Genomic DNA, 576716 nt, shown 5'->3' on the forward strand with positions numbered 1-576716 from the left:
TCAATTCACCTGTTCAGGTCACTAGTGAATCTAGGGTCTGCTGTTCTGTGAGCAAACCAGAATTTTGAGTGTTTTTCCTCCTGCTGACTCAGCTTCAGCTTCAGCTGTCTTGTCATTTTGGTAAGAACAGCCAATCTGTTGGTTTCTGGGCATCCAATAGAGTGATCGCCTTAGATCACTTAATTTTAAATTTAGATGAAAACTGAAAAGTCACTCTGTGGATCTTTTCAATGAGTGTATAACTTTAGTTCTTGATTAAAGTGTTCTAAATCTTCACACTTTGCTTCCGTTTTCTTTAAATATTCCATAAGGAATCCATGGTTTAAATTTTTTTAACTTTTATTATAGTGATAAAAAGCTTATAACAAGAAATAGCAGTCCTCAAAAAAAAAAAAAAAGAAAGAAAGAAATAGTCCTCTTTCAAATCCTACTCCACAGAGGCTACAGATTTCAAATCATTTTGTGGTTTCTTCTGATCTCCAGCCCCACTGTTATCCAAATATGCTCTACTTCTGGATCTTTTTTTGGGTATCATCCATTGGTTTCTCCTCACAGCAGTGGGGAGTTCAGCTCTCCTACTGCAGACTCCCATGCTTTCCTTTTCCCCAGCCTTCCAAAATTTGGGTAAATCAGCAGTAACTCTGTACATGATTGCATATCATTTACTAATGATCTCATTAGCATACTATGACGAGTCTTTTCTCTCGTGTCACTTTTGCCCCCTCAGATTAATACTTGCCACATGGGGGCTTTGCCAGTTGCTGTCTGACAACCATGCCTTCTTCCTCCTTGCTGGCTGGAGCCTGATTTTGTTCTGATGTTTGCCCCTTTGCACTCGACTCAGTAATTTCTGATATTGCCAAGCCAGTCATGGTGGCCCACTTCCCCTTTCTTGCCAGGGGAAGCCTGGAAGGGTTGTTTCTGGAGAAGATTTCTTTGCTCTTAGACAAACGAAGAAACGGCCTCCCCTGTCAGTTAAAGAAAAGAGTTCTAAGAACCTGCACAATGCTTAGGAAACACAAATATCCAAACACAACAGGGCCACCAGTTGCATTTTTCTCATGTGACCTGCCTCCTATAGCCTTGTGTTCTTCTGTTCCAGTGTGAATTGGTTTATCTCTGGACCTGGGTACCCTTGTCTTCTTGGGGCTTCCTTTTGGTCCCCCCCTCTCCTGGATCCCCTGACTTATTCGCTTATATATTCATTTTTCAGAAGCATATTCTTTAGAGGTTTGGGAAATAAAAGTATTTGAATTATTGCATGTTTGAAAATGAATTTATTCTGTACTCACACTTGATTTGATGGTTTAGCAGGATATAGAATTCCAAGTAAAATCGTTATTGCTTGGAGTGTTAACATCACTCCTCTGACTTTAGATATTTGTTATTACTGTTCAGAAATCTGTTGCCAGTATGATTCCTTTTATCTGCGATCTAGTTTATCTTTCTGGAACTTCTTTTTATTCCTGGGGCACTAAAATTACATGATACTGTGCCTTGCCACATGCCAATTTTTATTTTCTAGGCTCTTGGTGAGCCCTTTTAAACTTGTGTTCTTTGGTGCCGAGAATTTTCTTGTTCTGTTTCTTTGGTAATTTTCACTTTGTGTTTTCTCTGTTCTTTTTTCTTTCTTTCTGCATTTCTATTAGAATTTAGAGCTTCTACTTTGGTGCACTAATTATTCTATCTTTGTTAGTTTTTGCTTTTTGGGTTCTAATTTCTGAGAGATTTCCTAGATTTTGTCTTTAAAGCCTTCTATTGACTTTTACATTTTAATTGTCATTTTTTTTCATTTCTGTGGGCTCTTATTTATTCTCTGTCCCTTTCTTGTTTTATAGACACTCATATCTCTGAGAGAATTAGCTAGAACTCTGAGCTGTTTTCTTCTGTTCTCCACCTGGTGAATGGATAAATTGTGGTACAGCCATACAGTGGACTACCACTCAGCAATAAAAAGAAACAAACTATTGACACATGTAATAATGTGTATAGATCTAGAATGCAATATGCATCCTATATGAATATTAACAATATTCATATAATCACCACAAATTATATTAATAAAATACTATTGGGTGCCTGGGTGGCTCAGTTAGTTAAGCGACTGCCTTCAGCTCAGGTCATGATCCTGGAGTCCCGGGATCGAGTCCCGCATCGGGCTCCCTGCTCAGCGGGGAGTCTGTTTCTTCCTCTGACCCTCTTCCCTCTCGTGCTCTCTATCTCTCATTCTCTCTCTCTCAAATAAATAAAATCTTTTAAAAAATACTATCATTAATAACATAGTAGTGATGCTGTTATCTACATTCATCCATATTAAAAGTGAAAGAAGCCAGACTTCAAAGGCTACATGCTTTATGACTACCTTTGTATAAGATGTTAGAAAAGGCAAAACTACAGGATTGGAGAATAGATCAGTATTGGTGGTTGAGAGGCTGATTACAAAGGGGTGACATGAGAGAATTTTGGGGTGATACAACTGTAATGTATTTTGATTGTGTTGGTGGCTACTCTGTACATTTGTCAAAACTTAGAACTATACACCAAAAAGTGGGTTTTATGTAAACTAAAACAAAATTTTAAATGGTTTTCTTCTGCTTTTGGTATTTTTTAAATGCCTTGTCTTTTTTATCATATGCTTTATTACATATTTGGTAATTCCTAGCTGCTCATTAATATTTAGGAATGAGATGGGCATCTGGAGCCATGCATTATGTGTTGTATGCCTTTCTTGTAAGCTGGGGGTGTTGCTGTAGAATGGGGATGAAAAAGCTATAAAATGTTTACAAATGTTGGATACACACACACACACACACACACACACACACACACGGGATTCCAAGCAAAGAAGTAGTGAATCACTGCTCCCTAAATTTTCATTTTCTCCTTCAGTGTTCTTTGGGTTTTCCTTTTCTTTTCTCTTGTCTTTTCTCCTCTGGCCTCCATGGCAGGGAATGGAGAATTGGCAGGGAATGGTGAATTTGTATCAATTGTCCAGTATTACTTTATTTTTTCTCATTAATGAGAGGACCTGTCATAGAGGGGTACCACTCTCCTTGCCTCTTTCCTGACTCAGGCTGCAGAGCTTTGCCTCCTAGGGCTAGTGCCACTCTAACTTCTTTCCCTTGGGGTCGGGCAGGTCTGCTCTTAGGAGCCCTATGCCCAGCCTGTCTGCATGGTCAGGAAGCTGCTGGGGAGGGGTTTTCTGATTTGCTCACTGCATCATGGCTCCTGTTGAGGTCAGAGAGTGCTCCCATGGAGAGCAGATTTCTTGTTTTCTCCTCCCCTTCAGAGCTCTTTCCACACTTTAGTTAGGAAGGGCGCCTACCAGTAAAGTTAGAACACATTTCTCTGGTCAGGAGGAGACTAGTCCGTGCGTAAACATGCTAGTCCCAGAAATTGGATGGAGGAATGTCTGGGTTGCTTCTGCAGCCTTGGAGAGCTTCCTGGGTCAGAGGAGAAGTGCCCAGGGACACGGGGTCAGGGGCCTTTCTGGAAGCTGTCAGGACCATGAGTCAGGGAGGGCATTTTAACACCTTGTTCCCTTTCCCATGCCACACAGATCATACATAGAAGAGAATGTGATTGTGGATCAATAAGAAGCTTCTTGGCAGTTTTATTTGAAAGATAAGCATGAGACTTATGGCATTGCTTTGAAAGTCTTTGATTAAAATAGATTTGGGGGGGGTCTCATGTTATTTAGCAGTGAATTTCTAAACTGTGACTTTAGATCTTTAAAACATGCCCATTAAAATTCTGCTTATTCAGGTTGGTTCTTTCTGGGAATGTTTGATTTTTGTTGCTTATGAAATTTGTCTGTTTTGATCATTAATATGCATGAATCCTGTGCCTTATCCCGGAAATGCTAGCAAGCCAGTTTTCCACCCTGGGATTATAGGTTGGGTGCTATTCAAATACACATTGACATGTTACTCTTTAAGAAAGCAATCTTGATTTTTGTTGGGAATATAGGTTTTTTTGTTTTGTTTTTTGTTTTTTACTATTTTTCTTCAAGTTCTGGTGAAATGGAGGATTCCTACAAGTTAACAAAAGCAAATTATTCCTTTATTTCAATTGTATAGGAAAACTACTCATTCTCTTCTGCATATATCATTTATTTCTCTTGCATGTTTCTAGGCCACATCCGTTCCAAACTAAGTGATATATTCTTTCCTTTTCTGTTTATCTTCATTTCTTTATCTCTTCTTTCAAGATAAAGACATTCCAAGCATGGTCATCCAAAATGCCTTGTTCATTACATAGTGTAATTAATGAAAATACAGAGACTTCGAACAAAAAGCCCTGGGATGTGAAAGTAAATACCTTTTCGTTCAGCTGAAGGTTTTTGCAGTTCACCATGCAGTTGATTTGTTTGCTTTCCAGTTGTTTGCAAACTTTTTTCCTTGGGCTACATCAGGGTGTTAAATTTTTAACTTCATCATTCTAGCTCTCTAGATCATATGACAGAAGATAGGTTATGTGCTTCTGATGCAAAAAAAAAAAGAAATCATTTTCCAGAAAGAAAATGATTTGAAAGAGCCCCGTTTTTAGTGACCCGGTGCAGGCTTTTGAGCTGGAGGTGATTCTCACTTTATCCCTGATGATGTTAAAAAGGTTTCTTGCTTCCTTTCAGATAGCAGACAATCTGAGGTTTACAGCCTGCACTCCTACAGATAAATGAGGGTCGTGTGCCATCCCCATCATAATGCTGACGTCCATTTTCAGGGCCTAAATACACACACACAAGAGATTCAAGAATGTACAACTCAGGCATGCTTACTGGTTTGAAATAAACCCATTCGGAGAAGCTGGGTTGAGTGGGGCCCACCAAAGGAGTTTGAGGAAATACCTGTATTGCCCGCTCAGCTTGCATGAAGTCAGCTCTCCACCTGCCCCCCCCACCCCCCCAGGAATCAGCCCCACCTGCTCAGATAGATTTAAATATTCTCCTGTAACTCTTTGGCCCATCATCCACATTATAGAAGCCAGATTGGGCCATAACACTAGTGGTAGGAAAGAACGAAGGGAGTGGGTTTGTGGAGAATATTCACATAAGGTATTTGTGGTTAGAAATGAAGCAAGAAATAGATTAAGAAATATCACAGTGTTATATCAGTACTTGGGCAGGTAAACAAGAAGAGATGCTCTAAGAGTAGGTCTTCAGTTGCCTTCTGGTGCCAGGCAGTGAAGTAACCAGGTGTAAGTTGAAAGGCCAGATAGCCACTGGAGAAGGAGAAAGTGCTTGCCTTGCAAGCATACACTGGAACTCAATTTTTAAAACACTTCTCCAACAAGACTATAACAAAAACCCTTGTCTGACTGAGCCCTTGGGATGCCAGTGGAAACGCCCATATGTAAATACATTTCCATTTTCTTAAATCAAAAAGTATTTGATTTCATCTAGATTTAATGTCTTTGTCTCTTTTTAGTTTCCTATTAATAAACACCAGTACCTAATGTTATTGCAAGAGTTTGGATGCTATCTAGTATTTTGTAGATAGAATATTAGTCTTCAGTAGATCAGCTTTTCTCAGCGGTCTCAAAGAACAGCAGAGAATTTATCACCAAGTCTTGATAGTGAGATTCGGTTGTTTTTGTTACCTTTTATTTTATTTTATTTTATTTAAAGATTTTATTTTATTTATTCATGAGAGACAGAGAGAGAAGCAGAGGGAGAAGCAGGCTCCCAAGGAGCAGGGAGCCTGATGCGGGACTCGATCCCAGGACCCGGGGATCATGACCTGAGCTGAAGGCAGACACTTAACCATCTGAGCCACCCAGGCACCCTGTTCCTACCTTTTAAACTGCTAGTTTTTTAAACTAGATGACATCCTTTTCTTCCTTCACCAGAACAGATAAGTCCCAGTTTCTCTGGTAAGCAGATAGGAGATCCATGGATAATCCCCTTTCCTCATGAAATCCTTTTTGGAGCAAGCAGATCTGAGTTTCATAGAAACTTCTTTTTCTTTTTTTAGACTTGGAATTCTTTTATTTTTATTAAAATAAAATAATAATAAAATATTATTTTATTTAAATTCAATTAACATATAGTATATACTTAGTTTCAGAGGTAGAGTTCAGTGATTCATCGGTTGCATAGAACACCCAGTGCTCATTACATCAAGTGCTCTTAATGCCCATCACCCAGTTACCCCATCCCCCCACCTACTACCCCTCTAGGACCCCTCAGTTTGTTTCCTATGGTTAAGAGTCTCTTATGGTTTGTCTCCCCCTCTGATTTCATCTTATTTTTCTCTCCCTTCCCCTACGATCCTCTGTTTTGTTTCCTAATTTCTACATATGTGTGAAATCATATAACTCTTTCTCTGATTGACTTATTTCGCTTAGCATAATACCCTCTAGGTCCATGATGGCTGAGTAATATTCCATTGTGTGTGTGTGTGTGTGTGTGTATACACACCACATTTTCTTTATCCATTCATCTGACGATGGACATCTGGGCTCTTCCCATAGTTTGGCTGTTGTGGACATTGCTGCTATGAACATTGGGGTGCACGTGCCCCTTTGAATCACTATGTTTTTATCCTTTGGATAAATACCTAGTAGTGCAATTGCTGGGAGGCTTCTTTTTCTTAGTCCTTCACCACTAGGGGAAAACAGGTAAAGACATGGTAAGGAACTGTGTCACTGGGGGAAAAGTGGGGGAAATGTGACCCCAGCATCACCTACAAATCCAAAACCCAGGCCTTGAATTCCATAATACTTCTGGTGTATGTGTGTATCTGGTGACTGGCTGGAGTCTTTGTCAAACTATCTACATACACAGAAACACACACACACACACAACACACATGCATACATTCATAAATTGCAAGAAGGAGCAAAGATCTAATTTCCCCCAGCCCCTCATTGTAATTTCTGCTTCCTTCTTGCTGTTATGTGGTGCTTAGAATTTGTCTTTGACCGTGTATTTTATTACACCCTGCCTTGCTTTAATGACCACAGTTACTAGCTGTCTATACATTATATCCCCTTTCCCTCAGACAGTTGTGGTTTCTCTGACAGGATTTGGACCTTTCTTTTTTTTTTTAAATTTTTATTGTTATGTTAATCACCATACATTACATCATTAGTTTTTGATGTAGTGTTCCATGATTCATTGTTTGTGTATAACACCCAGTGCTCCGCGCAGAATGTGCCCTCTTTAATACCCATCACCAGGCTAACCCATCCCCCCACCCCTTCCCCTCTAGAACCCTCAGTTTGTTTCTCAGAGTCCATCGTCTCCCCCTCCGACTTACTCCCCTTCATTCTTCCCCTCCTGCTATCTTCTTTTTTTTTTTTCTTAACATATATTGCGTTATTTGTTTCAGAGGTACAGATCTGTGATTCAACAGTCTTGTACAATTCACAGCGCTCACCATAGCACATACCCTCCCCAATGTCTATCACCCAGCCACCCCATCCCTCCCACCCCCCACCACTCCAGCAACCCTTAGTTTGTTTCCTGAGATTAAGAATTCCTCCTGTCAGTGAGGTTGGACCTTTCTTTTATTTATCTTTGATTTCCTGTTGTTCCCTGTCCTGTGTTTTCTATCAGCTGGTGCTCAGTCAGTTGGGTGTGTCTCAGAGCCCTTTGAATCCTTGTCCGTGTTGCCTTTTTTCCTCTCACTTTCCTCTCACCTGTTTTGGGGGGGCACGGTCTGCAAGAGGGGGCTGAGTGCTAGCCTGGACGTGGGGAGCCCAGCCTCCACGTGGCTGTGACAGGTCTCAGCTGGTGGACTTGGACTAAGTCTCTCTGGGCTGCAGCTTCCTCACGTAAAATGAGAAGTTTGAACTAATTGGTGTCTCTGTTTCTTTCCATCTTAATTACTCAGTGATATTCTGTGATGGATATATGCTCAGCAAGGCATTACCCAAAGAGCTAAGCAAGTTAGGAAAGATTCCATTATGCTACCATAAGTCAGAAATACTTATTGAGTGCCTACAGTGTGTTGGACACTGTCCTGGTTATTGGGGATCAGTGGTGAGCAGGGTGAATATGATCCTTGTCTTCGTGGAGCTTATGTCCTATTGGGAGAGGAACACAATGAACAAATAAACACATAGAATAACTAAGGAAGGCTGTGGAAGAAGCAAGGACTATGGCTGTGGGCAAAGGATGAACCTCCAGGAAAGCCTGTCTGGGAAGGGCACATTTAAGACCAACCTGATATGTAAGAAGGGTCCAGTTGTGTGGAGAGCCAGGCATGGAGTGTTTAAGCAGTGATGAGCCATGCAAAGCCTGTAGGCAAGCTGCAGGGCAGGAGTGTAGGTGGGGAGAGGTTTTTCAGGCCACAAAGGGCCACACAGGTCCAAGTGAGGAGGCCGTGGGAGGGTTTGTGGCAGTGAAATGACCATTCACATGCCAACATACCACTCTGGATGCCTTGTGAAGGGGAAATGGCTCATTAGAGAAGCAAGATTGGAAGCCAGGAGATCTGGTAGGAGATTTGTAAGTGGTTCATATGGGAGATGACATGGTGGCAGAGAGGGAGAAAAGTTGATGGGTTGATGACTTGGGAAGTCCATCTGATAGCCCTCGCTGATGGGTGGGGTGTGATTTAGAGGAAAGGGCCAAGGGAGCTTTTAGGTTTCCAGCCTTGGTGGTAAGGTGCCATCTAATCCAGACAGGTGATTAGATGGCACCAATAATCCAGAAAGGGGGGGCTTGGAAGGGCTGGGGACGGGCATTGGGAGGCAGGAGGCAGCCAGGAGGTCTTCTGTGTGGACAGGTCCTTAAACATGACTATCTCATTCCCTTGATAAAAATCAGAATTCTGGAAAGAGCTTGTCTCCCATGTTTGCTGTTAAAAATAATTTCACTTCAGGGCACCTGGGTGGCTCAGTCAGTGAAGCGTCTGACTCTTGATCTCAGCTCAGGTCTTGATCTCAGGGTCGTGAGTTCGGGCCCCACATTGGGCTCCATGCTGGGCATGGAGCCTACTTAAAAAATAATATTTTCACTCCAGAGATATATAGTATGAGAGAAGAAATGCAAATGGCATATAAAATGTAATTACCTTCCCAGAGGTAAAGTAATAACAAAATAAGATAACAAGGCTTTTTTTTTTTTTTTTTTTTTTTAGCTTTTCAACTTAAAAAATTGATGATTCCATGGAAACTTGACATGGTGGCTTAAGAGCATGGATGGGGCTTCAGATTCCAAGTCTTCCACTTTCAGAAGTTATTTCACTTCTCTCTGCTTCAGTTTCTTTGTCAGTAAAATGAGGTGATGATATCTAGTTAGAGGATTGTTATGGACTAAATGCAACAAAGCACTGAGAACAGCCTGGTAACAGTAAATGCTATTCAAGTGTTGAAAATAAATTCCTCATGTTGAGCAAACGTTATTCAATTAAAAAAAAATGCTTTTAAATCCCTACTGGGTGCCAGCCACTGTTCTAGGCTTTAGAATAGAGTGGAGAACAGAGGAACAGGTGCCTGCCCTCCCAGAGCTTATATGGGATGAGGGGAGGCAGATAAACACAAGGATCAGGTAATCTTGGGTGGCAAGAAGTGTGTTCTCAACAGGGTGACCATGTGTCCAGCTTATAGTTGGTGTCATGGCATTCTGTCTGGTTTAGCATGTTTGAACTCCCCAGAGTGGTCCAGTGTTATACAAACACTTGTACTTAAATGTTCTAGTATCTTTTTTTTTAAAGATTTTATTTATTTGAGAGAGAGAGAATGAGAGATAGAGAGCATGAGAGGGAAGAGGGTCAGAGGGAGAAGCAGATTCCCTGCTGAGCAGGGAGCCCGATGTGGGACTCGATCCCGGGACTCCAGGATCATGACCTGAGCCGAAGGCAGTCGCCTAACCAACTGAGCCACCCAGGCGCCCTAAATGTTCTAGTATCTTTATTTGTAGTTGCCCAAACCTGGAAATAACCCAGATGTCCCTCAGCTGGAGAATGGGTAAACAAACTGTGGTACATAGCATGGAAACTTGTTTAGCCATAGAAAGGAACAAACTGCTGATACACCAACACCCTTTTGATTCTCGGAGGCACAGAAGAAGCTAGACACAAAGTCTGCATACTGTGTAGTGACGTTTAAATGACATTCTGGAAGAGGTAAAATCATCAGAACAGGAACCAGATGATTGGTTGCCAGGGGCTGGGGAATCATGGGATGGTTGACTTACAAAAGGGCTTGGGGGAGATTTTAGAGCTCGTGGAACTGTTCTGTGTTTTGTTTGTGCTGGTGTTGGTCACAGGATGGTATACGTTGGCCAAAATTGCAGAACTGTGCAGTAAAAAGAGTGAATTTGACTGTATAAACATGATACTTTAATTAAAAAAAATCGAAAAAATTCCTAAGCAAGAAAAAGGTGTCCCTGTTTGAATGATAAATGATCTGGTCATTGTAGTTACAAAGTTTTGAGAGAGAGGAGATGGAGCAAGAAATAGAGGGGTAGAATGAAGACTGAGACTTTTTTCCTTGAGAGCAGTATGTATTCATTTCATTACAGGGCATCCATTATGTGCCAGGCCCTGGCATATAGTGTAGGCACAAGAGAGGCAACTATAAAGAGAACAAAACCCCTCATGGAGCTCAGAGTTGTGTATTAAAATGCAAATATGCATTCCTGTTTACACAGTGCTTCTACCTTTAGGAATAGATCCTAAGATAAGGAGGGCATGTGATGTGATGAGCACTGGGTGTTATACGCAACTGATGAACCATTGAACACTACATCTGAAAGTAATGATGTACTATGTGTTGGCTAATTGAATTTAAATTAATTAAAAAAAGGAATATAGCCTAAGAAAATAAGGGGTTCAATAAGATAAGCATTCAGCAATTTTCTGTGAAAAATTATTTTAAAAGGCAAAAACTGGAAACAATGTAAAGTCTAAACAATAGGGAGATTGGTGGGTAAATTATGGTAAAAGTGACCATTGTTAAAAATGATAAAGAATATTTATTACACGTATTTATGTGAGGAGGTGTCCATGACATGAAAAGTGAAAAATTGGAGTTATAGAACTCATTCCCTGAGTATAAAAAAAAAAAACAGTCTGGGGTATGAATGTCAAACTCTGTTCTTAGGGTGGGAGTAAGGGACTTTGGTATATTTAACTTTTTTTTTTTTATACAAGATCCATTTTTTTTTTTATAATTGGCAATGTAAGTTTGCCATTTTGGAAAAAAATCATTTAAGAAAAAAACAAAACAAAATAATTATTAAGCATAATAGGCAAGAAATGAACACCCTATATTTATTGGGTGAAAGTCTGTCATGGAAGGGAAGGATTCATTTTTTAAAGGAGAAAACAAATACTTTTTGTTGGCAGATGCAGATGAGGCTTATTGTAGAGAAACATGCAATATTTTTATTGGAGAAACTTTAGATATCAATTTAATGTTCTGCTTAAATGTAAGAATGATCTAACCAATGAAAAGTCATGTTGCCCCCTTTTTTTGGCTCTCTATAAAAGGGCACATAGCAGCATTTCATTTATGTGTATATTCTTCTTCACTCTTTTTACTGAAGTAAAATAAAAATAGCCTCTGCTCCTGAAAAAAATACACATATATTCTTTCTGAGCACAGTCTTGTTTCTATATTAGAATAAAATGTGAAGTACTACTCATGTCATGTACATAGATAAGCCATGACTCCACAGGCTATCACAGAATTCAGCACCATAGATAGCTACAGCATTTTTGAACACATATTTACCATCATTCCTCAAGCAGTAATTCAGCTTTTAACCACATTGTAGTGAAACACCTTATAACGCATTTGGTCTGTTGTGCACCACCTTTTAGGATACCTACACTTGTGCCTGTTGAAAATAAACATAGCCTTATGATAGGACCAATAACCTGTCTATTGTTAAGTAATTAAAATTGCAGAAAATGCAGAGGAATGATTACCACAGAACTTTCTAAAGCAGATGAATACATTGACATATAGGTAAGGATTTGCAAGTAACTTCACATAAAATTAGCCTACTAAATGTGGTGGAACATTATAGACCCTAGATACATGGTCCATAAAAATGTCAACTGAAATTTGAAATTTGGGATTTTGACTTTTTTGCATTGTTGTTATATTTACTGTTAAATATTGGGTTCCTATCTTATACACTTCTCTGTCTCCTAAGGTTCTGAAGGATAATTTATCGCATGGTAGGAGTTGCAGCTGGAGCTTCTTTGGCAAATACATTTTATTAAGTTAGATGGAATTGCATTTGTATTCAAAGGCACAGCGCTTGAACATTTATATGAGAATTCACACACTGATAAAGCATTCCACAGCAGACCTGGCAGCTAAAGTAGGCTGTGTAACACTGTTTTTCAGTCTTTTAAAACCCAGCCCCTTTTTTAATAACATGAAAATCCCCTGAACTTTATTTTCAAATTAAATATTATAGCAAATATAAATCAGATAATGATGATCAGAATGTATTTTTCTACATAATCTCCCTTGAATATTATGGTACAACCTTCCTGGGGTAAGAGTTTCTAATCAGTTACTCAGCTGAGAAGGGTGGCTTTAGAATCTCCATCTTAGAACACTGAAAAGAAAAAAAAAAAAAAAAAAGAGCCTGTGCTGTCCTGAAAGTGATTTAGACATTTGCCATTTTGAGCTCCAGTTGAGAAGAGATTGCTTCATCGCAAGTGCCTACTACTTGCAAAGTCCTGTCCCAGATGCTGCATGGGAAATAGAAGTGTCTGAGCTGTTAGCCTCCAACCTAGTAAGAAATTAGGCACACATGTGTAACTATAATAAAAGTAAGACACATGTAACTAATAAAAAGGCACACTTAACTATAATAAAATAGGATATACATAACTATAATTTAAAAAGCATAGTTTAATAGTGCTAAAAGGAATAGATCTGGGGATTCAGGCCACGGAGAGACAATATCTAGCCTCTTCATCTTTTTGGGAGGGGAATGGGAGAGAAAATTTAGGAAAGTCTTCACGGAGGAGGTGGCGCTTGAGCTTAGAAGGTGAAGCTGTTGGGTGCGGGTATAATTTTAAGTAGAAGAGTAAGGAGGATTAAGCATATATACGGGCCCAGCATTCATCAGACCTTGAATGTCAGGCTGAGAAGTTTGTCATTCAGCCAGGTTCACTCCCAATCATGTTAGTGGGTGGCACAGAGGTGGTGGGTCTGCTGAGTTTCTCTTTATCTGAGAATGCCTTTCCTGCTGTGCTGGACAGAACAAACACGCTATCAGGAAATTGAAGTGCAAGATGGATGAAGAGATTGCAGATGAGCATGAAGATGTTATCAGTCCACTTAATGATTCAGAAATGATGTATCTGCATTTAACTGAAAGAGTTCTGGATGAGATAGTCAAACCCATCATTGGAGACTGTGAGCTGGGGAGAGCTAAAGCCATGCCTGGTTGATAAAGATGGGCAAAGACATTTTGTTTGTTGGCAAGGGGACGATGTAGTGCTCAAACTACATGCTCATGTACCTAATGCTGAGCCCATGTTGTATTTTAAAAAGCACTGGTAATTGTTGAGTTATGAGTACTGAGAATAATGAACAGTGGTCCTTAGGAAGAACACTGGGTAATGTGTAGAACAGGCTGCAGTAGATTTCTTCACTTTCATTTACTCTCTTTCCCTGTTGGAGAGAGGCAATGTTATAATTATTTCAGCAACACATTTGACAAAAGTTTCTCCTCTTATAACATTCTTGTGGACAGTGTGGAGACATGTGTAGTAACTGCCAGGCCCAGTGGGTGGAGGGTGCCTGTGTGAACGTGCCCATGGAATGCTGATCAGCAAATGAGAACCATCATGGAGTGACTTCTCCCTGGTGCCAGGTGCTGCTGCTTTGGCCCCTGCCCTGTTTCGCTGACATTGGTAACAGTGAAATGAATGATAATCAGGAAGGCACATTTACCTCTTCAGAGATGGTATGCAAACAGAATGGATTGCAAATATTTTGGATGAAAAATTAAGGATGGGCCCAAAAAGTTTTAAATAGGATAGAACAATGGACCTAGACCAACAAGATGAAGTTCTAGAGGTACATTTTTATGGTCCTACCCATGGATGCTAAAAGCCAGTTACAGATTTCTAGGATTGAGTCTCTGTAGTTTACCAGTAATGGGTAATATAAAGTAATATAGTACTTTGGCATTTTAATTGATGATATGGAATTAACAGGGTAATTCATGTGGCCACGGAATGGTCACTCTTAGATCATGTGGTTAGAGGTATAACTAAGTGAATGGAGGTCTTGCTTTCACAGGACCCTGGATGATGCCCCGAGAGCTGGAGTATTGTGTGCAGGTGTGAGTATCCTGTTTAGGAGGGACTTCAGGCTCCCTGAGGTGTGTATTTAGATGGTGGGAGTTTCTTTTCTTTCTTTTTTTTTTTTTTTAAAGATTTTATTTATTTATTTGAGGGAATGAGATAGACCGTGAAAGGGGGGAGGGTCAGAGGGAGAAGCAGACTCCCCACTGAGCAGGGAGCCCGATGTGGGACTCGATCCTGGGACTCCAGGATCATGACCTGAGCCGAAGGCAGTCACTTAACCAACTGAGCCACCCAGGCGCCCCTAGATGATGGGAGTTTCTTAAACCTGCTCCAATAGTTGGGAGAATCTGAGTTCTTTAATAAGAAGAGTAAGTTTGGAGGAGGAAGGGAACATAGTAGTTCTTTACAGATACCTGCAGGGTTGTTTCTGGTGGAAGAAGAATTGTATTGTGCTTCTCTAAAGAGGCAGATCTCTACTCTGGGCTAGTTTGATGGTGGCTCTGCATGGAGGGCTGATGGGCTGTCAAGAAAGCTGACGCATCTCCTGACACTGGGATTTTCACCCTAGCACTAGGAGCGATACTTGGAAGGCTATTAAGCCTCATATAGCCTATGAGCCTATAAAATCTTTAAATTCCTTTTGGAGTTAATTAATGGATTTTTTTCCAAGATAAAATACCATCTATCTCTAAGGTCATCATTTGTAACTTTTTATAGTAACAGATGTGAAGTACAATGAAAATTGCATGCCTCACTCTGGGAAAATGCACCTCACGGAGGGCGGTTAGCATGGTTGGTTGACATATTTGTATTTCTTATTTAATCATACAGTCCTGTATTATGAGTCTGAATTTGTAGGATCATGTTTTGTATTTTGGAAAAAAATCTTTAGGGTAGGTAACCTGGTTTGAAGTCCAGATCCAGAATAAAACAAAAATAAAAACTTGTTCATATTGACCCTGTGACTGACTTCTGGCCATATGATGGAACTCCAGGGGGAAGGTGTGAAACCTGAGAAAGAAGGGAAAGAAACAGGAAACATTACCTCCTGTACATAATTTCGCCTTCTATAATTGGAGAAGGTTTTTAAATGCTTTTCTTTTCTTGTGTGAGCTTTCTCTCCTTTTTTGGTTTCTGGTTTTGCTTTTCTATTCTTGGTCTTTATGATAGTGTCTTTTCCTTTTATTCTTACTGTGTGATCTGTACAGTTTCACCAACAGGCAGCTTTTCCTTTTAAAGCTTCCACTTTCTGCATGGATTTTACTTTCCTATCTCAGTCCCTGCCCTTCCGCTTCTTAGCTGTGTGACCTTGGGAATGTTACCCTCTCTGTGCTTTCATGTCCTTACCCAGGGAGAAAAGAAAAAGCAAGGGGATGTTAAGGTCTATCTCTGGAGGCCACTACAAATATTAAATAGCCTAACTTAAATTAAAATTAAAGACTAAACAAAAATATAATTTAAAATTTAAATTAAAATTTATGAATATGTATTCTAACTGAGAATAATACTTGGTCCCTAGGAGGTTCTAGCTTTCCATTCCCTTACCAATGAGTAACATTTGCTGCTCACTGACAAAGAAAAAAGCATCTATTATGTAATTCGTTAAAAATTAAAATACAACTCTTTCTTAGCAAGACAGGGATTTGACACCTGTTTGTCAGTCTCTAGCAATCACATTGTGAATTGCAGTGTACCATACTCTGGTTTTGTTCATCTTTGTTGAGAAGAATTCATTTCTTTTTTTCTCCCAGCCTTGATAATTCAAACCTGAGGGCTCTTTGTCTCATGCTTATAATTCTGCCCACAGAGAATTAGAGGCACTCCCTTTCTGTGGATGGCCCATATTTGTGGGATCTCTTGCTCTCCCTGGCTTTCTGGGATACCTGCTTTCTGATCCAGAGAGCACAGTGTTCTTTTAAACTGCTGTCTTACTGATTTGCCTACATGCTTTTTATATCTGTGCCCAGAGGATATGTATATCTTCAAGGAAAACACTTTTTAACTTGAATAAATAAGTAAAGATAGGTTCACTGAGAATCTCCTCTGTGTCAGGGAACTGGGGCTGTGACCAGAGTATGAGCATCTTGGTTAGGCCTGAGGGCTGTATTTGGGTGGGGCTGGACCCAGGGCACCCCTGGCTTACTGAAGACAGGCCTGGAAGAAGACAGAGAAGGAGAAGAGGAACATGGGACGAAGGAGGGGAGGGGGATGGAGACAGTGCCACAGGGAGGGAACAGAAGAGCAGTATGGCAGGAAATGAAAGTGCCTGCTCCTGTGTGGGTGTGCGTATTTGGGGTAGAATTAGATGAACATGGGGAAAGGAATAGAAAGACCCAGATCAGGATGTTAATATGTCTTCGGGTGAGCGGAGAAAGGGGCAAATAAAACACACTAAACCCCCAGCTTATAGGAAATGATCTCATTTATGTAAAAAGTACATGCTTATATAATAGATGCAAAAGAAATGAAAGAAAAAGAGCTTTATCAGCTGAGGTTCTGGGGGACGCCAATGGTAGGGTGTCAAATGAAAGGTCACGTTAGGAGAGGAGGGGGCTGGGCTGGAGAGGAGCATGGAGGTAGCTGTATATTATTGGTGATTTTTCAGTCCTTTGTTCTCAGGTGTTCATGATGTCATTCTGTGGGTGACATCCATCCATATATATGTATGTGTATGTGTATACATGAGTATGTCTGTATGCATGCACACATAATCTTTTGAATAGATGAAGTTACATAGTAAACAGTGATGAAGGGAGACAAGTGGGTTGCCATGTAACCTACTTCAGCAGAAACATAACAACAGCCTCCCAGGTAATGTGTACATGTGTATTCATGTGTGTTTGTATGGATGAGGAGGAAGGTGTGGAAGATTTTAACCTTGAATCCCCCCTGGGGGAATCGGGGATGGAGCAGAACCTTACTTTTAAACTCTCCCATCCCCAGTGCCTAATAAAATGCACTCACAGTAGTAGATAAACCAATGTTAGCTTTGAATTGAGTGATTTACTGATGATCCGTGAATCTGCTTTGATCAAAATTTAAATACTATATTAGATTTAAGCTCTTTGAGGGCAGAAATAATGTTGATCTTCATCATTCATTCATATAGTCATTCATTCATGCTACAAATACATATTAAGTACCCAATACATATGCTAGGTATTGAACCATATTTTCTTCAGTGTCTGGCACATTTAAAAGTTTTTTTTTTTAAGTAAAAATATAGGATGTTGTGACAGTTCATTATAGAAGGACCGAATCTATTCTAGTGGGCCAGGAAAGCTTCCTCGAGGAAGAGGTATTCATACTGCAAACTTAAGACCACAAAGGAGTTAGGTAATGTTGGGAGAAGAGTCCACATTCTGTGCAGATGGAAGAGTATGTGCAAAGGCCCCAAAGCAGGGAAGGAGGTGCCCAGTAATGTAAAGGATGAAGACAGTGTGCCTGCAGCCTGGAGAGTAAGAGGATGAGTAGTAGGGGGTGAGGCTGGAAAGGTGTTTGGGGGCTGGACCATGCAGGACCTGAAGGCTGGGATAGGATTTCCTCCAACTTCCTTTTTGAACATTTTCAAACCTGTGGAACAGTTAGAGGTGTTGTAGAGTAGATCACTGAAGTTTACAAATTATTATCTTTTGGCACAGTTCCATTCTCTCTCTCTCTCTCTCTCTCTCTCACACACACACACACACACACACACACACACAGTTTTTTCTTTGCTGAACCATTGGAGAGTAAGTTACCATGTGCTGTGTCTAAAAGCATGTCATGTTTAAAAGCGTGTCTCTTCCAAGAACAAAGAATATCTCTGATATATTCACAATACTATTATACACCTAAGAAAGTTAACACTGATAAAATACCTTGACCTAATATACAACCCATATTAAATCTCTAATTGTCCCAATAATGTCCTTTGCTAACTTTTTTTTTTTTTTTTTGAGAGAGGGAGAGCAGGGAATGGGGAGGGGAGAGGGAGAGGAAGACAGAGACTCTTAAGAATTCCACACGGAGTATGGAGCCCGATACTGTAGGGCTTGATCTCACCACCCCAAGATCATGACCTGAGCCGGAATCAAGAGCTGGATGCTTAACTGACTGAGCCACCCAGGTGCCCCTAACTTTTTTTTTTTAATCTAAGATCCAGTCAGGGAGCACACATTATATGTAGATATACATTGGCATTTTGGAGGTGGGTTTAGGCCAGTTATTTTGTAAAATGTCCATTAATTTATATTTGCCTGATTATTTCCTCATGATTAAATTCAGGTTGAACATTTATAGCAAGAATACTACGTAGGTGATGTGAAGCACTGAGAACTACCTAACATCAGGAACACATGGACTCAGTTTCCATTATGGATGTTAAAATTGATCACTTGGTTAAGGTGGTATCTACCAGATTTCCCTATTGTAAAGGTAGAATTTTCCTTTTGTAAGAAATAAAGTAATTTTGGGGTGCCTGGGTGGCTTGGTCAGTTGGGCATCCGACTCTTGATTTTGGCTTAGGTCATGATCTCAGGGTCATGATTGAGCCCTGCATTGGGCTCCATGATGAGTGTAGAGCCTGCTTAAGATTCTCTTTCTCCCTCTCCCTCTGCCCCTCCCCACCCCCAGCTCCCGTGCACCTGCGCTTACTCTTTCTCTCCCAAAAATAAGTAAGTAAGTAAGTAAATAAATAAATAAATAAAAATAATCTGGAGAATGGTACCTTAAGATTCTGTGAATATCCTGTTCCCTAACAATCTTTCACCTGGTGTTTTTAGCAACCATTTGTTGCAAGATCGTTATTCCTTTGGTGATTGCAAAACGGTGATTTTTTTTCCTACCTGTATGATTTTTTTAGGTTACTTGGCATTATTCTATGAAGAAGAGCTTTTTCTTCTCCTCCAGGCTTTTAAATCAGTATCAATATGAACCTGTGGATTTTTAAAATTTGAATTTAAGATTTAATATGTTTTATAATTCATTTCTAACATTAATCATTTTTATGTTTTAATTTCCCCATATTTGGCCAGCAGGCACCCTATCAGAAAGGTTTTTGAGAAATTTATGGGCTGAGTGAATGAAATAATAATATGAAAGTGACAAATACATCTGTGTTTTCCATGCTTTTTCTAAGAATCTCTATTTGTCAGTGCCAACAACATGATTTTATTTTTATTTCTCTCTAGGTCTTATGGACTAATTGGCTCTCATTCAGCAGGAACCTAACAGATAAGTCATCCTGCTGTATGTCAAGACAATGCTTGGTTTTAAGACCGCTCTGAAAATGATTAAAGTAGTATTGCAGCGTGACATTGTCAGGGGGCAACAAGCAGCTTGAGAATTTCCTATTAATCAAAGAGCAGCTTGAAGGAAGCTCCTTTCCATTAAGTAGGACTGCATGGCCAGCAGCCCCCACTGAAGGCTTGAAAATGAGTGTCCCATTGGCTCCGAAGAAATCATGTTACGCTCAGTTGCGGGACAACAGAAATGGAGTGAAAAATAATAATGAGAGTATCCTAAGTCTGGGAGATACAAATGCCAATCAAATCATGTTGGAGGTCAGTTCCTCTCATGATGAGTCTGAGACATGTGACCGGACAGATGAAATTGGAAATGCAAATTCAAGTGAGCCAGAGAATAGTACCCGTTTCAATAAGGAATCTCACCAACTTCAGGGCTTTGGGAAAGGATCGCAGTCTGGCCCCACCAGCCTGAAAGATTTTAAATTTTCTTCAACCATCCATGGAGGACTAAATGAAGAGCACACGGTGGAGAGAGGCACAGATACCCTACAGACCCCTCGCAGTGTTCAGGGACCAAGTCTGTCAAGTTGGAGGAACATTATGGCGGAGGCCAGTCCAGAGGTTTTGGCTAAAAGGGATGCTGAACTTCCCCGGCATGCTCCTAAGGATAAGTTGGCAAAGACCCTTGACAATGAGGAACTGAGAAGGCATTCTTTGGAAAGAGCAAGCGGCTCTGCTGTTGTCGTGGACATGTCCACAAGGGAACGTGGTGGGAGCCTGACCTGGCAGCGTCTGCAGCCCACGCTTCTCGACTCCCCTGAAGCCCCGCGTCATGAGCCCAGTGGTGGGGAGGGGCCGCAGAGGCCGTTGACCGCCCCCTCTCCAGGGGCAGCTCTTCCTCCAGCTGATGGTACCTCAGAGGGAAAGAGTGTGCGTCATCCTAAACCATCTACCTCAGCAACCAAGGAGACCACCCCCTCAGAGACCCAGATGGAGGGGGGACACGGACCGGAAGTTAGCAATGAGAGCACATCACACTCGGCCCATCCGGAGCCTGGTCTGGATTCAGCTTCAGCCCTGCAGGGAGTCCTGACTAAGCCAGAAGCACAATTAGGTCAGGGAAAGGGAGAGCTCAAGCCAGAGCTGAAATTTGCCCCACCCCAGGCTGGGCAGGAGTTAAAGTCAATCCAGGCCGAGGGTCTGGGATGCCCCAAGGAAGGTAGCGTGTTACCCCTTGAGAGAAAGGAGCCAGGTGGGAAAGCGCAGCAGGAGGCCACCACCGGTGCCCTTAGCCTGTCACACGGCAGTGGCCACCACACTCGTGTGGGAAGAGGCAGGAGTGAGCAGGACAAGAGAGCAGTCCTCCTCGGCGAGGAGGGTTCTCTTCACACCAGCCCCACACGAGGCCCTGCTTCCTCGCAAGCTGCTGAGAAGCAGCCCACTGGCAAGACTTCATCGAGTGCAGCTAGGAAGTTGGGCATTTCAGCGGGCGATGGGCACGTACCTTTTGTTCCTTACGACCCACCAGACAGCAGTCCCTCAGATGTCAGTGAGGAGAGCGCACTGGATGGTGGGAACACGGACAGTGTGGCAGTTTGTACTTTAGGTCCTTCTGTCGGAGAGCGCAACACTGGGGTCCCTGAGCCCCTCGGCCCTCAGAGCAGCAACTCAGAAGCAGGGGACAGCAAAGAGATCACTACATCTGTTGCAGAAGATAGGAACCTCCTAGAAAATGCAGCTAAGACTGAAAGCACCCCAGGGGGAGCAGGTGCTCTTCTCAGTGGCCTGGCACCCCTCCATCCAGAGACAACTGTGAATGTGACCCACCAGCCTCCACCACCTAGTAGCAGTGTTCAGGACTTAGGTGCGTTAGATGCGGATGCCGGGTCACCCTCGGCTGCCGCACCTCCCGCTGATAGTGCGCGGTCGTTGAACACCCCCCCGAAAGTGCCTGACAAGAGCACCTGCCCCAGTGGGATCCCCGAGCCTGTATTCCCACATTCTGAGGATACCCCTTCCTCACAGGAGGGAACGGAGAACCATCAGGTTGAAAAAACAGAAGAAAGGACAGAACCCAAGCCCATCATTCTGCCCAAGCCCAAGCACGTGAGGCCCAAGATCATCACCTACATCAGGAGGAGCCCTCAGGCCCTCGGCCAGGTGGACACTTCGCTGGTTCCGGTGGGCCTTCCTTATGTTCCACCCACATGTACCATGCCTCTTCCCAAAGAGGAGAAGGCAGCAGGTGGTGAGCTGAAGCCATCTGCCAACCTCTATGAGAAATACAAGCCAGACTTGCAAAAGCCACGGGTCTTCAGTTCTGGGTTGATGGTGTCTGGGATCAAGCCCCCAGGACACCATTTCAGTCAAATGAGTGAAAAGTTTTTGCAGGAGGTAAGAGAATGTCATTCTGATATGATCTTTAAGTCAAACACTGTAAAGTTTGTTATGTGTTTTCAATGTGAACTGTGAAAACAGAATATCCTCTGTTAGCAAATTGCAGATTTTGATGGATACATGTGCACAGAAATGGATGTTCTTAACTAGAGGAATTTGTAGACAAGCCGGCATTTTTGACCAGAAGAGCTTGACGATCATGATGAGATGTAGCTAACATCTAAGGAGACTCATTTAAATTCCACTCAGCGTAATACATGAGGGGTTAGATAAGTATGCATTTAAATTGGCTTCCATGCTTAAATAAGTCAGCATAAGTCTTTTATAAGCCAGGTCAATGGGGGGAAAAGTCCAAAATAAATATATCATTCAAATTGGTCTGACATAATCCTCTCAGGGGGAATATTTTCCTTATGGGAGAATCTCATATTCATACATGGGAAAACCACAGTGAATAGCAAATAATGTGTTAGGCATGGGCTCTTTGAATCAGAATAAGGAATTACAACTAACATTTAGTTGAGCACCTACTATGCCTTGAGCCCACGTAACATAACATTTCATCTTTATCAATCTTTACTAGTCCTTACAGTGATTTTCTGGAGGTTGGGATTACAGTTTTTATCATTGTATAAACCACTTTGGAGGGATTTGAGTAACTCAGTTAAAGCCACAGAACAAGGTCAGTGCTGAGATGCTCTTCTTGCCCTCCCAATTCCATCGCTGTGCTGCCCCTTTCATTTCTGGGTGTGATGGTGAGTTGTCGTCCCAGAGCTCAGAAGGCAGATTTATCTCCTGAACGAGTCTCCTCATGGCGGCCAGACTGATCAGCTAAAAGCTGGGTCAGATCACTCCTCTCCATAGCATCCTTTAGGTCTGCCCAGGTCATTGAGAACGCAGGCTTAAGCATGTAGGATGGCTCAGCTTTTAGGATGGACTCAGTCTGGCTCCACATCCTCCCCAGCCTCCTGTGCCTCCTCTGCTCACCCTCTCCTGCTGCTGCTTCGGGGTCTTTGCACTTAAGTCTGCTTGGAATGTTCTTTTTGCATTGACCCAGTGGCTGTCTCCTTTACTTTCTATCTCTGTTCCAACGGCATTTTATTGGAGAGACACCTCACCTTCCCTGAGATTCCCTTTCTCTGGTTTATTTTTTTCTTGTGCTTATCTCCATCTGGTGTATATTCTTTTTCTGTTTTTTTTTTTTTTTTTTTTTGCTGCATCAACTAGAATGTAAAATCCATGAGAACAGGGACTTTTTTTCTGTTTGTTGTTGTTGTTTGTTGTTGTTGTTCTCCGCTGGGTCCCCAGAGTTTAGAACAGTGCTTGACATAACGATGTTGTCAGAAAATGTTGAATGATGGCTGAATTATGAACTCATATATGTTGGATCCAAACAAAAGTCAGCCAAAGCTTCTTAGAGATAGAAAGGCTAAGTCCAAAGGTAGACCTTAGGTTGATTGAATATACTGACATATTTGCTGAATGTACTGATCAGAGTGGAAGTTGTCAGCTTTGGCCCAGCAAAAGAGGTGAATCTATTCTAAGCAGCAGACCTTGACCAAAGCTAGCACTGACAGGTGCCCCAGCAGCTGACCATCTGTTCTGCCCTGAGGCAGGCTGTTAGCTCCGAGTCACACAGCTCACTCGCTGTCTTCTGACTCTGGGCCTGCTTTCCCACCTCACATCTCTATAGAGAGAACACCAACTAGAGAGTCTGGGGTCCAGTCTTTTCAGCAGGGGCTCATTTCACTGTTCCGGGCTGCATGCTGTCCTGTTTTAGGTGGGCTTCTCACACAGAGGTCTGCAGCGAGAGGATGTTCTAGCCAAAGGACATAAAGAGTTTGGCCCTAGGCCGTGGCATCTCACTAACAGTGGACAGATTGCCACTCTGGTCTTATACATCAGTCTCTGAGCTTGGTTAATGTGAGTCTTTCTTAAATTTCTAAAACCTTATCCACCTGGGCCTCCAAGGCTCAGGATCAGGCTCTGACCTTAAGCTCCTTGCTAGGGCAGGGATGCTCCTTGTGAGGCCTCTCAAAAGTAGCCATCTGACCCTCCCCAGGCTGCAGATGCCAAAGCTGTTTAAATAACCAAAGACTCTTTTTCTTCTTCTTCTTGGGTCACTGCAAAGGTAAGCAACTTGTGCAAGATTGGGTCCCCAAATCTAGCATGGCAGAGTATCTCTTTGACAAACACGCCCTGGAAGACAGTGATGAGAGCTCACCCTTAGGCTGGTTTCTCTGTGGCCCACTGGCATGGCTGCCCTGGTCACAACACATGTTGGGGTTACCTTTACCTTGTCTGTAAGTCGTACCAGCGCATCCACTTAAGTTCATTCATTTGTACCATTTCTTCAAATAGACTAATTTGGTTCCCTACTCACCCCCCAAAAAGATCCCCCAGACTTTTCTCTGCAGAAACACATTCATGAGAGAAATTTTACGTGGAGAGGTCGGCAAACATCCTGTTACTGTCTGCATTTCTTTCTCTGTGACCCTTATTGATTTTGGTTTTGTGTATGTCTTTTCCGCATTGCTTTGGCTCCCTCCATAAAATATAATAACTTCTAAATTATATGCACATTTCCCCCCAAAATATTTCCTATTCTTAATCCTCTAGAAGCCACCCTGAGTCTCAAGGAAATGGGATAGCATGAGTGTTTGTGTGGTGTTAGTAGTTCTGAGGGGTTTGGAGAGGCCCCATTGGTGGGGGACAGCAGCGCCACTGTGCACCAGCCCCTCTGGGGACTGTTTTCTGCCATAATCAGGTGTCCAAGGCCCTATCTTCTGGCTACAAGACAGAGCAGAGAAGCCCCAGGTGTTGTACTGGGCTGATTTCTGCCATAATCCTCTTTTAATCAATAGGCTGGCCCTTGGCCTTTGCTCCTAGAGCTGCAACTTGATGAAATCCAGTGGGTCCCCTTCCTGCATTCAGGCTTGGTGCAGGGAGGTCCCAAAGCCACCTCCCCTGCCAGTGAGCCGCGCTTTGCCACAGGATGGCTTCAGCCAGTCTCCAGGGAAAGAACACATTTCTGACCAGTTGCAACAGAAGTATTTTTCAGTTGTAGAAGTCATATATCTTTTTAATAAATGGGAAAGTCTTAACAGTACAAACCCAAACCAGCTTCAGACTCTTTCATCATTATGGACAGATTCCTGCTGGGTTAGCATTAGTAGAAATGAAGAAGTCAGAGGAAGGGCTCTTCTGAGAGGCATCCTTTGTCCATTGACAGGAACAATACAGACATTTAGAGCTTCTGGAAGCGGCTTTGAAGATCATCTTGGACCTGCTCATGGCAGGATGATCAAATATGCTTCCTGGTTTAGACTGTTTTCTGCTTGCACCTATCCTGAGGTCTCTGGGGCACTTCTTCCTACTGATGCCTTGGGGAATCCCTTTGCATTTTTAGTATAAGGAGGTGGGAAGAGGGGAGCAGGGGTGAGAGAACAGAGGTGAGGCTGTGTACTTGCAACATACGGATGTCTGATCAGGGCTGGTCTCCCTTCCGACTCCCATAATACAGGGACATATGCATGTAATATGTAAGTATCTATCCAGACTTGAAGGAATTGGCCTGTGCAATTGTGGAGGCTGGCAAGTCCAAAGTATGCAGGGTGGGCCAGCAGGCTGGAGACAGGGAGGAGGTGATGCTGGTTCAAGTCCAAAGGCCACCTGCTGGCGGATTTCCCTCTTCTTTAAGGGAGGCCAGTCTTTTTCCATTAAAGCATTCAACTGATTAGGTGAGGCTTACCCACATGATGAAGCGTAATCTGCTTTATTCAGGGCTTACTGATTTAAATGTTGATCTCATCTTTAAAACATAAATATCTAGAATAATCTTTGACCAAATATCTGGGTACCATGACCTAGCCAGGTTGTCAAGATTAACCATCACAGGTCCTCTCCCAGTGGCTATCCAGACCAGTGACTTCTCAGTGAAGCCTCCACATTTACTGTGTGTCTGCCCAGTTCAGCTTCAGCCCATTCCACTGAAAGCAGGACAGGGCATATATGAAGAGTGGCAGTCTAGTAAGAACTTAACTTGTTTGTATACCTTGATTGATTTTAGGAGTTTGAGATCGCAATGACCTTTTAGTTTGCTTTAAAATTATTTCTCTAAAAATACTCCATTAGAGAAGGAGGGGAAAAAATCATTTGGGGTTAAGTGCTATCTGTTCATAGCTATGCAGTGATTCCTGTTGTATTCTGTCAATAAAGAGGAAAGAAATGAGTGTGAAATTTTTTGTAGATTCCCTAAAAACACATATTAGGCATACTTTTCACCTTCTTAAAGAATTTGTTACATCTTATCAGAGACAAACTACCCAGCAAAGTGACAGGCATCGAAGTGACTGAAATCATTAAGGACACTTCCAAGTGACAGCATGTTGGGTTTTGGACTCTCCAGTTTCAAAGAACTGAGTAATTACTGAGATCAGCCTATTGCAATCCTGAAAACCTGACAGATGTGGGATAGAAATCTTTTCTTCGTGAACACACTTGCTAGAAGCAGTGAGCAGGGGCACCAGAATTTTAGAAACCGCAATGAAAAAATAGAGAAACATAAATATAATAGAAAAGCCAAAGGTTGATAGTAAGAGGGTAAGCAGGAAATGGTAAAAATTTTATTAGAGAGCAGAAATAGAATGTCTTTCACAGGAATATAATTTGCTGTGGCCTGAATTCAGCCTGTCTACTAGAGCAATCATGCATATGATACTATGTGATTATGATAAAACTTTAAAGTCCTAATCTTTTGTTTTAATAATGTCAGTTTAAGGAGAAAACTTTGTATCTGTTTTAACATTAAAAGTATCAAATTGAGAGTTTTTCTCTTCAACAGCTTGGATCAAAGCTTTATAGCCCCTATTAAAGAATATTGTTAAATGCTTGTGATTCCTGGATAGATAAACGTTTGACACATAAAATTGTGATTTAGAGCAGAGTTCCCAGATGTATCTTTTCGTTCATAGCCTCTGGCACTATTTTTTTTTAACTTAAAGGAAATAAAGATTATTTAGTTGTCTTATTTTTTTCATTTTTAATATGAAGAAACACTGATAATGTGAACAGGCTTTGTGAGTATAGAATTACCTATATAAAAGGCATATAGGTTGTGTTCTAGCCCAAACTGTTAACAATAGGGAAAAGTCATGGGATTGTTATGTTATTAAATTTAGGTAAGAATGGAAACATGATTCCTTTACTGAATAAATATTTATTGACTTTATGTACTAGACACCATTGTAGGTGCTATGGATTTAGCAGTCAGCAAGATTCTGCCCAGAACTTTCACTGTAGTGAAACTTATCAAACATTCCTGGACACCCCACCTTACTAGGGAAGACAGATGAGGAGATTCACAGTCTCTTGTTTTTAATTATGTAAACCGATTGTAGAGGCCTGAAAATGTATTTTTCCATCAACTGCTTTATTCTTCCAAACAGCCTTTTTCCCTGCATTAACAATGCTTTTTTATTGCCTAAGTAGCCTGGTAAAGACTTAACAGAAATTGGTGAGGTTCACCTGCTTATCTTAAGAGTAGGTTACCATAAACATTGTGCCTTTTCTCATTAGGAAGAATGAAACTTTCATAATTCTACGAACATTGGCTAAACTCTTTCCCTGCTTCATTGAAATTATGTATTTATAGATTGGCTACTTGCACAGATTCCAGTGATTTTGTGGCAATCAAATTTAAAAATTTTGTACAGTGAGTTGTTTTCCTGGTGAAATGTGGATTCTTAGCGCATTAGTACTAGAAGAGACCTGAGAGGTCATCCAGTTGTATTGTTAACTTAGGGATGAAGACCCTGGAGCCCAGAGAAGGTAAGTGGTCAGTGATGGAGCAACTCAGTGAGGCCAGAGTGGCCATTGCTGGAGCCTTGGTCTCCTGACCACATTCCATGCTCATCCTGTGATGGGAGCTTCTCTGATTAAGCTTCTGGTCATTTATCACAGGTTACAGAACGCCCGGGAAAAGAAGAATTTTGTTCTCCTTCCTATACTCATTATGAAGTTCCTCCAACTTTCTATCGATCGGCCATGCTCCTTAAGCCCCAGTTGGGATTGGGTGCAATGTCCCGTTTACCATCTGCAAAGAGCAGGATCCTGATTGCGAGTCAGAGGTCCTCGGCGAGTGCCATCCACCCGCCAGGACCCATCACAGCAGCTACCAGTCTCTACAGCTCCGATTCTGCGGGTAAGTGACCCAGCTGTTACTGCTTTTTCCTGTTGCACTTGTAAATAGTCATTCTCTAAAACGGCGGTAACTGTCTACTACATGAATGCCTCACCGTCTGAGAGGAGCCTTTTTCTGCTCTTGCATCTGACTGTCAATACAGATACTTGTCAAGACTCCTCCGTCAGCACCAGTCATCCTCTACGTTCCCTTTAAAAGGGTGACCATTACAACCACCTCCTCACTTTGTGCGATTTCTCCTTTCTCTGATACGGCCTGTAGACCAGGGGCCAGTGGAGTTTTTCTGTAAGGGGTCAGATAGTAAATATTTTAGGCTGTCTGGGCCATAATGGTCCGTGTAGTAACTACTTAGCATGAAAGCAGCTGCAGACAGTACATCAGCGAATGAGTGTGGCTGTGTTTCAGTACAGCTTAGTTCATAGAAACAGAGAGGGGGCTGGGTTTGGCCTGGGGGTTGTAGTTTGCCAGAGAGATCTCTCTACAGCCCAGCACTTACCATATCACTCTTCATCTGCTCACAAATCTGGACCACTCCATAATTGCTTATGAAAAGGCTCTGCTGCCTCTCCCAGCCCTGTCGTCCTGCTCTGCCATGGCTGGCCCGTGTCCCCTCCTGAGGTTCTCTGCACTGGCTTGTTTGCTGTCTCCAGTCTTCCGCTCCTGTGGTTTCCTCTGGGCTTTATGTATGATTTTATTATAGACATAATACATCCCCAGTGTAAAACATTTTGAACATAGAAAAATATGGAAAAGGAAGTAATAATACTTAACATATTTTTAACACCCAGCCAGAGTTATTGTTAGGGAGTTTTATCTTCCAGTGTGATTTTTTTTCTGTGCATTTTTTAATAGTTAAAATGATATTGAATGTGAGTTTTGTGTTTTTCTATTAACACATTGTAGACATTTCCTAGGTCATCCGTGTTTCAGAAATATTTTAATGGCAGCATAATAATTCTGTTTTGTTCACTTACTCATTTATTCAACAAATTTTGGGTGGTTATTATGGGCCAGAAGTTGTAAATTAAAGACTGCAGCAGTGAACAAACCATAGAGCTCCTGTCTTTATGCGTCTTACGGTCTAATGGATGAAATAGACCAAAAAAGCAAAAAAACTGATACATAATTGTAAATATGAAAGCAAGGAGCACAGTGTTTTAAGAAATTACAGCCAGAAGAATTGTATGGATGGGACGGAGGCACTTCAGGCGCAGCCTCTTGAGGAAGTGGGAAGAATGGGAGAAGGTGGAGAATTGTGTCAGAGTTGATTGAGTCATTGCCCAATCACTGGCAGTTGAGTTCTGCTTACTCTATACTATTTTCAATAGTGTTGTGATTTGAGTCTTTGTGTATACTTATTTGTCTTCTTTCTTATGTTTTCTTAGGCTCGATCATTTGAAGTGTAATGATTGGATAAAGGATATCCAAACATTTTTTTAAAGCCAAGGAATTTTCTAGAAAATTTGTAACAATTATTTTCATACTAGTGTTTCTTGGAAGTGCTTCTTCTTACCATACCCTTCCTAGTGTTGAGTATTATCACTCCTCCACCTCCTATTATTATTATTATTATTATTATTATTATTATTGCATTTCTTTTATTATCAGTAGAAAGGAACTTTTTAAAACCTATTTTCCATTATATTACTTCATGAATTTTCATTTACTGAAGTAATTATTGATGAACAATAATTTTTAAAAAGATTTTATTTATTTATTTGACAGAGAGAGAGAGAGCAGGAACACAAATGGGGGGAGTGGGAGAGGGAGAAGCAGGCTTCCCGCCAAGCAGGGAGCCCGATGCGGGGCTCAATCCCAGGACCCTGGGATCATGACCTGAGCTGAAGGCAGATGCTTAATGACTGAGCCACCCAGGCGCCCCAATGAACAATAATTTTTAAATAGTTTTTCTTAATAGTTTTTTTTTGACAAGCAGTTCTATAAAAATCAAATTATTTTTGATGGTTCTCGTGATATATGTATATTGTGATGGACCTACATGTTATCAAAGCTGCTGCAAGGTAATTATGTGACTCAGTCCCTCATTCAAGAATTATTACTGAGGGACTGTTACATATCAGCACTGTTCTAGGTGTGGGGGGTAAAGCAGTGACAACAAACCAACAGACAAAAATCCTTGCCCCCATGGAGCTTGAATTTTAGTATGGGGGTAGCCTTTTTTGTTTTTGTTTTTGTTTTTAATATTTTATTTATTTATTTGAGAGAGAGAGAGAATGAGAGACAGAGAGCACGAGAGGGAAGAGGGTCAGAGGGAGAAGCAGACTCCCTGCCGAGCAGGGAGCCCGATGTGGGACTTGATCCCGGGACTCCAGGATCATGACCTGAGCCAAAGGCAGTCACTTAACCAACTGAGCCACCCAGGCGCCCAAGCCTTTTTTGTTTTTTAATGAGCAAATAAATTACATGGTGTGTTGGGAGAAATAACTAGTATTGAAGGAAATGAAACATAGAGGAGGAATATAGGACATCTGGGAAAGAAGGAAGGAGATTATGATTTTTAATAGGGTGGTTGGGAGGTCACCTTTAAACCAATCCCCCAGAGGAGGTGAGGCAGGGAACCACATGGATATCAGGGATGGAGCATCCAGGCAGAGGAAGGAGCCAGCGTACAGCCCCTGAAGTGGCAGGAAGGCCAGGAGGCTGGAGCAGCGTGAGCAGGGAGGTGGGAAGCGAGGAGGTTGGTGGGTGCGTGCGTGTGTGTGTGTGTGTGTCTGTCTGTGTGTGTGTCAGGGAGGGGGGAATTACATAAGGCTTAAGAACCATTCTAAGGATTTGAATTTTCCTCTGAGTGAGAAAACCATTGGAGACTTTGGAGCCAGGGCAGCGTGATCTGGCTTTTGTGGACTCAGGATCCCTCTGAGTCTACGAGGACAGAGGATGAAGCAGGGGGAGCAGGCAAGAGGTGACGCAGTGTCCAGGTGGTGACGGGACACAGTGAGCAGGTAGAACACATCTGGGCTCCTGACTGACTGCATGTGGACTCTGAGAGAAAACGTGCAGTGCAAGGTAGACTGTCTCCTTAAGAATGGAGTTGCCACTCAGAGAGTAGTGGAGAACCTGGTTTAAAAGGGGAGAATAGTAGCTAACTCAGGACGTGTTGCGGTTGAAATGCCCTTAGCCATCCTATGGGATAAAGTGCTGCATCTAGGAGACCAGTGTTGAGAGGACAGGGCTGGCTGGAGATCTGAAAGTGTTAGTTGTTAGCAGATGGCTGGTCTTTAAAGCTATGATGTTCCCCTCCACTTGGCCACCATTCTCTCCAGCATGATTTCACCTTCATCAGTAACTTGTAAATTTGATGTGGATTTGAATTACGAGTTTTGGAATAGCATGATGTAACAATAGTTAATAGTTTTACTTTGGAAAAACTATGAAATAGTTTTAATTTGGAAAAACTTAAAATTACTAAAAATGAACTTCATTGAGATTTATTTAACCGTAGTCAAGTTTTGTGTAATGAAAAGTCTTTAAGTGTATCCCACATGCATAAAAATACCACTACCCAGAAGAGGCAGGCAGTTCGAGCTCTTTCTGAGGATGACTTATTTGTGTTCACACATTTGTGATGAGGGTGACACTTCTTTAGAGATCAGCTCAGCCCCCAGAAGTATACATATACACATCCTCCACCCCTGCTCCTTCAAGACTCCCAACTATTTTTCTTGGGCTCCTGGGCATCTTAATTTAGAGAGATATATGTTCACGTGGGTAATCATTAGGGACCTAACAAAGCCTTGTGACAATGATTGGTTGTCACTCCTACAGGACACTGAGAATGTGAAATCCTTTCTTGATGCTGCTGGAAGGATCACCTGGCATAGGCTCTGAGACAGACAATGAGAAGTTCTTATTCCAGAGACTGGGGAGCTTTGGTGGGATGACTGTGCTCCCACTAGCCCTTCCCTGGACCCACGCCAGTGGCCCTTTGCTTGGTCTGCTTGGCTTATTCCAGGCAGCAGGCCCTTTCCCTTCTTAGGCAACTTTGCTAGAGTCCCCCAGGCTACCAGGACCTGCTCTGGCAAAACACCAGACTCATTTATCTCTTTTCTTTCTGCAGAAATCCTTCTATTTTTCTTCATGCTTTCCTAGGAGATATTACCTTTCTCCTCAAACACTATCACTTTTTAAATTTCATGAACATCCATTAAATGCAGAGCTAAAGTCGTTATCTGCCAAAAAACTACTAATAGCATCTCTTAACTTGAGAGGTAGGCGGGCTTAACTTTCAGACTCTCCCAGGAAATGAAGGGAAATAGCTGCATACCGTTCTTCTGGAGTAAAAAGGAAAAGAAAAAGCCAGACAGCTAGGATTCCATGTTAAAGCAGTCTGAAAGCTCACCTCCTGTCATGCACTCCTGTTGGCCACCTCTTGGAAGGAGTCTCTCATTTTGTTCCTTCCCTGAAAGAAATCTTCCAGCCAGGGAGAGACTAGGATTCACAGTGCTGTGGAGGAAAAGAAAACCTCATTCCTTTGCTCAGTAATCCCTGATTGCACATTTACTGTGAGTTAGCCCAAATCACAAAAGTAAATGTGGACAGATTGGGCTACATTAAAATTGACTTCTCTTTGTTTTGAAGCACTATAATTAAATCAGGAAGAAAAACATCAAGATTCCAATAGATTGACCATGAAAGGGCATAAACAATGAGCTTAGGGGCACCTGGGTAGCTCAGTCCTTTAAGCGGCCAACTCTTGGTTTCGGTTCATATCATGATCTCAGGTCCTGAGAAGGAGCCTTATGTCAGGCTCCATGCTCAGTGGGGAGTGTGCTTCAGGATTCTCTCTCCCTGTGCCTCTCCCCCTGCTTGTGCATGCGCACACGCTCTCTCTCTCTACAATAAAGAAATCTTAAACACACACACACACACACACACACACAATATAACTGATAATTAAATACAAATCTAAATATCCCAAATACATAATTCTGAAAATTCAAAACCTATGAAAACAAAAGGTTTTCATTTGATGCACTACCTGACCATAACCCTTCTCAATATTTGTATATCCATTCATACTGCTTCATGTGAATATCTATGCTTCTCACTGCAGAAGTGTTAATGGGGTTAAGGGGTGCTGCTGGAGAGTTATACAACACATGTTGTGTCTACCTTGAGTTAGGTACAATTGTTATTTTTGTATTAGAAGTGAAGGGAGTGAAACTTAAGTGAAATAACTTATGCCATGCAGCTTATAAAATATAGAGCGGAGATTTGACTTAAGACTGTCTCCGTGTTCATGTTCTTAACCCTCACGCTAGACCACATCATTGAACTGCCTGTGTTAAATCCTACTACACTGCAGTATCTTTACTTTATAAAACAAGGATAAGACCAGTGTTTGTGGATTTTCTGGCAAACCATGGTCCTTGGACGAGACAACTATTTTTGTAAATAAATTTTAATGGAACACAGCCACACCCATTTGCTCTCCTTTTGCTTATGGCTGCTTTCGGAGTTGGGTCATTGTAACAGAGACAAGGTATTGCCCAGAAGCCTAAAATGTTTACTGTCTGGCCCTTTAAGAAAAAAGTTTGTCGACACTTGCCTTATAATGCCAGTTACCATTTACAGTGATACCATTTAGACTGAAGAAGTATATGAATAAGTTTATAAGGTTTTGAAACTCTTTGCACAATGAAAGTCTAGGTCTGGGAGGCATGGTGAATTTAAATTTTATTAATGCATTTTATCAAAATCTATTTTCCAAGGACGTTCAGTGTTTTTTTGTTTGCTTGTTTTCTTCTCCCTGGAGGATTTAGCTGGCTCTGCATGAGGCAACAGGGACTATGGTGGAGTACTGATGCTGGGGAGGCCCTGAGAAGGCACAGTGGGGGTTTAGGGGACTGTAAACTTTAGAGTCTGAAGTTCATGCACCTCTGGAGAGCTCCAGGATCAAAGCTGTATGGATGTCAGCCTTACACATCCTTTGGCTTATATGCTTGGCAAAGTATCTAATGAAAGAACCGTTAGAGGAATCTCTAGGGCTATTCTCCTCTTTTCTTTTTCTTTCTTTCTTTTTTTCTCCTATCTCTTTTCAACACCTTTAGATTTCTTGAGATGACCTTAATTAAGATGGTGGAGTTAAGAAGTTTGACCATTTTCTTTTCTCACAAGTCTCCCCCCTCAAACACCAGGAGGATAATGTAGATACTGTCTTTAACAAATCTAGAAACATCTGTGAATCTAAACCATAATAACTGAGGAGGGGCTGTCAAGTATGGAAAGCCCCTAAGGAAAATGCCTTTAGCTGCAGGTGGGGGACAGGTCAGTGCAGCCCACAGAGCAGGGTCTCACCCTGGGGAATCTGTGCTTGGAGTAATGGGGTGGGGTACATATGCAGGAGTCAGGAGTGTCCAAGGCCCCAGTTTTCACCACAGAACAGCAAGGAGGCAGGGCTAAATGAGAAAATAGACATCTTTACAGTCAGTCTGCAAGTTTGGGTGTCATGAGACTCTAAAATACAAGCAGCTCTACAGCTGCCAACCTTCTTTGTCTGGAGAGAAACAGGTTAAAAAAAGAGCCTGTGCTCACATGCACAACCTCAGAGAGCTAGACAGGAAGAACTCACCTTATGAGAAGATGAGTGCACATTAAAATCCCCACTTGCCCTCATCCCCTCTCCTCTCCTCACGACCACACACTTACTGGGCCCTGGCTGTAGAGCCTGGATCCCTAGGGAACACAGAAAATATTTTCTTTCTCTGTTTATCTCCCTTCCTCTTATTATATTATTATCATTATTCTTCTTATTGCCATAATTAGGTGCCACATTCCACCTGTTCTGGCTCAAGACAAGCACAGAGCCTGGTTCTCTCCCTTAAGTAAGTGCTGGGACCCAGATGGACCAGTCTTGGTACAGTCATTTAAAGAAACTCATTTCCATTACCAAGAGAATAATAAGGCATTCTAGTCTATGCTTCTTATAATGCAAGTGATTCACTTCCTAACCATTTGAACAATCTCACTTCCTTTTTCTCTGCTTGTCTCTTCTATTCTATAACTCTTCTGGATCTCCCTTCTTTCCCCCCAACTCTTAAATATCTCCCAGGAATGCTCCCAGTCTCCCCAGTGCCCGCCCCAGTCATTGCCATCAGAATATTTTCAACTCCCCGTGCTGCATGTGCAGCCTCAACACTGCTGGACCCAAAGTAACTGCCAGGCCTTCCCTTCTGGTTCCACCCATGTCCTGGGGAAGGATGGGAAAGCTCTGGACTTTCCAACATTATTTCTTGAGAATCTTTGAATTTATGACATTTGTTTCTTTCTGCACTCTCACTCATCCTCTCATGAGGTGATGTCTTCCTGTCTAGCTGCTTGCACAAAAAGTGTTTTCCAAGCAGAAGAAACAACATATATGAAGGCCCTGAGATAGGAATGAGCTTGGCATGGTCAGAGATCAAAAATAAAGTCAGCATGGCTGGAGTAAGTGGGAGGTGACTAGCAGGTGAGAAGTTGGGAGATAGATGATGATCAGATCACACAGGGTTTTAGAGACCCTGGCAAGGAATTTGAGTTTGAACCCAAGTGTGATAAGTAGCCCCCAGAAGCTTTAAATCTGATCTGACTTATGTCCTATAAAGATCATCTTGGGGGACTCTAGAACAGAAGAGGTGAAACTAGAGTGGGAGACTAGTTAAGAGCTGATACACTTGTACAGATGTGAGATCCTGGTAGCTGGCATCAGAGAAGAAAAAAGGGATGGAATTGTTGGCATACATGTTGGAGATAGAGCCAGTAGGATTGGATATTGAGTGTGGGTGATGGGCAAAAAGTGGAGCCAATGAGGATTTCTAGAATTTTGGCTGGAGCAACTGGTAGATGGTGATGCCATCTATTAAGAGAGATTGACTAGGGGCACCTGGGTGGCTCAGTCATTAAGCGTCTGCCTTTGGCTCAGGTCATGATCCCAGGGTCCTGGGATCGAGCCCCACATCGGGATCCCTGCTCCGCGGGAAGCCTGCTTCTCCCTCTCCTACTCCCCCTGCTTGTGTTCCCTCTCTCACTGTCTCTCCCTGTCAAATAAATAAGTAAAATCTTAAAAAGAGAGAGAGAGCGAGTTTGACTAGCCAGGGAGGCAGTACAAAGAGTTTTGTTTTGGTGAAGCAGTCACGGAGGCAATTAGATATGTGAGTCAGAGTCTCCAGGAGAATTCAGCATTGAAGGTTAAAATTTGGGGTTCAGCAGATGCTACTGAAGTCACGGAAGTCAAGCCCATATTTGAAAGTAACCAGGAGAGTGGATCTTAAAAGTTCTCGTCATCAGAAAAATAATTGTAACTATGTATAGTGACAGATGTTAACTGGACTTAACTGTGGTGACCTTTTTGCAACACATACAAATACTGAATCAATATTATGTCAATTACACCTAAAAAAAAAAAAGTCAAAGGAGTGTAGCTAGAGAACAATAGACATCCCAGAATGGGTCCCTGTATTCCAGCATTTGTAGAGTTCTAGGAAAGGAGAGTGGGAAGCAGCAGCCAGGGTAGAAAGTGGAAATCCAGGAGCATGTTTTGTCCTGAAAGCCAAGAGAAGACAATACATCAGAGAAGCAAGGAATGGTCAATAATTTTGATTGCCACTGAGGAACTGGGTAGTAAGAGGACAGAGAAGGGATGAGTGAATTTGACAATGTGGAAGTCATTGATTATCTTTACAAGAGCAATATACATGGAATAATGGGGACAAAGGCTGATGAGCCAGAGAGACAAAAGGAAGTTGACCCTCAAGTGTAGCCAGTTCATGCTTTTGGAATGTAAGAAACAAATAGCAGAAATGCTAGATGACACTTGCAGTTATTTCATGATTTGAGAGAATGAGAGTGATTTTTGATTTGTTCAGAGCTTCTGAAATATATTTGTGATAATTTGGAATGACTGTGCGCTAATGTGCAGAATTTCCCATAAAACTGCCTCTCTGTTGCATACGACCCAAACAGAGACAACACTGTCAGCTGACCTCCAATGTGTTATGGATCACAAAAAAAAAAAAAAAAAATCTATTAACTTTGCAGGTAATCGATACTTTTATTGCTGTCAATACACAAAATAGTATCTGGAGTCATTTTTAAGGTCTGTTTCCTCAGCTTTAAGAAAATCAAAATAGCTGTTCTAGAAAAGGAAGGCCTAGATAAGAAAGTTAAATGAAAATGGTCCAGACAAATGAGTAAAGCATCTGAATGCCATACTGCCACATTTCAGAAGGTAAATAAAAGTTAAGAAAGTGGAATGCCTGGGTGGCTCAGTCAGTGAAGCATCTGTCTTCGGCTCAGGTTGTGATCCCAGGGTCCTGGGATCGAGCCCCGCATTGGACTCCCTGCCCAGTGGGACGCCTGCTTCTCCCTTTCCCTGCTTCTCCCTCTCCCTTCCACTCCCCCTGCTTGTGCATGCTCTCTCTCTCTCTCTCTCTCTCTCTCTCTCTCTCTGACAAGGCTGTGGGGAGAAAAGTTACTCTGTCATGACTTAGTGAAAGGAATGGCTTGTTTTTAAGGCTGAGCTTGTATACAGAATTATTTTGATAACCTAAGGATAATGATGACAAAGATGATAATTACAACTCCAGAGTGATTATTATATAAAACAATATTTAATGTGCAAATTTATGAGGTAGGTTTGGTTGGTATTTTTTTTTTTTCGTTTTCTTCACTTTTCGTTTTCTTTTTGTGTTGTACAGATAAGGCTCAGGTGATTAACATTCACAAGGTCAAAATCTAGTAATTCAGAGTAATAGTACCCAAATTGAGATCTTTGTGAACAATTCACATTATTAATCCACAGGATGACAGAGCCTTACCATTCAGCTGCAACTAGAGAGCCCATTTCACTCTTTCCCCTGGGCAAATGCCAGGATCCAGTTTTGGGAGGTTTGCATGTCCAAGTTAATATAGCTTTATATACTTCTTATATACTTTTGTAACCACAGTGATGACACAAGAGTCTTTCCATTCACCCCGAAATTTCTCTTCTGCCCCTTACCAGATAATCCCCCCTCCTACTGCTGCACCCCACACAAATACTGGCCTGTTTTCTGTCATTGTAAATTATGTTTTTAGATTTTCCTATAAGTGGAATCACACAGTATGTACTTTTTGTATCTGTTACTCAGATTTTTGAGGTCCACCTGCGATGTTGCCTTTATCCATAGTTCATTCCTTTTCTTGCTGAGTATTGAATGTGGATGTGCCACAGTTTGATTATCCATTCACTTATTGATGGACTTTGTCAGTTCTTGTCTATAACAAATGAAAATACCATGAAAGTTCATATATGGATCTTTTTGTGGACATAGAGTTTCATTTCTCTTGAGCAAATACCTAGTAGTGGAATTACTGGTTTTTATAGTATGTCCAATTTTAAATGAAAATGTCAAACTGTTTTTCCAAAGTGGTTTTCCTATTTTACATTGCCATGAGGAGTCTATAAGAGTTCCAGTTGTTTCATATCCTCACCAGGATCTGGTATTGTTAGTCTTTTTAATATTTGCCATTCTAATAGGCATGCAGTTATAAAAAAACTGTTTTTAATTTGCCTTTCACTAATAACTAATGATGTTGGACATCTTTTAATGTTTTTGTTTGCATTCATATATCTTTTTTGGTGAAGTATTTTTTCAAATCCTTTGACATTTAAAAAATATAATTGTTTCTCTTATTCAGTTATAAAAGGTCTTTATATATTCTGAATACAAATTTTCTTTTACATATATCTTTTGAAAATATTTTCTTCTGCTGTTTGTCTTGACTTTTGATTTTCTTCACACTGTCTTTCAAAACATAGGCTTTTAATTTTGATAAATTCCAGTTTATGAGATTTTTCTTTTATGATTTATGATTTTTGTTTCTTATCTAGGAAACTTTGCCTAACCCAAGGTCTCAAAGATTTTTTTCTGTATTTTATAGAAGTTCCATAGTTTTATTTCTTATTTTTAGGCCTGTGATCCATTTTGAGTTAATTTTATATATGGTGTGAAGTATGGATTAAGGTTAATTTTTTTGTCATATAGATGTTCAATTTTTCCAATACATTTCTTAAAAGTATCATCCTTTTTCCATTGAAAAATAAACTGACCATATAAATTTAAGTCTATTTCTAGACCCTACATTCTGTTCCATTGATCTATATGCTTCTTATGCCAATAGCACATTCTTCTGGATACTATGGATTTGTAGTAAGTCTTGAAATCAGATTGTATAAATCTCACAACTTGTTATTCCTTTTCATAATTGTTTGCCTATTCTAGATCATCTGTTTCTATTTATATTTTAGAGTCAGCTTGTCAGTTTCTAAAAAAAATATACTTGCTGTGGTTTTGATTGAAGCTGTGTTAGGTCTAGAGATTAATTTGGAAAGAATTGAGATTTTTAACATTAAGATTTCCAATCTTTGAACAAGGTATATCTTTTAATTATTTGGACCCTCTTTAATTTCTCTCAGCATGACTTTTTAGTTTATTGTGGACATTTTGGACATTTAAAAAATCCCTGTGTATTCATAGCAGCATTATTCACAATACCAAGAAGTGAAAGCAACCCAGTGTCCCTGTATCCATGTATGAATGGATAAACAAAATGTGGTGTATGCATACAATAGAATATTATTCAGCCTTAAAAAGGAAGGAATTTTTGGGGTACCTGGGTGACTCATTAAGTGTCTACCTTTGGCTCAGGTCATGATTTCAGGGTCCTGAGATTGAGCCCTGCATTGGGCTCCCTGCTCCGTGGGAAGCCTGCTTCTCCCTCTCCCACTTACCCTGCTTGTGTTCCCTCTCTCACTGTGTCTCTCTGTCAAATAAATAAATAAAATCTTAAAAAAACAAAAGGAAGGAATTTTTGAAATATGCTACAACATGAATGATTCTTGAAGACATTATATTAAGTGAAATAAGGCAATCATAAAAAGAAAATTACTAATGATTCCACTTATATGAGGTACCTAGCGTTGTCAAATTCATAGAGACAGAAAGTAGAATGGTAGTTCCCAGGGGCTGGGGAGAAGGAGGAAATGGGGTGTTGTTGTTTATTGGGTAGAGAGTTTCAGTTTTGCAAGTTTAAAAAGTTCTGGAGATTGGTTCCATAACAATGTGAACATACTTTAACACTACAAACTGTACACGTAAAAATGGTTAGGATGATAAATTTTATGTCATGTGCATCTTACTACAAGTAAAATTCCTCAATATATTTTATGTTTTATATTACTGCCAAGGTGTTTTTTGTTTTTATAATTTCAATTTCTAGCTATATCCTGTGGATTTGGAGTATTTATATTTGTTATCACTCAGTTAAAAAGATTTTCTAATTTCTCTTGTGACTTTTTTTTTTTGACTCTTGTAACTTTTTAGTTTGTGTTGCTAATTCGCCCCAAATGTGGGGATTTTTCAGATACCCTTTTATTGATTATTGGTTTAGTTCTGTTATGGTCAAGGGACATCCTTTGTTTGATTTGAGTCCTTATAAACTCACTGACATTAAATTGATGACCAAAAATAGGCTTATGTTTGGTGTATGGTTCTATAAATGTTAAGATCTAGTTGATTGATAGTGTTATTTAAGACCTTTATATTTTTACTATATTTTATTCTATCAATTACTTAGGAGTGGTGAAATTAATAAAGGTAATCATGCATTTTAAAAATTCTCCTTTCAGTTATACTAATTTTTGCTTCATATTTTAAAGCTCTGTTATTATTTGTATAAACTTTTGGGATTTTCATGACTGTTAATTAAACTTACCCCTTTTCATTATGAAATATACATCTTTATCCCTGATAATATTCCTTGTTCTAAAGTCTATTTTGTCTGATAATAATATGGCACTCTAGCTTTCTTTTGATTAGTATTTACCTGGTAAATCTTGTCCCATTATTTTATTTTATTATTATAATTTTTTAAAGATTTTATTTATTTATTTGACAGAGAGAGATAACGAGAGCAGGAACACAAGCAGAGGGAGTGGGAGAGGGAGAAGCAGGCTTCCCGCTGAGCAGGGAGCCCGATGTGGGCCTCGATCCCAGGACCCTGGGATCATGACCTGAGCTGAAGGCAGATGCTTAACAACTGAGCCACCCAGGCACCCCTCTTTTATTATTTTTTTAAAGATTTTATTTATTTATTTGACAGAGACACAGCGAGAGAGGGAACACAAGCAGCGGGAGTGGGAGAGGGAGAAGCAGACTTCCTGTGGAGCAGGGAGTCCGATGTGGGCTTGATCCCAGCACCCTGGGATCATGACCTAAACTGAAGGCAAACACTTTGAGCCACCCAGGCCATCCTCTTTTCCCATTATTTTATTTTTAATATATTTATATTTTAAAGTGTGCTTTTAAAAATCCCATGTACTAATCTTTGCCCTTTAATTGGAGTATTTGGATCACTTACATTTAATGAAATTATCAATATGGTTGGGTTTAAATGTACCATCTTGTTACTTGTTTTTTATTTGACCCATATCTTCATCGTTCATTTTTTCTTCTTTTACTACCTTTATTTGGATTGATTATTCTTTAGGCTCTATTTTGTCTCCATTGTTGGCTTATTAGTCTGTTCTGTCTTTTAATTTCTTTTAGTGACTGCCCTAGGCCATTGGTTGACATACTGTTTGATGGGTAAAGTCAGGCTTGATGACTGTTTACCTCTTAGCTTGTTACCTGTTATTGGGCTTTATTTTCTGGTAAATAAAGATTTGTTGGAACATAGCCATGCTTTTTCCTTTGCATATTATCCATGGCTGCTTATATACAACAATACAAATTTTAGTGGTTGCAGCATAGATGTTTGACTCCAAAAGCCTAAAATATTTACTGTCTTGCCATTTACAGAAAAAGTTTATCAATCCATACTCTAAGAGTTTGAGATACATCTTTAACTTACCATAATATTATGCCATTTCATGTATAGTGTAAGAATCTCAATACAGTATACTTCCATTTCCCCCTTCTGTTCTTTGTGTTACTATTTTTATACACTTTATTTCTACATATATTATAATCCTCAACATATGTTGTTATTAATTTTGCTTTAAACAGTTATTATCTTTTTAAAAGATTTCAAATGTAAGAAATATTGGTTATTTTTAACTACATATTTTACTGTTCTGGTGCTCTTCATTTCTTTGGTTCATATTTCTATCTGGCATCATTTTTTATCTATCTTAAGAGATTCCTTTAACATTTTTTTGTGCAGGCTTCTAGTGATCAGTTCTTCCATTACTTATAAATCTATAGAAGTCTTCCATCTTATTTTTTAAACATTTTCACTAGGTATTGAAATCTAGATTGAAAATTTTTTCTCAACACTGTGAAGACTTTATTCCATTGTCTGTTGGTTTGCATAGTTTCAGACAAGAAGTCTTCTGTATTTCTTTGTCTCTAGTTCTCTTTATCACTGGTTTCCAGCAGTTTGCTTATCATATGCAGTGGGTTAGTTTCCTTTGTTTTTTCGGTTTGGTATTTATCAATTTTCTTTGATATGTGCATTTCTAGTTATCAAATGTTGAAAATATAAAATATAAAGTATATAATATATATAACATGTACAAAATAAAATATACATAATGTAACCAATATAAACATATCTTATACTGTTACAATATATTATATATTATATACTATATTGTTATATTTTGTATTTAAATGTAGCTATATATGTATCTATATATATCTACTTAGAAGTATATAGATACATATATATGTGGCTTGATAAGTCACTGGGGCTCTGTTAATTTATTGTCATTCTTTTTTCTCTCTGTGCTTCATTTTTGATAGCTTTTATTGCTATGTTTTCAAGTTTACTGCTCTTTTCTTCTGCAGTGTCTAATTTGCCTCTGATTTTTTCCAGTCTGTTTTTTCCATTTCAGATATTTTTTATTTCTTCTCTAGATATCCCATTTAGGTCTTTTAAAATATAATTCACTTCTTTCCCTGTCATGCTTAGGTTTATATTTACCACTTTGATCATATGCAGCCTGTTGTTAATAACTTTGCATGTCCTTTTCTAATATCCCATCATCTTTGTCATTTTTTAGTCTGTTTCTATTAGGTTTTTCTGTTTATGGGTAACATTTCCTTCTTACTATTATTTCTACTAATTTTGATTCAATTCTGGACACTTGGATCTTAACTTGTTTGATGCTGCATTTTGTTCTGTCTTCTTTAAGAGTATTGAACTTTTTCTGGCAGGCAGTTTGGTTACTCACTGATTAGTTTGATCCGGTAAGGCTTGTTTTAGTTTCTTTTGGGTGGCTATAAAGTCATCTTTATTCTGAGCTAATTTCTGGAGTCTCTGATGAGTACTCATTGTTCAACAGGGTCTCTCCACTCTGCCTGTAAGGAAGCAGAACAATTTCCAGCCTGTGTAAATTCTGGGAATTCTTTTTCTTATAGCTCCTTGGTAATTGTTCTTTCCTCAAATTTGTTCTTTGCTTTATACATGCACAGATTGGTATTTATCAAAAGCTCAAGGGGAGGCTCTAATGCAGATTTTTGGAACATTTTGTTTGCTTATCTCCCTCTGCACATTCTCACTGCTTTGGAGTTTCCAAACTTTGATCTCTGTGTCTTCAGTCACTGTGGTGGACAGACTCTCTGAGTTTCTCCTTCCTGTGCTATAGTGTGGAAAGTGCTCCTAGGCAGCAAGGTCAGCAATGATAGGGCTCCCCTCATTTGTTTTCCTTTTCTAAGGGATCACAGTCCTGTGCCAGCTGTTGTATAATTTCTGAAAACATTAGTTGCATATATTTTGTTTTGTTTTCTAGTTGTTCATGGCAATTTCCATATCAATTAAAATCCCACGGGTGGAATTTTTTTTACATATTCATCAAAGATTCTTAACATCACATAGTGTTTGTTGTATCTAATAAAAGCTTTCTTTTCTTTTTGTGTTTACTCTTTCAGTTCCAGGCCATTTATGTAATGGTTCTTTGGGGCGTTTTTTCCTGTTATTATTTTAAGAATACTTTAAAAATGTGTCTATATGTGGTTGTATTTTGTCTTTACCTGATATCACATATTCAACAAGTCAGGATTCTCTGTTGTTCTTACTTTGGTTATTCTCATATTTTTATTTCACATGGTCACTCACCATCACACTAGCAGATCAGAACTGGAGATAGAAACAGCCCTAATGTTGCACCCTATAATTCAGCATTTGTACTTTTCCAACCTCAAGTGATCTCCCTTATTCTGAATTCTAAGACCTGGTTTGATACAGGAATTGCATCTATTACATTTATTCACTTCTCAGATAGGAAAACTCTTAGGTCTTTAATGGGCAAGTAAGCTGTGACTTAGACTTTGGGAAGAATTCTGGATATTTCCACTCCTGTGTTGGCTCTGTGGGTACCATAAGGTGCATTGTAACTTTAAAGTGGCCCAAGAACTGGACATGCAGTAAGTATATACTACCCCCTAGTACAGATTCTTCCAGAGTTTCAATGTCATAAGTTAATGCTCTTTCCTAAGACGCTTAACTCTTACAGATCTTGATGTGACTCTGTCTGTGGAAGGATAAATGAACCTAAGCACTTCCTTACTTCTTACATCATTTCTGTGTTTTTATATACAGTACTTTCTGACTTCACAGTCATGCATAAGACTATGAAGTTTTACTGTCATCAGGCCTGGGTATGAAACTGAAGATACTGTTTTAATGCTCAAAGTACAGCAGGACTATTATCTCCCTTCAGGTGGACATAAAATCCGTGTTAGTAAAACCAAAGATCATGTATAAAAACAATTTGTTATTAGCTCTCTCACTTCTAAGGACTAAAAGGGCAGTACTTTTCTGCACTGCCTTTTTAGTAGACCTATATATGTTATGTTCCTTCCTCAGAAAAACATCTCTTATGATCTAAAACATTATGTAAAATATGTTACCCTATACAGTGTACAGCATGTCAGGATGTAATTTGTGCTCATGGAAATAAATATACCCAGTGTTGCTGAGAGCATGACATTTTTTTGTGTTACTCCATTCTATAAATAACCAGAGGAGTTCAATCAGATAAGAGAACTTGGGAGAAGTTTTCTCAACTTACATACCATTTTGTTATGAATTCTGCTTATTAAAATAAATTTTATTTTAGAATTTAACATACTGTGTAAGCTTTCCTCTTTAAATTTTTTTAAAGGCAGGATGAATCATACCAAATTTTAAAATGCAGATAATGAAGCTAATGTATTTTAAAGAGCAAGTAAACTTGATCAGAGCAATTAAAAACACAAGCACAGTTAATATTTGTTGAAAAGTCTCTATGGTCATGTAATGTCAGATGTTTAGCAAAAATTTAGGCTTATGCTCAGTATTTTGAAGATAAGAATTCTAAGGTGATGGCATTGTTTCCCTTATGATTTTTGCCTTTTTGGTGCCAAAACATATAATAATTCTTAATCTTCTTATTTGTGTTAGAAGACTGGTTTTAATTTTTAATGAATTTAGCGTCTGTGAAGAATTATTAGTGTGGAGTCCTTTGGATACCCCAGAGAGCAGCAGAACCTTCTGTGCCTCTTCTCATTCTAGCAGAGTTAGTAATAAGAAGAATGAGGCCTGGTGAAGCATGAATTCAGCAAACATGTTCCAGTATTATTAGCACTCCAGCACTAATAGAAGTAGAATGTTGATAGTATTTTAAGCTTTGTAGGCCATACAGTCTCTGTTAGAACTCCTGAATTCTGCCTTTGTAATGCAAAAGCAGCCACAGACAATATGCGAATGAATGAGCATACCTGTGTTCCAATAAAACTCTTTGCAAAAACAAATGACTAGCCTATGGTAGTAGTGGTAGTAGGCTAGTTTGCTGACTGATAGACAGCTGTTTTAGAAAACTGCCAATCTTTGAGATGGTCAGATTCATTCCTTTATTCACTATATCATTCACTCAACTATTCAAAGATTTTTCTGAGGATCTATTTTGGACTGTGGACTGCTGGTCTGTGTGTATCAGGATGCACAGATTAAATGTATAGTCCATGACTTTGGGGGGATACAGAGAGATGAATTTGTAATTATAACAGGAGGTGAGGAATGCTTCATGGAGACATACAGAATACACATGAGGAGAGGTACCCAACTCTGCTCATGCAGATAGGGGCTCTGGAAAGGTTTTCTCAATGAGGTGAGTTGAGCTGAATTTTGAAGGAAAATAGGAGTTTGCCAGGCTAAGGGGTAAAAGCAGTATGTATACCCATTCTAGATCATCAGTTGGGTGATTCAGATCCTTTATAGGGACCAATTACTCAGTAAGGAGCACTAGGGGATATCTTGTAGAATGAGGAGTGGTGATGGATAATTAGTTATTTGACATATGCAGAGTTTGAGGTTCCTAGGGGATCTTTAGGCCAAAAATTACAAAAGGCATAAATTGGGACTGGAGAAAAATCTGAACCTAATATAAATGTTGGGGGTCATTACCTCTAGATATGAGCTGAAGCTATGACAGTGGATAGATTCAGGGAAAGAGAGAGGGAGAGTAGAATGAAGAAAATGTCAAGAGGGGACTTTCTGTCCACATTTGAAGGGTAAGTGAAGAAAGAAACCTACAAGAGATAGAACACTGTGGGGAGTGTAGAGGGGGCGCCAGGAAAATGTAGTGTTTGAATCTAAGGAAGAGGGAATTTCCAAAAGAGAAAATGGTCAAAACTGTCTCACACAAGAAGGCTAAGTAAAAATGCAAAGAGACTGTTGGGATTGGAAATTAGGAAGCAGTTGGTGACCTAGTTTTGAATGAGCAATTTTAGTAAAATGTGGGGGTGGAAGTCACCTATTCGTAGGCTGAGAAGTGAATGAAAACTGAGGAAGTGGAAGCAATGAGAATAGACTCTGATGTTTCTAAAAATGTGCTGATGGGTGCTAGCTGGAGGGGGAAGCCAGGGAGGGTTTTGTTTTGTTTTTTAGAGTGTGGTGGAAGAGATTGGAACTAGTTTGAAATGCAAGAGAGTGGCCTACGGAGAGAATTTGGAGAGAGGTGGTGATAACTGTTAGGACAGGACCCCAGAAGGTGGCAGATAATGAGATCAAGGTCTCATGCATATGGGTAAACCTTGGAAGAGAAGCAGAACATTGATTCTTCCAACACAAAAGAGAGGAATAGGTGAAGAGCAGAGCGGGTGAAGTGTTGATTCCCATGTTAAGAATGAGAACAGCTTATTGACCTCGCTTAAGTGCCACTTCACTATTTTTATCACTCTTTTACTTAATTTCATGAGAACGATAGCATTTACCAAGGAAGGTTTATATCAGATGGGAAAGCATCCCCACAAGACAAACTGGTGAATTACTGAGATAGTAAAAGAGAATATGGTCTAAATATAGTTCCTTTGGTGTCTTAATGACACTGGATGACCCTGGGACTTATCTTGGACTGCAGAAGAGCCATTTGTTTTGAACCATTCAGTTTGTTCTGCTGTTTGTCTTCATGTATCTCTCAACATTACCCATTTCTACCTTACTATTGAAATGGACATTGACAATGGCTGTATTTTCATTGTGCATTCGGCAAACAAAGCTATCCTAGCTTTGGATTACTTTCATGGCAACTGAGCAAGCCCAATAATGCCCTGGAGTCATTTATTCAAAATTCAAGTTTCCTTGGCCCAGACCTAGAAGTCAACTATTGGCTCTGGGTTGGAGCATAACAACTGTTTTTGTCTATTTATTTGGACAAATGCCATTTGTATATTTAATAAACATTTATTGAGCACTTACTGTGTGTCAAGTTGTTTTAGGCACTGAGGATACAACCTTGAACAAGATAGAAGAGACCCCACAGGCAGTTATGATACAGTGTAAATGAATGCTGATGATGGCAGTCTTCTGAGCTCAGAACACGGGAGGGGAATTTAACCCTCAGTGGGTCCAAGAAAGTTTCTCAGATGTAGTAAGATATGAAGATGAAGGATTTGAGGTGTGGAGTGAGGGTTGCGGTGACAATGGTGGGAGTGGAAGAGAGGATATTTGAGGCAGAGGGAATGGTACATGTGAAGATGGGTGTGACTGGAATGCAGAGCGTCAGGGAAAGGTGAGAAAAAAGATGTTGGTGCAGACCTGGCAAGCTGTGTTAAGGAATTTGCCTTTTTAAATAATTTTTTTAATTTTAATTTTTTTATTTTTTTAAAGACTTATTTATTTGAGAGAGAGAGCACACAGGAGCAGGGGGAGGGGTGGGGTGGAGAGAGAGAGAGAATCCTTAAACAGATTTCCCACTAAGCACGGAGCCCAATGTAGGGCTGGATCCCATGACTCTGAGATCATGACCTGAGCTGAAACCAAGAGTCAGATGCTTAACCGACTGAGCCACATAGGAGCCCCTCTAATTTTTTATTTTTATTTATTTATTTAGAGGGAAAGAGGGGGGTGGAAGGGCAGAGGGAGAGAGAGAATCTTAAGCAGGCTCCATGCTGGGTGTGGAGCCAGACGCAGGGCTTGATCTCACAATCACAACCCTTCACAACCCTGAGATCATGACCCAAGCAGAAATCAAAAGTCAGACGCTTAACAAAAAACTAAGCCACCTGGGCAGCCCAAGGAATCTGCTTTTTATCCTAAGAGCAAAATGGTGCCATAAAGAGTATTAACCAACGCCTTGATAAGATCCTATTTCGTTTTTTAAAAATATCAGTTAGACTGAGATTTGGAGAATGGCTTTAGGGACAGGGATGGGGTGGAGTGGGTTAAGAGGGATTAGAGACAGAGACCATTTAAGGAGGCTGTTGTGCCAGAAACGGTAGCCCATATCAGGTGGTGGTAGGTGGGGGATGGAGAGAAGGAGATGGGCTTTAGAGGTGGATTTGACTAACTCACTGACCTGTGAGTGAACTTCACACCAGAATAGACTGGGAGGAGAAATAATTAAAGAACAAAAAGCAAGGAAGAGTGTGCCAACCCTAGCTCACCTCTACAGGCAACAAATCCACCACTGATTCTAATGAGCCTCAGCTGAGGATATGGCCCTTGTGATTACCTGATCCATCTGTTTGCTTTTTAAAATGCTGGAGTGGAGGGGGGTGGGAGGGACGGGGTGGCTGGGTGATGGACACTGGGGAGGGTATGTACTATGGTGAGTGCTGTGAATTGTGTAAGACTGATGAATCACAGACCTGTACCCCTGAAACAAATAATACATTGTGTGTTAATATAAAAAATAATAAATGAAAAGTACATACATAAAATGGTCAAAAAAATAAAATAGTGAAGATGAGGATGCAGAATCTAGATTTTATTGTTCTGTTATCTTTGACCTTTGTTGATGTGGAATCTCAAGATGTGTCTGATTTATCGTTGTGTGTGAGCTCCTAGCACAAAGCTTTTCTTCCTAGATTTTATATAGTATGGTGAGGGGCTGTGTCCTCATCTTTATACATTCTTCTCTTCAATCCAAATCCATATAAAAACATGACTTCAAAGCACAGGTTCAGAAGTTGGAGAGTACTGAGTGGTATGGGTAGGTGGAATCTCAAACTGGAGTGAGAGAAGGAATCATGCAATAAATATTTTCTGGACACCCACTGTCTGTTTCAGAATGTCTGTTTCTGTTTCTCCTGCCCCCGCCCCCCCCCCCAAGAGACTTTCAGTCGTGCAGCTCTATTGGCCCTCTCAGCTAGATGGTCTTCTTCTGGAACTTCCTGTCATTTTTGTTTTTCCTTGGATGGATCCATGTCATCCGCCTCTTTGGTTTCCTTGTTTGTTTTGCTGGAATACAGCCTTAGTAATTTCCTAAGAGAGAGTTGAAGGAGAGCAAACTAGCTGAGTTTTTGCATTTCTGAAACCATCTTTAGTTTGCAATCACTAGATTAAAAATTATTTTCTAGGTTGAAAATGATTTTCTTTCAAAATAATAAAGACTTCCAGTGCTGCTCAAAAGACATCTAATGCCAGTCTGAGAAATACTCTTTTGTAGGAGGCCTTATTTTTTTTTTCCTCTCTGAAAGTTTTAGCATCTTCTCTTGTCCTTGGTGTTTTAGAAATTTCCATGTGTGCACGTATTTGTCTACCAGAGAGAAGGAAGGAGGGAGGGAGCGAGACATAGGGACAGATGGAGAGACTGGGGCAGAGAAAAGGAGAGAGGGAAGAAGGGATTGATTGATTTATCTTGCAAAGCACTTAAACTGTCAGTTTGAAGACCTGTGTCTCCCTTCAGCTTTGGGCAATCACCTTGTGTTGTTGTTGATTTCTACTGCCCTGTTTTCTCTTTCTTCCTGGTCTTTCCAATACTTGGTTCGGGGACCTCCCAAAGGGATAACTTGTGTCTGCTTTTCCTTACCTGTTTTCTCTTAAATCATGCTTTCCTTCTTCATTTTAGACAACCTTTCTGGAGTTCTTTTCTAACTCTGCTATTAAATTGTTCTGGTATTTTTAATTTCCAAGAATGCTTTCATGGTTTCTAATTGCTGCTCTCATAGCATATTGTTCTTTGTTTTATTGTTGTAATATCTTCCCACATTTCTCCGAGGACACTAATTTCTTAAAAGATAGATTTTGTTGCTTGAATTCTCTCTATCCTTAGGGCCATTTTTTTTCTGTTTTGTTAATTTTTGTGTTTTGTTTTATGCTGGAAGATTTCCTGAAATTCTTTGTGATCACTCTTTTTTTTTAAATTTTATTTTATTATGTTATGTTAGTCACCATACAGTACATCATTAGTTTTTGATGTGGTGATCCACGATTCATTGCTTTCATATAACACCCAGTGCTCCATTCAATACATGCCCTCCTTAATACCCATCACTGGGCTAACCCATCCCCCCCAACCCCCTCCCCTCTAGAACCCTCAGTTTGTTTCTCAGAGTCCATAGTCTCTCATGGTTCATTATGGAATTGGATGACCTTGAAGTTCATTTGCTCAAACTCTTTAGCAGTGTTTTTCTTCTTCCTCTGGTGGGCAGGAGGGGGGTCAGTACCTCAGTCTTGGACACTACATGCCCTCTGGAGGCAGCTCCCTCACTCTCTGTCCAATGTCCCGTCCCCGCCCCCCCAACCCCCGGGTCCTGGGATCTGCATCTCTGCGCCCCTGGCAGTCCGGGCTGGGAGGTCAGCAGGCTGCTTCCTCCACCGCAGCACTGCTCTCACATCTGCTGCAGGCTGTGCTTCTCCTCCCTCTGCCCGGCACCCGGGGGCCTCCGTCTGTGCTCTGGGTCCCAGAATTGTTGAAATCGCTGGCTTAGTAAGTACCTGTCTCTTTTCTCTCTCTAACATGCTAGGTTGAAATATGTAAAGTGCTTAGTAGAAAGAACTCACTAAATTAAAGTTTGGCTGTTGTTATTAATTGTACCTCTTAAAGTTGAATTACTCTCCTCTCAAGGCATCTTTGATTAAAGGGGGTAAACATCCCTGTGTCCTGTCTACCACCTCGAGCTGGCAGTCTCCTTAAATCTGGTCCGTGTGGATGAGTGGCACTGCTTAGGGTGCCATTCAGGACCGTGAAATGAATCCGTTTCGTCAGTACGGTAAAAGAATTATGAGAACTGTGTTGTTAAACGCGCTCCATGGAAAAGACATGTTGTGTCATCACATTATATTCTCTGAGTTTTTTTCCTTAGCAGATAGAGCAAGTGCTTTAATTTTTCCTTTGTTTTGAAATGCTAAAGCCTTTCATCAGGACACCGATGATTCAATTGCATTTGCTCATAAAAATACTGTTCCTTTCAATTAGCTTTGAGCCTCTGCTGATTTCCCTGAGAATCACTAATAGAAACAGGATCCAAGGACATTATCAATCCACATTTATAATTCAGCAGTTGAGTAGCATTAGATTTAGAATGAGTTAAAAATAATTAACTCTTCTACATCTGTAAGATGCGCTAGTACAAGGTCACCTGTATTTGACCTCCCTTTTCAAGCAGCTTCTATTTATAAGCAGATCTGTCCAGCAACAAAAGTATGCCATTTGTAGCATTTGTTACTTGTCCCTTCTGCTGATTTCCTTCCTGTTTGTAGCACTCTTTTATGACTGTTCCTGACCCTACCCCTTTCCAAGTCCCTTTTCCTATGCAGAAGCTCTGACTCATTTGTATACCGACCAAACGTATACATAGGTTAACTCTGCCTAGTGGTTGTTTTAGTCTAATACAATGGAAAATACGTCACTGGATATTTGTGAATCTCTTACATGCAGTCACTTTAGGTGACTGAACAACATTAGACAAATGCATATGCAGATACTCAGATCCTGGTTATCCTAAGAATCCAAAAATGCTTTGTCCCAGTTTTTTAGATTATTATAAGAAATTAATTCTTGAGATTTGGGCCTCAATTAAAGACACACTGCATATCTAGGATGGATTATTTGGTTTTGCAGATTATTTACTGCTCATTTAGCACAATGTTCTGTTTTTACCTTCGACCAATCTCTTCATAACTCCAAACACATTAAGCCGCCCAGACCAAGCCGCTTGGAGTCATTGCACTTTGTACCCTGAGTAACAAATAATCCTGGTTACATTTTTCGTCTCACCATTCCCAGATCATGGACACATCTGTGCTCTTGTGCTTTTGCCCTTTACCCCTGGCGAGACAGAGTTTCTGTGTAAAGTGTAAGATCTGAGCGCCCCGCCCCCGCCATCTGTCCACATCCTTGCCTGTTCAGGCATCATGTGTCCACCCTGCTCTTCATTATGCGCCTTTCTGGGGTTTGATTTGCTGAGCACAGGCAGTAACTGTGGACTTTGCAACCAATCCGTAGGAAAGCCTGCCATTGGACTCTTCTGGCCAAAGCTTGCTTATATTCTTTTTGAAGTGAGAAGGATTTTCCTAAAGTTCCTACAAATTATTGTATTTTCAGGTATACATGATCTCAGGGGGGCATGGCTTCACTACTGTGGTTCCCTTCGAGATTTTGCAGGTATGTAGGTCTTTTCTTGTTCCTGTAACAAAGAGGATCACTTTTTCCTCACCCTCCCCATGGCCCCCCAGCTAATCTATCACCAAGACCTGCTGGGTTTGTAACTTGAATATATCCACTCTACTGCTTTCCTGCTCTCGGAACATCAAGACTTCTCTCCTTACTTACTGCCTCCCAGCTGAGTTCCTGTAGTCTCCATCTCCAGTTTTGCCCATCTCCAGCCCATCCTCCATACAGCAAATCAAACCCATTCTCCTTCCTTTAAAATTTTTTACGGGCTCTCCGTTGCTCAGGATTGGTCAGGAGGAAGACCAAGCCCAAACACCTTAATGTCGATCAAGTTCTTCTAGCCTCCCTCTCCACCAGCAGACCTGGCTCCCCCTGCCTTGCTCAGCAGCTTCCTCCCTGAAGTGCACTCTTCCCTTTTCCTGTACCTAACTCAACTTGCTCCTGTTTACCCTTTGTGAGCTGGCTCAAGCATATCTCTGCCAACAGCCCGATCTTGGTGAGCCCAGGCGGGGCTCAGGACCTCATCGCCTTTGTGTTTCCACAGCTCTGGACTCTTGCCTCTGTGGTACCACTGAGCATGTTTCATTGGGATTTGCTGCACACGAGTCTCGTGCCCATGTTAGTGGGGACTGGGCCTTACTTATTTTTAGTTTGCAAGAGATAGCAGGACACCTGGCGTATGTTCATGGGTGTTTCTTGAGCTCAGCTGAACTGAGTGAAGCCAGAGGCTGCACAGCTCTCTTCTTTTTCTCTTCCTTCTCCTGCTTCCCCAGTTTTACCCTCCTTGAGGCATTTTCCCTGGCCCTTCGTGCTGGTGGCAGGTGTCTCTGCTGCTGGCTGATGCTACAGATGACGCTGCATCACTCATCTCTCCTTTGGGTCACGAAGGTCTGATCTAGTCATCCATCTTCTGCCTCACTTCCTGTATCTTCTGTCTTACCTCTTTGTTCTCCTTTCCAGAAGCTAGTTAACTAGCTGGCTAGCTCTCGTGCTCTCTGTCTCTGTCTCTCTGTGTTTCTCTTGATAACAACTTAGGTAACAGTTTTCTTGCAATATAATTCACATACCTTACAATTCACCCATTTAAATTGTAAATTCAGTGGTTTTAAGTCTGTTCACAGTGTTGTGCAACCATCTCTGCAATCAATTTTAGAACATTTTCGTGACTCTAAAAAGAAAGAAGCCCTATACTCATTATCAGGTCCTCCTCACTTTCCCTAAACCCCAGCCCCTGGTAACCATTAATCTGCCTTCTGTCTCTGTAGATTTGCCTATTCTGGACATTTCAAATAATGGAGTCTTTAATATGTGGCCTTTTGTTGTCTGGTTTCTTTCACTTGCCCTAATGTTTTCAAGGTTCACCCAATTTGTAGCATATATAAATACTTCAGTCCTGTATTGGTCTGCTTCAGCTGTCATAATAGAATAGCACAGACTGGGGGGCTTAAACAGCAGAAATTTATTTTCTCACAGTTTTGGAGGCTGGAAGTCCAAGACCGAGTGCCAGCCTCTGATGAGGCCTCTCTTCTTGGTTTGCAGATGGCTGTCTTCTCTCTCTGTCCTTGCATGTGCAGAGAGCTATCTCTAGTGTCTCTTCCTCTTCGTGTAGGACACCAGTCCTATTGGATTAGGGCCCTGTCCCTATGACATTATTTTACCTGAATTACCTCCTTAAAGGCCTGTCTCCAAATATAGTCACACTGAGCATTAGGGCTTCAACATATACATTTGGGGGGAACACAATAATTTTATTGCTGAATAAATTTCATTGTATGGATAGGTCAAAATTTATTTGTAAACTCATTAGCTGATGGATATTTGGGTTCTTTTAGCTACTTTTGGCTATTATTAATAATGCCACTATAAACATGTGTATACAAGTTTTTGTGTAGATATTTGTCTTTGCTTCTCTTGGGTCCATGCCTAAGAGTAGGATTGCTGAGATATTGTAGGTAACTCCATATTTAACATTTTGAGGGACCACCAGACTGTTTTCCAAAGCTGTTGTAGCATTTTACATTCCCACCATCAGTGCCTGATTCTGATTTCTCTACAACGTCTCCTACATTTATTATTATCAGCTTTTTAAATTGTAACTCTCTTCTTGATGTGAAGTATATTTCGTTGCAGTTTTGATTTACATTTCCCTAATGACTAGTGATGTTGAGCATAGGATTATGTGCTTCTTGGAAAATTCACATGCATGTTGGCTATTAGTGTATCTTCTTTGGAGAATTATCTACTCTGATCATTTACCCATTTTTTTTATTATGTTAATCACCATACATTACATCATTAATTTTTGATGTAGTGTTCCATGGTTCATTGTTTGCTTATAACACCCAGTGCTCCATTCAATATGTGCCCTCTTTAATACCAATCACCAGGCTAGCCCATCCCCCCACACCCCTCCCCTCTAGAACCCTCAGTTTGTTTCTCAGAGTCCATAGTCTCTCATGGTTCATCGCCCCCTCCAAATTCCCCCCGCTTTGTTTTTCCCTTCCTACTATCTTCTTCTTTTTTTTGAACATATAATGTATTATTTGTTTCAGAGGTACAGGTCTGTGATTCAACAGTCTTACACAATTTACAGCGCACACCATAGCACATACCCTCCCCAGTGTCTATCACCCAGGCACCCCATCCCTCCCACCCCCCACCTCTACAAAAACCCTCAGTTTGTTTCCTGAGATTAAGAATTCCTCATATCAGAGAGATCATATGATACATGTCTTTCTCTGATTGACTTATTTCACTCAGCATAATACCCTCCAGTTCCATCCACGTCATTGCAAATGGCAAGATTTCATTCCTTTTGATGGCTGCATAATATTCCATTGTGTATATATACCACCTCTTCTTTATCCATTCGTCTGTCGATGGACATCCTTGGCTCTTTCAATAGTTTGGTTATTGTGGGCATTGCCGCTATAAACATCGGGGTGCACATACCCCTTTGGATCTCTACATTTGTATCTTTGGGGTAAATACCCAGTAGTGCAATTGTGGATCATAGGATAGCTCTATTTTCAACTTTCTGAGGAACCTCCATACTGTTTTCCAGAGTGGTTACACCAGCTTGCATTCCCACCAACAGTGTAGGAGGGTTCCCCTTTTTCCACATCCCCACCAACATCTGTCGTTTCGTGACTTGTTAATTTTAGCCATTCCGACTGGTGTGAGGTGGTTATCTCATTGAGGTTTTGACTTGGATTTCCCTGATGCCGAGCGATGTTGAGCACTTTTTCATGTGTCTGTTGGCCATTTGGATGTCTTCTTTGGAAAAATGTCTGTTCATGTCTTCTGCCCATTTCTTGATTGGATCATTTGTTCTTTGGGTGTTGAGTTTGATAAGTTCTTTATAGATTTTGGATACTAGCCCTTTATCTAATATGTCATTTGCAAATATCTTCTCCCATTCTGTCGGTTGTCTTTTGGTTTTGTGGACTGTTTCTTTTGCTGTGCAAAAGCTTTTTATCTTGATGAAATCCCTATAGTTCATTTTTGCCCTTCTTCCCTTGCCTTTGGCGATGTTTCTAGGAAGAAGTTGCTGCGGCTGAGGTTGAAGAGGTTGCTGCCTGTGTTCTCCTTTAGGACGTTGATGGACTCCTGTCTCACGTTTAGGTCTTTCAACCATTTGGAGTCTATTTTTGTGTGGGGTGTAAGGAAATGGTCCAATTTCATTCTTCTGCATGTGGCTGTCCAATTGTCCCAACACCATTTGTTGGAGAGACTGTCTTTTTTTCCATTGGACATTCTTTCCTGCTTTGTCAAAGATGAGTTGACCATAGAGTTGAGGGTCCATTTCTGGGCTCTCGATTCTGTTCCATTGATCTATGTGTCTGTTTTTGTGCCAGGACCGTACTGTCTTGATGATGACAGCTTTGTAATAGAGCTGGAAGTCCGGAATTGTGATGCTGCCAGCTTTGCTTTTCTTGTTCAACATTCCTCTGGCTATGCGGAGTCTCTTCTGGTTCCATACAAATTTTAGGATTATTCCATTTCTTTGAAAAAAGTGGATGGTATTTTGACGGGGATTCCTTTGAATGTGTAGATGGCTCTAGGTAGCATTGACATCTTCACAATATTTGTTCTTCCAATCCACGAGGATGGAACGTTTTTCCATTTCTTTGTGTCTTCCTCAATTTCTTTCATGACTATTTTATAGTTTTCTGAGTACAGATCCTTTGCCTCTTTGGTTAGATTTATTCCTAGGTATCTTACGATTTTGGGTGCCATTGTAAATGGGATCGACTCCTTAATTTCTCTCTCTTCTGTCTTGTTGTTGGTGTATAGGAATGCCACTGATTTCTGTGCATTGATTTTATATCCTGCCACTTTACTGAATTCTTGTATGAGTTCTAGCAGTTTTGGGGTGGAGTCTTTTGGGTTTTCCACATACAGTATAATATCATCTGCAAAGAGTGAGAGTTTGACTTCTTCTTTGCCGATTCAGATGCCTTTGATTTCTTTTTGTTGTCTGATTGCTGTGGCTGGGACTTCTAATACTATGTTGAGTAGCAGTGGTGATGGTGGGCATCCCTGCCGCATTCCTGACCTTAGGGGGAAAGCTCTCAGCTTTTCTCCATTGAGAATGATATTCGCGTTTTTCATAGATGGCTTTTATGATATTGAGGTATGTACCCTCTGTCCCTATACTCTGAAGAGTTTTGATCAAGAAAGGATGCTGTACTTTGTCAAATGCTTTTTCTGCATCTATTGAGAGGATCATATGATTCTTGTTCTTTCTTTTGTTAATGTATTGTATCACGTTGATTGATTTGCGGATGTTGAACCAACCTTGCAGCCCAGGGATAAATCCCACGTGGTCGTGGTGAATAATCCTTTTAATGTACTATTGAATCCTATTGGCTAGGATTTTGGTGAGAATTTTTGCATCCATGTTCATCAAGGATATTGGTCTGTAATTCTCCTTTTTGATGGGGTCTTTGTCTGGTTTTGGGATCAAGGTAATGGTGGCCTCATAAAACGAGTTTGGAAGTTGTTCTTCCATTCTATCTTTTGGAACAGTTTCAGAAGAATAGGTATTAGTTCTTCTTTAAATGTTTGGTAGAATGCCCCTGGGAAGCCATCTGGCCCTGGGCTTTTGTTTGTTGGGAGATTTTTGATGACTGCTTCAATTTCCTTAGTGGTTATAGGTCTGTTCAGGTTTTCTATTTCTTCCTGGTTCAGTTTTGGTAGTTGATACATCTCTAGAATGCATCCATTTCTTCCAGGTTATCTAATTTGCTGGCATAGAGTTGCTCCTAATATGTTCTTATAATTGTTTGTATGTCTTTGGTGTTGGTTGTGATCTCTCCTCTTTCATTCATGATTTTGTGGATTTGGGTCCTTTCTCTTTTCTTTTTGATAAGCCTGGCCAGGGGTTTATCAATCTTGTTAATTCTTTCAAAGAACCAGCTCCTGGTTTCGTTGATCTGTTCTACTGTTCTTTTGGTTTCTAGTTCATTGATTTCTGCTCTGATCTTTATTATTTCTCTTCTCCTGCTGGGTTTAGGCTTTATTTGCTGTTCTTTCTCCAGCTCCTTTAGGTGTAGGGTTAGGTTGTGTATTTGAGACCTTTCTTGTTTCTTGAGAAAGGCTTGTATTGGTATATACTTTCCTCTTAGGACTGCCTTTGCTGTATCCCAAAGATTTTGAACAGTTGTGTTTTCATTTTCATTGGTTTCCATGAATTATTTTAATTCTTCTTTAATTTCCTGGTTGACCCATTCATTCTTTAGTAGGATGCTCTTTAGCCTCCAAGTATTTGAGTTCTTTCCGACTTTCCTCTTGTGAATGAGTTCCAGTTTCAAAGCATTGTGGTCTGGAAATATGCAGGGAATGATCCCTATCTTTTGGTACCGGTTGAGACCTGATTTGTGACCTAGGATGTGATCTATTCTGGGGAATGTTCCATGGGCACTAGAGAAGAATGTGTATTCTGTTAGAATACTTGGTTAGATTTTAGTTCTTTTATTTCTCCAGAAAGGATTTCTCTAATATCTTCCTTTTTTTTTTCAAGCCCAGCAGTATCTTTATAATCATCATTCTGAACTCTAGTTCCGACATCCTACTAATGTCCATATTGATTGGGTCCCTGACAGTTGGTACTGCCTCTTGTTCTTTTTTCTGAGGTGATTTTTTTCCATTGTCATTTTGTCCAGAGGAGAATAGATGAATGAGAGAAGAAAAGGTTAACAGGGTAGCAATGTCCCCAGAAAAATATACACTAAACAAATCAGAAGAGACCTGAAATGGGGGAAAAGAAAGGGAAAGAAAGAAAAAAGAAAAACAAAAGAAAAACAAAAAAAAGAATATCAAATATGATCAGGCTAGTGAATAGATCAGTGCCACACATTAGATTTTGGGCATATTTTGGTCTGTTAGAAGAAACTGCCTCCCAAAATTTTAAGGAAAGAAAAGCTTATAGATGTACAAAGATAAGGGTAAATATGATGAAGGGATGGAATATGACTGTAAAGATGAATATTATATAAGACTTTATAAAAGGAATTGATAAGTTGGCTGAAAAAAGAAAGAGAAATTAAAAAAAAGGGGGGAGAGAATGTGATCAGGCAGGAGACTAGAACAAAGCCATACACTAGAGATTTAGGCTATATTTTGGTCTGTTAGAAGAAACTGTATCCCAAAATTTTAAAGAGAGAAGAACTTATATATATATACCAAAAATAAGGTTAACTACAATGAAGGGATAGAATATGACTCTAAAAATGAAAAATAAAAAATATTTTTTAAAAAAAGGATTGATAAGTTGTTGGTTGAAAAAGGGAAAAAGAAAAATTAAAAAAAAAATAACTTTGAAACACTAAAGAATCAGGGGGAAAAAAGCCATGAATTCTACGTGCAGTATTCCTCTAACGCTGGAGTTCTGCGGTTCTCATTGATGGGTAAACTTGGTCTTGGCTGGCTGTTCTTGCTGATCTGGGGAGGGGCCTGTTGCCATGGTTCCCAAATGTCTTTGCCAGAGGTGGAATTGCCCTGCCCTTGCTGGGTCCAGGCTAAGTAATCTGCTTGGGTTTGCTCTCCGTAGTAGCTTTTGTTCCCTGCAAGCTTTGGAGGATGAGAATGAAATGGCGGCCTCCCAATCTCCATCCCAGAGGAGCCGAGAACTTGGGGCCCCGCTCCTCAGTGCACCCCCAGAGAAAATCAATCACTCCTGTCTCCCCACTCTCCGGCCGCACTCCGTGCTCACCCGGCCTGTGATCGAGCGTTTCTATCTCTGGTGCCGAACCCTGTGTGGAGTCTCCAAACCCAGCAGATCCCTGCGCTGCGCTCCTCCCAGGGGAGGAAGAGGAGTCTGCCCGGGTTTGCCGTTTGTTGGGTCCCTGCTGGAAGAGCAATGGCCTGACTATGCCACGAATCACGGTTTATGGCAACCCCGAGCTGAGAGCCCACTCCTCGGCTCTGTCTCTGCAGCCAGCTTCCCCGCTCCGATATCTGGGAGCTCTGCTGCGCTCAGGGGCCCCCGGTCTTTCTGTGACCCCAAGGGTCCTGAGACCACACTGTCCCGGGAGGATTCCACCCCCTGCTTAGCCACTGGAGCGACGTCCCTCAGCGGAGCCAACTTCTAAAAGTTCCAATTTTGTGCTCCGCTGCTCTATCACTTGCCAGAAGCGGCCAACGGAGGGCCCCTCCCCCGCCGTCTGTCTTCCCGAATATCGCCTCGGATTCACTTCTCAGCACGTCCTACCTTCCAGAAAGTGGTCGCTTTTCTGTTCAGAGTTGCTGCTATTCTTTTCTTCAATCTCCTGTTGAGTTCGTAGGTGTTCAGAATGGTTTGATCCCTATCCGGCTGAATTCTTGGAACCAGATGAAATCCAGGTCTCCTACTCCTCTGCCATCTTGCTCCTCCACTCCTTTACCCATTTTTAAAATGTGTTTAGTTTCAAGAGTTCTTTGTATGTTTTCAATACAAGTCCCTTCTTATGTATATGATATGCAATATTTTTCCCCATTCTGTTGGTGCCTTTTGGCTTTCTTGTTTGAATCCTTTGAATTAAAAAAGTGTTAAACCTTGTTAATGTCCATTTTCTCTATTTTTTCTTTTGTTGTTTATGGTTTTGCTATTATATGTAAGAAGCCTCTGCCTAACTCAAGTTCATGAAGATTTATGTCTGTGTTTCCTTCTAAGAGTTTTATAGTTTTGTCTCTTAAATTTAGATAGGTCATCCATTTCAAGTTAAGTTTTGCATGTGGTGGGAGGTGAGGGTCCAGCTACATCCCTTTGTATGTGGCTCATAAGTTTCCCAGCACTGGAACTTTTTAGTGTTAATGATTTGGTTTTGCTGAGATGATTTTAGTCATCAGAGTAGAGAATTTACCCTCCCCTCTGTCTGGCAGCTCACTCCACATCTTTCCTATTGGCATATCTTCCTTATTTTCATTGTACTTCACACTCTGGGATTCCACTTATATCCCATTTCACAGCTGTACTATGAATGTTGAAGGTGCTACTTAGGCCTGGGAGCTATAAGTCTAGGGCGATCAGCCATCCTGGTCTGCTTGATGGCACTCAGGGGTTTCCTAAGATGTGGGACTTTGACAGCTAAAACTGGGACCATCCCTATGTAAAGCTGAGGCATCACTGAGCTGGTAGAGAGAATGCCCCACTGAACTGAGCCTTGTCCTCAAATCCAGAGGGTCAGATGGCAGCTAATCTGCAGTCATCTGAAAGCTGGAGGCTAGAGGACCCTTTTCCAAGGTGGCTCACTCACACAGCTGGAAAGTTGGTGCTAGCTGCTGACAAGAGGCCTCAGTTCCCCCCATGTGGGTCTCTACACAAGGCTGCTTGAGGGTTACGACGTGGTGGTCGCCTTCCCCCAAGGGTGAGCAGCCCAAGAGACCAAGGAGCAAGCTGCAGTGTCTGTTACAGTATAGCCCAAGGGGTTTCACACCTCCGGTGTTCTCTGAGTCACACAAGTCAGTAGGAGGAGACTCACTGTGGAAGGGGACTACGCAAAGGTAGGGATGCTAGGAGGTGAAGATCATCGCAGGGGAGGGCCATCTTGAAAGGCTCAAAGAGTTCGAGTCTGGCCTGAGATTATACACTTGATGGGCAATTTTATTAAACCCAGATCTTAAGTACAGTCCTGAGATATGCCACTTTTATTTATTTTTTTAATTGTGTCCTTCTTTTCTCCTGTGGGAGAGTTGCAGCCTTCATACTAAAGAGTTTTGTTTACAACTTCCCCCGTGAAGGAAACTTGGTGAAAACAGCTGCTGTTTTTGCATGGTCCCCAGCAAGGTGAGAGAGGAATTGTTTCTGAGCTGTCTGAACAAAGCAAACCAACTCTCTACAGAAGGTCTGCGAAAGAAGAACCTATTTGTCAAAGCAATTAAGAAGATCTAGTAAGGTCTAAAAAAAAAAATAGTTTGGTTCAAACAATGCCTTGCCCTGGGTATATAAATATGCCAGAATAAAAACCCACTTCTCCCACATAAAATTATAAGGAAGAAATGCGCCTTGAAGAAAAACTCTGAATCATTCTACTACATTTTACCTTCATTTAGTTCTTTCGTTCCTGTAGCACTAGGTCCCACCTGTGTTCTGGCCTTGCTCTCCCTTTTCTCTCAGGCTGTGGTGATTTGTGAGCGAGGGCCTCTGCTTCAGTAGGTTGTAAGCCCCACTTGGGGAGCACTCCTTTGTTTCTGAACTTCCATAGCACCTTGTGAAGTGCTTGCTCATGGTAGGTGTCTATGAATGCATATTGAATTGGATTAATATGTATTTACTTTTCTTTTTTTTAAAGATTTTATTTATTTGACAGAGAGAGACACAGCGAGAGAGGGAACACAAGCAGGGGGAGTGGGAGAGGGAGAAGCAGACTCCTGGCCGAGGAGGGAGCCCAATGTGGGGCTCGATCCCAGGACCCTGGGATCATGACCTGAGCTGAAGGCAGATGTTTAATGACTGAGCCACCCAGGCACCCCTGCATTTACTTTCTTAAAGTCTGTTTTACTGCCTGGGATATCAAGAATGTTGGACAATGATGGATGGACCTTTATCAATATAATATTAAACCTTAAAAATACTATAATCTGGTTCTATCTGATTAAAATATTTCTAGCAGAGATATTTATTTAAATACATACTCAAAGAAGAATCAATACACAAAGGAAAAAGTTAAGAACAAATCTAGTTCTTCGGTTTTCATTGAAATGTGAAGATTTGCATTCTTCAAAAGATTTATTTTTCAAAAGAAAAACTATTACTTTGAAAGAGAAACACATCATTTAAACATTCAGTAGCAGCAAAATCTCTTGTTGTTCAAACAGGAATTTTTATCTTTTTTCTTGTCAAAATGTTGCAGAATATAAAGCCTTGATAAGCCTAAGTGAGTATACCTCAACTTCTATGCATGGGATTTGGATATTGGATCTTAGAAAGGATTTTTTTTAGATGTTTATTAATTTTGAAGTTATTTTAATTAATTTCTCAATTACTGTTATATCCATTTGGAAGGGTCTTTGATCTGCTGTTCCAAATATGTCATTCACTTGCCTATTTTCCTGGGGAGAACTCACAGTGATAGACCAAATTCTGTATCTGATACAGGTCCCTTGACAGTGAAGATACTGGTAGAGATTAGAACAATAGCCATTGCCCTACCTTAGTGTAAGCCAATTACTGAACCAAAGACAAGAATTCTCTATTCTTTTTTAAAAACTTCCATTTTAATATAATAGCTTTATTGAGATATACGCATATGCTACATAGAATTCACCCTTTTAAAAGGATACGGTTCAGTGGTTTTTAATATATCCACAGAATTGTGCGACCATCACCACAATCAATTTTAGAACATCTACATGACCCCAAAAAGAAAGAAACCCTGTACCCATTATCAGGCACTGCTCATTTTCCCAAACCCTAGCCCCTGAACCACTACTCTTTCTCTCTCTATAGATCTGCCTATTCTGGACGTTTCACATAATAGAATCATACAGTATGTGGCCTTTTGTGTCTGGCTGCTTTCACTTGCTTTCAAGTCCGTATTGTAGCATGTATCAGTACTTAATTCCTTTTAATGGTGAAAAAAATACTCTACTGTATTGGCATTGGCATTCCACATTTTGGTTATCCATCGGTTAATTGATGTACATTTGCACTTTTTCTGCCTTTTGTCTGTTATGCACAGTGACACTATGAAATATTCACATGCAATTTTTTGTGGGGGACTTATGTTTTCATTTCTCTGAGGGATATACCTAGAAGTAGAATTGTTCTATCATATGCTACCTGTATGTTTAACTTTTTGAGGAACTACTAGATTGTTTTCCAAAGTGGCTGCACCATTTTACATTCCTACCATCCATGAATGAGGTCCCACTCTCTCCATATTCTTGCCAACAGTTGATAATGTCTGTCTTTTTGATTATAGTTATTCTAGTGAGTGTGAGGTTGTTTCTCATTATAGTTTTGTTTTGCATTTTCCTGATGGCTAAGAATATTATGCATCTTGCCATAGGCTTATTGGCACTTTGCATATTTTCTTTGGAGAAATATCCACTCAAATCCTTGGCTCATTTTAAAATTTGGTTATTTTTCTTTTCCTGGTCGAGTTATATAGTTATTCGTATATTTTGGATACTAGAAAGCCATCGGATACATATTTTGCAAATATTTTCTCCCAGTTTTAGGTTGGTTCCCCCCCCCGACTTTCTTGATAGTGTCTTTTGAATATAAAAGCTTTCACATTTTTTTCTTCAGGTGTACTGAGAATTGACATATATCACTGTATAACTTTGATGCATACAGCATGATGGTGTGGTTTACGTATATTGTGAAATGGTTGCCGCAAGAGGTTCAGCTAACATCCATCTTCTCATATAGATGCAATAAAAAGAAAAGAAAGAAGAAAGAAGAAAATATTATCTCCTTGTGATGAGAACTTTTAGGATCTACTTTCTTGGCAGCTTCCCTGATATCACACAACAGTGTTAGCTGTAGTCCTCAGGGTGTACATTATGCCCGCTAGTACTTATTTATCATATAACTGGAAGTTTGTACATTTTGACCATCTTTCTCAAGTTCCTCCTCCCCCAGCCTCCTGCTTCTGGTAACCACGAGTCTGATCTTTTTTCTGTGAATTCATTTTGAGTTTTTTTAATTGTTTGTTTTAAGATTCTCTGTATAAGTGAGATCATACAGTATTTGTCTTTCTCTGTCGGACTTATATCACTTAGTATAATGCCTTCAAATTCCATCCAGGTTGCTGCAAATTTTCTCATTTTCTAATGGCTGAATAATATTCCAGTGTGTGTGTGTGTGTGTGTGTGTGTGTAAAATAACTTCTTTATCCATTCATCTATTGATGGATGCTTAGGTTGTTTCCTGTCTTGGCCATTGTAAATAATGCTGCTGTGAACATGGGGGTGCAGATATCTTTTTTATGTTCTTTGCCTTTGGATATATTCCCAGAAGTGGAATTGCTGGATCATTTTAATATTTTGAGAGTTCTCCATGCTGTTTTCCATAGTTGCTATGCAAATTTTCAAACCCAGCTGCAGTGCACAAGGGTTCCTTCTTCTCCACTTCCATACCAGTATTTGTCTCTTATCTTTCTGGTGATGGACATTCTAATAGGCACAAGGCACTATCTCGTGGTGCTTTTAATTTTGAAAACTTTTACTTTGGTTGAAATTCAGTTTATTTTTTTCTTTTGCTTATGCTTTTTGTGTCACACATAAGAAATTATTGCCTAATTTGAGGTCATGAAGATATATAACTATGTTTTCTTCTAAGAGTTTTATAGTTTTAGTATCTCTATTGAAGTCTTGAATCCATTTTTGAGATTTTTTTTTTTTAATATGACAAGAGGTAGTGGTCTAACATCCTTCTTACACATATGTAGACCTAGTTGTCCGATCACCATTTGTTGACAAACCATTTCTTTTCCCCCATTGCATGGACTTGGCAGCCTTGTTGAAATTCAGTTGACTATAAATGTTGGGTTATTTCTGCAAACTCAATTCTCTTATATTAAGCTGTGTCTGCCCTTATGCTAGTACCACACAGCCTTGATTACTCTAGCCTTGTACTGAGTTTTGAAAATTAGACCTATGAGCCCTCTAACTTTGTGTATTTTTCAAGATCATTTGGACTATTCTGTGTTTTTTTTTGAATTTCCACATGAATTTTAGGATCAGCTTGTCAGTTTCTGCAAAGAGGCCAGCTAGAATTTTGATAGGGATTACATTGATCTGTAGATCAGTTTGGGGAGTAGTGCCATTTTAACAACGGTGAGTGTTCTAATCCATGAACATAGAATGTTTTCCACTTGTTTGTGTATTCTCTAATTTATTTTAATAAATTTGCAGTTTACAGAGAATAAGCTTTACACTTTGTTTGTTAAGTTTATTCCTGGTATAGCCACCTTGAAAATATAGATGAACCCTCAAATTTGTTCAGATTCCCATTTAGTATTAGGAAAATATTCAGGTAATTTGGATTTATAGTAAACCAAAATGAAATATTATAGAGTAGCCTTTTCATGAAATAGCTTTATAGTCTAGAAGCAGTGCATTTCATACTTTCAAGCACGCTGGTATAAGTAAAATTCATACAAAGCAAAACCCCCAAAACCTCTACCTTGGTTCTCACACACAGTTGACCCTTGAACAATGTGAGGGTTAGGAGCACCAATTCCCCTGTGCAGTCAAAAATCTGCATGTAACTTTTGTCTCCCCAAATACCTTATTACTGATAGCTGTTAACCTGAAGCCTTACTATTGACCAGAAGCCAGCATACAGTTGATTACCACATATTTTGTATATGTATTATGTACTGTATTCTTACAATAGAATAAGCTAGAGAAAAGGAAATGTTATTAAGAAAATCATAAGGAAGAGAAAATACTTTTACAATACTGTACTGTATTTATTGGAAAAAAGAAAACACGTATAAGTGTATCCATACAGTTCAAACCTCTACTGTTTAAAGGTCAACTATAATTGGAACTTTACCAGGGAGGTGATTGCATAGCTACCTTAGACAATGAAATAGAAAGCCCTCATTTGCTTCTCTTTCCTAGTGGAGATTGATAATGGCACAAACATACTTCAAGAGGGTGTAAAAAGCTTTATTATCTACATATTTCATGTTTCTGGGGAGAGCAGAACAGGTCTTCCAAGGAAGTCCAAATGGCTTGAAAGAAAGCAAGGAAAGGAGATTCATTTGGAGTTGTTTTTGTGGGTAGGGAGTGGGGTATGGGTGATTGTTCCGTACTCAGGCAGATGTTGGAGTGGTTTGACTTTCCCACAGGTGCCAAGAGGGGAACACCACACTTGCTTGTGAGCTTTCTCAGATGGGAAGAGCCAGAGAGCCCTGATGTTTGATGACTAAAATGTGCTATATTTAATTGAATTTGAACTTATTTAGTAAGCCATTATAGTGCTCTATGAAGCTTGCAGCCTAAGGTCATTAAGGAAGGTAAAAAGTCCAGTGAATGCCTTGTTCAAGAGCCCAGTGTTGTGTATTCTGAGAAGCGAAATGATTGCCTTGTTCGCGATCAGTGATGTTTGGAACTCCAAAAGCGGATAAGGACTGTCATGGTGAGAGCTTGTACTGTGGCTCTAGGGAGTGTAGAAACATGTGTGACCTGAATTTTATTGTTTGGGTCTCTGTAGCACAAAATGATTCTCAAACTTTTTTTTTTCTAATCTTAACACAACCCTGAATAAGGAATTATTGCTGCCACTCGCTGGACCAGACAGCCAGGCCAATGGCAATGGCCCAAGAGTGTAAAAACATGGGGATGGGACTGACTTGGGCCAGAGCACCCAGTATTAGATGATGCTTTGAAGTTTGTCTAATTGTGGGACGCTTGGGTTGCATCCTTTTCAGGAACATCTCAGCTACGGGATGAAAACAGCAGCTCTCAATGAGCTCCATCATGTGTGACGGTTATGGTTCCAACCATATAAAGTGCATAAACTCCTATTGTTGTTCATCAGTTGATCCTAACGGGCTCCACAGGTAGCCAGTGGGTCTGGGAAAAGAGTGATGTCCTCTGGCACTGTGACATCAGGCAAGGGACTGAGGACAGGGAGACCACCCCCTTCTGCAGGTGGGCTATGCCATAGGGCCCAGGTTTGGTTCCATCCTGTGGCAAGAAGTCCAGGCTACCTCTGCTGAGTTTGTGAGTTTGTGGGATGCTACTTTTATAACCTACGGCATATTGGGGACCTTGGTACGCAGGGTCACAGGTTCAGGGCAGACGAGAGCTTTACTTTTCAGGAGAGACCAGCAGGGGCCCAGCCAGTGCCACTCTAATACTGTATATTGCAGGTCCAAGGAGGTCGGTTTCTTAGAGTAGAAGCCTATGAGCAACTTATAACCATTATTGGTAGTCTAGAAACTCCAGAAGGCATGAGAGAGGTTGCTAAAGCCTCTTCAGAGAGAGTGTCTCTGAGGGCAGTAATGGAAGTCTGTGTTGATTGCAATTTGGACAGATTCTAGAGCCTTTCATTGGAGGGGATCCCATGAAAGGTGAGCCACTTTGCAAGTAACAGCATAAATGGGCTTACGTATAGTTTGCAAATGAAGAATATTTTGTCTCCTGAACCCAAAGGAGTCTAAAAGACCCTGGGCTTCTTTTAATATTTTGGATATTGAGAGAATCACTGTTTCTTGACAGTATCAGGGACAGAGTACCCCACAGCTTACCAAATAATTGGTAGGAATTTAACTAAGGTGGCAGGGCCTTGTACAACTTTGTGTTAGGCAGTGGCCCATCCGTTTTTTATGGGTGTCTTTGTATTTGTATGTCCTGAATAAGTTTGTCATATAAATGCCCTCAAAGGAAGATGTCATCATTGTAATGTCAGACCTATGCTCCTGGAGAACAGTGGATCCAGTCAAGATCTAGCCCACAAAGATTTTGTGGGTAGCCGCTCTGTAAAGATGTTTTGTGTCCCTTCAGGAAGTGAGGGAAAACTGTGACTGAGGGACTAAGAATGGGCCAGACTGTCTTGTTAAATGAGCAGTAGGGGTCTTGTAGTAATGTGCTTCAGTTCTTGCAGGCCTTGCTTTAATGTATAGCCCAGTCCTATTAACTGCTTTAACCGGAGGTATGGTCTGTAGGGTCCCATTTTGTCAAGCCAAGTTTTTTATGTGTCAAAACTTTAATTTTCTCTAAATTTATTAATCACAGAGTGTTCATATCCACTAGGGGATATTTTAGGGCAATGGATGCTCTGACTCTGGGAAATTGAGGCAAGATGATAATTCTCATGGTTAAGATGAAACATATCTATGTTTCTTTTATTTCTCGTTCAGTAACTCCCTTAAGATTATGGAATATTATAGGGGATATAGTATTTAAATTTAATGAGATCCCCAGGTATAACTATAGTTTGAGCCCCAGTATTGATTAAAGTCATAAAGGTTTTCAATTAGTACATTTAAGGAGATGTTAAGATTAATTCAGAAGCTACATTATAGATATACGAAAGTCAGTGCCCTTTTTATCTTTTGGTGTATAAATTCTTTTAGGAAATTTTCGATTTCCAATTGGGTCCAACTGTAGACCTCTGTTTCAGTTTTTTGTTTATTCTGCCAAATCCAGCTTCTTCCCTTCTCCTTCCTCCACCCCTGTATTCCTTTTTTTCCCTTGTTGATTTTACTGGGGGTTCTCTCTACTCCCCTTATATTTGTAGATTTCACCCCCCCCCCCCAGAGAGCTCCCCATCAGTATCATCAGGGTTGGAGACCTCTCCCATGACAGTGTTACTTTATATGACTTAAGGACCCCAGGCTTAAGGAGGATTTGAGTTAACCCCTTTTGCTATGCTATAGAGATGCCATGGGTGTTTTTCTCTATAACTCCGAGGATCAGGATTTTTGTTGGGACAGAGGCATAGACAGCAGCAGCAACAGAGATATTTAAGGGGCCTGCACAGCCATTTGCTTTTAGGAGTGCAGACCTCAGCACTTCACGTACTGCTTTTTCTGTTTTTTTGTGTGTGTTTTTTCCTCGAATGACTGCTTTTTCATGAGTGATCACCCAGGGGACCTGTATGCAGCAAAAGGTAGTCTTTCTCCTGAGCCTGGCATTCGTTACAACTGCATTTTAAGACATAGGTGCAGGACCCCTAGGCCACACTAAGGACCCCACCCCAATCACATTTCTGTCTCTGAACAACCAATTAATTATTGAAACTTCCAACATGGGTCAGGTTAATCTATGACAGAGGCTCTGTCGGACTCACTAATGCAGAGCAGAGCAGCGCAGCTCAAAGCATGAGCTAGCCATCAAGCAGCAGCTCCAAGGCTGTGCTTTCCTTCTCTCCTGTTTTTTTTTTTTAAGATTTATTTATTTATTTTAGAGAGAGACAGCACACGAGCAGGAGGGGCAGAGGGAGAGGGAAAGAGAAACTCAAGCAGATTCTGCCTGCAGCACAGAGTCCAACGTGGAACTCGATCTCATGACCTGAGCCAATACCAAGAGTTGGATGCTTAACCAATCACACCACCCAGGTGCCCCCAGTGTGTGTTTTCTATTAGCAGAGTCAGCTAGCAAGCAAAACACGAAGAAAGGCTCCCCGTAATGGGGGTCACTGTCTCAGCATCCTGGTCATACCACCTATTGTTTTGGTCACCCTGAAGAGATAGGAGGGACCTCCACCCAAAATTTGGTTTGGATGTCAAGACCGATGATGCCATACACAAAGCATGTTATGAGGGAGTTTATTACTCACATAACTGAGGTGTCTGGGGAGAACAGTGCAGGCCTCTCAAATACATATGAAATGACGAGAGAGAACAAGAGAAGGTCACTGATTCACCTTACTTTATTGTTGTCGGGGTGGGGGGAGGTGAAGTTCTCGTGCATGTGGGAAAGGGTTTGTGTAGTTTGACTTGCCTGCCAGTGCCAAAGGAGGCTGTCCTGGGCTTTCGTATCAGCTTTTCTAGATATGTGGGCAGTGTAAAAGGAGGTGTGGGGTTTGAAACCTGATAGCTGTTAGCAGTCAAGCATGAAAAAAAAAGGGTGGGGGAGTCCAACCCTTTACTACATTTCTTAAATGTTTTATTTTGTTGATGATATTGTAAATGAAACTTTATTAATTTCATTTTTGGATTAGTTATTGCAAGTATATAGAAATACAATTGATTTTTGTATATTGAACTCATTTATTACAAGGTTTTAGTAGATTTCATAGGGTTTTCTGTATACAAGATTGTGTGATCTACAGATGGAGAAAGTTTTGCTTCTTGTTTCCAGTCTACAAGCCTTTTAATTTTCTTGCCCAATTGTCCTGACTTGAACCTTCCATAAAATATTGAGTAGCAGTGATGAGAGCAAACTGCCTTGCCTTGTTCCTGATCTATGGGGGAAGGATTCATTCTTTTTCCATTCAGTATGATGTTAGCTATGGATTTTTTTCCCTCCCCTTATCAAATTTAGGACATTTTTCTATTCATGAAATGCTCTTGGAAGTTGTCAAGTGATTTTTCTGCATATATTGAGATGATCATGTGGTTTTTCTTTGTTTTGTTCATATGACATAGTACATTGATTTCCATGTTATACCACTCTTAAATTCTAGGGATAAATCTCACTTTGTTATGGTATGTAATACTTTTTATATGTGGCTGATTTCAGTTTGCGATATTTTGGTGAGAATTTTGCATCTGTAAGGGTTTTCTTTTTCTTCGTGATATGTTTGGTTTGGTTATCAAGTAACACTGGCCTCATAGAATGAGTATGGAAGTGTTTCTCTCTCTTCCTCCCTCACCCCCTGGAATAATTTGTGAAGAACTGGTATAAATTCTTTAAATGCTTGATAGAATTCTCTATTAATGATATTTTGGTCTGGGCTTTTCTTTGTAGGAAGTTTTTGGATTACTAATTCAATTTCTTTGTTGTAAGTATATTCAGATTTTCCATTTCCTTTTTTTTTTCATTTGTGTTTTCCTGGAACATGTTCATTTCACTAGGTTGTTCATAATATTCCCTTATAATTCTTTCTACTTTTGTAAGATTAGTAGTGATGTCCCCTCTTTCATTCCTCATTTAACAAATTGAGTCTTCTCTCCTTTTTTCTTGATCAGTCGTAACTAAAGGTTTGCCAACTTTGTTGATCTTTCTAAAAACCAAATTTGATTTTGTTGACTTTCTCTTTTACTTTTCCATTTTGTTATATTTATTACCATTATAGTATTTATTATTTCCTTCCTTCTACTTATGTTTGGTTTGCTCTTCTTTCTTCGGTGTCTTTAGATGGAAGATTACTTTATTGATGTGACATCTTTCTTCATTTTTAATGTGGACATTTGTTCTTATGGCCTATCTCTACCTTTGGGCAAACCTCTTAGTTATGACTCTGCTGGGGGGTGTGGCAGGGACACTGGTCTGCTTCTCTAGGAGTGGCAATCCTGATTTACAGGTGGCTGCTAGGCAGGGTCAGTAGCTTCTGTTCTTCTCCCTTTACCTCTCCTGATATTGAACCTCTAGCCTACAAGTGAGCCAGGGCAACAGTGATTAGGGCCCCAGTATTTTTGGCCTGCTGTCCCTGGGGTAGTGCCTCTGCCCTCTTACTTGGGGCTGGGTGAAGGGAGAGTCTCCTGACCTCTTGGCCTCTTGCTTGCATGTAATTTAGTTTCTGTAACATGGACCTGGGGGGAGGGCATAGGGATTGGGAAATGATGGTGGCCCGCCTCTCGCAGTGAGATATGGTAGTTCTTGAGCAGGGGGAGAGGAATCCTCTTGCCTTGGTCCCAGCCACCCAGAGTAGAGCTTTCATCATGCTGAGATGGACAGGGTTGCAGAGGAGGAAAGGAGTGGGTCATGGTCAAGTGCCATCCAGTCTGACTATTCTTACTGGGATTTAGTAGATTTTCATTTATAAATGTTTATTTGCTGTATGCCCTTAGAACAATTTCTAGAAACTTTAAATGATTGTTGTTTTTTAAAAATGATTTTTACTAATTATGGTTGGTTTACTGGAGAAAGTGTCCATGAAGCTCCTCGTGCCATCATTGTGGAAGATGTCTCTCTTATGTGTCTGCTCAGTTTTATTTAACATTAATTGTTATCATTTGTTTCTTGAGGACTTACTGTACACTTTGATATGCTGTTTCCATCAAAGTCTATTCTTGAATGGTCCAAGGACACTACATACTTGAAAAAATAGATTCTTCTGACATGCTGCACTTGAGAAATAGTAAAGAGTGCACATTTTTATAAGTAAATTCCTTTTATGAGAAACTAAGATTAAATTAAGGCACATTCAGTCAGAACAGCTGAATGTAATGCTGAAGCGTACCTTTCCCAGGCTGATATGGCATCTTTGACGTTTTCACCCCAAAGTATGCTCCATGGACTACCTGAGTAAGAATCATGGAGGTGCTTGTTTAGAAAGCAGAGTTTAGAGCCCTATTCCAGCCTAGTTCTCATGCAGAGAGACCAGTGGAGGTGTTCAACCCACACAACAGGCTATATTAATGTTGTGCAAGCTTGGCTACTGTAGACTTCAGCTAAATTTGACTGAATAATTTGTCAAAACCACTGTGCTAGGCACGGATAGTTTCCAAAGAATGAGAACTGTTCTTCCAAACCCTGAAGGTATGTAAACTATTTGTGAGATGTATCTGGTAGGAGGTGAGACCACTGGATAGTAACTTGATGTATGGATTATATTAAATTTAGAAAAAATTATGTACACAGAGAGTTGGTGTAAGACATACTCCCACAAGTAGCCTACACCCACATACACTCACAACATGTGCCTTTATTCAAAGGGAAAGATGAACTAAGGGAAAGTGAAAGCCCAGAACTCACTTAGAGACCTACTTCGTGTCTACTTGGGATCCTGTGTTGTTGAGTTCCCTCTCTGCATGTTCATGCTACCTTTCTACCTATGACATGAACAATCCTTAAATATAGGTAAGGGTAGAATAGGATAAATTCCTCTTTGAACATTTTCAGTGCCTGTATTGTCTTACGTAATGATTTAATAAACTTAGTTTTCATTTTTTAAAGGAATTTATTTATTTAGCTAGTTAGTTATTTTAGAGAAAGAGTACACATGTGCAAGTTCCTAAGCAGGGGGACAGGTAGAGGGAGAGGCAAAGAATCTTGAGCAGATTCTGCATTGAGCGTGGAGCTCAATCCCACCACCGTGAGATCATGAGCCTGAGCCAAAATCAAGAGTTGGATGGATGCTCAACTGACTGAGCCACCCAGGAGTATCTGGTTTTCATTCTTAAATGAATATTAAATGAATGTTTATTACATGCCAAGGTGTTCTGTTAGGAATTCTGACCTTTCCTTCATTCTGAAATATGGGTTTCTTTACTCAGAAAAAAACCCATTTATTCATATTCTTCTCACTTGATTTTGTGTAATCTTAAATCAGTTATTGATTAACTGGGTTGGGAAAGAGATTATACTCTTTCCCTCTATAACTGAAATTAGTATCAAAACATGATGGATTTAGTGTATACTTATTATTGAAATCACATCTGATTTTTTAGCAACTGTTTTACAGGCGTTATCCAAAATTGCTTTAGTTTCAATTTATTGTGAAAATGTATCTGATTTACGGGGACGTTTTCATTGTTCTGGGGATATCATCTCAGAGTATGCGAAATGATAGAACAACAATTGAAGGCATTGACCTGACATTTAATTGCTGATACAGAAGGGCCATTACTACTTATTAAACAGTGATTATTTCTCATCATATTTGAACATTTTTTTTCCCCAAGCAGGACAGAACTGAATTGGGAATATTGCAGCCCCAGATCCCTGTTCCCTCTTCCCTCTGCACTCACCTGATTCCTCCTCCTCCTAGTCCTGACCCAGAAATCGGGAAGCCATAGTTGTACATATTCTGCTTTCATCTGGATGTACAACAGGCTACAGCCTCACTCTTAGGGGAGCTCCTAGTAGAGGAAGAGGCACCACTGAACCAGATTGGCATCTGTTGGTTCTCCACAGATTTCCATACATGGATTTATTTCTAATGTAGATTCTTCATTGATTTTTAGACACAAATTTTTTAAAATTTTTTTATTACTAGTCTGAAACCTGGTTAATCTTTCAGTAGATAATAAGGACTGAGGAGCATTGCTGAAGGATCTGTATATAATAAGCACTCACAGTAAATATGGCAGGTGAAAGTTCTAAATGGCTTCACTAGGACAATTATACAGAATATTAGGACTTCTGGCCCCTTTTCCTTTTAAGGAATATTAAAGAGCATTTGTGTGTGATAACATCCTGGTTCTATCTGATATTGAAAGACTTCTTATAGTGTGGAGATGATCATTGTAGTGGCCATGAACAGAGCCTGGTTCAGATATCATCATGCTGAGATGGTGGGTTTATAGCATAATGTTTTATTCTTTCAAAATTAGCTGGCTTTGCACATATCTGGGAACTAATTTTGAAATTTAGTTTATTTTTTTAATTTTAGTTTAACATAAAACCAGATCATGGAGAAAGGAAAAAAAAACCTAGCATTAATTGGAGCACCTATAAAGTTCTGTTACAAGCAATAATATTTATATTAGACCTTTGAGGCCAATTTTATCATCGCAGTCCTTCCATGGGAGGAAACTGTAGTTCTAAAGTGTTGGGTCAAGTTTCTGAGGTTACACAGCTAGTAAATGACAGAGACTGGATTTCGACCTGGCCAGCTCCACAGTTTGTGCCCACCTCATTCCTACAACCAACAGAATGTTAGCAAACGATTCTTTGTACATACTTCCATGAATTATCACATACTGTTTAAAATTGCTGATGAATTATTTGCCACAAGGGCCCTTTGCCCACTGCATGTCAGATTTTAAGGTGTAAGTCTATTTCACAATTCTAGAGTAACGTGCAATATAAGTGTTCATTCTATTCAGCTTCCTAAGCACTGTATACCTACCTTTATTTATGGTCATATAATAGGACTAGTTGTCTGTTCTTGTCTCATCTGCCCCGCTGCCTCTCCTCTTATTTGAATTCTCTGAAACCCCCAGCCCACTGTGAGGGACCTTTCTCATAAAGATGTGTTTGTGAATGTGCTAAAGCACACCCTGCAAGATTGATTGTGGCCTGTTTATGATAGAGCTAGATTAATATTCGTAGTCCATGTATTCTCTATCTTGTCAACCGATCTTTTTTTTTGTTGTTGTTGTTGTTGTTTTTGTTCATTATAGCAGATTTAAAGAAAGCCTCCGGTTCAAATGCTGCAAAATCCAATCTACCCAAATCTGGACTTCGTCCTCCCGGATACTCGCGTCTCCCGGCAGCCAAGCTAGCGGCGTTTGGCTTTGTGCGGAGCTCCAGCGTGTCCTCGGTCTCCAGCACCCAGTCGGCGGACAGCGCACAGCCGGAGCAGAGCCGGCTGGCCAACCGTAAGTGGGCGGGGCCGGCGTGCGCTACTCCCCTGCGGGATACGCCCCTCGGGCCACACTGGGCCAGGTAGATCAGCATGCGGGTGTAATAGTTTCATTCCTTTGTGTATGAAAGATTTGATTTGACTACTTTAATCTGCCATTCTTAGGACTTTAGAAAAGAATCTACTGAAGAAAAAAAAGCCTGTTTGGCCCTATCATTTTTCAGTTATGAGGAGCTAACATGCTAGAAAAAGATGTTGAAATATAGAAAATGACTTATCCAGGGACTGACTCCAGGAGCCCTTTGCTCCATGGATTCTATGTAAGAAGTCAAAGAAAGATCCAAAACAGGTGTTACATGAAACATGTATTAAATAGTGGTGGTGAGAATCTTTTTAGTTACCTGGGATTACCTGTAATGCCTTGATTTTGATGGAACATTTGGTTGGATTTCTAAAAGTTAACCAAATGATATTGAAAATAAAAGAAAACACAGCTGAACTTCTTCAACTTTGTGTCCAGAAAGGTCCCCATTAGTTGAATGAGGCTACTCTAGGCCTGGTTCCCGAGACTGATGTTATAAACTATATTTTATAAAGTCTGAATTAAGTCTCAGAGTAAGTCACAAACAGCCACTGTTTCTAAAGAAGATCTGGAGGCTGCCCCATTTGGCTGTGCCTTTGATGACCAAAACCCATCTCAGCCTGTCAACTTCAAAGTCATTGTTATTGGATCTGAAGTCTTGACATCTCAGATGTTGGTTAGCAAGAACTTGCCGGAAGGCCAGGAAAGTCTTAGAGGTTTTCATGTGCAGGGCTGTTTGGGAGGGATTACAACAGTTGAATCAGGCTAAAGTAGTAAGGGAAAGAGACAGCAGGATGGGGTTTGGGGGGGAGAGTTTGAGAATGAGATTGATTCATATATTTTTTTTTTAATTTCCTTTCTCTGAGCTTGCTCTTTATCCTTTCTTGGGTTTAGAGAGCTGATGTGCAGTACATTTGTACTTTTACAGTTCTAAATTTTGGTCTACCTAGTTATTCCTCAAAGTAGTACATTACATTTTCCTTTATCTTGATGTGTTTGTAAGCAGTTTCTGAGAGGTTTTTGCTCACTTGGTTTCCTAAAGGTGCTGCATCTCTGAACTACTTTCACACAGGATTCATGTTAGGAATACCATTGTCATTATGGATTCCATCATGGCACAGTAGATGTATCAAAATCTGAAATGTGAATATAATAAAGAACTATTTGCAAATGTGGAACTCCTATTTTTAGATATGTGTGTGCATATTGACAGTCTGAAGATTTTTAATATAGGGGCAGCTATTTGTCATAGTTTTTAGTAGTAAAATTCCCAGTGGCATGTTTCTCTTTTAGAGGGAGCACGAGAGTGACAAAAAAAAATTAAAAATCTCACATAGTATATATCTTTCCAAGGAAGATGCTAAAGCCTTGATTTCTTAAAAAAATAATAGTAATTTCAAGATGAATTGAGTTTTGTTCCCATGGCAGCAGCTTTTGCTAAAGGAGAGCTGACAGGTGTGGACAGAATCATTCCAGGTGTATGGGCATTTAGGGTATTTCTTCTCACCTCTGCTTCAAAGGACACTAGAGAGGGATACCCTGAGCACCCAGAGAGACAAGAGCCATAATGTGCCAGGGAAAATAACTCCTACTTTAAAGACTTCATATTAAAAGTAATAGGTATTCACACCAAAAACTTTAAGATACCTAGGAATCAACCTAACCAAAGAGGTAGAAGATCTGTACTCTGAAAACTATAAAACACTTATGAAAGAAATTGAAGAGGACACAAAGAAATAAAAAAAGCATTCCGTGCTCAGGGGTTGGAAGAGGAAACATTGTTAAAATGTCTATACTACCCAGAGCAATCTACACTTTTAATGTAATCCCTATCAAAATACCACCAGAATATTTCACAGAGCTAGAACAAACAATCCTAAAATTTGTATGAACCACAAAAGACCCCGAATAGCCAAAGCAGTCCTGAAAAAGAAAAGCAGGGGTGCCTGGGTGGCTCAGTCAGTTAAGCATCCCACTCTTGATTTCGGCTCAGGTCATGATCTCAGGTTTGTGGGATTGAGCCCCATGTCGGACTCTGTGCTCAGTGCAGGGTCTGCTTCTACCCCTCTCTCTCTGCCCCTCCCCCTGTTCACCCTCTCTCTCTCTCTAAAATAATTAAATCTTTAAAAAAAAAAGGCAAGGCTGGAGGTATCATGATTCTGGACTTCAAGCTACATTACAATGCTGTAGTGATCAAGACAGTATGGTACTGGCACAAAAATAGACACAGAGATTAATGGAACAGAATAGAAAGCCCAGAAATGGACCCATGCCTATATGGTCAACTAATCTTCGACAAAGCAGAAAAGAATATCCAGTGGAAAAAAGACAGTCTCTTCAACTAATGATGTTGGGAAAATTGGACAGCCACATGCAGAAGAATGAAACTGGACCACTTTCTTACACCATACACAAAAATAAATTCAAAATGGTTAAAAGACTTAAATGTGAGACAGGAATCCATCAGATTCCTAGAGGAGAACACAGGCAGCAACCTCTTCGACCTTGGCCATAGGAACTTCTTACTAGACATGTCTCCAGAGGCAAGAGAAACAAAAAATGAACTATTGGGACTTCCTCAAAATAAAAAGCTTCTGCACAGTGAAGGAAACAATCAACTAAAAGGCAGCCTACAGAATGAGAGAAAATATTTGCAAATGACATATCTGATAAAGAGTATCCAAAATCTGTGAAGAACTTATCAAACTCAACACCCAAAAAACAAATAATCCAGCTAAGAAATGGGCAGAAGACATGAATCATCTTCCAAAGAAGACATCCAGATGGCTAACAGACACATGAAAATATACTCAACATCACTTATCATCAGGAAAATACAAATCAAAACCACAATAAGATACCATCTGACTCCTGTCAGAATGGCTAAAATTAAGAACATAAGAAACAACAGGTGTTGGTGAAGATGCAGAGAAAGGGGAACCCTCTTGCAATGTTGGTGGGAACACAGACTGGTGCAGCCACTCTGGAAAACAGTATGGAGATTACTCAAAAAGTTAAAAATAGAGCTACCCTATGATCCAGCAGTTGCACTACTAGGTATTTACCTAAAGGATACAAAAATATGGATTTGAAGGGGTACATGCACCCTGATGTTTATGACAGCATCGTCAGCAATAGCCAACTATGGAGAGAGCCGAAATGTCTATCAGCTGATGAATGGATAGAGAAGATGTGGTATACACACACAAACACATATACACACACAATAGAATATTACTCAGCCATCAAAAAGAATGAAATCTTGCCATTTGCAAGACATGGGTGGAGTCTGTGTGTATTACGCTAAGATAGTAAGTCCGTCAGAGAAAGAGAAATACCATATGATTTCACTCATGTGGAATTTAAGAAACAAAACAGATGAACATATGGGAAGGGGGAAAGAGAGAGAGGGAAAGAAACCATAAGAGACTCTTAATGATAGAGCACAAACTGAGGGTTGATGGAGGGGAGGTGGGCAGGGGATGGGCTAAATGGGGGATGGGCATTAAGGAGGGCACTTGTGATGAGCACTGGGTGTTTCATGTAAGTGATGAATTACTGAATTCTACTCCAGAAACCATATTGCTCTGTATGTTAACTAACTAGAATTTAAATAAAAATTTGGAAAGAAAAATAAAGGTAATGTGTATTCAGAATTCTTTTCTGTATTTTTTTAAAAAAACAACAACAGTATTTAGAATTGACTTGACATGTAACTATATGTAAAATTTGTCCTTAACCTATAGACCATGGAAAACCTTCTCACTTATTTGAGTTGATATCTTAGTACCATTAACACTCTCCTTATACTTGTTACTAGATTTCATGTCAAAAAAAATTTTGTTTCTGTTCTTTAGTGGAGGGATGATGCTTTGATGATGAGGATTAAGTAAAATATGAAGCCTTTGAAAGAGCCAAAAGTCCTTAGGTCAAACCCTTGGAGCAAAGCTTTGTTGGTTTAGCTCATCAAAACACCTAGCATGATATCAGAGTTGGTTCCTTTTCCTTCTTGGAACATTGGGCTTTCTTCAAACAGTACATGCACATAGGATTCATTTTAGGAATGCCACAGTAATTAGGAATTATAATGTGGCACAGTAGATGTCTCAAAATCTGAAACATGACTATAATAAGGAACTCTTTGGAAGTGTGTAGCTCATATTTTTAGATACACATGTGCCTATAAACAGTCCGAACAGGGCCACAGTGACCGAAGCATACTATATTTAGGACACTATTCAGTGATTCATTAGGAACTTGGTGTTTCCTGGGTGACTTTGGCTTAGCTACAACTCTCTCTCTCTCTCCGTGGTTTTCCTGGGTCCTGAGGGGCAGGTGACAATGAGCATGGAGAGGGGAGACCCCTGGGCCCCCCATGGACCTGGGTTTCGGCTGTTGGGTGTAGAATCTGCCCTCCACCTTTGGTGCAGGGAGGTGGTAGAGTGGTTGGGGAAATAGGGATGCAGCTGGGGAGGTGGACAGAGAGGCTGACATTGTATAAATGATCACAGCACAAGGGTGTATATGCCCACAGCCTTAAAAATGATACAAAGCTGGATGGATATTCCTGGGTTGAGGTGGAAGGTTAGTTTCTGATTAAGGTGATTGGGGAGTTTCTCAAGGGGTTGTATTTGGGGAAGCGGAGATGGACTCTTGAGAGATCTTTTGTAGGGGAGCTGTTGGTGCATCCAGAAAACCTACTGAATTTGAGGGCTTGCCATTTCTGGCACAGCCTGCAGTTCATCATAGCATCGTCCATCTTCTGTACACTGAGGCCAACATGTTTGAGCTCCCCAAGATTTGTTCTCATGATGCATCTCTTCCAATTCTTCAGGCTTCGCCTTGCTTATCTTAATCCATACTTTCAGCTCTCAGCACTGTGGCCACACTACCAACTCCGTATCTGCAGCCCCAACCTCTTTCTAGAACTACTCACTCTCATTTCACATGATGCCAAGCATCTCCAGCAGGTTGACCCGGGTTGCCTCAAACTGAACATTTCCCAAAAATGAATCTTTTGTTATCTTTTACAAACCAGCACCTCCTTTCACCGTTGCTCTGTCTGTTAATGAAATCTGCAGTCTGGCTACTGAGGCTGGAAATTTTAGGATCAGCATTGCTTCTTACCTTCTTTTTGCCTTCCTTTCTATTCAGTGATCAGATCTGGTCAGGTCTCACTCTCTCATGTAGTCTGTGTTTGTTCTTCTCCTCATCTTAGTTTAAGCCTGTAGTACCTCTCACCTAAACCATTCCTCATACATCGTCACTCTGTAATTTGTAAGGCACATGGTCCTAGATCACTTTCCCTTTCACCCTGTTTTGATTGCTTCATGGTACCCCTGTGCTTGCTTCTGTTGCTTGTTGGAAATTCCAGGTCCTCCAAGACCTGCCTGGTTCCCTTCTTGCCTCTCCCACATCCCATCCCCTCATGTACACCCTCAACTGGCCAACCAGAATTGTTCACTTTTTCTTCTGAGGGCTTTGTGCTTTCCTGCCTTTGTGGTCTTGGTGTAAACCGTTTCTGGAATGCTCTCCCTCTTTCCCCAGCCAAATTTCTCTGTAGATTCTGGAATTTTCAGGTGCAATTCAAATGCCACTTCCTCTAAAAAATCGTCCTTCATCTGTGAACCTGAAGCGATCTTTTCTCCTGGGAACTCCTGTGGCTCCTTGCTTGCATCCCTTTTGTGGATTATCACATACTGTCTCATTGTACTTATTTATTTCTCTGCCCTGTCTCCCCTGGATTATAAGCTCTTCAAGGATAGGGGCTATGTCTTTTAATAATTTTAGTATCCCTCATGCTACCTAGCATGGCCTTTACAGTAAGAGTTTCAAAAGAAATTCTTTGCCAATAGAAATTTTCTTACATTTTCTCTTATGTAAGAGTATGGAACAAGAGAGAGCCCTGAGAGTAACTTGAGCAGCTTTCAGAAGTATTTTGTAGAGGTAACTTATTTTCACTTTTATCAAGACTTTCACAGGTCTTGATAGTTGGTGGAGTTCATCATCATTGTGGTTTTCACAGTTTTCTAGAATCTCTAAAATGTTGCTTCTCTTGACTATGGTATACCTATAGATATTTTATGCAACTCAAAGAGAAAATATAATAGGTCATTTAAAGTATGATTATATTCAGAGATAAATCATCATGTAGACCTAATAGTGTCACAGATATCTAATAACCTATGTATCTCCTTGCATGTAATTAGTCACTTTCAAAGAATTGGCCTAAAACCCTACCATTGTGGCTTTTTGTGAAAGAATTTCAGAGTTGTCAAAATTAGACCTCTCAATTGGAGAGATTAGATATTTTCATTAAATTCTAGAGTTTTATTTCTTATTTTAATACTTAAATAAGTAGATGTTCTTTTAATTACCAAATAGGATTTGGGTTCTGGGGATAATAATCTGAAATGGAAAATCACTAGCCCTTTTGGAAGGTTAATCAATGAAAATAAGAGTTAATATGAAAGCTTTTTGTAATGTTAACTTCAGCATTCGTGCTCATGAGTAACATAAAATACATTTACATAAATAATACATTTGATTTTCTGTATCTGACATGAATTTTACTTAAGTTCAGAGTTGCCAAGAAGTATTATTACCAAAACAACCATTAGTCTATCTCATGTTCCATTGGCAAAGAGGGAGTCATTTTTTTATTCATGGAAAAAGGAACCTAAAGGGACCTGTGAGGTCAGATTTCAGAGAAGCTCTTGCGTATTTGAGATTAAGCCTTATTGACATTGTACGTTCCATTTCAAAACACTCCGGATAATGATCATGTCCACCCAGAGATGGGATTAGAGTATGAATGCCTTTTGTTTTGTTTTATTTTGTTTTGTTTTGGTTGACCATTTTTGGTTGAAAGTAAGATAAACTGAAATTTGGGGGATGATAGGTAGGTAGGATTATGGTAGTGGGATTATGGTAGAAACCATGTCTAGTTGAACTGCCTCATTTTTCTTGGCTGTCTGGTTTCGTGACTATCAGACTGTCCATTTCCCTTCCCCAAGCCAGCCCTCTTTTAGCATCTGTTTTGGGGTAAGCACAGAGCTCAGTGTTGCAGCTATTCTGACCAGGACACCAAAATTTCACTCTTGCAAAGTTAGAATCCAGTGGGGAGATAGGAGTGTGAAAAGAAATCCATGTAGGGAACTGTGAGTCTGGCTATGGCTGAAGATTGCACAGCATTTGGTGGGTGGGAAGGGGAAGGAGATATATGAAGAGAGGAGCACCTGACCCTCTTGAGTTGGGGGTGAGGAGAGTCTTCACACCCTTCAGACCCTCTCCTGGCTATCTCAGCACTACTGCATTATGTCTCCAGAACTAATTACTCCACATTTTAAGTAACAACAGTGTGCTGGCTTTGCTGTAAAATAATCTGGCACCACCTCCTCCCCCCAAAAAGGTGAGAAAAGATAGGTAATTTTTTTTTTATGATCTTGAAGCTGGATGATGAAATTATGAGGGTTTATTGTACTATTTACTTTACTTTTTTTTATATGTTTGAAAATTTCCATAAAAGACAATTACAATCCCATCTTCTCTCTGTATTGGCTTTCATTTCTTAAGAGACCATATAGTATAGTGATGAAGGATGTGGTCTCTGGAGGTAGGCTGCCTGGGTTTGCATCCTGCCTCTGACATTTACTAGCTCTGTGACTTTGAGCAAGTTACTTAATCTCTCTGTGCCTCTCTTTTCTCATTGTAAAATAAGAATAAATAAAAATAAGTGTAACAAAACACAGTAGGATTGGGAATACTAAATGGAATTAATGAATGCACAGTGCTCAGAAAAGAGCCTGGTGTAGTCATAATGACAGTGGTTCAACCCCATTTGCATTATTGGCCATGTGCATAAAGTTCTTTGTGGAGAAGGATTTTAAAAGCTCAGTTGGAAAAATGACCATGATGCATTAACTGTGTCTGGCATGGGATAAGGTGGCAATGATTATATATAAGTCAGGGAGATGATGTCTATTTCATTTCTTAATTTTTATACTCCTCTCTGTCATGTATGTGAATACCTCTCTGAACATTAAGATGAAACATCTGTCATTTATGCAACATGAAGGTGGCAGTTCTAGGAGTTGATTTTCATGAGGGTCTCTTTTGGACTGTAAGCTTCAGGCTATTTAGAAATTTATAAAATATAGGCAAAGAAAGTCATATTTTGTTTTCTTTATCTAAAGGGGTTCTGCCATGCCCTTAGCATGTTATCATTTGAGGCAATACCTTCTTCAGTTGGGTTCCCTTTAAATGAAACATATTTATGTAAGGTGACTAAGACATAGCACATTAATCGAAGCTGATGGCATATATAACCTCTGCTAGAAATAGAAACTGAGAGTTGGATCTGATTTTATTTCTGTGCCTTTCTAATGTCTGTAGGAAAAAGTGGGAGCATTTGACTTTATAGTGTGTAAAGAGCTTCACGCAGCTTCAGCTTCTCATTTTGCTAGAGTCTAATTCCCGTTGTACTAGGGTTTTACTTTGTCAGATATCTCAATCCGGTGTAGGTGGGTGGGGGAAAGAGAAGAGTGAGAACAAAAACCAAAATAAGCTTCTGATTTTCTCTGGAAATGAGGAAGTCAAACACATGTCACTGATGGATTTAAATATCTATTTCCCTGGAATCTGTAATTATGTAATTTAAAGTATTCTTTATGAGGAAAAAATAGAATCATTTTCACTGAATCTTGCAGTTAACTTTCCAGATTCTTCCCACACATTCAGTTCTTTTTCTTCTTTCTTTGCTTCCTTCACACTCATTTACACAGGAGGACATGGTTCTTCTGAGTTCTATGCAACGTTGCCTGTAAGTGAAAATATTTTCTTTATTGCTTAAGTAACACCTACTTTATCCACCTAGACTCAGTTATGTGGGCAACACTATTAGAAATCACATTGTCCCTCAAAGGTTTATAAGTGCCATAGTCTACCATATTCTAGCTTATTCAAGATATTTAATGAAAAATGGATACTTTGAACTATGGAAAAGGGGTCAAGATAAGAAAAGAAGGGCCATATGCACCCCGGTGTTCAGAGCAGCAATGTCTGCAATAGCCAAACTGTGGAAAGAGCTGAGATGCCCTTCAACAGACGAATGGATAAAGAAGATGTGGTCCATAGATACAATGGAATATTACTCAGCCATCAGAAAGGATGAATCTCCAACTTTTATATCAACGTGGATGGGACTGGAGGAGACTGTTAAGTGAAATCAAGCAGAGAAAGTCAATTATCATATGGTTTCACTTACTTGTGGAACATAAGGAATAACATGGAGGACATTAGGAGAAGGAAGGGAAAAATGAGGGGGGCGGGAATCAGAGGGAGAGACGAACCATGAGAGACGATGGACTCTGAGAAACAAACTGAGGGTTCTAGAGGGGAGGGGGGTGGGGGGATGGGTTAGCCCGGTGATGGGTATGAAGGAGGGCACGTACTGCATAGAGCACTGGGTGTTATACACAAACAATGAATCATGGAACACTACATCAAAAACTAATGATGTAATGTATGGTGACTAACATAACATAATAAAATTAAATTTAAAAAAAGAAACCGAAAAAAAAAGAAATATGCCACACTTGTGTGCATAATATGCATCAAAATCAGCACTTATGGTAATAGAGTAATTTGGGGAGAAAGTTAACCTCAGTGGGCTCAGATTTTTATTATAAAGTTGGAAGAGATTGAATTAAATGAATTGACCACTTTTGGCTCTCAACAGCTAGGATCCTGTGACTTCATTCTGTTAAAATTATAGAACCATTTATGATTCTTAAGTGGTGAATAATCAGAAGTATATTTGAGAACAATTACTGTGACAATTGTGAGCCAAGGCATTTGGACAAGGGAGACTGGGGATGAGTGATCCTAGCACTGCCAAAATTAGGGATGCTTTCCTTCTGGCCAGACCTTACTTTTGTTATTTATCCTATTATGTGAGATAGAAATTTCAGAACACTAACAGAGAGCAGCTCAAAGGTTTTATTGCCCTGCTTTTTATCTATAAAATGCAGAGCTATGAAGTTCTTGGAAGTCCCCTTCTTGCCCCTGCGCTCTGCCTGTTGCTGCACCTCTTGGATTATTGGTCAAGGGCTACAAGAGATGGGCAGTGTGGGGGCGGGTGTTTTCATAGCTTTGATTGCTTTTAGCTTTCACAGAAACGATAGGTCAGAGGTAACATTCCATCACAACTCTAACACCACCAGGGACAGTGACAGAGAAGAAATAGTAAAAAGCAATCGAGCATAACTTTTAGACTCATATTGACTTCCTACAGGAACTTTGCCAACAGTACATGCTTTCTTGTATTGCCATAACACGCACAGGCTGTCTTCTGGGAAGGTTCATAAAGATTCTTGTAATAATATCTTCCTCAAGGCGGTAGACAGGGGTCAAAGATTGATAATTCCTTCTGCTTTCAGTGAGAAAGAGGATAAATTTCATGATGTCAGTGGGTTCTCTGGCTCCCATAACAGGCAGCAGTTGGGAGGAGAGGGTTAGTGGGATCCTCAAATAGGGGTCAGTGGTAGGGATGGAAAGAGACGGCCAAATGTGAGAGAGTCAGAACTGACAGGTCAAGAGCACCTCTGAGGGAGGGGTGGCTGGAAGGATGAGGGCACCACTTGCAGAACTGTGAGTTCGGGAGCGGGGTCTGAGGGGCTCTAGTCATGCCAAAGTCCCAGAAAAGCATCCATATAAATTCATCCAGATTTACAGACATACTGGACTGACATTAAGGAGAGCAGCCATGACTGACCTCACAGGGGAGTGTGAGTAGGATGAGATGGGAAGAGGGATGTGACACATGCAGGGTGGGACCGACTAGATCAGGAGCAGGGAATACAACCAGAGAAGGCATAGTCAGCGAGCAGTGGGGAGCATCAGGGGAGCCCAGGGAGGAGAGACATTCATGGCAAGGAGATGGCCAGTCAATGCAGTCTGTGCTTCACACACTGACCATCTCAGTATGGAGAAGAGCGGGAACACAGATTTAGCGATTAGGAGGCCACTGGGAGCTTTGAAAAAGACCTATGAAGGCAGGAATCAGGTTACAAGGGGGTAAGGCAGGTGAGGATGGAGAAAAGAGGTGAATGTTAAGATGTTTGGTGGAGAAAAATGAAGACTCAATAGAGGAGCAGAGAAAGTGGTTTTGTGTTTGGTTTCACCCTTTTTTTTTAAAGCAGAGATAAGAATGTTTATGATCCAAGAGGAAGGTTCCAGTGATGAAGAAGCCATTAAAGATAAAAGCAGATGAGGATGATAGACGGAGCAATTCCTGGAGCAAACAGGAGGGGATAACATCAAATTCAAGTTCAGGAAGGTAGCCATGAAGAAAGAAGGAAAGGGGTGAAGGATGAATGTAGAGAAATACTGGACCTCTAGGAAGAGAGAGCCCCAGGAAGTTTCACATTAGGTAGCATCATTTGTCCCAGGTAATTACAAAGTAGGGTTTTGCAAAGAGCAAACATGGTGCAACTGGGATTTCATAAAGTAGAAAGGCATATAGTGGTTGCCTGGAGCAATAGAGTATGAGTCAACAAGAAGTGGAGGGAGAATTGCAGGGCCGGCTAAAGGTTAACTTGAGGTTGGAGAACACGATTGTGTACTGGAAACAGTCTACCAGATTTTGGGACTGTCTCCAGTGATGTGATAGATCACACTTCTCTCTAATGTGTTGTCCCTCTTATACTATAAGTCAGAGCAATTCAAATTCCAGAGTGAATATATAATGATTCTCAGGAGCTTTGAGTCATAAACTGATATTTAAATACAACTCCTTGGAAACAGAGGTGCTGGTTGACAAGGGTTGTAGGGGGCCTCAAGCCCTCTCTGCCTTTCCCCTTCCCTGTCCAGTCTTGCTGTACCAACCCTAAGAGATTCCATAGATGACCATCAGAAATCGCTGGTTTTATGGCAAATATGTGCAGTTGGCTCAAGAATCAGAGACAAAATTCACTGCTGTGGTCAAAAGGGTAAAATTTTCTTCTAAAATGAAAAATCCTAATTATTATTGCCAAGAAAGGCATTTTCCTACTTGCATGTTTGTAATAGGGTCCTCACGTGTCCCTGGAACTTTGCTGCCTAGTAGAGCTTTCTATGATGATGATATGCTCAGTATCTATGCTCCCAGTACAGTAGCTGCTTATCATATGGGACTGCTGAGCCATTGGAATATGGCTGGTGAACTGAGAAACTGACTGCTAAATTTTCTTTAATTTTAATGACTTTAAATAGCCACATGGCTAGTGGCTATCCTATGGGACAGCACCATTCTAGATTGTATTATCACTTTGGATTTTCTAAAAGATATAATAATATTTCTGATCCTAACATCTTTGAGATCTGTAATGACTAAAAAAGATCTCCTACTTTATCCCTTCAGTCTTGTATAGAAGTTAGGGCTGAGGAGATCTTTCTAAAACCATAGATGCTGCCTGTACCTCTAACTAATTGTTTTATAAGTTCATACCACTGATCATAAAACCAGGTCATAGAAGATGGAACAAATCATCCATAGTGTTGGGGATCAGAGTCATTATCTTAATGTACAAAAACAGCAGAGTATGTGTAATTTAACACTTTGTTTAAAATACCCTCATGGAATATAAATATATTAACTTAAGCCCACTATATCTAGAAAGAATTGGATAGGATCCAAACTAGAAGGAAAAAGGGGGTGGGGAAGATAAGCATATTAAGTCAAAGGAAAGCTGGAGGGGAAGGGAAAGGAAGGGAAGGTAAGGGGAATGAGGTGCAGATGGTAATATAGCTGTGGTGGGGAGCATCCAAGAAGGGGATACGGAACTGTCACTTCTCCATCAGACTCTTTCTGGTTTTCTTGGAGACTTTCGGTTCCACTGCTCTCCTGCCTTGCCTCCCCACAGGGTGGAGACACAGTGAGAGCTAAAGCAAAAGCCCAAGGTTCAAGTAGCTTTTTGGATCTCTTGAGATGCAGAAATTTGTATTTTCAAGTAAGGGAGATGCTGGACTAGCAATGAAATACTGGTCAGAAAGAATTCTGAAGTGGGCGCTTATAGATAAAAAGAGAACTTCATTTCTGTGAAATGTAGATCTCACCCTGTGGAATTTTCTGGGCAGATAATAGAACTATTAAATCACTTTAGGCACCTTACATTGTACATTCTTGAACAAGAGCAGCCTGAATTGAAAATAAGACAAAATACGAGAGAAATATACAGTATAAATGAAGTATAGATTTCATCTGCTAGCAAATACCAACAGCTAAAAGGGAATATTATAGACATTACTAAGAGTGCCTAGATCCCATTAATGCTATTACTGCTGTTGTTATGTGTCTATTCAACCAATAGACGTGAAAATTTCTGGTGGCCGTGATAACTTTTGGGTGCTAAACTGAAATATTTTGTTGAATGTTCTTACACAGTTGAATGTAAGTAGGTTTGATATGAGACAGTTTGGGTTCCTTTGGTGATTTCAGTAAAATAGATTCACCAACTGGGGTTTGAATGTCATTGTGCAGTGTATGCACTTGTGAATTTGACATTGGCGTTGAACTTTCCTTTCTGTGTTACATAAGAATGATTTTGACCAGGCTGCATGCCTCCTAGCCACATACTTCAGGGTAACCAATAATCAGAGTTATAAGACCAAGTATTGTTCTTTGTTTTCCTTTAAATTTAGTTGGTCTTGTCAAAAATCTCTCTCTCTCTCACTCACACACACACACACGGAAAACTGGTTGAAATATTGGAAAGATTGTTTGTATACACTGAAGTTAATGTATCTCTGGTACCCTTTAATCTGCCTTTCATAATTATATCTGAAAATTTATTTCATTGTGGTTTTCTCATCCCCTTTAATTAGCAAGGTAGTGACATGTACAGGGACCCGAATGGTGGCCGGGGACACTGGGCCCTAACCTCGGCTCTCTTACTAAGTAGCTATGTGGCCTTATGCTTGTTCGGGCCTCAGGTTCTTCAGAAGTAAAATGAGGCATTTATGTTTGGTGATATTCACCACTCTCTCCAAACGATTCTAAAAAAAAGTCTCATAATGTTAAGCTGAACAACAGGATGTGTCTATTTATTCTACTGAATGATTGTGGGGCCATAATAGGATATGTTATCAACCAGATTAAGCAGGCATTAAAACGTCATTCCTGAATCATTACTGTTTTCATGTATAGGTATCTGTGAATAATGTCCTATTTTCAACTTGGAGTACATCAAGGCATAAATAAAACGTGAGCCAGCCTCCCATAAGTCTGCTTCCACACCTGGCTGGCTGACCCCCAGCATCTCTGCTGTATGGGGTTTAGTTCAGATATTCACTTTTTAAGGAATTCAAAACTTTGTGAAGATAACACGGATGTGTTGAGAATAATTAAATGCATAAGATAGGATTAGATACATTTACTATGTATTCTTTTTACCCTAAATATATGCAATAAATTTAGATTATCTGTGGTAGGTTTTGATATAAACGTCTAGTTCTTCCTCCGTAAGGAACAGTATAGCCTAAGACATTGCAATTTTGGTTTCTTATATTAAGACCCTTAGTCTGTGGTTTATTCATGTACCTATTCAAAGTTGACCCAAAACAAAGTGATTTGTTGCGGTATTGCTAAGGAAAGTTACTTCTCCAATAAGTTCTGAAAAAAAACCTCCTCTTTTCTACATGAAAGCATTTCTTTACTGTGTCCACGACGTTTTCTCTAATTTGAGTGTTTTTTTCTCTTTCTGTGTATTGGAGTTTGTGGGCAAAGAATGAAATATTTTACAATCTTTTCTTATGTAGCTTCTTAATGTGGGTCTGAGGTAAAGATGAATGGATTTCTCTGACAGAAACGTGGATGTGTGGCCACAGCATTTTGCATCTCCTTGCTGTCACTCAGGGGGACTGCTGGTTAAGCATGCTTTTCCCTGGCCTGAGCCGGCCCAGGACCCTGTCACTCTAAGCACCTGTGTGTGGCAGTGGAGGGCCACCAGCAGCTCCAAGAGCAGAAGGGAGGGCTGCCCTGCTCTCCTCCGCATCTGTGGGTAACTGCTCTGCTGGTATGCTGAAGAGACGGGTGGCTAAGTATTAGCAGATGCTGGTGCCCCCCCTGCTACACACTCCTCGTTTTTTAGGGTTGGCTACCAAAAAGGTGACAGCACTAATACAGGGATCCTCACTTGTATTCTTGTATGTGTAGGTGTGTCTGTGTGTTTGCAAACGGACATACCTGTGTGTGCGTACACCCTCACCACAGGTTTGCCAAAAGCCCCAGCGAAGGCTCCCCATCCCCGCCTCTGGCCCTGGCCACATGTAAGAGTGACAGGAAAGCGACCACCCCAGAATCTCCTACCACAGCCACTCAGAAATCTGAGGCTCAAATCTTCTTCCTGCACTCTATTAGAAATCATGTGTGACAGGGAGTTGACACCACAGACAGCCCCAGCTGTCAACTGCCAACACCTATTTACTTTGACTCTTTGATTAGAAAGTGAAAAATGTCAGCCCCAAGGTGGGCCTCTCAAGTTGGTGCTGACATCGGAGACTTCTGTTGCCACCAGTAAGGTTTGTTATTGAAGGCAAATGAGCCCGGATGGAGCCTGTCAGGAGGGTTTCACTGAATAGATACGCTAATTAAGCCAGAGGCCAAGGAGCAGTGTTTCCAGCAGTTGCTATTAGTTTGTGCCTAACAGTGGCTCTGAAGGTGCATGAGAAATATTCCATGTCTTTCTATTTTTTATTACAGTTGAGGGAAGATGTGCTCAGTGGCTAGAGACTGGTTACTTTTGCAGGAAATGTACGTTCCTTTCAGATAGTCCTTTATATCCCTTGGGCACCTTTGTACACAGCAGCACCAGCTCCCTTCCCTGCATGTCCTCTGCTGTCTGTTCCTCTTTTACCATCACAGAAGCCCAGAATGTCCACACTAGCACCTTAGGTATCATCCAGGTGGTCACGATCACTCCTCAGAGGAGGAGGTGGATGTCGGGAGAGGAGAGGTGCCCTTTATCACCATCCCAGGGTGAGTTAGTCATGGCCCCAGGGCTGCAACTTAGCTCTGACGTCCTCTTCCCATGATGCACACCAGGGCGAAAGGTACTAAATGTTGCTCCGGGATCTTCTGGAGAAAGGTACACTTGGTCCAGGAGTAGCTTGAGTCTAAGGGTCAGGAGATTCCATCATTGAGGTCCTATAACAGGAATCGGCAGTGACTAGAATCTACCTTTCCGTGGTGTTCCCTTTGCCAAGTACCAACCGGAAGCTGAGTGTAGCTGTGCCCAATGCATGGGAGCCCATTGGCGGTGTGGTTCCCTGGGAACAACTCCCAGAGGCCAGTGAGCATTGTGTGCTAAGTACAGAAATCGGGGGGCCCTGTGCTCCTCAGAGACTTCTGGGAAGTCAGCGAGGTGGAATGAACCGTGACTAGTTCAAGAGAACACGAATCTAGGTATGGACCTGGACTGTCCCCTTGGACGAACCACATGATCCCCGTGGGTACCCAGTGTCCCGCCTGTGAAGGGAGATATGGGGCCATGGTTTCTGAAATGCCTCGTGGGTTCTGTGTCTCTGGTACCAAGACCCAGAGCAGAAGGTTCTCAGGGTTCCTGTGCCCCTAGAACATGAGTTTGTTTCTTCGCACATTTTCATTCAGGAACTGTAAGGAAATACCTTGATGTTTCCTGTACGTTTTTCTTTATCACATTGGGAGGACATACAAGTTGTGTTGTCTCTATACAGTACTGTCAGTAAAAATTAATAATTATAGAGCTATATCCCTAAAACACACCAAAAAGTTGTATTTTCCCATGTAAGAAAATCTAAATTCTTTGGTAATATTGCTAAGAGGATAAAGTCCTGAGTCTCAGTATATGAATATACAGTAGGCCACTTTGAAGAAAAAACAGCTCAAAAAATTTTTTTAAAAAAATCTAAATAGTGGTAGGAATATATTGATAGTTTTCTTTCTTGCTGCATCTTATATGTATTTCATAAAAAAAAAGGTGTGGGGGTTAAATAGTCTATACTGTGACATAATGAGAGATCTAATGTTACAAGTTTTGAATTCCAGAAACATGTATGACAAGAAGTTTTCATATATTTTTTATGTGGTATTTTGAAAAATACATCTTTTGTGATAGTAACGTTAAAACTTTATTTCTGGGACGACTGGGAGGCTCAGTTGGTTAAGCGTCTGCCTTTGGCTCAAATCATGATCCCAGGGTTCTGGGATGAATCCTGGATTGGACTCCTTGCTCAGTAGGGAGCCTGCTTCTCCCTCTGTCTGCCACTCCCCCTGCTTGTTCTCTCTCTTTCTCTTTCTGACAAATAAATAAATAAAATCTTTTAAAAAGTAAAAAATAAAACTTTATTTCCTTAAGTTTTATAAACTTACATGTTTGACACATAGAAATTATATTATGATCTTGTTAATGTAAAAAGCTAAGTAAAATCTGTAGGAAAATCAGAAACCGAAAGAAATTTCTTTATTTCTAATTCAGTGTTCTCTCCCCGAGAGCCCTTACTTGCCTCTGTGACTGATGATAGGCCAGCGTCTGATACCGTAAAGTACCCTCGGGCTTGCCACTGTGGTGTGTTGTCTAGTGTATAAGCATATGGTTGTGTAAAATTTTATCCAAAATACCTGTCTATAGTTATAGCCCTAAGAGATGAAACAAGTTCATAAAGATATGCAATTAGCAAATGTCAGAAGAGGGCCAGATCATTCCTATGAAGGTTGAAGAATGAGGCAAGGAAATCTACCATTACCACTGTTAATTTCTGTTGTTTTTAAAATGTTAGCCAAAGCCAGTTAAGGAAAAGGCACATGCTAGAAATACTGCAAAGGAGGAGACAAACAATCATTTTGATGATAATAATCCTGTTCATGGAAAGTCAAAGGAACTGAAAAATTTTCAGAACCAACAAGTAAAGAGGCCAGTTGCAGCATTCAGGGTAAAAAAAAAAAAAGTCATAGCATTCCTCTGTAACTGCCAAAAAAGTATAAGGTGGAAAAAAGAGCCATGAACTTTGGTAACAGACAGAAATCCAAAAAATAAGCTAAACAATCAGTAAGGATATGTGAAGGAAACTGTACAACTGTGCTGAGGGATAGAAGAGAAGAATTGAATAAGTGGAGGCCTAAGTCTTGTTCCTGGATGGGAAAACTTTGTACTGTCAGGAGATTGTGGAAACTTTCCCCCTCTGTTAACCTAAAGGATGTGTTAACCACAGTGGCAGTGATAATTCCCAGTAGTACTGAACAAAAGCATTCTAATATTCGTCTCTAAGAAAAAGTGAACGAACATTACCAGAGAGAACACTTAAAACTGGAAAGTAATGAAGAGACACTTGCCCTTCCAGTTTAAAATGTTCTGAAAGTGAGGCACCTGGGTGGCTCAGTCGGTTAAGAGTCAGACTCTTGATTTCGGCTCAGATCATGATCTCAGGGTCCTGAGATAGATCGAGCCCTGTGTCGGGATCTGCACTCAATGTGGAGTCTGCTTGAGATTCTCTCCCTTTCCCTCTGCCCCTCCCCTGCTTGCACATACTCTCACTCTCTCTCTAAAATAAATAAGTAAGTAAATTCTTTAAAATCTTTTGAAAGAGGGGCACCTGGGTGCCTCAGTTGATTAAGCGTCTGCTTCAGCTCAGGTCATGATCCCAGGGTCCTGGGATCGAGCCAGCACTGGGCTCCCTGCTCAGCGAGGAGTCTGCTTCTCCTCTCCCACTTCCACTCCCCCCGCTTGTGCTCTCTCTCTGTCAAATAAATAAATTCTTTAAAAAATTTTTTAAAAAGTGTTTTGAAAGATTTGAAATTTTTAAAATATAAACAGTTCTCTCAGTGGAACGGGATAACAGATCCAGAAAGAAGCCCAGGTCAGTCATTCAGTTAATCAGTCAGTCTCTTCAGTTATATCTAGTAGATATGGAGTATCTATACCCATTTTATATGTTATATATTTAGTATGGAAAAGGCAGACTTTTGAATATGTAGAATTGGGAAAAGAAGTTAGGTCTCTATACCTATCATATCACAACAAATAACTTCAAGATGAATCCTAAATTTAAACATAAAAATAGAAAGAGAGCACTGAAAGAGAATATAGGCAAATGCTTGTGTAATCCTAGGGTGGAGAAAGTTCGTTCAATCATGACACCAGAAACAGAAGCCATACAAGAAAAGATTAAAAGAGCATTTCAGTCACTTCAATCTATATAAAAAGAGAGTTCTCTTCAATTTTTTAGTCTAAATAAAATTAAGAACCTCTGTAGATGATTAAAAATATGGGGCAAGCAATAAGGGGGAAAACACTTGTAACCATTGTGAAGAATGATTATTATCCCTAATATTTAAAGAACTATTATAAATTCGTAATAAATAAATTATAGTAGCAAAATGGGCAGAGGGCATAAATGGACATTCATAAAAAAGTGAAGCCAATAACCAACAAACTTTTAATTTTTTTCTTACCCTCACTGTTGTTATAATAAAAACAATATCATTTTCCCATTATTAGACTGATGATGATCGAAAAGAATGATAAAAGTAATGATAAGTTTGTGGGAGCTTTGGTGTCTTATACTCTGATGCTGAATTCACAAGTTGGTGTAATATTTAAGGAAAGGTGCTTTAATAATATTTAAAATATTTAATATCATGAATACCTTTTTTCAAGCAATTCCACTTATGGCATTATCTTAAGGAAGTAACCCAACAAATATATCTAAAGCAATATCCATTATTCTTGTTATAGCAGCAAAATATTATAACAACTAAAAGAATATTTGGTTAAATAAAGCATATACATACATATGGTTGAATACCATGAAAACTTTATTTTTTTAAAGATTTTATTTATTTGACAGAGATAGAGAGAGCACAAGTAGGCAGAGAGGCAGGCAGGGGGAGAGGGAGAAGCAGGCTCTCTGCTGAGCAGGGAACCCAATGTGGGGCTCGATCCCAGGACCCTGGGATCATGACCTGAGCTGAAGGCAGCCGCTTAACCAACTGAGCCACCCAGGCGCCCTACCATGAAAACTTTAAAAGTGGTATTGTAAATACATATTTATTCATAAATATCCAAGATTATTTAAATGGAAAAAAATCAAATAAATATGTATGTATGAACCTATTTTTTTTTTTTATAAAACAGAGGTAAGTATACAGCATGGCGATGATAATTAACAATACTGTGTTGCATATTTGCAAGTTGCTAAAAGAGTAAATCCTGGGGTGCCTGGGTGGCTCAGTCGTTAAGCGTCTGCCCTTCAGCTCAGGTCATGATCCCAGGGTGCTGGGATTGAGCCCCGCATCAGGCCCCCTGCTCTGTGGGGAGCCTGCTTCTCCCTCTCCCACTCCCCCTGCTTGTGTTCCCTCTCTCGCCGTGTCTCTCTCTGTCAAATAAATAAGTAAAATCTTAAAAAAAAAAGTAAATCTTAAAAGTTCTCATCGCAAGAAAAAAAATTATATGAGGTGATGAATGTTAATTAGACTAATTGTGGTGACCATTTCACGATACATACATATGAAATAAAAAACGAAAACAATGTTATATGTCAATTATATCTCAATAAAAAATTTGTTGAGATATAGCTCAATAAAAAATTTAAATGCCTAGATTCATTTCAACTTTAATGTTAATAGGATTATTGGAAACTTTTAAAAATATTTGTTCACTTATATTTTCCAAACATGGGGAGTGAAGTGAGAAGAAAAGAAAGAAAACAAGAGAAGAAATATACCACCTCTTTAAAAGAACACAAAGAAAGCCTCTCCCCTAAAATGGTGAATTGACCCCTCATTGCTGGGCACCTGAGAAGGAGTTCACATTTCAGTATGAAATGAGGGGGTGTTTACCACCTAAGGATGGCCTGATGCCCCAAGGGCCTGCTGTGCATTATAATTCCCTCTGATTGAATTCAGGTACTTCTGGCAGCAGAGATCAAAGTGGGGCAGAAATAATCTCTACAACATTCTGGCAAAAATTAAAAGATGAAAGAAGGCTGTATAAAATAATATAGCAAGAAAAAAGCAGAACCTGAGTATGTTCAGAAAAGTCTTTGACAAAAGCCTCTTTTGTAAGTTATGTCATCCTCTGGAACAGACAGTACATGGAACAAAATGCCACATCACTTCCCTAAGAAAATGTAAGACTGAGATTTTCCCATCTTTCTCTGTTTCTCAAGGGAATGTTATTTCAGTGATGATAAAATTCCCCATAATTCCTTATTACTTTTCAGGAGGTAACAATATAGATATTTTATGAGACATTGATAAGAAATAACTCTCACTTACCCCTAAGAAAGCTACCTCGGTACAGGTTTGACAGATATTGTCAGGCATGGATCCCTGAAAATGTCTTCGATTGCTCTTATATTAAAAAAAAACCCTCTGGAAATATTAAGAAATATTAAATATTAATTTCGTCCTGTGCTGGGTGCTTGAGCAACAAGGCAGAAGTACATGTAGAAGTTGAGGTCTAGGTATTAAAGAGATCATATTTATGTTGTTTTTTTTTTTTTTAGAAAAGATTTATCTATATAGAATTCATTTTATGTAAAGAATTATATATATTGATTTTGTACAGGCATGTCATATAGATAAATATGGAAAATTTTGTAAAGAACTGTAGTAATAATCTTAAATTCCATGCAAGGTGTAGTTCATGCTATTGTAGCAGCGTGGAGAGAGCACAGAACTTCCATGGAGAAAACCACTCTGCAAACCTGCCCTAAACCTCATTCCCCGCTGTGTTGTGGGAATGAGAGCATGAACTGGAGGCTCTTTGGGGGCCAAAAGATATAAAATGTAGTGCACATACAACTAAATTATACAACTGTGTTCTGAGCAGAAATTTGTACTCATCATTTCATGCCACAGTTGCCCCTGGATTGAGTCCTTGCCTCTGAGTGTGAGGCAACAATCCCAGCTAAGCAGTCGAGGCTTTTTGGAGGCAGAAGGTGCTGAGCTGCCCTGGGTCTCTAAGAGGACAGTGGGCTTTGGGTTGATGGAATGGGGAGAGCACTTAGTGAGGAAGTGTGTCTAGGTCACCCTTTCGGGTTGTCACTGCCTATGGCTACATTTCCTCTCACTTGCTGATCACTAAACTGAGAATATGTTTCCCTACTGTTGAGTGCAAGACACACTTCTCACCCCCATATTTGTAAGCTACTTTGGGAAAATCTAGGTTGCTTTTATTTCCCTTCTCAGTGGCATCTGTTCATCGAAACAAGACGTCATGTTTTTATAATGTGTAGAATCCACTTCATATATTTTCACTTTTAATCTCTGTGTCTAGCTGAAGAAGGGAGATGGGTAGGTTAGTAAAGAATCAGGCCCCAAACACAGCTCTTTAATTACCTCTAAGAGGTGCTTATAGGAGTTGAAACTCCCACCTGCTTAACCATCAGAAACAGAGCAAAGAACCTAAATGATGACACCATTTCTTTCCTTCAGTCCCTATAAGCTCTGTCACAGGGATTTATCACATGTAGCTTTTGTGGCCAAAATTTGACTGTCCTCCAGCTGCACTGCCAGCTTCTCAGTCGCTGGGTCGGCAGTGTCCCCAGTGACTCATTCCATCCCTGCTCTATTCTAGGTGTTAAGTAAATGTTTAAAAATTGGAAGTAATTTTTAAAAACTGTGGTAAGGATCAAAATTACAATTTCTAACCTATTTTCTTTATCTTTGATCCTTATATGGCTCAGCTTTTTAAAGCCTCCTCTTTTATGTTAATATTCTATCAATACTTGAAACATTCAATTTACAATCAGCATTCATTGATTTTGTTTCTCTAATAAGTATCTCTTTAGCTTCCTTTCACTGTACTTAATATTAAATGATTGTTTCTTGTTCATATCATTTACCGATTTCATGTTCTTATTTTTCATGGATAATTTGATTACCTTGTGATACATCATGTACTTAACTTCAATTTCCATTTTTTCTTCTCACTTTGAGGTTTTATCATCATTTATTAACTTATCACCTTATTATTTCTACTTTTAATATTCAAAAACTAAAAATAGGAAAAATATATTTTTTGAATCATGAGTTGAGACCCTCTATGTTAAACTGGAGGTTTCCTGTAGAGAATAAAACTGTAGTTTCTCAGGATACAGTCTCGGTCCTCCCCTGGACCCTTCTGCTTCATTCCCTAAGCTGCCATCCACATCCAGACACACATTGCCCCCACCCAAGATGTGACTGCGTGGCCAGGTAATTAGACTCCTTGACTCCAGGTGCTCTGGTCACCACACCTTCACCAGACAGTTGATTATAGCAACCTCTTGCAGAAATAACAAATAGTTGTTTGTGCTTATTGATAGAGTAAACATCTTGGCCTGGAATTCAAGATCTTTCTCAATATCCTGTGAATTTATTACTGAAAACTATATCCCATTGGTAATGAGGAATGGGGAAGATATTCAGGAAGTTTATATTCCAGAACCAGTCATGTTTCTGGCTTTCTGTTTTGAGTGAGGGATATTTAGGATAAACACAGCTTGGTTCCTGTGATGGAGGAGGTCATAGATTAGTGGAGGAGACAGATATTACATTTAATATAAATTCTTAAAATAGAGTACAATGCCTGCAGAAGTAGAGATATGAAAAGATAAAGCATATATAAAATCCAGTAGCCACCTTCCACCCATTAGGATGGCTACTTTAAAAACAAACGAACAAACAAACAAAATAAGTGTTAGTGAGAATGTGGAAAGATTGGAACCCTCCTGCTTTGCTGGTGGGAATGTAAAATGGTGCAACCACTATGGAAGACAATGTGGCAGTTCCCTCCGTAATAGAATTACTCCACGATCCAGTAATTCCAGTTCTAGGCATATATCCCAAAGAATTGAAAGCACGGTCTTGAAGAGATATTTGTATATTTCTGCTCATAGTACCATTATTCAAGGTAACCACAAAGTTATCTGGGAAGCAACCCAGATGTCCATTGACGGTGGAATGGATGCCCAAAATGTATACATATGTAAAATATTTTTCAGCCTCAAAAAGGAAGGAAATTCTGCAATATGCTACAACATGGGTGAATCTTGAGGACATTATACTGAATGAAATAATCCAGACCAAAAAAAGGACAAATATTGTGTGATTGCACATATATGAAGTACTTAGAGTAGTCAAATTCATAGAGACAGAAGTAGAATGGTGGCTGCCAGGGGCTGAGGGAAGGGGATGGGGAGTGGTTGTTGAAGGGATACAGAGTTTCAGTTTTGCAAGATGAGAAGAGTTCTGTGCATGGATAATGGTGATAGCCGCACAACAATGCACATGTATTTAATACTGCACTACACACTTAAAAAATGGTTAAGATGGTAAGTTTTATATGTATTTTACCACAATTAACAAAATAATATGGTGAGAGGCAGTGATGTAGGAGCTACTAAGGAACTAGAAAACCAGATCAACTGGGCCAGTACGTCATTTTGATGATCTGGGGACAGCTTATAGGGCCAATGGAGCATCATTATTACATCTCATAGTGGGAGCATCTTAACGTATAAATATTCTGTTTAGTGTGAGAGCTGGGTATGTGATAGGCATCACATTCAGCTTCTTGAGCAGCTTCATTGGTTTAAAAATGAGTAGCTGCTCCAGTAGTTTGCATTTCAACCCAAGAAACACTTGGGGTTGCCAAGCAACGTATCACTGCTGTCAAGGGGAGCAAATCTGACATTAATTTTATGTCTCTTATGATGCTAGAAGAAATGTTGAATCTAAATGTTTTCATTTCTACCTACTCTATTTAAAAATATAAACAGTTAGATTGTCCAGAACAGTGCTGTGCTGTTTCTACAAGAAAAGTGTTCCATGCGGCTGCCCCCGTGTTTTGTTTTCTTTGCTAAAGTGCACTCAGTCTTTCAGGAGACCAGGGGTAACGTGTGGACTTACACTGTGAGAACTAATAGCTTTAGCTTTATATGAGAAGCTCTAAAATCACTCAGCAAAATAAAACCACTAAATGGCAAACTTTCTTTAAGGATGGATTTTTAAATCCAGAGGACTTCTTTTTGGTTAAGCTTAGGGGAAAAAAAAGATAATACTTAGATTACTCATTGTTCTTCCTGTGCAGAGCAACATAATAGACTTAAAAGAGTGAACATTCCTTTACTAATGCCTGTGATCCACAAAAATAGAGCCTGTGGGAAATGTACAACATTGACGTTATTCAACTGGATTGGCCAAGGGATACCTAAATAAGAAAGGGGATTCTTTTTCCTTCTAAAGCAAGAGCTGTGTGTTTTGCTCAGACTACAGTCTTCACTGTACTTAAATGACTATATCTAGAACAGAAGTGAGGGATATAGTTAAGCATGTGACTAGTTTTGACACTCACTTTTTTTTTTCTCTAAATGCCAAAAATCGGGTCAGTGGGAAGTCCTAGCACCAGACCCTTTCCTGGGAGCCCACATGGTTGACCCATCCAGCCCCCAGTCTTCTTGGTTCCTTGCCTCTGTGATTCCAGTAAATTTCAATTCCACACTAACAGCTCCCACCTATGGGCACACCAAGAAGGGGCCAGCCTCTGAAATCTTTGCTCTCTATGCTAATTTGTGGCCATATTCCCCTCCTTTCCTCCCTCAGCCCATTTAGCTGTAGTGGCTACTCCAAACCTCCACCACTCTCTGCAATTCCTCTTTAACTGCTCTCCATCTCTCTCTTTGTGTATTCATCTTTAGCTCTTTCTTTCTTGTTTCTGTCCAAAGCTAAAGTACTTTCTCCATCTGTGCCTAGTTCCTTCTACACCCCAGAGACCCTTTCTTTAGTTAGAAGGCCTGGGTTAGGATCCTACCTATATGCTTAGATGCTGTGTGACCTGTATACCAGCTTCTTGTCAGCAAAAGGTGGTTAGTAATGTACTTACCTCCTATATTATGAGGAGTCAAAGAAAGAATGCGTGTAAAGTACATTGAGCAGTGCCTGGCACATAGTTCTCAATCAGTGTTCAATGCCATGATTCTCAGCTTCAGCATCTTCACTTCTCTGCCCCTGGTGCTGGCTCTGGGCCCCTGGGGTCCCATTCATGTGCCCCCTTGCTTCCTGCCCACGACCTTAGCAGTCGGGCTTTCCCCACACCACTTCTTTACTTGCTTTCCAGCCTTTCAGTCTCCAGTAGCTCTTCCTTCAGACAAGCCTTACTTGATTTTACACCCTCCACACACACACCAGCCCAAGTGTGAGAGGTCACCCCCATCCTCCTGTAGCTCCCCAAACTTCCCCTCTTTGATAGTTTTATTTGTCAACATGGCTAGGCACCCAGTTATTCCCTCAAACACTACTCGAGGTGTGAACCGCGGAGGTATTTTGTAGATGCGGTTAACATCTATAATCTGTTGACTTTAAGTAAAGGAGATTATCCCCTTAAATCTGGATGGGCCTCATCGAATCATTTCAATAGCCATAAGAGCAAAACTGAGGCTTCCCCGAGGAAGAAGAAATTCTGTCCCATGGCTACAACATGGACTCCTGCCTCAGAGTTTTCGCCCTGCAGGCCTGCACTATGGATTTTGGACTTGCCAGCCCCCGTAATTGTGTCAGTCAGTTCCTTGCAATAAACCTCTCCCTCTCTCTCTGTACATGTGTGTGTATCTCTCTGTGTATGTGTACGTACAGATACACATATATGTACTTGTATGAAAACATATGTATGAATACACACACGTATACATGTGTTCATTTTTCTACTGGTTCTCTTTCCTGGGATAGACCTAACTGATTCAGCCTCCCCTAGCATGCACATACTGCATTGCACCCTGTTTGTTTTTTTAATCTCCTCTGCTGTGACAGCTACATGCAGGCAGGAGCCACATCCATCCATACGCCTGTCCCACAACTCAATTTCTATCGAATGAATGAATGAATGCTGGGGAAAGTCAGTCAGAATGTTTAATGTCATATCCTTGAGCATAATAAAAATGATTATGATGATTATGTATAGAGAGGAACTCTCCTCATTGGTAGATGATTTCTCATTATCCCTACAGATGGAGTCCACACAGAACCGTATCTGTCTTACTCCTTGTCTTGGCCATTATGGGTTAAAGTTGTTACCTTCACCTTCCACTTTGCCTACCGGCCTCAGAGATATTTGAGATCATGATTTATCCTTTTCTGTATGACTCATGGTGGGATTTAGCTCTTTAATTTTCCTACATATGCATCTTTTGGATAAGAACAGTTTATAAACAGCTGTTAAAAGCTGGATGACTCTTTCTCCTACCTCATCCTTCATAAGAATTTTTCTCTTTCTATAATAGGATTCTTTGAAAATTCTGGCAAGAGGTTTGTTTTGAAACCCAGGCTGAGGCCAGATAAGCTCATAAGGATGCTGGTGTAGATTTGTGATGTGTATTTACTTGAAGGTTCAGATTTCTCTTTAATGTTATTGTATGACATTTTTATTTTCAGTTTGGAAGTTGTATTGCACTGATAATTGTTTCTGCTATTTCTTAGTTGTTTGGTCTGTCTAGTACAGACCCAAATGCTGTTCTTCCTGATACTTATTCCTGAGGGGGCCACCAGTACTTAGAAATCATCTTTAGACACTGCCAGCACTGATAAAGATCCTATTTCTGAGCTGGTGTTGTGGGTCTACAATTAGGACTGGTTGGATCTCTTTCTGCATGATGTAATGTATTTTGTCAAAGTTAGAACACATTGAAACTATGAACTTGGGCAGTTACTTGAACTGTTTGGATTCAGAGACACTTGAAGAACTAAAAATAACTTCACAGGGAGAGAAATGTATTGGGCATTTCTCCTTTTGGAAGGAGCTCCATTCTGCCTCCTGATTTTTGGGAAACAGTGTCTTTGGTTCTAGTCCAAGGGGAACCCAGTGTGATCAGGCAGTGGAGGCCAGTGTTCTCTGTCTTCCGAGGATCCTGTCCAGTCTTTGTGCCTCTCTGGCCCTGAGAGAGAGGGGCTCAGCACCGAAAAGGGGTATAGGGGACTGAACCAAAGGGGATCATTAGAGCTTTAGAGTGATATACTCAACTAAGGATTGAGAAAGAAGGAGGTGAGCTTGTACTACACAGATGAGGGCAAAGAGAGACTTTGGATATGGAGGTGATCTAGATTTGAACTTAAGTCACTTAATGGGACATTAGGCAATGTTATCCCCACTAGAATGTAAGTTTTGTGCACTAATTGTACCATGCAGATTGACAAGGCATAGATGTGATTGCCACACAAAGCCTGGAAGAGAGCCAGGATATTATGTTGAGTTTCCCCATCCTAATAACAGCTTAGGCTGGCTTGTGGTTGCATAGAAAGAATGTGAATTTAGAGCTAAGCTCTAAGTGTGAATCCCAACTTTGTAAAACAAGAGTTATGAAGTCACCTTGTGCTTTAGTTTTTCCATGTGGAAAATGAGAGTAATAATTTCATCCTTCCTGTGACATGGTGTGGTTTTAAAGATGGGAGTCACAAAATCAAACTATTGGGATTATACCAAAATGAAAAATTGTGCACAGTGGAGGAAACCATCAATAAAACAAAAAGACAACTTACTGAAAGGGAGAAGATATTTGCAAATGATATATTTGGTAAGGGGTTAATATCCAGAATATATAAAAAACTTATACAACTCAACACCAAAAAATAATACAATTAAAAAGTGGGCAGAGGACCTGACTAGGCATTTTTCAAAGGAAGTTATACAGGTAACCAACAGACACATGAAAAGATGCTCAACATCACTAATCATCAGGCAGATGCAAGCCAAAACCACAATTAGATATCACTTCACACCTGTCAGAATGGCCAAAACCCAAAACACCAAGAAACAAGTGTTGATGAGGATGTAGAGAAGAAGGAACTCTCATGCACTGTTGGTGGGAATGCAGCTCTTATAGCCACTGTGGAAAACAGTATGGAGGTTCCTCAAGAAATAAAAAAACAGAATTACCATATGATCCAGTAATTCCAGTACTAGATATTTACCCAAAGAAAATAAAATAGGACATAAATACCTCTTGAAAATATTGCCAAACTCTATAAACTTGAGTTCTCAAGTTTTCATGGACATAAAATAGAATAAAATAATCTAAAAAGATTTTTTTTCACAGGTACTATTCTTTGAAAGCTTCCTCTGGATGGACAAAATAAAGTAAATATATATAAAGAACTTTTTGTTAAATATTAAACATTTTCTAGACTATTAATTATCTACATCAATTCCCACTGTTAATAAAGTACATAAAATAATTGTAAAAACAAAAACAAAAACAAAACAAAAACAAAAAACACTGATTTGAAAAGATATATGCACCCCTTGTTTATTGCAGTGTTATTTACAATAGCCAAGATATGGAAGGAACCCAAGGGTCCCTCAATAGATAAATGGATAAAGAAAGTATCGTATATATACATACACATATACATATATACAGTGGAATATTGCTCAGCCATAAAAAGAATAAAATCTTGCCATTTGCAATGACATAGATGGACCTAGAGAGTATAATGCTAAGTGAAACAAGTCTGTCAGAGAAAGACAAATACCATATGATTTCACTCATGTGGAATTTAAGAAATAAAATAAATGAACAAATTAAAAAGAGAGAAAACCCAGATTTAAATATAGAGAAAAAACTGGTGGTTGCCAGAGGGGAGGTGGGTGGGGGGATGGGTGAAACAGGTGAAGGGGATTAAGAGTACACTTATCATGATGAGCACTGTACACCCGAAACTAATATAACACTGTATGTTAATTATAGTTGAATAAAAAAAGAAAAAAAGATGGGCACCACAAGAATATTAAATTATAGGCCAATATCCCTGATGATGATAGATGCAAAAATCCTCAACAAAATACTAGCAAATGGAATTCAAGAGCATATTAAAAAGATGATATACCAAGATCAAGTGAGATTAATTCCCGGGATGCAAAGATGGTTCCACATACCCACATCAGTAAATGTGATATGCCACATTAATATAATGAAAGATTAAAAATTATAAGATTATTTCAGTAGATGCATAAAAAGCATTTGAAAATTCATTTTTGATTAAAAATTCTGAACAAATTATAGAAGGACTGTATCTCAACATAATAAAGGCCATGTTTGTCAAGTCCACAGCTAATATCATACTCAATGATGAAAAGTTAAAAGCCTTTCCTTTAAGATCACAAACAAGACAAGGATGCCTACTGTTGCCATTTCTATTCAACTTAGTACTGAAAATCCTAGCCATAGTAATTAGGCAAGAAAAAGAAATAAAAGGTATCCAAATTAGAAAGGAAGAAGTAAAATTATGTTTGCAAATTACATGATATTATGTATAGAAAGCCCCGAAGACTCCACCAAAAAACTGTTAGAACTAATGAATGAATTTAGTAAAATTGCCAGATACAAAATCAACATACAAAAACTAGTTGCAAGGGTGCCTGGATGGCTCAGTCAGTTCAGCATCCAGCTCTTGATCTCAGCCCATGTCTTGATCTCAGGGTTGTGAGTTCAAGCCCCGTATTGGGCTCTAAGAGGCTGGGCGTGGAGCCTACTTTAAAAAACAAACGAACAAAACAGTTGCATTTTTATACACTAACATTGAACTGTTCCTCAAAGTGAAATTAAGAAAGCAATCCTATTTACAACACCATCAAAAACAATAAAGTACTTTTAGAATTAAATTTAATCAATAAATTTAACCAAGGAGGTGAAAGACCTGTACACTGAAAACTTATAAGACACTGGTAAAAGAAATTGAGGAAGACTCAAATAAATGGAAAGATATTCCATGTTCATGGATTGGAAGAATTTAATTTGTGAAAATGTTCATGCTACCCAAAATGATCTATAGATTTAATCCAGTCTCTATCAAAATCCAATGACATTTTTGTCAGAAGTAGAAAAAACTATCCTAAAATTTGTATGAAACCACGAAAGACCCTGAATAGCCAAAGGAATATTGAGGAAGAAGGACAAAGCTGAAGGCATTACACGTCCTGATTTTGAGCTATAGTACAAAGCTATATAACTAATCAAAACAGTATGTTAGTGACATAAAACAGACACTCATGTGTATATGATCAATTAATTTAGGAGGTAGGAGCCAAGAATATACAATGGGGAATAAGATAGTTTCTTCAGTAAATGGTGTTGGAGAAACTGGATCCCTATCTTCCACCATACACAAAACTCAACTCAAAATGGATTAAAATCTTACATTTTATGTCTTAAGCTTAAGACAACAAAAGAAAAAAATAAGTGGTTCTACATCAAACTAAAAAGCTTCTGCATAGCAGGGGAAACTATCAACAAAATGAAAAGGCAGCCTACTAAAGATATTTGCAACCACATGTTTGATGAGGGGTTAATATCCAGAATATATATGGAACTCATACAACCCAATAGCAAAAAACCAAATAACCCAATTAAAAAATGGACAAAAATATGAATAAATATTTTTCTAAAGAAAACATACAGATGACCAACAGATACATGAAAAGGTGGTCAACATCATTAATCAGGAAATACAAATCAAAACCATAGTGAGATATCACCTCATGCCTATGAGGATAGCTATTACCAAAAAGACAAGAGATAGGATGACAAATGCTGGTGAACATGTGGAGAAAAGGGATCCCTTGTACGCTGTTGGTGGGAATGTAAACTGGTACAACCACTAAGGAAAAAGTAGGGATGTTCCTCAAATGAAATATAGAACTATCATATGATTTAACAATTCTACTTCTGGATATATATCCAAAGGAAAGGAAAACAGAATATCAAAGAGAGATCTGCACTCCCATGTTCACTGCAGCATTATTTTCAATAGCCAAGATACGAAAACAACCTGTGTCCATCAACAGATGAATGGATAAAGAAAATGTGATATGTACACACACACACACACACACACACACACACACACGCTAGAATATTAGAATATTATCCATAAAAAAAGGAAATTCTGTCATTTTTGACAATATGGATAAACCTGGCTGGCATTACACTAAGCAAAATAAGCCAGACAGAGAAGACAAATATTGTATGATCTCATTTATATGTGGAATCTAAGGGAGGAAAAGGTCAATTTCATAAAAACAGAATGATAGTTGCTAGGAACTGGGGGTGGGGGTAAATGGGAAGATGCAGGCCGAAAGGTACAAATTCTCAGTTATAAGAATAGTAAGTTTTGAGAATCTAATGGTGACTGTAGTTATTAATATGCTATTGTATATTTGAAAATTACTGAGAGTAGATCTTAAGCATTCTCACCACTAAAAAGGAAAGAGTTAACTGTATGAGGTGAGAGATGTGTTAATGATCTTGACCTTGGTAATCATTCCACAACATATACATGTATTAAATCATCATGTTGTACACTTTAAGTATATGCAATTATACTTGTCAATTATTGCTCAATAAAACTGGGGAAAAAACATTAATCTATTCAACAAATGCTTTTATTGGCTATTTGCTGTATGCCACATGCTTAGTACAGCTATACATAGCAACCTGAAAAGACCTCACCTCCAGTTTCTGAGGCCTGCAGTCTGCTGGGGAGATCAACAATGAAGCAAACATTTGTAAGATCCTATAATGGAAGTGGGTACTGAGAAAGTGACCCTACTGGAGAAGTGTGTAGTTTGCTTGGGACATTGGAAAGGTGGTGGAAGAAGGGGAGACTAGCTTGAAAGAATAGCAGAATTTATCAGATGGAACAGACAGAATAGCAGTGTGAATTCACAGAGGCCTGATGTGTGGGAAGCCAGAAGGACTAGACCCTAAGGGGCCCACTGCCATGCAAGGCATTCAGTACTAGAGGTAATGCAAGGATCCAGTGGATGAATCTTCATGAAAGAAGGTTCAGCAAGGAATGACTCAGATTTGTGAATTAAAGAAGACCACATGAATGGCAGTATAGAGAGTGGATTGGGGAAAGTGAAACTAAAGGTGAGGAGACTGGAGATTAGCCCAGGGATAGGTGGAAGGTGCCATAACAGGACAGTGGCCAGATGGGAAGGAAGGGCTGGGTATAAGAGATCTTCGGGATTATCACATTTTCTAAATTATAAAGTACCCTAGAATGTAGGGATAACAACAGATATCATTGCATATAAACGAAATCTCAATACTGTGTTTTTTTTAAGAGAACTACCTTATGGTATGTGAATTATATCTCAATAAAAAGAAAAAAAAAAACACCTGTCAATGTCTGCATGAGCAAAGATGAAGAAAAAATGTCATATACCCAAATCAGTAGTGAATATCTCTTAATCTGTGGTAATTTTAATTTTTTCTTCTTTTTCTTACTATTATTTAAAACTTTTGATGACAGCTATGTAATACTTGTGCAATTAGTACATACATAAAAGAATGCCACATTGCATTCATCTGTGTTTATCAAAAAGGACCATCTTACAGCTTTGATTCTTCTGTGTCTCAATGTTTCGCTCATACATAAAAATGATCAAGGACTAAATATATTCAGTGATTAAATGGGAAATTCGAGAAAGAAGAAACCCTTCCTCTTTGATGCCTTTATATTCTAAATCAAAAGATGACTCCAATTTGAAAGGATATTGGAAATGATAAAACAAAGGCTTTGTTCAAACCACTGCCCTAAACATGGGGCCTTGTAGGGCATTTCTTTATTCCAAATATTGTGGCAAACACAATTTTACAGAACGATGGACACTCTGTACACTTTCCCTGGTTTGTAAATATTTAGTACTGTGGTTACTCATAAATCCAGGGATTGCCATGGAACTATTTTTGCTGGCAGTCTGTTTTTTCATCTGGAATGACATTAAGATTCAGAAAGGACTGGCTGTCATTTAGTTCTGTTACTGGGGAGAACTATAGTTCTGTTTTTCTGGCATTGGACCAGGGCCCAGACTTTGTGGGATAGTACCCTATTATTTTTTTCACAGTTGGAGTTATAAACCAAAAATTTTGGTTCATGATGGCAACCTTTTCTGAAGACCAACTTCCCTATGCAACAGAATGCAGGTGATCATCTATTTAGAATGCATTTCCCCTGTCTTCCCCATATCGTCATTGTTTAAACAATGAGACTCCACCTGTTTGGGAAAGGATGCTCTTTCAGTGACTGGTGGAAGGTGACTGTGAGTGACAGGAGGACAAAATGAGCCATGGCTAGTAAAGGAAGGTATACTGTGCCTAGGAGGATGGGTCTGGCAGCCCCTTTTGCTTCTGTATGGTGTGGGATGCCAATTTTTTGAAGCAGAAAATAGTCTCTTCAGAACACAATGGAGTCATATGTGGTCATTTAAATTATGATGAAGGAGCCAAGAATATACAATGGGGAAAGGATAATCTCTTCAATAAATGATGTTGGGGAAACTGGATAGCCACATGCAAAAGAATTCTGTCTTGCACCACACACAAAAATCAACTCAAAATAGATTAAAAGACTTGAATATAAAACCTGAACCCATTAAGCTTCTAGAAGAAAACATAGGAGGTAAGCTCTTTGACAGTGGTCTTGGCAGTGATTTTGTTTTTAATTTGACACTAAAAGCAAAGGCAACAAAAGAAAAAAAATGAGACTACATCAAACTGAAAAGCTTCTGTGCAGCAAAGTAAGCCATCAACAAAATGAAAAGGCAACCTACAGAATGGGAGAAAATATTTGCAAATTATATATCTGCGAAGGGGTTAATATCCAAAGTATGTAAAGAACACATACAACTCGATAGAAAACAACAGTTGGATTAAAAAACTGTATGGTGACTAACATAACATAATAAAATAAAATGAAAAAAATGCATAGAGGAATTGAATGGACATTTTCCCAGTGAAGACATACAAATAGCCAACAGGTACATGAAAAGGTGCCCAACATCACTAGTCATTTGGGAAATGCAAATCAAAACAACAATGAGGTAATCACCTCATATTTGTTAGAATGGCCTTCATCAAAAAGACAAGAGATAACATGTGTTGGTGAGGATGCTGAGGAAAGGGAACCCTTGTGCACTGTTGGTGGGAATATATATTGGTGTAGCCACTATGGAAAATAGTTTGGAGGTCCCTCAAAAAATGTAAAATAGATACATGTCTTTCTCTGCACTGATATGAGGAATTCTTAATCTCAGGAAACAAACTGAGGGTTGCTGGAGTGATGGGGGTGTGGGAGGGATGGGGTGGCTGGGTGATAGACACTGGGGAGGGTATGTGCTATGGTGAGCGCTGTGAATTGTGCAAGACTGTTGAATCACAGATCTGTACCTCTGAAACAAATAATGCAATATATGTTAAGACAAAAAAAAAGAAGATAGCAGGAGGGAAGAATGAAGGGGAGTAAATCGGAGGGGGAGATGAACCATGAGAGACGATGGACTCTGAAAAACAAACTGAGGGTTCTAGAGGGGAGGGGGTGGGGGCATGGGTTAGCCTGGTGATGGGTATTAAAGAGGGCACGTTCTGCGTGGAGCACTGGGTGTTATGCACAAACAATGAATCATGGAACCCTACATCAAAAACTAATGATGTAATGTATGGTGATTAACATAACAATAAAAATTAAATAAATAAATAAATAAATAAAACTCTATTGCTTTACTCCCCCCCCTAAAAAAAATGTAAAATAGAACTACCCTATGATCCAGCAATTCCATTTTTGGGTATAAATCTGAAGGAAATGAAATTACTGTCTCAGAAAGATACCTACACTCCCCTGTTCATTGCAGCATTATTTAAGTAGCCAAGACAGGCAAGCAACCTAAGTGTTCATTGATAGGTGAATGGATAAAGGAAAGTGAGACACACACACACACACACACACACACACACACACACACACGAATATTATTCAGCCATAAAAAGAAGGAAATTCTGCCATTTATGACAATGTGGATGAACATCATTTTAAGAGAAATAAGTCAGACAAGAAAGACAAATACCATATGATCTCATTTATATGTGGAATATTAAAAAAAACTGCTTGTAGAAACAATAGGTTGGTGTGATTGTCAGAAGCAGAGAATGGGGGTTGGAGAAATGGGTGAAAGTAATCAAAGGGTATAAAATTCCAGTTATAAGATAAATAACGTCTGGCCATGTAATTTTTAGAAAAGGAAAGAAAATGGAGGTCAGGAATAGGGGAACGTGGGCCATTACAGTAAGAACAAGGAGGGTTGGTTTTATTTTTATACTTAGATGAAACCCCAGGACCCTTGTAAATACTGGGGTAGCCCTTTCTGCTGGTTGGTTAATCATTGCTATCATGGAACCTTTGCTGTTCATCTTTTCAGAGTGCTCTGTGACCATGAGTTTTGCTTAGCCATGGCAGGAGGATCAGTACAGGGTCTTGCCCTGTCATAAGGTGGGCAAAATGAAGTCCCAGAAGAGAGCAGGATTTAAGCATTCCCTGGAAGCCCCTATTGAGGGGAGCAGGAACATGCTTAGATTTTGAATACAGGCACACCTCGGAGATATTGCAGATTTTGTTCTGGAACAAGCAAATATCACTAATAAAGAGATGAATTTTGTTGGTTTCCCATTGCATATGAAAGTTGTGTTTACACGATACTGTGGTCTATTAAGTGTTCAATACCATTATGTCTAAAAAATGTACATACCTTAATTAAAAAATACTTTATTGCTAAAAAATACTAACCATTATCTGAGCTTTCAGTGAGTCATAATCTTTTTTGCTAGTGGAGGGTCCTATCTTGATGTTGATGGCTGCTGTGATCGGGGGGTGGGTGCTGAAGGGTGGGGCAGCTGTGCCATTTTCTTAAAACAACACTGAAGTTTGCCACATCGATTGACTCTTGCTTTCATGAATGATTTCTCTGTAGCGTGTGATGCTGTTTGGTAGCATTTCACTCATAGTAGAACTTTAAAAACTGGAGTCAAGACTCTGAAACCCTGCTGCTGCTTTATCAGCTAAGTTGTTGTAAGATTCTAAATCCTTTGTGGTCATTTCAACAGTCTTCATGGCATCTCCACCAGGAGCAGATTCCATCTCAATAAACCACTTTCTTGGCACATCCGCAAGAAGCAGCTCCTCAACCGTTCAAGTTTGATCATGAGATTGCAGCAATGCGGTCCTATCTTCAGGCCCCACTTCTATTTCCACTTCTCTTGCTGTTTCCACCACCTCTGCAGTGACTGCCCCCACTGATGTCCTGAACCCCTCCAAGGTCCTCCGTGTGGGTGGGAACCAACCTCTTCGAAACTCCTGTGAATGTTGATAGTTTGATTTCTTCCCATGAATCGTGAATGTTCTTAATGGTGTCTAGAGTGGTGAATTCTTTCCAGAAGGTTTTCAATTGTCCAGCTCCATCAGAGGAATCACTCTCTATGGTGGCTATAGGCTTACAAAATGTATTTCTTAGAGAATAAGACTTGAAAGTCAAAGTTATTCCCTGATCCAGGGGCTGCAGAATGGATGCTGTGTGGATAAACAACATTTATCTGGTCTGTCTCCATCAGAGCTCCTGGAGGACCGGGTGCATTGTCAGTGGGCAGGAATATTTTGATAGGAATCGTTTTTCTCAGCAGCAGCAGGTCTCAACAGTGGGCTTCCAATATTCGGTAAACCATGTTGTAAACAGACGTGCTGTCATCCAGGCTTTGTTGTTCCATGTATAGAGCACAGGCAGAGTAGGCTGAGCATCGTTCTGAAGGGCCCCAGGATTTCCGGAACGGTCAGTGAGCACTGGCTTCAACAGAGGTCACCAGCTGCTTTAGCCCCTGACAGGACAGTCAGCCAGGCCTTTGAAGCTTTGAAGCCAGGTACTGACTTCTCTGGAGCTGTAAAAGTCCTCGATGGCATCTTCTTCCAGTAGAAGGCTCTCCCTCTCTCTGTCTGCCCACCCACCGCCACTCTCTCTCTTTCTCTCTCTCTCTCTCTCAATAAATAAATCTTAAAAAAAACCTAAAACTCAGCCAAAGTCAACACAAATCCCTTAAAAACTAAATGTGTAAGCAATGTTGCTAGAAATAAGCCAAAAGTGTATGAATAATATTTTGGAATAAGAATGAAAATTATCAAAGTTATGTAAAAAGTAAAGATTAAGGAGGTATTAAGATGATAATAATAAGTGTTAAGAGTCATTTAATTCTTTAATATAGAAAAAGGGTCACCCAGTGTTTTGGAAACTGATTTTCTCCTTCCTTCTACCCCCAGTGATATATAGTAAATATTTTTTCATATTAATAAATAAATACCAAACACAACTTAGATGCATTATGTTTACCGAATAGATGGAGCCAAATTCCAGCTGTAAATATTAGGCCATATCCAATTTCTTCCTGTCACTTTTTTTCCTAATATTTATTGAGTGATTCCTATGTGCCTGGTCTTATGCTGGTACTTCCCATGTATTGTCTCATGCAAGCTGGATCCATGTATGTGCTCACATATGGACAACCCTAATGAGAGAGGTTCTTTTACTAAACCCCATCTTGCAAGTAAGAAAATCCAAGTACAAGGCCCACTGCCACACATTAATATTTTTCTTTCTTGGATTTCATGGTGGAGTAATGCTCAGAAAGCTCTTTTCTACATCATTCACTTCTGTTTTCTTCTAGCATTTTGCATGCTTTATATTTAAAATTTTAAGCTCTCTAGAATTAATTTGAGGGCACAGTTAGGTAAGACTCTAATTTTAATTTATAATAAATGATTGGCTGGGGATTCTAAAACAGTATGTAAAATGGTCCATTTCCTTCTCTACTGATTCAAGATGTTTATTACCATCATTATGACTATATTCTTATATCAATTAGTGTATATTTATTGACTATGGTGTTCTTTTTTATTAACGCATTTTTTTTATTTCTTAAAAACAGGAAAAGGTTTGTAATTTTATTAATATTGTATTTCACATTAGTCCTGATTGTGTTTATTTTAGTTTAAATTTTATTACCAGATAAGGTGGCAGTGTTTTTTGTTTTATTTTTATCTTAATTCCAGATAGTTAACATACAGTGAAATATTAGTTTCAGGTGTACAATAGAGTGATTCAACATTGCCATACATCACCAGGTGCTCATCACTGACAAGTGCCCTCCTGAATCCCCATCACCTGTTTCACCCATCCCCCTGCCCTCTTCCCCTCTGACTGGGGGTTCTTTTTTGTTTTTAATTTTTTATTGTTATGTTAATCACCATATATTAAATCATTAGTTTTTGATGTAGTGTTCCATGATTCATTGTTTGTGCATAACACCCAGTGCTCCACGCAGAACGTGCCCTCTTTAATACCCATCACCAGGCTAACCCATCCCCCCACCCCCTCCCCTCTAGAACCCTCAGTTTGTTTTTCAGAGTCCATCGTCTCTGATGGTTCGTCTCTCCCTCCAATTTCCCCCCCTTCATTCTTCCCCCCCTGCTATCTTCTTTTTTTTTTTCTTAACATATATTGCATGATTTGTTTCAGAGGTACAGATCTGTGATTCAACAGTCTTGCACAATTCACAGCGCTCACCATAGCACATACCCTCCCCAATGTCTCATCACCCAGCCATCCCCCCCCACTCCAGCAAGCCTCAGTTTGTTTCCTGAGATTAAGAATTCCTCATATCGGGCGCCTGGGTGGCTCAGTTGGTTAAGCGACTGCCTTTGGCTCAGGTCATGATCCTGGAGTCCCGGGATCGAGTCCCGCATCAGGCTCCCTGCTCGGCGGGGAGTCTGCTTCTCCCTCTGACCCTCTTCCCTCTTGTGCTTTCTATCTCTCATTCTCTCTCTCTCTCAAATAAATAAATAAAATCTTAAAAAAAAAAGAATTCCTCATGTCAGTGAGGTCATATGATACATGTCTTTCTCTGACTGACTTATTTCGCTCAGCATTACACCCTCCAGTTCCATCCACGTCATTGCAAATGGCAAGATCTCATTCCTTTTGATGGCTGCATAATATTCCTTTGTATATATATATACCACTTCTTCTTTATCCATTCATCTGTCGATGGACATCTTGGCTCTTTCCATAGTTTGGCTATTGTGGACATTGCCGCTATAAACATCGGGGCGCAGTACCCCTTCGGATCCCTACATTTGTATCTTTGGGGTAAATACCCAGTAGTGCAATTGCTGGATCATATGGTAGCTCTATTTTCAACCTTTTGAGGAACCTCCATACTATTTTCCAGAGTGGTTGCATCAGCTTGCATTCCCACCAACAGTGTAGGAGGATTTCCCTTTCTCTGCATCCTCGCCAACATCTGTCGTTTCCTGACTTGTTAATTTTAGCCATTCTGACTGGTGTGAGGTAGTATCACATTGAGGTTTTGAGTTGGATTTCCCTGATGCCGAGCGATGTTGAGCACTTTTTTCATGTGTCTGTTGGCCATTTGGATGTCTTCTTTGGAAAAATGTCTGTTCATGCCTTCTGCCCATTTCTTGATTGGATTATTTGTTCTTTGGGTGTTGAGTTTAAGTTCTTTATAGATTTTGGATACTAGCCCTTTATCTGATATGTCATTTGCAAATATCTTCTCCCATTCTGTCGGTTGTCTTTTGGTTTTGTGGACTGTTTCTTTTGCTATGCAAAAGCTTTTTATCTTGATGAAGTCCCAATAGTTCATTTTTGCCGTTGCTTCCCTTGCCTTTGGCGGAGTTTCTAGGAAGAAGTTGCTGCGTCTGAGGTCGAAGAGGTTGCTGCCTGTGTTCTCCTTTAGGATTTTGATGGACTCCTGTCTCACATTTAGGTCTTTCAACCATTTGGAGTCTATTTTTGTGTGTGGTATAAGGAAATGGTCCAGTTTCATTCTTCTGCATGTGGCTGTCCAATTTTCCCAACACCATTTATTGAAGAGACTGTCTCTTTTTCCACTGGACATTCTTTCCTGCTTTGTCAAAGATGAGTTGACCATAGAGTTGAGGGTCCATTTCTGGGCTCTCTATTCTGTTCCATTGATCTATGTGTCTGTTTTTGTGCCAGGACCGTACTGTCTTGATGATGACAGCTTTGTAATAGAGCTGGAAGTCCGGAATTGTGATGCTGCCAGCTTTGCTTTTCTTTTTCAACATTCCTCTGGCTATTCGGGGTCTTTTCTGGTTCCATACAAATTTTAGGATTATTCCATTTCTTTGAAAAAAATGGATGGTATTTTGATGGGGATTGCTTTGAATGTGTAGATGGCTCTAGGTAGCATTGACATCTTCACAATATTTGTTCTTCCAATCCATGAGCATGGAACGTTTTTCCATTTCTTTGTGTCTTCCTCAATTTCTTTCATGAGTATTTTATAGTTTTCTGAGTACAGATCCTTTGCCTCTTTGGTTAGATTTATTCCTAGGTATCTTATGATTTTGGGTGCCATTGTAAATGGGATCGACTCCTTAATTTCTCTCTCTTCTGTCTTGTTGTTGGTGTATAGGAATGCCACTGATTTCTGTGCATTGATTTTATATCCTGCCACTTTACTGAACTCCTGTATGAGTTCTAGCAGTTTTGGGGTGGAGTCTTTTGGGTTTTCCACATACAGTATCATATCATCTGCAAAGAGTGAGAGTTTGACTTCTTCTTTGCCAATTCAGATGCCTTTGATTTCTTTTTGTTGTCTGATTGCTGTGGCTGGGACTTCTAATACTATGTTGAGTAGCAGTGGTGATGGTGGACATCCCTGCCGCGTTCCTGACCTTAGGGGGAAAGCTCTCAGCTTTTCTCCATTGAGAATGATATTCGCTGTAGGTTTTTCATAGATGGCTTTTATGATATTGAGGTATGTACCCTCTGTCCCTATACTCTGAAGAGTTTGGATCAAGAAAGGATGCTGTACTTTGTCAAATGCTTTTTCTGCATCTATTGAGAGGATCATATGATTCTTGTTCTTTCTTTTGTTAATGTATTGTATCACGTTGATTGATTTGCAGATGTTGAACCAACCTTGCAGCCCAGGGATAAATCCCACTTGGTCGTGGTGAATAATCCTTTTAATGTACTATTGAATCCTATTGGCTAGGATTTTGGTGAGAATTTTTGCATCCATGTTTATCAAGGATATTGGTCTGTAATTCTCCTTTTGATGGGGTCTTTGTCTGGTTTTGGGATCAAGGTAATGGTGGCCTCATAAAATGAGTTTGGAAGTTGTCCTTCCATTCTATCTTTTGGAAGTTTCAGAAGAATAGGCATTAGTTCTTCTTTAAACGTTTGGTAGAATGCCCCTGGGAAGCCATCTGGCCCTGGGCTTTTGTTTGTTGGGAGATTTTTGATGACTGCTTCAATTTCCTTAGTGGTTATAGGTCTGTTCAGGTTTTCTATTTCTTCCTGGTTCAGTTTTGGTAGTTGATACATCTCTAGGAATGCACCCATTTCTTCCAGGTTATCTAATTTGCTGGCATAGAGTTGCTCATAATATGTTCTTATAATTGTATTTATTTGGTGTTGGTTGTGATCTCTCCTCTTTCATTCATGATTTTGTGGATTTGGGTCATTTCTCTTTTCTTTTTGATCAGTCTGGCCAGGGGTTTATCAATCTTGTTAATTCTTTCAAAGAACCAGCTCCTAGTTTCGTTGATCTGTTCTACTGTTCTTTTGGTTTCTATTTCATTGATTTCTGCTCTGATCTTTATTATTTCTCTTCTCCTGCTGGGTTTAGGCTTTATTTGCTGTTTTTTTCTCCAGCTCCTTTAGGTGTAGGGTTAGGTTGTGTATTTGAGACCTTTCTTGTTTCTTGAGAAAGGCTTGTATTGGTATATACTTTCCTCTCAGGACTGCCTTTGCTGTATCCCAAAGATTTTGAACAGTTGTGTTTTCATTTTCATTGGTTTCCATGAATTTTTTTATTTTTTAATTTTTGTAATTTATTTTTTATTTTTTTTAAAGATTTTATTTATTTATTTGAAAGAGAGAGAATGAGAGAGAGCACATGAGAGGGGGGAGGGTCAGAGGGAGAAACAGACTCCCTGCTGAGCAGGGAGCCCAATGCGGGATTCGATCCTGGGACTCCAGGATCATGACCTGAGCCGGAGGAAGTCACTTAACCAACTGAGCCACCCAGGCGCCCTCCATGAATTTTTTTAATTCTTCTTTAATTTCCTGGTTGACCCATTCATTCTTTAGTAGGATGCTCTTTAGCCTCCATGTATTTGAGTTCTTTCCGACTTTCCTCTTGTGATTGAGTTCTAGTTTCAAGGCATTGTGGTCTGAAAATATGCAGGGAATGATCCCAATCTTTTGGTACCGGTTGAGACCTGATTTGTGACCTAGGATGTGATCTATTCTGGAGAATGTTCCATGGGTACTAGAGAATAATGTGTATTCCATTGCTTTGGGATGGAATGTTCTGAATATGTCTGTGAAGTCCATTTGGTCCAGTGTGTCATTTATGACTGCGGGGTTTTTACTGAATCAGTCCTACTTGAGACAAAGAGTTTTGTACTCTTCTATTTTCTTCTCTTCACTCCACTTCTCGGTCTCTGTGGTTTCAGATTTAAGTACTAATTAGATTTAAAGAAAACCTCTGCCCCATGTTGCAAATATATAGGACAATTATTTAGATTCGTATGTGTTTTCACTGGTTTCAACACTTAGCTCTGGTGTTTTATTTTTATTTTTTTTAAAGATTTTATTTATTTATTTGACAGAGACAGCTAAAGCAGGAACACAAGCAGGGGGGATTGGGAGAGGGGGAAGCAGGCCTCCCGCTGAGCAGGGAACCCGATGCGGGGCTCGATTCCAGGACCCTGGGCCGAAGGCAGATGCTTAACGACTGAGCCACCCAGGCACCCCAGCTTTGGTGTTTTATGCATCACGATTTCCTCATTCTTGTGCCCCTCTGTCCCTGACTAGTGCAGGTCCTGGGTGTCTGAAACAGTGGGTGGATGGAGGCAGAGGAATAACTTTGCTCCCCTTACCTTGGGCCCTCTGTCCATCAGCCAGCATTTCCTAGGCTGGATTTTCTCTATCAAGCGTCACCTGCTCTGTATATCACAACTGTTTTTCCAAACACTCGGTTGAAATGTTAGGTTGTCTGTAGTCCTGGTTGTCCATGTAGAGGATTTTCTTCTTTCTCTGAGTTTTCATGGATGAGACACAGCCCTGGGGCTGCTAACCAGATGCCATTTTAAAAACTCATTTTAACTTTTCTCCATCAAAATAGAGATTGAATCTATATATGAATATATGCATCATATCTTTCCTGATTTCATCAAAATGAGCAGTTTCTTAAATGAGGAAAATACCCTCACTTAAGAATAAATGAGGGAAAATGTTACATTCGGAGTCTTCAGACTTTTAGGAATAAGCCAAGAAGAGGCCGATGCCCATAGAATGTGAAGGTAATCTCCCACAGGGGTGCCAGCTCCTAAAGACTCTCTGGGCTGTTCTGAGCACCACTGTGTTTTCTGGTACTGCTCGCAAACTGTTGGGAGCCAAGGAAAACATGACTTTGCTGTGAGGTTGACCTCTCTGCAGTCCCATGTCCTGTCAGACAGCGTGCCAGAGTTAGTGAAGGAAAACAGGAATTAGTCCTCAATGCTGCAGCTAATTTTGGAATGGCTTCCTTTTGTAGGAAACCAACTTTGCTAGTGCTTGGTGTGTTCTAAACAAATTGTTCTCCGTCCTAAGTGATGGAATGAGGGTTTACTGGTGTGGAAGATGATCACCCAAAGGTGTTTTGTGTTTGTTCGTTCACCTCTGCCTGCCTGTGTGCCCTGTTAGGTGATGAGAAACTACCAATCAGTAGAAAATGCTCTGCTGAGCATGATGACCCATCATCTGCACAATTTTAAGTAGAGCCTATGTGGTGAACAGTCAAGGAGGCTTTCCTCAAAAGAACCAGCCATATGCAGACATTTCCATGGTGGTGGCAGGTTGTACTTGAAAGTACAAAAAAATCTGTGATCATCCTTATCCCAAGTCTGACATTATGCTTCTGGATTACTGGTGTGCCTGCTGGAGCGAGTCAGTGTCAGTGTGCACTAGGTGTCAGGAGGAGAACAGCAACAGCCTCTGGGGTCCCTGACCCCTTCAGGGACCTCAAGAAATGAATTCCATTCTAATTCTGAACTAACTTTGTTGCTAGAATAAAGTATATTCATGTTTGGTTCTTGGGGAAATAAAAGCATAGCAAATTTAATTACACCTAATGTTGAATCTTAACCAGTTATTTTTTTCTCAGTCATTGAATGTTGAGCACCAATTACATGACAAACGCTGGAATACAACTATGATTACCCAGACTTCAAAATGCTTACAGTACAATGTAGTGGAACAGATAGGTGGAAATGTTTTCATAATAGAGTATGGTTAGTGACTGAATAGGAAGAAATAGAGGGTACCCTAGAAGCACAAGGGAAGGGTGCCTCCCTCTGATAGAATGGGGAGCAGAGAAGCTTCCTGATGTGGGCCCTCAAGGGTACAAAGGAATTATCCAGGCAGACAAGGAACAACAGAGAGGGACATTCCAGGTAGAAGTTATACCTAGAGGTGCTCTTGGGGGAGGTATCAAACAGCTCAGTGTGATGGGAGTCTTGGGAAGAAGATGTGTAATTACACAAGTATGTAGGAACTCCATGACAAAGAGCTTTGTGTGCAGAACTAATTTTGGTCTTCCCAGCTTTAATCAGAGCTGCAAATACATACTTAATAGGAGTAATGTGCTTCATTTATTTTCTTTCCTTTGCACCCTTTTGGTCAAAGATGCTTAAATGTTCATGAACCAAGAAAAGGGTCAAGTGGTATTTAGCCAAATATGTAATGAATATTAAATTTGTGCAAGAAACTGTTCTAGCTGCAATGGGTATTCAAAAAACAATCATAATACTAGTTAAATTTTATTATATGTTTCCTGCCATCTGAAACAGCTTACAATATAAAACGGGTATCTAGTTTTTAAGTTGACAAACCGTTTAGGAAATTATATGTGTATATGTACGTGTATATGTGCATATGTGTATTTTTACTTATATATTTACGCACACATATATCAGTCAGTGATTCTCAAACTTCCAAGTGCATCAGAATCATGTGGAGGGCTTGTAAAAACAATTTGCTGGGACTTACACTTGGTGTTTCTGACTCAGTGTATTTGAGGTAGAGCCCAAGTTGCTGTGTTTCCAGTAATAAGTTCCTAGGTAATGCTAATACTTCTGGACCAGGGGCCACTGATAGAAATATAAGCACATTTTAAAAGTTCAGATGTATGAGAGAAAAAGAGTTAAGGCCAAATCAGAGAAGGATAAGGTGAATCACAGGTGAATGTTGTACCGACTTTCAGGGGAGGAGAGAAAAGTCAAATTGTTAAGCATGAGCTGGGAAGCCACGTTAGCTTGAAGGGATGGCACAGAATCCAAGTAGGCAAGGAGTTTTGCTTCAAGGGGCAGTAGGCTAGATATCTTGGTGGATCTAGAGAATTCTTGGTTATTAAATAAAGGAAAAAAATTAACAGAGAATATTAGATTGGGAAGGAACAGTGAATGAAGTGTCCGAAAGGGTCTTTAACAAAACCAAAAATTTGTGTCTTGCATAATAAGCATAAGAAGATACTGTAGGGTCCTCAGAAACATTACAGTTGAGCTTACAGCAAGATATTCTCTAAGTCCTGAGTTAGATAAACAAAGGTCAGGATAAACCAGAGGCGCTAAGACAGATAGCTGTTGTATTTTTCTAGGCGTAAGGTGATGAAGGCTTCTGTCTAGCTTTTGTGTGTGGAATTATTAATAGAAAAAATAAAATTGAAGAAACACAGGTAAAACTATGGAGCGCTTATAATTGAATAAGGCAGACAAGACCGATCTGTCAGCCTTCCTTCCTTTCAAAGTATGGTGCTCCATATATTGTCAATGCTTAAGTTGTTCGCTGAACAAACACATGACTTACAGGTTTTTTCTGCCTCTCTTGTCTTATCCAAAAAATGGGGGTTAATAGCAAGTCTTCTCTGGGTATAGCACAAATAAAATAACTGGTATAAGTTATTTTCATCATCCAAAATCTGAATACGATTATTACTGCTAATGACAGAATGATAAATAAAGCTCTCGTGTGGATTCAAATTGGTTCAGAGAAAGGAAATTTGTGCAAATTCCCCTCATAGAAGTTAATGGGGTACCTCAGGAATTGGAAATAATTAGTTGGAGAAAAGTAGCTAGCTCATTGAAGTAGCTGATGACATAAAATTATGTAGGCTGGGAAAAACCACAGAGAATTCTACAAAATATTCCAGAAGGATCTAATCAAACAGTCTGACCAGAAAATAGTACAGCAGCTCCATTTTAATGAAGATAAATGACTTGCTGAGAAAAGGAAATAGGTTCAGTTTCCTCAGCATGTTGATTAACCAAGAGATATTAGAGGGGAAAGCAGTGTGTCATGGTCGCCGGTGCACGCCCTGGAATGCCACAGCTCCATATCTGTGTTCATATGAACAGACGTTCATTCGTCTGTTCACTGGATTATTCATTCAGCACACCCCTACTGTCTGTGCGTCAGACACCAAGGGGAGTAAGGAACAAAAGTAAATCAAGACAGCCCCTATTTTTAAACTAGCTCATAGTCCAGTGAGAGGGATAGAAAAGTAAACAGTTGTGGCTATTAAACCACCAAATAAGTAATCGTGTTAGTTTTCTATTACTGTGTAACAAATTACACAAACTTAGTGGCTTCAAACAACAGACCTTATTTCTCAGTTTTCCTGGGTCAGGAGTGCCAGCACAGCTCAGCTAGATTCCCTGCTTAGGGTCTTAGGACTGTGGTCAATGTGTTGACTGGCCATTTTCTCACCTGACATTCAACTGGAGAATTCATTTCCATGCTGACTTAAGTTGTTGGCAGGATTTGCTTTCTTGAGGCTACATAACTGAGGGTCTTGGCTTTTTGTTTGCTGGTGTCTAGAGGCCATCTTCAGCTTCTAGAGACCACCTGCAATCTTAGAGGTCACCTGCAGTTCCTAAAAGTTATCTGTTCTTTGCCACATGGCCTTGCTCAACATGACCACTTACTTCCTCAAATTAGCAAGGAGAATCTCTTGCTCCCATCTGAGATGGACACTTATGTAACATAACCTGATCTCCAGGCAACATTCCCTCGCCCTTGGCATATTTTATTCGTTATAAACAAGTCACAGGTCTCACCTGCGCTCGAGATAAAGAGACTACACAGGTCATAAACAACAGGAGGTAGAGTTATGGGTTGTGGTCACACCTTAGGGTCCGTCTGCCACTGTAATATATTAGAGGCTTCCTCACAAAGAGTATATCAGAAACAAATTTCAGGAGGTTATCAGATATGTTACTCATCTAACTCTCTTGGTACTTTTGGTTACATCCTCATACTTAGGTTACTGGATGGCTTTATTGTTGGACCTGGTAGGACTGTCTTCATTAGGTTGCACTTTGTTGTCCTGCTGTTACCTTGTATCAAAGTTCACAAATAATAGCAATAAGAATAATTATTGTAATTACTGTTGCCACTTACTCTTACTGCTTTTATTTGTGAACTTTGATACAAGTTAATTTTCAGTTTAGCTTTCTTTTTAGCTGAACAAGTTCCTAAAAACAGGTTTGAAGTAAGCCAAGTGAAGAATACTTCTGGAGTGTCACATCACCTACTGTCCCCCACCCCTGCCATCTCATTGCCTTCTGAGAGTCTTATAAAATTTTTAGGCAACTCACCTCTGTAATTTTTGTCAAAGCATTCAGTCTCTTCATAGAAATCTCTGTGTGTGTGCTTGTGTTTCAGCTACAATAGCAAATACGCTCAGCCTAAATAGTTTTAGAAGTAAACATAACCGATTCATTGTAGCACAAAACATATACCTTCACATGGTTGGTTCAGACACCAGGGCAAAAGGTCTGTCCCTAAGTGGCAGCCTGGTCCCCTCTGACCCGAGGAGGGAACGCTCTAACCCACTGTGCCTCCTACTGTCATATGAAATACTGCTTTTGCATTTGTTGTAAACCCTCATTGTTGCCCTCCTTGTTGCTGTTGGTCTTTAGATCACTCAGTTCATTACATAACTCACTTCATAAAAATTTATGTTAAAAGTGTCAAATAAATCCTTACCCTACTCAAAGAATACCAATGCCTTTGTAATCAAGAGAGCATCATGACTTCTGAGGGCCTCTCCTTTGCCCTGACCGAAGTGTGCAGCCACAACACGAGATGCAAATATTCTTGACCTATCACTACTTTTAGCCATTGGGATATCAGGCATTTGATTTTTAATACAGATATCAATGCCTGGTTTTCTTACTCAATTTGAAACAAGATCATTTTAAGAATGAATTTGAGAATTAAATCTTTGAGAAGCAGTTACTATAATTAAAACAGATTTACAGTCCCGTTTCTTGATCCCAAGATGTCAGCTCTTTCCAAATGTTTTAAAACGAAAATTACTAAACAATTCATATTCTAGGTCATCATGGAACCAAGTTAGCAGCTGCCATCATTATGTTAGAATTGCATGCTGTTTCCCATTCTGAACTCCAAATCAGACCTCCTTTTTAATGTTTGGTAAACATGCTAGGAGTAAAATGTTTGCTTGGCAACTGAGATAAATAAATTATCCAACAAGAAAGGTTACTTACTACCTATACAAGTATGACTAAGTGCCAGTATGAAGACTAATGATGTGTGGCTTATAATCTTCACATTTCTTGGTGAAGCAGACTGGGGTGCACTGTTCTACACAGACCTGAGTTCATTGGTCTCCCAATCTGTAACATGAGAAGCACAATAGAATCTGTGTTGCAGGATTGTTTTGAGGATGAAAGATAACTAGTGCAGAGTGCCTAGTGCAGTATAGGATATATTAAGTATGCTGTACATGTTTGTTGAATGAATGAATGAATGAATGAATGAATGAATGAATGAATACCCCGGTGAATTATTATTGTGGCAGTCTCCAATCAGGATGGAAACACCATTGAGTTATCAAATCAAGGACTAACAGGTAACAACAGTGGCTGAAGATACTCCGGTTAACTTTAGCAAGGTGGCTATAATAATACCCACTGTAAAAGAAATGCAGATACAGCCTCTATGTCATGAGGTCAAAGCTGAATCTGCTACTCAGGTGATTCTTAGCCACACTCATTAAGTATCAGTGAAGTACATTCAGGAGGTAGTACTGTTCATCTGACAAGCCTAAGAACATTCTTTCTTTAATTTAATTTTTTTAAGATTTTATTTATTTGAGAGAGAGAGAGAGCGAGAGAGGGAACACAAGAAGGGGGAGTGGGAGAGGGAGAAGCAGGCTTCCCGCCAAGCAGGGAACCCGATATGGGGCTCGATCCCAGGACCCCAGGATCATGACCTGAGCTGAAGGCAGATGCTTAATGACTGAGCCACCCAGGCACCCAGATGCAGTGATCTGTGCCTTAGCTCTACATTTCGGGTGGTTGCCGTGAGGTGAAAGATGACGTGTGATGATGAGCTGGTTTAGATGCAGTGACTCGGCTCAGTTCATATGTAGGTAATTGAGAGATCCAGGGACCTGTACTTAGCTACTTGTCCTTTTAATATTAGCATAGACAGAAATGTTCCCAGCTCTAGTTGTAGGGGATTCTAGAACTGCCCTTATCTTTTGTCATGCATCAAGCACAGCAAGAAATGAAGTTTGCTTTTTCTTCTAGTCTGAGAAGACAAATGAACAACAATAAAAAAGTTCTAAAATATCACAGAGAAATGAACTTTTTTTTTTTTTTAAAAAGGGACTCAATCCCAGGACCCCGGGATCATGATCTGAGCTGAAGGCAGACGCTTAACAACTGAGCCACCCAGGCGCCCCGCCTATGAACGTTCTTTAGGTTAAATTCATGGTTGGCATTTTATAATATCCACATACCAACCCTCTCCTTGGAAAACTCCTTTAGCTGATAAAATGGGAACCACCAGCTAGCTGATGGTGTATGATTTCTATAGTTACAAGGGTCTGTCAGAGTCACAATCTGCAACCAGATTCTACCTGAATTCCAGACCATAGAGCATGTGAAAGGAGGATTTTATATGCACAATGGTAATACTCACTTTGACCCAACTAATTGTTTCCAATGAATTTTCTTTAAAGAATAGCACTAAATAATCATCATAATAAATATTTTAAGAGGCATGAGGATAGAGAGGAATTTCCTAAAAGTATGATCAAGATGCTTTCATTTTTCTTATCTGGGAGGCTTAATGTGTGAAAGGAACGTACTTGATGGGCTTAGGAGACTGATCCTTTGTGTGACCTTGGAGGAATCCCCTAACTGTGAATTTCAAGTTTACACACACAACATTTGAGTTGTACCAGATGAATTCCATAATGCTTTCCACTTAAGCAGTCCAAAGTTCCTTGGAATCAGTTGTCTGGTTAGGACAGGACAATTGCCATGTCATTACTATTAACCTATGAAGACCCTAAAGACGTCTCAGTAACTAGTTAAAAAACTTACGTTTTCCAGTTCTGCATGGTAGAATTTAACTGATCAATTTTAACCAACCACCCTCAAACACACAATATTTTATTTCCTTTGGGAATAAATTAGCCAATTCCACTCGGCCCCGCCCACCCTCACACACACATTCTGGCTGCCACTCTGCCAACATCTCCCAACCCCCCCGGGGAGCCTCTCCTCATCCAGTGTTACAACCACAAATGCTTTAAAAGGCTATCAGGAGACTCCTGGCCCACAACACTTTCCCACTGTGTTCTTCCATCTCCTGGAGGAGAAGGGTGCCCGGCACTGGGTGGCTCCCCCTTCACAGCATTGCCTCCAGCTCTGGGACAACCCCACTCGGCTTCTGGCTACCCACATGCCATGGACTTGATCCCATTCTGCCTGTTCTCTGGCTTGGCTCTTGCTGAGCATGGTATGCCCCTCCCTTATCCTCCCCAGTTCTCTTCCTCTTCGGTTTTATTTAACAGTGTTTCACTTGGGTTGAAAAAGGATTAGGTGATATTGTATCTTGTAACATTTTAGAATCTCTGAGTTTTATATGGTTGGATGGAAAATAGATACAGCCGTATTACTGATTCCAACCTGTACTTTCTGTTGCACAGTCGGAGGTTTTTTTTTTTTAAGAGTCAAAAGTGAAGCCACGTGGCTGGAAGAAAAACCAGCCTTAGGCACCTAAAAGATTCTAATCTTCCTCATTCAAAATGTCTTGAAGGGTGGGTGGCAAATTATTCAGATTTGGAGGTCTGTTGTTCCAACTGGCTTTGCTGTCACCTTCCTCACTGGTCCTAACTACGAAAATTACACACACGAAAATACTGTGTTTTGTAGACCAATTTAGTAGAAAATAAATTCTTAGTTGAGAACATTTAAAATTTATGGGAAAACAAGTTTTAAACTATGGATTTTGAATGATACATGAACTGTATCATTGTATAATATCTGAATTCATTTGTTTGGTTACTCTTCAATTTGCAGATGCTTTTCAGATATTTAAAAGCAACATGAACTAATCTATACAATCATTTTACTTATCTTTCTTATAATATTGCAGAAGTTTATGGTCTTATTAGAAATACAAGTGAATTAAAAGGCCATCATCTCATGCATTATTAAACATAGCAAATCCTACCACTGGCTAAATCAATTAACCATTAATCTTCTCCCAACACAATGTGCCAGGAATCAATTTCATAAATAATATACTTTTGCAACGATAGTGTAGAATGGGATTTCTGCACAGCTAATATTAGAATGCCAGATAAAAGGCCAAGTGTCAGGACATTACTAGATGCTTCTGCAGGAAAAGCAATGTATGAAACGAATTCACATTACCTCTCATCATGCCATATGCTACAGCTTTTGCTTATGTAGTTAATTGACAGTTTATCCCACTGGAAATTATTTAATATGGCTGAGCTGGATTGGATTTTATGTATTACCTATTAACAATTCATAACCATATAGCTTTCTCTTATATATGGAGTCTATAATTTTTACAAAACTGATTATTTCAGAAAGAGAAGAAAAATCATTGGTATGAAGATTAAGTCTCATTAAAACAGCCCCTATCAACACAGTAAGCGGAAAAGAATGTAAGTTTCACTGATGCTGGCTCCTGCTGATGGAATAAAATGCCATGAGCAAGGCATCCTGAATGCATAGGGATCTGTAACAAGAAAACTGGACCTATATTTTAAAGTTCCAATTTCATTTCTCCGAATTGTAAGGATGCATTTTCATGGTTAGGAAGGTTGATAAAGGTAAAATATAATACCATCACAAGGGTTTAGAGGATTTGAAAGGTTTGCCTATATTTGATGAAACTGTATTTTCTCTGATAGCAGTACATATGCTTTTTCAGTCTTGAAAAGATGTTTGGGTTTGTCACACCCCAACAGGGAAAATAAGACTCGAGTGAACTGGGGGGTTTAAGAGGATCAGAATTTCATTAAAAGGGGCTGATAGCATTTGGTCTATCCGTATCTCTATATAATTTGTAGTGCCCTTAGCAAAATAGAAACACATAAAGTAAGTCCAGTGCATTTGATCTTATCGCTGGAAACAAAGTAGACCCATTGTCTGGCGGCTTCCAGTCACGCATCATGCTTCAGCTCCTCAGCACACAAACTCTTCCCTCGTGAGATGAGCAGAATGGAATGAAAAGTGAAGGACAGGATCATAAAGCAGCAGACTCTGGATAGATGTCTTCCAAAACAGGATTCCAATATTTAATCTTCAAATTACAAAATCGGTATAAGACTGTGGAAAATTTGCATTGTAGAGGGAAAACCACCAGGAATTCTAATACCCCAACTCAATTATGTGTGTGTACATATTTTTCTTTGAGAACATTACTCTTTTTTCTGATTGAAGTATAGTTGACACTTGGTGTTACATGTTTCAGGTATACAACATAGGGATTGGACAACTCTATACTCAGTGCCCATCACAATAAGTGTAGTCACCATCTGTTACCATACAACATTATCACAATATAATGGACTGTATTCCCTATACTGTACTTTTCATCTCTGTGACTTACATATTTTATAACTGAAATTTTGTACTTCTTAATCCCCTTCACCTATTTCACATATCCCCCACCCTCTGGCAACCCCCACTTCTCAGTATTTATGAGTCTGTTTGTTTATTTGTTTTATTTTTTATTTTATATTTATATATATAAATATATTGTTTATTTTATATTTTATTTTTTAGATGCTACATGTAAGTGAAATCAAATGGTATTTGTCTTTTTCTGTTTGACTTAACTTCACTTAACATAATATCCTCTAGGTCCATCCATGTTATTGCAAATGGCAAGATCTCATTCTTTTTATGGCTGAGTAATATACGTATGTGTGTATACACACACACATACACACACACACATATATTATTTATAAACATAAGTAAATATAAATATCACATCTTCATCTATTGATGGAGACTTTGGTTGCTTCTGTATCTTGCCCATTGTAAATAATGCTGCAATAAGCAAAGGGGGTGCATATACCTTTTTGAATTCATGTTTTGGGGTTTTTTGGGGGGTAAATACCCCCCAAAAATAGTGGAGTACTGGATCACGTGGTATTCTTGTGTTTAATTTTTTGAGAAAACTCCATACCATTTTCCACAATGGCTGTACCAGTTTGCCTTCCCACCAATAGTGCACAACAGTTTCCATTTGTCCACATCCTCGCCAATACTTGTTATTTCTTGTCTTTTTGATACTAGCCATTCTGACAGGTATATGGTGACATCTCAGTGTGCTGTTGATTTGCATTTCCTTTAGGATCAGTGATGTTGACTGTTTTCTCGTGTGTCTGTTAGCCTTTTGTATGTCTTCCCTGGAGAAGTATCTGTTGAGGTTTTCTGCCTCAGATAATTTTTTTGTTGTTGTTTTCTTGTGGGTGGTTTTTTTTTTTTTTTGGTGTTGAGTTGTATAAGTTTTTAATATAACTTGGATATTAAGTCCTTATCAGATATATCACTTGGCAAATACCTTCTCGCAATCAGTCGGTTTACCTTTACCTTTGCTGTGCAAAAGCTTTTTTTTAGTGTAGTCCCAATAGTTTATTTTTACTTTTGTTTCCCTTGCCTGAGGAAACATATCTATAAATATGTTGCAAGAGATTACTGTCTATATTTTCTTTTATGAGTTTTATGGTTTCAGGGCTCATGTTTAGGCCTTTCATCCATTTTGAGTTTATTTTTGTGTATGGTGTAAGAAAGTGGTCCAGTCTCATTCTTTTCATGTATCTGTCCAGTTTTCCCAACACCTAACTCAACTGTGTGTGTGTACATGTATTTTTTATATGTCTACATATCTCCTATGACTGTAATCATAGTATAATAACATTTTATTTCTGTTTTTTCCCACTTAGTGTTGCATCATAAGTAGGGTGATATTAAAGATATTTAACAACTGGTAGAGCATAGATACTGACTCAGGAGGCATGGGCAGGAACTAATCAGAATGGACACTAGCCATAAATAGTGTGCAGGCACCCTGGCTAAATACCGTTCTTACCCATTGCTACACTTCCTGAACTAAAACATTAATGACAGAGTTAACCACAGTTACCTAGTCCTTGTCCTACTGTTAATTAATTTAGGGTGCTACTAGTTTTGGGGATCATAAATAATCCTATAATCAACAAATTATGTTAAAGTATTTTTAAGACTTGGATTATAAATGGTTATAAACTTGGGTTTTTAGTTCTAAAAACTGAAAGGTTGACAGTCGTTAGAAAGAATAAATGATGAATGAATCAAGTGTTCATGGGTGGCAGTTTTAGGTTCCAACACTGCTTTACTATATTATCCTGAATATATCACTTGACTATATCAAATGAAAATTCTACCTGCCACTGACAGAAGGCTCTCAAGTTACCCAGTACCAGGTACTGAAGTGCTCATTACAAATGAAGAGGTCTAGAAGGGTGTTGGATGAAGAGGGAGAAGAGCTGCAGGTTTAGAACCCGGGTCTGAATCTAGCTTTACCTCTTGCTGGCTGTGTGATCTGGAGTGAGTCACTGGCTGCTCTGAGCTTCAAAGGGAGGCATTTCCCCTGTTTACTTTAGGGCTACTCTGAGGATCCAGGTAGAGTCTCATAAGTTTCATAGCACTTTGGAATGGGGAGAATTATTACCTAATGCAAAATACTTGTATTGCAAAATATCTGTATTGATCACTTTTAAAAATTCTTCTAACGTTTTCCAAACATAGAAAACTAGAGAATAATATATGGGGATTAACATAACATAATAAAAAAAAAAAAGAAAGCTAGAGAATAGCAAACATCCATCTACTCAGCACTCACAGTGAGTAAATCTTAACTTTTATTTATTAATTTATTTCAGATCTCCTTTGAAATAAATAAAGCAGTGCAGACAGAGGAGAAGCCCCTTGTATTCTCCCAGTCACATTCCCCTCAGTCCCTCCCAGAGGCACCCTGGAGTCTGATACTACTGCATACAGGGGCACTTCATGGAAATAATGTGTTATCAGTGCATAACATATAGTATCGTGTCTTTAAATACTAGATAGAGATATCAAAGTTCTGTATTCTGTTCCTTGTTCATTTGTGATATTCATTCATGTTCATCATACACACAGCTCTAATTTTTATTACTGCAATGACACTCGACAAACTCCATTGTGTATATTTCACCTCGTGCTCGTGGGCATTGAGGTTTATTCCCAGTGTGGGGCTATTATAAACTGCAGTAATGGGCATACCTGCACACGTCTCCTTGTGCATGTGACTGTTTCTCTGGGTCTAGAAGTAGAATTGTTCAGTCGTGTGCGTATCTCCACATCTCTCCTCTTCCTTAATTTAGCAAAATACTCTCTAAGTGGCTCTGAAAATTCGCCCTACTCCCTCCATCAGTGTATAAGAGTTCCAGTTTCTCCACATACTCACCCACACTTGGTGTTTTTGACTTTTTATTATCTTTAAGTGAAAAATGGACCCACAAATAAATATGCAGATTTTATGTAATTTAATGAAAATGGTAACATTTTTGTTTCAACATTGAACCATGGTAACCAAATTCAGTACTTACCCTGAAGGAGTAGAGTCCCCACGACACTGAGTTCTGAGCCTAATGGAAGTCCCAATACTGTCTCTCCTGACCACAACCCCTACAGGCTTCAGAGATCTCTCTCTGTCCTGGAGAGACTGACTTCCCCAAATCAGGAACAGAACAGGAAATACTGTGGGTGGCTACCAGTCAGAATCACCAAAGCTAGAGCCAGGAATCTGCATCTCTGACACACTCTCCCCTGGTGAATCTTCACACCTAGGTTAGCACATATTAATCACTATTCTCTCAATGAGGTAGAAAAGATCAGTGTTGGACATAACATCAATCAGTGTTAATTCAAAAACTTTGTTAAAAGGATTCTGAGAGACAAAATAAAAACTAGAGGAAGAAGTTTCTAAGGAAACTTGAAAGCCAGGTTAAATGTTTGACTTTTTGAAACTCAACACTGACTCGTGGCATGAGCACCTCCTCATGGTGGATTTTAACATCAGAGTTTTAGCAACTACAGCAAATACAGTCACACAGGCACAATCAAAACGCTGCTCTCCGGGGGAGCTGGCCCTCCTGGTCTCCCCCAAGTGTCTCTGCTCCCAGGAGGTTGAACACTTTGATCCCTGGGAGGAATCCCCTATAGGATCTATCAGAACATTACCAATTTTAGAGGACCTGCTAAATGCTGGGCACTGGGTTCTTTTCACCTATTTACTCCTCGAGATGATTCCATAAGGTGAATTATTACTTCATTTTTGCCAGTTAAAAAGTAGGAAATGGCAGAGCCAGGGCTCAGCCCAGGTTATTTTGGAAAGCTGGAAATCACTGCTGTCTTCTCGATCCTGCAGCACCAGGAGCACAGAGGGGGCTGGACTGGGAGAGAAGAGCCTACCAACTCAGGAGAGCTATTTTCTGTCAAGCAAGGAAGGCACAGAAGAAACAGCTCCTTGGCTTCTGTCACACTCAGGGAGTCTGAAAGAAATAAGGAGGACACATGTTTCTGTCTTCTTCTGCCTCGGTCCACTGGTTCAGCCACACACTGTGCCCACCTCTCAAGAAGAGACAGTGTGTGGGAAAAAAGAAAAACTCCCTCCAGCTGGCTAGCTCCCAAATCTGCCCTGGTGTCCTTGCCCCCAGCCTTCCTCATTCCCCCCTGGTTCTTTACCAAAGGAGTTCTGAATTCTTTAAATTTCAAGATGCTCAGGGAACCCATTGTCCCAGGATGTTGGTAATGAGAAGGAAGGATAGAGACCAGGGTCTCTTCCTCAGCACATCTGGTCCGTCCGACTCCTCCAGAGTAGGCACACCATCAGAGGACCCTGGCAGAAAGCAGCAGAGCCCAGAAAATGTGGAAGCTCAGTTTGGTAGAGCAGCACTTTGGAAGCAACCTCAGTGAACTGACCATAAAAGATATATCAAACAGATTAGAACAGTTGTATGGTGGGACACTTGGAGCTTTGAAAATGTTGTTACAGAGAATATTGATGATTGTTATTGAAAAAGTCGGGGGCGCCTGGGTGGCTCAATTGGTTAAGGGGCCATCTCTTGATTTTGGCTCAGGTCTTGATCTCAGGGTCATGAAATCTAGCCCTGTGTTGGGCTCTGCACTCAGCATGGAGTCTGCTTGAGATTCTCTCTCCCTCTCCCTCTATTCCTCCCCCTGCTCACACTCTCTAAATAAATAAATAAATAAATAAATAAATAAATAAATAAAATCTTTAAAGAAAGTCAGGTGATATAATCTTAATTTTGTGTCTTTAAAGTTTACATATACCTATGTTTATGAATATATGCGTGTGTGTAAATATTTAAAAAACACATATAAGTGTAAACCTCATAACACAAATACAAGAGTAGAAGGACATATACCAAAAAATAATGGGTAGTTTTATAGTAAGTTTTGGAGTCACTTTAATGATGTATATATACATACATGTGTACATATATGTACCTGCATATGCACATACATACTCCCAACTTAAAACACAAAACTATTAAACTTTTAAGAAAAAAAATGGGAAAAAATCTTTAGGACCTCGGACTGAGCAAAGAACTCTTAGATTGGACTTCAAAAGCATGATCCGGGAAAATTTTCTAAATTGGACCTCATCAAAATGCAAAATTTATACTTTGCGAAAGCCCCTGTTAAGAGGATGAAAAGACATGCTACGGACTGGTGGGAGATATTTGCAAACCACACATCCAGCAAGGGGCTGGTATACATAAAGAGCTCTTAAAACTCAACAGTAAGAAAAACCCAAACAGTTAGAACACAGGCAAAAATCACGAATAGCCATCTCACCGAAGAAGATATGCAGATGGTGTTTGAGCATGTGAAAAAACGTTCCAGTTCATTAGGCATTAGGGAAATGCAAATGAAAACAGCAATGCATGTCACTTTACACACCTATCAGGACAACTAAAGTAAGAGATTATGACAACACCTCATGCTACTGAATACAGAAAATCTAGGTAACTCATACACTGCTGGAGGGAATGTAAAGTAGTATACCCACTCTGGAGAACAGTTTGGTGGTTTCCTATGACACTAAGCATTCAATTTCCGTAGAGCCCAGCAGTTGTACCCTTGGGCATTTATCCAGCAGTGAAGATTTATGTTCATGCAAAAAACCTGCATACAAACATTCATGGCAGCTTTATTTGTAATAGCCCCTAACTGGAAACAACCCAGAAGTCCTTCATAGGTACATGATTAAACATGTGCGCCCATACCCTGGAGTACTACTCAGCAGTCAAAAAGGGACATACTGTTGATATACACATCAACCTGGGCGAATCTTCAGAGATTATGTTGAGTGACAAAGGCCAATACCAAAACATTACGTACTGTATGACTCCACTTATATAACTTTCTTGAAATGATAAAATTGTAGAAATGGAGAATAGATTAGTTAGCAGGTCAAGGGATTATGGATAGGAGATGGGGTGGTGGGAGGAAGGTGGGTGTGGTTATAACCATACATGACCAACATGAGAGGTCCTTGTGGTAATGGAATCCTTCTGTATCTTGATTGTGGTAGTGATAAAATTGCATATGAACACATGCACACACATGAATGAGTATAGGTAAAACTAGGGAAATCTGAGTAAGGTTGGTGCATTGTATCAATGGTGATGTTCTGGTTGTGGTATTATACTATAGTTTTCCAAGACATTACCACAGGGAGAAACTGTGTATATGGATATACAGAATCTCTGTATTCTTTCTTATGACAGCATGTGAGTCTACAGTGATCTCAAAATAAAAAGTTTTATTTAAAAAGTTATATAATTTTTATGTTTGTATAAATGATGTAGCATATATTTATATAATTATATAGCATCTATTATATATAACAATATTATAGTATATGTATTCTGTTATAGCTTGGTATTTATAAGAAATAGATGAATTACTAATACGGCCACTGAAGAACTTGACCAATTTGAAATATTCCAGTATTTTGTTGCAAGGTAATATTAATAATTTACTCCTCTTTTCAGCAAAACTTTATGATAGTGTTGTCTGTACTCATTGTACCAAATTCTTCCATTCTCTTTCAAACCCACTTTAATCAGGATTTTACCAAAAGATACTGAAACCACCAGTGAACTACATGATGTTAACACAGTCCCCACCTCTTTCGAACCAACAGCATCATTCGTCTTCCCTCTGTGTGTCTCTCGCTCTACAAATTTCCCTCTTCTTATAGGTACATCAATCTTAACTGGATTTAGGATTCACACTAAGCCAGTGTGACCTCAGCTTAACTTGATTACATCTGCCAAGACCCTATACCCAAATAAGGTCACGTTCAGAGTTTCCCAATGGTCATAAATTTGGGGAGGACACTGTGCCACCAGTACACATACCACATAACTATATAATTGATTTATTTTGTTATTGCATGGAACAGAATTTAATTTCCTCAGAGGCAGGAATTTTTTCTGCTTGGGCCTGAATATATCCCACATTCAGGGGTTGTGTATGTTCCTACAAAGAGTAGTAGAGTCACATTATATTAAACAGTACCCTCACATATCATATAATGAATTTAAGGGGCTTATTTTTCACCCTTCAGTGGTGTTCTCCAGGTGGACAGCCAATTCCTTTGACAATGTTTATTGAACAAACAGGCAAATACAAACTACCATGACCAAGTTAAAACAGAGGTGTCATTTGTCCATTGAAAATAAATACTGTGTTTTCTAAATCATATTATTCTGGCTCATTTTAAGTGGAAAATTTCACTGTTACGTGATAAGATTCTTGGTGATAAGGGACAGTGTGAGTCTAATTCAGAGGGTTTTACATGAGAGCTTCTTCATGTCCTGCTTTCTGGTGGACTGTAGAGTTATTGGAGCCCATCAGACCCATGAGGGTCTAAATAAAACTCAGTGTGCCTGAGGCTGGCTGTTGGTCCTTGATGCCGCTTTGATTCTTGTCTGCTGGGGGCTGTGAAGGAGCACAGAGAGCCAAATGGATTCTGAAAGCCATGAGAAAAGTACTTTGTGTCTTGTCTCTCACACTCCCTAAAAGTGAGATCTTGTCCAGTTCAGCCTTTGTGTGTGTGTGTGTGTGTGTGTGTGTGTGTGTTTATGCATGTGGATGTGTGCATGGTGATGTGTATGCATGGGGTGCATGTCACAGGGCCAAGATTAGGGTGGTGTGAGTGAAGGCTTCACCTTGGGCACCAAATCAAGTATAAAATCTTTTAATGCAGTATTTTTAACAATCAAAAATAATGTAAAAATTTTCACAACAAACAATACCAAATATTTAAATTAAAACCAGCTGTTAGTTTGGTTTCTGACCCTCTATTACTTTACATGGGGCACAGCCAGCTGTCCCTGATCCATGTGGCCAGGCATTCCATCCCCTGTTGGAGAGGTTCGTGAGAGCTGACAATTGTCTAAGAATAGATTGAGGCAAGCAGGTATTATATGGTTATTTTTTGTTGTCGAGTTTTTATTAACTTTTTCTACTTGGTTTAAAATATGGGAGGATATTTTAGTAAGCTTCTAAAGGAGCACTTCTCCATATGGGTTGGCACACCGGTGTACATGTGTGTTCTTGCCTGTGTGCACATGTGTGTGTTTGTGTGTTCGCTTCCCATTCTGGGTTTGGCTCTGGCGCATCTTCGAATGGTCACGTGGTGGTCGGGCAGATTAAGTTAAGAGGACCCCTGGGGTTTGGCTTCATTTCAGCACCTCTAGAAGGGCCGGTCCCTCCTGGATGATCCCAAGGTGGTCCAGGGTGGTCCAGAGCAGGCCCATGTAGGGATGTGCAGCCCATTCTCTCTAGCTTATTATAACCAGTATTGCAATCCGCATGTGTGACTTTTTTGGACTTCACAATGAAGGCAGTCATACATATGAGGGAAAGGGCTTGAGAATAATCTCTGTGATCTTTCCCTCCACACCAGGAATCATGAGTCCTGAATCCTTATGTGGATGAGGACATCTTTGTGCCCAAAGCTCAAGCACCCTTTCGTTGAACGTTGCTGATTTCTCCAGTTCTCGCCCTTTCTTAACTGCCCTGAAAGCAACTCTGAGAAGCCAGAGCAAGTCTGTAGGCAGGTCCCCCCATCCCCAAGAGAATAGGGGAAGAAAAAAGAATTGTTATACAGCATTTCTTCTTCACAATGCCACAAAGTCTATCCAACTCTGCTTATGGGTGGTTAGGCAAGATGACTGGAGGATGAAATGGGAGAGCAGAATTTAACAGCACACAAGACGCACTGCCCTGGAAATCCCAATCAGAAGGGACCTGTGGCCCCGCTGAAGTGCAGGGTCCCTTCTTCCTTTGCCTTCCAGGCTCCATTCAGCACTGTTTTACCTGGTGGTGTTTTTTGTTTGCTCATACTGTTTGCACCATTAGTTCTGTCCTACATTTAGCAGCACTGTGCACCAAGTTTATGTTTTTGACAGCGATTTTGGCTAATGTGAACTGTGGTGGGAAGACAGGTGCCTTACATAAATCTTAATGATTTCAATGATTGTAAACTACCGTGGTACTCAAGGATGTTGGCTCTAAAATTGGTTTTGACAGCGTTTTTGGAGAAAAGCCTTTCTAGTATTAATCTATCCTGTAATATGGTTTGAGGAATTCCTGTCCTTCATCTAGGGATAACATGCATGAGAATTTAATTCACAGTATTTTTGTGACACAATCTCAAAGAGAAAATGACTAACGATGAGATTCCTTTACAAACTATTTAAAATAAAGAGTACTTTCATGAAAAAAAATTTTTTTCTGAGGAAATCCTGACACCATAAACAATTATGTATTAGTCTTATGAATTAATTTCAAGTAGGAAATAATTTTTGTCCACCTTACATAAAAATAATTTTAAAATTAGGGTGCTCTACTAGTATTGATAAATGAAAAGATTAAACTAATTATGTAGATTGTTTTCTATGTAAGCCTTGAAATTATGGAAAAGAAGTTTCATCTAAGGTAAAACTGTATCATTACAAAGTATTGAAAAATTTCTTAAAGGTTTATCTTTAAGAATAGGGATGAATATTTCTCTATAATCAGGAAAATACTGAAAAGCTTGAACCTAGATGGCTTGCCATGGCTTTTAGAATAATAACTACTCTGCATGGTAGGAACTCTGAGGTACCATGAGCTCTGCTTCCTCTCTGCTCTCTAGTGCCATTTCCCACCAGGCTGCCCTCACTCTCTCCACCAATGCAATCCTGACCATCCTTCAGGTGCTTGCATGCCCCCTCCTGACCCAGGGCCTTTGCATATTCTGCTCCCACCCCCAGGCTTATGTTTCTTTTCATTCTTCACACAAGTTAACAGATCTCAGATAAAGCATCTCATCTTCAGGAAAGCCTGTCCTGGCCTTCTTCACTAGATTAACCCTCATGCCCCCCAGCCACACACACGATATCCCCTTCGCATTCTTTCCTTTATGGCTTTTATCAGAGCTGCACTTTTAGAACATTTAGGATTATTTAATAATCTCTCTCAACCTGTATGTAGTCCAAGAGTCACTAGAGAGTTGGGACTTAGTCTGGTTTTGCTTATCATGATACTCTCTTTTGTCTATCCTGTTGCTTTAATAAAAATTTTGGAAGGAAGTGAAGACAATCAGTGTGAGACCAATCCTTTTTTAGTGGCTAATTTATTGATATAAAGAAATTTCTTTTAAAACTCTTGCTCTGTTTCAGATTGTTTTGATGAGTAGACCCTGTTGCAGAGACAGTTTTTTGAGATATAACCGACATATAACATGTATGTTTAAGGCATACAATGTGTTAATTCAATACACCTAACACCTCTAGCACGTCATAGAATTTTCTTTTTTGTGGTGAGAACATTTAAGATCTAGTCTCTTACCAATTTAAAGTACATAATACAGTATTGTTGACTATAATCACTGTGCTGTACATTAGGTCTCTCATCTTCTCACTGCAGAATCTTCTCTTCTATATGTAATTGGCTGCCATTACATTTCTGTTATCCATGCAACATTAACAACACTGCATCCTGGGTGAAAGCAAAATATTTGAGAAGCCATTCCTACTGCTTTGATGCATTTTTTTTTTTTCTACTAAGGACAGCAGGGAAAAGTTAAATACCATGAGAAATTGAATTTCCACAAAATTGATGCAGTGAGAAAGCATGTCTTTTACCAAAACACTTATGTCAAGGGACAGCTACTGGGGAAAACAGAATGCTGCTCTGTCAAAAGAGTGGCCTGGCCACTCATCCTACCTAGAATGAGGACGCAGAGTTTTAAGTTTTGTGCAATATCTGTTTCTCTAAGACTAAGATTTTATGTGTAAATAACAATACGTCTGGATTGGCATTGTATGTTATACGGGCTTTGAAATTTTATTGATCCATAGAATTGAAGAGGAAAAACAGGCTGACATGGAAGACTGAAAGTTGGAATTAGAATTCCATATAGTAATCTTACAGCCAATGAACCCTTCAGTTAACCTTCCTGAGATGTCATTTCTTACTAAATATATTGTGGGCTTCCTTGCTCTTGCAGTTCTAGACAAGGAACAACCTGTGAGCCTTCCTGTTGCTGTTGATGAATGGTCAGCTCCAGGCCCATTATCCACTTCCACCTTCCTGAAGTTTTCTCCATCCACCACTAATTCTCAGCAATACATGTCCAGGGTTCCAATGTATACAATTTCTTTTTTTCTGTGTTTACACCATACTTACACAGCTAGGTTTTTATTGGGGAAGTCAAAATAGTAGCTGTTTACTACTGAGAATTAAAAAAAACCCAGTGGTGGTTTTTAATATGTATTTACATATAGAATTCCAAACAGATAGGCTTTATGCAGACATCTTTTTAGACTTTACTTGTATGAAAAGTTGTTTGATAATATGACATTTAAATACATACCAGATCAGTAGCCTACCGTTATTAACCATTAAATTTAATTTAGTTTTAAAATACACCGCTCGACTGATGATAAAAAGCCAGTGAATTTCATTTGCCTTTCAGTATGCCTCTAATGTAGTTAATTCAGGTTTTCCAACAATGTAATGTATGTGGCTTTATGGAAAAGCAAGAGGATCTGTCAAGCCATATATCTTACATTTAATATCACAGATGGTTTCTTGTGTTCTTAAGACTTAATTCTCCAGCTTTCTCTGGAAACAATTATTAGACTTTTTAAATAAAGTATTTCTAATAATGCAGTTTCTCTCTCTCTTTTTTTAAGAAACTACTTTCTAGATGAAACTAGCTTAATTTTTTATGTTGAATTGTACTGCATTTTCTCCCAATATTGATAACTAAGAACATCTACATGGCTTCTAAATTTGACCATTCGAAAATAATTCAATCTTTTAAATTGTCTTATTTCAACCAGACAAGTTAAAATTAGAGTATATTTTAGGAATAAACCACAATAAAGGAGCTAATTAAGTAATATTATATTTACCTTCTCAAATTCATGCATGTATAATATTGAAAGAAACAGAAGGGGTACATGAACAGAGAGACAAGAAGGAAGCAAAAACCACTGCTTTTGTGTCCTTTTAACCAAAGTACAAAAGGAACATGGTGATATATGGTCAATTAATCTACGACAAAAGAGGCAAGAACATGTGATGGGGAAAAGATAGTCTCTTTAATAGATGGTGCTGGGACAACTGGACAGCTACATGCAAAAGAATGAAGCTGGGCCACTTTCTTACACCATACACATAAATAAACTCAAATGGATTAAAGACCTAAATGTGAGACCTGAAACCATAAAAATCCTAGAAGAAAACAAAGGCAGTAATTTCTTTGACACCAGCCATAGAAACATTTTTCTAGATATGTCCCCTCAGGCAAAGGAAACAAAAGCAAAATTAAACTTTTGGGACTGCACCAAAATAAAAAGCTTTTGCACAGTGAAGGAAACCATCAACAAAAAAAAAGCAACCTACTGAATGGGAGAAGATATTTGCAAATGATATATCTGATAAGGGGTTAATATCCAAAATATATAATGAACTTATACAATCCAACACCAAAAAAACCAATAATCCAATTAAAAATAGGCAGAGGACCTGAATAGGCATTTTTCAAAAGAAGACATACAGATGGCTGACAGACATGTGAAAAGATGTTCAACATCACTAATTATCAGGGAAATGCAAATTAAAAACACAGTAAGGTATCACTTCATCCCTGTCAGAATGGCTAAAATCAAAAACACAAGAAATAACAAGTGTCAGCAAGGATGTGGAGAAAAAGGAACCCTCGTGTGGGAATGCAAATTGGTGCAGCCACTGTGGAAAACAGTATGGAGATTCCTCAAAAAATTAGAAAAAGAATTGCCGTATGATCCAGTAATTCTACCACTAGGTCTTTATCCAAAGAAAATGAAAATACTAATTCAAAAAGATACATGCACCCTATGTTTTTTGCAACACTATTTACAATTGCCAAGATATTGAAGCAACCCAAGGGTCCGTCGGTAGATAAATGGATAAAGAAGGTGTGGTATATACATACAGTGGAATATTACTCAGCCATAAAAAATGAAATCTTGCCATTTGCAACAACATGGATGAATCTAGAGAGTATAATGCTAAGTGAAATAAGTCAGAGAAAGACAGATACCATATGATTTCACTCATGTGTGGGATTTAAGAAACAATACAAATCAAAGAAAAAGAGACAAAAAAAACCCAGATTCCTAAATACAGAGAACAAACTGGTGGTTATCAGAGGGGAAGTAGGTGGGAGGATGGGTGAAATAATAAAGGAGATTAAGAGCACACTTACCATGATGAGCCCTGAAAAATGTATGGAATTGTTGAATCACTGCATTGTACAGCTGAAACTAATACAACACTGTATGTTAATTATACTTCAATTAAAACAAAACTGACATGGTGAAAAATATTTTGTTGAGCTAATATAATTTTCATTTATATCAGCTGACATTTAGTGTATCTATTATGACAAATTTACTTGATATTTAAATTAATGAGCAAACTTTGAAACAATCCAGAACAACTTACTAAGTCCCAGAAAATGGAGAGGCAGGTTTATTCAGAACATTATCTGAGGGGCGCCTGGGTGGCTCAGTTGGTTAAGCGGCTGCCTTTGGCTCGGGTCATGATCCTGGGGTCCTGGGATTGAGCCCCACGTCCGGCTCCCTGCGCGGCAGAGAGCCTGCTTCTCCTTCTCCCTCTGCCTACCACTCTGCCTACTTGTGCTCTCTCTCTCTGTCAGATAAATAAAATCTTAAAAAAAAAAACATTATCTGAATATTTTTTGTTACACAAATGACTGCCCTTGACTTTAGGCCACTAAATAAGAAACTGCTGACTTTCCAAACCTCAGAGCCCTTAAATGTGACTTGTGCTTATTATGGACATTGATGACATGTTAGACTTCAGCTGAGCACTGCACGCCTAGGCGCTTAGAAAAGCACGTTGTTCCGCAGCCTCTCAATAAATAATAGGAGATGATGCTCAGTTCTTATCAAAAGCTTTGGCTTTGACAGTCCAACAGCCAGTTCTTTTGTGAATTCTCTCCCTCAGCACTCTTTCAAGAAACATAATTGCCCTTTGCTTTTCATCTTACAGTTGAAGAGATTAAATAACCTATCGATACATAGGCAGTGAGAGAGCAAGGGTCAGAATTCACAATTCAGGAATCTCTGGCTGTGCCTTTGCTTGCTTAATTTTACCCACGTTTATCTGCTAATTTCCAGAACAAACAGGAAGCCCTCATTTTCAGGCAGGAAGATGGGGTAGGCATTCAAATGTGACAGGACTGACAGCCAAAATATTTTATTTCCAGGCTTGTGATCAAATTGCCCCTTCTTCATTCCTCCCTAAATCTTTATTACAGTTATTCCTGGATCACTACATTATAGTTCAAAGCAGGAGGAAGAATTCAAGCTGGGAAATCCTGATTCTGTGATTGAAGCTTTGCCCCGGGGGGAAAATGCTAATGTTTTGCACACACCATCACATTTGGCTCCTCTCACTTGATTAATCCATGTGTATATGTGAAAAGAATATGTTGTATCGTCAGTATCATTTCTAGGTCATGTGCATGTCAATTCTGCCCTGATACTAGCAGCTCGATCCTAGGTATGGAGTACTCACCAATGAGGTGACTTTCCTGTTAAGCTTGTGGTCTGTCTGCCCGAAGCTTTTGATGGGACAGCTGCCTCAGTTCTGATTTCTGTGCCCCAGGCTTGTTGTGGGGAAGACAGCAAATGAAATCCAAAGTAGACCTCGCTAATTCTCCTGAAACTGCATAGATGGCGAGGACAAGGAGATATATCGTTCAGCATTTCATGAAAGTGAGCTTTGATAGTAAAGTGGAATATTAACCCCAGGATGGGGTGCTCCATAGGTCCTCTAGTAAAATGTCCTTCTATTTCACAGGAAAAAAGTGAAACACAGAGAAAATATGTGGGTATCTCTAGGTAATAGTTTCTTAGCATTTAAAAATAAAAATGGTTGTGTAGAAATGAAATGGCCTTGAGTATGTGATTCATCCTTTTATACTGGATGTTAGAATATAAGAGGTAGTACTTGCAGTAGTGAGCTTCTATCAGAAAGATGAGACAGGTTTGTAATCTGTATGTATGTCAGAAGTGTTCATAGAATATCTGCATTGTATACAAGGGACTGTGCTGGGGCTGGGGCCAAATTATAGATAGATAGATTAGATAGATAATTATATATGTGTGTATATTTTATGCATATAAATATGACAGCATGTTCCACTCAATTTAGTAACATTCCTCCTTTTACCTACTTCTTTACTATACACATATTTAATTTTCTGTTGTCCTATTACATTTTGGTAATCAGTTGAGGACATTTCCATCTGCTTCTCATGTGCTGCCCTTATGGGTCACACTCATCCATACAAGGACTGTCCAGCCAAATCTGTAGGAAGTAAAGGTGATGCTAAGCAAGGTATAGACTCGCCCAGAACAAAGAGTGGACATTTTGTATATGCTTTCATAGTACCTCGCCTTTCAAGCTGGTCAAATCTTGAGTGTTTTCCTGTTGAGACCCCTGGACCCTTCGCTGCAAAGGAGCATGTCGATATATTAGAAAAGCTTCAAAGAGAAGCCACAGCAGTGATTAGTGAGAGCATGCAGAAATACAGAAAGTCTAGGGAGCAAGATGGCGGAGGAGTAGGAGACCTGGGTTTCGTCTGGTCTCAGGAATTCAGCTGGATAGGGATCAAACCATTCTGAACACCTACGAACTCAACAGGAGATTGAAGAGAAGAATAGCAACAACTCTCTGAACAGAAAAGCGACCACTTACTGGAAGGTAGGATGTGCGGAGAAGGGAATCCGAGGCGATATTCGGGAGGAGAGATGGTGGGGGAGGGGGCCTCCGTCGGCTGCTTTTGGCAAGTGCTAGAGCCCTGGAGCACAAAATCGGAACTTTTAGAAGTCGGCTCCGCTGAGGGACGTCACTCCAGTGGCTAAGCCGAGGGTGGAACCCTCGCAGGACAGTGTGGTCTCAGGACCCTTGGGGTTACAGAAAGACTGGGGGTGCCTGAGTGCGGCAGAGCTCCCAGATATCGGAGCGGGGAAGCCAGCTGCAGAGATGGAGCTGGTTGCCATAAACTGTGATCCGCGGCCCAGTCGGGCCACTGCTCCTCCAGCAGGGACCCAACAAGCGGCAGAGCTGGGGAGACCCCCTTCCTTGCGCAGGAGCGCACCGCAGGGATCTGCTGGGTTTGGAGACTCCACACGGGGTTGGGAGCCAGAGATAGAAACGCTCGGTCACAGGCCAGGTGAGCATGGAGTGTGGCTGGAGACCGGGGAGACATGAGTGCCTGCTCTTCTCTGGGGGTGCACTGAGGAGCGGGGCCCCGAGTTCTCAGCTCCTCCGGGTGGAGATTGAGAGGCCAGCATTTTCTCTCTGGTCCTCCAAAGCTGTGCCGAGAGCTTGGAGGGAACAAAACTCGGAGAGCAAACCCGAGCAGCTTGCTTAGCCCAGACCTACAAGGGCGGGGCAATTCTGCCTCCGGCAAAGACATTTGGGAACCACGGCAACAGGCCCCTCCCCCAGAAGATCAGCACGAACAGCCAGCAAGCCAAGACCAAGTTTACTGATCAAGGAGAACGGGAGAACTCCAGCGCTAGGGGAATACTGCACATAGAATTCATGGCTTTTTTACCATGATTCATTAGTTTTTCAAAGTTGATTTTTTTAACTGTTTTTTTTCTGTTTTTGAATTTTTCTTTTTCCCTTTTTCAACCAACAATTTATCAATCCCTTTTTTTAAAAAAATTTTTTTATTTTTCATTTTTTATAGTCATATTTTATCCCTTCATAGTAATTACCCTTATTTTTGGCATATATATATGTTGTTCTCTCTTTAAAATTTTGAGATACAGTTTCTTCTAACAGATCAAAGTATACCCTAAATCACTAGTGTATGGCTTTGTTCTAGTCTCCTGCCTGATCACATTCTCTCCCTTTTCTTTTTTCTTTTTCTTCTTTGTTTTTTAATCTTCTTCTTCTTTCAAACAACTTCTTATCAATTCCTTTTATAAAATCTTTTATAATTTTCATCTTTACAGTCATCTTCCATCCCTTCATTGTATCAACCCTTATTTTGTACATATGTAAGTCTTTCTTCCTTTAAAATATTAGGAGGCACTTTCTTCTAACAGACCAAAATACGCCCAAAATCTAGTGTGTGGCACTGATCTATACACTAGTCTGATCATATTTGATCATATTCTGTTTTTTTTGTTTTCTTCTGTTTTTGTTTGTTTTTATCTTTTTCTTTTTTCTTTCTTTTTTCTCTTTCTTTTTTCTTTCTTGGCCTTTCTTTTCCCTGGTTTCAGGTCTTTTCTGATTTCTATAGAGTATATTTGCTGGGGCCGTTGTTAACCTGTTAGTATTTTGTTCTCTCATTCATCTATTCTCCTCTGGACAAAATGACAAGACGAAAAAAATCACCTCAGCCAAAAGAACAAGAGGTAGTACCGTCTGCCAGGGACCTACTCAATACTGACATTAGTACGATGTCGGACCTAGAGTTCAGAATCATGACTTTAAAGATACTAGCTGGGCTTGAAAAAAGCGTGGGAGTTATTAGAGAAACCCTTTCTGGAGAAATAAAAGAACTAAAATCTAACCAAGTCAAAATCAAAAAGGCTATTAATGAGGTGCAATCAAAAATGGGGGCACTAACTGCTAGGATAAATGAGGCAGAAGAGAGAATCGGGGATATAGAAGACCAAATGATGGAAAATAAAGAGGCTGAGAAAAAGAGAGAGAAACAACTACAGGATCACGAGGGCAGAATTCGAGAGATAAGCGATACGATAAGATGAAACAACATTAGAATAATTGGGATCCCAGAAGAAGAAGAAAGAGAGAGAGGGGCAGAAGGTATATTGGAGCAAATTATAGCAGAGAATGTCTCTAATGTGGGGAAGGAAGCAGGCGTCAAAATCCAGGAGGAACAGAGAACCCCTCTCAAAATCAATAATAATAGGTCAACACCCCGACATCTAATAGTAAAACTTACGAGTCTCAGAGACAAAGAGAAAATCCTGAAAGCAGCTCGGGAGAAGAGATATATAACCTATAATGGTAGAAACATTAGATTGGCACCAGACCTATCCACAGAGACCTGGCAGGCCAGAAAGGACTGGCATGATATCTTCAGAGCACTAAATGAGAAAAATATGCAGTCAAGAATACTATATCCAGCTAGACTGTCATTGAAAATAGAAGGAGAGATAAAAAGCCTCCAGGACAAACAAAAACTAAAGGAATTTGCAAACACGAAACCAGCCCTCCAAGAAATATTGAAAGGGGTCCTCTAAGCAAAGAGAGAGCCTAAAAGCAGCATAGATCAGAAATGAACACAGACAATATACAGTAACAGTCACCTTACAGGCAATACAATGGCACTAAATTCCTATCTTTCAATAGTTACCCTGAATGTAAATGGGCTAAATGCCCGAATCAAAAGACACAGGCTATCAGATTGGATTAAAAAACAAGACCCATCGATATGCTGTCTGCAAGAGACTCATTTTAGACCCAAAGACACCCCCACATTGAAAGTGAGGGGGTGGAAAACCATTTACCATGTTAATGGACACCAAAAGAAAGCTGGGGTGGCAATCCTTATATCAGACAAATTAGATTTTAGAACAAAGACTGCGATAAGAGATGAGGAAGGACACTATATCCTACTTAAAGGGTCTATCCAACAAGAAGATCTAACAATTGTAAATATCTATGCCCCTAACATGGGAGCAGCCAATTATATAAGGCAATTAATAACAAAAGCAAAGAAACACATTGACAACAATACAGTAATAGTGGGGGACTTTAACATCCCCCTCACTGAAATGGACAGATCATCTAAGCAAAAAATCAACAAGGAAATAAAGACTTTAAATAACACACTGGACCAAATGGACTTCACAGACATATTCAGAACATTCCATCCCAAAGCAATGGGATACACATTCTTCTCTAGTACCCATGGAACATTCTCCAGAATAGATCACATCCTAGGTCACAAATCAGGTCTCAACTGGTACCAAAAGATTGGGATTATTCCCTGCATATTTTCAGACCACAATGCTTTGAAACTAGAACTCAATCACAAGAGGAAAGTCAGAAAGAACTCAAATACATGGAGGCTAAAGAGCATCCTACTAAAGAATGAATGGGTCAACCAGGAAATTAAAGAAGAATTAAAAAAACTCATGGAAACGAATGAAAATGAAAACACAACTGTTCAAAATCCTTGGGATGCAGCAAAGGCAGTCCTAAGAGGAAAGTATATAGCAATCCAAGCCTTTCTCAAGAAACAAGAAAGGTCTCAAATACACAACCTAACCCTACCCTAAAGGAGCTGGAGAAAGAACAGCAAATAAAGCCTAAACCCAGCAGGAGAAGAGAAATAATAAAGATCAGAGCAGAAATCAATGAAATAGAAACTGAAAGAACAGTAGAACAGATCAACGAAACTAGGAGCTGGTTCTTTGAAAGAATTAATAAGATTGATAAACCCCTGGCCGGACTTATCAAAAAGAAAAGAGAAATGACCCAAATCAACAAAATCATGACTGAAAGAGGAGAGATCAGAACCAACACCAAAGAAATACAAACAAGTATAAGAACATATTAGGAGCAACTCTATGCCAGCAAATTAGATAACCTGGAAGAAATGGGTGCATTCCTAGAGATGTATCAACTACCAAAACTGAACCAGGAAGAAATAGAAAACCTGAACAGACCTATAACCACTAAGGAAATTGAAGCAGTCATCAAGAATCTCCCAACAAACAAAAGCCCAGGGCCAGATGGCTTCCCAGGGGAATTCTACCAAACATTTAAAGAAGAATTAATACCTATTCTCCTGAAACTGTTCCAAAAAATAGAAATGGAAGGAAAACTTCCAAACTCATTTTATGAGGCCACCATTACCTTGATCCCGAAACCAGACAAAGACCCCATCAAAAAGGAGAATTACAGAGCAATATCCTTGATGAACATGGATGCAAAAATTCTCACCAAAATCCTAGCCAATAGGATCCAACAGTACATTAAAAGGATTATTCACCATGACCAAGTGGGATTTATCCCTGGGCTGCAAGGCTGGTTCAACATCCGCAAATCAATCAACTTGATACAATACATTAACAAAAGAAAGAACAAGAATCATATGATCCTCTCAATAGATGCAGAAAAAGCATTTGACAAAGTACAGCATCCTTTCTTGATCCAAACTCTTCAGAGTATAGGGATAGAGGGTACATACCTCAATATCATAAAGCTATCTATGAAAAACCTACAGCAAATATCATTCTCAATGGGGAAAAGCTAAGAGCTTTTCCCCTAAGGTCAGGAACGTGGCAGGGATGTCCACTCTCACCACTGCTATTCAACATAGTATTAGAAGTCCTAGCCACAGCAATCAGACAACAAAAAGAAATCAAAGGCATCCGAATCGGCAAAGAGGAAGTCAAACTCTCACTCTTTGCAGATGATATGATACTGTATGTGGAAAACCCAAAAGACTCCACCCCAAAACTGCTAGAACTCATACAGGAATTCAGTAAAGTAGCAGGATATAAAATCAATGCACAGAAATCAGTGGCATTCCTATACAGCAACAACAAAACAGAAGAGAGACAAATCAAGGAGTCAATCCCATTTACAATTGCACCCAAAACCATAAGATACCTAGGAATAAATTTAACCAGAGAGGCAAAGGATTTGTACTCAGAAAACTATAAAATACTCATGAAAGAAATTGAAGAAGACACAAAGAAATGGAAAAACGTTCCATGCTCATGGATTGGAAGAACAAACATTGTGAAGATGTCAATGCTACCTAGAGGAATCTACACATTCAATGCAATCCCCATGAAAATACCATCCACTTTTTTCAAAGAAATGGAACAAATAATCCTAAAATTTGTATGGAACCAGAAGAGACCCCGAATAGCCAGAGGAATATTGAAAAAGAAAAGCAAAGCTGGCGGCATCACATTTCCGGACTTCCAGCTCTATTACAAAGCTGTCATCATCAAGACAGTACGGTACTGGCACAAAAACAGACACATAGATCAATGGAACAGAATAGAGAGCCCAGAAATGGACCCTCAACTCTATGGTCAACTCATCTTTGACAAAGCAGGAAAGAATGTCCAATGGAAAAAAGACGGTCTCTTCAACAAATGGTGTTGGGAAAATTGGACAGCCACATGCAGAAGAATGAAACTGGATCATTTCCTTACACCACACACAAAAATAGACTCCAAATGGTTGAAAGACCTAAACGTGAGACAGGAGTCCATCCAAATCCTAAAGGAGAACACAGGCAGCAACCTCTTCGACCTCAGCCACAGCAACTTCTTCCTAGAAACATCCCAAAGGCAAGGGAAGCAAGGGCAAAAATGAACTATTGGGATTTCATCAAGTTAAAAAGCTTTTGCATAGCAAAAGAAACAGTCCACAAAACCAAAAGACAACCGACAGAATGGGAGAAGATATTTGTAAATGACATATCAGATAAAGGGCTAGTATCCAAAATCTATAAAGAACTTATCAAACTCAACACCCAAAGAATAAATAATCCAATCAAGAAATGGGCAGGAGACATGAACAGACATTTTTCCAAAGAAGACATCCAAATGTCCAACAGACACATGAAAAAGTGGTCAACATCGCTCGGCATCAGGGAAATCCAACTCAAAACCTCAATGAGATACCACCTCACACCAGTCAGAATGCCTAAATTAACAAGTCAGGAAACGACAGATGTTGGCAGGGATGCAGAGAAAGGGGAACCCTCCTACACTGTTGGTGGGAATGCAAGCTGGTGAAACCCCTCTGGAAAACAGTATGGAGGTTCCTCAAGCAGTTGAAAATAGAGCTACCATACGATCCAGCAATTGCACTACTGGGTATTTATCCCAAAGATACAAATGTAGGGATCCGAAGGGTTACGTGCACCCCAATGTTTATAGCAGCAATGTCCACAATAGCCAAACTGTGGAAAGAGCCAAGATGTCCATCGAGAGATGAATGGATAAAGAAGAAGTGGTATATATACACAATGGAATATTATGCAGCCATCAAAAGGAATGAGATCTTGCCATTTGCAACGACGTGGATGGAACTGGAGGGTGGTATGCTGAGTGAAATAAGTCAATCAGAGAAAGACATGTATCATATGACTTCACTGATATGAGGAATTCTTAATCTCAGGAAACAAACTGAGGGTTGCTGGAGTGGTGGGGGGTGGGAAGGATGGCGTGGCTTGGTGGTAGACATTGGGTAGGGTATGTGCTATGGTGAGCGCTGTGAATTGTGCAAGACTGATGAATCATGGATCTGGACTTCTGAAACAAATAATGCAATATATGTTAAGAAAAAAGAAGAAGAAGATAGCAGGAGGGGAAGAATGAAGGGGAGTAAGTCGGAGGGGGAGTCGAACCATGAGAGACGATGGGCTCTGAAAAACAAATTGAGGGTTCTAGAGGGGAGGGGGGTGGGGGGATGGGTCAGTCTGGTGATGGGTATTAAAAAGGGCACATTCTGCGTGGAGCACCGGGTGTTATGCACAAACAATGAATCATGGAACACTACATCAAAAACTAATGATGTAATGTATGGTGATTAACATAACAATAAAAAGTATTAAAAATAAATAAATAAATAAAAGGAATGAGATCTTGCCGTTTGCAACGACATGGATGGATCTGGAGGGTGGTATGCTGAGTGAAATAAGTCAATCAGAGAAAGACATGTATCATATGACCTCACTGATAAGAGGAATTCTTAATCTCAGGAAACAAACTGAGGGTTGCTGGAGTGGTGGGGGGTGGGAGGGAGGGGGTGGCTGGATGATAGACACTGGGGAGGGTATGTGCTACGGTGAGAGCTGTGAATTGTGCAAGACTGTTGAATCACAGATCTGTACTTCTGAAACAAATAATGCGATATATGTTAAAAAAAAAAAAGATAGCAGGAGGGGAAGAATGAAGGGGAGTAAGTCGGAGGGGGAGACGAACCATGAGAGAGGCTGGACTCTGAAAAACAAACTGAGGGTTCTAGAGGGGAAGGGGTTGGGAGGATGTGTTAGCCTGGTGATGGGTATTAAAGAGGACATATTCTGCATGGAGCACTGGGTGTTATGCACAAACAATGAATCATGGAACACTACATCAAAAACTAATGATTTAATGTATGGTGATTAACATAATAATAAAAAAATGAGAAAAAATATATTTAGAGGAAAAGTAAAAAAAAAAAAAAGAAATACAGAAAGGCTCGATAGAATTGCCTGTAGAAATGAGAACTTTGAAACGGAGGCAGATACCCTTGGGAAGGAAGATGCTCAAGTATGAGGAGACGCACTATTTAGAAAAGGTGGAGAAAAACATACAAGAATGAAATGAATCTAAGAAGAGAAAAACATAGGAGAATGAGAGTTTCCAAAATGCAAGGGAGCTTGCACGATGACCTTCTTACTATTATCACTGTTACTCTATTATATTAACTTTGCCCCCATGAGACTGACATCCTGACACAAAATTGAGCACTACTCATTAGAGCTGAATTTCCACATGAGGTTCATCAACCCTATGCTCCTAGTAATCATTCCAGAAAGAAACTCTGGGGCTGAACTTTTTTAATCGAGTGACAGGATGAGGGGCACCTGGGTGGCTCAGTCATTTGAGTGTCCGCCTTCGGCTCAGGTCATCATCCTGGCGTCCTGGGATCAAGTCCCATATTGGGTTCCCTGTTCATCAGGGAGTCTGCTTCTCCCTCTCCCTCTTCCTCTGTTCCTGTGCTCTCTCTCTTACTCTCTCAAATAAATAAAATCTTTTATTTAAAAAAGTGACAGGATGCATGTAGAAATGCCTTATCTGTAAAACTGAGGACAAATATTAGTAATTTTAAGTCCATTTCCAACAGAGCTCACCGATCTAGTTTCCTTACTGCCCCTGCACCCAAATGGGGCTGGGCATTTGCTCTCCGGTCCTGGTGTCCCTCGGCTCATGGTAGGGCTAACTGGCTGCTTGGAGAAAATGCTAAGGACCCCAGTTTTACCTCCAGCCCTAGGTGATGATGGAAGTTCTCCTCCTTAAGTGTGTCTCTTGTTTTGTTGTTGAGGCAGTGAAGTAATTCTATATTTAGAGGTCATTGATTAAAAACCAACCAACCAACCAACCAACCAACCAACCATCTTTCCAAAGTGTGGCAGCTGTTGCAGGCTTGAACAGAAAGGGAGCAAAAATCACTGTGAAAGGGAGCAAAAATCACTGTTGGGCCGGTCTTTACATCAGGAGGTAAGATGTTCACTGCCTGGTGGCTTGACTTTTAGAAATATGCTGTACATTTTCCACTTTTCTCTTCTTCATCTGTAAACTGTGGATCGTTGTGCATGTTTTTATGAGGATAATTTGGAAACATGGGATTTTGCATTTGCTGGAAGGCTTGGTGAGTGGGGGCGGGGGAGGGGTTCTAGTGAATTAGATTTTTTGTTAATGTAGAGCTAATAAGAATCTTTTTTTGTTCAGGTTCTAGTCAAAAACTTTTCTGCAGTGTTTCGTTGTACTCTTTGCCTTACAAATATAGAACATCGAGTACAGTTAAATCCTGATTTAGTGAATAAGAATCTTGCAGGACCTGAGGGTACTCATTCTCAACACCAGTAGACTTCGTGTGCTGTTGATTTCATAGAAGGCACAGGCTTCATAGAAGACTGAAATGGGACCTATATGAGAGCTTCCTCTTTTGAGGGAGCAGTGATAGACTTATGTGGTGGGAGGGGCAGATATGGAGCTGTTCTGAATCACGAGGAAGGTAAAGTGAACCTAATAGTAGTGGTAAAGGTGAGATCTACAGGTAGAGGAGGTGAAATGAGGAAAATATAGGGCATGTGGCTTATATCGGTCAGGGTTAGGTATACCTGCATGTGACACAAAATCCATAACAATTAGGGCTTAAACAAGATAGAGTTAATTTTTCTCTAATGTAAAATGGACCTAGAGAATCTGGAACGCTTGACTGGCTTGGCGTTAGAGACCCAAACTCCTTCTATCATATTTCTCTGCCAACTTCAGTTCAGTGCCTCTACCTTGTGGTCCAAGATGGCTGCCTGAACTCTAATCATTACGGCAGCATTCCAAGGAGTAGGGTGGAAGAGAAGTCACACTTGCTCAAGTCCCTTTCTTTTCACAGTGGTTTCCAAAAGATGCACAACACCACTCCACCTAACATTTTGTGGATCAGAATGTGGCCACTTTGTCATACATAACTGCAAGAGAGGCTGAGAAATGTCCTCTTTCTTCTAGGTGGTCACATGCTGCACTAAAATGATGGCGTTATATTAGTAAGTGGAAGGAGAAAACGCAAATAGAAAAAGAGCCAGCAGTCTCTGCCATGAGGTTTGGAGACAAAGGGTGATTTGGGGGTCATGAAAACGACACCTATTAGTAGGAATCTATGTCTGGAATCTCCCGACTGCTTTCCCACTGACTCCCTGTGACACTAATGGTTCATTTCACTTTACTGAGCCTCAGTCCTGTCATTTTTAAAGTATAGGTGTAGAACTCAATGATCTCTGAGGTCATTTCCCCCCCAAACATGCCATCTTCTATCCTCCTGAAAGTGGTTTGTCAAAATGGGACCGAAATGATTTGTGACTTTATTTATTTCAGATCCAATACATCGAGGACTTACTATTGCCCATGCAAATGCACTTTGGCCCATGAAGAGAAGAGTCACCCAGTAAATTGAAGCATTTAATAAACTGAATAAAATGGTGTAATGAATTAAAGGATTAGTCAGACCTGATATTTCATGGGGAATTAAATGTTGGCAATGTCCAGTTCAGTGTCTTCTTCAATTTAGGATTCTTTGCTCTGACTGAAATTAGCGTTATAATTTATTATAATAAGATTCAATTGCACACTCAAGCTTGAAATCGTTCAAGGAGATAAAATTACAAAAAGAGCCCTAGGCAGGAGGATTGTTTATCTCAACAAAAATTGGAGCATCTACCAAGTACCAGGCACTGTATTTGGGACAAAGAGACATTTCCAGGCTAGTATGGGGTCACAAACAAGCACACAAAATCACATTAAGGTGTAATCCATGCAGTGGATCTCTTCTACAAAGAGAAGGAAAATGAAGCTCAAACAAATGAGTTCAGATCAGGACAGGCTCTGTTTGGAGTGCATGTGGGCCATCTAAATGAAAATAGCAGGCAAGTGGCTATGTAGGCAGAGAACTAGGTCAAGTTCAGTAAATATGTAGACATAGAAACCATCGCTGTGTAAGTGGTGGGAATGTCAGAGCCCCAGGAAGAGGGCCTAGACTGGGGAATCAGGATGACGGCAACATTCAGGGTAGAGAAGAATCAGCGTAGAGAGTTGAGGAGGGCCAACAGGGAGGAGGGAATTCAGGAGATGAACACTTCATAGAAGTCAGGGTGCAGTCACTCCCCCAGGAGCAGCCTGTGTGTGTTTGCACACGTATGCACTGTTGTTTATGACCACTGTCAACACTGTCAAGTGTGTAGCATAATATCTGAGTCACAGCAGCCCTTACTGAGTGTATGTTGAATAAATGAATGCATGTGTGGTGAACAAATGAATGTATGTAAATATGAGTAAGAAGTAAACAGTGTCCATTGGATTTAGAAATTGCAAGGTGCTGAAGTTGTGGAGGGGGCAGAAGCCACCTGGGGGTAGGTGAGAAGCGGCTGGGGTGAAGGAGTGGAGATAGCATGATCGTACTATTCTGCAATGACAAAGGAAGGCGGGAGATTTGAGGATCAAACCAGAAGGAGCACATTAAGACATGAAGCCCTGTGTGTGTTTAGAACCTGAGGGGAAGGAAGAGGAAAAAGCTGTGTCTGCCCTTAGAACCAGGGTGGTCTGGAAGCCTGAGAGAGCCCCCTGAGGCTGCTCAGATGATCCAGGTAGGAGATGGACCAGCCTGGCGGGGGTACGCCCTGGGCAGCTACACTGAGCCCTGCATTCAGAAGGACCCCCTGCTTGATTCAGTGTTCTCCTCTCACCATCTTGAAATTTGTAATAACGTTTAAACAAGGGGGCTTGCATTTTCATTTTTCATGGGGCTTGTAAATTATGTCACAGTCACAGAGCATAGGAATCATTGAATGACATTCTCCCTTTCGTCCTATCCCATCTCTGCCTCCCTCGTATGTGCCAGGCACGCTTCTAGGCAGTTAATTCTTTTCTCTGGGACTTGTTTGTTTTGGTTGCAAAATAATTGCACCTGTTCATTTTTTTATTGTAATTCTTTTTCAGTACCTTACTTTTCTTTGTTGATATTTGGTATAATGTATTAAAATCAATATCTCTGTATCCTCAATCTTTTCTTCCTGGAGTGAGACATTCCACTCTAAAGCTTTGTCGGTTTGCAAATAGAAAATGAGAAAGGATGCAGATACTTGGCCATTTCACGCCTCAGGATAAGAAAGTAACTAGGCCTAGAGGGCTTGTTGGTTTCAATTCTCCAGCCTCTTGCTTCAGTTTTAGACTTTATTTTGTTGTCTTTTTAGGCCTCCATGTTAATGGTCTTAAGGAAATAAACTAAACTTCATAAATCAGTGTGACGTTAAATATTTGAGTATTAGTTCTACCTCACGTTGTAATTTACATATTGGCTTATAAAGCTCCGGATTTTGGTCTATTTCCTACCTATCTATACTTTTCATCTGTGAGTGGAAAGGCGATTTAGTAATCTGAGATATCGAGGACTTTGGTACTGTGTCAGACATCTCCCATTTCCTTAGGAAAAAAAAATATAGCTCAGGGTGAATGATTAGGATGGAAATAGCATATCGATTCTCTCCCAGGGAAGGTCAAGATGATGAATTATTTGAAATCGTCTGAGAAAATTATGAGTGCATTGGTACTGCATTCAAAGAGATTATATTGCTCTTCTGATTTTTATTTTGTATGTCAAATAAACTTATGTTTTAAAAAGAGCCCCCTTTATTTCCTGAAATTAAAATTGCAAAAACATATCTTTTGTATATAGTACCTTCTGATAGCCTCTTAGACCTAAACTCAGATTTTAATTGATATATTTTTAATCTCACCTCGTGAATATTTAGATGGTATTTCCTTGTTTTCTTCGGGGAATACAGACTTCTATTCTCCTTTCCCTCTGATACATATTGTAACGTGGTGCTGTATCAGCAAAGGTGGTCTGATTTCATTTGATTTTATATTAACTTGAAACAACACGCCTACGAATTAATAGTTATTTCACGCTCATTCCCCCTTAAATCAGCTTTTCTTTACTTTATGGGAAACTATGCTTCATTGATCCCAGGTGTTTCTGTGCTACCTGGACTTGCAGTGATATGCCTACCCCATTTAGTTTGCATAATGTGACATATCGCATGTTTGGGCGCACTCTTAATATATGCTGTTTACCTCTGAGGTGATCAAGAAACCAATTTCTTGATGACAAAAGTAGGAGGGTCCCATGGTAGTTGGCGCATTTCTATTTACTGTTTTACCCTTGAGAAATCCTTCACACTGTTTAAGCCTCGACATTTAAAAAAGCTAGTGAGCCATCAGAACAAGAACAGTAACTTGCATGCTCTCTTCATTAGTGTTTGTCATGGTTGTCCATATTGAATTATGGAATTTGGAAGTACTTTATTCCATGGAAACAGGGTTGGATTTGAATTGTAAAAAATGAGTGATCCATGAATCAAAGATTAGCCAAACTTCATTCTGTACTGCATTCTAAAATTACCCTGCATTTGCCTAATAAATATATTTGCCCTCCATTGATTAGGGACTTTGTTGCCTAATTTGGTTTGCCTCAAATTATAGTTTCCTCCTAACACCCAGTGGTCATGTGGACAAGAATTTCCCCTCTGCATAGTATTGCAGAACTTGGGTGGAATAAATTGAAGGTCTCGTTCCTTTGTCTCTGTGGGGCAATGGTGATTATTTATGGTCAGTGTTTCATGAAAATTAAGTTCCCTAAGATTTATGTTTTATAAGGATTAACTGTTTGCAGAGTAGATGTAAAATGCTGAACTGGGACTGGCCAGCATCTTTCCAACTCTTAAATTAGAACATGCCACTGTTCCTTTTGCTGACAATCATTCAGCCTCTTTATGCCTCAATTATATTTTCAGCCAATAACATGTTCATAAATCAAATGGATAGTTTGAATCTTGGTGGAATATGCAAGTCTTATACATATCCAGGACCTGAGAATCAGATTTTTTAGATTCTTAACATATCCTTGTTCAATTCTGTTTTGAGAAAATTCACCTTCTTTTATTACCAGCTGAAAATGACTTAAAACAGAAACATTGGCACTGAAGTCCAATATTATTTGTATATTACAAACATGAAGATTAATTTTTCTCTTTGAATAATGAAAGGTATATTATAAGAATATGTCTCTTATTTTGAAATGTGAAGATTAATGGGCAGTAAAACATAAATATTTATGGACAATTATAAAAGAGAGAGGTTTGATTCGCTTTTCCCCAGGGAGGTGGATTTGCTGTCCCTCCGTTCATGATTATAGTCATTTCCATTTGAAACTTGCATGGGCAGTAACAGAAGAGAAAATGACAATGCTTCGTTGCACTAGCCATTAGACAGTGTATGTTCTCCAATTGATATGTGTGCTGGAAAGAAATTGCTTTAGGATGGTAACAAAGAAAGCAGCCTTGTAGGTGTCTGTTGTCATTGCTTCATGCAGACATCGATGACTTTGGGAAGCATTGTGGCGTTAGAGGGTTACAATATTTCCAGTGTTTTGTGAGATTGCTGGATGTATTGAACACACTAATGATTGCCTTTGAGCAAGACAGTAGGGTGTTGCTACCAGAAATAGACCTTTGGCTTTATGTGCATGTGACCAACAAATGCTTTCTGGAAATACAAAGCTCAATTATGCAGCCTTCAATAATATGCTTTATGTATTTTTTTTCTTGAAACTTACAACAGAGACTTGGTTGCATCCTGTGTGGCTGATGAGCATTTATTCAAGTTTCACACATATTTTGAATTTATAACTTATGTAAACATTAAAGTACAATTGTAACAGAGACAGATTGGCCGTTTTACTCAAAGCCACGTGTATTTATATGTTCTTTTTATATGTTTAATGGGTTTGAAATTTACAGTCCCAACTTGGTCATAAAGAGAGTCATATTTTTCTTCATTTCTCTCTAGCTGAACTCAACTCAGTCATGAGCCACCATTTCTGCTGCTAACAGAGAATACGATTTTGCTGCTTCAGGTAGCTCTTTTTGCAGGGTTGAAAATGTCTTTTGGATAATATTCAGTTCATTCAGTTTTTTTCCCATTTGGTTTTTTGTTTTGTTTTGTTTTGTTTTGTTTTGCAGTGCAGATTTAAAAGTCTATAACTATACTGCTTTTTCCTCTAAAAGTTTTTCTTCCAGCTGCCTTCAAACCCACTGGTACTGGGTTACAGAGAGCAGGTTCTGTGGCATCATGGTGGAGGGCAAAGATGTCTGGTTCATATTCTGTCTTATCACAGTGAGTAGTCTTTTCCTGCTTGGCATTTCATATCTGCATTTATCATCCCAGCACCCACCCCCACTGTTGGTCTCTGTTATCTATTCTCTTGGTGCAGGTGGCACATAGTACTGCTCCCAGGGCTTGACCAGCTCTCTGTTTTGGCTGGGCCATCTCCATATCGTGGCTCTCATCAGCACCCACTGCTCTGAGACCCTCCCTTCCCAAGCCCTGTGTCATGGCTTTTTACCCTCAACTGTCTTTGTTTACCTTAGGGAGAGATTGTGGAAAGATTTTCAGATCTCTTCCATGCCCCAATACTTGGGCATTTGGCATGGGTCATCTCACCCAATGATTTGCCCAGATAACATCGTTACTCCCCTTGTGGCCACCACACTGGGGAAAGGAACAGGTTTGAGGGGAACATCAGTTCACTTTTAAACACTTTACATTTGGGTTGCCTAATAGGCATACTGGTGGAGTAGGCAATTGAATACACAAGTCTAGATTTAAGGGAGAGGTCTGGGCTGGAGGTAAGAGTTCAGAAGTCATTAGCCTTTAAGTCATCCTTCCATCCAGGAGACTGGATAAGATTCCAAGGAGAGTAAGTGTAGCTAGAAAAGGGAAGAGACAAAATGAATTCATTTAAAGGAGGGAAACAACTGAGAAGCAGCTACTGTAAGTAAGAATCATAACTTAAAGAAAATCATTATAGGCTGCAGGGCTCGGTGGGATGTTAAATTCTCATCCATGAAAGTTATAGGAAATTGATCTAAAAGGGCAGCCGCTTCTCCTTATCCAGCCTTCGCTGACTGATCTCAGAATTCTTTCCTACAGAGCCTGGAATCTTATACTACTCTACACAGTGCTTTCAACAGGTTGAAATTGGCGCTTATAATGAAACTTACTTGCCGCCTCTGAAATAGATTTTAGAGTTAGAAGAACAGCAATTGGTTTAAATTAAAAAGTAAACCTATTTCCTTCCTGGAGATTTCTGGTCCTAAAACACTTGGAAATTCCCAGCCATGACCCACAGACCAGAATATGTCCTTGTTAGTCTGAGACTGGATCAGTACGGCTCTGGCCACAAGACTGTCCCCAGGGTTTGCTCAGAAGAGGACCCTGAGGTACATCTGTGGAGGAATCTAGATGCAAAGAGACCTTCAACCATTATCTCCCAGAATCTTTTAAGTCCTCTTACATACTGCTTTCTTTCCATTCTTTCTGAGAATAAAAGAGATCCAAAGCCTTGAATATATGATGGCAGTGAATCCTCTAGGATCCAGGAGTCTTGGCAACACATAAAAGGGCTGAGTCTTAGAGCTGTATTCTTATCTGGAGAGTCCAGATACTGGCCTGTGATCCTTCATGAGAGCTCATTCTAATCACTTGGTTGGCTTTATATTTATTACTTTATATTTATAGAATTTTACAATGAACTATTGGACATTTGGTTTATAGGTCAAACCACACTGAATGCTGAGCAGCATTAATCCCATCAAATTTTTAATTGTTTAATTTGGCTATAATATTTATATCCATGAAACTCAAACTTGTTAAATTTTGTTGCCTTGCCAGCTTTGTTTGGTGACCCTTACCCAGATGATCATATTGCTTATATTCTTTTCCAAATTAAAATAAATTGTAATTAATTTTGAAAAATTAAAAATTCCTGAACTCTGAAAGAGATGCTCAAAGAATCACAAAACTAGAATGAAGAATTATTGTGTAAGAACAAGGTTTCTGAAGCTTAGTACTAGCAACATATTCCTGTGGGGTGTTGTCCTGTGAATTACAGGATGGTTAGCAGCATCCCTGGCCTGCACCCTCTAGGTGCCAATATTACCCTTACCTCAGATGTGACAATAGAAAATTTCTCCAGACATTGCCATGCAAGGCAAAATCATTTCTGATTGAAAACCATTGGTTTAATGGAACATAAAGGACCTATTATCTCTATAGGAGATATATGTAAGACATTCTAATTTAAATATGTATAGATTTTAAGTCTCTCAAATGCTTTATCTTTTCCCTGCTATGTGGGGAAGCCCTGGGGACTGGGGAGTTTAATTGACTAAATCACATTTGACATGATAATATAAGAAAATCTGGTGGCCTCTTAGGACTATGGCTGGGGCTTGTACTCATGGACTAAGATTTAATGAGGTCCGGTAAATCAGGCAGGAGCACTAGAATGTAAACAAATTGGGTATCAGGCACAGGAGTGGGTTCTGAGGTGGATGTGATACACCCAGATATGTGTGAACTCTCCGAGTGGATGTCTGCCTTGACTTTTCTACATCACTGTTTTTTGGGGTTTTTTTTGAGTTTTGGGGGTTTTGTTTTGTTTTGTTTTTCAGAAAACTGTGCTGTTGACTGAGAATCTTTACTCACACATTTTGAAATTTCTGTAGTGTACTTTATTTGCATTCATTGGTTTAATAGAACATAGGCCAAAGCTCAAAATAGAAAATAACACATGGGTATTGATGAACCAAAAGACAAGGCCCAAGAAGTTAGAAAGAAAGAATAAGCCTCTTATTACTGTCCAAAGTTATTTCCACATTAAGCATACGCAAGGGAGGGATGAACACGGGTTAGTGTAGTACGATACAAAGTAGTTGTGTGGGACTGAAAAGAAATGAGCAAACTTAAATATAAAGGGAGTTAAGATTTTAACAGATTGATTACTGGACTACATTTTGTCAAAAAATACTATTTGGGGCAATGACATTGGAAATATTTAGCAGCAACTATGTTATATGTATAACCACAGAGAAGTTCCTCCCTAGAGGAGAGAGGGGAAGCGTCCATCTGGATGACTGAGGAGGGGTTTTCAGTTAGGTTCTCTGAAATTCCTATCCCGTCTCAGCAAACTAAATATTGTACAATGATGCTATGCATCCTCAACCCGTGGGATTTTTCTAGGGAAGAAAAAAAGCACAGAAGTAAATATCTTTGCTTTTTTAAAGATTTTATTTATTTGAGAAAGAGAGAATGAGCAGTGGGGAGGGGTAGAGGGAGGGAAAGAAAGAAGCCGACTCCCTGCTGATCCAGACGCCCTGGGGCTCAATTCCAGGACCTGGAGACGAGGACCCAAGCAAAAGGCAGCTGCTTAACCAACTGAGCCACCCAGGTGCTGCAGAAATACTTTTCTTAATCAATTAAAAACAAACTGAAAAATTAGTGATTTTTTATGTTTATTTGGAAAAACTGAAAATATCTTTGATTTGCACTTTGATTCCAGTGGGTAAAATGTTGCTTAAAATTTGTACCTATGATTTTTTTTTTAAGATTTTATTTATATATTTGAGAGAGAGAGAAAGAACGAGCATGGGGAGGGGCAGAGTGAGAGGGAGAACCAGGCTCCTCACCGAGCAGGGAGCCTTACATGGGGCTTGATTCCAGGATGCTTAACCGAGTGAGCCACCCAGGTGCCCCTGTACCTATGATTTTGGACCAGGTTATTTAGATTTCCAGATTTTCTGGTTTATGTCCCTTGGTATATAGAAACAGCTAGATTCTTTCATTTAGAAACATTGGTTGAATTTTTTTTCCTCAGAGTGAGGAGAAATTTTATGGATGGGCTATAAATAAACTCTTTAAAAACTAGTAACTGTTGCTGGGCTCTTAGGCATCAATACCATGTATGCGTTTGAGGTGAACAAACTTTATCCAGAGATCAGAACATAAAATGTGTTTAGCGACAAGAAAGCTTTTTTCAGTCCTAAGTTTGGTTGATTAACTATTTTGTCTTTGGTTGGTTTCCAAATGAAGATGTTCTTTCAAAAGGAAAAGTGATTGTAATAACTTTGAATATTTCTCTGTAAAACCTTCTTCTATGGGGTTGAATAATTTATGCATCTTTAATGTTGGAGAGAGAAGTTATTCCTCAAAGGCCAGCTTTTCATAACCACTTTGCCATGGCTGATTGATCTTTCCAATCACAATGATAAGCCTCCATGAAGCACCCACTTAGTGGGCCACCGACCCCCAGGACCTCCAAGCACATAAGAAGTAGGCCACAGAACACATATACACAATATTGATTTTAATTGCCAAACACAAGTATTATAAAGAAGCAAACATCCCTAAGATAAAAAAAAGCAAAGTGGGATGTAGGGCAAAGATAGAAGCTGTGTTTAAATCAAATTGCAGACCTACACTGGCAAATTTTGTTAAGTCACACATTTTGGGAACTAAGTGCCTGAACTTTTTCCTGAGAGACTGGACTTTCATGGGTATCTGTGGATATATGTTTATATCTTTAGACAAATCTGCAGTGTTTGACACAGTGGTTCCTGATCTATTGTCTCTTTTCTTCAAATTTCCATTTATCCCAACTCATCATTTGGTTCCAGGTCACAGGTCACTGACCAGTTTATAGGCTGGCTTCCCTTGAGTACTGCAGACACCTCTGGTCCAGTCTGTTATGAACAGGGAGGCAGGTTGGTCACGTAGTATCAGATTTGGCTACTGTTGGTAGGACAGTGCCGGGTGAGAGGGAGTGTCTCAGGGTAGGCCTTCTGACCTCATTAATACACTCGTACCCCTGTCTTCTAATGACAGTGTAATTTTCCATAAATCATGTTCTCCTCTATTACACAGATATTAATAACAAGACTTAAGAGCCTGATTGAAAAGTGATTTTATGTATATCCACTTGATTTTAAGTCTACCCATTTTAATATCTCCTCAAAAAATCTATATCTCACCTGTGACTACGCTCTCTCCTCTCTTTCGTAGGCCAGATCTCAAAAGTGTTAAAATCTTCCTGAAAAAAAGCAAAAAGGCAATTCTGTCCCTTTTCACCATTTCAAAAACTTTGGAGACCTAGTGTCAGAGAGTGAGGCATGGATGCCAGGACAACCACAACTTCGTTCTCCTGACCAGCCCAGTAGTTACTGTACAGGCACTTTGGTCCTCACTACTAACTGTGTACCCCTGTCAGCCACAGGGGGCGAAGAGTGCCCCACTGAGAGGTCCATCATTTCCACAGGTGACAAGTGTAATTTTCTTCAGGAACCCACTAAAGTGACAACCTGGCTGGAACAAGGTGAGGGGCAGGGAGGCCAGCTGCTGCATGTGCCGTATCACACCTGAGTTCCTAGGGACCCCTGAGCCTGCCCATTTCCACATTGGACCCCAGCCTGGACGTGAGCAGACTGTAATTGCAGGAAGGTGGGGTCTTAATACCAATGTTCCATAGCTCTTCTAGACAAAGTGTTGCTATTTTTACTCCCCAAACAAATGACTTTGGGGCAAGAAGTCCTTAGTTTACTTGTTTGGGGCATTAGAATTTAGTGGTTTTAAGGATGTTCAGCCTTTTGATAGACATTTGCTTTCATAAACTCTTTTGAGTAAATCTATGAGAGTCAAATTGCTAGACAGGTGTGTACTTAGTTTTAGAAGAAACTTCCAGACTCTTTGCAAAGTCGTTGTAACATCTTATACTCACAGTGACAGTATATGAGCATTCTGGTAGCTCCAGACCCTTGCCAACATTTGTTGTTGTCAGTCTTTTTAGTGTTGCCATTTTGGTGAGTTTATATTATTATCTTGTGGTTTTAATTTGCATTTCTCTGGTGGCTAATGTTAAGCACTTTTTCTTGTGTGTATTGACTTTTCATATATGTTCCTTTGTGAAATATCTGTTCAGAATACTTTTCCATTGTTATTTCGTTGGTTGTCTTTATTACTGAGTTGTGAGAGTTCCTTATATAGTCTAAATACAAATTCTTTGTCAGATAAATGTTTTACAGATATTTTCTCGTAATCTGTGGTTTGCCTCTTCACTTTCTGACCAGTGTCTTTTGATGACAGAATTTTAAAATTTTGAGTGAAATATTTGCTTTTATCTTTTATTGTTTCTTTTATTTTAAAATATATATATTTTTTTCTTTTATGGGAAAACCCCTGTGGTTTTCTTTTCTGTATCAAGTTTAAGAAACCTGTGCTATTTCCTTTGGAAAGATATTCTCTAACGTTTTCTTTTATAAACTTTATATTTTAGGGGCTCTTGAGTGGCTCAGTCGGTTAAGCGGCTGCCTTTGGCTCAGGTCATGATCCCAGGGTTCTGGGATTAAGCCCCGCATCGGGCTCCCTGCTCAGTGGGGAGCCTGCTTTCCCCTCTCCCACTCCCCCTGTTTGTGCTCTCTCTCTGTCTGTCAAATAAATAAATAAAATATATTTTTTAAAAACTTTATATTTTAAACTTTTCAGTTTAAAATTAATTAATTAGTTTTTGTCTATGGTAAATATTAAGGGTTAAGGTTCATTTTTTTAAAGAAATATCCAGTTGATTGATTTAGCATTATATTTGGAAAAGCTGTCCTTTTCCCATTGAATTGCTTTGGTGCTTTTATGAAAACTTGACTGGGTAATGCCAACAAAAAGAGTGGAAAGAGATCACTGAAAATATTCCCCTTCATAAAAGCAATGAGAACACTGGCAAAAATGATCACAATCATTATTTTCAGAATTCTGTAAATTGACCAAAGGCTTACAACAGGCTGGGGAGTGTTTATTCAAGAAAAACAACCAAATCAGGGCATTGGGTGGCTCAGTTGGTTAAGTGTCTGCCTTCGGCTCAGGTCATGATCTCATTGTCCTGAGATTGAGCCCCGTGTCAGGCTCCCTCTGCCCCTATGCCCCACCCCTCTCATGCATTCTCTCTCTCGCTCTCGCTCTCAAATAAATAAATAAATAAGTAAATAAAATCTTTTTAAAAAGGGAAGAAAAACAGCCAGATCTCAGTAAGATCAATGAGTTTTATGGCATTTTTACTTGCCCTATTTCCATATCCTTCTCCCCACCTGTGTGGTAGACTTGAAATCAACAGTATGTGGTCTTAGTAAAACCTAGCAGCCTGTAGTCATTGGAGGGAGCAAGACAAGGTTGCAACTTCTTAAGAGGCACATTCTCAAATAATTGTCATTATTTAACCCTTCATGTAGTTCTCTGGAAGACCCCACTCATAAAGCTGTCTTAATTGGACCTGACTCAGAACTTGTCAGTGCAGCTTTTTGCCTGCCTCGAGACATTGAAAGTAGTAAAGGCAATCGTTAAACATTGTGACTCTTTGAGGCAGGGGATAACAGTCGGACAAAGAGTGGGCTAACCAAAATTCTTAAAAAGGAAAAGTTGGGCAATGCGGTATCTGTAAGGGGCTTTGAAAAGCTCTGATATGTTTCTGGGAATCTAGAAGGCCATGCTCATACTTAGGTCTGTGCATATTCCCCAGGTGGTGTGCATGCTCAGGGAAGAGCTATGGAGACCCTGAGTGCTCACTTCTGGCTATGCTTGAGGCATTGGACAAACAGGAAATAGGGGCTAAGGTGGAGCTGTGTGAACTGACTAGCTGAGTAATGAAGGCATGCGCCAATAACACACAGAGGCCACTTGGCAAAGACTGGGAAACTTATTAGTTCCAGGCATTTAAGGCAATCTCTGTTCTGTCTGCTAAGCTGATAGATCAGGCACTTCAGTGACTACACATGACAATGAATATAGACTTTACAGAATTCATTCAGGAAAGTCACTAAAAAAACAGCAACAAAAACCTGGGGGAGAGGGGAAAGTCTGATTTCCAAAATTGCCAAATTACATCATTTAAGGTGTTCAGTTTTCAACAAAAAATGAAATACGCAAAGAATAAAGAAATAGCTAATCACCAGGTGAGGGGGTTGCACGAGACAGAAGGCAGTCAATAGGAACCATCCCTGAGGAAACCCACATATTGGATGCACTAGACAAAGACTTTATTTTTTTTTAAGATTTTATTTATTTATTTGACAGAGAGAGAGACAGCAAGAGAGGGAAACACAAGCAGGGGGGTGTGGGAGAGGGAGAAACAGGCTTACCACCAAGCAGGGAGCCCGACATGGGGCTCGATCCCAGGACCCTGGGATCATGACCTGAGCTGAAGGCAGCTGCTTAATTGACTGAGCCACCCAGGTGCCCGTAGACAAAGACTTTAAAGCAAATGTTTTAAATATGTTTAAAAAATGAAAAGAAACCATATCTAAATAAATAGTGAGAAAAATGCCTTGACCAAATATAAAATATCAAAAGAGATAGCAATTATAAAAAAAAATTAAAGTGAAATTCTAGAGCTGAAAAGTACAGTAATGGAAATGAAAAAAAATCACTAAAGGGGCTCAACAGCAGATTTGAGCAAGTAGAAAAATCACTAACTTGAAGATAGATCAAATGAGATTGTCCAGTTGGAGGAACACAAATCAAAAAGAATGAAGAAAAGTGAAAAGTCTCAGAGACCTGTGGGATTTCATTAAGTACAACATGTGCATGATAGGAGCCCAGGAAGAGAAGAAGAAAAGGGACAGAAAGAATACTTAATGAAATAATGGCTCAGAACTTCCCAAATTTGACTAAAAGCATTAATCTACACATCAAAGAAACTCAACAAACTCCAAGTAGGATAAACTCAGAGAATTATCCTAGACATCATAATTAAACTGTCAAAACCCAAAGAGAAGGGTGCCTGGGTGGCTCAGTTGGTTGAGTGTCTAACCCTTGATTTCAACTCAGGTCATGATCTCAGGGTCATGAGATCAAGCCCCATGTCAGGCTCCTCTGCTTGGGATTGTCTCTCTCCCTCTCCCTCGGCCCCTCACCTTGATCACAGTGCTTGCTTGCTCACTCTCTCTCTCTCTAAAATAAATAAATAAATCCTTAAAAAAAAACACAAAGAGAAAAAATCTTGAAAAGAGAAGCAAGTCATCACAAGTTCAAGGGATCCTCAGATATATTAACAGCTTATTTCTCATCGAAAACCAAGGAAGCTAGAGGGCAGTAGATGAAATAGTGTGCTCAAAGATAAAAATTATAAACCAAAATCCAGCAAACTATTATTCAGTAATAAAGGAGAAATTAAACATTCCCACATTGACAGAAACTCAATTTGTCACTCTTATACCTTCCCTACAATACTGCAAAGAGTCCTTTAGTAAAAGAAAGAAGAATTAATCAGTAAACTAGAAAATATCTATTTAACACAAAAGAAAGCAGTCAATAATGGAGGAGCAGAAAAAAAAAGGCTGTAATTTTATAGAAAACAAATGGCAACAGCAAACAAATTCTGCCTTATCAATAATCATACTAAATTTAAATGAATTAAACATTCTAATTAAAAGACAGAGAATTGAACATTGGATTTAAAAACAAAACAAAACAAAATATGATCCAAGTATATGCTTTCTACAAAAGAAACATTTTAGATTTAATTTTGGCACAAATAGATGAAAATAAAAGGATGGAAAAAGATACACTATACAAATTGTATCTAAAAGAGAACTGGAGTGTCTATACTACTATCAGACAAAATAGACTTTAAGATACAAATTGTTACTAGAGAGAAGAATAAAATGATAGAAAAGTCAATCTATTGAGGCTATATAGCAATTATAAACATATGTGCACCAAATAAGGGAGCCCTGAAATACATGAAACCAAAACTGACAGAATTGAAGAGAGAAATAGAAAATTTAACAATAATAGTTGAAAACTTCAATACTCAACTTTCAATAATAGATGGAGCCCCTGGGGAGCAGATCAACAAGGAAATGGAAGACTGTTAACAACACTGTAAATCATCTAGACCTAATAGACTTCCGCAGGACACTCTCATAAACAGTAGAAGAACACATAGTTTTCTCAAGGGCACATGGAATATCCTTCAGGACAGACCATATGTTTAGCTATAAAACAAGCCTTAATCAATTTAAAATTATAATTTTTTAATTATAAAATTAAACTTATTTCATAAATTAATTTAGCCTCAATTTAAAATTTGAAATTATACAAAGCATGTGTTCAATCACAATGGAATAAAATTAGGAATAAATAACTGAAAGAAATTTGGGGAATTAAAAAAAAACTCCTAAATAACCAATGAGTTAAAAAAAGGATCACAAGGGAAAAACTAGAAAATACTTTAAGATGAATAGAAATAAAACATGCCAAAACTTATGGGATACAGCCAAAGTAGAACTTAGAGGGAAATTTGTAGCTGTGGATGCCTATATTACAATATTCTCGAAAAAGATCTCAAATCTATAGCCTTTTATGCTTAGAAAAAGAAAAGCAAACAAAAATATAAAGCAAGCATAAGGAAGGAAATAATTAAGCCTCAGTGACAAAGTAAATGAAACAAAGTACAGAAAAAACAGTAGAGAAAGTCAATGAAACCAAAGTTGGATTCTTAGAAGAAAACCAACAAAATTGACAAACAGAAAAAAAAAGTTTCAAGTTACTAAAATCAGCTATGGAAGAGGGGAGGAACATTACTACCAACCTTAGAGAAATAAAAAGGGCATACCATAACCATTTGTTTACCAAGAATTAGATAACGTAGGTAAAACGGACAAATTCTTGGGGAAAAAAAGTGCTTTGAGCATTAAATGAGATGTTTATAAAGCTATTATTATAGGTACCGGCCCATGCTTATTGCTAAAGGAATGTTAGCTAGTATTACACTCAGGCTTACTCATTCCTGGCCATCCTCATGTCACAACACATTTCCATGAAGATACTTCAGTTCCCATTGCAGATTGCTTTACCTGTTAGCAGAATTAATTTAATTTGGTTTAATTTCTGAACCTGGTTGTACAAAGATTAAAAATCTCTGTTGAAATTCTTTTGCCCTAAAATCTCCAATGATAGGCTTACTAATAACAAGAAGAAACAAGAACTTAGCCCTCCTTCTACCCCATTTCAAGGTTGCATTTGACATCTCAACCTTGTTAGTATAATTCCCTTCTGGGTTGCAACAAACTGGAACAGAAATGGTCCCCATTTCTATATGCCTTATTCTGAATGCATGACACCCTTCCAAGGTTTTTTTATGCATTTTTCTTCTTTATGCTTTCCTGCCACATCTGTTTCTCTTTTTTTCTTATCATTTTATTCCTTTAGTAACCACTGAATCACAGAATGAATAATCTTACTGCTATTCCTCAAAAAAAGTTTTTTAAAAACCCTGATATGCATATATAGATTCATTTCCAAATTGGTTCATTTCTGTCTTCTAGTTTTGATTACTTTCCTTTTCATAGTAGTTTCATTGTACTTAAAAGAGTTAATATAATTCTTATATGAGTTCAGTTTCATTGCACTGGAAATAATAGTGGATTTGGAACAAAGAGAACTGAGTTGATATCTGCAATTTCTTCCTCACTATTATGTGGCTATTGACAAGTTCCTTAGCCATCTGAGATTCTGTATTGTCAACTAGAAATTGGCAATTTCACCTGTCTCAAAGCTATTGGAATTAGATATGATTAAACAACGTAATTTTATGAAAGTGCTTAATCCATATTCTCATACAGAGTTTCAACAAGTGTTTATTTCCCTCCTTTCCTTGAGCAAATCAATTAATGCTTCGTCAATAAAATTAAATTACAAACCTCACAGGGTTTGAAAAGATGAAATATTAGAAATAATTGATATACTCTGCCAATGTAAGATATAATTATTCCCCTTTTTGTTGTTAAAATGTCTTATTTGTTGACAGTTTGACTTTGTAATGTAGTTTTGTTCAGAGAGATTTAGATACTCATTGTAGGTCAGTATCTATAATAATGCAATTCCTTATTCCACTGGGAGAAGGGTAAGAAAAGAATTTCAGGGCATTTATTCTCCAGACATTGTAATGCTTCTATTTAAACCTCCATTTTAACATCTGATTAGAAGTCTTGAGTATATATAGTACATGAAGTTGGAATTAAGTGCTTTGTCTTTAAAAGTAATATCCTCAACTAAACAAAGCATCGAAAGGTAAGATTATGCCACTCTGAGAAAGTGGGAGAAATTTTCATTCACTCAGTGTGATTTTTAAAAAAGCTTTTGTGGCGAGGATGAAAAAGCAAAAAATAATGGAGTCAAGCGAACAGTGATTTGTTAAGATATTAACTGACACAAAATTTTGCAGAACTTAGTTTTAACGGGAAAACACTCTCCAGTTGGCTGCTAAATATTGAAAGATAGATATTCTTACTTGCATTCACCAAATAGCAATAATGGACATTTTTAAATTGTGTATGTTTTGAATACTGTCCAGGTAGGAAGAGTGTAATTATAATAGCTCCTGAGAACATAAGAGACTTCTGCACTGTGGGTCCCTTACACCATTTCCTTAATGATTCTAACTGCATTGCTTAGTCAGTAATGATGTGAATGGAACAAGTGAACCACCAGTGCCCAAAATTTCTTAAATATCATGACTACATGAGCCAAAGTTGCTACCACAACATCTTATTATGGCTTTATAGTCTTACCATCTAAAAGATGTTTCAGTAGGAAATCTTCAATATACTCAGGGGTGGCATGGAATCCAGATGGAGAAATTCTAGGAAAGCACTTCCCAGTAGAAATATGTGTGCCTCATAGATAATTTTTAATTTTCTGGTAGTCACATTAAAAAAGTAAAAAGGAGCAGGTGAAATTAATTTAGTAATACTTTTATTTAGTCAATAGATCTAAAATATTAACATTGTTAGTTCTTTTTTTCTATACTGTGTATTTTCCCCTCACAGCACATCTCAGTTTGGATTAGCCACATTTCAAGTACTGAACAATATGTTTACTTATTAGACGTGTACTTCCAATATTTCAGATATAGTTTATATTCTAATCATACACATAGTACATTGGTTCTATAGGTGTTTTCTTTATTTTTCTTTCAAATGTACAATATCTTAAAAGTATATATTTCACAAGAAAAGAAAACCTCTTCTAATAGCAAAGTTTCAGCAAGTCTTTCATTTCATTTCTGTGCACCTGTTGGTCATGGCGAGAGGCTTTATATCCAGACTGATATTTTGTTGATGTTATTCTTCTATCTTTTGATGTTTTCTTATTCCTGCCACAGTTGGTTGGTATTCTCTTTTCTGACTGACTCTGTAGTATGACTCCTGTCCAGCCTACTTATTTAATCTAAATATCTCATTGCCCCCCAATACACACCTCTGATAGAAGTGATGGTGCTTTCCTCATTGGCTCATAAACATTCTGTGCTGACTTCTCTGGCATCATTCATGATTTCCTGTTGCCTAAATGGAAAAATTTCCCTTCCTTTTCTGTTTCCAAAGTGCATTTCTCGTTTCAATAAAACAACAAGAAAATTGCTTCCAGGCAGAGATCATATCTTGCATTTCCCCATGGAAGCTCTTAGAATCTTGGCTTACAGACTGGCTTCCCATCACCTGGAGAACATTAAAAAAATAGAGATTACTGATTTTTCACCTCCCAGGAATACAGATTTGGTAGGGCAGTTGGGATCCAAGAATCTTTATTTTTATCAAGCAACTCAGGTGCTTCTCACGGGTCTTCTCTAGGACTTGATTCAATGGCAAGGCATCAAGGAGAAGTGGAATAAACATGAATAGGTAATAGACTTTCCAACATGGGAACTATGGCTTTATTCAGAGGAATGAAGTGATGGAATAGCAAAAGAAGCAGAAATTACCAATAAGTCCTTAGGTTAAATGACTTAGCCATTCAGTATAAATTATACTGGTCAAGAAGATATGTCTTGTAGTTCATTTAGCCTGATAGGCATGCTCTATGAATGAGCCAAAAATGGCCTTCATGTATTGGCCCCCAGGCTGTTTATTTCTTCACAGCAGGCTGAGACTTGTTAGCTCAAAAGCCCACCAGCACCAAACTTAAACTTTTACACATCTAATTATTTTTAACATAACCCAAATAAGCAAGACTCTTAGCCATTTAGAGCTTGCCTGCTTTGCATACCCAGCAAAACTGTACCCAACATCTACAAAAACCACAGATAAGCTGTGGGCTGTAAGGACCCCAAGCTGCTGCTGCCCTGCAGAGCACTCTGACCCTGAGACTCCTAATGTGCCACTGAGCAACTTCACACAAGGGCCCTCTCCCATCCCTCTCTTCCCAAGGAGTTCCCTTGCCTTCTTTCCCTTCTAAGTAGTAACCCTGTATGGTAGTCTCTGGACAGTCTGCTGCTGTGAGAAGCCTCCCCTGCATGCAAGGTTGTCAGAGCATCATCCAGTAATGCGTGTGTGTGCTACTCCCACCTCGTGGTGACATCTTTCTCCTTGCTTAGCCCTGAAATCCCTCGACCCCCCTGCAAAGGCACCATAGGGGTAAACACACCATGCACAGATTCTGGAAGTCAGAAAATATCAGAATGAGAAGCACCAGTGGCCAGATAAGATGCAGGTCAGCTCTGACCTGCGGGAAGCACCTCTGTATCCAGCAGGCTGGAACTCAGGATCTCACTAGGAGTTGGTAGTCACTATGCAGAGGGTCCCCAGGAGCCCCCACAAGAGCCTGGGCTGCTGGGCTACATCTGTATGTTATGTGTTTATCTCATCTCTAGGAGGGGTGGCACATAAGACAATGGGAAAGCATGTCCAGGACTTTCACAAACATTAGGTTCCAGAATTCATTATTGGGAAGTTTTAGAAATTTCTAAAGAGGGTAGAAAACCAAAAGTAAATTTTTTTTATAGAGATCTTTTTGTTCCTCAGGAAAGAGACAATTAAGATTTTTAATATTTAAAAATATTAAATGCCATGGCCCCGTGTGTTAAGCTATCATAACAGTTCTTCATGTTTTCATCATAATATGAAGGCTATAAAGCTATAAAGCTATCTTTGTTTTAGTTAAGCCATTAAAGCTGGTAATACCCATCTAGCATGAAAATAATTTTCTCTAGCCCAGGCAAGGAGGCACCTAAAAAGGGAATTCACTGGAGAAAAAAGAGATATTTCACCTCTAATTATTTAACTTGCCAATTTACTTGACTAATATTTTGCTCTTTTATGTAGCTCAACCACATGTCTTTTTGTTTGTTTTTCTTTGTTTTACTTAAGCCATAATTTATTGCCCTTTGAGTTAAGTTGGGAAGCTCCATTTCACAGCTGAGGTGGACCCTAGGCAGTCAGGCTCCATGGTGCAGGGAAGAGAAAGTTTCTTCAGTGATAAGCCCTTAGAGGGTCCACCTATTTTCTCTGCTCTAATATGCTCTAGTCATAAGAAAAATAACATAGTGATACCCGACACTTACATGGCACTTATAATACCAAGTGCTTTTCATATATTAACTCAATCCCTCCCCCGCCTATGGTTTCCATACCATTTTAACCCTGTTAATCAGATGGAAAAATTGAGGCAAAGAACGCTTAAGTAACCTGACCTGTTAGATTTATTAAGCTAGCAAGTGGTGGCGCTGGGATTCAAACCCAGGTCATGCAGCTCCAGAATCCAGTGGTCCACATGCTCTGCCCCCTTTGCCAAGCCCCACGCCAAAGAGTTGTTTGGGGAACTTGTCTGTCTTGGAATTGATTTGGCCTCACTATGGCCATGGCGGTGACTCCCAGGAGAGCTCAGGGACCTGTGGGTGATGGGCACGGGTGAGCACAGGGAAATGCACTATATTATCTTCTGATGCAGCAGTTCAGTGCTGCCTGGGGAGAGATATACTTGCTTGGCATTATTTTTCCTAATGACCACATTGCCATTCTCAGGTGAGAGCACTGCCCATATATAACTTAGTTTATTGTCATTCCAGGGTGACAGTGTTGTGGCAATTTGTCAGCAAAGGGCTGCTTTCCAGGCATTCCTGGACTGTGAAACCTTGACTACTGGTTGTCTGGGGGACATTTACCATGACCTCCATCATCACCATAGTGGCCTTTGGTCATTCCACAGTTTACCTTTTAATACAGACAACCAAATTCAAGAGATTTACCCTGAGAAGATACCATACTGTTGGTTTGCTAACATAGGTGTGCTCACTCAGGAAGAGCTGCCAGGAATCCTGTGCAGAAGCAGGCAGCACCACCATACAGCTGCCACCCAGCTGCATGCGGGGAAGCCCGGAAGGTTGTGGTCATAGGCGTTCTCAAATATTCCTTCCACAATCTCATAGTGCTTCAGCTTGCCCAAGTTGTATGAGTCATGCTGTTGTTGGGACTTCAGAGATCCAGTTGGGGTTTCTTCCCCATGGTACCCTCCTCCCACCCGTTCCCTTCATACCCAGTGTGCCCTACTGCCATTCTCTGACCTTTTAATTGACTATCCCTGCTCTTCATCTACTCTGGTCCTTACATAATAAATTAAACTGTAAAGTGCTGTTCCCAGATATACTGTAGGCAGTATCTCTTTAGACAACTATAAGCTGTAGAAATGGGAAAATGTCAGAAAAATCTCAGTCTCTCGGTAGCTTCCCATTCCATCACTGCCACTAACATCTCTAATATACAAATGTGTTTTTCTTTCTTTCTTTCTTTCCTTTTTTTTTTTGTATTTTTTACATAATTGACTCACAGGGAGTCTGATATAGGAAGAGAATTACAGGTATAAAAACAATGATGAGCAGTAATTGTTAAGGTAGAAAGGTGATAATTAAAGCCTGTCTCCCTGGGTACCAGCATAACTGAGATTTTGTTATCTTGGCAGCTGGGACATATGTCTGTGTTCTCTATGCTTCTGGAAACTCTTTTGCAGTGCTTATGAAGGTGGGCTACCTAAAGTACAATTGATGGGCTGGGGCTGTGGGATGACTGGGCCATTATGCCCAAGAGACCACAGCTGGACCAAGCAGGTGCTGAACTCCCAGACTTCTCACTGAATGATGAGCCTGGGAAGTTCTGGAGATGGAGCTAATTGTCAGCCCACCATTTCCTGCTTATAAGAACCTTCCTGTTCAAACCTAGAAAGAAAGATAAATACCCCAGGGTATATTTTCCCTGAGTGTCCTCTCTGATATTTCTGAATGTATGTGGTTGTGTGGTAGCTGGTCATGACTATGAACTTGCATAATCATCAATTTCTATACCTTTCCCCTCACCATAGTGAAGTCTCCAGTACAATGAGAGTAAGACTTTGCGTGGCCTCTGTAAAAACATATTTGTCAGTGAAGCGGTGAGTGTAATGCAGTGAGTTATTTCCCAAGTGGTAAATAAGCTGGGAGGAGATGTTAATAGCATAGAAGTCCATAAGGATAAACATAAATCTCAAATTTTACTTTGTCCCAAAATATTTTATTATAGCATTGATGGTACTTGGGCAAAGTTTATTGAGTAGTAAATCAGTCAAATTAAGTAATTATAGTTTGTGTGTATGCTCATAAACTTCATCTAGGTCTTAAATATTTTGGTCAAATTTTCTAAGACGTTTGAGATTTAGTGAGACATTTGTCTCACTTGGAAAAGGTCTGGGTTAGTAAGTAGACAGAATAATAAGTGTGTGATTCTGTTCAGGGCATGAAACCTGCCTGGTAAAAATGCTAAGCATGTCACATTTCCCATACATCACATTTCAGGCATTTATCTCTAAACCTAAACCTAAACACTTTATCTCTGTGGCCATAGTCAGTCAAGCTGCCTACAGTATATCTGGGAACAGCACTCTACAGTTTAATTTATTATGTAAGGAACAGAGTAGATGAAGAGCAGGGATGGTCAATTGAAAGGTCAGAGGATGGCAGTAGGGCACGCTGGGTGTGAAGGGAACGGGTGGGAGGAGGGTACCATGGGGAAGTGCTGGAAGAGAGAATCTGACCAAACAACACATTCCGTATTTTCTTCCAGGATTAACTCTTTGGGGAAACTGAGTCAATAGCATAAGATTACATTTTAGGCCAATGAATAGAACATTGGAAAGGGATCATTTCCAGTCTTGTAACTGTAGAAATCCTATAAAAATATACCATGACAGTCTCTCTGTGGTTGCTAACCAATGTGGGAGCTGCTACGAGAGTGACCACCCCAATCCCTGAGTGTATTTCTTGTTTTCTTATGCAGTGAGACAGAGTACTGAATCAGGGAGAACCAGAAAAGAGCAAAATAGTAGTAAATATAGAACATGGATGGGTTAGCCCGGTGATAGGTATTAAAGAGGGCACGTATTAAATGGAGCACTTGGTGTTATTCGCAAACAATGAATCCTGGAACACTACATCAAAAACTAATGATGTAATGTATGATGACTAACATAACATAAAAAAAAAACCCCAAAACCAAAAAACACCATTCAATTCATTTAAGTACTTCTGGGCCAGGCACTGTGTAAGTCCGAAGAACTACAATAACCAATAAGTCAGCATCCTTCAGATTGGTGTTGAAAGATACACAAAGTGTCAAATTCCAAAGACAGGAATGTCAAAGGCTCCATGGAGGCTGGAGGAGGGTACCCAGCCCAGCGTGAACCAATCAAACAGTTCATCCTGGTGAAGGCAAAAGCTGAGCTGTGTTCCAGGACAGTGAAACCAAAGGACAGTAGCAAAACAGTGTGATGTGTTCAAAGGGACTAAAAGAAATTGACATTTTGGAAGCATCAGATGAGGGAGAAACTGGGAGATGACACTAGACATGGATGTCTGGGCTGCATCAAAGGCTGCATGCTTGTGGAGAATCCTGAAGATGGTGCCTCTGCAGGCTGACCTGTGTGATGTGATCAGATTTATGTTTTAAGGAGCTCACTCTGGCAACAGGGAAGGGAGGAAGATGTAACTTGAGAGGTATAAGCCCAGAATCACAGAGGCTGTCAGAATAATTAAGGCAAGATAACACAAACTGAACTATTGCAGCTGTTCAGGTCAGAAAATGTGAAGACTTAGATTTTGTGGATTTCTTTAGTCTATTTTTTTTAAAGTAAGAGCTATTTTAAACATGTGGAAGAGTATAAGGAATAATACAAACACCCATGTTCCAGCCACAAAGGTTTAACAGATATTAATATTTTCCGTAATTTGATTTTTAAGGAGATAAAACATTTTAGTTCAGTTGAATTTTCTTGTGAACATCATGTCAACCCTAATCTCCTCTACCATCATGAATTTGCTGCTTATCATCCCCTTGCATGTGTTTCACATTTTGCTACACCTATTTGTACCCATACTTAAAATATATATTTTTTACATATCTTAAACATTTATACTGGTGGTATCAGACTAATATTCACAACTTTTTAAAAATTCTTATTTGTGAAATATATCCATATTGATATATAGCTTGAGTTTTTCCTGATGACCATGATGCAGTTCCTGGTATACACTAAAATACGTATATCCATTCTCCTGCTGATGGACATATAGTCTATTTCACTTAGACTATTTCTGGCAAGGGGGCTATGAGTGCTGCTCACCCAGGGTTTCCTGGAGAATTAACCCTAAGGCCCCATGCGACCCATTTTACATATGAATTAGCCTCTCACCTGTGCAAGATGGTGCTAGTTATGTACCATCCTTGGGAGATTTGAGAAAATAATTCTGCAAATTATTTTCTGTTTCATGGTTCACATGAGAGCCACTTGTTAAGAAAGTTTCTGCATAGAATTGCTGGATCAGTAGGGTACATGCATAGTTCTTTCTACCAGCTATGGCAAAATGCTATTCAAAGGGATATTCTAGTTAGTTCACATTTCCTAGCACTGTATAAACAGTTTGTTCCCCATTTTTGCTGATAGTTGCTATTGTTAGATTTTTCTGTTTTGGCCAACTGAGGGCAAATAGTATCTTATTGTTACAATTTTCATTTTCCTGATTTTTAGTCTGTGTGAGCATCTTTTTCATATATAATTTTTGTGTTTAGGATTTCTTCTTTAGACTGACAATTTATATGCTTCCATGTTTTCTATTCAGGTTTTGTCTTTTTCTTTCTTCTTGTAGGCTTCTTTATATATTCTGGTTGCTAATCCCATGTTGGTTATATGGATATCAAATACATTTTAAGTGTCCTTAGGGAATGTTTTTTGGATAGAAGTTTTAAATTTCAATTCTAATCAGATTTATCAATCTTTTCCTTCATGGCCTGTGCTTTTTGTGTTTCTTTAGAGTCTTTTCTGGGGGCGCCTGGGTGGCTCAGTCGGTTAAGCGACTACCTTCGGCTCAGGTCACCATCTCAGGGTCCTGGGATCAAGCCCCGCATCGGGCTCTCTGCTCAGTGGGGGGCCTGCTTCTCCCTCTCCCACTCCCCACTGTCTCTCTCTCTGTCACATAAATAAATAAAATCTTTAAAAAAAAAAAAGAAAGTTTTCTCTGGCCATGTTTTTCTTTTCCCCAATATGTTTTTCTATAAAGTTTGAAGTCTCACTTTTCATATTATAGGGTTTTTTCCTACAACTGATCAGTTGGTGAGGCAGTGATATCATTTAGTTTTCTCTTTAGAAGTAGCCTGTGATCCAGGAACTATTTATTAAGTAGTCTGTCTTCACATATACCCGTGGTTCACCGCCACATCATTGCTTTTTACAGGATTGTTTCTGAGCCCTTTACCTGGCTGCATTCTGTTTATCCATGTGCCAACACCATGCTGTCCTAATTACTATAGCTTTATGTTAAGTTTTTCGATCTGGCAAAAGGAAATTTCTTTCACTCTTTTTTATTACATCTTGCCTATGTTTGGACCTTTGTTCTTACGTATGACATCCAGGATTAACTTGTTTAGCTAAAAAATAAAACCATTAGGCTTTTTATCCAGTTCTTCTTTGAGCTAATAGAATGATTTGGGAGAACTGATATTTACGATATTAAGTTTTCTTTTCCTTGAATATGGTATATCCTTGCCTACATTCAGATGTAGTTTTATGTCTCTTGGTAACATTTTGTAATTTACCTCAGAAAGGTCCTTCACATCCTTTGTAGGACTGTCTGGGGTGACTTATAATTTCCCAACTGCTCTCTCTTCAAATATTTGTCCTATGTTTCATCTCTTTCAGGTTGCTTAACTCTTCTCTTGACCTCTTTGTCTTTTTGTGGTGTGATGGGTTTCTCAGAACTTCTCTGTTTCACCAGATCTCATTTCCACTGTCCAGACTACAGTTAATCCCACATGGACTGGTTTTATTTATTTAAGTGGCTAATTTGCCATTTCCAAAAATTCCAATCAATTCTCTTCTGTATCCATATGTTGTTTCATTTTTGCCTCTTCTCATCCCACAATGTCTTATTGTTATTGTTTTTTTAATGGGTCTGTTTTAACTTATTTCTGTGAACATACTTATTTTAAATCTTTGTCAGACTAGTCCATAAAATGAACTCATTCACAGTAAACTCATGTAGTTTTTGTTGGCTGTCTTTCTTAGCATTAAATGTGTTACTATGTTTTGCAGCTTTTGTTTACAGGCTCATTTAGTTGTTACAGTGGTTTTTCTTTTTCTCACCATGTTTGCCTTCCCTATTTATGGTTGGGTCTGTCTGCCAAACTCTGGGTTCTCCAATCCAGAATAAGGTTTTTTCAGGGGATTTGAGTCCCTGTGCCATGATGATATTATCTCTGATTCAGTCACCATACCCGGACATAGTGGGAGGTGAGGGGGTTGCTGTGGTTCCTGGCCATCAGGCTGTGTCTGCCTCTTCCAACTCCTCTAGATCTGCAGTGAGCAACAGGTGTGTTCAACATTCTTTACAAGGCTAGCTTCTTCTCTGATGGCTGCCTTAGACGGGGGAGCACTGTGTGTCCCTCGCCCTATAGGAGCCTTCTTCCAGACAGAGCCTTGTGGGTCCTTCCCACAGCTTCCTGTCCTGTTCAAATTCTGATTCACAATTCTGTCTTCATTTGGAAGATGACCATAGTTACTTCTGTTTCTATTTTAAATTTGTCATTGGCATATGTTGGGAGCAGAGGATATACATCGAAGTGTGATTGTATTTTGCTTTCTCAACTTGTCCCCAAACCTGATTTTAAAAAATAATAATTTTCAAAGTTGTATGGTGTTATCCTAACATTTGTCTATCACAACAGTACAATTCTGTATCCTTTCAACCCCTGCTTCCATCTGTCTTTATTGTTGTAGAATTGAGGGTGGCATTCTATCAGTGAATCATATCATGATCCACCAGCTGAAAGATTAATTCAGGAAGCATGATTAGAAAGAGACATCTGAGTAGTTTATCTGGGCCATAAGGCATGGACATCAGTGACAGGATTTAAATAACTGAAATGAATTGTCTTTAGTTCTCTTGTCTCACCAAATTAGCATCAGAGTGTTTTTACCAGTTTAGGTAAGGTGATGTCAGAAAGTCTAACTCCTTTGCTGGTGATAAATTATCACTGTGTTCATTTGCTGATGGAAAGAACACTTTCTGTTACTAAATACCTGGTTTGCCTTTTGGAACAAGAATGATAATATGACATTTATCATTAAGAATAATATCTGGGATGTACTAAATTCTGTATAATTGCTTTTAACAATGTGTCAACAGTCGAAGTAAATAAGAAATTGTGCTTCTCTTTAATAAACTCTATGTATTTATTATTTCACAAGCTGGAATTGGTATGTCTGTTACTTGTAAGGCTGTGTCTCCCAAAATGCCGTGTTAAATTTAAGTTAGCGCTGGCTGTACTTCTCCGGTGTTTCGTGGAGTTAATATTAGCCTGTGTCTCAACATCATCATGTCATCCTATCTTAGAACATGCTAATGAAACAGCCCCTCAGATGAAAAAGATAACATTACAGATTCTTCAGAGATCTCTCAGATTTATGTTTATTTTTAGCTCAAGTAAAAAGTTGCACGTTTAAAAGATGCAAATGGTGGGCGCCTGAGTGGCTCAGTTGGTTAAGCGACTGCCTTCAGCTCAGGTCATGATCCTGGAGTCCCGGGATCAAGTCCCGCATCAGACTCCCTGCTCAGCATCTGCTGGTATCAGGAAACACTGAGAGAGATCAGCCTCTGGTTGGGGATACCAGCCATCTGCTCAGCAGGGAGTCTGCTTCTCCCTCGGACCCTCCCCCCTCTCATGCTCTCTCTCTATCTCATTCTCTCTCTCAAATAAATAAATAAAATCTTTAAAAAATTTAAAAAAAAAGATGAAAATGGTATAAAATATCTGGGGATAATTCATTGTGGGTTCTGCCAAATAACATTTGACATTACGACCAAATTTAACTACTAAACTTCTAAGTTGCTTTTCATGTTCTCATTTATACCATGGAGAGGAGAAGATGACACCATTAGATTTTTAATATTAAAATATCAAAGCTTTTCATTGAAGAATTCAGAGAGCTTAGACACACTGTCAAAGGCCACCATCACTTGATACTTCAAGGAAACTCCATTTGAATTCCCAAAACAGGGTCTAGATTTTTTTTTAATGTTTTTAAATTTTAAACATGAAATAAACATTAATTTTTTTCCCAAAGCTTTTAAGACTATAGAATTCAATAGGGATCATCAGGATTCATAGAATGTGGAAGTAAATTCTGAAAAACTTGAATTGCTTTTATTTATGCCTGAGGCCTCTTTAATATTAAAATCTTTGCTGAGGAAAAGGGATCTCTCTATGTCTTTGAATAGCCAAAGAAAGTCATTTGAATATACAGAGATAATCAACAACCACACAGTTAAGTTCTGTGACTTGTAAAGCTTTACTTCAATGCTAAAACTAAGCCATTGTAAAGATGATGTTTGATCTTAGAATCCTTTCAAGAAGAGCAGTTACAGTTTTTAGAATGATAGCAGAATTCCTTGAGTCCTCTTTTCTCCTCACTTGGGCCTGGGACCCTAATCTGGAGGTAATTGAAGTGGCTCCATCTCCAACAGAAAAGTCCCTGTTATGTCAGGAAACACTGAGAGAGATCAGCCTCTGGTTGGGGATACCAGCCATCTATCAAGTATCTCCCTTTTCACAGTGCATGTATCTGTAATGTTAAGGCAGATGACCTGAGGCCTTGTTTCCTGTCACTGCTGGAAGAGACCTGAGCCTTTTGGCTTCTCCTCCAGCCAAGAGGGATGAGCTAAGTAGTCTCCCTCAACAGCTTCCTCTCTCCATCATGCTGAGGAGAATTTGAGAACTCTTGTGTTACTTGGGCTGTTATTCTTTCCTTCTGTGAAAAACAGGAAGATAAAATTACAGGCAGGGCTGATAAATTACTTTAATCTCTGAGAGAGAAGTTATTTTATCCTTGGAGTGGAATCATGTCAGGCTTGCTGTTGTACACTCCACCAAACAAGAGAACAAGAGTTACGTACCATTCCTACAGGTTAATGCGCTGTTTCTGTCATGTAATCTGGGACTTCTCAAACATGTCAGAGAAGAAAAAACCCACTCCCTAGAGAATATTATGGCGTGGATGGCTCAAAGTCCCATAGTTCATTGAAGGTTTATATGTTTTCCAAAAAATAATGTAAGATTTGCATTTTATTCGAAAATATATCCAGTTTTATATTAAGAGAATTATATTGTTACATTTGTGAATTGTTACAGCCTTTCTGGTAAGCAATTTGGCAATATCTGTTAACATTAAAAATATATGTACCCTTTCACCCAGCAATCTTATTCCTGGGAATTTGTCTCATAGAAGTAAAAGCATTACTACATAAGATATATGTATAAAGATACTTATGACACGTCATGGCAAAAATTGGACTAATGAATGGCATTCAACAGGGAAGTGATAGAATACATTATTAATCATGGAGCCATCTCATCATCAATTGTGCAGTCATTAAAGAGAATGAATTCGGGTGCCTGGGTAGCTCAGTTGGTTGAGCACCCAACTCTTGGTTTCAGCTCAGGTCATGATCTCAGTGTGGTGGAATTGAGCCCTGCATCAGGCCCCGCACTCAGTGTGGAGTGTGCCTGAGACTCTTTCTCTCCCTCTCCCTCTGCGCCTCCCACCACTCATGCTCTCTCTCTCTCTCTCTCTAAAATAAATAAATCTTAAAAAAAAAAGAGAATGAATTGGAACTCTGCCAGATGACTTAAAAGACTATGAGTAAAGCAAAATGCAAAAAAGTGCATATAAAAGCCCATTTTTATAAAACGATCAATGACAGAATAACTCTATATGTTTCTGTATGTTTTATAAATAATGACATTTGCATGAGGAACTAGTAACTCAACAGGTTGCCTGCAGTAGAAGGGATGCAAGGAGAGTAGAGGACAGGGAAGCAAAAAAGAGAAAGAGAGAAAGGTGTGGAAACAGAAAAAAGAGGAAAAAAAGGAAGAAAATATTGTATTTATATAATTATGTGGAATTAGAAATGTATATGTGGTATCTGTCATACAACTTTTAAATAAACACATTGTCAAAATTGGAAAATGCACAGGCTCATGCTGAGTGGCTTTACATTTTCACTATCCCATTAAAACATGGCCTTGTGAGCTGTTGTACATTGCCTTGTATGTGGGCATGACAGCATCCATACTGTGGAGATGTGAGGGCTGTAAGCCACCACACTGCCTCCAGTTGCTAGTGTATCTGCACTCTTGGGAAGTTCTGTTGGTTCTGCCATGATGTGAACATAATGGGGCTTCTTGATGGAGGTAGGCTGTGGTCATTTTTAAGGTTCCCAGACTTTGGTACATTGGTTCTGAGGCTCAGTTTTTGCTGGTTCTCCTACCTTTGATGCATCACTTGATTTGACCTCCAGCGTTTGGCAGTGAATCCTGGTTTTTTCTGCAGTTCCATCTTGGTTATTGGCTTTAATCTTGTCTTGACCTCCAGCTTTTATGTAATTTCTGCATCTGAGCCATTCTTTTGTTGTTGTTGTGAAGTACTTTAGTCTCATCTTTTTCCTTTATTCTCTTGGCCATTATTAAAAACAGCCTGTCTTCTTGATCTGCTTTATCATGGTCTAGGATCAAGGATACTTTTAGTATGAGCTATATTAAATGCAGTTTCCTTTCCCCTTGACTTTTCTGCAACAGCTATATAATTACTAACAACAGAGATTCAGATGAATTTGTTCCCTGTTTTATGTTGCTTTTGAAGCATGAAATCTAGTTGAATTTGGATGTTTGGGTTGCACTCTGTCTCATTTTAGCATGTTAGTTTGTTTGCCCCCAAAACCCATAGCATCTTTTTTGTAAAGGAGTCTCAAAGGTTATTTGATCCAACCATACTTCACATGCCATAAGCCTTTATGAAACACTTCCACAGAGTGCTTGGTCAAATTTCTGGACATTTTCCTGCCAGTATAAGAAATTTACTATCTCCAGAGGTGACTCATTTTCATCTGTGTACGTTTCTTCTTTATATATATAGTTAAATCTGTTTATCTGCCTATACTCTTACTGGCAGCCAGATAAAAACGAGATCCTTTCTTGATGAAGATAACAATATCTAGAGCCTCTAAGATGTTTCATACACAAAAAGCAGGGGGAGCAGTTTAAAAATTACCAAGTATTCCAAAAGAGAGGACCAAATAACTGAAAACTGAGAGAAAAACAAAAACAAAAAAACTAGACAATATCACCTTGTGAGACTGCTGGAAGCTTAGGTTGCTGTTCTGTACTATACAGATCAGCAAAAGCTCCAAGAGGGGAAAGTAGTAGGAAAAGTCTAGCTCACATCTTAGTGTGTTTTTCTTTATGCTGGTATGTTGGCTGCCCACATCCTGGCTACTTTAGTTGTTCTCTGATGCTTTCAAGAAGCTAAATTATGTATTTTGTGTATTTTTTATGGTTGTTGATATTTTCAGTGTGAAAGTTGACCTGATACAAGCTACTCCTTCATAGTCAGATGCAGACTGAACACATATGATAATGAAAAATGTCAGTTACACATTGGTAATTTATTCTCGTAAGCTTTGAAATCAGATAACAATTTGGAGGAATTGTTTTCAACTTTACAATTTGGGGACTAGAGTTCAGGCCCTCATTTCATTTCTGGAGACTGATTACAGAATAGGAAAGTGAACTGAATCATTCATACTAGATGACTTTACCAGTTAATTCCTATATTCATGTACTGCTTGTGAGGATCTAAACAGAAGAGTATTCAAAGTATTTGAGATGGGTTGCAGCATCACCAAGAATGCCAAGTCTTTGATCTACTTTTTCACCATCACAGTTTTGCTTGCATGATGAAAATAAATTTATTCCTTTCAACACTGAAAAAAAAAAATCTCCAGCGCTACCACCTGACTTTATATTGTATAGCTAAATACCATATCATATGTCCAGTTCATCCAGCCAAGCATTGAATTGTTGTGGTTCAAGCCGTAGGAGTGTTTCTAATTTATAATTTTATTATGTTCTGTTCTTAACTCTTAAGGGCAAAGCCTTTCTTGGTGAATTATTCAATGAACTGACTTAAATTGCTCTTCAAAATATTGTTGAGGGGTGCCTGGGGGGCTCAATCAGTTAAGTGTCTGACTCTTGTTTTCACCTGAGGTCATAATCTCAGGATCATGAAATTGAGCCCCACATCAGGCTCTGTGCTTAGTGCAGAATCTGCTTGTCCCTCTTCCTCTGCTTCTCCCCCTGCTTGCTCGCTCGCTCTCTCTCCACCCCCCTCAAATAAATAAAATCTTAAAAAAAAAATATCGTTGACTCTCACATAACATGAATATGTTATGTTTGATAACATATGAAATTACTACCCACGGAAAGACTATCTTTAGGAATGCTTACTATACTAAACTTCTAAAAAGAAAACCCAAAACCAAAAATCATAAAAACCTTTTTCAACCTACCAAAATAAATAATTTCCTGCTGCTGTTTCACAAGCACCATGTCCAACAGTTCAATCATATCAAAGTTCTCTTTGCCCCACAGATAATTGTGGCTTATGATGCTCTGATCAGTTGCACTAGAAAATATCACAAGTGATTTATCTTTTTCGTGTAACTTGTCCTGTAAGTTTCCCATTAATTCTTCAATATCCTGAACACCAGTTTCAGATTACACTTATATTTATACAAGGTTATTCCTGCCTGTTCAGAAAACATAACTGTAGCTACACTCAATACGCATTTTTGTAAACCCACCACTCCTAAGAGGTTGAATGTCCAGCCACTTTTTCACTCAGTCCACTCCTTCACAGATGCAGCAGCCGTCTCCCTCACTTTCAAGAAACAGAGCTCGTGGTTTCTAATAGAAACAAATAAAATAGGTCTGTTTCTCATTTTATTAAGTTTTCATCACAAATCTTTCTTTATGCCAGCATTTATTGTGGTTTATTTCAAAGTGGCAGCTTATGTTGTGTTCTTTCAGTGCAGACATGCTTATTTGCATATTAAACACCTACCATATTTTTATGTGGAAGTGAAGAATATTACTTTCTCACATTTTTTATGGCACATTCAGCTCTTCAAATCTGTCGTATTTCTGCTTTTAATATGGATACAAGAAATATTTCACTTTCTTTCCATGCAAGTGCAAGAGAAGCATCACAGCATGGAGACCGATGGCAACTGACTTTGACCTTTGAGTTGTGTGGACAGTAGAGAGCAGGGGGACTCTGGCAAACTGAAGAGGGAGTGCCTTGTTTAAGGGTGAAAGCCACCGCCCAACTCCAGCCAGGAATCATTTAGTATTTCCAGATCTTATGATTTAAAAAAAAGAAAAAAGCCAGAAATTCAGATTTTGGGGTGAAATCCCTCAATTTTGAATATTGCTAATTAATTCCATGATTTCCAAAAACAATGTGTGGGCCAAACAGAATGTGTCTGTTGGGCTGATTTGGCTTGCAGTTGTCCGTTTGGAACCTTAGTATTGTATGATCATAGACTCCAAGAATGTCGGAGCTGGAAGGAACCTTAAGGCTTATCAAAAATAAACAGCTGATGAGGGAAATAATTTAGACCAGAAATTAGACTCCTGACTCTCATTTCAGGACATTACAGGTGTCTAATCTGTTTAGTAGAAAATCTTTTTGATCTGTAACCATTAATGCAAAACCCTGGTATAACCAGGTGGTGAAAGCAGAAAAATTTCAAGGTCTGGTGGTTGGTGGTTTTAAGTGCCCTGCTTCTTACCTGAATTAACTGAGCAGTTCTAGCCATGTTTTGCTCATTTTTACCTCAAGAGATATGACTGTGGGAGGCAAGAGGGTGTTAGTACTGTCTGGGTTTCCCCACATTACCAGGACTAGAATTAATCAGAATAATTACTGCCTGCTTTCTGCTAGTTTCTTTTTGTTTTTGTTTTTGTTTTACAACCTGGGGCATTAACTATTCCAAGAGAAATTTCCACATAACATGTTCTGGGAGCACAGCATTCCTCACAAGACTTAAAGTGTTTGAATTTAGGATTGCTTTTTGTTCTTACTGTTACTAATATTGTTCAGCTGAATCCGGAGGGATTTGACAGTGAATGTCCCTAAACTTTCAGAGTCTCCTTTCCAGACGGATATGAAGGCTTTGGGCTGGACAGACTCTGAGGTTGTTTCACTGCAGAGCTAACAAATATCCTGTGAAAAGTGTGCACAGTCATGTTGGTCCTACTATTACCTTTTTAGAAATTAGGTAAATAAGGTTTAACCTTTCTTTCCACTCTTTTCCTTCCAATTGGGAGATGTTTCAACTATTGCCCAGTGCCATTTAGCGAGGGTTTGGGGTTTTGCACTTTTTTAAAAAGCTGTTGGTGATGTGGAAGCATCTTGAGCCTGGCATGGTGGGGATTCGGTGAGTAAAGGGTAGACTTGGCCCAGGCAGAGTCCGAGGGGAGAACAGACATCATGCACCAGCGGAGACGTGACACTGACCCCACTGGCTTCTTGGGCCTGAGTCAGTCATTGTGCCCATTTACATTTTCCCCGAAGTAAAATAGATAATATCGTAGTCAATGTTGATGTCATGATAGATTTTTCTTATATAAATTGGATATTCTGAAGCACAAAGATAAACAATTTTTTTTTACTGCTAATGGTGAGCTGTAGTCTGCTGGAGATGCCGTGAGAAGTTGTAATTCAAAGTGTGTGCTGGGAGAAACGGGACTTCGTATTTTCACTTGCCCAGACAGTTTGTATTTGCGATGATCCAATCTCAGCTTTTTAATTCGAAGAAGTTGCTATTTCCAGGGAAACATTTCTGCCATCATTTGGAAAGGGAGAGGTAAATCTACCATATCGCCTGGAGGTTGACAGAAAAAGAAGGAAAGCAACTCTTTTGAATGCTTTGGAAGGAAAAAAAATGAGCCATTTTAGTCATTCTGATTTCAGAGGGTTACTCTCGTCTGAAAAAACCTATTTGAAAGGTTGAAATGGAATATTGCCACCACTATACCTCTCATGGTGAAGAGAAGTAATAGGCAATTATTTTTGTAAGGTGCTTCTCGAAAGAAAAGCTACGTAGGACTGGACCTACATTCATACGATAAAACGGAATTGAGCAGTTATTCAGTGAATTTCAAACAGTGTCAAGAGCCAACCATGAGTTTTGCCCTAAAGTACGTAGCGTGACTTTTCTAGAGTGAAAATAGCTTCCAGTCCCTGTTCCACTATAATGATAATATGGTTTCATGTTAAAAAAAAAAAAAGTCAAACAATATAGAAAACTATACAAAAGAATTTATTTCAAATTTTCCCTTCAGACATATTTTTTGAGTACCTACTGTGTGCAGGCTGGGTGTTGGGGATTCAGTGGTGTACAGACAAGCATGGTTCTTGCCCTCTCTGACCACTGCCTGGTTCTTCCAGACATTGCTCTATGTTGACATACACACATAACCTGGTGGATAATTAATTTTGTAAGATTGTGTCACAATACATGAGCAGTTTTGCAACATAATATGATCTGATAGGAGATTCTTTACTGATGAATATAACCATGTATCACACTCTAATGACTACATAGTGTTCAGTTGTGTGACTCTACCATTGTTTAGGTAGTACTGAAAAACATTTAGATTGTTTTTAGAGTTATTTAATTTTTATTTATTCAATTCTTCTTGCTATTTTTTAGATTAATAGACTTCTCCTCAGATGGTTGATTGGCCCCACAAATGGCATGCCTACTTCCCTTAGCCAGTGGTTGTGTAGCTGCCACTTTGGTGTTCTCTCCGGCTCATGCTTTCTCATTGTTTGCAATACAGATAGGTTGAGAATGTTCCAAATCTTCAAGTTCTGGTTCCTTTTTGCGTGACACTTATTTCTTCAATATTATCTCTCTCCTCTCGGAGTTTGCTATAAACAGCAAAGAGAAACCAGCCCTTCCCTTCAACACTGCTTAGAAATCATCTCAGCTAAATATTCAAATGCATCACTTAACAACTTCTGCCTTCCACAGCATAGCAGAACACTATTAAGCCAAGTCCTCTGCCACTTTATAATGGTGATTACTTTCCCCCCAATTTCCAGTAATGTGTTCCTTATACCTATCTGAGACCTACCAGATGAACCTTTAACCTCCATGATTCTAGCAACAGTTGGTTAGTCTCTGTTGAAGTATTTCTCTTTAGGGCAAGCCTTGTTAAGAAGAATAGAATGCCCTGGGTGTATTTCAAAAATGCCTACTTTCCCCCCTCCCTCTGCCAGAAGGACAATGGGATTTTCCTCTGATCTTCAGTGAGAAAACTTGCTAGGGCTCCTGGAGGTAAAACTCACAGAAGTGGACGAGTCCCCCTAAGACTGAGTATCCCCTGAAGTTTTTAAGTCTCAAACATGTCCCCACTAAGCTTCCAGTAACCCCCCAATTACATAATAAGTCTTCATACCACAGTCCTGGTTTCTATAGAGATATCTGCTTATTGGCTTCTGCTCCAGGACATTGTGATTCTCTGTATCTGCCTGTCATCTCTCCAATTTGGGGGCAGTTGTTTGCCCTGTGACTTCAGTTTTCTGATGGATCTAAGAAGAGTTGCTGATCTAAAGTTTGTTCAGCTTTTTCTTGCTGTGTGGGTGGGAGTGATGACTTCCAAGTTCCTCACATTCTGAACTGGAAACTGACATCTCTATTTAATGTATGTCTTTGATTTTGTGTAGGGGGGAGGTTGTTGGGGGTTTTTGCACTGTTATTAACGATACTACTACTTTGTATATATGACCTTCTGCGGATTAATTCTTCTAAGTGGATCAAGGGTTACACAAAATGCTAATTGATATAATTAGCCAAATTTCCTTATGCTAAGGTCACTATACTCCCACCAGCATGGATGAGTTTGCTTGTTTTCACACACCCACACCAACACTCACTATTGTCAGACTTTTGTATCTTTGCCAGCCGGAGAAGCAGAAAGTAATATCACATAATTTTATCGGCATGTTTTTGATTAACCATGAGTCTGCCTTTCCACATTTATTACCCCTTTGTATTTCTTCTTTTATAAATTATCTATGTATATTTCACCTATTTCTCTATTTGGATGTTCATCTTTTTCCTATTAATTTATAGAAAGTTTATTTTAGGGTTAGTAAAACCGTGTATCTTATATTTTGTAAATGTTTTTCCTACAGTTTGTTGTTTATATTTTTAATTTCATTCACAGTAGAATTTTTAAGTTTTTTATTTTTTGTAGTAAAATGTATACACCTTTATCATTAATTCTGTTTTTGTTGTTGTTGTTTAATATTGCTAACAAAGATTTTCCCCCATTCCTGGCATATTCCGTTATTTATTTTGATTCAGATCTTGGTTTTTGCTCAGCCATATTTTCTCCTAGTCTTTAAAATAGAACTCTTTGGTTCAGCTGGAATTTGTTTTGGTGGAAAGCCTGAGAATGGGATCAGACTTGATCTGGAGCCAAACAACCAGCCAACTGAACATTTACAGAATAGGTCCTTATTTCATCATTTTGTAATGCCACTGTTATCACCTGCTGGGATCTCCTTCTGGGCTCTCCATTTTATGGATTTGCTTATTTCACACTGTATAATACTGTAGCATTCATCTCTGGTGGTGGTATAGCCCCTCTACTCTTCTTCTTCTATTCCTCGTGCCCCCAGCTATTCTTACAAATTTATTCTTCAAGGTAGGCTGTCACAATCACTTTTTCAAGGTCACTTCTCCCAAAAAGACAAGTCAGTACTTCTTTTTATTATTAGTCTCATGCATTTTCTTAAATTTGCATATAATTTTTTTATTTGTAAATAGTTTGAAGGAGATCTTTTACATTCTTTGCTAAACTAAGAAAACTATGTTATTTGAATTTTTAGCTGGTCATTTAATTGAATGCTTATTCACTATAATATTTTCAGTTGGCTATTTTTGGACTCTCTAGGTATGTTAGTATATCATCTGCAAATAATAATTTTCGTTTTTAATATTCAAAGCTTTGCTGCGGTTTTTAAATAATATTAAATGATAATGATGTAAATGAATACTTTTACCACATTTTTGGGCTTTGTTGGGAATGCTTCTAGTGTAAATCTTAATGGTTCAAGCTAATGCTGTGAAATACATGCATTTGCCATTTTAAGGAATTATCCCTATTCCATTTTTATTTAGTCTTTTTTTTTAAATCAGGAATAAATGTTGAATTTTGTCAAGTATTTGCTTAAGTCAGTAATCAACAGACTCCTGTATTTTTTGTGCTTGATTTTTGATATAGTTAATTTTTTTTTAGATTTTCTAATATTGAGTTATTTTTCTCTCCATTCCGGAACTAATTGGCATACTGATTCTTTCTAATTCACTCATGAAACTGTCTTGGCCTAGAGCTTATTATAAATCAGTAATTTCCAGCTTCTTCGATGATTCCTTTGTTTTTTGGCCTATTTAGGTGTCCCAGTTAATTTCTGTAACATATTTTCCTACAAAATTACCCACATCACTCAAATTCCCTAACTCATGAGCATACAGTTCTTTCAGGTTTTTGCTCAGCCAAAAACCTGTGTCTCTGTCTTCCCTTCTTATAGCCAATATTATATATTTGCATTTTTTTTCTTGCTAGCTAGAGATTTGTAGGGTATATTGAGGTTGTTTTCTCAAAAAAAAACCCTCCAATTTATTAATCTATCTTTTTTTTTCCTTTTTTCCTAGTTAATTACTTTTTTTTAATCTTTAAATCAGCCTTTTGGCTTTCCAAGGGCATATTTCCTTACACTTTTTATAGCCTCTTCTGTTGATTGTTTACTTCATTTCTTTCCTTCTCTCTTAGCACAGAAGGTGTATTTTACTCTGGATATATCTTTGAGTGTATTCTGTAGGTTTTATAAACAATTAGGATGAGATTGGTTATTTAATCATATTATTGTCTAAAACTACAAAGACACAGAATCCTGACCTCAGCCAATCACCTTTTCCCACAAGGTTCCTGAGGACCCAAGCCCCAGTATAAAGAACCTAGAAAGCTAGGATGAACAGGGTAGAACACTAATTTTCCTAGCCAGAATAGACTTAAGTAGCTTCTAATAAATGGCAGTAGCAAGGCTTATTCTGTGTTACTCCTTTCAAAATGCAAACCCAAATCCCATACAGTATTAGAAAAGTCTAGTACCAGCACTATCAGAAATAGAAACAGAGAAAGGTGTTGTCAAGTAAGAAAATTGCCAATTCTTATTCTGCGTTGGGAAGAGCAGGAAATAGACGAACAGAGAAAAAAACGTAAATAGCTTATTCCTAGAGGTCAGCTGTCTTCATGTGGTTTTGATGATTACTTAATCTGAGTTGTTTAAAAAACCATTTAAAAACTTTCCAGTGGGTCTGGTTCACTTTTGTTTTAGGTATTTATGTCCAGTTATATAGAACTGTGAACAATGGAGGTGATTTAAAAGGTTTTTAATAGGTTTTAATTTATTGACTGTGAGCTCATGTTCTGTGTAGCGGCTTTCCAGAACAGTCCTGTGTGCTCTGGGTCATGGAAATACCCATAGAGATGATTTTGTGTCTCCAGTAAGGCCCCAAGTGCTTTCACTAGTTCTGGATCTGTTTTTACGATCATTTCGCAGTCCAGGTTTCCTGTGCTTCAATATCCATCCCATTCTAGGCCAAGGGGGCCCTTATTTCTTTGGGTGATCTTGCTACCCAGGCCCCATGCTCATGGCAAGCTTCTTTACTGCTTCTCTAAGCCAAAGGTAGAATTCTCTGGTCCTTGCGTGTCCTGTTTTAGGTGAGTACCTCAGTCCAGGCCCCTGTTGTCTGTGGTCTGAGGTCTGGACTCAGCTCCCACAGAGCTGTCAGGACTTCATAAAGGGCATGTCAGGTGGGTGAGTCATTTGGCTTCCACTCCTGCTCGCTTCTGGGATATTAATTCCTTCTTGATGTTTTATAGCTGGAAATTTCCCTTTCTTGGTTTCAGATCAAATATATGGCTTAATAATTATTTTGCAGTATTTTATACACATTTTTCACATTTTCACATTTGAGAAACAAAGGGGAAGAGACAGGAGAGCATCCCTACATGCCAGGCCCGTGCACACCATTGCCTGGAAGCCTGGATTAATGATCACACTCATCCCATGGTTAATGGTTCAGTTTGGGGCTTCAATTTATATATAGCTGTATGATCTATACATGACATAGCTCCTTCTTCTATTCACTTCAGTGAAATTGAACAAATTCTTATTGAGAACCCATTACAGGGCAGTTACTGCATTGGATGCTATACAGAAACAGTTCGAGCCCTAGTGATTCATGATCTGGTGGGAGGGACAGGCAGAGCTTAGAATAGCTAGAATATGCATTTCCTTCTGTGCTACTTGGGGTAACTGGGGGTCAGGCCATTTGTTGGATTCTTGGGGTTGAACTCACCAGACTAGAGAAATGTAGGTGCATTCCCAGAGGTTCTCAAATTTTGGGAAACTCCCACAGTCCTTGAAAATCTGGGGAAAAAAATACCTATGGATCTGATTCTCAAAAAAATATTCATTCATTGTGCACATGGTTTCTGGATTTCTGAAGCCCCTCTGTAGACCTCCCAGGGTGAGGAAAGTCTAAAGTCAAGGTAAGATAAACCTGTCAGATTGTGGATCACCACACCAAAAACTAATGATGTACTGTATGGTGACTAATATAACATAATAAAATAAAATAAAAAAAAAGATAAACCTATCAGGTTTGGATTGCAAGTCCTTCTGGAAAGAGAAGTAATTTTGTTTCCGCGGCCCAGTCAGTGAACAGACACCACCGGTGCCATGAGAATTGCTGTCAACATGACCAGTGTTTCATCAAGATATATTTTATTATTCCTAGCGCCGTCTAAATCCAGTCCCCGGCATTACTAACTGCAGAGGTGTTTGTAAACCCAGTGCCCCAGCCCCCCCATACAGGCAGAGTATGCTGATAACTCTGTCCTAATTAGCACTTTTGTCGACTGTTAAGAATTCTAGCATATAAAAATCCCAACTGCCTGATGTGATGCAGTAGAAGCCATCTGCAAACTTAATGCCCTTGCAATGGTGATGGAAGGAATCTTAGCATGATAGTGAGTATCTGATCTTTGCTTACAGTGCTGAGTATGCTTGCTCCCACTTTGTTTTTTAATTGCCTTTGCACGGCATGAATCACAATTGTAGCTCTAAGAACTAAACTTTTGTCAGTGTAAGGTAAAAATAAATAAAAGATTAATTTTTTCTTTAATTGGATTCTCAGTGCACTGTAAAAATTTCAGTGTATTGTCATCAGTAGGTGATTTGGTGCCGAGTGATCTCGTATGATTAAAATTCCCAACTGGTGAGGTTCTGATTGTGGAATGAATATTCTCAGCAAACAAATGCAATTTTTACCTTCCCTGGGCTTTTAGCTTATGAAAAGTATTTTCCATGGACTGCATTTGTTTTTATCTCTAATCTGTCCTTTTACCTTTGATTTGCTTTTTTTGGTTAAGAGTCAGTAGGTGTGACAGTTTTATGAGAACTTTTATACATAAAATCGAACCTTCCAGAAAAGAAAAGTTATAATTCTTCTAAATGGCAAGAGATGCCTCACTCCTCCATTCTCTCTCTTGCTAGCTTTTTAAAAGACGTTAACATATTTGTTTTTAAATTATAATTATTGACAAAAGAGAGAAAAGAAGTTAATATAAGTTTAAACTTAACATAAGTCAAATGCAGTTGTCCTAATCTGAAATTATGAAAAGGAGACCTTTCAACAAGAAAGAGCCCCAGACCTGGGTTAGAATATACAGAGGCTGTTCCCAGCTCTGAGCTTTGCCACCTTCTGTGTGACCTTGAGCAATCCACTTCCCTCTGTCAGTTTCTCTTTTTCTTACCTCCGTAATTAACCTATTTCTATAGCAACTTTAAATGAAAATCAGCCCATCCAACACCTTCATCTTCTCTTTTCTCAGCAATCAGCTCATTTTGTAAAGGTGAATTAATTTGTTGCCTTTTCACTTAAAAGGGACAGGGGTTTCCGTGCCCAGTGCCTAGTAAGTGCCTCCCATATGCTAGCCAGCTCTCTTGTCCCTCCTAGGGTCACATCCCCTTGGAAACCTTCTGATCTGCCTCCCTCCTCCTCCCAGGTAGAGTTGACATTTTGGTCTGTCTTCAAACCCCTACCTACTCAGTGCATATTTCTAAAAAAGCACATCTTGCCCTGGATTGCATTTATTTCAAGTTGCTTTTGTCCTGCAAGTCATCAAGTGTCTGTAGGGCAAGGACCCTTCCTTACTCACCTTCATATCTCTAACATCTAGGATGGTGCCTAAGATATAACAGATGCTTAATTTTTAAGTGAAGGAAAAATTGTGCATGTTGGGCCAGCATAGTAGGTAAATTGACTTATTCTCTGGTGCTCTGTCCTGTTAATCCGAGACCAGAGCATTTCTGGGTTGACAGGGAGTTATTGGTCTTTGAGGTGTTCTGTCATTCATATCTGCTCACCTTGTTGTCCCACTCGGTTTAGTGGTCATCTCAGATATGTGTTATTTTGAAATTTAAGAAATAGTTTTATTTTTGAAAGTAGTTTTTAATAAAACTGGATTGATTTTTATAAATAGAAAATTTTTTGTCTAATTTTAACAGCTTTATTAGGCTATATTTTGCATATCATAAAATTCCCCAGTTCAAATGCACAGTTCAATTATATTTTTAGTAAATTTACACCAAATCCACTTTTAGCACATTTTCATTACCCTGATAAGGTCCCTGATGCCCATATATACCGCCAGCCAGGTATCTGCTTTTTATCTCTATAAAATTTTCCTTTTCAGAAAATTTCAGCTAAGTGAAACCATGCCATATATCATCTCTTGTGTCTGGCTTCTTTCACCGAGGATAATGTTTTCGAGGTCTGTCATAGCATATGTTGGTAGTTCATTCTTTTTTTTTTTTTGCTGAGTAGCATTCAAATTTATGGATGTATAACATTTTATCTATCCAGCTAACAGGACTGTATTATAATTTAAAACTGATTATTTGGTGATAAATATTTCAAAAACACTGTATAATTATTTCAGTGTCCCTTTCTCTCTCTGAATTACCTGTTTGATTGATATCACTACCCTGGTTATCGTCCAACCTGTGCCTGGGGAGTTTCCAGTGTAGAAAACCCTTGGGAAGCCCTACTGGTTCTATTTCTATTCATATCAATATTTATTGAGCATCTTTGTGCTAGGCCCTGCAGATGCAAAAAGGAATATGCCATCATCCCTGCCTTTGAAGGATTATTTTTTCTGCCCTACAGAGTGGAGCCACAGAAGCCCTGTCAAGGTGAGGGACAGCAGTAGACCCAAGAGGATGAGACCAAACATATCTCCTAAGTATGGGAATGTGAAGGCTATTGATTACATATGTTTTCAGAGCTTTGGAGATGTTGGAAATCAGTTTGTAGTGGCTTTAGAAATTGCTGGGTTGTGATTAGTAGGGTCCCAAGTAGGGGCTACTCTTTCAAGAGCTTTAAGGACTAAAGTCTTGGAGTCTCTAAACATCAAGGAAAGATTTTCTTTTCAATATAACTGACTTGAGTATATTTATAAGCTTGGGGCAGAAAGCCAGGGAAGGAAGAGGGCTGAAGATAGAAGAGGGAGGGACTGATCAGAGGTTCTCAGCCCTATCTGCATATTGGAACCACTTGGGCTGGGGGCAGTAAGGAGTTTGCTGCTTAAGAAAAACAGAAACTCACATGCAGCTGGTCTGATAGTAGGGCTCAGACGTCCATACAATTTGTATAGCTCCCTAGGTGATCCTAATTTACAGCAGGGTTGAAAAGCCCTGTGATAATTGATGGAATGATGTTCTAAAGGAGATGGTAGCAGGTGAGATTAATAACAATGTGGAGGGGTTGGCCTTGATTCAAAGGAAGGTGTCTGAATCTCTGAGACCAGAGGTGAGGATGGGTGTATTCACAGACAGGCTTACAGTTATAGAAGTAGGAAGGTAAAGTAGTATGTGCCTATTTACCTCAGCTTTCTCAGTTGAAGGGTTTTTGAGGTTAGCTGGCTTGAGAAAAGAGGCAAAACTTTGGAATACATGCTGTTGGGAGTGGACAGGCAGATGAGCCGTGGTCCACTGGTACTCACAGCCCTTCTACAGTCGGAGAAACACAGTGTTAATGCAGCTCTGATGCAGATACAGACATGGGCGGGCCATTTTCTCCCCTGGTCTAGGAGCAGAAAGGGAAAATGGTATTCATGATCCAGGGCCCGGTCTTGCTAAGGAGAGGCTCAGTGAGGATGGGATGGTGAAGTGGAAGACCCTATGGATGGAACAGTTCTGGTTTTCAGCTATGGATTCTAGGATAAGCAGAGAAGCAAGTAAAAGCCAGAGGAAGCTGATTGGGAGAAAATGAAGGGTATGGAGACTGAATGGGCCCCTGAGATTCCAGTAAAATGCTTGTGAGGTTAGGGGCAAGGGAAAACTGGAAGGATGGGAACTTCTGGGTGTGGGATACTGGGATTTACAGTCTGATATGTATCAGCTCCAAAGTAGGTGCTTGGCTGTGGTTAAGGTTGAAAGAGGTGGATTAAAAGTAAAAGTCTGTTGGATTAGAGAAGTAAAAGAACTACTAGGTTGGAGTATTGGATGGATTATTCATTTGGATATTGAAAACATACTGTTAAGGGTTTCATCTGGGATGTTAAAGCATGAGCCTGATGCCAATGTTTTTGATGAACAAGCAGGAGCAGTAGTTGTAGTGGGACAGGATTATTGGGGTAAGGAAAGGTGGTGCCTCAGGTGAGTGGAGAATTTCACAGGGAGGTGGTGACTCCTTGATGGGGTGGGTTGGAATGAGGTCGGGTTGGCAACAGAGATGGCACATCTGTCAACCCAACTCAACTCCCTAGAGTCTGGGCCATGGAAGAATAAGCACTTAGGTGGGAGAAGGCTGCAGGGGAAAAAGGAATCCTTGGAAGAGATCAGTATTGGGTAAGCAAGAAAGTCCAAAGTGTGTTCTAAGCAGAGCTCATGTGGAAGGGAAGTGTTTCTCAAAGTTTGGCATTGAGTAAACGAGAACTGCATTAGGTCACAGGGACTCTCAAGTGTGAGAACTTGATTCCTGCATCTGTTCTCCTTCCATCTTTATCATTAATCAAGGAGAAAGTCCTCATTTCTGCTGCCATTCTTTAAAGACCCCTCCAATGCTTGCTAATCTTTCTTTTCAGCAGAGAGAGAGAGTAGGCCTCAGGAATAGAGCTAGATTTTAATATGGTCTTATTAGCATTTCATTGAATAATTGCTTTGTATTTATGGAAAGTGATAGTGGTGTGCTTATGCTGTGACAAGATCCATTATAAAAATGTATTTAAGTTTTTACAACATGCATTTATTTTCTGAAGATTCAGTAAATAATAGCAGAGCAGCAAAAAGAGGTGGCAAAAGAAAATAGCACTGGTGGTACAGGAATGACTGAGGTTTTGGAAGTATTGACCCAGTGGATGGTTTACAAAGGACAAGATGCAGGGAAATTTCTGGCAAGCAGGGACAGATGGAGTGGCAGGGCCAGAGACTGAGAATGGAAACTGTGAGTAGAGAAAGGACTGACCTGGGAGTGCCCTGAGACTAGCCTTCCTTGTCCCTAGATCATCCAGATCCTCCAGCGTCCCCCAAAAGAGAGTCTCCAGACCCAGAAGCCCCTAGAACTCCTTCAGCTCAGATCTCACGCTGCACAAGACTTGAAACTCAGGGACAAGGTAAGAGCTGGCTAATCTAGGGCTTCTCCAGGCTGTGCTGCTGAGCAGTGAGTTAGCATCTCTTCTGTTCACTAATGAAGGTTCTTAAGAGAGAGACAACCACGGACATCAGCACGCTGACCCCACCCAGCCCCTGGCTATGGCTTTCTTCCCTCCCAACACTCATTTTGTTAGGAACAAGGTTCTGAGTAAGCGTTGCTGAAGGGCCCTTGGGTTTGTAGGCAATGAAATTGGGCATAGAGCAATACTGAGGTTTTTATAGAAATGGGATGGGGAAAACAGGTGGCAAGATAGTACTCTAAACAGCGGAAGAGGAAAAAATGTTTACATTGAAATGTTTGGATTATGTTGTGGTTACACCGGCTCGTAGAGTTCTGCTTTGCCCTGGGAGCATTTTATTGTTACCAAAATCCCAGAGAGTTTGGCTGGATGATTTCGAACAGGAAAATCAATGAGCTTCACTACCAGCACAATTTCCTAATGGCCTCAGAACAGTGCTATTGATTACAGCTGTTTAAAACAATATGCTTCTCATTTACTTGAAAAATGAAGAGTTGCCCCATTGTCTTCATCCGTCTTTGGAAATAACACCATCATTTTCTCTCTCCTGCATGGCTGTATTTTGCATCCAGATCATCTGTGAGCCACTCGCTGAGTTCCAATTCCCAGGGAGGCGCTGTGCCTCGCTAGAGGAAGGGCCTGAAGACGCTGGCGTCCACAGAACGTGGAGGTTCTCACTTTTCTCTCCTCCCCCTCATTTTCCAAGGGCAGGGAATGATGTTGATTTTGGGCTTTTGGAAATTTTTCTTTAAATTTCATTTAAATATGTCTTCTCAGTTTGAAAAAATGTTGATCAGCGTCATCCTCTCTAGTCTCTTCAGATAATCTACAAGTTGGATATACATTAGAAAATTTCTTAGTTAACGGGCGCCTGGGTGGCTCAGTTGGTTAAGCAACTGCCTCTGGCTCAGATCATGATCCTCGAGTCCCGCATCGAGTCCCACATCGAGTCCCGCATCGGACTCCCTGCTCGGCAGGGAGTCTGCTTCTCCCTCTGACCCTCCTCCCTCTCATGTGCTCTCTCTCTCTCATTCTTTCTCTCAAATAAATAAATCTTAAAAAAAATTTCTTAGTTAAGTACCAAGAAATTATAATTATTTTATTGTCTGTAAATTCCAGTTTAACATCTACCTGCGGAAAAAAAATAATGTTCAGTGGTGAGAAGATGTGAGATTCCCATAAACCTGAGCTTACCGCCCATGTCGATGGAGCTTTACTCCCCAGGGAGGCGCAGGTAGCGTCAGCCTGTGTCTCAGGGCGTGTGTTCATCATTCAGTCACCGGGTCTTTCAAATTTCATGAGATGCTCCCTCTTTTCAGTGACAATTCAAAGTGAAGGAAAAGAAGAAGGTGACTAGATGATGATTTATAGTTCAAAGTTGTGTGTGAGGCTGGGTCAGACATTGCAGAGGGCATACCAGATCTTTTGGCCAAGTTGGTTACGAACAACACGATTTGCCATGAAATGAACACCCAAGCTCTGCGCTTAACTCAGGTGAGTCTTTTAATAATATCACTCAGCCTTGGCTTTCTCACCTGTGAAATTGGGCTAGTAATGCCTACCATCTGGAGTGTTATGAGGCTTTTTGGCATGTTTGCTTGCTTGTATGTTTTCAGTTGTGGTAAAATAGGCATAACATAAAATCTGCCATTTTAGCCATTTTTAAATGTACAGTTCAGTAGAATTAAGTACATTCACACACTGTTCAGCAACCATCACCACCGTCATCTCCAGAACTTTTTCATCTTCCCAAATTGAAACTCTGTCCCCATTTAAACACTAACTGCCCCTTTCCCTTCCCCCTAGCCCCTGATGGCCACCAGGCTTTCTACTTTCAGTCTCAGGGAATTTGGCTGTTCTTGGTACTTCTTGTAAGTGGAAACATAGAGTATTTGTATTTTTACGACTATCTTCTTTCACTTAGCATGTCTTCAAGATTCACCCATGTTGTAGCATGCATAGGAATTTCATTCCTTTTTAAGGTGGAATAATATTCCATTGGATGTAAATATCACATTTTGTTTGTCCATTCATCCATCTGTGGACATGTGGGTTGTTTCTACCTGTTGGCTATTGCAAATAGGCTGCTGTGAACATGGATGTTCAAATATCTGTTCAGGTCCGTGCTCTCAATTCTTTTGGGTACCTCTACCAAAGTGGAATTACTGGATCATATGGTGGTTCTGTGTTTAATTTTTTGAGGAGCCACCTTACTGTTTTGAGGTTTTAATGAGAAATTAGAACAAAACATTTGGAATCCTTCTGAACTTGGCAGTCCAAGCTTGGGATGGAAATAAAACGAGTTTGTCTTCCAGGCTCTAGGATCTTAGCTCTTGTCTAAGCTAATTTTACAGTTACAATAATCCCCTTTCTTCAGATTGGTGGAGAAGTACTTCCGAGGCATGGCTCTAGTTGGAGCATGAAATATTTGTTTACAGGGGTGCCTGGGTGGCTCAGTTAAGTGTCTGATTTCAGCTCAGGTCATGATCTCAGGGTGCTGAGATGGAGCCCCATGTTGGGCACCCTGCTCAGCGGGGAGTCTGCTTCTCCCTCTCCCTCTGCCCCTCCCATTGCTTGCTCATGTGCTCTTTCTCTCTCTCTCTCTCTCATAAATAAAATCTTAAAAAAAAATACTTACATGAACACATTGTATTTTCTAATTGAGTTCTTAAACTAGGTCTAGTTATAACATAACCAAACAACGACAATAATAATACATAAACATAAACCTTTGGGACTTATCCCAGTAATTAGCCTTTTCTAGGAGTGGGACAGAGTGTCCTGGCCACACTGAGTGAAATACATTGCAGGAATTGCATGTTGAGAAAAGATGAGTAACCAGAGAGGACACATTGGTTTGAAATTGAAGTAAGATTTTAGGTGTTGCAAGAAAATTTCTTGAGCTGAAGCAGGAAGAACATTCTGCCAGAAGGGTAATTTGGAGAGAGAATTGGTTACTTATACTAAATGTGCCTCCTTGGAACTTTCTATTGTTAACACCTCATTTTCCATTTTGGGTTTTTTCCCCCCTCTTTCTTCTGAGGGTTTTATCCTGGATTCTTTTCTCTTCTTCCAACAATCTTATCCTTCCAATGGCTTCACAGAGGATCTCTGTTCACTGCCCACTCCCACTTTCTATCTCCAACCCAGTCCTGAGCTCCTTTATTCATTTGACACATTTTATTGAGTCCTCACTATGTGCCAGGCACAGTTCTAGATGCTGGGATATGGCAACAACCAAAGCAGATATAGTCCTTGCCCCGGGGGACTGCCATGGTCGTAGAGGTTCCTGCAGTTGGGGGAGGTTCCTGCAGTGCTTCGGGAGGATGGTCCAGGAGGGCTTCCCTGAGGGTGGAGGGTCTGAGCAGACAAAGAATATTTCTCTCAGCTTTTTTATCTGAATGACACCAAGCCTCTGAAACTCAGTTTGTCCGAAGCTGAATTTATGACCTGCCCCCTTTCCCTGCAATTGATCCCTGCCCTAGAACATTCTATCAAAGGAAGTGATATTACCATCCTTCAGGCTGTTGAAGGCAAACACCTGGGAGGCATTTACCAGAACTTCCTCCTCCACCACATCTAATCACCACCAATTCCTATCCAATTTACCTACTGTGTGTTTCCTGCATCTGTCCTCCCATCTCTCCCACCATGACTGTCATCTCAGGACTGGACTACCACGAAAACGTACCCCTCTCTTCATAACTCCCCTGCTGTCTCCTCACCACAACTAGAGTGACCTTTGAAAAATGCACATGACATCTCCACTCCTCTGCCAGAACCTTTTAGTGGCTTCTCATAGCTCTTGGTTGAAAGCCAGATATGTTACCATAATCTACAGGCCTGTGTGGTCCTGGCCCTGCCTTACCAGACTCAGGTTCACCCAGCATCACCCCCTGTCCCTCGTGCCACCATTTTCTGATATTGCCATCCTTCCTTCCCATCACAGGGCCTTTGCACGTGTCCCCACCTCCCTGAATGCTTCCCACCCTATTCCCTAAGCTAACCTCACCCTTCAGATTTCAGTCTACATTGACTTTTGAAGAGTCTTTCCAGACCTTCCGCACCCCCAGATTAGGTTAGAATTTATAGTTACTCTTTCCCAAAATCTCTTATACTTTTCCTCCATAGGCTTTACCACGTTCATTCATCCATTCAGGAGATATTTAACAGATGTCCTCTACAAGCCAGGCAAGGTTCTAGGTGCTTGAGATTTATCAGTGAACAAAATAGGCAACAGCCCTGAGATGTCCATTCTAACAGGGCGAGACCCCCCAAAAAAATAAATAAACAAACACAATAAACCCAGAAATGCTCTCCTTCAGTAGAAGGTGAGCCAGGCTCTTGAAAAGAAATAGATCAAGTGGGGAATTTGGATGGAGACAAAGTTGGGGGTTTGGGGTTGTTACATGTGTAATGCCTTCCTGGCGCTATGTTTGGTTCCACTGGGACTTGCATTCTGTGGTCTTCCCCTGGCACAGGGGGTCTATTGAATGAGTTAAATGAGTGAGTGAATGAATGAGTGAATAAACAAACAACAGACATGAAGACCGAGATAGCATGGCCTGGACCCACACCCAGACTGTGGGACAGAATGGAAGAATGGATTTGAGAATTATTTTAGGCAGGACCGGGCAGCAGTATTTGGCTGTCCAGCGTTCTTGACTTACCGTGGTGCAGGGCAGTTAAGGCTTCATGACACTGAGGTTTCTTATCTGGAAGATGGGGGCCACATGCCCATTGGCTGCTACTTTGCAGAAGCTAGCCCTGTCAAGAGCACTTAAGCCCCACGTTTCATTGGCATGGGCCGTGGGATTTCCCTTCCGAGAAGAATTTTCCAATACCACTTCAGTTTAAAAGTAAGTGCCTCTTACCTCCTCTAACCCTCCAATCCATTTAGCTTTCCGTGTTTGCACCAGTGATTCCTTCCTTGTGACAAGAAAATAGAGTACCACTTCACGGAATATGAAAACGTGTTAGCTCAGATTACCTCCACCTCACCTCGTTCTGCATTTTTTCAACTTTTTGTGCTGTTGATCCCGAACCATAAAGCTGCCAGCTGAGCCAGGAGTCAAACCATGTAATCATAGGCCACCTGCTTCCTTCTTTCTCCTCTCTCTCTCCCCTGTTCAGTCATTTTAAAGTTCTAAGACCCATGCCGCCACTTTAAAAGTTTTCTTTTTTTCTCACAAAATTGCTTACTTGAATTAAATGTGTTCTTTGATTTTTTTTTTTTTCTGAGAGATGCCAAATTCTGAGTATCCCCTAGCTTACCAGCAAAATGATTTTTGTCCCCAGCGCACCCTTGCGTCAGCATGAAGCTGTTCCCGGGTGAGTATTCTCTGAATGCAGCCACTGTAATTGCGCCCCCCCGAGCTGGAGGCAGGTGCTAGCAGGCCTGGCGAGGGAAGCCACCTCTCTAGAGTGGAGCGGAGATGGAAGGGTTGGGGTAGGGCAAGGATGGGGATAAACCTTGGCCTTTGTTTTGGGGATTAATCCTAGGGCTTTTTCATTCCAGACAAGCTTAAGTAAAGATTTCCTCCTCTGTTGGATGCGTTTTTATTAGGATTGCTTGCAGCCGCCTCAGGTCCATCTGTCAAGCTGTCATCCCAGACTTGAAATTCTGATTCTTTACACACAAAGGTAAAAGAACTCACCCGTATTCAATATTGGTTCTAAATTTCTCTTCGTTCATTTGATGGCGTGGTTCTGTGATGGTGACACATTTGTCTCGAAGATTAAATCAAAGACTAAGGAACACTGTAAGAAATTAAAGACATCTCTAAAAGGCCACATTTTTAAAGTCCTAGGGTTTACCCCTTGGGATTTGAGGAAGACAGGAGAGCGCAGTTCTCTGGTTTGTGGAATCGTAACTCTTGTCCGCGAGGCAGAGCTGTCTGGTATAGCTGTCAGCCAGAGCCTGGTTGCTGGGCGGACGGAATGCGAACTCTGTATCTAGATGGTGAATCCAGACGTGCCAGCCCCAGCCACCTTCAGTTTCCGGGCAGGCTGTCTTGAATTGTTGAAAGAACTGGGACTTTGGAGTCAGACAGACTTGAATTTGACTGCTCACTCTGCATTTACGGCCTTTGTAATCTGGCGTGGTTCACATTAGTTGGCCTTAAATTCTGTTTTTGCAAAATGAGCGGGAAGATTACAGATTGAGTTTATCTACAGAGGTGCTCAATAAAAGTATTTGACCGGCATTGGCCCTTTGGTCAATGTTGGCTCCTGTTTCTTCCAGGACTTGGTAGCAGAGCAGTGGCAAGCCTTCTCTTAGACGGGGACTGGAGTATTAGCAGAGTGTCAAGCAATAAATCAGAAATGAAGGGTACTTGGTGGGTGTCCCAGCTGTGTGCAGAGTTTATCAAAATGACAATCAGTGGCGGCGAACAAGGGAGAGCCCAGTGACAGCAGGGGTGTGTCTTTGTATCTGCCAGACAGTGACTCGAGAGCAGGAATCTGGTGGCCAACACTGGGACATCTGGTCCTGAGCCAGCTTCCCGGGAAGGCGCAGTGGTCTGTACTGAGGCACTGAAGTGGGCCTTGGTGTCACTCCTGTAAGGGGAGGTCGGTGAGCCTGAGCCCCAGTGCTGATGGCTCAGGGCACGAGGGGCTGCAGCGAGGGGCACAGGCTGAGTCTGGACAGGGGGTTGAAGAGGGCAGTGCCTTTGGTCGTCATCATTATATTTTCATTACCAAGGTGTTTCTCAGATCTGTCCATGTATACGGCTCTGAGACTATTTTGAACAGAATAGACTGGTATTTCATTTGCTAAAACCAGAGAAGGAACGAAAGAGAAGACTTAATACCGGTGTTTCAAAATGGGTGACATTTTGCAAAAAGCATACGGCATCTCCACTAGTGAAGGACAAGTCAGTCATTTGTAATTGCCATGATTTGCTCCAATCTTAATTGTTCCTGAACCGGCTTTCTCTACAGGGAAATGAACATCCCTCACACCTCATTCAGGGTCCTGTCACAACTTGGAGTCAGTCCAAATTAGGGCTCATGAGCACATCTTAGCCCCTTAAAGACTTAGGCCAGCTGGTCTTCTCAAACCAGTGATGCCACGAGGGCAGTGCTATGGGCCCCTCTCACCTGCTTCTAAATGTTTCCTCCCTGAAGTTGCCTTCTTCCCGTCATTATTCCAAAACAGTTGATGTACCCAGAACTAATTACAATGGGGATTACTTCGTGTGCGCCCTGACTTTGTCTCGCTGATGTACCCAAACTGCGTCAGATTATTCCTTTGCGTCCAGTCTCGTCCCAGTCAAATCCACGTTCCCACTCCACGAGTGTGGTGATTTTTCCAAAATGAACACATGACTATGTCATTCCTTTGATGAAACCCTTCAGTGGCTTTCTGTTTCCTTCAGGATTGGGCCCAAACCCCGTAACACGACCATGTGGCAAGTCCACATGTAGATAGGTGTACGTCAGAGCGAGGTGCTAGGGCGTTGTCGGCAGCCTTCCCAGAATGGTTTACTACAGTTGTAATGCCTGAGCTGGGTTTTGAAGAATGAACCAGAGTTCACCTGGTGGAGGGAAGTGGGAAAGGCATTCCGGAGAGAAAGAACCACTTGTTGAAAGGCAACAAAGCCACCAAACCCCCCAGCATGCAGATTCCCAGCGTGATAACTAGTCCAGTGATGCTGGACCATAAGATGCAAGGAGGGGGTTGGCCTTCGAGCTCCTGAGGAGCTTGGATTTTACTCTATAAGAGGTGAGGAATCACTGAATGGTTGGCAACTGGGAAATGATTAGCTTTGTGTTTTAGAACGAGGAGGATGGCAAAGAGACTGGGAGAGAAGGTAGCCTTCACTGAATATCTGCTGTGTGTCAGGAAGTCTGCTGGATGCTTGATCTAGATTATTTCTGTAAGTTTGTACCAGAACCCGTATTACAGATGAGGAAACTTAGATTCAGGAAGATTGAGAGGTTGCTCTGAGACTGTCTAGCATAGGTATGCTTTCTACTAGGGTCGCCAGCTTCAGGGGGTCAGCATTGCCTCCACAAGTCCGTGTGGGGCGTTGTGGCCGGGGTGGTCCTGGTCTGTCCTCGCCTGAGCCTGAGCCTCTCTCTACTCTGTGCCAGGCTGGACCAGCTCCGGCCGATGCACTAGTAGCCTATTGCCGCCTTACCACCAACCTGGCCACTTACTTTTTTTTTTTTTTAAGATTTTATTCGAGAGAGAAAGAGAGAGAACACAAGCAGGGGGAGGGGCAGAGGAGAGGGAGAAGCAGACTCCCTGCTGAGCAGGGATTCCCAACGCGGGGCTCGATCCCAGGACCCCGGGATCATGACCTGAACCGAAGGCAGACGCTTAACCGACTGAGCCACCCGGGCGCCCCCCACCTAGCCATTTAAAACAGCACCTACTTATTAGCTCACACATGGCAGAGTGGACTTCTCTGCTCAGGGCCTCAAAGGCTGAAATCAAGGTGTGGCGAGGGCTGGGCTCTGAGGAAGAATCCACTTGCAAGCTCATGCGGTTGACAGAATTTACTTCTTTGCAGCTCTAGGCCTCAGGTCCCCCTTTTCTTGCCAGCAGTCAGTCAGGAACTACCCTCAGCAACCAGAGGCTGCCCTCCTTCCTTGCTACGTGCCCCCTCCACCTCCAAGCCATCAACAGTGTATTGAGTCCTTGTCGTGCTTCTGATCTCTGACTTTCTCTTCTGCCTTCCGCTGGAGAAGCTATGCTGTGCTTTTAAAGGGTGCATGTAATTTGGTCCGGCCCACCCAGGTAGTCTACATTTCTTAATAGCAAATGTGCCATGTAACATGACCTAGTCATGGGAGCAGCACCCATCATATTCACCATCCTGGGGATTATGCAAGGGGTGCACTCCAGGGACCAGGCATCTTGAGAGATGCCTTAGAGTCCTGCTCACCACACACACCTTGATTACATTTATGGTCAGAATTTGCCACTACTTAAAATAAAAAGTTTCCCCCTTGGAGTAGCCCAGTGTTTTGTTCCTATCTGCTGTCTACCACATCACCAGAAACCTCCGCAGGGAAGGAGACCTTGGCAGGTGCTGCATTTCATACATATTTTAGGAAACAATTTATTCCGTGTCTGCTTGGGCCCCAAGGCTGCAGATCCATTCTTTCCTTTCTGCACACACAGCCTTTGGGGTGTTACCATTCAGGGTGGAAGACAAAGAAGGTTCCAGTCATTATTTCCCCTACCTATCTGGCCCACAGCTACTGCCCCTTAATTAAGGTGAGGCTTTCTCACGATTCTGTTTTCTTCAGCCATATGTTAGGACTAATGAAGAATCCAGATTTTACTATGAATTAAAATGCTTCCTCTTATAAATCTTGATTTATGAATTTTGAGTTCTATGAATCATATTTATACTTGTTTTCTATTTACAGACATTCTCCAGTTTTATAGATTTTTTTTTTTTTTAACAGCAAAAACAAAAAGGTTAAGGGGACTCATCTGCTGGTCCTTGCTCGGGTTGGGGGCTGACATGGAGAGAAGGCATGATTGTGTACTAACTGCTGGGTGCAGCTCAGATGGTGGGATGCCCCACCCCTCAGAGACTTGGGGAGACCCTGGTGTTTGCCTGTGCCTGGTGAGTCCCCTCACCATTATCCAGCACAAGACTGGCTCTGTTGCAGGCCCTGAAGAGAGAGAGGAGCGTGCACAAGAGTCGAAGCTCATGGGGGCACGAGCTTGGTATTAGAGGTTCATAAAATCCAAAGGCAAGAGATGGGCCTGGCTTCACCGCCTTAGGCTTAGGGCGGAGGCTGCTGGCACCTTTCCTGAGGAATTTCCCTGTGGGAAGTGGCCAACTTGAGCCTTTGCTTATATCTCACAAAACTGGAAGGCTTTAAAGGGGTTGTAAAGTCCATTTATTAGGTTATGATAATTTGCAAAAAACAGTTTGATGTTTGCTTGAATGATTTTATGATAGGTTTTTAAATAGTGGAGATTTTATTTGGCATGAGTGATGGTGGGGAGAGCAGGTACCAGACATAGCTTAAGCCATAAAAAAGAATGGAAATAGGACTTCCAATTTTTGAAATTTTGTATTAGAAAAGACTTTCAAGAAAAGGATTGTGTTCATGAACTAAGGAATGAGCATAATGTTTTTCAGAACCCTGGAGAGGGAAGCCTACCATTCATCTAGTGTTTACCATGGATGAGATTCAATATACGTGGTCCTTTGATCCCAGTGGTGCTTGATCCTCTGATGTTCCAAATGAGGACTCAGGTGAAAAAAAGTTAATGACTGTCTCAGGGCTGCCATGTTCTCAGTACTGTAGCAGCACCTCCCATGGGTGACCGTGGTCCTCTTTTATCCGAGCCAATAGCCAGAAATACATAGACAGCCAAAGGAAAGCAAAGGAGAACTCACTTTCTTTTGGTTTGATTTGTAAGTCCAGCAATTTTAGTGCTTTAAAAACTGTTTTTTTCTCGGTGTGATTCTTCTAAGGAATGATGTATTCTCTATTAAACCATGATGATTTAAACCCCTCAAAGAGCATTACCGTTTGTCTTCTATTGGGGTTTCCCCCATGCAATCTCAATTGAAATCAGTTGCTATGTATGTTCTCAAGATACTTTTATTTGGACTCTAGTGCAGCTCATGGAGGCTCAAGGTGTGGTAGCGAGACCATCAGAATCAGAAGGATTTCAGTCCAGCTTCCCAGTCTTGACTGAGATTGATCAGAATAATACATATGGAAAGCAGGGGAGCTTTGTTAAAACATTCTTAAATATTGAAGACAGCATATTTGTACAGTCCTCATTTATTGAAAGGGTTAACCAAAAATTCACTATCAAGAATTATTAAAAAATTAGCTATCAAGCTAACCCAGCAGGATTTTAGGTATTACTAGTCTCATTTTCCACTAAGACAAATAAGTACTATATTTTGCCTAAATGTTTTAGTCTTTCAGCCAGAGCAGTGGTTCTCAACCGGGGATGGTTTTTGTCCCTAAAGGATATTTGGCAATGCCTGGAAACATTTTTTGATTGTCACAATTTGGGGATGGGTAGAGAGAGAGTGCTATTGGCATCCAGTGGGGAGAGACCAAGCATCCTGCAATGCATAGGACAACCCCCATTGCAAAGGCTCACCTGCTCTAAGATGTAGATGCTCCATTGCAAACTCTGGGCTAAAGGGAAAGAGTCCTGAAGTTTTTATTAAGAAACACAACCAGCATGTTGAAAGAGAAAGAAAGGAAGATGGCTATCCTCATGGAGCCTGAAGGAAGAGAGGGAGTTTTCTAGCTCTAAGGAGGAGGGAGAAAATTCTTAGAGACCAAGCGATGACTATTTTGCTTTACAAGTTGACACACCTCCTTAAAGCCAATATGCTGTTTGTTTCCTAAGAGGCTCTTCAATTTCTTCTCCCTTAAAGGTTTCATATTCCCCAGAAGCTACTAAGTAGAAATGATTTTTTTTTAAGAGTGCAAAAGTTCCTAGCTAGATGGAACAACCTGACTGCTTCCTGCAGTCCCTCTAGTGTTTATAAATATATGCGAAAGGAGGTTGGGGCTCAGTTGCAATGAGCCACTTTTCGACATTTGACTTGGTTTCTCAGGGTTTGATCTTGGTTTGCTGCCATAATGTGGCTCACTAAAGCAGTGTTTGACATGGAATAATCCATGAGTCCCTCAGGTGCCTAGAAACAGCTAATTAAATCTGTGACACAAAAAAGGAGACTATAATAGAGCACAAAATCCAAGCTGTGGAATTGGAGCACCTAACCTTTCTTATTGCTCTATTAATAAAAGCCGATACAGAAGCCCTTGATCATTTCTATAATTTCTTATACCATATTAATAACTTTAGAATTTAAATTGAGTTCAAATCAGATGCTCTTATCTTTTAACAACTCCCATATTAAGTGTATAATTAAAATGCTCCAGTTTAAATATTTTCCCCAAGGTATTCACTACTAAAAGATTCACACAGTGATGAACCAGGGCGTTCGTGGATGATGGCTCAAGCTTTTAAGCACTTCAGATAGGGAAAAGGGATGTTACAACTGGTCTAATTGATATAAAAGGGGAATGGTAAAAAGTTGCTTTTAATTACCAAAAAGTCTCTTGATATGTCATATTAGCCCTCGGTCTTTTAAGTAACTAACCCCCATCAATATTTGACTAGGTCCTCTCCTTTGTGAATGTGATTTGGTAAATATTAAAGAGAATTTCTCAAATTAAAGGTAAGCTTTAAGTGATCTCTGTGCTGGGAGTTCAGAAGTCCTGGGCTGGGTGATGCTGGCTTTCATCTTCCATGGTTACTTCTGTGGATTTTAAGAGAGATGCTTTTATTACCCCTGGCCTTTGCTTTCTTTGTTAACCAGCTGGGTCTTTCTTATAGTAGCTCTGTTACCTAGAAGGGAACTGAGAGAAGATGCTATACTGAAGGTGGCATTTAACCAGGCTGTGAAGGCCTGATGGACTTGCCCAGGTGACAGAATGTCACAGTTCTCTCAAATGGGGGATCCAGGGGGACCATTCACCGGGCCTGCTTTCCCTTTGACACTTGTGTCCCTGCACTCTGAATCTCACTTTATCAGTTCACCTGCACCCATATTCCTCCTATTTCCTGCAAAGAAATAGGAAAGAGGACCCTCTTTGCTCTGTTGTTAGTATGGACTCTGGGGGGAGAATCGGAAGCTTTTCTGGGGTGCATGGAGGCAGCGGGAGGATAGAGAATTACGGGCACAAAGGCATTTTTCTCCTCTGTGATGATTTCGTTGTGATCATTGTCAAAAGAAGAAAACAGGGGGGATTATGCCTTGCCCCGGGGGGCTCTGGGAAGACTGCCTATTGGAGCAGGAGGAACCCGCAGAGGCGGAGGTGGCTGTTGATGTCGGCTTTCACTACTCGCAGGGACCGTCTGCTTCTGCTATTGATCTGGTGGGGTTAGGGATGTCTTGAGGGTACTTCCATAGGGATGCATGGAAGAGGATCTCATAAAATGTGGTGCCATTTGGTGTCATGTGGGATAGATGGAGAGCTTGAAGAAACTGGCTAATAAGAGAGCTTTATCTGCAGATGCCAGGGCTCCTACTGTTGATGACAGCTACCATTTATTGAGTACAAGACACGCTGCTTAATGTGCACTTTCTCATTTTATTCTTAGATTAACCTAAAGACGGAGGGTAAATAAAGAAGCTATTTCATGAAAGAGGCTTAATTAGCTTTTTCTTTATGTTCAGTTAGCCAACATATAGTACATTATTTTTTGATATAGTGTTCAACGATTCGTTAGTTGCACATAACACCTAGTGCTCATCCCAACACGTGCTCTTTTTAAAGAGAATATTACGAGTAACTTTCCAATCTGGCGTTGAATTTGGGTAGAGCCTATAGTGTTCATGACTATGCTATATGGTACTTTTATTATTATTACCATTAATCTTATTGTCACAACCTAGTCAGAAGAGTTTATGAGCTGAGGCCTTGCAGCAGGAATCCAGGAAGTTCCTTTGGACCTAGAATAATCCTCTCTCCCCTAGCCCCTGACCTATAGAAATGTGCCCTGCTACCTAGTAAGAATGATGAGTGTATGAGGATATGTCCCACCTAGTAAGGGTGGTGAGTGTATGAGGATATGTTCTCTGATCCAGGGCTGGGATCATTTACTGGCCTCCTGGAGTGCTGTGTTGAGAAAGACTCTGAGGCCACCTCCTGGCTTAGTGAGAAGTAACCATTTGCTCTAGGTCAAGAGGAAGTAGTGAAACAGACACTATATGTTTCTCTTTCTTTCACTAGGACTTAGGCTACTGAAGAAAGATGGCTATCAAAAGAACCACAGTTCTCTAGAGCTGCCTGCTCAGAGCCAGGCCCCCAGAAGTGCCAGTTAATGCCTTGGAAAGATACAAAGCCACAGAGATGGGTGGCTGGAAGAAGAGTGGGGAGGGCCGATGGGCTTCACATGAGCCTCTGTATTGGGTTTAGTGGGCAGATGTCAATGTTACCATTTACTGAGTCCTTATGTATGTCAAACGCTATTCTGAACATTTTATTCTAAACATGTAATAACTCTTACAATACAACAACTCTAATTAGTAGGTACCATTGTTATCCCCCTTTAAAGATGAAGAAATGAAGCACAGAGAAATTAAACAACTTGTCCAAGTCAGACAACTAGTAAGAAGTGGCTCCGGGGTTTCAATGCAGGCGGTCTTAACCACTTACCTATTAGCCTCTCAAACTTTCTCAAACCCAGAGATTCATGCTTAAGGTGAGACTGAAGCAAAATTTGAAATGTGATATAGAGGAAAAGTATTAGGTAAATGGGACCCTCTCAGGGAGAAAGGGTAGTGGTGCTTGGGCAGAAAGACAAAAAACATTAAAGAAAAATTTTTATTTGAATATAGTGGACACACAATGTTACATTAGTTTCAGGTACAACACAGTGACTCGGCAAGTCTATACATTATGCCGTGCTCCCCGCAAGTGGAGCTCCACTCTGTCACCAGACCACGTCATTATAATACCACTGACTTATCCCGTATGCTATGCCTTTCATCCCTGTGACTTATTCATTCCGCCCCTGGAAGCCTCTACCTCTCTCTCCCCTTCACCCATTTTGCCTAAGCGCTGATGTTTGTCTTTCTGTTTATTGTTTTCAAAAATGCTCAAACCCCACCATACCACACCATAGACAATCCTCACCTTGACTGTGCTCACTCCACGTGACTACATTCACAGGAGCAGTTGGGGAACATGTGAAGCTTTTTGAGAGCCTGTGGGCTCAGAAGTTGAGAAAAAGAAGTGTCTGTGACAGGAAGCACTGGTCACAGGACACAGTCGCACTGAGTACTTTCCTTTATACAGCATGTGTCAAGCACAGCCTTGGTTCTAGCAGAGCGGTAAGTCCCAGGGGGAATCCTGCCTGCAGTTTATACCGCCCTTGATGTGGGAGCAGGAAGTAAGACAGGAAAGACAGCTGGGACCAGATAATGGAAGAATTGGAATGTCAGAAAGCGGAGTTTGTGAGTTACTTGGAAGACTGTGTTCAGCCACTTGTGCTTTGGGAAGAAGAGCAGGGCACAGGGAAGAGGGTGACCTGAAGGGGGGGTGAGGGGGGTGGGGGGAGAAGAGTCGACACCATTGTCTCCACAAGAGGTGCCAAGAGACTGACTAGGGGCCAGCCACAGGAGCAGAGAGGGGATATAAATATGAAGTCCAGAATGGAAATGGAAGCACATTGACTTGCATTGGTTGATGAAAAGGAAAGAGAAATTCAAGGATGATTGTGGCACTCTGATCCTAAGTTTCTAGAATGATAACGATATCATTAATAATAAAGAATAAAAGAGGTCCAGTGCTAGTGTGCAGCTGAGAGAAATGTTTCCTTTAGGTGTGACCTCCTCCAGGAGGCCTTCCCCAAGCACCTGATCTTCACCCTTGAGTCTCCCTCTAGCTCTGCCCCTTGTGTTTGTTTCAGTCTGTGTATTTGTTTGTGTCCGGGCGTCCCTCTGTTGAAAAAGGTACATTGTGTGAGGTCAGGACCATTGTCGGGTCAGACCACTCAGTCTGCCCTGAGCCCTCTGCCTAATGTAGAGCCTGGAACCTAGGAGGCTTAGTCTACTTCATTTTGACAAAGAAATAACTTTGGTGAAATGCGAAGATAGAGGGTTTCCTTTAACTCTTTAACGTGAGAAATAAAATATACACTTGGGTTAAAAAATGCACAAAGTAGGAAATGAATATTCAGTTGGTACTCTAATAATTAACTGAATTTTGCCACCAAGTGATAACTACTGCTAAATCAATGAAATATGCATCAGTTAGGCAATCATGCAGCCAGAACATTATACAACTTGATTACCTAGAATTGTAAAGAAATTCAGTGAAGAGAGTAGTTTAATCATTACAATATATATAAATATTCAAAATCAGTGAAACATGTTTCTTAAGGTTTGGCTGTAATGCTCTCACATTAATAACGGTTTTGCTTTTCTTCTACCGCCTTCCCCTTCAGAACCTCATTCTGGTCTGGTTAGTGTCTGCCCCTCATTGCCATTCTTTCTTTTTTTTAAGAATCAGGCTAACTTCTTGGCATTCCAATACATGAAGTAGTGAAAGAGCACATTGGAATTATGGATCAGAAAGCCCAGCTTCTCATCCTGACCTCAGCTGAAGCCAGATTTATCCTTCTGAGAAGGTTGAGTAGGTGCCTCTCCTTCTCAGGGGACTATCAGGTGCCCTGTACCTTCACACTTCCTCCCCTCAGTGCCTGCCTCTAGTGCCACGTCTTGTGGCCTGAATTTGCTTGTGTCTTCCTCCCTCTCTGGTGTCAGACAAGAGCAGCTCAGACTTACACCTAATTTTGTGAGAGTAGATGGAGGAGGGTGAAGGAGTTCAGGGAGGAGTTGAGTATCATCCTCCTCATGTTGGAAATTGCTGTTCTGCTGTAATGGATGGAATGCAATAGTGGGTCTGGAGGAGTATTCTTTTCTGTATTGTACAAGTGTATGCCATCCCAGGCACCTGCACCACATTACAGTCCCACCAGCAGTGTATGGGAGGTTCCGGTTTCTCCACATCTCCACTGGCACTTGCTATTGTCTGTATTTTTTATTATAGCCATCCTAGTGGGTTTACCATGGTTTCTTTGATTTGAGTTTCCCTAATGTCTAAAGACATTGGCCATCTTTTCATGGGCTTATTGACTATTTGTATATATTCTTTGGAAAATGTCTATTCAAATTCTATGCTCATTTTTAATTGAACTACTTGTCTTTCTGTTGTGAAGTTATAAATCTTCTTTTCTTTGAGTTATAAATCTTCTTTATGTATTCTGGATACTAGAGCCTTATCGGAGAAGTGATTTGAAAATATTTTCTTCATTTCTGTGCGCTGTCTTTTTGCTTTATTAATAGTGTCCTCTGAAGCACAAAGGCTTTTATTTTGATGAAGTCTAACATCTATTTTTTCTTTAGTTACTTGTGCTTTAGCTGTCATATCTAAGAACAATTATCTAGTCCCAAGTTCATTAAGATTTACATTTGTGTTTTCTTCTAAGAGTTTTATAATTGTAGTGCTTACATTAGGTCTTTGATCCATTTTAAATTAGTTTTTGCATATGGTATGGAGGTAGGGGTTCAACTCCATGAGATTTTGATAAGACTTGATCCATCAGCTCAAGGTTGTAAGCACTGTAGGGAAGGAACTCTAGGAACTGTACTGGAGAGAGAAAAAAGAAATTATTTTATCCTAGGATTCTTAGTGCTGAACGAGTCTGGTGGTTTAAAGAGAAAAATACAGTAAATTAGTTTTATATATTCAACTGGACCCAGCTGGATTCTGTAACCATGCAGAACATATACCTTGCAAATTCTCACACTCTAATGAAGGAGATCTTACCTTCCAAGCAGTAAGTGGATGATATGATGATTTGGATATCTATAAAAGATGGCCAGTGTCCAGAAGTGAAACAGGAGTTTATTATCCTTTAGTTACTACGATAAGAGGAATACCTTCGTGCTTCATTGGTGATAACATGACAAGTCCAGGGTGCATCACTGGCATTGAAATAGGAAAGAATTAAGGACAATAAGCTGGCAACTCACAGAGTTAAGAATGGTATAGAGAAATTTCCTTTATGAATGTGATTGTTTACTAAAAATGTTATTTTTTCTCCCTGTCTTGCTACCCCTCAGCTAACATTTATTAGCCCTTGTTCTCCATGGTCTCTTATATTTCTTCATGTCTTCCGAACAGAGGTAGTGACAGCCCTACCCACTAAATGACAATATTGCTTCAACCCAAAGTATCCCAAATTTTGATCCCTTAAGGAGTAGTGCTGCCCCTTTTTATTTTTATTATTATTTTTTTAAGATTTATTTATTTATTTTAGAGAAGCTGGGGGGAGGGGCAGAAGCGGAGGGAGAAGGAGAGAAGCAGATTCCTGGCTGACCACGGAGCCCAATGCAGGGCTCCATCTCACGGCCCTGAAATCACGACCTGAGCTGAAATCAAGAGTCAGACACTTAACTGGCGGAGCCACCCAGGCGCCCCATTTTATTATTTTTAAAATTTTATTATTATTATTTTTAGTGGTGCCTCTTTTTAGAAGCAATTATTTGGTGTTCGCTTTTTCATGGAACTCTGCCTGCTTTGTATCTGTCATCTAACCTGGCACCCAGAGTACAGTTGGTGCTCAGCATATGTTTGCTGAGCTAACTAACATGTATTAGCCCTTGTTCTCCACGGCCTGTTACACGAGATCTGCGCTTGCTCTTCCTTCAATTATGTTGCAGTTCAGAAAGAAGATTTAATTGTATCTAATTGGAAATTCTGACCACTTTTCCTGGAACTTGACAAGTAGATTCTAGAATTTTTTTTTTAAAGATTTTATTTATTTATATGAGAGAGAGACAGAGAGAGCATGCACACAAGCAGAGGGAGAGGCAGGAAGAGAGAGAGGGAGAAGCAGACTCCCGGCTGAGCAGGGAGCCTGACGTGGGGCTTGATCCCAGGGTCCTAAGATCATGACCCAAGCCGAAGGCATACGCCTAACGACTGTGCCACCCAGGAGCCCCAGATTCTAGAATTTGTATGTAAAAGAAAGGTCAAGAATATTTGGGCCAAGACAATTGTAAAGTAAAAGAACAAAGTTGGAGGTACTTGTCTTATACTGGTTCAATATGCCAGCACTGGTCTTATATGACAGTAAATATATATGGTATGGTATTGGTATAGTGATAGAGAAAGAGATCAATGAAACGAAGTATAGAGTTTAGAAATGGAGCCTCAAGTGGCAGAGTGGATAGGTGTTCACCAAATGATTCCCTTTTTCTCCTGGGCATAAACTAAACTACATTTCCTAGCCATTGGACTCATGGCAGAAGTGTTACACCCGACTTCCAGGCCTGACCCAAAAACTCCTTCCATGAATAATTCATTTTATCCCCATATGCCAACTGCATATTAATGTCTCTTGAGAACCCTAGAGTAGGGCAAGAACACAAGATGGAAGAAGCCAGAGTCCCTGAGTTCCTGCCTGGAGTAGAGCTCCCCAGGATGGCAGATTATCCAGATTACTGATGTGAGATGATTCGTGATTGAGAGAGAAACTTTTGTTATGTTAAATTACTGAAAAAAATTTTTAAAGATTTTATTTATTTATTTGAGAGAGAGAGAATGAGCAGAGGGGAGGAGGGAGGGACAGAGGAAGAGGGAGAAGCAGGCTCCCCGCTGAGCAGGAGCCCAATGCGGGGCTCGATCCCAAGACCCTGGGATCATGAGCTGAGCCGAAGGCAGACACTTTACTGACTGAGCCACCCAGGCGCCCCATTAAATCACTGAAATTTGGGGGTTGTTAGATTACTCTAATAATCAGGCCTCTATGGAACCTTGACACACAACAGCTGGTAGTCAGATATTGCAGAGAAGATGGACCGTCCAGTACACAGGGCTGGGATAATTGGCGGTCTATATAGAAAACAGCAACAAGAAATTCAGTCCCTACTCCATGCTCCATTCCAGGTGGATTAGTGATCTAATGTGAACCACAATGTTTTAAACCTTTTAGAAGAATACATAGGAGAATATCTTTATTATCTCAGGTAGACAATGAAAAGCTAAGACATATAACGGACAAATCAAGTGGGGAAAGACTGAGAAAAATCAACTACATTAAAATGAAAGACTTCTGAATAAAGGCACCACTGTGGAGGCTAGTCAAAGACTGGGAGAACATTTGAAATATATACCAAGAAAGGATCAGTATCCAGAATATTAAAAAAAAAAAAAAACTACATGTCAATTAGAAAAGCAAAATACTTCAGTAGAAAAATGGGCAGAGGTTATGAGTGGGTATCTTATGGAAGAAAAATTTGAATATGAAAAAAGTGTTCCACCTCACTGCCTGTCAGAGACCTATAAATTAAAACCAATTTCATAATTAAAGTCTGACAGTCACTACCTGTGGTGGGTGCGAATTGCAACAAGCAATCTGGAAAGCCATTTTGATATCCCGCTCGTGCCCTGGATCCTAACAGGTTCACTCGCAGTGGAACTTGCGACGTTCCGTACTCTCAAACACGATGGTCCCTTACGTCCTGATTCTCCCCTTTTCCTGTGTCTCAACTAGTTCATCCTAGGTTTTGAAGGACAATCACACTGTATCTCCTTAGTCTTCCATCCTGCAGTTGCTGTCAGATTCATTTCAGTCCTTTCCTTTCTTCTCACTTGGAGCGGTGCATCTGAAATTAATCCCTGGATATGATGCAGGTTCCCATGAAAATCTGATTTGCTGTAATGACCAACCGCTGAACTGAATACTAGCCTGTGTGTGTTGGTGTAACTAACACAGAAGAGCTCACTATTCACCAGACACCACTCTTTTCTTGTCCTGACTCTTGCTTTAACATTTAAAAATTCCTTCCCAACGACAGCTCTGTGAAGTCCATGCTCAGTATCCGCACTTGCAGACGAAGAAACCGAGGGGCAGAGAGGTGGGAGGTGGAGGAGGGGGTGTGCACACCCTGGCTGTTCTGCTCCTCGGGCTGCACCATTTATCCAGGTGATGACCTGGATCATTCAGGCCAGATTTGGAGACGAAATTAGACTCACGAACCACCTCCACTGACTGACTGACTGACAGAACATTTTCCTGGCTTACACAAGCAGTTTGTTTATTTCCAGTTATTTTCTTCCTCTTATCAAGCCCTGGTTTAATGTTGCCTGCATTGTTGCGAAGTAGCAGGAACATTTATAGAATTCAGCAGCCATTTTGAACACTTTTCATTTACTAAATAATGAGTCTTTAATTACTGGCTGACTTCAGCTAGTTTTCAAAGAGTAATACTGTTAACTGCCAGCTATATCCCACAAGGATGGACAAGAATAGAGTTCTATTTTATTTTATTTTGCTTTATTTTCTTTTTTGTTAATTCAAGACCTCTCTCAGAGGAGAGTACATCACCCACATAGCTTCCTTGACACTTTGTACTTCAAGTAGATGAATTCGTTCCCAGCCTGGAAAGCCGCCAAATCTCTAAATTGACATGTGCTCTGAATAACAAATTTCATGTATGAGGTCGATGCCAGGTGCAAGAGGTTTTGATAAAAGGGCATTTGAACTTTACAAATGATACAAAACATTTCCCTTCTTAAGAAACTTTAATAATTAAGTAAAAGACTCTGTGTGAAACTTTTTATGTTCAATTCAGCTTCCACTACATATTTTAGTGAATAGATTATTCCAGCGATATGTCAGTGGTAAGCTAAGCAGTACGTAATTCCATGTGAAATCTATACAGCGGCTGGGCCCCTTCCTTCCATCTGAAACGTCCTGCAAACCTCCAGAGATCCTCTAAATTCTAGGATTGGACTGGTAAGCCCACGGGATTATTCAGACACTAAGACTTACTTTTTTCAGGTGTGTGGTGTCCCTTTTCCTGATGAAGTTTTTGGATCAAACAGGTGCTCACTTCTTTATCTGACATTCAGGATACAGGGCACATCCTTTCGGTGAAGTTTCGAGGCATTTGTTCTGTTTGCATAGATCAAATGCATTCTCCGTTTAGAACTATGTAAAACCTTGCACAGACCTAATAAGAACTATAGGACATAGGCTCTGTGCTGGGAAATAGCACATTCTTTATTTTTCTTTCCTAAATATGCTTTTCTTTAGAAACAAAACAAATCTCACAGATTTTAAACAGACTTTCAGGTCTTCAGAGGGAGGAAAGCAGCAATCTCTTACTCTAAGTGGTTGAATGAAATTCCTGGATGTTTTGAACATTAAAGCCATTTGAATAATGTTATCATTTTTATGCAGGTCCCATCTAAATAGAATGTTATACCTATCCTTTTAAAATGAATAAAAACAAAATTAATCTTTCTCTAAAATTCTGTATACTACTTCCAGCTGTCATTGCATTTTTTCCACGGTACATGGTCACGTTTCTAACTGGATGGTTTCATTCCAGACAAGCAGTAGTTCCAATACATTCAGGCTCTATTTAATTTAGTGGATTGGGCCTCGCAGCTGTATTCAGAGGTGTACTTAAAAGACTGATCCTTTAACAGGGACTAGATGGTGGTGTCATTGTCTTTAAGAGATGACAGATGTATAAGCCACAGTAGGTTTGGAAAGATCTAGAAGAAAACTTGGGGCCTTGTGCATTTAAACCTGACACATATCCCAGTATGCCATATGTTCAGAGTATCAGAGCACTCATTTATAAACAAACTGTCCTGTAGACAAAGAGTCTGTTTCTATATTGAATAGTAAACTGAAATGATCAATAAGCATCTTCTGCCTTTGCAATAAGCTAGGCTCTAATTCAGGGGTTTCGTAGTTTGGTGAGGCCTCAGCTTTTCGGGCAAAAAACTTCATGGGTGTCAGAGAGATTCTCTGTCCCCATGCTCCGTATGACTCTACCTTCACCCCACGCCTCTTGTTCTGAAGGTCAAATAACTTGGGTGTCAGGAGGTTCTCCATGACCTTCTTGGAGTAGCACACATCTCTTCGTACTCTCACCTCCCCTGGGTCACTCACACTAGTTTTCAGAAAAAGGATTGCTCATCCTCCGTGAGTTATCAAATAAATGCATATTTTACACACAATTACACATCCACATAAGCAAATTGTGTGTGTGTGTGCATGCACACACGGGTTTAAAATCTTCAGAGGCTGCTCTTGTCTTTTGTGGAGCCCCTTGCACAGAGGATTTGAATGACAGACTTCTGCTATGACTAAAGGGAGCTCTTTTCCACTTCTGGTCCCAGAGAAATGTTTTTCAAGGCCCCTCACTAAGAGTCAGGTCAAGTTCTAAAGCAGATGACAGCGTTAGGATTGGTTGGTAATTGCAAATGGCAAGGAGGGCCCATCCATTTTTCATGAGGTTATAATTAACACACTGTCTGCCTCCCACAGGGTCAACCTTTGGGAACGAAGACCAGCCGGCTCTGAAGGCAGCTCTGCCTTCCAAAGACACACCCAAGGCGGCCAGCCGGGCAGCTCCTCCAGCATCCTCCAGTGTGACAACACCCCGCAGGAGTTTGCTTCCGGCGCCCAAATCCACAGCTACACCTGCTGGTAAGACCGTGTGCCTTGGAGAAGCTCCACAGTGGAGTGCCTCTTCTGCACTAAAAAGTCTTTTCAAAGACCCCGTGTACATAAGTTATTTAGATGGGATGATAGATGAGTTTCAAATGGCATTTAAAATTAATAATAACATTGGAGGGATGGAGTGGCTGGGTGTTGGACATTGGGGAGTGTATGTGCTATGGTGAGCGCTGTGAATTGTGTAAGACTGATGAATCAGAGACCTGTACCTCTGAAACAAGATAGTAGGAAAGGAAAAATGAAGGGGGGAAAATCAGAGGGGGAGACGAACCATGAGAGACTATGGACTCTGAGAAACAAACTGAGGGTTCTAGAGGGGAGGGGGGTGGGGGGAAGAGTTAGCCTGGTGATGGGTATTAAGGAGGGCACGCACTGAATGGAGCACCGGTGTTATGCGCAAACAATGAATCATGGAACACTACATCAAAAACTAATGATGTAATGTATGGTGATGAACATAACATAATAAAATAAAATGAAAAAAAAGAAAATTAATAATAACAATAATACCACTATTTTCAAGGTACTTTCTTATATTCATATGTTTAAATTCTTACAACTGTCACTCCTTCCCCGGCTGGTAACCCATTGAATTGTATAGTTTGATTGCAAGAAAACAAACAAACAACCACCACAACAACAAACAAGAATCAAGCCATTTTAGGCAGATTGGCATTTGGCTCTGGAGTCCCGTGTTGAGGAAATCACTGGAAGGAGTGTAGGACCAAACTTCCAACCTCCAGGAGGGAGTCACGGAACCCCAAGGAGCTGCGGCCTCTACAGGGATCTGGGAATTCTGTGCCCCACCTCTGGCTCCAGGCTCACGCCCCACAAGCTGTGATCCAGGGAGCAGCAGTTACCTTAGAAGGGCTCCAGAACCAAGCTGTGTCTGTTAGACCCAGGCCAGCAGAAGGGATGCCCTGCCCCTCCACACCCATGAAGCTAGTGACCCGAAGCAGGGCAGTCAGCTGGTGCCAAGGTGTAACTAGTGAAGGTGCTTGTCGAGGCAACCTACATGTGGCCCCCATCTCACCCAAGTACGTCTGTTTGTCTGCAAGGTGCGCAAGCTCACCATTCTGAGCCATCCATCTTCTGCACAATAAGGAAGTGCAGGAAAAGGAAGAGAGGATACGTGTTGAGCCCTAATCCACTGTAGAAGGCTTATCCATATTTGTATCTATTCTTCCATATTTTTCATCTATGCTCAAATAATCACATGCCAACATACATATTGGGCTTATGTGGGTTTCTAAAACTGGGAATTTATTATCCCCATTTTTCTACATGTTGCTTTCCTTATTCAAAGAGTACATCATAGAAATACCTTCAAATCACGGCATGGCTCATTCTTTTCAGTGGCTGCCTGGTGTGGGTATATCATGATGTATTCAACCATTCCCCACTGGGCATTCACTCTATAACTAGCTATGAACAATGCTGCAGCAAATGGCCTTGAATGAGAGGCATTCTTTCTACGAGATTTGATTCCTGGGAACGGATGGTTGTGTTTGATGTGTTAATAGGTATCATTAGATTCCTTCTCAAAGTTGCTGCAGTGTTTCACGTGTCCGCCCATATCCCTGTGAGGAATAGGTGTGATCCCTTTGTCCATCTGATGGGAGTAGAATACTCTCCCAATGTTCATTTATTTTGCATTTCCCTGACCCAGAGACTAGCTGGAGCCCCTTGCTCTAAGATGCAGTGGCACCTTGTAATCCTCTTTGGTTAGACTTAACTTAGTTGTTTTGTTCTTCTTCAGAGAAAGGAAAACTTCTGGGAGCCAGGGACCATGTCTGTGTTGTTTTAGCATGGAATCCCTACTGCCTGCCACAGTGATCTGTAGTGATCCTTAACATCTATTCGTTAATGGTTGGATACATCAACCAATTAATGTATGAATGCCAGATGGCATTTGGACCTTTCAGTTTCAGTTTACTAACAGTTTGGCCTTAGTTTAAATAGAAAATAATTAGGCAAGTTTAAGGGAAGTTAAAATACAGATGTTGAATCAACCCTATAGGCAAGTTTCTCAAATTTTAGTGCATTAGAATCACCTGTCGGGTTTGTTAAAACACGGATTAGTGGGGCTTATCCCCAGAGTATCTCATTCAGTAATTAATAATAATAGTTAATATTATATATATGTATATATACGTGTTTATATATATATGATGTCCCTATTGTTTAGGAAAAAGGTGGTCTACTCTACATACTTTTCTCTACCTTGCTTTTATCACATAATGATATGCCCTCAAAATCACCTTCTAGTAGTACACATTTTCCCATTCAGTAGGTCTGGGGTGGAGCCTGAGAATGTGCATTTCTAATGAATTCCCAGGTGATGCTGCTGCTGATGAGGTAGCGGTCATATTTTGTGAACCAGTGTTGTAGAAAAATAAGCTAGGAACTTGGACAGTTGCTCTTAGAAAAAGAACATGAAAAGATAATCTACCTCACTCATAAGAAGAACAATGTAAAGTAAAACTACAACAGGCTACAATATCCCACCTAGTAGATGGGCAGAATTCCAGAAGGTTGAAAACATCTGCTCTCGGGAAGCTGCAGGGAAAGAGGCACTCTCACACGTTCCTGGTGGGGTATGACCTAGGACGCGTCTTGTGCAAGGGCATTTGGCATTATCTAATAAAATCACACGAGCAGTTGTTCTTTGACCTAGCAGTCCCACCTCTAGGAATCTTTTCCAAAGGTAGACTAGGGAAAATAAAGGGCACAAGCAGTGCCCAGACTGTGATCTCTAAGTACATTTCCCAGTAGAGGCAGATAGGGGTTCTTGAAGAAATGGCTGGTTCCAGGTCCAGGGCAGGAACTGTAGGTCCCGGAGGATCTTGCCTTGCCAGAAAGCCGAGAAGAATTCAAAGACTACTAGAGTTATATCAAAAGGGCACAAATGTCAAACTGAATAAGCTCTTACTGGTTAAAAAATGTTTGAATATCAATAAGATTCATAATAACTGCAGTGGATTAATAGTCACCGAAATATATGTATATCCACGAGGGCATAATGATAAAAAAGATAAACAGAAACTAGTCACCTTGGAGGATGCTCGGAAACCACCTGTTATTTTGAAAGCTGGTAAATAAGGAAAATAATAAAATATTTCAGCTTCTGTTCAGTCTGTACCTCAAGACAATCAAATAGTTGATGAAGGGAAGTTTCTCTTATAAAAGTATTCTAGCTGACAAGATGGGATAGCATATCTTTTCACAGCTTCTAGTGAATCAGGGGTGAAGGCAATGAAAGATACAACTGGGCGTTATAAACTATACTGATGAAAATATATATATTATCGGGCGCCTGGGTGGCTCAGTTGGTTAAGCAACTGCCTTCGGCTCAGGTCATGATCCCGGGGTCCTGGGATCGAGTCCCGCATCGGGCTCCCGGCTCAGCGGGGAGCCTGCTTCTCCCTCTGACCCTCTCCCCTCTCATGCTGTTTCTCTCTCTCTCTCTCTGTCTCTCAAATAAATAAATAAATAAAATCTTTAAAAAAAAGAAAATATATATATTATCTGTGAATTGGTTTTGGGGGCAGAATGAATCTGAACTGGCTTCTAGATCTAACTACTAATTTACCAGAAATACAAGGACAGAGAACCATATTAAATAGCACCATGGAAATAGAATTAGCTGGCCCCAAAGGTGGGAAACACTATAGGACAAACCAACTGATTTACACAACAACAACAAAAATTGTAAAAAACAAAAAGCAAAAAACAGTTGTGGGGGTAAAAAGAGATGGAGGGGGAATGCAAATTATGGATCTTATTTTGGATCCCAGTTCAAATAAACACACCCCAAATTATTTTTCGAAGATAACTGAGGAAATGTGAACCTATTGCTAATATTTTAAGCATGATGTAGTAATTGTGGTTAGATTTTTAAAAAGTCATATTTTAGACATTCACACTTGCAATGGTGTGCTCTCTGGGATTTGCTTCAAAGTAACTCAGGATGATGGCAGGTGGAGTCAGGGTGTTTACAGAAGATGAAACAACATTGACCATATATTGCTCATTGTTAAAGTTGACTAATAGAATACATTACACTAACTAGACTAGTATCTCTAGTATACGTTGAAAGTGTTACATAATAATATAGCAAAATGTGTTGAAGGAGTGGTTGTTTTAGTTGAAGTACAGTTACATGGAAATCAGGTACGTCAGGTGTGAAGGAGAGAAGGAAAAGTAGCAACAGTATTTAGGCCCATAAAATTTCATTATTTTTTCAAATATTTCAGCTACATAAGAGATTTTTGAAAGCCATGTGATCTTGATAACGGGAATTCTCTTCCACTTTGTATTACTTTATAAATATACTTTAAGGTACTAAATCTAATTTTGTCCTCACAAAAACTCAGAGAGGTAAGGAGAAAAGTATTATTTTATAAATTACAGATGGGCAAACCAAGACTCAGGATGTGAAACAATACATTGTTAAAAGATAAATTTTATCACTGAATTTTAGCTTTGCATTTATTCCATTGGTTTGAATTTCTGAGTTAAATGAAATCTAGTTTTGGAAACAAAATCATCTTTCACATTGCCTTGTGTCATCAAGCTACTTAAAAAGCAAAAGGTAGGCATGCAGATTACAATTAAATCCCAAATAATTGGATTTCTTGGGACTGAAGGTGTTTGGGTTTCTTAACTACTTAGATAATGCTAACCCTTGTTTTAACCCATGTTATTGGAAACATTTCTAAACTGCAATGCTTTGCTTCTTTCCCTTGGTGATTCCAGGCTAATGATGGCAGAGCTCTTGTATCTTTGGGTCATCTGCTCAATTACTGTCATCTACAATTGTAGATACAACACGTACCCACAATAGAACATACCCAGGGAGTACTTGGGCTGTTGCTTTTAACCTAGATTTCTGATGTGAGCTTTATTTCTGAGTGACTTTTTTCTGGTTCATTCATTCAGGAAACATTGAAGTGCTTATTTTAAGCCAAAGGGTGACTTGGATTCAAGGATAATTAAAACAGTTCTACTTTTTAAGAAGCTCACAATAAGGTAAACAGTCATGAACTAATAAATAGAGTGAGAGCAAGAGATCTATAATCTTCTCAATGAGATTCCAGTTAATTCTAGCAAACCGAGAATTCATAGTAAAATGGATTAAGAACCATGACCTGAAGTTTAAATTAAATATAATAGGTTTTTATTATTTATTCATGTAATCATTTTCCCTTTGTTATTTCTTTAATCATTTTCTAATTTATTTATAATTTAACTGCTTTCTGACTTCAGAAAAATCCAATGTAGCATTCAGTAAAGGGCACAGAATAACACAGATTCAAGGATAAAACTCTAAGTAATAAAAAAAGAAAATCCTGATAAAACTAGGCCCAGAGTTTCCTGGCTACAGGAACAAAAGAAGAAACACAATCCGGGATTGGAAAAAAAAAAAAAAGAGAGAGAGCATGTCACTTCTTCAGAAGAGAGAAGCTTATTTCCTAGCCCAAATTTTTAAGATTTTAAAATTTATTTCTGTGAATTAAAAAGATGTATATGTTGAACAACATAGTGGACAACAACTTTGTCTTAAACATATCTATTCTGATAATAAAATAATTAAAAAGTAGTTTAAAATTTTGGAATAGGGAAAGGCTTTCTAAACATGATATGAAACCTGGAGAGATGCCTGGGTGGCTCAGTTGGTTAAGCGTCTGCCTTCGGCTCTGGTTATGATCACAGGATCAAGTCCCACATCGGGCTCCCTGCTCAGCGGGGAGTCTGCTTCTCCCTCTCCCACTCCCCCTACTTGTGCTCACTACTCTTTCTCTCTCTCTCTCTCTGACAAATAAATAAAATCTTTAAAAAAAAAAAAAGCCTGGAAATATTTAAAAACTGATAGATTTAACTATATAAAAACTTAACTATAAGCTTTTATAATTATTTCAATAATTATTTCCACAATGAAAGTCATCATAGAATTAAGGAGATAAACTGCATGAAAATGCCGCAAGAAAGTGTTATATGAAAAAATTGGAAAAATACAACTTACTTGGAAAAATAGGTAGAAGATATGAATGGGTAATTCACACAGTTGAAGTACAAAATAATCAATGGCCATAAACATATGAAAAGGTGTTCAAAAGCATTAGTAACTAAGTACATTTATTTTTTTTAATGACATACCATCTTTTTCATTTGGATTAGAAAAAATTAAAAAGGTTTATTATAACCAACATTAGTAAGAATATGGCAAATGAACACTATAGTAGCATTAATAGGAAAATAAATTTGTATAAGCTTTTAGAGGGCAGTTTGTCATCTATGAAAATTTAAGTGTATATGATGTGTAATCTAGTGTTTATACTTCTGGTAATCTCTCACATGAAAACTCTTGCTTAGGCAGCAATGGCATAAGTCCAGGCACTTTTCTTTGCAACATTGATTATAATACTAAAAAATTGGAAACAATCTAAATATTCATCAATATGAAAATATTTAAATAAGCTATGATACATCAATTCACTAGATTGGTATGTAATCTTTCAAAAGAATGAGACAGATCTATATGTATTGTATGGAAAGATGTCCATAATACACTGTCAAGGGAAAAAAGCTGCAGAAAATCCCATTTTTGCCAAAACTAAAATAAAAATAAATCTTTTTTATCTATGCTTTTTTGTATATTTATAGAAAAAGCGTAGAAAGTATCATTTAAGTAGTTAACAGCTATTAGAAGGAGAAGTTGTAATGAGAAGAAAATATTCATTTTTCAGTTTTATCTTCTTTCTGTATTGTTAGAACTTTTCCATACATGTTTTAATTTGGCACTGAAATATATTAAAATAAGTCAGTAAAAATAGGATAATAATTTGCTCTGAGGAGAAAACATGAAGAATACAGAAAAAATGAAGCAATAAAATATTTCATAACTTCATCGTCCATGAATAGCCACTAATATATATTAGCATCATTTCTTCCAGTCTTTTTTCTGTACAGTTAGGGAACTTTTTCATACTTGGGTTGAAGCTTTATATATAATTCTGGATCTTGCTTTTTCAGGTACCTTTATATCCCAAGCATTTTCTAATGTCATGATAAATATATGAAAATGTTGCTTTTAAGGATACTACAAAAGCTTTGTATTGATTTACCCTAATTTGTAGAACTGTTTATCTCTTGTTCATTTAAATTGTTTTCAGTGTTTCAATATCATGAAACAATTGCAGTAAACTTATTTTGCAAAAACATATTTTGTTGGGTTTGTCAAGACCCCCTCAAGCTTGATTCCAAAGAAGTACTCACGGGATTCAGAGGTTGCTTTATTCATTGTTACAATTTATAGCAGTGAAAGGATCCAGAGGTAAAAAAAAAAAGCAAAGGGAGAAAGCTCATGGGGCAAAGTTCAGAAGAAACCAGGCACAAGTTTCCAAGAATCCCTTCAGTAGAATGTCACAGATGTATTTAATTCCTTCCACAATGACATGTAATAGCATATCACCTGAGCCTGATTGTAGAGGGTTTTCTTATGGACCAGTCACAGAGATGTACCACCTGTTGAATGTGTAAACCATCTAGGCAAATTGGTAGAGTGTGACCCAAGCTTCAGGCATGGAGAACACTCTATCAGTCAGAACATTCCAAAAGCCAGGCTTCCAGGAGCTGGCCAAGGTCCAGTCTATTAAAACAGGCCCTTCTTGAGAATATGCAGGGTTTGAGCGGTCCAAGCCTGCTACATTAACCCATTCCCACGAATGCGTGTTCTTATGATAGATTCCTAAAAGTGGAAATACTGAGTCACATTGGAATATGGCTTTACACATGACAGACATATTTTGACTTGTAGCCATTTCTTATAGCCATAAGTCAGTTAAATCACGATACAATATTAAATAGGAGTTGTTTGAAGAGCTTTTTTAAGTTGAAACTAAAGTGATATAATCTAGGAGTCGGCCTTTATGAAATCTACCTCAATAAGCAAGAGTTCAGAGAAGCCATAGACATAAATGTTTAGCATATGCATAGTCTGTCCCTCCCAAGTGAGAGTTGTCTTGGTTGAATTTATGATGGCAAATAAGTTGACATTAATTTGTTTTAAGTGCAGTATTCTGTTGCTAATTGGAAGGATGCAAAATGTTTCAGATACCAGGCATATAAATAACACAATTGTTTTTTAAAGTCTTTTTTTTCTGTTCTTTTCTTCCTTTTTAAAGATATATTTATCGAGCATCCTCTATGTACCATGCAGGATGGTTAGGGATTTATATACTCTGCCCCACTTAATTCTAGAGGAAACTGAGGTTTGAAAAAGTAAGTAACCACCTCCCACCCAGGGTCATGCAGCTGCTATGTGGTAGAGCAGAAATCAGGCTAGTCTGACTTTGAAACCTGCATACTTAACCTCTGTGCTATGCTCCTTAAATATTCTTATTCTCGATGGAGACCAGTTAATTACATTTTATTGAAATAACTACCATTGAAAATTACATCTTAGAGACCGAGTTCTTTGTAGGACAATCCTAGTGACCTCCCATAGAGTTTCTCAGACCCCCTACAATAACTCTGGGGTCTGCCCATGCCCTTCCTTCCCCGGGTTTTCAGACACAGGCTGAGAGCTAGTACACTGTACTAAACGTGGTTGGAGGCGTAAAATATGATCTACTCCCATAATAGTCTTCCTGTTGAGTTAATAATGATCATTACCTCATAGATATCAATGCAATGACAACAGAGAGTTGTAGGTTGAGAGCTAGTGATTAAAAAAGATACTGAACATCCTGTCAATGGGTGCAAAAGGAAAGTTCCCAAGAATTTTAGAAACTTAGCTTTGGTCTTTCAATAGTCCTTTTTCTCAAAATTTTCCTAAAAAATTTTTCTGTTCATGTCAAATACAAAATCTCAAGAGTGCCTTGATCCCTATAATTTTACATCAAGAGCTTCACCCATTGCCTCTTCAAACTGGTTTGCAATTGTTGTAGCAAATAGGAAAATACTTTCAGTTGAAAATATTGATCTGAAGATAGATTACTTCTTGGTCAAAATGCCCTCTGATTCTGTGTTGTTGACATGACATATTATAGAAAATAAAATTACTTTATTCAGCCTAAGGTATGGAAGGATTTCCTATGGTTATACAGAAAACGAACAGTTGGTAGCTTGTTGTCTGAGGGAAAAAAAGTCGGGGAGTACTGAGGCTGTTACTCTATGAGCTACAGAAACTCCACTTGTATTATAAAAATCCCATTTTACAACTTTTTAAAAGCAGATTGTTATTTCTGAATGAAATTCCACAAATTTAAGTATTTCCAGGCAGACTGTCATTTAAAAATACAAGTATTTTGTCCACATTATTAAAGTGTTTACTGAGCCTTCGACATGCACGTGGGCCAGAGAGAGCTACTCACACAGGTGGTCCTGCCATCCCTCCAGTCTAGCCAAACATCATCTCTCCTTTCTGAGCACATCTTAAATGAAGAGGTTGAGGAAGAGCTTGCTGAAAAAAGATATTCTGCTTTAGGATAAAACAGGGCAGGATCGCTTTAGCTGCTCTGGAATCTTGGTTCTAGATGATTTGAGGATTGTGTTCTTACCGTAGCCTGTAATATATGCTCTTTTAACAGGAGTAGCCCCAAGAGCACGTTATTTTTCTGACAATGAAAGAGTCATAGCACCTCACACTGTGGAAGCTCATGTTGACTCAGGAGTGTTCGGAAACCTCCCAGGAGTGGCCCCTGAAGGAGGCAAGTTCAAAGCAATTAGGCTGAGCTGGCTCTTCAGTATAGACAGTGTTACTGCTTTGTGTTGACTATGTTCTCCCTGAGGCTGAGTCTCAGTTGCAAACACAGCTTCAACTTATTTGCCATTGTGAAGCCAACAGGGGAGCCAGCAATAGGTTGGGGATAGAGGAGTGTAGAGGAAAGTAGAAGGGTTTAGAAAGAATCTTTGATGGAGAAAAAGAAAAGCAATAAATTTGAGACCATTCCTTTGCATGAGGTCACGGAGACAGAAAAATATCTTGGGGATGATGCATGGAATGTCTGGAAAGAGGAACTGTCCACTTCATCATTGCTGGGTGTCCTGGAAGGCCTGTTTGCTGCTCTTTCTGGCCAGCAGTAGGGAGGTTCCTAGCCCCTCACAGCAGGCCAGGAAGTGCTGTGAATCACAAGCTGTGACACCAGAGTCAACTCATTGTCATCTGGGGGAGTGAGGACAGGTGGAATTTGGTTGGGTGAGCATCCGCTCTCTCAACAAATTATTTACTGAGCCCCTTCTTTGAGTTGAGTGCTGTGCTGGATAATTGGGGAAATCATGATGTATGAGACAGACAGTCTTTGTCCCTATGGATCTGAGGGCATAACAGGAGAGAAAAACATCTGTATTTCCATGCTAAATTATTTAATTATAGTTATGCTAAGTGCTGTGAAAGAGAAATGAGTGTACAATGAAAGCATATTATATAGACATAATGTAGTGTGCAGAAAACACGCAGACACAGACCTAAAGGATCAGTAGAAAGTGCCAGACTGCAGTGGTGGGGAATGGCATTCCATGCAGGTGCACCACAGCAATTTCCTCTTTGTGTTAGAGGTTCCCAAGGCTCCGTCCCCTTAAAATCTTGGACTAGGGCTGCTAGCAATTGAAAATTGCTGAAAATTGAAAGGATACACACTCACCTTTCCCCTTCCACTCCTTTTGTGGAGGAACTTGCTGGCTGTGATATAGTCAAAAGACCGCATGAAAAAGAAATGGCACAGAAAATTTGCAGCTGCTTCATCAATCTCTGATTTTATTGCTGAGGCCACCTTGGTCTTAATCATTACACAAAAATTGTCCCTTAAGCAGTTCATTGGGACAGTTTCATTTTGTTGTTGTTTTTAGGGCACTTGAGTTTAAAACTCTTAATAACGTCATCCTCTATTGCCAGTTCAGTGGTCTAGGGTGCTATTTAACAATTATTTGTTGATTGTGCTAATTACATTAAATGCCACAGAATGATCCAAGTAGGGGGAAAGAGACATTTGTCTTCCTCTGCTATGTCTTTCAAAGTCTCATTAAAACAGCAAGAATATTGTAGGTGATTTGGGAAGTGTTATGGGACAACCCATAGTCCCAGAGGAGAATTTATAAAATGCCATGACTCACCTTGCTATTAAGCCGCCCGCAGGCTGGTGTGAAACCTTTTGTTTTGTGGTAGATCCTCAAAGGTAGGGCACAAAAACCCAACTTTCATTTAAGAGTATATACATGTATCTAAAAGGTTACGCACCTGGTATTTTGCCCACTCTGCTTGTCAGCCTCAAAGAGCTATGAGAGCTGGGCCAGCAATAATTAATGCAAATGGTCTTTTAGAGCTGTGTTTTCCATTGTGATTTCTGACATTTATGTGTTTCACAAATCTGCCCCCTGTGCCATAAAGGCATTGTTATGCAAATTGCTACCACAACGTCATGCAATTTCTTAGCATGATGAACATGGAACTTTTAATTACATGTCAGTGTTCAAAACTTTTCACTTCTTTCCAGATTTGTATATTCTACTGGCTAGCTTACATTGATGAAGTGCCTCATACTAATTACGATCTTCATAGGGAGTAGAAAAAAAATGCAAATATAAGAAAGAGACAAATGCCAGTCATCAATTTTCTAAGATAACTGAAGAAAAATAGCACACTTCTTGGATACTGCAAAGTCTTCGAATCTTTCACTTTTAATCCATTAATCAGTATATTTGTATTGAGAACGACTTTGGGCCCCACACTTTACTAGTCAATAATCCCCCAACTGGCCTAACCCATGGGCATCTAAATCCCTCCCTCTCACCCTCCCCCACTGCTGGCAGCGGCCTTCCACATTTCTAAATGCACATCTCGTCCTGTTACTTCTCTGCTTAGGACCTTTGAGTGGCTCCCCGTTACCTACAGGCACAGATCCAGACCCCCGTGTAACCGAACTAACGTGACTTTGCTCCTTGGTGAGTTATAGGCAGAGACTACAGCAGGTGGAGCTGTGGCACAAAGTAAACTTTATTTGCAGCAAATAAGGAGATTGAGGGAAATAACTGGCTCCCCAAGTGGGGCAAGTGGGTTTCTTTTATTTAGGTTTAGGAATAAATATTTAGAAAGGGGAGTTCTGTCCTTGCATGTAGAGGGGGCCCTAAAGTCGTGCATGCATACTTAGGAAACATGCCTATACGTGCATCGTGTTATGTTAATGAGGTTTGTGCTCTTCCTTGGGTGGAGATTTTAATACTATAATGAGGTAGAGGTAACTGTCAGACGCCCTATAATCCATCTGGCCACGAGTGGTCGAGGCCACGGGTCTGGGCCAGCCAGAGCTCTTCCCATTGTTTTCCTCTAAAAGATAGGGTTAATGTTCCTGTGAAGAAGAAGTGGGGGGTGGTCCGTGGAGGTCTTGCTGGTGACCGTTTTAACCTCATTAGCCCTGTGGGGCGTGGTTTCACCCACCCTGGCATAGGCCTTTCCTGAGTGTGCCTGCCTAACACGTTAGCCTTCTTTCTTCCATGCCACCACATTGCACCTCTGGTTCCCTGAATAAGCCAAGGCACTTTTTGTCCCTGTGCCTTTCCTCATTCAAGCTGTTCCCTTTATGATGCCTTTCTCCTAGCCTTGCCACTCCCAGTTACTTACCAGACATCTGATTCTCATTCAAGATGACCATGTATTGATTGCTTAGCTACGATGAGTCCTTTACTAGCCTAGGTCTTGACCATCTTGATGACCACCGCCATCATCATGAACATGATCTCTACAATTTATTGCCTAGTATTATGTGCTAGACTCTGCCCTAAGTGCTTTAAACTCATGCTCTTCCCAAACACCAGAGCAACACCGTGGAATACCTCTTTCCTCATTTCTAAACATGATGAAATGTGACTTTCCCGGTGTCAGAGTTACTAGGTAGCCAACTCAAGATTTTAGTTGAGGTCTTCCTCCAACGCTTCTTCTTTTTCTAATATCCTACATTCATTTATTTATTGGAAGATTGGCTGATTAAATATGACATTGATTAGGATGTAGGACTTTAGAATATATAATATCACGAGACGATCAAGTCGAATTCCTCTTATAAAGGAAACCATATTTGTTATGTAAGGGCTTGGAGGAAAGATGAGACCCCCAAGGAGCCTGAATATGGTTAGAACTGTTCTTGTGTCAGATAAGAAAAAGCAATTTGCCTGCAACCATGTGTCACCTCATTTATTTATGGCTTCCCTGAGGTTACCTGGGCCCCATATTGAACATGAGAAGTCAGTATATGGGCCACCAGAGACAGGACCCTGAAATACAGAGTCCTCTGGCCCAAAAGAAGCTCTGACTCTTGAACAGTCTACATGGCAGGAGAGAGTTGGGGAACGGGTAAGAGTAGAATGCCTGATTATTCAGTATATGCAACTTAAGCCGGCGTGACAACATCACGCTGTGGATCCGAGCTGGGACAATAGGTTAAACATTATACAGGCCAAACTGAGGTATGGCTCATTGATGAGCAACTATGATAATAATGGTCAGCACTTATGGAGTACTTACTGTATACTTAGCCATACCCATTGTTTCGTTCTCACTTATAACCCATGATACACAAGTACTCTTCTTTTTTTTTATTTATTTTTATTTATTTATTTTTAAAGATTTTATTTATTTATTTGACAGAGAGAGACACAGCGAGAGCAGGAACACAAGCAGGGGGAGTGGGGGAGGGAGAAGCAGGCTTCCCGCGGAGCAGGGAGCCCGACGCGGGGCTCGATCCCAGGACCCTGGGATCATGACCTGAGCCGAAGGCAGACGCTTAACGACTGAGCCGCCCAGGTGTCCCCACAAGTACTCTTCTTAACCCTATTTTCTAGATTAGGAAGCTGGATTAGAGAAATCAAGTAATTTGCCCAAAGTAACAAAACCAAATGTCAGGGTTGAATTCAAGCCTGAGCGACAGACTGCAAATTTCCCGCTTGCACCCAGTGCCCATTTTGTAGCCCTGGCACTGGGTAATTCTGACAGTGTTGGGCCTCCTCACATGGCAGCTGTGACCAACACTACCCAGCAGAGCACCAGCCTGCTCTGGCTGCCAGCATGCAGCACTTTTGTGCCCATGACCTGGGGGAAAAAATGACAACTTCTAGGACCTTTATTTAAAAATTATTAAAAATTTAAAAATTGGGTCCTTTTTTTTTTTTTAATTGGCTATACCTCTTTAGGCTTTAAAAAGCAAAAGCGACCTTGGACATATTTCTTTCTCCATGTGATTTTTGTTCCAGTAAATGGAATGACTTAATAAGCTACAGTGAATTTCTATCACGTAGAATTTGGATGGCAGAGAAACTGGGGAATGAGCTTTGAAGATAGATGCAGATTCCAGTTGTGGTCACACCTCTAATAGCTGTGTGACCTTGATTTAATTACTGAACTTTTCTGACCTTGGATACCTCATTGGAAAAAGGGGAATAATAGCAACCTCATTCACTAATGATTTCATACACCAGTACAGTACTTACAATCTATAGGTTCTAGACAAATATCTTTAATAATTAAGTATTAACTCTATTGTTAGTACTGCTAATAAGTACTGTTTTTTGGCATGCCTAATAAGTCCCTGGCATTACGTTAAGCACTTTTAATGCACCATACCATTATATTCTTCCCTAGTGTTGGAGCCTACAGTTATAATGCCCATTTTGTACCTGGGGAAACAAAGCTCAGAGAGCTTAAGAAACCTGTCTGAGGTCACACAACTAAGTAAACAGTAAAGCTGAGTGTCTGGGTCCTAAACAGATATGCTAATATATGCTAAACAACCTCCTCCCCATTATGTCTTTTTCCTACTTCCAACTCCCACTTCAAAATAATTGGTATTTTTAACCACAACTCCTGGTTTAAAATGTCTGCTCTCTCAATTATGAGTTAAGCCACAAAATTAGTGATCAGTTTCCACTTGAAAAATATTGTAGATGAATATTCTCATGAAAGATGATCATAACATATTAAGTTCTTTAAAAGGTTACAAAGTTATATTGTGACTCCTCCAAGTCAGTGCCGAACAAAGCAGGGGAAGAAAAGGAACAAAAGACTTGGCCAACATTCCACAAAAGAAAAAGTCAGTGTTCCATACGTATATGAAAAGGGCATTGAACTGCATCGGTAACCAGCAGAATGCGGTTCAAATCACAGTGGGATGTACACACATCAGAATGTGACCTTTTACAGTCTGACCTTCCCTAGTGTTGGTGAAGATGTAGTATATGACAAACTCCTGTACAGTCCTACCAGGAAACAGGGACATGGATGTAGGCACTTTGGAAAACAGTGTGGCATTGTCTTGTAATGTTTGCACCTGCCTTAAGAATTCTGCGTGTACATATATGAGAGATGCACACACGTGTACCAGGAGACAAATACAAGTATGTTCAAAGGAGCATTGCTTATAATTGCTAAAAACTAGAAGTGGTAGTACCTCAAACTTCCATCAGAACAAACAACTACACTGTGGTAAATGCACACCATGGATCCCTGTTTTGCAGGGACCATGGACTAGGGCTGCATGAATGTTACAATGTTTAGTACAAATTGCAAGACAGCAAAATATTCACAGTATGGTCTCACTGATAAAAAGTTTAAGACTTAACAGACTTAAGGATATTGCTTAAGGCTGCATGTGGAGTAGCAAAGCTATGAAGAAAAGCAAGGAACCGTGACCAAAAACAGCATGACAGTGGCTGCCTCAAGTGAGAAGGAAGAAGCTTAAACATGATGAGCTTGGGTGCCAATAGTGTCTGAACGTTCCAGTTCTTGACCTGTGTAACAACTTCATGAGTGTTTGCTTTTAATTACTTGTTAAACTGTACACCTAAGTTTTAAGTATTATATTTCACAATAGAAAGTGTTTAAAACTGTATTATAATATTAAGAATACACACACACACACACATAATGTGGTCTGAAATAATGCATTTCAATGGGTTCATAGTGGTTATTGCTAGGTGATGAAATGGCAGAAATGAAGAAAAAGTGTATTTTCTCATTTTTCTACAATGAATACGTAACATTTTATAAAAATGGAAATAATGTATTTAAATATTTATTTCCCTGTGGTGACAGAGTCTTGATCTGTCACCTTAGCCAGAAAACTTAAAACTCCGTACAGTAGCAGGGCTGGTAACAGTTTAACTTCCTGTTTACTTTGTCTTTTTTTTCCACGAGTCATCATTTCATTCATTGGCAACCTCAATCTCGTTTATAATTGCGCATTTATAAAAAAGCAAGAAGTATATATGTAGCACATTAAGTACTTAACTGAACAGTGGTATTTTTTTAGCCCTGCACTGGATTTTCAGGGGAATTCAGAAATGCTGGAGGGAAACAGAATATTCATCTCGCTAGTGAAGTGGGAGATGCTGGAAGGCCAGAGACAAGGTGGGCTGGACCCAAGAAGCAAACCTTCCAGTCTCATACTCCACCCTACTGGCCCTGAGTGGGCTGGCCCCGTTACCCCATGTATCTTTGCACATGATGCCCCCACCTGGTTGTATCCTTTCCTTCTTGGCAATTCTTCTGCATACTTCACATCTCAGCTCAAGAGTTACCTTCTTTGGGGAAGCCCTACCGGGCTTCTCCCGGGAGCTCCCAGAGAGGAATCTTTACTCAGGACTCCAGGCTGGCACTTGCTATGTTATCTTGTCTACTTATTTACATGCCCCACTACTTGGTGACTTTCAGGGGAAGGATTTTGTCTTTTCACCTTGGAATCTGCAGCAGTTAATACCATATAAAGCACAGTGGAGCCACCCAATAAATATGTGATGAATGAATGAATAAAGGAATATGAAGGACGTTTTAAGGAATAAATAGTTCAGAAAATGAGAAAGGGCTGATGCAGCCTGTGGAGCAAAACAGAATACTAACATGAGGGTACTTATTTAATACTAACTAGACCATGCTAGGGATTTTTATTTCTGTGCAGAAAATGTTAGCTCTGAAAAGCACAATTTTATTATGCTTTCAAATTAATGTGAAAGTAAATCATTAAGTCGAATGAGACAAACAATCCAGACCATTTCTTTCATTTAGGCTTACCTCACTAAAACTGCCACAGTGAATAAAACCTTAATCTCTGTTTGTACAGTTTCAAAAATACAAAGTATTTTTCCCACCACAACTTACTTATTCCCGTTTTCTCAGTACCTAATAGATCATGCAGTGTCTCGATTCCCCAAGAAAGCTGGTTATTTTCTTCCCACAAATCCATCATATTCAGAGCTTTACTCATTTTGTTCCTAACAGTGTGTAAAGTGATTTCTCATTACTCACTTAGGACACGTCTGTTTATTATGCAGGGAGAGAGAAGTACTGGAGAAGAAATAAGAAGAAAATAAGAGATTTCAAAATGTTAGGAATCTATCTAATCTGAAGGTTGATTTCATTTCCCACAGAGGAAGAACATAACTAGTAATAATAACCAACTTGTTTGTTTATAAATGTTTACTGAGTGGGCAATTCTCCTGTAATGTGTTGTCTAAGGGGGAATATAGGCAGGTAGAAGGTCTAGAGTATAATAAAGTTGTAGCCACGGAGCATGTTGGCAGTATCTAGAGACCTCTAGGTTGAGGTCTGAAGGCTAAGTTGAAGCACAGCGAACTGGAAGCAAGAGGATAAAGGAGGCTGCTTCCGAATTCCACAAGAGAAGTGACACTGGTCTGAGGGAACTTGCAGTAACTATGAAAACAGAAGTGGACTAAAGTTAAGAGAGAGATGTGGGGGGCACCTGGGTGGCTCAGTCGTTAAGCGTCTGCCTTGGCTCAGGTCATGATCCCGGGGTCCTGGGATCGAGCCCCGCATCGGGCTCCCTGCTGAGCCCACTTCTCCCTCTCCCACTCCCCCTGCTTGTGTTCCCTCTCTCGCTGTGTCTCTCTCTGTCAAATAAAATAAATACAATCTTTAAAAAAAAAAGAGAGATGTGATTATATTTCACAGGATTTAGCATTTTATTACATGTGAAGAAGTGAGAAAAGGGGAGGGAATGAGGATGAAATCAACATTTCCGATTTAGCCCTAAAACACTTTTCCTGAGAGAAGGCAGGGCTGAGAAGAAGTTTTTTTTAGGTGACAAGTTCAATTTGGGGTGTATTAAGTGTCATGTGCATGGGAGATATCCAAAAAGAGAGACATTTATATATAGGATGGATATATATGTATGTGTGTGTATTTAAATCTATCGATTGATCAATAGATACAAATTTGGAGTACAAATAGTAGGAATTCCATAAAAAGGAAACAGAGAAGTCAGAGGGGAGGAAATTGCCAAAGTAACACTTCAAGAAATCTCCCACAACTCATAGGATGAGGGTTTGCAGACTAAAAGAACGTACCAAGTGCCCAGTACAACTAATGCAAAAAGACCCACACCAGGGCACATCAGTATGAAATTCCACAACACAGGGAAAAAGAAGAGGCACCAAAAGCTTCCCAAGAGAGCAAACAGATCACATACAAAAGGATGAAATTGATAATGGCATCAGACTCCTCGATAGCAGCCCTGCAAGCTGAACGAGAAACCGCATTCACAGTTCTGGGGGAAATGATTACCATATTAGAATTCTGGATTAAGCCAATTAATTATATAAAGAAATTTTCAGCCATGGATGATGTCAGATAATTTACCTCCTATGTACATTTCTCTGGAACCTCAGAAACGAAATGTGCTCTACCAGAATAAGGAAGCAGACCAAGAAAAAGGAAGACATGAGGTCCAGATAAAAGGGACCTTACATAGGAAAGAGGCAAAGGAATTTCCCAGAATGATGATGAAGGGAGGCTTTAGGATGACAGCCCTGCAACAGTCATAGAAATTACCAGTCCAGAACAAAATGGAGAATTGAGGGTTCCAGGAAAATAAAACAGAGACTTTTACATGACTGTGAGAAGAAACTTGTGCTCTGATAGAGTGTTTTGGTGGAGAATTAGCAAAATATATAGAAATCTAAGCAAACAAAAACCAAGGCAGCTGTTAAATCCAGGGAAGACAAAAAGTCATACAAGTAAGAAAATGGATCAGTTGTGAATAATATTCATGTAATTGTAACAAGGTGAACAGTGAATTTTGACTTAATCAAAAGTTATGGTACAACTGTATTGATGAGGGAGGTGGTGTAGAAGCAAGTCTATGGAGAGCAAAATTGTTATTTTCTGTAGTAGGAGGATATTAAAATATGTCTAATGTGTAAATATCAAGGTATAGCAGTATAAACCTGTTACTTAGATACATAGAGATAAATACGAGGAAAAATAGCTGAAGAAATTAAAAGTGATGAGTATGAATTGGGCATATGGAGGGTGGGATACTGCTAAGTTTTGTTTAAAGCCTGTGGACTGATCTTTTAGAAAGATTCAGATGTCAAACTTTGTTGTTTTTTTTTTTAAATAGGTTAAAAAGAGGAATGCAAAAGATAAAGAGAAAAAGTAGAATTACTGGCCTGTGTTGTGGCCGCAGTTATAGCCAGTGACTGTAAATCTGATGGCCCCATCTGTGTCATTGTGTCTTCTAGCTGGACTAGTGGAAGATGACAACTAGGTTAGGCTAGGGTTGGGTTCTGCAGATACTTGTGACCATGGTGGTTTCTGATATTAGAGCAAGAGTGTGGAGAGGAAGGCAGTAGAAGGGAAGGACGTTGGGATCAACTTTAGGTTGGATAGGAAAGGAGGTGAAGACAGGAAGAGCCTAGTAGTTTGGGGGTAAAGGGATTTATAATCTAGATGAGGGGAATGAACTGATGGAGTGGCAGTAACATAGTGAGATGGCTGGAGGATAGAAGGTTGTGTTCCAAAGTAGAGTATGTGAATTTCAGAGGTGAAGTTCTAGCTGATGACAGGATCCAGGGTGATGCCCAGGGGTCCTGATTAAAGGTGCCTGGCAGGAGTTGCAGATGTCAAAGGACTGAAAGGCTGGGATGTCAGATGAGTTATGCATGAGATCATTGACATTTCTAGGGTGATGGCAGGACCTGGGGTAAACAGGAAGTCCCTACCTGGGGGTAAGAGACGGACAGTAACGCTGCTGTAGGTGACAATAGGGAACAGTGTTGGCGTAGACCAGAACATTAGAACATCGAGGGAAGAGGGGTTTCACAAGAACATGGAGGCTTCAGGTTCTGGTGGGGTATTAGATAGTTTGAAGGGGACCTCCTGAGTTAGAGATAAATCAGGTGAGGAGGATAAGGACAAGTGGGGACCATTTGAGAAGTTTGCTGTGGGAGAGACTGAGGATGAAAGTGGAAGAGGGAGGTTATTTGGCAAAGTGTAACAAGTTCCACACAGTATGGACTGAGAGAGAGAGGAAGGCCGGGTCGTGGGGTGGAAACGAGGTAGGGATTCACTGGCTTCCAGCTTTAGAAAACAAATGCCTTGTCTCTTAGTCTGGTCTCTTAGTCCCCACCCAAAATAGAAGACCTTTAGTGTCTACGTGCTCCTGCCCTCTCCCTTGACTCCACTCTGAGTGTTCTCACCCGGGCCCCATCCTACTGTCCTTTGGACTGTCATGTGGGGTCAGACTCACCTGGATTCACTGTGTTTCTGAGTACAGGTGGGCGGGCAGGCCATAGGATTCATTATGTCTCAGGACTCACTGGGGCCATTGCAATGAAATGCAGGCTAAAGTGAGGGCAAGAAATCACAGGTTCAGAGCTTGGCTCAGCCACATACTGGTAAATGTGGCTATGTTACAACCTCCATACCTTCACTTTCTTCATTTGCAAATTAATGGTACCAGTAGCAATAGCAGCAGAGTTTAGAAGTGGGGCAAAGTGAGATAATATACACGGAAGCAACTGCAACCTAGTTCCAGGCATTTATAAACGTGATTATATACATTCAACAAAAGTATAATCTCCATGACAGCTCGTACCAGTCTCTTTCAGTGGAACAGCGCCTGATGCATATTTGGTGCTTAATAATGAATGAGTAAGAGTACACTGGGGCCGGGGGGGGGGGATATATTATTTGATACATTCCTAGCTAGATAATGTTTCTGTGCCCCATTCTATTCAAACTCTGTAAATCTTCCCTTGAAATGTTCCCACATTCCATTTATCTTTTAAGTGACATCAGAATCCCTGCTTCCTGATTACATCATTCATTTTTTTCCTATTTACCTCTTTTCAGTTACACTGGCACAATAATAATTACTTGCATTGTTGCCACGTTTGCATTTCATTTTTCTTCTGGCTCCTCTCCATCTTCCTTCCATTCTTGTTCCTTGTCTGGGGGTGGGTCCGTAGGGCCAGGAAAGAATCAGCCCTATTACCCTGGCTTTGACAGGTGCATAGTGTGCGACTGTTAGACAGTTGGGGGATAAAGTCTATTGCTGTGTATATTTCTTTATCCTTTTTTGTTTCCTATCTTTCCTTAGTTATATTGAGATTGACTCGCATGTACACATGGCCCATTGTGTGTGAGGTTCAGAGCCTGTAAAATTTCCCTTTGATTTTTTTTGACATGCTTATTTAGTTTTATGAAACAAGGATATAGCATTCTTCTAACCATTAACTTAAAATCTATTTTTTCCCCATTTCGAGGTGCTCAGTCAGGACCCTGAATGACCCACTGTCATTTACCATTTCATTTTGTTTTTAAGATGCCAGCCTCATCCTCAGAGCAAGCGCATCATTCTTGGCAGCTTTCCTCAGATTCTCACGGCTCCCAGGCAACCCAGCAAGTGGTCTCTGCCTTGAGCACCCATGATGAACGCGGTGTCAGTTACTTTTATGATGTCCAGCTCAGGACTAAAACACAAAATGGGTCTTCTCCCAGCAGCTGCAATAGTCACTCATGTCACCGTGGAAGGCCTTGTCCACATGAGAAACTGAGCTTTTACACTATTCTTTTTTTTTTTTTTTCCTGAGCTACTGCGCTTGGATTGCCAGGCAGAACCCTTCAACTTAGACCTTTGGGAGGTTTTTGCTGCTTTATGTATAGCTAACACTTCAGGACCATTTGAAGGTATAGTAATTGCACTGGGGTGGATATGATCAGTAACAGGGTTTCAAATCAAAACTATGATCTTATGCTCTGATTCCAATGAGGCTGGTATTTCTTCCCCTCCCAGCACCTTCTCCCTTCCACCCCCAAAAGCGCCACCAACAGGGCTCTGGATTTTGTATACATAAATTCTTTTATATAGCTCTGAATCTCCATGTGCAGAAGGTACACTGAGGTATGCAAGAAGTAGCTTTGACCAGTTATGAACCCATAAGAGAGGAGCATGTATATATATATATATATATATATATATATATATATATATATATATATACACACACATACCTGTTAAGGAGCTATTTTCTCTAGCTGACCTTCTCAGGCCTTGTCTGGTTGCAAGTCACAAAAACCTAATCAAACTGCCTTAAGCAAAAGAGAATGCAAAAGGTCAGAAGGATTTGAGCTCACATAACTGACAAGTCCAGCTGATATTGCTAATGTGAGGTAGGCTGTACCCAGGTCCTTAAATAGTGACATCGTGAATGTTTTTTTTTTTTTGTCTCTTGTCCCTACGTCCCCCTCTCTTGGCTGCTACTTGGCAAAGGCTCTCCCCGCACGGAGCCAGAGATAGTCCAAGGCAGTTCAGGCTTACATTCCACCAGTTTAGGCATCAATCAGAAAAAGAATTCTTTTCTAGTAATTCCAGCAAAATTTGTAAGAGAAAGGCTCTCATTATCCCAATCTGGATTTTGTGTTCCTTCTCAAACCAGGATGCTCTGTCACTCCAGCATGATGCAGAGCTCTGATTGGGCAGGCCTGGGTCACAGGCCCATCTCCAGATCCAGGTGTATCAGCCCCCCCGCCCCGACACACACACACACCAATCACGTGGCCCATGAGGAGGGAAGGCTTAGTCCCCCCATGTGAGCATGGGTGCTTTAAAAGAAGCTGATCAGGCCAAACAAGAGATGTCCGCTAGAGGTATATATAGTCTACACTAGGGGAGAGAAAACTGGGAAGGCTGAACAGGGTTTAAGGAAAGACAAATATTCAAGAGGAGTTGGGGAAATTAGTAAAAGCTTCAGAAATAAGTGACGGGGACTCAGGAGATTCATACAGACCAAGAAATTAGTGCTTTTTCGGTGAGTAAAAACAGTTTCCTCATTTATTCATTCAGTCAGACACAGAAGGTATTATCATAGGTTAAATGATGCCCTAATCAGAACCACTGAGTGTTACCTTCCATGGCCACAGGGGCTTTGCAGCTGTGCTTAAGCTCAGGGTCTTGAGATGGGGAGATGATCCTGAATTAGCTGCGTAGACCCAGTGTAATCCCAAGGGTCCTCATAAGCGGAAGGCAGGAGTAGTTAGAGAAGGAGATGTGACCACAGAAGCAGAGATCGGAGTGATGTGCCTTGAAGAGGGTCGAGGCGGCCACTCACCAAGGAACACCGGAAGCTGAAAAAGGCAAGGAAACAGATTCTTCCCTGAAACCTCCGGAAAGAATGAGCCCTGCTGGCGCACTGACTTTAGTCCAGTGAAACTGACTCCGTGCTTCTGGCCTCCCAGAACTATAAGAGAATAGATCTGTGTTGTTCTAAACCACTCGTTTGTGGTCATTTGTCCCAAGGGGCAACAGGGAATAATATAGAGGCTTTCAGTGAAGAGAGGTGAGCTGAATCTGGGAATGATGAGGAGTGGGCCAAAGCCAACAAAGGAGAGACGGAGCGCTCCAGCCCAAGACAGCAGCCTAGGTGAAGATAAGAATGTCACATGGGAACTGCGGGGTCCACTGCAGGGCCCGTGGCAGAAAAAGCAGGGCCCTGGAGGTTGCGTACCCCATGCCATACAGTTGGGATTTGCTGCCAAAGACCAGGGAAAGCTTTGGAACGGCTTTAAAAGGACAATCATGTGCTCTGGTTAATGATTAGGAAAGGTCATCCCCTTAAGAAGGATGAGTCAGGTAAACATGAAGAAGGTAAGACACAGGACCAAGAAATCACTTAGGAGATTTTTCCAGCTGTCCCAGGGAGAAATAATGAGAACTGAGCTAGGGTAAATAGTGTGAATGGGAACAGGGCCAGATGCAGGAGCTGCTTTATGAGGCAGACAAGTAGTGGCTGATTAGATATGAGAGCATAAAGAAGAGGACTTGCTGGCTTCTGGTTTCAGTGACCAGGGGAACGACTGACCAAGAAAGAAAATCTAGGAAGAAGAGTTATTTGAGAAGAAGAAAATTCATTCCAGTTGCGGTGTGGTGATCTGGTCGTCTAGTAGGTGGCGGTAGTGTCTAGTTGGCTGCTAAAAACAGGTCTGGATCTCAGGAACGATGTCTGGGCCCATCTGGATTGGAAATGACAGTGTTGATGGGCAGCAGCGTCTGCAACTTGGTGGTGCAAGCATGCTGAGAAGTCAGGAGCATCCGGAAGGGTAGACCGGGAGAAAGGTGAGACAGAACCCTGGGACAGCTTTCCTCCGGTGCAGGCAAAGGAGGAAGCCACAGTGAAGGAGAGAGAGAGAGAATGTCCAGAAGGACAGGAGGAAAACCATGAGGCCACAGCCCAGTCTGGCATTCCTACATACTCAGAGGTCTTACAGAGTTAGGTGAAAGCTTATGGTACACTTCAAAATCATTAAGGCTGAGTCTGGATTGCAAGAAAACTGCAAAAAGTACTGAAAGCCTTGACTAATTGCTGTAATTTTCTGTGCCATCAAGAATTCCCAGAACCACACAGGAGTTTTCTAGGCAGCACTGTGTTCCTATGGGAGGGACCATGAAACCTTCCATCAAAGTTGTTCTTGTAGAATTGGGTGTACGAGGCTGGTTTCTCTCCTCATCCTTTCATGGATCAGACAAATCATTTTCATTTTGGTTTTGGCTTCACTCCTCTTATTGTTTATTTCTTATTATAAAAGTAATATGTGGTCATCATAAAAAATGAAAATAATGCAGAAGCATAGTAAAATAAAAAGTAATATGCACTCAATCCTGCTGCTCAGAGGTAACCATTATTAACAACTTGGTGCCTTTCTTTCAAATCTTCTTATATAGTTTAAAGTATAATACAGATAACATTTTGTGTTATAAAAATGGGATAATACCATGCATAGAGTTCAACAGCTAGCTCTTTTATTTATCATGGAAATCTTCTGTGCTGGTACAATATAGAGCTACTTCATTCTTTTTAATGGCTGCATAAAAGTGCATGGTATGGATATACCACAATTTATTTAACCATTTCCCAGTGTGCATTTTGATGATTTACTCTCCTTTATTATTGTGAATAATGTATGAAATCTCTTTGCACATAATCTTTTCCCTTAAGCACAGCTGCAAAACCCCTATGGCCATGGAAGGTAACACTCAGAGGTTCCAAAGAGAGATCTGTGGGAGCAGAACTGCTAGGTCAGGTATATCGATATTTAAATTTTTTAAAAAAGATTTTACTTATTTATTTGACAGAGAGAGACAGCGAGAGAGGGAACACAAGCAGGGGGAGTGGGAGAGGGAGAAGCAGGCTCCCCGCTGAGCAGGGAGCCCGACATGGGGCTCGATCCCAAGACCCTGGGATCATGACCTGAGCCGAAGGCAGCCACTTAACCGACTGAGCCACTCAGGCGCCCCTCGATACTTAAATTTTTGATAGAAGCAGGCAAGTCATACCTCACGAAGTCTGAATGAAAAATATTGAGACACTGAATAAATATTCATGTTTAATTTTCTTCTAAAGTAATGTGTTTAATGCAGACTTTTGGCTTTTAACATTTCAGCTCCCCTGAGTGCCCGTACCTTTTTGTATTTGTTGATACCTAAAATCTGAGCAGAAGGAGGGATGAGAAGAATGGAGTGAGCCATAGATTGGGTTCTCTGCAGGGTGGGTCTGGCTTCGGTGGAGTGAAGTGGGGGGCTTTCAGGACCCCAGGTTCCAGCCTTCTGGAAGCCCTGAGGTGCCTGAGCAGGATATCTTGAAAGAAGCCCGGTGGGAGGGAGGAGACAAGAGGCGGAATTGACTGAATGACCACACTGGGCCAGGACGGGTGGGGCCCTGTGGTTGACGCTTAGGATCTAGCGGGGAAGGCAGACAGTAAACAAAACAGAGGAGGGTATCATGTATTTGGGGTATGATACACACTATGAAGAGGAATGAAGCAAGTGAAGGGGACAGTGGCAGGGGGCAGGAGGGCTGTCTCACCTGTAGGGTAAGGCATGGCCTCTCTGAAGATTATCATTTGTGCAGAGACCTGAATGAATGGATGGGTGAACCATGCTCAAGGTCTCGGGGAAACATGTTCTGTGCAGAAGGAATCCAGCTAAATGGAGCTGAATGGAGAATGGGAGGAGGCATGGCTTCAGCATGGCTGGAGTGCATGAGCAGGGGCAGAGTGATGCCACGTGTGTGTTAGGGTTCTCCAGAGAAACAGAACCGATAGGACATACATACATGTACATGTAATACACTTTATATAGAGACAGAAGATACAGAATATATATAATTTACGTATTATATAATATAAAATCTGTTATTTTAAGTAAAGACTTTATATATATAAAGAAATTTCTTATGAGGCATTGGCTCACATGTTTGTGGAAGCTGAGAAGTCCCCAGGTCTGCAGTCGGCAAGCCAGAGACCCAGAGACAGCTGATGGTGTAAGTTCCAGTCTGAGGGCAGAAGACCGATATCCCAGCTCAAACAGTCAGGCATGTGACGTTCCTTCTTAGGCTTTTGTTCTGCCCACGCCATCAGCAGATTGTAGGACGCCTACTCCCGTTGGGGAGGGTAGTCTGCTTTCCCCAGTCTACCAATTTAAATTTAATCTCATCTAGGAACACCCAGAAAAATGTTTGACCAAACGTCTGGGCACCCCGTGGCCCAGTCCAGTGGACACATAAAGTTAGCTACCACACTGTGTCTATGAAGTAGGCAGGAGACCAGATCATCTGGGGCGGCACTGCTCAGTATGGTGGCTGGGGCCTCGTGAGCCATTATTGAGAACTCAGAATGTAGCCAGTGCCAGATGTTGGAGTGATACTGAATATGTTGGGTGAAATCAAAAATGTTATTACAATTAGTTTCACTACGATTTTCACTTTTTAAATATTGTTACAAGGAAATTTTAAATGACACAAGCGGCTCATATTGTATTTCTGTTGGCTAGAGCTGGTCTGTAGGACCTCATAGATGTGACAAGGAGTTTACAGTTCATTCTGAGTATCTTGGAAGGGGCTCAGAGGGTTTCGAGATTGAGAATCACTTGCTCTAACTTAGATTTGAAGCAATTCATCTGCTGCTCTGGGAGAATAAGCTGCAAAGGAGCAGGAGTGGGAACAGGAGATCAGGTAGGAGGCTCTAGTGGGGAGGACAAGGAAGTGGTGGCGTTGGGCTCTGCAGGGGCAGCAGAGGGGAGGGAAGTGGTCAGCCCTGGGATGTACTTAGAGGAGAACCAACAAGCTTTGCTAATGGGCCGAATGGGGGCAGGGAGCAAAGACACAAACCAAGATGACTCCTAGTGTTGGGGCCTGAGCACACTGAGTGAATGATGGTGCCACTTACCGAGATATGAAAGACTGAGGGTGTGTTAAACTAAATGCCATGAAGCATATTGAGAATAGGAAGAAAAAAAAGCAACGGGGGAGAAATACAAAAGAGAAGGGGTGCCTGGGTGGCTCAGTCAGTTAAGCATCTGCCTGTGGCTCAGGTCATGATCCCAGGGTCCTGGGATCGAGCCCCACATCGGGGTCCCTGCTCAGCAGGGAGCCTGCTTCTCCCTCTGCTTGCCACTCCTCCTGCTTGTGCTCTCTTTCTCTCTCTCTGACAAATAAATAAATAAAATCTTAATAAAAAAAGAAAAAATACAAAAGAGAATTCAGGCTTTAGAAGAGTTCAATCAACGAGAATAAAGAGTCTGTCGAAAAGCAGTAAAGCAGAGATGGTGACAGGTGTGTGGGGGGACGAGCAGAAGGACAGTTAACAAGGATGGAGAGGTAGTGAGGCAGGTCCAATGGTGCGGGGGATGTGGGAACCCAGTCAGGCCAGAAAAGGATGAAAGATGGGGAGGTTGGATCCAAATACCTGCCTCTCTCTCCAAACTCCTGGAATAATCTCTCCCCACCATCATATATACACACGTGCGCATACACATGTATGCACACGTACATATAAATCACCTATAATGGTGTTTTTATATAAAGGGAAAAATTGGTATATTTGAACATATTAAAATTTAAAATCACAGTGCAATGAAATATACTATAAATAAATTTTAGAAAGTGAAAGGCTGGAAAATATAACTTATATAGCAGGCAAAGAAAAGATTAATATCCAGAATAAATGAAGAGTTCTTAATACATCAGGAAGAAAAATAGGCAGAGGATTTAATTAGGCTATTTTCAAACAAAGAAAGGCACATGACCAATAGGAAAAGACTCTAAGTGTCTGGCAAAAATTAAAATGATTGAGACTTCCATGTCAATAGGGTATGGGGCATGCAGAAAGAGTTACCCTCGTGCACTGTTGGCTGGGAGTGTAAATTAGTAGCTCCTTGTGGAAGACAGTTGGACTGTGTCTAGCGATCCAGCAAAGGAGCAGACTCTTAATCCAACAAAAGCACTTCTATGTATTTTTCCTGAAAAGATACTGGTCCCTGTGTGCAAAGAAACCAGTAGAAGAATGCGTATTGCAGCACGTGTCGCTATTTTAATAGCTATAACTTGCAAACAATCTAAATGTTCATCAATAGGAGGATGGGGAAACGAATTATGGCACATTCATTGACTATTCACATGTGGCATTTTTTAAAAGATCTATAAATACGCTGATAGGAAAAAGATCTTTAAAGATGTGGGTAGGTAAAAAGAAATTGCAATATGTGATATATTTAGCTAACCAAGCGCTGTGTTTGTATATGTGTAGGTAATATTTATAAGTACCTAGAAAGAGGTCTGGAAGAATAACCAGCAAATCACCACCAGCAGTTAGCCCTGGAAGAAGAGTGAGGTCGCAGGCTTTGGGGAGTGGGGCCTGGGATGGGTTCCGTATCTCAGGAGCCATTCCCAAGCTTTACTGTTAAAATGACATGATAAATTGTGCTGAAGTGGAGGCGGGTCTGGGTACGTCCAGGTGTGTAGTATTTCTCTACTCCTCCATCCATGGTCCTGGGCTTCTCCGACGAAGGTGATGTAAAGGTGAGTGTGTGTGGCCGGCATTCATGGGGAAACGGCGCTCTGCACCCAGACATAATTTCAGGAGCAGCCCCATGCTGTTCTTAGTTATTGCCTGCACTCAAGTTATCCCACTCTGCTGCGGTCAGCGCCGCCAGCAGGTCCCACGAAGAAGGCCCAGCTGCAGCCGAGAGAGCTCAGAGCCTCTCCAGGTCACCTCAGCCGCCCAGCTGCATGGAAATTCATTAGACGCAGACCATGTCCCCCATGGCTCGGGTCTCAGGGATGCCAAAGTCATTAGCAGCTGTGTTCGGCTCCAGCTTCCATCTCTGTCTTCTGAAAAAGTGTTGGGGCAGGAAGAGGAGGGCAGGCTGAGTTGGTGGCTGAGGACGGTACAACTTTAATTCCCAGATAGTTTGTCAGAGGCATTCAGGTGCAGTGACCTCCAGAGCCAGGGGTGTTTTTCATCAAATCAGAGGCAGCAGTGTGCTGATTCCCCTGAACGCTACAACGAAATTCCCTTTGCCCTAAATGAGTGTGTCCTCCCTGAAGCACACGGGGTGGTGACCATAGCAACTAATCACCCAAATATTATTTTGTTCCCTTTGCCTTTTGTGAAGCCTCCCTTTCCACAAACAACTTGTGTTACTGTTTCAATTATAACTAGCTCTCTTTCCTTCTTTTTTCTCTTTTATAAACTCTGTCTAGGATCAAAGAAAGAAGTACAGAAAGATCAAGATGCTAATAAACCTGCTGTTTCATCTCCTAAGAGAACCGTGGCTTCAGCCACCAAGCTTCATTCACCAGGTATTTGAGAAATGTGATCGGTTTCATTTGGGGAGAAGGCTTGGACTTGTAATTTATTTGGCTCACATGTCATTAATGGAGCAGGGCCAGCCCACGTGATATGTGTGATATGTTCCAGAGCTTGAAGTACATACACTGATGTGTCTTGACTCGAGAGATGAAATGAACCAGCTGTTGGCATCATTTTATGTTAAAAAAAAATGAAATGTTACCGTACTACTTTTAAGTGGTAGAACCTTCTCTGTGTAGGAGTGTCTGCTATTCCGACAGCATGTAGAAATAATTTATAATCAAAAAGCAGACTTTGAAGATCTAAACTCCAGAGATAACAATTTTCTAAAAAGAAGAAAAATAGAAAAGCAACAGATATCAGATACTTGCGATTTTGTGAATGAGGAAAGCATTTATTTACCTTCAGATGTGAATAAACTAGGTAACATCATTTGAGAGTTGAAAATCATTTATATCACGAAAATTCATATTGTAAGGCATGAGCAGAATATTGCATTCTGTTCTCCTTTTGTAGAACAGAATGCAATATAACCTCAGAACATTTTCTTTAAGCACGAAAATTGTAGCAATAATAGCAGCTACTCTTTGAGTCCTTACTGTATCCCAGGATACCGGGTACTGTTCTAAGCTCTTTAAATGTATTAATTTATTTAATGCCTGCAAGGACTGAGACAGGCACCATTATTGCCTCTCCCTTTACATGTGAGGAAATCGAGGTACAGAGATTTTCATTAGTCAAGTCACAGGAAATAAGTAGTAGAGTCTCAGTTTGATCCCAGCCACTCTGAACCCTACAACTGCATTCTTAGTCACTACCTCTGTTAACCAGAAAGCTTGGAGAATACAGAATTTATTAATATTTCTGGTTAATTGAAAACGTACAGGAAAGAAGCCCGAGCCACATGTGAGAGGGTCAGGAGACAAAACTGCGTGCCTGAATAGGGTGGGAGGTCGGAGGGGAGGACCCTGTAATAAATCTGGAATTTCCGAAGGGCCACACCCTCACTGGATGAATTAGGAAGAAAAAGAAAACTCACCCCATAGGATGAGGCTAGCCTTTCATCTTTGGCTCTGAGAGAAGATCGGGAAGAGAGACACGTTCTCCTTTAAGGATTCCTCACCCACGATCCGCCCTGCCTCAATTTAAGAGCCAGAAAACATGCTGCCTCTGTGGTCTGAAAATTCAGTTATCATGCTGTAGCACTTGTGTGCACATAGCAGAATAAAATGTAACATCATTACACACTCAAGGAAATAAGCCACCATGAGTAAGGTCCTTCTATTCCGGGGAGAGAGTAAAGGTATTGTGTAATTTTACACTTTGTTAATCAAACTATATGTGTTAAATTTTCTAGGATAATCAATAAAATAGAGTATATAGTTTTGAAGCAGTAGAGGGGAAAAGGTTTGAATGAGGGGTAAAAAAACTATTTCAGTCAATGATAGTGAAGGCAAAAAGGGGAGAAAGGAAAAAGAAAAAAAGAGAGAAGAATGAAAGGAAGGGAGGGAGGGAGAGGGGAGAAATTGAAAGAATAGAATAGGGGCGCCTGGTGGCTCAGTCACTGAGTGTCTGCCTTCCGCTTGGGTCATGATCTCAGGGTCCTGGGATCGAGCCCCGCATCGGGCTCCCTGCCCGGTGGGGAGCCTGCTTCTCCCTCTCCCACTCCCCCTGCTTGTGTTCCCTCTCCTTCTCTCTCTGTCAGAAAATAAATAAATTTTTTTTTAAAATAAAGATTAAAAAAAAGAAAGAATAGAATAAGATCTTAGAAATGAGTTTAGAGATGTCATAATGAATGTACATGAACTAAATTCTCTAGACTAAATCAAGATTTAGATTACCAGTATGGATTCACTTATTGAACAGTCAAAAAGCATTTATTAAATGCATGTTATACGCTGTGAAATCTAGCTTTAGACTGCTTACAAAGTACACACCTAAGATATGAGAATACTAAAAGGTTCAACATGAAAGGAAATATTTATACCAAGTAAATACGAAACAAGAGGAAGTTTGCAGTGTTACAGTTTTAAAGCATCTTTCTCGTGGTATAATTAATAAATATGAAACCACACATTTGTAAAGCATACAATTTGATACATTTTGACATGTATACCCATGAGAGACCATCACCACAATCCAGCCAGCAAACATATCTGTCCTCCCGAAGGTATCCTGGTGCCTCTATGTAATTCTACCCCCCTACCCCTCTGCACTCCCCAACAGCCCCTCCATTCTATCTGTATAGATTAGTTTACATTTTCTAAAATGTTCTATAAATGGGATCATGTAGTATGTACTCTACTTTTCTCTGGCTTCTTTTATTCAGCATGATTACTTTGAATAGTCCATTCCTTTTTATTGGTGAATAAAATTTCAGCGTGCTGATACCACAATTTATCCATTGACCCATCAATGTACCTTTGGGCTTCTACTCCAAGGCTTTGTCTATTGTAAATAAAGCTGCTCTGCATGTTTGTACAAGTTTTGATATGGACATCTGCTTTCGTTTCTCTTGGTAAATATCTAGGAGAGGAAAGCCTGAGTCATATGGTAGTTATTTGTTTAACCTTTTAAAAATGTTAGAAGGTTTTCCAAACCGTTTTCCAAGATGGTTGTACCATTTTATATCCCCAACAGTAGTGTGTGAGAGATCTAGTTCCTCCACATTTTTGCCAATACTTGGTATGGCCAGTCTTTTTAATTAAAGACATTGTAATAGGTATGAAGTGGTATCTGGGGTTTTAACTAGCATTTTCCTAATAACTAATGATGTTATGATGTTGAACATCTTTTTATGTTTATTTGACATCTGTATATGTTCTTTGATAAAATATCTATTCAAGGGGCTCCTGGGTGGCTCAGTTGGTCAAGTGTGTCCGACTTGATTTCAGCTGAGGTCATGAGCTCAGGGTTGTGAGATCGAGCCCTGCATTGGGCTCTGCACTGGGCATGGATCCTGCTTAGGATTCTCTCTCTCCCTCTCCCTCAAAAGCCCCTCCCATCCTAGTCTCTTAAAAAAATATACCTATTCAAATATTTTGCCATTTTTAATTGGGCTTTTTTCCCATCTTATTGAATGTTGAGAGTTTTTATGTATCTTGGATACAGTTTTTTTCAGCTATGTGCTTTGCAATCTCCCCCCGCCACCACAATCTGTGGCTTGTTTTGCCTTCTCCTAGCAGTGCTTTTGAAGAGTACACATTCTTAACTTTCCTGAAGTCCAATTCATATTTTTTTCTTTTATAGACCATGTTTTTGAGGTTATCTAAAAAATCTTTGTATCACCCTAGATCACAAAGATTTTCTTCTATATTTCTTAAATCTTTAATAAAAGATTTAAAGTTGCGGTGCCTGGGTGGCTCAGTCAGTTAAGCATTTGCCTTTGGCTCAGGTCATGATCTCTGGGTCCTGGGATCGAGCCCCACATCAGGCTCCCTGCTCAGAGGCGAGTCTGCTTGTCCCTCTCCCTCTGTGATCTCTCTTGCTCTCACTCTCTCTCTCATAAATAAAATGTGTGTGTGTGTGTGTGTGTGTGTGTGTATAATAAAAGATTTAAAGTTATAGGCTTTATATTTAAATCTGTGATCCATTTCAGTTAATTTTTGTACACTGTGTGAGGTGTGGCTTGAATTTCTTTTGTTTTTGCAAAGTAACATGCAACTCATTTCTATTCCGATCTTTATGATTTCTTTTACTCTGCTTATACTGGATTTAACTGATATCAGCTAAACTTATACTGGGTTTAGCTGATACCATTGGTTTGAAATCTTTCTTCTTTTCTAATGTGTGTGTTTAGTACACATTTTAGAAATAAATTTCCCTTTATTTGCTCCTTTAGCTATAGTCCACAAATTTTGATATATTGGGTTTCATTTTCATTGGATTCAAACTGTTTTCAATTTTCCTTGTATTATTTCTTCTTCACTCATGATTATTTCTAATTGTGTTTGCAGATATCTGGGACTTTGTAGAGACATTTCTGATTTTATTTCTAATTTAATTCCATTGTGGTTAGAGAACATATTTTGGATGACTTGAATCCTTTTAAATTTATTGAGATATGTTTTATGAGTCACAACAAGGTCTGTCTTGGTAAATGATTCATACATACTTAAGAAAAGTGTCTATTTTGCTGTATCTGTGTGAAGCATTCTATAAATGCCATGGGTCAGGTTGGCCAATGGCATAGCTCAAGTATTCTATATCCTTACTGATTTTCTGTCTACAGGTTCTATTCATAATTGAAAGAAAACTGTTGAAATCTTAGAGTGTAACTGTGGACTTGTCTGTTTCTCCTTTTGGTTCTATCATTATCTGCTTCCTGTGTTCTGAAGCTCCACTATTAGGTACATAAACATTTAGGATTGTTTATCATTTTGATGAATTGCCCACTTTATCATTAGGAAATGACCCTCTTTATTCCTGGTAATATTCTTTTCCCTGAAATCTACTTTATTCAGTATTAGTTGTGCACTCCAGTTTTCCATTAGTTCAGCATGGCATACCTCCTTCCATACTTCTCCTTTTCATCTGTTTGTTTCTTTATATTTATGGTGGTTTCTTACAGGCAGCACATAATTGGCTCTTGCATTTTTCTCCAATCTGAATGCTCTGCCTTTGATGTACATATGTTATTGATTTGATTGGGATGAAGTCTACGACCTTCCTGTTATTTTCTATCCAACACACATGTTCTTTTTTTTTTATTTCCCTATTTTACTGCCTTCTTTTATATTAACTGAATATTTATTATGATTCCATTTGTTCCCTTAGCTATACTGATATGTTAGCTATCTGTATCTTATAGGGTTATTTTAGTGGTTGCTTTAGTGTTCATAGTTTCTATCTTTAACTTTTCATATTCTGACTTGAAGCGATATTATATCATTTCACATATAGTACAGTTGACTCTTGAACAACATGGCTTGAACTGAGTGGGTTCCCTTATATGTGGATTTTTTTCAGTAAATACAATACAGTACTGAAAATAAATTTTCTCTTTCTTGTCATTTTCTTAATTACATTTTCTTTCCTCCAGTTTACTTTATTGTAAGAATATAGCATCTAATACATATAACATACAAAACATGTGTTAATCAGTTGACTGTGTTATCAGGAAGGCTCCAGTCAACAGTAGGCTATTAGTAGTTAAGTTTTGTGGGAGTCAAAAGTTATACGTGGATTTTTGACTGCATGTGGGATTGTTGCCCCTAATCCCCATGTCGTTCAAGGGTCAACTGTGTAAGAATCCTCCAAGTGTATGCTTCCGTCTCTCTCCTTCTAGCATTTGTGCTGTTATCAAACACTTCCCTTCCATATGTATCATAAATCTATACTACCTTGTAGATTACCAATGCTGTTTTCTTTCAAGGAGCTTTATTTTATTATTATTTTTTTATTTTATTCAAGGAGATTTAAATAAGAAAAAGGTCTTTTACCAATATCCCTGATGAACATGGATGCAAAAATTCTCAACAAGATACTAGCTAATTGGATCCAACATTACATTAAAAGGATTATTCACCATGACCAAGTGGGATTTTTTTCTGGGCTGCAAGGGTGGTTCAATATCCACGAATCAATCAGCATTATATAGTACATTAATAAAAGGAAGGATAAGAACCAGATCATCCTCTCAGTAAATGTAGAAAAAACATTTGATAAAATACAGCATCCTCAACATAATAAAAACAGTAGAGGTAGAGGGAACATACCTCAACATAATAAAGAACATATATTAAAGACCCACAGCTAATGTCATCCTCAATGGGGAAAAACTGAGAGCTTTTCCTCTAAGGTCAGAAACATGACAGGGATGTCTACTCTTACCACTGCTGTTCAGCATAGTAATGGAAGTCCTAGCCTCAGCAATCAGACAACAAAAAGAAATAAAAGGCATCCAAATCAGCAAAGAAGAAGTCAAACTCTCACTCTTCACAGATGATATGATACTCGATGTAGAAAACCCAAAAGATTCTACCAAAAAATTGCTAGAATTGATACAAGAATTCAGCAAAGTCGCAGGATATAAAGCCAACACACAGAAGTCTGTTGCATTTCTATATATCAATAATGAAGCAGCAGAAAGAGAAATCAAGGAATTGATCCCATTTACAAGATACCTAGGAATAAGCCTAACCAAGAGTTAAAAGATCTATACTCTGAAAACTACTGAACACTTATGAAAGAAATTGAGGAAGGCACAAAGAAATGGGAAAACATCCCATGCTCATGGACTGGAAGAACAAATATTGTTAAAATGTCTATACTACCCAAAGAAGTCTACACATTCAATGCAGTTCCCATCAAAATATCACCAGAATTTTTCACAGAGCTGAAGCAAACAATTCTAAAATTTGTATGGAACCAGAAAAGACCACAAATATCCAAAGTAGTGTTGAAAAAGAAAACCAAAGCTGGAGGCATCACAATTCTGGATTTCGAGCTGTATTACAAAGCTATAATCATTAAGACAGCATGGTACTGACACAAAAACAGACACATAGATCAATGGAACAGAATAGAGAGCCCAGAAATGGACCCTCAACTCTATGGTCAACTAATCTTCGAAAAAGCAGGAAAGAATATCCAATGGAAAAAAAGACAGTTTCTTCAACAAATGATGTTGGGAAAATTGGACAGCAACATGCAGAAGAATGAAACTGGACCACTTTCTTACACCATACACAAAAATAAATTCAAAATGGATGAAAGACCTAAATATGAGATAGGAATCCATCAAAATCCTAGAGGAGAACACAGGCAGCAACATCTTTAGCCTCAGCCACAACAACTTCTTACTAGACATGTCACTGGAGGCAAGGGAAACAAAAGCAGAAATGAATTGTTGGGACTTCCTCAAGATAAAAAGCTTCTGCACAGCAAAGGAAACAATCAACAAAACTAAAAGGCAACCTACCAAATGGGAGAAGATACTTGCAAATGACATATCAGACAAAGGGCTAATATCCAAAAATCTATAAAGGACTCATCAAAATCAACACCCAAAAACCAAAAAATTCAGTCAAGAAAGAGGTAGAAGACATGAACAGACATTTTTCCAAAGAAGACATACAAATGGCTAGGAGGCACATGAAAAAATGCTCAACATCACTCATCAGCAGGGAAATATAAATCAAAACCACAATGAGATACCACCTCACACCAGTCAGAATGGCTAAAATTAACAACTCAGGAAACAACAGATGTTGGTGAGGATGAGGAGAAAGGGGAACCCTCTTACACTGTTGGTGGGAATGAAAACTGGTGCAGCCACTCTGGAAAACAGTATGGAGGTTCCTCAAAAAGTTAAAAATAGAGCTATCCTATGACCCAGCAATTGCACTACTAGGTGTTTATCCAAAGAATACAAAAATAGTGATTTGAAGAGGTACATGCATCCCAATGTTTATAGCAGTGATTACCCCAATAGCCAAAATATGGAAAGAGCCCAGATGTCCATCAGTGGATGAATGGATAAAGAAGATGTGGTATATATATATACAATGGAATATTATTCAGCCGTCAAAAAGAATGAAATCTTGCCATTTGCAACGACATGGGTAGAACAAGAATGTATTGTGCTAAGCGAAATAAGTCAGGAAAAGGCAAATACTATATGATTTCACTTATATGCAGAATTTGAGAAACAAAACAGATGAATATAGGGGAAGGGAAGGGAAAAAACAGAGAGGGAGGCAAACCATAAGAGACTCTTTAAAAAAAAAGATCTTACTTATTTGTATGAGAGCGAGAGAGCATGAGCAGGAGGAGGGGCAGAGGGGAGGGAGAGAGATAAGCAGACTCCCCACTCAACGGAGAGCCCAACTCTGGGCTTGATCCCAGGACCCTGAGATCATGACCTGGGCTGAAGCTTAACTGACTGAGCCACCCAGGCGCCCCAGAGACTCTTAACTACAGGGAACACACTGAGGGTTGCTGGAGGGGAAATGGATGGGAGGATGGGGTAATTGGTGATGGGCATTGAGGAGGGCACTTGATGTAATGATCACTGGGTGTTATATGCAACTAATGAATCACTAAATTCTACCCCTGAAACTAATGATAACACAGTATGTTAACTAACTTGAATTTAAATAAAATAAAAATAAAAGAATCATAACTAAATTTCAAAAGTACAAAAAATTGTGTCTGAGTTAACTAGTAACTTTAATAAACCATTGATATTTTAAAAAAAATAGCTAGTTATCAAGTTAAAAAAGACTTAATATTTATCAAAAACAGAAATAGTAGAGATTATTTAACCATGATACACTACTTGTAGGAATTAATAGCTGAAATATGAAAAAACAAATATTCCAGGAAAAAAAAACAGTTTTAAAAATTTGTTAAGCAACACTTAGGTCAAGTTAAAAGCAAATAAAAAATATCAGACTATCCGGAAAAAATAAAAAGTGAAATTCGATGTAGCTAAATAAAGTTTAAATTTTAAATATAAAAACAGAACAACAACAACAACAAAAAAAACAAAAGTATCTCAAAGGGAAACAGATTAACATACATATTAAGTTTATATTACTAATTTATTTTACTTATTCATTTAAGTAAGATTCGTTTTATTTAATAAATTTTCATCTGCGGAAATTCAAAAAAAAAAAGAAAAAGAAAAGTCTTTTAGATTTACTCACTTAGTTCTCATTTCTAGTGCTTTTTGTTCCTTTATGCAGATCCAGATTCCATCTGGAATTTTGTTCCTTTATGCAGAACCAGATTTCCATCTGGTATCATTTTTCTTCTACGTAAAAGATTTTCTTTGACTTTCTTGGTGGTGGAGGTTTTCTGGTGGTAGAATCTTTCTGTTTTTGTTTATTACTTTCATTTCTCAAAAATACTGTCACTTTGTTCAGAATTCAGGTTGACCTTTTTTTTCCCCTGAAGTATTTAAAGATGTTCTACTGTCTTTTTGTTTGAATGGTTTCCAGTGAAAGCAGACTGCTATCCTTATCTTCATTTCTTTGTACATAATATATCTTTTCCTACTCTGGCTGTTTTAAAGCTGTTCTCTTTATCACTGGTTTTGAGCAATGTGATTACACTATACCTTGGTATCTTTTTTTTCGTGGTTTTGTGCTTGAGGTTTGTTGTGATTCTTAGATCTGTGGATATAGAGTTTTCATAAAATTTGAAAATTGCTGCCCATCATTTCTTCAGAAATGTTCAGGTCTAACCCCTCCTCTTCAGGGACTCCAATTGTACAAACTTTAGGCCACTTGATGTTGACCACAGCTTCTGTCCAAACATAACACTGTTCATTTCTTCTTCTTTTTTTAAGATTTTATTTATTTATTTATTTGAGAGCAAGAGAGACCTAGAGAAAGAGATAGAGCACAAGCTAGGGGGAGGGGTAGAGAGAGAGAGGGAAAAGCTGACTCCCCGCTGAGCAGGGAGCCCAATGCGTACTTGATCCCAGGACCCTGGGATCATTACCCGAGCCGAAGGCAGATGCTTAACCCACTGAGCCACCCAGGCGCCCCCAACACTGTTTATTTCTTTCAGTCATTTTTCTCTGTTTCATTTTGGGTAGTCTCTCTTATGGTATGTTTGCTAATTTTCCTTTCCTTTTTCTTTTTGAAAATAATAACACCTGTTTGTTTGTTCTACTGGTCACAGTTCTATAGGTTAGACACCCAGGTGTGGTGTAAGTGGGTTCTCTGTTCAGAGTATCATGAGGCTGATATCATGATGTCAGCTGGGCTAAGTTCTTGACTGGAGGAGGCTCTAGAGAAAAAATCCACTTTGAAATGCATTCAGGTTATTGATCGAACCAGTTCATTGTGGTTGTAGGACTGAGGTATCTGTTTACTTGCTGGCTGTCAGTTAGGGACCACTTTCAGCTCATGGGGCCCCTGACAGCTACTACTCTACTTTCTGTTTTATGGATGTGTTTATTCTAGACATTTCATATACATTGAACCGTACAGTATGTAGCCTTTTATACTGGTTTCTTTGACATTGCATAATGTTTTTGAAGTTCATTCATGTCAAAGCATGAATCGGTATTTTATTCCTGGTTTCAGCTGAATAATATTCCATTACACGGATATATCACATTTGGTTTACTTTCATCAGTTGATGGACATTTGAGTTGTGGTCAGTTTGGGGCTACTATGAGTAATGCTGCTCTGAACATTCATGTTAAAATCTTCCCTTATGTCATGTCTGAATCTACTCTTAATCCCAATCCCATTCTGTATATTTTTCATCTTAGACATTGGAGTTTTCAATTTCTAGAATTTTTATTTAGGCCCTTTTTTTTTTTTTAAATCCTGCTTTGTTTCTACTTGACATATTCAGTCGTTCTGCTAGCTTCATGAACATATGGAATGTAGTTACAAATAACTGTTAATCATCTGTGTCATTTCTTGTGGGCCTCAAATGATTGCATCTCTCCTTGTTATGGGTTATATATCCCTGTTTATTTGCGTGCCTGAGAATTCTTCTAGATGCCAGACATTCTAAATTTTTCCTTGTTGGCTAGTGGATTTTTTTTATTCCTGTGCATAGTCTATGTTACTCAGAAAGAGTTTGGTTATTTTGGGTCTTGCTTGTCAGCTTTGTTAGGCAGGTCCCAACTAGGGATCAGACCAGAGTGAATTTTACCATACTACCAAGTCAAGACCCTTCTGGGTGTTCTGTCCATTGCCTCATGAATTATGAGGTGTTCCACTCTGGCTGATGAGAACAGGAGGAGATTCTGAACCTCTGTGAACTAAACAGGAATTATTCCCTGTAGTCCTTTGTGGAATTTTTCCCCCCTGGCCTTGGATACTCTCCTCTCAGGCATGCACTTGTCCAAAACCTCGAGGGGACCCTCTGCACGTGTCCAGAGTGCTCTCTCGATGGAGTGATATTCTCCCTGCTAATCTGCCTTGTAACCTCTGAGCCCTCAGCTCCCTGAGCCCTCATCTCCATTTTTCTCAATTTGGGGAAACCACCAGGTCCCAGCCTCATGCCACAGCCTGCAAAGTCACTTCAGGAAATTGGCTGATCACTTACTTTGCTTTCCAGCTCGGGGATCCCTGTGCTTCATCACCTAATGTTGATACCTTGAAAACCATTGTCTTATATATTTTGACTGAGTTTTTTTTGGGTTAGTTTCAGATCAGAGGGTATGTCTGATCCTTCTCACTCCATCTTGGCCAAAAGCGGTTCTGTTTTTTTAATATAAAATTTTAGCAATTGTTATAATACTATTAAACCATGATTTTTCACCCTTGGAAAAAAGTTCAGATTTACCATGATACCTGTACTTCTTATAAATAATAAGAAATGTCCTGAAGATGAGAATATTTTTATGTCAATATTTATTTTACCCAGAGAGTGGAGTATAGTGACACATTTTTCATAGTTGGCTTTGGAAACCCTAATTATAACTTTCTGGGGTTTTTTGTCCATTTATACATCAATATAGAAAAGAATCTACTCCTTCCTTGGAATAGGAAATGTAAACCTCTCCTTTCTAGAGCGTAGCAGGTTCATGCCCAGTTTAGTCATTCCTGCCCTCACCCGTGCTCAGGACTGCCTGGAAGGAAATTTCCTACCCTTACTCCATTTGCTGCTCACCTTCCCCACCACTAGCCAACCTCAGGCAAACAAGTGCCAGGACTAAATAGGAAAATAGTGTGCTACTTGGCAGAATTTTCTGGAATAAATTTAGATCCGTTTAAGAAAAATAAAGCCTGTCCCAGACCACGAAGAACTGGGCACCTGTGCTACCTAGGGGGTCCTGCTGGTGCCAGTCTGCAAGAATCAGATTTCCTTTCGGATCTGCTAGGACATTGGCCAAACTCATGAAGTGCTTTTCCTTAAGCCAGAAGGCTATCTGTCTAAGTTGTGTCCTACCATTCGTATTTAGAAGGGTTAAGGTCATGGGCCTTCTCAGATGTTGTAAATATGCAGATTCCAATGCTGCCCTGTTTGTTTATCATGTCAGTTAAGCTTCCAGCTTTAAGATTAAACCACGTTTTTCCATCCATTAGAATCCTCTAGATAGGGTGGCTGCTGATGAATTTTTAATACTCTCTTTCCATTTTCAAGGGCTGCGTTCTCCCCAGTGCTCTGCCTTTGCACGCAAACAGCTTGCATTCACCTTTGTGAGAATATAAGGTCACTGGCTTTTTCCTCTGAGCTGCCTGTTGTCTCTGGGATCATCACAGATTCTGTCTGCCTCTAATCAGAGTTATGCAGCCAGTAGGATGGCTGAAGAGGAGTTGGGATTGGGGTGAGATTGAGATAATGGGAGGATGTTCTGGATTTAGAGTATGCCCCGAACCTGTGAGATCTGTCAGAGATGCTGTAGAGCAGGCCAGCAGTGTGCTGAAGTGGGAAGAGCCCTGGGCAAGGAGTTAGAAATGTGAAATCCAGACTGGGCTGGGCCCCCTCGGACCACAGATGGCCTCAGGTCAAGGATAGGGCTTCATTCCTGTGCACTTCCTTCTGGAGCTTGCACAGGTCATTCACAGAGTAGGTGCTCGATAAAAGCTGTCAAATATTTTGCTTCCCCACAAAACACAGGACATGAAGTGTGCATATGAAATCAGCTCTCGTCCATAGGTCATGGCAAGACACTGGTCTAGGTGTTTCTGTTCATATATTTCATATGAAAGAGTTGCTGTGGGGATAAACCTCATTAACTGGAAGATTACAAGGATTAGTCAGTAAAAAACTGGTTATTTCTAACCTTTTTTGCTTCATTTAAAGACTCCAAAGCCATCAATAAGCCTTACTCGGAAGGTTTTTATTCATTAAATCAGCTTCCTCATTCAACTGAGTGGAAATCAGAAGACTATTATAGGAGACCAATTTTTGGGAAAGAGACCAAACACCTGGGAGTAGGCTCTGTCTGACTGTAGAGAGAGGTCAGTGGCATGCCTGCCTGCTTTGAATCTTCGACTGCCCCGGAAGTAATATAAATACTGCAAGGAACAGGGAAGGAGATGGTAACAAAACCTTCCAGCACCTGGAAGTGTCCTCAGGTGACATGGCATACCCCTCATTTAAAGCATTTCTCTGGCTCTTCCAGAGAAGCATGGGTGTAGGAGGTCAGAAGTCAGTCACTGTCAGCAAGCCTCTTCCCAGTGCCAACCACGTGCTCCATGAACTCCATGTGATCACTGCCCTCTGCAAGTTTTCCATCATGTTCCCTTAACACCTTTCTTCCCAAGCCGATTGGCATCTTAGCTCCATTATGTGCTGGCTTTTAGGAGAAGACCATAGAAACAAACAAAACTCTCCTTAATTTTTAGTGAAACAGGTGAAGCTAGCTGTGTGTCAGTCATTTTTCTTTCAACATAAGCTCCATCTGTCTCCAAGATGGTAGATGAGTCCATGTATGTCCTCACATACTGTACTGGGAATGGTGTGACATGTGGGTGGACAGGAAAGTAAGTGACAGAACAATACTTCAGGGAGTTAACTATAGAAGTACTTAACAAACATGACAGCACAAGAAAGAATACTGGTTTTGATGAGGCCCCAAAATATGCTGCTGACGGTAAAATGATTATTGGTCCTATGCAGAGTTCTAGCTGATCTATTCAGAAAATGGCAGGACCCTTTTCAGCTAAAGCAATAGACAACCCCACAACCAACCTGTGTCTCTGGGTTTCCTTCCAATAAGCCTTATCGCTGGGGCCTGAGTCTTAGTCTGTGCTGTGACCGTGGTTGGAGGCCAAATGTGTAACTAGCCAGGAGCCCCTAACAAAGATTGGTTTCATAAGTGCCAGAAAGCCGCAAATCTTCTACTTGGTGTGTTGATACCAAAAGCTGATGTTCTCAGGGGAGCCTCTGCCTTAGCTCAGAACATCAGTTTGGTGGCCCTCCGAGTAGAATGTGGACTGTGTGTAGTGGTGTTGAGTAGAACACTGGATTTTGAGTGTGTGAATTAAAGCAATATCATAATATCGTGGGTATCAGTGAACACCAAGAATAGGATTTCACCAAATCCTTTTTTTATGTTGTCCATTTACCGCTGAGTATCATTGCTAACCTAGGACTAATGATAAGGATGAAAATAATAGTCATAGTAATAACAGAATAAAAATCTGACAGTCAAAAACACACAACATGAGTGCTTACAATATGCACAAAGTCAGAGCTGATTCTCTATGCCGTAGGTTGTAATTAGCTATAATTCACTGATCTAGAGATATCTTTTATTATTTCCTTTGAATTTCTAAAAGAAGTGCCTTCTATTATACATATATAAGATATATATAATGGTGTAGGGTACCTGGTACCTCAACACATTAATTAAAACACTAGAGTGTTTTATAAAATCACCAGCCACACCAATAAAATGGAAAATGGTAATCATGAAAAAAATCTGCCTTGGGTCTTAGGCTGTGTCTTAGAGTTTAATGCAGGCAGCAGTGAAATCTCTCACATTTTGTTGGTAATTATTTTTCTTTTGTTATCAGTATTGAGAATATTGGGATTGAGCACATATTAAGATTGATTTGCCTACGACGTGCAAGTGAATTTTCTGAATTACTATGTATTCCACTGTCATAAAGACCATTTTAAAGAAGCATTAATTTCACATTCTACTACTTCATTAAGCCATAATAGTTTAAGATATGTCATATGTGAGGTTGCTTTTTGCAATCTCTGATGATTTCTTAAGAAAAGGAAGATTTAATTAAAATTAGCATGGTTGCCCTTAATTTAACAATCAGAAGTATTTAGATCAGTTAACCATCTTTTCCCCTTAAAAGATGAGGCCACTTGGGTGTTCAGTAAAGTAAGCCTGCTACCCTGCTGTGTCTCAGTGTATCGGGTACCGAAGAGACCGTTTTCTGATTTGGTTTTTTTTTTTTTTTTTTGTTACTCCCCGATATTTTGGAGGTGGCAGGAGAGACTAAAGAATTTTTGAAATATTAAAGTTTGCTTGTGATTGTGTGCTCTGTGTCCATGTCATGTTCTCTACTTGAGCAAAGGAAAGAATGTTCTTGGGGAATAGAGGTCCACCGTCCACCACCGAGGTTTTCTGTGTGTGCCAGGCTGGGTCTGAGCCTCACACTGGAAGCACAGGGGTTCTGAGGGAGACTCTGGCTCACCCTCAGGTCTTTGACTATGATGCACTCAATGCATTGAGCTCTTCCTGGGGGCCTTGCCTTTAACCACCCCCCCCCCCCAAGCTTCCACTTAATAGTCATTCTCCTTTTTTTTTTTTAAAAGATTTTATTTATTCATTTGACAGAGACAGAGACAGCGAGAGAGGTAACACAAGCAGGGGGAGTGGGAGAAGCAGCACCCCCGCTGAGCAGGGAGCCCGATGCGGGGCTCGATCCCAGGAGCCCGGGATCATGACCTGAGCCGAAGGCAGACGCTTAACGACTGAGCCACCCAGGCGCCCCAATAGTCATTCTCCTTAAAACCTCCCCCACCCTGTCGCCAGCCCCAGGTGGAGTTTCTGGTTCCTTCCTCTGTGGCCTGGTTCCTTCCTCTGTGGCTTCCCCACACCTGTTTGCCCAGCAGGAGCTGGACCTCAGAGGGCTTGTGGGCCACGGGAAGGAATGAGCACTTCGTTTTTCCTGCAATGGAGGACAGCGGCAGGGAGGGGTCCGTGAAGGTCAAGAGCTGCTTTATATTCATAAAGGTCATTCTGTCTGTTGTGCAGTGAAAGATGAGAAGAAGCAGGGCTTCCCATTAGAAGGTGGAGGTTATGGTGGCTTGGACTGGACCTTTAGCCTAGAGGTGGCATGAGTGGTCACGTGGGGGAGTATTTTGGAGGACATTGATGCCTTAGGAATTTAAATCCAGAAATCCCTGGAGCAGAGGTTGTGAGAAGTATGACTTGATCCCGACATCAAAGAGAGGGTCTGTAGAGCAACCCTAGTAAGGGAGTGAAGGGACATGTAGGCATTTCTCCCGGATGCCCAATTGAAAGGTTGCTAGGTTCTAACTCTAACTTCAACCTGGATTGATTGATTGATTTCCCATTAGACATTTTCACAGAGCAATCCCCTTGAAGGAAATAAAAAACCCAAAAAAACAAACACCTGCATCAGTCTCTCTAAGCAGACTTAGAAGAAATGCAGGGAGCTGGAAGGAAGCTGACAATTTTGTTTCTTATTCTTTTCCTAAGCATGAAACTCTGCACTGAGAACCACATAAACAGAGCAAATATTTTAAGTCCCTGTCTTTTTTTCTTGTCAGTACCTAAAATGACCAACCATGAGCAGTACCTTCTCGGCCACTTGCTCTGAATGAAATCCTTCTATACCCAAGAGCTGTTGTCACGTTTGGGATGAATGTTTTTTCACGGGCAACTGTTTTTTCTCTACAGGATACCCCAAACAGAGGACTGCAGTGCCCCGAAATGGGTTTTCCCCCAAGCCGGACCTGCAGGGCCGCGAGGCCGAGCGGCAGCTTGTACAACGGCTGAAGGAGAGGTGTCAGCAGCAGGCCAGGCAGCTGGGTCTCGTGCAGGGGGAGCTGCGGAGGGCCGTGTGTGGCTTCCAGGCACTCGCCGTGTCCACTCAGTACTTCTCCAGAAAGGTGAGGCCACGTTTGGTGAATGTTGAGGGGCTTTTTGCTGGAAAAAAGGGTGGTGATGGTGATAGTTGTGTGTGTGTCAGGAGCAGCGGTCTTAGTTTGGGTTTAGAGTTAGAGACTGATTTGATTTTCAGAAGGTCATATAAATCTCCAGCAGCAACATCTAATGTCCTGGGAGCCAAGTTTATACGTATGTGTGAGAGAAATTAGTCTGGGAAGAATGATTTAGTAAACTTGATTTCAAAAGGGAACGTTATGTAAAAAATGAAAGAAGATATAAATGAACGTTTTGAAGGTGAGATCTTTGAAGAGAATAGAACATGAGACTGTTTGCATTTTAGGGATGAAATGGCCAAATTCTAAAATTTCTGCACATTTCAGATAAAAGGGAGGCAGGGCCACAGTGCTGTTCCACTTTGGCTGTTGATGGGAAATGGAACGTGCCAGGTCTGGGGGCAACATGGCTGAGGAGTCGAGGCCACGCTCACAGTGTTCACTGAGCAGTATGGGGTGGGCGGCATCCTCTCTGCTCCCTTGGCTTCTCTGAAAATGCAGAGAGTTGGTTTCTTCTCAGCAAATTAGTTGTCCAGAGGCTTCTGGAGCCATCCACACACTGAGTCTGTCATTAGCCATGATGTAGCTAAGCTTTCCCACCTCTCGACAGTGGAGAAGGGGTTAATGGGAGCCTGGTGTCTGATGGAATGCATTTGTGTTCCAGCAAGAAATAGCCAAGGCATGTTTGGGGGAGAAGATGAACATTTACCTTCGAGGTTTGAACATTATGAATCAGCATGTTAAAAACCCATAAGGCATTTTGAGTTTCATATATGGACCTTCTGGTAACTATAAATGGGAGGAAATAAAAATACTTTGTAAATGCTCTCCAAATAAGAAAATGAACTAGCTAAGTGTCTGGCTACTTTAAAGAAGAGCAGCAGAAGAAAGTTAAGTAGCACCACGTCCCTGGTTTTGTTTATCACCTGAACATTAAAGCATGGAGGACTCTGGCTTTTTATGACATCCTATAGCAACCGCCCCCCCCGCCTCCACTGCCCCCAGTACAGAAGCCTGAGCTGCCTTTCTTTGTTGTTGTTTTCTGTTTTTCTTAAAGCTTTCAGCAGAAAGACCCAGTTTGTTGGTGTAGTGAAAGACAAGAATGGACTTCAGTTTTATCCATAGTTTCAGCCTCTTTCCCAACCACAGTGTTCCCAATGAATGACCACTTTGAATTGTATACCTTCCTTTCTGGTCTAGTACCATTGGTATCAACCTTGGACAGCTCAAGTCACTCTACACCCACCCCTGCAAGAATTAAAATTACAAACACATTTTTGAGGGGTCAACAAGGCCTGAGTTGCTGTGGTATATATTGAACAGTTTTCTTAGTAGAGAGAGGCATGTTTTTTTATTCTTCAGCTTGATGTGTATTTTCTACTGACTGTCAAGTCTTTAATAAAGAGAGGAGAACAGGGTTGTCCATTGAAGTTCAATGATAACATTGATGTTGTTACTCTGCCCTTCTGGGATTACTCTTCCCATGCGTCATCCAGTGTCTTAACAAATTCTTTGTTTAAATATTAATGCCACTGTAGTTAACACAGAGTGTTACATTAGTTTCGGCTGTACACTATAGGGATTCAACTATTCCATACATCACCCGGTGCTCATCATGTAACCAATCCTTGATAAAAGTTTCTATGGCTAGACATATCAACAGACATTGATATAACATATTGGTAATATGTGCTGTGTTCCCAAGTTGGAACTTTTGGACCCCATTTATGGCATTATGGCGGAGAAGGGAGTTCCTGGGCAAAAATTAAGGGCTGGTTCCCCATAGTTATGTGGTTCTGTGCCCCCGGAATAGTCCTTGTTGGCCCATGGACCAAGAGTTTTATTTCTCTGCAGTATACACATGGCTCTTAAATCAGAGACCAAAAAGGTCTAGCAGGTGATTTGTAGGCATTACCTTCAGACCTCCCTACTCCTCGAGGTGCGCTCGGCATGACATTCAGCAAGACTGATGGCAGACATGAATTTCATGTTCTTTTCAGTAAATCACAACCAGCAGCTCCAGACAGGCCTCCCAAACGACCATGGCATTTCACCTCCCACACAATGTGTGCTTTTCTGTCTCTCCGATCTCAACTCTCTCTCCAGATAAACCCCAGAACTAAAAATGGGCATGTTAAAAAAAAAAAAGTCTGTAGTTGAACATAAGTGGCTTCCACAGAGGCTGCCATGTGTCCCACGTGGTTAAGATGGTTGATTTGAGAGTTTGCCCAGTTGTACCAGATTAGACTAGGTGGTGGGAGGCGGGGCGGGACCACCTAGAAAAATAGAGGGACAGCAACCAGGAAACCGCTGGGGGAGCCCTCTATTTCAAGGTCTCATGATCCTGAGATGCTCGGTGTCGCTCTCATGGGAAGCCAATACATTATTATTCCGTGTGGGAGTATCCAGAGCAGATCATTCCAGCTCTGAAGAGCGTGACCCCCCCAGCCAGCATGGAAAGGCAGTATCTCTTTTCTTTTCTGGTTAGGAGACTTGACCATGTGCCTTGGAAGTCTACTCCTGTATTGTTTCTATACTGTAGCAGATCTGTCCGCAAAGCCTGGCACGGGACCAGCAAGGAGTGAGCCCCGTTTTTGCCTCCATCTCCGTATGAGACCTTGAGCAAGTTACTGCCCCTCTCTGAGCCTCATCACATCACCGAAAGGAATAATAACCTTGCCCTTGCTCCGGCTCTGCTAGCCGAGTCCCCTCTGACCAGTCATCCTTGAGTCTCTGTTCCCTTAATTTCAAATAGGGTTAATAATGCTTCACAAGGTTATTGTGAGAATGTCGTAAATTAATGAGTGAAGTTACTTCAAACAATTATTGAGTAAAACGTTTTTGAGTACGAGGAAATCTAACAAAGCCCTGTCCTCCAATATTTTACTCTCAAATGAGATGAATAAGACACAGATGAGACATACAAAGCTAAGACATAGTACAAACCATTCTTATTTTGCTATAAATGTACATAAAGAGTTTGGCCTGGGATGTACTTTAGGATAGAAATAATTTTCTAGTCTAGCTATTCAGCTGCTGCTATATATATATTTTTTTTTCCAGAATGTGCTGATACCATTAAGGATGTATTGGAAGTAAGTCTCAGTGTATGGGAAGTCACTAGAAAAAAGGAATTAGAAGCCTAGATAAGAATCTTCCATTCCGGCCCCCTTGCTTTACAGCTCCTGGCAGAGTAGCTATGAAGATTGTCAGCTGTGACAGCCTGAGCCCAGTGTCCAGGGATTCCAAGATGCCACATTGAGGTGCTAACATCAACCTCACACTTGCGTTGGTTCCAGGCAGCTCCGGCCCTGCAGCAAGGCGTGGTCCTCACCACAGGCCAAACAGATAGGCTGAAATCTGTGGTGCGAGACCTCTGGGTGGTGTAGTAAGGAGCCTGACTCTCGGACTCTGCACTTCTTAGGGTCAAGTTGAACGATTTTTCTTTTTCTTGGGGCCTGGTTCCCAGGAATGCTACTCTTTAGCAGCCCCTGGTGGCCAACCCAGGAAACAATCCAGGCTATGGTCCTGTATTAAGTGGTGTGCCTTGCCGTGTACCATCAAGTTTTATACAAGTTATATCTGAGGCTGTATTTATTTTCATCTTATTTTTAATAAGAATTATTATATTTATTCAATATTTTTATATTGATTTGCATCATTTTAATCTTTGGCTTTATAAATATGATAGTAGATGATGGGTTTTAATTGTTTTTCTTTTTTTTCTTTTCTTTTTTTTTTAAATGTTTTATTTATTTATTCATGAAAGTCAGAGAGAGAGAGAGAGAGGGAGGCAGAGGCAGAGGGAGAAGCAGGCTCCCCGCCTAGCAGGAAGCCTGATGCGGGACTCGATCCCAGGACCCTGGGATCACGACCTGAGCCGAAGGCAGACGCCTAACCATCTGAGCCACCCAGGCGCCCTTTAATTGTTTTTCTTATTTATTATTAAATAGTTTAGGCATAAAAGACTTGAAAACTAATGTCAAATGTGTGTACTATTTAAGCTTAATAAAAACTAATAATGCATCAGCCTCCTTTTTCCCCTGTATATATGTATATTGCTCTTACTATTTGACCTTATGTCACACAATAATTTTAAATAAAGAAGAGTAGAAAGCACAACATCCAAACACCCATCATCTACATTTAATACTTACTAACATTTTGCTATATTCACCTCATCTATGTTTCTGTTGTTAGTTAAGGGTTTATGTTTTTAAATATAGTTTATATATTTCAACTTCAGCTTTTCAACTCACTTTCATTGGTAGATTTTTACCCTATGAAAGTTTCTATGGAAGATTCAAAAAAGTAAAAGGCAGAACTCCTTAAAAACAGTATCACCCCTGCTTATTGACCATCTCCAGTGTCCTATACACTTTAGATATATTTTATATGTATATATGTGTATATATAATATAATAATATATATTGTGTATATAATAATATATAATATGGTATACATAAGATACATAGGATATAGGGGCACCTGGGCAGCTCAGTCGTTAAGCGTCTGCCTTCGGCTCAGGTCATGATCCCAGGGTCCTGGGATCGAGTCCTGCATCGAACTCCCTGCTTGGTGAGCCTGCTTCTCCCCCTCCCTCTGCCTGCCGCTCCCTGTGCTTGTGCTCTCTCTCTGTCTCAAATAAATAGATAAAATCTTAAAGAAAAGATACCCAGAATATAATATATAATTATATATAATATATATTTATTTATAATATTTATATTATTGTAACCCTCACAACAATCCTACCTGGCCTAGATATCATTCTCATATGACAGGTGAGGAAACTGAGCCTAGAGAGATTATGTAGCCCTTCTAAAGACCACATAATTAGAAAGGGATGGGAGCCATGATACAAAAACAGGTTGTTCCATATTCAACACCCATGTTTTTCCACAAGCTTATGTGCTATCTCTTCCTCTGCCTCTCTAGGTGCTTTTAATGTAATTAAGGAGAAAAAAAACATAATTGTAAAAAGCAGAAAGTGAAACAGTTATCAAAAAGTCAACACTTGCACAGGATGATACCAGAAAACTGTCTAAGGCAATATTTAACCTGTTGCCATAAAAAAGGTTATGTGTGCAGGTGCAAGCCCAGTTATTGTGAATGGGAAGACCACTGTGGATGGTCTAAGAAGGGGACTTGGAAGAGCCACAATGGACACGGTGGGTTTCTAGATGAGTGAAGATGAAGGTAGAGCATATGCCTATGTGGAAAGGGGACACTCAAAGTCTGTTGTCTGCAAAGTGGTGTCCTCCTGCCTCTCTTTAAGCTCTCAGTATATTAATGATTTATGAATAGAGACCTAGGCACTCAGGAATCATTACTAAAATGCAATGATTGCTCTGTAACAGATCTAAAACTCCTCATAGTGAAGACCACCCAGATTCACCTTCCTGCTCCAGAGCACTTATCTTTGTTGTTTGGTCAGAGTAGGGTGTGTGCTAAAGGGGAGGAGAGAAAAGACAGGTGTAGAATCCCTTTGTAAAATAAATGCTTGCTGACTTTAGCCATTTGTTACATTCAGATTTTAAAACCCAGGGATTTATCAGGATAAATGTCTGCCCTAGAGCTGCAAAAGCAGTTGAGATGCCATTATACCTCCAACCAAAGGATTTTGTATTGCAGAGCCTTTTCCATTGAATGGAGCTCTCAGAGCTGAATCAAAATTGAAAACAGTAAGCTCTTTGTTGCTCCCTAAATCCTAAAAAATGACCATTTAAATATAGTGTTTTGTGTCCCTCTCCCTTACAGACAATGCCCTATGATTATCTTCTCTTCCCTTAATTTTACCTTGAATAACTTAAGGCTTAGAGAGAAGGCAAGCACTTCTGATGATTCATCAGCATATAACTTAGAGGGAAATGTTAGTGAAGTAGTAAATGGACTGTTCAGTGATTGCTGTCCTGGAAGTATGTTATATGTCACAAAAGTAAATGTGGCCACAGTACTTTGCTAGGACAACAGTGAGTGTTTGCTTTTACTTTTACAACTCTAGCTTAAAGAAATTCTTAGCATAACACCCAAAATATCAAAATATTCCCAATATCAAAGGGCAGAAATCCCCCCAACTATACTAAGCAGCTCTTTGAAGTAATAAGAACCCCTGGCGTAGGGTGTTGATAATGGAAAGCGTCATGGTGGGTAGGAAATAAAACTTAAAATTGCAGAGTCTTCTCAACTTGTATGGAAGATCTCCAGTACTGGTCACTGATAAGAGCTAACTTCACTGATAATGATATAATTTTCATAATAAGAAAATAATAGATATTTGACTAAGGTAGAAATTGCCCCCATTCAATTCATCTCTCTTACACTTTGTCATAAATAATTTCCTTTTGTAAATTAAATGATACCTCTTTTGAATACAGATGGATGCCGAGGGAGAAGAAAGATGAGTTTCATTTGCTGCTTTTGAAAGGAAGCCTTCAGGCTTTCCCCAGTACCTGGTTGGCAGTTGGTTAGAAGTGTTCTATAGTAGAAGTGCATGCCTTTAAAATATGCTGAGCTGTAGAATTTAGTGTCGTTTCCCTACAGGCCAGGGAGGCAGCCAAGCAGAGTGGAAATGGCATGTCACAAGGCCATGCCACTCAGCCTATCTAGACCCACGCCCTCTGACAAATACCACAGTTTCTGCTTCAATGTCACTGGAAATTTACTTTAAAAGAAGTGAATTGCTGTAAACTCCCCTCCAAGTAAAAGCAAGTCTAATGAATGATAACTTTAAAGAAGAAATGCTGGGGAGATGGGAGATATGGTTGCCTCAGCTCCAAAACCTCTTCCCTGTGAGAGACAAGTTTGTTAACTTTTCTAAACCTCAGTTATTTTTTTTTTTTAAGATTTATTTATTTATTTGAGAGAAAGAGAGAAAGAGAAAGAGAGTGTGAGCAGGGGGAGGGACAGAGGGAGAGAGAGAATCTCAAGCAGACTCCCCGCTGAGCATGGAGCCTGATGTGGGGCTTGATCTCAGGACCCTGAGATCATGACCTGAGCCAAATCAAGAATCAGACACTTAATGGACTGAGCCACCCAGGTACTCCACCTAGACCTCAATTTTTCAACAAAATGGAGTAACTAAAGGTCCAACTTTGGGGACAAGATGTAAGTGAAGTGGCTTTCATGCTCTGGAGTCTGATTTCATTTAGTTCCTCTAACTCTATGAGGCAATGTCATAGTTTAAATACCAGAACATGCTCAGTCCTTCCTGGGGTGATAGAGTATGCTTAGGCATTGGGGTGGCCCACTTAAAGTGTACCTGCTGTGTGACGATCACAGTCTAGAAAATATGTTAAATCATTTTTAATAAGAAGCTTCTGTGGAACATTTAAAGCATGAGTGAATGACTAAGGATATCACTGTCTTCTGCAGTGTCTCAGGGACAGTGCCAGCCAGCACAGAGAGATGGAGAGAGAAAGCTGCCAGATGAGGCTGAGCCCTCTCCTTGCCTCCTTTTGGCATCTGCTTCCTGAAAGGGGCAGGTGCCATGGTGGATTGTGCTGTCCCTTTCCATCTGGGGCAAGAGTGGGGAGCATGGACTTTTGTGAGGCACCTACTGCCTGGAGAGAGTTATGCTGAGAGCCTCCCTCCATGGCTCCCACCCCGCCTCCTCCTCAACATATGTACAGTCTAAATTATGCCTGATTCCAAGGACACTTCACTGTCCACCCTGGCTGTTCTGTTTAATGCAACACTTATTTGTTAAATTGAACATTTAAAAACTATGTTTCAGACCCTGACTTCTAATTCCCGAGGAGATACACTTGCTCAAATCATGATGTGAGGGATGTCTTACTGTGAAGGGAGCTGCAGGAAAGAGCTATTCTTCCAGCCAGGGTCACGGCGGTCCCTCAGAGAGGACAGATGCTTGTGAAGTGGACTCCGGCAGCAATAAGATTTCAGCAGGCAGAGCTGGAGGAATCCCATGCCGCAGGTGGTACAGCCCTGGGAAAGAACAGTTCTGTGGAGTGGGGAGAGTCTTTTGCCTAAAGTTTGGAGTGTGGGACTGACGACAGCCAGGAATGAGGCAGAAGGTTTTGGGGACTTGAATAGCAAAGTGAAGAGAAGGCACTCTCTTTAGGGCACTGAGAGTATTGGACAGAGTACTAAAGTGTTTGAAGCTGAATTTTAGGAAGATCATTATGGTAGCAGCATATGGGATGGATGGCAGAAAGAAAATTCCAAGCAGAGGAAATGATTAGGAGGCTCTGCTGATATTATTAATAATCCAGGCAAGAGGTGAGAAAGAACAGGAGGAAGATCAGGGGTCTTGGTGGGAAGGAGAGGGTAGATAGAGGACCAAGGACCAAGGTGGTGAGCTAATTGGGGAGCTCGTCGAGGCTCTAACTAGGATAAGGCGCTCTAGAGGATGAGTGATACATGCTCCCCACCCCAGCCCCGACAATACCCAAGCAAAAATCACAACACTGTGAGATGTGAAGTGTTAAGAATTTAAGAGGTGTGTGTGTTTATAGCTCAGAAGTGTTTAAAGGGGTCATGGGTTCTCTTTTAAGTGTCTTTGGAACTGCATACTCTGTGTATCAGGGAACTCTTAAGACCCAGCTCCAATGGACCTGTAAGGATGGGCATTTTTCCCCCCAGATATACTTTTAACTCAAATACCACGTGTCCCTTCGAGATGCAGAAGAACTTGTCTAGAATCCCACTCCTCATTTCAGGAGCATCCTAGGTCTCTCCCACTCTCTCAGGAATTTCAGGTGGGAGGAGCTTCTGTTTTTTATATAATTACCTATGGCTCAGAATTTCTGCTTCTCCTAAATTAACTCAATTTGTGGATTACTACCATTCTGCCTGTGCTGATTATGTTGCCTGCAGCATCCCTCCGCGCCTGGTATACCCTCCCCCACCCCCCACTTGGTTGATTTTCAAGATGCTTTCTGCTTTCTGATGCTGGGGTCTTCTTAGGGAAGTAAACATGTGTTTAGATATCAAAAGATAAAAAGGAAGCTCTAGAAAACTTGGGAGCCATTTATATAGAAGTGACGTAGAAAGGGATGAGAGTGACGAGAGAGTGTATACAGAGGGACAAAGAAGACAGTGCTCCTGTGGGGGCCAGAGGAAAAGAAAGAAAAGGGATGGTGAAAACAGGAGAATCCCACCTCACAGAGGGAGGAATTTCTGCAAGGGGGAGTGATTTATAATACCAGGTACCAGACAGTGGATGAAAGTGATACAGAAGGAGTTTGGAAGTTTCAGAGGAGTATCTGTAAACAGGTAAGGACAACCAGATTGTCCTGGTTTCTCGACACTCAGACGGTTTAGCCATTTGGGCTTTCTTCCTTCTACCTTGAAGCCAGGCACCTCATCCCGTGAGAAGTGGCAATGGTGACATCTACAGGGCATTGTCTGGAAGTGAAAGTCTGTGCCTAGAGAGACAAGCACGTGCCAAACACCGCCTTAAATTCCAGGGAATCTTACAAAAAGCAATTGCTGCCCTCCTCTCGCTCACTAACCTGTGAACTACAGACCTGCCTGTTCCACAAACTTAATTGAAATTGGGTTTGAAATTAAAAACACATAACTGCTTTTATTTTTCATTTTATTCCTGACAATCAAATTACTAAGACAGAAAAAAAAAAAGATTTATATTGTACACTGCAAGCAGTTTTCCTATGAGATAATTCATAAAAGCAATTACACATCACACAAACCCAAGAGGCAAACAGTCTGTATCTGTAATTCAGTCCCTGGAGAGAGGGAAAGCCCATCACTTCTGCTCTACCAGGAACAGAAAGAGAAACATTTAAAATTCAAAAGTATTGAGACTTTATTACATTACAATGTTGTCTTGGAAACAAAGACTTATCATAAGTACCCTCTGTGCTAACACAATAGATAGGAATGATATAACTGCTCAAAGTATGTGCCTAATTTTTTGTTTCAGTTGAAATTTATTTATTTTTTTGAGGGAGGGAGAACAGGGGGAGGGGCAGAGGGAGAGAGAGAATCTCAAGCAGGCTCCCTGCTGAGCACAGAGCCTGACGTAGGGCTCGATCTCAGGACCCTGAGATCATGACCTGAGCCGAAATTAAGAGTCAGATGCTTAACTGACTGAGCCACCCAGATGCTGCTTGTTTCAGTTTAAAAGAAACACAGAGACGGAATGATATATTTATGTTATAAGCATAAAGGAGATCAAACAAAAGGGGGGGAAAGAAAGAACAAATGCAATTAATAGAAAAGTTACTAGAAAAGTGAATAGAAAAGATGCTAGATGTTAATCCAAGTCTATAAATAATCACATTAAATATGAGTGGTCTAAACATACCAATTAAAAGACAGAGAGAGTGGGGCACCTGGGTGGCTCAGTTGGTTAAGAGTCCAGCTCTTAACATAATAGTAAAAAAAAAAAAAACAAAAAAAACACGCCCCCCCCCCAAAAAAAAGGAGTCCAGCTCTTGATTTCAGCTCAGGTCATCATCTCAGGGTCATGAGATTGAGCCCCCTATTGGGTTCCATGCTGGGTGTGGAGTCTGCTTCAAATTCTCTCTCTCACTCTGCCCCTCCCCACCCCGCTCACACTCTCACCCTCTCTCAAAAAAAAAAAAAAATAGTAAACTATGTTTTAAAACTTAATTAAATGTTGTCCACAAGAAACCTAATTTATTCTTTTGTTATTATTTTTTTCTGTTTGTGGATTTAATGGCAGGGGGCTAAGATGGGATGTGCCACGTGCTGTTTTTGCTTTTCCAATGGTGAGGGGGCCCCCTGTAGGTGTGTTGAGGTGGGTGGGCCAAGAAGTGCAGGTGGTGGTGGGAGCTAGTGAGGCAGAAGGACTTTCAGGGGGACCAAGACACAGGGGACTGCTGGGCAGTATGGAAGTCCCTTCCAGCAGGTGACCAGGAATGTCAGGTGGCCCTGAGGCTGGTGTGAAAACACCTGGCCCCTTCCCCCCACTTCTGAGGACCTTGCCCATAGCCAGCAGGAGTGTGGAGTGGCCACTGGCCCACTGAGGCTCACCCACTCACAAGAAATTCAATTTACATATAAAGACCCAGATTATAGGTAAAGGAATAGAAACAAACATCAACCTAGAATTCTATAACCAGGGAGACTATCCTTTAGAAATAAGGTGAAACAAAGTCTCAGATGAAGGAAAACTAAAAGAATCCTTTGTCTGCAGACCCGGTCTAAAAGAACTGTTTAAAGAAGTTCTCCAGACAGATGGGAAATGACACCCATCCAAGTTACAGAGGAATTAGAACAATAGGAATGAGGAGCAACAGAAATAATAAATAGCTGGGTATATAATGGACTGTACTTTTCCTATTGAGTTCTTTAAAATACAGTAAAAACAGGGCACCTGGCTGGCTCAGTTGGTTAAGCATCTGCCTTTGGCTCCGGTCATGATCTCGGGGTCCCAGGATCAAGCCCTGCATCAGGCTCCCCACTCAGCAGGGAGTCTGCTTCTCCCTCTGCCTCTCCCCTCTGCTCGTGCTCTCTCTCTCTCTCTCCCCCTCAAGTGAATAAATGAAATATTTTAAAAATTATTTTAAAAAGAAAATACAGTAAAAGTTGGAAACCAAAATTATCATCTAATGGGGTTCTTGGCATGTGTAGATGTGATTCACCAGATTACTACACAGAGGAGATTGGGCAGAGGGATCTATGTGGCAGTAAGCTTTCTTCATTCCACTCATGGTAGTAAAATACTGATTTTAATTAGTCTGTGAGAAGTTAAATTTGTGTATTGTAGTTCCCAAATCAACAACTAAAAAATTATGCAAAGAGACACGGCCAAAAGTGCAATAAATAAATTAGAGTACAAAAAAATGTTCAAATAACCCTAAAGAAGGCAGGGTGATAGAAAAAAGGAGAACAAAACCAGAAGGAAAAAACAGAAACAATAAAATGATAGCTCTGAATTTAAACATACCAATAATTATATTAAATTTAATGTAATGATTTCAGCAAACTACGGCCCATAGGCCAAATCTGTTTTTGTACATAAGGTTTTCTTAGAACGCGGCCACACTCATTCCTTTTTATTCCCCCATGTGTGCTGTCTCAGTTCAGTAGTAAAGTTGAGTAGGGCAGCAGACTGTATAGGCCACAAGGTCCAAAATATTTATTATCTGGCTTTTTATAGTAAGCTTGCAGACCTTGGGTCTAAGCACGCCAACTCAAAGATCAAGATTGTCAAAGTATGTATGGAAACATGACCCAGTTATATGCTGTCAGTAAGAAACTCATATATATATGTATATATATATATGTGTGTGTGTGTGTGTGTGAGACTTTTATATATATATGTGTATATACACACACACACACACACACACACATATATATATATATATATATATATTAGGTTAAAAGTCAAAGGATATAACATGGAACCATAGACCAAAAGTAAACTGGAGTGGCTGTATTGATATCAGACACTGATATCAAGTAGACGACAGAGCAGAGAAAATTACCAGGGATGAAAGGGCAATTACATAATGATAAAAAGGTCAACTCACAAAGAAGACATACAATCCTAAATGTGTGTGCACCTAACAACAGACCTTTGAAATACATCAAGCAAAAATGGAGCAAACTGAAAGGAGGAAAAAGAGAAATCCAAAATTGTGCTTGGAGATTTTAACGTACTTCTCTCGGTGATAAACAGAAGCAGTAGACTGCAAATTAACAAGGATATGGAAGAACTGAACAACACCATCAACCAACAGGATCCTACTGTTGTTTATGAAAGACTCCACTCAACAGTAGCAGAATACACGTTCTTTTCAAGTGGACAAAAATGGAACATTTGCCAAGATAGGCCATATTCTGGGTCATAAAATGAACTAATTAAAAATAATTGTAATGATACTAAGTGTGTTGTCTGACTTTGATGAAATTAGACCCAAATCAGTAAGAGAAATATAAGAGGAGAATCTTAAAACATTTAGAAATTAAATAACATACTTCTAAATAACCCATGGGCCAAAAAGCAGTCTTTTTTGTAGGGAAATTAGATAATATTTTAAATTGAAGGAAAATAAAAATACAACATTCAGAAATTTGTGGAACATGGCTAACATAGTGCTTAGAAGGATCTTTATAGCATTAAATTCTCAGAAAAGAAGAAAGGTCTCAAATCAATAATCTAAGCTTCTACCTCAAGACACTGAATGAAAAAGAATATACTCTTATAGCATATAGCACAGTTATAGCACAAAAATACTTCAAAGCAAGCAAATGAAGGGAAATAATAAAGGTAGGAAGAGAAATCATTGAAATTGAGAACAGAAAAATAATAGAGAATCAATGAAACCAAAAACTGGTTCTTTGAGACAGTCAATAAAGTTGTTAAGCCTATCATAAGGCTAACAAAGAAAGAAACAAACTTAATAGCATTAGGAATGAAAGAGGGGATATTCCCATAGACTCCACAGATATTTAAAAAAAATAAGTTATTAACACATGGGACAACTTGGGTGATTCTCGGAGGCATTCTGCTGTGCTAGTCTTGAAAAATTACATGCTCTTTGATTCCACATATATGACATTTTCCAAACGATAAAGCTACAGTGATAGAAGGTAGATAGTAGTTGCCCAGGGTCAGTTGGGGGGCGGGGTGCAAAGAGGATTTTTTTTGACTGATGAAGCTTCTATGTCCTGGTTTCAGTGGTACTTACACAAATCTAGAAATATTTTAAAATGTATAGAACCATACACAAAAAAAGTCACACATGCACACACAACACCATCAGTGTTACTGTGTGTTAATTTTTTAAATAATTTTTTTTAAAAAGAAAAAGATGATAGTTCATGTGATCATTTTCTTATTGTCCTTTGGGTCTTACTCATTTGAAACTTACAGAAAAAGCAAATGTATTTGGCGTTCGGTGGAGTGAATTTTCACTTCTCTAGGGAAATGGGTTGCATCTGCAGTAAGGGTGTGAAGTGTTCATTTGTGGTAACTAATATTCAAAGCCTTTATTGCCCCTGATTTGGGCATCTGGGCACACAGGCACCTTCCCCATAGCATGCCACAGAGCTCAACGAGCACTCCTATTCTCAGCTTCACCCTGAAAAGCCTGAGAAACCAAAAAGATTTCAAAGGGGCAGAAATTAATGTCTGGCCTCCCATTCTCCCTCAATTAGAGGTCAATAAACCAAGCTGGAAAGGGGAAAGGTTCCAGAAGAATCTCAAGATTCAGCCTTAGTCTGTTTGCTCCTGCATCAAGGCTGAGTCCCAGAGGAGGGACTTAAACTCAGTGGAACACCCACCATAATTTGGGGGATCACAGAGTGGCGGAGACCTTTACCTTGTTTGTCCCACTTGGACTCCTGGTAGTGACAAACCTCCCTGACTTCTCTCCAGCCACAGTGAAGGAGCAGAGGTTGCTGGAGAGTGGTAAGGGCAGACCAAGTCTCCTGCAAGCTTCAGTGGATAGAGAACACCTCCAACAGAAGATGGAGAAGGGGACCTGTGTGAACCCAACAACCAGAGGGCACAGTCCTTCTAGGATTCTGTGAGGACAAAGCCAGGGACCACAGCCCTTTAGGTGTAGTTTAACCCAGCAGCAGTGTGATGTGAAAGGTCACACTCCCAGAATCCTTCCAGAAGAGTCATAGTTCAAAGAGTGCCAGCCCACAAAGAAGATGGAAGGAGAACCAGAAGCCAGCAAGTCCCTGCTCCTACCGTGATCAGTGACTTGAGTCCCCTGGGATCAACCCAGGGTGGAGCAGAGAGGAGAAAAAACCCAGGAGGGGGGTTTTATTTTTATTTATTTTTTAAATATATTTTATTTTATTTATTTGAGAGAGCAGAGAGCACAAGCAGGGAGGTGGGGAGAGGGGCAGAGGGAGGGGCAGAAGCAGACTCCCTGCTGAGCAGGGAGCCTGCCTGACACAGGGCTCAATCCCAGGACCCCGGAATCATGATCAGAGCCAAAGGCAGACACCCAACCGACTGAGTCACCCAGGTGCCCCTGGGAGGAGGTTTTTAAACTAGAAGGTGGCTGAGTTATATAAACCTAAATTGAGAAATGATGGGATTTACTCTCACCTAAAAGCAACTAGATTATGTTTCCCAATACTGAGGAAAAATGGAGGCTCAAGGGTGGAGAATTTTTTTTAATACTTCTGAATTCTTGAAGTTCATATCTATAACATACCTTTAAAAAACTGTTCTAACTGAAAACCAGGAAAGAATAGTGTCAGTGGGTTTTGCCCTGGCAGTGATAGGTTCTAGCCTCCAGATGAGGTCCCAGAGCTGTAACAACAGCAAGAGGCTAAGTTAGCCAAGGCTGCACAGCAGAGCCGGGATTTGCAGGCATCTGGCCCTCAACCTGTGCTTCCCCGCTGTTTCACCCCACTCTCACAGCAAGAAGAAACTCAAGGATAACCAGTGGCTCGTTCTCATGGGACCCCAACGCCATGGCAGGGGAGTTAGAGGACGTGAGAAGGACACAGTAATGCTGGCGTCAGCTTGGCCAGCTGGTCCTGCCATTGGGCATCTGTAAATCTCAGTTGACACTAGAGAAGAGTCTCAGACCTCAACCTCACCGGCCCTCCAGGGAGCTGTATTGTAATTTGATGTGACATATATTAACATTTGCTTTAACTTTAAAAACAACAGAGTTGAAAGAGGAGAGTTCCCAAGAGGAAGGGGGATTCCCCCACCATCCTCATTTCTCTGTGAATAAGAGTTGGCGTAACCAGTGAGGTGTACTGTGTTGGTCGTGTCATAAACCTCTCCTTGTAATAGTTTAAATTGTTCTGCTAGAAAGTATGCATCTAAGATGGTTGTATGGGGCGCTCTGCCTTTATCAGCAAAGAGAAAACAGGGGTCAGTTTAGGCTGACACAGAATCAGTCCCATGCTGGGGATAGCTGTGACTGCCTGCTTCCACATTCCCTTCAAGAAAAATCTGCCTTGGCTTTAGGAGGATTGAACATAGCGAGGGAAGAAAGAGGTGGAAGAACACAAATTAGAATTTGCAGCCGGCTAGAAGCCTTTCTGCTGCTGCTGGTAATCTATAGCGAGGGTCCTAACGGGGCGGATTGCTGGGCTTCTGCCCAGATGCAGGTGGCGCTGGATTTGAGGGACAGAGTGGAAGCTCTGTGCCAGGAAAAAAATCTGGAGCACATAAAGTAGACTAGACTGAGTGAGGAGAAAGTTTGCAACTGTGGCCAGCAAAGAAGAATGGCTAAAATTTCTAGTGCAATGAAACAAAGGGGTTTGATACTATGTAATCAGAAGCTACATAGTTTATGGCATACAGCATAGTTAAGGATGGAAAATAACCTGCCAGAATATAGGAATTACTTATAGGCTTTGGAACTAAGAGGGACTGCTGTACTGTTTCCCCATCATTCCCTTTAGCTACCATTTATGTATGCTTACCATGTGCCAAGCACTGGGGTACAGGCTCCCTGCACCTAGTCCTGTTTAATTCTTCCCACAACCCTGTGGTGGGCACTGTCATTAGTAAGAGGTGAATTGCTTTGCCTGAAATCACATAAGTAAGTCAGAACAGGATGAGATCTGGAACAAGGTGACTCTCACAGTAAAGCCTGCGTTCATCGCTGCCTTCTGCTGCCTCCTAGTAGTTTACGTTTGGAATGATACTTATACAATAAAAATGAGAGAACACAGCAGAGAAAGCACAGAACTGGGGATCAGAAAGCCTGACTCAACCCCGATCCTTATCAGCACTGTGACCTGGGAGATTCACAGAACCTCTCTCTGTTTCCTCATCTGTAAAATGAGACTCTTATGAGGGTGAATTGGGACAGTATATGTAAACGTGGCTTGAATATGCTACTACTTCATGGCAATGACTGTTTATTTAAACAATAATCATCAAGTGCCTGCTCTGGACCGACTGGGACTGTGCTTAGTAGCAGGAATACAATAGGGCATGAAGCAGACGTGGTCTGTGTGCTCATAGAGCTCAGATTCTGGTAGAAGGACGGATCAAGTTGCCACAGAAATTAATATAAAAAGCAGTAGTGGTGTGTATGACCTAGTCTGGGAGGTCAGGGATGTGAGCTCTGAGATTGAAGGAGGAGGTCAGAGAACAATATTGCCAGCACTGGGGTGGGGTAGGAGGGGAGTGTCGCTGAGGTAGAAATGAAGAGACAAGTGGTCTCCACAGAGGTTCCTGAGTTGGGCTGTCAGACAGGGAGAGTTTGAGGTGCTTCTGAAATATCAGGTGAAGATGTCAAGTAGGCTAAATAGAACCAGCCCTTTTAAAACCCTTGGCTGGCGGGGGGGGGGGGGGCACCTGGCTGGCTCAGTTGGTTAAGCAACTGCCTTCAGCTCAGGTCATGATCCTGGGGTCCTGGGATCGAGTCCCGCATCGGGCTCCCTGCTCGGCGGGGAGTCTGCTTCTCCCTCTGACCCTCCCCCCTCTCATGTGCTCTCTCTCTCTCTCTCTCATTCTCTCTTTCTCAAATAAACAAATAAAATCTTAAAAAAAAAACCCTTGGCTGGGACACCTTGTCCGACATTTACCTTGTGAGGAAGTGACACGGTGCCTTCTGTGGGCCTTCAGAGTCTGGGTCCATACAGCTTCTTCTTTCGTGTAAGACACAGAGTCTTCCCTTAGAGAACTGGCCTCATTTGTGACATTACACGAGCACGTGACAATGAGAAAGCATAGGTCAGTGTATGATGAGTTATCAAGGGCCGGTGTTTGCTGGAAATGAGTGGGGCTGCTTCCTGGAAAAAGGGAGGCACCTGGCAGGCTGAAGGCCAGGTGGCAGAAAAGACAGTGACACAGCCATGTGAGCAAGAGATGAGAGAACGGACACAGTGCTGAGGTGGCACGCAGGAAGGCGACGGGCTGGCCAGAGTGTGCAGTGTGTGCATTAGATGCTTTTGGATCACAGAGTCCAGCCACTTAACACAGACATGTATTTGAAGATGAGACGTGTATTCTTAGAATTGGCTTTCTATTTCATCAGCTTCTGGTCTTAGGAAAGGACAGATCGCTCACTGCAAATGGCAAACTCAAGTTCAAATGACATGAAAATTAAGTGTGTGTATACATTTATATATATTTTTGCTCCGCGTGCAAGGCTTTAGGCAGTTAGGGAAAATGATACTTTAAAATAGATGTGAGGGCCTAACGGAGGTGATGTCCATTTCCACGCACTCCCCAGCTATGGGGAGTGGGGGCCTGCTGGGGGTGACTCTGTGATCACACCCAGAGACCCTGCGTGGGAGGAAATGCACAGCGCTACAGAACCAAGGCAGAAACATGTTTCTAAGGAAAGACGTCGTAAGTGGCCCTTCTCGAATTTTCAGACACATGGAAAAATGTCTTCTGATTTGAATAAAAAGTATGTCAGTATAAAGAAGATTTCTCAATCTGGGGCTCTCAGCTTTGCACTTCTGCCCCATCGGCCCTGCTGTCTTTGTCCCCTCTTTCAGGGGTCAGAAGCGGCGGGGCCCCTGTGGGTTTTGACACCCTCAGAAGGTGTGTATTTGGAAACAGAGTGGGGGGGGCAGCCATGGGCATGATCTGTGCTGAAGGATGGCTTGCTTCCCAATCTGCTGGAAGAGGAGACGCAGCGCCCAGCAGATCAGCACTTCCAGGTCCCTCAACTTAACACTGTCCTGGAAAATATTCTACAGGCCACGTGCAGAGAGGAAGCGTTGCTCTTTAATTTCTAACTGTCCACTCTGTCTCAGTAAAAGGAAAACTTACTTGTACGAAACATACAAAGTAGTTCAGGGACAGCCACTTTGGGGCCCATTTAAAATAAGTTGACCTATATTGTATATAATTAAACCTCAAGTACGGGTTGCATTTTTTGAAAAATGCTTCTAAGCTAAGGAATATTCTTTTAGTGCACCACAGCAAAATTCCCAAAGAAGGAGAAAAAATAATCTGTGTGTATTTATAAAACATCTCTTTGCATGAATATATTTTGTGAGAGGTAAACAGCAAGGGAAATATGACAGCCAAAAGAATAATCATCTCTTCTACTGGAAGAGACTTTTTTTGATAACAAAACAAAGTAATGATGGAGTTTACTTATCCATTTACTTATCCAAGCCCAGTGGAAATCCTGTGCTCATCAGACTCCTGATATTATCTGAACTTTCTGATGTAACGATGACTTATGTCCACACTCAATAAAAGTACCATATTTTTGTATCCCAAGTTCTGCTTGGGATGCAGAACTTTGCACGTGCATTCACACTCTGGGGACCGTTCCAGTCCATAGAGAGGGAATCCAAACAGTCGATGAGAAGAGCTGAGCCCAAACTGTATTCTGCATTCCCGTGTCCATTAATAGTCTGGGTTCCTTGAAAGCTGCAGCATTAAAACTAAGGACTCTGCTATCTGTGATTGCCGACCATCATGTTCTCTATGGCTTTCCTCTTATCTCAGTCCTGACAACAGCTTGGGTACATGAGGCCTGTCCCGCCACAGCTGCTGACATCACTCCAGGGACACATACTGCACACAGCCACTGCCTCCACAAGACAGAGTCTCCTCTGCTCAGTCTGCAGATCAGTCAAACGTGGCAGCCCCAGGCTTGGACCCCAGCCAGCGACGCTCCTAGCCCTGCTCCTGTGACCAGCCTGTCTTTACTGAAGCCCTCTAACCTTACTTATTTCCAGCTGAAAACAGATTCCAACTCCTGCTCAAGTAGTACTAATGGCCTCAAAACATCTAGCTGTAGTTTTTAAAATACAATTAGGGGGTGAGGACCGCTGTATCAATTTGTAACAACTGTGTTGGGACCAGATTTTAATCCCAACTCCTATTAGATTCATCCATTCCTTACATTTTTCTTCTGTGTCAAAGGTGTGCCAGACATGCTGTTGGGGCTGCAGTGTCCAGGAGGGAACAAGACCAACACTGGCTTCCAGACTACAGTTTATCAGGATGAGCTAAATTCTTAGGAGCACCATAAGGCAGGCTGAAAATGAGTCAACATTTTCAAGAAACACAAAGTCATTCTATCAGAATGCTTTCCCAACACATGTTCTTTTATGGTCCAACCGGAAGATCATTTCTGGTTTCAATGTCTCTCTGGCCCCTAGACTAACTCTTTGGGCCTATTCCTGTCCTCTGAGTAATGATGGTGGGGCGGCCCTGGGTGCTGGATGTGCCACACTCACAGATCACTGAGTTGCCCTGATCTTACTACCCAAGTTCCCAGGCAAAGAGTGGGTAGGGGGTAGAGCTGTCAGGGATAACCAAGAGGGTTTCAGTTGCTTCCTTCTACAGAACTTGTCTTACTTGTCTTCCTCTACCCTCCAGAAAAGGGAGGAGAGAGAATTCCTTTAGCTCCCTGCTCCATCACATCCACACTTGGCAGCGGGTCCCAGGATCCCCCAGTACTGAAGTCTTTAGGGCCAGTTTCCTATTGCCGGTCATTGCTGCAGTGCTCCCTTTACTGGTCTGTCCGTTCACACCAGCTTGAAGACAAATGGAACTGTAGGATAGCGCCACTGTGTGCCAGAGCAATCAGTGATGGAATCACCAACACTCGCAACGCCATCTCATCTAGGCATGAACCAAAGTGAGACATTTCCTGGTTTGCCAGAATAGAAGAACTGGTTTCCCACCAGTTCAGAGAAAGTCATAATTATTTTAGCTTTTGGATCAGATCCTTCCCAGCACTTTTCCACACTGGGAAAGGTAGACTCGGTCTCAGACAGGGTACCACACTTCACTACATACAGCTCATTTTATAAAGAAGCCTGTTACTGCACGGGGCCCTCGCTAATTGTGAGAAGGATGAAAGAATTACCTACTTAGAATGCTTTGAATAGACAAATGGGTAGAATGAACAAATGTAAGGACACACCAAGGTGTAGGACCCTCACCAGGTAAAGCTTTCCTTTTGTGAAAAAAAAGAAAAAAAACCACTTGTTCTGCTACTTGTGAAAACAGTAAGGACAATTTTATTCAAGACTATCGTGATAGATGTCATGACTATCACTGCAGGGGAAAGAGACTGGACTGACTCCAAATACAACAAAGATAGCTGGGGATTTATAGTCTAGGAGCAGAGTGAGGGGGCAGGGGATGGGAAACTACCAAGAGAAGACATCAAGGGCAGGAGGATTCTTGCTAAATGAACTTGACAGGATTCTTGCTGAAGGCAGTCCAAGGCCAACAGGTATCAAGGGTGTGATGAAAAATTTGATCAGATATGGAAGGTGATAAGATACCAGGGTAGGGGGTATTCTTGGGAAACTAATAAAGCATGATTCTTGCTGGCCAAAGGGTGCTAGGCAGGCTGAAGAGAGGGCCCACGGAAGCGTAGTCATAAAGAGGGCTCAGAAGAGCCGGACTAAAGTTTGGTCAAGGAGAGGATTTTTGTCACTTTATATTTGTCAGCAAATTTTAATGAGGAGTTTAATTTTTTCTACAGTTTTTTATTCAAATATAATTAACATAGAGTGTTATATTCATTTCAGATGTATGTAATATAAACATATCCTTGAGCAACTGAGTCCAGCTGCCCAATTACTCCCCTAGAAGAGAGTAACTCCAGTAAGCCTGCATTCTAAATAAAGGTCTTAGGAATGGAAAAGGCATGGCAGCTTTTTCCTGCATACGTGGCAGAGCTTAGAGCTATATGCAGATCAGTCTCACTATCCCTGATAGGACTGTTCCCTCCATACACCGAGGGAAGGGGCTCTGGGCCAGCTCCTTTTGCTGTTAAAGTCTTGCCACTTGTGTCTTGGTAGATCTTCCACTCCAAGGATTTGAAGATTTCAAGCCCTACAATCTTGAAGTTTTCACTTCTCCATTCCACAGGTATTTATTGAGAGCCTGCTGTGTGCTAGGCAGGATGGTAGGCACTGGGGATGGAGCTGGCGGGGAGGGGGTATAAGTAAATTCATTGGTTATAAGTAAATTCATTGAACTTACAGATATGTGTAAGATCAGAACTGTAATGGGTGGGCCAGTGGAGTGGCACATGGTACAGTGAGGGCACATAAGAGCAGAGCTGACCTCTCCTAGGAGAGAGAGGCAGGGATTACTTCTAAGGAAGTAACGATTGAACAGAGAACTGAAGGATCTTTTTCGTAGGTGAGGAGGGAAAAGGATGAATATCCTAAGCAGCAGGAGTGTCAGCACAAAGCCCCTGTGATGGGAGAAGGCCGGTAGGACCATAAGCATGAAGAATGGATAGAGAAGAGACCACGAGGCTCTGGAGAGAGGAGCATGGTGGGGATGTCACAGGTAGAGCAGTTAATGCATGATGTACCGTCCCAAGAACCGTAGAGAGCAGGTTGGGCTTTGGAGGGGATGTGTAACAATCAGCTTTGTGTGCCCGTGAAGATTACTCTTGCAGAGGGTGAGCAGAGGATGGAGGGGACAGAGTGAATTCAGGGAGGTCAGTGGTGGGAGTTTAGAGTGAGGATCCAAGAGGTGTCAGCATCCTGGATGACAGTGGAGCTGGGAGAAGCAGATAACATGAGGAGATACTTGGGTGGTAGCAGTCAGTAGGACTGGGTGCAAAATTGGCCTTGGGGCTGCTTAGGAGAGGTGTTTAGGGAGAGCTGGGCTTCAGATTGGTTAGCTGTGTGGCTGATGATGCCATTTACTGAGACTAATACGGTACATTCCACAGTCTAGGGAACTGAGGTCCTATCAGTGCGGTCAGCATTTTAAAATCCTGTTAGTGATATTTACACCTATTAATGTAAAGACTAGGAACTCTCTTCACCTGTCACACCTCGATATATAGCACATACATGTCACATTATATGATGTTATCAGCGCTTCACTCTGAGCATGCATTTACCAGGGCACAGAACTTTGTCATACTCTCCAATGAAATTGCATTCCTGTGGCTCTGAGCACCCAAAGCCGAAATGGGTTGTCCTGCAACTCCAGCAGCCCACGTGAAATTAACCCACTGGTTGGGCAGACGGCCGGGATGGGGAGGTTATAACTCATTCCAGGTCTACTCTCAATCTCAGTGTATTTCCCTTAGTTGACCTTCAGTTTAGCACTGTGACAGGCTACTGTGAATTTGCTAATATCACGAGTGGAAAAATTAGGATCAGGAAGGTTGGCTTTGTTCACTTTTCATTATATTTACAGTTTACTTGATTAATTTTTTGGGTAAAATGAAGGACCATTTGGTAAAATGCAGCATGTCTACAGATAGTCCAACAAAAGGGCATCTAGTTGCCTTCCTTGGTAATCTACTCAGGCAAAGAGATTACTAAGAATAATCTTTGTTCTCTGGGATCTAAATCTGCCTCTGTCTGCATGCACAGAGCTTGAATTTAATTCGTATTTTATTTTGGCTTCTTAGTTATCAAAACAGCTAAAAACTGAGGTGGTTGTTTACTTTTTAAGTGTTTATTTAAATTCCAGTTAGTTAACATACAGTGTAATATCTGTCAGTTTCAGGTGTACAATTCAGCGATTCAACACTTCCATAAAACTTTGCTAGAACTGATAAACGAATTCAGTAAGGTCACAGGATACAAAACCAACACACAGAAATCTTACATTTCTCTACAACAATAATGAGGCAGAAAAAGAGAAATTAAGGAATCAGTTTCATTTACAATTGCACCAAAAACCGTAAGATAACCTAGGAATGAACCTAACCAAAGAGATAAAAGACCTGTACTCTGAAAACTATAAAACACTGATGAAAGAAATTAAAGAAGACACAAATAAATGGGAAGACATTCCATGCTCATTGATTGGAAGAACAAAGATTGTTAAAATGTCTATACTGCCCAAAGCAATCTACACATTTAATGCAATTCTTATCAAAATACCAAAAGATACTAATGAATCATTGAACACTACATCAAAAACTAATGATGTACTATATGTTGGCTAATTGAATTTAAATTTTAAAAAATACACAACATTTTTCACAGAGCCAGAACAAACAGTCCTAAAATTTGTATGGAACCACAGAAGACCTCGAACAGCCAAGGCAACCTTGAAAAAGAAAAGCAAAGCTGGAGGCATTCCAGACTTCAAGTTATATTACAAAGCTGTAGTGATCAAAACAGTGTGCGACCGGCACAAAAAGAGACACATAGATCAATGGCACAGGCTAGAAAACCCATAAATAAACCCAGAAATGAACGCACAGTTATGTGGTCAATTAATCTTTGACAAAGCAAGAAAGACTATCCAGTGGCAAAATGACAGTCTCTTCAACAGATGGTGTAGGGAAAACTGGACAGCAACATGCAGGAGAATGAAACTGGACCACTTCTTACACCATACACAAAAATTAATTCAAAATTGTTTAAAGACCTAAATGTGAGACATGAAACCATTAAAATCTTAGAGGAGAACACAGTAACCTCTCTGACATCGGCCATAACTTCTTACTAGATATGTCTCCAGAGGCAAGGGAAACAAAAGCAAAAATAAACTATTGGGACTTCATCAAGATAAAAACTTCTGCACAGTGAAGGAAAATTAATAAAACTAAAAGGCAGCCTATGGAATGGGAGAAGATATTTGCAAATGACATTAGTATGCAAAGTATATGAAGACCTTACAAAACTAAACACCCCAAAAATGAATGCTCCAATTTAAAAAAAAAATGGGCAGAAGACATGAATAGACATTTTTCCAAAGGTTTTTGTTTATAATCATCAAAGTCAGTTCTGACTTTCCCATTATAGATCATTTTATTTTAAAATTGAAAAATAATTAAGCCACTTTTGCATTGCAAACAGGGGGGATGTCTTAGGACACGTGGTTTATGAATGACTTATATTGGATTATTGCCTCTGAGTAAAATTTGAGTTTGGCTGCATTGGTGTTTGATTTTTGATGGCACATTCTCAGCTCTTACATCCATTTGAACTGAAAAAGACAGGTCCATATTTTATGTCTTACTGTATATAGCTTGCTCAAGGTTGTTATCTTGCCCCCAGCAATATTTCCTACTGCCATTAAAAAGGGCCAGCTGCATCTGTTCACCCCATTCTTTTTCTCATAGCAATGACAGCCTATAAATTAAGCTCATTAAGATCCCATACACATGGTTACATACTTGATGCCTCTGTTCTCATTGAAATTGATCTGAGTTTTAATCATAGTTTCCTTTTACCAGTAGAAAGGAGAAACCAAAGGTTGTTTTGACAATACTCTTTTCTTTTCTTTTCTTTTTTTTAAATAGAAATTCCTGGAAGAGTGTAGGGTTAGGGGTTTAATCCAAAGTATGTGTAGGGGTCAGGGGTTTATGAGAGGGTCAGGAGTAGCTTGTGAGTCAGATCAATTGATCAAACAGTGGATTTGTGAGATGCATTTACATTGAGCCTGAAAAGATGTTTTGGGGTCCCTATTGGGCTGAAATAGTTGTTGGCTAGGAGCAGAGCCACTGTGGATGGTTCTACCATATTACTTTTGAGAAATTCCTGAAGAGCTATTCTAGTTACAGTTGGTTTCAGGCTCGGTGGAGCCCCAAGGGTTTGGTTACCCCTGAAACAAGTGTCACAATACCAGGGCTACCTCCCGCCCCAGCCCTCTGCTGTGGTGATGGTGTGACAGGAACTCTGCTGTGGTCACATACAGTGTGTAGTGAGCAGGAGGGTTAAGTTAGATACGTCTCATCTTCAGACAGCTTTGGGGGCAAATATCCTAGAATGGGGGTACGTGTGAGAGGTTTAGGGACCTTCTTCACACTCTCCATCCTTTTTTACATTTTTTTCAATTTTTTATTGTGAAATATAAATATAGTAAATAATAAAATAAAATATAAAACAAAATTTACCATTTGACCATTTATAAGCGTATAATTCAGTTGTGTTAAGTACACTGTTGTGCAAACTTCACCACCATCCGTCTCCAGAACTATTTCATTTTCCCCAACTGAAAGTCTGTCCTCATTAAATTCTGACTCCCCATTTCCCCTCCCCCAGCCCCTGGCAACCACCATTCTCTTCTCTGTCCCCATGAATTTGACTACTGCAGGTACCTCATATGAGTAGAATCACACGGTGTTTGTCCTTTTGCATCTGGCTCTTTTCACTCTGCATGATGCCCCCCAAGTTCATCCCTGTTGTCACATGTGTACTTTTGGTCTTCGAGATCTCTGTAGAGTGCTGGGAAAACAGAGCTGAGTCCCCACACCAGAGGGACAGCCAGCTGAGACAAGAATCCTCAACTCACCTCACATCCTCTCCGGACCACCCTGGTGCTGGGGAAATTAAGTAAGAATTTTCATTAATTCAGGTTTATATATTGGGGAATCCTTTACAGACAGTAAAATTCACACTTTTGGTGTATATTTATGTGAGTTTTGATGCAGTGACATTTTAAAACATTCCTAGCTCAGCAATTGATAAAACTGAGGAGTGGGTATATGAGGTACCTGGAGTAGTCCATTCCTAGAGGTAGAAAATAGAACAGTGGTTGCTAGGGCCTAGGGAGTTAGTGTTTGACGGGGACACAGTTTGATTTCAGGAAGATGAAAAAGTTCTGGAGATAATGGTGGTGGTTGTACGACAATATGAATGTGCTTAGTGCCACTGAGCTGTACACTTAAAAATGGTTTTAAGTGTATCATCTGTGCAGTGATATCTGATACTTGGGAATCCAGAATGGTTTTAAGCAAAAAAAGAAAAAGTCTATTCCTTTTCATGGACTGAACTAGAGAAATCCATACATAAGGTAGTCACAGGATTCCTTAAGGAAGCATGAATGAAGGTTACATAACTGCACACATCTTCTTTCGGGGGCCAGCTGTGGGCAAAGCCACGAAGAAGGTGGGATAACAAGCTTATATTCAACCAGAACTTCCAGATTCCTTTGTTATTGTTTTGACATGTTGCAGTTTCTAGTGATCCCTAGGGCTGCCCAGAATACTGCCCAGCATGGCAACCTTTGATCTGAAAAATAGCACAGAGTCCAAAGGCCACAGCCATTTGTTTTTTTCCTTTTCTGACGGTAATCCCTGGAATGACCTTGAACAAATGTTATTGCTCTGTTTCCTGTAGACCAAGTGGAACTATCACCTTTGAAAAATTTGCCTTAGCCTTCTCTCCCAAATTGGTACTCACGCAACTCATAACTTCCTAATTATTACCGGTGGGCTTACTGGTCTCCCTATTAGCTATGCTCAGAATCTCAGTGAGATGTTGAGTTCCTCCCTCCCTTGTCATATAGTCAACCAGTCACCAAGACCCAGGCACTACCTGGGGTAAGGACACAGTTCTTGGATGACACCGAAGATAGGACTCAGGTTGTGTTCCCATTAGATTTTGTCCACAAGGTCAATACTACAATGAGCATATGTAACTGTACCATTAATCCTTCCTGAATTTAATTGGATTTAAGAAATAGATCTCTGTTAAGCACTGTGAGAGTCACAATCTTATTTTTAATGTTATATTTTTTAAAGTACAGTACAAACTGTATAGTACTTTATAATGATTCTTTTCATATCATTCGTGCATTCAACAAATATTACTGAATGCCTACAAGATACCAGGCATTATTCTAGGCTCTGGAGATCCAAGGTAGAATTTCTGTCCTCATGACCTTGTTTCCTAGTGGGAAAGACATGAACACATGTACAATATAATGTAACTTCATATAATTATAAGTGCTACAAAGAGGGCGCCTGGGTGGCTCAGTTGATTGAGCGACTGCCTTTGGCTCAGGTCGTGATCCTGGAGCCCCGGGATCGAGTCCCACGTTGGGCTCCCTGCTCAGCGGGGAGTCTGCTTCTCCCTCTGACCCCCTTCCCTCTCGTGCTCTCTGTCTCTCATTCTCTCTTTCTCTCAAATAAATAAATAAAATCTTTAAAAAAAATAAAATAAATGCTACAAAGACAATAAAGCCAGGGTAATGGTATAAGGAGTATCTGGGGGCGGGGTGGGTTACTTTGCAGTAATCAAAGAAGAGGTGACTTGAATGTTATGAAGGAGCCAACCTTGTGAAAATGTGGAGGGAAGAATGTTCTAGCCAGAAGAAGCATGAAATGCACAGGTCCTGAGACAATAATGGGTTTGAGGTGTTTGAGAAACAGCAAGAAGGTGTGGCAGGAATGTCAGGAATAAGAAGGCAAATAGAAGGAAATAAAGCTCAAGCATTAAGGAGGACTCAGATCATCCATCAAGTTGGCTTACTTGCTGTGGTCAGTGGTGCTGGGCGGTTTTCACGTAGATAGTGCATGACCTGATTTATGTGTTTGAAAGAACACCCTGGCCGCTTTGTGGAGAATGACTGGGGAGACCAGAGGGCAGGCAGGGAGGTCGGTTTAGAGATGGTGAACATAACCCAAGCAGGAGGTCTGGTGGTTTGGACCAGTATGACGGTGGAGGTGGTGAAAAGTGAATTTGGATATATTTTGAAGGTGGAGCAGTGTGGGTATATTAGATTTCAGGGAGGCAGTGAAGGCAAAGAGAGAAATCAGATGTATCTTCTTGGTTCCTGGTGTGGATGGTGAGTGATTTTGGTGCTGTTAAGTGAGATGAGAAAACTTGGGGATGGGGCCAGTTGAGAAGGCGGGATGTCCTCGCTCAAAAGGTACCTATGGAGTCCCAGCTGAGTTTTGCTTTATTAAGAAAATCCATAGCATTTATGCAGGGCAGGGCCAGGATTATTAATCAGAATGCCTGAAATCCATATTTATCATCACTCCACTAGGCTATGCTGTACTTAACAAACCCTTCAGGGGATGCTACTTGTTTTGCTTAAATGGCTGTTTTAAGAAGACAGGAACATAACTCTTTTTGTCAGAATTCATTAATATATTCATTAGGTAGGGGAAACATTGCCGTGTCATGCTTTCAAAATATGGTGTCTTTCAGATCTTTTTAAAATTGGGGCCCTGCAAAATTCATCAGTGGAAAGCTGAGAAGAGGAGGAAAAAAGTCCTCGTCTGTCTCTCATGCTGTCAAATTTGAAATGAAATAAATGGCACCCAGCTACGCTGAGACAGTCTTGGGGTCTTGTTTCTACAAGCTTCATGAAACTAATCATAATTGTGTGTGGACTTGGGAACTTGTATTTTTATGTGTTTGTCCTCAGGTGTGGTTAAGATGTCACTCAGTCACCCACGGGGGACAGAACGGTGCCAGAGATGATGACTTTTTAAAAGCAGTCACATGGTTTGCATTGTCTAGAAGAATATAATCCAAAGAAGGAAAGAGTTGCCACCTCCCAAAACACTCAAAAACACAAACACAGAGAACTTACAATCAATATATAATAACTCTTGGTGTATTATGTTTCAGTTCTCTGGCATTTAAATCTGTATAGGAAAATGCTGTGTGGAAAAAAATCCCAGTCACTATTAGTTTAGCCTCGAATAGTGCCTGATGTATAGAAAGCATAGAGTAATATTTGTTGAATGAATTAATGACATGAAAAGAATTATTACAAATCATCATACAATTTGTAACATACATTTAAAAAATGTAATATTAGGAGTGAAGATTGTGACTATCACAGTGCTTGGTATTAGATATATTTTTTTTAAAGATTTTATTTATTCACTTCAGACACAGAGATAGAGAGAAAGAGAGCATGAGCAGGGGGAGAGGCAGAGGGAGAGGGAGAAGCACTGAGCAAGGAGCCCGATACGGGGCTCAATGCCAGGACCCTGGGATCATGACCTGAGCCGAAGGTGGATGCTTAACTGACAGAGCCACCCAGGTGCCCCAGTATTAGATATATTTTTTAAATGAAATTAAATTCAAAATTATGTCGCTACCATCATGCCTGCATGGAATCCAAGAAAGAAATCCAAGTCAGCCACATGGGGCTGGAGGAGGGACTACAGCACCTTTGTTAAGAAGTCTTTTCTCCAAATATGTGTACAGCATGTCTGCAGTTCCCAAAACCAGATGCTACTGGGGAGATGACAAGCCAGTGTCCAGGGAACAGAATAAGGTTTTCAGCCTTGTTCACTCACTGGGAGGCAGTCCTCACCCAGGCCCATCAGGGCAGCCTCTGTCCAAGATCTGCATCCAGTTAGGATACGTTAGGCCAGTCACCTATAACCATGGTTTGTTTTCATCGCTGTAATCCTTGGCCATCAAATAAAACCCAGCCCTCCCCGCTTACCTGTAGCTACCTCATTCCTTCTGTGAATTTGTCTTAGGTTGAGTACTCCAAAAGCAGTCTGAGACACAGATCTGAGAGCACATGAATTACCAGGGAATTGTGTGCCAAGAAAACCCATAAGAGAGTAAAGGAAGCTAGGTAGGAAAATGGCGGAGCTGCTGGGACTATGGCTAAGACCAACTCCAGAATTCTTTGAATGTCACCTAATAAATGGGCCACACCAGTATTTCTTTCTTTTTTTTTAATATTTTTTATTGTTATGTTAATCACCATATATTACATCATTAGTTTTTGATGTAGTGTTCCATGATTCATTGTTTGTGCATAAAACCCAGTGCTCCACGCAGAATGTGCCCTCTTTAATACTATTCACCAGGCTAACCCATCCCCCCACCCCCCTCCCCTCTGAAACCTCAGTTTGTTTTTCAGAGTCCATCGTCTCTCATGGTTCGTCTCCCCCTCTGACTTACTCCCCTTCATTCTTCCCCTCCTGCTATCTTCTTCTTCTTTTTTTTTTCCCTTAACATATATTGCATTATTTGTTTCAGAAGTACAGATCTGTGATTCAGCAGTCTTGCACAATTCACAGCGTTCACCGTAGCACATACCCTCCCCAATGTCCATCACCCAGCCACCCCATCCCTCCCACCCCCCACCACTCCAGCAACCCTCAGTTTGTTTCCTGATATTAAGAATTCCTCATATCAACCACACCAGTATTTCTAAGTGAGGAATATGCTGCCTCCAAAATGCAAAGCAGCTTACCAAGGGTTATATTTCTTTCCTAACGTTAGGAAGTACAAGACACAATAAGTTGTCCTTTACTTTGGAGGAAATGTTCTGCCTTGCCATAGACCACTGGGCCCCTAAAAACATTATCAGTGTGTTGGCTCCCTGTATCTTTGAAGAGTTTATCACTTCCTTCTGGAGCACATGTGTCTTAACAAGACCTTCACTGTACTTGCCACTTTTTGCTTATCCAGTTGGATTAACGTGATTTCATCAATTTAATGGACCAATTCTGCAGATGTTCACATGGCCTATGTCCACAGACCTTACTATGACCGTGAGCAGAACTATCATGGCCCTGGGGCACGGTTTCACTGAGTAATGTTATTCATCCCATAGAGGGCTAACTGCTTCGCTCTGATTGGCATGAAGACTGCCTTTACTAACTGAACAGACATATAGGACACACCAGAATCTGTGTTCATCCGCTCTAGTAAATATTACCACACCAGGCGTATTCAGCCTGCTGTTTGGTTAGGTTTGTGGTGGGGCAGTGTCTTTCACCATGATCCATCTATTTTTTTCCAGGAGCCAGACTGGTGAATTAAATGGGGGGTATGAGGGACGCCTGGGTGGCTCAGTCAGTTAAGCGCCTGCCTTCAGCTCAGGTCATGATCCCAGAGTCCTGGGATCGAGTTCCAAATCGGGCTCCTTGCTCAGCGGGGAGCCTGCTTCTCCCTCTGCCCACTGCTCTCCCTGCTTGTGCATGCTCTCTCTCTGACAAATAAACAAATGAAATCTTTAAAAAAAATAAAAAATAAATGGGGGATATGGTGAGGGTCACTAGCCTTGCATCCTTTAAGTCTTTGATAGTGGCACTAACCTCTGCCCTTCCTTCTAGGATACAGTCCTATTTGTAATTTACTACTTTACTCAGGGTGAGACAATTTTATGGACTGCTCCTTCACTAGTTCTTACTCTACATGCAAAGGAAGCAATGTAGGGATCTGCTAATTGCTAAGTACATCCATTCTGATCATACATTTATGAATTAAGGAAATAATCACTGAGGTCCATGGACTCAGGGGACCCCTTTTATTTGAATCTGGTTCACAATGCCATTAATTATCTGACTCCCATATGTTCCTAATCTAACGGGGGGGGGTGCATGATAGTTCTCAGCACCTGGACAGTAGGTATCAGTGTCTTCTATGGCCTTGTAGCCAACATCCATCAGAACATCTGGGTATTTCCCTTTTTACAAAATACAACATGTTAACAAGATACCAGGATTTGTATTTACCTTAAATCTGAGAAGCACTTCTGTAAACTACTCTACCTGGGGGTTCCCTAGCTCTTTGTCCTTCTTCCAGACGCACCAAGCAGAACTCCACAGTTGTACATGGACTCTGCAACATGGTTGCTCATGGTTGTGAGCCTCCAACCGCAGTGGTGCTCTCGGGGCTGTTGCTTATCAACCCTTTCCTTTGTTTTCATCCTCTCCTCCAGTTTCTCTCGACAACTCTTCCAAATGCATACCATTCCCTTCAAGCCCTGATTTAAACCCCTAATCCTACTCATAAATTAAATGAGTTTCAGTTCATATGTATTCGAGTAAAATCATTATCTTGGCTCATGTATTCAATCTCTTTGAACATAATTGTTATATTTTGTTAATACAAATTGACACACTTTTCCAAGAAAGAAAGAGAATTGTGAAACAATTTTAAATTCGAAAGAAAAAAAAAGTGGATCATATAAAACAAAAACCGTTGATTTGATCTTGGTATTATATGTCCACATCCCTGTTCTATTATTTGCCATACTTCTCTTGTGTTTGATATATTGTATAATTTTGAAATGAAATTTAAAGATCATGCTGGTACAAAGAAAGATTTGAAAATTTTCCCTGATAATTTGTGACCACTGGCCAGCCCACATGTTTCTCATTATACTATTTGCCTAATCTCAAAAAACTGTAAGGCAAACATTTAAATTTGAAATGACCTGGGTCTGGATAAAAGCAAAATCTCACAAGAGGAATGCATTCTCTAACTAGGTCTCAAAGGATTCTTGTGGATAGAGTTCCAAAAAGAGGAGCACACAATATTTTTAAAAATCACAAAGCACATCCACACAAAGTCTCACATTAAAGTCAGCAGAAATAACAAACGACAGAGCCACATCCAGAAGATTTCCAATATTAAAATTATCATAAACAGTGTTCAAAAAAAAGTATGCATATTATGTGGTCTTAAAAGATACAGAATCCAAAATATGATTCAGAGACTGTCAAAAATTGTCAAAGAACCAAGTAGAAATTCTCAAACTTGAAAACATAATAATTGAAACTTAATAGGGGAGTTCTATGGAACAGATAATTCACGAACTACAGATTTGAAAAAATTATACAGGATGTAGCCTGAAAGGACAAAAAAATGGAAAATATCAAAGAGGTTAAGAGCCACAGAATAGAATGAAATAGACCAACATATGTCATGAGAATCCCAGGAAAAAGCAATAGAGGGAATTGGGAGAGGTATTATTGAAAATGATAATGACCAAGGATTTTTCAGAATTAATAAGTGACATGAATCTTCAGACTTACAACAAAAAAAAGATTCAAAGTAAATAAAATAAATTCACTCCCTAAATACTGTGTGGTGTAATTGCTGAACACAAAAAACAAACAGAAGATTGTTATAGCAATCATGGTAGGGAGAGGGAGTATCTACTAAAAGAGCAACAGTTAAGCAAAGTTAACTCCTCAGAAATGATTGAGAGCAGAGAACAGTAGAATAAACAGTGCTGGGAAAAATTACCCATCAGCCTGCTATAGTACTCCCAAGTGAAACTGTCTTTCAAAAATTGAGGGAAAAACAGACATTTTTAGACAAACACTGAAAGATTTACCCACCTACTGGCTCTCAATAAAGGAACTTCCAAATGAGAAAAAATAATCTCAGAAAGAAGGTCTGACCTGGAAGAAGGAATGTTGTATCTGGAAATGGATGTAAGCAAGTGATCAGCACGTATGAAGTATGAATAAGGAACTACAGTAAAACAGTGGGGGGCAATCAGGAAGAAACAAGGATGTGGACTTTGCATTTGAGGAACTTATGAATGTGTTTGAGACCTTAAGAACATCTCTGGGCAGCACAGAAATTATGAAGAGGTAAAGACCCAAGGTTCTGTATATGTGCTGCCGAAGCGAGCACAAGACCCAAGGTTCTGGAAAAGAGTAGATCATGTGATGTTATTACTGTGATATTTGTTTAATAACCTGAAAAGACTTATTATCTAATAAGAGCAGATTATAATCTACTCTGGAATCTGAAATCTGGCCTTTTTTCTTTCATGTACTGAATGGGTTGGGTGGTCATAGGATGCCCCTTTGTCAACAATAGCCAGAATTAAGGCTAAACTGCTTTCATTCCTATTAAGAGAGAATTAAGCTTACTCTCTCCCCCAGAAAATAGCATGCTTAGTAATTTATAGGTACACATGGTACATTGGCAGAGTAGGCATGGGTATACCTTTTTAAAATTTCAAATCTTATGCTCTTTGCTATTATTCAAAGGAGATAGGGCATGTCCTCAACTTCTGCTCCTCTTTTTCCCTCTCTGGCTGTCTTTTGCTTCTTGATTTCTGATAAATAACATATTAGAGATATTAGCATTTTTTATTATGTTCAGTTAGCCAACATATAGTACATCATTAGTTTTTGATGTAGCATTCAGCAATTCATTAGTTGCATATAAGACCTAGTGCTCATCACAACACGTGCCCTCCAAGATATTAGCATTTTACCTATCATATGTGTTGCAAATATTTTCTTCAATCTGTAGAATTCTTTTCACTTTGTTATGCTGTTTTTTAACATACATGATTGTGCTTTTATTTTTTTAGGGGAGAGTGTGTGTGCACACCAAACAGCAGGGGATGGGGGAGGGGCTGAGAGAGAGGGAGGGAGGGAATCTCAAGCAGGCTCCAGGCTCAGTGCAGAGCCCAAAGTGGGCTCAATCTCACAACCCGGGATCATGACCTGAGCCAAAATCAAGAGCCAAATGCTTAACTCACCGAGCCACCGAGGTGCCCTAAGATTGTGCTTTATATGTAGTCAAATTTAAGATTATTCCCTTTATGGCTTATAAGTCTGATTTCATGCTTAGGAAGACCCTCCTTCCCCAAGTTTAATAATGATACTGTTATATATTTGCCTCTGATATCTTGATGGTTTTAATTTCATACTGAAATTTATTTTGATACATGATTTGTGGTAGAGGGTTCACCTTTTTGTTTTTCTACATAAGCAGCCTATTGATTCAAGAGCAATGATTGAATACTCCATCATTTACCATGGATTTGAAATGCCATCTATATTATATTATTGAGTTCTGAAGCATACATGGTTCTGTTTCTGGCTCTCTTTTTGTTCCATTGATTGACTTATCAATATCTGGGCCAGGACCACACACACAAACACATGTATGTGTATATGTGTATGTGCGTATATAGAGAGAGAGATCTCAAACATTTTCTCATCATTATTATTTTTTTTTCTTTTTAAAGATTTTATTTATTTATTTGACAGAGAGAGACAGTGAGAGAGGGAACACAAGCAGGTGGAGTGGAGAGGGAGAAGCAGGCTTCCCGCTGAGCAGGAAGCCCGACGCGGGGCTCGATCCCAGGACCCTGGGATCATGACCTGAGCCGAAGGCAGACGCTTAACGACTGAGCCACCCAGGTGCCCCTCATCATTATTATTTTTGAACAAATTTTCATGGCTATTCTCCTACATTTTTCTACCAGCTGAATTGTTAAAATAACCTGTCAAGCTTGAAAAAAAGTTCATTGGGATTTAAATTTTATTTATTTATTTATTTATTTATTTATTTTTAAGATTTTTATTTATTTATTTGACAGAGACACAGCGAGAGAGGGAACACAAGCAGGGGGAGCGGGAGAGGGAGAAGCCGGCCTCCCGCGGAGCAGGGAGCCCGATGCGGGGCTTGATCCCAGCACCCTGGGATCATGACCTGAGCTGAAGGCAGACGCTTAACGACTGAGCCACCCAGGTGCCCCGGGATTTAAATTTTAATTGCACTGGATTTATAGATTACTTTGAAAGAAATCAATATCTTTACAATATAGGGTCATTTACTCAAGAATAAGAAATAGTCGGGGAGCCTGGGTGGCTCAGTCGGTTAAGCATCTACCTTTGGCTCAGGTCATGATCCTGGAGTCCCGGGATTGAGCCCCACATTGGCCTCCCTGCTCAGCTGGGAATCTGCTTCTCCCTCTGCCCCTCATCCCGCTCATGCTCTCTCTATCTCAAATAAGTAAATAAAATCTTTAAAAAAAATAGTCTTGACCTCATTTATTCAGGACTTAAATAATTTTGTGTGTGTGTGTGTAAATATATCTTTTTCATTTAGTTCTGCATATTTCTGAATATGAAATCCATGCATGGATTTGTTACTCCTTTCAAATTCTGATCACAACTACCTATGTAAGAGTTATCTATGATATTTGAGTGCCTTTTGATTAAGTCACTATGCTTGGTACCCAACCCCTCCCACAGTCCCAACAAATGTAACCATTGCCTGAGACAAGAACTCTATCCAATGGTCTGTGCTGTACTAGAGAATGTCTGTTGGAACCAAAAGGAGCTTCCCTCATGAGGACTTTGTTTTTGAGATATAATAATTGAGTCAGCAGATGATAGTATAATCTGAAGTTGAAAAGGAGAAAGCAGCAAGCAAAACCCAAGAAGCAGTACAATTCATGAGTAAGTATAAAACATGAAAGAGAAAGAAAATATAGGTACTAATGTGTAGCAGTTGCAAAAAAACAAATAGAAAGTATAGGAAAATGCTGAATCGTGCATATGGCACAGTTGCAAGAGGAGGAAGCAAGGGAACACCTGTTACTGAGGGATGATAAGATCGCCAGGACAACCTCTTGAATAATTTATATTATTGAGCCATTCAGAGCTGTTTAGTCTTCTATATATTCCAGTCCCCTGGAAAGTTGGTCTGTGAAACTATTTTCTCATTTCTCTGTATTTCCTTCCAATAAATACTTACAAACTTAAACCTGAACTTTAGGAGGGATGGAGGCGAGTTAGAGGCATGTCCTCTACCCACCCTCTTAAATGAAAGGTCAACCTCTCTCTCAGCAGAGAACCTTGCCTTCTACCTCCTCATGAAGAATAAGACCATTAAGCATGATCTCCCCCAATTTCTCACAGCCCTGCGCCCCTACAAAATTATACACATCTCTATGAACCCTTGTTTGTTTCTCATCAGTCTCAGCGGATGGGTAGCACCCTCCTGTGATTCTGGTTAAATTCCTCTCCCCCTGCCCCTTGGCCCCACATGCATGCCTAGTTGTCTTGATCAGAGTCCACGGCCACCGCTTTGGGGCCCTGCTCCATTCACCATCTCTGCTCACTTATTTCTCTAGCTTCTCCTTCCTTCCCAACTGCTCTCATGCTCCAAACATACTCACCGACCTAAAATTCAGCACCCGCACTCCATGTCCCCCCTGTGGGTGCTGCTTTCACTGAGGGAGGACATCCCCAGCAAAAGCCTGATTGCCAGAACTGAAAGATATTTTTCAATCCCTAACTTGAATCTCTTTGCTGACAACTGTGGTCACCCCTGAATTGTGGAAACTCTACTTCCTTAGCCTCTGATACAACACTCTTCTGATTTTCCTTGTTTTCTACCATTTCTGTCACTCTCTTTTTTAACTGGTTTCTTCTTTCTCAACCCATCCCTGGATAATCCTGTCCCAGTGACTGCATGTGTGTGCTAAAGACTCCCCAAACTCTAGCCCTGGGCACCCCAGTTTGTACATCCACCTTCTCGTGTGTGGTTTCCACCTGTTGCCAGGAACATGGATTCAGCAGATCCCAGACAGTGCCCGTCAATTTCCTGCCGCTTTCCCCTAACCTTGTTTATTCTGTTTCATTTTGACACCAAAGTCATCAAAACCCTCTGTATGGTTCGTTTTATGTGTCAACCTGACTAGGCCATGGAGTGCCCAGATATTTGCTCAAACATTATTCTGGTGTATGTGTGAGGATGTTTCTGGATGAGGTTAACATTTGAAATAGTTGACTGCCTAAAGCCGAATGCCCTTTCCAATGTAAGTGGGCCTTGTCCAATCAGTTGACCCAAAACAGCCTTTTACTCAAAAAAGGCTGAGTAGGAGAGGATTCCTTCGGCCTAACTGCCTTCACCTGGGACATTGTCCACAGCCCCCCCACCCTTGGACTCAGTAGAAACACTGGCCCTCCTGGTTCTCAAGCCTCCAGGCTCAGATGGGAACGAGAGCATCAGCTCTCTCGAGTCTCCAGCTAGCAAACAGCTGATCATGGGACATTTCAGCTGGCATGCTTGCATTAACCAACTCCTCATAATCAACCTCTTTACATAAAACAGTGTTTTTTTACTGTATAAAATTATACATTATACATCATATATATAACTGGGTTTGCATATACCCTACTTGCCTTATTCCTGTCCAATTTTTTCTCATAAATATATATTCTTACATCTATATTTATCTTTCCAGGACATTCCATCCATGCTCTGTCTAGTATATCAACTGTCTCAAGTTTTGATTGCTTCACAGAGGCAGCTACCTAAAATGCCAGGCTTACACCCCTTCCCTATTAAAAATCTTCTAGCAGCTCTCCAGGGTCCGAGGGTCACCAAAATAAAGGGCAAGCTCCTTGACTTGAGATTCAAGCTCATTTCTTTCCACTGAGATACCATTTGAACATTGCCCTTAGAGCCACAGGAGGCTTCCGTGGCTTATTTTCCCCAGACTGAGGCCACCTAACTGGGAGATTCAGTTCTTCACTAACGCCTGGGTCAGCCCCATGTCATCTCAGCCTTCCAGAACTGCTTCTAGAGTGTAGACCTAGGTTACAAACAGAATGAAGAAAGGATAAAGATTGGGTAGAGACAAGATGTGCTTTCTCCTCTTCCCTTTAGTGCTTGTCCTCAGGACAAAGCAGAAGGCAAGGAAAAATAGCTGGGCAATGACCAAAAAGCAGATATGCTCAAAATTGTGTTGTAAGCTAAACTTCTAATAAACAGGGAGGCCGGGTTTCCTCTGCCTTCCTGAAAGCCCATTCTCCTGGAATCCTTACTTAACTCCAAATGAGGGGCCACTGGAGACAAGCTCAGTAATGACAGGGCATTTTTTTTTTCTTTTTAAAAAAAATTTTGCATATAGTTATTAAATAGCCTCATGAAGTTTTTCTTCTTGTTCACCATTCCTATATTGGTTGTGGAACTAAAGGGCTTCTGATCTTTCTGTATAAACTGACCAGTAAGTATTTGATTGCTTGCCATATTTCCAGGGGAAGAAAATAACCCAGCATATATTTAACGAAAGAGTGAAATTGCCCGTTTTTCTGCCACTGGGGAGTAGTTTAATGTTCTTGGGGGAATTTGTGACTAATTAATTTCATTTGAATAATGACTTTATAATCATGTTAAGTAGTTATGGCTTAAGCATTTTGATTTGCTTCTTAGTTAAATAATTTTACCAGAACCCATATAAAATTTTTCAGCTTTAAATCGTATTGACAACCTGTCCTTGATGTATTTATTATCCAAATATGAGGGCTTTTAGAAAGTTTATAAGCATCACAATTTTTTAGAGATTTTATTTATTTTAAAGAGATGGGAATCGGGGAGGAGCAAAGTGGGAGGGAGAGGAACAAGTCCCCTCCCGGGGCTTCATCCCATGACCCTGAGATTAGGACCGAAATCAAAACCAAGAGTCAGATGCCCAATGACTGCGCCACCCAGGTACCCCAGCATCACAGTTTTTATATAAACATGTCCGGTTAAATATTATTTCTCATATGTCCTAACAGAAACCCAAATTACATAGCACAACCCACCCAAAAATGTTAGCTTCTGAAGTTCTGTATTTTAATCCTGCAAAGTGTAAGTGACTTATAAAAGCTTTCAGAAAAGAGTTGGCACATTTAGTTCCAAGAGAGCATGCGTGGTGGTGGAGGATGTCTTGCTGCCAGTAAGGAGCAACCTTGAAAAACACTGTTTTTCTGCACGTGAAATGTTCTAAACATTCAGATGAGTGCAAAGAATTACATAATGACAACTACTTGCTAGTTATCTAAGTTTGATAAGCCTTAACATCTTGCCATATTTGCTTCTGATATTTTATTTTAAAAATAAAATATTTCAGGGACTCCTGGGTGGCTCAGTTGGTTAAGCATCTGCCTTCGGCTCAGGTCATGATCCCAGGGTCCTGGGATCGAGTCCCACATTGGGCTCCTTGCTCCACAGGGAGCCTGCTTCGCCCTCTACCTGCCGCTCTCCTGCTTGTGTGCGCGCGTGCTCTCTCTGACAAATAAAAAATCTTTTAAAAAATAAGTAATAAATAAATAAAATATTTCAGATAAAATATTTCAGATAAAAGTGAAGACCACTTTGTACCACCCCATGATATTATGACCATCCCGCTCAAGTCTGTGTTAGCTACAGTTGCATAAAAATTACCACAAAACATAGCTGCGTAAAACAACAAACATTTATTACTTGACACAGTTCCTAGGGGTCAGGTGTCCAGGAGAGACTTAGCTGGTCGAGGCTAGTGGTTCTGGCTCAGGCTCTCTCATGGGGATGCTGTCAAGCTGTTGTCTGAAACTTCTCACTGTTTGGGGCTAAGAATACTCCTCACGCTCGTTCGCATGTTGGCAGACCTCAGTTCCTCGCTGGTGGGAGACTTCAGTCCTCACCATGTGGGCATTTCCCTGGGGCTGCTCACAACATGGCAACTTGCTTCCCCCTCCAGCAACAAATCAGAGAGAAATTGAAAATGGGATGCTAAAGATGGAAGCCACAGTTTTTACAACCTAATTTGGAGGTGACTTACCATCATTTCTGCCGTATGCTATTGATGACAGAGACCAGCCCTAATCCAGGGTGGAACAGGACTCCGCAATGCTATGCATATCGGGAGGGGGGATCATTGGGGGCCGTCTTGAAGGCTGGTATTACAACTCCAAAAAAGTTTTTATGTTTTTACCACATAAATATTTATAACATAAACAATATGTAACATTGCTTTTTGCATGTTTTTAATCATATAAACATTGTACTGTATATATCATCCTAACACAAACTTACATTTTTGAGATGTTTCCATGTTGATTCATGTTATCTTACTCCTGTTTTCTCTGCTGTAAGGAATTCCACTGTATGACTATAGCATGATTTAGATATCCAGTATAAATGGGCATTTAGGTTGTTCTTTGCTATTTTTCAACTACAAACAAGCTGTAATGAACAAGTTTGTCGTTAGAAATGTATCTTCAAAGTAAAACCCCAGATGTGCAATTTCTAGAACAAAAAATAAGAACATATATAGTTTTGTTAGATTTTACCAAATCCTCCTACAAGAGATTTGTACCAGTTTGCATTCCTACAAGCAACATAGGAGAGTATTTCCCAAAGTTTTGCCAGTCAAATATATTGTCATATTTTTTCATTTTAGCAATCCAATGGGTAAAAAGAATGGTATCTCAGTGGTGTTTTAGTTTGCATTTCTCTACTTATAAGAAATTTTGGACAATTTTCCTATGTTTAAGGGCTATTTTTATATTTCTTGTAAACTGTTGATTTCCCATTTTTCTATTGGGTTTTTGATCCTTGATTCTGCCTTTTCAAAGAGTTCTTTACATACTAGGGATATTACCTTTTATCTGTGACATATGCGCAAATGTTTTCTCCTGGTTTGATAGTTGTTTTTTGACTATGTCTATGGCAGTTTTTACCATTCAGACTTACAAAAAATTTATACAGTCAAACTTTTTATTGCCTCTGTATTTTTAGTCATAGTTAGAGTCTTCCCCACACTACTATAACAGAGAAATCCATTCATTTTTTTTTTTTTTCAGAACTTGTACGGTTGGTTTTTCTTTTAAATTTAGACCCCTGACTCGTTTGAGATTTATTCTTGGGTATGACATGAGGTATAGATCTGATTGTATCTTTTTCCAAATGGCTACCCAGCCTCTTTTATTAAAAGTCCAATGCTTTGAGATGCCATCTTTATTGCATACTAAATTTCCATCCATCCTTCGTTCTATTTCTGGGCTTCCTATTTTGTCCTACTGCTCTGTGATCTGTGGTCTATTCATAGGCCTGTGCCACACTGTTTAATTATAAAAGCTTTGTAGTATGTTTTAATGTCTGATAAATCTAGTCCCCTGGCATAGATTTTCCTTTTTAGTATTTTCCTGGGTATTCTTGCATGTTTGTTTTGCCACATAACCTTTAGTATCGATGTGTCTAATTCCATAAAACAAAGGCTTGCTGGAATTTTTAATAGGATTGCTTCAATTAACTGAGAACTGACATCTTTATGATGCTGAAGCACCCTTTCAGTCATGTGAGATGCTTTTCATTTGTCTATTTTCCAGAGTAATTTTAAGTTTTCTTCATATGAGTTTTACATATTTTTTGATAACTTTATTCCTATGTATTCAGTCTTCTTTGTTGCTAATGTAAATTGGGGTTTCTCTTCCATATTTTCTCTAGATACCACTTGTTTATATGAAAGTAATATGGACTTGTCTGTTAATTTTATATTTTGCTCCCTTATGGAATGCTTGTACTGTTTGAGGCAGTTTTATCATTGACCATTGGTTTTCTAGAGCTTTCCAATTGTACCGTCGTATGGTTTGAAGATAGAGACAGTTTTACTTCTTTACCGAATCTTTACCTCTGACTAATTTCTCTTCTCTAATTGCATTGACTAATATCACTAGTACAGTGTTGAATAGTAGTGGAAGTAGTGCATATTCTTGCCTTTTCCCTGATTTATATGGAGATTCTTCTAGCGTTTCCACATTTAAGTAAAATAATGGCTTTAGGACTAATATTTTTTTATCACATTAAGGTGTTTTATCATGTTAAGAAAATGTCCTTCGATTCTTACTTTCTTCAGTGCTATTACCTGGAATGGGTATTAGATTTTTGTCAAAGACTTTTTTTTTTTATTTTTTAGATTTTATTGAGAGAGAGAGCAGGGGAGGGTCAGAGACAGAGGTAGAGAGAGAATCTCAAGCAGATTCCATGCTGAGTGTGGAGCCCAACACGGGCTCAGTCTCATGACCCGGAGGTCATGACCTGAGCCGAAATCAAGAATTGGACACTTAACCAACTGAGCCACCCAAGTGCCCCTGTGAAAGGCTTTTTGAGCATCTATGGAGATAACCATATTTTTGCCCCTAGATCTATCAATATAGATTTATTAATATTAAAAAAACTTTAAATTATTAGAATAATTTCCAATTAGTCATGGTTATATTATTTTCTTTATGTGGCATTGGATCCTGTTTACAAATAATTTAGCTAATCCTTTTGTATCAATATTCAAAAGTGATAATAGTCTGCAGTTTCTTCTGTTTTTTTTGGGAGAGTCTTCATCAGGTTTAGGTATCAAAATTAGGTTATACTGAACTTATTAAAAGAATGAGGAAGTTTTCCTTATTTTTGTATTAGTATTTTGTACTAGTTTGCTATTTACTGCTGTAACAAATCACCACAAACTTCATGGTTTGTGGATAAATTTGTTATCTAACAGTTGGATAAATGGATATTGGATAATGGAATTTATTATCTAACAGTTCCAGAGGTCAGAAGTCCAAAGTGGGTCTCACTGCCCCAAAACCGAGATACTGGCAGGCTGCGTTCATTTCTGGAGGCTCTCAGGGAAAATCCATTTTGTTGCCTTTGCCTGCTTCTGGAGACCACTCATGTTCCTTGGTTCATGGCTTCCTTCCATTTTCAAAGCCAACAGGATCTAGTTTTTCTCTCATCACATCTCCCTGATGCTGACTGTCCTGCCTCCCTCTTCCACATTTAAGGACTCTTTTATTACATTGGCCCTTCTGGATTATCCAGGATAATCTCCCTACTTCAAGGTCCACTGATTAGCAATCTTAATTCTACCTGCAACCTTAATTCCTCTGCCATGTATATTGACATAGTCTTAGGTCTTAGCGATTTAAATACATCTTTCAGGGGAAGAGAGACAATATTCTGCTGCCATAATCTTCAATGTTCTAGAGCAATATAAAGAACACTAGAACTATCTGATTGTTGAAGGTTTGGTAGAAGACCAGGGGCCTGATGTTTCTTTGTGTGTGGCACTTCTTTAATAATTGTCTCTGTATCTTCTGTGGAAATTTGGTCCATTTAAATCTTTTCTCTCTCTCTGATAGGCTCAATTTTGGTAACCTAAGTTTCTTTAGAAAATTATAGATTTAGGGATGCCTGGATGGCTCAGTCATTTAAGCATCTGCCTTTGGCTCAGGTCATGATCCCAGGGTCCTGGGATCAAGTCCCACACTGGGCTCCTTCCTCTGTGGGAAGCCTGCTTCTCCCTCTGCCTCTTTCCCTCCCTCTGCTTGTGCTCTTCTTTCTCTCTCTGAGAAATAAATAAAATCTTTAAAAAAAGAAAATTATAATTTTTTTAAAGATTTTATTGATTTATTTGACAGAGAGAGACACAGCGAGAGAGGCAACACAGCAGGGGGACTGGGAGAGGGAGAAGCAGGCCTCCTGCTGAGCAGGGAGCCTGATATGGGGCTTGATCCCAGGACCCTGGGATCATGACCTGAGCTGAAGGCAGACGCTTAATGACTGAGCCACCCAGGTGCCCCAGAAAATTATAAATTTAATGTAAGATTGCAGATGTATTTGTATAGAGGTCTGTAACAAAGCCTCTTATGACTTTTAATTCTTTTTTCCATTCACTCTTTGTTATTTATTTTATTTGTGCTTCCCCCCTATTTTTATTGTTCAAGTTAGCCAGTGATTTGCTCTTTTGTTCACGTTTTTCAATTAAGTCTACTCATTTCCTATTTTCTATTTCATTTATTTCTGCTTTTGCCTTTATTATTTCCTTCTTGTTCTTTCTCTTGGTCTACTTTGTTGTTGTTTGCTAGTTTTTTTCAGCTAAGTATTTACATCCTTTTATTTACACCCTTTTATTTTTTACTTATGAAAGCATTTCTTGCTATGAGTTTTTCTCCAAAAACTGCTTTAAAGGTATCCCATGTGTTACAAACTCTTTGATTTCACTTTGTGTTGTTACTGTTATCTAAGAGTTGTCACATAGGCTTTTTAAATTTTTCAGATGGATGACCTTTTTGTTTTCAGTTTTGGTTAATGATTTCTATTTTTATTTCATTGGTTAGGAGTTCCTACTTTTACTGCATTGTGATCAGAGAGTTTTGTTTGTAATATTTTTAATTCATGGAACCTACTGACATTTTCTTTGTGATCAGTTTTTATGAATGGTTCAAAAGCCCTTGATAAAAAGGTATGTTTACTTATATCATCAAAATATAAAGTGCAATATATATCTATAAGACCTACCTAACTGATTGTTTTGTTTTGTTTTGTTTGTCCACTTAATCTGTCTTGAACTAAGAGTGGTAAATCTCCTACATAAATCTTGTTGCTGTGTTCTTTGGAGCATAGATATTCATAAGTATTATATCTTCACTGCATACCTGGCTTTCAGCACTAAAAGTACCCTTCTTTGTTCTGTTTAACACTTCTAGGCTTGAATTCTTATTTGTTGAACATCAGGATTGCTACTACTGCTTTCTTATTGTGTTCATTTTCCTGGAATACCTTTATCCATCCACTTATGTTTTGCTCTTCTGAATCATTTTGTTTTATATATTTGGTGGATATAATTGGGTCTTACATTGTAAGCAAAATTGAGGATCTTTTTGCTTTTAATTATCAATGTAGCTGATATGTTAGATCTCATTTCTATCGCAATGTTTTATAATTGCATGTATTATGTTATATTTTCTGTTTCTTTTTCTAAAGATGTGTGTTCTTTGCTCTTTAATTTATGGCCTCCACAATTAGTTTAGATGCCATCTATAACCAAAGTTATTATAATATTATTGACCATATCCCATATGCTGTACATTGCATCCCCATGAATTATTTATTTTATAAGTGGAAGTTTGTCCTTCTTAATCCCCTTCACCTATTTTGCCCACACCCAACTCCTCCACCCTCTGGTAACCACCAGTTTGTTTCCTGTATCTCTGAGTCTGTTTCTGTTTTGTTTTGTTTTATAGATTCCACATATAAGTGAAATCATACAATATTTGTCTTTTCTGTCCAACTTAGTTCATTTAACATAATACCCTCAAGGCCCATTCATGTTGTTACTTCTTTAATTTTTTTTAAGATATTTATTTATTTGAGAGAGAGAATGCATACAACCATGTGAGTGGGCGGTGGGAAGAAGGTGGGAGAGGGAGAGAGAATCTCAAGCAGACTCTGTGCTGAGCGTGGAGCCCAACTCAGGGCCCCATCCCATGACCCCAAGATTATTGTCTGAGCTGAAGCCAAGAGTCTGAGACTTAACCAACTGAGTCACCCAGGGGCCCCTATGGTTCTTTAATTTTAAAGAATAGAATTTAGGAGCATCTTATTTTTGTTCTTGTTGTTACCTTTGTACTTACACCATTTTGAATGTCCACAGTCCCTTGTTTTCCTAGTTAACCTTTGACCATCTGATTTGCCGTTTAAAACTAGATCCTTAACTCCCACCTATTGTCTACATGACAACCGATGAGCTTATTTTACTTTCTTTATTCTATCTTCCACCCCTTGCCAGTTTTTAGTTGTCTTATTTCTGTTTGTTATGTTGTATAGCATTTGTACATCACTCTTCCACCTTGTTCTCACATTTGTTTTTGGCTTAGAGCTACAACCCTCTTTATAAATGCTCACATCAGTTCTTTGGCTGAAAGTTTTCCAGTCACTTCTTAGTCCAATGAAATTCATACTCTAGGCTCTAGGCTCTTCCTAAAGAAAGATTCATGTCCGGTGTCTTTCCAACTTTTCCTTGGAAAGGATCAAAGCCTTGATACTTGGACAGCTTGACTTTGTAGAAAATCCTTGTTTCACATTTTTTAAAAATTAAGTTGTTTTGTGTTTATTTATTCCTTATACATTTATTTATTTTTAATTTTTGAGATAGAGGGAGAGTGTGCACAGGCACAGGCACATGTGAGCAGGTGGGGAGGGGGCACAGAGAGAGAGGGGGAGAGAGAGAGAGAGACTCTGAGGCAGGCTCCAAGCCCAGTGTGGAGCCCTACATGGGGCTGGATCTCACAACCCTTAAATCATGATCTGAACCGAAATCAAGAGTTGGGCATTTAACCAACTGATCCACCCAAGCATCCTTGTTTATTTATTTCTAAATGCTGTTCCATTGTTGTCTTGCTTTAAAAATATATTGAATATCTAATATCTAATTTGCCCTTTTTACCTAGAGGTCTTGATTTTCTTTTTTTAAATCTCAAAATTCTAATTGGCTTAATAGGATACATCTTAGAATTGCTAAATCTGGGTTAGTTTTCCCACGACCCAGTGGGCCCTTTCAATATGAAGATTCAGTTCTCTGGAAAGTTTTCTTACACTGTATTGTTTAGGTATTAGACCTGTTCCATTGTTTTGTTTTTCCTCTTCAAGGAGTCTCATACTGTGAGTCTTAACTCTTCCTTATCTGTTTTCCATTTCAATATTTTCTCTATGACTCATTTTACTTCTTTTCTCATTTTTATTTTCTTAGTTGTTTTTCTACTTTTGAAAACATTTCTTATTAAATTTTCATTTTAATTTATCTGGGCACCTTATAATTTAATCTTCATTTCTGAGATAATTATCTTTTCTTCCATTTTGAAATTACTAACTCTCTTTTTATTATTTTCTGTTCTTTGTCCATTTCTATTCTTAGTGCATGTATTTCTCATTCAAAATCTTTTCTTTCATATCTCCAAATGCTATTTTTTTGTATATTGAATTCTGTTTTGAGTGTTCTTTTATAGTTTTCCTCTGCTTCATGGTTGTTTTCTTAGAGGCAATTTAAATCAGTGGAGGTAGGTTGGATCTTAATAGTATTTGTAAAAACTCTGTATTTGCTTATTCATTGCTTTCTGTTTCTTTTTGTAGTCTTGGGCTGCTTTTCAAAATGCCTGAGTAATGCCCTCCTCCATCAGTGTCGCAAAGTACAGATTCTTGAATGGTTTTGGGGGAGTGAGTGGAGACAGGGACTTGTGTCCTTTGATTTTTGAATGCTCTTTATCTTGCAGAGCCCTAAATTTCTTTTCCCCTTCACCACCTAATTGCCATAGGGTATTTCTCCTTTTGTTTGTGCCTTTCTTCTTCCCCAGCAGCTCTTCACTGCAAACACTACCACTTGAGATCACGCATACCTTCAAGTTTCTTCTTGTTAGACCACACTTGGATCTAGGCATTCTATATTCTTAAATTATGCTAAGAATGTGGTCTTTATGTATTCTATTTTTTCCTTCTTGTTCTGCCTTGCCAATTTTGAAGAAATATTTGGAGATTTGGACATAGGTAGATTCTGTTGTCTTTCTTCTTTCTCTTTTTTCTATCTCTACCGTTATCGGTAAAATGTGCCTCCTCCCTTTTCCTAAAGACATTTATTTGTACCTTTGACCTTTTCTCTCTTTGACTTGAGTCAGTTTTCAACCTTCATTCATTTATTCATTAACCCAATAGATATTTATTCAGTAGCAGTCCTAGTAGGTACCATTCAAAGTGGTGAATGCGACAGTGACAGAATGTCAAAATCCCAACCTAACTGGGAGTGCATTCTGGTAGAAGGAGAGAAACAACAAATAAATAAACATGTTGTGGTAAGTGCCACAGAGAAGAAAAAAATCAGGAGAAACAGGTGTAGGGAGTACTGAAGTAGATGAAGGCGTGTTGTAAATGTACATAGGGCTTACCGACAGGGCTTATGGACAAGGTGACAGTGATTAGGGAATAAGGTAGGGCATCTGGGAAAAGGGTTTTCCAGGCATAAGGATCAATGGGAATAAGATGCCCAGCATGGGAAAATACTTGACATGTTGCTGGTACAGCAAGAAGGCCAGCATGGCTGGAGCGTGCTAACTGATAGAGAGAGGGCTAGATAGATCAGAAAGGTAAGAAATGGCCAATTCATGAAGGGCCATTGAAGAGACTGGCTTTCATTCTGAGTGAGAAGAGAAGACCCTGGAGGATAGAGGATAGAAAAGAGACATACTCTGACTTTCACTTCTAATATTTCTTTTAGTAGAATATGTTAAGAATAGACTGGACGTAGGGGCAACAGTAGGTACAGGAACACCAACTGGGAGGCTGTTGCCATGATCCAAGTGAAATATGATGGCAGCTTGGACCAGGATACTTACAGCAGAGGAGTAGGAGATGATCAGATTTTTAATCTATTTTTAAGGTGAGCAAACGATTTGCCACTGGATTATATGTGAGGTTATGGTTCATTACATTATTTGCAAAGAACTGTGGCCACCTTCACTGTAAGTGTAGGCTCTTTGTAAACATCAGATGTAGTCACGAGTTGTGGGGAAATGGTAGGTGTCCCACAACTAGCATATTTGGAAATCTGGGTATGTGGTGCAGAATAAAAGCTATGTGGAGTCACTGGTTTGAGGCCATGGGGCAATCTAGAGTGAGCACTACTAACAATGTTATCTAGTGATAAACCCACACAGATAAATGGCCAGGGTCTTATCATCAATGGGAAAAAGAGAGGGAAAATGGTAAGGTGGTTGTGACAATCAGCTTTCTTCCACTCTTACATTATAAAGAGAATAATGGAAAGCAGTACCCTTAAAATCTTGTACTTCTAAGTCAGAGGGGGAGACGAACCATGAGAGATGATGGACTCTGAAGGGCAGACTGAGGGTTCTAGAGGGGAGGAGGGTGGGGGAATGGGTTAGCCTGGTGATGGGTATTAAAGAGGGCACGTTCTGCATGGAGCACTGGGTGTTGTGGACAAACAATGAATCATGGAACACTACATCAAAAACTAATGATGTAATGTATGGTGATTAACATAACAATAAAAAAATTAAAAAAAAAATCTTGTACTTCTTCCAAGCTCCAAAGCAAAAGAAAAGTTCAAGTGTATGCCAGAGCAGTTTCTCCATCTTTGCTGGACAATGTCTGTACCATTGGGCCTGAGGATTACAGTTCTTCAAAGGTTTTAAGTACCCTCCAGATGTTAGAGCAACAGTATTGTTGCTTATTAGCAGGGTCTCCGTATCCCGAAGTTCTTCAACTTAACTAGGGTAAATCCACTCAACCTTTAATGTATTTATTCAACATTTAGTGTACTTACGGTGTCTCTGGCACTGTGCTAAGTGATAAGGATACAGTTGCATCTTTACAGGCGGATGCGGTCACCGCTGTCATGAAGCTCGTGACCTACTAGGAAGACAGACATTTAACAGATGGGACAACTATGTAATTGCCTTGATTCGAAATGCTACAAAGGAAGAATAGAGGTTTCTCTAAGAACCTTAACCTGGTCGAGAGCTGGGACACCAGTCTTTTTTTTTGGGGGGGGGGGCAGACGCCAGTCTTAACCAAAGGTAAGAAGCCATATGCTAAAATCAGTGACACATTACTCCCCTTCCTGCAGTGGTCCCAGTCTGTTCTTGGGGAGATTGCTGCTTCCCCACAGTAGAATAAGGAGGATTAGGGCACTGGAATGGATACTAGATCGGTCACAGACACCACTCCAGTGTCCGTATTCCTTCATCCTTTTTTTTATAATGGCAGCTACATTGTTGGTTCAGCTCTATGTCCACTAGGATCAACCTTCTCATCTACTATGGGTCAGATAAACAGATGCATGTTGGGGCTTTGCCAACTACTTCCCATCTCTGTATCTGATTCTACCCATCAGTTATCCAATCATGTCCAACCTAGTAAAGATCCAGCTAGTAAAGATCATTTTGAATTTCACTGCTCTTAAGACTTGTCACTTCTTCTGGGTATAATGCAGAAACTTAAGGAGGATGCCTCTCTTGTAGTCAACCTGCTCACTGACTTAACAGAAAAAAACAATAAGGTTACTGCCAAAAACGAATAGACTGGGAAAAAAGATTGTCCTACATAAGTAGCAACCTTCCTACTTGGGTATTAGTGGGAAATGCCATTTTTATGGCTCTCTTTTTACAGGTCTCTAGGAACAGAACAGCATATATGTCATTTGTCTCTTTTTTATTATTATTCCTTTAATAGTCTAAATCCTGGGTATTACATCAAAGGTGCTTCAAAGCATCTATTGTCTATATGCAGATGATCGTAACCCCCTATCATTTCCAGTTCAAGATTTCTGTTTTGTATTTTCCCTTTTCAGCCCAGTCTCATCGCATTAAATCTCTAGATGGATTGTGTTTGGTAAGAGCTACGCATATTTTCCTGGCGATCCCCTTTGCTATAATCCAGTGTGAGAGCTCCAGCTTGTATTTTAGATGCATGGGAAAAGGAGGGGCATAGACAGTGGAACCAAAATAAACAGATGGTTGCCCTGACAATCTGTAAGAGGCTCTTTCATGAGCATTTTTCATGGTTCTCTTTTGAAATAAACAGTGAGACAGTGATACAGTTTTTATCTCATCGACCTCCTGCAAATGGCCCCATGGCTTACAAACTGCACAAAATACCAAAACGCCTCTGCCAGGAAGTCACATTTATCTGGTTTGACTCCTTCGAGGTCCCATCCCACATCACCCAGGGAATGTCTCTGGGACCTCTTGTCCGGGAAGATTGCTAGTGTTGTGGGTGTGAACGCAAGTGAGGCACAGTAAGGGGGCCATGATATTTGGGGGAAGGATTATCACATGAAGCAGAATGTCATTAGCAAGAGCAAGTATACAGAATGACATGATGTCACAGACAGGGAGAAAATTCCCTCTAAATGGGAGGATCAGGCAGAGGAAAGGAGGTGGCCAGACCAGGACAGGGGAGTCAAATCTGAGCAGGAGACTTGAGTCTGACAGGGGTGATTGTGGGTGGGAGATGGGTAAGGAAGTCCAACTTTAAGGAGCACAAACAAAAATAATAAAATTGAACATTTAACACTGACTTATGCACATGGTTTCTGCTATGTCAGTTTAAAGTTATTTGCGCCTTGGTTTGTAAATGTATGTTAAAAAAAAAAAACAACAAACTACAGTAGAGGCTCTTGTTCCAAGTTCTGAAAATATTTATTTCATAAATGTGTTTGAATTTCCTTTTATATTTCATATGCTCAGATCCCTTATCTAGATTAAAACATAACACAAACTGGCAATTGTGTAGGGCTTGCAGATAAAAAATTGCATTGCACTCAACAAGTGCAATGCAATGAGTAAAACACAGTGGGCTGAGGACATAAACTTTGGAGTCAGATCTGGGTTGAAGACCCCACTCTATCATTTCGTAGCTTTATGTTCACCTGACAGGTTAGGTTGTGCAATCTTTGAGCCTCCGTTTTCTTGTCTGCAAAATGCAGATGGTAATAGGGCTTATCTCACATTGTTTTTTGAGGGTTACAGGAGCGGAGGAATGCAAGCCCTAAGCACAGTGCCTGGCATCTGTTAATGATCAGTGAAGATTCATTATTAGTAAAAAAAAAAAAAAAAAAAAAGAGAGGAAAAAAATTTTAAAGTCAAACTTTAAAAGCTATAAAAATGAGTGAAAAACAAACATTTTCCCAGTTTTTATAGGGCTTTGTATAGTATATAGTAACAATATTTTTCAAAAGTTTTCAAATTTATTTTTCATTTTAAGGGTAGTGTATGATTGTTATAAAAATTGAAACAATACACTTAGATAAAAAATCTTGAGTTAAAAATAAAAAATAAAAATAAATAAAATTTAAAAATTAGCTTTGCTCCAAAACATAGAGCATTTATAAGGTTTTCTCCGAAGATATATACCAACAGACCTTCTAACTTTTCTAAATGCTCCTTCCTGTTCCAGTGCAAGAAAATATGCAAAGACGTAAAACCATCTCAAACTTTTTAAAATATTGAGAACCAAAATGTCCCAGATTTCATCAGCCTATGAGGTCACAGCTTCCTTTTATGCCAAATTATAGTAGTCTAAACTTCCATTCTGTATGCCTTCAAGAAGTTCAGTCTTTTTTTCAGATACTCAAGCACTTTGGAGACTCCTTAGAAAATTTTATGGTGGAGGGTACCTCCCTCCCTACCCCTGGGCTTGCCACCACGTGATACGTCCAGTTTATCTCCCTCAAAGTGAGTTTCACTGAGTGTTTTCCACTTCTAAAGGTCCCAAGGGAAAGAGCTGTTATTTCCTGGCCCCAGCCCAGGGCCCCATCCTGATTTCTTCAATGACCTCTTCTAAGGACGTTTTGTCTGTAGGAGGGATCACTTCCTGCAAGAGAAATCTCACTCCTACCAGGTAGCCCTCAAAAGGCAACAAACAAATCCAGGCCCTGGATTTTGGTATCTAATTCTCATTCCCAACTAGAAGGAACCAGGGCTCATGGAAGAGATGGCTGGTCCCAGATCTGAAGCAGGAAGTATCCAAGATGAGCCTAGGATACAGAAGGCAAGGAAGGTAGAGTTATGTCAAAAGAGCACAGGGGCCAACAAGAAGGTGCTCTCATTGACCAGGGATGAAATAAACTGAGCATCTAAAAAGGATAATAAATGCAATTGACTAAGACACATTGTGTGTATTAACACAAAAGCATGTTTATAATGATATTTTGAAAAAGTGAGAGAAAGCAAACAACCTCATGGGATACCATTGCAACAGCAAGTCTTCCTTCAGAAAACTGGCACTTGAAAGGATTAAGCATTGATCCCATCTTTCCTGTAATAAACTGTATTGCAGGGAGCTGAAGTCACCTTAGTCGATAATGAAAAATTTTTTCTTTTTTTTTTTTTTAAATTTTATTTATTTATTTGAGAGAGAGAATGAGATAGAGAGAGAGCATGAGAGGGGGGAGGGTCAGAGGGAGAAGCAGACTCCCCGCTGAGCAGGGAGCCCGATGTGGGACTTGATCCCGGGACTCCAGGATCATGACCTGAGCCGAAGGCAGTCGCTTAACCAACTGAGCCACCCAGGCGCCCCTGAAAAATTTTTTCTTATGTAAGAATTCCAGCTAATAAATGCAGAAGAATGACGGAATCAGAACATCCTGTTGTAAGTCCCAGTGAAATAATTGCTTCAGGTAATAATCATTAACAGATGAAACCCTCAGAGGCAAGGTTGATGGGGAACTTTACAGAGGAGGTGAGGCTATTACATCTGATACACTGTAGCTTCACTAAAAATGGGCCGGCCAGACATTGTGTGCTTCCCGATGGGATGTAATAGCACAACATCACAGCTGAGGTATTGTTGCCCAAGTAAATTAAACCTGAATCTCATCCAGCCACATTTCATTTCATCTCATCCAGAACATTTCATTTCAGGGATGTAGGAACAAGTGAAATGGCATTACAAAGGAAGCAAAGAGGCAAAACCAGAATGTGGGACATTCTACAAGCCAGCCAACCCAGTTTCTGAGCAAGTCAATGGCTGGGGGGAGAAAGGGAGGGCAGGGGTGGGCACTGAGGTTGACAAATGAGGTCTAAGAGACAACACCAAATGTAGTATGTGGACCTAGTTCGAGTCCTGACTCAAGAAAACCAACTGTAAAATAATTTGAGAAACCGGGAAAATTTTGTTACAAAGTAGTCATTAGATGCCAAGGGTATATTGTCAGTTTGTTTGGTGTTTTAATGGCATTGTGATTATATAAAAATGTTCATAATTTTTAGCAATGCATAATAAAGTGTGTAGGGTTTTGCTTCAAAATATTGGAGTTGAGGGGGGTGGGAGGGACGGGGTGGCTGGGTGATGGACCCTGGGGAGGGTACGTGTTGTGGTGAGCGCCGTGTATTGTGTAAGACTGATGACTCACAGGCCAGTACCCCTGAAACAAATGATACAGTGTATGTTAATTAAAAATAATAATAAAAATAAATAAATCTCTTAAAAAATGTTTAAAAAATACTTTAACAAAGAAAATCAAAGGGACACATGAAAATAAAGTGATAAAATCTCCATAATTGCTGAACCTGGGTGATGGATGCATTAAAAAAAAAAAGGAAAAAAGGGGCATAGAGGAAATGTGCCAAAATCTTGACCACCGTTGAAACTAGAAATGGGTATATGAAGGTCCTTTGTATTTATCCCTCTATTTTTGAGGAGGTTTCAAGCTTTTTAACTTGTAAGGAAAGAGACATGGCACCACTCTAGGACATGGGTGCGTCTCTCAAAATCTGGGTTATTTGCATTGAGATCTTACCACGTGTGCGACCTCAGCAACACCGCATAGGGTGGGCTGGGCTACCCCCAGTCCTGTGCCCTTGCAGCCTTCTGCACGAGAAGGGAAGCTGGAGGGCACTTGATGTAATGAGCCCTGGGTGTTATATGCAACTGATGATCACTAAACTCTACCTCTGAAACGAATAAAAAAAATTCAGGCAGCTTGACAGAAATAACTTCAAAAGCCCTAGGATACCAACAGGCAAAGACTACAGATAGATAATTCACAAAAGACAAAATGCAGATTGCTAATAAACAAGTAACTCTCCCAAAGAAATGCAAATCAAAAGGTAGAGTGGTTTTAAATATCTCCTATTAGTAAATATTAAAAATAATAAGCTGTTGGGGTGCCTGGGTGGCTCAGATGGTTAAGTGTCTGCCTTCGGCTCAGGTCATGATCCCGGGGTCCTGGGATCGAGCCCCACATCGGGCTCCTGCCTCAGTGAGGAGCCTGCTTCTCCCTCTGCCTCTCTCCCTGCTCAAGCTTTCTCTCTCTGTATCTCTGTGTCTCGAATGAATAAATAAAATCTTTTAAAAAAATAATAATAAGCTGTTGAATAAAAAAAAAGGGAGGGGGGATCTGATCCTGACTTTCTTGCACAGCCTCCTGAATCCCACCCTACTCTCCCGTGGGCCACTGGGTGCACAAGCACGCCCGTGCATCATCCAAGAACAAGAAGTAATTTTCTAGTACGGTGCAATCTACATTCTAATTGAGAAAGAAAGTTTCCTAAGGTGCAGAAGGACAACTGTGCCAAAGAAATCATGCTTTACGTTACTGTGGGGAGAAGTACATTAAGGGCGGCTCTTCTTAGCACCTCCCCCATCTTGCTGGCTCCTTCTACAGCAGGGCTTTGCTCTACCTTGTCTTGATCAGAGAGATACCTTTTGTGCAAGGACTGTCTCCAGTTAGAATGCAAGCCAACAGTTTTTGGTTTTTGTTTTTAAATTTATAATTGTGGTTAAAATACACATGACATAAAATTTACCATTTAACCTTTTAAGTGGACATGAGTTCAGGGGCATTCCATACATTCGCATTATGTGTAACCAATCTCTAGGATTCTCTCTTTTTTTTTTAAGATTTTATTTATTTATTTGTCAGAGAGAGAGCATGCAAGAGAGGGAACACAAGCAGGGGGAGTGGGAGAGGGAGAAGCAGGCTTCCCCGCAGAGCAGGGAGCCTGATGCAAGTCGCGATCCCAGGCACTGGGCTCATGACCTGAGCCGAAAGTAGACATCCCTCTAGGATTCTTTTTATCTTCCAAATACACCCCTGGTTCCTAGCAACCACAATTCTACTTTCTGTCTCCATGGATTTGACTGCTCTGGGTACCTCCTGTAAGTGGAATCATATAGTCTCTTTGTCTTTTTGTGACTGGCTTACTTCACTTAATGTCCCCAAGTTTCATCCATGCAGAAGCACATGTCAGAACGTCCCCCCTTTTTAAGGCTGACTAATATTCCACTGTGTGGCTAGACTACGTCTTGTCCATTCATCAGTCAGTGGACACTTGGGTTGTTCCCACCTTTGGGCTCCTGTGAACATGGGTGCACCAAGGCACTGCTTCTTGCAATATAAAGGTCTTCTCCCAAGGTTTCAAAAGTCCCAGGAACAGCTCTTGGGCCAGGTTTCAGCTCGAGGTGGCGTGAGCTTCTGTCCCGCTGAGACGTGTGCCCAGGCTCCCCGCTACCGAGAGCAAGCCTATATGAGAAGGAGGTAGCCATGTGCCTCTAACATGACCAAGCCTGGGCTGTGTTCCCTCAGGACACTTTATTTTCAAACAATAAAAAATTAATAAATTAATTGTTTTTAATCCCACATGCTGGCAAGAGGGTAAAAAAAAAAGTCAAAATTTCTCCCTTACTCCTATTTCCCATTCCCCAAGGGTAGGATGTTCTTATATGAACAGTGTGCATTTTCCCAGAAGCTTTCTTCTGGACATATACAAATGTGTCTATGTGTGTAGTTTGGCTTTGTGTTTTCTAAAAGTTTATCTCCTCACTCAATGTTTCCATACGGTGGAAAGGTGTTGGATACCTAGGATGTTTCCCATTTTTATGCTGTTACAAATAGTGCTAAATGGAATATCCTTATGCATATACCCTTGCATATTTACATGAGTATTATTGTAGGATAGATGTACATTTAAAATTTTGATAGGAATTTAATTTAAATACATACAATTTGGGTAGGTGCAGCCATGTTAAAGAATTGTGCTAAGTTACCTGTTAGGTATTTGTTTGGTTTTTGAATGTAGTTGATAAATAAGTGTTTACCAGTTACCTTTGAATAAAGATTTGAGCTTATTTTTTCAAGTTTAGGGCACACATTTCAGGCTGTTCGTATTTGATCACCAAATACCCTTGTCCTCTCTCCAAGCAAATTGAAATAGCCTGTGCTCCTTAATTAAAACCTCCTTAGAAGATCTCAATTTAGTAAAATTATCTAATTTTTACAACTATTGTCTGCTTACAGTCTTAGGCAAATTTAGTGGGCAAAGATGTAATTGTGTATTTCTGCAGGTGTACATTGCAGGATTTACTCCTTTGAGTTACCAGGAAATATAAAGTTAACCTCGCAAACACCTGCCTCTTTTTTTATTTTTAAATACATCTCTTTAGGGGGGGGGAACTTTTGCCTCCATCCCCTTCTCTTTCTGATTTTTAACTGTTTGAAAAATTACTAATTGCCTAGAAAGATCAAGTCCTCTAAGGCTTTTATGCAAATACGCCCAGGAGAAAGATCTACCCCAAACCCCAATTTTAATTGCTTAAGCCACTTGGTTTGTGCCTGTCAGCCTAGGCAAGCGATTCCACAATCACATCTCAATTACAAAGATACCATCGAATAGGGCAAATTTGTTCATGGCACACCAATTTGGAAATGAGCCATTGGTGGTCCCCAGCAGCAACCAGTACCCAGGGGAGGAGTTACATGGAGGAGAGACCATACACTTCACGCCTGTAGATATTTGTACTTCTCAGGAACGTAGAGAGCCAGTCTTTGAGCAGAGCCAAGTCCCTCGGGCCCCTGCCGTAGGGCTCAGCCCAGAGTACCCCTGGAAGCCCAGGCTCTTCTTTTGTGTTTCCTGCGTCCTCCCCAGGCGTGCCTGCGGCGTGCAGAGGCGCATCCGCACTCGAGGAGGGTGGGAGCGGCCGCGGCTCCCGGGCTGGGCGGCTGCTGGCCTCCTAGGGAGCTGGCACTGGGCAATGCTCGATTGTTATGCGACTATTGATTTGCCTCTCTCTGAGGATTCCCGTGGCAAAGTGACCCTCCCTGCCGCCTGTCTGTCCCTCCCTCCCTGGCTCCCGCCCTGCCCCTCCCCGCAGCAGGATCCTAACGCGGCCGCGCGGCGCTCCTCCTCCCGGTCCTCCGGCTCCGGATTCCTGAAGTTATTAGGAGAAATAAGGTAGCCGAGGGGACCACATGGAAGTTGTGACAGCTCCCGGCGGCGCACCCCTCTCGCCTGAGCCATTACCTCGCCTTAGGAATTACCCGCTGACACGTTGAATGAAGGAGGGCCCCTTGCCAGCCAGCCTGCCGGGATGGGCCACTGCTGCTGCAAGCCTTATAACTGCCTTCAGTGCCTGGACAAGACGGTACTTTGCCTTCCCTACCCCCCTCTCTCCCCCCGACCCTCCTTTGAAAGAGCAGAGAGGAAGCCTGAGCCAGCCACCTCTGTCTCTCTCCCCTCGCATGTGTGTGCGCTTTGTTGGCGAGCCCGAGGCTGTCCTTACTGGTTCCAGTGTGCTGAAGTGTGAGTGCCGTTCGCAGAAACATTTGGTCTCACCTACTCTGCAGTGCCTTACATAATTCTCTATTCCTACAGTCTCAAATGCAGCTGTTGCATTTTCCGGAAACAGCAGGGCTCCGCTCAAACATCCTGAAATCCAGACTGCCAAGAAATCCTTGCAATATTCCTAATGCATTGTAATGTACCTGCGAAACCTAAGGCGTTCCGGTTGGGAATTTCTATTAGCTAGACATGCTTCTCTTGGCCAACTGCTAACTTTGAAAGTTTCCCACTTTTTTATAAACAGCATCCATCCTTGTAATTTATATTCTTAGGGCAGAGAAGAAAGCACCAGTACTGTTGTCCCCGCTGTACTTCTTTGCATCACATAGGGGTGACTAACGTAGAGGTGAAACCTGAAGCGGCCCCAGAGTCAGAGGGTGTGTTCAAGTCTTCACTGGAAGGAAATTTCACAGCCAGGGACCTGAGAATAGAGCAGGAGCAAGTGAGAACTGTATGACAATTCCAACACAAAGCCTTTCTTTGCTTTTGACATTTGCCTGTGAGTTTACAGAGAGGTTGGGAGATGCTCTTAATTCCACTACTAGAAGTATGTTGGCAAGAAATCTTGTCTCTGTGATGTTTTTTTTCTCACATACATTTGGATTTCTCCAAGATGCATGAAATGGGACTTAATAAAGGGTTGAAATTGCCTCTTCTCTACCCACATGGGCATCAGCTCTATAGATAGCTTGAGGTATAGTGTGTGACCAGGTAAAGGAAAATAAATAAATAGCTTGATATGAAACTCATTACAAGGAGGTCACTTGGGAACATCTTCGTTATCAGTTCTGTTTATGAACTTTGACCTAGGAAAATTACACTGATATTTTAAAAGTTACCGGGTACTTTTTTTCCTATAGGAGTAACTATTTTAATGGGTTTTGCTTTTACTACCATGAGTATGACCTAAAATATTTATACACACATTTATGAGCTTTTAACAAATAGAAATAAAAGACATTTGCCCTCAATTACCTGCAAATTCAATATTGAAGCGATTAAGCCCTTTTTCAAGAGAAGTGGTCACAAAAAAGGTATTGAAGGAAGCTTTGTCACGGTAGTTGTAATAAAAGGGAAGGGTTTACTGCATGTCCAACAATAGTATAATGTTCATATGCTTAAGTCATGGTACAAAAATTTTAGAAATAGAAGCTGTAATCCGCAGGACTTCTTGAGAAAATATAAAGTGAACCCATCCTCCTTTTTTGTTTCAAATCAAATTCTTAAAAATAATCATCTCTGTGGCATTCTTTAATTGGGAGATTTGGGAAGACAATTAAATAGTATGTCTTCTCATCCAGCAGTGTGATGTTTAAGTAACTTTTAAATGTTTTAACTTTGAAACTTCAAACTTAATACCAATTATTCTTTGCTGATGAAAACTTAAAAACTGCATCTATCAACTTTCTCATTATGTGTACACCACGTGTCTTGACTTTCCTTTGCCATAGTTTAGAGCAGTATCCCCAGGGGAGGTTTTGAAACTATATATTCATAGGTGCTCATTTTAGGAATTGAGGATTTTCTTTTTTAAAATTAAAAAAGTCATTGCTTTATTTAGTCAACTGCTTTTAAGGACACCTTCACAGGCAGCACGCCAAAATCATTTGTCCGTTCAGCGGTTACCTATTGGGCCAGGCGTTGGATGCTGAGAGTATTATGGGATCCACTCCAGTCTCCAGCTTCTTTGAATCCCAAGGTAAAATCCATCAGTCTGTTAATTTGCTTTAACGGTCCCAGCATCAACATTTCAAAGAGGCCTGATGAAATTATTGATAAATCTTGCTTCCTTTAGACCAGCCTAATAAACCTTAACAAAGAAGAAGAAAGAAAGAAACATTTCCTCAGAACTTTATATGGGTACAAAATAAAAGACTTAATTTTGAGAACTCAATTTTGAAATGTGAAACATTTTTAATTATTAGTGCAGATTAGAGGTGTTCTGAAAAGAGTCATAGGGCAATTAAAGATATTTTAAGTAATAGTTTCAGAGATGGGGCTAAGAAATATAAACCCAAAGATGCTTATTTAGCATTCATTTACTGGGAGAAACTATAGAATCTTGCATGAAGTATAAAATAAATACAAATGTGTTAAACGAACAAATGGTTTTTTAAAGCTGATTGTGCTTTATGTATCTTTAGCTTTTCAAAAAATCTATTCATTGACAATATTTCTTGCTTGGTTTACAGTATTTACAAGATTTATTGCCCAGTTATTATGGGGGCTATCAAAGAATTCTCAGAAGGGCACAACCTGCCCTGTGGAGTTTACCAGTTCTTCGGTGGGTTGTATTTCCATCTTTCCCAGAGAAATTACAAGCTGGGTAGGCAACAGTAACACATGTGGAGCAATTAACACATCAATACAAGACTGGAGTATAATGAAGTGAAAGTCATGTGGTATTGACCATACCTGTTTCTGGAATCTAGTGAAAGGAGAAATCCATGCTGGAATCTTGGGCAAGGTTTCTTGGAAAAAATGGAACATGAATTGCACTTTGAGGAATGGGGTAGAGTTTTAATGAACTGTGTGAGGAACAGGAATGGAATTCTAAGCAAGGAGTGCATAAGTAAAGGTACTTTAGCCCGGTTTGATGAAAGATGAGAATAAACACAGCGGGAAACCCAAGCACATAGGGAGTGTGGGGAAACATTTTCCAGGCTGAAAGCCAGACCCAAGTTTTTTAACTTGAGTTATAAGTAGTAGAAATCCATCTTGGGATTTTGAACAGAGAGGTAATCTGTAGAAAGACTCACTCTGTGGGTATTTTGAAAAGGAAGGTGTGATCAGGGAAGGCCATTGGGACACCCAGATGGATTTCAAAGTCTTTTCCACCTGTGGACTCAGCTGGTTCAGGACCAAGCCAGCACCTCTGTACACACGGAAACTCCTTACCTGTAGCCTTCCAGGGCTGATCATTCTTAGGGGCACTGAGTTATGGAGAGAAATAAACTCAGTGCAAACTAGAGTGCCAACTTGTTTTTTAACAATAAGAAATGTCACTGACAAACAAATACATGATAACAAGCCTGAGAAACATGTATTTCTTTTTAGAGTCAAAAGTCCAGCTTCGTAAGAAGCTTTGATGAGAATGGAATCTGAGCCAGCAAGTTATGGTCTTTAGGCATTCAGTGTCTTCAGAGCTTACGTGTCCATGTCCCATCACCCCTCCAGCCGAAAATGTACTTGAAAAGGCTACATGATTGTCACCTGTCTTGGTGACTGCTTCTTCTAAGCTCCTTTTGCTCCCTCTACTACAAGTCGCCTTGTCTTGCTGGCTTAGGTACTGTCCTATCCCCTTGGCGGTTACTTTGCATATCTCCACCCTAACCTTATACGTGTTGATTATAATTGCAAAGGCTGATCTTATTTACCTTTTCTCTAAATTGTTGGTAGGGGTTGGGGTTTGGAGAAGACACCTCACTGTTCTTCACAGGCATCTGGTACCTGACAGTAATAAGTTTGGGAAGGTGATAAGATAAAATCCAGGAAGGTCAAGAAACTTCTGTAGTGATACATAAATTGATTAAAAATCATGGCACTGGCTAATTTTCCTTTCTTCTGCTTACTCTGGGATCCAGAATTTCCCAGCATTACTTCTTTGGATTCACATTCCTTCACCTTGGGCCCCATAAGACTGTCCTTTCTAGTTGTCGATTGGTAATCCAGGTGGGGTATGGCATTGCCTTATTAAGTCAGCGCCTTAGGAAGCTAGATGTTTTATAATCACCGATACACAGGAAAAAGGCTAGGGTAATGCACCGTAAGTTGAGTCTTTCTGATTTCTTTTAAAACAAGATGTGGTTTTGCTCATTTTTCACACAAGTAGACACTGACATGTAATTAAGAATATTAAATGTGAGTGATACTTTCCCTTGACCAGTCTATATTAAATTTTGTTGCAGAGTAGAAAAGCAGATAGAAAAATACAGTGCCCTGTGTTAATTATATGTGAAAGAAATAATACTTATTGACCAAGTCAAAGCAGGCCTTCAGAACTGCCTTAAAGCCATAATAACTGAAATGAAAAACAAAAGGTCAGTCCACCTCCCAAAGGAATTTTCCACAGAGCTGTATTATGAATCTGGCCAATCTTCCCAGTATTAATACTGAAAATGATTGCAGCGTTCACCAAAGGTGTTATGAAAACAACACTGAAGACATATGTTCTGTTGATGTCATCTTGTGGCTGGTTCATTTTGAAATACAAGAGAAAATATTTCCCTATTAAAACAAAGTTCTGCCATGTAGAATTAAACCCTAACCTGAACTCATGGAGGCATGGGTGAAAAGCAATATTGTTTCTGGGAAGGATGAAAAACTCCTTAACCTCTTTATAATTTCGTGTGTATGTACATCATTTTGCATTTCAGAAATTCACAATAAAAAGGATCTGGAAGTTTCTTCAAATAGCAGAATTCTATAGATTTCTTATTTAATTCCCTGTATGGTTCTTCTGTTTGGCCCGTGAAAAGGTGGCCCAGCTTGTATAGTTGAATTGGTTTTATCGGCATTGACTCCAGGGCAGGCTAAAAAGATACGAGAAATGAGAAATTGGTTGGTAGTCTGTGGGCTTACATGTATATATTTTTTAATTTGTGTTTGTGTGTGTGTGTGTGTGTGTCTGTGTGTATCCCTCTTTTTAAAAGAAAAATCTGGTGGGGAAAAGACAGCTGATCAAAACACTCAGAACTGCAGTGAGTTTTAGGACATTGCCATCAGTCCCCTTGTAGCTGATCAGGAACTCCATCAGGGAGCATCACAGACCAGAGGCAGGACATTGCCATCGGTCCCCTTGTAGCTGATCAGGAACTCCGTCAGGGAGCATCACAGACCAGAGGCAGGACATTGCCATCGGTCCCCTTGTAGCTGATCAGGAACTCCGTCAGGGAGCATCACAAACCAGAGGCAGGAAGAAGGCGAGAAGAAGAGAAGGACCCGTATAACAGGGGTGACACAGGTGACACAGAAAAATAGCCTCCGGTGCTGTTTTGTGTCACAGTCCTCCTGGCTTTTGCCTGGGGGGCTCCCACATTCCTCCTGTGTGTTCATCCTCCAGGCTCAGGAATTCTCTGGAGACAGCCCCGCCTGCTTGAGTTCTATCGCATTGTTTTATAATTGCATCTTCACTTTACTGACTCTTTGGGAGACTCTTCAACTCCTTGAAGGCAGAAATATCCTGCCTGGTATGTCTACCTGGTACATAGTAGGCACTGAATAAATCCGTGCTGTTTTGTATGAATTCCCTATTCCTGGATTGACTAGTTGGGGTGAAGGCACCTCAGATTCCCCCAACACTCAGCTTTAATAAGAAGCAGAATGTTCTGTTGGTTTCTGATTCAAGGAGGAGCTTGCTTAGGTGGCAGGCGCCCAAGTGTAGAATTGCCTGGGCAATGCTAGCAAGGAGTAGCATTTTCACTTCCTCTTACCACCAAGTTCACATGGGTAGCATCAGCCTCTTGAACAGATAACCCCCATTGACCAAGCACATTAAAATAACAGAGAGTGGCAGGCTGGCTTGGGGCTTGGCCACACATCCAGTTAACTTGAAGCTAGTGGAATGATTAGCAGGTTGTATGCTTTGCCAGCCTTGTGTCTCTAGGAAAGATTAAAGGCAGCATTCCCCCCAGAGTCTGGGGGCACCTTTAGCATGGAGATCCATATGGAGAAGAAATGTAGGCTTTGCTGTAGCAGACTTGCGGTGCTATGTTCGGGGCTAGAGGTAGAAGGGGAGAGCTGGATGTTTTATGGGGCTCATCTCAGATTCCATCTGTGAATACAGCGAACCACACTAAAGAGAAGAGAGAACTCAGTGTGCGAAAGAGAGGTACGTGACCAAATAAAAAAGGTGGCTAAGAAGACACAGCTGTTGGTATGGGGCTTAGATGAATGTTCCCCAAGGGTCCATTTCCAGTTAAGCCTGTCATAGAGTAAACAGTAATTGTAGAGGAATGGCCTTTTGGACTTGGCGATTTCTGGACTGTGTCACCGGGATAGTTTGGATGGTTAATACTGAGTTCTATTTTTAGGCCTTTGGAGTGAAAGCAGGAGCTCATGTGCTTGGCACCAGTTAGGAATTTTCCACTCATTCCCCATGTAGGGAAGCACTGATCTCACACTGGGCCGTCGGAGGAGGCCTTGCTCATATTTCAGTCATCCCACCATGTCATCACGCTGCACTGGCTTAGGTTGGGGAGCTAAAGGGAGCAGTGGCATGAGATCCTTTCAAAGGGAGTCTTTGGGGCGGTCTTCCTCCTGGGTATTCAACAGAACCTATGGGCCTTGCAAGATCACTGCAGGACTCTGTTGAGCCATGATGGATGGAAGGTAACTTAGAGTCAGGTGGAGAGAATGGAAGGTTTCTTGAGGTTCCCTTCTTGCCTTAAGGAAGGGAGTTCCTATAATCCTCATTGTTGACTCACTCCATTGCAGGGCAGCACTACGTCATTCTGCAGGAAACAAAAAGTAACTTCACTGATGCAGAAAATTCATAAATTAGAAGAGTTGGTATCATTTCAAAAACAAGCACTTAAGAAGGAAATATTGTCGCCAGTCTGCACAGTCTGGCCTGAGCGAGCGGCGCTGGGCTGAGCCTGCATCTTCAGGAGGAATGTATTAGCAGGCCACCAGAAGGGGTTAGGGACAGCTGATGGGGAAAGCTGAACGGCTACCCTATCAGAAGTTACAGCCCCTGGTAGGCTATACGAGACAGGTCCTTGCATGCGACCGACAAATCAATACCATGGAGACGTGTTGGTAGTTCCGGTGGTAGGATGAGGTGTGAATACAACCAAGGAATTTTTTTTTTTTTTTTGAAAAAGTAGTCAGGAGGTGACACTGACTCTCTCAAACTTAGGTATGAAAACTCTGTGCTCATATCCCATCTGAGGATCCATGCAACTTGGATCTTGATGCTGTGTCTCTATAAGCATGGGTAGGAGGGGGCGCTCTCCGTGTGTTTGTGCTTGGCCAAGGGTGTGGACTCTGGCTTCGCCGTTTCCTAGCCAGTCGTGCAGGGGCTGGTTGTTGAGCCGTGGAGCCCCAGTTGCATCCTCCACACAGGGAACTAGAACCCAGGACCCACTTGACAGCATTTGGAGGACTAAGTGAAATGAAGGGCTTACCCATCCCCGTGCCTGGCATAGGTAAAGTGTTTGGAAGGTTTCACACTAATATTAGTGCAGTAATTAGCCAGACCTTACCAGAGTTTAGTTGTTCTCCTTGACATTTACGTCTTCAGGTTTGTTGCTAATCTTTGGCAGCTGATCGATCCTTACTTAGTATGCTATTTGATGACCATAGTTTGAAACTGGTTGGTATTACAGGCTATGCTTGCAAAAGGTTGGTGATGCGGGTGGGCTTGGGTTATCTTCCTTCAGTCTTCCCAAAATGGAGAGGGTGCAGGATCTATAGTCTCACCTGTCCCCTGCCTATTTCTTGCTTCTTATATTCCCTCAGTGTGTTTTTCCTCAAGCAAAGATGGGTGGAGCAGGCCTGGCTGTCAGTACCAGCATTAGCTTTTCACCAAAGTGATTCAAGTCTGAAGGTCACCCACAATCCCTACCACCATCAGCACCGTCTCCAGCCGAGGCCTGTCCTCCTTACTGGACCTCTAAGCCACTCCTTCCCCAAATGTCTTATTCTCCTATAGCTGGAAAGTGTAGACAGATCTCTTGTAATTTGGGAGCTCGCTGGGCAGGACACTGTTAACATCCACCCAGGGCTTCCTTCCCTGGCGGGGACTGTGGGGTGGGGGGCGGGCTGCGACTGTTGGGAGCTGGGGGAAGTGTTGGCTCGCACTAGAGCATTAGAAATTAGAGTTGGTTTGTTGTATTTTAAGTTCTGGTTGTTCACTGCCTAACCTCATCTAAGTCTTTGCATCTTTCGGCACTCTCACTGTGAATACTTCAGCAATGCTATTTGGGGACTGATAAGTGCAGTACAGTTAACCCTTGAAGAACGCAGGGATCAGGGGCACCGACCCCCTGCACGGCCAAAAATCTGTGTATAACTTTTGACCCTCCAAAAACTTAACAAGTAATACCCTGTCGACCGGAAGCCTTACCTATAACAGTTGATTAAGACATATTTTGTATGTTTTATGTATTAGATACGATATTCTAACAATAAACTAGGGAAAAGAAAATATTAGTTAAAAAATCACAAGGAAGGGGCGCCTGGGTGGCTCAGTTGGTTGAGTGTCCGACTCTTGATTTCCGCTCAGGTCGTGATCTCAGGGTCGTGAGGGCTCTGCACTCAGCAGGGAGTCTGCTTGAGGATTCTCTCCCCCTCCCTGTGCCCTTCCGCCCCCCTCACATGAGTATATGCATGCTTTCTCTCTCTCTCTCAAATAAATAAATAAATCTTTTTTTAAAAGGTCAAAAATAAATAAATTAAAATAAATTAAAAATCACAAGGAAGAGAAAATACATGTACAGTACTGTACTGTATTTATCAGAAAAAATTCAAGTGGAAAAGGGGACCCACGCAGTTTAAACCCATGTTGTTCAAGGGTCAGCTTTATTTCTGTTCTCTGGCTGTGCTTAGGAACTGAGGATTAAAAATTATTTTTTTTTTAAGATTTTATTTTTTTAAGTAATCTCTATACCCAACATGGGGCTCGAACTCACAACCCCAAGATCAAGAGTTGCATCCTCTACCGACTGAGCCATCTAGGCATCCCCAAAAATTATTCTTGGTGCTAGAAACAAGTTAATTTTTTCACTAGTTCAAGATTATTTCAGGTACAGAGAAGATTAGCATGGCCTCTGAGCAAGGATGACATGCAAATCAGTACTCATTCCATATTTGAATATATATATTATTTCAGGGTAAATACTGAAATTTACCCTCTCTGGAATACCAGATTTTCTTAATTTGTAGTAACAAGTTGAAAGTCAGCCGGCCACATTATGCTGTGTTAGAACAAACATAGAAAATCCCTGTGTTCTGTCTGATTGAACTCTTTCCCTGTTAACCAGACTTCAAACTTAGAATAGAATCAGGGCAGAGCCAAGTAGGTTTTTGTTTTGTTTTGTTTTGTTTTGTTTTTATTTGAGAGCGAGAGCATGAGTTGGGGGAGGAGCAAAAGGGAGGGGGACAAGCAGACTCTGCACTGAGCGTAGAGCCCCACGCAGGGCTTGATCCCAGGACCCTAAGATCATGACCTAAGCCGAAATCAAGAGTCAGATGCTTAACCAACTGAGCCACCCAGGCACCCCAAGAAGGTATTTTAGAAAGCAAAACAAAACAAAAAAACAGAGCATAAGAATATGCCAATTCTAAACACATTTAGATCCTTAATATGGAGAAGCCCCTAGTATCTGTAGGATGTTATCCAGTTGCAAATGAAATGAAAGGAAAGCAACAGAGTTATAATAACAACTAACATTTATATTAGAGCTTGCTAAGTGTCAGGCAACCTTCTAACTACTTTGCATATATTAATTACTTCAACCCTCATAATGACCCTGTGCAGTGGGCATGACACAGAGGCAGCATCGCTTAGTGATTAGGAAAATATCTACTCTCAGGTGTGATTGCTAGCCTTCAAGTTCAGGAAAGGCAAAGATACTGTGGGCTGGGATGGAAAGAGTGAGGCTTCATGAATAAAATGGGGATCCTCTCTCCCTCAAAGGATATATTATTGCTACATTATTCTTTAAAAAAAACCATGAGCTAAGAAGCATTGATGTCTGTGACTAAAATAGCTCTCATTTTATTATGCAAATAGAGTTTTACTTAGGTATTATGAAATTATGACATTGCATGGCAAACACCCTTTGGATGACCTGGGACCATCCGTCCCCTCAACCCAAAGTAGCACACGTGTAACCCAGATGTACACATAGTAGCCAAAGACACAAGATTGTACCAGCTGCTGATTTACATTGGATATGGGTTCCTTGGAGGTGCTGCAATCGGAGTCAAAGGAGGTTAAGAAAGAAAGAACAGTCACAAGACCCTGATGATATTCATGCTAGATATCTGGTACACATTTTAGCTTCAGGTCCCTTTTGAGAAATGTTTGCTCTGGGAGTACATTCTATAGAAGGAAGAGACTTTCTGTGAAGGCCTACATTTTTGGTATCTCTAACGTGAAGAGGATTTATATAGCGCACCTTCCCTCGTTATTATTAGTAACAGTGAAAGCATAACTCATGTCACTATTTCTGGTGACTCCGTAACCCAGATTACAAATTCAGCATATCTTCAGGTACTCCTGTTTTATGTCAGGGAAGACATATGATCTGAAAACAACTTAGCAGTCATTTAATTACAAATGGCTGTTCTTTGCACTGAAAAACATTTCAAGTGGGACTTTTGTTCCTTCTAGTGATGCAGACAGTGCACAAAAGACTTGGAAACTTTAAATTTTGGTGTTGGTCTTCTTACAAAGAAAAATGTTTCACGTTGTTTTCTATCCAGTATTTATTAGGTAGCCAACCATGGATGTATGGACAAAAGTGTTAAGTGTAAGGGGACAGTTGGAAAAATAAGTACTTGCCCCTCGGAGAAATATGGCATGGATGTCTTCATGGTCAAAAATCTCCTACTAGCGGTAATGATTAACAGCGTATAACAATACCTACCAGGGGATTACTGTGCAGGGCATAGGCACGCAAGGAAGTATTGTAGGACGATGTATACCAGAGAACAATACAGAGAAAAGCACAACGAGGGGTATTATTATTACATTGCAAGCTTTGCAATTTGAATGTGATATAAATGAATGAGTCAGACTCTGCTTTGTGATTTTTCTCTATGCTTATATAAGGAAAAAATTATCTCCTTAAGGGCTAGACTTATAAATATTTGCTTAATGTGATTCATTAATTAAACATGTGAAAGTGCTTATCTAGCATAAAACTAGGGGACTCTCAGTATCTGTTTTGTTTTTGCAGAATGAAAGTGCCCTTGTGAAAGAAAAAGAGCTGTCAATCGAACTTGCAAACATCAGGGATGAAGTTGGTAAGTAGGGCATTGACAATGAGGAACATAAAGACTGTCTTTTCCTGATACCTATGAATGTGTGTAACAAAAGCAGTTATGCCTCGTGTAATCAGCCAGGGCAAGGCTGCCTGGAAAATAAAGTGTCTTCCCCAGCACAGTGGTGGGTGGTTGAAGCCTTGTAGGGAGCCATAATTTTTACATCTCTGTTGTTAGAAAGCTTCATAACATCACGGTGGAACTAATCTGGCCTCGATTCTGTTCTTCGCAGATGGCAGCACACACATCCATCTGCGTGGTGTGCTGTGACCAGCACCCCTCTGCCTAGGTACCCCCAGGGCAGGCAGAGCTCCAAAGGAAGCAGGGTGCTGCAGGGTGCTCTCTGCAATCCATCTCTGCACATATTCCAAGGCTTCCTGCTGCCGTGTACCTTGCCATGAAACACTCTGATATAGAATGAGATCAGAAACATAAGCCTGGATGGATTAAGCATGCTAGGGTTATGTCAAAACTCCTAGTCTTTGGCTGGCTTATGGTATAGCTCACTCTGAACCATAAGAGACCTTGCAGAAGATACGATGATCCCCAGACCGGGGGTGTCTGAGAGATGGATGGGCTTTCACGTCTAAGCCAAAGATCAGACCAAGTATTTTCCATGTTCCAATTTCTTTTTTTTTTTTTAAGATTGTATTTCTTTATTTGACAGTGAGAGAGAGCACAAGTAGGCAGAGAGGCAGGCAGAGGGAGAGGGAGAAGCAGACTCCCCGCTGAGCAGGGAGCCTAATGCGGGGCTCAATCCCAGGACCCTGGGATCATGACCTGAGCCGAAGGCAGACGCTCAACCGACTGAGCCACCCAGGCGCCCCTCCATGTTCCAATTTCTTGATCCCATTTGTCTCTTGGGGTTCTGTTCCTCTGTTTCCCCAGGAATCAGTCCGCAAAGGTGAAATTAGCATGGCCTTTTCCCGTTGGCCTGCTCTCTTCTCTTTACAGAGAGCACTTCACCTCCATCCCGTGTGGCCCTGCAGGCAGCCCGCCAAGTGCAGGTGTGGCTCCCTTCACAAGTGAAGGGCCTTGAACAGTCCCAGCCATCCTTGGCAGGTGGCACTGCACCTTTTCCTTCAGGCCAGCCATGCAAATAGGCCTTGAATCTGAAGACCAGACTTCCCTGGGGAACGTGGGCCCGAGGATGTGCAGTGGACCCCATAATGATTTCTGAACGTCGTTTCCCCTCCTCCCCTCCCCTCTATTTTCCCCCTTTTTAAAAACTGAGGTTTCTTTCTTCACTGTGAGTTTTGTGACTTCTTTTGTCATTGAGGTGGGTCAACAGTGGGCTTTTCTCCCCTCTAAGGAGAGCAGGCCCCTGTGGGAAAGCCGTAAAGAACCGTTCCTCCTTCCCAGCCTCGCCTGTGTGTGACCCTGAGCAGCGAGATTGCCCCAGCTGCAGGGGCCCCTGCCCCTGGCCATCCCCTGACGAGGGGCCCCAGTGCCTGAGCCCAGATATAGGTTTTCTGAGGGAGGCCTGCCAGGAACAGCAATGGTGGAGTTTCTGAGACGGGCTCCCAGGAAGCCGAGGGCCACGAGTGGGCGTGTTTCTCGAAATGGATGAGTTCGTAGATTGTTCTGAGACTTAGTGGTTCTGAGCATGGGCTTTGCAGGCCAATGACCCAAGTTCAGGTAGAGCAAGTTGGCTGACCGCTCTGTCCCTCAGGTTCTCCTTCCTAAAAAGGAAGGTCGATTAAAGAGGATACTGCTGATAAAGCAACCTGTAAAGGAGCTTCTCCTATTAGGGGTGTAGTAGCTTAAATCTGAAAATAGAGGACAAGGTCTTCCATTGTCGCCTGAATTCCTCCCCTGAGGGATGTTTGCACCCCCATGGATAAGCTTTGGATCTGGGGTGTGCACCCTGACCCAACCAGATAGGGTATGCCAAATCCAGTGCCACTTCCCTCTGTCCTTTTCTGAAGCTTCTGAAGGCAGCAGGAACCACACAAGGATTACACTGAGTTTTTGTATTTGAGTCTTACTTGATGTCTGCATTAGTGCTAAGAATAGAACCAGAAATCATCTGCCAAATGAATCAACTGTGGGGTGAGGTGGGGGGTGCAGAAGGCCTTGGCAGCAGCAGGGCCTGGACCCTTCCACCTAGCACTCAGTCCAGTGGATGCTTTTGCAGCAACTTCCTGAGCCACTGCAGAGCCTGCATTTATGGGAGAAAGCAGACAGTGCACTGTGGGGCCCTACTCTTAACTCTAAAGTCTGGGAGTTCTCCGATCTTGGCCAGCAAAGAACACCCCTGAAGGGAGAAGGGAATGAAGCTTAGAAAGCTGACTTTGGAATGATCATCTAGAAAGAGAGATGAGCAATCCTGTCTCCTTACCAGCAGCCCTACCCTTATTTAGACCCCTGTCAGCAGAGTCAGATGGGGGCCACTGGAGCGTGGGGTCATGAGGGGCCATGGGGGCAGCAGGGGGGAAGGCGGGGGGAGCTGGAATTTCCACATGTTGTGAATTCAGACATGGAAGAGGGAGAAGCTTCAAACGATCAGAATGGTTTAGGAGCATTTAAATCGCAGATCCCAAAACAGGGCTGGCCTGTGCCACGCATCTAAAAGTTACCGCTCAAACTTGTATTCAAACCCTGAATTCCACCAGTATCTCCTCATAAGCACACATCAGTTGTTTATATCCTTGGTGGGAATAAATGCAAAGGCTTTTAGTATCTAGCCAGAATCACCTTAACGGGGGGTTCTCAGCCCTCGTGCATATTAGAATCACCTGCAATGCTTTTTAAAATAACAGTTTCCAAGACCTCTAGGGCAACAGAATCAAAATATTTCAGAATAGGGCCTAGGTTGTTTTTTTTTTTTAATTCCCAGATATTTGTGAAGTACAGTGAAATTTGAGAACCAATGGACTACACTGTAGAATGGGGATTTTGAATTGGGTCAGGGACAGGAGGAGGGGCTGTAGGGGATTTGGGGGTAGTCCTGGGAGGGTGAGGTCCCCCAGTGGAGGGCTTTGGGCAGCAGAAGAGCCTAGGGAGAGAAGCCTAGGTGGGAGGGGAAAGGGTACAGACAGGAAAGATGCAGAGGACAAATTCCACCCGCTCTGAAATTATACATAGAGTTGGCCCAAGTCCCAGAAAAAGGAAAGGAATATTCTCTTCCTTTCTTCACCTTGGCCCATCAGGCTAGGGCTGTCAGTCTCTTGAGTCCCCTCCCGGCTAGGTTAGATGGGCTTTTGGGCACCAACCACAGAAACTAATCCCCTGGTGTGTTGCTGACACACTTCATATTTACAATACATTCCCAATCGTGACATGTCTGGTGGAGCTACAACAGAATCTTCTAGAAGGTGTATATTTTGAATAGTGCCCTGATCAGAGATTTTGATGTGTGTTATCCCACACTGTTGGAGAATCCTGATTATAATAGTTTTTAAGTAGAATTTGCTGGCAGTTTATTTACAAGTAAACTTTGGGAATATCTCCTAATGAGTGATGTTTCCTGACATCAGGTGTGTGGGAGATTTTTCTACGAGAACAGCCAAGCCTCCAATACCAGCAAAGTGCCCAACAACTGAATTCAATTCTAACGGTAGCCGTCCAGAGTTAGGGCAGACCCCACAGGCCTTAGCCTCACCCCACTTCAGATGCTGGTCACACACTCCGGGGTCACCTGTACTTCTAAACAACTGGCTTCAAATCCAGGGATTCCCACAACCCCCTTCGCAGATCCAGTAAATCACCAGAATGACTTACAGAACTCAGAAAAACACTTGACTTGCATGCATTAGAAGGGATGCAACTCAGGAACAGCCAAATGTAAGACTTGCATAGGACGAGTATTTGGGGCACGGGGCTAGAGGGTCCAGGAGCTTCCGTGTCCTCTCCAGATGGGTTACTCTGTTAGCTCCTTGATGTGTCCCCCAACCTGGAAGCTCTCGTGATCCTCTCCATGGAGAAGGGGCTGTCTGAAATGGACTTTGCAGGATGACTGAGATTTGGATAGATGCCTATAGGAAGGGAAAGAGCACAATTATTGAGCACCCACTGAAACCTGCTGCCCCAGTGAATGTTCAGAGCGCAGGCCCGGCCCATTCTGCTCCCCTACGGAGAGACAAAGTCTGCTTGTTTCCTCTCTCCATGTATCAAAAAAAAAAAACAAACAAAAACACAACTTTCCACAGTTATCATTTAATAGTTATAAAACACTTAATCATGCTGATAAATTAGAATAAGCTACACCTCTCCTTGGAGCACTTAGGTTTTCCCCATTGTTTGCTATTATTTGCAGTGTTATGCAAATTACTTTTTTCCTCATGCCATTTTCTTGGGAATATATTCTCAAAGTGTGGACAAATCATTTTGACAGAATATCACGTTTATTCTAAACTCATCTGTATGTGAAAGATCCTTGGTATTTATTCTATAAATCAAGGTAAAAGATTATGGTGAATTTAATCTCAGTCTAGCGAGGGTTGCCTTATAAAGAGGAAATTCCATCAATATTTCTCTCTCCCATCTCCCTCCTTCCCTTCCCCACCCATCTTCTCTCTCTCTCTCTCTCTCTCTCTCTCTCTCTCTCTGTCTCTCTCACACACACACACACACACACCTGAGAAGAAACATTTTGTGGTCTAGGAGTCAAGTCCCTGTAGAGCAGCTAAAATTGGCATCATCTGTGTAATGTCCTGTGTGGAAACAAGGATCTCAGGTCATCCGCCTCTTGAAAGCCTCTCATCCTCAAGTCACCCTTCAGGGATGACCGCTCTTACCTTGTGTTTGGAGTTGACCTTAATTGGGTCTGTCCTTGGACGAGCCAAGCTGTAGTAATTGTGGGAGGAAGGGCATTTTAGATCTCCAGGGGACCAGAATCCAGCACCACATCCAGGGGAGGAGGAGCAAAAAGGCTAGAAATAGATATAATATTTGATTTTTAATCACTTTTTTTTAAATTCCCAGAAAATGTAGTTCTTAAAATATAAGCCTCAATTTTTAGATAGAGTGGTGTTCTCCAAATTTGGAAGTCAAATAATGAATAATTGAAGGGTCATGCTTATATTTGTAAATGCTGAAATAGATTTATAAGCTGTTCTTCTTAGACGTAGATTATTTTCCTTCGAGATCTTATGCTTCAAGTTTCTGACCACCATTGGGTGGATATTTATGGCCCTCTCTCTTGCAAGGAAACCTGAATCTTAAAAAAAGTGTGAATGATTTAAAAACATATATGAATTAGATGAGCTCCACCAGATAGAAAAAAACATATGCCATGTATAGCTGGCTTTAAACTGAGCCTTCTGGCTCACATTCACAGGCCCACTGATGCTCTCTCATCCAGTCCAGAAGTCCTGCAGGTTCAAGGTGGACCAACACTAACCCCACTGCACAACTTCCCCCAGATTCCTGCCTTGGGTCTGCTCAAAGCTGTGACTCACTGATTTGGTGTGAAATTGCCTCTCATCTTCAAAGCTCTCCATCGCCCTGGCTGCCCTCCTTCTGCTTTATTTACCTGCCACTGCCCCCAGCCCCTAATGCTGATGGACAAAGCTGCTTTCTGCTTCCGGTGTGTCTTCCATCACCTTCTCTTAGATCCTCCTCTCTTGACCTTGTTACAAGGTCTGTTCTAGCTGTCCCCATCCCAAGCCAGGCACATGGGTTTTATCTTTCTGCCAGTTTCAGACTTAAGATGGACTTTGCTTTCTTATCTCTCTTAAACACTTTAAAAACACTTAACATGAAATACACTTTTTAAAACAGCAAGTGCTGTTGAACAAAACAATCATCCTGGCTAAGTTTCTAAGGTATTATACAGAAAGCTAAATTATTAAATCCACATTTTGATTGAAGTCAGCTTATTGAAACAAAGCAAAAAAAAAAAAAATACCTGAATGTTTTCTATAATACAAAAAAGGAGATATTAAAGAATTGTAAGAGCTTTGATATAAAGGTATATAGAAATCTAAGTTTGTGACAGTAAGCACTGAGGTGTTATTTATTGTGCTCTTAAGTTCCTAACTAGAGTACATTTTTCAGTTTATTTTCATTTAGAACTAGCAACACACACATACATATACATACTACTGGAAGTGTGTTTGTGAGACAGTTTTACCTGTCAAGGTTATATATGAAATGTCTCCCAGCGTTATGATCACAAGACTTTGTCTTTACATAGTGCTTGTACTTAGCAAGCTCTGTCATCTGGTATGTCTTATTTATTTCTTCAGACAACTCAGTGAAGTAGGTGTTGGTATCTTTATTTTATAGGAACTAGAGGTTTAGAAGGATTAATTGACTTCTAACTGTATACGGCTGGTTTGGGCAGAGTCAGGTTCTGGAATTCTAACATATAGTGTGTAAGCTTACCATGGCTTCCCCGCCCCCACCACCTTTTTGTTTTTGGTAATTTTTAATTTAGTAAATTGAAAAATCAGATAAAGTAAAATAGCTGCTTCTCCCAATTCTACATGACTTTCCCACAAAACCATAAGAGATGTTGGTATGAATCTGTCAAAACATGAATTACAGTGTAGGTATATAACACTGTGATGGTAATTGGCCCTAGGCTATATCCAGTAGGATTGAGTTCAGGACAAATTAACAAACTCCTCCCACAACGGTAGGTTCATCAAGGTAGATGTTTATTTCTCTCATGTAAAAGTCAGGAGGTAAGCACCCCCGGACAGGTGTGGTTTTGCGCTACAAAGTCCCCAGGGGACCCAGGCCTCTTACAGCCCACTGTTCTACCACCCCAAGACTGTGGCCATTTTCCTCATGGCCCAGTGTGGCAGCTGGTGCTACTATCATCATATCTCTATTCCAGGTAGTAGGGTGGAGAAAGGAATGAACAAAGAAGCAGAGAAAGTAGGTCAGCTGTCTTTGGGGGAAAGTTTCCAGGACCTATACGTCAGTTTTTATCTCATTGGCCAGAACTAAGTTCCAAGGCAAACCTTGCCACAACATAGACGGGGAAATGTCCTTTTTTTTTTTTTTTCCCTTGGTGACCTTGGTGAATTATTTTATTACTAGAAAGAAGGGGATACTGTGTATTGGGGGCTGTTAGCAGCCTATGCTATGGGGCCCTGATTGCCTCCATCATTGAGATGGAGGGAATAGTCCTGCCACAGGACTAATCGTCCTAGGCGATTGAGAGCAAAGGATCTAGCAGAGTGTTTGGCAGAATAGTGGGGGGGCTCGGTGTGTTATAGTTCCCTTAAATGTCAGATTGGATTATCTTCCTTCCTTTCACAGCTTTAAAAAACCTGAGTCAAAATGCAAAACCAAGAAATCTCAGAAAAAATAATCTTGGGATCACAAAAATATAATGCACATTTTCTGATTTATAAAAATATCTCTTCTAAGCACACCAATTAAAAGACAGTTTTGTCATATTGGATTAAAAAAAACGTAAAGCACAACTATGTGCTGCTTAAAAGAAACCCACTTCAAATATAAAGACACAAATAACTTAAAACTGGAAGGATGCGAAAAAGAGATGCTGTTGTAACACCAATCAAGAACTGGAGTGTCTATGTTAATATCATGCAAAGTAACCATCAGACCAGTGATATTACCAAAAGTTAGTGATGAAGGAGTTGGCTCACCAAAAAGGTATAACAATACAAAATACCTATGTAACTAACAATAAAATTTCAAATAACATGCAACAAAAACTGATAGAACTGAAAGGAGAAATAGACAAATCCACAATTACGTTTGGAGACTTCCCTCTTCTCTCAGTATTGATAGAGCAAGCAGGAAGAAAATCAGTAGGGATACAGAAGACCTGAACAACACTATCAACCAATTGACCTAACTGACCTTAATACAACATTCCATCCAACAAGCAGAACATGCATTCTTTCCAAATACACATGGAACATTGAGCAACATAGAACATATTCTGGGCCATAAAAGAAACCTCAACAAATATAAAAAAACTGAAATCATACTAAGTGTTTTGGACTATCGCAGAAAAGGACTAGGGCGCCTGGGTGGCTCAGTCGGTTAAGCGACTGCCTTCGGCTCAGGTCATGATCCTGGAGCCCCGGGATCGAGTCCTGCATCGGGCTCCCTGCTCAGCAGGGAGTCTGCTTCTCCCTCTGACCCTCCCCCCTCTCATGTGCTCGCTCTCTCTCATTCTCTCTCTCTCTCAAATAAATAAATAAAATCTTTTAAAAATTAAAAAAAAAAGAAATGGACTATAAATCATAAAACATGAAAATATCTGGGAAAACTCTAAACATTTAGAAATTAAATGGCATACTTCTAAATAACACACAGGTCAAAGAGGAAACCACAGGTCAATTAGAAAATATATTGAACTGAATGAAAATAAAAATACCATATATCAAAATCCTTGGGATGCAAAATTCTCTCTGAATTGCAGAGTTGATATCATATTAAATTCACTGGACAACATGGGAGACACCCAGTGTGTACTATCACTGTCCTAGGCTCTCTGGCGAGGAGGTGAGTAGTGTTATTCGAAATAAGGTTTGATCTAGTAGGTTTAGTCTCCTGTCAGAAACTTGAGCATGACAGCATAGCTTCAAATATACTGCTTTCCTTGCAAGATTGACCACTCAGCATGGTTGCGTTCTGGAATTGCATGCCCCTCCTATAGGGAAATGGTATTAGTTCTGACCTGGGAAAAATTCAAACTAGTGATGTCAACTGCCATGATTAGATTTTATTCCAGTAAATGTAATTTTATAAAGTCATTTTAGTTTCTATCCCAAATGGTGCTTACCAATGCACAGTAATACCAAAACTACAGACTCCCTTAAATATGCCAAAGGCTGGGTTTGGTTGCCATGGAAAATACATTATCAGCTACAATTTTACCAAACTGTTACTTTCTCTGAGACAATGATTTATTCCAATTGGCAGCAACACGTTTTTTGATATTTATAAAAGTCTTTTAAGTCAACACACATAGCACATTCTAGTTATTTTATGTGGATATGTCCATTTTGTGATTCCCTAAGATATATACTATTCTATGAATAAAGATAATTTTCTCTTCTGATATGTGTTCATATTTTTAAATCTGTTGGGTTAATCCTTAACTAACCTGAATTGACTTGATTAGAAAAGATCCGGAGACCAAGGGCTGCCCCTGAACTACCCTAAAAATAAGCAACTTCTTGAAACTCAGAACCAGCTGCTGCCATAAAGTTGTGACTTTATAGATCTAATATTTGAAGTGGCATATGGTTCACAAAGCCCTTTCATACATTATTTCATTTGATCCTAACAGTAACCCTAAGAGATAGATAATACAACCACTGTTGTAACAGTGAATAAACATTGCCTATAAAAAGTAAAAGCAGGGGCGCCTGGGTGGCTCAGTCGGTTAAGCATCTGCCTTCGGCTCAGGTCATGATCCCAGGGCCCTGGGATCGAGCCCCACATCAGGCTCCTTGCTCCGCAGGGAGCCTGCTTCTCCTCTCCCTCTGCCTGCCTGCTGCTTCCCGTGCTTTGTGCTCTCTCTCTCTCACTATCTCTCTCTGTGTCAAAAAAAAAAAAAAAAAAAAAAAGCAAATCCCAAATCACATAACTGTGAGGAATAACAGAGCTGGGTCCTTATCTCTTTCCACCATGACCACAGCATGCTGCCTCTGTGTTATAAGATCTCAACTGATATCTAGGGAAGATAATAAAAAAACAGAGAAAGACATGACAATGCAATCGATTTAACCTGAAAATTGCTGAAGAGCATTTTGCAAAATATGTATTTTAACTGACAGTCACATACAAATTATGCAAGCGTAATTGCTTCCCACTTGTGAATTTCTCATACGCGGATCCCCTCTTATTTTTCTTTGTATCTGGTACTCTGGCTCAGAGCTTCGCACAGTGAATGTGGACCATTCACTACTTCACTTTATAAACTTGACTGAACCCAGGAGCGGTACCCATTAGTGTTCCAGGAGTAGAATAGGAATGTGGTGTGGTCTCTGATTTGGGGGAACACTTATGCATCGGAGAGACGGACATGAGCAGATAATTAAAATCCAGTGTACTAAGTAAGGTGCTAGAGGTCTGGGAGCTCAGAGCAGGGGTTGTAACCTAGGCAGGGATCCAAGAAAAGCTTTTAGGGGTAAAACAGCTGAGCTTAAAGGAAACGAAGGAATGAAGAAGTGATTCTTCCATATACCAGATCAATTACAGTACCGGCATTAATGACATCATTTACTTGGTCTCTCCATTGGGAAATGGGAAAAATAGTGAAGACAGATTTTCCATGTGGCTATTCCTAAGAAGAGGAATGAGTTTGGATTTATGAGATGAGTTTGTGTTTATGAAACTCTTTAAATTATTTACATAAAAAGCAAGGGCAGTGTTTGGGATATAAGACTCCAATGATTCGCTTTTCACAGACTTTTTTAACATTCGATTTTTCTTGTCTAATGACATGATGCATTATTCTTATGCATTCAAATAACCACAAATATCACCAGGGCCATATTCAGGTATCCAAGAGTACTATCAATCTATCTGCTTAATTTGGCAGTTTATTTGAACAAAGTACCATAAATTACAGTGTATTACATGCTTGTGATTCAGGTCACTCTTTTTGCTAAAAATTGTTCTTCAGCCAGGTTTTGGGGAAGTTAATTCTGGTGAAGAAGATGAAAACCAGACCATTTCTGTATTTCAAGTAACCAAGTAAGGACTTACTAGGTTTCAGTAATATCAAATCTGATCATGAGCTCAGGGCTCCTTAGCACAACTATCTTCTTAAAAAACAAAACCAAAAAAAAAGTTAAACCAACAGCTCATGAAGAAGAATGTGGTCAGAGTTTAGCTAACCTTGGTGAATCTACTGTAGTCCAGCTTTATTTTTTCTTTGCTAGTATACCAGGAAGGGCTCTGACTTTCAAGGAAACACTTTTAACTAAGTTCACTAGAGCTTGATGTGAAAATAAAAAATACCAGTTTATTAGTTTACAGTGGCAAATATATCCCCTCATAGGCAGATCTCTCTAGAAAGCTAAAATTCTAATCAGAAGACTGCTGAGTGGACCAAACTCAAAAATATACTAGAGATAATAATGGCATCTTGCTGAGATAGACTTGGGTAGTCATCTCCATGACCTGTTCTTTTCTAGGACCTCAGTTCTTAGCCAGGGATCCCATGGGAGGAGATAGAAGCCTGTTAGCATCACTTGGGTGCTTTTACCAAATACCCATGTCCAGACTTCTGCTTCCAGCCACAGTACAGTTCTGGACTTAACTTCCCACTGTACACAGCCATAAAACAGACAAAATATATGAGTTACCTATTCCACAGGTGCACCACAGACCTGTGGTCCTTGAGAAAAGGGAAACATACTAATGAGTCCCATGTTAGCCCCAGCCTTCTGCCTGGGGCCACTTACCAGACCCTGGCACAGAGAGGGGCTCCAGGTAGTGACCACCATCTCGCTAAGCTGAAGAAGCAGATAGCAGACTTTGAGCCAATTGAAATGGCTTGAAATTGTGGGACTGAGCCTGGCGAGGAGTAAGCTAAGTAGAGGAGGGCCCCAGAAAATTGCATAGGGGTTTTCCATATGTTCTTAGATGAAGAGTAGGTTGTGTGTGCACTGGGAGGCCTGGCAGAGGGTGGCTATTGTAGGGCTGGGAGCTGAATGGAGGTATCAGAGGCTGTGTCATGCTGGAAGACATTAGAATTCCAGCCCACCCAGCATGGAGAGATCTCTTGAGCAATCCATCAAGCTCTGAGAAAGGCCAGGCTTTAGGAATAAGGGCCATGACCTAGTTGGAATAAGGGTCTCTCTAAGACTAAAGACAGACTGAAATTGACCCACTCTAAAAAGAGTGAAACCAAGGTAGAATCAAAGGAGTCTAGTAATTTACCTGCCTGCAAGCAAAACGCAACACTCATTAAGGAAACTCCCTATGATATATCACCTACAGTGTTGAATTTACAATTTTTTTAAATTAGACATACAAAAAAGCAGGAGCCATAATCAAGGAAAAAAGTAGTCAATAGAAATGGATATTGAAATAACACAGATGTTGGAACTGGCAGATAAGAAATTTTAAAAGCTATTATAAACATATTCAAGCACTTCTAGAAAAGTAAGAAGACAATGAGTAAACTGGTAGGGAAGCACAAGAGAGAAATGAAAACTATAAAAAAAAGAATGAAATGGAAACATTAGAACTCTAAAGTAGAGACTCTGAAATGGAAAGCCCACTATCATATCCACTGGATAGGCCTTAGAGCAGATTGGAGACTGCAGAAAAAAGGGTCAGTGAATTGAAGAGAATCAGCAGACATTATCTAGTCAGGAGAACAGAGAGAAAGATCGAAAATATGAGCACAGTGTCAGTGACCCGTGGGACTGCATTAAGCAGTGTAACAGGTGTGTAACTGGATAGGCAAAAGGGGGAGGGAGAGAAAGAAATTGGACAGAAAAAAATACTTGAAAAAATGGTGGACATAAACATCCTAAATCTGGTTTTAAAAGAGCAACCCACATGGGACACCTTGGTGGCTGCAGTCAGTTGATCATCTGACTCTTGGTTTCGGCTTGGGTCATGATCTTGGGGTCATGAGATTGAGTCCCATGTCAGGCTGTGCACTCAGTGCAGTCTGCTTGGGTTTCTCTCTCCCTCCCCATCTTCCCCTCATTTTCTTTCTCTCTCTCAAATAGAAACATAAATCTTTTTTAAAAATTAAAAATAAATAAAAGAGCAACCCACAGAGCAAAGAAGCTCAATGAACCTCAAACAGGATAAATACAAATATATAATCACATCTCAGCACATTCTAGTCAACTACTGAAAACCAGAGATAAAAAGGAAATGTTCAAGGCAACTAGATAAAGACACCCATTACATACAGAGGAATGAGGATATGAATGACAGGTAACCTCATCAGAAACAGAGGCCAGCAGACATTGGAATGACATTTGGAAAGTGCCAGGGAAAAAGGAAAAAACAAAATCAAAACCCATCAACCCAGATTTCTGTACCAAGAGAAAATATCCTTTGAAAATGATACAAATTTGGATGTACAGGACTAAATTTAGATTATCAAAAGGGTAAATATGTGGATAAATATAAAAGACTGTTCATTTTGTTCTTAAACTGTTTACTTTTAAGCGTTCAATTTGATGATCTCTTGCTATGAATACATTCATATAATCACCGCCCCAAACAGGATTTATGACATTTACCTCCCTCCAGAAATTTTCTTCATGCCTCTTTCCACTCAGTTCCATCCCCTCTCTACCTCTAAAGCAACCACTTTCTCATTTCTGTAAGCATGGATAAGTTTTGCCTCTTCTGGGAACTCCTATAAATGGTATCAGACATTTTGTACTCTTCTGTGTCTGGATGCTTTTGTTCCACATGAGAGATTCATCCACATCGCTGAGTAAATCAGTAGTGTGTTCCTTTTTATTGTGTAGTATGTTCCGTTTGCATGAGCATGCCAAAATTAATTTGTCCATTTGTCTGCTGATGGACATTTGGATTGTTACTTTTTTGCTCTCATAAATAAGGCTGTTAGGAATATCCTTGAACAATCTTGTGTTTTCGTACTCTTGGCTAAGTTCCTACATTATAAATTACTGGGTCATAGGATAGATGTGTGTGTCACTTTAGAAGAAAGTGCCAAACAGTTCTTGAAATGTTTGTACCATTTTGCGTGATATTCGACGATGTGTGAGAGTTCCAGTTCCTCCCCATCCTGTCAACATTTGGTAATGTTAGTAATTCTTTTGTTGCTGTTTTAGCCATTCTAGTAGGTGCGAAGACTATCTCGTTGTGGTCTTAATTTGCATTTCCCTGATCACTAATGATGTTGAGCACTTTTTATGTGCTAACTGGTGATTTGAATATCTTTTGTGAAGTGTTGGTTGCCCATTTTTTTGTGAGTTCTTTGTCTTTTTACCAAACAGCGGCCACCCCCTTCACCTGGGCATGCAGGCTCCCTCAAGGTTGCCATGAGCCCTCCTGGCACTCCACTCATTTGTGTCTGTGACCTGTCTTAAAGACTGGCTTGGGATGGTCTACAGTCATGAATGGGAAAAATAGAAAGCAAATCTATTGCTAAGATATAAGGCATTTTAAAGTGCTGTTCTTAAGATAATTTTGAATGTCTACTCTGTGTGAAAGTATTCTAGGTGTTTCATTCAGAGATCAGTAAGTTATAATCCATGAACCCAAAGAGTTTATAATCAGTTGGGAAAACGGGCATGGCAGGAAGTGATTGTAACATAAAATGAAGCAAGTGGCTTTCTCCTAACAGTATCTGTCACAGATGCTGTTCCAGGCCCTCTGTCCTTTTCAGTCTCTGCAAGTTCTGGAGTCATCTCACCTACCCCCATGGCTTCGACTGCCACCTAAGGTATTCCCTCCCAGGTCCAGGTCCCCAGCCCTGGTCTCTCTTGAGATCTCCTCTTGGTGAATCACGGGCAATACCACTCTTCGTGGTCAAACAGTTTTATCTCCACCCACCCCATAGTCCCCACGTCAAAGCAAAACAAAGTGAGATCTCTACTTCTCCTTCTATGTTCTTGATTTCGTTCAAGTACAAGCTAAGCTAAGGAGGCATCCACATGAATGGAATAAATCAGACTGAGGGATATTTTTCTCTCATGTAATGGTCCAAAGACAGAGAGACCCAGGGATGGCCATGCATCCGGACGGTCTGCTCCACTGTCCCTAAAGCCATGGTCCCTGAATGTTTGGAGCTGATGCATGAAGGAGAATGTTTTGGTCTAAGGGAAAATGAAGGTAAGTAAAACATATGATCTAGACATTGCCATATCACTTCTTAAAGACATCCCTTTGGCCCAAGCGGTCACGTGGCTACACAGAGCTGCCAGGGAGATTGGCAGGGCAGCCATTTCGGTTTAAAAAAAGACTTGGAAAAGTACCATGAATAAGAGAAAAAAAAGGAGACGGGAACAGTTAGGCTGAACCATAAATTTTTAGTTCAGTTTTTGACAGGGTATTCATAGAGTAAACTAACACAGGAGGTTGGGAGTCTTCACCATCTCTCCCGCTCCTCATACTTGATATCAAATGCCATCAGCTCCTCTTGATTGTACTTTTAAAGTATGTCCTCATTCGAATTCCTGTAGTGATGTAGTCTCTCCTTTTGCAAACACCTCCTCACTAGTCCCCTTGCCTCCCTTCCTGCCCCTAGTGTCCATCCACTGTTCCTTCCCTGATTAAAATCCATCAGTCACCAGGTCCACGTTTCCCTGTGAGAAGAACAGTGTTTGCCTCTAGCTAGAGGGTCTAGGTGGGAAGAAAAATTACTTCTCACCATATTCCTTCCGTGTTATTTGAGTTTTGTCTCATCCAGAAACTCAAAACACTGTGATAAAGAAAGATCCTTTGGTAGCTTTATGTCATGGATAGAATAAATAGAATTCAGACTTTTTAGCATGCATACCAGGACCGCTGTCTGCCCTCCCACACACAACTCCTGCTGCTCCGCATCCCATCTCTGCCAACTTCTGTTGCTTCTGTTGCTTCTTCCTGAACTGGTCTCTCCTTCTCCTCACCCGCCAAGCACCTCAGACTTGCTGGAAAACCGTCACCTCCACAGCGCCCTATCAGGGCCTTCTTCCTCAGTGGCAAATTCTCTGTTGCCATCGCACACAGTATTCCTGTCACATTGCTGTCACTGATCATTCATCCATCTGGTTCTCACTTCCTGTCACTAGACCAAGGTCCCCCAAGGGGGGGGCTATGCTTAGCATCAAGGTTAGTTTCTGAATACCTTGTACAAGAGATTTGGTATTCCAAGAGCTTAAGGTCACCTGGAGGAAATTATTTAGGGAGACAGAGTTTACGAGAAAAACTCTTAAAAATATTTTTATACTCACTAAATAAAATAGTACAGTGGATTAAATAAAAATAATGTTTATGCCATTCTGCACATTTACATTAATTCCTATTTCCATCTTCTACTAGAGACACTCCAGGTTCTCCTTCCCTGTGATTTGCAGCAGATGCTTACAGATTATGCATGCACCCTACATAATTAAAGCTGCCATTTATTGAATGCCTATGAACTGTCCGGGAGTGCAAATGCATGGTTTCTAATTCTCAAAACAGTCCTGCGAGGTATGCCTATTTTACAGATGAGGATACTGAGGCTCAGATCAACAAGCATCGAGTTGCCCAGGGTTTTATATTCTACAGCAGGGATTTGAACTGGGGTCCACAACTCCAAACCCATGCCTGTTTTGCCCACAGTGTTCTGCCTGTCATGCCTGCTCAGAGACCATGCTTTTGTCCTGTTTTACTTACTGTTTGCCTCTCCACTCAAATGGTATTGGTTCCCCAGGTTAGGACTGGATACCTCCTCACTCCGGCACACAGTCACCAGCTCCTGCCCCGAACAGGCTGGGCATTCAGTGTTTGGGTCTGAGTTTACTTTTCTTCAGTGTATTCTTCCCATCAAAGCTTCCGGGCACAACCTCTGTCCCTGCTCTGCCATCCACTTTATTTCCCTTTTCTACCCAAACCCTGTTTCTTCTTCTTCCCATGTTCCCAGCAGGGGTGAGTTCACAAAGGGCTTCCCCTGTCCTGTTGATGTGACATCATGGTGGACTTGGGTCAGGGAGGGACTGGAAGGGGCCACAGATGGAGACACTTGGTGCCCGGGAAAGGCTAAAAGTGTGGGGCTCCTTCTTGACATTTATCCAACGTTTATTTAGTCAGATCAGGGGATAAACTGTTTTTTCTTCATAAAAATGTTCACAAAAACATTCATCATACTTAATGTAATTCCACTGCCTTTTCTCCAAGTCAACAATCTGAAAAAAAAATTGACGAAGGCATTTCCTACTTTTCTGTAAGATTATTCTCCTCAGTGATGTTCTAACTCAGAAGGTTTCTTAGGGGAAATTTTAAAGCACTTTACTTTAGATAATAAATCATTTAATCTAAGGAAGCAACCTCACTGTGTACATACATTCACAGACACACACACACATCCAGACATAAAGAAAGTGTGCATCAAAACACATTCAGCAGAGGCCTGTTGGAATGACAAGGGCCTTCCCTTCGGTCCCCTCACTGTTCTCTTTGGGGAGAGCAGGACAATTGCCCTTGGTCCCATTGGTAAGGAGTTTTGTGTAGATCCCTGAGTTCACCAGACTGCTGGTCAGGACACAGCTAGCAGGCAAAGGCCATGCCAGTTATTTCACCAGTGAGAATTTCACATAAAGGATTGTTAAATAGGCAACCAAAAAAGGCAAAACAAGAACTCTGAGGTGTCATGGAGGTAGCAGCTAGGAAAAAGCTGCAGGTACTCAGAAAGAGTTTAAAATGATTAAAACTTAGAAGCTTGGATAAGGCACTTCACAGAGCTGAGCCTTAGACCTCTGATGGGGGGCACTGGTCTCTGAGATGGAGGAGGAGCTCCTGGGCTGAGAGCCAGACCAAAGAGAGCCCAGTGTCTGGGGAGAAGCTGGGAGAAGAGACTTCCAAGCAAAGGAAACTGCCAGTGCAAAGGCCCTGGGGTGGGAATATGCCTGGACCAGCAGTCCTTGCTCTTTGGCATCAGAACCACCGAGAGAGCTGGGGAAGCAGATTGCAGGGCCTCATCCCCCCCATCCCCCCACTGAGAGTTTCTGACTCAGCAGGCAGGAGGTGGGGCCCAAGAATTAGCATTTCAACAAGTGTTCCAGTGCTGCTGAAGCTGCTGGTATGGGGATCATACTTTGAGAACCACAGTCCTCAAAGTGTTCAAGGAGTGGCAAAGAGTGAGCACGGAGAGAGGAGTAAGAGCCAAGGTCCGGAGGCCGCGGGGCCCAGATGCTGCCAGACCTAGTGAGCCATCATGGTGACATGGCCTCTGCCCTGAGCGAGGTGAGGGCTTCGTGCAGAGGGGCAAGTGCTGATATACAGTCTTCAAGGATTCTCTCTGGCTGCCACCTTGAGACTGAAGATACAAGGCAGGTGCTGGAGTGGCACATCTGGGGACTTTCCAATAACCCGGAGGAGTGATGGTGGTGGTTGCAGCCAGGTCAGTGGCAGTAAGGAGAGCAGAAGTGGCCAAATTCCAGACGTATTCGGGAGGTAGAGCCCACACTGCCTGATTGCAGGGATTTAAAAAGCAATGGGTGAAAAAAAAGAAATGGAGGCAGGGACAGATTTTTACCTGTTTTGTGAGGACCTAGACTCTGAAGAGTACGAAAGGGGTATGTAGCTAGAGGATGGCATAGGAAGGAAGAGTGTGCTTTTGTTCTGCTTGTTAGAGATAAGAGCCACTCAGGCATTTGTAGAGGCTGTGCACATGGAGCCAGAGACTGAAAACCCTAGGGAGAGAAGGAATAGCAGGAATGAGGCTCAAGAGAAACCAGGAGGGTGTGGCAGCCTGAAGGATGTCCCTGCCCTAATTCCCAGAACCTGTATGTCCCTTCATGTGGTAAAGGGACTTGGGAGTGTGAATAAGTTAAGGACCTCGAGGTGGGGGGATTGTTCTTCTGGGCCCAAGGTGATCATAAAAGGCCTTAGAAGAGGGAGGTAGAGAAGAGATTTGAGGATGCTCTCTCATTGACCTTGAAGACGGAGGAAGGGGCCACGAGCCAAGGAATGCAGGCAGCCTCGAGAAGCTGGGAAAGGCCAGGACACAGATTCTCCCCTGGAGTCTCCAAAAAGGAACACAGCCTTACCAACACCTTGGTTGTTAGCCCAGTGAGACCCATTTTGGATTCACAGAACTGTAAGACCATAAATTTGAGTTGTTTTAAGCCATTAATTCTGTAGAGGTTTGTTACGGCAACCACAGGAAATGAAGGCAGGGGGTGGAGATAGAAGAGTGAGGGAACTAATCATCAAGGAGCGCTACCTCCGACAAGACCTAATCTTCCAGAGAAAAGATTCATTTTTTACGTTTCAGGGTAAGAAACATTAGGGCTCCATGCCTGTTGACCTCAGTTTTCTCAGTGAAGTAGAATTCGAGGCCACACGCCCAGGGAGGGCCTTCTATGGATGAGGAAGTTGAAGCAAGCAGAGAGGTAGCTAACTTGCCTGAGATCACACGGCCAAAAACAACAGAGGCTGGATTCAAACCCAGGCAGTCTGACCCCGGAGCCCACCCTCTTGACCACTTCACCACATAGCTTCTTCTGAGCAGCGAAATGAGAGCATTTGAAGGGATCAGTGTTGGGCAGTGGTGAAGGCTAAGTTGGAGCCACCTCTGGGACTCCAAGGCCCAGTAAAGGGCATGGCAGTGACCACCATTGTGGAGTGCTGGTGGGGCCTGCAGCTGCTGGCTCTGGGAAAGAGCCAGAGGCCATGGTACTGGACAGGCCATTCATGGGTATATGACAGGTACTTGCTGGAAGGCTGGGAATAGGTGTGGAGAGGAGGCTACAGGGAGGTGCCAGCCTCCATACTGCCCAGGGTGCATGATGTGAGGGGATAGGGTCACTTTGATTCCAACTACGAGGGGAAGAAGATGGGAAGCCCAGGCAGGAACTTTGAAGGAAAGTCAGTATCCTTAGACTCAAACTAGCTAGGAGGGCCTAGCCTCAGAGCGAAGTCTGAACACACAGGCTCAAGGTCAGCAAGGGGAGCTCAGGCCAGGTGAGAGAAGACAGACAGGTGTGTATTCAGACAGGCAGATGGCTCAGAATGGCAGCGATGAACAGCTTCCATAGCCAGGGATAGATACTAGACAGGTGGGAAAGGCTGTGGGTCTTCCACATACCAGCAGAGGCCGCACTACTGAGCACTGGGTCTAGGGCCTTGCTACTCAAAGAGTGGTCCCTAGACCAGCAGCATCCTCGACCGGCTGGTGGCATGTTTGAAATGCAAACTCTCAAGCTCCACCCCAACCTCTGAATCAGTGCCCACAATTTCAAAAGATCCTCAGATGGTCTGTATTAAATTTAATACAGAAGCACTATTGATAGCAATGGTTCTCAACGTGCAGTGCTTAGACCAGCAGCATCCGATGTATCACCTGGGAACGTGTTAGAGATACAGATGCTCAGCGCCCGCCACCCCACCACCAGACCCACTAAATTGCAAGCCCTGTGTGTGGTTCTGATGCCCACCCAAGTCCCACAACCCCTGGCTTAGGGTGGCAGGATCCTGTGGTAGCATGGCCTTGAGATTGCCACAAACGTGGACTGACTTGGTTCTGCTGCTCAGGCTCCTCTAAAACAGGATCACAGAGTGGGGATCTTGCCTACTTCGTAGAGATTTTGTGAAGTTGAGTAACCTGTCCATGTAGAGCACTCAGGAGTGCCTCCAGCCCGTGGAGAGGGCTCAGTACCTGTTAGCTGTGATACCATCCACCGTGTGCCTTTCCTGTTCAGGTGTGCTTTTCCTTCCTTTCTGCCTGAGACCTCTTTCTGGAAAACTGGAAGAGAAAGAAATGTTTGCATCTTCTGGTACCTCATGCGATGAGAAGCCCCTCTTCTCTGTGATTCTATTTTTAAAAACAGACATGTAATATTTTCACCAGCCAGTAACAAAAAGGGGGACTTATCTCCTTGGGGATTCTAAGAAGATCATTGTCACGCACGTCTCTGCTAATGAGGACCGCCGTCGGCCACCCTCGGGTCCATTATGTAAGATGGACATGATCATCTCGGGCTTTGGCTTTGATACAGCAGTCACTCCTCAGCCTCTCGTGAGACACAGGACAGTGGTGTCAGGTCCTTATCTGATAACTGTGTCCTCAAACAATATGTACTTACGGATGCGCAGCAAACCAAAGCAGTAATAACAAACATCGTGAAAATAATTTTTAGCTAGGGCAGCACTTACCTTCTACACCCTCATTGAGTACCCAAGTCTTACCTTTAGTAGTCAAGTTGGGCCCGCTCCATCTAGATATATGCATGGAATGTGTGTTTTTTTATGCTTTGTCCCAGCCAAACATTCATGAAGTGTGGAAAATACCCCCCCTCAAAAACAATCAACAGCTAATATTTGTCACTAATCATTTATCCAGTGATTAATAGAGACCAGGTGCGATGCTAAGCACCTACTCTGAAGTATTCCATTTAAACCTCACACTAACCCTAAGAGGTAGCCTCTGTGTGATCCCCATTTTACATAGGAGGAATCTGAGGCTCAATGAGGTTAATCCCCTGGACACAAGCATCAGCTAAGAAGCTCAAGCCCAAGTCTGTTGGACACTACAGCTCATGCTCCTGCCACAGAACTTGGAGGAGGTCTCTAACCCAGCACTGTGTAAAGACAATAAGAGGATTAACCAAGAATGACAGAATAACTGAGGAACTTCCTTAACTGCAAGTATGTCATAACTTGTCTTAAGAGCTACAAGGTGGAATCTGATATGAATCTCCAGCTGTCCCCTACTGAGGACACCTGTAGCCTTATTGAGGCCAGCTGGATGGCTCCTCCACCCTAGCTGGGATCCTGCTGACCTAGTGCTAAGCCCCACGCTGTCCATCTTCAGGCCAGTATGTGCTAAGACTCCCTGTCTCTCCCAGTGCCCTCTGAGTTTGAATTTGCTCAAAGTCACTTTAAGAACCACCTATATCTAGCAGATGCATCCCACTGAGGCTTGTCACGTATAGCAGGCACTGCACGGGCCGCTACCACCTGACTCGCTCCTTATTTATTGCCAGAGATAGTAACCCCTTCGTATCTCCATCATCAAGGAATCTTCTGTCTTTCTCTAATAGGAGGGACTGTGCTCATGCGCAAAGGTTCTCCACAATCTCTGAGCAGCAGAGGGAGGTTGGGCAAGAAGCCAAAATAAAAGTACCCCCCTTCACATCACATTGTCCAGCAGCACAGCTGTCTTGGTATTTTCTGCATTATTCTGTGAAATGGCACAGGTGCAGGTATCTCTATTTGTACACTTTATACCTGGCAATCAGGTAGGCTGCCCTTAAAATTGTAACCTTTTCATGATATTGTTGGGTTCTGTTTGGGATTATACACCCAGCCCCTATTTCCTACCCTGTAGAGGGGTCAGTGTGATTCATCGTCTGGTCTCACCTAGATTTTATTTTATTTTCTCTAACTTGCTGTTCTTTCCATCTTCGTATTCTGAAGCTGATCAGTCACTCCTCCTTTTACTCGACCAGCTCATAAAGCCAGACCCACCCCCATCCTCCATGCTGACTCCTCAGCCCACCTCACAGCCTGCAGGCCTGGTGCAGGTGTCTTGGTCTAGACTGGCTGCTTCAGTGCCACACATCCTCACCGAACGCTAAGTGTGGACAAAGGGCGTACTTGTAGGTTTTCAGTCCTGGGAATTTTTACTGTATCAATAGCCTTGAAGTCAGCTCCTTACTCACCTAGCAGTTGTGTGCTCAGAGAGAGGAGCGCCACTAAGGATGACATCTCACCTCCTGCATGCCCTCAGGTACCCCATGGACCTCAGACAGCGCTTCTCATAGGAATCTCCTGGGATCTTGGTCACCCGCAGGTTCTGATTCAGTCAGTCTGAGCTAGGCCTGGGCTTCTGCTTTTCTAACAAGCCCCCGGGTGAGTGGACCACACTCTGAGCAGGAAGGCATCAGCACACCGCCTGGTGAGGGCCAGCCTTGAGCCAGCCAGACACTATGCTGGGTGCTTCACACATAAACCATATTTCATCCTGGCTCTGCTCTGTGAGGTACAGCTGTCTTCATTTTTTATTTGAAAGTCATTTTTCTGAATGTTCCCTCAGTTTTGGTGACTATAGATTAGAACAGTCTGCATGTTGGCAAGAAGCCGCCACCATGGATGTCATGATTCCCTTGGATACAGCGAGGTGGCTGTTCTATGCAAGACACGTCCCAGGGGACACTGTTGCCAATTAAATGGGGTTCACCCCTACGGTAGAGACACCAACCCAGGAACCGGGATAACTTGGAGTCTGAAGGTGAGAACACTCCAGGCATCCTGAAAGAGGAGTGGCTTCCCATGCTGCCTTCTCCTTGGCTGGCTGACTCTGCAGGAAGTGATCCCTCAGCCTTGTTCAAGAAAGCACGTGTTTATGGAAAGCTGCCTGGCGTTGTGCTAAGTGGTGTGGGAGTCCACTGATAAAGGCAACAGGGCTAGCCAGGGCATCAGGCAGGTATTTCCATTAATCCTAAACCCACTCTTGGGCAATTGCATATTGCCTAAAAACTTTGCTTCTTCTGTGTCTGTGCCTAAAAATTCGCAGATAGGAAGAATTTGAGGTGGTCCATTTTGTTCCTTAGAATTGATTTGATGTATTTGGTAGTAATGAAGAGAGGCTGAGATGAGTTAATAGGGAAATGCCCATCTTTTAAAAAATTAACTCCTGAAGATTTAAAACATTAATCCTCCATTCCTGTGAAAAAGTAAAGGCAATAAAGCGTTGGACAGAAAATAAAAATGATCATAGGTCTGGGAAAACCTCAGAAAGCTATCTCCCAAATCCTGTGAAGAACACAGAATACCCAAGGCCCGGTGATGCATGCATTTGACAACCTGAAGGAAGAAATGAATATATTTATGCCGATTACTGCCAAATGCATTAAAATACGTTATCTAGTGGCCGGTTGATCTTCATACCCACCTAGGAGTGGGGGCCACCCAAACTCTGGAATAGAAGATTGAAGTTAGCAACTTGCTATAGAATAGGGTCACTCCAAGCTGTGGAGCTTCTTCAAGGATAGGGTCCTGGGAGTTCATTTTCTAGAAATCTCTGTAGGTCAAGTTCTCCACGGTGAATAGCAGCCCAGAACTTCAGCTTCTGCTCTGTTTAAACATTTTTCAGGACATTATTAAATAACAGTTCCTTCTAAAAGGGATGTTCAACATGGAGAGGATGTTACTTGTATAATTTATGTAACAAGTACTAATTTAAGATAAAATTAAAGGGTCATCTTTTCAATGCCATTTTGCAAGGAGAAGAAAAAACTAAAAGCAGTGAATACTCCCTGCAACCACACAAAGCCATTACCTGTCCCATCTAAAGCTGGGCCTTCAGGACAGTCGCTGTGGAGTGTGTTAGATGAGCGTGTGCCCTGGAGATGCCTTTAAAACTCCGCAAGCGCAAATTAACCTGGAGGAAAGAAAGAACCGACTCTGTGCAAAAACCATTTCCCCATCAAGCCATTTCCTCCTGATGGGCAGTAATGTTATTAGTTCTCATGTAGATAGCATTGTTTTGCTTTTCAAAACATATGATTATAACCACCCTCTTAATTCCATTTCCTCATTTGCCTCCATAAATCATCCTTGTGTTTTTCTCCTCTCACACCAAGAAGCTTACCTATACACATTGCACATTATATTCACCTTCGGGATCAGTCAGTATCCATTTGTTGAAATGCTCATCCTTTGTCTTAAAGAACACATACAAATGGCACGAGGTATTTCTTACTGTGAAAGAGTCTTACTAACTGGGATTTCTCTATCTTTTTTCCTTATATCTCTTTGTTTCCCCTTCTTCCAAAATGTAAGGCAGAATAGCAGTCCAGTTATTACTGGAAAGAGCACTCTCGAGATTCCCATGGATCGAATCCTGACTGTCCCTCTCTAGCTGTGTCAACGTGGACAAGTGACTTCACCCCTCTGAACCCCTGTTTCCTCTTCTATAAAATCAGAACAGAAATGCCTGCTTTGCCCAGCTTCGAAATTTGCTGGGAAGATTAAACAAGGTAGTATTGTGCGCTAAAGAACTTTATAACGAAAACACATACAAATGCCAAGCATTGATATCACTCTTAATGTCTCATGTCATGGAGATGAGTGATTGTGTACATTTTTCCTACAGATGAAGTTTATATCTTTAGGGGACCATGGGGGGGATCATAACAAAAAATGATATACTCTTCCCTGTCTTCTTCAGGGGAAGACTCTTCTTGATGACCTGGGTCACCATTACAATATCCATAGAATTCTAGAATGCTAGGACGGAAGGGGGCTTAGCACTCAAAGTGCCCGTAGTAATCGGTCTGCGAGGACTGCTGTAGCAAAACACCACAGACTGGGGGCCTTAAGCCACAGAAATTTCTTTCCCCATAATTCTGGAGGCTGGACGTCCAGAGCAGGGTGCCCCGGGGTTGCTTTCTGCTGAGGCCCCTCTCCTTGGCTTGCAGGTGGATGTCTTGTTGTGTCCTCACCTGCCCTCTGAACATGTGCATCTCTGCTATCTCTTCCTCTTCTTAGAAGGACATCAGTCCCTCTGAAAAATCCTTATTTTCACTTAATCACCTCTTCAAGGTCCCTATCTCCAAAAGCAGTTACATCCTGAGGTGTACGGGGGGCTAGGATTTCAACATATGATTTGGGGGATCAGGGACACAATTCAGCCCAGAACAGTGCTGTACCCAACCTCTTCATTTTATAGATGAGAATGTTGAAACCCAGAGAGGTTGAGCAAGATGCTAAAACTCCCACAGCAGGTGTCCACAGAAGCTGGAGCTGAGCCCCATCTGGAGGCCAGTGCTCCTCCCCCGGCCCCCCCGCTTCCCCTTGAAGGCTGCTCGCTGCCCGTGTCCCCTGTCCTCCCCAGGCGCCACGCTGCTTTCCCCCTGGACTTGCGCTTCTCCCCTGCGCCCCCGGCCCCCGCCACCATCCTCACCTTCTGGTGTGTGGGAACTCTGCTCTTCAGGGTCCAGGGCGCAGGAAGACTTGTTCACTATTAGTCCTGGGTGGAAGTGTCCGTGGTGCGGAGGGGGCTTTAGTGCAATGCTTTGGCACATCATGACATATGTTTGGGAATCTTGAGGTCTCTTATACATCATCATCCAGTTTGAGGGCTGTGGTCCCAAAGTTTGACCCACCGGTAAGTAAAATGTTCAGGCACTTTCAAACACACCTTGGGAAGACACCTTTAAGTCACATAGCTGTCAAAACTCCTAACATCTGGAAAATGCTCTTTCTCTTAACACGGCCAGATCTTGCGGATTCTTCCAGAAACCATGTCCACCCCCGCAGGGAGAAAAGCACGTCTGTCAAACTGCCCCTATTCCCTGGGAGAGATTTAATAACTAGAGTCTATCCCGAGGTGTCAGGCTTTGAACACCTCAACACTTTTGTAAAATAGACCACAGCGTACGAACCACTCCCATACAACGCCTCATCGTTCATCATTAAAGTGGCTTGTCAAAATTCAGGGTCCTGAGTTTTGTGTTTTTCAACAAAATCCAGGAAAGCCCTTCCTGAGTACAGTGGACCAGAGGAGAATCCCCCCCAGAGCATTTGTGAACTGCTGGCCCTCAGATGTGTATGAATTCATCTATGAATCCAAGAAAGGTTTGTTTGGTGCCTAATGCCTGGTGTTTCTTCCCAGGGGGACTCCTCCTATGTTCCCATCTCCTGAAATGGCACCACCAGCCCCCGCTGCTCAGACCGGTCGCCCGATTCATGCTTCCCGACTTCCCTCATCTCCCTCCTGCACTCCACGAGCACGTCAAGGTGGCTTTGCCTCCCAAATGCAGCGCACATCCATCCATTCCTCAGCCTGTTGTAACCTCAGTCCCCGTCACCATGAACTCCGCCTGGACTCCACACGCACCCTCCTCATTGTTTTCTTGTCCCCACCTTGCCTCCAGCACTCCGTTCTCCACACAGCTGCCAGAGGGATCTTGTAAAAGCTTGCTTGGCCCTTGTTATCCCCTCTTTGAGACTGTCTGCGCTTCCCACTGTACCAGAGCAGACCTCCAACTCCTCCCCAGAGACCACAGGCTCTGTATGACCTGACCCTGCCTGTCTCTTGAACTTCACCTCCCTCCACTCTCCCTGTCACGGACACTCGAGCCCCATGGCAGTCCTTCTGTTCCTTATGTACTCCGAAACGTTCTGGGCTCAGGACCTTTGCATTTGCGGATCCTCCACATGAGACGCCCTCCCTCCAGCTCTCGGCGCTCTGCCTCTTTCTCGTCATTCACAGCTAACTGGATGCTGTCTTCCCAGAGGGACCTCCCTTGTCCATCCCAGCTCCGCCTAACCTGCCCTTTCCTGGTCCTTTGCTAGCGCCGTCCTTCTTTTACTTCTCTGCAGTTATTGAAAGCTTTAGCTATCTAAAATGTTGCTATTTAAAAGTTTTGCTCATTTTATTTATTTGCCCCCATGACCGTGTCTTGTTCACACTGTGCCTAGGATGAGGGGGGTGTGTGGCACACGGCGGGTGCTCGGTAAGTTTAGTTACTGTCTATTGACTGTCGGCCTGCCTACGGATAGGACCCTGTCCCCCTGGTAGGGACACAGACAGGTAAAGAGATGCAATTCAGAACAGTGAGCACCTGCTCTGTCGGGCCTAGCCCACTCGCACGGTGGCCTCGGCCCAGGCAGTTGCCCTTTCTCAGCCCCCGCCTGCTCCCTGCAAACGGAGATCATCAGGCTCTTACTGGACACCTAATAGGGTTACAGTGGGTAATAGAACCCACCTAGGTGGTGCCGGACATGTCGGGTGCAGGCTGTGATTTCCACAGCGCAAGTGCCCATTCTGTCCCCAGGCCCCGGAGGCGCTGCCTGGACCGGCAAAGCTGACAGGAGACCCAGGACTCTCTCTCTGACTCCTTCTGCCTCATTTCTACTCTGTACCTGAACCTTTCGTGTTCCGTTTCCAGCCCCTCCTTTTCTCTCTCCTTGACATTTTCATCAAAAGGAAGCTCTTACAGAGAAACTGAGGGTAGGGCTGTGAAGGACAGTGTGGCCAGGACCCCGGCAGCGTGTTTGCAGACCAATCCTGTTTGCCTCCCGCCTGTCACGGTGATCTGACAAGTGTAGACAAAGGCATTCGCCACCAGAGGGCATGTTTTCAGGCAGTATGGCTCTCCCTAGTGGGCACTGGTTTGTTACAGAATCACTGCCATCCAAAAAACCTCACAGCATGAAGATGCTCATAAACTTTAACCCCGTGTAATTCCACTCTTGGGGATTTATCCTAATGAAAAAAGCAAAATAATATATGAGTGACACAGACCAAATTTCCAGCAATAAGGACATATCAACTGTAGTGAGAATCTAAGGTAGCCATGAAAATGCATCTGCAATCACGCATCTGCAACAACGATGAAGGGATGATACAACTGAAAGTTTCATCTTTTTTGTAGTGAGATTATGGGTAATTTTTAATTTTTTTTCCTTGAAAGTTATGTCTGTTTAATTACCCCCCACCTCCCAAAGAAACAACTTCATCATCTCTGTAACTGTGGGATCCCCTTCCATCTGTATGTGACGACGGGGACTGCATTAGTTACGTGGGGCTGCACTTGCCGAGTCCTGCAGGCTGGGGGGCTTAAACAACAGAAATCCATTTTCTCACGGTCCTGGAGGCTGGTAGTGCTAGACCAAGGGGTTGACAGAGTGGTCATTCTGAGGCTCTCTCCTCTTGGGTTTTACAGATGGGCACCATCTCCCTGTCACATCATTTTCCTTCCATAGGCGTCCGTGTCCTATAAAGACACCAGTCATATTAGATCAGAGCCAACCCTAATGCCCTCGTTTCAACTTCACTGCCTTTGTGAAAATCCTGTCTCCAAACATGGTCACATCCTGAGGTACTGGACGTTAACACTTCAACATATGAATTCAGTGACTATTATAAGACTTATATACTGACATAGAACATACTAGTATACTTACATACTTGTTATGTACTTATTATATACTTATTATGTACTTATTAAGTATATTAGTAAGTAATATGCTTACTGTTAATACTTATACTATTATAATACTTATATACTGTATAAATACTTATTTATACAGAGTATCATTTCTTTATTTATTTTAAAGATTTTATTTATTTATTTGTCAGAGAGAGAGAGAGAGCACGAGCACAAGTAGGGGGAGCGGCAGGCTCCCTGCTGAGCAGGGAGCCTGATGCGGGGCTTGATCCCAGGGGCTCTGGGATCGTGACCTGAGCCCAAGGCAGGCACTTAACCAACTGAGCCACCCAGGCGCCCCTCATTTCTTTATATTTAGATGATTTTGTAATTGTTACAGCTAAAGCACTCCCTATGATGCAAAAGGCAGTGTAATATTATTCCTTACGCTTTTGTCATGAGCTGTAGAGCCAGAACTGTGTTTACCCATCTTTGCTACCTCTTTGGCAAAACAATAAAAAGTTGCAATTATTCAAAAGACATTTTGGGCAATTGTTTAAAGAAACTTGATCTTACTCACTGAGTTCTCCTCTCAGTTGATTTATGAACTGTGGTCCTCACAGTATGTTTTTACAAATGGTGCCACAGCAGTGTCCTCTGCCGGTGTCCCAAGGATCGCTACATCTTCATGTGTCATGCTCATGAGCTGATAGATCGGTATCGTTGTATTATGTATGTCTGAGGATGTGCTAAATGCAGCTTTAATAATATTATATAGTACTATAATATATATATATACACATACACACCACTGTATATATTCTTACATACATCCCCCTATATGTTCAGTTATTTAAAACTGCACAATAGATTCTAATCCTGCTTTTGCTTCTCAGACTCATGCTTGTGAGTTACAAGTGTTATATTTTCTTAGCCAGTCAAAATCCTGTTATTCTTGAAATTATTGTCTCAGCTTCCTAGGTTCTAAGGATTTATTATTATGGTGTTTGCCTCTACACTATGAAGTACCAAATGCTTTCACATGAATAGAAATAAAGAACGAATGAATGAAAGTAAGACTCTAGATGTTGTGTAACGCTACTAAATAAGCCTGCATTAATCTCTGTCTGCAAAATGCCCGAACAGATATATTTTTGAAGATTTACCAGAAGAAAGAGGATATTTATTTCTTTGGAGACTCCATTATTGGAGCTGTCCTCCTTGGGGCCCCAGCTGCTCTTCCTACCCAATATCTTCTGCAGGCGCAGGGCTTACAACATGGAGGCATGGAAAAAATAGAAGTATCACCTCGCTTGTACCTAATAGCGCCTGGGAATTTGGGGATTAGAGCTCTATGTGAAAAAAATGATTACTTTGCCACTTTATAGACAGCAAAACTGAGGCCTTCACAGCTCATGATTTAGTGCAGTTCAGGGACAGCTCTGGGGTGAAAACCAATCATCTCTGAGCCCCCAGATAGATTGCCAGGCCCATGAATCATCCTGCCACTAATATAAATAAAATAGCAGTAGATAGAAGAGTCTTGTTAATTCTGACCACAGGATACCATAACCTTTTCAAACCCTGTCTTCTTAATTATGATAGTAATTTTTTTAAAAGATTTTATTTATTTATTTGTCAGAGAGAGAGAGAGCACAAGCAGGGGGAGCGGCAGGGAGAGGGAGAGGGAGAAGCAGGCTCCCTCCACCTGGGAGCCTGATGCAGAGCTCGATCCCAGGACTCTGGGATCACGACCTGAGCCGAAGGCAGACGCTTAACCAACTGTGGTCAAATCCTGCTTTTGCTTTTCAAACTCATGCTTGTGAATTACAAGTGTTATATTTTCGCCACCCAGGCATCCCGATTATGATAGTACTTTTTAAATGTTTTTTTTTTTTAACTTTTAAAACATGTGAACAAATAATAGGGGTTTTTTAAATTAAATGCTTATTGTTGCGGGTGTTCATTGGGCAGTGAGTCCTATAATTAAACACACAATCTCCCGAGGGAAGAGAAGTGGAAATACGGATACATTTTCATTACAAACAGAATTACACCATCACACTGTTTCTGCATCTTGCCTTTGTTTGTTTAACAATATGTTACAGGTATCATTCCATGACGGCACAAAAAGATTTACCTTATTTTTTACTGGTTACCTATACTGCTTTGTATATAGGATTTGTCCTATATGTATATTGGATTTATCATTTCTATAACTAGCCCACACTACTTCCCTAAAGCAAATCCCGCTGTAGTAATCATCCAAGATCCACTTTGTGCACTTGTAAAATTGTTGGCTTCAAAGGCATACATCATGTCATTTCTTTCTCCAGTGTAACTGATTTGTTTTCATTTGTTTCTTTACCTTTTTATCTGTTTCATTCCAGCTACACAATCTGTAGAGTCAACTTACTGCCTTGATTTTCTGGAATTAACGACACTGATAAGACTACATAGTAAATAAAATTTTCCCATACAAAATAACATTTATCAAAACCCAAATTCATGATTAACATGTTTTATTATTTTCATGTGAGTTTTAGACGCTCAATCTTTCTCAGGTTACGAGGCAGTAAGAGCGGTTAAGTTCTGTCATACTCCGCATGTATCAGGGTGTGTGTGCGTGTGTGTGCGTGTGTGTGCGTGTGTAGTGTAGTGGTGGGGTTTGCATTTCTGTTTCATTTTGCCAGCATACATCCTCATCCTTCTTATACAGTTTTCAAATCAGAATATGACCTTTCCTCCTATAAAAACATCTACATTTTATCCTCTGAGGTATTTTCCCTGTCATGTTATTTTTTTAATTTTTTCCCTTTTTTGTAAAACCTTTATTGAGATAGAATTCACATACCTTACAGTTCACCATTTAAACTGTACAATTCAGTGGTTTTTAGTGTATCCAGAGTTGTGCAATTGTCACCACAGTCTGTTTAGAACATTTTCATCACCGCCCCAAAACACCCGTGCCCTTTCGCTGTCACCCCCAAATGCTCCTGTCCCTTGCATGTAAATGTTGAGAGACATTTTTGCCCTCCAAAGCGGCTTATCCATCATATTCCCACGAATGGTCCATTGGATGCTACTTTCTTCAGACCCTCCCGGTTATCAGAATATTTCATCTTTCTCAGCCTTTAGTTGGAAATTGTTTCTTACTTTGGTTTCCGTGTACTTCATCACGAATGGTGCTGACTGTCATGATCTTTTGGCAGTTTGTGTCACCTGTCTGTGCACTGCTTTGTAGACCTACTTGAAATAAAAGCAAACATATTGTCGCTGCTTTGTCCCCATCCACTGGTTCATGCTATATGGGACAAAGACCACTATGAAGTCAGTCCACCCAAATTACGGAAACAAGAGTATCCTCCAAGGAGGCCTCGAGCACCCAGAAACCCTACCTGGGGCTACCTCTGTATCCCCGGGCATCACCTAGTGGCATCCATCTTCGTTTTGTAGGATGAGTCCCGTCCGTCCCCCAGTGTGGGTACAATTACTGCTCCTCTGTTTCCCTCCATTTTTAAAAAAATATTTATTTATTTATTTATTTATTTATTTATTTTAGAGAGAGAGCACACACAAGCTAGGGGAAGGGCCGAGAGAGAGAAACTCAAGCAGACTCCATGCTGAGCACAGAGCCTGATGTGGGGCTCAGTCTCAGGACCCTGAGATCGTGACCAGGGCTGAAATTGAGAGCCAGATGCTGAGCCAGCTGAGCCACTCAGGCGCCCCTCTATTTGCCTCAATTTGACTTTGTCTCAATCCATCAATCACTATTTTTTAAATGGACATTCCATGGTTTTTGTTCTATGCTATTAAAAAAAAAAAAAATCTAGTCACCCCAGGGGGTGCCTGGGTGGCTCAGTCAGTTAAGCGACTGCCTTTAGCTCAGGTCATGATTTCAGGTCCTGGGATCGAGCCCCGCATCAGGCTCCCAGCTCAGCGGGGAGTCTGCTTCTCTCTCTGCCTCTGCTCCCCTCCCCCACATACACACTCACGCTCTCTTGCTCTCTCTCTTTCTCAAATAAATAAAATCTTTTAAAAAATTAAAAAAATAAAATAAAATCCAATCACCCCAGGTTAATCCTGTCTTTGTATATACCTTTTACCTGGTCTGTGGATCCTGATAGTATTTTTCACCAGCTAAATTCCTTGGTGAAACCCCTACCAACTTTCCCTGGCTGGAGGGTCTTTGGGAAAAGCCAGAGCTAGGCTAATACAGCCAGTGAGCCAGAACTTCCGGGAGCAAGCATTTTCCCACTGCTGCTTCCAGACCTGAGCCCCTTTGGCCGATAGCTACTGTCAGGTCCTTTTTATAGGAACCGTAGCCTGCAGCGATCAGATGTAAGGGAGAACCCTCAACCTTTTTCCACCGTGACCTGATCACCAGGCACCAGAAAGCCTCAGACTGAGTCTGTTATTCATGCTAGTACTTGTTAGCACCCCCAGCAATCTGCCCTTTAGGTAAACCTCGCCCAGAAGATTCACTCGCGGTGGAGGTGACAACAATATTCAGGGGCATTCCTAGCATATGTGACGCTCTAGATGGACCATCTGTAATACTGCCTCCTCTATACCGCATATCATTTCCCGTATAACCTTGCAATAATCAGTAATAAGCATTATCTCCCTGACTCACTCCATACACAATTTAAAAAGAAATCTCATTTTTATTGATTAATATTCAAATGAGAACGCAATGCCACTTCTGTGATATTTTCTGCCAAACATGCGTGACCCGAATCTAGTAATGAAGAATTACCAAACAAACCAGGTTGAGAGACATTCTACAAAATAATAGCCTTTCGACTTTAAAAGTGCCAAGGTCCCGAAAGTCAAGAATAGACCAAGGACTGTCTCAGACTCAAGGAGAGTGAGGAGACCATACAGCTAAATGCAACTTGTGACTCAGAACTGGATCCTTTTTCTAGAAAGGATATTACGGGACAATTGGTGAGGTTTAAATGGGTCTGAGCACTGGATGGCACCATTGGATCAGTGTTGATGTCCTGATCTTAATGATCATATGGTGGTTATGTAGGAGAATGTCCTTGTTTGCAGGGAATATACACTAAGGAATTCAGGGTTAGTGAGACAACAGGTCAGCATCTTATTCTCAAATGGTTCAGGGGACAAATGTCATTTGTACAATAATTTGTACTGTACTTCCAAGTTTTCTCTGTGATTTTTATGAAATACAAAAATTATTTTTAAAAACCCCAACAGTAATTGTAGCAATTGTTTAGAACTTAGGCCAACAAAAGACTTTTTTGAGGAGGATTATTTTTCACTAACATTTTTCAGAATTGCTGGTACAAGGTAACGTTAAAAGGCAGAGGGCTTTCAAAGTCAGTTGGATTATTGCTATCAAATTCTCTAGGACAGTACGTCCTCTTATTGCCCGCACCTGGAGAGGACAGTGCCCACCATCCCACCCTGGGCTCACCCTGATTACATTGGCAGATCCTGCAAACGACAATTGTGCATCGGAATCCTCCACCTGATGCTGGGACCTGGGACCCTGGGCCAGGTGAAGCAAGAGAACAGGAAGACCACTGGGGTTTGTCTTAGGCTGCTGGGCTGGCCGGATGCTTACATACTGTCCACATAGGACAACGTGCCTGTGTGGTGTCCAGCCAATCCACCACTCACTTTACCAGTGGGGGAAAAAAATGTTTTTAAACATCCCAGCCTTGATTAAAGAACTTTTTTAGAGTCAAATGTGACAAAGAAGCCCTTGAATTAGCTGCCTCTTTAGGGTGGGACTTCTGATCACGGTGTTTCAGATGCTATCTCACTTACGTTGGGTGTGTATTCCTGATCATCCCCCCGCCCCAGGTGTAGATCCCACTTACCCAGCACTTATACCTCATAAAGTAGGTGACCATGTTTCCCCAGCTTGTAGCGCAGAGCGGAGGGCACTTGCGGAACGTGCGTGGTGTGTGCTTGCGCCTTTCTGTGTGTGCTGGGTATAAGCAACTCCATTTGACCTGAGCGTAGAAGATTGTCAAGCTGTTTTTCCTCCTTCTTGAAGGCAGTTTGCAGTGGAGGCAGCGATCTTTAAAATGGAAGCAGTCACTCCCACCTGCAGCCCAAGGGAGGCACAAACGCTAAGCAGAGCAGTGTCGGGGGCAGCAGGCTGGGCCACGGTCCCCATTCCCTGCCCGCGGCACAGGAAACACACCAGGGCTGTGCCGGGTGGCATGGGGGTATTGAGTGATTAGTCCTTCTGGGGGAGAAGCCTGGTTGTTGGTGAAGCCCCATCACCCCTGCACCTTCTCTGAGGTAGCCCCACCTGGCATTTCAGCCCGAAGGGAACTGCCTTCAGTATCTGCGTGTCCTCCCTCCCCACCCCACCCCCCCATCCTGTCTCCAGCTTCCAGGTGCACTCAGATCCCAAACCTCGATGGACATGAGTCACCATGGACCTTGTGAAAAGTACATCCTGAGTTCTGCCCCAGGGGCTCTAACCCACTCAAGGTGTGCCTAGGAGCATGCATTTTTAACCAACGCCCAATATTTTGATGGCTGTGGTCTGTGGACTCTCAGAGAAACCCTGCTCTAGAGGGCTTGCGGTCAGAAAGCCCAAATTTGCCTTTACAGCTCTTTTCTCTGCACACTGGAGGACCTTGGGCAAGTCACCCGAGCTCCCTGGGGCTCACGTTCTCGACCTCAACACCCAGGGTCTGTTGTAAGGACCAAATGCAGTAGAAGGCAAAGCGCTTTGCAAACTGCGAAGCTCTACAGAAGAGTAAGAGAATCTTGCCCTGGTTATTACGTTAACCTTGGTGATCTGCCGGTGGGTATTAAAGACACTCGGGCTTGAAGCTTTTGGTGCCGCGTAAGCAGTTTTTCAAAAGGTGTTATTCTCCCCCTCCCTGCCAGCCTTCAACACAGCCAAGTGTGAGAAACTGCAAAAGGAGAAGGAGGACCTGGAGAGGCGGTTTGAGGAGGAGGTGCGGAGGCTGGGCTGGCAGCAGCGGGCAGAGCTGCAGGACCTGGAGGAGAGGCTGCAGCGGCAGTTTGAGGCCGAGATGGTGCGCCTGCAGGAGGAGCACCACGCGCAGCTGCTGCGGATCCGGTGTCAGCACCGGGAGCAGGTCAGTCCGCCCTCGGTGCTCTGTCTCAGGTGGAAGGTGGAGGGGTGCCGGCGCTGCTGCTTTTGCAAGAAGTCCTGCTCCGTAGGTGAGCTTCTGTCAAGTTCACTCTCCGACCTCATTTCTTCCTGCTGTCCCCTCTCTCTTCGCCCCCCCCCGCCCCCCCCCCGGCCACAGCCACCCTGGCCTCCCTCCCGTGCCTTTCTTCCCAAGCACGCTCCCACCCTGGGGCTTTTGCATTTGCTGTGCCCTCTGCCTGGAAATCTCTCCCTCTAGACATTCCATGGCTCCCTCTTTCCGTCTCATCCAGACCATTCTCCGAAGTCACTTTCTCAGTGAGGCCTTTCTTTATCTAAACTTACAGCCCGTCCCCCACCACCTACCTGCTCTTCCTGTCCTGTCGCTACTCTAGTCGCTTATCGCCGTTGAATGAACTATAAATTGTACTCGGGTCCCCTGTTTCTCATCTGTATATTCCTTGGAGGGCGGTGGTAATCACAAGCAAACGCACCTAGCACTTGTAATGCACCAGGGACTGCTCTTAACTCTCTACCTATACTAATCGTCCATCCTCGCAACAGCCCTGCGACTTGGGTTCCGTTATCGCCCCCATCTTACGGGTGAGAAGACCGACTCCCAGGGGTTAAATAATCTGCCAGAACTCACAGGGCAGGACCTGGAAAAGCCGGGGAGGAACCCAGTATGCGGTCCAATGCGAAGTTTGAATTGTCGGCCGGGTCTACCCGCGCCAGATGTCTGGTGCCTGACCACCGTGCCTGCCCTCGGCATGCATCTGCTGAATGAAGGAACGAATTCCTCCGGTTAACCTCAGCCCGGCAGTCTTCGTAGAGAGGGTAGTGCTCCCTGGAGCCACTGAGGAGGATTCCCAGGGTCGTGCCGCTCCCCCAAGCCGGCTCCCCTCCGGGACTGTGGCTTGTGCAGCGAGACAGAGGGTCAGCTGCGCTTCCGTGAGAGCTAGCTCGGGCTCCTGTCTCTGCTCTTCCTTCCAGGCCCCCAGGGCTCTGATGCCCTGATGCCCGCCTTCTAACAGGTGTGTTATTTCACATCCCTAAAGTAAACTGGCATTTGTGAAGAGTGCTCTTTAAATCTCAGGTGCACGCTGAGTGGCCCTTCATTAGCATGAGTATTTGGGCTGCTCTTCTCGGACAGCTTCCAAATAAATATCCTGAAGGGCAGTCCCTGGAGGCTTGGGAATGCAGGAGGCACAAGAGTCATTTCAGAGTAATAATAAGTACTATTTTTGTCATTTAAAATCTCCCATTGGACAGCCCTTTATTCGGCTTCTCGGGTTAGCATTCTCCTTTTCTAGAGGCCTGTGGAAACCAGACACACCTGCTTGCTTGAGGTGCTTTAGATCCCGAGACCAGGAAACAGAATAGCTGGCAGCTAGAGTTACCTGCTGCTGCTAAGATTAGAAACTGAGCCCCAGCATCTTGCCTCCTAAGCTTGCAGAGCAGAGCTCTCATGAGTAGATATTTGCACCTGTTGCTCTCCACAACCTTCCCGATTTCCTGGCCCCTCAATACATCTCAAATGCGTGCAGAGACCAACTTGTTCTGTGCCTCTGTATCCTTGGACTGTTCACTCCCAGCTTTAGACAGAACATGTTTCCCGCTGCATTCATTAAAAGATTTCTGATCTGAAGTTCCGGGTTGGTTGAGAAGATGCCAAGAGGCAGGGAGGTGGTCACTGGCAGGAGGAGGTGCTTTGAGGGAGCCCTCCGAGCAAAAGCTCCTGTCAGGGTGCAGTGTATGGGAACCACAGAGCTGAAGCCACAGCTGAGCGGAGCCCGTTCACTGGTGCAAAGCCAGCGGGGGCCTCACGGAGCTTCGCCGGGGCAGGCACACATGCTGGGAGATGTGCTCTCGCCTGGCCTCTGAGCTGGGACACAGCAGCCCGGAAGAGATTTTATACTGGGAGGGATTGGAAAGAAAGAAGGCCCCCAACCTTTCCCCTTGAGAAGGAGTTACATAAGCCACCCATGTATATTTAAGAAGTGCTCTGTCTTAGGAAGGCTCTGAGTTCTGTTTTTCTCAGTCCTTCCTAATAGCTAGTGATTCATTTATACATTCATCCGTGCAAAGAATATTTAACGAATGCCACTGCACGCAAGGCATTATGGCAGGCGACTGGGAGAGATACCAAGATATACAATGTGTGGACGTGCTTGTGTCATAGCCCCAGGTTAGAGATCGGGGAAAGTTCTGAGACAAGCACCCAAGAAACTGTAATACTGGGTGAGAAGTACAGAGGACATGTTTAGGAATTTAGATTACTTCCAGCTATAAGGAAAGGGGAAAGCTTTATGATGGAAATAGCTTCTGAAGACTTTGTATGTGGGTAAGCCTTACCTATGGAAACCCACTGGTTTGGGGGCGGGGGTGGAGGATGGTGATTTAAATCTATGAATTGCTCTGCGGCTCTCCTGACCCTCCCCTTCTCCAGCAGAGAGCATGCAGGCAGTGGCGAGGAAGATGAAACGCACCTCAGTCCAGCATCCCAATTTGCAGACAGAATAAATGCCTGTTGGTCAAGTGCATGACCGCCATGGAGATTTGGATGGTCTGTGGTGTGAGTTACCCACGCGGGAATCTCCACACTCGGTGGGTCTCCCTTACCAGGGATAATTGCACTTGTCAATGCTAACTCCACAGGCAGCAGTATCTCTGTGCTCCTTAAAAATCCTTAAAAATCAAGTTAACCAGTCTGGCTTTTCCTCATGCCCCAGCGCCCCACGGCTGTGGCACTGGGGAGGCCGCGTCAGTTTCGACACGCAGCATTTTCGGGGGCTTTAACTCAACTTGGGAACTCACTGCTAGGGCAGGCTGACCTCTGAATTCACTGCAGGATCTCCTGTAGGACAAATCCAGCCATTCACCCCCCTGGAGGGGCAAAGACTGTCTCTCTCAGCCTACACCTGGGAATCACTTAGGGGAACCTCTGACAAAACACCGCTCCTCGTCTTCACCCCACATGAATTGAATCAGAATTGCTGAGGGGGCCCGGCTTTGGTGGCCCGTAAAAGCCCCAGGGCCCAGCACTGCAGGTATCCTGGCACAGGCAGCGCCCCGTCCTGCAGTCTCTGGTTAGGGGCACGAGCAGGGGGCATGGTCTTGCCTCTTGGTTTTCCTCAGTGACCTCCAAGGTATGGTAGGACTTTTGATTTTAGAAGTACGACTAAAAGGTGTTTCATTAAAATCAGCTCTCATTCTATAGCTTACTACACATTAATAGAAGCCAGATTGCCAGAGCTTCCCTTTCTCGAAGCACACAGAACGGATTTTCACTGTAAACACCCATGCTTTTCCCCGTTAGCTGCAAGCGTCGTTGCTTCTCTGTCCAGCTTGCGGTCCTCCCTTCTGGGCTGCCTGGGGCTGGTCCCCAAGGATACTTAGCCACAGAGCCTGGTATCCAGTGACCAGATGTGTGATCTTTGACCCCATTGCTCCCAGACCCTTTGGTAGTTTGTCTTACTCCCTGACCTGGCCCTGAAGTCACTCTCTTCCGGGGGCCACTGGTTCCTAGATGCATTATGGATTCTGCTCAATAAAGTCTGAGGGGAGCCTTTGTTGAAGAGCAGCCGTGCTCGTCCTTTGGAGTTTCCACCGGCCTTGTCTCACATCCAGGACATACTTTCTCCCCTTTCCTGGAGCAATCATCCTTTTAGACTAGCTGGCAGGCTCAGCATCCCCACGGGTAATCAGAGGCCACTTTGTCCATCATCTTGCATTAGGTCTCTTTGGTCGTGCGTGGCAAGTGTGCAGCTGCAACTACACTCTCCTTAACCAAACAGAATGAGGTCCCCGGGGGCCCAGTGTCTTGCAGGACCAGAGCCCCCTCACGCTGAGGGGAGGCGGCCCAGGGAAGATAGGGCCTTCCGTGCACAGCTGCCCACGCGCTGGGCTGGAGAGGGGGCAGAGGCGCGGCCCGGGCGCTGTGGCACAGCTGGCGGAGTTGAGCCCAGGATGCTGTACCAAGGACGGAAGGCAAGGAGGGTCTCATCGTTATCTGGAAAGGAACGTGGAGAGAGCCCTGGGGAGAGTAAACATGGGCCGGCTCCCTCTGTCTGATCACATATGAATACAGAGTCTGGGGTGGTGGCAAATGGGAGTTTAATCTGTTTTGGGTTTAATGAGTGAAACCGAGACGACCCAAAGCGCAGGCTTCTTCATTCTAAAGGTCCGTCTTCTCGAAGTGAATTGCCAAAGCCTCCGACAACTGTATTTTGCAAATGGCTATGTGAGGCAGGCCCCACAGCTGAATTCTTACCCCTCTGAGGGTGGTTTTTCCAAGCCTTTGCTCTGCTGTAATTCACCCTGATATAGTTTAGTTCCTTTTGTCTCTGGGTGATCTGTGCACAAGATGACCTTGTGTTTCCCTTTGTTCACCTTGTCTGAATCCCCTCTTCAGAAAGTTTCCAGTCTTCTTAGGCTGAGAGCCCTTACTGGCTGCTTCAGAGTGCGAGCCCGTGCTCCAGAAATAAGCCAGGAGCCATGGCAGATGTTGTGGGGATTAATACCATGACAACAGAGAGGATGCCAAGAGTGGACAGCCCTTTCCTCGTATTCTTTAAAAACCATAAAGATGTATAGAAATTACTGAAATTACTAAATTACTGAAGAGTAAGGATTATTGTGCCCAAATTTTGGCTCATTGACTCTCTCTGGTTTCCTTCGAAATGTATTGGGCATTCCACTCTTTGCATATGGCCTTTCAGAGTTAGGGACTTAGTATTACAATTCATAAAAGCACCTCTGAGAGGCCATAACAGAGAGATCATGCCCTTACATCACCCTGAATGTATTGGGGGCGGTATGTTATCACCAGTAAGTCAAAGACCTGCCTTCCAACAAACCAGAAGGGCGTATGTTTAGCCACAAACATAGTGTAGCATTGCCAATCAGGGCAAGTCCAGCTCCAGAGACATGCGGGACTTTTCTGGAACCTAGCCCTTCCATTCATCTGTCTTTCCTGAAACTACCCATGGCAATTTGTATAAAAACCCAATAAATTAGAAACATACCAAAGACTGATGAAAGATTTTTCTTTATTCTGAACTGGGTAATGTAAGTCCAAATAATGTGTGGGTACTTGTTTCTACAGTGGTGCTATGGGCTTAGCTGACATCAGTAATAAAGCAGAAAGAAAGATATTTCCATTCTTTTAAGTCAGTGATTTATTTTTCCAAGAGACTAAAAGACTCTGGACAAAGATGCCATAAAAACCTCATATAAACAGGATTTGGACAGTTAAATGCTGTGGTAATCAGCCTTTCTGCTGAGCGCATTCATAGCTCTGGGCCTTAAGTAAAATATTGTTTAATCAAGAATGACCAGTAAATAAAAGTGAATCATTGCATACCATGTCCGTTTGCATTTTATCATGCAGCTTTCCTAACACGGTGGAGTTCATTGTTGGTTTTGCCAGAAATATTTCTTTTTTAATGGATGAAGTTCTCACTTTCCATAGGAGAGAGGAGTCAGACAAATTATCCTACACAATTACACTATCCAGAATGGGAATCCATCCCATTTTAAAATAAAAAATACTCAGATGCATCCACTTCGCAAGTGGGCTTCCTTTCTTGTGGAGAGCCCTTCCTCCCTTCAAATCAAAGGTCAGCCTGTGAATTATCCCCAGAAAAAGGAGGGACTCTAAGAGATGGCTGAATATTACCTGCTAGAAGCAGTGTGTTCTTACCTGGTCCATCAAAGAGCTTCAGGCTCTGGGCCCATTTCTTGGTTCAGTGTTTCTCAAATGCCAGGTTTTGATACACTAGTAGGTCGTGAAATAAATTTAGCGGTTTGCAACTGGCATTTTGAAAAACAAAGTAAGATAGAAATTTTAAAACCAGGTTATTTCAAGGAAGAAGGGAAAGGGTTGTCTTAAGGAACTTCGGTTTTGTGTGTGAGTGGGCCCGTGGTCAACGCAAAGTATGGTGGTATTTTTTAACAATGGTTCACTGACAAAGAATTTGGAAAAACACTATTCTGGTTTGCTACCATGGGGAGAGGTGGTGTTTTGAAATTACTCCTAAAAGTCATCCATTCAAGGTTAAAGCAGCAGCCACAACAATAACAAAAACAGTAAACATATTGGGTGGTGGGGTGGTTTGCAGAGATCAGGAAGGGTGGAAATAAAAATCCTGGACCAGCCGCACTACCTGTGATTACATTCTGGAAATGTGCCTTCAGCCAGAGGAACGGGAGTAGCTCCACGTTGCCGGGGGCGGGGGGGAGTCCAAATTGCAACCTGGAGGTCAAGGTTATGGTGAAGCAGATGTGCTGAGCGCACACAGATCTGCCGGCCTGTCCTGGCGCTGGGGAGAGCATCTTGAGGCATAGGTTGTGGTCTCGCTGGGGCAGGCAACAACGGTGTGTTTGAGAGAGTTTCACCGGTGGAGTCAGACAGGCCTAAGCCGACTACCAGCTCTGCCATTTACGAGTCCTTGGCAAAACATTTCAAACCCTTCTAAGCCTCGGTCTCCTTGTCTGTAAAATGGGCATAAAAATACCCACTTCGTGATGTTGCTGTGAGAGTTAAGTGCAGGAACCAATAGCAGGTGGCTTAATAAAGGTTAGTTCCCTCCGTTTGTCTTGTGTACTAATGCTCCCACCTGCCACGGGGCAACAGAGAGCCGACCATCCAGTAGAGGGCCCTCTTCTTTTCCTTGTCCACCATTGTCTCAGTGATTGGTGCAGAAGGAATGGGAGTGGGAAGGGGATGGGCCGGAAACCAGGCCCTGGGCAGTGAGGAGGTGGCTCAGGCAGCTGTCCCCCACCAGGAGCTGTCAGCATCCTACGGACAGCTGGGCTGAGGTGGTGACTTCCCCGTGACCTCCTCCTGACTCAGGGGCTGCCACAGCATCGCCAGATCCTGGCTCCCCGGCCTTGGCGCAAGGCCAAGACGGCCGTCCTCTCAGCAGAATGGCTTGTCCTTGACGTTTTGGCCACAGGCATTTCTACTGGTTGAATTCCACCTGTGTTCTCCAAGCAGCGAGGACATTCCTGCCACCCATTCCCCCATCTCTGTGTGTAACCATAGCTGTGGCCTCCTTCAGGTAGAAGATCTCACAGCCAGCCATGAGGCTGCTCTCCTAGAGATGGAAAATAACCACACGGTAGCCATCGCGATCCTGCAGGATGACCATCACCACAAAGTCCAAGGTAGCTACCAGCCCTGACGTGTGCGGCCATTCGGCCATTCGGGGTGGGCCATGCGAGCCAAACCTGCCGCCCTTCCTCTCTTGCTCCTCTTTCCGTTTTCCCCTCCTCTCTGTCCTGGTGTGTCTTTTGTGTTGCTTTCTATGGAAAGAAGAGATAAAAGATCCAAGATCCATCCAGGTAACTACATTTTTCCTCAGAAACATTTACCTTCAAACTTGCCTGGATATGAGAACCCTGGGGAGAGCTGTGCCGGGGGACGGACACCTGCCCAGGTCCCACCCGGGGATCTCATGTAGCTGCTGTGGGGGACGTTCTGCACATCATAATTGTTCAGAGTTCCTGAGGTCATTCTGAGAGGTCTCAAGGCTGGAGAACCACTCTTCCAAAGTAGACCTAGAAATCCTGGGCTTTACCTTGTCGTGTCACCTTTTAAAACAAAATGGTGACCCCAAGGTAGGTGCACTTTCCCCACATTTGTGGTGCGTTCAGGGCCACAGCAGCGTCTAACTGGATCTGGGTCTCCACATCGCCTACTCAGACACCACATTCCCCGTGGGCTCAGCAGAGCTCCAAATCTTTCTTTTTACATTTTTTTGTAACTTTGAATTATCTTTCAATACATAGAGGTTTTCTGTGAGTCATAACAACAGTAACAACATTTACCAGGTACCACTAAGATTTTTACTTTGAAGCTTTTTTACACTTTTGACATGCATTTCCGTTAGTATATATGATTTATTTTTCAATTTCTCTCCCTACCTCACTTTTTTCCCTAGCTAACTGGTTGTTAAAGCATATTAAAAGCAATAGAATTTAATAAATAGATTAACGAATTTTAAGAATTTGGAAGTTAACATCAGAGTTTTTTTTTTAAGATGCATTTATTTATTTTAGAGAGAGACCATGAGAGGGGGGGACAGAGGGAGAGGGAGAGAGAATCTCAAGCAGACTCCATGCTGAGCACAGAGCCCGACGTAGGGTTTTATGTCACAACTCTTGAGATCACGACCTGAGCTACAAAATCAAGAGTCGGATGCTTTAACCTGCTGTGCCACCCAGGCGCCCCAACATCAGATTTCTTAAAAATTATTTAAAAAATGTTCTTTGTAAACAACAAAGTCTGCTGTGCAACGACCAATACTCATGTTTTGCTTCCCTCAAGCACCAGCCCCGCCACCTCTGGGACTTATTAGTACATGAAGAAGTCCAAGCTGGAGTCAAGGAAGAGTACGTCCCTGAGAACTACTTAAATGTATTACCTGTGTCCTGAGAGCATGTCTCCCACTTAGAGTACTAATTACCACCCTTGGCTGCACATTAGAACCACCTGGGGATTTTTTTTTTTTTTTTAATACTTATGTGTAGATCCCACTGCAGAGATTCTAATTTAATTGCTTTGGGGTGCAGCCTAGGCATCAGGATTTTTTTAAAGCTCTCCAGGTGATTGTAACATGCAGCAAAATTTGAGAACCACTGTCTTAGAGCACAGTATTAAGCATGGGACAGAGTGTCATGACCTTAAAATAATGAAATTCATTATGGGTATATAGATACTAGCGATGGTTTATACCATCTCCAGAATAGGTACTAACTTTTATCTTGGGTTTTGGGGATCATCTGCAAGTATTCTAAAATCCATCACTGCACTGTAGGAAAATGGTCTCTGGAAAGGGAATATGAATGGAAATAGTGCAATGAGCCATGGTGTTGCCTTTTGCTTCTGCATTTTCATAAAAATAGACCAGGTAGATTTTTCTGATGAATGAATCTCACTTAGATACCACATCCAAGGCATTTGAATTATATATAAATGTTATGGCAATGTAGGTGTATTTAATGTTAGGTAAAAAAGTTATTACTATGGTCAGGGCGATGCTTTCCATGACTATTAAAACTAATCATGTAGACAGAGCCAGGTAGACCAGAAGCCTACATAGCTTTATATCAATGAAATCAGCACAAACTTTTTTTTTCCCCAAATGTAAATTTCATCTATAAACAACTGGATTTCTTAGAGACTTTCACTGTCATTACTTGAAAGATTTGGGTCAGTGGAAACCACAAAGTCTTTCCTAATTGCAGCTCATGCCAGCCAGAATGATAATTGCTGGCCTCCAGTGGTCTCCTGTTCTAAGCATGCGATCCTGGCTGATTAATGGGACCTTTCCTCCCTGCAGTTATAACATGAAAACAAATTGCTTGTGTAGCCAGAATGAGATGCGCTTCACCCAGCTAATAAGACTCTTTCCGTCTGGAGGAAAATAGAATCCATTCACTAATAACTCTTACATGACATCTCTTTCTGCCTAACTTGCAAATTATTACTGGAATGACACTTTTCACAGAATAGAATTGTTCCAGACTCTCTAAGAGGAACCAGTCCAATTAGTCCTTCTTTCTGTCTGAGTGTCTTAATATCATCTCTTTGATCAAGCAAATCTTGAGATCTGTGGTTTCCAAAGTGTGGCCCAGAGGCCCCCAGTGTATCCTTGCAGACACAGCCCTGGCCCCCTTCACACATCCATTCCCCAGCAAGCCCAAGCTGACAGGATGGCTGCTAACAGCAACACTGTCCTTGGAAGGCCCCCTTCTTCAGCCCCAGATTGCTGCTTCATGGTGGAAAGGAGAGTGATTTAACATTGATTACCCAGCTGTTCGACCATGAGGAAAACGGAGAATCGCTGAGTATTGTGGAGTCTCCAACCAGGCCAGAGTGGTGGTAGAGCAGGTTGTCAGAACGAGTGTGTGTGTGCGTGTGTGTGCGCACGTGCTCCCAAGCACGATTGTGGGTTGTTGTTTTTTTTTAATTTACTTTTTTAGAGAGAGGGAGTGGGGAAGGAGCAGAGGTTGAGAGAATTTTAAGCAGGCTCCACACTCAGCACAAAGCCCAACATGAGGCTTGATCCCACGACCCTGAGATCTGAGCCGAAATCAAGAGTCAGATGCTTAACCAACTGAGCCCCCAGGCGCCCCTCCACGATTGTGTTGTGTCTGCTTCCCTCCCTCATTTCTTTCCTCTTTCCCTCTTTTTCCTTCTTTGTCCTATTCCCTTCCTCTCTCTTTTGCTGTCTTCTAAATAGCACTACGTATAATTTCGAAGGATGGAGGAGTCTCTAGGCTTCAGTCTGCTATCTACCAGCGTCCCTTATTCACCTACTTTCAAAAGACTAACTTGACCATTTGATCTCTTCTCTCCAGAATTGATGTCTACCCATGAGCTTGAAAAGAAAGAATTGGAAGAAAATTTTGAAAAGCTGCGGCTGTCATTACAGGTTAATATTCATTCTCTTAACTCTGATATCAAAATAATGGCAGCATTGTTATGCCTGTTTGCAGATGTTTATCCAGCACCTACTGTGTACTGGTTCCTGTACTAAGCGCTGGGATATAGAGGTAAGTGGGACATGCTCCCTGCCCTTTGGGAAGTTACTGTCCGCTCAGACAGCTGTGACCTAAACAGTGACAGACAACACAAAAGGTAACACGTACTTACATCCAGTGAATACCATTAGTGAGCACACAGCAGTTCCGAGACACTGCTCCCCACTTGCCATGGTCAGAGGGGTACCTGAGCTGTGTCTGAAGGAGAGGGAGGACTTGGGGAGGAGAACATTCTAGGCAGGGGGAAGAAAGGGGTCGTAACAGACAGATGTCACAGGACATGTTCTGGGAATTATAAAAGGGACTTTAATCACCTGGAGGTGAGTGAGATGAAAAGAACCTTCTTTGCCTTCCACTGCCAACCTGCAGAAAAGGTGGGTCTCAGAGGCCAAGGAGCTGCCTGGCTTCCTTCTGACCTCTCTGGGAAGAATGACGGGTCTCCCCAATCACGTGCATCTCCCTCCTGCCTTCTAGAGGCCCAGGCCACCCCCAGCCCTAGGGTGGAGCCGCCGGGGAAGCAAGGGTGAGGTCGGTGGCCCTGCTTCCATTCCCGACGAAGGCTGCCTCAATCATAACAAGATTCTTTGTTAAATATTAGGAATACTCACATCTGAAAACTGTGGAAGGTGAGGACTAAAACTATAATACAGAGGCAAAATTTTTGCTTCTTTGATGGTGTCCTTCCCCCGGCAGTGTTCATTGTACAGAGCCTGCCCGCCACGAAAAGAACCCAGGATTGTGGAGAGAGCCAGGGTCACCACTATGGAATGTACTATTCAGAAATTTTAAAATGGGCAACCGCCTGCTGTGAGCCAGCCCCCTCCCTCCCGCCCCAGATCCATCAGTCCGACGATGGCCCTGCGGAATGCTTGTGCAGTCCTCACATGGCTTAGCCTCAGCACATTAACCCCAAACTGCCCTCGAGTGCCCCACATCCCACACCATCAGATGCACTCCCCCTCAGGAACACAAACCAGGCCCATACCGTGATGTAACAAAAACCCCTTCTGGTCCAAAACCAAAACAAGTGAGAGTTTTGTTTCATATGTGAGTCTTCACTCTGCCACTAACATTAAACTGACATGAATTGAACATAGTTTAGTTGTAACTCTCCATGGGCAGAATTCACTGGGCCTGGAGATTATTTGGTACAAAGGGGATGGAATTGCTTAAGCTGAACTTTCTGCGCTACTGGGTGGCTAGAGAAACAGGTCTGGGGACAAAAGAGAGATGTGAGCTTTAAGTTTAAATCCCCAGTGTACCTCCCCTTACTAGCTCTGAAATCATGGACAGTTACATAAGCTCTGTAAACCTTACTTTACTCATCTGTAAAATGGGGGTGATGACAATACCTTTCTCAAGGTGTGAGCAGATTAAGGGAAATAATGGATGTAAAGGGCATAGCACTAGGTTGGCTCATGGTAGATGCTAATAAGTAGCGGCTGTGGCTATGATAATAGTTTCAAGCACTGTTAACACTTACTACCATTTTTGTCACACCATTGGCTAATCCCTGAGTGGCCCGTGCTGTGCCGGATCACCAGCTGGGCTTTTCTGCCTCTCAGCTTGACTCAAATGAGCCAACCCAAGTTGAAAAACAGTCTGTTCTGTCTGATTGCTGTGGCACGGTTGTGCCTATGGATCTGTTTCGAGTAATGGTGAATAAGGCAGAAAAAACACAGTTTGACATTTTAGATCCATCCCAGGTGGTATTTGCCTGATGTATCTTTCATTGTTTTGCTTTTCAATGGAGGAGGAGAGACTTGAAAGAAATGCCTTCTCTGACAGCGAGGACGAGTTTGGCGTAGGCGCCATGTAGTCACATTCTACAAGGAGACTGCACCGCACAGCGACTGTGCTAGACCCCGGCCGGGGTCGCCCTGGGCTGGGATTTACATCCCCCAGCTCCTGTGCGTGCCAACTCTATCGCCCTAATGCACCAGCACTTGCATTTAAGGGCACTGTGGGGGCTTTTGTTTTTTTATTTTTTTCCTTAAAAATGAAATTGGAAGTAACTGGAAACAAACAAAAAAAAAAAAAAAGAGGAAAAGGAACCTGCCAAAGTTGGTTTGCAAACCGGGGTCGTCTGGCGAGACGGAGAAAGCAGGCAAGCCAGCACTTCTACATGACAATGTTCCTATGTGGGATTACATAATTTACAATACCTCGCTCTTAATGTGAGGAAGAAGAGTTCCTGGGGAGACCCTAGCCCCTTCATTTTAATGTCACAGAAATGGTGTCATGGGGTGGAGAACTTTGGGATACTCTGCGCGAACGAGGCACCGTCTCTCACTGTGCTTGAGCGTCGAGAGAAAGCCACTGCCCGGCATCCTTCACTCGCCTGCAGTGATCAGGCATTGCTGGGGTTGCAAGAGAGGTTGAGGGCAGTTGCACCTGCCCTGGCAGCCAGGGAAGGGGCAGGAAATGGTTCCTCCTCGGACATACCATCATCTTCTCAGCCTGCACACAAAGAGCTGCTCCATAGCAGCAGCACTTGTCTAGCTGGGCAGAGGGTCTACACGGGAGAAAAGACTCAGCTCCCATGGCAGCTCATGCCAGGGACATGCAGTCCAGCCTTGAGGCCTGGAAAGGCCAAGGGGAGGCCAGAAGTGAGCGGAGAAGGCGAGGGAGCTGGTCAGTGGAGCAGTGCTTGTGGGAGAGCCAGAATGTAAAGTGTCGTTGGGGTTGGGGGGTTGGGTTGTGCAGTGAGAACTGAGCTGAGAGACGAGAGAGGCTGATCAGAAGCCACGTCAACACTGTGTAAAGTATGCACTTCATCTTGATGCCAGTGGGGTTTTACATGGAGGGGGTGACGGGTTCAGGTGTGCACTTTAGGAAGCTCCCCCTGACTCCAGCGTGAAGGCAGAAGTTATAAGCCAGGTCCAGGAAAGAACAGCAGCAGGGCTAAACTTCAGGTAGAGGGAGAGGGACCAAGAGAGTTCGTGGGGCTAAACTTCAGGTAGAGGGAGAGGGACCAAGAGAGTTCGTGGACTCTGGGGACATTAAGCAGGTGGAATTGGCAGGACTTGATCCTTGGCCCCAAAATTAGTGTGTTTGGTGGTAGGAGGAGGGCTCTCAGGCAGAGAGGGAAGTCAAGGATGGTTCGATGGTTTATAAATGAGGACAGTTCTTCTTTGAGGTGGATATATTGTTCTTCCTAAAGTCGTGTGTGCAGTGGAGTGAGCTGGGCTTCCTGTCATTCTTTGCAGGACCAGGTGGACACGCTGACCTTCCAGAGCCAGTGTCTGCGGGACCGAGCCAGACGCTTTGAGGAGGCTCTGCGGAAGAACACCGAAGAGCAGCTGGAGGTAGTCCTGCTCCCCAGGCCTTGCGGCCCCGGTGGGACCACACCCCGGGAGTCACCTCAGGGGTACCTCAGGACCTCTGTGTGGATCCGCTGCCACAGTGACGGCTAGCCAGGACATGTCCCTGTCAGCACCTCCCTCCTGACACACAAGACAGCTGTGGGTTTCTCCAGCGACATGTTATCCTTGCCAGTGGCCCACTGCCCCCCACCAGCCACTGTCGCTGAGCTCTCCACCCCGGCCAGGACCTGCCCTTCCACTCCGTTCTCCCCCAGCTTCGGTTAGATCGGCATGGGAGGGACCCCTCGTGTCTGCCTTTGTAGGGTGAGGGCAGTGTTTTCCAGAAAAGCAGGCAAAATTCCTTCCCACTGATAGAGGGTCGCCAGATAAAATACAGGACACCCAGTTCAATCTGAATTCTAAATAAGTGAATTTTTTAGTATAAGTATATCCCATGTAATACATATACTTAGAAGGTGGTTTGTGTGGAATTCTTAACTCAATGTCCTATATTTTGTTGTTCTTGTTGTTACATCTGGCAACCTTACTGTAGCATTTCTTTTTCTAAAGTGCCTTCTGTGTGCTTTTTAAACCACTTTGCTCATTTCCCTTGCAAGGATGCCCCCCACCCCAACTCTGCATGGGCACAGGGGAGACCTGTAAATCCCAACTTGTCTGTTGAATCAAGCAGTCTGGGTCAATGTTCAAAGCCAGTTTTGAATTTACTCTTTTTACCCCATGAGCTCCCTTTTGGGGATGGGCTGGTAGCTTCCAGCTATCCTAGCCTCCAGAGTTTTCAGTGGATAGTGGCTTTACCTCCCTTGTTCCCCAGGGAGCTGGATTTCTCGTAGCATTTCCCGTGGGAAATCCATGAGCACTTTTATCAGGGAAGGCTGTGAGTGGGCTCACACGAGCTCCAGTAGCTCTGGGGAAGCTTGGTACAGAAGGCTAGATTTAGTTGAATTCACGGCGCTGGCGAATACCGGGCTTTTGCTGGGGCCCCTGGTAAATAGCTCTTAATCTCCGCTATTGTAGATTGCATTGGCCCCCTATCAGCACTTGGAAGAAGACATGAAGAGTCTGAAGCAGGTGTTAGAGATGAAGAATCAGCAAATACACCAGCAGGAAAAGAAGATTATTGAGCTGGAAAAACTGGTGAGTCGGCCTGCTTCATTGGGAGAGCCCCAGTAACCTGAATGATATACGTTATTGTCATCACGGACATCTTCATTCACTGCATCCGGAGGGTGAGCCCTTCCCTGTCCATTGCTTACACCTGAGCAGGAAATGCCATAGCTGAGTCTTGAGACCTTTCTTAGGGAGCCAGGAATTCTGATAAGGAATCTGAGGTGGTGGGCGAGCCCTCCTGACTGCCTGCCTCCATCCCCCATCCGTCACTCCTCCCCTGGGGGACTACTGCTTCCTCCCTCCTCCCTGTAGGGGATGGGTGGTGAGCCAGCATCCTTGGAGCATCACTGAGGTGTGTGCCAGGCACTTCGCAAAGCACTTTGTTTGTTCTTTAACCCCCGACAGCAATCCACCCGAGCAGGTACCGGTCAGAGGCTCCTTTCATAGATTCAGGTGCAGATGGAGGCCTAGGCAGAGAGCGTAGCTTACCCAGAGCCCACTGATTAGTGGATGGGACTCCAGGCCCAGGGCTCGCGGTGCCTGCTCTCATAACCTTCCGCCTCCCCTTCAACCCGGCTTCCCCAGAACTAGCAAAGGTGCCCTTTGGGGAAACAGCACCGCCGAGCTCACTCCCCTCCCCTGCAGGCACAAGGGTCGTGCAAGGGCTAGAGCTGGAGACAGTCGTCCTAAGTTGGTAGCAGAGCAGTGTGCTTCCAAGGAGACACCATCTTGATGGGGAGGCTGACGTAAGGGTCTCAGATAGACTTTCGTGCTTTTTTACTGTTATATTTAAAATAAACGTTGATGCTATAAAAAGAAAAGACATGCATTGTAAGAAATTATAAGATAAACAAAAACAAGAAAATTAGAAGATATTTCCAAGTGCTGTTAGCACTTCCCAGAGCTTTTCCTCGGTACCGTGGACATGCCCCACACACAGAGACCTTTGTGTCCCGCTTTCTTCCAGCCAGTGGCTCTTTAACTTGCCATCTCAGTAACTGATCATCTCATCTACCTTGTAAAGTTCCCTGCCTGTGTCTGAAATACCCCTTGAAGCTGGTTTTCCCAAGCCAGAGCCGGTCTAGACACACCTGTGGTGTTCGGTTGTCATGTCCTCTCTTTATCCGGCACCTCCGCTCCCTGCGGACGTCTCACACTGCAGGTGCTCATCAGGTAGGATGGGGGCAGACTGCAGTGTGACTGTTGGTAAGCAGCATCCTGGGCCATGGTGACCATAGGGCGCCTCCCGACAAGGTCAGAGCCCTGCCATGCAGCCCAGCCCACAGAGGGACTGACACCCCTCCTCCTCCCGGCTGGGCCATCTGCATTCAGTTGTCTGGTCACCCACAAACGTTAGGGTTTATTGGGCTGTTTTTAGCCATGTTCCAGGCATTCTGCAGCCATGCATGACTTCTCCTTCCAGAAACCTTTGGCAAAAAGAAAGAACTGATGTAATCACTTCCCATTTCCTGGGAGCAAAGATGAAGGCCGTAGGGAAGTGTGTGGGACAGAGCTCAGCCCTTTGGCTCTGACTCCTCGTCCTGGTCATGGAAGGGCGACAGTCTTCCTCAAAGATGAACAACCCGACAGTGCATTTGTCATTTTCTCTTCAAAAAATAATTTATTTCTGAATTTATCTTAGAATGGAACTGTACTTCTGCGAGGCCCTACCGGACACACGGGCAGAGGAAAAGGCATAAATTGTGGGGGAATAACAACCATGGAAAATGTTATTTTCGGATCATGTACCAAGCCCGTCTCAGGCTTCGGGTTCCTGGCTGCCCATACCCTCAGAAGGAAAAAAAAAATGTGTCCACGTTACTTCGATTTCTGTCCCTCCGTTAATTCAGAATGTCATATTGTGCATGCACACCAGGGCGGGGAATGCCGATGCAGTGCAGCTGACCATCAGGAAGAACCAAGGGACCCATCAGCCAAACTAGGTCCTTGTGGTGTTCCCTAATCTCTGACAGCTTATCTCTGACTGCAGGGACACACACTGTAAGAAATGTATTCGTGGGGCGCCTGGGTGGCTCAGTTGGTTAAGTGTCTGCCTTCATTCAGGTCGTGATCCCGGGGTCCTGGGATCAAGTCTTGATCAAGCCTGCTTCTCCGTCTGCCTCTGCCCCTCCCCCGGCTTATGTTCTCTCTTTCTCTCCCTCTCTCTCTCAAATAAATAAACAAAATCTTTAAAAAAAAAAGTATTCTACACAGGAACCTGATGTATATATATACACACACACACATATAATATATGTAAAAAACATTTATATCTAAAATATGAATAACAATATACTTTTACTATATACAGTGCACTCTGGTATTTTCTGTTCTGTTTTATTTTGTTTAAAAAAGAAATGCTACCTACATCTCTCTAACTTGATTTTACAACCCACTAATGCATTGCAAACTACAGTTTGCAAAGCACCGTTTTGTTTTAAGATTTTATTTATTTATTTGAGAGAAAGAGTGAGACTGTGTGAGCGGGGGAGGGGCAGAAGGGGAGGTGCAGGCAGACTCTGCAATGAGCGTGTGGAGCCTGACACAGGCCTCCCTCTCAGGACCCTGCGATCATGACCTGAGCCAAAATCGAGAACTGGACGCCGAACCCACTGAGCCACCCAGGTGCCCCGCAAAGCACTCTTCTTGATGATCCTCCAAAGCCCAGAAGCCAAGGGCTCTGGTCTTCTACCTTTGTCATGGCCTTGCTGAGAACCTCTTAACCCTGCGTCCTTTGTAGGCGGAAAAGAACATTGTCCTAGAAGAAAAGATCCAAGTTCTCCAGCAGCAGAATGAAGACCTCAAAGCAAGGATTGACCAGAACACCGTTGTCACAAGGTAGGTGGGCCTGGGTGTCTAATCTTAACGAGGCACGTGTCACCTACAAAGTGGCTTTGCTCTTGAGCTCGTTGGAGGGCTCTGTTTTTGTCCCAGCATCCACTTCATCTCATTCCTCTGGGCTGTGAGGCTTCCTCACAGGCTCTTGGCATGTCGCATAAGGAGAGAAGAATAAAACATGCCATGGGGACCACAGAGCCTGTCTGCTGGCTCTGCATATCCTTGGTCCCCCCCTTGGGGGAAATGAGTGAAACTGGCAGAAGTGTGCAAAGCAGAGGTCTCCAGTACAGCTAGCTGGGAGACAGAGGGGGTTATTTCTGGGGAGTTTGGAGAGGGCCACCTGCTGCGTGTTCCCAGGCAAAAAAGAAAAACCACGTAAGCTCCATTAGCTCCCCGGCGCAGAGCCAGGTAGGACCCTCCGCTGCTGAGCTGTGGTCCTGGGCCAGCCTGGCCGTGGCAGTGAAAAAGTCAGGGGGTGACCAAGCCAGTGAAGCCGCGCAGCCGAATTCAGCTGCTCTGAATAACACTGTTCCCATCTCTGTCCCCTGCTCTGTGATGCTCCAACCTTCGAGAAAGGATGCGGTGGTCCTCCGCTCTGCTATCAGAGTGGAGTAAAGCAGGGTTTGGGCTGGATCAGCCAGCTGGAGCTTACAGGCGGGCCTCGGAGCTACTGTGGTTTCGGTTCCAGACCACCGCGCCCCTGAAATAAAGCAAGTATCGCAGCGAAGCAATCCAATGAATTTTTCCCAAATGAATGGTTTCCCAGTACATCTAAAAGTCACGTTTACACTATCCTGTAGTCTACTGAGTGTGAAATACCATTATGTCTAAAAAAGCGATGTACATACCTTAATTTAAAAATACTTTATTGCTAGGGGTGCCTGGGTGGCTCAGTCGGTAAGCGTGTGCCTTTGGCTCAGGTCATGACCCCAGGGTCCTGGGATCGAGCCCCGTATCGGGCTTCTTACTCAGCGGGGAGCCCGCTTCTCCTTCTGCTTGCTGCTCTCCCTGCTTGTGCTTTCCCTCTCTCTCTCTGACAAATAAATAAAATCTTTAAAAAAGTAAAAATACTTTATTGCTGAAAAATGCAAACCATCATCTAAACTTTCAGCGAGTAGTAATCTTTTTGCCGGTGGAGGGTCTTGGCTCACTGTCGATGGCTGCTGACTGATCAGAGTGGGGGTTGCTGAAGGCTGGAGAAGTCTGTGCCAATTTCTTAAAACAACAGTGAAGTTTGCTACATCAATTGACTCTTCCTTTCACAAACGATTCCTCTGTAGCATGTGATGCTGTTTGACAGCATTTCATCCACAGTAGAACTTCTTCCAAAACGGAGTCAATCCTCTCAAACCCTGCTGCTGCTTTGTCAGCTAAATTGATGTCATATTCCAAACCCTTTGTGGTCATTTCAACAGTCTTCACGGTGTCTTCACCAGCCGACTCCATCTCGCGAAACCACTTCCTTGGCTCGTCCATGAGAAGCAACTCCTTATCCGTTCAAGTTTGATCATGAGACAGATCCATCTTCAGGCTCCATTTATTTATTTATTTTTCAATTCAAGTAGAGTTGACACACAATGTTACATTAGTTTCAAGTGTACAACTTTGTAAGTAGACAAGTCTGTACATTCTGCTGTGCTCCCCACAAATGGAGCTCCCATCTGCCACCACACAAACACTGTTCCAACACCATTGACTGTACTCCTTGTGCTGTGCCTTTCATCCCGTGACTTACTCATTCCACAGCTGGAAGCCTGTCCCTCTCTCTCCCCTTCATCTGTTTTGCCCACACCCCCACCCCCCACCCCCAATTCCATTTCTAATTCTAGTCCTCTTGCTATGTCCACCACAAATGCAGTTAGTCACTGCCTTTACTGAAGTCTTGAATCCCTCAGTCATCCACGAGGGTTGGAATCAACTTCCTTCAAACTCCTGTTAACGTTCATATTTTGACCTCTTCCCATGAATCATGAATGTTCTTAATGGCGTGTAGAATGGTGAATCCTTTCCAGAAGGTTTTCAATTTTCTTTGCCCAGATCCATCAGAGAATCACCATGAGATCATTAGCCTCATGAAATGTGTTTCTTTTTATTTATCTTTTATTTTAAAGAATTTTAATTCCAGTATATTTAATATAGAGTGTTATATTGTTTCAGGTATACAATGTAGCAATTCAACAATTCCATATATTACTCAGTGCTCAGTGTACTTTTTTTTTAAAAGATTTTATTTATTTGAGAGAGAGAGAGAGAGAGAGAGCATGAGTGAAGGGGGAGGGGCAGAGGGAGAAGCAGCCTCCCTGCTGAGCAGGGAGCCCGATGCGGGACTCGATCCCAGGACCCTGGGATCATGACCTGAGCCGAAGGCAGACACTTAACCAACTGAGCCACCCAGGCACTCAGTTTAGCTTAATTCTTAAGAGCCCTAGGATTTTTGGAATGGTCAGTAAGCATTGGTATCAGCTTCAAGTCACCAGCTGCATTAGCCTCTAACAAGAGAGTCAGCTTGTCCTTTGAAGCTTTGAAGCCGGGTACTGACTTCTCCTCTGGAGCTGTGAGTCCTCGATGGCATCTTCTTCCAGGAGAAGGCTGTCCTGTCTACACTAAAAGCCTGTCGTGGAGTGTAGCCACCTCCATGCTATTGTAGATGGACCTTCTGGAGAACTTGCTGCAGCTTCTCCACCAGCCCTTGCTGCTTCACCTTGTGCTTTCTGTTGTGGAGCTGGCTTCTTTCCTTCAACCTCGTGAACCAACCTCTGCCGGCTTCAGACTTTCCTTCTGCGGCCTCCTCACCTCTCTCAGCCCTCACAGAATTACAGAGAGCTAGCTAGGGCCTTGCTCTGGATTAGGCTTCGGCTTACGGGAATGCTGGGGCTGGTTTGCTCTCCTCTCCAGACCACTCGAACTTTCTCCACCTCAGCAGTAAGGCTGTTTCTCTTTGTTATCATTCATGTGTTCACCGGAGCAGCACTTTTAATGTCCCTCAAGAACCTTTCCTTCACACTCCCAGCTTGGCTGATGTTTGGCATGAGAGACCCCAGCTGTCAGCCTATCAAGGCTTCATCATGACTTCCTCACTAAGCTCTGGTTTAGAGTGAGAGGTGTGCAACTCTCCCTTTCACTTGAACACTTAGAGGCCACCGTAGGGTTATTCATCGGTCTGACTTCAATATTGTTGTGTCTCAGGAAATAGGGAGACACCCAAGGAGAGGGAGAGCGATGGGGAAAGCCTGGTCAACAGAGCGGTCAGAACACACACAACAGTAATTGGTTAAGTTTGCGATCTTATACGGGTGCAGTTCATGGCACCCCAAAACAATTACGGTAGTAACATCAAAGATCACAGATTACAGGTCAGCATAACAAATACAATAATGATGAAAAAGTTTGAAATATTGCAAAGATTACCAAAATGTGACGTAGAGACGTGAAGTGAGCAAAGGCCGTTGGACACGTGGCATTTGAGGGCTGCCACAAACCTTCAACTTAGAAAAAACACAGTATCTGCCACGTGCAGCAAAGTGAAACATAATACAATGAGGCATGCCTGCATTTCATCCAGGAGGACAGAGCCCTCTCCGTGAGACCCATGCCTGAGCCCTGGCCCACTACTCAACTGTACTCCTTATTGGAACCGCCTGTGTCACCCTCTGATGCACACACCTGTGCACACACGCACACTCACATACATACTTGTGCTTCCTGTCACACACCTGCCCATTCGTGTGCCCGCTCCCAGACTTGCAGTCATGCTCCCTCGAATGCCTGCACACTCTTGTGTGCACCCCCCTCCCAGGTCACACGCATATACTTGCACACATTCACACACGTTGCCTCCACAACTGAACTCGGGGTGCCGGCAGTTCGTTCCCACCCCAGAGGTTCACAGGAGAGACTGTGCAGGGGCAGTAGGTCCGTCAACCCCCTCCCCCAGGGGGAGCTGGAGCCTCTGCTCGACCTGAGCCATTGCACGTCACCGGGAAATCACAAAGGCACCCTGGTGCAAAGAGCAAGTCCAGGCTTTACCCAAGTGAACTGGCTTCCCGGGCTAGGTCCATCCAGCTACAAAATGCAACAAAGCGAGCAACTCACACTTCCTGACAGGCGGCCCAGGATGCCTTGATTCAGTTTTCATTTAGCATCCCTTCTCAACAAACATTAACCGAGCATCTGTTATGTGCCAGACACCAGGCTGGATGCTGAGGATTCAAAGAAGGCTCTGGTCCCTGTTCCCGAGGGCTCCCCGTCCAGCCGGCGGGCAGATGCACAGATCGGCATTTGCAGCAGCGGAAGGCAGTTGCTACCATGGAGCCCCGAGCCAGGGGCAGGGAGGCCCGGAGAGTCCTTTGGCTGACGGCACTGTCCCTGTGCTGTCCTTAGTGTTGGTCGCCACTCTCTTTGAGCCTCCTGGGCGGCACATCCACCCAGCTCCCCACTTCCCTCCTTTCCTCTTCTGCCTTCAGCATTTGCTCTGTCCAGTGGACAACTAGCACCTCCCTCCGCTGACGGGGCAGAGGGACTGGGAGACGACTGGGGACGGATGGGTCCGTGGGACAAGTGGAAATCACGTTTCGGCCCATGGCTCTTGGTCACCGTGGTCGCACTTGTCCCTGTCCTCCCGCAGGCGCTACCGCCTCCTCCCTTGCCCCGAGCCCACGCGCGGGGTGAATCTCCCGTTCAGTGCCTCCCGGCAGGATTGCTACCTGACTGTTTCTTGTTCTCCTCATGCAGACAGCTGTCGGAGGAAAATGCTAATCTGCAGGAATATGTCGAGAAGGAAACCCAGGAGAAGAAGAGATTGAGCCGAACCAACGAAGAGCTGCTCTGGAAGCTCCAAACTGGAGACCCAACCAGCCCGGTTAAACTCTCCCCCACGTCCCCTGTTTACCGCGGCTCCTCCTCGGGGCCTTCCTCTCCCGCCAGAGTCAGCACAACTCCCAGATGACGCCGCACCACGCAGCCTGCGGGAGCCGTGGCTCCCGTCCACGTCCACGTCCACCCGGTGGTTCCACCCGGAGGGAGTCAGGACCAGGGGCCGGCCCGTGGCTGGCCCTGCGCGCATGCTCAGTAGCTGCCTAGCTGCATCCTAAGCAAAGTCCTCTTCTGATCCTCATATAAGACTGTCTCGGTGTTGCACTTAGGAGAATGTAAACGGTAGTGTCTGATGTGCAAACGTTTGACCGTAGGTAGAGCCAAAAGAAAGAAACTCCAACTGTTCTTAAGCAATGAACTTTCACTGCAGAATTTCAGGTTAGTTACAAGTAGCTCAGTTTTGAATATACATTGAATAATCATTGTGTACTGCACCGATATGTGTGTATATTTAGATACACGTATATACACATGAGCGGTTCTGAATTGCATTTTTTATAACATGAAGTGCTGACATATTTTAGTGAAGGTCAGCAGTTTTCTAACTTGTGCCTAAGAATTATTGGGATGTGAAAATGCATTTCTATCTAGCTTCCCAGGAATATTTCTACCCAAAATAGAAAAAGGAAAAAAAAAAAAGATACAGAGAAGAAGCGCCTTTCAACCTACCACCAAGTGGTACTCTAATACAAACACCAGCGATTTGTGAACGGTAACTGCCTTTGGAACAGTCAGCTTCTTAGTCAACATGATGTGAGGTCACTATTATTCCATTCACAAGTTTTAATTAATACTCTTGTCGTGAGCGCCTAAGGGATAGCAGTGGGAAACCCTGAGGGGTTTAACAGTTTTGCAGATGATACTCATGACAGTGAATCATCTACAGTCTTGTAAACACAAGTTTTGCTTTTTTCCCTAAGTGGCATCTTGGAATCCGTCATTAAGCTACTGCACCCGCGGGAAAATACGGAGGAGCATGACCTTCTGGAGTGAGGGTGAGGATGACCTTGGAGTTGGCCAAGACCATCCCTGCTCCATCCTCCAGAAGGCAAATTGCTGATGGGATCTGTCTTTTGACAGAGCACTGAGTAGGAAAGCATCCTCTGGCAGCCCCATGTGGTGTGCTCCGATGCAATTCTCTAAATGGTCAACCCACCAAAAGATGACCCGCAGGTCCCCGTTTCATAGGCAACCAACCCCCCATCAGTTTGGTTCTATAACTCGACCCCGTCAGTGTACACTGAGATGGCTCAGGGGTTCTAGCAGGGGCTTCCAGAATGCCGACTCTTCCATCCTGGGGGATCCGTTCCCAGCTGTGCTCGACCATCACATGACCTCCCACAAAAGCCAGGCATATTTTCTGCCCAATGACCAAGCTGTACCACAGCTGCCAGCGGTCCCTTCTTAGGCCCAGGAGGTTCTTCCAGACGGAGGAGCCCTGTGGAATGGCCAGCCAGCGGTCCCTGGCTCCTGGACTGGCATTTGTCTCGGAAACGATAGACGTAGAATGTGAACGGACGCTCCCCCCGTAGTGCTGTGGAACGGTAGGAGCATGACACACAAAAAGAGACGTAGTTTTAACAGTTGATATGGTAACATTAATGATGCCTTTGTTTCCTGTTCGTGACAAAGACCCTGCACTTTCTACCGATGGCCCCTGAGAATGGTCCTGAGCACAGGGCTGCCTCCAAGCCTGCCCGAGGCAAGCGGACTCACGCAGGGATGCTCCATGTGCCAGAGCCACGGAGCCAGGAGGAAATGGGGCCCTGGGCCCTGCCTGCTCGGCACACGTGCAGCCAGTCTGAAGACAGGCCTGGTCTGTATTCCTTGTGTGAGTCAAGGTTGGGCTTGTTGGCCTCAGGGACATCTCACTTCTAGCAAACCTCCAAGGGTCTTTGCCCATCCTCGGGACATACACAGTAGATCCCCATTGAAGAAACATGTCTTTTTTCCTTTAGCGGCTCTGCATGATGTTGTGATATTGAGTTGGGCATTCCATTAGAGTAGATCATGCCACGTTGACTAAATACACAATTATTTATTCTATTAGCAGGCACCACCTGCAAAAACGCTCGTTCGGCGGTAGCTCGGCTCCGCCCGTTAGGAACCGCTACCATAAGGACACCTGCTAAATGCCGTTACACAGCAATACAGATGTCAGTGTTACGTTAGAATGTGCTACAGTGTGTTAGCCTATTGCAGTCAAAGTCGTAGTGATGTTAGAACTAAGTAACCCCTCACTAGGTGGACTAAAGCTTTGCCCTCACCAGCCCTGCCCTTGGGTACTTGAGCTAATTCCCACATTGCCCTGGCTTCGTTCCTTCATCATGGACACCCACCACGTGTTGCTCCTATCCTGAAACATGGGGGATGGCAGCCGCTGTGCCCCCTCCGCACCCCCGCCCCCTCCCCATTAGGACCTGGACCCCTTTCGATGTGGAAGTCTCCTGGTCATCCACCTCCCGGGCTGGAGTGGTTCCCACATTCCGATGCTACAGCCTCCCCACCTGCCTTGGACCCGCCAAACCTCACCAGCCTCTTCCTGGTGTTTGGGAGACATGTCTGAGCCCTGCACCCACCCCGGCCCACCACATGCTGGATGAGGTTCTGGGGGGGAATGGGGTGTCCGGGGACGGGAGGGGGCTGCTGGGCTGGCGGCACACTTGGTGATTATTTGAATGGGGTCACACATTATTTATCTGGCCCCTACAGTTTCTGTGTTGCATATTTGTGTTTGAAGCATATTAAAATGAACTTGAGGGACCTTCTGTGATATGCACTTGATGTACCTGTCAGCCTGGCCCTCTCGGGCTTCAGGAAATGGAGGCTGGGGATCCAAGGCAGGGAGCAGGGAAGTGGGCTAGAGTCAGTTGGAAAAGGACACAAAAGACTGAGTACGGTCCCCTCACCACTGATTTCAAATTCAGACCTGAACAGGTATGTGTTTCCACCCCAAAGAGAGCTTGGTGTGTCCTAAAATCCTATCAGTTTTATTTGGATAATCACAGACCTTTGTCTCGAGCAACAATGGCCACCATCATGCAGTTCCTTAACAAGAGGCTTTTCCCCCAACCAAGGGGCTGGGGGACAGGGTGAGGGGAACACAGGACCCCGGAGAGCTCTGTAGCTCTCCCTATAACACCCCCAAGTGCTGCCGGGACACCCGTTTCTACCTGAAAGCACTTGCCCCCACCCTTCACCTGCCTCAGGTTGGCCAGCCCGACCCTGCAGTGTCCACAGGGGCCTGCCCCTTCCTGGGGTCCCAAGGGAGCCCCCCGGGTCGGCCAGCTCCCCGTGGTGGTTTTGCAGGGCATGTGGGAGTGGCAGCTACTGTAGAGAGACCCCAGCAAGCTTGCCCTCCCGGACAGCTGCTGAACAAGAGACCTTTTGCAGGAGATAAATCACGAGTCACTTCAGGACGTGAGAGGAACACCACAGTCCCCCTCTGAATCACCCACGCCTCCAGATCGTTGATGATGACTACTTATTGATTAATGATCTTAATCTCATCAACCTGTCCCAAACTGTTTGTTTCTTTCGGGGGGTGTCTTGTGCCCTCCACTTCTATGACAACCACTTCCCATTGTCCTTCCCCCTCCACATGAGGTAAACAAGGCACCCGTCAGCACCTCCACTTCACAGAAGAGCAGGTTAGTGACTCACCCACTGGCACGTGTAAGAAAAGAGGTTAGCGCTGGCTTCCTCTGCAGAGAACCGCGTCCCCTTCCCGCAGGTAACTTGCAGCAGGCAGAGGAGATCTTTGAAGGCAACTCACTCAGTCACCTCCTCTGTGCCAAGGACCCTGGTACAGCCCACCACCCCATGCATCTAGAAGGGAGTGGTGGAGGAGGTAAGCGCAGGTAGAAACCTCCAAGCTGGATACTTCCCGCCTGCTACTGGAGTTGAAAGCTGGTCTCATGGCTGGTGCCGCATGATGCAACATCAATGTCCGGCCATCAAGCAACGACTTGGGGACCATACCCTGTCATTGCATCCATGGTCCTCAAGAGTCAGAGCCCTGCCCACTGGAGAGTTGGGCCATAATATTTAAAAAAACAAAAACACCGCCAAAGGCTAGTAGGCTGTCCTGGTTGGTAAGACAAAGGGAGTTCATTCACTTAAGTTTGCTAACTGGTCGCTTCTCTTAAACTTCCTGAAACAAAAACCTGGGGTTTCTGAGCACCCAGCTCAGTTCTTCCCCCTCTGCATGGAGGGAAGATGTGCTCAGGAGGGACAGGCTTGTTTGCCTCACTGACACATCTCCGAGTTTTGCCAGTGCCAGCACCAAGCGGGAATCGGATGGTGTGCAGCTGTAAGCCGGGACCACCCTGCTGCATGTGACCAAGGGCCCTGCCTGGTGCCCTGCGCCTCCTGACCACGGCAGCAGGCCGGGGGCACCCACTCCCAGAGCCCCGAGCAAGCCGTCCCTGCACAGCGGCTGCTGTCTGCAGAGTGCTTTCTTGTTTTAAGCCGCACCCAAATTAATGTGGCGGGGCCGAGTTGCGGTCCCCCCTCCCCTGCCACACTGTAGAGCGCAGGCACTCAGTAACCTCATTGTTTCAAGGAGCAAAAACTCAAAGCATCCATGGGAAAGTCCAACCTGCTTGAGGTCTCTCTTCCCCAGCTCAGTCCCAAGCCACCGGGATTAGGTGCTGACCGAGTTGGCGGAAGAGCTGCCTGCATTAGCAACAGCGGTGCCTGTTTTATTCACTGAGCCTTTACTCACATTGCATTTTATTCAATAGCCGCCTTTCCGGCTCAGTGGGCAGCCGGAGTTTGGTAAAATGAAACTGTTCCCTTTTGAAGAGGGGCAGACAGGGTTACCCACAGTTGACGTCCCAACCCTCCTGGCTCTGTTTGGTGGTCGTGCAAGCCTGGGCTGCAAGAGGCAGCTGCAGTCTCCCAGGCTGTAGCCTGGTGAGGAGTTGCGGAGGATTCCTAGGTGCTGCCGATGCCAAGCTGTCTGGGGGCAGCTTTTGATTCCCCAGAAGTGTTTCATAACCAAATTGCGAGGGAAAGCTTGCTCCCGACTGGAATCGCGCGTCGGGGCTCGGGGTTCCCTAAGAAATGGCTGAGACGGGGCTGGGGCGGGGGGCGGGGGGAGCTCCTCGGGCTGCCCGCCCCGCGCCGTGCCGGCCGCTAGGTGGCGCTGCGGCGCCGCGGGAACCGAGCTCCGCCTCGTGCTGGAGGTGGCTCTTAGCCCACGCGCTCGGGCGGGCCGCGACCTCCCCGCGTGGCCACTCCCCGGGGCCCACACCCCCACGCTGGGCTCCCCGGCGCCGGCAAGCCGTCAGCAGAACCTCTAACGGGGAGATCGCTCGCGGGGGTCCGCCTGGGGGGGCGACAGAGCGGCCTCCTGCCAGCCTGCGGCCCCGGCCTCACGGCACAGCCCGGCCGCGGAGCGGGGAGGCTGCACACAGTCCAAGCTCTGTGGGGCCGAGTGGCGGACGGTGGCGGACGGACGTGAGATGGGGGGGTGGGGGTGCGACAGAGTCTCCTCCTGTAAGCCTGGTGTGAAGCCGGGCGCAGCGCCCCTGCCCTGCTCTCCTAGGGCCGGGATGTCCACTGAGAACACGCCCAGGTTGGTGGGCCTTGTCTTCCGAGGGCAACACACTTCCCAGTGTGGTCACCGAATCACTGCTTGGTAGCATCTGAGAGTTAAGACCACTGGACTGAGTCTGCCTCCCGTGCAAGAAAACGCTTCCTTCCTCAAGGGGGAAATGGGGGAAGAGAGGCAATTACTGGGACAGCTACAATCCTCCCCACACCCCATCCTCCGCGACAGACGGTGTGTGTGGAGGGCAGGGCAGGGCTAAGGGGCGCCTGGTGCGAGGCGGTTTGGCTGCCCAGGCACCCAAGTGCTTTGGCAGATGAGCAGCTTTATGCCCTTGGCTGGCAGCAACCTGGGTGCGAAGATGTCCCCGCTCAAACCCAAGCCAAGTCTGGAAGGAGTGGGGGGCGGGGGGGGGGGGGAGTTGCATGAGAGGATCCTAAGTGAGGTCTGGGGGGATCCCCTGGTTGAGGTGCTAGTCCTTGGAATGAGCATTTGCACCAAATGGCTGAAGGAAAATGAGACATTACAAGATCCGGCTGTGGGGAAACAGGAGAATACTGAAGGAGCAAAGGGCGGGATCTGGAACTCTCTGTGGGGCACTGCCAAAGCTTGGGGACCCCGCCGAGAGCTGCTGCAATTCTTGAGATCACACTCTGCATGCTGAAGCCATAGAAAGAATTTATTAGAGTTTGCGGAAGCATGAGATAATGTACCACAAAATAATTTGATTTTACAACATATAGTAGGAAGTTGTCAACATACAGTGTTGTCAGCAAAAATGGGATACATAGCAGAGTTTCACATTTTTTGAAGGCGATGGACATCTATGCTTGTCCTTCAGATAAAAACAGGAGGGGCCAGCAGAGACAGCCTGGTTTGCAGTGGGCATCAGAATCTAAATCTAGTATCACAATTATAAGAAACTATAAGAAAACTATTAGAAAAATAGAACATCAAACAAGCAAAAAAATATTATACAATTTACATAATAAACACAATTCTTTTAATAATGGCTCCATGTTCAGTAGAAGAAAAAGTTTGCTGGAGAAACCACAGCTATGCAGGTTTGATAATAAACCAGCCCTCATTGGGATCATCACCCTCTGTGCTTCTTAGACCCATTGATGCTGAAAGGCACAACTTAAGCGGGAAACTTACTTTAAATATATATTACAATTTCTCAAATCGAAAATAAGTCCCAAACTTAAAAAAGTTTGTCATCGAGAAACACAAAATCATATACCTTGTTAATAAATTAACAAAGTCAAAGCGCATCTTCCTAGCCCCGCTTCCCGACCCTGCTCATAACCCTGAGAAGATCAATTTGTTGGACTTCACCGCCAAGGTCTTTATCTCATGGCGGGGGTTTTCAGCCGGCAGTTCAACACACTTACAGGGTCATCCGGGGGGGTTCCTTGATAACCCTTGGCCGGTCCGCGTCCCTCTTGAAAGAGCACTGCCACTCAATGAAGCAATGGGCACAAAAAGACTCTGGGTTATAGTGACGAATATCAAAGTCAGTTGACTTTTTTTTTGGCCATAAAAACCCATCAGGCATCATAACTATGATGATGAAATATGGAGTGCAGCTTCTTGCACCACTGAATCAATAAAGCATTTCATTACCAAAAAAGTCCGTAAGAGTCTGACAAAATGTAGATCTCATTCTCCCTGAGGAGCCTTACATACAATACTCTCATTATGATGTCAAACATATATCTTAAATTATACATAACCACCACACATAACATATATTTAGTTCCACCTGCTGGGAACTCTAACAATTCCACACACAAGCACACAAGCATCGCACACCTATGGCCGGCAGAGTGTGGACGTGCCGCAAACGCGCCCATCCACGCTAGAACACATTGGTGATGGGGCCTGGCGCCAAGAGGCCTCACTCCCGTCTTTGTGGTGATGGCTCTCGGGTGCTGACAGAAAGCTCAGCTTTTATGAGAAGTGTGAAAGGGAGACACGCGGAGAAGACGGCCCTGGCACAGCACCAGCAGGTACCCTCCCCCGGTGATGCCCCCGGAATGCCGGTGAGCCCGCCTACATCCTGGCTGGCGGGCCTTTCTAAGGCATGTCCACACTCACCCAAGGAACCCAGCCTCTGACCCTGTACTCAAGGCTGTGTCTGGTGTCAGGCTAGAGGCCATCCTACGCAGACTACAGAAACTCACTCAGCTCGGAACACCTGCTCAGTGGCAGGAGGACAGCGTATAACCCAGTTCATGCCCGCTGCCATCCACAAAGCCCAACAAGCAAGAACCAGGGGTCTCAACCGGGTGCACACACAGGCTGCGCCCAAAGTGCAGAAGGGGGTGTGCCAGAGCCTCAGGAGCCAGGGGTGGGGGAAGCCCCCAGAGTGCACACAGGGCAGGCGGGAGGCCTGTGATAGCCCAACCACGGCACCAGCACACGGGACCAGAAGGCTGATCTCTTGATAGAGATGACTCAGTGGAACAAAACCACAAGTAGGGGAGCTGCAGGGAGGGGGGATTCTGACAACAGTATCGATTTAGAGTCTTTCCAAAACACCCTAGGAAAGATGGCCCTATCCACTCCTATTGGTTTGGAAAAACAAATCGGGCCCCAAGTTGGGCGGAAGGGGTGTGAGCCAGTGGGGTGGGGTGACGGGTGTGCAGAGCTCCAATCTCCTGCCCAAGGTCCCCTCCTGGAAGCAGGCTCAGCCTCACTGGCCCATGGGGCCTGACTACTTCCCTGGAGACCCCGAACACCCCTCACTCTTCAGCAGAGGTCCTGGGGCTCCGCTGCTAGCCTCTTTGTGAGTCTTTACGGGGTCAAAAAAACATAAAGGGCGGGGGGGGGATACGGGAGGCAGGAAGGAGTGCTTACTTGACACAAATGGGTCTTTCCAATGTGGGTATTTGGGGCTGGGCCACAGATAAAAGCAGACACAGTATTTCCAAAGGGCATGTCTCTAGAAGTGTGGAATTTCTGATGATTTAGGAAAATACTGGCCAAGCCACGAAACCGAGAATCATATTCTTGCTTGGGGGTTTGGGAGGCCAATTGTTGGGCACTTCTGGTGGTTATTTCTTGCCTGTGTGTATATGCATGTGTGTATGTGTGTATTTCTGGGGAAGGAATGAAGGATGGGATAAGAAAAAGCCTATCAACACCGTTCCTTACATCACCATCCTCGTAAACAGAAGAGAAAAACCCCTGGCAACTGCACAAAAGTTAATCTCAATAAAAGCACAGGGACCATGGGAACGATTTCTCTGTGGCACCTTCAGGTGTCCTTTTCTAAGTGGGGGGCCCTCCCCCTGACAGGGGAGGGGGCAGGGGCTTCTCACTCCTGAGCTGGTGAGCCTTCCGGAGGCACCTCCCACTTCGGGGTGAGGACCCTCACGCGCCAGGAGCTTCTCATTCCACGGGATGGTCTCAGGGAAACACACCTTGTCAGCTGGTAGGATACATGTTGCCAGCTGAAATGTCAGCTGTATACACAGTCTGTTGCATGCTGTCTTGCACAGCTATTTCAGCCAGAAAAAGAAATTAAAGTAAAAAAAAATTCTCTCTCCCCTACACTTTTGTCGGACACTCTCTTTCCCTCAAGTTCTCTTTGCCTATGTGGGAAAATAACAGACAAATCAAGCAAACAAATACCTAACAAACCCTAAGAACACAGCAGACAACCAAAACCCCAACAAAATAAGTTAATATTTATCAAAATATTGTACAGCACCAATCTACATAAATTTAAATACCTTTCTTTGGAAACCCATGTTTTGAGCTCTTATGTTCCTCCCTCTGTAACATTCACAAATGATATTTAGAATAAAGCCTCCAGGCAGGTGATCAGGGCCTGTGGCAGAGGCCAAGCCCTTGGGTCACTTGCCCACCAGCCCTCCACTGACCGACCCTGCCGTTCGGCGGTTCCACGAATTCTTGCAATTCTCTCTGAACCTACTGAGGGAGATCAGACAAGTGCCGTCAATTTACCAGGCTTCTTTCTACCAGATTTGTGTCAAAGGCTGGAGGGGGATGAAATGGGAGTCTGAGCTTCAAAAGCAGCATTTACATTTTCTGGGGTGTCTTCCTCCCTCCCCTCCCATCCATGCAGGGCCCTTCCGTCTCCCAAGATACACTCTCATCAGAAGGAAGACTGCATCAGCGTTCTTGTTTCCTCGGGCTCCTCTCTGCAGAGCCGGTGTGAGTGCGGGGTGCTGCAGGGCCCGGGAGGGAGGGAGCGTGCACGCTGCATGCGGGCACCCAAGCAGGCTCTCCGAGTTATGGAGGCAAGAGGTCCAGGGCCGGGTTACGAACCCAGACACAAACCCACAACGTTTGGACAACACATACATGATAGGGACAGCAATATGACCTCAAATTCTCATGTGTGGACCCCATGCTCTCAACAACACACCGAGCAAATATTTGGCCATTTTCCAAGTTAACCCTAAGCGCCAACTTAATTTGGAGTGATTCACAGATGCTAACAGGAGGACTCAGTTTGGTTCTATCTAAGAGGGGGGCCAAACAGATCATGTCAGAGGCCAGAAGCAGCTGGGGGACTGGCACTGTCACCTCAAAATGAGCAGACACCTGCCTTGAGAACCTTAAAAGACTCAAGACGCTGACCCGCAAGCATCAGAGGGCAGGATTTAGTGATTGGCAAAGACCCTAGAAAACAGTGTTCTAAAGCTCTGCTAATCTAAGGCCAGTCTCACATGAATGCAGTGCCATGCTCCAGTTACTCAGGGCACACAGCCACTGGTGCGAGATACCAGAAGCAGCCAGAACCGGCCCAGGCCTGGAAAGAGAGAGTGTGGCTGAGGGAGGTCAGGTCCCCGCGCTCAGGTGTGAGGGGTGGAGGTGGCCCTCCTGCCTTGTTCCCACAGTGGCGCTCCCTTCTTCCCTGTCAGTGACGGAAACGCCTGCCCTCAGTACTGCCGCTGGGGTATGCGCGGTTCTGTCCGATGTCAGAGCGAACCCCTGCCTGGAAGGGGAAGGAGGGGAGAGCTCACAGTCCTCACGACCTCTTCGGGAAGCAACCCAGAGAACAGGAGTGGGAGAAGGAAACCAGTCTTGCTCTTCCTTTTTAAAGTAAACTGCTGTCCTTTGGCTCTGGGACATATGTTTTGGAGTACTCCCCTTGCCTCTACAGTCAGCCTTTGGGGCCAAGTGGGGAGATGGCTACTGAGAGTCTGGAGTGTACACATTTTCAATACCAGCATGGTCCCCGGGGAGGGAGGCCCGGATTCCCCAAGGTGACAAGAAACAGTGACCTCCATTCTGCCTGAGGACACAGCAGCATGGGCATGGAGCTGGCGGGGACGGGGGCTGCTTTCTGTGTTCAGAGGGATGTTAGGAGCCACAGTGGCCAGCTGCAGCCAAGTGGCCCCCCGCCAGGGAGCTGTCCGAGGTGACGGGCCCCTGTGCACCTGCCGCAGAGCGAGTCTAGGCAGGACACACAGGTTGTGGGCTGAGGCTGCATTTCAAGTAGCTGCACCTTCTGCTGCATGGGGGCTTTGTAGATGTGGGTGGGTCCTGATGCACTGGTGGAGAGAATGAGGTGCTCCCAGGACCTCTGTGGGCATCCCTCAGGGCTGCTGCCACCTCTGGGGGCTGGGCTGCGTGTCACTTGCAATGGTCCAAATTGCCATCAGGAGTCCTTGCTTGGTCGGCGGCCAGGGACGCCTCCTCGCTGTGCCACAAACCATAGCCAAAGTAGATGATGAAGCCTGTAGGCCAAGAGCAGAGAGCACATGTGAACACAGTAGGCAGAGCAGGCCTGGGTCCATCACGCGGCTCCCAGGAAAGCCTCTCCATGCTGCCTGTCCCAGGCCTGAACCCAGCGCAAGCAGCCCTCGTGGGCCAACTTCCCAAAGTATCTGGAGAAACGACATGACTCTTCAACTACAATCAGCAGAAGTGGCCATCTCGCCTCTTCGAGATGCGGTGCAGGCACACTCCCTTCTGGAGAGCCTCCCACCGGGCCGGTTCCCGAGCTACACACTGAGCAGCCAGGCTGGGGACCCCGGGAGAGGTGCTGCTCCTGCAGCTTCATCCATTGGCCACCTGGTTGGTGCCCCATGGCCACTGGTGGGGTCGTCCTGTTCCCTGCCAGGGTGGGATTTCCAATGGGCACCACGGCTCCCCAGGCTATTCGCAAGGCCTCCGGAGTCCCCACCGTCTCTGTTTTCTCTACATATGTGACTGTCAGACGGGAGGCGGCATTCAAGTTGCCTGCAAGTGTGTATAACACAGGAGTTCAGTCCGTTCCAGTGTCCGGGACTTCAAGGGTCTGTGGTGGGGCCCAGAGAACTGAGCTTCGAACCATCTGCGCCACTCAAGGACTACAGCCCACGTGGCCCTGAGGCCACCCTTGTGCCAGAGACACAAGGAGAGCAGGCCTCAAAGGAAGGGCTCAGCCACAAAAAGCTCTGGAAATAAGCTAATGGCTTGGAGCCCAGGAGCTCACATCTGGGATGCTTAGAAGCAGGTGTTGTCCACCTCCACCAGGGAATAAGCCACCAGGTCTGGAGGAATGTATACTGATCATACACCACTGCACACCCTGAGCCAACTCTCTCACAGAAAGGCTCTGCAGGGGATGTCTGTCGAACCAGCCTCAGGCCACACTTTGCAGACAATGTGGGGCCTACAGAGAAGGATCTCGAGGCGGCAGCTATCTGCCCCCAAGTATGGTGACCCAGGGCTGAGGGCTTCGGCAGAAACACAGTCCTGGGGTTACAGCTCTTGTCAGTGACACTGAGGGGTGAGGGGCAAGGCCCGCTCCCTGGTCATCAGCACTGAGGAAGGAGCCCGAGTCCATTTCCTACAATTCTTGGGGTTGGATACCCAGGGAGGGGGCGGGCCATGGGCAGCCTACAAAAGGACCAGCACCCAAACGGTGACCCACTAACCTCCCACATGGGCCAGTGGGCAGGTGCTGGCTGGGCTAGGGAGGCACAGCCCAGGCTTTCCCCTGTGGGGGGAGATGAACTGGTGCTTGGTCAACAGCAGACTCATCGCCTCGCTCTCATTACCTTCAACTCTAGCAATGACATAACTAGTTCAGGCAAGAGCTATTAAAATGAAAAGTATCTTAAAGGGAGGGGAGGACCCACGATCTACTAGGAGCTCCTTATTGAGAGAAAACCGCGGACCTACATGTGTTTTCATTACGTTTTGAGACTGGAAACAAGAGAGGCTAGGCATCCAGCCAAATTGCAGGAAAGACAAATGAGCTGTATGGCACAGGCTCGGGGACTGGGTTCGGGGGGCCTCCAAGAGACGCCGTCACAGTGAAACCCATGACTTCACGTACCTATCAGCATCCACACTGCAAAGCGGACCCACGTGCCTCGGTCCAGCTGCATCATGAGATAGACGTTCACAAAGATGCTCAGGACGGGAAGTAGCGGCAGGAAGGGTACCTGCAAAGACGGTGGGTGGCGGTGTCAAGTCTGCAGGGGGTGGAGCGTGAGGGGACGGCGCCTTTGAGTCATTTAGCAAAAATGAACTAGGAAAAGCCCCCACCCCTGAGGTTCAGATGGACTGCGCCATTTATACAGGGAGGAGAAAGTCAGTGCACATACATACATACACATACATACACACAGCCGCACACCCACGCGGGCAAACCCTAATAGGTGGGAGTTTGGTTCTAAGCTACCAAGTGCCAAAGTGAGCTCTACTCTAATTTTCCCCTCTTGCTATTTTCCTGTTAAAGAAGGGGCTAGAAGAGGGACTTCCCCTTTATCTCCAACAGTGAACTGCTTCATTACTTGTGAACCTAAAATGCACACGCCTCAATCACCTCCAAGGCTTGGTAAGGCGATGTGCCGGACACGTATGCTAGGCGGACATGCATGAGCTGCCCCTACAGTGAGCTGCGCCGGGACACCTGAGAGCCGGGGCAGGGAGGGGTGCCTTCTTCCAGGGTCAGGTCCCCCCTCAGCAGGCACTGTCTGCGTCTCACGGTCCCTGAGGCTGGCCGGCAAGCCGCTCCCCTCCAGACAACCCGGCCTGGCAGGGCCCACACAGGGTGCAGGAGTGCCGGGGTCTGTGGCGCCTACCACAGGAACCTACCAGGAGGTTCCCTGCAGGCAGAGCTGCTCACCTTAAATGAAAGCTTGGTCTTGCTCTCAGGCTGCCTCCAGATGATGATTGTGACCAGGGAGCAGAGAAGGACAGATCCGGCGAGCATAAAGATTGCCCACAACTCCCCTTTTGTCAGAGCCCCATTTCCGAGCACGGCCACAATGCAGAAGGTGATGATAAGAATTGCTAAGGAGGAGGGAGGGAGAGAGGGGTGCAATTCAATTTTTTTTCAAATCCCCACAGATATCCTCAGTTTTCCCCAAACCCATGGAGAGGGAGCCTCCGTTTCTGCAGCCATCAACTACCATAAGGGCAGAATAATTGACATCACAGTCCAGTAGCAAGACAGGTGTTTATCCCTTAAAGCATTTGCCTCCACCACCCTTGACAAGAAACCCTGCAACACCAACAAGCAGGACCCCCAAACACCTTGCAGGGAAGGGCAGGCTCTTACCTATGACGCTAGTTGAAATGTTCACAATTAGCCCGGAGAATTTGGAAGGCTCCATATTTTTGGGTGAGAGGACGGTTTTCAAAGAAAACCGTTCTGCTTCTGGTAAAAAGCCTGTCTGGGAATCACTGGTGCTCACCAGTTCATTCTGGTCCACTTGATCGAGCTCGTCGGTAGTTCTGGCCATCTGGTATACCATGTTAGGTTGCTCTGGCTGATACCTGTAAAGAAATGTATTGTATGACCATCATCATGTGCTTTCATTAGGCAAAAGGACCCGTACTAACTCAAGTTCTTAGTAAGCTTTCAAAGTAAGTTGCCCAGGACACAAGGCATAAAAATGGGAAGAAGATGGTCAGACTGATGCATTCTCTGGCAAAGTAGATACAGAGGAGGAGAACTGAGTCCTCGCCTTCTTTCTGCTCCTGCTTCTGGGCAACAACCTCCCTGGGGACTCTCATTTGAGGCAACTTGACCTTCCCCATGAACAAGCCCAGAGAAATGTCCTAAGATGGCTTCTCCTGCTCTGAGAAGTAGTACTGCCCCTTGGCTGCTTACAGTATTAGGCCACTTCCAACAAAACCACGGCTGAAGGGAGCTAAGAGTACAAGCAGAAATAGAGAACAGTAACATTAGGACCCCGTTTGGCGCCGAGAGCCAGAGAAATATGTCTGCAGGCTGACAGATTTGAGAAATTCTGTTTGTGAGACTTAATTGGATCAATTTATTTTAAAACTCTAAATGCCTTAGAATAAATAACTTTACAGAGCTGGCTAAAGGACTGAGCGCCTGTGCCATGATTTCCAAGACATAAGCTTCCTGCAAGTAAAGCATTCATTTTAAACGGGGCTCCTTATCTTCCCACCCAAAATGAACAGAGCTCCAATCTTTTCTACCAGCTACCAAAAACAGAGTGCTTTCTGAATTATTTTGCATATAATCTAAGAGTGAGCATAAAGATATTTAACCATTTTTTTTTTTTACTGATTCATTTATGTTAACACCGTTTGGTCAATTATGAATGTGAGGGGAACCCCAGAAAAGATTCCAGTGTCGAGCCCTCCTGTGACCACCTAAGTGGTCACAGAACTAGCAAACTAGTTTTAGCCGATGCTGCACAGCCACTACTGAGGTTCAACCCAAGTGTTACACAGAGTAGGTGCTAAGCACACTCGAAATGGAACAAATGAAATAAATGACCTTGCCAGTATAAATACCCGGAAAGAAGTAACAAGGCTCTTCCTGGGTGACCACCACTGAGGCTCCATGACTCCATATTCTCATGATAGATGCTCCCTTGAGCCTTTCCTGGTAGTGAGGAAGCAGAGCCCTGTCCTTCCAGAGCAAAGGAAAATTGGAGCCCAGGGGCATGCTTGGGGAGGGGGGCACTGGGGCAGCCAAGAACACCAGGACGCCAAGCCTAGGCCCCGAGCTGCTTTCTTACGGCTAGCCTGGTCTCCACGAGGCTAAAACCGCCAGAGCCTGGGAAGTCTTACGTAACATCCATGTTGGCCACTCCACGCCACATACTGGGACTGAGTCCTCCCGGGGTAGAGTGCAGTGCTGCTGCAGAAGCACCACACTGCCCTAAGGTTCACACAACTGGAATTCTCCCAGTTCCCACCAGGACTATTCCCTAGTCCCCTCCAACCTAAGAACGTGGACCAAACTGAAATCATTACCCTAAGCCTTCAACAGGTGGGCTGAGAACCGGTCTCTCTCCTCCTAACATCCCGCCAGAAAAATGAGGGCACGTGATAGTGAGAGGTGAGCCCCCTCTTTTCAATGATGTTCTCTGTGACTAGGCTCTGAACCACCAAATCCCACCCTCTCCAGGGCAGTTCCCAAAGGAACTAACTATCAACAACCTAAAATTTACACCATATAAATCATTAACTTGAACCTTTAAAAGGCTAACAGGGTGCATCTCCATTTCTATCATGGAACCCAGAAGAGCCATACATACCGTAAGACCAACACACAGGCAGCCACCAAAGAGTAAGCCAGGAGAGTGCCAATCGACATGAGGTCCACCAAGTCCTTCAGGTCAAAGAGAAAGGCCATCACAGCTAGGGAGGAGACAAGCATCAGGATCCAAGGATGGTCCACTATCATGGATAGCCAGAACCACCACCCACCCGTGATCCAAGGCAAACAGGGGGAGCGGCTTTTTCTTGCTTCCTCACCCCAGCCCTTTCCATGGAAAGACACTGTGACATTGCTTAAAGGGAAGAAACGCTCAGGATTAAATCACATACACGATCCTCAGCAGACAGTAATAATAATTAACATTTATATAGAGAGCACTTTCATCAATATGACCTTTATTGATCCTCATGGCAACTTTGCAAGCTATCCCTACACTACAGATTGAGAAACTGAAGTCAGACATGTTGAGAGACTTATCTAAGGTCACACAGCTAGGAAGTGGAAAAGTCAGGATCTCAACTAGGTTCTTGTGGCTCTGAGTCCAGCTTGTCTTTCTCTGCACCATGCAGACTCATACATAGTTAGGTGTATCTCTCCATCTACCCACACACCATCCACCCATCATCCATCCATCCATCCATCAATCCATCCTCTGTCCATCCATCACCCATCACCTATCCATCTATTTGGCCATCCAACCATCCATCCATCCATCCATCCATCCATTCATCCATCATCTACCCACACATTCATCATCCATCTGGCACTCATTGAGAGTATGCCGGTCAGTGTAGACCATCAAAAATATACACCATCAAACAGGGCAGACCAGATAGTCTCTGGCTTCCCTGAGTGTATCACCAAAATAGGCATCAGGAGGCAACAGTGATGAGCAGGTGGATGAGGTCAAGTCCAGGGCTCTGGGAGGACTCACGGGGGCTCCTAACCCACGCAGCTGAGCATGGAAAGCACTGTTATTTCCAAACAGTATCAGTACCTTTACCATGACCCCACTAAAAAAAAATATGCAACATGCATGCTTATTTGAAAATCTTTTGTAATTTTTGTGAGAGTATATATCTCTATTTATATGGGTACACATGTCAAGTTTCCCATTTAAAAAATAACTTGGATAGATCTACTTTGGGATATTTTCACCTCACGTGCCATCAACACAAGTTAAAATAGAAGCACAAAACCATTACTTTTCCACAAATATTTCTCAAGCCCCTATAGATTAACTCCAACTAAAACAAATTTCAATTGAGGGTAAATAACAGGATCAAAGAGCAATGTGGGGCCTTCTGGATAATTAGAATAGTATCCAACTGTGCATGCCACAGATGCCTACATTCCCACTCACACAGAAACTCAAGCCAAACTTTCTCCATGTGGGGTGATTTCAGAAAACCAAATACTTATTTAGAGAGCACTTTTGCTCTCTAACAAAAGGAAAGAGTAAATCCCTGGTTTGGTGAATGCATGTACTTTACAGTCACTTTAAAGATTATAGTTTGAGCTCCCTTGATCAGCACAGGAAGGGAATTAGAGGCAAGTCTTTAATATGATCAAATTACATGTAAATACTGAAAGAACATTTACTATTTCCCATTCCTTAATCTCTTAAATATATCGGTCATATTCTGACATATGGTGTCCCTTAACCTGACCACTGAGATCACGGTCAAGAATGCACAGTTACACAACAAATTAGTTAAATAATGAAAAACTAGCTTTCTTTCATTATATAACATTAACCCACAACACTAAGCACACTTTGCTAAGGGCACAGATACTACTCTAACAACAATTCATTCACTTAAAATGGTCAAATGTCTTACCAATGGCTCTTTGACTGGTCCCTGTGGTGCAGATTGAACTGGTATCACATGTCCTAATATCCCAAAAAGACCCTGGAAAGAGCCAGCCACTTTGGCATAAAAACAAACCAGGAACCGAGAGCCAGATCTCCTGGGTGTGGGTGTACATCCTCACTTCGCCTCTCTGTACAATGGGCTGGATAATGCCTGTCTCTTGGGGCTAGGAGGGGCAATTATTAAAGGAGAAAATATAGAAAACCAATAGCATATGTGTATGCACATCAGTTTCCTTCAATGTTCCCCTTTTCTTAATCAGGGGCCCCTGGAATATCACATAGCTCCAAGGGTTCTTTGTGTACCGATTTTGGCTGTCAAAACTGTCCTCTTGGTGGGGAACCTGATACTTGATAAGATAAATCCCCTCTGAGCCTGCCATTATTTATAAACTTACAGCGATTGGCCTCCCCAGCAACACCTCCAATGTCTCCTGGAGAACAGGTAGTCTCATGTTTCATAAAACACTGATCCTAAGGGATTCTCATTCCCCTGAGAATCTACAGGCTAAGAGACACGGACAATGAATTTCCAGTACTAACAAAAAGTCTCTTGGCTTGTTACCATGCAAGAAAACGTCATTCCACCAAAGTCCACTCAGGAACATTCAGAAAAGGGGAAATACAAATGGCTCTGAAGGGACAGTGTGTGTTCCAAGCTCCATCCAATGAGAGGGTAATCATAATAAAAGGATTCAAAAATTTTTGAGAATTCCATCACATCCTCTGTAAAACTGGCCTCCGCCTTTAGTCAAAAGGGTGGTTACCTTGCAAGAAACCAGGTTCCAAGGGTGAAACCCAAAAGTTAGAAAGACCAGTTCCAACTTCTCACTTCTCACACTTCTCAGTGTGTGTTCCAACACAATTCAAGGTATTTTTCCCTAGGGACTAGTAACTCAACTATTAAAATACTGGCATGTGGGATTAGTTTCAGTTCTTACCAGCAATGGCACCTGAGGTCAATGTGGCGATTATTGGTGTTTTGGTCCTATCGTTGATTTTGGCCAAAAATTTAAATAGCAGTCCATCTTCAGCCATGGCATAGATAACTCGAGGCATGGGAAACATGGAACCTAAAAGACTAGATGGGAGGAAAAGGCAAAATGCATTTGTAACACTAGCCCATCGGAAAGAAAGGCACCATAATGTGACCATTATGTGGTATACCATACTGCATACCACCGAGAGGGAGCCCTGAACTTCTCGCCGAGAACTGCCACCCTCCAAACTAGGTGAAGCCCATGACTGGAAGCCAAAATTCAATGCATCAACCCCCGAAAAAGCACTTACTGTTGAGTATGTACTCAGTGAAAGAATGGCATAACCTAACAGACACATGCATGGGATCTAGTCATAATTTTTATGAAAGGGAAATTTTGTATTTATTCCCACAGTATTTCTAGCTAAATCAAACAGAAAATAAAAGCATCACTGGGCTCATGAGGATTTCTCTGTGGTAAATCAATGTTTAGCAAATATTTCCTGTATGTACAGGCTAATGGCAAACATCGGGGGCAAAATGTTTCTTACTCAAAGGCACTTAATCCCGGGCGCCTGGGTGGCTCATTCGGTTAAGCATCTGCCTTCACCTCAGGTCATGATCCCAAGGTCCTGGGATCAAGCCTCACATCAGGCTCCCTGCTCAGTGGGGAGTCTGCTTCTCCCTTTCCCCCTGCCCTCCCCCCGCATCCTGGCTTGTGCTCTCTTTCTCTCGCTCTCTCAAATAAATCTTTTTTTTAAAAAAAGGCATTTACTCCCTTTTTCAAGGTAGCCTCTGTTTTATGGCCAAAAAAGGGCCAAAATACAGTGTTCAAAGAGGTGGCCTGGTGCAGGGGCCAAGGTTGGGGACAGCAAGCCAGACCCTTGCTGAGCAGATGTCAGAAAGTGGGCCTCAGAGGCTTCAGGATGAAAATATCAATAACAACTCATGGGATGAGCTAACAACAAGAGGAGAAGCTATATCATCAGGGTTGGGGTGCTGGTTCTATTTCAGGGGAAAAGAGTGAGATGAGCGGCTCTCCTGTGTGTCAGGCCTCATGTGGCCCTACTACAGCTTACCCTCCCAAGAGCTTCAGAGGCCTCACCTGGTAGAAAGAGCGCAGAGGGAGCCGACGGCCACCGCGTACTTGGCACCTTCCCAGCCCACATGCTTGAAGGCGTCAGGCAGGGGGCTGTCCTTGTCCAGGCAGAAGTATGGCATCATGAGCGTGAGGGCGGCAGACACCCCAAAGTAAGCGATGAAGCAAATCAGGAGGGACGCAACAATCCCCACGGGGATCGCCTTCTGAGGGTTCTTGACTTCTTCACCTAGAAACAGCACGGAGTCAGGCCCTGGGGGGCAAGACAGTGAGGGGCATCCCCACGAACCCACAAGATGCCCATGCCACCCACAAATGATGCCCCTGACGTGCTTGGCCCTACGGGAACCAGGGTCGTCAGGCTCCTGGGAACCACAGACGGCCCTCCACACACGGGCCGGAGGACCCGTAACGCCCAGGGATGGTGTTCTCGGCCTTTACGCCCTGGTTCAGCCAAGGAAAAGCCTTGTTCCCTTTGGCAGAGAAAATTCAGGAGGCCCGACTGAGCCCAGCCTATTCAATCACCCGGATAACGGTATTTTTAATGGCCTCATTCCTCCCGGATGACGCCCAGATATGAAATCGGGCTGCAGCGACGCTGTTATTATCCCGTCCCAGCAGCACAATGGTTAGTTAGTCACGTTCGTGATGCAGACTTTCCTGTCAGGCATGGCCACTTGGGGAAGTGATAAAGGGGGGAAAAGATTAGCAGGAAACTACAAATCGACACGTTACCCATGTGTGAAAGAGCGGCAGGCAGCACATGCTCACAGGAAGGAAAAGAGCAGGCCGTGGGTAAAATTAGCCCAGCCAGTCCGACGGGAGAGGACGGCCCACAGCCCGGGCCCCACTCGGCTGGCGGGCGCCATACCTGTGGTGGCGATGCAGTCAAAGCCCACAAAGGCATAGAAGCAGGTCGCTGCCCCCGACAGGACACCAGAGAATCCAAAGGGCATGAATCCACCAGCACCAAGTGTCCCTTGTTTTGTGTCACTAGAAAAAAAGAGCCAAAGAGCATAACACCCACTTCACGGTCCTGAAGAGAAGCTGCTCCAAACAGTCGTGTGTGGCTCCCCACCTCCAGGCCCCTGGCCACTGCTGGACTGGGGCGCTCCAAAGGCCTAGTAAATGATCCCCAAGGTAGCTGTCACCAGACCCCGCAGGCCACAGGCCTCCCTGCTCTGCATGGCCCAGAGCCACAAGGACACTCACTGAGCCCTTTCCAGAAGCACCCCTGAATACTGGCTTCGGGGAGAAGGGGAGGGACTATGGGACAGGGTGTCCAACAGGAAAGAGGGAAGAAGCTAACAAGTGAGGCCTCTCCCCCAGGACTGTCAAACAAAGAACATACACTTTAGGACACAGAACTGCCAAATGGGTGCATGGTCCCCACCCCAGGGGCACAATGCAAAAAGTCTCCCATATTTACCAGTAACTCAAGTCTCAAGCATTTTCAGAGATACTGAGGTTAAGGAAAGTGAATGGTTCTAGTCAACAAAAGCATTTCCTTAGCACTCACATGCACATGGCAAACAGGGATGCCTATATGAGTGGGGACCAGTGCCCAGCATGGCTCGGGCACATGGGTGGGGTGGGGCTCAGGCCATATTTGCCGAAGTAATGAATACACAGACGAACACATGTTGTCAACCCCAGAAATCCTTTAAGGTTCAGGAAATAGCTCCAACAAAGTGGAACCTGTGACTCTAAACAGCATGTCCAGGCCTAGAACAACCACACACAGCCTGCGGCCAGCCACCACTCGCATTCTGGATGGCTACTCCAGGCCCTGCCCAACGTGAAGTGATTTTAAGCTGCATCCAGCCTGGTCCTCTGCCACCACCTGAAAAAGAGCTGAACTCCAGGTCCAGAAGGACAGCTTGGCTCCTCCCTTACCAGCCATTCCTTTTGCTGGCCGCCAGGCTTTCTGTCACAAGTTTCCAGAGGATGGTCACCACCTCTCCATCGCCCCTCCTAACTCAACAGGCTGACAACTCCCCAGCTCTGCAGGGTAACCTGCCCCAAACCACTTGACTTCCTAGGAAGAGCCATATATAATATTTTAGTCCTATAAACAGATGTTAATTGGGTTAGCAACTCATTGGCCCAATTTGCTTTCAGAGGGATTTATCAACTGACTAATAAAACAGAGAGCCACTTTGGTCCCAATTATTTCTTAATGAGGACTGAGCCTTGTACTGATTTCTAGAGGATCCTTGGTTTCAGAATCTGGAAGTCAGAGCATGAAGGAGGTCCTCAATCTGGGATTCAATGCAGTTCAGTAAGTAGCAACATGGGGAAAACCCCAAGAAACACACAAGTGAGAGATGTAGGAAAAACTGTTGCCAGACTCAAAGAGCAAGTTACCCACAATCCAAGTACAAAAATGGCGGCCCAGGACAAGTAAGTCAGCAAGGCACAGGATGTGCCCACCGCATCCATAAATCACAAAGAACACAGACGCCCTGATGAACTGACTCCTATTATAAAAAGTTTTAGGCCAAAGTACAACAAAACAGTTGACAGTCAAATAGCTCAAGAGAGGGGGATGAGGGAAACGGGGACTCATAATCAAGATGCCTTCAGAGTGGCTCCCGGCAGATCGTTTCAACTTCTGACCACAATTAGAACATGGAAAGGTCTTCGCCAAGACCCTGAGTTGGGCCCAGCTCCCCTGGCCCTGCCATGACAGATAGGTGTAGAAGGCCTCCAGGTGCCTACCTGCTTCCACAAGCCCTCTAACAACAAGGGCTATGGAAGAGCCGCGAAGAATAAATGAGTGTCAGGACTGACGTTACATACGTTAAACCCCAGAAAGAGGCAGGCCTTGCAGGAGAGGACGAAGGCTGGAGCACGCCTCCATCACACAGCCAGGTGAAGCAGGAATAACAATAAAAGCACGGAACTATGGAGAGCTAGAACAAAACAAGGCCATCCTTCCCTGCTCCTCACGACCGTAATGGGGTAAGGAATCAGATGGAAGGGGAGCCACCGACTGTGATAATCAACTGTGGGTGCTCCTCCAGCTGGGTCACCATCGCTCCATGGGTGCCGGGACACCTGTACTGCAACAAAGGACAAGATACCAGTAGGAAAAGCCCTGTGGAATATGCTAGTAAGGGAAACATGCAAGGTGCAGAAGAGTGGAGAGAGAATGTTACTTTTTATGTAAGAAGAGACAGGACTATACACATAAATTATGTATATAAGTTATATACATAATATACAAAATAAATATATATACTTGTAATTGCTTGTGTTTATACAAATAAAAGCTGGAAGCTTACACACACAGAAATAATAAAAATGATTACCCATGGGGGGCGGTGGGAGAATGAAATGGAAACAAAAATTCTCAGTGTAAACCTTTTTATAACACCATGATAAATGAACCGTGAGAAAATATTATCTACTCAAAAAATTAAATTTGACGTTTAACTTGGGTATTCTGCTCTCAGGGGCAGTGCCTCACTATGAAACAGTCATAGAACCTATTCTATATGGCCTCAAACCAACACATTTAGAAATGTTTTGTAAAGGCTCTCTATGTAAATCAGTCATTGGCCTGTTACCTGGATGTGATGGTTGTGCCCAGTTGGCATCTAGCCACTGACACACCAAGAAATAGGGAGGCAGGCTCTCAGGGGCTGCCGTGACCCCACCTGGCAAACATCACGTGGCGACAGAGCAGGCTGAAGCCAGACCTTAGCTCGGTGCCCCTTCCCCCATAGCCAGGCTGAACAGCTCTTCTGCATGCCACTCAGCTGGTTACCCAGGAGTTAATAAAAGAGGGTAGCTGGCAGAGGGAGGAAGGAAGGAAAAGCTGTCTTGTGGTCACCACCTCCCCGAGCCCAGGGTGAGGACTTGACAGGGAGCATCCACGGTGGTGAGGGTGGTGTCCTCTCCCCTGCGTGGTCTTTTCCCACTGCATCAGTGGAAAGCATCCAGCACCAAGACTCTGCTCTTGTAACTTCCATCTGCCACCCTGACATACACTGCCAGTTGTCCCCAAAAGCCATACTCCCTTCCTCTACACGGTAATAAAACTTAGTTATTTTAGCCAGATGTGGGAACGCTAAAATAAAGACGGTATGTTTCTCAGACTCTCCGGCTACAAGGTGTAGTCCCTTGATTTAAGTAGACACAGTACATACATCTCCTGAGAAACATCAGGGGAATGAAGTGGAGAGGGAGGCTGCTCTTCTCTTTTTCTCATTTCCTTCCTGCTGCTGGGAGCCATCCTGGACCCTGGAGTGACGTTGGGAATGTGGGTGATGGACAAAGCCATCAGATGGAAGAACTAGATTCCTGGCCCACCAAAGCAATGCGTCAGACCGACCACCGGCAGATGTTGACATAAGAGAACTAACATTTATCTTGTGGAAGCCAATGTTATTTTCGGGTTTCCATCCTACCTGACGAGAAACCATGCAACAAAACCTTCCTGGCAGGTTTCCATGTCACAACGTAGCTTTACACTTACTACACGTGTTCCCCGTCCACGGGACTCTGGGTCAGAAAGCCAGAGTTAGCAAGAGACGAAGACCGCAGGGAACCGGCCAGACTGCCAGGTAACATCGCTTTTCCAGACCAAGACACAGACAGACTCCAGGTTCACTGGGGCGTTTACAGCCAGTCATGGAGACCGGATCATAAAATCACAACCCAGTGTGGTGAGAACTGCCATCAACTGCAGGCTCAAGCTCTTCATGCTGCGTGGTTTGGTTGGGAAATGATCTATTATTTCAGAGAGACAAGCAATTTCATGCAAGACTACATGGCCATGGTCGAAAATACAAATCTACGGCTGGAAAAAAAGGGAAGAAAGCAGTTTCTAGGTTTTGATAAAATAAAAGAGCAAGCCATGCCCCAGACCTGCAGCCCTCTCTACCTCAGAGGCAGTGCTCCGGGGGCTGGAGACAGCACAGTCCTCATAACCAGGACCCAAAGTGGGAGGGCAACCCAAGACAGTAAAGACCATCGGCTGACACTCTTCATAAAAACAATAAAATTCAATCTCCATTGACCACCAGGAAACAAGACACACCACCTAAACTTAATTCCTGACCTGTAAACAGCCACCATCAAGAGAATCTCCCCAAGTTTTCAAAATCTACTGTTACTCCCAAGCTTAGTTTGAACTGGTTTTACTCTACCCTGAGATAATGAGCACCAATGAATCTGGCATAAATATGACTCAGTAAAGCTTAGGAACATTACATTAAAAATCCTCATTTCTCAGGGGTGCCTGGCTGGCTCAGTCAGTAGAACATGCGACTCTTGATCTTGGGGTTGTGAGTTGGGCATAGAACTTACTTAAAAAAAGAGAATAAAAAATTCTCATTTCTCTGTAATAGTTTAGTCTCCAAAAAGAAGGCTCTTTTTATTTGAACTGTTAACCACATAATATTTCATGCATTCAATTCAATAGTTTTCCTGCTTGTGTTGTAGTGAACTAGTCACACACTGATGCTTGTCCAGTGACCAGACCACTGTAAGATATGGCTGGGCCTTAACCAGAGACCAAGTTCACATGTAACCACTTGGATCCCCAGTGTGGGACGACCTCGTTTCTCAGTCTCCCTTGCAGCTAGATGTGGTAACCTACTGGATTCTCACCAGTGGAATGTTGGCAGAAGGGACATGTGTCTTCTGGATCTGCCCTTGAAAGCACTGGGCACACTCTCTTCCATACCCTCTTTCCCTCTGGGAGAGCCCAGCTCTGACCATGCAGAGGAGGACCACATCCTAGGGTAGGACGGAACAATCTGGTAGATCCCCCGAAAGCCTGGGTGCAGCCACGCTGGCTAGTCAACCTGGTCCACTCATGTCAGGACCTGAGACATCATTTTAAAGCCACTGCATTTTAGGAGGGTCTCCTTATCAGAGCTATGTAAGCTTTGGTCGTAAATACAACAGAATCATAGACAAAATCTCACCCCCCATTCTCCATCCTAGGACCCTAACACTCACCTGAAAAATCTGACCAAAAGAGATCCACAAGATACATTCTAATTGCTTGGCTTTTGATTTCTAGATAATCAGAGCTTGTTGATGAGGCATCACTGAGGGTCCTAAAAAAGCACAGGTCCAAGAGCTGGCGTGTCACCTGCCTCCAATCCTGGGTGTCTTGAGTCAGAGACTATAAGGAGATGGGGCCACTGGTTTTCGGGGCTGATGCACCCCAAATCGAGGGTGGGAGAAAGACTAATATAATCATATTTTGATACTTCAGTAATTCTGAAAACCTTTGATAAAAGCCTGTGATAAAAGTCCCACGTATTTCTTCTTCCATCTATGTTATTAACAGGAAGGCATTTCATAATCAAGTGACAGCACCATGATTTTGCAGAGAAAATCTTTTCTGAATACAAAATTCAGAGGTTGGTCATGAAATAGAATACGAGGAAAATAGATTAGTGAGTCTGACAACGATCTTCAACTACATACAGTTTTAGAATTAGAATGAAGATTTTGTTTTCCTGAATACCTTCCTTTACCAGACAATATACTGTCGAGTTCAGGGAAATGAAACTTGACACAAATTTCAAACCAAAAAAACACCCTCGGCTATTTTACTGCACAAAAAAATTAATTCAAATTCAAATTACATTTTTTAAAAAGGCATGTAGGATTCTAGCCAAATACATACCCCTAATATATGTGTATGTTGTTAAATACCAAATACGAATCAACTGTCACATGCCAAGAGAAAGAAGAAACAACTCACTTGTTTAAGCAGCGATGACTGGATGTGTTCTGGAAATCCTCCTCTGTGAGCTGCCAGTTTTTAATCGATCCTTTCACAAATCCTGACACCATTATGAAGCCCAAGACCAGAACGTTGACACAAGTGAATATTTTGTTGACCATGGCCGACTCTTTCACACCGAGAGTTAAAAGTCCTGAAAAAGTGCACAAGCAAGAAAATTTTGCCTGATGGTGTGAGCCCTGTGCCAGGCGAGTTCTTCCTGGGACACGGACAGGGATGGGACGAGAGGGTGACTTAAGAAGACTCAAAGCGGCACCAAACCTCCTAAGATTTTTGTGAGCCTCTGGGAATGGGGCTGAACTAATCATCTTTCTAGAGGCAGGGATCAAAATAACCAAAGTCCACGGAGTGGTTCACAAAGCTATCAAAGTTGGCCCTGCAGGCCCCCTCTGGAGTTGAGGATGCCAGCCAGGGGGCACCAAAGGACTGCAGCGATGGGGAACAGCACAGCCCACCACCCTGGAGTGCAAGCCCCTCCCAGTCACCCCCTCCCCTCACTAACATACTTTCCTGGGACTCCCCTGAGGGGGCAGTGGGATTTTTTTTTTTTCTCCAAGGAGGAGACATTTGGCTCACTTTGTTGGTAGAATGAGGGTTTTTCAGATGAGAAAATTATTCAGATTCACCCTGCAATGTTAGCAGTATGAGCAATGACAACTTTCTGTGATTACGGAACCACGAACCATGAGGTTTGTCATCGGACTCAGCACACGTAAAACAATGTCTAAGCTAGACAAGTTATAGATCATAAACTCACATAAAAAAATTACAAAGACCCAGTGATGAAAACACACAGAAACCACATGACAACACTGTCTCTGAGGCTTAGGCCACATGATCACCTGGGGGTAAACATGCCATGTGGGGACTTCTATGACTAAACTCCTGGTTGGGGAAGAAAAGAGACATGGAAAGGTGTCCAGGTAACAGGTGGTCACTTAATGATCTGAGACTGCTGCCCTGCCAGGTGCACCTTTTACACACTTAAAATAAAAAATGCATTTCACAATAGATTCAATTCTGAAATGAAGGTGCTAGAAGGGAAGTGAGCAATTAATCGCAGGGAACACCTCCTCGTGCTGTGCTCTGTTTCTCTCTGGCGTCCCTCCCTCTCATGTTTATGAAAATCTCCCCAGTGCAAACTTAATTTCCGATACATGTTCCAGCCAGCTGGACCAGAAATACTGCTGAGACTGGCCTGTGCAAGATGATTTCAATTACATGGTGCGTAAAATAAGGCATGGTGTTTTTAAAACCCATCCAAGATCTTCTAATCTCAAAGGGGCATTTATCTGCATTCAGCTTAATGCTTAGACAGTTAAGTGTCACATGGAACAAAACTCCCATCCTAGAGGCCGGGACACAGATAAACGTCACTAAGAAGAAGCTGCCCTCAGCCGTGCTCAAGCCCTATCTGGAATTTTAAAATTCTGTACCCGTGACTCTGTCATGAAACATTTTTTTTAAAGATTTTATTCATTTATTTGTCAGAGAGAGAGAGAAAGCACAAGCAGGAGGAGTGGAGAGGGAGAAGCAGGCTCCCCAGTGAGCAGGGAGCCTAACGCAGGACTCGATCCCAGGACCCTGGGACCATGATCTGAGCCGAAGGCAGACACTCAACCGACTGAGCCAACCAGGTGTCCTGTAAAACATTTTTAATGGGCGTTCTGATGGCTGTTAGGTGCAAAACCATCCAAGACTTTTCCAGCACCCAAGGCACACACTGGTGCGCCAGACTCACCTGTTCCCCTCTATGTACCCTGCTGAAGAATGCCATTTTCCCTTCCAAATGCTCCTCCACTGAGTCAAGGGAATTTGTATTCCTGGGTCACTTGTACAAAAAGCCTGCCGTACTAACAAAATCCCACTCTACAAACAGCTGTACAAACACCAGAGACTCTTTTTAAATTAAATGACACGCAGCTTTGATAGCTATTCAACGGGCCCACCCTGTGTGTACAAGAAGCCGTTACCAACAAGATGTCTGCATTCGTTACAGAAAGAAACAAAAGGAGGGGAAAGGAGAATGAGGAAAGTTAGAAACAGGCCCAATGGGAACCTGCCCGGCACCTCAGGCCCCTCACTCCAACTGGACGTGTCCCACTGTGTGGCTTTACCTGTTAAGATGAGAATGATGATCACAGCAAATATGTCTGGGTTTTCGGCCAGCACTCCAGGGGCATTCAGAGCCATGTGCGTCCGCGAGAACTCCCCGATGGGTTTGCCAATCAGCTCGTCAAACGTCGCACTCCAGGCTCTCGCTACACTTGAAGTACCTGCCATGAAAAGACGCACCAGAGGAAATTGAAAGAAAACAGTGAACAGTATTTGTCATCGGGCTCAACTTTGCAGCCTCCATGCAGGGGTCCCGGATGATGCACTGGGACTTGGCGGTGACAGCCGGACCCCGGTCTGTGCTAGCTCAGAAGTGAGGCTCAATTAGTGCCTGCAGTGGAGTGACAAGGCTGGGGAGTCTTCACGGGCCTGGAGAGAAACACTTTCCATCACAACCCAATATGGGCGTGGGTACCGTGTTCCAAGTATACAACTGAATAATAAACAGTTCACAAACCAGTGCTATTAACCTTACCATGTGAGAAGCACGCTGGTGGTATTTATTCAACTCTACCTATTTTATTTCATTATTAAAGAAATACTGGTGGCAAACCATGAAGTTGATTTCATGATCCACTCATGGGTTGTGGTGGGCAGCTTGAGATGTCTGGCTCCGGAAGCTTCTCTTCCAAGACCCTCCTGACAGCAAAGCTGAGGGTCCCCACCCACCCGGGAATGCTGTTCTCCCAGCAAGAGGGGACCAAGGACATCCACACGTGCTGACCCTCCCATCAGCAACAGTCACCTGGTCACCCCAGAGCCAGCGCCAGCCACCTCTGCTATTCTGAGCCGAAACCTGGGCTCACACCAGGTCCCCAAGTGCCTGACCACAGACAGCCCAGCTCTTCTCCTCTCCATACCATACCCCCTGCCATGAGGATCACAAACAAACACAGCACCCCAAATGCCAACAACTGTTGACTGCATGCTCTCTCTTTTAACCTGAATAAAGTCACTGCTTTTCAAGGAAATGTTACTAAAATTCCAATATTCACATATAGCATTTTCCTTTACTTTCAAAGGGGGCCTTGCTGGTGACTGTGGTCTGGATCATCCACACAATATGGCCAGAGGAACTACAGAGATTCAGTCTTGCTAGTGGGTCTCATACCAAGTATTTGTCCAACAACTCAAAAATTTAGCCATGTTTCTTCATCCTCAGCATCCAGGCTATTATGAATTCTGTCCATCAAGGCCACAGCCCAGGGGAGGAAAATGGCCTCCTCCCTTCCCCGAAAGAAGCCGGCTCACTTCTGATCATGCTCTGAAGCCCACCGTGAAGGTGAATGGGGCTGCCTGGCCTTCCTTCCTGGTCTCCCTCACTCCTCATCTTTGAAACCTAGCTTTAACAAAACTCATGTTCGCTGAGAAAAACTGCCCTTCCCCAAAATCTAAGGCTGAGAATCCCCCACAGTAACACATGCACGAGTCAGTCACACAAGCAAACAGCATTCTGGCAAAGAAGCTTTCATTTGTTGGTCTGGAAGCAGAGGGTGATTCCTGCTCAGGTTTTGTTTTATGCCCAGGCAAATCCTCTGGGAACATAACAGCCCATGTAACAACAGCTACATTCCCGCTCAGAGACTTGAGCTTGCATGAATGAGCATTTGTGGTTATAAGTTTTACTGTTGTACTGAAAAGAAAAAAAAAAAAACATTATTATGAATTTTATTTTCGAACTTAGAGAAGCATAAGCTATGCTGGCAGTCATTAGGTACCACAGGCTCCAGGAAAGAAGGTGCTGCTCAGAGAGCTTGGCGGGAGCCCGCCGCCAGCTGGCCTGGGCAAGCGGCAGCAGGTGCCCCCATGGCCCCGGGGGCCTGCATCCCAGCAGGCTGCACACAGTCCCCTATGTCATTCTCAGTATGGGGTACACAGGAGCGCACTGCGACCCGCTTACCACATCTTACTGTATTTTGACAATGTTACAAAAAGCTTGCTGAAATATAAATGGAATTAGTGGCTATTTATATTTCTACTTTAGGAATTGGCCATTCATATCCTTTGGTTATTTTATATTCAGGTGTTTGTCTCTTTTAAGTTGATGTTTTCAACCTCGGTTGTAACCAAAATACAAATAACATCAAAAGAAACAATACCTTCTCAACTACCAAACTAAGAAGACTATAATTTGTATAATTTGAGTGTTTTTGTTTGTTGGTTGTTTGTTTTTAATGCCGGTGCCCAGGGTCAGCAAGTATGTGAGAAAGGGAGCCCGTGGCCATCTGGAGGATCACAGGCAACACGGACCTTAAAAATACGCAGGCCCACTGACTACACATTCTGCTTCTTAGACTATTTTAAATGAAAAAAATCACGGCTATGCGCAAAGACATTAAATGACATTAAACTGTTTGCAACAATAATAACACAACTGGAAACAATCTAAATACCCCACAAGAACATCCAAAAAAGTATGCTATGTATATAAAACTATATAATGATATGCAATCATTTGGAATATTACTATTGAAAAACCATTAATACCATGAAAAATGTTTACTATATATTGTTTTATAAATAAAGAGACATACTGGACAAAAAATATACGTTTAAGTTGACAAAAATATTAACAATAGTTAGATCCCTAAACTCTTATGAACAGAGATTGTCTTCTTCTCCCATTGTGTTCCTACTATCTAGCATAATATCTGGCACAGAGGAGGGGCTCAATAAATATCTGTTGAAAGAATGAGTGAATGAATAACAATTTCTCTGGATTGTCAGATTGGGCAATGTCTACTTTCTGCATTGCACTTTTGCATATGTCCCAAATTTTTCTGTATCAAGTGCTATGTTTACCCTAGTAATCAGTAATCAAAAATACTGAAAGGGACTACACTCCTCTTAAGTAGTAAGAACATCCCACTGAATCTATGTCTCTTGTGTTCACAGGACTGACCTCCTCGTTGGCCTGGCTCATCCCCACTAACAGTCCACTGCACCTATCATTCAAAACAGGGGCACAGACCCTGGTCCACAGACCAGGAGGAGCAGCAATACCCCCGAGGCAGCCCATGCCTTTCCTAATAAGGGAAAGGGAACGTGTACCATACTTAGTCAAGGGAGGAGGCCAATCCTAGGGAGGAGCTAGACTCAGTCCACTCGGGGAGCAAAGGAGAGCGGTTTGGAGGTGAGAAGAGCAGAGGGGAAGGGGGGCAGGCTCCAGGCCTCCTGGGACATACCAATGATGTAGGAGAGGATTAAGTTCCAACCAGTGATGAAGGCCCAGAGCTCCCCGACCGTGACGTAGCTGTAGAGGTAGGCCGAGCCCGTCTTGGGGACCCGAGCGCCAAACTCGCCGTAGCAGAGGCCAGCCAGCACCGAGGCCAGCGCTGCGATCAGGAAGGAGATGACAATGGCGGGGCCCGCGTCCTCACGGGCCACAGCTCCAGCCAGGACATACACGCCAGCACCCAGCGTGCTGCCCACCCCCAGTGCCACCAGGTCAAAAGTGTTCAAGCAGCGAGACAGCCGGCTCTCCTCCCGGCTGCAGTCCACGACCTTCCTTCGCAGCATCTGATGCCCGATGTTGAGCAGAACTTTGCACCCCATTGTGCTAGAGAAAAAGAACGAAAGTGTTTATTATTGCCTTTCATCCCATTAACCCTCTTATCGCAACACAGACAGCCACCATGTCCTTTACTGTCATTGACAGCTAAAATAGTTTAAATCTCAGAATTCCACAACTGGTTGTCAGAACATCCGCCTATGATTTCCACCCGTCTCAGGCCTAACCAGCATAGACAGAACTGCCCGGGAGGCCAATACCCCCAGCGGCCTTGACTTTGAGGTCTCTGAGCTTCCACATTTATTGTAGCTCTTAAGGGAGAGCCTCCTATGGGCAGGAATTACACGGTATGAGAAATACAAATTAATGACATTGTTCTTGCTCACGATAATCATGCAATTCCCCAGAAAAAAACAAGATGCTATTCCAAGTATAATGTTATGGAAGGCAAACCCAACCATATTTTAATTATTAAAACCCAGAGGCCTTAAATAGCAATGGCAATGCTTTTTTAGACCTTTCTGGGATCCCCCTGAGGGCAAGAACCAAGCGGCTTCCGCTTTTACGTTAACACAGAGTTAGGCCCAGAGCAGAAAAAATGCTGAATTATTATAAGTCAGGGTTTTTGGTAACTGTTACTACTCCAGGAAGCCCTTTTCTTCTGGACTAAAATGTTAGTGTAATGCGCTAGAGGATCCACCTCTGAGCACGAATCACGAGAGGGCTCCTGTTCACCAATAGCTTCGGTCAGCCAACCCACATCACCCGGAGCAAGCCGAGCGTGGGCCCCAGGGTGAGCGCACACCACGGACCACACCCCAGGCCAGCATTCCACTCACTGTCCGCCAATCAACAGGCCAATCCTGCCTGGGCAGCTCATCCTGAGGGGGCCAGGATGCCAGCGCCCATACTCAAAGACATGGAACAGAGGTCCCCAGCCGTAAGCAGCCTGCCCACATGACTTCCTTCCACAGAGGCCCGTGTGGGAAGGGCAGAAAAGAGTGCAGATACCTAACCAACACTACCTTGACCAGGGGGCCACGATCAACGATGACAAACATTTGATTACGGGATGTGACAAGAAGGGCACTTGACCTCTGTGATCTGCCTCCCCAAACCCATAACCCCCATCTAATTATGAGAAAAACAGCAGACAAATTGCAGATGGGGAACATTCTACAAAACACCTGACCAGGGCTCCTCAAGATGCCAGGCCCTCAGGAACAAGGCAAGTCTGAGAAACTGTCACAAGCAAGGGGAGCCTGAGGAGACATGGTAACTGAATGTCATGTGCGATCCTGGATGGGATCCTGGAACAGAAAAATGACCCCGAGGAAAACTATGGAAATCTAAATAAAGTATGGGCATTAGTCGTATGGGGACCAGGTCATTAGCGGTAACTGATCATACACACTAATGTAGGGTGCTCGCAAAAGAGGAAGCTGGTGTGGAGTCTATGGGAACTCTCTGTACTATCCCTACAATTCTTCTGTATGTCTAAAACTGTGCTGAACTAAAGAGTTTATTTTTTTAAAAAACAGCATGTGCAGAGAGAAGCTATCATGATTTTTGGCTACTGAGGTAGAAAAAAATATCATTGCTTTTTCATCTTGATCATCAACTGACCTAACCTTGCTATGATTAAGTCACTGGAAAACATAATAATCTAAATGGAGAATGGCAGATCTAGCAAAGTCCATACCTAATCATCCAGAACACCCAACTGCCCACCCACACCTCGTGGCCTCAGCCACCCGGTACAGTGTGGTCTGGCACCCCCCCCCCCAACCCCCAGACCCTGCCCAGGACCCTCTGTGTGGTCACACAGGAACTGGAGTGGGCCTCTCTGTACTCCATCTGACCGGCCAAGAGAAGACAAAAAAGGCTTCTCAAGACTCAGAAGTTTTCAGCTAGGAATAACAGTCATGCGTTCCGATCTCCTCATTATAAGGATGAGGAAAAATAACTGGGAGAGCCAAGGGTCAAACCTGATCACAGAGCTCGGAAGGCACGGGGGCCCAAGTGCTCATCAAGGGCTCTGGCTTTCCAGATGGGAAGGAAATGATATCACTGTGCTGTAAGGTGGGGAGGAAGTGGGGAGGAAATGAGGAAAGACGACATTATTTGTGGAGCTGGAGGGCAGCAGGAAAACCCCAGACACGAGGGTGTGATAGGAACAGAAAAGGGCAGCTGTTGTGAATGAGGGAAGAACAAGCACAGAGACCAGAGGCTCCCCAGTCGGCTTCAGGCCACACACCGGCCTGCTTCCGGGGCACCCCAGTGAGGCCGTGAGCGATACCTGGGGCAAGATGAAACAGTCAAGGTGAGGCTCGGAGTCACCTGCCGGGGCACCAGGGCCTGGGGAAGGTCCCAGCACTGTTGAGAGAGGCCAGGGTGTAATTCCTCCTGGAACTGCCTTTTCTTTTCTTCCTTAAAGGATTTAACTGGATTTATTCAAGTCAGATTGTAAATCCTAACAAAGCTTTCAGGAAACAATGGCTTGGATAACGAGTTAAAGATGTAACATTTTAACACAAACCCTTGGCAGAAAAGGCTGTGCTAGGGGATGTGCAGAATCCCTGTAAAATCACTCCTCGACATCATTTTTGGCAGGGAGGGGAGTATTTTAAGTAGACAGGAATCTTACAGGGAAGCGGAGTGGGAAAGCTCCTTGTGACGCGCACTGTTTTCAACCTGACTGGTAAATGCCACCGACATTTAGAGAGTGCCTACCTGCTCCCACCCCCTCCTGTGTGTAGTCTGGTTAAAGTAAGTGCATTCACTCTTCCAAACAGTAAAAGCCAGGGCAAGGCAAAGACAGTGCAATTAAATAGCATCTTCTTTCCTCGGCTTCACAGAGTACAGCAACCCAAGGGCCCAGGAGGCTAGGTAAGATGAGCCATCTGCCTTCCTCTAAAAGACAAGACACAGTCTGTCCTGGGCTCTGTGAAAGGCCGGTCCATAATTTACACTCCTTTCTCAAAAGTTCGCTGTTGTCTGGAGCAGAAGCAAAAGCTACTGGAGCCCAGACATGTGCCAGAAACACATTTCTGAGCCTCCTTAGAATAGAAGGCGAATGGGAGCCCAGTAATCACGGCAGGCCGAAATGACCCCCCAGGATGTGCAGGGCTGCGGTGGGCGGGCTGCAAAGGCCCGTGTACTGTCAGCACTGGGTGGGCACGCGCCTGCCAGCCAAAAACCCGCTCCAAGAACTCATTCCCTAACACCGGAGGCTCAGCACCCTCTTCGAGGTAAGGGGGCAGGTTACTGGATTCTATAACTTTAGATACAGATACTGGTTTTCAAACAATGTGGAAAGGGAAGTCTTTGTTGAGTACAAAACGTGACTAGACAGGCACAGTTCATTTCTCTTAAATAAGCACATGGTGGCTCCCTGCTCTGGGGATAGTTCTGGGCCCCTTCGTCGCCCCCAGCAGCCGGGGGGAAACGCTCTGTGAACCACTGCGGGGGGGGGGGGGAGCACAGAACGGACCCTGACAGGAGACCAACTTCCCACTGTTTTTACCTGGGTTACTCTTTTCTTTTTTCTTTTTCAGTTTTTATTATTGTTTATTATTGAAGTGCAGTTGGCATACAACGTGATGCTACTGCCTTGGTTACTGCTTGCTATTTGGGGGAAGGGCAGGCTCAGTTCCTTTGGAAGAGGCTGGAACAACGATGCAGCCAAATGTTGCTGGGAGGCCCAGAGCAGACAGCCCAGGGAAGGCACATGTCTCCAGTTAGCTGGTTTCTACTTTCCAGCAGGGTAGCTGAAAATGAGATACTCACCTCGTCCTGGGTTTAAGAAATATTCTTTCCATCTCCTTAGAAGTGGCATAAAACTATATTCTCCAAGTGGCATCAACTGTCAGGATTTTGAATCCATTATGCCACCACTTGTATTCATGCTGAAACCCCAAAGTTGGTCCTTTAACCAACCGTGAGACGAAAGAATACTCGTCTGTGTAAAACTAACTTAACTGTTCCAATCCCTGCAATGGCAGGTTGTTACGACCTTCTTGCTGTCGGGGTTTATGCAGAAAGTTGCCACAATGGTTTTGAAAGCATTACCCGAAAATCAGGTTATCCTTTCTTGTGGGGTGGAATCTGTACAATGATCAACACCTACACTAAATTCCACCAAAGCTCACTGATCTCACATCTATTTTCATGCCCTGTGCTCGACACAGCCAGGGTTTATGGAAATACATAAACCCACAGTCCCACCCCAGACAGCAGAGTGTCAGGGTAGGAAGAGGTAAGCACACACAACAGCTCAAAGAGCTGGGCCCACCAGGTGATGGAGCTCCAAAGGAGGAGGTCTAACTGTCCATCTCAAAGGCCACTTCAGGCTCCCCCCCCAATCCCCTTCCCCCGCTATCTGAAAGTAGAGCGTTGCTATGGAACACTTCACGAATGAAATGGTGTAAAGCAAAGAAACAACCATAATTTATATGGAAAATTTGCTGAGCGTTCCCAGACCCCAAAAAATCACCTCTATTAGGCTTTTCTGACACCTTAGGACACATCTTGCTAAAGGATGGACCAAGTAAACAGAGATAAATAGATGCTCACAGACACAGTTCAAAGCCCTGGTGGCTTGACGCTGAGATGCTGAGTGCATTCCCCGGGGAAGAAGCGTGGCTCTGGGTGCTCCGGATCTGAGGAGCCTCTAGAATAGCTCGCTGCAAAACAAATGCTGAACGCCACTTTAGCTTTTTGCCTTTTTTTTTGTAAAAGCGAAAATCTTCCAATTAGTTAATCTTTCAGTTAATAAAAAACAGGCAGGTCTTTGTAATAGCAAAGTGGCATAATGCAAACCTTTAAAGAGTGTGGGACACCTGTACTTTCATGGGGAAAAGAGGCGTGATTGCATCAAGCAAGGACAGAGGCATAAAGTCCATAAGCCCACTTATGCATTTCTTTGCTTCCACTGGAAACCTCAGTTATAAAGATGCTTTATGCTTTTCTATCGCTGGCCACAGGTAACGTGGCTTCTCACTGGCATGCGCAGGCACAAGATCCAGTGTGATCACTGGCCCTCACAGTGTCCACCCGACCTCCAGACCTTGGTGACTTTAACACTCTGGCCATATCAGAAAAAGCCCCAGGAGCCCTGCCGCCCAAGACCTGCCTCATTCTACTGATTCCACAGAGCTAAATGCAGAAGGCTTCCAGAAGCCTCTGAGGTCCCATCAGTAGCAATGTGTACAGCCCGACACATGGCCATAAGCTCTAAGTCTGCACAGCAGAGCACAGTTGGTGGACAGAGGGGAGCAGAAGGAGGCAGGAAAGTAGAGGTTCTGCCTCTCAGTCTTGACTTCCAAGCCACAGAGGGACAGGCCCATGAGGCCATGGGGACCCACCTCAGGTGCACGCCCACCAGGGCAGGACAGCTTTTGGCCACAGGTCGGGAAGTCAGCCAGGGAGCAACAAACTACTCCGAGAGCTTCCAAAGCAGAAATGGCAAAGAGCAAGGCAAACAGGGACAGAGATACTGACCATGAGCACAGCAAGGGCCTCTCAGCCAGGCAAGAAGCATTAAGGCACAGGGAGCCAGGCTCCATGATGGCTGTGAGTGGTGCCACCACCCCTCAAGCTCACACCTCACAGAGGCCCAAGCAAATCACCCAGGGGGCTGAGAGCGGACAATGCCATACTAATCAAAGAACTAGAACAAGATCTGTCATGTGCAAATCTGTTGCCGAAATGGTATGCAGGCAGAAAAGTGTTTTCGACATCTTTAATGTCCTAGGAAAATATCAAGTAAAAAAGCACATTTTCTTATCCCAATGAGCATGTGGGTGAGGGGGAGGGGTATGTAAAGTACCAAAACACTGAGATTATCTTTCAGATTATGGGCTGTTTTCTTCTTTTCTATATTTGTCATAATATCTGTAATGAGATGTGTTAACTTTTTAAAGCAGAAAACAAATAGTAATAATTAATAACAACTAACATTTTGGGACATCAGCCAAATGAAAGATCCCTTAGATAAATTATTTCATTTAATCTTCACACCACCTTATCTATCCGGCAATACTCTGCATTCCAGAAATAAGGAAACCCAACATTACTAGGACTCTGTCATTCTCAACCCTGGGTGTGCAAGAGAATCATGTGGGAAGACTTTTTAAATGAATGATGCCCAGCCCACGACAAACCAAAAGTCATTTCCGTGACTTTCTCTTAGGTAACTTGCCCAAGAGCACATAGCCAGTGAGAGACGGAGTTGGGGCTCGAACCCAAGTCTTCCTGCCCCAAAGCCTTGCACCGTCCTCTGAAGCGGGATCTGCAGGTTTGGAGAACAGGCACGGAGGGTGTGGAGAGTTTGTACAGGAAAGCAGCAGGGACAGGGGGCAGGGCTGACTGGCAGAGGGAAGGGTTTCTGTGTGTCCCACCAGGAGAGCGGCATCCGAACCCTCCTCTATCCCCTGGCACACAGGGGGCACCGGACAGTATTCACAGGACCATATCATACATAGCACCCACAGCGGACACTTGGTGTTAACCGGCTGACTTCAATTTAGGAAGCTGACAGGAAACTGACCTTCATCTTAGGTAATCACCACCATTACCATCAACAACTTATGAGGGTCTCCCTCTATCAAAGGAGATTTTGTTCGCTGAATAGTTAATGGTCTGAGTTACTAAAGAGTACGTTTCTGTTTCTCTAAATGAATATAAATGTAAAAAGTCATCAGTTGGGTTAAAATCCAACCTAAGCAACATACTCTTATCTACAAAGCCTTGGAACAGTTCCCATTTTCCTCCCAGACACCTTCTGTCATGGGGTGTGCTCTGTCCCTACCTCCCGTCTTGCCCTGAGGACAGCTTCCCCGCTCTACAGTGGGACAGCTTGAGTACCTGCGCCCTTCAGCCTGGGGTTTTGTAAGGTCCAAATTCATTATCTTTAGGTCAGTGCTTGGGGTTCTCAGTTTCCACGTCTAAGATGAGACACTACTGCTGTCGCGCCATTGCAGGGCTCATGTGAGGGTCAAATGAGATAATACATTAAAGGAACACACTGAGAAGCCAAATCCGTTACTCTTCTGATGCAAAGAGCTGCTATTATTGCCACACCAGTAGGCACAAATTTCTTTCTCAAAATCTCAATCTGCAATCTGTTTGTCAGTTGTCTCTGCTTCCTGGTAGCCGAAGGCAGGCAATCCCCATCAGCAAAGGGTTCCCGTCACTAGGGCTATATCTTTAACCAAAGGCTTTGCCACAGATACTGCTGTCTACTTAGCTCTACTCAAATCTTTTCAATATTGTTTCCTCAAATTGAAGAATGATATAAGAAAGAAGAAGCCGGGGAAGAACTGCTAAGCACGTTTTCACAAAACCTAGATACACAGCTACAATCTAGAAATGCTCCTCCTTAAGCCAGCAGGATGTGATTAGACAGTAGTTATGTCTCTGGATGGCATTTCCATCACTAGGGAAGGCTGTGCTTTACCAGGACAGATGCCCTGGGCCTGTGTGTAGAAATGCATTACAACAAAAACATGCATTCTATCAGGAGCTCAGAGCTCCTCTGACACATGCCTTTAATCATACTTACTTTTGCAGTATGTAACGAAAATGTTCTATATCTGGAATCTGAGGCCCAGTGATCTACAAACTCTGTGGGCAGGTCCAGGGGGAGCCCTGCCATTGCCTCTCTAGTACAATGTTGATTAACCAGAACCAAATAGGAGCCTGGTCCTAAGGAGTTGGAGATTTCATAAAGTCAGCATTATATGAACTGTTAAGCACGTCATTTGGGCCTTTAAAACTGTTACACATTTGGCTCTCAAATAGAAAAGAAATGTCTTAAATAAAGTTCCCCTAAGATTAGAATTCAGACTTACTACCATAACATTGCTTCTTTAATTCTCTAGGCCTCTAAAGTATCCTGAAAGACAGTTTTCTGTGGCTCCTTCCAGAACCGTCCTCTTTCAAAAAGCACAAGAACTGGCATCTGGACCTAGAGCAAAGCAGAGGATTCCACACAAAGCTGATCTAACTTTCACTGCACACTCATAAATCAATTATTTTTACATTTACTAATGCATTTACTCAACAAACCCAGGCAGTTCATGGATTTAGACCCCAAGCTCCAGTAAATTTCCACGCTTCCCCATCTTCCCATGGTCACAGGCAACTGTGTGAAAAAACCTGGAATTTCTAGAAAATGCACTGGTTCCAAGGTAGACAAAGAAACTGTGAAAAATCAGGTCCAACTCCCTGAACTGAGCTGGAGAACAGACTCACAGAGGGCTGGGGTCCGCTGGAAACAACCAACATTCTACACCAGCTTCTCGACAGAAACACACTCAAGTTCATTTAATCCCCATCAGAGACCAACAATAGCAACTGTTACTCCCCTCAGGAGAATATGAGTGGAGTTTAGACAGCAGTGGAGCCAGGATTTGAACCTAGGTCATCGGATTCCAGAAACCCTACTCTATGCCAGGTGCCAAACGGACTCAACTTCAGCCAAACTTATTCTCCCTGCTGCCGACAATTCTTAATGTGTCACCTGGTCCTACAAATAAAAGATTCACAAGGTTAAATGACAATTCCTCTGTAAAAATTAAGTCAATTAGTTATTCACACAGTGAAGTAAATTCACATAATCCACCCACTTCCCTCCAGCCTCTGGCCAAGACCCACAGGCTTCGAGGTAATAGGAGCTTTATTTGGGACTGAGGAAAGGGTAGTGGTTTGGGTTGCAGGGCCCAACCAAGGCTTCAGGGAGAGTTCTGGAAACCATACAGACAGCAAGCCTTAGAAAAGTGTGTGGAAGAAAGAGCAGGCCAGAGCAGGTGGACTAGACGTTATGATGGAGAGACCGCATCCCTGATAAAAGCGAGGAGACAGTGTCAAGAAGAAAAAAACATGAAAGAGCATCCCTGAGAAATAACAACATACTGAGTGCGAGCTTAGACAAAATGGCCCGGAAGGGGACCAAAGTAGTTGGCTCTGAACAGGTGATCACGGACATTTTTTATTTTCTGCAGTTTGACAATTTTTTCTATGAGTGTGGACTGCTTCTGAGTTAAGGGGAAGGAAATATTCTGATAAAACCAACAAACAAGTGGAAAAAAAGCAAGGCACAAAGGTCCAAAGACAAGTTAAATCCATGTCAAGAGTCTCTCTGGGAGATGTGGATAACTGAGTACATGGGATTTCATTGTGCTTTCTCCCTACATTTGTGCACATTTGGAAATTTCCAAAAGTGAATGTGAAAAGAAAGGAATTCACTCAGGGCTGACCCAGAAAACAAAAGAAGAAATTCCTCCACAACCTGTATCAACCCCTACCTCTGGGACCAGAATAGCACCCCCAGTGCTATAAGCCATGGACACATATTAAATAGTCTTTTATGCAGGATTAGGTTGAATCATATGAAATTGTCAATATTCAGCTATTTTTTTCACATTAACATTCTTAGTTTATTGATCCTCTCATGAAAGATCTGCACAACCACCAGAGATAAAACCACTGCAGCATCTTTACTCCTTCTGTTGTCCAATCTCCAGCTCACTTTTTGCCAGCACCAACATTGGCTTTTGCAGTCCCCCTGACTTTCTTCATTCTGTTCTTGCGTTCCTTTCGCTATTTTCTTGATGTCTTTTTCTTCTCATACAGGCCATGTCTTGCAAGTCTGTGTTTGGGTTCATTTTTCTTTGCATAATCCAAGGAATCATAAATCATGCCAAAGCCGGTGGTCTTGCCACCACCAAAAAGGGTTCTGAATCCAAACACAAATATTACATCTGGTGTGGTCTTGTACATTTTGGCTAGTTTTTCCAGAATTTCTGTCTTAGGTACTATTGCCTTTCCGGGGTGAAGAACATCAATGACCATCTGTTTCCGCTGAAGTAGTCGGTTATCATGAACTTCCTGGTCCGGATAGTTACTGTGCCGTTCATGATGGAGGCCAAGCTTCAAGCAGCCGGAGAGGAAAAGACAGCCACGAGTAAAGGATTTGTCATAGGCAGACCTGGTCATACCTCTTACCACCAGCCTTGTTCCTACACATTCTCTGAGCCTAAGTCTGTATCACATTTGGGGAGTTAGACTGAAACCAGAAAAGGCAACAAGGGTTCCAAGTAAGAGATTCAGTGGGGCGGGGGCGGGGAGTGATTCAGAGGTTCTTCAGAAGCTGGTAGCAGCTGAAAGACAGACATCTGTAGGCATGCGTGTTTTGGGGCATGTTTTGCGTACCCATGAGGGACACGAGTTTGTCTTGGGGTTCACCTGTCACAGCTGAGGTGACCTGGGAGGGAAGGCACAGGCCTGCTGAACCGCCCAGGACGCACGTCAGACTACCCGGGGGAAGCGGGGTGAGCGCAGTGAAGCAGGAGGGCGGGACATTTACAAGAGTTTTGAATGGCCAGCCGAGGGTTTTACATTCGGACGTGAAATTTTTCAGCGAAGGAAGGACATCACAAAAATATTATCTTGGGAGGACCGATCTGGTCTTGTTGTGAAGGACAGACTGGAGGACAGCACCGGGACAGCTGACTGCTTGTGGCTCAGCCTTCTTTCATTGAGGAGCAAATCAATTACGTCTGCCTTTGAGCATGGTATTTTCATCCGACTAATAAAGCACTTTTGCGCAAGCAAAGGCTCTAATCTTTCACATTTACCTGCCATTTGCTCCCGGTCTCAGCTTCCTCCTCAAAGAGCCCAGAGATACACAGACTCCACACACCCACAGTTACCATGGGAATTATCTATGTGGTATATGTCATGCACAAATAATCCCTCAGCAGGAAATGCCTCATTCTATGGTTGGTTTCCTGTAAACGATACTTTACCCGTAGCCAAAATCTCAAGCCCTCATCCCAAAGAAAAAAGCATGTAAACATGAAAAGAAACGTCGCAGCCTCCTCGTGGGGTCGGCTACCTTACCTGTTGAAGTCCATACCTGTTGCACTCATCTACCTTATGTAATATACCTGGAGGAAACACCCTGGTATGTGGGGCCAGAACAGTCTCTATTACAGCAGAGAACGTGCTTCTCTGGGCCGGAAATGACTCTGAGGCCAGTTTCACAGGGGTCCGTGCACCACAATGCTGGAGCGAACCACCAACGGCCAGCAGAGGACTGCCAGAGGGTCAGGCTGATGTCAGGTGGACGAAGCAGTCCAGGAAGTTGGACAAGTGTCGCTCCTTGAACTGGACAAGACAGTAGCAGTCAGTGCGCAGGGGCTCTTTTATCGTGCGGGACGGACCACCGATGCTTCCTCTGTCACAGGCAGTGCCACCTGCTGTGTTTTACGGAAGACTCCAGGGCAATCCTGTAACCAGTCTGTTCCCTACGGAATGCTACCCGAATGAGACCCCAGAGCCTCTCAATATAACAACAGTCAATTATCCAGGCTGCCATTCACTGAAATTCTCCCTTCTTTGGTGACTGCTTTATGACAATTAGGCTCCGCATCTTCAGAGAATGAGGAGACACAGCACAGACTTCTGTTGTTTTGGGGTTTTTTGTTTTGTTTTTAAAGACTTCTATTTATTCATTTGACAGAGAGAGACACAGCAAGAGAGGGAACACAAGCAGGAGGAGTGGGAGAGGGAGAAGCAGGCTTCCCGCAGAGCAGGGAGCCCAATGCGGGGCTCGATCCCAGGACCCTGGGATCGTGACCTGAGCCGAAGGCAGACGCTTAACGACTGAGCCACCCAGGCGCCCCCAGACTTCTGTTGTTTTTAAGGAATTTTTAAAGGGTAACCATAGACATCACAACTTAGGCCCCAAATAACGCTCTCTACATACCCACTGCCACAGAAAAAACTACTGGGAGGGCGTCTTAACCTTCTAAAAGTTCACAGGCAAGTCAGTCACTTGAGACTCAGGACCACATTTCCCTCTACAAACAATGCGACAAAACTGCAGCCAGGTTCTAAAGCAGCTCACAAACAGCAACTTAACCCGACATTCCTGCTGGAGAAGTGAGCACTCTGGGGGCATCCACCACCCAGCAGGGTCAGGAAGGCACGGAGGATATCCAAGTTGGTTAGAAGAATGAATGGACCCTATAGAGTTGTGATCCTTTAAAAGATTTAAAATCATGGATCATTTTGGAAAAAACAAAGGAGCAAAACAATTTTCCACACAAATGGATAGCAGATGGCAACCACTTTTCAAGGAGCAAGGAGAGGCGATCTGTGGTGGGCAGTCGCTAAGGTGGCCCCATGATCTACTCCTGGTGTTTCCTTGAGTATGTGTGGGAACTGGGACTGCATCCAGTCAACAGAACGTGGCAAACGTGCTGATGTCATTCCGCGATTATGTGACATTCCATCAGGCTCCATCTTGCTAGCAGCCTCTCTTTGCCAGCTTAATGAACCAAACAGCCATGCCTGGAAAACCAGCGAGAGGCCGGGGCTCCAGGGTCCTACAACCATGAAAAAATGGATTTGCCCAACAACCTGGGAGATATTAGAATTAGTTTCTACCTGAGCCATGCCTCCAGATGAAAACCAAACCCTAGTCAACACCTTGACTACAACCTCGTGAGCCAAGCTGTGCTCTGACTTCTGACCACAGGAACAATGAAACAATAGATGTGTGTTGTTTTAGGCCTCTGGGTTTGTGGTGATTTGTTATGCAGGGACAGAGCACTCCTCTGTGGTCCAAACAGTCATGAGATCGTGAGTGAGTCTGCCTTCATTTCTCTCTTTAAACCTTCAAGGAGCTAAAAACCAGAGCCCAACATTTCTTTAACTTCCTCTGTTTTAATGGTAGAGTTAACCTTTTCTTGACCTGAAACTATATTTTCTTGGTTAAGTCTGAATGATCTGAAAGCAATTTCCTCCTCTAGAAGAATGGCATGCATTAAATGACTATTACTTCATTTTCCACAGAATTGCATGTCTGCCCTGTGCCACTCTCCTGGGAGTTACAGGAGCTGCAAAGATAAGGCATGCACTGTCCCTGCGCTCAGAGTGCACACAGCTTGGGAAGGAAGACGAAAGCAACCATCTATCCATTCAGCAAATATTTGCCTTAAGCCTACTCTATGCCTCCCCGCCCTTCCAGGTGCTGATCAAGTGCAGGGAAAGGAACCAAGCTGCCTGGCCTCTGGGCAGGAAGACAGAATGATAAGCCAAAGAGCACAAACAAGTGTGCCACAGACCAAAAAGCCTCCAGGGGGCACACCACCTCAGTCGCCATCTGGCACCTGGTCGGAATCTCTTCACTCAAGAAGGGGTGACCTCGTGGTGGTTTCCAGTAGGTTGTGAATTCCCCTGATTTAGGTGCAGTTCATGACACGTGTCCGAGGGCCCAAGAACCATGGATGGCTTCCTCACGCATTCTGTCACAGCATCCTGATCCGAGAAACAGATCTGATAAAGACTTTTCACTCCGAGGTGAACAGTCAGCCCTGCCGCCCCCCCACACCCGCGCGCCAAGCCCTGGTATTAGGTAACAGGAAGAGGCTCGAAAATAGTCTGGTAAGACAGCAGAGACACATCGGACGATTGCAGGAAGAGGAGGAAGAATGCAGAATGCACTCACTCTAAGCACTTTTACTAAATAAGCCCTGAAAGGAGAAGAAAAGAAAAGGACATCTGAGGTCTACAACGGCTTCTGGCACGACTGGGGATAGCCTCCCACATCCCTGCCAGCAAGGATCCAGGTTTCCTGACTGTCTTTGGGAAAGCGCACCTGGTAACCCTGCACCCTTGTTCCTGACACTGACAAGGCTGCCAACAGCCTCATAAACAAGGGGGGATCCTCTCTATGACGTAGGAGCCATGGGGAGCCCGCCCCCTCCTTCTTATTTCAAGGCCGTCGGCTCAAAGATGCTTCCCTGTGGCAAAGATCATGGGCTGAATCCCCCACAAAGTCCCTCTGATGAAGGATGACCCTGATTACGGGTGCATTCTTAATATAGCTATATTTGAAACTAAGAATTTGAAAGGCCCAGAAGACCATAAGAATGTGAGACGGAGGAAGAAACGTCAGGTGAGGTTCGTTTATAAACATACACGCCTGAAGAACCTTTACCTCCATTTTTTTTAATGCACAAAATAGTGACAATAAAAATGAAGTGCCCAAACTTGGTGAACTTGTTACTTTAATCAAAAAATAACTGGAGCAATAGTTTTTAACTATTTTAATAGTACAATCCTTCTTTCCCAAACCACCTCTTAGGCTGAATCCTGACGTGAGAATCAGATAAAACTGGAGCCACTCCGACACAGAGAGACGGGAGACACTGCGGCCTGGGGGCTCGACCCGACCTTCCCCGGCACTCCCTGCCTGGCTCCTTGGCCCCCTCAGGACTCTGGGGCTCCAAGGACCCGCCTGAAATACACCGACCTATAGCACATCACTACAGCATCTGAACCCAAAAACAAGCTACAGGAGAATCCCTAAGTAAAAGAGGGAAAAGCCAAGGAATGAAGGGGTAGGAGCAGGGGGAAAAAAGCTTGAGAGCAGGAAGGAAACTGGAGCTAGCCCTTGACCTTGAGAAGCGCAAAGGTTCCAAGAGTCAAAGGCAGAACCGCAGCACAGTGCCTCAGTGCCACTGCACTGCACACCAGCACGGACGGGCCAGGGGCCCCGGCCCAGAGGGGATCTCGCCACGTGCTGCACACCATGCCGCATCCCGGCATCTACACCAGGAGTGAGGGGCAGGCTTCGGCAGATCTCTCCACAGCATGCCCTTGGCAGCCTCTGTTCAGAAGCCTTGCCATCTGTAGGGTATTTTGAGTTTTGTTTGAAGGAAATGTAGAAATTCAATAAAACCACAAAAGCAAAGAGGCACGCCTGTTTTCTGTTGAGTGGATGGGCCTGAAGAGCCAGATGACTCTGAAAAGGCAGAGTAGTTATAAGCTTTGGAAGACAATGATGTAGGGTAGAGTTGTGCGTTAACCTATAAAGTCAACAGCCAACAGAAGGACTCAACGGACAATACATTCTAGCACCCAGGAGACCATCCTGCTGGGGTGCAGGTGGGCAGACCGTACCTGGAATGGGACGTGAGAACTCGTCACCTCGTCACCTGAGGATCACCTGCGTCCTGGAACAAAGACGTCTCAGGAGGCACGAGATGGGAGCTTCTGGCTCCTGGAAAGCAAAGAAGAGACGTTAGGCCCCACCAGTTTGGTTCCCAGAACCTCCACACCTGTGGCTGTGACAGGGAGGGATGATTCCATCCAGCTCAGTGTCAGGAAGGACACCCCACCTTCCGAAGACGAATGGCGTGAGTGGCTGGGAAGGTGAGGGTCCGACCATGGGGACTGAGCAGGCATGCAGCGAAGCACCACTGGGCAGGGAACAAGACAGGAAGCTGGACGAGATGGCCTTCAAGCCATTGATCCTACCACGTTACCTCCATCAATGATGATCCTATCTCAAACAAGAATGGTATCAAAGCATCACCCAGACAGGCTACTTCCACAGATCTACGACACAGAGGTAGGTGAGCAAAAGCTCTGAGGCCCTCGCTAGGAGCTGTGAGGGGAGTGAATCCCCCCTCTGACAATGGCACTGAGAACTGAGACCAGCAGAGGCAGACAGCCTTAGCTGGGTCCTTCAGGAAACAGTCGGACACCATCTGTGAATGGCCATTTTGCAAAGGACTCTCCTGGACCAGCAGTCAGATGGGCACAAGTGTACTCCTGCCCCGTCCACATCAGGATGGGCTGGGGTGCTCTAAATGTAGGATGTGAGCTCTCGTGACGAGCATAGGGGAGTGGCCTGCAGTCCCAGAAGGGATCGAGTGACTCAAGTCACCACTGTCTGCAAGCGGGAACAGTCACCTTCGCAGAGGGTGTCCTAGGAAGAAGCTCCTCAAGGAGCAGCATATAAAATCCTTTGTTTCCTCCATCTTAACCATTTCCACTTTGCACACACTCACATGCTCACCCAGGAGCTGGAGAGGCCTAATTAAGCCTCCTGAATATGATCTGCACTAATGTGAACCCAGAGAGGATTATCATTATGCCAAAGAGGCACATGAAGATGCTAATCAACACCGAGAGTTTTAGAACTTCAACAGCAGCAGACCGGATTTCCCACAACCGAAATCTGACTCCATCCTGACCCACACATTCATTCTACATTAATACTTCATTCTTTGCCCCTTTCTGTTTTGAAAATGTCCCCCCCAAACCTACAGAAAGGTTAAATGAACATTTACGTGGTCTTCATCTACATTTACACCAATATTAAACACTTACTGTATACGCTTTATCTTTATATAAATATAAACTGTTCTCACAATCCACTTGAGAGTGAGCTATAATAGTTATCATGACACTTGAACTCTAAATATTTTGGTAACTCCTAAAAATGATACTCTTCTATAGAACTGTAATGCCATCATCACACCAAAGAAACTGAACATTCATTCAGTAGCATCTCAAACACAGCCCAGGACCAAATGTCCAAAATTAACAACATATTGCTCATTCTCGATCATGTGCCAAGCACCACAAGGGCACTGAGAGGGCCACAGCCCAACAGGGGAGACAGACATACAGATGTATTACCGCGACAAGGGCACTAAGGGGGTGTGGCTCATACGCAAGTATCTCCGCAGAAGAGAAAGTAGTTGGCTCCACCTGGAGACTGAGAAAAGGCTTATGCAATGAAGTGATATTCAGAGGACGAGTCTAGCCAACATATACAGAGTAGGAACTGAATGTGAAAATGGAGAGGCTTGAATGTGACAGCCAGAATAAGTCCAAATCCCAATTCCAGGAACTTGTGAATATGTTAGGTTACACGGCAAGGAGGAATTAAGGTTGCCAAAGGAATAAAGATGCTAATCAGCTGACCTTCAGCTATGAAGATTTTCCTGTGGCGAGTCTGATGGAATCAACGAGGGTTCCTACAAGATGGGAGAGGCAGGAGAGTCAGTGTCAGAGAGATGCAATGTGAGAGAGACCCCATCAGCCATTACTGGCTTTGAATATGTCAGGGGACCAGGAGCCAAGGAAGGCAGGCAGCCGCTGGAAGCTGGGAAGGACAAGGAACCACATCCTCTCTCAAGAGTCTTCGGAATGGAGCACATCCCTGCCAACACCCTGACTTGAGCCTGGTGAGACCTCTTTCGGACTCCTGACCTCCATCCAGAACTGTATGGCAATACATATGTGTGGTTTTAAGCCAATGAAAAAACAAAAACCTGTAGAGGCTGGAAACAAGGCTGGAAACTGTCAATGCGCTGGGAGATGGGGGGCAAAGTCGTCCAAGCCCTGTGGCCAAGCCAAGAAAACTATGCTTTTTGTTCTTTGGGGAAGGAAGAGACAGCCAAAAGCCGTGAGCGGATCTCAATCGTAGGAAGAAAACTCTGGAATAAAAGGAGCGGAATCTAGAAGAAAAACAACTGATAATGTTTGGTGCCAACGATCAAGTTGAGCTTTCAAACAAAAAAACTTACAGGTTTGGAAAACTTGCATCTGTCACCAGGAACTCGAAAGTTTCCCAAAACTTAAAGACTTTTCAGATGACACTGGTGGTGATATTAACAAATGTGATTTTCAGAAAACAGTTACATGATCTAATCTGTCAAGATCTGGAAGATCTGCGTAATTCAGTAAGACAGTAATTCACCGAAACATGATCATACATGGACAAACAATTGATTCAAAGTACAAAATGGAATTTTTTTAAAAAGTACAAAACAGACCTATTTTCAAGTACAAAAAGCCCATCAATATGGTTTCAGATTCCACTGTGGAACCAACTCTCTCCTTTCAAGTTTTTGTGCAGTATCAAAAAAGAATACCCATAATTATCCAAAAAGGCTACTGAAGTCCTCTTCCTTTTCCAAGGACCATCTGAGGCCATAGTTTCTTTATGTATTTCAACGAAAACCCATCAAAATTGACCAATTCATAAGCAGACATAAGAACCAAGCTGCCTTCTATCAAGCTGAAACATTAAAGATATTTGTAAATATGTAAAACGATTCTACTCTTATTATTTTTTGTTGTTGTGGAAACTAGTTATTTTTCATAAAAATGTTAACATAAAATGATGTATTGTTATTTTTAGATGGATTAGTACATAAATATTTGCAGCTGCTCTAATTTGTAATATGATAAACACTGACACATACAGCCCACATGAGCAAAGCTCTTTCAAGTTCTCAGTAGTCTGTAATTACACAGCACAAGGGGGTTCTGAGACCAAGCAGTTTGAGAACCGCTGCTTTATGGGCTGTCCAGTCAAGTGAACACAGCCAAGCTGGATACAAGCTCATGTCACAAAAGCTGCTCTCCTGCTTCTTTGGGCGTGATGAACCAGCCTACTCTGCTCACATTTTCCTGTCACGGTATACAAGCAGTTAATGCCCAACTCAGAAGTCCTGAAGAAAAGCATGCCATACATTAATCCAGGCTGAACTCATCAGGATTAATGGGATTGGAATGCATAGCAAATACATTCATTAGTACTGCTTTTCTTTAATCCAAGAATGTTCTAGCCGATTTATTCTATTTCTACAGATTTGACAATACACTTTTTAAAAAAAACAGAGTAATGAGAATGCTACATAAACTTCACACTTTAAGGACACAATTTCACGTATTTCATAAATATGGCAAGCAGCATTTCAACAGCACCCCAGGACGAGCTGGGCTCTGTGTAACAGGGGGACACCCGGCATCCGGACAGGGCGTGTGTATGCAAAATAACATGAAAACAGCAGCAAACGTATTTCCACTGAACAGTTTAGACATCAGAAGTAATCAGATCTTTTCACTAGGTACACTGATGAAGCACTAAAAATGTTTTGCCATTTATTAAACATAATGCCTGCCCAACTTTTTGGCAACTTAAACAGCTGCTTTGCCTGTGAGTGTGTTTTGATTCTGTTCATTCCACAAAAGTTTCGGGTGCCAGATACGGTTCTAGAACCCAGAGACGCAGCAGTGACCTGGTTGGACGCAAATCCCCAACCTCCTGGAGTTTACGTTCTATGACTGGAAACACCTCTTCGAAAAATAAGAATGGATGAAATGTCAACTGGAGGAAGCACGCTTCTGATCTCCTAAAGCAACTCCATGAGATACAGGATGAGCCCCAATAACACGAGTATGTGCTCCATCCCATGAGAAGGGCAGATGCTAGGGTTACTGTAAGGAATGAAGCTACAGGGAGCTCAGTTCAAGGCGGCTAGGGGATTTCTGTCAGGTCTACTGACTCCAACCAAGATCTCTGGCAAGAACAGAGCTCCTTTAGGATGGCCGAGCACCTATGGAAGGGCCAGGCCAGTTCCCAAGGGAACATGGAGGATGTCAGAATCCTGGCAGGGGAGCATTTGTAGTTTAAAAAAGCAAATCCTGATTAATTCTTTTTTGGCATGAATACTTTTCAAATTTCAGCCTAAGATTTTTGTTGGTTAAAAGGGAGCACAGGCTAAGAGGCTGCCAAGTAGTTAAACGGACATCAATTTTCTGTTCCAGGGAAGAGGGGGAGGATGGAATGAAAGCCTGAGGTACCGAGAGGAGCCTGCAATGTCCCCAGAGCCAGCAGGGCAGGCCTCCAGGCCTCACCAAAGGATCCAGCCCTGCACTCAGAGACGCTCAGACTTCCATCCCCTGCTCCGGGGGGGGCCTGGCAGATGGGCACCGCAGGAACTGCATCAAGGACGGAACGCCCCAGCAGCTGCGCCTGCACCCCACAAAGGGGCACAAGAATGTGGGAGCTGTCCCTGCTCTCCTTCCGCCTCCCAGTCTTAAAACTGCATTTTCGATTTACCCAGAAATGACCAGACCCTTATTATCTGAAATAATTCACTCCCAAGGGGCAGATCTGGAGGGTCCCAGAAACCACAATATTTTTACAACTCATGTTCCCTTACGTTTCCATCGGACCCACATTTTCGGACTTCCATAGCTCCATGACCGCCTAACACATGCTTGCTTCCCAGCTTCTCAGTGATAAGGAAATGTCTTTTACCCCCTGGCTGTGGGCTTCACAGCTGCTACTAGGCGGTTTCCCAGGAAAACTCACACTGGATTCCAGCATCCACCTGAGAATGTGAATACCTCACCTCTTCTTCCAACTTCCAAGCCCACCCGAATCCCACCTGTACTGGGGACCTACACCAGTTTCCATCCGCTCCCTGAGACAGACAATAACATTGAAGCATAAACACTGTTTGAAAGACCACAGACTCCATATAGACATTTGTGGTTCTATAAAACTTATTACGGGAAAAAATTACAAACTCTAAAGGAAATGTGGTCAAGGAAATAACAGCAAGATATTTATCCTACCCCCAATCCTTCAATAATTAAAACTACTCCAGCCATTCTGCACCAAGGAAAAGGCCACTGGGCTCACAATTTGATGATTCAACCTTCCTCTGAGATGCAAAATACTCCATGAAAAGGCCACAACATCCTTCTATGTTGTGTACTGCAACAGGCGAGTGAAGGCTGTTCTTCGCCATTGGCCTGTGTCTCCTGGTGATGCCCAGGGAAGAGGAGGGGTGGCAAGAGAAGCTGGGAGGGGCCGAGTCTGAGGTTACAGGGCAACAGTTCTCAACTAGGGCTGCTTCTGCTCCCGCCAAGGGGCATCTGGCAATGCCTGGAGACATCTGTGGTCGCCCCAAGTGAGGGACGGTGGTTTTGCCATCTAGAGCTCAGAGGCCAAGAATGCTGCCCAACATCCTACAGTGCACGGGAGGACGTCCACAGCAGAGAAGTATCAATAGAGCACTGAGGTAGAGAAAGCCTGTCTTACTGCGGGAAACCCTAGACTGCCAAGTGTTCTACAGACTTTTTTAGTGAACTAGTTTAAGAATTCTGTTTTGTTTTTTAAAGCTTCAAATAATGTCTGCAAACAAGCATGTATTCACTGGAAAGCAAAACCTTGTCACTACATCCCTGGAGAACCCTCCACTGTCCCGAAACCAGGATTGAGAATAACTAAGAGGCAAAGCAGAAGACAGGGAAGAGTAAACAATTAAAAAATGTAGTGGGACTAACACATGCTTCACTTATTAATCTGAGTTCTCATTTCTGAGGGTGAGTCGGTATCTTGTAGAAGGCTTGAGACCCAGGTGCTCGGCATGACTCTGCTTGGAAGGTGAAGGTCAAACCTGGAAAAGCTGGGATGGCCACGCAGGGCCCCTGAGAGAGAAGGGAACCAACAGGCTGAGCCATACTATGCTCACAAGAGCAGCACAGAGAATGCCTCATCCGCATTTCACAGGTCTTTCAGAGCAGGACCTCCACTGTGACAGAAAGATCCCGTTGCCACTTCATTAAATAGTCCTCTTGTGCAAAACACACTGTTTCAGTGTTTGAGTGGAAGGACATCTCTACTCTGCGGGCTCGGGCTCGGAGAAAGCACAGAGATGAGTCAGCGTTCAGCATGTGAGGATGGCCACTTCTATCCCAGAAATGTTCTGCTCACCAAGGAGCCATGAACCTCTATTTTTTCATGCCTGAGATTTGAAAAATGAAACCATAAATTCAAAGAGTTGGAAGGGATCAACTTGTCACCTAAGGAAGAAATCCTCCCAGACTGTCATGGGAAAAGCTGACTGGGGCAGGAAAGAGAGGGGAAGAGGGAGGGAGGGCAGGTACAAAGAAGTGACTCTCCATGCTGCCACTTCCCTCCCTCCCCCTTTGGGGCTCTCACCAACCAGCCTCTGACTTCTGCCTCTGTTCAGGAGTAGTAAATATGCATCTGAAGCCAGACATACCACCCCATGGCAATAATAGTAAGAAGAATGGCTCACTTTCCTATTAAATGGCTATTAGGTGCCAGCCCCTTGTAAGGCACTGTATGTGCATGACCTCATCTAACACTCAAACCAGGCCTTGAAGTTTATGCAGCTGTTATACCCATTTCACTTATGGCAAGCCAGCCGTGTAAAGTAGTTATAAAGCCGAGCCTTGGTTCAAACCACGGCGCATCTGACTCTTAAAGCCACTCGGCTGCTCCATTATTTTTTTAAAATGCTACTGAAACTCTACATGAGAGTATAATAGGTCCCACAGGGCAGTGGGCCATGATATAATTACAGCAAAACTTTAATCAGACACACAGAGGATCCTCCCACTTAGCAAATGCAGTGAGGGAGCAAGGAGGCATAGATAGGTCTTCAAGGTGACTTTGGTTCCAATCTCTGCTCAACCACTGACCAGCTCAATGAGCTGGGGCAAATGGTTCTGAATCTGTTTCCTCACTCCTCCAAAGAGGAAACTACTGTTAAGCTCATGGAATTGTTTTGTTTGTTTGTTTGTTTGCTTAAGATTTTATTTATTTGACAGACAGTGAGAGAGGGAACACAAGCAGAGGGAGTAGGAGAGGGAGAAGCAGGTTCTCTGCCGAGCAGGGAGCCTGATGCAGGGCTAGATCCCAGGACCCCCTGAGCCGAAGGCAGACGCTTAACAACTGAGCCACCCAGGTGCCCTGCTCATGGAATTGTTTAAAAGTAGTAATAAATTGCGATTATGCATATAAATATGTCCTGCACTTTTTAAAGTAAATACATTCCTAGGAGACTGTCCCTAAATAAGTGATAGCATTTCAGAAATACTCTGCCTTGGGGTGCCTGGGTGGCTCAGTCGTTAAGCGTCTGCCTTTGGCTCAGGTCATGATCCTAGGGTCCTGGGACTGAGCCCTGCGTTGGGCTCCCTGCCCAGTGGGGAGCCTGCTTCTCCCTCTCCTTCTATCACTCCTCCTGCTTGTGTTATCTCGCTCTCTCTGTCAAATAAATAAAATCTTAAAGAAAAAGAAAGAAAGAAAGAAAGAAAGAAAGAAAGAAAGAAAGAAAGAAAGAAAGAAAGAAAGAAAGAAAGAAAGACTCTGCCTTCATTTCATCCTGTTCTGCAAATGCACTGGCTCCTGGTTGGCATTTTGAAATTTCTCCACCAAATAGCTAATGAGCCATACAAATAGATAAATGCAGCCAGGGGGAGCTGCTATTTTAAGAAATTCTTCAGTTGAAGTGAACAATTGTTTGATGTGTGAATAATCAGCTCTTAATTACATGGTTTGTCAATATTTCAAAAGAATTATCTCACTAACAAGCTGCAGGGGTAGACTGTGGCACCTACCCTGACTTTGGACATTTGATGTTTCTCTCTGCCAGTAACTGAACCCAAAGAGTTTAATAAAATACAGTCGTTGCCAGTGAGGAAGTGGCGTATTATTGAAAAAAGAGGTACTCATGAAACGTACAAATACAATACAAAAACCACAGGGTGTTCTCCAAATGAGCAGCAGAGAAAGGAGACATGGGGGAATTTCAGAGCAACAGACCCAGGATGAAGAGGTCAGGGGAGGCAGCGGCCAAGGTGAAGGTTTGGCGAGGCTGAGGGAGGAAGGTAGGCACTCCCCACGGAAATCAGAGCAACATGGAAATCTGGAGGTGCAGAACAGCACAAGGGCGTCCCGAGAGGCAAGGGGAGCCAGCCTGCCAGGGCACGGACAGAAGTGAACTTGGGGCTATGCTGTCCATGGTCTATGCAAACCTTCTCCAAGATCTCTTCTAGCTCTATAATGGATCCCCCCAAAAACACACACACATCTTTGGACCCTACACTGACTGGTACATTCTCCTGAGACTCAGTAAATGTAACACATGATCCCTATTCAGGATTCTCTTAGGCCACCTGTAAGGGCCCAAGCAGGAAAATAAGCCTCTTGTACTCACGCTGTGTGCCCTGGAGAGGTGTCTGGGAAGGATGGTGTCACTCCAAGACACCGAGTGGGCTCCCCCCGAGATGCAGCCAGTAGCCCACCTCTCTAGTTCCCCTACTCCCAGTTCTTGGGCAGCCTCTTCAAGTTACCCACCTCCTCCCTACTGCTGCTCTTAACCAACATTTTTTTGGAGCAGTAGCATCTGGTGCACCTGGGTGGCGCAGTCGGTTAAGCTTCTGACTCTTGGTTTCGGCTCAGGTCGTGATCCCAGGCTTGTGGGATAGAGCCCCAGTGGGCTCCGTGCTCAGCACGGAGTCTGCTTGGGTTTCTCTTTCTCTTTGCCCCTCCCCACCACTCTCTCTCTCTAAAATAAATAAATAAATCTTTAAAAGAAATAAAAAAGAAAGCAGTGGCATCCATGCAGACAGACCCTATGGTTTGGGGCCAAGGACCCTCACCTATGCTAGCTCTCAAAAGGCAGTGACTTGGCTTTTTATTAACCCGTCCCTTTGCCAAGTCAAAGTTAAAGTTACTTCTCTTTTCTGGGGGCCAAAAGACAGTGCTGATTGTTTCATAAAAACCTATGGGGAGGGATGCGGTGATGGTTGCACAACAACGTGAATGTACTTAATGCCACTGAAATGTACGCTTCAAAATGTACGATAAAAATAGTTTTTTAAAAAAACTAAGAAAATTCCTCAAAAAATTGAACGTACTTACCTTATGACCCAGCAACTTACTCCTAGATATATAACCAAGATAAATGAAAGCACATATCCACGCAAAAACTTGTACACAAATGTTCACAGCAGCATGACTGAGGAACAGCCAAAAAAATGGTTCAACAACCCTAATATCCACCAAATGATGAATAAATAAAATGCAAAGTGTCTATATAATGGAGTATTATTCAGCCATACAAAGGAGTGAAACGGGGACACATGCTACCATGCGGATGAACCTTGAAAACGGCAAGCTAGGTGAAAGACGCCAGTCACAAGAGGCCACATATTGTGTTATTCCGTTTATATGAAATGTCTCAAATAAAGACAGAACGTGGATTAATGGTTGCCTAGGGCTGGCATGGGGATGGAGGAGGGGATGGGGAGCGACTGTTAATGCATACAGGCTTCCTTTTAGCGGTGATGAAAATGTTCTAAAATTGTGCTAATGGTTGCTTAACTGTGGATATAATAAAAACCACTGAATTTATACTTTAAATGGATTAACTTTATGATATTAAATTGTATTCAATAAAGCTGTTAAAAAATTTTAAAGCTAAGAGGAGCCCAATCCACCAGAGACTGTGGCACGGTTTTCTATGAAGAGTGCCAGGGCAGACTCCAGGATTTCTGTGCAAGTCCCGTGTAACAGCAGCACTTCGTCCACGTACTTTAACTCCACCTCAAGTTAAAATCTACCACCTCCCCCCACCCAGAAATCAATAATTATAGCGCTGGTTGCAGCTGGTAAGAGGAGCTTACACAATCCACTTATTATATGGAACAGTCATTTTGCTGTGAGCGCTTCACCAATGTGAAATTATGTCCTATTTAATACACCCTCCCTGCAAGCACTGGGTCTTTCTCGTTCTGTTCCACTGCAAACGTAAGCTCCAGGTGTAACACAGAGCATAGATACTTCATCATGACAGGGCACAGAATAATAAAATTGAGCAAGAGTGCAGTCCGTTAAATAATATACTTAGTTAAGCTTTGAACTCCAACGGGACACAGGGGAAACGCCTCTCACTCTGTGTGTAGGTGGCCTGGATCTCAGAGAACATGGGAAGGCTTTAATAGGTGATCAGAAGTAAAAGATCATCAGGCAGTAAAAAAAAAAAAAAAAAAACCCCAGTAAGGTCTCTCAACACTAGCACAGAATTCCCAACGATCATCAATGGGCGCTACCAGGACAGATAAATCACCAGTGAGGCAGGGAAAAGACATGTCCAACTTGGGGAGCTGGAAAGAAAAATGTACAGGAAACAAATTTTGGGATACTTTCTGCACTGAATGTTCGGAATGCTCATGAGGCTTGGTGGCAGCCCTTTGTCTGCCTGGGCACACCTGACAAGTGCGTTCATACTACTCTCCTGGGCATTTACAAGCCCTGGGTACAACTCACTGCAGGCAGGTGTCAGCCCGCCCCTATCCTCCCAAGGACGTGTCCCGACCCCGCAGCAGCTCTGAAGAAGCCTGTGAAGACAAATGATGTGGCCAGGAGAGTGGCCCAGGTCCAAGAAAGTGGGGCCTGCCTGCGCCAGCCCAGTGATTACCAAAGGGAATAAAGCAAGCACTAAGGCTTGAATTTCTGTACTTCGACAGACTGAATTTGTTCTCCTGGGGCTAAAGCTGGCTGTGTCGCTGCAATTCTATATAGGAACAGTGATGGAAACCAAATGTGCAGGGAGTGAGTTACGACTCCAAAGGGTTCCCACCTTTCTCCCGGGAGAGAAGGGAGCAAGGTGGGCAGGGCACCAGACACACCTGCCATGTATATCAGTCGGGGCTCAACTGAAAAATGGCTCTGTCCTCTCGGGTTTTCTCCCATTACCTTACACAAAATTTCTTGAGGCACTTCTTGAGAACATTGTCATCGATGTAAAATAGTTCCCAAATAAGAAATCATCAAGAAATGCCAGCGCCAGCAGAGTCCCAAGACAATCCAATACATTCCAAACCCATCTATCTTCACACCTCCTTCCTGAGTTTTTGCTGTATCTTTGTAGCACGCGTACTGTTCTTTATAATATCCTTCCTTAAAGGAATCCTCCTCTTCTGTAATTTAATTATTTTTTGTAGAAAGCTTTGTATTACTCGCAAATGGAGGACCACCAAAATGATTTGAACTCAAATATTAAACTCAGCTCCATTACCCAATGGATGTGCCGTCGGTTTCCTGCAGGGACCCTAATGACCACAGTCCTACGGGTGGTGAGCTCCAGACTATTTAGATAAAATGTTTGTGCACTCCCTAAAACTGCACACAGGGCACACACACTGTGCTTAGGAAAACAGAGACCCAGTCCATGAGTTGGCAAACTATCGTGCGTGGCCCACTTTTGTATTGATCCCAAATTAAAAGTGGATTTTGCAGTTAAATTTTCTTTTCTTTTTTAAGGAGGAGGAGGAAAAAGAGGAAGAGAAAGATTATTATTCAAAATACCACATCTGGCCCCAAAAGCCTAACACATTTGCTACCTGCTCTCTATATATCAGTTTGCTAAGCCCTGATCTAACCCATCCCTTTATTTGACCGGTGAGGCAACCCAAATCCAAACACACTGAATGACTTAGAAGCACCTGCATGCAGGACTTCAGGATCCTAAGTAACTGAAGGAACTTTACCAAAGAAGCCATCAGTTTAAATGCTTTCAAAATGGGCCTCTGTCCCATCATTTGAACATTTTAAGAATTGAGTCTTATCTAAAGCAAACCAAAACGTAAGGACACACAACTCACCTAAATGGTCTTCGTCCTCCAACGCTTGAAGTCACCTCCTCTTCTGTTTGCCCCCGAGCCACCCTCCACCCTCCTCACTACATACTGGGAGCCCACCTGTGTGTACCCTGAGCTTTCTGGGGCCAGCAGGAGGAGACAGGCTCTGTGACGGAAGATCTCCCCCACGGAGCTGTGGTCACCAAACCCTCCTTTGTCCCTCCAGGCCTAAGGTGCTGGGCCACTCAGGGTCCCCTGGTAACCCCAGGCCACTAACACAGTCACACCACCCCTAACCCTGGCCCTGCCTCTGTAAACAGTTGCTTTACTCAACTCACCGCCAATACCCAGCTTGAGAGTGCCATCTGTTCCCTGCGGGGGCCCTGATGATTCCAGCCTTAGGGGCAGTGAGCTCTGGACGTCTGCAGCTGCTTCTGCCACCTCGGGAATGTGAGCAGTCCAGGCCCACTGTGAGCACAAAGCCTCTATTATGGAACTGCACAGCTGGACGGCGCCTGGACCACCTGATGATCCACCCTCCTCCTCCAAAGTGAGCTGCTCCTGAGCTGCCCGAGACCTCGCGTGGTCTCAAAAATGCCCAGAGAGATTCTAGTGATTAGTTATAACAACACACCACGTTATAAAAAGGCTTTTTTTTTTTTAAGTCTTCAACTTAATTTAATAAAATCTGAGCAGCTGGTATATCACAGACACTGTGCTCGGTGTTTCCAACGCACAGATCAACAATCAATCCTCATGTTATAAATGAGAAAACGGAGCCTCAGAGAGTCTGTGGTGTTTGTCAGAGCTCTAAGTAGTTGTGTAGGAGTTGTCCCAAACCCTCTTCATTCAGCCGAGTCCCCGCCTGAAGCCACCTGTGTGGCTGACCAGCAATACCCCCTGCACCCCGCACGGTGCCCTTGCCAACAACACAGCAAGGCCACCCTCTAGTCTATCCACAGCCAGCCCCGTCACATTATAAATCAGGAAACAAGAAGGAGAAGGCCAGGGCCGGGCACAGAAAGTTTCCTGAAGTAACAGGGAAGCTCCCTCACAGCCTCATGCACATCACATTACCTGGACCGGCCAGCAAAGCAAACTATCTAGTACCTCCTACCTGACCACGAATCCCTAGGCAGGTGCATTCACCATGTCTTTACGGCATAAAATGAAATGGCTGCTGTGGGCAGTGGTCCCTCTTCTGAACGTTCTCTGTCCATGAACTTGGCGTAGAAGAGAATACCAAGGCTCCCTGCACCTGGGTGGGAAGGCCTGGGAAGGCCTGGCAACTCCTATCAGGCTACATTATTGATTTTAAGGCATACTGAGTGGGAAAATTTTTTTTTCCTATGCCCCATTTTACACCTGCTCACTGATCTGAGGAATCAGAAGCCCTGCCTGACCTTGGCTGTGCAATCATGGGCAAGTCATTTGACTTCTCTGTTTCACCTGAAAACTGGGAGAAGGGTACTGCTTACCTCACTTACACCTCACCCCATCCCTGCCTTCTCCCTACTGTGAGAATCAAGGAGCAGAGAGGCGAGATAGAAATTAAAATCTCACATAAGACTGGATTCCATTTTTTCCTTCTGCGAGATGAGGATAATGGTAATCATCACTACTTCAGAGTTCGGGAGAGGCTCAAATGAATTAATATGTGCAATGCACTGAAGAGCACCTAGCACATAGTAAGAGCTATATGTTTGCTATTATTTTTATTAGCTTCTTAATTTACAAGAGATCTTATTAATAGCCAACTCATGAAGTGAATGTGAAAATTAAGTCCTCAAAATAACTGCACTCTTATAATATGAAGGTATTCAGTAATTGACAAGGCACTATACAAATATGTAGCTGAAAACATAAAAGTAAGTTGTCTGATTTTTCTTTTTTTTTTTAAAGATTTTATTTATTTATTTGACAGAGAGAGAGAGACACAGCAAGAGAGAGGGAACACGAGCAGGCAGAGTGGGAGAGGGAGAAGCAGGCTTCCGACCGAACAGGGAGCCCGACGCGGGGCTCGATCCCAGGACCTGGTATCATGACCTGAGCCGAAGGCAGACACTTAACGACTGAGCCACCCTGGCGCCCCTGATTTATTTCTATCTACCCTAATTCAGATGGTAAAAGACTTCAGGGCTGTTGCCTAGAAATCTTAAAATTGGCTTAAAGCTATTAAAAAGATAAACATGACCAATGGATATAAGATACATGAATTTTATATAAACAATATAATTAATAATGACTGAGTTTTTAGCCACTAATTTTTATTCTAAAAGACTGAAACATCCTGGTTTCTGTAGCACTAAGACAGATGTCCTCTGCAGCGTGTGTGACCACAGTGGCAGTGGCCACAGCCGTCCTAGCTCCCCATGTGTCATTCAGGCTCTGGGAAACGCTCGGTGAGTGCTCCTTTAAAAGTCAGCAGGTCATCTGGAGCAGGCTGAGGGTCACTCCCCCGGATGACACCAGGCCACCCAGAGACCTTTTCATCGGTTTGGCTCCTGGGCCAAATCTGGAAATTTTCGCTTTCATTTAGAAAAATAAAACGTTCTGTTTTACCTGCTCTACCACAGGGGCGGCTCCTCTGATTTCTCCCACTCTGAACTCAGGCGGGGAAAGAACGCCCGGTCAAGAGGCCGCTTTCCTCCTTCCAGGAGGTCTGGCCGTTCACAAAGCCCCGTTATTTGTTTTGCCGAACTGTGTATACATTGAATGGAAATGTTTGTTTTCCGTGTCCCACTTTACGTCTCTAAAGACAAATGATTAAAGAATTATTTCAGGGGCTTTTTTTTTTTGCTCATCCCCTCCAAACTGGTCATATCAAGCAGCCTCACTTCCTGCCTTTTAACTCACATTCTGTCGGGGTATCATCCACTCTTCTTTGTTGACCTTTATGTGTACAATGTTGCTTCAAAACCCTTCTTCAAAGAAAAGGTCAAAGTGAAATGTGGCTGGGCCGGGTGCCAGCCGGCCGGCAGCCAAGCAGGCACCGGCTCCCAGCGCTGAGGTTACCTGTGGGCGGTGTGACCAGGTGCCAAAGGCAGGTGAGGAGGCCCACGGCTGGCCCGCCGGCTCTCCTGCTGGGGCACACTCAGTCTTGCAGCCCCCTCCAGCCGGGGCCCAGCCCCTCCATGCAGGAGGCACTTCCTGGGCATTCTGCTGCTTGCGCACTCTGTGAGGAACTGCAGGGCGCGGAGAAAGCTACGGGGTCCCTGCCCTCGGGGGGCTTGTCATTTAACAGGGGAGAAAGGAAATATGGGAAAACGTACTAAGAGAACACGCAGGGGGATTTCCGAAGGACGGAGGGCCGGGAAGCCGAAAGCCACCACGGCCGAGGTCACTGCCATAGGAGTGGGACTAGAAAGGAAGAGGCATGTGCCAGAGGGGGAGGGCCAACAGGACGCAATAAATGACTGACTATTAGAGGCAGGGGGCGACAGCAAGTCAGAGTGAACTCTAAAACCTCAAGCCCGCTTGACAGGGAGACGGGGGATTCCTCAAGAAGTGATGTCAAGAAAAACACATTTGGGCAGCGAATCTGAAGTCTGGGTTTGGAAGCACCGGGACTGAGGTGAGGGTGAGGCCCGCGAGGCACCGTGGCCCCGACCGTTTGAGCCCACCAGTCTCTCTCTGCCCCCGTTCGTAATATACCGACAGGTTAGAAGCCTGTAAGAGAAGAGAATTAGCAATATGGTAGACCAAACAGACCATCTAGAGAGAATTAACACGTACACACGATGGACAGAGGCCAACTCAGTGTATAAAAAATTCAACTCTGCAAAATGTGATCTAGGATAGATCTTCCAGACTTGGAAGGAACAAGAAGTGCAGAACACACAGTGGCAGAAGCTACACTGAGTAAAGTCTGCTATGGATAAGGGCTGACGGATGCAGAAAACCTTTCCTGAAAATGGAAATGGAAAATAATTTACCCTGATGAGAACGTTTTCAGAAAAAATGCAAAATTCAAGTGGTTTATCGGTGCTCCAAAAAACTTAACTGACTTAAACTGAAGTTCACTCAGGGAAATAGTTTCATCAACAATTTATCTGTGATGATATTGTGTATATGAAAATGTGTATATTCACATAGTCAAAATATCCTCAGATCAAAACGGTGTGTCCAGCTGAGCCCACGGGACTGCCCGCAAGCAGCTGGGTGTATGAGTCTGACATGGCGGCTCCGGATGGGCCTGCCCCGTGAGAGGGGAGTGCTGACAGGGACAGAGCTCCCTGGGAGACACCAAGGCCAGTACAAGACTGTGGGGGAACATTCACATTCTGGGAGGCTAAGGAGGCAGTGAAGAGGAAGAGAACAGCTCTAGGAAGAGTCCACAAGCAGATGGACTCTCTGAAGGAAGGAGTGTGGCTCCATGCGTTTCCTTGCCGGCCACACCCTTACCCTTCAAAGGTGCCAGAGGCCACAACACGGAGGGTCTTGATGCTAGCTTGGCAGAGAGTTGCCAGATCAAATATAGGAAACCCAGTTAATCTGAATTTCATGCCAACAAAGAATAAAGCCTTAGTGTAAGTATGTTCCAAATGTATCATAATTGTGTCCCAAATCTGCCAACAAATACTTCTTTTTAGTGTAAAACAAAAGAAGTTATGCTAGAAAAGTATCCATTGCTTATCTATAACTCAAATTTAACTAGGCATCCAGTATTTTTATTTGCTAAATCCGATAACCCTAGCTTGGTGCTGATGGCTCAGGCCTGAACACCTCACCCCCACCACACACCTCCTTGCCCACGGCCATCAAACTGCCTCTCCGCAAAGGCTCCTCCACAGTCCCCGCAGTGAGTGGTGACCCCCCCTCACAAGCTGTGCCTGGAGGGAGCCTCCTGCCACAGACCCAGAAAAGGAGAGTCTGCCGGAAAAGGGAATGACCAACCATGTTAACTATTTCAGAGAGACAACGGGGGTGCGGAATGATGAGAGATCACTGAATCTAATTAGAAAAAGAGGCAACTGTGAGCAGTTTTGGTATAGTAGTAAGAGCTTAGTTTTCAAATCAAAGTAGGTGGGAAGAGCATGACATTCACTCTAGTTGGTTTCATCATTAAAAAAAAAAAAAAAAAAAACAGCGTTCTCAGCCAACTGCTTTGCACCTTCACAGTATCTGTGAAGCAGAGAACCCCCAGGAATTATGCCCCACAAAGGGCACGCGCTTTGGTAACTCGGTGCAAGCACCTGTAGGCACACAAGCAATATTTGCTGAATGAATGAATGAATTCTATACTTCTCAAAGAGCTTGTTTTAAAAAATCTGAAATCTTATATGATTACCAAAAATGCAAATCTGAGGTCAATTTTAACACTGCGTGGCAGTCACCACAGTACCTAACAGTCTTTGCTCTTCAGTTTGTCTGTGGAGGGTTATTTGTGGTAGGAATCACAAATATCTGTGCTGGGCCTAAACCAAACAAATGAACAAAAACACCTGCTACTCCACCTGATGAAGCACATGTTAAGATTCACATAAATAAAGCAGAGAAGAAAGGCTACCACCTCCTAAACTAAAGTGAATCTAGTTCAGAACGCATTTTTTTTCTATGCCCCTTTACGTAACTGCTGTAACTGTTCTTCAGTTATGGGAGCGCTTAATCAAACAAACATCTAAGAACAACACGATTTTCTTATTTAAACATAAAAGTATTTTCAACCCTGCACCAATTTCCCTTGATCTGTGTTGGAAGAAATCCCAGGGACTCCTTACCAAAATAATAAACTTCAGAAAAAAGGGGGGGGACATATATTTTTATATAAAGAATACTATATACTGCTTCTAACTTAGGATAAATCAACAGTATATTTTGAATTTTTAAAAAGAACCAACCCTTTATTTGCTTTGCTACTGTGGAACTTTCCACTCTGCTACAAGGCCCCAAATTTAGAAATTACAAACAAACTTGTGCCTGGACAAAGTGAAAGCTGTATTTAGCTTATGGATATGCTAATTCTTGGCACAAAACAAACACTCTCTGCCTCTGCTGCTAGACTTCTAGGTATTTTATGACCGAGTTAAAAGACTTAAGCTGAAAGGGAGTTTATGTGCAGATTAAAATCAAAGGTTTTTCGTACCAATGCCTTAAAGGCTTAAATTCCAAATGGGGTCTATGTTCTCAGTACTAACTTTTTCAGAGTTGGTCCGAAGGGACAGTCCTCTGTCCTGATATGGAGGACACCGGCACCAGCTCTGGCTGTCTGCCACGGCCTTGCAACTTCCAAAGAAGGACCCACAGCTCCTCACACAGAGCCGAAGATACACCTTTTACTATTAATCGTCACCAAACATCATTAATGCTTCATGTTGCCTACTGTCCCCGTAAGAGCATAAACTCATGAGACTGGCAGAGGCAAGAAACAAAATGCATTCTGCAGGTAGAAAGAGCCACCAACTACCTCAGATACCTAAGACTGGCCAATTTTCTCACAGCTAGGAATTAGTTAATGCAACTGACCTGTTTCTCGGCATCCCACATTCTCCCTGCTTTCCCAAGGCTGACATCAACAATACCACCTTCGAGTCAAACTTATACCTTGTGGCACCGCAGAGTGTCCAAGTTGGAAGGGAGCTGAGATGTTCGGAGCTGTCCACTGGACCTGCATTTATGGTCCTTACCTGTTCATTTGCTGAACAACCTTGTGAGAGGAGTATATATTGTGGTGTGCACTTCTGGACAACAAATGTGCCATCTCCACCACCATTAGAAGGTACACAGAAAATTGGGGAGTGATATACACAGGGAATGAACATCTCCCGCCTGACTGCTAAGTATGGAGCTGCGAGCCTGGAGCACCGGTCGGCCACTCCCTGGGTTCTCAGATGCCCTGGAAGCTGGTGTCTGAACGACGAGCAGAGCAAGGCTTGGAGTAGGGCCCCGTGCCCAGTGGAGCCAGAGCCGAAACCCAGGTCTGTCGGGCACCAAGGCCCATCCAGGTAGCTCTAAGTCAGAGGAAGCCCTTGCCCTATCTTGTAATGTCCATTGCAGTGGGTCTGCTTTGGTTAAAGGGACGGTGAACTTGACGGTCAGATGGGGCTGAAGGCTCCCCTTTCCCTGGGCCTCTTCTCTGAGGCCACCTTCCCTCCAGGGCGGACCGCTCCTGATGGCCTCCCGGGCTTTCTAAACAGCTCTGGCCAGTGGCCTGGGCAGACTCCAGCTCTTAACTCCACACTCCCACCCAGCGTGGTCAGGGTTAGCCTGAGCAGGGCAACTCACTCACTGGGCTCCCACATTTGGAGCCAAATGCACAAGCCGGTTACAAGCACCGCACTGGGAGTGGGAGAGGGTGTGGAGGACACAGAGCAGCCGGAGAAGTGCGGACCGGGCACCAACCGCAGGGCTGCCGCTGCCTGTGTGAGCGAGGCCCTCTCAGGTCCCAGGTAAGGGAGCACAGGGTAGAAGTAAACACCCAGAGAAGGCAGGGGGTCTACTGGAATTTGGTTCCAAGAGGGGGTTGTGTCCACCTCGGAGTTGCGACTCACTTTACAAGGACCACAGAATGTAAATAAGACAACTCGGATGGGCACCCTAGGCCCCAAGTTTGTCCTGCTCCTCTCCGAAATGCCACGCAGCCCAGCTCTGGAGATCCAAGAACATAAGAAATAACATCTCAGTCAAACTTGGTTACTCTGGCCAAGAGTCCCGTCTTTGGCCACAAAGCCTGCTTTGTGAGCAGGCATGTCCCATGATAGCCTTTGTGAAAGATTGGTGATAAAATCCAAACACCCCTGTTTCCATCCAAATATCAATAACGACTTTCTTCTTGAGCCCACTTCCCTTCTCTGCCTCCCCTCCCTCTGCTTCTGTCAATTTGTTACCAGCAGCAGAAAGCACTATTTGCTTCGCATTCTAAGACATCTGAATGTCCTGACAATGGACAATCTCTGACTTCCAGAGTTGGCTGATGAATCTGTGGCTCGCCTTGCCATGGCCTCTGGGGAGTTTCAAACTCTGATCACAGCTCCTTCCCTCGGCACTGCCACACCGGGCAGTCCCAAATCTTCCAGTCAACCCTCTTACAAACTCTCCTCCATTCCCGAACAAAAGCAAAGGCTTCTTTGGGATTTGCAGACTAGAAATTTCCCCTCTTCTGTAATACAACCCTTATCGGATTTCTGTCCAGAGAGCAGATATTTAAGACATCTGAACTTCAGCCGTACAAGTGAAGTCTTTTTTTGCAAATTTGACTATTTGCCATCCTTTGTCCTCCTTTGAACCTTACGTGAACTCAGTGGCACAGCTGAGTGTGCGCTGTTCAATACACCGGTGTTATTTTTGTACACACACATCTGCATGTCTAACTAAGAAAGCTGTCATCAGCTGGATCGCATCCACTAAGGCAAATCTAAAGGACCTTGAGCAGAACGCCCTTAAGAAGGGGGCCCATGAAAGGAGCCGGGTGTCCCACCATCTGTCCCTAAGCTAGTCTACCCCAGGACACAGCGAGGGCTGAGGAGCAGCAGCAAAGGGAAGGCTGCTCCCGAGCAGAGAGCAATGTGAGTCTGGGACCACCAGCTCTCAACTGCTATTTCCTCCTGGAAGTCAGGCGCTCCGTGCTCCGTGAAGATTCACCACTACTGGAAAAGCAGTGACCCTTCAATACCCCCCACACTGGTTCACTGTTCCAGCCGGCCAAATAAGCAAACTTTAAAAAGAGTCACATATTCCCTTTTATCTGCATGTGGTACCTGGTAGCAGGCAAGAACCTGCCCCTTCCCTTTCAGACCTCTTTCTTCATTCCACTGTGGAGAAGGTGGGGGAGAGGCAGAAGCAAGAACACTGGCAAGGGTTTTCCAGAAACACCGTTTCCAGCAGAAGCCCACCCTCGCTGCAGCTGCTGCTGAGGGTTCATCCCGAACTCAGGCTGGGTGGGATAACATGGGCCAGCTTGCATACTTCTTCCTTTGATGGGGTCTGTGTATGTTTTGACGGGTATGGCTGGCTAGTCCTTTGAAAAATCACCTCTCTCAAGCTCCTTCCCTGGTGAAATAGTTTGAGACTGAAGCTTTTCATGGCCTATCCTGACATTACAAAACCTCCTCAGGAGACGCCCCACACAACCGGACACTGTGGCCAAGCACCTGACACCGGCAACCGGCTGCCCCTGCTAGGAGTTCTTGCCCTTGTCTACGGGTAAACATCCACCAGCACAGCATGGGACTGCAAAACACTTGTCGAAGACTGCTCCCTCTTTCCAGAGATGCACTTAGAGAACACAACTCTGACCAGCACAGGCTTTTCTGGAGCATTCCTGAGGGGGAACGGGTGGGAGGCTGGTTACAAGGTACTTTTTTTTTTTTTAGGAGCCATTGTGCTCCCCTGGCTGCACGAGGGGCCCGGCTCATCATATCTGAGCTAATACAGGCAAGGTGACACTTCTGAGTCAAGATCTTTGCACCAACCTAACACCACACTTTCTGTTTTCTACTATAGCAGATTACCACTATTCCCACTCCACACCTACTTGTATAGTATAGACATCAAGCCACATGGAGCTCTTCAGTAGCTCCATAATCGTGGAATGTAACCAACTTCCTGCTAAGGGCTGGAACCCCCGAAGAGAGTATCCTAATCCAATCCCTCTGAATCCAAAAGCAGAAAATGTGGCCCTGAGTGCTGAATCTCGCCCAGGATCACGTTAGTCCGTGGCTAGGCCGGTGGCATGGAGGTCTCTGGACTTCTAGGCCATGTCTAACTGACGAGGGAGTGGCAAGTGGGGGTACTTGGAGAGGAAGATGTGACGAATCCCCAGGAGGACCCTGTGGCTAGGCAGCAAAGGACTAAGGGCTCCAGGAGCTAAGTACCTTTCATCGAGCCATGTTTAGAGCCCATGCTGCCCCTCTACCACATCTGAACTCCTTGCACGTTCATAAAAACATCCCCTATTCCTCAAGTTACCCCTTGTTGTGTTCAGACAATACACAGACGTGCATGGAGAGTGGAACTTGTGCCAGATGCCATTAACCCACATTTTTTACACCTTAAAACATGTCTTAATTTCCTTGCTTGGCTGCTCTGCTGAGCTAGACAGACCTATCTCTGCCAACCTGATGAGAGCTAAAGAGCAGAGTGATTATTCACAGGCCCCACTGCAAAGTTTCACCCATGTAAGCTGCTCATCTTAACATGTGGTGAGACAAATAAAGACTGTGCAGGTTTCTCGAGACTGAAAAGCGTAAAAGAGCTGATTAGAAACCACCCTCTACATTCCTGTGTGAGATGCCATAAATAAAACCTGACTGTCCCAAAGAAACGGTACCATCATGGGGTTTCATAAAGGCAACAAATGTGAAAGGCCAAAGGCAGAAACTACCAAAGGGCATGGAGCACAGGCACGGGTCAGTCCTCCCTGCCGCCCACCCTGACCCCACCGTCACCACCACCAACCCCGGAGCTCCCAAGAAGATCCAGTCTTGGCTCACAAGTGTTTACAGAAGTGATGACAAGTTTCAAATTTTATAGAAAAATGTAAATGATGTTTCTATATGCCATTTGACAGAAAGACTTCTCATAAGCATATGAATTAAGGAACCCAGGCAACACAGCAAAAATAAAAATCATATACACTGAATTTAACAACACTCTATTCCCTTGGCTTCTCCCCGCCTGTGAATAGGTGCGAGAATACCACTCAGATCAAGGAATTTCGGAGGACTTCTGGAGATTTTCACAGCATTTGCAGTGAAACATGGGGGAACAGGACCATATCAAAGCTTTCTGAGAAACTGTTCTGCTTGCCTTCTTTCTTAAACTTTAAATGCCCCCAATGCCAACACGTGTACTAGGCACAAAGACTCTAACTGAATGACTCTCAAAACAAGTTCTTCCCCGACTATTCAAAGGCAAGTCTCTCCCCTTGGCCAAGCCCAGCGCCTCTGGGAGGCGGATGGGATCTAAGCCTGAGCACCCCCTTTCACCTTCAGCCATCCATCTCTATCTACAACTGCTCCGAACCAAACACAAGGAAATGCAAGGGGGCTTCAACACCTGAGCGTCCAACCAAACACATGCCCTCCTTTGCTAAGTGGCATCTTGGTTTAAGGTCTTCTGAGCAGGGGACATGGAACCTCGCCTCCCATTCCTGCTCTGGCACAGCCATGCCCCATCCCTCGGCACGTCTCCCCCTGTCCCTTAATTAGAAAGCTCCTGACATTCATCTCTTGCATTAAGAATTTCCTGACTAAGAGAGAACAAGTAGGAACCTCTCCTGAGCCCATTGCACCACTCCCCAGCCTTCTGGAGGAATCGCTTTGCATGTTAATTTACACCTACTCCTTTACCAGCAAAGTAATAACACATGTATGTGCAGCCTCTGGAACTGGATTTCTCACTTGGCAGAAACCTGCCTGATGGCTGAAGCTTAACCCTTAATATACCAACCCTGATATAAAATATATAGCTCGTATTTATTGAATATTGGGCAATATTCTAAACTCACTTGATATATTTAATCCTCAACACAGTCTACAGTGTGGGGGAACTGTAACTTTCCCCAGTTTTCAGATGGGGAAACTGAGGTACAGAGCTGCAGATGGTCATATACACAGACCTCCTGAAATAGGCAGAGTTGCCGGCTGCTCTGCTAAAGTATCCCAAACCACAGTGGTTATTTACTTCTTGCATCTCTTTTTTTTTTTTTTTAAGATTTTATTTATTTATTTGAGGGAGAGAGAATGAGAGAGAGCACAAGAGGGAAGAGGGTCAGAGGGAGAAGCAGACTCCCTGCTGAGCAGGGAGTCCATTGTGGGACTCGATCCCGGGACTCCAGGATCATGACCTGAGCTGAAGGCAGTCGCTTAACCAACTGAGCCACCCAGGCGCCTCTTACATCTCCTTTTATGTTGTTCTGCCGCCTTCCTACTGCTAGGGCCTCGGCTATCACTTCTCCCCAGGGTTAGAAGCCCCACCTCTGCAGTCTGACTTACCACTGCCTATCTGCAGTTGGCTGTAAACAGATAACAGGCTGGTCAGAAATGAGTACACCAATGGGCCCCCACACCCCTTCCATCCTAAGGGCCCTGAAGTCTATGGGCTCTGGGACAACAACTGCTTGAGCTCTTGAAAAGGTATCTTTTGAGCATCTACTCAATACCAGGGACTCCTCCAGGTACTGGAGCCACAAAGACAAATGTGCCCAGGCACTGTCCTTGGGAGCTTAGGTCTCCTTGATTAGTTCCAGGTTCTAGCAGTGGACAGATGCCTGCTCATCCAAGAGATCCCAGGAGCTGGTTAGAAATGCCCACCCCAAACCTGCTGAATCAGATCTGCTTTTCAGGGAGATCCCCAGGGAAGGATCTGTGTGTGTGTACTGGTCTAGGTAGTTTACAGCCTCCTGAAGTTTGACCTTAGGCTATGAAAGGCGCTATTACATTATGTAAGTTATTTAACTTACATACTTACTGAAATGCATCCCTTTTCTTTCTCCTTAATGCCTGCCCTATTACGTCTGCCCAATCCACATGTGTGTGCCTACCTCCATGATTTCTAGACAGTGACAGAAGAGTAAAAGTAATAAGTAAGGGACATATTGCAAAATACATCCAACATACACACTATAGTCGAAGTCTCTTGCTTTATGTGCTACAAAATATGACATGGTTAGTCTCGTCCCTAGGTTTAAATTTTTATTTTACTAGCGTACAACTGCATCTGTAGGTGCGGGCCTCTTGTGATGTCTAGACCTAGCAGGGCTATGGCTTCAGGCCACAGAATTTTAAAGGAGCCTATATCCATGCCCACACGCATAATACGGTGGGCCAAAAAGTCCTGTTAGCTCAAGAGCAGCTCTTGTCTAGTGGCAAGAGCAAGTCTAGGGACACCTGGGTGGCTCAGTTGGTTAAGCGTCTGCCTTCAGCTCAGGTCATGATCCCAGGGTCCTGGGATTGAGTCCCGCATCGGGCTCCTTGCTCAGCAGTGGGCCTGCTTCTCCCTCTGCCTGCCTGCCGCTCCCCCTGCTTGTGTTTTCTCTCTCTCTCTCTGACAAATAAATAAATAAATAAAATCTTAAAAAAAAGAACAATTCTAGAACAAGGGGAGAGAACCACAATTTCTGAGTCATTACTCATTTGAACTTGGGGCAGTGCTGCTTGCTCCCACAAAGCATCAGGATGGAGGGATCACCCCCCTCCATCCTTGCTCCCACTGTCTCTCCAGGGCAAATGGTATTCCCTTCATCTGCACAGTCCCACACTTCACTGGAAAGAGACCCCTGCAGGGGAGCCAACACCCCTAAGAAGCTTCAAACCTCCCACCAGCTCAAAGGCTCTCTGGGGTGATTCAGCAAGAACTCCCTTGCAGATCCTCAAGGCAATACAGTTAACAGCCAGCCAGAAGTAACAGGAATGTGATGGGGCTTTGTGCAGAGTATGTTCTCCTCCCCAGCCTCTGCCCTCACTCAAAATCACCCAAGAAACCTAGGGTGGCAATTCCCTTGCCTGACTCATCAGACCACAGACCTTACAGAGTCTTTCAGTAATTAGGCCTGAATCCTGCCACAAACTACACCTGATAATTTCCAAAATTCCAACTGTATCCAACTCTGAGACTAGTGAGACATTCTTCCCAGTTTAATTCAGATTACTCAAAGAATTAATGAGTGTTCTTGCCTAGTATCACCCAAGATTGCCCTCTAGAAAGAAAGAAATGTCTTCCAACAAGTGTTTTTTTCTTAAACAAAACTAGCTACTACAAATTTGAGGTTATATATTTATGAGGGATATGTTATGCAATTAGTTACAGATTATCCCCTATGTCACATAATATTAACATATATAAGAGCATAAAATCAAGTTCATGAGGATTCTTCTCTAATAGTATCAGTAGTGGTGGTAATATTTGTTTCTTACAGATGAATTTTTCAAAGACTGTAAACTAAGTACTCTGAATTCTTACAATAAATTATTATTGAGAAGCATAATAAATAAAAGAAGTTTACAAGAAACAAGGACAGATATTTGTACAATGTTTCAACAAAGTAGGCAACTTATCTTGTTCTGATTCTGTTCTGTTACTATGCTCTTGTCCATAGAATCAATTCCCTTGATTTACAATTGTTTTAAGAATTATATACACAGGGGCGCCTGGGTGGCTCAGTCGGTTAAGCATCCGATTCTTGGTTTCAGCTCAGGACCCATGAGACCTGGGATCGAGCCCTAAGTGGGACTCCATGCTCAGCGGGAGAATCTCTGCCCCTCCCCCAACTTGCTCTCATGCTCTCTCTCAAATAAATAATTCTTTTAAAAAAAGAATTATATACACAGACTTGTTACCTAAAAAATATTTATTTTCTAAGCAAAAAAAAATTCAAACAATTCTCAAGCAAGATTTAAGCTTATGTAAAATCCATTCAAACTTTTCAAGGAAAACTATTTAATGATATGGTTGTTATCACTAATATTTTATTTTCAATACTGTTCAATTTTAATCCATCAGATTTGAGAGTCCAAAAATTAGTATTTCTATTATAGTATCTTTTCTCCCTCTTCTTCCCACAATTCTTAACTCTGAAAGACTCATATTTCAGATAGGTTCTGCCTCAACTCACAATAAACTCAAAAAAAGACTTTTCAAAGTGCTGAAATTAACAAACATTTGGGCCATCTCTGAAAAACCACACATAGCCTAACCAGGCCACCTTCAAAATCACCAGCACATGAGGGGAAGGAAAGACAGAGTCCACCCTGTTTGCATCAGCAGGAAAGTACACCAGGAACTCACACAGGTCTTGCCCTGTGTCCCTACTCACCTTCTTGGGAATCATCGTCAACAAGAATGTCCAAGAATGTCAGTTAGAAACCCTCAAATCACCACGAAAAGAAACCTCTATCCCCTCACTGCCTTTGTCCAAACCTGTCTGGACAGAGAATTTCTCCCATTCCCCAGCCCACCACACCGAAATTCAGGCCACCAAGGTGGAGTGGCAGGTGGGTTTGCAGGCTAGCATGCCCAAGCCTAACAATGTTTACAAACTGCAAGTTGCCACCAGGAATTTTTTTTTTTAAACATGCAATAGAAGGGGCACCTGGGTGGCTCAGTCGTTAAGCATTTGTCTTTGGCTCAGGTCATGATCTCAGGGTCCTGGGATCGAGCCCTGCATCGGGCTCTCTGCTCGGCCAGGAAGCCTGCTTCTCCCTCTCCCACTCCCCCTGCTTGTGTTCCCTCTCTCGCTGTCTCTCTCTCTCTGTCAAATAAATAAATAAATAAAATCTTTTAAAAAAAAGAAAGCATGCAATAGAAAAGAATGAAAATTATCAGAATGCACCGCAGGTACAATAATGGGTAATGTTTCATGCAAACTTTCATTTTAATCTATAGATATGTATGTCCCTGTGTGTGAACTTGATCACGGTGTAAACTGATTTGTTACTGTGGCCTGCAGCCACAGGAGGATGAAAGCCGCCACCCTCAGGAGAACCAGTGTGTGGGTGCCACCAGCCCAATCCCAAATGGCCCATAGAAAGCCTTCCCAAAGACCAGGCTTCTAGAACCCCGCTGTGGACGGCATGGTGGAAAGGCTGCCAATACAGCTCTGAAAACGAAGTGCCTGTGTCCTTCTGAGAGGAGTGAAATGATCTCACCTAGGACAGGTACAGGTGGCTGCAACATTCACCCTCCCTGCAAGAAACCACCAAGACTAAAGCCATTTTCAAAGCTGACCTATACTGCAGGTAAGGATGACAGCCGTGTCTTTAAAGAACTTACAAATTAGGAATCAGGACAATGTACAGCCAGTGTCTCATGGTAGTAGTAATACTCAAAGATGAGACATCCTGGAGAAACCAGGCAAAACTTGTCAACCACAGGACAGGACAAGCTGCTCCAATGGTACATCGGCCACAGAGTATGAGCAAAAACATGATTTTACCCCATCTGTGAAAGTGCCTAATAGCCAACCCAGGAAAACCTTAACATTCTGATACTCTAATTTCAACAGGAGAGGATTATTCCAGAACTAGAAATGTCAAAGTCACTCATTCACAGTATGATTTGTACCAAAGTACAAAATGTGGAACATATTTGTACCAAAAAACAAAATAAACCCCAAACTGAGATGCCAGGGCAGAAGTACAACAGAAATTTAAAATAATTTATTGTTCTTTCCACCTGCCAAAATATTACTATTTAGTCCAAAAACATTCCTCCTTTAAAATACTACTGTTTTATTGGGGCACTTGGGTGGCTCAGTCGGTTAAGTGTCCGACTCTTGATTTTGGCCTAAGTCATGATCTCAGGGCTGTGAAATCGAGCCCCGCATCAGGCTCCACACTGAATATGGAGCCTGCTTAAGATTCTCTCTCTCCCTCTCCCTCTGCCCCTCCCTCCCTCCCCTCCCCAACTACACTCGCTCTCTCTAAAAAAAATAAAAATAAAAAAATATTATTTTACTATGAAAATATTCATTCAACAAGTATTTGTTGAGCACTCTTTTAGATGCTACATACAGATCAGTGAACAAACCAAAGTCCAATTTTAACCGTGTTTCCTTTCTGTGCAAATATATATATATCTCAGATAATACTGAACATAGAAAACTACATCCAGACTTTACTTTCACTTTTAACAGCAAAGTTTTTCCCATGAGATCAAGTATTCTTTGAAAATGCCATTTTCGAGGCACCTGGGTGGCTCAGTTGGTTGAGCATCAACTCTTGGTATCGGCTTGGGTCATGATGTCAGGGTCATGGGATAGAGCCCCACCTCGGGCTCCAGACTCGGTGGGGAGTCTGCTTGGTATTCTCTCCCTCTGCCCCTCTGCCCCCCCTAAAATGAATAAATGAATCTTTAAAAAAAAAAAAGAAAATGCCATTTTCATTGGCTATGTAATATTCCATCCTGGATGGTATCAGAATTTACCAAAAGATGTTTCTAAATGCTCACAGGACAAAAACACAAACAAGAGACATAGTTCAACATAGCATGAAAAACCTAGATTTAGGACCTTAGGTGGGGGAGAAAAATACAATCTTACCAAGTCACAGAGCCTGGGAAGTGGACACCAATGCAGTCACACCTTTGTCACCACGTACCACGTTAAGGTCTAATTTGTGAATCTCCCTTTATAAGCCTCACTCCCTCTTTGATCCAGGAGAACATTGTCTGCACAGAACAATAGGTTTTCATTTCAATTTCCCTTCTTTTCAGGAAAGGAAATGTTTGCACTTCAAAGGGTTTCTTTGAAGAGCAGCCCTCCGGTCCTGGCCATCCAGGTTAGGAGTTCCGTGGCCTCAGCAGGGTGTCCACAGTCTGGGCGGCTGCCCACCCTGTCACTCTCAAGGCCAGCTCCTTCAAGGAGAGGGTCTGGTGCAGGAGAAGAAAAAATAAACACATGGAAAAATACTCGAGGCTTTTGATCACGCCCTTCAGGAGCCCTTTTTCACACATAATGTAGGTTTACAGCTCAGGGAAACTGAGGTACAAAGGATGGGGAGGCGTGGACAAGGCGATAGCAGCTTCTTGGAACAAAACCATTCCAGATCCCAGATTAACTCAGCGAAGACCTCTTCCAGGCCAGGAAAACGTGAGCTCCGTTCAGTTATCGCTGGTGATGACAAAGAGGGCAGTCTGGATAAATGAAATGCAGGAGCAAGATCCACACTTCTAGAAAAGTTTTAAAACCTTCCCCTAGGAACTTTTGGGTAGCACAGTCACTGACAAAGAGCAAAATTCACAATTTAGAATTTCACCTCCTATTTCCCCACTGGCCCGCTAGCAGGGGTCCAAGAGGTTCAACAATAGGTAAGCCTAACAAGCATGTTAAATAATAAATAACCACAAGATATTTGCCAAGAGGCCAGCGCCATTGCTCTGGATTGAGGCCCATGCCCATCCTCCCCTCTCCACTAAGTCTAGGAAGTCAGGAGTATATATCGGACAAGAGAGGACCTGCAACATTCAAGTCTTGAACAAGTTCTAGGTATTTACTAATGATCTCCACCCTCTCCAACCCCGAGGTGGTTAAGTTCACCTGCTCAGGTGGGCAACCACTCAAGAGGTAGGCAGGGGCAGGAAAAACACTCCCCTCTGCTCTACTCCAGACAGGGAACCTACCTGCTCCTCCCCATAGCCCAAGGACAGCATGGGCTCCTGCCCTGCCTGTCTGGGGTATAAGTCTGGGTGACCAGGTCACCCTGAGTGAAAGCCTTCCACACCCACCTTTCTGCAAACCCTTAACCCAGCCTGGCGCTAAGCCTCTATGCTGGAATTACAAGATTTTTATTTTCCCGTTCTCTTATTTTTCTGTAGTTTCCAAATTTTTCACAATGAGCATTCTAACTTTCAGAAAAAAAATTTTTAAAGAGGCTTACGAGATAGAAATTTAGACAACAGTTCCTTTGAAAGGTCCCCTCCCACACACACAAAAATTTTATATATAAAGGGCATGATCTGGACAACCGAAAGTCGAATATGGACTGTGGACTGGATAACAATGTGTAATCAATGTTCAATTTCCTGATTCGGGTATCATACTGTGGCTAGGCAAGAGAACATCCTTATTCTTAGGAAATACACACTGAAGTCTGTAGGGGTACATAAAAGAGCATGATGTCTTCAGCTTACTCTCAAATCATTCAGGAAAAAACGCAAATAGGTGTGTGCAGACAGATCGATGGAGCCGTAGATACCTACACAGAAAGAAGGGCAGAAGGAGCAAAGCACAAACACTGGGTGAATCTGAGAAAAGGGTAGAGAGGAGCTCCTAGTACTGCTCCCGCAACTTTTTTTTTTTAAGTTTGAAATGTTATGCAAACAAGGCAGGAACAGTGCGGGAGAAGAGGAGGAGAGAGGCAGGAGGGGTTCCTGCTCCACCTGCTGGCTGCTACCCTGGCTGGAACAGCCTGCCTCAGCACACTAGGGAAATCAGCAGTCAAGACCTGGGTCCCTGGAAGGAAGCTGACTGCCCCCATGCGAAGTTCCTGGTTCCCACAAGACGCCCTGCAGAGGGCTCTCCCGGACGGAGCCCAGATGGCTGGACATGCAGGAGTGAAACAGGGCTCCCCCCGTGGCATGGGCAGCAAGTCCCACATCCAGTTCCGCTTTGGTGACCAGGATGCCAAACTGTGACCCAGGAAGCCTGCGGCCCCGCCGATCTCCACCACACGCACGCCAACTCCCAGTGTGGCCGCCGTCCTGCACAGCTGTCCAGGGCACCAGAGCTCCAGCTGCACCAGGAGCACAGGGCTCGGCTGCTGGCACGGAGGGAGGAGAGCGCTGCGTTCCAGGCCGGCAGGAGTGCAGGAAAAGCAGGGTGCTGTCCAGCGGCGCGGCTCCAGGGCTCACTCAGAAACAAGGGGGGCATGGGGCTGAGCAGCTGCAGGGGTGCGGGCTGAAATCTCAGGCCTGGCACTGCCTGCTGCACATGGCATGCCAGAACACAGTCCCAGGGGAGGCCGGCGCCCGGCACAGGCTGCCACCCACAGACCTAGGGCACACTGACGCTCAGGACTTGGAGCCAGGCCCCTAGGGCTCAAATCCGCGCTCTGCCACGTACTGCCCAAGTGCGTGCCTATAGGCAACTTGCATCACTTCTCAGGGCTTCTGCTTCCCATCACTCAAAATAGTAGTGCCAACCTCACTGGGCAGCTGTGAGGATTACATGAAAACATAAAATGCCAAGCACATGGTGAGTATTCAGTAAGTGCTGTTGAGTCTTGATCTTACCCAGCCCCAGGCCTCTCCTTTCCTTCCTATCTGATGTAATAGACTCTGGTTCAAGGCACTTGATAGACAGATAAGAAGATACACTTCCAAGCCACTTTAAGATAGGAAGACGACAGTGACAACACTGTGATGAAGTAACAGGAAGAGTGGCTAACAGTGGGTTTGCACCCTTGCCTTCCCACTCCTGCCCCAGGTGAGGTGCCACCACCCCTGCCCCAAGGCACTAGGGGACCCTCCGTTGTCACCTCCAGGAAGGGATGAAATAAGGTGAAAAACAGAGGGTGCCCTAAGTGTTTGGCTTTGGTTTCTAAACCCAAAGCCCTCAGGGTAATTTGGACAAAATGTGACTATGATGAGGGTAGATAAATTCCCCCAAACACACACACACACACACACACACACACACACTTTCTCAGTCTTAGACACGCGCACACAGACACACACTGGCAAGCACTAAGAATGGGGCCGTAAGCACAGCTTTCCAGAGGAGTAGCTAAACCCAAAGTGTACGGATCTGAGATCTAAAGGAACCTGACACACCCAGGGAGTTCCCTGGTCCCCAAAGAGTTTATGGCTTCAAGGTCACCAAGGCAGTCAGACCCAGCACAGCCCCAGAGACTGTGGTTCCTCCCCCCGACGTCTCCCTTCCTCGTTGTGGCAAAAAGGCCGCAGAATACCCTCCATGACCTTAACTGTAAAAGGTCAGTGCTAAAGACAGCCCTCTGGGTCTAAAGGGTACAGGAGCTAGGGTCACATCCACAGATCCCGGACCTGGGTCAGCAGATGCCTCAGAGGCTCACTGTCCCAACACCTTGGCACTACACCTACCCCCTGCAATCTGGACACAATTCCAAGGGAAAGGGACTCTATTTGAACCCTTTGGCAAAATGGGAGAGCAAAACAAACTTGTTATAAGAATTATTTTTCTCTACACCTAAACCAAAGAACTGAGTTTTCTTTCCAGTGTAATAGTTAACATTTATTTTAAGCACTTGATATGTGCCAGAAGCTGTGTCAAGTACATAACATAGATTACCTCATTTAAATCCTCTCAATCCTACAAGGTAGGCAGGAGAAGCCGATTATTAAGCAAACAATATGGAAAAGAATTTAAATGTGAGAAATACATTTAAATGTGTGAAATGTGAGAAATTCCTAAGTCCCTTAGGAAAGGGACTTATCCCATCAGTAGACCCCACTCAGGGACCCAGCCCTTTCTGCATGAGGGGCCCATGGCATCTCCTGTGACCCCCCCAGTGCATGATCCATGCAGAACTCAGGCTGACCACGCAGGGCAGAGGCCACTCCCTTGGAGCCCAGAGTCAGTACTGCAAGTTGGTGGCAACAATACAGAACTCGCTCTGCCTAGAGCATACGGAGGGTAGGACCCATTCCTAAACAAATGGGAAAGGATGTGCTTGTTCTCACAGTCAAGAACGTTATCTGAACAAACATTCTGGAGAAAGCACTAGAGCAGAAATACAGGATGTTAAAGAAACAAAACTGTCCATGCCCTCTGTGCCTCCAGAAAAGGGAAGAACAAGCTGATGATCCACTCGGGAGAAAGGGAGAGATGATAGAGAAATATGCACAGCCCAGGTAAGCTGTGGGACATTCTTTCTTCCACCTTCAGATAAGTCCACCTGGCAGCAGCTTTTAAAGCTTCCCTGAGCTTTATTTCTGGTTGTCATAATCAGACTAGTAGACCGATAACAGAAAGACCTTAATTCATGAAAGAAATCTAAATGTATTGATTCGGTACCTTTACTCATCCAAAGAATACTATGGAATTCATAGTTTGTGAGCTTTGTTACTGTGAGGCTGAGAGGGAAGGCTTCCCCAGTCTATGGATGGAGCAAGTCTACGGGGTTGAGAAAGTCTGAACGCCTCTCTGGTGGCTGCCCACAGAGTAGCCAAGCCAGGACACCAGAAGCCTACAGTGGCGCAGCTGCCAGCACTCGTACTATTTGTCCTCATCTCCTCAAAGCAGCCTCCTTCATCTCAGGCTGCACTGAAGCTGTAAAGGCCCCTAACCACACACAGCTCTAACTCGTTTATGCTGTTTAGTTCACCAAATGTACCATGTGGCAGTCCGCACCGTTACTGACCATCAACAGAGGGAAAAAGCCAAAGGAAAGACACTGGGTGTGGCAGGATGGGTCAACCCTATGCCAGAATCTATTCCAATGTCCAGAAATGTCTTTCCTACAGCTGGTGCTCCTGGAAGGAATAATCCTGACCAAGGGCTAAGGTCACCAGCCTTACTCACAGCTCCGCCAATGCCACAGATCTGAAGGAATGCCTTCAGAGTGGAATGAACATAATTAGCAGCCCACCAAACTGTTTTACCAATTTGTTGCCCATTCTTCTGACTCACAGGTGGCAAATGCACTAAACCTCCCATGACAAATTTGGATGCAGTTTGAACAAGTGCAGGGGTGGTTCTTTTCAAAGCTGCTTTGAGTTGGGGGAAGTGGATTATGGAGAAAGAGGAGAGAGGTGCCCCTCAAGTTTACTACAAGGCTGTGAATCTGCCATGAGAGATGGTACTCCTCTATTCTGTGGCTGGAAGAGGCCTAAATCCTTGTGGTGGATAGAACCTTGGCCTAGGATCCAATGCCAGTACCTTAAGGCACAAGAAACCCCTGGAAGGCAGGTGCCTGAAGGCCCAAGAATGAAAAAGGAGGTACAACCCCAGGTGGCAGTGGGTCCCCATCCTGGCCATGGGACAAGCCCACAGCCAAAGTGCCTACTGGAAGGTGGCAGGGGAGCACAGGGAGTCTGCAAGCACCAAGAGATCCCCAAGTTAGATGTGAGGAAGCAAGAGAGCTAGGAAGCCACCATCCTGGGGCAGGTGGCTACAATGCAATCATGTACCTGAGAAGGGCCCCTGAGAGGACAGATCTAGTTCAGCCCTGACCCTGGAGGATGGAAATGTCTAAAAAAAAGTCATTTGTGACTTTTAAAAGAGTTCTTCCCAACACGCTCATTCCTCCACCTTCCCATCTCTTTAATACAATATGGCAGCTCTACTCCTTGGAATCGTATTGGACCTCTTTCACACCTCACATGGAATCCCCTGGCCAAGCCGGTTGAGTCTCCCTTTAAAATCTACAGATGGAACAATTAGTTGCCTACGGGTGGAGCAGAACTCAACCACCTCACATCTCTACCATTTCCACCCCAGCCCAAGCTGCCATCACCTCTCATGGAAATGACATATGGCCACACTCTCTTGTGCACAAATAACCTGGACTTGGATTTCATTCCAGACTTAAGTTACAAGTCTAAACTGGTTTCCCTGCTTCCATGTCTGCCCACTTCCCCCGCCTCTATCTCTTCTTCATGCGGCATTTAAAGTAATCCTCTGATGGTTCCCCACCTCATCCAAAGTAAAAGCAAAGTCCTCATGGTTCATGGGATCTGCCATCGACTGGAACAGGGCAGTGGTAGAGACAGGTCCCAGGCCTGAAGCGACCCATCATATAGAAAAACACTAGGGTTCCATCCACAGGTCCTGCTTGGAATGAGGACCAAGAACCAGGTGGAATGATAAACAGCTACAAGATGTGTCTGGGTTACAGGAAAATGTTTCTCTCCATTACTTATTCCTATTTCAAATTCCTCCCTAGGATTAATAAACCAATACCTCCAAATACATAGTTAATAATGAAAAGGGATTAACCCAATCAGACATAATGCTGGGCCCTCCAACATAATTACATATTTTTACTGATCTTTGTAGAAAAAAAACTCCAGACTAGAACAATCAATAAACATGTACTTATACCAAATGTAATTAACATGCGTCTTAGAATTCAAGCTCCCCAAGGTTGGCAATGTTGTCTTCCAAGCCTTTTCCTCTAAAGCAAATAATTATATGCATAAGAGCACTCATGTGGCTCAAATCCAGATTCAAACAACTGACCTCTATTTTTTCTCCTGTTTAGTCAGAACTCCGTTGACACTCTTTAATCTATAATGATTAACATGATGGTAATATGCTAAACCTCTGAAAACTGTTTTAATCCATTGTTGACTTTGCCCCCTAACTTCTATTTTGATTGTGTGACTTAAATAAGACCTTTTGTTTTAATGACAGAAGGGTGTGTTCATATAAAAATAACGATAATTTCCACCGAGACCAACTAAAAATATCAGGGGAATAAATGTATCATGGTTTCCTATTATCTGAATCAAACATAAAGGGCAAGAAATGTTACTATTAACTCCCAAATAAATTACAATTCAAATGAAAGACAATTAGAAAATTCAGCCACACGCCAACATACATAGTTCTGCTGGTCAAATTTTAAAGAGCACATTTTTAGGGAAATATACCAGGGACTAAAATCCCAACCCTCTCCTCCTGTAACTAAATCTGGAATAGAACACAACTCTAGGTTTCTTTCTAGGAGAGCCCCACCGCGTGTACTGGGAGGCGCAGTTTTCTTCCTGAAGGCACGTTTCTACTACCCTAATCTTACAAGTCAAACACCACTGGTATCTGGTTCCCACACCCACTGAAAAGGGGAAGGAGCTAAAACAGCACTCTGAATGTAGCACTACTCAGCACAACGGCTGCTCCGTGTACACACAGGTTTAGAACGCCTGCCTGACCTGCCCGGTCTGGGAAGTTTTCTACTTCGCAGAAAGGACACACTGGGAAAAGGTGGTCTTTATTAAGCCGGAAGAACTTCCTCTCGCTCCAAACCATCTGGAAGGCTTGAAGAAGTCAGCCTTCCCGGATCAATTCGGGTCACAAGGAAGCCCACCTAGGGGGGAGCTTCCCCGAAATCACCCTAGAAACTCAGACAAGAGGTGTAGGCGCTCCGGGGCGCGACAGGAGCTCTGGGGAAGAGACGTGGGCGCCGCCAGCAGGTTGTGGCTGTCCCCAGGAGGGCCACCTGCCGCGGGACCACCCTCGCGGCCGCAGGGCGGGCTCCCACCACTGCGACGACACATCGCGGACCTCGTGGCGGGGCGGGGTGCTCTGCTCCGCGCCATGTAAGGGCAGGCCTCCGGATGCCTTCCGGCCCGGCCCGCGTGCCCGCTGCCGCTCCCGCCCCCTGCCCACCCCTACTACCCCGAGGGTCCCGGCTCGGGGTCGCTGGCGGGCGCGCGCGCGGCCGGCATCACGGCGGCGCCGGGTCGTCCACGCTTACTCACTCGGTGTTGCATCATGCGCCACGCCGCGTCTTCAGGGAGCCAAAATGGACTCCGGTGGAGCAGACAGCCGCATGGGCACCGGCCCCGCGCGCACAACCCCGCGCCCGCCCTGCCCGCGCCCACCCCGGAGGATGCCAGCGCCCCCGGCGCCGGACCCTCGCCGCTCCCCGCGCCGCCCTCCCGCGGCCCCACGCGCCTCCGGGGGCCCCTCCAAGGTGACCCGGACCGGGGCAGCTGTCCCGGCGCCCGCGGGGGCCGGGCACTCACCGAAGCGGCTGACGGGCGGCCGGTGGCAGGATGCGGGCTAATCCGCCGAGGGGCTCAGGCACGCGCTACTGGAAGGACTGCCGCTCGGACGGAGGCGCGGCGCGCAGGGGGCGGGAGCAGGAGCTGCGGTTAGCGGATGCCGGCTGGCCTCGCGCCCCGCCCGGCAGTTGACCTGCGGCTCACACCTGCCGGCGCCGACTGAATGGAGCGTAGAGGGCGGGCGGACTCCGGCGCCGGGTTTCATCAGCCGCGCGCCCGGCCCCCGCCCCCGTCCCTCGCGCCCGCCCCTTGGCCCTGGCAGCCCAGGCCTGCTCGCGCGCGTCACCGTCGGGCACCAATAGGAGCGCGGCGCGGCGGCGGCGGCAGGGACCGAGGAGGTGGGCGGGGCGTCTTCGCGCCCAGAACCCAGACCTGGGGTTCCCCCGGCGGGAGGGCGGGTGGCTGCTCCCGGCGCCTTCGCTGCCGCCCCGCCCGCTTGTTGCCATTTTTCCGCCAATCGGAGCCGGCGGCGCGACTGCATCCTCCGGTCTTCTGACAGCCGGGACCGCGCGGGCCAGGGCTAGTGCCACAGGCTGGGCAGCGCTACCCAGAGCGGCGGGCCCCAGCGAGCTGACACCGAACTCGCCACCAGTGTTCCTTTTCCAGAGATAAAACATCTGGGAGGTACTTCAAGGGTTGTTTGTTTGTTTGTTTTAAGTAAATCTCCATTTCTTTGTCATTGGATTATTATTGCTATTCCTTTGTTTTTAATAAATAACTTATTCTTGCCCCTCCCTTGTCTGGAAGGGCCCTGAAGCCTGAATCGGCCTGTGTCACAAGCACACCTGACCGGCTGGCTAGTCAAAGCGGCTTACATCCAGAGTTACTTTCCCCTAGATGGCAAAAACTTTAGAACCAAATCCCAAAGTGCTCACCTCACAAGCTCCCTCTTTATTGTCTCTCTTTGCTGCAAAAACCCACACAAGAACCACAACCTACAGAGATGCAGTAATCTGTGCCACGGGAGACGTGAGCGGGTCATAGATTAATCCTGCCAGACTCCTTATAACTTTGTTAAAAACAAACAACAACAAAACAAAACAAAAGCACAGAAAAATAATAGTGCAGTGTTCGTGGCCTCTGAATCCTCTCCACACCTTCCAACGCCCCCCCCCCAACACACACACAATGTCCTTGGTCAGTAATGGGGGCTCACTGTCAGCCACTGGATATGAAACCGTCTTGGAACCACACTAGCAGTTTATAAAATACATAACTGCGTGGTGTTAGCTTCAGAAAGGTTATAGGGAACACACAGAAATGAGTTAATATTGATAAAGCACTTTGAACACTGTCAAAATGAACAGTTTGGTGTCATAATAAGCAGCTAGGTATGTGCTATTTTAAAACAAATTTCGGTTTCAATTGTGCAGTGATGAAATGATGCCCTTGAGTTGCGTTATGAAGGTCTCCTGTGCTGGAGCTTTTCCTGAATCCCACACAGCCCCCTTCACTTGCTGACAAAGCCATCAAAAGGATGTCCCCCTTCCCACAGAAGGAAGCCTGCTGTGATTCAAGGACCTCCTCTTTGCCTTTGTACCAGATCTGGATTAGAATCTGGGAATTCTACCATTTCATTTGCTGTGTGATCTTCTGCAGAGCTATTTCATCTCTGTTTGGGAGTGTATAAACCTTATATTCTTTTTTTAAAAAACCTTATATTCTTATCAGAAGTCTATCCCTTAATGTTTGAAATATGATTGTGGGATTTTTTTTTAAAAGACTCTTGGCAGTAAAATAGAATCTAGTGGGTTGTAGAAATGCACTGTTTGGGCAACACAGAGAGGGGACATAGAGTTAATGTGTAAATTCCGAGAGCAAGTGCTCCAGGCCCTGATGGGTGTATGGGGAGAACTTAACCAAGGGGATATTTAGCACTGTGCTCAGTTTAACAATCCAACCCAGCAGGTTTTGTCTTCAGGAAGACATCAGGAGAACCTCAGTGATAAGGTGCATAAGCAAGCAACTTCCTGGCAAAAAGGATTCAGTGTGAGCAGGGAAAAAAATGATTATGCTCAAAGTCTCAGCAGGAATTCTTAATCTCAGGAAACAAACTGAGGGTTGCTGGAGTGGTGGGAGGGATGGGGTGGCTGGGTGATAGACATTGGGGAGGGAATGTGCTATGGTGAGCACTGTGAACTGTGCAAGACTGTTGAATCACAGATCTGTACCTCTGAAACAAATAATACAATATATGTTAAAAAAAAAAAAAGATAGCAGGAGGGGAAGAATGAAGGGGGGAATTCGGAGGAGGAGACGAACCATGAGAGACTATGGACTCTGAGAAACAAACTGAGGGTTCTAGAGGGGAAGGGGTTGGGGGGATGGGTTAGCCTGGTGATGGGTATTAAAGAGGGTATTCTGCATGGAGCACTGGGTGTTGTACACAAACAATGACTCATGGAACACTACATCAAAAACTAATGATGTATGGTGATTAACATAATAAAAAATTAAAAACATAAAAGTTAGGGGAAAAGCTTTAAAAAAACTGGTTGAATGTTTTAAGTAAAGCTAAATTTCAGGCAGATTAGGATTTATTTGCATAGCAGGTCCAGAGGGACTGTGAGTGACAGGCAACCTGATTAGAATCAAGGAGCAAATGAGCCATGATTTCAAAGACCAGTAAGGAAAGGAGTTGCTAGCATTTAGGCGCTGGAAAGCACCTTCTAAGGTTAAACTTGACAGACCAAGTCCCAGCCTAGCACCATCAGGCAGGATGGGGGTTATAAACAGGCAAAGAATCAGAGTCAGACAGATGTGGTTTTCAACTCTACCTCACTGCTGGCCTAGGTAAATTGCGTCTTCTCCTCTCTTGGCCTCAGTTTCCTCATCTGCAAAATAGGGAGTTAACTACCTGCTAGATAGGCATAACTTCATGGTGACAATGAAAAATATGTAGTCAGTAAAGCTGAAGAAAAAAAGAAAAATATGTGTAAAGGTGGAACAGAAAAAGAGACCCCAGAAATAGATCCACAAAAGAGCCAACTGATCATTGACAAAGGAGCAAAAGCAATTCAACGGAGAAAGGATAGTCTCTTCAACCAATGGTGCTGGAACAACTCGACATCCACATGCAAAAAAAAAAAAAAAAAAAAAATCACAAAAGTTAACTCAAAATAAATCATAGACCTAAGTGTAAAATGCAAAATGAAAAAATGCTACAAGATAATAGAGTAGAAAACCTAAGTGACCTTTAGGTTTAGTGATGACTTTTTCAATACAACGCCAAAAGCACAATCCACAAAAGAAAAAATTGATTAAGTTGGACTTCATTAACATTAAAACCCTCTGCTCTATAAAAGACACTGTTAAGAGAATGAAGAGACAAGTCATGGATTGGGAGAAAATCTTTGCAAAACACATACCTGATAAAATACTGGTACCCCAAATATACAAAGAACTCTTAAAACCCAACAATGAGAAAACAACCCAATTTTTTAAATGGGCAAAAGACTTGAACAGACACCTCATCAAAGAAGATATACAGATGGCAAATAAGCATATGAAAAGATATTCAACATCATATGTTGTTAGAGAACTGTTAATTAAAATAATGAAATACCACTGCATACCCACTGAATAGCTAAAACCCCAAACACCTATACCACCAAATGCTGGCAAGGATATGAAACAACTGGAACTCTCATTCATTGGTGGTGGGAATGCAAAATGGTACAGCTACATTGGAAAACACTTCAGCAATTTCTCACAAAACAAAACATAGTCCTACCATATAGACCAGCAACTGCATTCCTTGATATTTACCCAAATGAGTTCTGTCCACACAAAAATTTATATACGAATGTTTACAGCAGCTTTATTCATAATTGCCAAAACTTGGAAGCAACCAAGATGTCCTTCAATAAGTGACAACAAATAAGCCGCAGTATATCCAGTCAACCATTTCTTGATAAAAAGAAAGGAGCTATCAAGCCATGAAAAGACATAGAGGACTGTTACATGTATATTGCTAAGTGAAAGAAGCCAGTTTAAAGAAGCAACACACTATATAATTCAAACTTCTGGAAAAAGCAAAATTATAGGGAAATAAAAAGATCAGTAGTTGAGGGGCGCCTGGGTGGCTCAGTCGGTTAAGCGTCTGCCTTCGGCTCAGGTCATGATCCCAGGGTCCTGGGATCGAGTCCCACATTGGGCTCCCTGCTCCGCGGGAAGCCTGCTTCTCCCTCTCCCACTCCCCCTGCTTGTGTCCCCTCTCTCGCTGTGTCTCTCTCTGTCAAATAAATAAATCTTTAAAAAAAAAAAAGATCAATAGTTGCCAAGGGCTGATGGGGGGGTAGGGGTGGGAGGGATGAATAGATGGAGCACAGGGTATTTTTAGGGCAGTGAAACTACTTCAGATGATACTGTAATGGTGGATACGTGTCCTTATACATTTGTCCAAACCCATAGAGTAGATGACACAAAGAGTCAACCTTAACATAAACTATAGAAGTGGGCGCCTGGGTGGCTCAGTGGGTTAAGCATCTGCCCAGGTTAAGTGGGTTAAGCATCAGCTCAGGTCGTGATCCTGGGGTCCTGGGATCAATCCCACATCGGGCTCCCTGCTCTGCCTGGAACCTGCTTCTCCCTCTGCCTCTCTCTCTCTCTCTCTCATATGAATAAATAAATAAAATCTTTTAGAAAAACTATAGAATTTAGGTAATAATAAGATTCAATATTGGCTCATCAACTGTCACAAATGTACTACACTAATTTAAGAAGTTAATAATATGGGAAGCTGAGTGGGGGAAAGGGAGCATATGGAAACTTTCCGTATGTACCCCTCAATATTTTGTAAACCTGAAACTGTAGTATTTATATCTAAATATTATAGTGTATATATAAAATACATTTATATAACACTACATATTATATATAAAACTATATATTATATATATAATTAGACTACCCAGTGGACCCTTGAACAAAATAGGGGCTAGGCCACCAAATTCCCTCCTCCCCATACCCCACCCCACCCCCAGGCAGTTAAAAATCTGTATAACTTTTGACTCCCCAAAAACTTAACTACTAATAGCCTACAATTGACTGGAAGTCTTACAGATTACATAAACAGTCAATTAACATATATTTTGTATGTTATATGTATTATATACTACATTCCTATAATATAGCTAGAAAAAAATTGTTATTAAAAAAATCATAAAGAAGTGAACATACATTTACAGTGCCATACTGTAAAAAATATGTGGACCTATACTATTCAAACCTGTGTTGTTGAAGGATCAACTGTATATTATCTCAATTAGATATAATATAATGAAGTATATTTATATACACATATATATGTAAAGCACCTGGTATAGGTCTACATATAGAAAGTATTCACTTAATAATAGTTATTACTAAGCAGATCAAGGAAACAGAGCTCCTTCATTTTCTAATGCTTCAAGACTGTATCCTGGACTGGTTAAGCATGTAGGCTCTGGAGTCAGAGAACATGGCTTCAGATCCTGGCTTTGCAACTGCTAAGCTACATATAGTTAGGCAAATTACTTCATTTGCTCCAAGTTTCGCTCTTCTCATTTCTAAAACAAGGATTATGGTGCTGGTGATGAATGAATGGCGATATTCATGGAAAGCATTTAGTACCCTAGCTGGTACCATAATGAATGCCCAGAGAACGTTACTATTAACTTCAGTGGCTAGACTGATTTGTGGGGTCATGCGAAATGCTGAATTGGAGCATTTCATTTTCCATAATAAAGGAGTGTTCTTACAACCAGAAACTTTGCAGGAGAAGGCTGTCAGTTGTTGGCCCTGTAAGGACTGAGTGGTTAAACCATCACTCTCCCGGCTCCCTGGGGGTCCAGGTGGGGAGGGAAAGAACATCACTGCATTCTTCAGAAGACCTCTAATGTTACCTGACCAGCTTCTTTTTGTTCTTCTGGAACCAGCACTATCCCCTTTTCTGGGAGATTCTGCTCTTGTCCTCCCAACCTCCCCCACTCTTGCATCTTCAGTAGGGATGACCAGCTCACAGAACCCCATCACTTGTCAGCATAGAAATGTTGTTGGGGGTGGGAGGCCCCTGATCCAAGCCAATTATTTCCTGGCTACAGCGAGGACCCACAGCATGTGGGTAGATGACATGAACTGAGGTCACCTTAGAAGCCATCCCAAGTCCTTTGGGAATTGGAAGAAAGAGAAGTCTCTTTCCTCCCTGACAGCAGACCTGGACAGGTGTCAGCCAGGTACCAGCAGCAGGCACAGTTGCAGCGGTGTGGAATTAGCCAGCCTGAGAGAAGTGGACACAGGAAAGTCTAAGGGGAGGGATGAAGTGAGTGCTAATAGTGCCCAAGTCCCCATTCCAGTGCTCACTGAGGCCGCCCATCTGGAGAAGAGCCAGAGAGATGTTCCTTTTTGCCAAAGCCATTTGTGTTGGGTGTCTGTCACTTACATCCAAAAGAGTCCTGATTAATACAGCTTTTCTATCCTAGGGACAGTCTCCCCTGGGCCAGATGGGAAGAATTATAAACACCTTGACAAAACATTGCCCCTCTGGAAGAGACAGTGACATGCCTGGCGTCCATTAGCATTGAAAAGTACAGCCCTTGGGCTTAGAGGATTTGACGATTGGTTAGCTGTTAGAGAATGAAATCAGATCTCTGCCAGATTTTCAGGAGACCTTTGAAGCCAGCTGTATGCATGACTGTGTTACAGTAGAAAGTGCTTTTCCTTCACCACAAAGACGGTGTGCCTACCCTCGAGCAGAAGGGTCTTTCTTACAATGTACATCCTTGTTAGAATATACAGCTGTAAGAAAATGTGAGAGATGCCCACAAAGATTTATGTCCATGTATATTTATCACAAGGTTATTTATAATAACAAAAGAAGAAAGCTCATAAATGTCCAAATATAAAGAGTTGGCTAAATACATTCAGATCCATCCATAAAATGGAATAGAATATTAAGCTGCCATTAAGTATGTTTTCAAACAATATTTAATGTTGTGGGAAGTACTCAGATTGTAAGAATGAGATACAGTATTTTTGTCTGCATAATTTTATATATACACACATATACACTTACATTAACATATATAAGCATATATTCTATGCAGACATATTACATATAATCAAGCTGGAAACATAAAAATGTTGTCCCTAGAAGGAGTTTTAGTTGTTTTGTATACTTACCTCAATATTCTGCATTGAAAATTTACAACAAACTCAATAGATGTTATTAAAAATCAGGATTGTAGCCAAAACAAGATGAAATTCTGCCTCCAGCCCCATCATCCCCCCCAAAATCTATATAGTCAAATAAAACCCATGCCTTCATCCTCAACTCTCACTAGCCTTTGTGGTTTGTCAAGAAACCAGCTCAGGCCTGCCATTCAACTATTGACAAGCTTTTCAGGCATTTAGTGCCAGGTAACCAGGGACACAGAGCATGAGCTCTCAAAAGTTGAGGGTGCCCTATCTTCTCCATACATATTCAAAATAAAAATATTAAAATAATGGAGTCAGTTAAGGGGCTGATTCCTGATTTTGGCTCAGGTCGTGATCTTAGGGTTGTAAGACTGACCTCCACATCGGGCTCTGCTCTCAGTGTGCAAAGTCTGCTTAGGATTCTCTCCCTCTTCCCCTCCCCCTCCCCTTTGTCCACCACCCTCCCCACCCCCCCAGCCCTCCTGGCTCACACACCTACTCTCTTTCTAAAATATATACATATATATATACATACATATATATACATATATATATATAAATAAGTATGAAGAAGTCTAACCATTTCTGTTTTTTTCCCTGCTGCCCTGATTCCCTTCAATGTTTTTCTTTCTTTAACATTACATTTTTTTCAAATTAAAACCTTTTGGAGCCCCTGTTTAACTAGAGCCCTGGGCTTGGGCTTGCTTTGCCAGGCCAGCCCTCCAGTACTGACGGAAAGTAAGCTCTAACCTGAGCCCTGAGCCCTGGCAGGAGTCACCACTGAGAGAGGAATCTTCCTCATTCACCTTCCCAGTTTAAATTTGCTTCAGATGTGAAGGCCAATGGTCCGTACTTCCTATTGGGTTTCCATAGTGTTTGGAAGTATTTTGTGCCCCATGAAAAAAGTTTTTAACTTAATTCCCATACTTTTGCTGTGTCCTTTAACATACAAAATCCACTGACATATAAATTTAGGAAACACATGAGAACATTCTAGATTATATACGGTGTTAGGGACTGAATTGTGTCCCCCTAAAATTCTAATGTTGAAGCCCTAATCCCCAGAACTCAGAATGTGACTGTATTTGGAGGTAGGGCCTTAAAAGAAGTGATTAAATTAAATGAGGCCCTAATCCAACATGACTGGCATCTTTATAAGAAAAGAAGGTTAGGGCATATAGAGAGATACCAGGGATGTGTGAGCCCAGAGGAGGGGCCATGCGAGGACACGATAAGAGGACAGCCATCGACAAGCTTCAGAAGAAGCTAAGCTTGCACCTCAGTCATGTGTCAGCCCAAGATGGCTGCCCTCAGGCCAGTTGAGCAAAGGTTGGACTGAGCCCCAGCGTGGCGGAGGAAGACTGCTGGAGGCGCCAACGGCTATGAGGAGAGCATAAGGCTCTAGATGGAAAATCATGAACCAGATGATACTGTCATGGAAAACTTAATTTTCAATATCAAAACCAAAAAAATTAACCAACTCCCAGAAGCAGAAAGAATCTACTTGAGCATGGATCGATATGTATTGGACTTAATGCTGCTTTCTGTGGTCTCACAGCAAATAGTCTCTTTCGACTCATCTTCAATGGGACACAGGCTCATATGGCTTGTCACAGCTGCTGGCTTACCAATGGCAGTGATCTCAGTTTTGACAGGGCGTGTATCCTACAAAGGTTTGGTAAGTTGACCTTTGAATACAGTTGATTTGAATTGTGAAATCTGTACCATAACATGGGGTGGATTGGTTGGTCTTGTTTTTGGGAGTCTGTACCCTGTTTTCTCGGCTCTACCTGTGAATGGTGGCTTCGCAGCCAGGTATGAGTCAGCCCTGCGATCAGAGAAAGGAAACATCTTAACCTACTGGATTAGAATTTCTAAGCCTGTCTTTAGAAAGATTTTATTTCCCATTTTTCTCCAGACTGTGTTTGCAGCATACTCCAAATCTAGACAATATAAACTAACTATAAAGGCTCTTCAGTCACCTGAACTTGGCCTAGAAATTCAGTGACTGTTAAACAAATGTGTACACAAAAATAAAATCTAACATGTGGGGGGAAAACAAAACAAAACAAAACCTAAGGATGTTGGCACCTTGATCTTAGACTCCCAGCCTCCAGAACTGTGAGAAAATAAACTTCTGCTGTTTAAGGACCCCCGTCTCATTACAGGAGCCCTAGCAAATTAATATGTGGTGGAAATCGTATTTTCAAAGAACTGTCAGAGTGCAAATGTCATGACCTAAGCACCAGCAGCGCAAACCTCTGGTTGTGCAGAAGCGGGGAGGCCCCATGCTGGTCACGGGACCAAGTAGAGGCAGAGCCAGGGCCTGGGACTGGCAGTGCAGGGCTCTTCGACACTTAAGACCCATGTCTCCATTTGCTTATCCGTCAATTTGTTGCCATAAAGGTGTTTCACACAGTTACTCTCTCCCACTTGGCTCCTGTGCCCAGTGTGGATGATGGGAAAACCTTCGAGATCTCCTCCTTGTCGACAGCATTTGCAGTGTCCTAGCTGTGCTACCCCCACAGGCAGCCCACTTGCTCTCAGCTGATGTGAGCACTCTGCTATGAGCTTCGGAAAGCTGTTGTTTCCCACAGCGAGCAGAGGGGCAGAGTGGGGAAAACTGGACTTTGGCATCAGATAGGCATGGGCGTGACTCTGGACTCCATTGCTTATCAGCTTGTGACTTTGATCAAGTTATTTAACATCTTACGGTCTCCTTAAGAGAGGGCAGCACTATCTACTCTTGACTGATTGTTGGGAGGATTAAATGAGATAATGTGTGAAAGGGAGGCGGGGGGTGTCAACAAACACTCCCTCCTACTTTGTGTTCTTTCCTCCATCCTCCTACTATTTATTCTTCTCCTCTTCTGACTGGAAGAAGAGGAATCCAAGAAAAAGTCATGGACCCTTATACCTAGACTTCTGAGACTCTTCCGCTGTCCTTTCCACCTGTCTCACTCAACCAGGGAAGGTTTGCTTATAGACCTTAGGGTTCTGCATGGCACCTGGAGGCAGCTCACCAGATCATTACCTTTTGTGAGGCTTAGCTAATTTCTGCAGGAATTTGATCTGGCAGAAGCCATCTCTTTCTTTGGATTTCTAGAAAAGCATGCCACTTGAGTGATATACCAGCTTCAGCAAAGCCTAGCACGGTGGTTTCTGCACTCTGGAAATGTTCATTGCTCATGAAGTTTTCTTGCCATATTAAGATTAAAAAAAAAAATGAGATCTCAGCTCACCCAAACACCCCAGAAGTTTCTCCCTGGCAGAGCAAAAGTAGAACTTTTATGCAAAGACATTTTGGGCTTCTCAACAGTGTGTCCATATCCCTAGCCATCCCATTCCCGCCTTGAGCTATGCTCACCTCACAATCTCGGAATTAGGTCTCTGTGCTTGCATCTTACACTGAACATTCCTCCTAAGAGAGTGGGCTAAGGCCACAAGCCCAATGCAGTGGCTGAGAACACCAGTGGTAGATACAGAGTTACTTGTGGGACTTTCAGTGGGTAATTGACCTCTTCAGACCTTTGTTCCCTCATCTAAAAAAATAGGAAAGCTAATAAGCTAATGAACTAATAAGCTGCTCTAAGAGTTGAGAGAAAGCCGGAAAGGCCCCGGAGCAGTGCCTGGCACATAATAATAATGACTCCATGAAGGCTACCCATCATTATTATTACTATCATCAAATTTTTCACCCAATGCATGCTTCACATAAAAGGAAATAGCAGCAGAATACCTTCATTAGTATCTCATCATTTTATTCTCTGACTACTAAGAGGCTTAGTGGAGAAAAAAAGCCACAGGGGCATAGTATTTATGAAGGCCTTTTCAATATGAACCAACAGCACACCCCGAAGTTGACAAGCTGAAAGCAACAAGGCCGTCAGCAGAGGGTTGGTCGTAATGCAGAGCATGGGCAGCTGTTGGGCAGCTGAGGATGTTAGCTAGAGCAGGGTTTCCCACTCTCTCCACTATTGACGTTTGGGGCCAGAGAGTTCTTTGTTGCCTTGTGTATTGTACAAAAGTCAGCAGGACCCCTGGCCTCTACCACTAGGTGACAGTTGCACCCTCCCACAACCAAAAATGTTTCCAGGCATTGCCAAATGGCCTCTGGAAGGCAAAATCACCCCCTTTAAGAGCCATCGGCATAGAGGAGCGTCTGATTGTCTTGTATTGGGTATTGAATTCCGTCTCTTAGGTGAAAAGAGAATACGCGATCACAGCAGGTGGGGCTGAGATTCCGCTGGCTAGCACCATTTCAACTGAACCACTGTTTATAGTCCTGCACCCATTCTGATGGATTGGTGCCTATGCCAAGATAATTCGCACATCGTGGTGAAACTTAGGTTGAGGTTTCTCTAAAAAGCCAAGGTTAAAGCAGATCTTAGCTGTTCACGTACTGAAGGCAAAGTTCATTCAAAGAGTATCATGGTGGCTAAAAGTCATCAGATGATTGTCATTCTACCACAAAGGCTTCCAACAATGCCTCAGTATGGTCTTTTCACTCACTGTTACCTTCTTCCTCATCTTTCCCAACCACAGTACAGAATGATATTTCAGACTACTTGACCTTAATCATGACCATAAGCTACTTACCTGGTTCTGGACTTGGGCAGAACAGGTGTTAAGAGCTGACTGTGCTCCAAATGTCTCTGTAAATAGAAATATACCACTTCTGATTATGTATCCTTAGGCTCTAGGGTGATGCGTGCATACCATGGTTCTCCACAGGATGGTTTCAGACTTTGGGTCCCAGAGTGCTTGCAGTGGAGATGGTGACCTATTATAAAATGAAAGACATCTGGAAATGTTGCCACTGGTTTTGATCTATGTCCAGAAAAGCTCTCCAATATGGGGAAAAGGAGATGGGGGACAACCAGAAAATGGCAATACCAATGAATTCAGGGCCCAGGGAAAAATTAAAGATTAATTAGGTTGGGTTACTCCCTAAGACTAGCCCATCTGCCAAATAGAATCATACAACTGCCATAGGCAACCACGTAGTTGTAGCAATGTTGTTAAAACCATTGGGATAATGGGCCACCCATGGTGAGCCTTCTCAAAAAGACCAATTTAGATAGAGGTATGGTGTTTGGTAAGAACCCTGGGGGCCAAAATTCTGGATATGAGTAGGGAATTCAATGTCGTTTATCATCTGGATCCTTAGTCATTGAATGGGCTTATCAGTCTCTGGAAACAAAGCTCTGAAAGAATGTGAAGGGCAATGGAGAAGCAGGGATGCTAAGGTCCCCCAACATGCTCACGTCTATCACCAGGCCTGTCTCTCAGAGGTGCTTTGGGGTCTGCCCACATGCAGTTCCCCACCTGGAACGCCCCCCCTCCCAGTTCACTTACCTAACTATCTATTCATTTACTACCTGTGGGGATTTGAGGATGTTACTTAACTTCTCTGTCCTCAATTACCTTTTCTCTGAAATGGACAAAATAATGGCTCCTATTTCAGAAGTTGTGGTGAATATTAATGGGAATGCATACGTAAAGTGCTCAGCACAGTGCCTGGCACACAGCAAGCCGGCAATAAATGTTAGCTATTGCTATAAAAATTGTTATTCATCCTTCCCACGTCAGTTTCCTCCAATAAACCTTTCTTGATGCTCTTAATCTGGTACATATGTTATCTTCAGGGGTTGCCAAAAAGTGTTCCAGAGTACACCTCACAGATTCTTTAGTGCAGCCTCAGGACGGACCCACAAACAGGACCTGCCAGGAATAAAACCTCAAAGTTCTGGGCACAATTATTGATACAGTAGTAAGCATGGACCAAAAAAAGCTTTTTGAATAATTGAGGAGTTTGCTATGGGGACTGGGAGAAAAAGGAGCTCTCTTTTTATGAGATCTCATGTACTAAGGGTGATGTTTTTCTAGAGTTAACGATGGCTATCTCTGCCAGCAAGAAAGCCTGCCTGAGAATGAAGAAGACACAGAAGAAAGCAAAGGTCAGAGAGAGATAGAGGTAAGGCAGTGAGGATGATGGGGACAGAGAGACTGGATTACACTGTTGGGACCCTGGATCCAGCCAACCCTAAAGACAGAAGTACCCAGGGTTGGGCGCCTGGGTGGCTCAGTTGGTTAAGCAACTGCCTTCTGCTCAGGTCATGATCCTGGAGTCCCAGGATCGAGTCCCGCATCGGGTTCCCTGCTCGGCGGGGAGTCTGCTTCTCCCTCTGAACCTCCCCCTTCTCATGTGCTCTCTCTCTCTCAAGTAAATAAATAAAAATCTTAAAATAAAAAAAGAAATACCCAGGGTTGTTAACGCTGTCAGTAAATAGCCTCTTTTTATCTACGCTAGATTGAATTTGGTTTCTCTCACTTGTTATGAAGAGTCTTGATTAGCACGCCATACTTCTCCATTCATTACACGTATTACATTTCATTTAAATTATTTAATTATCTATCTTCCCCCAGCTAGGCTGAAATTCCGTAAAGGCAAGGCCCTATCCTACCCGTCCATGGATGTGTGCTAAGCAGAGTGCCTGCCCAGAGGAGGGCTGCAAACGTTTGTGAAGTGATGAATGATGAATTACCTGAGAGGATTTCCGACAAGAATCATAGATTCTACATGAAGCAATGATGGAAAGGATAAAGCCCCACTGTCTTTTCTGAACTTCTTTCCAGCTGAACACAAATTAGAAATCTTATCCCCCCCTCAAAAAACATCTTCCACTTCTTTATCTCCCCTCCTTCTCATTTCTCAGAGAAACAGACGCAATGAGAACATTGCAGTCTGTTGGAGACCAGGGGTCCCCGGTGCCATGATATGAGGCTCTATTAAGGAGAAGGGAGATGTAGATGCTTCAGAGGTAATACTCTTGGGTGCACCATATTTAGCAATTATCTCATTAAACCATCAAGTTTTTGAAAATGTCCAAAGATAAACATTGCTGTTCATTTTGTTTTAAAGATTTTATTTATTTGTCAGCGAGATCGGGAGAGAGAGTACGCATGTGAGCACACAAGCAGGGGGGCAGCGGGTGGCAGGCAGAGGGAGAAGCAGGCTGCCTGCTGAGCAAGGAGCCTGATGCGGGACGTGATCCCAGGATCGGGATCCCTGGGAACATGACCTGAGCTGAAGGCAGACGCTTACCTGACTGAGCCACCCAGGCATCCCAGTATTGCCGTTCTTAGTAACAATTTCCCTAGGAGACATTGGGCACAAAACTGAGGAAAGTACAATCTGTCCCTGACTTCTTTCTCTGAGATTCGTGTTTTTGCTATCACAGCCAACCATAGTTTGAAATAGTCAAAACCAGAAACAAACGATCACTTCTCCATGTTAGTCAAGAATCACTCAATTGCAGGACGCCTGGGTGGCTCAGTTGTTAAACGTCTGCCTTCGGCTCAGGTCATGGTCCCAGGGTCCTGGGATCGAGCCCTACATTGGGCTCCCTGCTCGGCGGGAAGCCTGCTTCTCCCTCTCCCACTCCCCCTGCTGTGTTCCCTCTCTCACTGTGTCTCTCTCTGTCAAATAAATAAAATCTTTAAAAAGGGGCACCTGGGTGGCTCAGTCATTAAGCGTCTGCCTTTGGCTCAGGTCATGATCCCAGGGTCCTGGGATCGAGCCCTGCATCAGGCTCCTGGCTCAGCGGGAAGCCTGCTTGTCCCTCTCCCACTCCCCCTGCTTGTGTTCCCTCTCTTGCCGCTATGTCTCTCTCTGTCAAATAAATAAATAAAAATCTTTTTAAAAAAATCACTCAATTGCAAGTAATCTACATCTGATTTAAACAACTGTAGGGAAATTTGGAAGTTCACTGTTATATAACTGAAAAGTTTAGGATTTGCCAGCTATACATAAGGCTGAAGCCAGGTCCTCAAAATCTGTCTGGCTCTCTCCATTTTACAGTTTTTCTGATGGCTGTATTTTCTGCCAAATCTCTCCAGGGTAGAAACGATGGTCGTTGAAGTGCCGCACAGAATCCATTTCAACCCTACAAAAAACACTCTAATAGGCTCCGCTTGGGTCATAAGCCCAAGCACATGCACCTTTCACTGATTCCAACAGAGTGGCATTCTCTTGTGGGCTAGCCTGGGTCACACGCGTACCTCTGTGGGACATGGCGGCAATGTGGGGTGGAAGTTGAACGGGGGTTCCACCAGTCTCGTGGAAATAGAGGAAGGGGTAGTTCCCAAAGGGAAGGAATGTGAGCAGACTAAAAACAAACTGGCGTCTACTCTCTATTCTCACTCCCCTACTTGCTCAGATGTGTCCAAACCATTTCCAGAGTGCCCAGAAGGATCTATCCCGTGCATTCTCCCATCTGGCCCCAGCAGTCTCTCCAGCCACATCTGACCTGTGCTCCAAGCTTATCCCAGTTGGAGAAAAGATGCCTGATGTCCAGTTGTGCTAGTTCTGAAACACGCTTGCACAAACCACACACCAGGGCTGCCCTGGGCTCCCACTGTCTGGAGACTTGTTATGTCTTCCCCTTTCTTTTAATTAGTCTCCTCTCCCATGAAATCCTGGAAACAAAGCTCAAGGATGCAATGTAAGCAACCTGGCTATCATGAGAACTGTCCTCTTTCTTTCACACTGGCTTTGAAACAAACTTGTGAATGTGAACTTCCTCTCCTTCAGCTGAGTTCCATCCCAGCAGCTTCCTCTGTCTCTCGTGCCAATAAGCTTCAGGCAGGCCAACCCCACACTCCTACTAGATCAAACTGGATAACTCAGCATACCATAATGCTGGGATCACTGCTGTACTTTTGGGTTTTCTTTTTTTTTATTTGTTTATTTTAAAGATTTATTTATTATTTTAGAGAGAGAGAGCCTGTGAGAGTGTGCACACACTCAAGCGGGTAGGGGGAGAGGCAGAGGGAGAGAGAGAATGTCCAACAGACTCCCCCCGCTAAGTGCAGAGCCCTACTCAGGACTCACTTCCATGAACCCTGAGATCATGACCTGGGCCAAAATCAAGAGCTGGACACTCAACCAACTGAGCCACCCAGGTGCCCTGATTTCTGTGTTTTGTTTTGTTTTGTTTTGTTTTTTGTTTGTTTGTTTGTCTTGTTTTAAAGAAGAATTTTTAGGAGACTATTTTATTCTTACTAGATTTCCTATTTAAGTGTCACCAGACAGATTTATTTGTTAGTTGTCCTGAATAGCTTATTACCCCACCGTTAATCATCTAGCAGGTTGGCTGAGTGGCATTCTAACTGGTTGTCACAGAACCAAAAGGTACAAATGTCTCTTCTCAGAATTTTCTTTCTTTGGGGGGCAGAGATGCTTTGATTTGTGTATCTCTGTTCCCATGTAATAATCTTAAGTTTTTAAAGCCCTGTACATAAAACACTGATGTTAAAGTCAATATAACTGTTGACTTACTAATTGACTATGGGTAGAATTTTTTCAAGTGAAGGAGAAATACCTTAATTGGCACTACAGTGACCTAAGTATATTTGCAGTGGTGCCCGACCTTCTGTCTGTACCAAAACTTTCTTCCCAATCATGGGACATATTGCCAATCAAAGGGAACAATAATACACAAATAGATGTTGGCAGATACCATGGGCAGCATTTCAGTACATTTTTACACTCATTCACCCATAATGAGCAAATGAGCATGCAGACTCATGTTGTGGCCAGGTTCCCATTCTCTCTCTAACCTAACATGAATTCTCTTTGCCTGCCTTCCAACACATGTCATCACTACCCCCTAATCTGCACATCTTTCCTCCGGGTAGACTCCATTCAGTTCCACTCATCTCCAGCATTGATCTCCATCTGCCCATCACAAATAATCACTCAGGAAACAGCAATTCAGGAGCCCTCCCCTCCAACAAGCACACACATTCCCTCACAATGAGCCAACCTTTCCAAACTGACATTAGCATCCTAAGCAACATGAAGAAATGAAACAGATAATTTAGAAACCTTGTTTATCTCTTGCAGTTACAACCCTGTTGTTTTTCTGGTGCTGAAAATTAGGCAGAGACAAAGCATCAAGGTCTAAAGTAAACACTTGTCAGATTAAACCAATGATAATTGAGAGAACTGGAAGACATTAATTCTGACAGTAAATCTGTCCTGTTTTGTTTTGCGGTAGCAGAGAATATAACAATACGGACATCTCCAGTTTTGCACATTCTTTCTTGTGCATTACACATTTGATAACAAGGATGAATGGACCAGTTCTCCTGGCTGGGGAAAGGCAAGTTGCTGATCAACACAAACTGGAATGTGTGTGCCCATTTGCCTTTGCAAAGTCTCCCAAAACCCTAGCACCCATGCTGGGAACTTTTCCTGTGTTTCCCCACTCTAAACACAGCAAAAGAATATAAATAGTCCTCGCTCTTTGCCAGGTAATTCAACAAATGAGTCTTTTAGGATATTCATAGAAGATAATTGATTATATGTGTATTTCAGCTGGGGCCTCCTGGAGAAATGCTGTAAACAGAATAAGGTGCATCATTTACTCATACCTTCCAAGCACCATTTAGATAAGCACCATTCTATTTAAGTCTTGTGGGATTAAGAAATTCCACAAGGTGAGGATTACAATTTTCTCTCCTGTAGAAGAGGAAACTAAATGTCTAAATTATTTGTCCAAACGGCTTCACAGCCTAACCCCAGCCCCTTCACCACACTATGTGGCCCTAAGATCAACTTGCTGCTGCCTGAAATCATACCCTTAGCAGGAAAAGGTATTTGAAGAAATAATGGCCAAAAAATCCAAATTTGATGAAAAATATTTATTTATAGATCCAAGAAGCTCATCAAACCGGAAGCAGAACAAATACAAAGAAAAAACACCTTACCTAGTCAAACTGCAGAATTCCAGAGATATTCTTTAAGGGGAGGGCCGGGGGGGGGGCGAGTACATACCACAAATGGGGAAAAAACATGGATTCTCATCAGAACATAATGGGTGACATTTTAGAAAACAAACAAACAAAATGCAAAAAACAGTGAACCCGGAGTTTTGTACTCAGAAAAAAATATCTTAAGGTTGAAATAAAGACCTTTTCAGATAAATGAGAATTGAAAGAATTTGTTGCCAGCAGACTTGCTCTAGTGTTTCTTAACACTAAAGATGTTCTTCGGGCTAAAGGCACATTATAATGGATTGAGACTTGAATCTACAGGAAGTAAAGGAAAGCATCATGTCATAATGCTTTTACCAGGTTAGTGGACACACTTCTGATACTTGGAGGCAGCATTTTGAGTGGGGAATAAATGAGTTTGGGGAAAAAAGCAGAAACTAAAATATTTTAGAGTAATAAAGCAATGTCCTATGTCATAAGGACAGAGGAATTGTTTTCTCTTGTTTATACTGTTGAAGATTTTTCCCTAGGTGATAATTGTATAATTCTATGACTTTTGCTGTACAAATTTTCTATTTTTATCTAATTATTTTTCCTTATGTTATGTCTCCAGTTGCTTTTGTTTTCAGAAACTTCTCTTGACCAGAGTGAGAATCACTCATACAATATATGATTTTATAGCTGCTTTTATATTCAGTTATGTAACTTAGCCCAAATTTATCTAATGTGTACAATAAAGTGAGAATATAGACCTACCCCACTACATAGTCTGTTGACCAACACCATTTGTTGAATAATCCACCCCTTTCTCATTGACTTGTGTTAAGTTTTCCATTATACATTAAGCTTATGTTTTATAGGGTCTACTTCTGAGCTATTTAGGTTGATTTATTTTAATTTTTTTTAAAGATTTTGTTTATTTATTTGACAGAGAGAGAGAAAGTGTACAAGCGGAGGCAGGGGCAGGCAGATGGAGAGAGAGAAGCAAACTCCCTGCTGAGCAGGGAGCCCAACGTGGGGCTTGATCCCAGGACCCTGGGATCATGACCTGAGCTGAAGGCACACACTTAACCGACTGAACCACCCAGGCACCCCCAGGCTGCTTTATTATTGGTTATGTATTACACCATTTCTTTTGGACAGCTTTATGATATAGCTCAATATCAAGTAGGGAAATTCTTCCCTCTTCCTATTTCTCTTCCTCAATTTCTTCCCCTTCACATGAATTTATTCTTAGAATTCTTTTACCATATTTTTTCCTGCTGCACACATAACTCTGGAATGTTGAATGGAATTTCCTTTAAACTACAAATTAATTTGAGAAGAATTTGTACCTTTGCTGTGGTCCATTTTACTACTAGGAATGTAAAATATCTCTCATCTTAATTAAGGTTCAGGGAAGGAAAAAAAGCTGAGTGCCTTCTAAAATTAGCAAATATAATGGGAGACACTCCCTCCTGCATTCAAATGGGACCCAAGAGTGATATTCTGTGTTAGGGTAAAAAAGAAATAAAAACCAACATGCAGAAAGAAACAATGGAGAAACCTTGACCTTGCTGTTCATTGAAGGGGTAAAAGTCTCTCTTGAGAATTCATAATCTCAGTTTGTTACCCACATAAATTTTGGTACAAGTTTATACTACTTATGAATCTAAACAACCTCAAGCCAGAATTAAATGTAAAGTAGTCCCAAATTATCAAGGCCTTCCAAGGGCTGCTAAAAGTAAACACAAATCCTTTCTGGAGGAACCCACATTCAACTGAAAGCTCGAAGAATTCCCACGGATAAATGTATAAGGAAATGAGAAATTCACAATAATAATTTAAAAACTAAATAGAGAAGAAACACACACTATTAGTGAAATGAGTAGTAAAAGAGAGAATAGAAACTGATACACAAAAACCTCAAATAGAGAAATACAACATTCAGAATCGTATTTAGTGTTACTAAATAAAATAAAATAGAAGTTTGAAAAACATGGATACTCTAAAAATGAAAAATATAATCACTGAAACTAAAAACTCAATTGATTGCATCCATTAGGATGACTATTTTTAAGAACAAACAAGCAGCAAATAGCAAGTATTGGCAAAGATAGAGAAATTGAGCCTCTTGTGTACTATGTAGGAATGTAAAATGGGGTAACTGCTCTAGAAAACAGATTCACAATTCCTCAAAATATGAGACAGAATTACCATATGACCCAGCAATTTCATTTCTGGGTATATACCCCCCAAAAATGAAAAACAGGAACTCAAACAGATATTCATACACAAATATTCATAGCAGCATTATTAACAGTAGCCAAAAGGTAGAAACAACACAAGTGTCCACTGATGGATAAATGGATAAATAAAATGCAATATGTCCATACAATGGAATATTAATCAGTCATAAAAAGGAAGTCAATTCTGGTACTAGACAACCCATAAGTCAATGAAGAAATCAAAGAAGAAATAAAAAAATACCTTTAGACAAGTGAAAACGAAAACACAACAGTTCAAAGGCTATGGGGCCTGGCAAAAGCAGTTCTAAGAGGGAAGTTTATAGAGATACAGACCCAAGAAACAAGAAACATCTCAAATGATCTAAGTTCCTTACACCTAAAGGAACTAGAAAAAGAAAAACAAAGCTTAAGTTAGTAGAAAGAAGGAAATAATAAAGATCAAAACAGAAATAAATGGAACAGAGTTTAAAGAGTAGAAAAAGAGCTATTAGTTTCATTGATCTTTTTCTACTCTTTTGGTGCCAAATAAATTAATCAGAGAAAGACAATTATCATAGGGTTTCATGTATATGTGGAATTTAAGAAACAAAACAGGATCATAGGAGAAGGGAGGGAAAAATAAAATAAGATGAAATCAGAGAGGAAGACAAACCATAAGAGGTTCTTAACTATAGGAAACAAACTGAGGTTTGTTGGAGGAGTGGTAGGTGGGGTAATGGGGTAGCTGGGTAATGGGAATTAAGGAGGGCACATGATGTAATGAACATTGGGTGTTAACATGCAATGGACGAATGACTGAGCTCTACATCTGAAACTAGTGATGCACTATATGTTAACTAATTGAATTTAAATAAAATAATTAAAAATAAAAACAAAAAAAGAAATAATCTTTTTTTATTATTATTTTTTTAAGCAATGAGCTACATTGTACCCTGGGAAGAAAATGCGGAAGAAAATGATTTACATTTTTTTTCAAGGGCTATGTAGAAAAAATACCCTTAAGTTATTTCTGATAAAACCTATTTGTTTTCTGTGGAAAGAGCCAAGATGTCCATCGACAGATGAGTGGATAAAAAAGATGTGGTATATATATACAATGGAATATTATGCAGCCATCAAAAGGAATGAGATCTTGCCATTAGCAATGACGTGGATGGAACTGGAGAGTGTTATGCTGAGCGAAATAAGTCAATCAGAGAAAGACATGTATCATATGACCTCACTGATATAAGGAATTCTTTTTTTTTTAAAGATTTTATTTATTTATTAGAGAGAGAGAATGAGAGATAGAGAGCACAAGAGGGAAGAGGGCCAGAGGGAGAAGCAGACTCCCCGCTGAGCAGGGAGCCCGATGTGGTACTCGATCCCGGGACTCCAGGATCATGACCTGAGCCGAAGGCAGTCGCTTAACCAACTGAGCCACCCAGGCGCCCTGATATAAGGAATTCTTAATCTCAGGAAACAAATTGAGGGTTGCTGGAGTGGGGGGGGTGGGAGGGATGGGGTGGCTGGGTGATAGACATTGGGGAGGGTATGTGCTATGATGAGCACCGGGAATTGTGCAAGACTGTTGAATCACAGATCTGTACCTCTGAAACAAATAATGCAATGTATGTTAAGAAAGAAAAAAGAAGAAGATAGCAGGAGGGGAAGAATGAAGGGGGGGGGAATTGGAGCGGGAGACGACCATGAGAGACTATGGACTCTGAGAAACAAACTGAGGGTTCTAGAGGGGAGGGGGGTGGGGGGATGGGTTAGCCTGGTGATGGGTATTAAAGAGGGCACATTCTGCATGGAGCACTGGGTGTTATGCACAAACAATGAATCATGGAACACTACATCAAAAACTAATGATATAATGTATGGTGATTAACATAACAATAAAAAAACCTATTTGTTTTCTGGCTTGTTTATCAGGAAAAAATTATCTGTAAATGTTAAACTATATATATGACCCACTAATCGAAAGAACAGTATATGAGAAATAAACATTATCTTCAGCATGATAAATAAATCAGAATTTTATATCCCAACAAAAGAAAGAGGGCCAAAATAAATAAATCAGAAATGAAAGAGGAGAAGTTACAATCAATACCACAGAAATACAAAAGATTTTAAGAGACTGCTATGAATGATTATGTGTCAACAAATTGGACAACCTACACGAAATAGATAAATTCTTAGAAACATAACCTTCCAAGATTAAATCAGGAATAAAGAAAATTTGAATAGACTGATTATTAGCAATGAAATTGAATCAGTAATTTTAAAAAACTCCCAACGAACAGAAGTCCAGGACCAGTTTGTCTAAAACTAGACAAAGACACCACAAAAAAGTAAAATTACAGGTCAACATCCTTGATGAACATAGATGCAAAAATCTGCAACAAAATATTAGCAAACCAATTCAAAAATACATTAAAAGGATCATAAACCCTAATCAAGTGGGATTATTCCAGGGATGCAAGGATGGTTCCATATTTGCAAATCACTCAACATGATACAACATATTAGCAAATTGAAAGATAAAAATCATATGATCTCAATAGATGCAGAAAAATCATTTGACAAACTTCAACATCTATTTATGATAAAAACTCTCAATAAAGCAGGTACAGAGGGAACATACTCCAACATAATAAAGGGCATAAGTGACAAATCCACAACTATCATCATACTTAATGGTGAAAAGCTGAAAGCTTTTCTTCTAAGATCAGAAACAAGACAAAGAAAAGAAGTCCTGAGAGTTGAACTTTTCAGCAGGCTGAGAGACAGATCAAGTAGAGACAATTCTTAGGGGATGGTCTTTTTGGGAGCTCCATACTCATTTTGTCCCCTCTAGTAGCTGCTAGGGTGCTGGTTTTCAGAGCTACTGTATTTGCTGTTCAAGGCCACTGAAGAGCTAGGGAGATGTGAATGGGATTAGGACAAGTTGAAATGTCACAAGTCCACTCCATTTACTGAGATTCAGCTGTTTTTCTTGAATAAGCGCTCATAAGATTGCAGAAGATCTTTCCAGAGTTTTGGAAAAAAGTTGACTTTTGACAGTTTTTGCCAGCGTTCTCATTGTTTTTCTGGAGAAGTAAATTTTCAGAGGTCCTTACTTCCCTGTTCTGGAAGTTGCACTCATAGCAAGGGAGAGCATCATCTCTGCAAAGCTTTAGCAGTTTCTCCTGATTGATGATATTACTAAACTAAAAGACAGGGAATGTAAATGGAAGCCAAAAAGTGGAAGATGATATTTGCAATACATACAACTGACAAAAACATGTCACAAATCAGTAAGATTTAAGAGCAGGTTAAATACAGCTGAATGAAGAATTAGTGAACTGAAGGAATTATTTGGAACACCATTCAAAAGATGTGTAGGCGGAGCAAGATGGCGGAGGAGTAGGAGACCTAGATTTTGTCGGTCTCAGGAATTCAGCTGAATAGGGATCAAACCATTCTGAACACCTACGAACTCAACAGGAGATCGAACAGGAGAGTAGCAACAACTCTCTGAACAGAGAAGCGGCCACTTACTGGAAGGTAGGACGTGCGGAGAAGTGAATCCGAGGCGATATTCGGGAGGATAGACGGCGGGGGAAGGGCCTCTGCCGGCCGCTTCTGGCAAGTGCTAGAGCCGCGGAGCACAAAATCGGACCTTTTAAAAGTTGGCTCAGCGGAGGGACGTCGCTGCAGTGGCTAAGCGGGGGGTGGAATCCTCCCGGGACAGTGTGGTCTCAGGACCCTTGGGGTCACAGAGAGACCGGGGGTGCCTGAGTGCGGCAGAGCTCCCAGGTGTCGGGGCGGGGAAGCCGGCTGCAGAGACGGAGCAGAGTCGCGGGCTCTCAGCTCGGGGTTGCCATAAACTGTGATCTGCGGCCCAGTCGGGGCACGGCTCCCCCAGCAAGGACCCAACAAGCAGCAGATCCGGGGAGACTCCCATTCCTTCCCGGGGAGGAGCGGTGCGGGAACGCACTGCAGGGATCTGCTGGGTTTGGAGACTCCGAGCGGGGTCGGGTGCCAGAGATAGCAACGCTCGGTCACAGGCCGGGTGAGCACGGAGTGCGGCCAGAGACCGGGGACACGGGAGTGACTGCTTTTCTCTGGGGGCGCACTGAGGAGTGGGGCCCCGAGTTCTCGGCTCCTCCGGGCGGAGACTGGGAGGCCGCCATTTTCGCCCTGGTCCTCCAAAGCTGTACCGAGAGCTGGCAGGGAACAAAAGCTCCTGAGAGCAAACTGGAGCAGCTTCCTTAGCCCGGACCGACAAGGGCGGGGCAATTCCGCCTCCAGCAAAGACATTTGGAAACCACAGCAACAGGCCCCTCCCCCAGAAGATCAACACAAACAGCCAGCAAGCCAAGACCAAGTTGATCGATCAAGGAGAATAGGAGAACTCCAGCGCTAGGTGAATACTGCACATAGATTCATGGCTTCTTTTTTTTTTTTTTTTTTTTACCATGATTCATTATTTCATCAAAGTTAATTTTTGTTGACTTTTTTTTATTTTTCTTTTTCCCTTTTTCAACCAACATCTTATAAATCCCTTTTTTAAAAAAAAAAAACATTTTTTATTTTTTTTTCATTTTTAGAGTCATATTTTATCCCTTCATAGTAGTTATCCTTGTTTTTGGCATATATATATAAGTTGTTCTCTCTTTAAAATTTTGAGGTACAGTTTCTTCTAACAGATCAAAATATACCCTAAACCACTAGTGTATGGCTTTGTTCTAGTCTCCTGCCTGATCACATTCTCTCCCTTTTTCCTTTTTTTTTTTTCCTTAAATCTCCTTTCTTTTTTCAAACAACTTATCTTACCAAGTCCTTTTATAAAATCTTTTATAATTTTCATCTTTACAGTCATCTTCCATCCCTTCATTGTATCAACCCTTATTTTGTACATATATGTCTTTCTTCCTTTAAAATTTTAGGAGGCACTTTTTTCTAACAGACCAAAATACGCCCAAAATCTAGTGTGTGGCACTGATCTATGCACTAGCCTGATCATATTTGATCATATTCTGCCTTTTTTGAATTGTTTTGTTTTTGTTTTTATCTTTTTTTTCTTTTTTTTTTTCTTTTTCTCTTTCTTTTTTCTTTCTTTCCCTTTCTTTTCCCCTGGTTTCAGGTCTTTTCTGATTTGTATACAGTATATTTGCTGGGGACGTTGTAAACCTGTTAGCCTTTTGTTCTCTCATTCATCTATTCTCCTCTGGACAAAATGACAAGACGAAAGAAATCACCTCAGCAAAAAGAACAAGAGGTAGTACCGTCAGCCAGGGACCTACTCAATACGGACATTAGTACGATGTCGGACCTAGAGTTCAGAATCATGACTTTAAAGATACTAGCTGGGCTTGAAAAAAGCGTGGAAGTTATTAGAGAAACCCTTTCTGGAGAAATAAAAGAACTAAAATCTAACCAAATCGAAATCAAAAAGGCTATTGATGAGGTGCAATCAAAAATGGGGGCACTAAATGCTAGGATAAATGAGGCAGAAGAGAGAATCAGCGATATAGAAGACCAAATGATAGAAAATAAAGAGGCTGAGAAAAAGAGAGAGAAACAACTACAGGATCACGAGGGCAGAATTCGAGAGATAAGTGATACGATAAGACGAAACAACATTAGAATAATTGGGATCCCAGAAGAAGAAGAGAGAGAGAGAGGGGCAGAAGGTATATTGGAGCAAATTATAGCAGAGAACTTCCCTAATGTGGGGAAGGAAACAGGCATCAAAACCCAGGAGGCACAGAGAACCCCTCTCAAAATCAATAAAAATAGGTCAACACCCCGACATCTAATAGTAAAACTTACGAGTCTCAGAGACAAAGAGAAAATCCTGAAAGCAGCTCGGGAGAAGAGATATGTAACCTACAATGGTAGAAACATTAGATTGGCAACAGACCTATCCACAGAGACCTGGCAGGCCAGAAAGGACTGGCAAGATATCTTCAGAGCACTAAACGAGAAAAATATGCAGCCAAGAATACTATATCCAGCTAGGCTATCATTGAAAATAGAAGGAGAGATCAAAAGCTTCCAGAACAAACAAAAACTAAAGGAATTTGCAAACACGAAACCAGCCCTCCAAGAAATATTGAGAGGGGTCCTCTAAGCAAAGAGAGAACCTAAAAGCAGCAAAGAGCAGAAACGAACACAGACAACAGACAGTTAACAGTCACCTTACAGGTAATACAATGGCACTAAATTCATACCTTTCAATAGTTACCCTGAATGTAAATGGGCTAAATGCCCCAATCAAAAGACACAGGCTATCAGATTGGATTAAAAAACAAGACCCATCCATATGCTGTCTGCAAGAGACTCATTTTAGACCCAAAGACACCCCCAGATTGAAAGTGAGGGGGTGGAAAACCATTTACCATGTTAATGGACACCAAAAGAAAGCTGGGGTGGCAATCCTTATATCAGACAAATTAGATTTTAAAACAAAGACTGTAATAAGAGATGAGGAAGGACACTATATCCTACTTAAAGGGTCTATCCAACAAGAAGATCTAACAATTGAAAATATCTATGCCCCTAACGTGGGAGCAGCCAATTATATAAGGCAATTAATAACAAAAGCAAAGAAACACATTGACAACAATACAATAATAGTGGGTGACTTTAACACCCCCCTGACTGAAATGGACAGATCATCTAAGCAAAAGATCAACAAGGAAATAAAGACTTTAAAGGACACCCTGGACCAAATGGACTTCACAGATATATTCAGAACATTCCATCCCAAAGCAACGGGATACACATTCTTCTCTAGTGCCCATGGAACATTCTCCAGAATAGATCACATCCTAGGTCACAAATCAGGTCTCAACCGGTACCAAAAGATTGGGATCATTCCCTGCATATTTTCAGACCACAATGCTTTGAAACTAGAACTCAACCACAAGAGGAAAGTCGGAAAGAACTCAAATACTTGGAGGCTAAAGAGCATCCTACTAAAGAATGAATGGGTCAACCAAGAAATTAAAGAAGAATTAAAAAAATTCATGGAAAGCAATGAAAATGAAAACACAACTGTTCAAAATCTTTGGGATACAGCAAAGGCAGTCCTGAGAGGAAAGTATATAGCAATACAAGCCTTTCTCAAGAAACAAGAAAGGTCTCAAATACACAACCTAACCCTACACCTAAAGGAGCTGGAGATAGAACAGCAAAGAAAGCCTAAACCCAGCAGGAGAAGAGAAATCATAAAGATCAGAGCAGAAATCAATGAACTTGAAACCAAAAGAACAGTAGAACAGATCAACGAAACTAGGAGCTGGTTCTTTGAAAGAATTAACAAGATTGATAAACCCCTGGCCAGACTGATCAAAAAGAAAAGAGAAATGACCCAAATCAACAAAATCATGAATGACAGAGGAGAGATCACAACCAACACCAAAGAAATACAAACAATTATAAGAACATATTATGAGCAACTCTATGCCAGCAAATTAGATAACCTGGAAGAAATGGGTGCATTCCTAGAGATGTATCAACTACCAAAATTGAACCAGGAAGAAATAGAAAACCTGAACAGACCTATAACCACTAAGGAAATTGAAACAGTCATCAAAAATCTCCCAAGAAACAAAAGCCCAGGGCCAGATGGCTTCCCAGGGGAATTCTATCAGACATTTCAAGAAGAATTAATACCTATTCTCCTGAAACTGTTCCAAAAAATAGAAATGGAAGGGAAACTTCCAAACTCATTTTATGAGGCCAGCATTACCTTGATCCCAAAACCAGACAAAGACCCCATCAAAAAAGAGAATTACAGACCAATATCCTTGATGAACATGGATGCAAAAATTCTCACCAAAATCCTAGCCAATAGGATCCAACAGTACATTAAAAGGATTATTCACCATGACCAAGTGGGATTCATCCCTGGGCTGCAAGGCTGGTTCAACATCCGCAAATCAATCAACGTGATACAATACATTAACAAAAGAAAGAACAAGAATCATATGATCCTCTCAATAGATGCAGAAAAAGCATTTGACAAAGTACAGCATCCTTTCTTGATCAAAACTCTTCAGAGTATAGGGATAGAGGGTACATACCTCAATATCATAAAAGCCATCTATGAAAAACCTACAGCGAATATCATTCTCAATGGGGAAAGGCTGAGAGCTTTTCCCCTAAGGTCAGGAACGCGGCAGGGATGTCCACTCTCACCACTGCTATTCAACATAGTATTAGAAGTCCTAGCCACAGCAATTAGACAACAAAAAGAAATCAAAGGCATCCAAATCGGCAAAGAGGAAGTCAAACTCTCACTCTTTGCAGATGATATGATACTGTATGTGGAAAACCCAAAAGACTCCACCCCAAAACTGCTAGAACTCATACAGGAATTCAGTAAAGTAGCAGGATATAAAATCAATGCACAGAAATCAATGGCATTCCTACACACCAACATCAAGACAGAAAAGAGACAAATTAAGGAATCGATCCCATTTACAATTGCACCCAAAACCATTAGATACCTAGGAATAAATCTAACCAAAGAGGCAAAGGATCTGTACTCAGAAAACTATAAAATACTCATGAAAGAAATTGAGGAAGACACAAAGAAATGGAAAAACGTTCCATGCTCATGGATTGGAAGAACAAACATTGTGAAGATGTCAATGCTACTTAGAGCCATCTACACATTCAATGCAATCCCCATCAAAATACCATCTACTTTTTTCAAAGAAATGGAAGAAATAATCCTATAATTTGTATGGAAACAGAAGAGACCCCGAATACCCAGAGGAATGTTGAAAAAGAAAAGCAAAGCTGGCGGCATCACAATTCCGGACTTCCAGCTCTATTACAAAGCTGTCATCATCAAAACAGTATGGTACTGGCACAAAAACAGACACATAGATCAATGGAATGAAGAGAGAGCCCAGAAATGGACCTTCAACTCTGTGGTCAACTAATCTTCGACAAAGCAGGAAAGAATAGCCAGTGGAAAAAAGACAGTCTCTTCAACAAATGGTGTTGGGAAAATCAGACAGCCACATGCAGAAGAATGAAACTGGACCATTTCCTTACACCACACAGAAAAATAGACTCCAAATGTTTGGAAGACCTAAACGTGAGACAGGAGTCCGTCAAAATCCTAAAGGAGAACACAGGTAGCAACCTCTTCGACCTCAGCCGCAGCAACTTCTTCCTAGAAACATTGCCAAAGGCAAGGCAAGCAAGTGCAAAAATGAACTATTGGGATTTCATCAAGATAAAAAGCTTTTGCACAGCAAAAGAAACAGTCCACAAAACCAAAAGACAACCGACAGAATGGGAGAAAATATTTGCAAATGACATATCAGATAAAGGGCTAGTATCCAAAATCTATAAAGAACTTATCAAATCAACACCCAAAGAACAAATAATCCAATCAAGAAATGGGCAGAAGACATGAACAGACATTTTTCCAAAGAAGACATCCACATGGCCAACAGACACATGAAAAAGTGCTCAACATTGCTTGCCATCAGGGAAATCCAAATCAAAACTTCAATGAGATACCACCTCACACCAGTCAGAATGGCTAAAATTAACAAGTCAGGAAATGACAAATGTTGGCGGGGATGCGGAGAAAGGGGAACCCTCTTACACTGTTGGTGGGAATGCAAGCTGGTGCAACCACTCTGGAAAACAGTATGGAGTTTCCTCAAAAAGTTGACAACAGAGCTACCATACAATCCAGCAATTGCACTACTGGGTATTTACCCCAAAGATACAAATGTAGGGATCCAAAGGGGTATGTGCACCCCAATGTTTATAGCAGCAATGTCCACAATAGCCAAAGTGTGGAAAGAGCCAAGATGTCCATTGAGAGATGAGTGGATAAAGAAGATGGGTATATATACACAATGGAATATTATGCAGCCATCAAAAGGAATGAGATCTTGCCATTTGCAATGACGTGGATGGAACTGGAGGGTGTTATGCTGGGTGAAATAAGTCAATCAGAGAAACACATGTATCATATGACCTCACTGATATGAGGAATTCTTCATCTCAGGAAACAAACTGAAGGTTTCTGGAGTGGGGGTGGGGTGGGAGGGATGGGGTGGCTGGGTGATAGAGATTGGGGAGGGTATATGCTATGGTGAGCGTTGTGAATTGTGCAAGACTGTTGAATCACAGATTTGTACCTCTGAAACAAATAATGCAATATATGTTAAGAAAAAAAAAGAAGAAGAAGAAGATAGTAGGAGGGGAAGAATGAAGGGGGTTAAATCGGAGGGTAGAGGAACCAAGAGAGATGATAGACTCTGAAAAACAAACTGAGGGTTCTAGGGGGGAGGGAGGGGGATATGTTAGCCTGGTGATGGGTATTAAAGAGGGCACATTCTGCGTGGAGCACTGGGTATTATGCACAAACAATGAATCATGGAACACTACATCAAAAACTAATGATGTAATATATGGTGATTAACATAACAATAAAAAATTTAAAAAATAAATAAAAAATAATTTTAAAAAAGACAATTGAGAGAAAAACATACAAATGACCAACAACTAAATGAAAAAATCCTCAATTTCAATAGCAATCAGGGAAATGAAAATCAAACAGGAATGAGATATCGTTTCCAACCATCATTTTGGCAAAAATTGAAGAGACTGATAATAGCAAGTGTTAATGAGGAAGTGGGGAAATGGTATTTTCCTGCACTGTGTGGATGGTTCAGCTGTTTTGGAGAGCAACATGGTGGTATAAATTAAAATGTTAAATACACATACCCAGTGATCCAAAAATGCATTCTCACATTAGCTCAAAGAGATATTGTTACAGTACAAAAATTAGAAACCATTAGTCCATTAAAAGTAGTGTGGTTAAATATGCTGTTGTATTCCTACACTGGGGTCAGTGTAGCAATTTTTTTTTAAAAAGTTAGATCAATATATACCAGCATTATGAAAAAAACATATTGATGAAAATATATACTGTGCAATATATATGTTAAATAAAAAATCTATACAAATCGTTTATTTCTTTTTATCCATATAAGTATGTATGTAAACATATAGAAAAATAGATGTAACCATACACATCAAATTAATAAGCAGATGTCACCTCTAGGATGGTGAGTGAGATTGAAAGTGGTCATCCAAGAGACTTTTGTTTTATTTTTAATTTTTAAAGTTTAATTGTAACAAAAATAACAAAATTTATCATCCTAACCATTTTCAAGTGTACAGTTCAGGAGTGTGAATGAAGTATATGCGCACTGTTGTACAAGAGATCCCCAGAAGTGTTTCATCTTGCAAAGCTGAAACTCTGTCCCAGTAAACACCAACTCCGCGCTTGCCCTCCCCCCAACCCCTGGCAAGTACATTCTATTTTCTGTTTCTATGAATTTGACTACTTCAGATATCTCATGTAGGAGGAATCATAGAGTTTTTGTCTTTTTATCATTGGCTTATTTCACTTAGCATCGTGTCTTCAAGTTTCATCCATGTTGTAGCACATGTCAGAATTTCCTTTTTAAGGCTGAATCATATTCTATTGTATGTATGTACCACATTTCATGTATTCCTTTGTTCATAGATGGACACTTGGGTTGCTTCTGTCTTTTGACTATTGTGAATAGTGCTGCTATGAACATGGATGTGCAAATACCTTTTGGAGACCCTGCTTTCCTTTCTTCTGAATATGTACCCAGAAGTGGGATTGTTGAACCATTTGGTAGTCTAGTTTTAATTTTTTGAGGGACCACCATACTGTCTTGTTTTATTTTTATCACCTAAATATTTCACAACAAGAATGTATTTATGTATTATTTTTAAAAAATATTTTATTTATTTAAGAGAGAGAGAGAGAGCACAAGAGGGGGTAGGGTCAGAGGGAGAAGCAGACGAGCCCGATGCAGGACTCGACCCCAGGACTCTAGGACCATGACCTGAGCCAAAGACAGTCACTTAACCAACTGAGCCACCCAGGTGCACTATTTATGTATTATTTATGTAATTAAAGGTAAAGGAAAAAATTAGTTTAGATAAGCAGAGTTCAAAAGACATCAAGCACCAAGTAAATAGTGCTTTTTTTTAACATTTTTTATTTTGTTATGTTAATCACCATACATTACATCATTAGTTTTTGATGCAGCGTTCCATGATTCATTGTTTGCGTATAACACCCAGTACTCCATTCAGTATGTGCCCTCTTTAATACCCATCACCGGGCTAACCCATCCCCCCACCCCCCTCCCCTCTAGAACCCTCAGTTTGTTTCTCAGGGTCCATAGTCTCTCATGGTTCATCTCCCCCTCCGATTTCCCCCCTTCATTTTTCCCTTCCTACTATCTTCTTTTTTTAAACATGTAATGTATTATTTGTTTCAGAGGTACAGGTCTGTGATTCTACAGTCCCACACAACTCACAGGGCTCACCATAGCATATACCCTCCCCAATGTCTGTCACCCAGCCACACCATCCCTCCCACCCCCCACCACTCCAGCATAAATAGTGGTTTTGATGACAGCTAAGAATGGGCAGGCTTGGCAGTATCTGGCTAACCAAAAGGCCTGGGAATGGAAGTTGCTGAAAACTATGAGTCTAGCATTTTAATTAGCATTACGGATTGTTTTATTGTTCATAAATATCCACTAGTTTGCCTTGGGGAGGCTTATGCTGGCATGGCCGTGTGGCTTGCTTTGGCCTATGAAACATGAGCAAAAGTACCGAGAGCCAATGCGTGGTTTTCTGTGTTCTCTCTACCCTCTCTACCCTCTGCCCATGATAACCAGCCATGTGGCAAGAAGAGGCTACCATGGCAGCCGGGAGCCCAGGGGACGACTTGGCTGCACATGAAGCATGGGAGAGAGAGAGCTCTTGGGGGGTGAAAATGACTGGGTTTATTTTTGATGCCATGGGACAGTGTGGCCTGTCTGGCTTGTGCACAATGTATATTTAAACCCCTTCATCTACATGAAGGCTGTGGACTTCGAGTAGGAATCTGTAAACTTGAGGCCTCTTTTCTAGTAGCCCTCGGGCCTCTTCAGAAGATTTGTAGGCATTGGCTTCAGTGCCATGGAAAATGCCAACACCATGCATCCACACTGTATCTCAGGGACCCAGCCATGCAGCCAGGATGTGGCACCTCACAAATCATCCAGAGCCCTGTTAGCCTGCAAGGGACAGGGGGTGTAGCACTGATCACTCCCTGGAGTCTAGATATAATTAGGAGTAGCTTTAGATGCAGTAGGAATAAACCCAAAGAGGGTACACCCACTCTGTCCCATCGCAAACCTTATTATGTTAAAGTAGAGGTATAACTTCTCCATCTCATGAACCATCTTGCAAAATGCAGCTTTGAGAGAATTTACCAAAGTGTGAGCTGTGGATCTGCTGGTTATGGGGATCGATCAACCCATTGCCTGGCCAGGGAGCAATGGCCAGCGCAACATATTGTAACTGCTTCCAGAGAGCCATATCTCAACTGGAAAAGAAAAATCAGCTTCACTCTAAGATCATACTCCTCTGCTCTGCTTGCTGAGTTGTACCTCATGGGCACTAGTCTAGTTCAGGGTGAAGATGAAGCCAGGTCCTGAGCTTAACTTCATTCTGTGGAGACAGCTAAAAAGTTTCCTTTATATTAGTTAGTTGTCTCAGTCCTTTTTTTAACCAGTAAAGTTCTGACAGATGATTATGCAAGAAAAGTATTTTAGACAAGCCGTGGCAAAAGAGAACTGAATCATTACAAGAATTAATCATGACTGGCCAAAAAAGAGCCTGATGTTAGCTCCATGAAAGCAGCTATTAAATCAAAGGCATTGGATTCTTATAGCTAATTTTCTCATTTTCTGGCCTACCCCCAGCTGGCTTGAAAGGCTAACACAGTTGCTGAAAAATTGATGGCAAATCCAAACATGGTACAAAATCTGCAGGACTTCAGGGCTTCTGAGATTCTTTTAAAGAGTCGTTTTAAGCAAGTGTCGATCCTCACTAAAAACATCCTAAGAGTATGGTTTTACTGTCTCAAAGAAGATACGTGATGTCAAAGATGAGGCCTACTCAAGGGTATGTTTTCTCTTGACATTCCTTTATGTCCTCTTGGGTGTTCCCCTCAGTGCAGCGTTGATGAGCTTTTTCTTAATTAGCATCTTTGAATCTTTTAAGACAAGAGTTTTCTGGGGTGAAACATGGTGCACTGGGGGCTAGGAATTCGGAATTCTACCTCTGACTTCACCACTGACTAACAGGATCTTGGGCAAGTCGGAGCATCTCTGGCCTCATTTTTTGTCTATAAAATGAGGGTAAAATAATTATGGCTCATTAATATTATCTGATTTGTTAGGACAAATGTCATGACCACATCAGCATAAAATTTGGATGAGACTGAGAAGTAGATCAGACACACTTAATTAGGAAGGTGAAGGAAGAAGATGATTGCAGCAGGATCCTGTTGCCTTGTGCCCTGGCAAGGGCTTCACCAGCGTGCCGGGGACAGGGGCAGAGGCTGGGGACAGGACCATTCTTCATAACTGTTATTTGAAATTGTGGTATATTTGGCTATTTGGTAAGTTATATAACACATTATGATGTATATAATTATATACATGTATATACATGTATTATGATTCCAGATAGAGAGAGATGGAGAGAATGGTGTTTCAGTTCAGTTGATTTTTTTTTTTTTTGTCTTTTTAATTTTCCAAGTTAGAAGAACTCTCTGGATGGTGTTAAGGAAAGAGATCTGAATCAGATGGATCTAATTCTGATATTTTGATCAATGAACCACTTCCATTCCCCATTCTAGTGAACACCTTTCTTAAATTATGGGAACGTAATAGGGACATTCTGGTATGGGTATGTCATCCCTTCACATCTAAAACTTTTCAAATTGACATGTAAAGCTGATGCTGTCAATTGGCAGAGCACTAGGTACTTTTTTAGACAATTTATGTGTTATGTCCTAGATACGCTTGTAAAATTGAGGGAAACTATAAGCCTTATCACCAGCCACTAGCATACAGTAAATTAATATACTTAGCATTATTTAAATTATATTTCTTTTAGGAAAACAAACAACAACAAAAGCTGGAAACAATAACTGGCCAAAAAGAAGGGGTGGTGGTTAGAATGATCAAAAACAGAATCTTCACTGTTAGGAGAAGTTCAGTTTGTGGTTCTTATTTATATCCAGCCTTTGCGAGCATTCTTTAGTTTATGTAAAATCAGCTTGGGCTTCATCAACTCTGCTGAAAGAAAAAGAAAATGAAAAACACCTGTAACTACCAGCAACTGATCCAGAGGAGACAGAGTCTTTAATTACATCACGAATTTCCAAAGGCATATCCATCATACTTGAGCTTGCAGGACATAAAAAGATATTGGAGAAAGCCCAACTTCAAGTGCTAATAAAAAAGAACACAAAAGGTTTCATTCACCAGCAATCTCTATGTCCTTTGATTTACAGTTTTCAGAAAGTAACAGTGTCATTCAACTGCAGGGTCACAGAGCCGCCTTCCGGTGGAATGCTGATTAGGTGGCCTGCCATGACGTACACGCAAAATGAGTGGATGACAGCCAACTCCTCATCACCGTGGGCACGGTGGACACAGTGATCACGGAAAACATGTTCTCAGGGAGCAGGGCCAGTCACGGGGTGGGAGCTGCGGCACACAGAGCTTGTGGCTGACTTTGATTCAGACATCCTCCCAACTAATACCTTCTTGCCAAAGGAAGACAGCAGTAGGCAGATAACACAAAATGGTAACAAATTGGCCCAAGGCTTTGCTCAAATCCATTCTCTCTGCTTCCTGAGAGGCATTTTCTGGAATTCCCATCTGGAAAACTTAGGCCAGCTCCTACATCAGTTACTGCATCGGTCATGGAATGACAAGTAGTTCTGGCTTCTCTTGGAATTGTTGAGTAGAAGTGACAAGGAAGGGGTTGGGGGGGACACTTTCATTGTATTGGCAGTGTTTTGTTTCTTAAGTTAGCTGAGGAGGACTTGGGGATCATTGTATTCTTTATTCCTTTTTTTTTTTTGCATATTCTAACTATTGCATAGTGTATTATTTTGAGAAAACTAGACTCAAATATGAGGGCTTGGGGAGCTAATTTGATCCTCTTAAGTTATTTATGTCTGTGTCCCCTCTTCTTTGCTTCAGGCAAGAATTATTTCATGCAATTAAATTTTTTTCCCACTCATCAAATATTTCATGCTATTTTAAAAATTATAAAGATATACATAGAAACAAATAGCAAAGACAAAGTACAATTTCCTCTTGGGCCCCTGTTCTAGCTTCACTCCCCTCCCCAGAGATACCCACTCTCTCTGGCTCTGTTTATCTCCTTCCAGACCATTCCCTATATCTATATATGCATATACTTATATACATATAAATGTAATTTAATGTAAGTGTAATGTCAGTTTTCACTGATGCATCCTGGGCATTGATCACTTAAGGTCAGCAAGAAGAAAGGACTGATGCCCTGGGTTAGAAGAGACAGGAACATCTGCAAGGAAAACTTGAATGACAGAGAGACAGCTATGATCTTAGTGGGAAAATATTTGAAGGGAACCGTGACTGGTTAAACTTGCCCTAGACTGTGCACCCAGAGACTTGTCCAGGACATTCAGAGTGAGGGAACAAGGTGGGCAATGGTCCCAAGCAGGGGTCCTTAGAACCTTTTTGGTCAGTTGTGCCTGGGGTACCTTGGCTCAAGGGCTGGTGGCTGAGAGGTGGAAGCTGAATGACCTAGGCACGCACAGGACAAAGCTGAGCAAAGAGGCTGGTTTTATGACTGAAGCTGACTCCAAAGATGCTGTGCATATGAATAGTTTATAATTGAGGTGAAGTAGCTTTTCATAAGGGTCATGAGTTGGGTGATTCACTGCTGAGGGGAAGCATGGGTCACAGAGGAAGAAAGCAAGGTCATGGCCCCATGGTCCAACCTAAAGAGGGGTCCCCTTTTATCCCATGGGTAGTACTGGGAGATATAAGTCAAATAAGTGATAATAAAAGTCAAATCAACAAGTAAGTAATATAAGTCAAATCTTGGGGAGCCTGCCATTTTGTGGCTGCCTTTGGGACAAAACTTTGTCCTTTGACTCCGTAGGAATGAGAATCTCCTGACATAAGGTGAGATTTGCCACGCGTGACAGGGCATCTGGAAACACATACTATATGCGAGCGCAGAGCCAGGTGTCCTGTCTCCTGGCACTTCCGGGTTCTTTGTGCATGCGTGTGTGCGTGTTTCCTTCCTCTTCCCTCACACCTCTGTCTTCCTCCTTTGTGAATGTAAAACAAAATCCCTCGGTGTATTTTCTTTTCTGGTACAACCTTTTTTTTTTTATAACTGGGTATAATAATCTACATACCATAACATTCAACCTTTTAAGGTGCACAATTCCATGGCCTTAGCATAGCCTCCTTTAGCAGAGCCCATTTTTCTTCCAGGTGCTGCAGGCTGTTCTCTGTAGAGGCTCTTTGGAGGAGCAACGTTCTTCCCGTATTTGTTTCCCCCTGGCAAAGAAGAGCTGCAAGAAAGCGGGAAGTCTGCTCTTCCCCATGGCTGCCTCTGCCCCAGCCCGCCTAGCCTCCCACCTGCGCTTGATTGGCACTCCGATGCCCGCTGGCTTCCGCTGCGCCGAGCGCGCGCTTTGCTCAGGTTCGTGGTGTCTGACGGAGGGAGAGAGCTAATTCACGCAGACTCTATTGATTTTTGCCATCTCCTTGGTTCTTCTTACTCCCTCTTTCCCTAGAGGGACAGTTAGGAAATAGCTAACAATCCTTGAAGCCAAACTGAGTTTTCTGAATTCATTGCATTCTCAAAATAGTGGAAAAGAAATAAAAAATCGGGCCTCAGAAATACCGCGTAGAAGCAAATTATGTTCCTGTCTGATGGTGAGGCAGACCGGCAAATCCATAGCTTCAGGGATGACATATGCTGAGAAAGGATATTCCTTGATGTTAAGAAAATAATGGGCTGGCTTGTACAAGTGAGTATCTTTCTCCTTGAAACTAATTAGTTCAGGAAACCTTGTCAGGGAAGGAATATCTGGTATTTGGTTCCCCGCACAAAATAATAATCCAGTGGCCCGAAATAACCATGGGTGCACATAATTTTATGAGAATACGATAAATAGAATTCCAAATTTGCAAAACATTAAGAATTAAGGAGTCGTTATTAGCTTTCCAAAACAATTTGGCATTTTTGTCCTGCTGGAACTTTGTTGCACTGGATGTGGCTGACAGCAGCAAATAGGTCAGAGAACACAGAAACTGCCGTGCTAAAAATTCTGAGTCATAACATGAATGGCCCAGACTGTAGAGTAAAGCAGAGCCTCAGCAAACCAAGGACCATCAGTGTTAGGTGATTATCCAAGATCATGTGCCAATTCAGAGCGGAGTTTTGCATTTTAAATTGACATTGCTGGAAACGTCTCCCCAGAAAAGCTCATGAAAATTATAGCTTCTGGAGTTCCTGTGAAGTTGGGAGGTTGAGAAAGAAGCTAAATTAGCTTTAGTGGTCATAGACACCTGCTTGTCTCCCCATGCAACATTGAAAAACCACCAGACAGCAAACTTTTCCTCACAGAGCCCCATGAACTAGGCAGGGGTGTGAGTCGGCATCCCCTGGGGAGCTTATTAAAATTACAGAGGCCTGGTCCCCTGCCTCAAACTCATTCAGTAGATCTTGGGTGGGATAGAGTCCTCAGAAATTTTAACAAGCTTCCCAGATGATCCTGAAGCATACCAATATTTGAGAACCTCTAACACAGTGAAAGTTTGAGCTTTGAAATCGAATAGACATGAGTTCCAATCGAGAGTCCACCATTCTGTGACCTTGAGCAAGCTACTGCCCTCTGAGCTACTCTTACCTAGCTTGCAGGGCTGTTGGGAGGATTAAGTTAATGACACATATTGAGTGTTTATCTCGGGGCTCGCCACCCAGTGCACGAATAATAAGTGTTACTTCCTTTTTTGGTCTGCTCTGGCTGCCATAGCAAACTATCACATACTGGGGGAACTTAAACGGACATTTATTTTCTCCCAGTTCTGATGTTGGAGGTCCAAGATCAAGGTGTTGGTAGGTTTGGTTCTCTGGAGGCCTGGCTCCTTGGCTCACAGGTGGCACCTTCTTGCTGTGTCCTCGCGTGGCCTTTTGTCTGTCCCAGTGTCCTGGTGTCCCTTCTTCTTCTTGTAAGGACATCAGCTCTATTGAGTTAGGGCCCCCACCCTTACAACCTCATTCAACTTAGTTACCTCTTTAAAGGCTCCATCTCCAAATACAGTCACGTTGGGGCTTAAGGTGTTACATAGGCATTTTTTTTTTGTGGGGGCGATACATAATTCAGTCCATAATGCTTCCCTTTACCCAATCCTTTTTCCCTACACTCCTTCCCTTTCCTGTCAGTGGCCGCCATGGCTTATGTTTGAACGATCTGTACCTCAAACGAATAATTTTGCAATACTTACTTGATAAAAGCACTGGTTGAAGGTGAGGGTGAGGCTGGGGTGTGGGTATTTTGCTATGAAGGCAGCGGCTTTATAGGCATCCAGTCCCCCTGGTCCAAGAATATAACAGTCTCTACTCTTAGCTCAAGGACCCAAAAACTCTCAACACTTAACATTTCATTAAAAAAAAAAAAAAAGTAGCCTAGAAGAAGAAGGTACAGAATCCCCCTGTGTCCAGGTTCTGAGTTCTCTTTCTGAAAAGTACCCTTTCCCCCTTAAGAGAGAACACAGCAGAGAAAAAGAAAAGTCCTTTCAAATTTCCTAAGTGGAAAGCTTAACTCTGTGATATATTATTTCCTGACAGAGTGGTTACTTAGCACCTATTTTAGAGTCCGTAATATTCCATTTCAGACATGTGAGGCTTCATTCTAAGCAGGCTGCCTCTCCCTTCCCCGCTGCCCAAATGTCTCCTCCGTGGTTGCATACAAAGTTCCACAGAGGCCAGCAGCCTTATAATAGAATCTGTGATGTGAATTTTATTCATTCTGATGTTACAGGGCAGCACTTTGCCACCTCAGAATCCATCCCTGGTGTAACTGGCAACACACTGAAATGAGTCAGTCTATGAATCACTCGAGATGAAGTTAGAAATCCCCAGCCACTGCGTTGTCCTCTTACACATATTAGAATGAATTAAATTTTCTGGCCTAGACTATGAATTACATCTCTTTTCCAATTATGTTCCTTGGCTATATGTTTTTTTCCATGAAAGTGAAGCAGGCTTCTAAAAATATATGCATTTGTTATGTATCTTCCTCTGCTTGATTTAAAATACACCACTATGATTACTCTGAATTGTAAATGACAAACTGAATGAAGAAGGCTGGGAATGGTTATGTATTTATGAAACGTAATGAATATTTTTCTTTGATAACTTAAGTGGGATTAAGGCTCCAGTTAGGGGCACTGCTGATGCATTATTGACGGGACCATTCTGGCCACCCCAGTGACCCAAAGCAGTCAAAATACCCATGCTCTATGCCCATCTCCCTTGTTTGCCCCATTCCTGGGAAAAGAGCCATGTGGTTCAATTCTAAAATGTCAGCTCCCAAAGAGATCTTAGCATCTCTGAATTCTATCACCTCTGTTTTCCTCAACTTTTAATTAAACCAAAGTCAAACACAATTTTGCAGCACCGTCCCACTGAGATGCAAGGTGTAATTAATTTCCTGCTCCTAGGCTCAGCCATGTGACTTCCTCTGGCCAGTGGGATGTTAACAGATATGACACAAGAGCTTTGAAAGTGCTAATGTGGTTGGGCCTGCTCTCTTGTACATCTGCTGTTGCTATGAGAATATGTCTGGACCAGGCTGCTGGGTCCAGGAGGAAGAAAACACATGTGTGATCAGAATTGCCTCAGCCAAGCCTAGAGCAGAGCTCCCCGTCTGCTCTGTGTGTAATTGAACGAGCTCAGCCAAGATCAGCAGAACCACCTCGCCAAGCCCAGCCCAGATGAGCCAAAAGCCAGCCAACTCACAGATACGTGAATTAGAAAAATAAATGACTGTCATTTGTAAGTCACTGAGTTTGGTGATGGTACATGATACACCAATACAGTACAGTATTTTGGAAGCAATGGCTGATAAGTTTGGTCACTTGTTTTGTGTTGTCATCTGCCAGATCTCTCCATTGTAAAAGTTCTTTTTAATCTTTGTAATTTATAAGTAATCTGCAGGATGATACCTCAACACGATGTGAATATCCAGTATCCAATAACATTTTGCTCAATTATTTCAGCAGTCATTCATGATCCTGCCTGAAGCAGTTATTACACTGAGAATTGCTGGGATTCCATCTACACTGACCAGCTAGTGTGCTTTTATAAAGAAGCCCTTTTCCTCCCGTGCTTTTATTTTGGTGCCCATATAAACTCACGAGTTCTCTCTTATTTCAGACATTATAAAACATTACTGTTATTATTCTTTTTGATGTTCAAACCTGTCCCCAGTTTGGCCAGTGGGAGCTCCTTCAAGGCACCTCCTGTGTCCTTTTCAAACGTCTCCTATAGTCTTAAAGCACTTCCTTTTCTGGAGCAGTGTAAGACGTCCTCTTTTACTGGATTTCATTTGCTAGTATTTTGTTAAAGATTTTTGCATCAACGTTCATGAGGGGATATTGGTCTGCAGTTTCCTTGCAATGTTCTTATCATGTTTTGGTATCAGAATAGTGTCCTTATCATATGAACTGAGAAGTGATCCCTTCTCCTCTGTCTTTAGGAAAGAACTTGTGTAGAATTGGTATTATTTCTTCCTTAAATATTTGGTGGAAGTCATCAGGTAAGTTATCTGGGACTGGAATGGTTTTGGTAGGAAGAATGTGAACTACAAATTTAATTGGTTTACTAGATATAGGGCTATTCAATGATCTGTTTCTTCTTGAGTGACTTTTGAGAGTTTATGTTTTTTGAGGAATTTGTCCATTTCATGTAAGTTGTGAAATGTATTGGAATAACATTGTTCTTAATTTTGTTATTATTCTTTTAATATCTGTAAGATACATAGTGATGTCACCTCTTTCATTCCTGATTATCAGTAATTTATATCTTCCTTTTTTTTCTTAGTCAGTGTGCCTAGGGGTTTATCAACTTTATTGATATTTTCAAAGAATCCGTTTTTTATTTCACTGATTTTCTCTAGTATTTTTATGTTTTCAATTTCATTGATTTCTGTGTTTTATTATTTCCTTTCTTATGCTGGGATTGGGTTTAATTTGATCTTTATTTCCTAAGTTCTTAAGGTGGAAGCTTATACCATTAACTTAAGACTTTTCTAATGTGAGCATTTAATGCTATACATTTCTCTTTAAACATTGGTTTGGCTACATCCCACAAATTCTGATATGTTGTATTTTAAGTTTCATTTGGTTCAAAATATTCTCTTGAAATGTATACCTTGATCCATGTATTTTTTAGAAGTATGTTGTTTAATTTCAAAATATGTGGGGATTTTACAGCAATTAATTTTTAGTTTTATTACATTATGGTCAGAGAACATACTTTGTATGATTTCAATTTCTTTAAATTTAAAGTATGTTTTGGAGCACAGAATGGGGTCTGTCTCAGTGAATGTTCCATGTGAACTCACAAAGCATATGTGTTCTGTTTTGGGGTGGGGTATTTAGAGATGCCATTAGGTCAGGTTGATTGTTCAGGTCTTCTCTATACATAATGATGGCTGTTTGTTCTATCAAATAGAAAAAAGCGAAGTGTTGAGTCTCCAACTATAATTGTGGACCTGGCTATTTCTTCTTTTAGCCTCATTTATTTTGGAACTATGTTTTTTGGTTCATACACATTTAGGATTGTTACGTCATCTTGGGGAATTGACTCATCATTATGTAATGTCCTTTTTATTTTTAAAAGATTTTATTTATTTATTTGAGAGAGAGAGAGAGAGAGAGAAGGCAGAAGCAGGGGGAGGGGCAGAGGGAGAAGCAGACTCCCTGCTGAGCAGGGAACCCGACACGGGGCTCCATCCCAGGATCCCAGGATCATGACCTGAGCCAAAGACAGACACTTAACTGACTCAGCCACCCAGGTGCCCCTGTAATGTCCTTCTTTATCTCAGGTAATTTTCATTGTTCTCAGTCTATTTTGTCTGATATTAATACAGTCACTTCAACATTTCACAGTGGTATTTACATAGAGTAACTCTTCCCATCCTTCTACTTTTAATCTGTCATTATCATTATTCACAGTGTATTTCTTATAGATGGCATGCAGTTGTTTTTAATCCAACCTGACACTACTTTTTAATTGGCATGCTTAGATGCCTTCAATATTTTAATGTATTAATATAATTGGATTTACATATGCCATTTATTATTTGGCCCTTCCAATTTTTTCCTCTGTTCCCTTTTTCCTGTCTTATTCTTCATTACCTAAACATGTTTTAGTATTCTGTTTTAATTAATTAAAGTTTTCTTAGATTTATTTATTTATTTTAGAAACAGAGAGAGAGAGAGAGAGAGAGCATGAGTGGGAGGGGCAGAGGGAGAGAAAATCTCAAGCAGACTCCACAATGAGCACAGAGCCTGACACAGAGTTCAGTCTCACGACTATGAAGATCATGACCTGAGCTGAAATCTAGAGTCAGATGCTTAACCAACTGTACCCCTCAGGTGCCCCTGTTTTAATTTATTTATTGGCCTCTTGCCTATCTCTTTATATTCTTAATGATTGCTCTAAGATTTTTATGTACCCTTTTAGTTTAGAGTTAATATTTTAGCGCTTCAAATAAAATGTAGAAGGCTTACAAAAATTGATTCCTTTATTCTCTCCCCTTTATTTTATAGCTGTCATATGAATTATATCTATATATACTGAAATTCCCCTTCTTCATAATATATAAATTTTTGTTTTCAATGGTCATAAATATTTTATTTTATTTATTTATTTTTATTTTATTTATTTGAGAGAGTGAGAGGGAGAGGGAGAAACAGACTCCCTGCAAGCAGAGAGCCCTGTGCGGGGCTCGATCCCGGGACTCTGAGATCATGACCTGAGCTGAAGGCAGACTCTTAACCGATTGAGCCGCCAAGGTGCCCCTCAACAGTCATAAGTATTTTAAGGAACTTAAGAGGGAAAAAGTCACCTATTGTATTTTTTTGCCCAGATATTTATCACTTCTGTTGTTTTTCCTTCATTCCTGGATTCCATTTTTTTTTTTTTTTTTTTGCTGATATCATTTCTCTTCAGCCTGAAGAACTTTAGCATTTCTTTTAGAGAATATCTGTTGACAATTATCTGACTTTCCCTTCATCTGAGAATGTGTTTATTTTACCTCCATTCCTAAAAGATAGCTTCACTGGATATAAAAGTCTGGGTTGACAGTTCTTCCACTACTTTAAAAATGTTATTTTGTTGTTACTGTAGTTACCTACAATTCTATATGTGTTTCAAAGTACCCACGTGAAAGCACCTGTATTTAGTGTGGGAACTGGGCTGCTAGGGTGTTTGTTCTCAGTGTTTTGCACACCTCAGCCACAGAGGGAATCTTTCTCTATGCTCTTCCCCCTCCCTCGGGGATACATGGCTGCCACTTGTTACTCAGTCAGATTAATGGTAGGCAAAGGGGCAAGTTCTTGGATCACCTGGTGCAGCCTCAGTCTTAGGCAGGACTATGCACTTGGACCTTGGAGGTAGGGCTTTCTCAGTGATGCTGTCCCCGTCCCCAAGGGCAGACAACTCTGCAGTGTATTTGTGGGTGGTCTTGGGCAGGAAAGAGCTCCCTGCCCCTCTCCCAGGGGTAGCAACCTCTGCTTTGTGTCAATACAAGACCCTTGGCCTGAATAGTTTTCCAAGCCTTCCCCTGGGCAGTTGGCTCTTACTTCCACTCAGTCCTCAGTACCTTTGCCTGGGATGGGCTTGGAGGGTTTCCTACCACTCTTCCAACAGCAGTCATTTCCTGCTTCTGTCTCTCTCTCCAAGATCAACTGCTTTTCCTCCGGACAAAGAGTTTTCTACCCCTCCCCCAGCATCAGACAGCTTTTGTCTCGATTCCTTTCCCAGAAGCCCTGAGTCTTCTCCTGGGTCCTCGGGGCATGACAGAAATGTCAGGCAAGTGGGCAGGATTTTGTGCCTGCGAGTCACTGAAGGGAACACCCTCAGGTCCCCTTCCCTGCTGCAGTCTTTCTTGTGAACATCTGACAGAGACCAATGAAAAAGAGTTTATGAATAAGTTTGAATACCCCTCAAATTTAGGGCTCCCAGGGACTCTAAACTGTCATGCCAAGTCTACATTTGGCCTTGAAGAATGTATTACATTTGAGCTGTTTTCTTCTTCCTGTACTCTGACAAAGGTGAAATAGTCCATATGTCCCATCTTCCTTGGCAGGCTTATCACCCACTGGAATTTAGTTCAGTTTTTCACCTTCCAACTTTAACTCTCAAATGAGCTCAGAGAGAGTTATGATTTTATAGATTGTCAAGTCTTTCTATCATCGTTAGGGTGGAAGCAACATTCCTTTGCAGCTTGTTACATCCTAGGCAGAACTGGAATCCTCGGGCGCCTGGGTGGCTCAGTTGGTTAAGCAACTGCCTTCGGCTCAGGTCATGATCCTGGAGTCCTGGGATCGAGTCCCGCATCGGGCTCCCTGCTCAGCAGTGACTCTGCTTCTCCCTCGGACCCTCCCACCTCCCATGCTCTCTCTCTATCTCATTCGCTCTCTCAAATAAATAAAATCTTACAAAAAAAAAAAAAAAAGAACTGGAATCCTCATCCCTTGGGTGTTGGTCTGTAGTGGTTTCTTTATGATTATATTCCTTTTTAAAAAAAGATTTACTTATTTGAGAGAGAGACAGAGAGAGTGAGCATGTGTATGCATGGGGTGGGGGGCGGGAGGGGGAGAGTCAGAGGGAGAGAGAGAGAGAGAATCTCCAGAAGACTCCCTACTGAGCGAGACGACCTGAGCTGAAATCAAGAGTTGGACTCTGGGGCGCCTGGGTGGCTCAGCTGTTAAGCGTCTGCCTTCAGCTCAGGTAATGATCCCAGAGTTCTGGGATCGAGCCCCGCATTGGGATTCCTGCTCAGCAGGAAGCCTGCTTCTCCCTCTCCCACTTCCCCTGCTTGTGTTCCCTCTGTGGCTATCTGTCTCTGTCAAATAAATAAAATCTTTAAAAAAAAAAAAAAGAGTTGGACGCTTAACCAATTGAGCCACCCAGGTACCTCTCTTTATGATTATATTCTTAATACTACATTGATGCAATTTTAGTTTCCTCTTTAACCCCAGAAATGCGTACAATATGTATATAGGGGTGTGTGTGTTATTTAAGAGAATTAGAGATTTTTTGTGGTAGTGATTTCTAGTTTTATAGTATAATGATTAGATTGTGTTATTTGTACCTGTTTTTTATATACTTATTAAGGCCCTTGTGTTTAAAGTTTGAAGATATTCAAAATAGATGCTTTTAAAAAATGAAGACATTTTTTCAGCAGTTTTAGGTTCGCAGCAAAATTGAGAGAAAGGTACAGAGGTTTCCCATATACCCTCTACCCTTTCATATACATAGCACATGGGTAGTTAAAAAAGCTTTAAAATTTGTTTCATGGTATAGAGATTGCATTAAGCCATTTAAAAAAATAAAGTATTCACACATTTTATATCCAAAATTATTATTATTTTTTTTAAAGATTTTATTTTTTTATTTGAGAGAGAGAGAATGAGAAATAGAGAGCACGAGAGGGAAGAGGGTCAGAGGGAGAAGCAGACTCCCTGCCGAGCAGGGAGCCCAATGTGGGACTCGATCCCGGGACTCCAGGATCATGACCTGAGCCAAAGGCAGTCGCTTAACCAACTGAGCCACCCAGGTGCCCCAAAATTATTATTTTTAAAGATTTTATTTATTTATTTATTTGAGAGATAAAGAGAGAGCACGCTTGCGAGCGGGGGGAGGAGCAGAGGCAGAGGGAGAAGCAGACTCCCTGCTGAGCAGGGAGCCTGATGCGGGGCTCGATCCCAGGACCCTGAGATCATGACCTGAGCCAAAGGCAGACACTTAACTGACTGAACCACCCAGGCATCCCCAAAATTATTTTTTATCTGCCTAATCTTTAAAGGTCTAAGTAAGAGAATATTAACGTTTCCTCAATATTATCATTTTTCTAAGGTTTATATGTATAATTCTAAGAGTTTTGGGTTTGTGTATTTTGGTGTCAGTAATTTGGCACATAATTATTTATAATGGTAATTTTCTTTTGTATTCTCCTTCACCAAGAAAAAGTCCCTCACTGTGTCCTTTTAATACTACCCCTTGAAGTCTTCATTTGATATTCATAACTCAGTTCCTGCTCTGTTTTCACTTGTATTTGCATAACATATTTTGTTCCTTGTTTTCCTTTTTACCTTTCTTAGTCACTTGGTCTAGTAATACACATTTGGGGCAGCATATGGTTGACTTTTATTTTCGGCAGGTTATAGCTTTTGTATTTTCTGGGACTTGGGCACCTACGTCATCATCCATGTTCTGCCTTGAAATCTTGTCTGTGCTCTTCCAAGTCTTCTTTACTAGTTCTCCCAGGAATCCTCTCTCTCTCGCTGACCACTTCAAACCACCACCATTTCTACCTGCACATGGCTCCATTGCCACCTGCTTATTCAACTTTGCATCTCCAGAGTCTACAGCAGTGCCCAGCACCCAGGAGGTTCTCAGTAAACATTTACTTAGTAAATGACGACAGGTATAGCATTAGTTAGGATCAGATTCATCGGTAAGAAAACCCAAATATCGGTGGCTTAAAAAGAGTTGATCTTTTCCTTATGTAAAGCCTTTAGGCATTTAATCCAGAGCTGGTAAGAAGGCTTTGTTGCCCGAAATTTTCTGGTTCCTTCTAAATCATTATTCTGGCATTCCTAGGGTGTGTTCCTTATTCTCATAGTCCTAGATAGCCCACATTTTGGGCCTCAAGATGGAAGAAAGGACAAAGAAGAACCAGCCAGGGGTGTGTTCCAGGAGACTGTTAGGAAAGATTCCTGGAAACTGCCATGCACACAAGCACTTCTACTTACATAGCATTTGCCAGAATTTAGTCCCACAGCCACCCTTACTACAAGAGAAGCTGAGATATGTTGTCTTAATTTGGATAACTGTGTGCCCAGCTAAAATTTTATTCTATGGAAGAACACTAAAGACCTGAGAAGGCATAGCCTATTGTGGAAACCACGAGAAGATTATCACTGGGTCATAGTGTGAATGAGGTAGCTTGGTAGATCAGCTACAAGGAGGGCCTACGTCGTGAAGTTTTAGTAATGTCAAGATGGTGGATGTAATCCTGTAGGCTATCAGTGAAGGTCCTGAGAGGAAATGGGTAACGCTCTTGAAAGGGGTGAAGTGAGTTTAATGAAGGGACTGTGTACAGGGCAGGGCTAAAGAGAACTCACGTGGGATGGCCAAGCACCCCAGGGCCAGCAACTGCAAGAAGCTATCATCACCTCTAGGACTGCTGAGGCAAGTGGATAAGCAGGTACTAGAACCCAACAATTGTAGTTGTAGGAAAAGGGTCTCAGGAGCTGTGCCTTTGGTAGAGGGACATTGTCACCGCAATATGTGGCCTAAAAGCAGAACTGGTGATGCAACTTGCAGGGCCCAGTGCAAAATGAAAAAAAAAAAAAAAGACCACTTCTTCAAAAATTACTAAGAATTCCAAGATGATGCCAGCAGAGCGTTAAACCGAGCATGGGGCCCAGTGTGGCTGTACAGGTCCGGGAAGCTGGCCTTGCCTGGCAGAGAAGCAGCTGAGGAAGAGTGCCCTAAACTTCTCTCCTTCGGCCCTCTGACATTTTCCAGTGCCTCCCACTGTCCACACCCAAATGGAAGTCAAAGCCAAGGTGCCTGGGTGAGGCAGTCAATGATGGTCAGCCCTGGGGGAGACAATGAATAGATGGATCTGGAGCACAAGCAGAGAATCTGTAGCTCAGCTATGGAGAGCCATTAGAGATTTTTCAGCGGAGTGACATGTCCAATTAGTTTGTAGGAACAACTTTTTGGTAGCAGTGTGGAGGATGGATCGGAGAGCCTGGAGGCAGAAAGACCAATTAGAAGGCTATTATGTAAGTTCCAGAGTTGCTTTCCTTTTTTTCTTTAATATCAAAACTCCCAGTAAGAAATAAATTTTGTATTTATAACACTGACCACACACACACAAACACATGTGTACATATGCAATATATATATATATATGAAACCCGAAGTCCACAAAACAATACAAAACCTTAGTCAGTGAAACCAGACTTCACCTTACTAGAAGCAAAGTACTCTGTTCATTAAAAAATGCTGGTTCCATATTGCATAATCATTTCACAATAGATGTAAATCAAACTGCCTTACTGTGTGCCTTAAACTTTTATGTGATATATGTCAATTATTTTTCAATGAAACTGGAAAAAGAAAAAGACTGCTTCCAAACCACTACATGGATTAAGAGTCACAACTTGTAGCTTAAAAAGCAGAGGCCTAAGAGTATGTAGGTAGAATAATAGCCCCCAAAGATGTTCCTGTCCTAATCCCTGGGGCTTGAGAATATGTGGTCTCACATAACAAGAGGGATTTAGCAGAATTGATTATATTGAGGACCTTGAGATGGGAGGGTTTCCTGGGTTTTCTAGGTTGGCCCACGGTAATCACAAGGGTCCTTATGAGGGAAAAAGGGAGGAGAAAGGGATGTTGATGGAAGCAGCATCAGGGTGGTACAGCTGGCCATCGCTGGCTTTGAAGAGGCAGGAAGGGGACCGTGAGCCAAGCAATGTATTCCTCTACAAGGTAGAAAGGTAAGGAGTGGGATTCTTCCCTGGGGGCCTCAGAGAATGTAGTCTTGTTGATGCCTTCATTTTCCGTAATGAGATCCATAGGACTTCTGACCTCCAGAACCATGAGATAACTGCATGGTGTTTTAAGCTGTAGAGTTTGTGGAGATTCATTCCAGGAGCAAGAGGAAACTGGGACACGGAAGCAGATAAGGAGAGCCAGAATGAGGCAGTGTCAGTGTGGCGATGGATGGATGGGGGGGCGGGACTTGATATTCCAGTACGATGACCCTTCCTTTTGAGAGATGTGGGGTCCAGGTTATCTCTTAGGGTGGAGGGCCGCAAGGCAGATCACAATTTTCCTTCCTCTAGTGTTTTACATTTGCAGGAGAGTTAAAATGAATGTCAAAGACTTAGAGGGGCAAAAAAAGCTGTTTTAAAACTCTTTGCTTTAGCGACATGACTCTAGGGATTCATGGCAGCTCAACAGAATGTGCTGTCAACCTGTGAGCTGCTCTGGAAGGTGGAAAGAGCCACCTGGAAGGTTTCTTTAGTCCTAGCTGCTTGAAGAGGTTAACTGCGCTAACATTGCTCTTACAGATGACTCTTGGATGTATCTAGAACTCACAAAGCCAAGAAAATAATGTCGATTTTTCTAGAAATGAAAGAAGAAACTGCTCCAGTATGGAAGAGGACACCAGCCACACAGTGGGACTGGGAGATGAATCATTTGTAATTGGATAGATGACCAAATGAGTTTGTACAAGATGGTTGTGTCAATAGTTGAACACTGGACAGGTAAGTCAACAGGACCTGGTAATAATCCACTTGTATTTATAAGTATAATGATCAATTCATATTTATAAGTTACTTGTTCTGAAAGCACAAACCATCCAAAAAATCTAACAAAAACTAGAAAGCATCATTTGAATCGTTTATAATAGCAAGAGAAAATATAAAGTAAGGTATCTAAAAAAATTTAAAAATAAGCGATACCTTTACATAGAAAATTATAAAACATTATAGTAAGATATAACAAGTCCTAATAAATGAAAAGCTACTCTGTGTTTGTGGATGGCATGACTGTCTTAAAATGCCACATCTCTCCCAAATTATTCTATAAGCTCAGTGCAATAAGAATTTGCTTCAGTGATTGCATGTGTGTGTCCACATGCTTGCATCTGTGCCCATGCACGTGTGTGTGGAACTTAACAAGGTAACTCTAAAGTGTGTGTGTAAGAACAAAGGATCAGCCATCACTGGGGTATTGGAAGTTTTGCCCCACCAGATGCCATCCCTTGTTATTAGGCTCGGTCAGTAGGACTGTGTGGTATAGGAGCAAGAAAAGACACACAGGATGGCGGACAGAAGAGCAGCAGATCATGCACCCATGTAACTGTGGTCAATACTAGAAGGACACCGCAACTTAGAGAGAAAGGATGGACTATTCAATAAATGGCCTTGGGACAAATGATTATCAGTAGGAGAAAACATAAAAATTGGGCTCAGATGTGGAAAGCAAAACTTGAAACTTTTAGAAGAAAAATATAGTAGAATCATCTTTTAACATTAAGGAAGGAAATAAAGTCAAGGATTTTACACACACAGCAAAAAGGAAAACATAGATTCATTCCGTTGTGCCAACATTTAAAAACATGAGTATTGCCAAAGACGCTGTAAACAACATGAGAAAGTAAATGAAGCCTGGGAGAAAAATTGTAAATGCAGGTAACTAACAAGGGGTTGCTTTTATTGTAAATGCAGGTAACTAACAAGGGGTTGCATATTATTGCCCAGAATATGGCAATAATTCTACTTATCGGTATGAGTCAACCAAGCCAGTAGGTAAGCAGGCAATGGATATTAACTGGCAATTCACCAAAGAGAAAGCCTGAGAAACCAGTAACATACAATGACATGTCATTGAGGAAATGAAAGGATAATGAGATATACGTTCCCACTGTTATCAAGGTGGCAACAGTTTTCAGATGTGACAGTATCAGGGGCTGGAGAGGATGCAGAGAAAAAGGTACTTTCATCCCTTCCTGGTAGGTGTGTAAACTGGTACAAGCATTTTAGAGAAGAATTTGATGGTATCTAGTGAAGCTGGAGAGGTGCATACTCTAGGACCTGCAACTCCATTCCTGCAAAAGTTTCCTAGAGAAACTCAGGCATGTGCACAAGGAGACCCATAATACCTTCATTCAAGCATTGTTTATAGTGGAAACAAAATATCCATCATTGGGAGACTGGACAAAGAAATAGTGACATAGTCATCCAAAGAAGTACCATATAGTTAACAATGAATTAACCAGAGCCTTGTGTATCACCGCCGATAAATCTCAACTATGAACATAACGTTGAAGCAGAAAATCATTGTAGTAAAATACATATTTTTTTCATGTACAAACATATGTATGAAAATTATAAGAGCATATCTGGAAATGCTAAGCACCAAACTCAGAAGAGTAGTTAGGTCTAGGAAGGAGGGAGGTGAATGGAATGAAGGAAGGTGGGAATGCACAGGAAGTTTTATCTGTAATGTCTTCTTTATACCTTACACTCATTATTTTATTTTATACTTTTTAGTTACACATCTTTACATGCTTGGAAAACTGTATTTAAAAACTCAAGCCCTTCAACACGGCAACAAAGCCACCCCCATTCTTGCCCCTCTGAGGCTGTCTCCCTATCCATCACACCCGTGTACTACTGGGCCTTAGATGGACCACAGTTTTCTGGTTTCCAGAATATATTCCTTTTCACAGCTGCATGCTTTTGCTTATGCTGTTCCCTCCCTCTAAGGCCTTCCTTTCTAGACTCCACCTGGAAAACCATTCATCCTTCCAGATCAATTTCATGAATTCCTCCATCTCTGGTGTTCTCCAAGGAAATGCTTCTCAAACTTCAATGTGCATGGGAGTCAGACTTAGTTAGATCTTGTTAAAATGCAAGTTCTGATTCTGTAGGTTTGGGTGGGGCCCCTGCTTCCATAGTCTGAGGATCACACTATGAGTAGTCAGGCCCTCGAGTTCCCACCTTCTTCTTGGGCAAAGTTTGAAGCTCCTGGTTCTGGATTTCCGTGGCCTCCTCTGTATTCCCTTATTATAATATCCATTGCATTGTGCTGGGTCTGTTTTTTATATCTGTCTTTCTCATGAATTTCTGAAAAGTAATGTCTTAAGGGTAGTAACCCTGCCCTGGACCTCACTGCATTGCCAGCACCTAGCATTCACTTGCTGAATACTTGAAATATTCCAGTGTTGAAAGTACAATTGTCTATTGCACCTCGGGTGAAACCTTATTAAATCTGTTCAAACGTTTCTGTGTTTTATATCCCAGGCCAGTCGCAACAGGTAGGTAGAGCAGTAAATGCATATTGTGTGCAGATCTGGTCTGAATAAGTTCCTAATTATGGTGCTTAACTGGAGAGAGGAACTGGAAACCCTTAAAAAGTTTCAGAACCCTTAGGGCAGAGAGAGCTTTGGAGATCTAGGGGATTTTAGTTACTTAGTCACAGGGCATGGATTTTGCTGTAAGCATTAAGGTGGCTTATGGGAAGTTTGTAGATCTGTTCTAAGAAAATAGGCCCTCTGAAGAAGATTGAGAGGGCAAATGAAGGGCTGCCTGATGACTAACAGCCTGGCTGGGCTGCATCTTATCTGCGGGAGCAGTGGGGAGTAGGGAGGGCACCGCCCAGCATGCTCTCCTGTCTGTCCCCCCCCCCAACTCTGGCACTGCCCCCTTGGTGGCTGGGACTCCTTGAGCAACCTCCTTCACCTTTCTGGACCCAGGGAGTGCCAGCTCTAACAAACCCAATAGTGTGTGGACCTAGTTATCCTGAAGAAGTATTCCTTGTTTATCTGAGATTCAGTTATAATTGGGCATCCAGTATTTTATCTGGCAAAATGATCTGGGCCTCACTTTCTTCATTTCTAAAATGAGATGCGAATGGTACCAGCTTTATCAGGTTGTGAGGTTGAAATGATGTAATATATGGAGGAGTACTTGGAATACGGCCCCGCTCAGAGTCGGTGCTTACTCGGTAAGGTGGCTTTATGATTTCTCCCTCACAGTCTGTGTTGTCTGTGTCTCTTGCCAGAACCATTATCCTAAGTTCTAACCGGTCGCTGTAATTTCAGTTTCTTCTCCCTCCCACTGTCCTGAAGTGTGGCTGCCAGAGATATCACTCTGGTCATGTATTTAGAAACACTACTTAAAATCTTCTAATGATTCCCGGTTACCCATTGGATAAAATCCACATTCCTCAGTCTGGGGGTACTTTAAAGACTTGCACCCACCTTGTCTTTGCAGTGTCCATTACCACCACCCTCCCTCTGTGATCCCATGCCATGCCTACACCAAACATTTTCTTGCCTCTGTGCCCTTTCTTGGCGGCTCCCTCTACCCAGAATCCCTTTCTCTCAGGCCCCCTGATGAAAAGCCACTCTGCTTAAGACTAACCCTCTGTAGACTTTCTGCACCCCTACTGTTCACCCCATCAGGACCCCTCCCAGCTCCATGCTTGGACTTTCCCAGCACTTTATACAGACCGTTATCTCTTCCTGACACACTATAGTAAACTTGTTTCAACTTTTGTGTTATATTTTTTAACAGTAAAATATATGTGTGTGAATTAATTTTAATCCACAACCGGGTGTTTTAGTTAGTATTTGAAGTATCTAATCAAGAACTCATACATCAAGGGTGGTAGGTGAACATTTAAAAAGTTGCCCAACTTCAAATATTCTGATTTAAGTCTGCACCAGAGGACGCGCTCTTGAGTACAGGAAGTGGAAATAATTTTTAGCTTCTAGAATGGGTGGTGGCCAGGATATACGGTGGACCAGAAGGACCTGTATACCATCTCTTGTCCTCTCGTGGGCAGAACAGAGAGAACCCGAGGTCTAAACACCACTCACCCTGGGTCTTGCACTTACTGGAGGCTTCTGCCATCTGATTTGATTAAGTTGATCTATTGTCAGAATATGGTTGCATTTGTCTCTAGTGAAACTTTTATGCCAGATGTCAGAGAGTCTGAAAGAACAGAGACCAAGGACTTCACCAAAATTACAGAATAGGTTGAGAGATGGTTTTTTACTTGCTTGCTAATAAAAAGTTAGTTCACCTTGCAGAAAGTGGCCTAAAATGTGCCCTCATTGTAACATACCACCCGGTAGGGAGGTGGTGGGACAAGAGACAGCTCTATCCTTCCTTGTACCCTAATCATTGGAAGCTACTGTCATCCTCCAAAAGGGCATCGACGATCATGAAACCAAATTGGTTTAGATCGGTTTGCAACACTTTGTCTCTCCAACTAAAGGTGAGCTGGAGGGAAGGGACCTGTGTTAGTCATCTTTGACTCCAACCCTCCCCTTGCAGCTGCCCCAACAGAAGGCGCTCAGTATGGAAAGAGCTACAAGACCCTGAAAGACCCTTATTGCTGAGCCAGCTTTAAAATATTGAGGACAAACTCAGACATCTGATTAGCAAATATGATCGGGGTGAAAACATACAGGAAGACAAAGGAGACACGAGAAATGTGTCTTTTGATATTTTCCCTTGAAATTATTCTCTAAGAAATAGTTTTTCCTCTTGAGAATTCATGATATATAACATCCCATTAGTGTTAAAGGTATGAATAATCTTTAAAAAATAAATTCCCCCTCAGGCACTTTCCCTCTGGGTATTCTTCCTCAAACCTGTGACCTTAGTCTAATCAAGAGAAAACATCACTCAAACCCAAATTAAGCAACATTTTACAGGGGCACGTGGGTGGCTCAGTAGGTTAAGTGGCCGGCTCAGGTCATGATCTCGGGGTCCTGAGATGGAGCCCTGCGTCAGGCTCCGTGCCCTCTGCCCCTCCCCCTCCTCATGTGCACACCCTCTCTTTCTCTCAAATAAGTAAATCTTAAAAAAAACAAAAAACAAAAAACAAAAAACAAAGAAGCAACATTTTACAAAATATCTGGCCAGCGTTCTTTGAAACTGTCAGGTTCGTGAATAAACAAGGAAAGACTGAGAAACTGTCAAGATCAAAAGAGCCTAAAGAGACATGCTAAGTGCAATGCAGGATCCTGGGTGAGAGCTCGGAACAGAAAAAGGACATTACTGAAAAAAATGGATAAAATCCAGTTGTGTCTAGGAGTTTCATTGATGGTACTGTACTGATGTTAATTTCTTAGTTTTGACAAATGTACTGTGCTAATGACATGTAACATTAGTAGAAAGTGCGTGAAGACTCTCTGGAAACTCTGTATTTGTCATTTTTCTGTGCAACTATCATTAATCTAAAATAAAAAGTTTATTTAAAAATAAATTTTAAAAGAAGGTAAATATTTGATTGGATTTATTGTAGCAATAAAGAAGAATCTTGTTTGACAATAATAAAGTCGAAAACCTAAAGGTAGTCATGGGTGCCAAGGAGAACCACCTGCATTTGAAGGCCCACTTCCGGGCTGGGGCTGATCCTGACCACTTGGGCACATGCTTCCTACCAGCTTTTCAGCTAGCATCTTGTTTAAACTTGGTTCATCTACATGGCTTTGTTACAGGATACATGGCTAGCTGTGGTGTAAAATCAGCTTTGGGAGAAGTGCAAATAACTTCTTTGGAGTTGAGCCTGCAAAGCTAGAGGCATAGAGAATCACGCACATAACAACATCAGATCCCTTTCTTCTAATAAATATTAAACATGAAGACCTATTCCCTTCAAGCGCCTACCACAGTACTTGACACATATAAATAGTTGCTAGGCTTCCTGTTACTATAACCCAGTCCAGAGTTGCGCACTTATTTTGATGGGAAAAAAACCCCCAAAACATCCAAAGTGGATATGAAACTCAGCTATTTTTTGCTGATGTTGGCTTTGGGGCCTTTATTTTAAGTCCAGGTTGAGGAAAACTAGTAATTTTTAACTAGATTATTTCCAGTGCATTTCCACGTTTGTTGATATAAACAAATGAAACAATTGAATGAGTACTGAATGTTACACAAGGAGTGTTTATAAAATAATTTTTTTCTCATTAAAAATTAATAATGCCCTCTATAGAAAACACAGATACCACATATGTCATACCTCATGATCCCACAACCCAGAAACAAAGAATATTAACATAATGGTGAACTTCCTTTTATGCATCTGTAGATTTTTTACACGATTGGAATCATACTATACAAATGACTTATAAATGATTGTTCCATTAATCAGTTTTCTGATTTTAAAAGTAATAAATAATAATAGCCAGGGGGCGCCTGGGTAGCTCAGTTGGTTAAGTGGCCGGCTCTTGATTTTGGCTAAGTCATGATCTCGGGGGCCTGGGATGGAGCCCTGCTTGGGGCTCCACGCTCAGTAGGGAGTCTGATTCAGGATTCTCTCTCTTTCCCTCTCCCTCCCTCACTCTCTCAAATAAATAAATAACTTTAAAAATCATCATCATCATCATAATAATAGCCAATACTTACGTAGCGCTTACTACGGGCCAGGTGTGATTCTAGGGCCTTACGTATATTAACTCATTAAATCCTCACAACAGTCCCGTAAGCTGGTACCTGTATTCATTCTCATTTTACAGATGAAGAGAGGGAGGCACATATGGGTTAAGTATCTTGTGCAGGATTATATACATTTTGATACTTGATCCAACCATTTTACTTGGGTGAGCTAGGATATGCACTGCCCAGTGTGGCTCCAGAACCCTGACCTCTAATCATGAAACTCCAGTTGCCCCCCATCTGGTCATTCACCAAGTGTGAAACTGGGAGAGCCAACCTCCAAAATGATGCTCACCTTTTGGGACTCATTCCCTTGTGTCGTCCCCTTCCAGGAATCAGGATTAGTCTGTGTGGCTAAGAGAATATTGTGGAAGTAACCGTGTGTGACATACGGGGCTAGGTCATAAAAGGTGCTGCAAATTTTCCCCTGGGTCTCAAGGGGGAAGTCAGCTGCTAAGTTGTGAAGACTTTCAAGGGTAATTGTGGAGAGGAACCAGCTTGTCAGCCATGGAAGTGAGGCCCAGTGGAAGCAGATCCTCCAAACCCTGTCAAGCTTCAAGTGACTGCAGCTTCTGCTGCCATTTGATCCTAATGAGAAATTGCGAGCCGACACTACCCAGTCAAGTTGCTCCCGAATTCTTGACCCATAGAAACTGTGAGAGAAAATACGTATTCATTGTGTATTTAAATTACTAAGTTTGGGGGTAATTTGTTACACGGCAGTTAGATCACCAATACAGAAAACACTAGGGAAAGGATGAAAAAGAAATCACTTCAAATCTTACAAGGCTAAAATAACTTCCTTATAACTTGGACAGGACTCCTTCTTTTTGTGCTCAAACATCCTTAAACTAAACGTGTGTAGTTTTAAAATACATAACTTGGTTCATAACACAAATTCATTTTGGTGTACTGCCATTTCTTCACTTAATGTGTAAATATCCATGTCACTAGAAAATTCTTTTGAAACATAAGTTTAATGGCTTTTTAAACTCATACTAAATGGATGGTTCACAATTGAGCTGTATTTTTGGACATTCAAGTTGTTTCCATATTCCTGCTATTATAAACATCACCACAGTAAATACCTTGGAAAGCAACAATATAGCGAATTATCAAGACCCCAGTCTTTGAACTCCCTCTGTGTATGCAAATCCAAGTTCTGCCCTTCCCTAGTGCAACTTTGTATAAGCTCCTCTATGTCTCTGCTTTGTTTCCTTTATCTAGAAAATATGGAATGCAGTGCCCTTGCTGGCACTTCTCCTTCTTTTTTATGGAGGTAAAATATACATGACATAGAAGTTGCCATTTTAACCATTGTGAGGTTTACAGTTCAGTGACATTAAGTGCATTCATACTGTTGTGCCGCCATCACCACCAACCAGCTCCAGAACCTGCTCATTATCCTAAACTGAGACTCTGTGTCTATGCAACACGAACCCCTCACTCTGTCCTACACTTAGGTTCTGCCGACCACTGTTCTACAGTCTGTCTCTGTGGATTGGACTATTCTAGGTACAAGATTTGTCCTTTTGTGTCTGACTTATTTTACTTAGCATATTTTCAAGGTTCATCTGTGTTGTGGCATGTAGCCAAATTTCATTCCTTTTTAAGGCTGAATAATATTCCCTTGTATGTGTATATGCCACGTTTTGTGTATCCAGTCTTCTGGCCTTTTGAGTTGTTTCTACCTGTTGGCTATTGTGAATAATGCTTCTATGAATGTTGGTGTTTGAATATCTGTTTGAGTCTCTGCTTTCAGTTCTTTGGGGCACATACCTGGGAGTGGAGTTGTTGGATCATAAGGTAACTTTGTGTTTAATTTTGGGGGAATGGCCATGCTCTCTTCCCTAGTGGTTGAACCATTTTATATTCCCACCAAACATGCACAAGGATTCCAGTTTCTCCACATTCTTGCCAATATTTATTTTCTGGGTTTTTTTGGGGGGTGGGCGGTGGATGGTTTGATAATAGCAATTCTAATTTGTGTGAGGTGGTATCTTATTGTGATTTTGATTTGTATTTCCCTAGTGATCACTGTTGTTGAACATCTGTTCATGTACTTACTGGCCATTTGTATGTCTTTTTTGGGGAATTGTCTATTCAAGTCACCTCTTGACCATCACTTCTTTCTTGAAACTCTTGTCTGCCTTTACTTCCAACACCCTGTTTTCCTCTGGCTCTTCCCTCCCTCCCTCTGCTCACCTTCTAATCTCTTTTTCTTCCTCCTCTAAGCTTCTCATCTTACTGTGGTCGAGTTCCCTAGAGTTAGATCTTTGACCTTCCCTGTGGTAATTTTGCTCAGGCCATCTCAGGGAATCTAATGGCTGGTGTGAGATTTGAGAAATAGATTCCCAATGAAGAAATCAAGTATTCAATTAATATATTACAAATAAGTGAATAAAATGAGACAAAGAGGTAGAGTTAAAATGACAATAAAAGAAGAAAAACTGAATACTAATATATACTGAGGTAATCACAAGAAGTCAGGAAAGGCAAAAAAAAAAATGAAGTGATATAAGATTGAGAATGAAATCTTGCCATTTGTGACAACGTGGATGGACCTCAAGGACATTACGTTAAATAAGTCAGAGAAAGACGAATACCATATGATCTCTGTTATACGTGGAATCTTAAAAATGAATCAAAGAAATGAAGCTCATAGATACAGAAAGTAGACTGGTGGTTGCCAGAGATGGGGGTCGGGAGGGGTGGGAGAAATGAGTGAACTGTTTCTGTTTTTAGTTTAAACAAATTGCATTTTAGGGGCATCTGGGTGGCTCAGTTGGTTAAGTGTCTGCCTTCTGCTCAGGTCCTGGGATTGAGCCCCACATTGAGCTCCCTGCTCAGCAGGGAGTCTGCTTCTCCCTCTCCCTCCCTTCCCCTCCACTTGTGCTCTCTCTCAAATAAAAAAATAAAATCTTTAAATAAATAAATAAATAGTGTGCATTTAAAAAAGGAAGATCAAATTCAGAGAACTCACATTTACCATTTTCAAAATTTATTACAAAGCTAAAGTAATCAAGACAGTGTTGTCCCTAATAATCAATGGACTAGAATGTCCAGAAATAAACCCACACACATACAGCCAACTGATTATTGACAAGAGTCCCAGCACCATCAACAGAGAAAAGAATAGGTTTTTCAACAAATGGCACTGGGGCAACTGGATATTTACATGCAAAAGAGTAAGTTGGACTCCTACCTCACAGCATATACAGAAATGAACTTAAAATGGATCAAAGACCTAAATTTAAAACTCTTAGGTATAAGTCTTTGTGACCTTAGATTAGGCAGCAATTTCCTACATATGACACCAAGAGTACAAGTAACAAAAAAAATTATCTAGATTAGACTTCATCAAAATTTAATGTTTTGTGCTTCAAAATATGCTATCAAGAAAGAATGAGAAGTGGACAGAAAATAGAAAAATTTTGCAAATCTTGTCTCTACTAGAACTAGGGATAAAAGACATGCAGTAATAGAAAGTACACCTCATTTTAAAAAAATGGGCCAAGGATTTTAGTAGATATGCTCCAAAGTAGATAGAAAAGTGACCATCAAAGGGTGCCTGGGTGGCTCAGTCGGTTAAGCATCTGCCTTTGGCTCAGGTCATGATCCCAGGGTCCTGGGACCAAGCCCCACGTCAAACTCCTTGCTCAGTGGAGAGTCATGATCCTTTTGCTGCTCCCCCTGCTTGTGCTCTCTCTCTCTCTGTCAAATAAAAAATAAAATCTTTAAAAAAAGTGACCATCAAGCACATGAAAAGATATTCAACAACACTAGTCATTAGGGAAGTGCAAATCAAAATCAGAATGAGATGTGAATTCACACCCACTAAGATGGCTATTGTAAAAAACAAAAGAAAAGAAGAAGTGTTGGTGAGGATGTGGAGAAATTAGAACATTGCTGTTGGGAGTGCAGAAAGGGAAACAGTTTGGCATTTCTTCAAAAGGTTAAACATAGAGTTACCATATAACCCATTAATTCCACTCCTAAGTATGTACCCAAGAGATCTGAAAATACATATTCACACATAAACTTGTACACAAGTATTTACAATAGCATTATTTTTAATAGTCAAAAAGTGGAAACAATACATATGTCCATCATCTGATGAATGAATAAACAAAAACGGTACATTCATACAATGGAATATTGTTTAGCCTTAAAAAGGAAAGAAGTACTCATACTTGCTGCAGCACAAATGAACCTGGAAAACATTATGCTCAGTGAAAGAAATCTAACACAAGGGCGCCTGGGTGGCTCAGTTGGTTAAGCGACTGCCTTCGGCTCAGGTCATGATCCTGGAGTCCCGGGATCGAGTCCCGCATCGGGCTCCCTGCTCGGCAGGGAGTCTGCTTCTCCCTCTGACCCTCTTCCCTCTCGTGCTCTCTATCTCAAATAAATAAAATCTTAAAAAAAAATTTAAAAAAAAGAAAGAAATCTAACACAAAAGACCACCTCTTTATATGATACCATTAACATGAAATGTCCCATATAGGCATATCCAGTAGAGACAGAAAGTAGCTTAGTGGTTGCCAGGGGCTGAGGGAAGGAGTAAATGGAAAATGCTCATGAACACAAGGTTTCTTTTCTGGAATTAGACAGTGGTGATCGTTGTACAATCTTCCATAAATCTTTAGTAAACCACAGAATTGTACACTTTACAATAGTGAATTTATGGTATATGAATTATATCTCAAAAAAAAAAAAGGTATAGAGAGAGGAAATGCTTTCCAACGCATTTAATGAGGCCAGCCTAACACTATGATGGCCTTTTTGACACACTAACTTGACTAGACTAGTTCATTCAGTGAAACACTAAGTTTTCTAAGAAGGTATTTTATAGATGTGATTAAAGTCCATAATCAGTTGACTTTAAGCAAGGGAGATTATCCCAGATACTCTGGGCAGCCTAATCTAATCAGTTGGAAGGCCTTCAGAGCAAAGCTTCTGTTTCCTGGAAAAACAAATTCTACCTGTGGACTGCAGTTTCAGTTCATGCCTGGGAGCCCTAACCTGCCCTTCCTGATGGCCATATGGATTTCAGACTTGCCTCATCTGCCCCCACAATCACATATTCCTCGCAATAAATCTTAATGCATCTCCTACTGGTTCTGTTTCTCTGATTCAACCTTGAATGATACTGATATCAAAACCAGAAAACAGGGTTACCAAAATAAATAAATTACAGAGCAATATTTCTCATAAACATAGACATAAAAATTCTTGACAGAACGTTAGCAAGTCAAATTCAACAATATATAAAAGGACAACATACCATGATCAATTAGAATTTATCCCAGGAATGCAAATTAGTTATTTTAATTAATGTAATTAATGTAATTTGCCTCATTAACAAAATTAAAAAAAAATCATTTCAGTTGATAGAGCTACCCTACGACCCAGCAATTGCACTACTGGGTATTTACCCCAAAGATACAAATGTAGTGATCTGAAGGGGCACATGCACCCCCAGTGTTTATAGCAGCAATGTCCACAATAGCCAAACTATGGAAAGAGCCTAGATGTCCATCAACAGATGAATTGATAAAGAAGATGTGGTATATATATATATGCACACACATACATACATACATATAGTGGAATATTATGTAGCCATCAAAAAATGAAATCTTGCTATTTGCAATGATGTGGATGGAACTAGAGGGTATTATACTAAGTAAAATAAGTCAATCAGAGAAAGACAAGTATCACATGATCTCACTGACATTAGGAATTTGAGAAACAAGACAGAGGATCATAGGGGAAGGGAGGGAAAAATGAAGATGAAACGAGAGAGGGAGACAAACCATAAGAGACTCTTAATCTCAGGAAACAAAGTGAGGGTTGCTGGAGTGGAGGGGCGTGGGAAGGATGGGGTGGCTGGGTGATGGACATTGGGGAGGGTAAGTACTATGGTGAGCGCTGTGAATTGTGTAAGACTGATGAATCACAGACCTGTCCCCCGAAACAAATCATACATTATATGTTAATTAAAAAATTTTTAAAATTCATTTCAGTTGAAGCCAAACAAAAAAAGCATTGACAAAATCCAACACTTGTTTATAAGTTTAAAAAACACAAATTCTCAGTGAACTCGGAATAAGAAACACTTGTCTGTATTAGTTTGCTTGAGCTGCCATAACCAAGTACCACAGACTGAGTGGCCTCATCAATAGAGACTTATTTTCTCACAGTTCTGGAGGCCAGAAAAGTCCAAGATGAAGGTGTCATCAGGTTTGGCTTCTTCTGAGGCCTCTCTCTTTAGCTTGTCTTCTCTCTATAGCCTCACAGGGTCTTCACTCTGTCCATCTGAGTCCTAATTTCCTCTTTTTTTGGAGACACCGGTCCTGTTGAATTAGGGTACACTCTAATGATTCATTGTCATTATCCATCTGAGGCACAGGGGCTTACTGAAATATATACATTGAGGTAAGGGAACACTGTCCAGCTTATAACAACCTAAGAAAATACGTTTGTGAAAACTTACAACTAATATCATATTGATGCAAAATTGAGTGTTCCCCTTAAAATAGGGGATAAGGCAAGGGCTTCCACTATTACCACTTCAGCACAACATAGTACTGAAGGGCCTAAACAGTGCAATAAAGGAAAACATAAAGAGTATAAAGAAAGAAGTAAAAATGTCTTTATTCACATTTGACATGGTTACATACATAGAAAATCCCAACGAATCTACCCCCCACCTCACAAAAAAACGTTAGGAATAATAAGCAAATTTAGTAAGGTTGCAAGATACAAAGCTAATATACAAAAATCGGTTGTATATTTATATATTAACAACAGTTGAAAATGAAACTTAATACAGCAACACTACAATTGCACCAAAAACATAAAATATTTAGAGATAAATCTAACAAATATGTTCAAGACCTATACATTGAAAAATACATACACTTCTGAGAGAAATTAAGGAAGAGCCAAATAAATAGGAAGGTATGCCATGTCCATAGTTTGGAAAGCAATATCATTATGATGTTGTTTTTCTCTATATTGATCAATGGATTCAGTGCAATCCCAATCAAAGGCAAGAAGGCTTTTACTGTAGAAATTTGCAAGTTGATTCTAAAATTTATAAACAAGTACAAAGAACTTAGAATACTTAATTTTGAACAAGATTCAAAAGTTACCTAAAATAACTATAAATGATAAAATAATAATTTTAAACGAAATTTCAAGATTACAACAAAGGTACATTAACCAAGAAAGTATGGTATTGGCATAAGGATATATCTATACATCAGTGGAGTCCAGAAACAGACCCACAATTAAATCATCAGTTTGTATTTAATACAACTGCCAAAGCAATTCAATGGAGAAAAGGAAAATCTTTTCAACAAATGGCACTGGAAAAATTGGATATCGATATAGGAAAAAATCAATCTTGATCCTACCTTACGCCCTACCCCAAAATTAATTCTGGATAGATTATAAACCTAAATGTAACAGTCAAAACTATACAGCTCCTAGAATTATGCATAAGAGATTATCTTTGCAAGCTTAGAGGAGGCAAAAATGACTTAGCTAAGACATAGAGAACACTAAACATAAAACATGAATAAATTGGACTTCATAATATTAAAAAGTTCTGCCCATGAAAAAACACTACTGAGAAAATTGATAAATCATAGATTTGGGGAAAAATTGCTATATCTATAGTATATATTTCTACTATAGCTGCATCTGACAAAGGATTTATATTTAGAACATAGCAAGAACTGTTACAATTCAATAAAAAAGGCTTACAATACAGTGAATGAGTAAGTGATCCTGATTAAGATCCTGAAGACACAGTTCACCTTATATGTCTCTGGATGTGAAGAAACAGAAATGGAAACATACTGTAAGAAAACCCACTCCATCACCAATAAGGCCGTCCAAGGTTTCCAAAAGAAAATAGTCACATGAATGCAAAATACAGTATCACCATTCCAGAAATCTTTGGTACATTCTATACAAAGGGTCTACAAAGAGCTTTGGAGAGATTAACCAGATAATCCTCCCAGTTTCCTTAAGAGACAGGTGGGGAGTGAACCATTCAGCCTAATCCCACAAAGAGCAAGAGAACCACAGGCAGCTTGTTGCTGAGCTGCAGCAACCTTGGCTCCTGGCAGACAGACAGATGCGCTCCATGAGATGAGCCAGGGATCAGCACTGCAAGAGTTCGCCTCTCCCACCCTTCCTGATTGACTCACCCGGCATTCACTCAGCAGATAGCTATTAAAGAACGCCTCCCTCTCAGTGAGAGTCAGGGCTTGTAGCTTGACTGTGGGCTCTCACTTCAGAGGTGCCTCTTGTCCTTGCCCTGGGGGCCTCTGATGACTCACTTCCTGCTCCCAGGCTTGCTCCAGCACACAGCAAGGACCCCAGGGACCTGTGTCTCGTGCTCTGCATCTCAGCCACTACTGTTCCCTGGCCTCTCCCCTGGCTTCTGGGGCTCCACCAAAACCCTCCTGGGTGCATTCCTTTTCATTCTTCCAATCCAGGCCCTGGGGAGACTTGATGTTGCTAGAGGAATGGTAGTAGATGTCATTCGCTAAACCTCAGTGTGAACCCACTGTGCTTACAAAACTTTCACTGTCATCCTGGACTCAGAGCCTTCGTTTCTGCTGGTGCCCTCACTTGGAAAGCTGTTCTGTTCTTCTTCAGCTCTCCAGACAATATTCACTGTTCTGAAACTACCACATCCATGAAATCATCCCCGTATTCCCCCCTCTTCTTTACCCTCAGCACTCAGGAAACTTTACAGTACATACCACTTGCCAGGATGTATATCCTTGCCCTTCATGGAGGAGAAGACAATCAACTTGCAAATATAAAAAAAAGACAATGTAAAACACAGAGCACTGTGAAGTGTAGGGGCCAAGGGCAGGCTGCCCTAAGATGGACCACTTTATCGTGAAGATTATGTTGGGTTAAAAAGCAATCAAAACCCAGCAGATTCAGGGTCCTCCCCAACAAGTACCTAAAAAGAATTTAGACAGAGGACTTGCTCCAGGAAGAGAGGTAGCTCCACAGGTAACCACATTATACTGTGAACTAGGTATGGTGGACAGGGAGGAACATAAAGGCCTGTTTGATCAAAGTCCTTTTTGTGTCATTGTTTCTAGGTGGCACAGCAAATATTTGTTGACCAGACATTTGTTCTTTTTTCATCTCCCTGTGAATTGCATTCCTTCCCTTTGAACCGCCCTACCCTCTTCTCCTTTGTTCAGGATGACATATATACCTCACTTTGGAATTCCTATGTCTGTGGGGGTTCCCTGTAGGTACAAAACTAAATTTAACTTACTCCTGTTAATCTGTCTCATGTCAACTTGATAATTAATCCTGCTGGAGGGACCTTCAAAGGGACAGGAAAATCTTGCTCCCCAACAGAAGAAAATAAAACAAGCTACTTGACTTACGAATGAAGGGTGGGAGGTGTTTAGATGGCATCACCTGACATCTGAGTTGAGACCTAATTGACGTAGTGGGGCCAGCCTTGCAAAGATCCCAGGAAGAATATATTTGGCAGGAGGCACAACCAATACAAAGGCCCCGAGATGCAAACAACTTCGGCATTTGAGGAAAAGAAAGAAAAGCAGCATGACTAGGGGGTGGTGAGTGAGGGGTGAGTGGGCCAGGTCAATTCCTTCACGATTGTGTGGGAAGTGAGGAAGTGAGGAGAGGCAGGTTTCATCCTGATTTCTTCTCACTTAGGGAGCAGGCATAGGACCAAATGCTGTGTGTCTTGGGCCCTGTCAGGCTATGTGGTTGGGATCCTGCGTGTGGGAGGCATTTGGTCCTTTCTTTCACAGAATCTAGAGCTGAGTTCTACTTGCCAAGCCTTCTGTCAAATGTTCCATATGCCACGCTGGGCTCCTTTGTTGGAGAGAAATTAGTTCCTGTTCAGAGAGCACAATGAGAGAGCTGCAGATTGAGAAGGCAATAGAAATTCTTCCAGATATCCAGGACAAATGGTCAGGAGACAAGGCAGAGCATTTTCTAATAACTTCCTTCCCTCTGGCTCCCTGTATCTAGAACCAACCTTGCGTTTTACATAAATTAGATCATGAAGAGAACGTCTCAGTGTCTCTGAATGTTTGAAAAAAACATTTGTAATGACAATTAGGCTAGAAAATGGAGGAATTTGTGGGGTGGAGGGCACTGGTTCCTGGTTCTGTTTCCAATCCATTAGCCCTGAGCTTTGGGGGGGGTCAGATAAAGGGGTGTGACCAATTTCCTTCCTCTGAGTAATAATAACCATAACAACAGGCACTTACTGAGCACACACACTGAAAGCCAGGCACACACTGAGCAGTCTACCTGGAAAATTGACAACGTTCTCAATCCCCCATTTTCCAGATGAAGCTTGGGGGTGCTGAGGAATTGGCCGAGGATCACAGAGTTGTTGATCAGTGGCGGATCTAGGATTCAAACACAGACTGATTCTGGAGTCTAGGGACTTAGCCATGGCCTGTAAGTAAAAGCTGTGCCCCTTCAGTGTCTGTCCCGGGCCCTCAGAGCCAGCACGTGTCCGCTCAGGGCTGCTCCCTGCGTCTGGCCGCTTACTCCCAGGCTGGGGCCTGTCCAAGCAGGAACCGTCATCCCTGAGGTGCTGGGCTGCACTGTCAGGGCCGAGAGCCAAAGCAGAAGGACAATCTAGGATTGGCGGAGCAGGGCCAAATTCTCTTCATGACCCCCGTAGGGGAAAAGTTGAGGAAACTGTGTGTTTTATGAACGAGTTTAACCTGGCTTCTTGTGGACTTCATGCCCAGCTTTCTCTAGAAGCTTCTTTCTAAGTAGTTGCTGAGAAATTAACTGCAGAGGAAAGAATTCCCCACACCTTTTGTTAAAGTAGGTCCTGTGTCTTAGGTGATATGATACTCAAGGCTGAACATTTAGTCCAAGGAGAGACCCTGGGCCAAGCCAGGCCCTCACAGGGGCTTTTTTGGATCCAATGGCAACATCAATTTAACATCAGGGCAAGATGCAACAGTGAGGGGTACCCTCAGTTCGCCCCCAGAGAGTCCCATGGGTTGGCTGTCTCTGAGAAAGTCTGCACCCTTCAAAGGCTGGCACTGCATGACAGGCCCAGGGCTCTGGTGTGCACTGGTGGTGGTGCTGGTCCGACTGTGTACCCCAAAAGATCTGCCCAAATCCTTACTCCCAGAACCTGTCAGTGTGACCTTGTTTGGAAAAAGTGTCTATGCTGATGTAATTCTTGTTAGGATCTTGAGATGAAATCACCTTGAATTTCGGGTGGGTCATAAATCCAATGACAGATGTCCTTAGAAAAGAAAAGCAGAGGAAGGTTCGAGACACAAGACACAGGGGAGGAGACCACATGAAGACAGATGCAGAGATGGAGTGGTGCAGCCACGAGCCAGGGAGCCACCAGGAGCTGGAAGGAGAGAACAAGCATTGTCCTCGAGAGCCTTCAGAGGGTGTGCTGGCCCTGCTGCCACCTCTGTTTTGGACGCTTGGCTTCCAGAAGTGTGAGAGGGTACATTTCCATTGTTTTAAGCCACCAAGTTTGTGTCAATTTGTGAAGGCATCCCTAGGAAACTAACACAGGGGACTACCACTCCTGGTCTCGGGGCCTGATTCACCAGCTACTCGCCAGCCCCGTCCACCCCCAGAATCAGGGGTTACCTATTTATAGTGAGGAATACAACGGAGAAAGGAAGGCCACTGTCTGCCCAGTGCCTTCTTCCTCCGTAGGCAGAGCCCCAGGGAAGAACATCAAAGGCTGGTTGCGGTCCATCTTTAAAAAGAAAGGCCTCCCAGCTCAGACCCAGGGAGGGGCCCCCTTCTGCCAGCCCAGCTCGGGGGGGCGGCAACCTTACCAGGCAGTGTGCAGAGGTCTAGCCAGCACACTCCCTCCCTGTTGGGGTCATATGGCCAGTTTGGCTTCACCGACTCCCTCTCTTTGTGCCACACTTAGGCCCAGAGTCACCCTGGGGATTCTCAACACCCTCCTCTGAACAGGGCATGAGCAGCACCCACTTGCCACATTATCACCAGAGACCAGTTTTCCTTCTTGGGTCACCTTGAGTTTTGGATGATTCCAATGTCTTTGGTCATGTTCACCAACAATTTCCACAGATGGCTAATCCCATCCTTTATGGGTGGACTTGTCCAGTTTCATTTAAGAACGATTTCCAAGTTCTTGACGGGTAGGGGAGGCACCAGGTGGTTGGGACTCCACACCCATTGGTAAGATGGCTACAGGGCTCCAGTGTGTCTAGAACCGTGTGATGCAACCAGTTCCCCTGATGTAAGCTGGATAGCCATACCCAAGGAGCCAAAGTGATGATCTTTAGTTGGTGCTTAACATACAAGAGAGTCATTCTTACTATTCTATTTTCCCCCTTTTGTGTGTGTGTGTGTGTGTGTGTGTGTGTGTGTGAGTGAGAGAGAGAGAGAGAGAGAGAGAGAGAGAAAGAACCTGAATGTGCATTGAGGTGGAAGTCGTCATTCACTGGCCACCAAAGTTTTTGGCTTTCTCTAACTGTAAACAAAGGGAAAGACTTTGAAAGTCTTACTCTTTTTCCTCTTTAGCTCTAACATCTTAAGATTCAGTGGCACTCAAAAAAAATAAATAAATAAAAATTTAAAAATTTAAAAATTTTTTTTAAATTTTAAAAAAATTTAAAAAAAAAGATTCAGGGGCGCTCATTCCAGGAGAATTTAAGAGAAGAAATAACGAGTTCACAGGAGCTTTCAACAACTCAAACTTACAGAGAAGTCCAAACCCGCAAGAAAAAAGAAACCATTCAGATCCACTTTCTCACTGTCTGCAATAACTTACCCTTTCAGGTAGAATGTGCTAGCTATGAGGGACTCACTGGTTTGTTTTCGGGGAACTTTGTCCTTGAGCGACCTTCCCAGAGACAAGACTGCCGCCCAGAGGGAATGCCTGGGGATGGCTGTGCTTTACTGCTGGCCCAGGGTGGAGGGAGAGTGGCCTGGTATCGTGCCTCTGTTTCCTCATTTTGCAGCCCTCCCATCCATTCCTGACCGCACTCTTCTTGGCAGATGTCCTTGACCATGACAAAGACAGACAGGAAAAGCAAGGACTTGCAATGAAGGTTGAAATGGACAAGGATGTGAAAAAGCAGGAATAACATGCTGAGGTGCTCCCTAGCTGACATATTCAGCCCCACCTCGGTCGTTCCTGGATTCACCTCTGGGTGCAACAGCTCCATCTCAGACTCTCAGACGTCAGATGGACACCCTCACCTGAAGATGTTGTGGCCCCAGTGGGAGCGCTTTGCTCTAGTTTCTGTGCTGTTCCTTCTTGGTCTGGCCACCCGGTGCTTTTGCCCATGGTTTGAGGAGTGGGGAGGGTGGGCGAGTAGGGATTGATCTCCCAGAAATTTCCTTCCTTGCAAAGCTAATTAGGTTCACCAGTGGTCTTGTCAGCACTCAGCTCTATCCAGTGGAAAGAACCAGCTCAGGTACAGACACCACTGGTGGCTTTGGGGAATTTTTGGGTAACTCTGGTTTCTGAGACAGACGAGGCCAAGGCCAGAGGTGTAGCCTAAGAACGTATGTATTTAGATCCAGTCTGAGAATAATATGGTCCAGCAGGGATTCGTTTCCCCAGACTCATGTGTTCATTCAGTCCATTTGAGAAATATGTACTGTGTGCCTTCTCTGTACCAGGCATCGCGCTGGACGCTTGTGGATTGACTGATGAACAAAACCTACGTGGTTCCTATCCTCCGCCCAAGGGGTTGGTTTTCCTTCCCTACTGCTGAGGAAAAGCCCAGGCAGGAGAACAGGTCTGTCTCCTCCCTGCCCCGCATGTGTGGTCATTGAGTTCACCAGCTGCCGTGCTCAACGCCGCATCTCTGCCTCGGGTCTTGCACTGAGCCAAGAGCTCCATCACCCGTCCATGCCAACCAGGCTTCTGGTGCTGGACCCAGGTTTGCTCTTTCAGGCATATAGCACCCTCTGTTGGAGGCCTAGACCCAACACCCTGGCCTTAGACTAAGACACCAGGCTGCGCCGGCAGCCTTTTTTGTTCATGCAAACCCTTTGTGCGTCGTCCATCCATCCCTCCAAACAGTCGCTGCTAAGTGCCCGGCTCTGTTCCAGGGGTTGAGGATATAAAAGTGTACAAGGTAAAATTTCAGTCGTCTTATGGGTTTCAAGTGCAACTCCCTTCCCTTGAATGAGGATCCCAATTCTGGTCGATGGATTGGGAATGGGGTGTATTCTAGATCCCATAATCTCTTTCAAAGGACCTGGGGCTGAGGGGTCCTCCTGTCAAGTGGATTCTTCATTGTTGTCCTTTGCTTCCTAGAGTGCCTGACCTAAGTGGACAGATCTGTCCCAATCTGACCCTGTGCCACATGGGAAATAGTGGGCTTAACTCCTCTGGGGAGAAAAACTCCTATCCCTATACCCACCTCCACCATCGCCTGTAACTCTTCCCTCCCCCTTCCTCAATGGGAGCCCACTGGTAAGGGGCATGACTGAAGAAGGGCAAGTCAGAATCTTCTGCCACCTTCCCTCCAGCCACCCACTGTTACTAGGCTCTTAAGGTACCTGCTCATCCCTGCCTTCAGGATCCTGGCCCCCACGGACACCTTCCACCATTTAAAGGCCAACCCACACACCTTGATGCTCAGCAACCTCGCACTCCTTTTCTGGTTCCCGGGAGCCTCGTAAAAATGCAGGAGTTGTGTGCAAGGGGCCCTCCAGAGGCCAACAGGAGTTACCACATCCTCTCAGAATGAATACTCGGCCTCTGTCATGGAGGCGCAGGCCCTTTAAGGACAGAGTGCTCCCTGGCAGAAAAAGCACAAGCTTCTTTGTTCTTCCCTTGTAGCATTTCTGTGGGTTAGCTCTTTATTAACTTTCCATTTAGTATGGCAGCTTTACTGAGCTATATAATTCGAATATGATACAATTCACCCATTTCAAGTGTACAATCCTGTGGTTTTTAGTATGTTCCCAGAGCCTCGCAACCATCACCATGATGGGCTTGAGAACATTTTCCTCAACCCAAAAAGAAATCCCTTACCCATTAGCAGTCACACCCCATTTCCCCCCAGCACCCCCAGCCCCCACCGCCACTAATCTCCCCCTCCCCCGCAGAGGTGTGGCACCCCGCCTTCAGCGGAGAGTGGGGAAATGACCCCCCCTTCATCCCTTCCCTAAATCGAAACTACCAGATCCATCCAGAACCTGGGATCTCCCCCGGAACCGAAGTTAATTTACCTCTAGAGTTGCTAATGCTGTTTACAGCTGAAGCATGCTTATGATTTATGGGAGAAATAAGACTAATTTCCCCTAAAGAGATAAGAACTGGCAGTTTTATTTTTCATTTTGGAAGCATGAAAACTTGCCTGCGTGGGGTGGAAACTGCAAAAGGGGCAGCTACAGAAAACAATGGTGTTATGACAAGTATGAAGGGGCTGTCGTGAACTGCGGGCCATCAGAAGGGTACTGGCAGGACTTCGCGGGGTGGGTCACGGTCACGGCTCTGGGGGCAGCGCCATTATTTATGGCTTAACTGTGCACCTGGCTCAGCGTCACCTCTCACTTCCACCTTCCCTCCCAGGCTCTTCCTGATCCTTGGAAAAGATTTTCAGGGTTTGTAAGCAAATGAAAAATGTCTTGTTTTTTAATTATACGTCTCTGTTGGGTAGAGCTAGAAGTTGTGCCTGCTGGACGATACGCTCTCACTGTGGCTCCTGACAAATGAGCAGGGGATACAGTTCGGCATTAGATGTTTCTAACTATTGATTCCCTCCTTGCCACAACAAGGCTTTATCAAACGAGGACATCTCTTTAACGCCGAACAGAAGTATCGCTGCCTTTGAATATGCATGGATGGCCCACCACGTGCAAGACGCTCTGCCACATGCTGCCTCTGAATGTCACCACGTAAAAGGGACAATTACATAAAGTCACCAATCTTTGGCTCTGATCATACCCCTGCCTCAGCCTTGAGCCTAACTTCTCTAAGGAACCGGATGATTGTGATTTGTTTGTGTTCTGAATTCAGCAACAAGGCCAATGTAGGACCACCCGTCCCTGTGTGGTCAGGGGTGGCCCCAGGCGGAAGCTGACTCTGAGTCCTGCTCTTCAGGTGCAGGCTCTGTCCTGGGAGCCAGACATTGGGTCTGGATGCTTCCTAGCCAGGGAGGCCCCTCATGCCAGTCCGGTTCTGGAGCCCAGATGCAAATGTGCTCCTCTGGTCTCTCGGGCAGCTTTTGTTTGTATGTTTTTTACGTCTGAGCTCACCCATCTGGCTCCCCTTCTGCCACCTGTTCTCCTATTTACACCCACCAGCCTCAATTTGTCTTCTAGCTTTTTCCGAACCAATTATGCTATAGACAGATTTAGTCGATTTCTGGGCCAGATGCTCAAATACATCCTCTTCTGCATTAAAAATAATCAAAGTAGGCTCTCAGCCAGCTGTAGGATTTACAGACCCTTGAAATTCTAGGTAAAATCCACAGAAACTTTTCTGATTCTGGCACAATATCCAAATTCATTCATCAGGGGGAAAAGGAAAAAAAAGGCATTGATTTCATATGAGTGTGGAAAACATCTTAAATGTTTGTTCAGAGCACCCAGCCTCTCACACGGCCAGCAGACCTGGCCTAGACCAAGTGGAATACTTCTTTCCTGGTGTGATATTCCTCGCCAGCTAGGCCACACACCTTCTAGGAAAGGCAAGCTGCTGTGGAGGGGTCTCTTAGCATTTGTCCACCTGATCCCTCAAGCCTGGCAAGCTGGAGTTTTCTTGTCAGCACGAGGTTCCCCACCTTGTTGCTTATTCGGGTGCTGTTTTTCCAGATTCTTCCATATCCTCAAGGTGTTGTTGTATGTGTAAGATAACACCAACCTCTCTAGCTTCATCGTAAAGCTCCAGGAAGGGGGTTGCCCATGAAATGGGTATGGCATTCCAAGGAGAAAAAGGTTTTATCACCATATCACCAGGGAAGGAAACCGATTCCTTAGCTGGGCTCAGTGGAGTGCTTGCAGAGCAGGTGTTCATGTCCCTGGGGAGAATATAAAGATGCTCCAGAATTCCTTGCTCCAAGGAGAGCCACCCACAGCTCTCACACTCACACAAATGCTCCCTGCACCCCCGCCCCGGGCCCGGCTGCTGGCAGAGAAGCAAGTCTCAAAATCCAGCGTGCAAAGGACTCCAATCTACTCCCAGGAACCTCATTTAGGTGCGTCTGAGGTGAGGCCCAGGAACTGGCATTTTAAATGAGCATCTAGGTGAAATTGATGCAGGGAGTCATCGACTGCAGAGTGCATGGCTTCGCGTTATCTCCCAGAATTCTTAGCTTCAAATAAGTGCTCTTCATGCCACCCCACGGGTTGTATGCAGAATGCTCCACCTGGCACCAAGGTATGATGGATCCAGAGAGTCCAGGGGATTGGAGCACAGGGAGGAGTCATTGTACCTGGGAGCCAGATGGAGCACTCTGTATGCAGCATACAGGCTGCCTGAAAAACCCCTGGTCAAGTCTGAAAGGCAGAGAAACACAGTCTCACCCTGACCCAAGTCACCAGAGGTGCCACTGGCCCAAGGGTCTAAGGAAAAGAGAAGAATCAAATATCACCAGTACCTGTCCCAACGCTATCGGTTAAATAAAACTAGCTCTCATTTATCAATCGTCAACATTACCATAAACTACATTATAGTTCATATATGTGTATATAGATATATATATAATCCATTTGTTTTATTTAATGAACACTTACTCTGTGCCGCAGGTGGGGATCCTTCCTGTGGGAGGGAGCAGCATTTGTGAGGACCCTGCATAGGAAAGTGCTCTGGTCGCGGGCTCTCAATGTGCGCTCCACAGACAGGAAGCAGCGACAGCATCGCCTGGAAGTGTGTTAGAAAGGCAGACTCTCAGGCCCCCCAGACCTCCTGGAACAGAATCTGCACTTCAACCAGCTCTCCAGGTGATTTGTAAGTGCATTAAAAATTGAGAGGCACTGTTCTGCTCCAATCAAGCCCCTGCAAGGGAGGATTCACAGAAGCTCCAAAGAGGTAAATAACTTGCCCGCATCTCACCATTAGTGATGCCGTTATGGTTTTTGTCTTAACAAATACATGTGCTTCAGCCCATTTGAGTGCAGATTCCTCTTAATAAATAGCTTCCAAATAAGTGATTTCTGCAGGGAGAGCTGACCATGCATCCCTGTGCTCCAACAGGATTGCAAGCGGACGCTGATTCTCGCAACAAATCAAAAGGGGTTGCCCACGCGTCCTGTTAGCCAAGCCACCCTGACTCCTCAAGGGAAGGCTTTAAAAATCATGCGCACACTGCTCACCCTGTCACGCCTAATACTCAGCTTGGGTCCATGTTCATAAAATGGCTTTAAGACCTCAGCTGCTCCCTGATCCACATTACTACCTGGACTAGACCCATAGTCATGGCCATTGTTTCCTAATGCAGTCTTGGGGCTATCCTCTTATTAAATCGATGCCCCAAATGCCCAGCCCTAGAACCATAAGGCCTGCATTTGCTGACACTACGGGTGGGGCCTTGTCTGTGAGGAGGGCCCGAGACAGCAGGAGTGCTGAGGGACGCAGCTGTGGGCACCGCTCTAAATGTTTGCTGCTCTGCTGGGGCATGCAAGACTGGCCTGGGATGAGCACCCAGGATGGAGCCATCAGCTGAGCTGCGACATGAGGACAGTCTCCCAGACTTCTGGTCCAACATTTTATCCAGAATAAAGTGTGCGAGAGTTTTTACCACCTCCCTGGCGAGCAATCAAATTAAGTGTGAGTAATTGGTTGAAGTGCGAGTAGCGAGCTGGTGGGGGGAGAGGTTCCACGTTGGCCTCGGAGTGGCTGCCATTGTGCCTTAACCATCTGCACACGCTGGTGGCATCCTCCTGACCTCCCAGCTGTTCCCCCAAAGAATACAGAATGCTCTGGACTGGACTTCAAACACTTTCTCATGGCTCCGACCAAATTTATACGTTTGAAGGAATGCCGTATGGGTTTCCTCTGGTTGCTAGACAAATCCATATTCTATGTCACTGTTCAGAGGTGACAGGGAGGGAGGAGGCTTGTTGACAAATGGGCATCAGACTCAGAAATTGCGGCAAAGAAGATTTCTTTGTTCAGTCCTCTCTCTGCTCGGATGCAAACTGCTGACAATACGAAGTCTCTCATAAGACTTCTTTGAAGGACAGATGAGAAACCATAAATGCAATTGCCTTATGCACATTAGGTATTTGGTAAATGTTCCTAGGATCTGGACTCTTGCTATTTACTACTGATTTGAATGTAGAAAAAGGAAAATCCATTTTGAATTCCGTGCCCAAGAATTGGTTTCCTGGAGCACTGTAATGAGTGCCATTTGAAGGCAATTTGACCCTAAAGGCATTTGTGTTCATGTGGAGTTCCACTGGATTTACAGGGGATCATAATGCAAGGCTGAGCCTCAGCTCCCTCAGAGATATGTCAGGACACTAGTGGAAACTCAAGACGAACAATAAGAATTCTTTCCCACCAAGCTTCTTTTCTGAACACAGAACCCACTTCATTGGTCTGACCCTCCCACCAGTGGGGTCCTGGAAACAAGAGAGGCCACCTGTTGGCCACGCACAGGCCCAGCTCTTAGGGTTGTTTTTGGTAGATGTTGATGGGAGACAGTTAGAACTCCCCACAACCTTCCTACCAGCTTGTAATTAAAAGAAGTCACATTCATTAAAAAAAAAAACACACACACACATTTATTAACAAGAAGGTATAAAATAGTACATCCAATATATTTTTTAAATTTGCAGGTGTCCCACATCCCGATATTTTAGGAGTTCTGACCCCCCATTCCATCTGACCACGCACCCACCCACCCCACCCCCACACACCAGCATTCTCATGCACCCTCTGTCACTTTCATGGTTGGCCTTAGGCCCAGGAATGCTCCTAAAGCCATGGCTGGACACAGGGTTCTTCACAGATCAAGACTCCAATGTTGTCCTGAACAGTGCAGGCCACAGATACCACGACTTATACCTTCTGTTCAGGGTGGAGGTGTGTCCTTCAAATATTGTTACCAACTCATATTTCTGAACACCTCTATTTGTATCAATGAGGTCCATTCTAATATTCATTATATTAATTTGTTAGTGACTAATTTTGCTAATCAATATGTTTTCAGACATTTGCTCTACATATTAATAAAGCCTTAGATATTGCTCAAGATTTGGGTATCGGAGCTTTGGGTATCAATGGTTGGGTATCAATCCAATATTTCTGGAGTTTGAATTCCCAAAAATGGCAACTGACTTCTCTAGAATTGAAGCTTGAACTAACTAACCAACAACTGCATGATGTCATACAGTTTATACTGGACTGTTTTAAAGTGAATTACAGATACCCTACCAGAGGGTTATTATGGCATCCATCAGTTGATGAGTGTGTGTTGAGTACTGCTTCTACCATGTGGATAAGCACTATGGGGCTTTAAAAAATGCTAAGAATTACTTTAAGAACTGTGTGAATTCGTTGACAGGATATTTACATCTGGAATATTTAAAAAGAGAGAGCGGGAAAGAGAGTATGCAAACCAAAGTTCAGAGATGGGGCCATTCCTGGAGACTTGGGTAATCAAGGACAGAAGGCTTCAACTATGTCCTGGATGGTGGGCAGAGGGCGAGAGATGGATGATGCTCTAAATCTGACATGTGAATCAGGTACGAGAAGGTCATTCTGCTTAGTTCTCCTGATGCAAGGTGTGGCCTAAGATAGGACCAACTATAGAGACGACTTTAGAGTTTTCCCGTGGGCGGGTTTGTACCACATCAACAGTCCCCCAGGTCAGTTCTCCTGCTTTTTTGTGAGGAACAGCTGCCTTTCTGGGCCTAGCCCTCTCCTAAAAGTGGCTCATGACAGGCTGCTCCAGGCTGCTAGGCTCTGTGGGGTCATCCAAGGCAGCCAGTGGCCCCTGTTTAAGAGAAGCTAACTCTCGCCATATGTATAAGGGTTGACTTATTCATTTTGCAAGCATTATTTAAATATTTGGGAAAGTTTTATTGGACAGCTGATGTGTTTTAAAAGAAAATTAAACATATTTAGACTAGAAAAGCACTCCAAAATGGTCAAGAGAATTTAATTAACTGTGTTCTGAAGTCTTCTTGTAAACAGTTATATGACTTTAAATAGATTTATAAGTAAAATAATAAGATTTGGTAAGTTTAACTTGAAAGCTTGAGAAAACCTGCGTTTTAGAATATGTTACCTTGTAAAAATGGAATATTAACTTTCCACACCAAAGCCACCTTCTCTGTGCTTGGAGTCTCCTCTGGGGACAACCGAAACCTTCCAATGACAAAGGTAGATGAGGGCAACCAGGCAATGTCCTTCCCCAGGGAACATGATTTTTCTTGCTCTGCTCTTCTGAGTCATGTTCTTTCACTGGATCTGGTTTAGCCTTTTGTAGGAGGAAAGAATAATTGTGGTTAGAGATGGCAGATTTTACGGGCTGAGCTCTCTTTTTCTGTTGGAGATTAATGCCTTCCACCCTGTCTCCTCCTATGTTCTGCCATCTTGATCCTGTCTTCTTGAGATATCTCGTCTACTTTTGGGTCCCAAACCTCTGTGCCTGCTCTTCCAAATGTGGGCTCCTAATGGTCTACTAGAAGTCCCCTGCTGTCATCTCAAGGTCAACACACTTCTGTGACCTCTTGTACCCCCCTTCCCCTTTCTTCTTGTCACTAGAGGCAGGACCTCAGACGCCTTCTATGTCTTTGTCATGGTCCCCACTTTAATTAATAAGTTAATTCTTTCTTGGAGATTTTCTTACCACCACCACTACCACCAAAGGTCAAAGTTTTTACTTCCAGACCATAAGAATTTTTTTTTGTTGGGGCTGTAGATTTTAAAAATTGAGAGACAATTCACACGCCATAAAATTTACTTTTTTAACGTGTGCAATCCTGTGTATGGTTTTTAATACATTCTCAGATATGTACAACCATAACCACTGTCTAATCCAGAACGTTGTCATCATCCCCCAGGAATCCTGAATAATAACCTTTGAAGTAGTCTTCTCATTGCTGGTGATCCTTGCCCTTAACTAAGTATACCTAGAATTGGTTTGAGGATTAAGCCCCGCTTGGTTCAAATTCTGAATGTGCCATATGTCCTTATCACAGGGGACCAGGGTGCAGTGACTAGGTCTCCAAACCACAGCAACGTGATGTACTACTTTATGGCCTTAATATTTCCAGTACCCAGTTTCATTATCTGTAAAATAGGCCAATAGGTGCATTGCACGAGTAAATGAGCTAAACAGATAAACAGATGCAAACAATCAACAAACACGGCTGCTATTTTATAAACTTTGGATCCAACTAGATAACCATCATGCATATTTTTAAATTAAAGTTTTAATTTTTAGATAATTATGGATTCACATGCAGCTGCAAGAAATAATTCAGAGAGATGACTCAGTTTTCCCCAGTGATATTCTAAAAAACCAAATCACAACCAGAGTATTGACGCTGATGCTGTCGAGACACAGAACACTTCACCCGCACAGGGGTCCCCCGTGTTGTGTTTCCACAGCCCTCACTCACTCCTTCACCCCCGCCAACCATGACTCTGCTTCGTTTGCTCATGTCAGTGGTGTTAAATCAATGCAATCATGAGGTCGTTGCCTTTCGGGATTGACTTTTTTTGTGCAACACAACTCCCCTGGGATTCATCCAGGTGGTGTGGATCAAGCGTTTGTGTCCTTTCCTCGAAGAGTAGTGCCTGGGGTAGGGACCTGCAACCATTCACTCACTGAAGGACACCTGAGTTGTTTCTGGATTTTTAACATGACTATAACACACATTTTTGCAGACTTCACGGTTTAGGAAAAACTCTTTCATGGATCTCATCTGTTCCGCACAATAGCTTTGGGAGACTGACACGCACCATAGTCTCATTTTATAGTTGAGCAAACGGGCTTGCCCAATGTCATGTAGGTTGTGCACAGCCGAGCCGATGCTCAGATCATCTGAGTAAATAGCTTGTGCTCTTTCCCCATATCATTCTGCTTCCTCTTACAAACTCGTTCATTCAATAATTTCCAGAGTACCTAAGCTCTGGGGACAGAAAGATGATGAGATGCCGTCCTTACAGAACTTATGGTAGGGTGCGGAGTCAGAAATTCCAATAACACACATCACACTGAAAGATAATTACTATAATGTTCAAGGTGGGAGACAGGGAAGCTGTGTTTGACTACGCGTTTCGGGCAGCCTAGTGCAGTCCCTGTACGCGGTGGGCACGGGGAGGCGGAGACAGATGTTGGCACAGTTAAAGGCTGTGGTGGGTGTGCACTGCTGTGTAGAAAGGCTCTGCTGAACTTTTCTGCTTAAGCCTGATGGTCCCTGAAGGTCACGGGCTGGGGACAGATGCGGGCTGGGACCAGAAGACGAATTTCTGTGAGTATTCAATTCGCAAAGATGAGCAGAGCCCTGTATGCAGAGACTCTGAGAAATACCACTTTCCTAAGGCGGCCTCTGCAGAAGGAGGGAGGAGAGTCACCCTTGCCAAGGAGACCTGGACTGAGACACGGATGACACAGAGACTCTAAGCAAGACGCTAAACCAGCTGAGGAGAGGAGCCCTGCTGTTTCTCACACACACCACCCTGAGCGTGCTTCCACGGTGGGGACCCTGACAGGTAGTCCACCGGTGCCAGGCAGCGGGCAGAGTGCCTTCCACAGTGTCATCTGGTCTTTGCCACAGTCTTAAGAAGAGAAGCTGCTGTTTTCATCCCTGTTTTTCAGAGGAAGACATGGAGGCCGGCAGATGCTTAGGGAACTTGGCCACGGCTACTTCGACGTGAGGTGTGGAGTTGCATCGTTTTGGGCACCTGTGATCTATTTACGTCACAGACACCCTGGGAAAGACGAAGAAGTGAGTGTGGAAGCCGAGGGTGCTTGGCTGGTCCAGGTGTGCACTGTGTGTGATGCTGGGGCCATAAAGGGCTGGGTACTGAGTCACCCAGCTGGGCCACGGAGGCCACAGGGGCGCAAGTCTCAGACCCGGCTGGATGTGAGGTTGAGGAGGACGAGGTGCATGCAGGAGGGGAGGCTCATCTGGTTGTATTTCCGGTCAGACTCTCCTCCCAAAGAAGGGCACCGCGGGACATAAAGATGTAGACAGGGGCCTGCCCATAGCCGTGGGCATCCCCTTCCTCATGACCTGGGGCATGGCAAAGATCAGGGCCCTGAGCCCCCCCCTCCAATGCCTGGGCTGGCTTCTGTGAACTGCGTGACGTCCCAAGCGCCGTCCTTCCAGGTGGATAAGAATGTGGCCAGAACAACAGCCCGGTGACTTGCCTGGACCATTTCCAGATGAAGTGGCCCCGCAGCTGCCCTTGTCAATGACAGAGTAAGGGAAGGGGATCCCAAGGCCCGGGTTTGCACTGCCAGGAGCCCAGCCCCTTCCGGGAGGCTGAGGTCTGAGCAGCGCAGAGCAAGGCATTCTGAGGCTCTAAGGGCTGGAACCTTCTGCCTGAGCCCCACTGTCCACCATACCGGCTCCCCAACCTGAGTGATATCCCTGTGCCATCTGGCACACGTTTCCAGCCCCCTTCTGAGAGAAGCATTACCTCCACCAGACTGTGTCCACAGAGGGAAGTGTTGAAAAACGGTTGATGATTGACTCTTTGCAAGCAGTGTACTCCAATGATTAGGAAATTGGACTTTGGGGCAAGCTGGCCTGGCTCTGACCTGGACCACCCCGCTTCTTCTCTGTGTGACTTTTGACAAGTTACCTCACTTCCCCCAGACTCAACTTTCCCGTGTCAAGTGGGAATACGACCTGGGTGAAATTCTGACATCACAGCCGGTGTATTAAGTGCAACGAGGCAAACTCTGCCTCTTAGTGCCTAGGGATTACGATATGCAAATAGCCCTCTTTTCCCCTTCAGGACAAGCTACCACACCTGCCTCCTTTTCCCACCTTTACTTGGTCTGTTCCAGGATTCCTGTGAATTGCAGGTTGCCGGGGCCCGGGTTCTGCCTGTGTTGCTGGATGCTATAGGAGGAGGGCGGCCACGCCAGAGTGGGGAGGGGGCGGCTCTGTGTTGGCACCTCCCTCAAGTCACACCATGGTTCCAGGACAGCACACATCAGCGTGGTCCTGGCCAGGTGAGCCCTGGCTGCAGCTGCAGCGGGCCCAGAGGCAGCGAGGTAGATCAGCAGGCAATCACGCGCAAGGACTCTCAGTGCAAAGCTTTCCTGGGGTAGTGGCGGCTCCCTGGCTTTATGCAGAGGAGCTTGGAAGTTAGCTAGGTTAAAGAAGAAAGGCACCAGCCTCCTCTAACACACCTGATTCTGGGGTTGAAAAGTGTGTGGAGGGGATACCTGGGTGGCTCAGTCAGTTAAGCGTCTGCCTTCAGCTCAGGTCATGATCCCAGAGTCCTGGGATCGAGTCCCGCATCGGGCTCCTTGCTCAGCAGGGAGCCTGCTTCTTTCTCTGTCTCTGCCTCTCCCCCCTGCTCGTTCTCTCTCTCAAATAAATTAACAAAATCTTTAAAAAAAGAAAGAAAGGTGTGTGTGTGTTAAACGGAAACATCACTGACATTGATCTGTTCATCAAACATCTGTTATGTGCTTACCAGGCTCTGGGTTCAGAAATGATCCTGAATGCACATCTATCCTCACAAAGCTGCTCATGGTGTGGGAGGGACAGACCAAACACACACAGCCTTGTGACAGGTGCCATCCCAGGGACCCCAGGCCAAGGCTGAGGACGCGCGACATTCCACTGGAAAGCCACCCTGCAGGGCAGAGGGCCCATGTGAAGGAACTCGGGAAAAGTAAAGAGTTAAGCCCATGGCACCACTTTACCAAAAGTTTCTTGCCCACCACTGTCCACAAGGCTCCTACCTGGCCAGAACTAAAGGGAAAACAAGCATCATGGATTTCTCAGCTTGATGGGCTCCTAGCTCATGTGCACAAATCTGCGAGCCTGAGGCCACAGCTCAGCAAAGAGGAGCAAGGTAGGGACAACGTCCGCAGTGTTAAGGACCCAGGGCATTGGGAGAGCTGACTTCTCGGCTACCCACCATCACTGGTGGACATACATGGATGACAGCCTTCGGTGGGCCAGGGATGGCAGCATCTCTGGGTGATGTCCAAATAAGGAAGTCCCAGGTTTGGGGGGACATAGACAAGCAGGGGCCAAAGGTGATGTGTGGGACCCAGGGGTGAGGGTGCCAGGACCAAAGGAGGGAGCGGGCAGTATCCCCTGAGGGAGGGCCCAGGAGAATCTCCATGGAGACTTGAGTGTACCTCGGGCAGCCTGCACTGCACAGTTGGCCCCCACCGAAGGGCTATAGCTTTTTGTTTACATGGCCTTGGATGGGCCTGGCTGCCCGAAGCTCATGGAGAACCACGTGCCTCTTGCCTCCTGCAATCTGTAGGCTCCCACTTGGTGGCATTTGCATTAAACACCCCACACCCCTCCCTGTCCTTCAGTAAACAAGGAAACTTTTCTCCAGGCTCAGCAGAGACTGTCCCTCCTCAGACAGCTAGCGCCTGACGTTCCAGCCCCGTGTGGGCTTCCATAGTGGACGAAGGTCCCCAGGGCGGGCGAGCCCAGGCTGCTGGGCCGTGGGCCTCCCGGGGACACCGCCGGGCCCATCCAGAGTCACAGGGTGGTGTGACGTATGTTTTACTGACACACAGGGTGCTGGCTGGGCCGCACGCAGCAGGAGACGTGGTATTCTGTGTCTGCCGCGTGTTCCCCGGCTTCGTTCATCCTGAGGCTCGATGTGACCATTCCCTAGCCAAGGAAGGGGGGCTGCGTATGGGCAAAGTCCTTCACTCCACCCAGCTACAGCCTACCCCAGGAAACCCCAGGTTTCCTTTTTGGATGCATGCCAAGCAGTGAATCTTTTTATTTTGCTTCATTTTTTCTTTTCCAGTGCGGCCGAGGCTTACTGTACTTATATCTTCCATCCACTGTTCTGTCTAAAACCTGATATGACTTCTAATCCTGTTCTGCCCCAAACTGCTGTGTCTCCTCATTCACTTCCTTCCCTACCTCCCCTGCTGACTGGCTGGCAGCCACTGTTGCTCACTTACCCAGTAGCTAGACTCCTTGCTAAGGGAACCCCGCCTTGTTCCCGTATTGGGCAAAGCTTCTGATGGGGTGAAGCCTGAGGCGTCTAAGGTTAAGCCCATGGTAGCTCCTGGTTTACCAATGGATGTGAAATGCGCTTCTGGCCAATGAGGTATGAAAGTGTGCTGGAGGATCTCTGGGAAAGTTCTCGTAGTTCTTAAACTGGACGCCAAGAGACCATCTTCTCTTCCCACTGGGGATGCGGGTGTTCAGATGTGATGCCTGGGCTTGTAGCGGCCACCTTACAAGCGTGTAAGGGGACCAGCCTGAGAACTAAACCCACAAAATTGAGAATGACAGAGCAGAAAGGGGGAGAGAACTCACCTTCATGCTTATATTGTCGATCCATTTGAATTAACCACTCTCGATTCTTGTTACGAAATAATGCATCCCTATTTTTAAAGGCAGGAGTCAGCAAACTATGGCCCATGGGCCAAATCACCTGCTGCGTGTTTTTATAAGTAAAATCTTATTGGACAACGGGCATGCTTCTTCATTCACTTACCGACTACAGCCGCCTTTATTGCAATGGCAGAATTGCGTAGTGACAGAGGCAAAGCCTAAAATATTTTCTATCTAGCCCATTACAAAAATGTTTGCCAACCCCTAATTTAAGCCATTTACAGGTGGGTCATCTATCACCTAAGGACAAAAAACTGATAAGCTTGCAAGTCAGCATGTGGTACAAATACTTGTCTTTGTTCTCGATTTTATTACTTGCTTCAAAAATTCTGAGCTGCAGTGAATTGTGTTGCAAATTCAATGAACAAGTATCAAGGACCTAACAAACCACTTCAAAACCTAGTAACGTAAAAATAACAATTTGTTATTATCTCTCCTGGCTCCGGGGGTTGACTGGGCTCAGTGAGAGTCCCTTACATGGTTTCAGTCAGGTGTCGGCAGGGCCTGCAGTCATTGGAGGGGTTGGCTAGAGCTGGACATCCACGATGGCGCATTCATGTGGCTGACAGTTGATGCGGGTTGTTGGCTGTGGCCCCTCCATGTAGCTTGGGCCCCTCATGGCATGGAGGCTGGGTTCAGACAGGGAATCTCACGAGGGAGTGTTCTAAAAGGAAGTGTAAGCTGCCAGGCCAGTTAAGCACCATTTCCAGAATAGGCACAGCACCATTTCTGCCATATTCTATTGGTCAGGCTGACACAGGGCCTTCCTAGTAAAAGCAGGCAGAGAGAAATAATCCTCGCCTCTTGATGAGGGAGTGGCAAGTTCCCAATGCAGAAGAGTTTGTGGGATGGAGATACTGTTGTGGCTGTCTTTGGAAAATCCCATCTGCCCTCCAGACACAATAATTCACATCCTTCCCACATGCAAAAATACTCACATCCTTTTGCAATGCTCCCAAAGCTCACGGGGATCAGATGGGAAGGTTGGGATCTCGTCATCAAAATACAGTGCGGGTACAAATGGCTCCCTCCTCAGGTGGGGCTCCTCAAATAGTTTCCTGTCAACAGGAATACCTGTGAACTAAAGACAGGCCCTCTGCCCCCTACACACACACACACACACACACACACACTCTGATCAACCATGGGGTGTTCAAGATACCTGTAGGAGACATTCTTGCTCAAAAAAGGCAGGGGGGAATGGGAGGCATATAGTAGTCACTGGTCTGTAGCAATTCGGAAATCCAGCTAGACATATGCCTCCTGTTCTTCTACCTTGGATCTCAGTCCTGCCCTCGGGGAGTTACTTCCCGTGGTTCTGTCTTCTGAATCACCCTTTCTTTGCTACAAGAAGTGGCTCATGCTTGCCACTGAATAGCTCCCTTAGCCTGCTTCCTGCCCATATAAGTGTGAAGGTCTAGAGGCTTTTTTTCATTTTTGAATCATCTCTGCCCGATTTTAGTTCAGGCTGATGGTGCAGTCATCAGCTCAAACTCACAAACACATTGTCGGTTTCCTAGGAATCGTGTGGAGTTTACAGAAGCCACACTCACAAATATTTTTGAGACAGGACCCTGTCTGGTTTGGGCTTAAAGTTAGGATTCTGTGTGGCACTGTTAAAATTCTAACAAATCTTTTGACTAGCAGAGAGGTCTAGGAGGCACACCCTTAAGTATTTCTGAAGTCTTAAAATAGAGCCATATCCTTGAGAGAATCGTCGGTCGTCCTACTTTGTGAATAACTTGCTCTCTGGGGAGGATGGGAATGTCAAGCAGTTTAATTTTGAACCTAGAAAGTCCTGGATTCTCTTTATTTTCTCTAAATTATATCTGAAACCTACCAATTTCCTCTTTTTGCTCATTTGTATCTGCACCTTATCATCCATGGCTAAGAGGATTCAGTTGACACCTTCAACAGCCTGCCTGAAATCTCCTTAGCCAGTTTCACTATCCATTAGTTATAAATCTTATTTTCCACATTACTGCAGGTGACAGCCTTGCTAACTTTCTACCACCACACCTCTTGGGTCTTTTCTCTAGCTTCCAATAATGCTTTTCTCACTGATCTTATGGGCCCCACTATCTTCCTGAGACTCTGGAGGCCATGGCCCATTCCAAAGCTAATGTCATCTGGTTCAAGTCTTGAATGTCAGCATCCCCCTCCTGGTACCCATTTCTGTTCTGGTTATCTACTTCTGCGGAGCAAACCTTCCAAAAACTTAGTGTCTTAAAGCAGCAACGTTTAGGTTTTCTCTTTCTGACTGGTCACAGATGAGTGGTGCTCCCTGGGGGTTTCCCATGTGACTGCAGTTAGATGTTGACTAGAGCCCGTATCCTGACGTGGCCGAGGCAGGTGTGTAAGAGGCGGAGTGAAAAGTCAGGGTTGAATCTTGAAAGACTAATGTGCCTGATGAAGGAATTTAAACTTTACAACATCGGCAGTGGAGAGTCCTGGAAGGATTTTGAACAAGAAAGTGAAGTTCTCGTATCTTTCATAAGAGAATAAAATGAGAAGCAGTGTGGGCCCAGGACAAAGGACAGGCCAGGTGGAGGCTTGTTAGAAGCCCTGCAGAAGGCAGAGGCGGGGGCAAAGGAGGGGAGTGAAGAGGAAAACCTGATGTGTCGGGACAGAAAGTCATGTTGAGGCTCGTCTGTTTTTTCCATCACTTCTGCTTATCTTCTATGGGAAGATAGCTTAACATATCCTGAACAGTACTCTGGGCAGTTAGTGGTTTAAGAATATTTAGAATTATGTGTTGGGTTTTGTTTTTTTTTTTTTTTTTAGAATTATGTTTTAATAGCCCTAATAGAGTCTTATTTTATTCCTAAGTCTTTCAGAGGATACTCTTGCAGATCAAAGACCATGATGCCTCGTGTCCTTGTCATATTCTGAACTTCGTTCATACCCTCTGCTATTGACTTACTGCTGGATTCCCACTTTTGACTACTTCCTCCTCGAAACACTCTCATCCTTTCATGCCCACAACAACCCAGTCTCACTTTCCTTCTATCTCTCAGCCTGCATCTTTCTGTCTCTGTCATAGGGGTTCCCTTCTCTACTTGGCGGTGACATGTTGGAGCTACTGAAAGCTCCGTCCTAGGCTCTCCTCACTTCTCATTCCATACTCTCTTCTTGGAAACTTGATATTAAATTCAGTGGTTTCCAGCACTTCCCTGCTCCCATGGCTCTCGTGACTGTTAGGATGGGGTTTGACTAGAGGTGACAGTAACTCAAAATACTATTAAAGTGCATTTCTTTTCCGGGAACTAGTCTTCTGTCTTGTTGCCCTGCCATTCTCAACATTGGACTTCTACATCATGCTCCAAGATGGCGTCTTGGGTTTAAGCCACCACAACCACATTTCTGCCAGCGGCGAGAAATAAAGCTGGAGGAAGGACACACCCTATCTTGTTAGGATACTTTATGAAAGTCATAGTTGACATTTCCTGTATTTCATTGGTTAAGATTTAGCCAGGCCACTACCCCAGCTCCAGAGAGGTTTGGAAATGTACGGTGGCCAGCTAAAAATTAGATGTTCTAATACTGAAGAAGAAGGGGTAAGTAGATGGCAGTCTTTGCTATCATCTCCCAAATACATCCTTCCAGGTCAGGCTTCTCTGTAGCTCTTGCCACTCTGGTATCCAAAGACACCTCAAACCAAATATCCAAGACTAAGCACACAGTATCTCCCAAGCCTTTTCCATTTCTTGTGTTTCCTTTCTCAGGAAAGGGCACCACACCATACCTAGCTGGGCAAGCCAGAAACCTAGGAGCCCTCCTTGATTCTTAAGGTGGATAGCATTGTTTGTTCACAGTTCATCCTTGCCATGGCTTCTCTGGGGCAGTTTAATTCCCTGCCCCACTGTCTCTGTGCTTTGTCACTTGGCTGATGGTATATGAGTAGACACTTTCTAGGCCTTGTCCAGCTAGAAGCTTGGAATATTCTTGTGTGTTTTCTTCAGTTGGCCTCTTGCTCTTCTGCCATCTGCCATGGAAAAACTTGACCCCATGTAACTGTAGGTCCTAGAATAAGAGACACACGGACCAACTGTGACCTGAAGCAGAAATGCTCGACCCATCTACAGCCCTCTAACAAGAAAAATAAAGGATTACTGTAAGCCACTGAGAACGGGGGCTGTTTGTTATTCAACATCACAGTGGAAACCACTGTAACTGTTGTTTCATTGTGGCAGGAACCTAATAAATGCAGTTACCTTGTACCTCCTTATCTGCTGCTTCAAGTCCTGTCTCTGTATCTCAGGTACATGTCTGGAATCCAGTCACTTCTCTCCAGCCCCAGTGCAACCATCTTAGACTTTTTGTGTGGGCCACTGCGATAAGCTCCGGTCTAGGCACACAGGCATTCGGCCCTGGCCTCTTGGAATTGAGCTCTCCACCCAGCAACCAGGTTAACCTTTGAAAATGGCCAATCTCGTTTATGACAGGGCTGGGCTTCACCACTATCTCCATCTGAGTGATTCTGTTATTCTCACCCCGGGACAGATAATGAGGGGGCTTTCCCAACCACAGCTTCATTGTAACCCATTTGACTATATCTAGGTGACAGTTTCACTATTCTCTCTCAGGGGAGGGGACCGACGTGTGTCATGAGCCATTGAGCCGGGGTGGGGAGGGTGGATAGTTTGTGTGAGTTGAAAGGTGATTATCACTCCTGCGGGGCCAAAGATGGGTGAAGTGCAGGCGGTGAGAAAAACAGCTCCTCAGGCCCGGCCACCCTTAGACAGCGCGCTCTTTCTCCAACAGGTACAGACGGCCTGCAGCTGTTGCCAGGTTCCCCCCCCCCCCCCCCCCGGCTCTCTGATGCTTGCTGGGGCAGAAGTGGGGCAGTGTCTCCATGCCGACGCTTCCCTCTGTGTGGTTTCTGCCAGCCAGGAAGGCCCTCTGGCCTCAGCACTCCTGCTTCTCATCACTTCCCCCCTCCCCCTGAGAGTCCAGTTTATTATCTACTCATTTAAGTGAACTTTATTTCCCCAATCTCTTCACTATAAGCTCTGCTCTTACAAATCCCAGCTTTGACTTTTATAACTATTATCTTTGAAGTGAAAGTCAGCGGCTGAACCTTGACACTGTCTTTGTCTTTGCTGTCCAGGAAAGCACAGTCTTAATTCTCCCCAGGAATAGATGTGCTGATTTAGAAATTCAAAAGAAGAAAAGCATAGCAATACATGAATATATTTGAAAATGTCTCAAGGCAGGATAACGCTCCTGCTCTTCTCCCACTTAAAACTCTTCAACAGCTTCTTATTGAACTTAAGATAAAGAGTATAGTCTTAAATATGGTCCCAAAGAGCCTAAATGATCTGGCTTTTGCATTCCTTTCCAGCTAATTGTCCACCTGGAGGATTGAACGGCAGTTACCCCAGACTGCTTTCTCTACCTTCAAGGAGCTCCATCTCCCATTGGGCCTTCCTTCCATCCACCCAAGGGCCTTCCTCTGGGAAGCATCTCTAGACCCACCCAGCCTCCGTGGTTCTTCTGTGTAACCTCCTTTTATCTGAGGTGCTTCTTTCAGTTGCTGGATTATTTGGTTACTATCTCTCTCCCCGAGTCTGTCAGTTGCCAGAGAACTGATATGGCCTTATCTTTCTCACCACTGGTCTTCAGTGAACGAATGAAGAATGAATGAATGAGAGAGATCGATGAATGGATGGACGCAGGGATGGTAGTTACTTGTTAAAGATGATCTTGCAGGGCGCCTGGGTGGCACGGTCGGCTGCGAGTCCAGCCTTGGTTTTGACTCAGGTCATGATCTCAGGGTTCTGGAATCAAGCCCCACCTCGGACTCTGTGCCCAGCATGGAGTCTGCTTGAGATTCTCTCTCTCTCCCTCTGCCCCTCCGGCTTGTGTATGCTCTCTCCCCTCTCTCTCTAAAATAAATGAATAAATCTTAAAGAAAAAAAATGATCTTGCAACTCTGGGTCCTAATCCAGTTTGGTCCATCACAGTGAACAATGAGCAGAACTGGCCTTATGAATGGCCAGAATATATAGAGGCCTATTTGGAATAATTTGAGGTGGGACAATTAAGTCCTTCTAAATCACCTGCTCCCACCCTTTGGAAGTTGTTCTTTGAGCTCAAGAATCTTCTGCCAAAATTCACATAATCCTAAAAGAGCTCAGTCTTCATGAACTATACGTTAGGCAGCCGAATCCACAGCTGAGCCCCAGAGTTCAGGGGGAGTGCAGGGCATGGGGGAGTCAAAGGAACGGAGGGGTGGGGAGGGATGCGAAGATTGCGAACCAGACCCTGGAAGAGAAGCCAGCCCATCAAAGCTGTCATCAGCCTCACAGACTTGCCAAGCTCTGACGCTTTTACTTTCATGCTTCATGATCCAGCAAAAAGTCATTTCGCTGTTTTGATTTTCTTGCTCCCCAGAAATAAAGATACAAAAACAAATAGGGGAAACTTCTTTAGGGGCCAATGGAAGAACATGGACACAGAGACCAAGTGTTTAGCATTTGAATATATCCACTTGGAAAGCTTCATTCATTCGTCTGTTTATTCATTAAGGAAACACTCTTGCCGATCCTGGAGCAGGCACTGTACTAGGCATTGGAAACAGACAATGAACAAAGCAGACACTGTTCCTCCCCCACAGAATAGGGGGTACTTTCCACAAGGGCTTTTAGAGCAAAAGACATATGTTCTTCTGGATCTGCCTGGACTCCCATGGCTTATAAGTGTTGGGATATGGAGATCTGGGGAAAGTTGAGGGATATATTGCATTCCTGGGAGGCTCAGGGAGATTTGAAGGGGAAAGGACTCAACATTCTTCCTTGCCCCTCTTTCTTCGTTTTGGTGACAGGACAGGGGATGACGAGGGGAGAGAGGGACGAGGGTTGGATGCTGAACTCCAGGAAATATCATCATTGTGGTTTGAGTGACTCTCGTGGCCTGATGCCAGCCTGCAGCTTTGAAGCTTTGCTGCAAATAGAGAAAAGATGCTTGATCAGCCAAAGAGGGTTTAACTGGCTGGTGATAAGCATCAGTTAAATTTGCGGCATCTTGGGGCCCCTGGGTGGCTCAGTCGTTGGGCGTCTGCCTTCGGCTCGGGTCATGATCCCAGGGTCCTGGGATCGAGCCCCGCATCAGGCTCTCTGCTCAGTGGGAAGCCTCCTTCTCCCTTCCCCACTCCCCCTGCTTGTGTTCCCTTTCTCGCTGTGTCTCTGTCAAATGAATAAAATCTTTTTTTTAAATTTTATTATGTTATGTTAGTCACCATACAATACATCATTAGTTTTTGATGTGGTGATCCACGATCCATTATTTTCGTATAACACCCAGTGCTCCATGCAGTACGTGCCCTCCTTAATACCCATCACCGGGCTAACCCCCCCTCCCCCCTCCCCTCTAGAACCCTGTTTGTTTCTCAGAGTCCATAGTCTCTCATGGTTCATCTCTCCCTCCGATTTCCCCCCTCTTCATTTTTCCCTTCCTTCTCCTGATGTCCTCCATGGTATTCCTTATGTGCCACAAATAAGTGAAACCATATGATAATTGACTTTCTCTGCTTCACTTATTTTACTCAGCATCATCTCCTCCAGTCCCATCCATGTTGATGTAAAAGTTGGGTATTCATCCCTCCTGATGGCTGAGTAATATTCCATTGTATCTATGGACCACATCTTCTTCGTCCATTCATCTGTTGAAGGGCATCTCAGCTCTTTCCACAGTTTGGCTATTGCGGACATTGCTGCTCTGAACATTGGGGTGCATATCGCCCTTCTTTTCACTACGTCTGTGTCTTTGGGGTAAATACCCAGGAGTGCAATTGCTGGGTCATAGGGTAGCTCTATTTTTAATTTTCTGAGGCACCTCCACACTGTTTTCCAAAGTGGCTGTACCAACTTGCATTCCCACCAACAGTGTAAGAGGGTTCCCCTTTCTCCACAACCTCTCCAACATTTGTTGGTTCTTTCCCTGTCCATTTTTGCATTCTAACCGGTGTAAGGTGGTATCTCAATGTGGTTTTGATTTGAATTTCCCTGATGGCTAATGATGATGAACATTTTGTCATGTGTCTGTTAGCCATTTGTATGTCTTCTTCGGAGAAGTGTCTTTTCATATCTTCTGCCCACTTTTTGATTTGATTATTTGTTTT

General features: G+C 42.5%; 2 protein-coding genes, 1 long non-coding RNA gene and 2 pseudogenes across 6 annotated transcripts in view; 4 read left to right on the forward strand and 1 right to left on the reverse strand.

Annotated features, from left to right (window-relative positions):
• Nucleotides 1–19544: 19544 nt before the first annotated feature.
• MTUS2 (microtubule associated scaffold protein 2) lies at nucleotides 19545–399174 on the forward strand. Of its 4 annotated transcripts, none has more exons than XM_028107283.2 (14): nucleotides 19545–21856; nucleotides 27821–28061; nucleotides 76101–76298; nucleotides 224364–224525; nucleotides 254376–254474; nucleotides 270797–271008; nucleotides 340758–340824; nucleotides 376179–376393; nucleotides 383472–383577; nucleotides 386776–386849; nucleotides 390168–390266; nucleotides 391299–391418; nucleotides 394132–394229; nucleotides 398961–399174. In XM_028107283.2, exons 1-14 carry the CDS (start codon nucleotides 19649–19651, stop codon nucleotides 399172–399174), a joined length of 4113 nt encoding a protein of 1370 aa, XP_027963084.2. In that variant the 5' UTR covers nucleotides 19545–19648. The 4 variants fall into 4 exon arrangements, with proteins under 4 accessions (XP_027963084.2, XP_027963094.2, XP_027963100.2 ...); XM_028107293.2 differs by having other exon boundaries at nucleotides 76104–76298; XM_028107299.2 differs by lacking the exon at nucleotides 76101–76298.
• On the forward strand, nucleotides 338566–338665 carry LOC114212956 (U6 spliceosomal RNA; annotated as a pseudogene).
• Nucleotides 399175–405315: 6141 nt separating the features above from the next.
• On the reverse strand, nucleotides 405316–483831 carry SLC7A1 (solute carrier family 7 member 1). The gene is made up of 13 exons (XM_028105717.2): nucleotides 483631–483831; nucleotides 446443–446542; nucleotides 431141–431514; nucleotides 427958–428116; nucleotides 425799–425973; nucleotides 419940–420061; nucleotides 419075–419297; nucleotides 417932–418071; nucleotides 415155–415257; nucleotides 413192–413409; nucleotides 412757–412923; nucleotides 411962–412070; nucleotides 405316–410372 (listed from the first exon to the last, which is right to left on the reverse strand). The coding sequence occupies exons 3-13, from the start codon at nucleotides 431508–431510 to the stop codon at nucleotides 410269–410271; spliced, it is 1890 nt and encodes a 629-aa protein (XP_027961518.1). The 5' UTR covers nucleotides 431511–431514; nucleotides 446443–446542; nucleotides 483631–483831; the 3' UTR covers nucleotides 405316–410268.
• Nucleotides 483832–492250: 8419 nt separating this feature from the next.
• Nucleotides 492251–492853, forward strand: LOC114209528 (transmembrane protein 126A pseudogene; annotated as a pseudogene).
• Nucleotides 492854–573267: 80414 nt separating this feature from the next.
• The window catches only part of LOC114212048 (uncharacterized), an 8182-nt gene continuing 4733 nt past the window's right edge, over nucleotides 573268–576716 (forward strand). Inside the window, exon 1 of the long non-coding RNA XR_003609895.2 lies at nucleotides 573268–573358. This is a non-coding gene — a long non-coding RNA (uncharacterized LOC114212048). The remainder of the gene's footprint in view (nucleotides 573359–576716) is intronic.

The sequence above is a fragment of the Eumetopias jubatus genome, unplaced genomic scaffold, assembly GCF_037043125.1.
Source record: "Eumetopias jubatus isolate StellerSeaLion01/CBP00866 unplaced genomic scaffold, mEumJub1_p1.0 scaffold_3, whole genome shotgun sequence".
NCBI classification, from domain to species: Eukaryota; Metazoa; Chordata; class Mammalia; order Carnivora; family Otariidae; genus Eumetopias; species Eumetopias jubatus.

What these genes read in the sequence shown, in the direction of transcription:
- MTUS2 (XM_028107283.2), top strand. Translation starts at nt 19,649, where the DNA reads ATGAGTGTCCCATTGGCTCCGAAGAAATCATGTTACGCTCAGTTGCGG. An exon ending in CTCAGTACTTCTCCAGAAAG is followed by an intron (nt 271,009 to 340,757) that starts GTGAGGCCACGT and finishes TTGTTTTTGCAG; the next exon opens with AATGAAAGTGCCCTTGTGAA. An exon ending in TTATTGAGCTGGAAAAACTG is followed by an intron (nt 391,419 to 394,131) that starts GTGAGTCGGCCT and finishes CGTCCTTTGTAG; the next exon opens with GCGGAAAAGAACATTGTCCT.
- SLC7A1 (XM_028105717.2), bottom strand. Translation starts at nt 431,510, where the DNA reads ATGGGGTGCAAAGTTCTGCTCAACATCGGGCATCAGATGCTGCGAAGG. An exon ending in AGTCATCGCTGCTTAAACAA is followed by an intron (nt 420,062 to 425,798) that starts GTGAGTTGTTTC and finishes CTTTTTTTCTAG; the next exon opens with TGACACAAAACAAGGGACAC. An exon ending in TGACTGCATCGCCACCACAG is followed by an intron (nt 419,298 to 419,939) that starts GTATGGCGCCCG and finishes TGCTGTTTCTAG; the next exon opens with GTGAAGAAGTCAAGAACCCT.